Genomic DNA, 576716 nt, shown 5'->3' on the forward strand with positions numbered 1-576716 from the left:
TTTAATAGTGAGTGTGTATTTGGAAGTTTCTAAGTTGTATTAGGTAAGATAGAAATATCCAAAAATCTATTTTTGGGAAATGCAAGGCTTTGGCCTTAAATATTTAGATTGCATACTTATCATTGATTATTTCTTTATTTTTATTATCTTTGATTTAATCTATATGATGAAAACCCTTCATACAGACTTTTTGGATAACAAACCAAAAGGAAATTCTTGGTTCAAGTAGTTTGAGGTAAAGGATTTGGTTTGGTAGAAAGATCATAACAGTCTAGCATCCTTCATAACACATACATATCAAATTCATTGTGAATGAAAATCAGTGCCTAGATTACAAAGACATTTTTTGCTTGGCCTAAAACTTTCCCAATCCATGGTTTTTCACAAGCTCAATTATTCACTTGACCAAATTTGTGGCTCCCCTATTGCTCATACTAATAAGTTTTGTTTTGGGGATTCCAAATTTGAGTTTGGAATTCATAACATGGTTTGATGGTCTTAAAATTAGGTGACTTAAATTTGAAGGCAATTTTTTTATATTGTCATTTCTAATGGAATGAGGATGCTTCAATATAGTGATAAAATAGGTCAGTTGAGAAGGGATATATTTTATTTGTTCCAACATGTTTGGATATGATTAGTATTAAATATTTCAAACAATAAGTTAGTTTTTTAATTAAGAGCTTAAAATTAAAACAAAACTAGCAAACCCAATATAATCAAAGTGTTTGGGATTTAGTGTATCATTCATATTTATGGTTCAAGCCATCATGATTGAAGAAGGGATACATTTTATTTGTTCCAACATGTTTTGATAAGGTTAGTTTTTAAATATTTCAAACAATAAGCTAGATTTTCAATTAAGAGTTTAAAATTAAAACAAAACTAGCAAACCCAATATAATCAAAGTGTTTCAGATTCAGTGTATCATTCATATTTATGGTTCAAGCCATCATGATTGAACTAATGAAACCAACATCAAATATAGATGTAAAATTTGAGTCTTTGTTCCTATAAATTATTGGAGACAATTAAGACACTTTTATTTTCATCTATCTCCTTTACAATTTCATCAATGTCAAAAGATAAACTTAATTGAAATTAATTTCAATTTCTTTCTATATGGGATTTCATTGATAGGATTGTTGGAGTATGTTATCACTATGAGGGGGTGTGAATCATTCATAAGAAAACCAACTATTAAAACATGAAGCCAATTTTTTATAATCAACTCAAATGAAACAATGAGAGGGAGATAAAATCATACAACCATAAGTAATAGTTGGATGCAATAGTTAGTTCATACAAAGAAAATAATAGAAAATCTAATACATACAATCTTCATTATTTTGTATGTAATGAACCATTTCAGCCTACATGACAATAGTTACAATTAGAACTTATCCAAGAGTAGATAAAATTTGAAATTATGAGTTTGCAATAAATGATGAATATCTTTCTTTGATCGATTTGTTTGAAAAAATATTAGCATTCTTTGCAAGTAAGACCACTAAGGATATTTCACTAAAGGATATTGACCCAAATATTTATATCACATTTTATCAATATTATTAGTATTAATCATTCTCAAGTTCTTAAAGTTATTGAGGCCTTTTGATCTATGTCTCTATTGTGCTCTGTGATATATGTCTTTGTTGTGCCCGTGTAATCTATGTCTTTGTTGTGCCCTTGTGATCTATGTCTTTATTGTACCCTTGTAATCTATTTCTCGGTTGTACCATTGAGTACTACTACTACAACTACTAATGAATGACCTAGCTTCCTACTACTCCCATGGGCCTTTAATGTGGTTGTATGTAAGCCACTTGTACTATATTGTATATACAAAACCCTTCCTTTTCTTCCTTTTCTATTGAAAAAGATTATCACAGAAACATAGATAACAAGAGCACAACAACATACAAAATATATATTCACTACTTAATCTTAAATGAATGAATGGATGAAAACTTTAGGTGGGGGAATAAGTTATAACACAATCAATCAAAATTTAATGACTTTTAGTTTCCCTTCCATTCTCCCAACTGAGAAAAAGCTTCAAAAATTCCCTTACCTAAGGAATAAGTTTCTCTTGCCACAGATAGTGTTTCTCTTGCTTGAGGAAGAGTTTTGGATCCTCCCACTTGCTATCTATCACGTGAAAACAAAATGAAGTGTTTCACTTCTTCTTTTTTTATTTATATCCCGACGTTGAAATTTTGGCAATAAACTTAAGTGTCATTGAAATTTCGACAAAAGAACTTAAATGTCATTGAAATTTTGACAAAAAAACTTAAGTATCATTGAAATTTTTACATTATCAATATAATATTAAAACATGAATTTGACAAGTGAAATTGGCCTATGATCAAAAATTTAGGTTGAATGGAACCCTAGTGTACTAGTAAAGATAAAGGTAAGAAATCTTGCTACATTGCTGAAGAAGATGGTTCTAATACTAATTATGATGGTCACAATGAAGAAGTTGTTTATTTTGCAATAAAAGATGATTTTGATGAAGATAAAAAAAAGTTGCATCAATTCCACATGTTTGTAAAAATCATAAATGGATAACGATAGTGGTTGCACACATCATACGACTGGTGATACAAGTAAGTTTGAGAAGATAGAACATTATAATGGAAGTACTGTTAAGTTTGGAAAGGATGCACAATGTTATGTGAAAGGTAAAGGATCAATTATACTAAATTATAAGATCATATGTGACAAAGCATATTGGGTTGATGGTTTGAAATATAACTTGTTGAGTGTGGCATTGTTGATCAGCTTAGGCTACTAAGTTGAATTCCAAAACAAGAAGATAGAGATCTATGATGTTATTGGTGAACTAATTGGAAGTGGAGAGAAAATAAGAGGTAACTTGTTCTATCTAAATCTATCTGAAGATACTTGTCTAATTGCACGATTTGAAGATGTTTGTGTTAGAATGAATGTTGATGGTATTTCTTTGGGGAGTATCCTAAGAATTTCTTGAGCATGTGGGACTTTGTTAGCATGATTTACTTGTTGTATTCATGACTATGTTTATCATTGATGTCAACATAGAAGTTTTTTTGTGAAGACTAATAGAGTAGAAGATAGAGAACGAGGTTGTATGAATGAAGTATTAATGATCAGGTGAAGTGTGGTTAAAGACGTGTTCTACACTATGTCTTGATGAAGTGGTTAACCACACATATAAAAATTCAAAGATAAGCAAAAGATATGGTTGATTTCCAAATAATAGTATACAGACAAGGTACCTAAGAAGCAAATTTTGATGTTTTGATTGTATCTCCTAATAGAGAAATAATCATGATATGTGAAGTTAGATAGTGACAGTACATAGTCTGATAATGATGTTAGTGAGTGTGCAAGGTTTGAGGTCACACATGTGAGAAGTTGTAAAGACTATGAGCCGACTATATTGTGTAATTGTAAAATAATTAATTATCTTAAACAGGTCATATTATAATCAATTGGGAAAGGCTCAAGGCTAACTCATAGAATTATTTTGAGGATGTGGTATAAAGGAAGGATATTTTCCTTATTTAGAAACATATGTGATGTGAAGTGACATGCATAAAGTGTGAAGCGTATAAAAAAAAGTAGAGTATTTGGTAAATGTGAGTAAGTGATCCAAGGAATTATTGGATTTGAAGTTGGTGATATGGTATCGAGATCAGAAGAGGAAGTATGGTTGATAGGACAAAAGAAGTACAAGTTTAGTTTAGTTCTATAATTTTGCAAGGAATAAAATGAAGATCAATTGGAAAGTGAGTTTAGTGATCTTAACCTTGAAGTTGTTTTAATAGTGGGTGTGTTTGCTTTCTACACTTCTACAATTCCATGTTTTGTGAAGAAAATCGAATTAAGTGTAGATCAAAAATAGTACAAACAAGACTCATTATGAACTTTGGTTTGAACATGCACCACTAGTAAAGTATTTCAGAATATTTGGAAGTGAGTGTTACATAAAGAGAGATAATGATGTTGGTAAGTTTGATCCAAGAAGTGATGAAGGTGTGTTCCTTGGTTACTCATTAAAAAGAAAAGCTTATAAATGTTTTAATGAGAGAACTATGACAATTGTTGAAAGTGAAAATTTAAGGATACCTGAAAATTTTGGAGTTAAAAAGAGAATGTTGGATTATAATTCTAATGAAGAACAAGATAACCCTAGATTTGTTTGAGAGAATGATGAAGTCTTCTTTGAGACTAACAATGATTTGTAGAATGATGTACAAAGAGGAGAACAAAGATCTAAACCAAGAGAAGAGATAAGAGTTTATAATAAGGTATCTTCGATAAACAATCTGCAAACCACTATTAAGCTATTGAAAATCAAAAATTGAAAGTAAAATGCTTCAGAAACAAACATCAGATTAAATTGTCATGATACAAATATAATCTAAAAACTACATTTTGCATTCATTTATGCTGAATTTTGCACAAAATTCTTCATAGACTTGTGCAAGAAAATGGTGTGTACTACATGAGAAACTATGCAATTATACACTTTTTTGCATGAGGTGGTGCAAAATAGGAAATGAAATCTTAGTTTCTTTGTGTGAGAATGAGATTTTTTGTGCAAGAAACCAAGGGACTATACAGATGAAAGCAATAGAACATTAAAAAATTGTAGAATAAAGAATAGATGAGGCTAGAAACTTGATTTCTCGACCCCATAGTAGTGTTGTGGTATCCACAATACATGCCCAATTCCTTGCTAGGAATGGGGACCCCTACTTTTTTCAACTCCTGGACTCACAGTTCGAGAGTTGGGAGAAGAAAATTTAGTTAAATCAAAAAACACAAAAACATTGGAAAATAGAAAAATTTGAAATGCAAATTTCAAAAAAAAAAAAAATCACTCACCCCCTACACACGTGCGCTGAGGTGCAACGCCCATATTACTCAACGCACATGAGGGGAGGATGGTTATAAAACCCCCTTACTCCCTTCCCCCCTTTATTTTTTTTCTCATCCTCCTTTTTTTTGGCGAGCCAATAGAGCAAGTGAGCAACCTACCCCCCCCCCCCCGCCATGGCCTTTGTGAAGCTACGCTACACCACGTGCCCTCGTTGATGCAAGCGCCACATGCCCTCAGTGATGCAAGCATTGAGTGACATCTACTCTGACGCCACGGGCTGAGTGTCGCACGTGCATTCAGCGCTACGCACCTCGATGCATGTGCCTAGCATCGCATGCCTTTGGTGCACATGCCCTTAGGGTGTCGAATTATTTTTTTTTTTTTTTTTTTTTTTGAAAATATATATAATTTTCAAAAAAAAAAAGATATAATTTTTTTAAAAAGGAATAAGTTTTTTATTTTTTTCAAAAAATACATAAGTCCCCAAGGGGGACATTTTTTAAGACAAATGTTTTACTTTTATTCTATCTAGTGACTAATAATGTTTTTTCTTTTCTCGTGATGTGCACGTAACATGATCAAATAGCATCCACATCCTGAGCAACAACAAAACTAGTTGTTTTCAAGTTCCAAGGCATACCCCCAAAGTCGAGGTTACATGATGATTACGCTAAGATCAAAGATACTAACCTCGGACACATAAACTTGGGAAATTTCCTAAAAGTTTGCAACAATCCAACACAAATGTCAACCTTGGTGTCTGCATTGATCCGATCCAGATTAGTGAGTGTAGCATCACATCTTGTGTTGGTGCAATTAGTTGAATTGGTCATGACCCTATCTCGACACTTCGTTCTTGATGAAAGGGTAGTCAAAAGTGTTACTGGAGAAGTTGTCTTAGATCTGTGACCTGATAACATCGAGAGAGTCTTCCATCTTCCTATAGTTGATTAGTTCATTTGACTCTCCTATGAAGAAGTTGATAGATGGTACAAGGAGCATCATCAAGAGGCCATCGATGTCATACATTCCTTATACTTCATTAAGAAGCAACCTTGGGGAAAGACAATCAAAAAAGTTGATATGACTCGAGGATATATGAAGGATGACATCAGATACTCTATCATTCTCCTAAGTAGAGTCATCGACTTACTTGTAATAGGTCATCTCACTCCATTCATGGTCAACTTCATTGAGACCATCAGGCATGTAAAGATACCACTGGATTGGGCCACCACAGTAAGTGAAAACCTGTGTGAGCAACTGAGAATGGTAAAGGATAAGAAGAAGTTCTACATGACTTCTTATATGGTGTACCTACTTATAGCAAGGGCAATGAACTATCCTATGTTGTACAGGAAGGGCAGTATGCAAGATCCCAATGCCTAGCCATACATAGTTTATCCTCAATTGGTGAAGAAGAAACTCTATGCATAGAGTAAGGAGTATAGGATCATGAATGATGCATTCATCTTTGTGATCATTTGATTTATTGAGGGAGATTATGGGAAGAGGTTGTCTGATGAAGCCAAGGCATAGATCACAGCTCTCAGAGCCTACTAATTTAGTTCAAGACATTCACATATATTCGAGTAGGCGGTGCATCTATCAATCCTAAGAAGCTCCCAAGATATCCAACTAACAAGCTGGTCTTATTGGAGATCTCTTGGAAAATTGAGTCAGCTTATGAGAGGATCAAAGGATAATGGAGACCCTTCTAGGAATGGCCATTGGTCATTGGGCCATATCAGGTGAAGTGGAAACAGGACATTCTGACCTTCCAGTGGGAATGGGAGAACTATTCTCTTGAAGAATACAACTCCCCTCGGCCATACTTTGACAATGTGGGTAAAGTAGAAAGCCTAGCAGGAAAGGACTTCCATCATGAAGATTCCATTGAAGATCATTGGATGAATGCCACAAATGACTATAATGTCTGCATCAAGGACTATTGTAGGATGACTTTGTATCTAGCACAAAAGGCTCTTCATTTGACTATCCCTGATGAGATAAGGCTACAAGACTCTAAAGAATTACTAGATCCCCTATTCAATAAAGATAAAGTCAGTGAAAGAACCATTCTAAATGCAGAGTTTGACAGAGAGGAAGGAGATTTCATCAATCATCGAGTGAGACATGTCATTAGAATGACAAAGGACTAGATCAAGAAGCCTTTTCCACTTGATGCAATTCCTGATACTATAATCTTCCATGCACATGCTCGCCTAGAAAGGGGTAAGGGAAGGAAAGTCATAGTTCTTATCTTTGCGCTCCAGTCTCCTATTAGACTAGAGATAGTTAACTAGCTTGATCACCTAGTGGGATATTATCACCCTCCTAAAAGGAAAGGAAAGAGGAAGAGAACCTCTCCTTAGAGGATTCAGATAGAATAGGTTGCAGAACATGTGTCTTCCTAGTAGCATGAACAAAGCTCACAAGAGTCTCAAGGTATTGGAGCCTCTCAAATCTAAGATGAACCTCAGTTGCCTCTTATTATGCCAAGCCAACCAGAAGAGGGAAAAATTCCAGAAGCCTCCATTCCTCCTATACAAGAAGAGCCCCCTTCTCCTTCCATCTCCAAGAAACATAAGAGGATCAAGATTAAGATGAAGAAAAGGAAAAGGATTAGTAGAATATTAGTACCTAATCCATCTATTCTTGAAACTATTTTGGAGGAAGAAGAAAATAAGGAAGAAATAGAATCAGAAGAGGAGGAGGAACAGGTACCCCTACAAAGAAGAACATGGTTAGCAAAAGCTACAGAGTTGGAAAGAAGAAAGAGTGCCACCAATACCTCACCATCCACCCAAGTAGAACCATTAGAACTCTCTTCTTCAGAAGATGAAGTGTAGCATTGGGTGAATGAGAAAAGGGCAAGAGGTGAGGATGTTTTTTCCATGATAAATTTTGATTTCATGCCCATGGGTACAGAGTTGGTTGGAGATAAGATCAGAGACACCTTTATAGGTGAACTCCAATAGGAAGACTAGATGCAGATGCCACCAAAAAAATAAGTTCTTGATCTCACTCCTCCATCTCCACCATTGGTCACGGTGGTAGATAAGGGTTTAGTAACTCCCCCACCTTCAAGTTTAGAAGAGGAACAAGTTCAAAAGGAACCATCACCACAAGAGAAACTAGAGCTGAGGGCTATTGATGAAGCATCAAAAGAGGGACAGATGGTAGAATATGCACAACAACCTTCCCAGGATGCTGAGGAGCAAGTTATAAGATCTATAGAGACTGAGGCTATAGAAGGAGAGTCTTCACAATAGGAGACAACTCCAAGAAAGAGCGATAAAGGGAAGGAGGTCGTTGAACACACCCCTTCATCATCAAGAGCTAGATCTATAGGAAAACATATCCCAAGATGGTTTTGAAAGGAGATAATGAGAAGTACCAAGCATCAATTCCATGCTTCAAAGGATGATATTTGTGATATTGCAGAGATCTTGAACAAACTTGAGTCTCCATTACATGATGCAATACCATTTGCATTTATCACTACCATACAAAACTAGGATTTGTTTGCACAAGTGGCCCTCCCTCTTGAAATTATAGATGTAGAAGCTATTAGCCTTGAGGATTATGAAGTGAAGGATGTTATGTTGGGAGAGCCTACATAGGATTCAGCCCAATAGATGATGACTATGGGAGTCAAAGAGGTTCTTAGGCACATGGAGTAGGATGAGATTGAACTATGAACTCTTCAAAAGCAAGTTGAGATCCTAAAGGGATATTTAGCCAAAGTTGTTGGTCCTCTTGATCTTGAACGCCCTGAGGAGACTCTAAGTACCATTCTTAGAGAAGGTGAAGGTGTAGAACTCAATCCATTTTTGAAAGCTTGTCAGGAATGGTGAGACAACCTTGAGGATAAAGTTGTCACTATAATTAGAGGAAGTTTGAAGTTTTTGAATGCTACACAAGAGAACGTTGATAAGATCGTGGCAATTTTGAGGTAGGACTTTAGTATCATGGATGAGGTATGGGCATGGAGCAAAGATTTGCAAACTCTACAAGCCATAAAAGGGCAAAGGTACCACATTTTGATTGATGTATATACCAGAGAAGAGCTAGACATGATAGATGATTGGATAGAGAAGATAGTAGATGGAAATAAAGTGTTGGAAAAATTGCATGATGAGATACATAGGCTCGAGGACCAAGCCTGAGAGTGAATTTTGGAAGCAGAAAAGTTGTATAGTGATGAATGCTTGGACATTTTTGAAGATGAAGAATGAGAGAAGATGTTGCTAGTTGAGGTAGTAGTGGAGAATTTCAAGAGGACTTTAGGGGAAGCATCCGGTGATGAAAATGTCAAACAAGCCTTCAGGATGGAAGAAGCACTATTAGAATTGGACACCAAACTCAAAGATTTCACAAAGACTCAAATTGAGGTGGACAACTATAGATAGAAGGTAAAGGATAAATATGAGGCTTTGGATCTTCTAGATGTGGCCAAAATTACTAAGATGATAGAGAAATTCAAGGGCAAACATCCAAACATAGCTTTGGGATGAAGAAGAACAAAACCTAGATGCCAGAATTTCAATTTTAACACTTAGTAACATTTTAAGATTTTGACCCTATCAAGGTCTATAGGTCTGAAACTCCACATTTTCATACAGGTCCATAGGTTTGCAGCTTCGCAACTCCACATTTTAGAGGTGCACTGACAGTTGATTACCAATTCCAAAAATAGCACTTTCAATGCATCGGGAGCCCATTTTGATGGCAAGTTAACTCCAACACACGCCTAGTGAAGGGCCAACTTTTATTTTTGGTGCCTCCATGCACTTCCACTTTGACTGATGGATTCCTCCTACTTTCTCTCTCATGCTTTCATTGTTTTTGGCATGTAAAGGGCTCATGCATCCAATTAATGAATAAAATATGGATGGAGTCCCTCTAGGCACTAGTTAGAATTGTTAATTTGTATATATTTAGTTTGTTTTAATTTTTTAAAAGCACTTTATTGCATGAAGATATCTCTCACTCTCAACACAAATTGAGGAGATGATTTCTTATAAATACCCCATTGTAAAATGTAACAAGGGCCACCGTTATTATGCAATAAAATTAAGCTTTTGGTGCTCACATTTGGAGTGTAGTGATTCTTGCCTGAATGTGTCATTGTTTTATGAATTTTATTCATGAGATTATGATTCAGCCAAAGGTTTATTGATTTGTTTCTAGTTGTGTGATCTTTTAGTTTTGGTGTTTGCTACAGATTTATGAATTTCATTGACGTAATGAGCTTGAGAAGAGATCACCCAATTGTGTCTTCATAACTTTTTGTCTCGCATGAGCACACTTTTTGTGGCCTTGTGATTTGATGAAAGGTGAAATATCATATGATTATTCAAGTTTCTCACTGATGATTGCATCAATGGATTCTAGGAAGTGTTGCTTCCGATTTCATTGGTTTCCTATCGATTTCTTAGAAAGTTTAACTTGTAGTGTGTTGTTTTCTATAGCTTATGTCCATTTAGGATTTCAATTTCAAGTTATTTGCTTTTAATTTCATTATTTCTTTGCTAACCCCTTGTTAGAATAGGACCTCATATTAGTTGCATTGTTAGAGTTGTATTCATCAAAAAAATAGAAAATACAAAAATATTGTTCTCTTTGGTGTGTTATTTTGAGACAACGAACAAATTTACTTTGATTATGAGACAAAAGTGTTTTTAGAACCAGCAAAGGCCTCCTCATGAACACTAACATTTATCTTCTACTAAGCAAATTTTGGTATGTCACAAGACAAACATTGAACCTTGGAGCAGATCCTTAAAAAGATTTGTTTTTCAAGAGAGAAATTATGTAATGGATTCCTACCGTTGACCTCGTGCAAAAAAAACACCCAATAGTTAGGTGCCAGAAATGTGAGTGGGAAATGTGGGCCTCTATAATTCACACACACTTCAAGAAGATCATTATCTAAATGATCATCCTGAAATGAATATGGGATTGTTTATTTTAAATAACCCATAGGTCAATCTGTTGCCTCCTAACTAGATTGATTTTGCTAGTCACTCTTAGGTTGAGAATCTAGCAACAAAATATCTAGAATGAAGGATTTTTTAAGCTATATGATATGTAAGATTGATCTATATGAGATGCAAATTAATCTAGAAATAAGAAGGAACGATTTAGTCTAGATGAATGCATGATTAATCTACTATGAAAGAGATAATATGGAAATAGTAACTAAGAATGCAAGAATAATTGAGTCAACAATTCAGCATAAATTTGATATAATTCACTTACATCCTCTGAAAAGAGGAATTGTGAGTTTCTTTGATAGAATTCCATAATCAATCAATGGTCAAGATCAATTTTGATGAACGATCGAGATTGGAAATGATATTCAGTTATAATGGAAACTTCCTTGTGCAAATGAAGTTAATTGATTTCTTTTGAGTGGAATAAGGAGTTAACTAATTTAATTCCTTTTTTTATTTTAGCCAACACAAAATTTCCAATTCTGAACTTAAGAGAGGATTTCGAGAATATATTTAATTTAATAAACTTAAATATGACCTCATAAATGCATAATCTTAATTAATTGAATAATTAAAATGAGGATATATTCAATTTAAATACATTTAATTCCTTAAAGTGTATTTTAGTGAAAGGGGTAATATTTAATTTAATTAAAGTATAAGGACTCATAATTAAATTAAATTGATTAATAGGTTTACCTTTACTAACTCGATTAGACTTAGGAATTAAATAGAGTATGTAATTAATGCAAATTAGGGATTTTCTACATTTGACACTTAGGTCAAGTAGAGATTATCATATTTTAGAATTGCCTAGTAAATAGGACTTAATATTGATTAAATAGACTAGAATTGGTTTAGCAAGGCAATGTACCAATTTTGGGGTATTACAGGGGGTTCTAGACTTTTATAGGCCTAGGGTAGTGCGCACCCTTTTGAGGTGCACACTTGTGCATGTGTGCAGGTACACATCTCCAAAGGGAGATAGTTGTGCACTTTTTCATCTAGCACACTTGTGCACCTATGGAGGTGTGCATGTGCGCTAGGTGCACTAATGCACACTTGGCACAAAATTCACCCTTTCTTCTCAAATTCCCTAGTTTTAACACCTACATTTTCTCAATCTAAGGACAAGGGTTGGACCCTGACTCCAAGGGGAGTACCAAAATCACTCAAGCTTTAGACCAGGGGTCTGGGAAAACAAAAAAATTACCAGGGGGTCCCCATTTCTAGAAGAAATGGGATGTGTGTTGTGAAACTACAACACATATTTATGCCCAACCAAATATTTCAAACCAACCCCAAGTGTTTATGAACATTGGATAACTTAACTTTGAAAAGTTTTTAACAGTTAACAATATTTGTGTCAATATAGTATTCAGAACTTTTAAAGTTTTAACTTCTTACCTATTCCACTACTGGAAAATTTCTAGGCTGCCTACAAACCTCAAGAGTTACTTCATCAGTTTGATAGAATTTGTGCTTGACAACTAGTGCAAGCATGATCCTTTTAAATTTCAAGTAGGCCTAGAAATTTCTATGTTGAAGGCTATGTAAATGTTGAAAATAATAATAGATTATGTGAGGTTTATCTAGCTCAAGGTTCATATATGTTTCATTTTTCTTGGATGAGTGAATGAATGATGTATTAGAATACTCAAGATTAAAAACTTGTAGGTATTGATGGCCAAAGCCCATTCATTGGAGGTGAAACTTGTAGCTCACTTTGAAGAATGCCTTCTTTTTGAACAACTAGAGGCTAATGGATTCATATCAAAGTGCCTCTAATTGTTTCAAACTCTTCCATTAGCCTCTACTTTTTTAGACCGAAGTTTCTCTTTAAAGTGTACTAGCAAGGCATTTGAATCACCAAAGATTGCTATGTAAAAGAGTAGTTGCATCTATAGGAAAAGGACCCTACATAACAAAAAGAATATGTAGTATTTTCTCTCACAAATATACATTTCAAAACAAATGGTTTAAATTTGCAAAATTTCTAAATTTATTGTGTCTAGAATTAGATAGCCACATTACATTATTACATGAATAATTTTCTAAACAAGTGATTTGACTATGCCTCATTTGAATTTTTGAATATCTCACCTTGTTCAATTAAAGAGGTTGATGATGTAAAACACTCATCACCAACTAGCCTAGTTCTTTACTCTACTATTTTTATTTGGTGGCTTAATCATATTCATTGTAAGATGCTTGTTATAAATGAAGATTGTAAAGTATGTATGAGTAGTATTGAGATTTCAAGTCATTTTTTTGAAGACTATAATGTGAAAAGACTAAAAGTGATTGATGTGATTATGATATAAATTAATTCTATACATTGAAATAATATACCAATAAACCTTTTAAACCTGGGCATAAGATAAAAAATGTTGTGTGGAAGCTATGATAATTAACATTATTCCATCTTGCTATAATACTATACATTATTGTCTTTTAGTAAATTGCATGATTTCTCAATTAATTGAAATAGGAAAGAATCTAACACTAGTTAAATTTGTACACATTTTTTGATTTATCTCATTTTTAATGGACTATGCAACTTGAAGCATAATCAAATCATAAGTTTAATGTTTTCTTTATTCTTGTACTCTTAATATGCATCTTTTTTTTGTGGGCATTTGAGCACTTATTGGAGTGTCAGTTAATAGATTTTATAGATAAGAGAGGGAAAAGTATTGCCTCGGAATTCCAACTAATAAAATCACTTCATGAACAATTGAGATGAGTCTTGTTTGTCTGATACACTTCTATTTCTTTCTTCACCTTGTAAATTAACTTCAAAATTGCATATAATCTTTGTGTGTTACCCTCTAACTTCAATCTTTTTTTCTTATATGTTAGGTTGTCTTACATAAATGGTTTGATCATGAGATGTTCAAATGAAATCTATCCATAGGTCATTATATTTTACTTATATGGTACAAGTGCTACATAAGTTATTTTTCACTAATTTTTCTTTTGAAATCTTGTTTTGTGATGAGCTACAAATAAATTCCATTGACTAGAAATAATTGTTTATGTATACTTAACTAAATGAAATTTAGTGCGACCTTATCTTATTGTTTTTGTGGCATTTTAAAGTACTCCATTATGTTGTCATCTTTTGATTAGTTAGTTGTCAAAAGAGTGAAAGATATATTATATTTTATACTAGGGAACAAAGAAGATAACAATGTCAAAATCAATAATTTTCTAAGACATCTTTAAAAGCTCTAAGAGAAAGGGATGTCGACAAAGTAGTTGAAACCATATTATAAAACCCTAGACTTTTTTTAAAGTTAAAGGATGAGAGAATGAAAAACAAACTTGATGAAATGATTGACATGATGACACACTTACTAAAAAAATGGACCATCAAGCAACCCAAAATCATCATCACTATCACAACATTAGTTGAACATAGTGGAGTTAATGATAACCATGAAGGAGAAAGAATTATCCAACACATGACAACCAATAGACCTATTCTACATCTAGTTCCATTTAGCTAGTGGTTCTCATTACTTTCTCCTTTGTCACTTTTTATACCTCAAGCTTACTCATAGATTATTATAGATCTCTTGATCAAGTTAAAGGAAAATGAAATTGCACTTACATGGATGTTGTTAAAGCTAATTTAGGTGTGTGAATAGAGTGTGTTGATGTTCAAACTGGTTTCAATTTTTAAAAATTTATTCTTATTTTTTTAGGTGATTCATCTGAAATCATACTATACTAATGTAACTTCAGATAAACTATATAAACAAGTTAAAACTTAGAATGTGTTGTTTAAGACTAAGTATAATGTGCTTTAAAAACCACTGACCATTTGAATTTTATGTCTTGAATCTTTGGAAGCACACAAATATGGATATGTGGCTTGAGATAGTATTCCAATTGACATGGAACTTCTATTGGCTATACAATCACGATAGCTAGCAACATGATGTAAGACTTTACTTTAAATCTTCAAACAAAATATATTCGTATGAGATTTTTTTAGATTGATCTATGACTCTCTTTTTTTCTCTTTATTTATATTTATCATAGAGTTTGATCCAAAACATTTTATAAAAAATACTTACACCATTGTTGAACAATTGTAGGGCTATCAGGTGCTCCAATTGTTTCCATGACAATGGGAAGGAAGCTTCATGCAACTCTAACAACAACCTTTTTATGTTTCTATTTGGAATAGTATATCTTGTTTTATTCAAGTTCCTAACTTTGACAAGCCCTAGTAGCTTTCTATATTTTTTGCACTCATTTCATTTAGTTATTCTTCAATTGGACTTGGCCTTGCTATTGTAAAAGTTGCAACTGTGCTTTCATTTAGTCTACCTTTGAAATATCAACTGAATTGTTTGAAAATGTGACCTCCATTATGAAATACACTACATAATCATAATATTATGTGAAATTACAAAAGGGAACTTCTATGGAACTCTTATAGGACCACCCATTGGTACACTCACTACAGCCAAAAAATTTTGGGATATCTTTAGAGCTCTAGGAAATATTGCTTTTTCATATTCATTATTATCTCTTTTGATTGAGATCTAAGTATGACTTCTCAACCTTCATTAAAATATTGCATTCATTTATGACTTCATTTTTTTTCATCTTTTATGAAGTCTCAATGTTGTGATATGGTGAAGGATACTGTAAAATCACCTCCAATAGAGAACCAAACAATGAATAAATCCATGGAAATTGGAGTAAGTGAAACTACCATCTTCTACATGTAATGTGGTTTACTTGGATATGCATCTTTTGGGAATAATGCTCCAAGCAACTTCCTAACTGGGTTTGGCTTGTATGAGCCATTTTGGCTCATTGACATTGCCAATGTATGCATTGTTGTTTATCTCATTGGAGCATATCAAGTATGCATGCTTCTCTTTTCCAAAACTATGTTTTTAATTTCTAGTTCTCATTATTTTTGAATGGTTCATAAATCAGTTAGGAGTTTTTTTTTAATTCTAATTCTCATTATTGCTCATTGGTTTATAAATTAATTACAAGTTAAATCTAATATCTATTTTTTGAATTTGGAGAGTTTTACCAAAGAATGTGATTTATTTTTAATACCCTTTTTAAGACAACTTTAAAGAATGCTTGAGGTTTATAGTCTAATTGGATTTTGGTACTATGTTGAGGTAGGACATAAATGTGAGATCTTGTCTTTATTGTTAAAATGCTTGTGACACCCTTCATAAGATTCTTTATAGAATATTTAGGATTGTAACTTAGTTTGAATTTGATATCATGTTGAGTTTTTCATGGACTAACTATGATTCGATCTAGGACTTTCTATCTATTTCCAAAGTTTTCTTGGGCATTTGGTATTCTAACTTGACTCTAATAATATGTTAGACTTTCTATGAACTAACTGGGACTCAATCTATGACCATCCATTTTTTTTTTCCCTTTTTTCTTAACCAAGGAGGTATCTCCCCTACCCATGGAGTTAATCATAACCATGAAGGAGAAAGAACTATCCAACACATGATAACCACTAGACCTATTCTACACCTAGTTACACGTAGCTAGTGGAATATCAAGCAATTTTTTTTTTTTAAATACTTGAAAGTCATCAAAATTTTGACAAGAATTATTGTTGTAGGCATAGAATCCTTGTCAAAATTACTATTTTTTGATGCCCACTGTGGTCCAAATTTTTATGCCATTTGGTAGAAATTTTGATGATGATTATTGTCAAGGACATAGTATCCTTGTCAAATTAAGTCTTTTTCAATACCTTGTTTTGCAAAAATATGACCTATTTACAAATGACAAGATGTATTAAAAAAAGATACACAATGATTTTTGTCTAAGCTTTGACCCAAAATCTATGAGAAAGACTTTGGTCAAAATTTTGACCAAAGGAGAAACATTGACCAATTCAAAATTTGAGTCAAATTTTAGTAGTGAAACTACTTACATAGAGTAGCATAACATTAGATCCTACTTGCTTCTCTTCCTCCTAACCATGTAAGGGATCCATTTTGTTGTCCCAAACTAGTATTGAGAGGGGGGTGAATCAGTACGAGCTTTACAACCAATCTATTGAGCTATTGTATTGAATATCCTAAATACCAATTGCTTTACCAATAGCACAATTATAAAAGTAGTAAGTTAAAAAAATGTAATCTCACACAAAAATTCATACATTTATTACACATATATTTTTGTATGTGGAAACACTCAATTAGAGGGCGAGAACCATGGTGGGAGTAATGTAACCACTATCCTTTTACTATAGATAAAAGGTTACCCAATGAGAGGCTATGGTTGTTCTTTCTAGGAACACATCCATTTATGAATAATGGTAACCTTTGAGGATTACAAAAGCCTTTCAAAGTTACTTTGTTAAAGGATTTACAATACTAATTTTAGGAGGTACATGGGCAGAGGATTTACAAAATGCTTGCTAATGAAGCATGCTTGGTTAAGAGATTACAAATTTGTTTCTATGGTAAGAAAGAAATATAATCAAAATGATTGATCTGAATAAGTGGCACACCTTTCCTTGTAGATCTCTCAAGTATACCTTGAAGATTCCTTGATATCCCCTCAGGGTCTTGGCTCACTATCTAATTATTGTAGTATCACCTTTCACTCTTCCTACTCAACTTTGTTTAGAGTTACTAGTTTGCTACACTTCAACTCTCTGATCTACAAGTATGCTTTTCTTCACTCTCTCACTCTTTGATCTTGAACAACTAATTTTAACAATGAAGTTTTAATATTATATGAATTCTCCAATGTATGGGTGCCAAAACCCTAAAAATATTCAACTCAAAGTTGATGCATTTAAGTTTCGACTCCCATGCATGAGCTAGTCACATAATACCTGTGACACCTAGTAAGGGTCTAGACTGGTAGGCTTTCCCATCACCCTATAGATCTATATGTAGCCTCTTTCCTTCACTCTTTTGCATAATTTCAAAACTATCTACTACTCCATGTAAAGTTGTAGTATACACATTCCTCTATTATGTCACATCAATAATGGTGACACATCATTCTTTCTTGCTACCTATAGTTACTCTCTTCACTTATTTTCCTACAATGACTAATCCTCAACTCTTTCTTGATTTAATCAATATAGGAGTTTGTTGGTGGTCAATTAGGCTTAATGTCTTTATCTTCCTTTGTTCATCAATTGTTAATTAATCACAACACCAACATATGTTAAGTGTTAGCCTCACTAGTCTACAATCTTCATACCAAGGAGGCTTGTAAGTCCAACACATTTAATATTTCCTACCTTCATTTGTGATAATATAGGAATTAATTTCCCCATCATGTATGCCTTTAACATGATATTGTCATGAATGACCTAACAACAAATGGCATGCATCCATAAGGAGTATATCACACAACAGCTTGTCTTTATAATATTATATCTCAAACTCTACCCAAGTTTGTTTATCCACTAAGACTTGTTGACCCTTATTTAGCCATGACACTTTTTTAGGATTAGTATGAGCTATTCTTTTCAATTTTAACTTTTCTACCATGTCCAAGGCTACAACATGTTTATTTCAACTAGAAATAATGACGACTTTGCAAATATTACCATGATACTTACATGTATCTTTGAAGAGTGTTTTCCTTTATGAAGGCTCCTTATGTTGAGGCTGTTGGATACAATTGATTATTTTTGTATTTTCTTTGATGTTACAAAAATGTCATATCATTATCAGTCAGTATATGCCAAGCTCACTCAGGTAGTGAAGACAATTTTCTATGTCTATCAAGCATTCTTGCGATTGCCTAGTTTAGAAGCCAATGTCTACTGAGTTCACTTAGGCATCAAAGGAAAGACTGTAGAAAGTGAGTGTTAACTGAGCTCACTCGGTTAGTGAAGAAAATTTGGATGGAACCAGTGCTAACCAAGCTCACTATGTTGCTAAAGGATTTTTGCAAGTTTCCAATGTTAATCAAGCTTCTGTTGGTTAATACAGGAAATCACTTCTGAGTTAGTTTCTACTAAATTGGGTTGGCTAACAAAGGATTTTCTTATTTTGACATATTAAGCTTAATTGATTTATTTGTTGGTTCTAGCTGACTGAGGTGATGAATAATAATTATTCTAAGTTGTATTAAGCTGACTTGACCATATGAAAGATATAAGTATAAGGTCAAGTTGTGGTTTCAAAGTGTGTAAGTATGAAGAAGTTATGAATGTATTAAAGATGAAGAGAGGAAGTGAATTTGAAGGATAAGAAGCATATCCTTGTGGAGAAGAAAAACTATATTCAATTAGGAAGGATCAAGTACAAGCCAGAATAGAGATCTTTAATTAGCAATTCAGTTGCATTCAAATTAGGTCATCTCATTGTTACTCTCTAACCATTTTAGTAGTGATCTAAATCTCTTAATAGAGTTGGTTTAACATCTATTTGCAAATCCTCTAAGACGGTGGCAGTTCCATTGAATTGTCTAAATACCTCTAACAAGGCCACTCATAATAGGGTGATTAAATCCTCTAATAGGGTTAAACCTAATAGTATGTTTTGTAACCTTTTAACAAGGTTGGCTTCGAATGGGACTCACTTTAGAAGAGTGAAAATAGTAACTAGTTGCAATTGGTGGTTTTTTCCAAATTGGTTTTCCACATTAAATCTTGGTGTCCAATGTGTTTGTGTTATTTTTCTTAATGTATTTCCAATTAAGTTAAAGTAAGCTAATCATAGTTAACATCTAAAGTTTGCATGTTAAGCATTTACCAAACACTTTCAATAATTATCAAGTTACAACAATTTATATATGTTTACCAAGCATTAGCAGTATTCAATTTTTAGATTGTATTTTTGTATTGACATCTAAGCGATCTAGGATTTATTTTAGTAGTAACTAATTCACCCCTCCCCACTTATTTAATCCTCTTATATTTCCAATAGAAGCACCTTCAATAGTGTTCTTCTAAGAATTAGGTTTTCTCCTTCCATAATTGGTTTCACTCTCTCTACTGGTGAAGTTACACTCCAACTATCTTCTTCTTGCACCAAGTGAGTTCCTCTTTCTCCTACATGAGAGCTAGAATCTCTTTCAAGATATCTACTAATGGTATGTCCAATTTGATTGCAATTGTATAATTTACGAGTAAATACAATAGTTCTTCCCCTAAATCCTCCTCTATAATATCATCCTTTACTACTACTTTCTTCATTGTCCTCAATTGAAGTGGGTTCTCCACCTTTGTTAGATATGTTACCTCTAACCAAGGTTCCTCTTCCTCTTCCTCTATATCCTCTACCACCTCTACTTTGTTTCTCTTTTTTATTTTGACTTTAGCCCTTAATGCCAATTTAAAGTATTTATGAATTGTATCGAGGGCTAGGTTTCTTAACTCATCATTTATATTTTTTCTTAGGCCATTCAAATATCTAGCTAATTTCTAGAGTTCATTCTCTTGTTTCTTTGATCTCAAACTAAGCTTATGGAATTCTTATGTGTATGAATTTATTTCTAAATCCATTTGTTTCAAATTCTGATATCTCTTATTCATTTTCACCTCATAATCTGTAGGTAAGAATTGAGTCTTCAACTTGGTCTAAATTCTTTCCCAAGAAGTGATATTTTTCTTCCCATCTTGCACTCTTTCTCCTTGCATTATGTTCCACCAATTATAGGTAGACCCCTTGAACCTATCTTTTGGAATATTGACTTTCTTGTCATCTAATGCTTATTTATAATCAAATTTAGTATTCATTACATCTATCTAGTCTGACCATTCTTCCCCATTTAAATTACCATTAAAGATAGGTAATCCATCAAAATGATATTTTCTCATAAATTTAAATACATAAATATATATCTTTTGTTCTTTGGCCAACTATGGAGGTATCTATGGTGGGACTCTCTTCTTCCTCATCATCTATTATGTCTCATCATTCAATCAACTTTCCTCTTTCCTTTTCCTTATCTTTCTTGGATTTTTGCTCCTGAGAATTAGTGATCATTTCTTGCACCAAATTCCAAATGGCCTTTGGATCCATTTCTTTAGGAGGTATTGTATCAGCCTCAAAAATATCTAGAAACACTAGTTCTTGAGTGTCTAACATACACCAAACTAATCTCACCAACATTGGTTCTAAAACCAATATGATGTAGAGGAACTTTTGGTTTACTTCATAACAAGGCTTAACTATCTAATTAGGTCACTTTAACCATCCAATTATTAAAGGTCTAGTGACCATCCCAAGTTCCACTAAGGATTTTGCTAACCTTTTGAAGGATTCCTTATCGATAGTCCAACTGTTATCTAGGTTTCTACTCCATACAACCTTCCTAACCTAGCAAAATGCTCCTTCCAAAGGTCAAGTACCACAACTCCTCTACCAACTAGGATCTCTATTCATTCATAATTTCCATAGTATCCAAATAGATTGGTTACATTTCATTTTACTAATAGTCCAATGGGTTTTGTACAAAAAAACTTGTTACTCAAGGTGTTGTAGGAAGACCTAATAGGCCTAATTTAATTAAGAATGCCTAGTGAGTATTTATTTTTGAACTTGATAACCACCTAAATAACCCCCACAAAAAATTTTATTTTTTGACACCCATTTGGAAGCTCTATGAAATATCTAGGAATTGTAGTTAGGCTTTTCATTTAAACCCTTAATCCCAAATTGAGCAAATTTAGGCTTATTGAGCCATTTTTGAGTAGTCTTCTAAACAATGCTTATAAACCTTCACCAATTCATCTATCTTAAAGTTTAGGCACTTGAATTGGGTATCTACGTGTCTAAGGAATCCCAATATACACTTAGATTCCACCATCCAATCCATTGTTTATTATAATCAACTTTTCTTTCTCTCTTTTTAGCTCACCACTACCTAGTGATCAACCTAGGGAATCGTTACAAAAATAGAAAACCAGTCTTAGTGAGCCCCAATAAATCATAGAATTCCAAGAAGGAATATTGAATTTTAGTTGTGGAATTCTAAGTAAAACTTATTTTAAATTCAAAACCCTAGGTTTGGAGGGTTTCATGCATGTTTAAGTTCAAAATCATGAGTCACTTCATGGTCCAGATCAGTTATTTTTAAATCTAAAACACCAAGATAAAATATACAATCAACAACTTTACAAAACTAATCAATGTGTTATGACTTGTAGTACATAAAATGACAAGCTAATAAGAAAAATCAAATCAAATCAAATAAAAAAACTTGCTTCATTGCCTTGATCGATTCAACCAAAATAAAAAATATTATTCAAGGCCTCACATATGCTCTTGGATCAATTATGACTATTCATAGCTGATTTTTGAGCTCAAAGTTACAATCTGTCAACATTCTTTCAAAATTTGCAAAGTTATAGCTATGCAACTTTGTAATTTTTCTCTCCTAGTGCTCAATTTCAATTCTAAGTGTACTAAATCCACTATTAACCATCCAAAACTCCTAGTAAACCTTGGAGAACCCTTCCTAAGTAAGGTTTACAATATTACCACCCTTGGTGGCTCAAGACCCCAAGATTGACTAAGCTCGCCAATTAGGATTTGCAAACAAAATGGGTCCTATTAGGCTCAATGCCACATGATTTCTTTCCTTTAGACCTTATTAAATCAATAGATTAAAGTTTACAAAAAAAATTCAAGGTTCTTATGCACCACATAATGTTGAGGAGGAACCATCAATTTCTTTTGATGGAGTGGCTTCATTTGAAAAAAGATAGAAGATTGTCAATGATGAGAATGAGGTGAACCTCGTCTGCTCTGTCTATAACTCTACAATTTCTATGCTTGGAGATACAAATATTATTTTAAATGTTTTCTATAATAGCATCTAATTCCACAACTAGGTTTCTTTTGAACAAGCTTATGCAAAGATCCAAAATGGCCCTTTTATCCTTGTTCACATAGAGAATCATAAAAAAAAGACTACAATAATCTTTGAATTTTTTTTTGGCACATTCGTTAATGTAGAAAACTCATGGCCAACAATTTTCATAAGTACTCTCATAACTAGGCTATGACTTGTGTTAATCATCAACTTTAACTGTTTCTTAGTGATCTCCCCCCAAAATTGTATTTCCCATCTATTTGCTTTATGTGAATGGATGCATCTATGGTGATGGAAGAATAAATATGAAAAGAAAAATAATTCATAGAGTGCTAAAAGGGATTTTCTAAGAATTTGCATCAACCGAGGAAAGCTAATTATGAATAAAGTATAGTACATATGCCTTGGCATAATGAAATGATGCCTCAAGAGGGGGGAGGAGATATAGGTAAATGATATCAATAAAGGAAGGGGGGGACTTTAAATGATTAATATCCCAAAAATTATCGATGACCAAAATTATAGTATATGTGATAAAATAGACTAATCCCAAATTATTATGATAGGGGATAGAGTATCCTACCAAAAAATATAGGATGGGGGTTGACAATAATTATTGAAATCTTAACTAGATAAAGTATGGAAAATGGAGGAGCAGTTGATGTGGGTGCCATCAAAAGCTATATTATCTAGGAGGTTTGCATCTTGATTTCCTTCCTGATAGATATGCATGATTTTAATGTCAAGAAAATGGTGAAGAAAGAATATAGCCCTTTCTAAACTAGAATTAAGATTCCAATTAGGGGTGGGACCTTTCCTAAGGGAATTTAAAATGATTTAAAATCACCCTCAATCTCAAGTTTCTCAATACCAAGTTGTTTAAAAAAATCTTTAAGGTTTTCAACTAATGCCTCAATATCTATTATAAATTTGGAGGAAAAATCAATAGCTTTTGTTAACTTGGCACATACCTTCCCTTGTAAGTCATGGATAATGCATCTAATGCTACACTAACTCAAATTTCCCCAAGAGGCACCATCAAAATTTAATTTGTGTCAATCCATGAGGACATGGACCAAACACATTTTCTATGTTCTATGAAAGCCTCAAAGCCACCTTTACCCACACATGGGGGAGGTGGGAGGGGTAATTAGACAAAACCATTCTTTTTTCTTGATTGAATCGCATTCCTAAAAGGAACCCTCAAACTATGATATAATTTTGGTTTTATTGTTGGAATTTTCCATAAAGCTAGCTTTAATTTTGTTGCAAAAAGAGATATGATCCATCTGTGAGTCTTGAAAAATCATGTGATTTCTTTCCTTCTATAAATCCCAAATCATAATTGCAAGGGAATAGTGCATAGTATGTCACATGAATTCTTATGACTTTTCACTTTGGAGGGATGATCTTTAAAATGATCTAATAGGTTATTAAAATAATTAAAGAGAAATGAAATTTCCTTGACAACTAATGCCAACAGACCTGAGCATAGGAGCATTGAAGAAGGATATAGTCTATAGTTTCTTCCTATTATTTACAAAGAACGCAATAGGATGGTCCCTCAAAGCCAACTTTCCAAAACCGCTCATTCATCATAATTCTCTTGTGTATTACAGCCTAGAGGAACATGCCTACCTTGGGTAGGAAATTTTGTCCCAACTTAAATGGATTGGAAGATTAGTGGAATTCCATTGTTTTTTTTGGACAAGAATATTGTATCCATTTTTAACATTGTAATTGCTAGATTTGGTACCAACCAAAATAAGGGAGTTTGTTCTATTCTTAGGGAAGTTATGTCAAGAGATGAGAACTAATATTAATTCAAAAATATCAGTAGGAGAAAGATGAGCATCCTCAATGGATTTCCATTCTCATCCAAGGTTGAGATCCACCAATAAAAGCTTGATATAGTTATTTAAGGTGGGTCCCCATAGCCCTTTAAGGGGGGTTATGATGTTGGGTGAGAACGAATTTGAGAGTAGAGGATAACACCACCAAGAGTCATTCTAGAAGGGGACAGAATCATTGCTTCCAATATCCCAAGTGATTTTATGACACACAAGATTTCTATTATGCAAAATAAAATTCCACACTCTAGAAACTCTAGGAGGATTCTTCATTCAAAAAATTCTTCTACGACCATTAGGACATAAGTATTTGTGAAAGATGATTTAGTCTTATTTACTCTTTTGATTCTTTGAATAGACTCCAAACTAATTTTTCCCTAAAAGCCTTATTTTCCATTGAGATCTTTTTTATCTAAGACCACCTATTTCTAAGGGGTTTACAAATTTCTTCCTCATCTCATAAGCACCATTTTTTAATTCTCAAATATACCTTGCTAGAGTAAAGTCTTCATCTTTTTATCCAAATCATACTTGTCTTTATGCAAGAGAGGGAGACAAGATATATGATAGGTGGGAATGGCTGGTAGGACATATTTTAGCATAGTAAAGAAATATGCATTGGATATCCATTTGTATTTCTACTTATCCATTTTTCTATCTAATTTGGAAACAAATTACTCCCATAGTTTATTCAATTTTACTCCTTTATCTAATGGTATGCCTAGATATTTAAATGGAAATGAACTTTTCATGTAACCCAAGAAATTACAGATTCTATTCTCAAGAGAGGGATCAATGTTGACAAAAAATATTCTTGATTTTGCAACATTAAATAGTTGTCTAGATGCCTCTAGGTATTGATTTAGGATAGATTTGAAACTAGAAGTCTCTTGAATAGAATTTTGGATAGGGAGAATAATATCATGAGAAAATTTTTGGTGAGTAATGTGAGGAATCCCATTCATGATTGTGACACCTCAAATCAATCCCCCATGGTAGGTTATCTTGTCCATTCTCCCAAAATTTGTAACTATAATAACAAAGAGAAATAGAGTCACTTTTTCAAAGATCTCTATAGATCAAAAAACCTTTGGGGAACTATTAAGGAGGATAGACACTTTAGGAGTAGATATGCAACTAAAGATGACATGAATTTATTATTTGGAGAAACTGAGGGCTTGAAGACATTTTCAAAGGAATATCCAATCCACTTTATCATAGGTTTTTTAATATCCAACGTAATTGATATACAAGGATCTTTATTGTTTTGGATCAAATAGATAAGTTCCTAAATAATAATGATGCCATCCATAATGGGCATACCAAGGATGAAGCCTACTTGTTCTTTTGAGATAATATGGGGAAGTAGGGTTTTTAATCTATTAGCAAATGCCTCGAAAAGAATCATATATATATATATATATATATATATATATATATATATATATATATATATATATATATATATATATATATATATATGATTCTTTTCGAGGCATTTGCTAATAGATTAAAAACCCTACTTACCCATATTATCTCAAAAGAACAAGTAGGCTTCATCCTTGGTATGCCCATATTATATATATATGATTCTTTTTGAGGCATTTGCTAATAGATTAAAAACCCTACTTACCCATATTATCTCAAAAGAACAAGTAGGCTTCATCCTTGGTATGCCCATATTATATATATATATATATATATATATATATATAACATTACATAGAAAAATAGGTTTAAAATCACAAATTTGGTCTAATTCTTCTTTCTTGGGGATGAAATTAAGAAAGGTGTTGTTAATTTCTTTAAGCAATAGTTTATATTTTCTAGTGCCTTCCAAATCTTCCAAAGTTTCATCTCACATAAAGTGTAAGATTTTTATAAAAACCCATCCTCAAAAACCATCCATGCAATGAGATTTGTCTAGGTGTATTGGAATAAAGATAATTTAATTTCCTCTTTGGAAAATCCCCTATTGAGAATGGTATTTTGATCCTTGGTGATGAAAAACCAAAGAATTCAAAATTGTTAAGGATGGATTCAAAATAAGCAACTGCTTCCTTGGCTATCTTGGTTGGATCTTCAACGAAGCAGCCTTAAGAATTTCTCAATTAAGTTATTCTATTAATAATAATCCTTAACTTAGTGTTGTTATGGAATAATTTGGTATTCTATCTCCATCAAAAATCTAATTTTCACAAGATTTTCATTCCAAAAGATTTAGTTTATGGAAAGGAAATATGCATGCTTACTTAAGAGAGATTTCTCTTTGAAGTATAGGTCATTGTTCATACCTTTGATCTAAACCTTCTCATTTGTTTCCTTAAGGTCTTCTTCTACTACATATTTTTCAACATAAGTATTTTTGAAAGAGGACTTATTGCATTTGAGAATTTTGAGTTTTAATCTTTCTAACTTGGAAACAAAGAAAAATATTTTGGACCCTTGAAAATATTCCTTCTTCGACTAAGTTTGAAGGAGGGTAAGAAATTCCTTATCCAATATTCACATATTTTTATATTTAAATGGGTTTCTCAAGGGCTTGGATGCTTCCAATATTTCCAAACAAATTGGAAAGTAATTGAACCTAGAAATGGGGCTAAAGGAAGCTGAGAAAGTATGATTGAAAGAGAACAAGTTTCCAGAAAATAGAATCTATCTAGCCTTTCTACAATTTTATTTGATACATTCCTATTATTCCAAGTAAATATACCATTGAAAGTTTTGATATCTGATATATTACAAGAAGTAATCCAATTCATAAATTTCCTCATGGATTGAGTGATCATCCTAACACCCCCCTCTTTTCTCTACAAGATTAAAGATATCATTAAAATCTCCACCCAAAATGAAATTCATGTCATCGTGGATTGAGAGGAAATCTTTAATTTCCCTCTTAACATTAAGCTTCCCAATTTTACTAATGGGACCATAAACATTAATAAGATAAGAGGAGAGACAACTAGAACTTATTTTCACCCAATCGCCAAACTAGTTAGGAATACATATATCTAATAGAAACTTTAATACCTTTTTAGGATTATATCAGAGAGAAATATCTCCACAAGTTGGGTTTCCCCAAAACCAAGCACATTTCAAATTCCAAGTTTTCTATCTATTCTTGTCAGATCATCTGAGGTTAACTTAGTTTCTTGAAGAAGAATGATCTCAAAATTGAAGGTATTATGACAATGTTTAAGGGACCATTTTTTAGGGGCATTAATGCCCCTGATATTCCATGTATTAATCTTCATTTCTACTTGGGAAGGCACTTTCCCTTCCTATTATTAAATAATATAGGTTGGACTAATTTCTAGTCTTGTCATCTATCTTTCTTAAGTTGGAGTGAAAGTTCCTAACTCTTTTCTTAAAAATATTTTCATAGTTAGGGAGATCATCCCCTTGCAAGGTTGAATCAATCCCTAAATAATTAGATAGGACATTGGAGGTAATAGAAGGGTTTAAAGTATCAATTTCATGGTTGGAGTCAGATTCCAAGTCATTAGGGTTGTAGGTCATAATATTATAAGGGTAGATTATAGAGGAGGACATTTTCTTCTTCAAAGACTTGGTTGGTTCCTATCATATTATATGTATCTTCTAATTCCATATGGATTTGTTCTAACATTGGATTAACCTAGGATAAGATAGAAAAGTCATCATATATAGAGGAGCTCTACTTGGAAGAGGAGGGGGCTTGTAGCTCATTCCAACAAAGGAATTCATATTTAACCTTGTCCTACGTACATAACCTGACCAATTAAATCACTTAGTTATTCCATTCTAGTTTCCAAAAATTTAACAACCTTAGCTTGGCCTAGATTAGGATTAAATAAGCAACTATACTTAACAGAACAAATAGGAACTAAAATTTGAGTTATGTCCATGTCCAGATCAAGTAATGAAGAACCACAAGGGAGGCTTTTAGACTGATAATTATTGGAAGATGTTACCCTATCACTATAATCAATATTAATGAAAGGAGGGGGAGAAGGAGGATTATCATTAGAAATAATAAATGGTCAAGTAGTGGGCTTACAGGTGGAGATAGGTTCCTCAAGGGGAGATACTATAGAGACAAAGGAAGGTTTAGATTTAAAGGCAAAACCTTCTTTCTCCATGAATTTGACATTTAAGAATCTACTAGGTGGGTTTGATTTGTTTGGAGCCAAATTTAGGGAGGATAAGAGTTGGGAAGGAGAGATGAATCTATCATACAAGATTACTTTGTTGGAAAAATTTAGGGAGAATCTCAAGTCTACAATTGTAGAAAAATAGTCATCCCCTAAGGAGTAAAAATAGGAATAAAATTTTTAAAAATTTAGCAATAACCCAAGTTAGATTGAAGGTTCTCAAAACCAAGAAAGAATCCAAAACAATTACCAATAAAATCTAAAGAATATTAATTAGTAAGATAATTTGATAAAGACCCTAGGCTAAACCAAGTCAGAAGAGCCCTATGTTTGAAGGTAAGAGGAACAAGATTCAGACACCAATAAAAAAAAGGTAAAAAGAATGACCATTAAAAATTAGTGTACAATATGAAAGATAATGGTTCTTAAGGGTTTTTGAGAAATATTCTACTAGAATGAAATTTTTTATCAACCCTTGTTTTACATACCTAGCCCAACAATGAGGAAATCTGGCATTTGTCCAAGCCCTTTGGGTCACAATCACATCGAATTGCAAATACCTTGAGTGAATTAGAAGAAGAAGATGGGTTACAATGAAAACATTGAATAATAGAAGCTGAAATGGGATTGTGGGGGGCCTAGGGTTTGAATATCTTTTAGAAGTAGGAGAAGAAGGGAAATCTAGGGTAGCCAAAGAGGAGACACACCTAGAGAAAGAAGGAGCATCAGATCTCCCAAGAAGAACTTTGTTAGCCCCAAAAGAAAAGGAGGGAATATGGGACAAAAGGAGCATTGCTTAAATACTATCAACTCTAGAGGGGGTAGATCTAGGGTAACAATGCCTCCCTAGAGAGTGAGAGGATCTTCTTTTGAAACTAGGTTTGATTGCCATAAGAAGGGGATTATGTCTACTACAGTTCCAAATCCAAGGAGGATTGATGTTCATTGATCAAAGGCCCAATCTAGCAACATATAAGGTCTTCCTTTTATTTATTTTTTCCCTAACCAGATGCTTATCATTGGTGTAGAAACCTAAGGAGGGAAAAAATTTTAGGGAGAACAAGATTATCTTCATCCACCATAAAAGAAGGGGAGGAATCGAAGAACAATTGATAGAAACTGAATCGAAAAAGAATACTTTTTTTTCAAAAATCTAACAATTAATTATTATCTTTTTATTTTAGAATATTTTTTTAAACAATAATTATATTATAAATATTATTTATAAAAATAATATGTACTAATTTAACAATTTTCATGTATTATATTTTGATTTTTAAATTTTATTTGATCAAGATTATCGTTTATTTGATATCGAGGACAAAAGCACTATGACATCTATTAGAAGCTAAAAGATGATCCATCATTTATATAATTTTATTTTAATTTAATTTCAACCAATCTTTTATATTATCCCTTTCTTATCTAATTTAAGTATGTAATATGTAAAATTTTGTTGTGTTAGTTCAACAAATCAAACAAATAAAATTAGGATTTTCATGACTTGAAGTGTAAAATATTTTACTTATAGTTTTGACATTGAATCTAAGGCTAACTCTAATTCAATTGAGCATCTATAAATAAAGAATGGAAAGCACATTAAATGCTACATTGCTATTTTAAGATAGATAATTTGATTGTTTGTGATCTTTAATCTTTTTATTAAAGTTTTAAGTTTCTAATTCAATAATTTTTTTAATTTATATTTGATATTATAAATTAAATTAAATAAGTGTTAGTTCATGTTTCCTTTAGAAAAGTCACCTTATTTTTTGGTTTTCACCTCTTTTGAAGTCAATGGTTTTGACCTTTCCCAATGTTTGATTCAGCCAATGTTAACCTTCGCCTTGATTCTTTCCTAAGTTATAGTCCTTCCATCTTAGTGGGGTGTGAATCGTTGAACTTTTCAAACTATTGAACTCTTTAAACCACTTTTTACCTATTGAACCACTTTGAAAAAAGGTCAAAATAGTTTAGAATGGTTCGACACAGTAAGCACTTTCTTAGAGGATAAAAGGTGGGACCCAGCACCCATACACATCATTATTGAAGATAGGATATCAAGAATTTGAAGATGAGATATGAGAGTGCCATGGTGATTTGAGTGAAGAAATAGGTGGCTCGTGAGTTCTCAAGAAGAGGAGGGTAATTATTATGAGGCCTTGTGTGTCCTAAAATCATTAAATTAAGAGTTTCAATGAATCAACACCCATAAAATCAAATAGGTTGAGCATGTACTGAGGGTAATCATGATTAGGTAAAATGAAATGATGAAAAGATGCTTATTTATGGTAATTACTACTTTGAACCTTGTCATACTATCTTTTAGGCTAGGCAAATCTAGCAATATCTCCTCACTTGTATTAATCTCATTTAAAGTTTCTTTAAACTAAACTCTTTTGAGATGGCAAGTCTGCTAAAAATTAGTTGTGGAGAAACATATAATAGAAAAATTAGGAGATTTGATAGAGTCACTACTATGGGTTAAGGTAATTTCCTCATATCTTTTCAGTTCAAGTTTTGGTTCTCAACAATTTTTTTCATTTGTGATTAGTTCACTAGTACATTTTGACTCATTTTTTGATGGAAATTAGTCAAATTGCTGATCACTTTCTGTCACTATTTTTTTCTTTGAAATTTCAGCCAAATCATGTAGGTGTTGAAATTGTAATGATGGATTTGGTCAAAATTGGTCGTTCTTGGTAGTAAGACCATTGGTCAAAATGTAAACCAATTCATTAACTAGGATTAGTGCATTGGTCAAATTTTTGACTAATATTGGAAAGCATTGGTGGAAATTTCAACCAACATGTTTTAATTTATTTTTTTTTAAATTGCTATTGGATTCATTGTTATGTGGAGGATATATCTCACTCGATGAAACTCATCTGATGCTTGAAACTGCTTATCGTTATAACTATAGTGATGAGCATATCACCCATCACCATATAGTGACATTTCAAGTGCCTGCTCCTATTTGTGGCTTCACAACTTAAATCTTTGTTAACTATGTGGCCTTGCAAAACTATGACCTTTTCATTCATGCCTTATTCCTGCTTCATAATTTGAAATCTCCTCAATTCACTAATTGTTGTGACCAATCATTCTTTTAGCCGTGCAATGTTGCAATTGCTACTTGGATGTCTACTATCATCATTTTTTGGTATTGCAACTAAAAACCTTAATTGTGGATGAAACCTTGCGACTTTGCACCAATTACTAACTTAACATTCTTTTTTTTCATAGTCTCATAGCTCTAACTCTTAACCACAACATTAACCTAGAAAAGATGCAAAGTAGTAAGTTTCATGATCATCGTTGGCTCATATTGATTAGTAAATTGGAACATTGAATAGTTGCAATGGAGCAATAAAGCATAAAATGAAGTAATCATAGTTTTGCAAGCCCATGTAGTCAATGAAGAAATAAGGTTGCAAAGTAAAATAAAATGAATACACCCATTATTTAGCATATCAATATAGGATATCATTTTTCATAAAAATCTTACCATTATAAAATAATCAAGAAGAAGAGAAAGGTCAAAATAGCTAATGAATTGAAAAATAATGATTCAAAAAAGTTGCAAAAATTAGATGTTGTAACATGCAGTAGGATACAATTAATATTGATAAACATCTTACTTGAGATCTTGAGTTATGCGATGCAACACAAACAATGACTCCATGGTCTTAGGTCATAGAAGGTTATGGTGGTCCAGGCATATCTAATTATTATGTCATCTAGGAAATCAAAACTTTTATTCCCTCCTTATAATCCATCTTCATAAAATTCCTATTTCAAAAGTTTCATATTCATAATTATACCCTCAAAACAAGCGATAGAAAACATGAATAGTAAGAAAAATAACAAAATTTATTTGATGCATGTTATTAATTCCTCCAAAGTAGCTCACCTATGTATGAAAATGTGCAATTTCTAGTGTTAGGTCAGCCAGTAGTTATTACAGAATAGATCTTATAACAAGTCTTCATGAAGTTGTTCATTAAGACAAAGAGGAAGCAAAGCTTGATGAAGAAAGAATGATACTAGTTGGTACTTGTTGACACAAAAAAAATTCACCCTTGCTTAAGGTTTGACTCTTAAGAGACCTTGTGTAACATGGAAACAATCTCAAAAGTGTGGGAATTTGCAATCAGAGATTGAATCTCCAAAGAAGGCCGACTTTCTTACTATTAGGGTACACCTAACTATTTCTTGAGAGGAAAAGGGAGAAAGAGATGCATGAAAATCAAACTACCTATCTAATCTAGAGGGGTGATACACCAAACAGTGTTCTGATCTACTTCTTTCCAATAACTACATTAAAATCCAATAGACTTCACTAGATATACCACTATCTGCATGCTTTCAATCTTAACATCGTAGACAAGCTAGAAATAACATCATCATTCAAGGAATTCAATAGATTCACTTAATAGACTAGTTAATAATATGAACATAGTCATATGATATTATAATTGCTAGAATACATCTAGGAAAATGAGGTACAATTGATTACACAAACTTAACTAGTTGAGAATAAATATGACAGGAGTGATTTCTATTGAATAAGAGGCAAGAACATTTACAAATAATATCTATAGAAGACCAGAAAAAAAGAGATCCTTTGAACAACAACAAAAATTTCCTTTATAGGGTGCAAGTATAACCCAAATACAACCTTGAGCTTAAACTCACATGACCATGAGATTGGATTACAAGTGAGAGTAATAAATAAGAATTAGAAGAAAATTTGATCATGAAGTGCAATTGCTCGCAAGAAATGACAAAAAGAACAAGGAAAAGTGTGCATTCAGTTGCAAGAGATCAAATCAAAGTGAAATTGATCATGATATGTATTTAAGAAGCATGGAGTGTGATGGTATTGAGAACACCCAAAATGTTGCAGACGAATGAATCATTTCTCCTTAATCTTTCCAAGTGTTGTATGTATTACATTTACATCATGCCAGATCAACTACATCAACAAATCAACTGAATTCAGCAATTCCATCTACCACATGGCCTCATACCCTTGAAATACTTCACCACCTCACTCAAAATTCTAACCATCCTATTGACCTATACCCACATTTATTCATGGCTTTGCAACCTATCTTTTCTATTAATTGTTGGCTTTGCAAAACTACCCTCTCATTTTATGCCTTATTGTTGCTTTGCATATCTTTATCACTTTAACCCCTTAACTATAGTGACCTTATGAACAACATAGAACTGGCCTCTTGCACCTTCATAGTGATTTGAATTTAACAACACTCTAACCATGCAAAGCTATGATTATAATTATCCTTGTCTTTATCACTCCATCATAACCTTAATCTTAGTTTGACATAAAATGCATGCAACACTGTGACTACCATGAACTTAATTGTTAGCTCTACTATTCACATTGTTGCAACTTAAAACTTGACTATAGCTCAAATACATGAAGAATGTGATCAATGATATGCACAGCTTCATAGGCTTAACCCTAGTTTACTTTGAACCTCTTGCAAAAATGCAAACAAGGTATTTTGCAACCTTGCCAGCCTGACCCCAAGTTTTTGTTAACCATGCACAACAATGGAAAAACATGGATTTTGACTAAAACTATTTGACTTTCATAACTTTGCAACTTGAAATACTAAAGCTTATCAATGGAGTGGTAATGATTGTATTTGAGTTGCATTTATCAAAAAGACACTCCTTCAAAAATGATTATATTAAACTTTCTGCTAACCCTACAATGATGCAATGAAAGATCTCTTATGAATCGGGGCACAGTAAGACACATGTCCACTTCTCGGATTCCACTTTGGCTAATCTTCATGTAACTTCATAAAGTGAGAAAATGACAAGTGTTGATCTGCTGAAATCTAACAGCTGGGAGGATGCATCATTAACATTTTTTGGAAACCAAAATGGCCCACAAGGATAGGTATCAACTTCTCAAATTCCCACTACTTGAAACTAGATTTTAGCATTTAACCCTATGAAGTTGTGACTAAAGGGTTTTGCACTTTATCGCCTTGACCTTAGGCTAACCTTAACCATGTGTGATGATGCAAAATATTTGAACTTGATTGCTATGGTAACTTCACACACCATCACAACTCAAATTCCCTTAAGCCAGAACTGATCTATGATCATGCAATCCATGGCTTCCACTACTTCATAACATTAATTGAATGCTAAAACTAATAGCCACAAAGCTATGCTAACTATTATCTTGAATGTTTTGCATGTTCGTAGCCCTATTGATGGTTAAACCTAAAAAGGAGTAATTGCATTGTCACAACTTGAAATGCTTCATATGACATGAAAATCTTATAGGACTTAGGGATATAAAGAGAAATAAGGTTTTTTTGTATCCCTATTAGGATTGTATGACAATTAATGATCAAATCAATAAATGTAGACATGGTTGTCACCCTAGATGTTCATGAGACTAGCAACATTAGCATTTTAGAAAAGGAGGCAGCTAAAATAATTAACAATACCATTTTGTGTCCCTTGAAGATTGGGCAAAAAAATTTCACAAGGATGGTCGAGGCTAAGAATAACAAGATAGAGACTAAGGGAATGGTGAAAGGCCAAAAAAGATGGAACAATGATGATGAGAAGTTTCTTATAGGAGTAGGGTTATCTAGGCTTGAGGAATCTAAAGATGAGGACAACATAAGAATGAAGAGTCATGTGAAAACTATTCCAAACATGTGTATGGTGACAACCTATATTAGTATGAAGGTATTGCTTTGGTTTTTGATACTAAGTGTGATTATGTTGCAAGTGTATCCTCATGTGGTACAAATTTCTATCAAGGTGGACTTCACAAGGTTGTGTCAAAGTCACATAGTGGCAGGGTTGTATTACTTCTTTCTCTTTATAATGATTTGGTCATTAGATCAAAAGCACAGAAGGAAGAAATGAAGGTTTAGAAGAAAGGTATAGGATATGCACTTCCAAAAGATATATGAGAATAGGACTAATTATTGTAGACAACAAGATGCAAGAATGGACAAGCATGGAAAAGAAGAAGGTACATTCACAAGGACTTTGAGCAAACAAGCAAACCTAGAGCATCATGAGGCAAAGTACAAATGTTCTTGATCACTTGGAAATGTTTGTATTGTTTAGTATAGTGAACCTCAATATGTGTTGGTTATAATTGCAAAGTTCAACTAAATATGTTTTGAATCAAATAGCTCAAAACAGAGTAATAGAAAATACTTCTAAAATAGTATCTTACATCTAAAAAATAATAATAAATACTTTTTTAAAATAATATTTTATATCTCAAAAGACCATAAGTGATACTGAAATGTACTTTGAATTGATAACCATTAAATAATCAATCTTCCTTATTGCTCTACGAAAAAGTCAAAAAGAGTTATGGTGATGAGTGATAATATTGCCTTATCGCTATAGGCTATAGTGATCATTGGTGGATGGAAATAAATAAAAATGATATAGTGACAGATGATGTGCTTATCACTATTTTGATAGTGATAAGTAGTTCCAGGCATCAGATGAGTTTCATCGAGTGAGACAACATCAAATGAGCAGTCTTTCACTCATTCAACATCATGATTTTGGGTTTGTTTAGCAGTGCATTTGTGTGCTGCGATGGTGCATTGGGCCAAAATTGTGAGGTTAAGTCCATGTGGTGGTGATGTCATGTAAAGCATAGGTGTTGGCATTTTGGGAGTTTATGGAGCATCAAAGGATAAAAGTATAGAGAGGCCCAAAAATGGAATCTCTAACATCAAATCTTATTAGATCAATGATCATTGGTTTCCTACTTTTCAAAGTTGCATGAAGTTTAGCCAAAGCAATAAAGTGATGAGACAACACATGTCCATGGGGCCATGCCATCAAATTTTGGCCATCACATGATTGCAAGTGGAGTGGTGAAGTAAACTCTAGAATCAAGTTATGAAGCTGCAAAAAAAATAGCAATAATAGTTAAGTTCAAGGCTTTTGAAATATTGCATGCAGTTAAATTTAACCCAAGGTCAAGATGGAAAGGTTGCAAAATGCTTTGTTCACACCATTGCACATGGTTAAGAGCACCCTGAGGTTGATATAGAAAAGTTATGAAACCCATTGTTCACATCATCGCAGGGTTAGATGCTGAGTTAATTATTTAGGTTGCAAGGGTGTGATGACTATCAATTAGGTGTTATCATTATTTTTTTAATAGTCAATGGATAGGAAGCAACAAGAAACTACAATAGAGTGATCTGTTGTTAAAAGGAAGTCTTCACAGCATTGTAGGTAAAAAAGGTCAATGGAGATTTCAAGTTGCAAAGGTGTGAAAGCTTGTAGTTACACCATCACACATGGTTAAGGTTAATCCATGATTAAGGTTGCAAAGTGGCGAAATCCTTTTGTCACACATTCATAGGGTTAAGATATGATTTGAATGCTTAAGTCATGAAGTTGCAATATGAAATCAGAGAAGTTGAGTTAGGGCTAATGCATGTTGGTCAAATAAAAAGTATTGACAAATGAGTGTCAACAAACTTAACCATTTTCATCGTACATGTCGAGTACACAATAGATGCTGAGCCAAGATTTCAATAGGTGTTGAGTCACAGTTAGTGCTGAGCAGATCACAGTATAGTATGTTGGGCCCACTTGTCGTTGCACCAAAAGCCATGACTATTAGTGAACATGGAACACCACATAATTAACCACCTGTGGGAAGGGGAGCGTGTCGCATCACCCAACAATCTCCCCCTCGACGTGCATACCAGGTGCTTACACGGGTCAGGAAGGCACCGAGAAGATTTGAACCCATGACCAGGCCAAAACCAGGCTTTGATACCAATTGTAGGGCCCATTTTTCATTGCACCAAAAGCCATGACTGTTAGTGAACATGGAACACCACATAATTAACCACCTGTGGGTAGGGGAGTGCGTCGCATCACCCAAAATAGTATGTGTCGAGTAATATAGGAAATATTCATGTGCCAAGTAACAAAATCATTCAGATGCTGAGTAACTCAAAATAACATATGTTGAGTGATATAGGGTACAACAGGTGGTGAGAAAACTAGGTAACATAGTTGATGCCGAGCAATCCAAGAAATAGTATGTGTCAAGCATCAGTAATACTTCATGTGCTGAGCAATGCAGGATCAACAAAAGAGTTTGTACTTGCACAAACTATGATGTGAACCATTTTTGGAGCCGACTTGGAGAAATTTGGAAGGAGAAAAAGAATAAGGACACATCACTTACATTCCCTATGTAATTGGCATGCAACCAATTAGAAAAATGGTGAAGGCATGCAACCAATAAGAAAATTGCAAAGTATGAGTAGGAATTTGAGATTCAATTTGGATCATAGATCCATACCTAACCCTAAGTCTTCGCATTCTTTATAAGGAGAAAAAATGCACCATTTTATGTATGGAAGAAAAGACTTAGTGGAAGGGATAGCATTTACATATCCAGTTGATCAGAACAACAGGGAACATACTCAAAGATCAAATCTAGTAGAGATCAGAAGAGAAAGAACAGATCAAGTGCCTAAACCCAGTAATTTGAGATTGTATTCAATCAGGTCAAATTTTCTAATACTCTCTCATAATTGTATTAGAGGTTGAAATCCTATGGTGATAGGTTAGCTTAATAGCTAGGTAGGAGAGCCTTTGGAGAAGGTCAAAAAAATCCTATGTATTAGGTGGGTTTAACAACCTTTATGCAAATCCTTTAACAGGGTGACACTTATTGTAAAGTGCTGGTAAATCCTTTCAATGGGTCAATATTAACACAGTGTAAAGCCTTTAATAGGGTAGGCCTTTAATAGGGCAAACCATCAAAAGTGGTTGAACTCATTGCTGCAGTAAATTTTTGTGGGTGTCATCCCCACCCTAGTTTTACCTTCTTATTCTTGGAGGGTTTCTAGGTCACCAAAATCTCTTGTGTTATGTGTTGATGCATGCTTTCATTTTATGGTTATGTTCACTTGCATGCATGTTAATTTTGGTTAAATATTATTAAGGGTTTGAAAAGATAAAAATTGGTTACTTCTGATTCAAACCCCCCCTCGCCCCGCTCAGAAGTACTCTTCCCATTTGAACATTCCAACAGTGCAATATTGCAAGGTTTCATTTGTGGCTAGAGTCTTTGGTTGTGAACCTATGAAGCAGGACAATAGTCACCCAAAATTACAGTCATAGCATCACTATACCCTATAGTGATAAGCCCTAGCATCACCCATTACTATATCATTTTCTACCTTCTGCACATAGTAATAACCAAGATCATTGTAGCCTATAACAATAGGGAAATTTCTTGCTCATTCTACAAAACTGTCTGGCGAGCCTATATGGGAACAAAACTACACCTTGTTTTTGTGCTAAAGGGAGACTTGTGTGTACATATACATATACATATACATATATATATATATATATATATATATATATATATATATACATACATATATATGCATATACATACATACATACATACATACATACATACATACATATATATATATATATACATATATACATACATACATACATACATACATACATACATACATACATATATATATATATATATATATATATATATATATTTCTTATTTTGATTTTAACTTTTAAAGGTGTGTTACAAGAAATAGCTAATTGGCTTCATGTGTGTTAACTATCTTCAAGATGTGTATGCAAAATAGTTTTAATCTATAATCAAAAAATTTGGTGTTATAACAATTGGCCCCAGATGGTTCCTCCATGGTCATTAAGAAATAAAAAGACCAATATGGTATATCAGTACCCTTAGACAACTTCCATCATAGAGGAGGATGATCTTGTAAATTCTATGGAGACAAGACAACTTGCTATATTAGACAAGTGAATTTTATTAATAGTGTGTCAGGTCACCTGCCTAGTTTCTCTACAAGACCATATATGCCTTCATCAAGCATCATGTACATATTACTATAAACTTTAATAAACAGATAATATTTGGGAACTTACTGCATTGGACATTGTTTCCTTCTTTTGGCCTCTACCACCATTTGCTAGCTTGCGATCTTTTGCATCATTCTTCTCATTAGCACTCTCTCTTTCCTTACAACCACTACCAATACCTCTTACCTCAGGCTAGGGAACTTTTGCATCACCATTCTCATTTGAGCCCTGCTTTCCCATGATAGAACTAGAAGACTAGTATGCAACAACTATGACAATTCTTCTACAATAAAAATAAAATAAAATAAAAAAGGCAAAATGTTCACCTCATCTTCCAATACAGATATTGGTGGATTAGCATCTCCTTCAATCTTGGCAGCCATAACATTAACCATTTTCAAAATCTACATGACAAAATGGAAATTAAACCCAAAATAATCAAAAGAAGGTAAAATTGCAACCATCAAAATATTGGGTTTTTACTTTGGTTACAGAATAAACCAACAAAATGAATGCACATACAACCTTTCAACTATGATTAATCATGAAAGACTAGAAAATAGGTATCACCTCTAAGGAAATATTAGCAATTCAACCTTTTCAAATGGAAGAGATATATTGGAAATTTAACCTCTTCTACATACCTTTCTATCTCTTAAGCCATATGCTAGATCAAGTACCACTAGCATAGCATTGGGATCTCCATTATGATGAGATTCTTTAACAATGAAAACTATTACTAAGAAAGAACAAAACTACTATATTTGTACTTTTTTATGTGGATCTTGTATTTGCACCAACTATAAATAATATGAAACCCTAATCAAAACAACCAAACAAAGTAAAATTCATACTGATTTGCTCATCATTATTGTCATTTGATTATTGCCAACAACCACATCCTATATGTAAAAATGTTGTTCTAGTGTCAGCCCTAGATCTAACTACAAGACCCAAAATGAGGCAAGTGGTAAAGTTTTTGAATGAAATTGATTAATTAATAAAGGTATTTTAGTTTGAGCTTCACTTGGTTTGAAAAATACTTTAATATTCTCTACCTAATGACATTAACCAAGTGAAGGTGGAAGCTTACCTAGCCTCACCCCCCTCCCCCTAACATCAATTTAAATTTCCCATTATCATCTAGTTACTTAAAACAACATTCTTTCATTATCCAACAAAGTTTATAAAACAAGGTTTATCAAAGAGCATTTTTTAAAAATCATTTCTTCTTCTTGTTTTTCTTATCTTTCTTAAGGTAAAGGATGATAGGAGCATTAATATATTCCTCATTATCCTCCTCTTGTGGCACATGTAATGTAAAATTATGATGCCTCCTCCTATTTTGAGGAGACAAGGCTACTGCACTAAAGGGGGATCTATTGCAATAAAAATTAAATGGGTTAAATTGGCACACTCTTTCTTTTTTTAACCGTTACAAGTATTTCATTAACTAGTAGAACATAACATACATTTTTCTACCTAAAAATGCCACATCATGTACAATAAAATTTTGATCCGCCACCACCTCAACATTTTGAACACTTGGAACATGCTCCAATCCTTCACCATGATGTTCAACATGCTCTAAAATATTAATAAAAAGGTTACAGGTCAAATTGCAATTGAAGAGGTTAAATTGTATTCATAATTGTGTAATTAATTTCTAATAGAAAATTAATACCTCCACCACTATGATGTACGTCATGGCCTTCATCATGTGTAGGTTCTGATAGGATTTGTGTTAATGTTTAGCGTCAGAAGAAGAAAAACATGGATTACTTGATATACTAAAAATTACTGTTGATTCCATAAATCACATGGATATATATATGTATGTATGTATGTATGTATGTATGTATGTATGTATGTATGTACGTACGTACATACGTATGTACATACGTACGTATGTATGTATGTATGTACGTATGTATGTATATTAATATACATATACATATATATACCTACAGTGTTGTAATATTATATGGATTATCGGCAATATTGTGATCAAGTTTCATTTGATTATTGACACCCTTCATTATGATCAGGCTCATTTATTATTAGGAGACAACTCATTATCATGCCATGTTATATTTTTTTTATTAGGCACATATATATTGAGGTTGTTTCTTATCATTGTAAACAAACATGCTTTTGAAGAGGCATGTCTCTACATGGCCCTTGGTCCATGTAGAGACATGACTCTTCAGAGTCATGTCCTCTACTCACAAACACACACACACACACACACATATATATATGAGCACTCTACCATAGGGAAAGCAATCAATACATGGCATTCAAAGTACCTACAGTCAATAAATAATATTGCATAAACATTGATCACTATTGTTATTATTATTTCATCAGTTATACAACACTTTAGTTGTTATAGTTACAATTTGAAGAAGGAAGATAATACTGTGATCGCTACCAAAAGAAAAGTAAATACATTCTACATTATTCAAGTAAGATATTCTCTGCAAGCATTTATTTTGTAATTTCTTTATCAATCAAAGATCCATAATAATTAACATGGTATCAGAGCTATACTGATAGGAAAACTTTTGTAAAGTATTCATTCTAATCTAAATTTCACAAGTTAAACAAAGAGGTTTTAAAATCAAAGCATTAAAATGGTGAATCACATAAGAGTAGAAGATAGGTTAGATGGAGCATCAAACTTCTCATCTTGTAAAATTAGATTATTAATAGTGCTAAGAGAAATGGAATTAGAAAAATACATTGAATCAAATTTACCCATGCTTGAAAGTGAATTTGAGAAAGTAACATGGAAAAGGCATAAAAATAAAGCAATGAAGATCATTATAGATTTAGTATAGCTAATCTTCAAACTACATTTGAAATGTTCCCCTCCATTCAAAATATATTTTAAATCAACAATACAAGTAGATTATTAACTTTAAAACAGGATCTACTTTATATAAAGATGAAAAGTGAAGAATCCATAACCTCATATTTCTTACGAATTATTGAATTAAAAGATCAACTTGCAACTATGAAAAACCAAATGGATGATAAGAAACTAAGCATGATTTCTCTTAGAGGTCTTCCTTTTTCATAGAAAACCTTCATTTGAGGTTTAAATTCATGACCCATACTTCCAAAATTTGATCAACTAAAGAATGAATGCACTCAAGAGGAATCTAGACTAGCTTCCAAAGGACTAAATTCAAATCAAGAGGGAGACATCCAAGCACTATACACCAAATCAAATAAGAAAAGAAAGTTTAAGAATAATAAGAATGATTTCAACAAAAATCACAAATCTTACAAACAACATGATTGGTCCAAAGTTAGATGTTTTAAATGTGATAAGCTTGGTCACTCTTATTATGTATGTCCAGAAAAGTAGAAAATTCAAGCAACTTTAGTAGAATTTAAAGAAGAAAATGTTGAGAAAGTGGATAAAGAAAATTATGCATTCCTCTTAGCCCTATCAAGTGAATTAAACACTAATCATAATACTTGGATCATAGATAGTGGAGCTTCTCATCACATCACTAGATTTAAGGATAAGTTTGAAAAATTCTCAAATCTTGAATCAGAAGAAGTAACCATTGGAGATAATTCCTCTCACCCTATTAAAGGAATTATTTCTTGTTCTATACAACTAAATTTTAGAATCAAACTTCAATTGAAGAATGTCCTATATGTACTAGGGATCAAAAGAAATATTTTCTCCATCTTCGGACTTGCTGATCAGGGGTACAAAATTGCATTTCAAGAAGATTAAGTTCTATCTTGGCCTAAGAACTCAACTATTAAGAAATCCATCTCCATTGGAATCAAAGATGGAAGTCTTTATAAGCTTTTTAATAACAAAAATCCTAATTTAAACTTAACCCTTAGTAATGATAAGTCAGATTCCTTTGAAATCTAGTATAGGAGACTAGGTCATCTTAACTTTTGAGCCTTATCATCTATAGGGAAAATTGTAAAAGGTCTACCTAATCTAAAAGCAGATCATTCAAGTATTTGTAAAGGGTGTGCATTAGGTAAATATACTAAACATTCCTTCCCCAAAAGTGGTCATAAATCTAAATCCATTCTTGAATTGATTCATACAGATCTTTGTGGTCCTATGTTAGTCCCCTCTCTTAATGGGTGTCTTTACTATATAATTTTCATTGATGATTACTCTAGGAGAACCTGAATCTATTTTTTGAAACAAAAGGAATCATTTGAGGTCTTATCCAAGTTTAAAGAGTTTAAAGCCTTATTTGAAAATCAATTAGGTCAAAACATAAAACCCTAAGGTCTGACAATGGAGGTGAATACATATCTGATATCTTTAAAAACTTCTGTATTTTTCTTGGGATTAAGAGGAAGTTTTCTATACCTTATAATCCTCAATAGAATGGAATAGCTAAAAGAAAAAATAGATCTATTATTGAATCAACCAGAGCCATGTTACATGATCAAAATCTTCATTACTCATTTCGGGCTGAAGCCTATAATACTACAATCTACATACAAAATCGATGCCCTCACTCCATATTAGAAAATACCACCCTAGAAGAAGTATTTATAGGCATTAAATTAGATTTAAGCCAGCTAAGAATATTTGGATGTCCGATCTATATTCACATACCAAAAGAGAAAAGAACGAAATTGGAGCCTTTTAGGAAAAAGGGAATATTCATTGGATATAGTGAGACTACAAAAGGATACAAGATCTACATTCCTAGGCAAAGGACAATTGAAATTAGTAGAGATGTAATATTTGAAGAACCTTTAAAATTTCTAGCAATCGCGTTGAATCTATTTATGAAGAAGATCAACCTACAAAAATTGAGAGGGAGGATGATTTTGACTTCTCTTCCATGTCTAATCATATAGAACTTGAAAACATCAAAAATAACAATAAAAAGAGACCTCTTTAGGCTAGAAAAATTTTAGAAGAAAATCAAGTTGAACTAGATGAAGTAATTTAGGAAAGCAAAAGGACCAGAAATCAATCTTGTTAGGTTGCATTACTATCTGAACTCATAAAATCCAAAGTTGAAGAAGCACTTTCACATAGATCATGGAAGGAAGCAATGATTGAGTAATATAACTCTATATTGAAGAATGACATATGGGATGTTGTACCAAGACCTAAGAAAAAATTAGTCATCTCTTCCAAATGGTTATTCAAGATTAAACATGCTTCAGATGTTAGTATTGAAAAATACAAGACAAGATTTGTAGCTCAAGGTTTCTCTCAGAAAGAAGGTATTGATTATGAAGAAACCTTTGCCCCTATTGCTAGGTACACTTTAGTCAGAACAATCCTAGGATGGAAAGTACATTAGATGGATGTCAAAACAACATTTCTCAATGGCAAGATTGAAGAAGAAGTTTGAATTTGAACAACCAGAAGGGTTCAATATTTATGACAACAAGACTCATGTGTGTAAATTAAAGAAAGCACTTTATGGACTCAAACAGGCTCCCAGAGCTTGGTATGAAAGAATAGATAGTCACCTATTGAAATTAGGATATGCCAAAAATGAAGCTAACCCAAATCTGTACTTCAAAACTGAAGGTGATGATATGATTATTCTTGTATTATATGTTGATGATTTGATAATTACAGGTGAGGAACATCTCATAAAGAAATGTAAGCAAGAACTCACTACAAAATTTGAAATGAAAGACTTAGGGTTACTTCACTACTTTTTGGGATTAGAAGTCTAGCAACAAGACAACTATATTATACTAAATTAAAGAAAATATACAATTGATATCTTAACCAAATTTGGAATGATGGAATCTAAACCAACTGCTACTCCTATGGAAATAAATTTACACAAATTAAAATATGATATGAAAAAATTTGAGGTTGTAAATTCTACTTACTATAAACAAATTATTGGATCCCTGATGTATTTGATCAATACTCATCCTGACATATGCTATGCAACTCACACCTTGAGTCAATTTATGTGTGCTCTTAAGAAGATACATTTACGTGTAGCTAAATACATATTGAGATATCTAAAGGGTACTATTGGAATGGGAATCAAATATGACAAAGTCAACATTGAACTACTTGGATATTTATATTATGATTGGGCTAGAAGCTTTGTTGAGTGGAAGAGTACTTTAAGATATTGTTTTAGTCTTGAATCTAGTATGATTTCTTGGTCTAGTAAAAAACAAACTTTAGTAGCATTGAGTTCCATCGAAGCTGAGTACATTGTGTCTTCCTTGGGTGCTAGAGAAGTAATATGGCTATGAAAGTTTCTATTAGATCTCTTCAAAAGACATTTGAAGCCCACTGTAATTTATTGTGATAATCAAAGTTGTATTAAGCTTTCTTCTAATCCAATATTTCACAACCACCCTAAACATATTGAAATTCCATTTCATTATATTAGAGATATGGTGAATCGAGGAGTTATTAAATTGGAATACATATGTACAAATGAGAAAACAACTGATATCCTTACCAAGTCTCTTGCTAAAGTGAAACTGAAATACTTTAGAGAAAAACTTGGTGTGATTAATTGCAATGATAAAATTTTGAAATAAAATATTTATTTCATTTAAGCTTATGCTTCTATTGGTTACTTAGTAGCATTTTATATGTAATGAAAGGTGACGATATTTCATGGACATATTTATTTGAAGAAAACTATTTACAAGGTGACGATCTTGTAAATAATAAACCCGTTTGTGTATTATATGAGCACCTCTAGACATTGCTTAAGTGCAAGTAGAGATTATATGGGCATCTCTAGAAATTTCTTAAAAGTGCAAATAGAGATTATATGGGCATCTCTAGACATTTCTTAATTACAATTTGAGATTATATGTGCATGTCTAGACATTGCTTAAGTGCAAGTAGAGATTATATGTGCATCTCTAGACATTGCTTAAGTACAAGTAGAGATTATGAGGGTATCATGGACATCTCTAGACTTTGCTTAAGTGCAAGTAGAGATCATTTATTATTCATATTGTGTTGATTATATGATGATTCTAACTTATTGATGTTTTACTTCTCCCTTGCTAAAGAGGGAGTGTTAATGTTTAGCATCAAAAGAAGCAAAACATCGATTACTTGATATACTAAAAATTATTGTTGATTCCATAAATCACATGGATATGAGCATATACATACATACATACATACATACATATACATATATATATTAATATACATATACATATATATGCCTATGTCCTTGTAATATTATATGGATTATTGGCAATACTATGATCAAGTTTCATTTGATTATCGGCAGCCTTCATTATGATCAAGCTCCTTTATTATCAGGAGACAACTCATTATCATGACATGTTATATTGTTGTTATCAGGCACATATATATTAAGGTTATTTTTTATCATTGTAAATGAGCATGCCTCCAAAGAGACATGTCTCTACATGGCCCTTCGGCCACGTAGTGACATGACTCTTCAGAGTCATGTTCTCTACTCACATATATGTATGAGCACTTTGCCGCAAGGAAAGCAATCCATACACAACATTCAAAGTACCTGTAGTCAATAAATAATATTATATAAACATTGCTCACTATTGTTATTATTATTTCATCAGTTATACAACACTTCAGTTGTTACAATTAGAGTTTGAAGAAGGAAGATAATATTGTGATCACTGCCAAAAGAAAAGTAAATACATTTTGCATTATTCAAGTAAGATATTGTCTGCAAGCATTTATTTTATAATTATTTTATCTATCAGAGATCCACAATAATTAACAATTTGAAGGTTGCAATGAAATGTTATGTGCATTGTTATGCAATCAATCTTTGTTGGAAACTAACACCAAAAAGGAAATTTCTCAACTATTCAATCTGATTTACTTTTCATTTGACCATTTTACCTGTGTCTCATTTGGTGCAGCATATTCTTGGGTATAGCTTTTAGATTATTGGATTAGGCATGTAGCCATGACTTTATAGCCTTCCTTCAAAGAAATTTTTTTATCTTCATCCATGGGCTCTACATTGAATTGTGTGCCCTATACTTTTTTCTTAATATTGTCAGTTTTGCATGTATGATTTGATTAAACAAAATTTTTTACAATACTAATATTAAATAAAATTAAATAAAATTCCATTTTTTCTACTTACAAGTCAAGACTAAAGATTCATATAGCCACTAGAGCCAAGTTTGTGTTGACCAACCTTTTGTAGTCTCACTTTTGTAGCCTTTGATGTGTATTGTAGTCTATGAAAAGTTTGAAACATGTTAGATTATTGTTGCCATGATTCCAATCCCTTTATATTATTCAAGCTTCTAGGATTATGGTGGTGTCAATGTTTTTGAGTCTATGTCTACAATGCCCCTAGGATGACCTCTCTTCTCATTACTCTCTTTCAAGCTAACCCATGTGGGAAATCATATAAGCATTGCACTAGTCAAATTCTAGGTGATTTAAGGTTTGGTGGGTTAGTTATAAATGTCTCCTTGATGAGAAGAAGGTTTGCACACTCCAATAATTTATCATCTAAAATTCAAAAGGATTCTAAGGAAAAAAGCTCACATTGATTTGCAGTTTAATAGAAAATTCCACTATATATCTTCCTCAGAATGTTGGAAACCAATTGATTTAGTAGAATATAGTAAAAAAAACCCTTTAAGTGAACATGCATCGTCAATTTGGTTGTGTCTATGGTCAAGATTTAATCTCAATAGCTATGTAGATAGGTTGAAAAGTTAGCTATCTATCTATTAGTAATTGAATGAGTGAAGTGATCAAAGGAAGCAATATCTTATTCTTCTAATAAGGTAAAATTTACAAAGGGTAAACACAACAATAAGATTACAAGGCATCGCTACTTTGTATGTAGTCAAATTCAATCTTCGGTTAAGATCACAAATGAGTGAGAGCATATATTCACAACATTACAAGAGGTTAGATAAACTCTAGTTCTTAAGTTGTGAATGTGGGAAAGATGACAGTAGTTAAGTTTACGGTTATTTCCATTTTGCAAAAGTTAATATAAGAGAGTAGTAAGAAGTTGTGACAAAGTGATTAGCAGTTGAAAGAAGTATCCACAACTTCACAAGTTAACATAGTCAATAAAGAGATGCATTCAAATTTTGAACCATCACACCATCTCAAGTGGTTAATAATCTGAGGTTAAGGCTGGGAAGGAGCAACAATATGTATTCGTATGTTGGCAAGTGGTTAGATACAACCTTGAGTTAACATAGCGAAACAACAAGAGCCAATCATTACATCATCACATCGCATAAAGGTATCATATAAATGATTGTTGCAAAGAATTGAAAGGGAAAATAAAGAGGATTATTAAGTTTTAAATAATGATCGCTAATAGGAGATCAACAATAGAGATTCAAACTTGTTGTGACTGTTAGGATATGAAATACAAGTTTTGGTGCCAAAGTGAGTATTACAAATCATAGAAGAATATGAACCATTTTCAGGGTTTCTAACCATTTCTACTTTCTTTCCCTAATATATTGAATTGTGAACAATGACTATTATATTTTTTAGTGATTCAAGTGCTTTGTTAATGTAACTGATGAATCTATAACTGGCCAAGTACCCTAATTAAGAGGGGCTATATGTAATTTTCTAAATTAATTTTAAGGATTGAAAAAAATTTTGCAATCTTTCCCCCTGTAGTGGAGAGGTAAAAGCACAAACTTGTGTCACCCTTTTGTAAAGGAAAAGGCTCACAAAAGTATAACAATTCCCCTTCAATAACATAAACTTGGTATTATTATTTTGAATTTGAAAATGAAGTAAACTAATGAAATGTGTAGAAATGGATGAATTTTAGTATTATAATTTTTAATAATTATTTTGAATAAGAATTGATATATTTTCCTAATTTTTATAGAAAATTTTTTAGTTATTGAAAAATGCTAAAATTAGGGGTCTAGTTCCCACCTCAAAACTAGATGGAAATAAACTTAATTCCCTTTGATCTTGGACTATGTTATAAATAACGTATATAGCTAGAACAATCAAAAATAAAAATCAACTTTAGATCTATATTTTTTCTTTTATAATGATTCAAATTTTAACTCAAAATTGATAGTTTTCATCTCCCACCACATTTTTCAACATAAATCTATTCTAAACAAGAGAAAAATTATACATTCTAAAAGAGGACTCTCTCCTCTAGAATGCCATATAATTTTTAATTTTTTTTTATGATTTAATATTTTTTCATTCTCAAAATTGATATCTTTTTGAGTGTTAAAATATGTGCTTGTAGAAATTTTTAATTATAATATACTATATCTAATGAGAACACTATAAACTTTATATGAGAATATTCTTGACTCTAAGCTCTATAAAATGGTTTTTATATGTTATTAAAAAATATCATAAAAAATAGTAAGAGTTATTGAAACACCACTTTTTTGAAATAATTGTATTTCTTTAGTAATTAGATACAAACTAGTATATAACATGCATTTAATAGACATTTCCAATTGGAAAAGTTTGAGACCATATATAACATATCTAGAATAGATTTATCTAGATCATATGTTTGGACAAAATTGATTTTTAGATAGAAATGCTCAACTTCAATTGTTCTGATAAGTCAGCCTGAAAGGTGACACAACTTTGTATTTTTACCCAGAGACTATTGAGTGAGAATTGAAACATTGTAGGGAGGGATATAATAATGTTTGGTTATCTATTTTCCATTCATTCTCTCCTATTTTTTGAGCTAATAGGCATATAGATTAGTCTTTCTAGATTCATAGGACAAGTACTTGTGAAGCTACTAGTGTTTGGGCTAATCAAAGTGTTAGTATAGGGATAGTAGTATGGGTAAGTAGAATATTATCTTTCATAGGTATTTTTGCTCTTTTCTATAACTGCATAACATTTTGCATTTGTGATGTGAAGTTAGGATTGAAGCATGCTGGAGTTTTTTGTTGGACAACCTTGACTAGTCAAAGAGCCACTTAAGGCCATGGATGTTCTTCTTCCATTACATTTCCTTGCATTCAACCATCTTAGATGCATTTAGGAGTAGAGTTAGTTTTAGACCTAAAACCCCACCTAGGTTTGTCTATGCGCAATTTGGTTAGCCTCTTCTACTTGTAGGTTAAGCGCATACCCCTGGTTATCCTTTTGATACATAAAAACAAAATTCCAAGTACATTTTACATATAGGGGAGTTTTACCCTTCAATTCAAAGGATTAGTGAAATAGGAGTGCACTAATCCAATTTGTTAGTGATAGATTGTTTTTTATTTCCTTGGGCATAAGGAGTCAAGGTAAAGCCAATTCAAGGTGAGGGACAAATTATTTACCAACAATTTTATATTTACAAAGCTCACTATTTAGTGTATGATTACATTTTACTTAATATTATCATGACATACCTTCTTTTTCCCTCTTCTCGTTCATTTCCTTTATGACATAGCCTTTTCTCTTTTGCATCTTCTATTATTTCATTTCACTCTATCAGTGGAATCATAGGAGGGTTGTACTTTGGTTTATCTTTTAGACTACTTCTATATTGGTCCCTCAAAATCTTTATATGTTTGGATTCTCTTTTGAGAAGTAGGGTTGTGTCAAAAATGTTTTTTCCAAAAAGGTTCTCAAAAGATGTAATGAGCTGATTTTTTTAATTCAAGATCGTGTTCATTCTACATTTTTAAATTAATAATAGTGTTAGATCAATAACTTTAATATAGTATAATAAATGGAAGAAAAGAAAAATATTGTAGCAATGATATAAAACTACGTACCTTTTATGTATGGTGGGTTCAAATAGCTTCAATGTTATTTCAAAAAGATGATAAAAAAATACGTCATTTCCTACAAAAACATTATAAGATTTCAGTACAAAATAAGTTATGTATAAGTAAACTACAATTACACTGTAAATAATAATAATTTTAAAGCACCTAGAAGTTTTTGTAATTTTAATAGAAACATAGTTTTCTTATTTAGCAACAATGTCCCCACAAATGAACCAGTACTAGTCACATGGGCTGCTCTAGGAAATGGTTTAGCTATAGTAGTACTGGTCTACATTGTTCTATCAATTTGAAAGTCTATCTATTAGTGCACAAAATAGATCCATGAGTATAAAATCCACCCAAGCAAAAAAAAATAATGCATGATTAGCACATTACAAAATATAGAAAAACAAGGTTTTACTAGTTGTACTTGGAATAGTTGAAGATGTTTGCAAGCTCCTTGTTGCTGATAATGCACTCAAAAATATCAAAGTGATGATTGAAGGAGGGTTCCACACTTCATCATGATCTAAAGAATACATTGTTAGAAAAGACATTTGCAATAGATAAAGATCAAATGGGATACTAGCAAGAAGCATTTGAAAAGTTAAGTTTTATAATGTTGATGAAAACAAACAATGTTGCACTTGTAGGGCCATAATCTTCTATTACTACTCATATTGTTTCACATGTAGCCAGTGAACTTCATGTATCAATTCTTTCATTTGGAGAAACAGATCCAACTCTCTCATCATATCAATATGGGATGATTGGCTTCTATGGGAGGAATGGATAGCTTCTTATTATGGTTGCATATATAGATGATATGTGTGGAATGATGGCAGTTGCAGCTGTGATTAGTTTCTATGGCTGGAAAGATATAATTCTCACATTTTATTTTTTGGTGCACTAGAGTTAATTTTCATATTCATACTAGGGTTATCTTTGTATAATTGTAGTAGAGCAAAAATTTGATGCAGGAATGCTGTGTGCAACTAATGCATTATTTCTTCTCGTAGGAGTTGTTTTATAGACTTTGGAGCATAAATCAAACTATGATTGTCAAGGGCATTCAAAGAAAAGACATTTTCAACATTGTTTTTTTCCATTTTCAATGGATAAATATCAAAGTTAAGTGCTATAATGTTGTAAAGGGAAAGTTTTACTTATATGAAGGTTGTGGGATACAACCCTCATCGTACTAACCACACGATCTTGTAAGTGTCACAAAATCTTGCAAGAAGAACACATAATATTTTAGACCATGATCCATAAGATACTATAAAATATAAACATCTATTGAATTTTTCTTATTGCTTAAGATTAATTATTGCTTACCTTCAAATAATTGACTCTAAGTATCAATTCTTCTTTTAGTGCCTCTATCTCCTTAGTTATGTTTCTCTTAAGGACAAGGTTAAGACTTTCATCATTGTATTTTTTATGAATTTACGAGCCATATATACTGGGTTAGCACTACACATGATGTCATCTGCAAATGATGCCTGTGTTTCAAATTGTATTTGATCAGCTTTCTTTTTGCTTTTCCCTATCAATAAGTATCAAGTTGTGACATTGATATCAATAAAATTCCATTAAAATAACTCCAAAACCATAAAGAAAAGAACATAATAATACAAAATTTGTTTCTATATAGTTTTTACAATTAAACTAATTAAGTTTTACCTTCACTAAAGAAGGTGCGTGAGTTGGTACATCCTTGTCTATGCCTTGTGGTGTGTATCTATGTCGCTCTATGAAAAAGATTAGTAATTCTTAGCAATCAGAAGCAAAATGAAACTAATAGACTTACCAAAAAACATTATTAATAAAATAGTAGATTGTATATTGGAGTTAGTATTAATTGAAGGAAATTAGTTTAAATGTTATACTTACCTATTTGGTGATAATTGTAATCCATAAAATGAGAGACATACTAGGACTAAAGTTGATGTTGATGGTCAAAGGCATTAAATATGTCCAAAAATTAATCTTAAATTACCCAAAAATTACATGATATATATTTTGTACTAAATCCATCTCAAAAGTTCCTAAACCCACAACCTTACCCTTGGTTTAGAGGAAAATTTCTAGGACATACTTAGTTTGCAAGAAGGCTAAAAGCCACAAAATTGTAGCTTATGTGTCCAAACTTAATAAGGTATTTTCATTGTTGATATTTATGATAAATCCATCATTTGAACAAGTCTAGAGTGCCCTAGGACTTGAAACATCACCTTGTGAGTTGTTGTATCTTCAAAGGAAGGTAGACCCTAGGAGTAAGGAGTAAACCTAGGCAAGGAAGAGTGAAAGATTGAATTTGCATTGAACAACATATTAGTGCATGTTGGAAGCTTTACTAAGGTCAACCAAGTTTATTTTGTTTGCACTCTACATCATAGTGAAAGAAGACGACCTAAGAAGATGATTCTAAAGAAATGAATGGAATTGTATTTTGAGTTATACTGAGTTTCTGGATTAGATTGTGTGAAGATTTTTCCATCGACGTTTCAAATCACACTACGTGATCCATCGTCAAGATGAGAGAGCAGGAGGTGCAAAACTTTGTAAGTTTTGCACCTCCTGCTCTCTCATCCTGATGTTAATTAGTTAATCCTATACCCTAAACCCTAAAACTATAGACCTAAACCCTAAACCATCAAACTTAACACTAAATTCTAATATATTAAACCAAAATGCTAAAGTGTAAATCCTAAACTCTAAAATACCCTAAATTCTATATCTTAAACCATAAATACTAAACTTAAACACCTTAAACCCTAAATCCTAAACTATAAACCCTAAATGCTAAACCCTAATCCTATACCCTAAAATGTAAATCATAAACCCTAAACCCAAAATCCTATACCCTAATCCCTAAAAGCTTAAGTGTAAACCCTAAAGTGTAACCCTAAATTCTATACACTAATCACTTATTTCTAAACTTGTAGCCTAAACTCTAAACCCTATACTTCAAAATAAACCCTAAAGCCCTTTACCCTAAACCCTAAATTTGTAATCCTAAAATCTAAACCATAAATAATAAACTTTAAACCTTTTATTCTAAACACTAAAACATAAATCATGAGCCCTAATTCTTGAACTGTAAACTCTAAACCCAAAATCCTAAACCCTGCTATAAACCTAAATACTAATCCTTGAACTTGTAACCTAAACCCAAATCACTAAACCTTAAATCCTAAACCCTAATTCTTAAACCTTTAACCATAAATTGTAAACCATAAACCCTCAACCTTAAATCATAAGCCCTATCCTTAAAATCCAAACCCTAAAATTTAAAACTTAAATTGTAAATCCTATACCCTAAACTCTATAACCTTAAAATGTAAATTGTAAAACCTAATCCTTAAACCCTAATCCCCAAACCTTAAACCCTAAACCCTAAACCCTAAATCTTAAATCTTAAACCCTAATCCTTAAAACCTAAACCCTAAGATAGAAAAGCTAAATTGTAAATTGTAAATTATAACTCCAATCCATTAATCCTATACCCTAAACCCTAAACCCTAACCCTATAGCCCTAAATCATAAACCCTAAACCCTAACCCAGTTACCCTATACCCTAAACCATAAATGCTAAAGCATAAACTATAAACTATAAATTCTACACCCTAAAAATTAAACTTGAAACCCTAAACCCTAAGCCTATAGCCCTAAATCATAAACTCCAAACCCTAAACCCTAACCCAGTTACCATATACCCTAAACCTTAAATGCTAAAGAGTAAACTATAAACTGTAAATTCTATACCCTAAACACTAAACTTGAAACCCTAAACCCTAAACTAGTTATTCTTTAAACCATAAACCCTAAACTTGAATTCGTAAACACTAAATCCTATATCCTAAACTGTAAATCATAACCCAAAACACTATACCCTAATCCATATAAGCTGAAGTGTAAACCCTAAACCCTAAACTTATCACTTAAAACCCTAATACCTATACTATAAACCCTAAAGTGTTTACCCTAAATCCTAAATTTTGTAATCTTGAACTCTACACCACAAAAAATAATCCTCAAACTACTATTTTAAACCTTTAATCCTAAATAATAAATCATAAATCATAAAACCCAATCTTGGAACATTAAACCCTAAACCTATAATACTAAACCTTAGCCCTCCCTAAAACCTAAACTTTAAACACTAAATCCTTAAACCCTAAACCCTAAACCTTAAATCCTAAACCCTAATTATTAAACCTAAAATTGTGAACCCTAAACACTAAAACTCAAATCCTCAAAGCATAATTCTTAAATCCTAAAGTGTAACCCTAAATTCTATACCCTAAAAAACTTAAAACATTTAAACCCTAAACCCTGAACATCTAACCCTAAACCCTAAACCCTAAACCAATTAACCTTAAACCCTAAATCATAATCCTTAAACCCTAAACCTTAAACCTAGAAACCTAAACCATAAACCCTAAACCCAAAACTGTAACCCTAAAAGATATAACCTAAACCCTAAACTTGTAACCCTTAAGCCTAAAGAACCCTAAATCATAAACCATAAACCCTATACCCTAAACCATAAATACTAAATGCTAAACCCTAATCCTATAATCGTAAATCGTAAACCCTAAAACTAAAACCTATATCATAAATCCTATAACCCTAAACCCTAAAACCTAATCTTATAACCCTAAATCCTAATCCATAAATAAGTAATCCTAAACCCTAAACCCTAAACCTTAACTCTTAAATGCTAAATCATAAACAATAAACCCTTAACCCTTAACCTTAAACCCTAAATGTTAAACGTTAAACCCTAAACCCTAAACCTATAAACCTAAAACTAAACCCTAAACCCTAAAGTGTTAAGCTAAATTTTAAACCCTAAACTTGTAATCTTGAAGCCTAAATAATAACCCCAAATCATGAACCAAAATCCTTTTCCCTAAAACCTAAACCCTAAAATATAAGTACTAAACCATAAATCCTAATATTATAACTCTAAATCCTAAACCCTCATCCTTAAACCATAAACACTAAAAGATAAACCTTATACCCAAGACACTAAAAGCTAAAGTGTAAACCCTAAAGCCTAAAGCTTAATCATAAACCCTAATCTTATAACCCTAAATCCTTATCCCTAAACTTGTAGCCCTAAACTATAAAACCTAAACCTTAAACCCTAAATCCTAGGCCCTAAACCTTAAACACTAAACCCTAAACCCTAAACCTTAAATCCTAAACTCTAAACCCTAAACCCTAAACTCTAAACCTTAAAATAAAAACCTTGATCTTGAAACCCTAAACCAAATCATAAATCCTATACCCTAAATAGTAAATTTTAAAGTCTAAAATATAAACCCCATCCTATTAACTAATTTTTTAATCCTATACCCTAAACCCTAGACCTATAACCACCCTAAAACCTAAACCCTAAACCCTAAAACCTAAATCATAAATCCTATACTATAAAAAATAAATTGTAAAATCTAACATATAAACCCTAAACCCTATTACCTAATACATTAATCATATACCCTACACCCTAAGCCTATAACTATTAATCTAACTAAACTCTAAATTATAAACCATGATCTTGTGACCCTAAATCCTAATACCAAAAACTCTAAATTCTAAACCCAAAACCCTAAACCTTAAATCTTAAACCATAAGCCATAATCCTTAAACCCTAAAACCTAAAACATAAATCATAAATCATATACCCTAACATGAAACACTAACCCTATAACATTAAACCTTAAACCCAAAATGCTAAAGTGTAAACCCTAAACATTAAAGTGTAACTCTAAATTCTATACCCTAAACTATAGACACTAAAATATTAACCTTAAAATGTAAACTGTAAACTCTAAATCCTAAACCCTAAACCCTAATATTATAACCCTAAATCCTAATTTTTAAACATATAACCCTAAAATCTAAACCTTAAACTATAAATCCTTAAACCCTAAGCCCTAAATCCTTAACCTTAAATCCTAAAGCCTAATCCATAAGACCTAAACCTTAAAACCTAAAACCTAAATCGTAAATCCAATACCCTAAACTATAAATTATAAACTCTAACACGTCATCCCTATACTCTAAATTCTAATCTATTAATCCTATACCCTAGTTCTCAAAATGTGCCCAAAATCAATGATTAAATTAAAGAAGCAAGTTTATGTTCAAAAGTTATGAGTCTCTATCTAAAGTCTATACATAATTATAGAGTTTAAGATCATGTTTTTATTATAACCTTAGTGGCCTATTATGAGATTCTAGTTGGTTATAAGTGTAGAATGATATGTAACTCTAGAATGATATGTTATGAGATTTGAGCTAATTTTGAGTGAAGGGTTGAGTAGTTGTTTGATGATTTGTAACCTTATAATGATTTTTTGTGAGATTGTACCTAATTGCAATTGAAGGGTTGACCAATTCAATGATCAACAACTTCAAAATGACTTGTGATGAGATTGTAGTCAATTCATAGTAAAACTTTGATCGATTTGACAACTTCTAACCTCATAATGGCTTGTAAGAACATTTTAGTTAATTACGAGTGAAGGGTTCACCGATTCGATGATATGAAACCTAAGAATAGTTTGTTATGACATTGTAGCTCATTCTAAACAAAAGAGTTGACCAATTTGGTGCTTTGTAACCTTAGAATGACTTTTTGTAAAATTTTGGTCCACTTTGATTGAACGATTAATCATTTCAGTGATCTAGATAATGGAGTCACAAGAAAAGGGTATCGATGTAGAAACCATAACTTTTAATTCTATCATTAGATTTTATTAAGTTTTGCATATGTTGTTGATGGGAAAAATATTCTTAAGATTAATGGTCACATTTAAGAACCAAGTTCTAATTCAAAAGTTATGAGTCTCCATGTTCTTGTTATCAAATTTGAACAAATTATGAGTGGAGGGTTGACTTGTTCGATGATCATACCTAATTTTGATTGAATGGTTGACTGAATCATTGTTCTACAACTTCAAAATGACTTGTGATGAGATTGTAGCCTTTTCATAGTCAATTTTTACCAATTTGGAAACTTCTAAACTCAAAATAGCTTTTAATGATATTTTAGTTGATTCTTGAGTGAAGGGTTGACTAATTTGATGATATGTATCATCCAAATGACTTGTTATGAGATTGTAGATCATTTTGAGTGAAGGGTTGGTTGAATTGGTGATGAGATTATGGCCATCTTTTTTATTGAACGGTTGATCAATTCAATAAATATAATGTTGTCACCAAAAAATGAGTCCTAGTATAGAAACCATAACTTTTGAGTCACAGAAAAATGGGTATTGGTGTAGAGACCGTAACTTTGATTCCATCATTGGATTTTCCTAAGTTTTAGATATGTTGTAAAGGGGCAAAATGCTCCCAAAATCAAGGCTCATATTTTAGAAGAAAGTTTCAATTCAAAAGTTATGAGTCTTCATGTACAAGTCCATACAGAATGGAAGAGTTTCAAATCATGTATTCTTTCTAACCTTAGAATGGCTTGTAATGAGCTTTTAGTTGGATAAGAGTGTAGATTTGATTGATTCGATGATTTTTAACTCTAGAATGACTTGTTATGAGATTTGAGCTATTTGTGAGTGTAAGGGTTTGTTATGAGTTTGTACCTAATTCTAATTGAATGGTAGATCAATTCAGTGATCTATAGCTTCAAAATGACTTGTGATGAGTTGTAGCCATCTCATAGTTAAATTTTGACTAGTTTGTCAACTTCTAACCTTTGATTGACTTTTTATAAGATTGTAGCTCCTTCTGAGAAAAGGGTTGACCAATTCGATCATCTATAACCCCAAAATGACTTGCTATAAAATCTTGGTCATCTCTGATTAAACATTTTATCAATCCAAAAATTTATAATGGAGTCACAAAAAATGGGTCTTGGTGTAGAGACCATAACTTTCGATTCCCACATTAGATTTTCCGAAGTTTTGGATAGTATTTTATTTCTAACCTTAGAATGGTGTATTATAAGATTCTAGTTGGTAATTATTGTAGAGTTGACTGATTTAGTGATTTGTAACGCATGAATGACTTGTTATGAGATTTGAACTTATTGTGAGTGAAGGGTTGAATTGTTTGTTGATCTCTAAACTTAGAATAGTTTTTTTATGAGATTGTACCTAATTCTGATTAAACTGTTGATTGATTCTATAATTTATAGCTCCAAAACAACCTGTGATGAGATTTTGGTAGATTGATAGTCAAAGTTATATCAATTTAACAACTTCTAATCTCAAATTCACTTGTAATGAAATTTTAGTTGATTCTTAATAAAAGGTTGACCATTTCAATGATATCTAACCTCATAATTGCTTGTCGTTCTTTCTTAGCAATAGGTTAACTAATTTTGTGATCTCTAACCTCAGAATGATGCTATGAAATTTTAGCTAGCTTTAATTCAATGTTTGCTCAATTTAGTGATCTATAATGGAGTCACCCTAAACCATAAACATTAAACCCTAACCCCAATCCATAAACCTAAACCCTAAATAATAAACATTAAACATTAAACCATAATGTTGTAACCCTATATCCTAAACCTAAAATGCTAAATCCTTGAACCCTAAACCCCGATCCTTAAACCCTAAAACATTTAAACTTAATTATTAAACCCTCAAGACTCTAGACCCTCAACTCTAAACCTTAAATCCTAAACCCTAAACTTTAAACCTTAAACCCTAAACCCTAAACCCTAAATAATAAACCAAAACCCTAAACCCTAAACCTTAAGCCCTAAACCATAAACGCTAATCCCTAAACTCTAAACCATAAAACCTAAAACCCAGATCACTAATCCTAAACAGTAAAACCCAAAACCTAGATCACTAATCCTAAACCCTAAAATGCTAAAGCATACCATTTTGCCTTTGAGTTTGGTCAAATTAAGAAGACCATGTTGCAAATGAATAATGAGTTAACTCACTTTAGGTTGTCACAAGGACAAAATAACAACTTCCAAAGAAACAATGTTGGTCCTTACAAAAACAACAATTAAAATTAGAATTACACTAGGAATTTAGTTGGGAACAACAATGTTGGAAACAACAATGCCGAGAACAATAATGGAGGAAACAATTTCAATCCTCCTGATCATAACAACAGCTTCCAAAGACAAAATAGATAATGGAACACTCATTTGAATCATGGTTGCATTCCTATAGATGACAAAAATAATAATGTTCAGTATGTCAGTATCAATTACTATGATGATGGTCAAAATGCATCTAACAATGATGGTTCATACTATAATGGAAATTAAGACATGACTCAAAGTTCACAAGTTAATGACAATGTGCCTCCTATATAATTTAATGCTATGCTACTAGAATCTTATGATTCTACATAGAACACATAGGTGGAGCAACTGGCCAATGAAGAATTCTCTTTTCCATTCAGTCAAGAACCAAACATTCAACCAAAAGAGATATTTGTCTTTCATAATGACAATCAAAATATGTACAATCTACGAAGTAAGAAGGAACCTATGATAGATGGAATTTAGCTAGCACTACAACTAACTCCTCCCAATCTGAGAGTGAGTAATAATCTAGTACCAATTAGGCCACCTTATGGAGGACAATAAAACCAAAGTCAAAGAACTATGCCAACCATCTTGAAAAATCCAACTTGGTCTACTGAAAGTACAATGCAGTGGAAAATTTGAAATGAAAAAAGGCCAACATGTCCATGTTTGACATGCTACAAAACTATCCTCATCAATGAGAGGTGCTAATGAAAACTCTTGATCACAGAAAGGTACCCCATAATGCAAGTATTGTTCCTCAAAAGACAATGTCTCAACAAGTTAATACTTTGAAAGCAATGCCAACTATGTTTAAAGACAAGGTTGAGGTACCCTCATTTCTACTTAGCATTAGAATATATGGGAAGAAAATTCTTTATTGTTTAATTGATTCAGGAGCTTCTTGTAATGTTATGCCACTATCGATAGGACAAAGCTTAGGAGTCAATCCTCAACCCTCCAACTGAATAGTGGTACAATTGGATAAAATAGAGGTGCAGGTCATTGCTGTGTTGAAAGATGTTTGGATACAGTTAACGTAGATCCTCGAATTCAAGACATCATCGATATACATGTGGTTGATATCTATGAAACATACGAATTACTCCTAAGTAGAGAATGGTCCAAATGCCTAAGAGGACGGTTTTCTATGGATTCCACTCAGTTATGGTTACCATGGAAAGGGTTGATCAATCAAATCAAGATAGACACAAAGCCAAAGTTTAAAACAATGATTATAGAATGCAATGCTCTCAATGAGGTAGCATTCCTACAAATAGATTTGGGTTCATATAAGGTGATGGCTTTTGATACAACTTCAATCAAAATATAAGATAATCAGAGGTAGAATCCAACATTTTAACCCAAAGTACAAGATCGTAATGCAATTCATAGACAACATGATGGCTAACTTACAATGTCTAGGAAATGATGTTGAACCCAGTATCCTCCTTCTTCTAGGATTTTTTTGGTTGCACAAAGTTAGTCATTCAGAGTTCAAACATTCATCTTGCTAAGGAGCAGTCACTAAGGTATTGACATAGATGATGAGACTAGAGAATAGTAATGGTCCAAAAGATGAACCCATAGAGAATCAAAATCTTATAAACATATCTAAGTCTATGGGAAAGGTTGAAGAGGAAATTAAGGATCTAAATACATCATATAATGATACCTCTTCAGATGGTGGGGGTCTATCTTCTAATCCACTTGGAATGATCAAAGTTCAAAGAAGAAGATAGTACGTGAAAGGTCAAGAATGGACTTCAGTAGTCATACATCCTAAACCCAAAATGGATGAAATTGTAGAATTGATAGGGGAAATTTAGGAAAAATAAGGAAAAAATACACTTCTCATGTCAAGGAATAATAGTGGAGAATCATCAAGTCCACCCCATGAAAGATTACAATGGGTCCCCAAGAAACAATCCTTTCAAGCCCAAGTGAAAGAAAAGCTAAGGATGAATAAGCATAAGGTTAGGAAACTAAAGAGGATTTGATCTAGACACTTCACTTTGACAGTTCCAAATAAAAATTAGGAGCCAATGCAAGTATTGAGTTGATCGACCGAAAAGGTAAGTCTTTCTACGCAGCATATTGATTACAGTTTAGAAGTACTAATAATGTTCCAAAATATGAAGCATTGGTCTGAGGACTTCTTTTTTCATTGGAGAAAGGAATCACAGCTCTCATAGTTGAGGGAGATTCTCAATTGGTTATAAGACAAGTTAAGTCAGTATATTCTTGCAATGATAAGAGGTTGCTCATATACAAGAAGAGAGTATGGGGATTTAATGAATAATTTTGAAGCTTTGAATATAAAATCTATTTTGAGCAAGGAAAATATGGCAACAGATGCCCTCACTATTTCAGCTAGTGCATTTCAACTTGTCGAGAGAACAAAATTGAAAAGGTTTTCAGTCAAATTAGTTGCCACTTCATCTATCTCTGATAACATTATAGACTTCCAAATTTTTCAAGATGATCAACATATACTTGAATTTTTCATATGCAATGGCCACTTCAAAGGAAAAGAAATTGATGATACCCCTAACAATAAAGCTGAAGATGATGAACTCAAAGATGAAGATAGGATCTTGAATTTGAAGACTAACAATATCCCTGAGGGGTTGATTGAGTTGGAACACATTTTTTATTGTGACAAATTAGCACTTAACATAAGAATAGTCCAAGAAAAGGGGACTAAAGAATATGATTCGTACAATTTGGGTATAGATGAAGATCCTAAAATCGTAAGGATCGAAAAGGTGTGCAATGCACAAGAAAGGGAGGATATGCTCAAATTACTTATAGAATATAAGGACGTCATCACTTGGAGTTATGAGGAGCTAAAAATGTATGGTCCCAAAATTATTACGCATGAAATTCCATTAAAACCTAATGTGAAGCCTTTTCGGCAAAGACAAAGGCCTGTTAACCCTATCATTGAACCACTAATAATGAAGGAAGTTGAAAAGTTGCTTGATGCCTAGATCATCTTCCCCATTTTCCATTCTACATGGGTGGCTAATTTGGTTTCTATATGGAAAATAACCAAGGAGATTCATCTTTGCGTGGATTTTAATAATTTAAACCTCGCATCTCAAAAGGACAATTACCCTTTTCCTTTACTGGATGAAGTTCTGCAAATTGTAAATGGTTCAAAGATGATGTCTTTCTTGGATGGATATTCAGGATATAATTAAATTATGGTCAATGAAGAGGATAGGTTGAAGACATCATTCAAGACTAAATAGGGAACTTTTACCTACAGAAGAATGCCCTTTGGACTAATTAATGCAGGAGCTACATTTCAATGAGCATGGACAAAGCTTTTAAGAGATTGATAAATAAGTGTATAGTCATTTACATGGATGATTTAACTATCTTTTCAAAGGATTGAAGCACTCATATTTTTGATCTAAAATAGGTATTCAATAGATGTCGTAGATACAACATATCCTTCAATCCCAAGAAATGTTTGTTTGGGGTTACCAAAGGGAAGTTCCTAAGACATATCATCTCTAAAGCCAAAATTTCCATTGATCCTAATAGGGTTGAAGCCATTCTAAAATTATCACCTCCCTACAATTGAAAAGAGTTGAAATCTTTCTTTGGGAAGCTAAACTTTGTGTGAAAATTCATAAGCATGTTTGTAGAGATAGTGCATCCCCTTAATGATTTACTCAAAAAGCAAGCTAAGATAGAATGGGTACTAGAGGTTAAGAAATCATTTGAGGATATCAAAGTGGCCATTTCCATGACCCCATTACTAGTAAGCTCAGACTATGGACTACCTTTCAAAATATACTATTTTGCTTCAGAACACTCATGTGTTGGGATTTTAACACAAAAGAAGGAAAAGGAAGATGAAAGACTTATTGCCTTTATGAGTTACCCTTTGAAAAATGTCAAGTTGAATTATTCCAACCTCAATAAATAGTCTATTGCTGTAGTTAATGTGGTAAAGAAATTTCACCATTATATTCTGAGGAGCAAGGTATATGCAATTGTGCCTTATCTTGCAGTTAAGACATTATTGATGCAAAATGAACTTGGTGAAAGAAAACGGAAATAAATAGCAATACTTCAAGAATTTGATTTAGAAATTCAACCCATGAAGTTGGTTAGAGGCCAAGGATTATCAAAGATGATAGTAGATAACCAGATCAAGGATGAAAAGAAATTTAGATTTGATACTAAAATAGATGTGGCAGATCAAAAGATGATTGTAATAGCTCAAGTTGATATTGACCAAGGATTAATTATAGATGTCTGGTACTAGGATATTGTTTACTATCTTTTACAAAATCAATACCCCAGTTGGATGAATAGTTCACACTGAAGGGGACTCAAAATGAAGTGTGAACCCTGCATGCTACATGATAGAAAATTATACAAAAGGAACTATAAAGGAATCTACCTAAAATGTTTGGGACATGAGGAATTAAAAGAAGTTTTGGAACAATTTCATGATAAGTATGGTATAGGGCATGGGTTGGAAAAAGTAATTGCTCATATGATTTTAAGATCAAGTTATTTCTAGCCAATAATATTCAAGGATACTTTTGAGCATGTGCGTACTTGTCATATTTTTCAGACTAGTTCTAATAGATAAAGACATCCTGCAATGCCACTATAACCAGTGTTCAAGATATGCCCCTTCACAAAGTGGGGGCTAGATTTTATTAGTTCAGTGAATCCACCATCATCAACAAGGCACACTTTTATTCTCATAGCTACTGATTACTATACACACTAGATAAAAGTAGAGACATTTAGGAACTACATGGCTAGGTGGTTACAGACTTCTTGGAGGAACATATTGTTACTAGATTCAGGATGTCATTCTCCCTAGTGTGTGATAATGGACTAGCTTTTGCATTAGTATTCTTAACTCAATGGGCACTAGAAAATGAAGTTATTATCAAGTTCTCTTCAAATTATTATCCATGAGGAAATGGGGTAGTTGAATCTATGAACAAGAACTTGATTACAATAATTAAATGTTTGTTGAATGACAATCCTAAAGATTGGCATACACAACTCAAATATGCATTGTGGACAGGTCGAGTAAGGGTCAAGAATGCTTTGGGGACATCTCCATATTTGCTTGTCTATAGACAAGAGCTAGTATTTCCACTTAACCTCAAAAATCTTGTTTTGAAATTCATGAGTGCGTATGCTAAAGATGCTAACAAGGCATAAATCAGATTGATGAATCTTTTGGAGATGGATGAAAAATGGGTAGCTACTTTGGATCATTATGGAAAAATGTCAAGCAGTCATCAAGAGGTTGTTTGACAAGAGGGCCATGATAGTCTTTCAAGATATCCAACCTTATCCTACTCTGGGACAAGGACAAAGAAAATTTAGGCAGCCACACAAAGTTTCAATGCTTGTGGATTAGTCCTTATCAGATCACAAAAATCCTGGGAGAAAACACTTTTAGGTTGAGTTCCTTTTAGGGAGAATTAGTCTCATTGCCAATCAATGGGCAATTTCTGAAGCATTACTTTGAGGCCTAAGAGATCATTGCAAAAAAAAAAAAAAGATTTCATTTCTACAAGTGTCTTTATTTTCTGCAAGTGTGTTTATTTCTGCAAGTGTGTTTCTTTTCAATTGTGTGTTTTCTTTCAGTCATGTGTTTGTTTTCAAAGTTGTGTTAGTCCAAGGGGTAGGTACACTCAAGATTTTATCTTGACATATCTTACTAACCATTCTTTTGGTTCTAATTTTTGGGAAGAGGTATTTTTTTGTCAAAACATTTTTATGATTTTGTTTCTTGTACCAACTAAGGAATGGATGTTACTTGCAGTAACAAAGGACTTTTAGTCTTGAATTCAGAATTGTAGATCAACAAGTGCTCAACACTTTGAAAATTTTAAGATTGATGATCTCAAGCATTTTTGAATCAAAGTTGAAGACAACAAGGGATGATCCAAACTCCACTGGTTCAAATAGAAGGGTCTTCTTGAAGGAATAGCTGAGATCATTGTTTGGTGTGAGAGTTTCTAAAAGTTCTTAAAAGAGGAATGCAAGGGATGTTCACAAAAGACCAAATCCAAGAAACAACACCAATGTCTTGGTCACATAGTCTAAGTGTGGTTAGGATACAAAAAGAAAGTAAAAAATAAATAAAGAAAGAAAGGTGTTAAGAATGAAGGATTCTATAAAGTATGAGAAATATGATCTGATTTTATAGATATGCTCTCTAAATAAGCTAATCCAGTATCAAAAAATTGCTTGATTGAAGAATCAAATGGTGACATTATGAGCTACATGAAGCAAGTATTCAAAAGATTGCCTACAACTTCAAATAAAAAAAGTGACAACCTGCTAAGAGCCCTAAAAACTTATTCTCTCGTCTAGTTAGATAAAGGATTGATAAATAGCTTTCACGAAGAGTGTCAAAGAATGGATTAGATGGAGTAGAAGATTGTTTCCAAGTTGTTGGAAATTTTTTATAGACTGTATTTTTAGATGTTGAAGGAAATGACTACACTAATAAGCACACACTAAACTTGGAAGTTTGAGATTCTAAAGTTTTGACTGCAAAGTGACTCCAAATATGCTTAGAATGTTCAAGATTCAGTTGGTGTTTGACACATATTAGAGGAACGTTTACTGATGAAGAAATGCCTTTTTCATTTCTTCCTTTTTTCCGAGGCTATTTGTTGTGGTTTCACAATGCACACCCCATTTCGACTAGAAATGGGGACCCCCTACTTTATTTTTTTTGGCTTTTCAGATCCCTTGTCCATGACCCAAGACCTTTTTAGGTTTTTTGGTCAAGTGTGGGTCCTGACTGGAAAATTGAGAAGCCAAAAAATCAAAGTTTTGGAGTGAGAATTCATTTTGCATAGAAAAAAGGGGAGCACACTAGGACACCTCCCCAGGTGCACTAGTGTGCAAAAGTGTTTAAGTCAAGGCATCACCCCTTGGTGATGCCCAACTACACAACACCAAGAGTGTGTGGGGCTATATAACTTGGGGGGTTCCCTCTCTCCTCACTTATTTTCTTCTTTGAGCTCTATTGCATTGTACCCCTGCACCTATTGAGGTGTGTTTCCTCCCTACCTATCACTGTGAAAACAAATAACATTAAAGATTAACCACATTGAGGTGTGCTACTATGCACCTCTTCTTCTTTTTTTGAAAATGCATAAAAAAGACTTTTTAAAATAATTTAAAACCTCATTTTAGGTGTGCTACGGCACACCTTAAATGAGAAAACAAAAGTTTTCCTAAGTTATATGAGGGTGCACAGCAACCACCCCATGAGGTGTGTTGCTACACACCCCACACTTTTTAATGAACAAAAAACACGCCAGGTGCACCTACTAGGTTCACATGTTGTTTGCATTCCAAGGCTATAAACTAGGTTTTAAGGTGTTTTCAAGTGGTCTAGTTTTTAGGGTTTTGATTTGTATCACTACTAGGGTGTCATTAATCCATTTTTCTTCAATCCTAAACTAATGGACATGTTTTTTGTGCAAATTTGATGGCATCTTCATCATCCTCCCTTGTTGAGAAGATGGTTTCAAAGCTAGCAGTATTCAAGTTCTAGGGTGTGCCAACAAAATCACAATTTCAAGATGAGTACTCAGAAATCTGAGACACCGAGCTAGGACACACAGATGTGGGTGCATTCCTGACATTGTGTAACAGACGAACCAAAAGATCTCAGATGGTTTTTGCTCTGATCCTCTCTAGACTAGTAAATGTAGCATCACACCTAGTTTCAGTGTAGTCCTTAGAATTAATCATAACACTAGCAGAGACTCATATTGAAGTTGGCAACTATAGGCAAAATGTGAAAGATAAATATGAAGCCTTAGATTTTCTAGATGCAGCCCATGTCACTAAGATCATAGAGAAATTCAAGGGAAAATACCTAGACATGGCTCTAGTATAAAGGGGAACAAAGCCCAAAAGCTAGAATTTTGATTATTGATTCTTAATAAAATTTTGAATTTTTGGAGCTTGCTTCCAAGGTGCACTATTGTGCTAGTGCACAAGTGCACTTTTTCAATAATGTCATGGAATATTTTGAGGAATTCATAGGTGTGCTAACAATTAATTGTCAGTTCTAAATTTAGAGTTTTCCATGCATTAGAAATGCATTTTGATGGCAGTTTAACTCCTACAAACACCTAGTGAAGATGGAGCTTCTATTTTTGCCACTTCCAGTCACTTCTACATCATCTGAAGGCTTTCTCTTTCTTATTCTCTCATGTTGTCTTTGTTTTATGACATGTAAAGGCTCATGCATCCAATTAATGATATAAAATGGATGGAGTCCTACTTAGCACTAGTTAGATAGTCAATTTGTACATAATTAGATTTATTTTATTAATTTAGAAGCATATGATTGCATAAAGATATCTCTCACTATCAACACAAATTGAGGAGAAGATTTCTTATAAATATGGGAATGTAATATGTAATTAAGGCCATTGTTATTTTTCAATAATATATGCTTTTGGTGCTCACATTTGGAGTGTAGTGATTATTGCCTAAGTGTGTTATATTTTGTGGATGCATGTTCATGGAATGTAATAGAGCCAAAAGTTTATTGTGTTATTTCTAGTTTTGTGATCTTTTAATTCTGCTATTTACTACAGGTTTACAAATTTTGCTGACGTACTTAGTTCGAGAATAGATCATCACGTTGTTCCTACATAATTTTTAGTCTCACATGAGCGCACTTTCTATGGCCTTGCGATTTGATGAAAAGTGAAACATTTTACTATTATTGAATTCCCATTGACAATTGCATCAGTGGAATGAAGGAAGCACTGCTCCTATTTTCATTGGTTACCTACCATTCTTTTTGAAAGCTTAACTCATAGATGCATTATTTTTGTAGCTTATGTCCATTAGGATTTACTTTTCATGTTATTTGCTTAAATTTCTTGTCACCTTATCTTCATTATTTTCTTTTCTAACCCCTTGGTTAAATTAGGAATTCATATAGTTGCATTGTTAGATTGCATTCATCATAAAACAGAAAAATAGAAAAAATATATTTCTTTATTTTGTGGTTATTCTTTTGAAATAGCAAGCAGATTCTACATCTTATTGAAATCATTTCAGAACTAGCAAAGGCCTCCTCCTAAACATTCACATTTATCTTCAACTGAGCAGATTCTAGTAGGTCACAAGATCATCCAGAACCTTGGAGTTGATCCTCAAATTAGCTTTTCAAGAGAGGAGTTTGAAGAAATTCATGTCATTAAGCATCATGCAAAATGATAGCTCAACACCATCCAAACATACAAAACAACTTGTGACTTCCTAACTTAGTCCTTATTATTTGGTGGTTGGCTAAAACCAACCTACTAGCCAAAAAATTGTAAAGATCTTCAAAAGACCTTAAGGTGCTCCTACACCAACTACTTGGGTAAGGATGTGCATTACTTTAAGTTTATGTGATATGAAAAAGAAATTTCTTAGCTTGAAACCTTATTTTATTTATAAATAAAATTTCTTGGAATGGTTAAAAAATGTGCAAAAATGCAATTAATTATGCCTTAAGAAAACTTTAACCCTTTTCAAACTTGAGTAGCACAATTCATGGCACTAATAATTTCATGATGACATCCTTCATCACTAAGTTAAAACACAAATGTAACTCCCTGGCCAAACTATACAATGCATCCATTCCCATGGCATTCATATATTCATTTAGTAGATCCATGTACTAACCCTAATTGTGGTTTTTTTAAATTTTGGTTTGTGGGGCTTTGATTTATAAAGCTAGGTGGGGTATTGATTTGAAATAGCTAGGATTTTTCCAAAGTGGTTAAGAATATAAGTGGTCATAAATGACCAAGTGATAAATAGTGTAATTCCTTGCTATACATTTGATGTGTTTCCCTGACCATGTGTTCTTCAGTCTCTCCTCTTTATATACAATAGGCAAATAAAATAGTTCTTTATCGATCTTAGCTACAACCACACAAACTCTTTTACATTCCCCCATGACCTAATTTTGCATTCACTTACTTTCTACCATTACTGACAACACATATTCATGCATGCATGCATGCATTCTCTGTCTGAGGAGTTTGTGAGACATCTTAAAAGAAGATTTTAGTAGCCCCTTCCTCCCTATCATGCCCAAAATTTAAGGAAAAAAACACCAACCAATTTATTTTTTGAAGTTAAAATTGAGACAACTATACACTTTATAGATTGAGTTGCAACTAGGATAACCAAATCGAACACTTACAAGCTTCAAAATTATATAGCTACATACAACTATGATTAGGTTCAATTCCAGTGTGTTTACTATCTAGACAATAGTTCAGTGATAACACCAATGCAGGGTTAAAGGGGTCATTACCATTTCTAGATTTAAATAATGTACTTGTGGTTTTCCATTTACACAAGGGCCCAACAATATCAAATGTCAATTATCATGCAATTATCATTTATGAAGACATCCCTTACAAAGTTTGATAAGTCTAATGTGTTGCTCGAATGCCATTGCTATAGGAACATATATTAATAGGACTTAAAAGATATATTGTTTAATGTTAAAACAATATAGTTGATATATTAAAATAAAATAGGCATAAAGTGAATTCACAATAGTCTCCAATCTAATGTAACTATTATAATATACATATAAGATAGTATATTAAAATATATATAAATAACAATTCAACGTACATATAGAATAATATACAAAACTATATATTTAAAAAATATATTAAATAATAACTAAAATATATGCATAATAGTAATTAAATAATATAAAATCTATTATAAAATGCAATGTATCTTATATTATTTTGTTATCTACAATTAATTATTAAATATAAAATATTATATATATATATATTAAATAACATATATATATTATTTATATTATTCAATATACATAATATTGATAATACTAATAACTAAATTAACAACTAAAAACTAAATTAGATGAACCATTTAATAAACCCCCTATTAACTTTATTTTTTCAAAGCTCCTAACCTATTTTCATATTACTTTTTATCTCCCCCTTATCCCCTACTCACTTGCCTACTACCCTATTCCCTTTATTCCCCTTTTATAGGTGGCTACATTATTATGAAAGAGGGTGTCATTAATAAGAGTGGGCAGTGTTATTGTACTTGTTATAGGCAATAATATTGTATTCACTTTTGCTCAATTACTCAATAATTTTGCACTCACGAATGAATCATAATTAAGTATTTCTTCCACATTTGATTATTTACAAAGTTGTAATAAATATTTTTTAATTACAAATATTATATAAATGATTTATTCCAATTATAATTGGCTCAATCCATTTGGTCTTATAGAACCCCTTATTTTGGAAGCATCCTATATGTTCATTTCTTTTTTACAAGATTTTAGGATATAAAGGTAAACTTGATTGAGTGTTATTTATGTTTTATATTTGTTGATATTAATATATATTTTAAACTATTTATAAATAAATATACATAGTAGATATTATGAATGTAATTAATATAATATTGTTAATTAAAATAAAATATGTGAATTCTTAGTTATAAAATAACTTTTTTTATAACAATTATAATATTCATTCTACTGCTAATATAGTTACTAAGACTATGATAGTCTAAGCTATTGATGTGAATCTATAACAATTTTTAAAACTAATATGTACACAATGTACTTATATGTATAATAATATTACTAATGTAAATAATCTAATAATATTAATTAGAATAAGTTATGTAAATTTTTAGTTATAAAATATTTTTTTCATTTTTCATTTTCAATAAGAAGGTGTTAATATTATTACTAATATTATGATATTATAAGATATTGATGTCAAATGAATAAGAATTATTTTTACTAAAATACTAAAGGCAAGTATTGGCCACTACATGGCACTTGTTAAATGAACGGGGCAGTGTTAATAGAAATGGTGGGGAAGTCAGTGCTAAAAGAGAGGGAGAGGGGAGTGGTACCCCATGTTTAATGCAATAATTTTTTTGATTGAACTCTTCTTTTTGTGCACCATGCCGACTATGGTGTGAGGGATGATGGGATGGAAAGTGGGGAGGTGTGGGACCCACGGGTCAGATCCTCCAAGCCTCCATGAAATGATATACTAAGTTTATTTTGTTTGTAAGATGTTGATTTTATTTTATTTTTAAATTTCTTCAATATAAAATTGTTTGAATCCTAATTTTGCATATATATATATATATATATATATATATATATATATATATATATATATATATATATATATATATATTTGTTTAAAAGGGAGAATAATCTAAAGTATAATCTCTATGGTGATTTTTATTTAATTCATTCCTTATACATTTTTGAGAGCAAATTTGTTCTCCCAATGTATGGGACTATTTTCATTGTCACACTTAGTTCTTTTTTTTGGTTATATTTTCTTTTGTGCCTATATGATTTATTTCAAAAATAACTATAGATTACAATTGGAGGATTTTTTTGAACTTTACTACAATATCATTCAAACCTTACAAAGAAAAATTACTTTTTCTTTCATGACTATTACATTCAAAGGAAGACTTACATGATGTTTCAAATCAACAATTTCAATAGAAAGACTTTGTTTATTTTAACCTTCAAGATACATACATACAAAGAGTATAACAATGGAGTGAAATTTTCATCACTCAAAAAATAATCCAAACCTAAGGAACAAGAATGAGAGCAAAGAGAACTCTTCAATACAATGTTTTGATCACAATGCACATGAAATTTTCTTTCATAACACTGCAATAAGAGATCCAAAAACTCCCAAGATTTTCCAACTTAAATCCACAAACTTGCTAATAAACTTGAGCATAACCATGGAGTGCTCACTTCCTAACCTAGGTCTCTATGAGACCACCCACCAAGTTTTGAGAACCAATTCCAAATAGGTTACATACACAATCATGTCACAATGCAAGAAACATGACAACACAATAATACCCTTAACAAGGTTTCACAATGGGATCACCTAAGAACCCATGAAAGAGGGTAAAGGTCACCCAACCAAAGAGAGGATACCAATGATAATATATATAATTTCATGCCTTCAAAAGGCTTATAATAATCAATATGAATCAATTCATGCCTTCACAAGGCTTATACAAATCATAACTTCTTCATATGCATTCATCTCCTTATCACCCCTAAATGATATCAAACATCAATGACAAGCATGGACCCATACTCCATGCTTCTTTTCTCTCTTCTCCTTGATATGAGACTCTAAAATACAATGGAGGAACCAATTAACCCCTTCACCTAAGGCCAATTCTTCCCTTCTAAGGGTGAGTAATGTCTTTCACACCCAAGAACAAAACCCTAAAAAAAATTCAAGAAAACAAGGTTCAAAATTACCACTCCTATCCCTTCACAAGGACAATAACGATAATATCATGAAATGCATGCAACAAATGAATCAAGTCCATCAACATACTAATCTATAACACAAATGGAGAGTTATCTTGGAAAGAGCCACCAACCTTGCTCAAAACTAATTGAAATGGATATTTGAGAAGAACTCCTATCCTTTTTTCTTCCAATCTTCAAAACCCTACTATATATAAAACTAGAGAGTTGGTGAATGCCCACTAAGTTATCCAGGACTCTCTAAAAAGATGTCAAAATTCTTATCCGCACACTAGCAATAAGTTTTGAGTTGAATCCTATCCTTTTCCATCATTCTTGTCTCCCCTCATAAATGCAAGCTTGGCCAAATGTGTGGGGAAGGGTAAGGTCATGTCACTTTCCATTTTTGCAAACTTTGGGGAATGGGTTATTTGGAGGGTCACTAAAATTTCCTAAACCTTCTAGTAGTGAAGAGTAGGTCCCCATATTGACACTTAATTTTTACTAAATTGACCTCCTAGGACCACTTTTAGCCCTTAAAAGTGCAAATTTAGAATTTGAATTCCAATTTATATTTGGAAAGACTTTACATAATGCCTTTTAACAAATGTGATTAGCTTAAGAACTCGATTTAGCTTAGTTTTAGGATAAGTGTCTCTTGCCAAACTATTATTTGACATGTCATTTACTCATTAACATTACAAGTTCAAGTGACACCATAAAGGCACATTGCACATTACAAGTGACATGTCACTAATTACAAAATAAGTTAATCTAATACACATATTCAATTACTTTTACAAATTAAAATATATAATAATGAGGTTAAAATCTCTTCAATAAATTTAACCTTGGTTTCACTATTTTCTTAGGAGTTCTAGCCCCATCTTAATACTCTAGTTCCATCAATCATAGAATATGCATATATAGATATAGAGTATACAAAGGCGCCTCGACCCTATAACTGTTGATTCATGTTTCCACATAGTGGGTCAACTCAACACAATACAATTATTTTAATATTTTATAACATAATATTATCCTATAGTTATGTGCACAATAGTTCACCCTAACTTTAATATTAAGTTATCTTATAGATACTACACAATGTAATGATAGTTTTATCTTTGAGTTTCTAAAACTTCTTATAACAATATGTATTAAACCATAATACCCTAATAAATATTCATTGCATCATCTTGTCTTGCTCTTTCTATCCCTTATACTCCCCTATAATGAGAATTACTAGAGGGATTCAATTATTAAATTAGTGCATGTGAGGAGAGGTCTTACACCCCCCACAAAACAAAAACCTCCTATCCCCCTCCTGTAATGATAATATACATACTCTTCTGATACCAAGAAAGCCTATCTATGGTAATAGGATTCATTTAAGATTGGCAATAGGATTCATTCATATTCATCTTTAATTTGTGGCTCTCCACACATCCCATCCCATCGTATTTTAACACCTCTCCTAACACCCATATAATAAGTCAATAGAAAATCTCTCCACAACCCACATTATATTTTACAAAAGGCTAAGTGGGCATCTGGAAAATTGGGTAGGGTTTCCTTAGTTATATAGTGGAGGATAGTTGAAATAATCAAGATGTTTTTATTAGAGTAAAGGGTTAATTTAATTTAGTTTTTTAAATCACCTTTAATCCCTTCTTAAGATTTCCCTTTATGCACTTGCATTTCCATTTAATAATTATATAGTAATTATTAAATATCATTTACCTCTTAGGCTTTCCCTTTTAGGTTTTACAATCTCCTTCTCTAAGAATTAATCAATTATAAATTCCATTGATCTTTTCAGTCTGATAATATAAATTTTCATATTTTTAGAGAAAAACCCTTGTCTTTTCTTCTCTGTGACAAGTTCTTGGATGCAGGTGTTCTTTGACTTTTGTGGATTTGTATTGCTCAAATTCTTCATGGTATGAGAGCTTGACCTACTATAGCTTACTCTTATTTGGAGAAAAAGAAGATCGGGGTTTAACAAAATAGATCTTGCTATTTTTGGATATTTTCTATGAAAATAGGGGTCTCTAATTTTTAGAGTACTTTTAGGCCAAAAAAAACTCACAGTTGGCTTTAGAAGATGTCAAAACCCCCATTGTGATATAAAACTTGTTAATTTTGGACAACATTAATTAGGGAAGCTTTTTTTTTGGCATACTAGGGTTGTATGACCTAGCACACAGTCTGAGGTAGAAAAATTAAAAAATCCAATTTTTTATTTAATAAAAAGGTGATTTTAAAACCACTGGCAATATTAAAAATACCACCACTATTATCAAACCACTTATAGTTTACATTTAATTGTCGATGGTCTCTATTAACCACCAACGCCCAACCGTCGTTGCACCTTCGACCACCGCCACTGCTTTGCCTAGTCATCTCCACTCTACTAAGCTATAACCGCTCCATCAAGGCACCACCACTGAACTGCTGACGAGCCACAGTACCATTTCTTTGCCTACTTGTGGTCATATTGGTGACAATGGGGATTAACTTTGGGGGCTTAGGCCTTCTTTGCAACTTGTTTTGCAATTTTTTTGCTAAACAAACAACCCATCAATTTTTTCTCTCTTACTTGAGCATACAGAGGTTCTTTTTGGATCCAAAATAGTGTTAGAAAGCTAATTCCAAGACGGATATAATGGTGAAGGTATTTTGTGGATTTTTTCCCAGTTTGGTACCTATTTTTCACTCAAAGTCAAATGATGCTTTCTATCTTCTAGGGGGAATAACTTTCTCATTTTAGCTCCATTTTTTAATATGAAAGAGGCACTAGAAAGATCCTTTTGAGAACTTTCCAGATTCTCTATCATTTAACCAATTTTTTTGCTAGATATTTGTGATTATCAACTAAATCTTTTTTTCTCTATTCTTGTATACACATTCCTTCTACAAGCTAGGGTTCATTTTTTTGCATTGTGGGGGCTGTTTTGTATTATTATTTCTATTATTTATATTAGTAAACCAGAATTTTTTCAAAAAACAATCTAACACCTTATGAAACAATGGTTGAGACCTCTTCTGTCTAGAACTTTTGACCCCTCATAACTATCACACATGGAAGTCCCTGATGACACAGCTTCTCCAGTCAAAAGGGTTGTGATCTTGTTTAGATGCAGTACAACTAGTTTTATAGAGGCCTTCTAAGGTCATGAAATAGAGGAACAAGATGGATGAGGCAATAGGGTTTATTTCTTTATAGGTATCTAACAATCCATAGTTTCAACTTGATAAGTGCAATACCACTCTAGCTATTTGGACCAAGCTTGATGACTTGTTTGGTATAGTGAACTAGTTCAAGGCACTTCAGATTGAGGTAGAGCTTACCTCTCTTATACCAGATTCTTTTCCTTCCATTGAGGACTTCATGATGAAGTTCAAAAAATAGAGATCTTTATTACAGGGTTGTGGGAAACCAAGACTGGCACTAAGTGTATTTACTTGATTCTTTCTAAGCTTCATGGGAACTTTTAGATTTTTGCTTCTACCTTCCATTCCACCATGGATGCTTTGGGTACTAGAATTACCATGTCATCCTTTAAGGTTTTTTTGATCATTTGACTTTAGAGAAAGCTAAGATCTCTCAATTGAATTCTCTCATAGGCTCACAAACTCATGCATTGGTAGCTTAGACATCTTTTGGAAAGAAGGAGAAAAAATAGAAGTCACATCCTACAGAGTCTTAGATTGATTCTAGCACTCACATCACATCAAGACCACCTCTTCCTGAGGGAGATAAGTAAATCAAAGCTAGATAGACCAAAGCCTACTTATTATAATAAACCCAATCATGAGGAGTAACATTTATATGAGAAGAAGTTTGATGGCTATGCTAAAATTTGTTTTAGATTTGATAATTCTCCTTCAAAAGAGAAACACAATTGATATTCCTTCTACTTCTCACAAATTTTCTTCTTCATCATCATTTCAGTAAGATGGTAAAGACATAGGAAAGGATCATGCACTATGTGCAACTACTACTTCACTTTCATCTAGATGGTTACTGGATTCAGGTGTTTCACACCATATGACATCTTCTCAAGGTTTTTTCTCTTCTTTTGAGGCTTCTCCTACTCCACACATTTTGATGGGCAAATTGTATGTGGGAAAGGTTCTATTAACATTGATGATGGTACATTTCATGATGTACTATGTGTTCCATCTATGTCCTCTAACCTTCTCTAGTTATCAGATTACACATAGTGGGATAGGGAAGATAGTTGAGTTTGCACAAGATTCAATGCACATCAGAGATAGTGAGACATGCAATATTGTTTCGATAAGGACTATTGATCATTCTTCTCACTTATACTCTTTCTCTCATTTTGGTCCATCATCTATATTATCAGAGACTTACTTTCCTTCTTCACGAGATACTACTAAGGTGAATTCGGGTCACTTGAACTTGTGTGTTGTTCTAGGGACTAGTGTTGTGACTTCTACACCTCTGCCTCCTATTCAGATTCCATATATTGCACATGATTACTCTTTACCATTTCCTACCATTGTAGTTATAGTCATTGATCCACCTATTGTAATTGTCAAGGATATATCAGAGGACACACAACTCCTCTCATATGATAGATTCAGCACACTTGCTATCCCAACTCCATTGGAGATTCCATTTTAGGATTCTCATGAATTCTCCTTTGAGCATCAACTAGGACTTTTATCTTCACCTTAGACTTAGGGTTTCAACCTTTTTGTCCACTTCCTTTGTTTCCTTCAAATTGGAGCCAAATTGGTCTATTTATTGACATAGGAGTTCAACATTCTAGGGGGGCTATGGAGTTTCAAGCCTATAGCATGGGGGGTTTCATTGTACTTATGGTTTTGAGAGAGTCTCTTGAGACATATCATTTGTAATTTCTTCTTTCTATCTCTTTTTGGAGTAGGGTTTTTCCCATGTGGTTTTCCCTAACTATCCATATCATAGAGATTTGGTTGTGATTGGATGCCTCATCAAGCCTTGTTGTCAGGATCCAACTTTACGTTCACCATTATAATTTCCTTTCATTTTCATGCATTGTTTTTTGTTGCACTGTAGCTCATCTTAAGGGGGGTGTTAGAGTAAAGGTTTAATTTGATTTAATTTATTAAATTACCTTTACTCCCTTCTTAAGATTTCCCTTTATGCACTTGCATTTCCATTAAATAATTGAATAGTAATTATTAAATGTCATTTACCTTTTATGGTTTCCCTTTTAGGTTTTACAATCTCCTTCTATAAGGATACATCAAGCAACACCCTTGCCTCTTCATTGTCTTGTCTTCTCTATGACAGGTGCTTGCATGCAGGTGTTTTTGGGGTTTTGTGGATTTGTATTGCTCAAATCCTTCAACTTTCTTGTGTTTTTGTGATTGTATTGGAAAGAGAATTCAATAATGGAGACTCTTAACTTTGGTTATAGTTGTAATAAGGGTGATGCACAGTTGCCTCCTAGATTTAGGTTTCATCCCACTCATGATAATACATTATCTTATTAGAAAGGTTTTAGACAATAGTTTCATAATTTTTTGGGGGGTTTGTCTATAATATGTATATGAATATGCATATATATTTATATGTATGAGTAACTCAATGCTAAAAACCAACATAACATCGACACTACCTAGGTAAGGATGTATACTGCTTCTAGTTTATATTATTTAAAAATGAAATTTCTTGAAACCCAAATTATGTGATTTAAAAATAAAATTGTCTAGCTTGAAACTTGATTTTATTTGAAAATGAAATTACTTGAAATAGAAAGAAAACTATGCAAAAACACCATCATGGGCCCTTGAGTTCTTTTTTACCTATGTTTTACTTTTCAACCTTTTGAAATCAATTATAAATATTTGAGAATAAATAACAATAAATGGTCTAAAATTGGTTTCATATATGATAAGTGTGATGCACAATTGCCTCTTAGATTCAAGTTCCATCCCACTAACAAAGAGCTCATTACACATTATCTCATGAGAAAGTTTTTAGACAATAGTTTCACTAGAAGGGAGATTGCTTAAGTGGACCTCAACAATCGTGACCCTTGGGACTTCCCTAGTATTTTCAATTCCCTCATCTTTTGTTCATTGTGTGTATAATCTGAGACACTCATTTGATCTCAAATGATGATTTGTGCATACTGAGTGTAAATTTATGCACCCACATATCCTTATACACAAATTATGCTAAGATAATCTCAAGTGCCTATGTATTCTCATAGTATCATATAAATTATGTATATATAATACCTTCTCCACTCTAACCCCATCTTTGATAGATAAATTGTGTTAGCATAATCTGACAAAGTGTGTCTTGTGCCTTCATGTGATCAGGTGCTTGCCTAGTTGCCCATGCACCAACATTGAAGACACATATTAGATATATATTTATTGATTGATCAAAATTTAAATGCACCAATTATCTTTTGAAGAAAAAGTTTTCAAATTAAAATATTTACATCTAAAATCAAATTGTAAGGTTTTGTTGTCTCTGTGTACTTGTAGCTTAATTGTGAATACACAATTATACTTTGTCTACACATAAAGACTAACACCTTACAAGAATTTGAGCTTAGCTACATGCAACCTCATTTGAAATCTTTTTCTTTAGAAGGTAAATGGTCCTATGAGAGAATTCTCTATTTTCTATTCATTTATTATTTTAATTGAATTGTTAACAAATGGACTGGTGAAGTACTACTACACATTGCTTGTGAGTGATGCAAAAATAATTCCCTTAAAGATACCAATGGTTCTAGGTACTTTAAATTTATTATTTTATATACTCCAACTATAATTTACTTATTGATCACTCTATTTTAAATAATGATCTCATGATTTTTTTGTAGGGAATTATCTTTTTCATAATATTTTAATGATATTAAATTAGACATATTCAAATCCACCATACGTCAAAGGTGGAACATCATATGTGAAACTTGTTGCATGAGTTCTAAGTATTATTAGTAAATGAAATATTTTATCAAAATATTTATAAATTGAAAATGATTTTGTTTGAATGAAACAATGCGAGAAAAATTTACAATGTTGGCAAAAATGTAGGGCTCTCAGTTCAACAAACCACTCATAAATGAGGTCAAGAAAATTTCCTACAAGGAAGGCTATTCAGTTGCGGTTGAATGGCCTTGAGAATAGAGTGGGCAAGGTTTTGTTAGATTTGTCACACAAGTAAAAGAACTAAATGAAAGTTATTTTGAATTGAAGAAAAAACAAAAACAAAATTAATGTACTTTATTTGATAATGGTTGAATATTTTATGTGCTCATGAATGTTTCTAGATGACATTAGCTAATGAATATTGATGAATGTTGCCTACTATTGATGAAGGTTAATGAACCTAATTTATGCTACCTTAAAATGAAATTTCTTAGCTCGAAACCTAATTTTATTTGAAAATGAAATTTTATGGAATGAAATTTTTTTGCAAAAAAAACATGAATTACATGTTGGAAGCATGAATTTTGATGATATCCCCATGGGGGAGTATTCTAGTAACCTAATTAGATCATTATCATGATGATATGTTACATTCATGACTATGTCTATCGTCGATGTCAACATAGCAGTTTTATGTGGTATTTGACAAAAGAACAATAAAAAGATGAAGTTGGTATGGATAGGCAGTTGAGCATTTACACCAAGTGAGGTTAAAGGGAGATACTATTAAGTGTCTAGTATATGTAGCTAACCTCAAAAGCATAACATATTAAGTCTGGAAGAACTTATGCAAGTTTCAGTGAAGACTATTCTAAGATAGAGTTTATAAATGCATTTTCTGATAAACTTGTTATATCTCTTGGCATATTTGTTATTCTAAGAATCTGAAATTAAAAATGTGCAAAAGACATGTTGGAGATGACATGGCTAAGCTCACTCATCATAATGTTACATGTACAGAAAGATATTTAAGCTACAAGGTGAAAGATTAATGTTATCGCTAAATGTAATGTATTCTTAATATGGTCCTATAATAATTAATTGAGAAGGTGTAATAGATGACTTAGGGAATTATTTTATGGATTTAGTATAAAGGACATTTTCCTTTATCATGAATGCAAGAAAGTAGAATGATTGTAAGCAGCGCGGAGAGCAAAATGTGAAGATAAGTAGAGTAGAGTGAAGGTGAAGGAAACATTGTTGCCAAGGTTTTATTATGTGATCCAAAGTTTGATACTTGGATCCAAGGTTTGTGACCTAGTATACAAGGTCTGACACTGATTGGTCTAGTTAATAAGATAGAGGAAAGAATTTTAAGTACAATACAAACAATTATTCTACAATGAATAGTTGAGAGATCAATTGGACAGTGAGTTCATTGATCTTGCCCCAGAAGCTATTTGGACAGTGGGTCCTTCTATCCTCTACAACTCCTAATAGGGTTGGAATCTTCTAACAAGGATTCAAAGTCTCCTAACAGGGACTCATATGTACTAAATATTGTAATACACTCCTAATAGGGTCCATCCTCTAACAAGGAATATTTATATTAGTGCACAATCTTGTGGGCATCATTCCCATTAGGGTTTTCCCTCTGATCAAGGGTTTCCCTAGTTAACATATCTAGTGTAATTGTGTGTGTGGATCTTGTTATGGTTGTTGTTTACTTTAGTTGACTGGTTAAGATTATTTAAGGTGGATAAATATTTTAATTATTGGATAATTGATCCCCCCCCCCCCCAAGTTATCTTTGTGGACTATTGTTTCTAACAATTAGTATCAGAGCATCAGGTCCTTGAAGATAAAGTTTAACAATTTTGGGAGATCCATGGTGAACATATTTAGAAAGCATAGTCTCAAGTTCGATCGAACAAATTATGATAGCTAGAAGGAAAAGATGAAGACACATCTATTGTGTATTGATCCAAGATATTGGATCTTGAAAAAATCAACAAAGACAATCATTTCTAAAAAAGATTCAGAAACTTGTGCCAAGGAAGAAAAGGAACTTTTCATGTACAACATGAGAGCTAGAGAAGTACTATTGTCTACACTTCCTAAAATTGAGTACAACTAGGTAAAATCACTTGATACTTCTTATATGATTTGGAAAGCTTTGGAAAATAGTTTTGAAGGTGATGAACATTCTAAGAAATTGAGGGTACAAAGTTGGATTTGTGCATTTCAAGATAATAAAATGGTGAAGATGAATTTATAAGAACATATGTAGGTAGGAAATTATAAATTACTGTAGGTATTAGATCTCAACGAGGAGCCAAAGAAGATGATGAGATGATCTAGAAGATATTGAATAGCTTAACACCACCATTTAAGCAAGTAGTTCAAATGATACAATTGTTGATATCTTGTACCAAAGATTTCACAAAGGAGACATTGCTTTGGAGACTTGAAGCAGTTGAGAATGAGCTTAGATAGTTTAGAGAGTTGACCAGAACATAAACAGATTTTAGTGCCCTAAATATTCGACCTAGCTTTTCAAGGAGCACAAGTGCTAGAGGAGACTTTGCTAGCAGTAGTAGATCTAATGAGGAAAAAAAGATAGAAGGAGTAGCCCTTCTAGTAAGAAGAGAAAAGGATGGTAAGAAAATCCTTAAATGTTGGACTTGTAATGAATTTGGTCATTATGCATCTAAGTGTCCTAAAAGAGAGGAAAAATATAAAGGAAAGTTCAAACCTAGAAGAGATAGAGAGTATCTGTATGTAAATGAAGAAGATGATACTAATGAGCAAGTAGTAAGTGCTAGTGATGATGAAATAGGATTAGTAGAAATTAAAGAAGAAAGTCCAGAGAAAATAGCTTTGGTATCATAGGTTGAAAAGAAATCTGATTGGATAATTGATAGTGGTTGTTCATATCATATGACTCATGATATGAACAAGTTTGTTGACTTCAAAAGTCATGATGGAGGCATTGTCAAAGTTGGAAATAATGCAGCATGTCATGTTAAAGGTATTGGATCTATAACTCTTGATGGTGAAACTAACACTGAGGATGTATTTTTTTTTTATGAGTTGAAACACAATCTTCTGGGTGTTGGACAACTAGAGGATAAAGGTTATCAATTAGAGTTCACAAAGAGGACATGCATGATCAGAGACAAAGATGGAAAGGTAATTAGAATAAGAACCAAATCTAGAGGTAATGTATTTCAGCTGAATCCAGCTGAAATGACATATTTGGTTACAAAGGTAGATGACAATTGGTTATGGCATAAGAGATTTTGTCATATAAACTTTGACAACATTATGAAGACTAGTAGTATGTTTGCAATTAGAGATATACCTAAGATTGTAAAGCCTACTAACACAATTTGCAAGGAGTGTGTATTGGCAAAGCACAACAAACCTTTTTTTTCCTAGCAAGAAGTTTACTACTAAAGAAAAATTAGAGATTGTACATATAGATCTTAGTGGTACTATGAAGACTAAAGTATTCTATGGTGAAAGGTATGTCATGATTTTAGTTGATGACTTTTCTAGAATGATGTGGGTTGCATTTCTTAAAGAAAAATTTGAGGTATTTGATAAGTTCAAGATATTCAAGAATAGAGTTGAGAATGAATCAAGCATAAATATTAAATGTTTAAGATTAGAAAGAGGAGGAGAATTTACTTCAAATGAGTTTAACATCTTTTGTGAAGCTAATGGAAACAAAAGATAGTTGTCAGCTCTAAGAACCCCTGAACAAAATGGCATTGCAAAGAGAAGAAACAGGTCAGTAATAGAAGTAGTGAGAGCTTTGTTAGCTAAAAATGATGTATCCAAGATGTTTTGGAGAGAAGCTATGAATACAATAGTCTAAACTATGAACAAAGTGAAAGTCAGGAAAGACACAAACAATACCCTTTATGAATTAAGTATTTCAGAATTTTTGGTAGCAAGTGTTATATCAAAAGGGATAATGATATTGGTAAGTTTGATGCTAGAAGTGATGAAGGCATGTTTGTTGGTTATTCATTGAAAAAAAAGGCTTGTAGATGTTATAATGTGAGAACTAGTACTATTGTTGAGAGTGCAAATGTAAGAGTTGATGAGAAATTCAGGATACAAGAATGAATGGTTGACTACAATTTAGATGATGAGAATATTGTTACTAAACCAAGGAATGATGAAGTATTCTTTGAGAATGACAATGATTTGCATAATGAAGGAGAGATAAGGTAGGAAGAAAGCTCAAAACCTTCAATAGAACTAAGAGTTGAGATAACAACTCCTACTTCAGATAAGAATATGACAAAGAATCATCCACCCAAGCAGATCATCAGAAGTACAAATAAATATGTAATGAAAAAAAGTAGAACCAATGAAGAACTGTGTTTGATATCTCAAGTTGAACCAAATAATACATATGAAGCATCTAAAAATGACTATTGGAAGCAAGCTATGAAAGAAGAATTGGATCAAATAGTAAAGAATGAGACATGGGAATTGGTCCCCAGACCAACAGACAAGAATGTGATAGGAACAAAATAGGTATTCAAGAACAAGATGAATGAACAAGGTGAAGTTGTAAAAAACAAGGCAAGATTGGTATGTAAAGGTTACTCACAGCAAGAAGGAATAGACTATGAAAAAAACTATGATTCTATGGAAATAATAGAAGCAATAAGGTTATTCTTAGCATATACAACATATAAGAAATTCAAAGTGTATCAAATGGATGTCAAATCAGAATTTATGAATGGAGAACTTGAAGAAGAGGTATACATAGAATAGCCTGAAGGTTGTCCTTTAACAGATGACAAGGACATTGTATGTAGATTAAAGAAAGCATTGTATGGCTTGAAGCAAGCACCCAAAACTTGGTATGCAAGGTTGGACAAGCATTTGACAAAGCTTGGCTATACCAAAGTTATGGAAAATAGTAATCTATATTGGAAAGAAATTGATGATGGATTGATGATTTAGGTAATATTTGTTGACAATATCATATTTGGAGGAAATGATGATGAAAGTGACAAGTGTGAAAAAGAAATGAAGAAGAAATTTGAAATGAGCATGATAGGAGAAATGAAATGTTTTCTAGGATTACAGATTATGTAGGACAAAGAAGGAATCTTTATTTCTCAGACTAAGTATTTGAAAGATCTATTGAAAACATTTGGTTTGGAAACATGTAAACCCATTGGAACACCTATGGTAACTAGACACAAGTTATCTACAAAGGATGAAACACCTACTGTTGAGTAGAAGTATAGATCTATGATTGAAGGATTGCAATATCTCACTTACACAAGGTCAAATATAGCAAATGCAGTTGGAATTATTGCAAGATTTCAAGTTGACCCCAAAGAAGCACATTATGTAGTAGTAAAAAGGAAATTTAGATACCTAAAAGGAACACCTAAGTTTGGATTTTGGTATGACATATCTAATGATTTCACTTTATATGCTTATACTGATGTTGATTGGGCAGGCAGTATGGATGATAGAAAGAGCACTAGTGTTACGAATAAACCACGAATAGAAATAACAATTACATGAAAATATAACCAATATCAAAAAATAATAGATTACATAGAAAATCACACAAGACACCAAGATTTAACATGGTTCACCTAATCCCTAGGATATTATTATAATCTAGTGATAACAACCAGATTACAATCTGTAATCGCATACAGCTCAATACCACTGCAAGAACCAATTTTCACATCACCTTATAAAATAATCCCTAACCCTAAGCCCTTTTATAGAAGCATTTTATCGCTTTAGGGTTATAATTGATAATTACATGTCGGCCCAAAATCCCAATAAAATAGGGCCCAAAAAGAATTTATGAAGTATGTAAGTACTTTCCTTATCAGTCACCACAAAATAACAACTAGCAATGGAGCCTTCTTTCTTGGAGGAAGATTGGTTTCTTGGCTAAGCAAAAAGTAGGATTGTACCTCACAAAGTATAGCAGAAGAAAAATATATTGTAACATCAAACAATTGTAATCGAGTTGTTTGGATGAAGTAGATGCTAGAGGATATAAGGATAGAATTTAGTGAACATGTTGTCATACATTGTGACAACACAAGCACAATAAATATGTCTAAGAATCTAGTGTTGCATTCTAAGACTAAGCATATTTATATCAAGTATCACATGTTGAGAGAAAAAGTTGCAGAAAAAGAAATTAGATTGGAGTAAAAGTTAATATAAAAGAAAAACTAGAATCAAAATGGGAAGCTAAAGAAGAAATAAAAACAAGAATAAAAATGGAAGCCAAAATGAAAGCAATGAAGGGCATTCTAGTATAAGCAAAACTAGAAGCATTATTAGAAGAAAAACTCAAAGTATGATGGAAGCAAAACCAAAAGAAAATCTAGGGTTCGAAAAGGATGCAAAATGGAAGCCAAAGAGGAGGCTATATATGGTGTATATAATTGAGTTTTTTATAGCACCATTTTTGGTGTAGACACTGATGTCATGTAACATTCAACATTAGGTATGGCTCACAAACTGGTATTACTTGCAATATTCAATATGATGCTAAGAAATAGAAGCATTTTACTATCATCTTCATCACTATCGATGCCACCAAGGATCATTTTAAAATCTAAAATTGCACTAAAACTTAGCACTGTTATAGACATGATTGGCATGTTATGTTGTGGTGTATTGTGCTTATGAGCACTGTAGTAAATGTCATGCTAAAGCATCTGCATTTTATTCTCAAAACATTTACTCACCTAAGACACACACTTAATTCCCTTTGATCAACCTATGTGTAGTCCAAGAGGAATTTAATTTTGAAAAAAATGAAATTGAACCAACATGATAATTATGTTTGTATTTGAGATCTTATTATGATTAATTTGGATGACACAAATAATCTCGATGATGATGACTTCAATGTTTATAATAAAAATGATGTTAATATTGATGATTTTGATGATATGCATGAGCTTATTGACATCAATAATGATTTCCATGTAGATTTGCAAAACAAGTATCTCATGCTAGTGACAAATAAAGTGACTCACTCAAACTTGTGTGTTTTATCTACTATGCTTGATGTTTTCCCTCTTGTGTATTTTCCACCTTCCCTACATGATAACAACCAAGATGGGGAATGTGTGATATTATTGATTAGATCCTCTTGTATGATGGATTCTTTTGTGTGTTTTCCTATTGTGTTGTGCTTCCCCTACAATATGTTGCTTCGTATAGGTTTTTTTTAGATTTTTCTAGATGACCTTGTTTCTCTATTGGCACAAGGTGATAAAAGAATCAAATTTTCATGAAATTCTTCTATTTGTATCTCTATTATTTTATATGTCATGCATGTGTTATTATTCATTTATTTTCCTTGTGTTGTCTGAATGGGTAGGATGACATAAAGTGATAACTACCATTCTTTTTGGTTTATGAAATGGGTACCCAAAAATCCTTTTCATTGTATCTCTTATATGATCTTCTTTCACATACTTCCATTCTTCTACCTTTGGGGGGATGATGCCAATTCATTTTGATATAAATATAATATACACAAGCTATCATATGATCTTATTGTCCCTAGTGTTATTAGATTTCTTTTGTGCTCTCTTTATCACATATTTTATTTCATTTGATTTTTCTTGTTTGGGGGCATCTCATAGTGGAAACTTCTCTTGTGGACCTGTGGATATATGTATGGTTCATTAAAACCATTCTTATATTAAAGCATTTGCAATTACTTTAATGTGGGGACATACACTCCACTCCTTGTTCCTTATTTCTACACACACACACACACAATGACTCAATTGAATCTCTATTGCATATGGCTAAGGAGATAATGCTTTCCTTGGGCTTATACTCTCATTACATGATTATACCAAATGAATTATTCACTACATCCTTAGACTAATCCTTCTTTTTATAATCCCTTTGAAGACATGCTTTAGGATCGATCTCTTTTTCTAGATCCTTTAATAAAAACAAATCTTCCCTTAAGATCCTATTTCTCTTAGTTATCTTTTTCTGATGGGTTGACAGATATTTCATAGATTTCTATACTAACTTTTCAATATTTTTTAAGAGTACCTTTCTCTTTGCATGATCCATAGTGAGGCAAAACCATAATAATTAATTTGGTCATCTTCTTTCTCTCTCTCTTAAGTGTTTCCTCTTTTATCTTGGTTTGGAATTTTGTGGGGACCTAAGCCACTTGGAGTTTGGTCTTTCCTTGTTCCCTTGACCTTGATAGTATTGTTCCAATGATTGATTTACTTTAATATGAGTAGGTTGTCTCAATCTCTCACTAATTTTGGGCCTAAATGCATCATAGTAAAAAGTTAGCACCTATGATTAAATGCTTTGTTAGGCCCCATTTTAATGATTTCAAGGTTTCATGTTCATTATGCTTGATCCAAGTACCCATATCTTCTCATTTCAACACCTCTCTTCATTTTTTATTCCCTATGTCAAATTGGGTTTTGTTTCCTTGGTATATATTGTCTTGATTACTATTTTCCAATGTTTACAACACACTAGGCATTGTATACCTCAACTTATGAGCCCAAATTTAAGTTGATGGCTTGATGCAATGTTTTAGTGGGATATTAGATCCCATGTAAGCCTCCTCCAATTTTTGAATCCCAAAATGTTGTGAGAAGTATACAAGCCACACATCTGTCCTCATTTTAGCATCTAAAAACATGAATTTAAGAACCATGATGAAGATTTCTCACGCACTCTCAAGGTTTGAAGGAAAACATTAAAATTTCAACCATTCAAGCATCCACAACATCTTTGAAGGCAATTTTATCTATTACAACAAGCTTCTCCACTACGATGGTCAGGTAGAGGATCTCTCAATCAAGCAAGAAAATCCTTTTCTCCATATCTTTCGTTACCTTCTTCTATTTTTCAAGGCAAGAGTTATAATTATGAAGAGATTTCCATAATTAGCCATAGTATTAGAGTAATGTAGATATATTCTAGATTTGATTGTCTACCAAATTTTTCCATGAAGGTTTTGAATCACACTCAGTGATCTATTATTAAGATGAGAAGAGCTTGAGGAAAAAAAAGACAAATCAATGAGTGCTATTCAAAATGTTCATGCAAAAATTTGGCGCACAAATAAATCTAGAATAGATATGCATCTCTCTAAGAGTTATCAAGCATAACAGCATTAAAGATATTGGAGTGGCTTACATAGATCCATGCATTTGTTAAAGGAATCCTTTATTTCTTCCTACATTCAAAGATCCAACAACTATAATTTAAGTAACATACAAGCATATTCATGAATACATTAATTTCAATATCTACTCATGAAGTTATATACATTGTAGATCTAACATTTATCTTAACATTTACATACTTTCTTTCTTTTTAATTTATTTCATTTACAAGATTGATTCCTAGATAGGGATTCAACCAAGGAAAACTCCTTTCAACAATAGTTTTTTCATTCTTTTATGTGTAGGAATAGGTACTAAATCTATGAGGACTTAATTCAAAAAGTGTTGGACCTGTTGGATTGACCGTAAAAGTTTCAAGAAAAATCACTTGGTACACAAATCACTAGAAGGCTTGTAGCTATAAACATAATGTTGAGGGCATTTTGTAACTTCCAAATCAACTCCAAATTCAAACTGCAAGTTAGTATAACTTTATGGGTTCTATTTCAAGTCATTACAAGTGATTGTCTTCCTTCTATGAGTATATATTTTTTGCAACTTATCACACTTGCTTACTTGACATTCTTCCTTGCATTACCCTATTATTTCCCCTCAAATACAACTTACCCAAATTCATTATTTCAAAGCGTTATTACACTCATCTAGTGTTTAAGCCTCACTTGAACCTATTAAGTCATCTTCCTAGAAAGGAGGACAATTTCTTACATCACATCTTTCCCTCTATTTTTCTTAATATATAGTACACTAAAGGCATAATTCCTTCCTCATCTCACCTTTTTCATATCTAGATTGATTTATCACTAGGGATATATTTCCTTGCATACTTCATTTTGTGTCTGTGCTTTTGGAATTCACATTGGAGGGCCATGCTCATCCTAATTCCCTATGCATCTATACAAGTATTTTTGGTCATCAAGCATAATATCACCTTTTTTGTTTTCCTATATTCGACACAACCTTAGTTCCATAATGTTATATTTAGTCCACATATGTTCACCACAACTCATCAATATAGATACCATATTATCTTAATACATGATGCATAAATATAATTACTACTTTATAAGTTACACACCTGTCATTGGACACAAATTCTATTTCTACTTCACTTTTCCTCTTCCCAATGATGAATTGTCAAGTGTAACTTGAGACATCAATTAAAAAATATACATACTTGTTTCCAACAATTCAAGTGACACATTACTTTTCCTTTTTTTACAATTCCTTGTGCCATTTAGATGCAACTAATGCTAGAGGTCATATATTATCACTAATATTCAAATGATTAAAGAACTCTACATAGTAACTTCTCACCATACCTATATGGGGCATAATCATATAACATGACAATTTCTAACATGCCATGAGTAAAATTTCTTAATTCTACACATTTCCTAAATTTAACTTGTGAGACATAAGCTACTCATTATGCAATTTTATTTTATTTTTGTGTTCCTATAGATTTTTCATACCAAATGATGAACACACATGCTGATAATTAATAGGGTCCATTACTTTATATTGACATGTGTACCCTTTTATGCCTACCTATATACTTTAAATGCATGTTTTTGAGTGTTACACACTTTGAAATATATGATCATTCTTGTAGCTAAATGTGCCATAGAGTTGAGGAAAAATGTTATTGTGAAAGTTACATACCATGTTCATTCTTATTAGTTTCTTTTCATTTTGAAAACATGTTTTAATGCAATTATACATTGACAAATAACATAGCCTTGAGTTAAGTTGGGTTAATTCCCCAAACTTTCATTCATCTCCATATAAATGTATTGCCACATATTTCAATATGCTCCATCCATGTTTACACACTTTTTCTGTATTGCTATATTACTAAACTTGTGCATGCATGTATGTTTGAGAATATTATTGTACTCATCTATAGTTCTCCCTGCTCTGAATGAATCCTCCCCTAAGGCCATATATCTCACCTCTAACTTGGAGCGAGAGAGAGAGAGAGAGAGGGGGGGGGGGGAAGATTCTCTATCTCCCACTCCGCTTCAAGCTATTCTCTCACATAGATGTATATATAAATATACATCTAAACATTAATTCCCTACACATACTTTGGCACTCTAAAAATTTGAGTAAAATCCACTAGTGTAGGATCAATTCTACAATTGTAGATCTAACCATTGGAAGTCTAAAATTCAAACCTTGCTCCTTCAATAGTTTTTATGAGTAACCAAATACATGTTTGCATGGTTTATTTCTATGCCATTTTAGTTTAAAACATTTAATCACATTCCTTTCACATCATTTGAAATTTATAATTTACAAGCATTTTAACTTGCATTGAAGAAAGAACTAAACTAAGAATGATTTAGTTGGTGAACACTCCAAAAAATTAAAATTTGCACAATTTCATTCTAGCAACATGTGTGTAATTAATTATTATGTTGTTGTAAGAACCATGTCTTGGTTAGCAATGCCACATCATACAAATGCGTCAAAAGCAGAAAGATAAAAGAAACCCTAGTTGAAAAGTCAATATTCAATAATTAGGATTAATAATTCATTAATCAACACAAGTACATAACTACATTATCTAAGATGTCAATCTTCATATCACTTCCATAAAATGCACATTAAACAAATACAATGAGATCATTGATACATTATCCATTTATATCATTACATCAAATGATCATCTAAAGATGATTGTAGAATCCATCAAAATAGATTTCATAAAACCTCGTCCTATGTCCTATATGATTTGGTCTCCAAAGGCATCAAACATTGTTTATCTGCTATTTGAGACAGGAGTGTGGCCAGACACTTTTACCACACCAACCATAGAGTATTTACTCTCCCCGAGGTTATTCCTAACATGAAGAACACCCCCAACCCTGATATGAGAAGCCTAGCAACTCAAAAAAAGAGGATTAGATGGATCTGATGCAGTCATGAAACATACTACTTCTACATATGTCTAGTAGTCTAATCATGGAATGTGACACGGAAAAAGAAAAGGTACACTACACATCTATATATATACAATGAAAACAATTGAAACATATCTACCCATATGTAACAAATAAAGAATATCTACTCATATGCACCAATATAAGTATGCACATCTACACATAATCATTACAAGAATAACAACATGTCATATGCAATATGTAATCACCTAGAAATGGACATCTAGACTATTAGCCATATTCTTAGCATTTTGGCTAATTTAATTAATCATTTACCTAGAGAAAATTGCTAATAATCAATTAATTTGATTATAACCTATAGTTTGTCTATGCTATCCTAAGTTCATTATTTGATTAAAAGAACATGCTCCCTTTTTAATTAAATAAAAGCCCCCTTTCTTCTAACCCACTTAAAGTGCACACATAAAGTCCTTTTTCTATTTTCAAATTAAAAGAAAAGGCTTTGTGATTTTTGTCTTATATTGGAAGTTAACTTCTATTTTATTTGTTGACGTGCTTGTGCACATGGATCACTCCTATTTTCAAACTCCACCATTGATCTTCCATTATCTTGACCTTTGATCCCTACCATCTATATAACTTTAAAAGAGAGAGAACTTTCCCCCTCAAAGGGCCATCCACCTTTTGAATATTGTTATGTTGCAAGTTTTCTAACAGGTTTCTTTGGAGCTTTGTGGAGAACTTCTCATTCTATCATCACCATTGCATACTAGTTTAGAGGCATCTTGCATGGTAGCTTAGTTCTTTTGTTGCAATAGTCTAACTCACATTTCATAATTAGCTTGGATATTGTAATAATTTCACCTTGTTAACATAGTTGCACTTTGCATTTCATCTTAGCTTACTGCATATTTGCATTACATTATTGAGGCATCCTTTGTAGAAATTTGCACTCTTGCATCTCATCTCTAAGAGAACATCCCATTGCATGGTTTACTAGCAAGAAGAGAATTCCTAAGGCTCAGCTAAGAGCCCTCGTATTTGAACTATACTCTCTTACACTTTATGGATAGGGAGCTCTAAGCTGACATCCAAGCATTCCAAACTCATAGGATCCCCTAGATAGAATGGTTTAGGGTGTGACACTTTCTTAGTGTACACAGTAAAGTAAAAATGGTTTGGCCAAGCACTTGGTTGCCAAATTGAACTAAAAAGGAGAAACTAAGCATAAAATATCCATCCATCAACATTGGCAGTTAGAGTGAAACAAAATGTCATGAATCTATCTCTAACCCTCCCTTTAATGCCACGTTACACACAACTCTAGAAGAGATCAAAGATACACCCAAGACAATAAATATGTAATGAATGTAAATTTCAATAAAGGCAAGAATGTACTCATTTACATTTAGCATACTAGTGTGCTTGAACGACTAAGCTTAGAACTATATTATAAAATTCAACATCCTTAAGGAATTCCCAATGTTCTATTACGCATACACATATTATGCTCTCCATAATGAAACTAAATAAAAACTACAAGGTACACCATTGAATACATTAATGTTTTGAGCTTCAAATTAATACACATCTTATACAACAATTTTAGTGTACAATGTTGCAACATATGGCCTGAGGAAATATCCTACAGTCTTGCACTAGGTATAACCAAGGATACTATTTAATATCCCTCTATGGTATTATAGGTCAATATTAACAAGTTAGCATTGATAGCATATTCCTCCATTTGTATCCATCAATTTCAATTTATATACTAACAACCACCAAGCATTACTATATGGGATAGATTCCCACTAAGGACTAAGAGTAACATTCACATTACAATCTAAGTTTTTGTCTCAAAAACCTTTCTCTTTCCTTTTAACAAGTTAGCATTGATAGTATATTCCTCCATTTGTGTCCATCAATTTCAATTTGTATATTAACAACCAGCAAACATTACTATATGGGATAGATTTTCAATAAGGACTAAGAGTAACATTCACATTACAACCTGAGTTTTTGTCTTGAAATCCTATTTTTTTAATACAAGAATTCATTCTACAACATTAAACTCTTATATTCAACATGATGGTATAGAGAGTAGTTCTAATCATCAAGGAAGATACAACAAAAATGATATATCTCAACTACAAGATGATCCATTTTCAAGTGTAAGAACTATCTCGGTTTAAATTTGAATGAATTATATACCAGTAATGACACATCATATGTGCTAGAAGTTCTACTACTTTCCATTAGCTTCTTGTTTTGGTGTTTAATAGGTTCAAAGTCAAAGTTGGCACTAAAATGTTGCTCATTCCATGGCTAGCATGGTTTTGAAGTGAGGTTTTAAGCTAGCAAGCAGCAAATTGTTTTGGTTGATGTGAGACATTGAAAGGAAAAGGATGAAATTCACATCTTAAAGAATTAGATGTAACTCACATTAGAGGGAGAAAGATGTAACTCACATTGAAAAGAAGCAAAGATGTTCTTTGCATGACAAAGTTAAACGAAAACATCAACCACCTACTCTGCCCAATACACGTGTTGGGTTTTAAAAACTATCAGAATGAAAATAACCTAATACCAAGATGTAGAGGACAAAAACCAACCTAAGGGTTAGCTACTTCCTATATTCAACTGAAATCTCTTTAGATCTGGACCACCATTAACAAAATCTTAGGGATTTTCTACACTTCAAGCTCTGTAGGCCTAGTTGGGTGCACCTCAAGGATGGAATGACTAGATAGCTGATACGTTCTTCACAATTCACTCACTGATATTCTTTTCTTCAAATCTATCCCCTATAGCAGAAATTATCACAATTCTTCTTAGCTTTGCAAATAACTTCTTGATTATAGTAGCTAACTATAATATACAAAAGACTATTGCTAATAAGTGCTGACCAATAATTTATTTCTTCATATAGAAAGGTAAAAGTTGATTTGATTTATATTTGTGCTTTATGTAACCATATGATTTCTTTAATATGCATTTGAACTAATGATCAATATTGTATCCATTGTCATATAGAGTCTACCCACAAAACCTGTTGGTCCTTAGATAGTTTTGACATTTGAGTGTCAACACACTTAACCACTTTCTACATTGAAGCCGAGTACACTATGTATGCCAAGCCACAGTGTGTGTTGAGTTAGATTTTCAATAGGTGTCGAGTAGTATATAGGTGCCCAATGATATATGGGTGTCGAGTCACATTTGATGCCGAGCAAGTCAGAATACTTCATATGTTGAGTGAACCAGAATCATATATGTATCGAGCAAGACCAAATGTAATAGGTGTTGAGCAATCCAAGATAGTATATGTGTCGAACACCAGTAGTCTAGTATGTGTCGAGTAACACAAAATCAACATATGAGTTTGTGCCCTCACAAACTCAGATGTAAACCATTTTTGGAGCCGACATAGAAGGATTTTGAAGGAAAAAAAGGGATAAGGATGAATCTTTTACATTCCCTATGCAATCTACATGCAGTCAATCAAAAAAATGGAGAAGACATATAACCAATGAAAAAATTGCAAGCAATGAGCAGGAACTTGAGATTCAATATGGATCATAGATCCATACCTAACCCTAAGTCTTCACAATCTTTAAAAGGAGGTTGAAACCTCCATTGCATATGTAGTAGAGAATAGTGTATGGGGAGACTATAGCAAAATTCAGTGTGAAGAAGGAAAGACTTAGAGAAATAGAGCAGCAATTTCATATCCAGTTGATCAGAATAGCACAAGGGACAAGGAACATGATCAGATATCAAATCTCAGGGGATCAAGATCAGAGAAAGCAGATCAAGTGCCTAAATTCAGCAATTAGAGATTACATACTGTCAGGTTCATTGTTCTAATACTTTCTTGCCATTGTATTAGATGCTAGAAATCCTATATTGATAGGTTAGCTTAATAGCTAGGATATAGTGTAAAGCCTTTAACAGGGTAGACCATCAGAAGTGGTCAAATATTTATTGTTGCAGTGATTTTTGTGGGTATCATCCCAACCCCAGTTTTACCTTCTTATTTCTGAAGGGTTTCTGGGTTACCAAATCTGGTGTTATGTGTTATTGCATGTGTTTACTTTATGGCTATTTTTTGTATTTATATGCATGCAATTTACTTTCAGTTATTTGATTTAAAAGATTAAAAAATGTTAAAAGTTTGATACTTTTGATTCACACCCCCCCCCCCCCCCCCTCCTCTTAGAAGTACTCTTCCCATTTTTGAGCATTCCAACAATTGGTATCAGAGCTATTGGTTCTCACAAGGAGAAGCCTAACAGCTTAGTGAAAAGATCTGAAGATGGAAGTCTTCAAACTTGGGAAGATCATAGACAATCAAGTGATTGATGTGCACCTAGCTCTACACAAAGTGGAAGAAGCTAGAGAAGAATTGAGAAAGTCCTTAAAAAGAAGGAAGGAGATAGCCATAGCTGAAAATGACATACACTACAAGGAGATTGATACCACACAAGTGTTTTCCAATAGAGATTCCAAGGAACTTGATGTAGCAATAGTAGAACTGATGGAGAAAAATAAAGCACAAGCTTAAGAAATTAGATTACTCAAGCTTGAACAAGAATCACAAGCCATAATGCTTTGTGAAGTGACTGAACAAAAGAAAAGAGCCATTGAAGACAAGGCCATGATAGAAGATGACAAGAGAAATCTCACAAATAGACTGGAGGAGAAGACAATTGAATTTGAAAAGATCTCAAACATGTAGCTAGACACCTTAAGCCAGATGATGAATGCTCATCATGAGCTAAACATGAAGGACATTGAGAAGTCCACCTTGAAGATGCAGAATGAACAATTGCAGAATGAATTGAAGAGAGAAAAGGAGATAGCAAAAATCTACAACAAACCCAATGAGGCTATCAAGTATTTTGAGCAACTACTAAAATCACCAAGGGCTAATAATGACACTTTAGGACTTGATTACACTAGCACTAAACAAGGAGAATCATCCACGACTACAGAAGAAAGGAGTAATAAGGTAAAAACACTAAACCTACTTATCATTTCTGTGGTAAAAAGGGACATACCTCTAATGTGTGCAGGAGCAAGAACAATCATCAACATGATAAGTCTACAAATACAAGTTTTTGCCACAAGGCAAAAAGCAAGGACATCTAGCACATGAATGTAGAACCAAAACCATGAGGACACCAAGATTTGAAGGTCACTGCTACAACTACAAAAAATGTGGACATAGAGCATTTGAATGCAGAACAAAGCCTATGTGGACACCTAATCAGCCTGCAAGAGGAACCAACCATGCACTTCACTACAACTAGGATTACAATACCAAGTATAGTTGTCACTATTGTCAGGAGTATGGACACATTCCTAAAAATTGCATAAGGACACATTTTAGAGGAAGCTACAGCGGATGGCTAAGCCAAACTACATGTTTCAGTTGCTTGAAGACTAGTCATATCAGCAGGAATTGCCCAACAAAGTTAAAAGCACCCAAAATAGAAGTCAACAAAGGAAAAAAGAAGGTTGATGTTGAACAAATAAGAGGACAAATGAACAAGACTTGGAAGAAGAAAGGTGAGTGCAACACATCAAATGGAGAGATCACTTCACCCAAGAGGTCAAGTGGTCACACTTCATCCAACTAAGCAAAGGAAAAATGCATGGGGCTAATATACAAAGTCAAATCACACATCAATTCCAAGAACAAAGGAGTACTACAAGGAAGAAATCTGCATAAGCAAAGATGCCAAGTCAAAAAATTTAAGAAGTTGTCAAGCTACTCTTAGATGCTGAGTAAAGCTCTAATGGATGTCAAGTTTCTAATAGTTGTCAAGCTGATAGTTGAAGCCGAGTGAAGTAGAAGTCTAGGGGAGGCCAACTAAATGAAATACAATGGGAGCTGAGTCATGTTGAATCCTTCAAGTGGTGAGTTTACAACTGTATGCACAAAGCATTTAACATTAGGTCTTTAACAAGTATAAGGCTGAATTTCATTCATTTTCACGTCATTTGAATGTAGAGAAAATATGAGAAGAGTGAAGAGGCAATCAAGCAACAACCTAACATTCATTCGCATGGATTTTAACAACAACTCAGCACGAACTCATTGATTTAAAGGTATTTATCAAGTGTCAAGCTACGCAGAGTTAAAGTTTTTAATATGTTTAAAACCCTAGTTCGGTAAAATGGCCTCTAGCTCATGAAACCCCAAAGAAAAGGAAGGTCATGAGATTTAGTTGGTCAGCAATGAAGTAAAACAACTTGAATTTAGGCCAATCCCTGTAGTTGCCTATAGAAACGACCCAGCTGGTGCATTATCCGTCATTCCACCTAAAGTAGTCATGGTTCAAGATGTAATAAAATGTTACAACTGCAAAATTGGTGCCATAGGTGACTTTGAAATATTCCAATCTTATGACAAACTATGTGAGAAAAAGATTATGAAGAAGGAATTTGAGATAGTTGAGAAAAAGGGTTTGACCAATGCCCTAGTCTACCCTATAGGATTCAAAACTGAATGGATATGGATTATTTTAAGTCAAATTCATGATGGATGTCTATGGCTAGAGACAGGACCCATTAAGATTACCAAGAGAATAGTTCATAAGGTTATGGGATTCCCAACCCTAGATCGGCCAAAGAACTTGAGAAGCAATAGAAAGGAGGTCATTGAGAAAAATATAGGAGCCAAGTGGAACAATAGGGGAATGACCATTAACACAATAACTGATCCACTTCTAGATTTTGTTGTGAGAGTTATATCTCACAAATTTTATCAATCTAGTAGATTAAATAGTGTGCCATGTCTAGTAGTTGATGTAGCCTACAAACTGGTGAAGAGAGATCATACCTATGATATGGCAGAACTCATGTTGCAGCAAATTAATGAGAACCTAGGAGCAATAAGGAGATCAAAAGGTGCTCAATGCAAATTTGGCTTAGTTTTTATGTGTATATTCTTTTATGTGATGGAAGAATTCCCTTCTATAGTAAAGGTAAATTGGAACCCCCAACAAAACTGCAATCACACAAATCAATGAGTTCATTGATCAAATGGATGACAGTTTTGAGGTGCAAATGACAAGCTATTTTGAACACTTTAAGAAGTCTATGAAGCAAAGAATGAGAATACTAGTTTCACTGGTAGAGAAACATGTCAATGACATATGCTTCTTGGTTGACATTGATTACACCTATATTTAGGTAGCAATACCAAGAGTAAGATGGCTAAGGCCATTGGGATATGAGCTTGATATAGATGAAGCCTCAGCAATAATCACAACATTGCTTGCAGAATAAATTGATAAGACAAATCCTCACTTTGAGACATATGATGTTGTCAAGTCCAAATTTGAGACTGAATTGAAAACAACTTCTATCATCAAGAAGAAAGATAAAATGGCAAGGAAGATAAAGAAGACATTTGGAGCAAGTATTGAGGGAGAAGCAGGTGAAGAAGAAGAAGAACAAGCAGAAGGAGATAGTGAAGAAGAAGGAGAGCAAGGGCAAGGCCCAGTAGAGCTAACACAAGGCTTAGGGGAAGACAAGGAGGAAGGTGCCAAGGGAGAAGAAGCTGAGGAATCACCTACACCTACCAAGCAAAAGAAGAGAAAGGCAAAGACTCAACTTATAGCTCAGCCCAAGCCCAAAAAGGTCACCAAGCTAGCTCTAGCTAAGCCAGTAGCAACAAGGGAAACTATAAGAGCAATCATTCAAAAGGCTAAAGAGGCATCAAAGGAGAAGAAGAAAGCTACTGAATAGCCCACAGAAGAGCCTAAGAAGAGAAGAAGGTATATGGCGTAGCTAGATATAGATGATGAAGAAAGAACAGTATCAAAGGACATCAGCTAGTTTAAAGTGGTAAGCCATCCTCCTAAATCTACAATTGACAAACTTTGTAATAAGATTAAAAATATGGATTCGAATGATTTAAAGTCTCTTAATTTTAAAAATCTTAGTAGGGAAGAGAAAAATAAAGTAGAGGAATCTGTGTCTGCCATGATGGCAGAATTCAAAAACACACCTCTAGACCTTGACAATACTATGCCCAAGGAACTTTATGAAATAATTGAGAATAAGTGGCATTATTGTCTAAAGATGGAGAGGAAGATTAGAGAATCTACCCTAGCAAAAGTAAAGCCTAATATGACAAAGGCTCAAATAATAAAGGTAAACAAGAAACATAGTGGCAAGTTTGCACCCAAGTGCAGAGCCTTTTGCATCCTTCAAAACAAGATTGAGGATGTTGTAAATAAATCCACACAATTGTGGAAAATAATATATAAAAGTACTGATGATAAAGTAGAGGAAACCAATAAGGCAAAAACCAGTGTCCAAAAGAAGAGGAGGAAAAGAAAGCAAAAGAACAGAAAGGAGAGGTAGAGGTAAAGAAAATAGAGAAGAAAGGAGAAGAAGAAAAGAAAGGTGAGGAAGAAAAGAAAGAGGAAGAGAATAAGGAGAAAGAAGAAGATGAACCAACTATGGCAATAGCTGACCAGTGGCAAGAAGAAGAACAAAGTGTGCAAGACACACAAATACCCCCTCCCAGTCCACCTCATGTAACTACTACACCTGCAGAAATAATAATCATTAAGGATGTTCCTAACAACTCTACTCATAACATCAATCCTCTTACTGTAGAAGATCTCTCAAAGATCCTTCACCAATCTACTTTACAAGCACAGTTATGCACAAGCCCTATATTGGTGAGCGTAGATGAACTACAAAGAGCTATAGCAGCACCACAAAAAGAAAAGGTGAAACCAAAAGATACACCTTTCACATACACAACTACTAGGATGAAAGTTACGATGCTTCCACCACAACCTCCACCAAGTGAAACAAGTGATACTATCTAGATGTTGAGTGTAGAAGAAAGGAAATCAAATGAGGAGGAAACAACAAAAGAAAAGGAGTAGGCCACCATTCAGACATTGGTAGAATTACCAAAGACTAGCACTCCTACAAAGACTATTTAGAAGCCGAGCATTGAAGCCATCCCCTTGCAATTTTCAACTCCAGGCTCAAGTTCAACAAGAGTGGCCAAGGTAATTCATTACAGAGACCCTGAATTAGATGAAGATATTGTGATTCCTTCCTATGATTCCAAAACCATTACAATGGCACAAATGACTGAAATGCAAAATGCATTAGATAGAAGGATGAGGCAAGAAATACTGAGGAAAGAATTCAAACATAAGCAAGCAATTCATGACATCAAGGACATCTTTATGGATGTTTTTAGCTTGCAGTCACCAAATGAAGCCAAGCCAATAATAGAGCAACTATCAGACATAGTTGACCAGGTGACAAATGAAGACCAGGAAACTAATGTTAAACTCATGAAATGGTCAGAAAGAAAATTTCAAGGAAAGGTGAATCAAAAGATATCAAGTGGAATAACACTTGAATAGGTAGAGTTGGCCAAAACAATAGATAAACTCAAAATTGTCCTTGAAAACATTTTTTCATTGCATAGGAAGTTGTGTGATTTTTCCAATTTCACACAAGAAACAAATCAAAGAATAATGATTTTGGAAAGAAATTTGAAAATCTCTAGCATGCAATTACCTAGGGATCCAGCTCAAAGTGAGAAGCATTTTACACAATCGCTTCACAAACAAAGGGAGTTAGCTATACTAACAACAGAGGAGGCCAATATAAAGGCCACACTAATGCAAATTCAGTCCTCCATAACTCCTCATTTGGAAGTCCTCCATAAGGAACAAGTTTATGCTGAAACAGTTTTAAAGAAAGATCCAAATCTTTCTACACTTGATGGACTTGTACACCTTGCTGCAGAGACTACCATCCAACACAAGTCACTTGACATAGCTTTGGAGAATTGGGATGTAACTCTGAAAACAATAATGGAGGTAAATAGTAATTTTTTGGCTAAGTATGGTATTTCTCCTTAGAACCCTTTGACATAAGTGTCAAAAGGGGGAGAAATAGTAATAAGGAAAGGGGGAGATAATAAGATAGGGGGAGAAATAATAGTAAGGAAGATATATCAAAGGGGGAGAATGCTATAAATTTTGTTTACAATCTTTCATTCATTCTGATGTAGTCAAAAGGGGGAGATACAAAATTTTGGCAATCATATGGAAACTAGCTCTAATACAAAATGCAAGAATTACATAAGCTCTAATAGATTAGATACAGAGACATAGGTACAGGGCAAAAGACAAAGAGTATCAGGCACATTCAATACAGAATTTTGATTGCAAGAATGACAAGGCACAAATCAACTTAGGGGAAGTTAAGTTATTTTGAACAAATTTTGAAATTTTGTAGATAAGGTACTCATAAGGACATATTAGCAATGTCTAGTTAAGTGTTTTTGACACTCATGTCAAAGGGGGAGATTGTTGGTCCTTAGATAGTATTGAAATTTGAGTGACAACACACTTAACCACGTTCTACATTGAAGTTGAGTACACTATGTATGCTGAGCCACAATGTGTGTCGAGTTAGATTTTCAATAAGTGTCGAGTGACTTCAAGTGTCGAGTAGTATATAGGTGTCAAGTGATTAACAGGTACTGAGTCACAGTTGATGCCGAGCAAGTTAGAATGCTTCATATGTTGAGTGAACAAGAATCATATATGTGCCGAGCAAGATAGAATGTAATAGGTGTCGAGCAATCCAGGATAGTATATGTGACGAGCACCAGTAGTCCAGTATGTGCTAAGTAACACAAAATCATCATATGAGTTTGTGCCCTCACAAACTCAAATGTAAACCATTTTTGGAGCTGACATAGAAGAATTTCAAAGGAGAAAAAGGGATAAGGACCAATCTTTTACATTCCCTATGAGATCTACATGCAACCAATCATAAAAATGGAGAAGACATGAAACCAATGAGAAAAATGCAAGGAATGAGCAGGAACTTGAGATTCAATATGGATTTTAGATCCATACCTAACCCTAAGTCTTCACAATCTTTAAAAGGAGGTTGAAAACTCCATTGCATATGTGGTAGAGAATAGTGTATGGGGAGACTATAGCAAAATTCAATGTGAAGAAGGAAAGACTTAGAGGAATAGAGCAACAATTTCATATCTAGTTGATCAGAACAACACACGGGATAAGGAACATGATCAGATCTCAGATCTCAGGGGATCAAGATTAGAGAAACCAGATCAAGTGCCTAAATTCAGCAATTAGAGATTGAATACTATCAGGTTCATTGTTCTAATACTTTCTTGCCATTGTATTAGATGTTGGAAATCCTATATTGATAGGTTAGCTTAATAGCTAGGGAAGAGAACCTTTGAAGAAGGTGATTGAAAATCCTATTGTATTAGGTGGGTTTAACAACCTATTGTAAATCCTTTAACAAGGTGACACTTCATGTAAGTGTTTATAAATCCTCTAATCAGGTCACTATTGATATAGTGTAAAGCCTTTAACAGGGTATGCCTTTCACAGGTCAGACCATTAAAAGTGGTCAAACATATATTACTCTAGTGATTTTTGTGGGTATCATCCCCACCCCAGTTTTACCTTCTTATTTTTGAAGGGTTTCTGGGTTACCAAATCTTGTGTTATGTGTTATTGCATGTGTTTACTTTATGGCTATTTGTTGTATTTATATGCATGCAATTTACTTTCAGTTATTTGATTTAAAAGATTAGAAAACGTTAAACCCCCCCCCCCCCCCCCCAGAAGTACTCTCCCCATTTTGAACATTCCAACAAAACTTTGACCTAATTAATTGCCTTACAATTTATTTGATTAGCAGTTAACCCTAAACCCCATTCTTACGAATATCTACTCTCATATGACTAGAAAACCTATCAATTTATTGAAGCATTTACTTAATTCCTTGAATTAAAAGCAACAACAAACTAATATACAACCTATCCTAGTTGCATTAAGTTGTATGAACCTTGTTCATTCAATCCCAACATAACCAACATATAAAAATAGCGATAGAATCTAGAGACAGAGATATGACAAAATTTTCCTTTGTATTAATCTTCCTTGAAAATAATACATTTACTGGTATAACTCAAGAATAACTTAGAATATGATAGAATGTCATTTAAGATTCACTAGTATTCCTTCATTGCAAAATTGAATACAACATATAATATTGACATCAAAGCTAACTAGATCAAATACGAAATAGTATAATGCTAAAAATTACATAGATTTTATACCTCAACTCCACATCTTGGAAATCCTTTTATAGGAAGGATTGCAACGAGCTTCAGATGGGAGCAGACATGTCAAAAATCTATTGGAAGCAAGATACAAAGATATTTTACATTGGTACATTACAAGCATTCTTTGTACTTTGATCAAAAACTGGATGTAGTTACAAAAATGGTAGGTGGCACTTTATGTAGGTGTCTTTGAGAAAATTATGTTAGTCTTCAATCTCTTACCACTTTCTTTACCTTTTCCTTGTCTACTCTGCCTCTAACTACATCCCTGATTTGTATAGTCATTGTCAAACAAATGGTAGAGCTTTGGTATTTGTAATGACTTCCCATATGGAAATATTTGTATCTATGTCAGGTCAGGTGGTATCCCTAATTGCATCCAATTCTTCAAGGCATTTTTTTCATTTAGTATTAGTTATTGCCTTCACCTCTGCAGTTACTTTTAACATTTCTGACTCTAACTTATAAAGTATGTCAATCAAATCATAAATCACTACCACACCTACCTCATTATTATAGTATGCTAAGAATTTAGGATGGTTCAAAATGCTATCAAAAGATGTTGACCATTCCACCCAATCCTTAACTCTTCCATCATTCTCCAAAATTGTAGGTACAAAATTGGGTCTTCTTGTGGCAATTGTCTTCATTTTATTCTGTATCAGTTGCAATTTTCCACCAAAGAAACCATTTAGATCTTTCACCTTATTTATCATTTTTCTAGTGTTTATGATAGTTACCTTAGGTAGATCCTTCTTTTGTGCCAGTATAGGTACAAGACTATAAAAAAATGGAATATATGGACCCCAAGTAGTGAAAAGCGGAGACAATAAGGCAACAACCTTTGAGCACTTGTATTCTACTCCTTGCAACACAAGATAATTGCTATGCACATTCTAAGAGACCAATTCTAGTGCATTTATTTTGCGAGTCAGCAAGTTCTTAATAGTTCTAACTTCAATTTCCTTGTCTAATTCCAAGTCCTCTTCTTCATCAACCTCCATTGTTTTGCCTAATGCTTCCACTATTTTAGGTAATTGGCCTTCTGTCTGCACATCTCTGTCATGAATTTATGTAGTTGTTCTAACATTGTTCTTTAATGTTGCTACCTCATTTTCCAACTTGAGGGTCTTCAACTCCAAGACATATGTCTTCTTCATTTCTTCCTCATAACTCCTCCTGGTTTTAATGCATCTCTCATAAGCTCCCTATAATTGTGCTTGAAGGGTATCCATCTTGTTTTTACCCAATAGAGCCATTGAAGTGTGCATCCCATAAATTTGGCTACTAGAGGTGGAGTGCACATTCCAAAAAATAACATTCCCCCTTAAGGATTCCTTGATTTCCATTAGAGCTGGTGTCTGGTCTTCTAGAGCTAAACTCCATATTGCCATTGTCAAGGCATCAATGTTATATCCAAGGCCTCTTAGCTCTCCAAGCTGATTTTCATCCTCAAATGAGATAGACTTATCTTGTCTTCTCATTGGGTCTAATAGAAATAATGAACTAATATCCATCCTAAGAAAACAATCATGCCACTTCTTCTGACTAGGTCTCTTGCTTCTTCCATAGTGAGGGTCTCATTGGCAGGATCATATTCTTGTAGCTTCTGAACTAATTCAACAACTACCTCATCAGAATCACCTGGTTTCATCTACAAAGATAATTCATTTTGTTTCAATTTAAATAAGAACCTTTTAAATTCTTCAATTTTTATGAATGTGTCATCACTCATGAACTCATTTTCTTCTATGATTCTATCATCAATCATCTAGGCTTGCAACTATAGTTTCTTAGCCCTTTGGTCATCCTTAGATGCCTGGGATACAAAATATCTCCTTCTAATATCATCAAAGTACTAACTGCCCCCTAACAAAATTTGTAGGGCTTTTTGCCAAGCTTTCTGTGGCACTTCCACCATCTTTTGTTTCTTATTTCTTTGCTCTACCCATTCTGAGCTCTCAAGATGATCCTCTTCATCATCAATGACCTCAACAACAAAGCCCATGCATACTTAGATTCAGAGATGTAGATGCCATGTGACTATTGCCAGGTCTCTTCACCTAGTTAGTAGTGAATATCAATTTTCATGTACCACGCTCAAGTAGCTTATTTGAGGCCATTGAGTACTTTTAACAGTTTGAGTAGTTGATGTTCTTTATTGGCAACCTTGAATCCCAGAGGTTGTGTCATGTAAACTTCCTGGAACTCACAATTTAGGAATGCAATCTTATATCTTCATTAAAACATTTGGTGTCAACTTTGTTTCTTATAGCTTCAGCGACTTGTGCTACCATTTCATCAAAATTTTCTATACACTTGTCCAATTTTGACCAAAAGTCTTCGTCAAGATAGAATCCCTTAAAGGATGGATTTTCTTTTTTCATTTCCTACTCAAAACTGACAATATCTCTATACTTAATCATCCTCTCCCTACAAACATCCTCATTTAACTTGTTAGCAATGACATGCTCTTCCCACATAGGTTTTGTATGAGGTAAAGTGTATCCTCTCATTTTTTTTAGGGCATGTTTGACTACATTATATGGGTCATATGTTCTACCTAGCCCAGTTGGCAATTTGTAAGCTCTTAGATAGGCATCAGTTTCCTTAATGACATTCTTTCCTATTTCAAAGTCTCCTACTTTGGTACATCTGCACAAGAATGTTCCTCTTTTGACAAGTCTCCCTAACTACTCTTTGTTCAATGAGATTAATTGCCAAAAGACTTCTATGAACCCTAGTCTCTTAAAGACATATTTGGGTAGAATATGGGGTGGCTGAGGTGTCATGTCCCCTTTCTAGTAACCATAACTTTAACAAGGAATTTGCCTATTAACGAATCTCGTAGGCAAATGATTCTGGAAAGAGAGTCATTTTATTTCCAGATGATTACATTTTTGTTCTCGGAGAATAATAGTTCAGCAAGTGGGACCTACTTGTTCTAATATTAAATTAAGGTTGTACTTTAACTTTATAAAGTTATTTATTTAATTTTATAATAAAAGTACATTATAAAAGATAATTCCGAAAAACTTTTGGTAACTTCTCAACCAAGTGAATAAATAGAGGACATAAGGCACCCATTTGGACAAGCGGTTTTTGTGAATTCGATTTTCATTCTATTTGGAGCGATTTGTAGCCATTTGGTCTGCAAATTCTCAGACTATCTTTGGGAACGATAACTCTCATTGATAAGCAATTTTGAGGGTGTGGAATATCACCCGAATTTATTGCAATATTGGAGGTGGCACCACAGCCATTTCATTGGAGCAGATTTTTGTGGCCTAAGGCCGAATTTCATGGGTGTTTGTCAGAGGAAAAAGGAATTAACCAGAGACAAATTGGAGGGCTTGAAGGGAGCTAAGAACCCTTGTGACTATTGATCAAGTTGCTAGTAAACTACCGCCTGGAATCAATCGCATGCAGACAGTATAGCCACGCCAGCAAAGTGTTAAGTTATGCGGCTCGCGTTATGATCAGATTGTATTGGTTGCGTCCGCATTGAACCCTTGCAAACAAATATCACCTACAGTCGATAGAAGGCAGAATAGAAAGAGGATGGAATAAATTCAAATCCGTCCATCTGCAAAACTCGGGTTGAGGGGAATCGGGCGGAAGAAACATCTTACCATATATAATTTTCAGGCGTCTTCCTTCAGCGTTCGAAGCAACCTTAGCAATCGCGTGGAGTTGAAAAGATTTATAATCGCAGGGGACAGTGATGCAGGTTTGAATTCGGCTAAATATTGAAATGATTTCCTCAAAAACAAAAAAAAAGGTCGAGTCTAAAGGAAATACAATCCAGTCTGGACCTGCCTTGAGTATAGTATCTGCCATCAACTTTTAAAATGGAGGTTCGAACTCAGGTTCTTTTGTGCTAATTGGTTGTAAAAAGGAATATATATAAATCATCTATTCTTAGCAAATTAGTGTTTGAACCAGACCTGATATTTATTTTCCATTAAATCGTTATCAATAATCTTGTTATAGAATACTGATCACTTTCATTGAACTTGCTATTATCAGCAAATTATCACATTTTTCCTTCTTCATGTGAATGCCAAATATTTTTTTAAAACTTCCACAGTCTAGTATTGTTTTTCAGAGGTTTCAGTGTAAGAGTCATCACAGTTCGCTTGCAAAGTGTTTGACGAAATGTCAAACAACTGAAGTATAGATTTTTTTGTGGTTTGAAGAATTTAATAACCTGTAGGGGTTATTTCAATGGTATCAGAGCAGTATTCCTGCCATCCTGTTGGTAAGGACATTTTATGCAATCATATTCTAGGTATTATATTCGCAGGAGGACTAGATATAAAGGCAGAGATATGGGGGAAAGACAATCACTGAGTCCACCGAGATTTCCCAGAATTGATGATGATGAAACCAGAGAATTTTACAGAATCATGACTACAAGACATCAAGAAATAGCTCAGTCACTACAGGCTTTGAATACCATGATGGAAAGAGTTGTTCAGCCCAGGATTCAGGAACAAGGAAGAGGTATATCTGATCATGATAATAGAAGTGTGGCAGGCTCACAGGGGGCTCCTAGGCGCAGATCATGGACAGCAAATAGGCCTACTCGTCCCACCTTCCTAAGGGAAGAAGCTCAGGAGATAGGAGAAGATGACTGGCCAGATGATTTCCAGAATGATCTCAGAGCTGCTACTGCAGAATGGCAGGCATTACCCCTGCATGTGCGTAAACTATTGAACTTTGATCGCTATCTAAATCAAAGGAGAGAACATATGAGAAGCAGCCGCCAGAATAGGAGACCTAGAGGAGGTCATGATAGTGAGTTACAGCGAGCTGTTAGCAAACTCACTTTACCAATTTTCGACGATAGTGATCAGATGACAGTGTAAGCTTGGGTTCATAAGTTGGATACATTCTCGACATTGAGGCCTATGACAGAGATAGATGCCATTAGGTACGCCACCCTACATCTGGAAGGCGTAGCTCATGATTGGTGGTCACATGGGATGGTTACCTTGCAGCACAATCAGGTAACATCTTACCAAGACTTTGTGGATAGATTGGTTGAGCGTTTTGATAAGAAGGATTCAGAGATTTATTTTTGCAACCTTGCATAGTTAAGACAGTCTGGCAATTTGGAGGTTTATATTAGTGAATTTCAGCGGTTGTCAGTCATGGTACAGGATGTGTCTGAATGAAGGTTAGTTATCTTATTTACAAAAGGATTGTCTGAACCTCTCAAGGGATGGATTAAGGCATTTGACCCACCAACACTGCAGGAAGCTATGAGGAAAGCACGGAGTATGGAGCTTACAACACCTTCTAGTAGGTTCAACTCTCGGAGTACTACCTCTTTCAGAGACAATAAGAAGTGGGATAAGAACAAAGGGAAGAGCATTGAAACCAAAGGAAAATCTACTACACCCCTAGATGTAGAAGCATTAAACGACTTGCGCAGGAAGAAATTATGTTTTTATTGCAAAGGCTAATATGATAGGGATCATGTTTTTCCTCTAAGACCTAAAGGAAAGGCCAACAGAGTTATGTGGGCATATTACGAAGGGTCAGATTCTGACAGTGCAGCAAAAGAGGATGATCACAGTAGTTCAGAGTCAGAGGAAGAAACAAGAAATTTAGAACAAAAAGAGGAACCTAAATTGCATTTACAGCAAGGGCGTTTGTCTAGCATTCAGTAGGAAGGATCTTTTAGATTACATGGTGTTCTAGCAGGACAGAAGGTAATCACATTGGTTGATACAGGAGCTACACACAATTTCATCGATGCACGATTGGTTGAGCATCGTGGTATCAAGACAGAAGAATTCGAAGGTCTCCGAGTACAGGTTGCTGATGGATATACTCTTAAATGTAACAAGATGGTTAGAGACATGCCGTTATGCTTGAACAATTATGAGTTCAAAGCGGATTACCATGTGGTCAATATGGGTGACTTGGATATCGTTTTGGGCATTACATGGTTACGTTTATTGGGTGAGGTCACTTTTCGACTCAAGGACATGGAGATCAAGTTTGAAGTAGATGGGAAACAGCATGTGTTGAGAGCTATCCGGAATAGTGATATCCGAACGATTTCTCTCAGACAATTAGAAAGATTGGTGAGGCATGAGGATACTAAATGGGCAGCCATGTGTACTCTCATGCCTACACGGGAGGAACAACAAAAAACAGAATATCATCTTGACATACAGATATTGAGGGAAAAGTATAGTAAGGTATTTAGCGATATTCCACCTGGTACACCTCCTGATAGAGGGATTGAGCACATCATCAAATTAGAAGAAGGTGCTAAACTAGTCATGATCACTCCATACAGGCACACAAAGAGGCTTAAAGATGAAATAGAGAAAACCATCAAGGAGCTTCTCGCGATGGGACGCATCAGACCCAGTAAGTCTCCTTTTGCTTCTTCAGTAGTTTTGGTTAAGAAGAAAGATGGTTCGTTACGAATGTGTATAGATTATAGGATGTTGAATAAGAAAACCATTAAGAATAGATATCCTATTCCACGGATTGATGAGCTAATAGATGAACTACATGGGGCATGCTACTTTAGTAAGATTGATTTGAGATCAGGTTACCACCAGATTAGAGTCAGAGAACAGGACATAGAGAAGACTGCATTCAGATGTCACTGTGGCCATTTTGAGTTTGTAGTGATGCCATTCAGGTTGACCAATGCACCAGCTACTTTTCAGTCTACCATGAATAAGGTCTTCCATCATCAGCTGAGAAAATTCGTGTTGGTATTCTTTGATGATATCTTGGTATACAGTCGAACATGGCATGAGCACATGGAGCATCTAGAGACAGTATTGAAGACCTTGCAAGCAGAGTCCTTGTATGCAAAAGAGTCTAAATGTGATTTAGGCATGATCAAATTGTTATACTTGGGACATATTATCAGTAAAGAAGGAGTACAGATGGACCCTGATAAGGTTCGTGCTATTGTGGAGTGGCCTACTCCTGAGAACCTGACACAGTTGAGAGGGTTCCTTGGTTTATGTGGCTTCTATCGCAGATTTGTTTGCGGATATTCGCGACACGCGGCTCCTATGACAGATTTGCTTAAAAAGGGAGCTTTCTTTTGGACAGCAAAAGCTCAGGCTTGTTTTGACCGGTTTAAGGAGATCATGACTTCATGTCTGGTACTAGCGTTGCCTGATTTCTCAAAACCATTTGAACTCCAGTATGATGCTTCAGGAGATGGTATTGGGGTTGTTTTGATGCAGGACAAACACCCAATTGCATATGAAAGCAGGAAACTCTGTGGGCCAGAGAAAACATTTAGCATTTACGACAAGGAGATGTTAGCTATCATGCATGCATTAGCTAAGTTCAGGCAGTACTTAGTAGGTGGTAAGTTTTGTATAAAAACTGACCACAACAGTTTGAGACATTTCCTTGGGCAAAGGGATCTCAATGATAGACAACAGAAATGGGTAAGTAAGCTACAAGCATATGATTTTGATATATCTTATGTTAAGGGCACACAGAATGTGGTAGCAGATGCCTTGTCATGCAGACCACATCTTATTTCGATGATTGAGATTTTTGAGGATTGGAAACATCTGATTATTGCAGAATATGTTAGAGACTCATGGGCATCTGGGATAGTTGATGGGACAATTGTTGATACCCGGTATACACTTGTGGATGGATTGATTATTTACAAGAGCAGGATATTTTTAGTCCCAGGATCGAAGGTGAAGCAGTCTATTATGCGAGCTCTTCATGACTCACCTATGGCTGGTCACCCCGGATACTTTAAAACATATAGACAGGTGCGAGAACTATTCACTTGGAAGGGACTCAAGACAGATGTATTGCAGTATGTTCGTGAGTGTCCTGTTTGTTAGTAGAATAAGCAAGAACACACCTTCCCAGCAGGACTCCTACAACCACTTCCTATTCCAGATCAGAAGTGGGAATGCATATCCATGGATTTCATTATCGGGTTGCCTAAGGCTCAGGGTCGTGATTGCATTTATGTGGTAGTAGATAGACTAATGAAATATGCTCTTTTCTTTCCCATCACCACAACTTATACTGCAGTACAGGTAGCCAAGGTATTCTTCAGAGGTTTTCAGGTTACATGAGGTACCCCGCAGTGTTGTCAGTGACAGGGATAGTAGATTCTTGAGTCATTTTTGGCGAGAGGTGTTCCGATTATGTGGCACTGAGCTCACACCCAGTACCAGTTATCATTCGCAAACTAATGGACAGACAGAGATAGTAAACAAATGGGTGGAAGGCTACTTGAGGAATTACGTGGCGGATCAGCAGAAGATATGGGTAAAATGGATTTATTTGTGTGAATATTGCTACAATACCACTTTCCACATGTCTATTCAGATGACACCTTTCCAAGCATTATATGGATATGATGCACCAAGTTTCATTGACTTGTTAATGGGTGATGTTCGGGTTCCACGTGTCGGGGATTTGATTCAGGAAAGTAAAGACATTATTAGCACTCTACGGGATAACATAGCTCGGGCACAGAATCAGTATAAGCAATATGCATATCAAAAGAGGACGGAGAGGAGCTTTGAGGTGGATGACATGGTTTACCTGATGCTTCAGCCATTTCGACAATCTACTCTCAAAAAGAGTGGGTCAGAGAAGCTTAAGCTTAAGTATTATGGGCCTTTCAGGATCACCAGGTGAATAGGGGAAATGGCTTATGAGCTTGAGCTTCCAGCAGATAGCAAAGTGTATAATGTGTTTCATGTATCACGCCTCAAAAAAGCGTTGGGATAGAATGTGATACCTTCTGTAGTATTACCTCCCTTGGATGATGAAGGGAAATTGATCTTAGTACCGAAATTCATTCTAGAAAGCAGGGAAAAACAGCTCCGCAGAAGAGTAATCAGAGAATATTTGGTCAAATGGAGAGATCTACCAGTTGAAGATGCTACTTGGGAAAATGAAACAATTTTGCAGCATCCAGCTTTGAGATTGCTTGAGGGCAAGCAATTTCAGGACAGGCGGACTGTCATGTCCCCTTTCTAGTAACCATAACTTTAACAAGGAATTTGCCTATTAACGACTCTCGTAGGCAAATGATTCTGGAAAGAGAGTCATTTTATTTCCAAATGATTACATTTTTGTTCTCGGAGAATAATAGTTCAGCAAGTGGGACCTACTTGTTCTAATATTAAATTAAGGTTGTACTTTAACTTTATAAAGTTATTTATTTAATTTTATAATAAAAGTACATTATAAAAGATAATTCCGAAAAACTTTTGGTAACTTCTCAACCAAGTGAATAAATAGAGGACATGAGGCACCCATTTGGACAAGCGGTTTTTGTGAATTTGATTTCCATTCCATTTGGAGCGATTTGTAGCCATTTGGTCTGCAAATTCTCAGACTATCTTTGGGAACGATAACTCTCATTGATAAGCAATTTTGAGGGTGTGGAATATCACTTGAATTATTGCAATATTGGAGGTGGCACCACAGCCATTTCATTGGAGCAGAGTTTTGTGGCCTAAGGCCGAATTTTGTGGGTGTTTGTCAGAGGAAAAAGGAATTAACCAGAGACAAATTGGAGGGCTCGAAGGGAGCTAAGAACCCTTGTGACTATTGATCAAGTTGCTAGTAAACTACCGCCTGGAATCAATCGCATGCAGACAGCATAGCCACGCCAGCAAAGTGTTAAGTTATGCGGCTCGCGTTATGATCAAAATGTATTGGTTGCGTCTGCATTGAACCCTTGCAAACAAATATCACCTACAGTCGATAGAAGGCAGAATAGAAAGAGGATGGAATAAATTCAAATCCGTCCATCTGCAAAACTCGGGTTGAGGGGAATCGGGCGGAAGAAACATCTTACCATATATAATTTTTAGGCGTCTTCCTTCAGCGTTCGAAGCAACCTTAGCAATCGTGTGGAGTTGGAAAGATTTATATCGTAGGGGACAGTGATGCGGGTTTGAATCCGGCTAATTATTGAAACGATTTCCTCAAAAAAAAAAAAAAAAGGTCGAGTCTAAAGGCAATACAATCCAGTCTGGACCTGCCTTGAGTACAGTATCTGCCATCAACTTTTAAAATGGAGGTTCGGACTCAGGTTCTTTTGCGCTAATTGGTTGTAAAAAGGTATATATATAAATCATCTATTCTTAGAAAATTAGTGTTTGAACCAGACCTGATATTTATTTTCCATTAAATCGTTATCAATAATCCTGTTATAGAATACTGATCACTTTCATTGAACTTGCTATTGTTAGCAAATTATCACATTTTTCCTTCTTCATGTGAATGCCAATTTTTTTTTTTTTTAATTCCACAGTCCAGTATTGTTTTTCAAAGGTTTCGGTGTAAGAGTCATCACAGTTCGCTTGCAAAGTGTTTGACGAAATGTCAAACAACTGAAGTATAGAGTTTTTTGTGGTTTGAAGAATTTAATAACCTGCAGGGGTTATTTCATGAGGGCAACCATAAATTCTGATAATAGTGTATTTTTCAAACAAAAAGACACTTCCCCAATCATGTGTTAATTGTTTTCCAACATAAAAGCACATTTTAGGTTTAACAACCTTTCTAACACTTCTAGGAATTCTTTCATTTACTAATCCTATCATTTTTAACATAGGATGCACAAAATCATTATAAAAAGAAATGACATTTGAATAAGGGTAGAGTCTTTGCCATACCCTCATCCACCTCTGTACTAGTAACCTTTCTCCCCACTCTTGTGTAGAATTGAAGAAGCTTTGATCAAAAGAATCAACATTCTTGAATAAGATTAGATGTAATGATCATAGAATAATGAGGGAATACAAAAATCTCCAATTGTCTTTGCTAAGCAACAATGATCTCCTCATGTATCTTGTCAATTATGCATGCTACATAATCATATCGAACATTAGTGTTGGGGTCTTGGATGTTCAAAGCCATAACATAATGTCCTCCTAGGGTATTCATGGTTCTATATGAACATATGAACCTAGGACCTTGTTTAGACCAAAGACAATATTTTGGAAGTATCTTTGGAAGAACTCAAGAGGCATGATCTTTTCTATTTCATCTTCTTTCGAATTTCTCCCTTATCTTTATGGAACTAAGGGATGTGCCTTGACACTTCCCTACCCCTATAAGAGTTATTATGTTTCTTGAAATTCTCAGTTAGGTCATCAACATCAATAGGCAATGTCATTGGGCCTCCCAGATTAAATGCCTCTATGAATGTCTCTTTATCTAGGGCCAAGAAGATGCTTTTGTCTCTTCTGTGGAATGACTTGCTTACTAGATTGTAGAATTTGATTAGAGCCTACACCAAATCAACATCTACAAATACTTCTAACATGATAACCTTGCCCAAGTTTCTGACCCAAGGGTTGCAGACTGGAACCTTCTCTGTTCTATTCTTGTAGAAGAACCATAAAAATTCATATACATTTCTGTTTGGAACCTCTACATCTCTACATAACACATATGGATCTCTAGAAGCATGATCATTCGTAGCTTGTGCATTGCTAGAACTAGGAAGAATATATATCCATTTCTCAACAAACAAGCTAGGGCTTTTTGTTTGAGAAGTTGATTCTTCAATATGTGCTTGTGCAATTAATTTTCCTTCTTGTTGAGCCATTTCTTCAAACAATTTAGTCAATTGTGAATGCTATATGTTGGAAGATTACTTTGAAACACTTTGCAACTTCAAATTCACTCTAAAAACTCAAATAATTTTGTGAATGGTAATGAAAACCTCCATGTCTTTCAAAATTTATCTATCTCTGCAACAAGAGCATGATATTGATGACATTTAAAATTGGAACACTTCAAAACCTATTTGTAAGAATTTGCCTTAGGGTAAAATTCATCCAAGACCAAGGAATTCAAGCACAAACACAACAATAGACCAAAAGAGTATAATCAGAATGACAATATGATATTCATTCAATGTGTAAGTACACTAGGAGTGCCTATATATAAAGGCCTCTGTAATGCTTCTAGAATGCCTAAGAATCAGCAACATGATAAGTCATACAACCAAGCACATGTCCACTAGGCATGGATTATCCTCCATTAAGCATAGCAGTAAGTGCAATGATGAGAGGATAAGCCTACAAGGGTGTAGCATACAAAATTATGTTGTAGACAACATGTGCTAAATTAGGAGTGCAAATAACTATGTTTTCTACATGACAACTCAGTTAATTATGAAAACTCCAATGTTGTAGACATCGTGTGCTAAATTAGAGTTGCTTACTCCAAACATGACAATTCATAAGAGTACACAAACTCCTAAGTGTCTCACCTAAGAAATAATAAAATAATGCATTAACCTAAGTAGACTTAAGTAAAGTGTAATAAGTAAATACTTATTTACACCAACACCCCCCCTTAAGTGTAACTTAGGGGAATGCACTTAAGCTTCTAAAAGTTAGGATGAAATTCAAGATGGGTCCCAACTATTAGGCCATGTTAGGTACCCATGTACATAATGCACTGAAATCTCCCATAAAGTGGAGAAAGAGGGAAAACCTCATGGGAAAAACCCTCCCTCAAAAAGAGAGATGAAAAAACAAGATGCATGGATGGATGGAGTAATCAAAACCTCCCATAATGAGATACATCAAGTATATACAAAAGAGAAGTATGAGAAGGACAAAACCTCATAAGAAAAAAAAATCCCCCTATAAAAAAGAAGAAGAACAGGGACAAGGTAGCCCCCCCTCCCCCCAAATGAAGAATGTCGATCAATGATAGTTACTCCAATGTAGAAGCCGATCCATGACTGCCAAATAATGTTCCTCCCCTTTGGAAGAAACAATATCATAGGTAAATATGAGATGCTTCCCCAATGTGTAGAAAGAATCCCAATGATCAATGATGCCTCTGAAACCTGCTCAACTGTCCCTGTGTCGATACTAACTGTTGCCCCTTCCAATGCTGTTGAAAAGAACAATGCCAAATCTAGCAAGGATGGATGTAGAACCTGTCCCAAAGAACCTACTATCTCCTCAAATGATAAAGAGACCTCCTACAACTATTGTACATAAGAATCCACAATCATATCAACCTGTGAAGAGTGATCATGTAGAGAATGGACATGAGGGTTAGAGTGAGCCCTCGCAACAACTGAAGAAGGATCTTCTTCATCAAAGAGAAGATGTATATCATCAATGATGTCTCCCAAATCTACTATGTATGGCTCCATAAACAAACCTGAAATACCTATCAAGAAGTCATCCACTGATGCTAAGCTAGAAGACTAGGTGTACCTTGATGTGTTGGATCTATCATTGTGGCAATTTATGCATGTGGAATGTGCTGATGATGTGACCTTTCCCTACATCTATCAATAGGATCCCACATATATGAGTTTGTTGAACCACTATTGCTGGTGTCACTATCAGTTTCCACAACGTATGAAGTGCAAAGAGGATTAGAGGATAAGATGGGTGAACTTTCCTCAAAGTGTACATCCCTCTCTACCAAAATCTCATGATTCTTAGGATCCATAAGTCTATATGCCTAAACATTCTCTTCATATCCGATGAAAGTACAAGGCCTTGGTTGTGGTGCCTTGCATTCCTTGGAAGATATGTTTGCCCATGTTGGACAACCAATGACTTTGAAGTGTTTCACAACTGGTTTTCTACCGCACCATGCCTCGAAAGGAGTCTTTCCATCTAAGGCATTATGAGGAGACCTATTAAGTATGTGATTGGCACTACTTATAGCTTTGACTTCAAGTGATGGATCTAGAGAATTGGCTTGTATCATGCAACTTACCATAGACTTAAGAGTTCGTAACCTCAGTGTTGCAACATCTGTATTATGCCTATTGAATGCTAGTGGATTATGAAGATCAATACCCTCAAGTTTGCGAAAGTCTTTAAGTCTTGTGTTCACATATTTGCTTTCATTGTCCATCTGAAGAACTTTGATGGCTATCCTTGATTGTTGTTCAACATGACTCTTGAAGGCTAGAAACTTTTCCAACACTTCATTCTTATGATGAATGAAGAAAGTAGATCCATGTGTAGCATGAAAAGTCATCAATGAAAGTGAGTATGTAGTGACTCCGATTGACTGATGTCACTGCAAAAGGCCTTGCTAGTACCATTTGAACCAATCGAAGAACAACTCATGTTCTTGAAGACTTCCCTTTATCAATCTTCTCCTTTAGATGCATATCCACTGAACATGTTGAACATTCACCCTTACAAAAGTTGACTGTAGGTAGACCTTTGACCATGTTTTGTGAGAAAAGTTGATGAAGATAGTGAAAGGCAAGATGACCATACTACTCATGCCATAATTTGATTTGTGGATGAGATTGAGTCAACAAGGCATGTCAAGGAGACTTAGGCACAAAGTGGGAGAAAGAATACAACCTTGTGTCATGATTAACTTTCCCCACTGCAACCAATGAATAATCTTTGAGAGTGCGCACCATTACTGAATCAAGAAGGAACTAAACTTTATTTCCATCTCCAATGTGGGTAATTTGGTAAATTAAGAGGAGATTAGAGCTTAGGTTAGGAACATAGAGAATGTCTTTGAATTCCCCATTTTCCATCTCCACATGTCCTTTCTCTTCAACTTCCACTTTTGTATTATCTCCAACAAAGATGTGTCGTACCTTAGACTGCTTCAATGAAGAAAAGTCTCCATTTGAAGAACCCATATGATATGAGGCACCTGAGTCAAGAATCCATTCCACTAAAGAACTTGAGTTTGCCAGAAGTGCTTGCCCTTTGCCCTTTGAATCTGAAGATGAAGATCCTTTCTCCTTATAAGCATTAGGTAGTGGAACATTGTGTTTCTTTATGATGTTTGTTAATTCATCAATCTTTTTATGATAACACTCATGTTCATCATGACCCAACTTCTTGCAATAAGCACACTTTTTCTTCTCCTTATTACTGTCCCCCTTCTTGTTTGAATTCGAGGAAGACTTGATTTTTTGATTTGATGGTGGTGATGTCTTTTTTGTATCCTCTTGTGTGTTATTTATCCATTGATTGCAACTTCTTTTCTTCTTCATCCAATAGTTCAACATAACGATCAAAAACGGGTTTCTGATAGGCAGCCCCTAATGTAGTCTTTGCGGTGTTGTAAGAAGAAACAAATGTGGAGTACTCAGATGGCAACTTATTATGAATGAGATAGGTCAACCTTTCATCTTTAGTAAGACTCCCACAATCATCAAGTCATGTAGCATAGTTATCTAGTGTTAATTTTAAAAACTTGAAATGTCCCATGATGCAAGAAATGAAAGAAAACAACAGGAAAAGAGGAACACAACACCAAGTAACACCCCCCCTTTCACTCAATAAAGAAACCCCCCAAAAAAGATGCTTTTGGCACTTTATATGTAGTGCATTTACAATAGCCACTTGCCAATTTTGGTCTTAGTGGACTTCTGATTTTGCCTTTTTACAACCTCCTTATAAAGTTCAAAACTAGAACATTACAATGTATCTCAGATATACAATAATTTTGAAGTTATATCAAGGCATTATAATGCAGAAAAGGACCTAATTCTGAAAGTGATACTTTTGTCCACACAACCTTACAATCTGATTGCAGATCTAGAAAGTAGTTGAAAAATAATGCACTTTAAAAGAAATGCAACCTAGTTTTGAGTCCAGATGAGCTCGTATAGAGCTTTTGAAGTTGCAAAATGTAGGATTGGATAGGTATAGTCACCAAAAGATGCAATTTCTAACAAATCCATGCACCAAAACTAGAAAAAACTGCACCACTAAAAAGTTTAGGAAATTTTAGCCAAAATAAAAAAAATTGCACCTGATTTGGAGCCTGGATGATTGAGATATGGCCTCCCAAAGTTGGACTGTCAAATCAAAAATGAATCTGGAGAGGGGTCTGATCAGCAAAAGTCGAGGTTAAATTTGACGATCAAACAACCATCATAATAGTTCTATTTTGCCTATAGACGACGATCATACAACCATCAATTTTAAGATAGTAAACTATTGATGTTAGCAAAAAATAGTCGCTTGGGTGATGTGTTAGATGTCGTCAGCATATAGCTTGCTAACTAGATATGGTCGTACCATATGGAACATATGATCAATATGGATGGCGTTGGCTAGGCAATGTACAACTTGTTTGACATGTTGCAATGATGCAACAAATGATTGGGCAGTTCACGTGTCTAGAATGCCTATGTGGCAGGTACACGTGTCAAGGTTTCTACATGAGAGGGTTACTATCGATTTGCCAAGTGGGTGATTCTCAAGGCATAGGTGTTGCACCTCATGTCAGATGGTGACTATGCAGCCAGAATGTTTCAGATGCTGCTTCCAAAAAGTAAAACTTGATGCCAGAGAATGTCAAGCGTCGGGCATTGCAAATAGCGGCATTGGTGATCTTTGAACAGGCCGAAGAATTTCAATATCGTGTCGAAGGGAGACTGTGCGACAAAGTTTGGGTGTTTTCTGGTGGGTGAGTATTACTGTAGGGGTTGCCAAAAAGGGGTGGTTTAATCCCACATTGATAATGGGAACACCCCTTTGGGTGTTTAAAAAGAAAACACCACAAAAGTAAAATAAATAAGTCACCAGGTCTCTGAACTGATGCCGCCTGTTGATCCCAATTTTCAATGATGCTCGTCGAATTTGTGTTGCTAGCCCACAAAAAATTATAAATGGAAATTGAGACTGCCGATTAGTTGGAATATTCTGTGGAAGGAATATTTCGTGTAGGGCTACGGTGTCACTGCCTAGTACCCGCAATTTTTTTTTCTCTGCAGGCCCTACTGGGTGATTTAAAAAAAATAAAATTCCAAAAATTTGAAAATAATTGTAGATCTAAACAAACTACTTGCGCAGATTTAATAGATCATATCAGATTTGCAAATTGAGGCCTTCGGGTGCCAGTTTGCAAAAAAAAAAGCCTCAAAATTGACTTTGTCCCAACATAGGAAAATTTATAGTCAATTTTCACCGAATCGACACTCCAGATGCAATGGCGAGGTCCGCTTTGGCTCTAGACACTCCCAACCTCTGTGGATTCTCCAGATATGGGTCGAGGTGCTGAAGCAAGAATGGTCTCGTACGGTTATGTGAAGAGAATCTCCTTCAGCTCTGATACCATGTAAGAATTTTCCTTAGGGAAAAATTCACCCAAGACCAAGGAACTCAAGCACAAGCACAACAGTATACCAAAAAAGTATGACCAGGATGACAATATGATATTCATTCAATGTGTAAGTACACTAGGAGTGCTTGTATATAAAGGCCTCAGTAATGCTTCTAGAATGCCTAGGAAACAGGAACATGATAAGTCATACAACTAGGCACATGTCCACCAAGTGTGGATTATCCTTCATTAAGCACAAGAGTAAGTGTGATGATGAGAGGATAAGCCTACAAAGGTATAGCATGCAAAATTATGTTTTAGACACCATATGCTAAATTAGGACTGTGAATAATTGTGTTGTCTACATGAAAACTCAGTTAATTATGCAAACTCCAGTGTTGTAGACACCATGTGTTGAATTAGAGTTGCTTACTCCAGTGTTGTCAACATGACAACTCATAAGAGTACACAAAATCCTAAGTGTCTTGCCTAAGAAATAATAAAACAATGCATAATAATAAAATAATGCATTAACCTAAGTAAAATTAAGTAAAGTGTAATAAGTAAATACTTATTTACACCAACACTATCAATTCTCAAAAAGTTGGAAAAATCTACACTTTTTCACATTTTGTACATCCAAGTCATCCCTTTTCTATCCAGCTCAGACATGACCATTGAAAACTGTCTTTTTTTTAATAACTGAGAGTTGCGATGATGCGATTACCATCTTTTCGTTGCTTCGCCATAGTTCCTTTTCTTTCTTTGTTTTTAACTACAACCATGCAAATAGGGCTTTTCTCACTATTATGCAACCATACATCTCTTTTCTTTAACCACTAGGCCTGGCCTACAAGGATGTGATTCCTTTTGTTCGCTTTTTCACACTTCATTCCACTTTTCCCTTCTGACTATTGTGATTTGGCAATGAGATTTTATTCACCATTTCACATCTTCGCCACAATTTGGGACTTGACATCTTTCTTGCTAGCAACAATGCGATGCTTCATATATTTACCTTATCGCTCCCTTGCAATTGCTAGTCATGATGTATATTTTAACTGTGTGATGTTGCACTAAGCATTTTCTTTGACTGCTACTTCATCTTTCGCAACATCACAACTTAACAATCTAACTGTCTTTGAAAGCTTGCAAAAGTGCGATCAACAGTTCTTCGCTACTTCGAAACCTAAGATGTTAACAACAATTGAAACCATGTGAAGATGCAATTTCTGCATTGTCTAAATGTCACCTCTTTTCATAACTTCATAGTAAATATCTTAACTATTTCTAAAAACCTTGTGATCTTGCACTAACTTTCAACTTTAACTATTCTAAGTTCATTTTGCAAGCTTGCAACTTCAAAGATGTAACTACAGCTAAACCTTACTACAGTGCAATCAACAATATTCACCACTTTGTAACTTTAACTCCGAGTCAATCATAAACCTTAGTAATGTTGCAATGGTCTAAAACTTAACTGCATGATTACATTTCACACCATTGCAGCTTAACTTGTTACTTTGCTTCAAACACTTGTGAAAGAGCGATGGGAATTTCTTCTAACTATTAGATATCTTTCGTGGTTTCACAACTTATAATTCTTTTTCTTGGCTTAACTGATCATGCAAATAGGGCTTCAACTTGATTGTTTTCTTCTTATCGTTGTTTCATATTTTAAACTCTTAACTCAACAAGTAATCTTGTGAAGGCGTGATTGCAAGCTTTCACAACCTCACTACACTAACCTGAGGTTTCCTTTAACCACTTGCATTGATGCACTACTCTTAACTCTTAACTACTGCTACCTTTTTGCATCCTCGCAACTCTGTCTTCATAGTTTATCTAACCATTTGTGATCATGCATTGATTCACTTGTTAACTATTTCCTTCTATTCACACAATCACAACTTAAAATATACTCAATACTTTATGGCCTGCGACCTTGCGATGACTATTTGAAACTAGCCTTTTTCCTTTCATCGCAACATTGCAACTTGGATTCCCTTAAGCCAAAAATGACTTGTGATCTTGCGCTTTCATTGTTTTGCTCATTCGTACCTCTAACATGAATGTTATCAGTAACCACTACGAAGCCATGTTGAGCTGAGAATAGACCATTTCGTCTCCTCACAACCTTGAACATGGTTAGAGGAAAAAACAGAGCGATGTTGTGATTAAAGAGAATTTCACAACGTTGCAACTTTAAAGATACAAAAGGTCATGAAATATAAAATCGATATTAGCTCAAAAACTTAGGGATATAAAGATATAAATAAGATTTTTCATATATCCCTATTTTAATTTGCAAGTTAATTTTGAATGAACTTCAATTGACATCAAGACAAAACTTTTGCCCTAGGGTTTTTTATGATGGTTAACAGAATTTTCAAAAGCCCTAGGCATGATACAACAATTTCTACTTGATTTTCACAAGTTTTTCTCAAAATTTTGGTGGGTGAAAAATTAGGCCATCAACATGTTCAATACCTAAGAAGATTAAGTAACATAAAGACTTTCAAGAGAAAATCAAACAATCACCTGAATGTGTTCAGCTAGATTCATAATGTAATTTTTGGGTTGATTCCAAGTATTGGCAGTCTTTAAAGAATGTATAAAACAACTTTCACAACAAAGTTTCATTCCTTTTGAACATATTACAATCTAAACTACCGTTGCTATTGGTTTGAAATCTAATCACCATACTTCCTAATGTTTGGTGATATAACCCACTCAATTTATTGGTTCTTTAGAAGTTTAGCTAAAAAGGGCCTGATGGCGCAAGAACTAATAAACAATCCATGCAATATCTTGTTGTTACATTAGGTAAATAGATGATAGTTTAAAAGGGGTAGAGGATATGTTATGCAAACAACTTCTCCATTTCATACTAGCTCGATTTTTACAAGTAGATACATTTAAAACATAACCAAATAAATCTAGCAATCATTGATGATGCAATAAATAAACAACTTAACAATCATGGACCCTAAGTAAAATAGCAATGCATTCTCAAGAAAAATCTGGTAATTGCTAAGATTCTATCTTCTTGAATTTCTCTTTCCAGCCCCTTTCCTTCTTCACCGCCCACACCATCACTCATTCTTTTATCTCGTCATGGGTGTAATTGACCTAATTTGGTATTTCCATCTTTAAAATAATAATAATAATAATTTTTTCATTATATCTTCTTTACTCCAATGAAAAATGGGTAAGAGGGTTAAGTGAATAGTTAATAACTTTCATGTACTCTATTTTTGGCTTAGCAAGAATAAATAAATTTAAAGTATTAATGTTGTCTATTTGGTGAATCATGCTATGATCCTCAAGTTATCTTATCAATCATAACATCAATCAAAACCTAAGACACACAATTCAAACTCTAATTAAATTTCTAACTATCCATAACTTAGATATATTTCCATCCTACCATATTACCATTTAGGAGACTGAGAAATAGATAAAATACAACAAAAATTAAATCACATTAAAACTAAGTGGTGTATGCGGGCATTAAGGGGCTATCTGACCATCCTCTTTCGAGAGGTTAACACTCTCTACCTCGACCACACCCTCGTCTCGATGAACCTACAACCACTCAGACACTTGCAACAACGAAATGCATCAGTAATTTTATGAGCATAACTTAAGTAGATATTAATAAGTCACTATGATTATATAACAAAATAATATATGCATCATTATTATCATACTCATGAAACATTATTAACATAACCATGATTTCTAATGAAATGTGACATTCATCTCGATCATACATCTATGTGTTAGATTAGCCACAAGATTAGATAATTAGCTTAAGTTTTTCCATTAATCAATGTCCAAATCTAAGTTGATATTAACAAGTCACTATGATTATATAACAAAATAATATATGCATCATTATTATCATACTCATGAAACATTATTAACATAACTATGATTTCTAATGAAATGCGACATTCATCTCGAGCATACATCTATGTGTTAGATTAACCATGGGATTAGATAATTAGCTTCAATTTTTCCATTAATCAATGCCCAAATCTAAGTTGACCAAGTCAAAATCGACAAAATGCAAGGTGAAAATGTTTGTAAAACAATTAATTCCAAACTATTTATTATTTTTATTTTTGGATTGTGCAAGAGGTATTGGCGATGGAGCCCAATGCCCAATCGACCAGCCTTACCTTGGGATTGTTGCAAGCTTTGGGTTTAACTATGGAGGAAACTCCGTAGTTAAGCGCGCTCAGGCTGGAGTAGTACTAGGATGGGTGACCTCCCGGGAAGTCCCGGTGCTTCACCCCTGTAAGCATCACCTAGATCCAATGAGTGCTAAGTGTTCCATTTATTCTCATGAGAGATGGATTCATGTTGAATCACTACTCATGAAACATCGATGAAAAACTACCAAGTTGATCATAGAGGGAAAACTTGTGAGGCGGAAAAGCACATGGATGAAGCAAAATGACAAATGGATGCGAAAATGGGATATCAACATCCAAACTTGCTCGTATAACATTATAGAAATAAAAAAGTTTGTTAATGAAAAATTTCGCAATATTCTGTGGACAAGACGCATAGGGCGAAAAAAATCTTATTACATTAAAGAATTTAATCCCACTTCTAGTCATGATGAAAAGGCCTATATAAGAACACTTATTAATTGGAAAGCAAAAATGTTGATGGCACAATTTCGAACTAGTTCACATCAGTTGCGATGTGAAACTGGTCGGTGGCAAGTTCCAAAGGAAGAGCGGGCAGACATAACATGTTTATTTTGTAATATGGGAATAGTTGAGACAGAGCAGCACTTTGTCAAAGACTGCCTAGCTTACAATGACATCAGATCTGGTTATACAAAAATACTGCAGAACAAGGACTTCAACTATTTATTTGAGGAAGATCAAGTGAAGAGAGCAACGGATTTGATTACCAAACTTCAGAGAAGGAGAGACAAGTTAACCAAAACTTTACAACTGACTAGTTCCGCTCCTGACTCAGGAGGGTGATTGCATGGGTCCCATAGACTACTTTAGTGTCATGGACGTCATTAAAATCTATCATATCATATCCTCATGGGTCATTGAGTTTGACTCAAAATCACACAGTTAAATCCTGATATTCATATCACAATTAGGACTTGTTGCCAAATTGGAATTAGAATGGGACAAACTCGGCATAGACTAATCCTTTGAAGAAAGTCTATCACATATAATTTTGTGACTCTCATTTAATTTAATTTTACCGGCAGATGTCATTTATTAAATTGAATCAAGTAGCTAAACCGTAGCAACATTTATCAACTAAGGCAGTATTAAAGGGGTTCGAAGGGCGATTCGTTCGTCTCCATCTCCACTCTACACTTCAACGCCAAACGCATGCATGTAATTTGAGCTGTGCAATTGGAGGGAGAATGGGCGGGGAATGGAATGCGTGGTTGGAGGAGGCAGTGACCAAATTGGAGAAACTGAAGCGTTCGAGGTCGCTCAGGCCGTTGTTCACACAATGCCATGCCCATTCTTTGCTCACATATCCAAATTCTAGTACACACTTAAGCCATGAAGAATTCCAGACGTTTGATTCTTTGGGGGCGTGGGATCGATCTGCGGTAGAGGTTCAGATATCAGAGCCTACTTTTCAGTATTGGATGTCTAACTTCTGCAGCACAGGTTGCTTCCGTCCTAGTGCATTTGAAATTTTATTTTCTTTAATTTTTAGTATTTGAAATTTCCATATTCTCTAGTTTGGCGTTTGGAATTTTCATTGGCTTTCATTTGCGCTTCTGAATTTCCATATTCTTTAATTTGGCTAATGTCCATTTTCTTTATAGACATCTATCTAATGAATGAATGAATGATCTTGATGACGTCTACAAGATTGAACTGTCAAACGGACAAGAAAGCTCACAACCTGAAACTATGTTCATACTTCTTTTCATGTCTGACGTCTTGTTATTAATCTTGACAAGAAAAAATAGCAGTTTGTTTGATCTTAGCCTCTCTAAATAAACTGTGCATGTTATTGGCCTTGAGATAATTATATACTATGAATATTGACACATGCTGCACATCCAGTGAGAAAGTGCTATTCTGTCTCAATTGCACCCATCTTGGAGAACATGCAAGTTCTGTCCTCCCATATCTCTTTGGGCCTCTTCCATCTACTCATCTTGCACCTAAAATGATGCGATCCTGCTCTTAGTTGTTCCCCTAATAACCTTGCTTTCCTTTTAATAGCTGTTCCTAAATATGCTTTCTCTCCATCCTCCCATGGTGGGGTAAACTGTTGGATGTAGTAAACCTTTTTCCGACCAATGTTATTAATCCACATTGGCATTCTAAAACTTCTCTATGACAATTTTTATTTATTTTCCCATTTGTATTAGGCCACTCATGTAGCTTGGTGTGACATTTATTCAACCACATTTTATTTTGTTCCATCCAAGTTTTCTTTCTATGATCATGATCCTCTTCTTTTATAATTTTTGGCCAGCATTGGCTACCTATGGTTTAACCTTCTTTAAATAGCTTTGGAGCCAAACTATCGCTGATGCCTCAGATGGAAAAGTGTTAGCCTTTGCTAAAAATAATTTTATATGCGTGGAGGTTTTAACTTTGAGCCTTCTCATTATTAGGTGTTTCTGAAATCTCTCTTGCTGTCTCCATCCACAGTTTGACATGCTGCCTTCAAACTTCGCAACCATTGGTGTGATCAGCAAATCCAAAAAGTGTTTTTTGGTTTTCCAATCCCAATATTTTTTCTTTTTGCACCTATTTTGGAGTAAATATGAAGCTTTCCATCCCTCTTTATCATTTTTGCTCCAAGTCTCCCAACTGAGCTTATAATGAAAGTCAATCTCAAGATACTTGTATTCTTTCACAATTTCCAAGCCTTCAAAAATGAAGGTAATATACTTTTCTTTCCTCGTTAAAAGAGGAAATAATGAGTTTGATTTTTGTAATATTCACATGCATCCCTACCTCTTGACAAAATTGTTCTAAGTCCCTTAAATGATCTCTTAATCTTTGAGTTATAATAAGATAAGATCATCCATGTACAAAAGTAGCTTAGTACATACTCAGCCAATTGAATACCTTCCCCATTTGTTTTGTTTAATTAAGTTTCTAATTTATCAGTATTTAATCCAAACAAGGTGTGATAAAGGATATCCTTGCTTAACGCCAATGTCACTACCAAAAACATTTGGACATTCCTTCACTAGTTCTGATTTTGGCTCTAACACTCATATAATCTATGCATTGCTTCTCTATACTCACTAGGGCTACCCATTTCTTCCATTTCGTACCATAGCTCGTCTCTAGGCACCATGGCAAAGGCTTTCTATATGCTAGTTTCCCTTGATTGTCCCGTATTTTCTCTATGAAATGTTGAAGAGTGATGCAATGGTCAATGGTGCAATGTCTAGGTCTAAAACTAACTTGCCCTCTTGCTCTTTTTCCCTCACTGTTTACCCAACTACTGACTCTATGTTCTATCATGCGTCCAAAAGGTTTGCTAAAAGGGGGTTGACCATAATAGTGTGGTAGTTAAATGGATTAATGATATCTCCACTTTTATAGAAGGGAACAACCAAATTAGTTGTCCAATCCGTCGATAAACCATCTCAAATGACACTATTGAAGATTCCTATTATATGAGGTGCAAGGAGTACTGCTTCCTATTTTGAAAATTCAACTTGAAGCCCATCAATGTCACTAGCTTTACAATTTGCCAATTTCTTTATTCCTAGTTTGATATCATCCACTCTGAAGAATTCCTTTGATGTATTCACTATGGGAGGAGTGTTTTCTTGTGTTTGTTCATATAGTAACTTTGTAATATTCTAACCACTGTGCATTTGAAATAATGTTTTCGATTTGTTTTCTCCCTTGGTGTAGTTCCTTCCAAAACATTTTGAGATTGTGTTATTCAAGGGAGACTAACTCTTCCCTTTTTGTCTTTCCATACACTTTTTTTTGCTTGGATCGATTTTGCATACTGCTTCTTGATTTATTTGCTTAAGTCTTTCCCTTTTATAGATCTTTTTGTTACCTTTATATTCCTCATCGTACTATGGATTTGCTAGAAAAATACTTGTAGCCCTCTTCTTACTGTATGACCTTTAACATGCACTTAAAACTTTTTGGATTGTAGGAATCAGCAAACTACCACGGACATGACCATATTCTTCATTGACCTTTTCATCTGCCAAGAAGTTATTTACTTCTTGAAATTGTTTTTTAAGCACAACATTGAAGATGTCCCTGTTTTCTTGATCTTTGAGGATTGTGATTTTGTTAGCCACTTTCTTTTGAATGTGTAGCTCTTGTTTATTGTGTAGACTATTTGAGGTGAAGTCCAACTTAACAAATAGAGGCATGTGATTCTTTATCATCTCTATAAGGCATACTTCAATGTCAAACTCTACTCTAGCTGTAAGGTTTACCATTTTATGAGAAAATTACATAGTCTACCACACCTTGTTCATTATGTGTTTTGCACGTGATACCCTCTGAAGTTGGCCAACCTCTCATGGTGTTGCAGATAACCACACCAAACAAACTTCATAACCCCAATAATTCTGTTCCAAAATGTGAGACAACCCCATTACCATCATCTGAAGCACTAATCCAAGATTGATTGCTACATTCTTCCAACCATAAAGAATTATTCCTTCTTTTTCACTACTACTCAGTTGTAATTATTGATTATTAGCTGTCCTAGCATTGAAGTCCCCCAGTAACATTATGTGTCCTAGGGTGTTAAAACTGAAACATCTTTTTTCAATGATGTAAACAGGTCTTAAATATCCAATTCCTTCTCCTATAGTTTAATGTCCCCTTTTGCTAGCTATTATGTTGTGATGCGTCGTTAACTCTCTTTTACTATGGTCTTGTGGGCTAACCAAAACTTTATAGGGAGCAGTGTGAGATTTAGCAAGGGTTCTAGGATACTTGCTATTTGTAGGGAGTCAGAAGGGTTCTATGATTATGCATTTTAGTATTGGACTTGGAGTATCTCGCTGAGACCTTTCCAATGAGCTATCACACATGTTGTTTTGAGTTTGATTGGCTATTTTTTAATGCGAAAAGATTCAATATTATCTAATCAAGTGACTTTTAAATTAAGACATACATATATAAGTCACTTTAATTTTAAATTGCCTTTATTTCTTTTAAGTGGCAAATTACATTTTACTTAGAAGAACAAAAGATGAAGAGATAGGCATGAGAAAATGAAGAGTCATTGCATTGGCCATCAAAAGAGGGAAGTTTGATTCATTTGAGCATGCCTAGATATTGGATTGGATTTTCAGATTTATTCTCTTGAAGAATTGAAAGCTCAAGTTCAACCATTATGAGGATGAAAATTTTCTAGCTAGAATAGAATGAATGAGAACCCATTGTCAGTGGGGAGACGTCATTTCAAGTGTCTCACTTGTGCTTACACTTATCCCTTATTTTCCAATCTGATAGATGTCTGTGTTTATGATTGGAGCTGAATGTTATTTTACTGAAGAGTTTGTTTGTGATATTCATTTGGGAAAACACATCGTTGCTGGTATTTTACACGTACTGCTGAAAGTGGAATGAAATAGAAATTCTGAGACTGTTATTTGCTGATATTTTACTAATTAAATCTGAAAGTTTTTGAATGAATTATCTGTTCACTTTTCTGAGAATTCGGCGTGAGAAATTGGGTTAAATATTCGGGCTTGAAACTATAGTGGTATTAGATTTGGTTGCCGTGCTAGCCTGTGAAGTTTCATAAATAACACTTCACAATTTGCGCGTTTTCTTAGTGAGAGATTTTCACAGTTGATAATATGCACAGAATTAAGGTATTTGTATTTGCAAAGAAATAAACGATTTGATATCAGAATTGGTCACGGGTATCAAAAAGGAAAGTTTCTTGAACACAATTATTTAAAATAAAGGAATTCTTGGGTTCTCAGAAATAATAAGCTTCACACCTGGCAATAATTAAATATTGCTTCTTGGGCAATATTTATTATTTCTTGTGGGGTCCATTCAATTTTTGCCATAAGAAATTTATTAGCAGAAGATTATTATCAAAGTTGCAATGATTAATAATTGGGGCTTGGTCTATTGAATGTTTGAGGATTATATCTGGCGAAGTGGAGTGTGATTTTTTTTCTTGAAGCTACGTTTTAAACTTCATTTACAAAGAGCACAGGCAATTAATAAAACTATGTTTGTCCTTAATCCTATTGGGCGCATATTTGATGAAGACCATAGTATTAACCCAAAAATATAACTTTGGGCAATAATAATTAAAATGTGGGGGCCGCTGAAGGTTCTTCAGGCACTCAAAACAAGAACATTCCATTCTTCTATGTTTTGAATATATAATTACCGTGAATGTATTGCAAATAATATTTTTGGACATTCATTTCTGAGGTTGAGCGATATATTTCTTACCTGGGTCATCATTGTGATATTCATAACTTATGCTAATTAAGAGCATAGAAATGTATAGGCAAGGAATTTTGAAACTTTTGAATATAATTTATTCTGGGACCCAGCAATTATTCTAGTCATTTCTATTTCCATATTCTCGAAGATATCAAATCTAAAGTGGCGACTATACTTGGAGATTGGGATTAATTCTTCGGTTGATTATAGTATATCTATTGTTGTGTAACTTATTTTGGTCAACTAAAGGTCATAAGACTATGGGGCGATATTCGTGATTTAATTCAAGGGATGAATAAAATTTATATTTTCCGTTTGGTTGCTGTGAAAGATTTAATTGGAGGTATTTCGTTATTGTGAGTCATTTAACTTCAGTACTTCCACTTGTGCATATTCTGTTTCAGAGACCATCAACGTTGAAGAAGATGCCCAATATTTGCAGCAAAAGAATAGAGCTGGAACAAGGAATTAATATTGGAGCTATTGAAAAGTTGTAGCTATTGGGAATCTCAAAAAAAAGAAGAAAGAATGAAACAACATCCTCCGTGAAGAAGCATCATGTCATGAACAAGCCTATATAATTGACTTGTTTGTACCAGGGTGCCTTTTTGCTTTGGGCTACTGCATGTGAACAACTCTTGGCCAGTGTGGTCATTGTGACCTTACAGAATTCGACAGTGTCTGAAACCTTGACATTACTTCTTGTCTTGACATCATTTTGGAGGAGTTCTTATGCATGGCATGAGAAAGAACTTGTGGGGGTGGTTCTATCAGTTAGTTATAGAAGCATAATTCAATTTGTGGCTTTTCTTATGTTGTTGTGAAGATTTCTCTGTATTTTGGAAATCAATTGGACAGTGGTCAAGGCACATTTCCAAGACATGAGAATTTTGAGTTGTACTTTGAGTGGAATTATTAGGTTTTTACCTCCCTACTTTTAAACTATCTTTGTTTGATACTAAGGATTGGTTAGAGCATATAATGGTTATGCTGTTAGTATTGTAGCATGTTAATGAAGTTTCATCCTAGCAGAGCAAAATCACTCTTTTGGTGCATAGCAAGTTTTATGCCAGTCACTCTAATAGAATTCGTCAAGCAATTAGGGATTCAAGTTTAAATCTTCAAATCAAGTCCACTTCATTTCTTGGAATTTTTGAACCATTGTGGAAGGGGCTGTTGATTTGCAAGATGAAACTAAGAGTTTGGTTCTATGCGGCAAAGTTGGGTGCACACTAGTGTGGTGTAGGTAAGGCCTTGTGCCGATATGAGGAGTATCTAATGGGCTTGTGTTGCGAAGTTGGGTGCACACAAGTGTGGCTTTGGGTTGTTCCAACTCATAGGGAGTTGGCATTTGAGCAAAAATCTTTGGTAGATTGGCTTTGGGTTATAACACCAACTCATAGAGGTTGGCATCAAGGATATAAAGGAGATGGTCAAATAGATATGCAACTTGTGGTGAGTTGATATCGACATTGTTGGAAGTGGTTCAAACAATGGAACTTGGCTTAGGTAGTTGAGATGTGGCGTGGTGTCACAAGACCATAATGCAGTGATGGACATGGTGTAACAAGGTGTTGTAGGTTCATCAGAATGTAACTTAAGTGAAGATGGCAGTGTCAGGTACATTTAAGACCAACGTGCAGATGGGCTGCGAGGAGCAGTGTGGTGTAGGAGCTGTTTGGCACAGTTCCGAGGTGAAATTGATGGGTCGCAAGGAGTAGTGAGGCATAGGAGTTGTTTGGCACAATATTGAGGAGTAAAAAGTTGGACTCCAAGGTGGCTACGGTGGTCAACCTCAATGTGGAGTAGGATGGTGTGTGAAACATTATCCGAGGTGAGATGAAGGGGCTGTGTGGAGCAGATTGGAAAATTGACTATATGGTATAGTGAGATGTAGGGACTCATTTGGTATGGGGCTTGAGGAGAATTGGTTTGGGCCATAGGGTGTGGTATGGAATGGATTTGTATAGTGGAGATCTGAGGTACAACAATTGGGCTGCTTAGGGCAGTAGTATAGAACTTAGATGGTGTGGTTCGAGGTGAAATGAAGTAGTTGCATGGAGCGGTGAGGTGTGGGCTTGCATAGGGCAAGTTCATTTGTAGAGAATGTTTGGGGCCATTTGGTATGGTGATAGTGTGCGAGACATTATCTGAGGTGAGATCAAGGGGCTGCTTGGAGTAGATTGGAAAATGGATTGTATGGTATAGTGAGGTGTAGGGACTCATTTGGCATGGGGCATGAGGAGAATTGGTTTAGGCCACAAGATGTGGTATAGAGTGGATTTGTATATTGCAGATCTGAGGTACAACAATTGGGTTGCTTGGGGCAGTGGTGTAGAACTTACATGGTGTGGGTTCGAGGTGAAATGAAGTAACTGCATGGAGCGATGAAGTGTGGGTTGATGGTGTGGCAGGTTGGCTTGGAAGCTACGAGAGTAGGCTAGGTAATAGTGTCATGAATTGGTAAGTTGGGCGATATGCTATTGTAAAGTGTAGGTTGATGTGAAGTGCATCATCGAGGTGAAGAATTTGGGCTGTCGAGTGAATGCAGAGAGGCGTAAAGTTGCAACTTAGGTACATGTGAGTCGTATCCGAGGATAGGATGCAAATATTGAGGAGTTATAAGGTTTTAGAGGTGTATTGGCAAACAGAAGTCGGGTGCATTCTGGGTTGAGGTGCTAAGGATGAGTTGGATGCTATAGTGGCATGCTATAGGTTCGGTCAATAGTCAAATAGAGTAGTGTAGCAGAAGGCCTGGTGCCAAGGTTGAATGTGATGACTTGGGAAAGTGGATTTAGGAGTCAGTTGGTATAGTTTGGTGTAGGATTGTGTTCGGTACACAGTATTTGGAAGGTTTAAGTACTAGGGGATGCACAATGTTCTGGAAGTGAATCGATAGACAGGTGTTGGTGGTCATTTTGGGTTGTAGTGTTGGAAATGAGTTGGTATCAGAGAGTGATCTGGACAGAGCAGCTTGAGTTGAATAAGAGTAGAGCTTGGAGCTCGAGGATGCTTGCATGGTCTAGCAAAGGAAGTAGAACCACGGTGGTTTGACATTTACTTCTATTCCGTAGGAGGTGTATGTTAAGGCAATTGGGTGTGTGCACACTTGATGAAGATTGGGGGTAAGGCGCAGTCTAGGTGAATGAAAACGGTTGGACCAGAAGAGGAGTCAGTAGTAGTGATCGCTAGTGCCACGCATGGTTGGAGATTCTAAGGGAGAAGGCTTATCTTGGGTGTGAGCTAAATCCAGCCCTGTGACACATTGTATAACAATATAGGTATGGTCTTTTGTGTTTTGAGAGAATCATTACAATAGTAACATTGCGGAAGTTTAAATACAATTGATATGTCTTAATGAACTTGGAACCATGATCACTAGCAATAAGAAGGAAGAACACTTGAACTTCTACAAGCAAATTGTTTGACAAAATACCTTCACAACTAAGTGGGTAAATGAAGCCATTTGCATATCTAAAAAGTGATCTCTTCTGTAAAGAATTCAATGATACATTCAATGGTGATTAGTTAAGAGATTTGCAAAAAGAAAAGGAAGTGGGCAATTTGCTGTAGATGATTGTGTTACAATTGGAGTCCATAGCTGATGCTCTGTCCAAGCTAGAAGAATTAGAAACATATTTGTCCAAAGAAGACTAGAGAAATTGTAGGCTCCTTAATTGAGCTTTACAACCCTCAATGCTCACTTTGGTTCAACATAAGTTTATAGAGCATCCCCATGGAGATATTAGGCTTGTAGTTGCTTCATGTCTTAGTGAGATTACACGGATAGCGACACCTATAACACCCTATAGTGATGATATATTGAGGAAAGTTTGTAGCTAATTGTGAAAATCTTTTAGGAGTTACATGATGACAAAGGCCCTATGTTTGTGAAGAGGGTTAAGATCTTAGAAATAATGACAAAGGTCAAATCATTTTCCACTATGATTGACCTTGAACGTAATGATTCTCCACATGTTTCTTCTTGGCTTAAATTAGGAAAGATCATCCAAATAACTTGAGGGCTTGCATGGACACTGTGACGTCCTTAGAGCTTGATGAAAATGATGATATCAAAAATAGTTGCAATCAGATTTGTTGGCCATTTGGAGGAAGGAACACGTGATATCATTTGATGCATATGAATTCTCCAAAAGATTGGTTAAGCATAAAATTGAAAAGTTCAAGGAGCACATGATTAAAAATGAACTAATAGGTTTATAGGTTGGAGGATCTCCAGAAAAGAGCAAGAACAAAATGAGAAGATAGCATATTTGTTTCACTTGTGCGGAAAGTTCGACACCTAATCATGTTTGTGGGGATTCTATTGAATATAATGCAGCCAAACAAATTCAGATCAAGAGTAAAGAAGATAGGAATTTCATAGATTTGCCCCCACAAAACAACATGAGTCCAATTTTTTTAAGGGTATGGGATATAAAAATCTCTACATCAGTGATTTTGAAGTTGTAATTGAAACACATTTTGCTGAGGATGGTCTTATTCAATGTGAGAGCATGTTGGGCTCTCAAGATCATGACAAATTGTATGAGAATGATGACATGACGACAACCTTGCCCTTGCATACAAATCAATCGAACATGGAGATGAAGCCTACGATAACGTTGATGACACCCTTGTGAGGAGTGAAGAATCATGTACCCTTAATAACAACAACTCACTTATACATGATAGTGATTTAGAGGACCAATCAAAATAGAATTTAAAGATGATGGTGTTTTGGATGACCAACAAGAAAATGGATTTCAAAATGACAATGATTCTTTGAAGAATTAGCTGAAAGGAAGACACTCATAGGATCACTGAAGATCTCTGGGAAGGCTCAGATACAAAAAGGGCAAGGTGGTATCGGAGATGATTTTTATGTATCTGATTTAGAGGGGGTCAAAGTAGCCTTTGAATCTTTGAAATCCGATTATTTATGTCTACTTCCAAGCAAGGATTACATTTTAAAGATTGCTGAAATATGTGTTGGGTGGATATTTTGCAACTAATAGTTCTGTGAAATTCCTATCGCAAAATAGGATGACTAGCCACAACGTTTGAGACTGAGTCTCTCCTACCTTAAAGGGAAGACTCCCTCTTCTCACTGTTCCTTGAATCAACTCAAGGTAAGCAAGAAATTAAGAGATTTTGAAAGGGTATTACCAATATTCTTTCCTCTTAACTTTCAAGAGAGAAACTACTTACCCGTAGAGTGAGTAATGGGCAAGATCAGTAACTGCACTTCTATCTAAAGTTGGAAACAATGATACCAATAAACAAATACTAACTTAAATGCTAGTTGAAAGCGTACTGGTGTGGCTCTAGGTTTTAATTTATTTTATAAAATTAAACCTTTACTATTGGGGCTCAAAGATTTCCAGAAGTAAAGAATTCTAACTATTTTTGTGAATTAAGAAGGTAATACACGCTTCTGTCAAAGCTCGTAGTCTATGTATTACCACAATCTCTTCTAGTCAAAGCTTTGAATCCGACAATTCCTTAACTCGTTATGCTCAATTATTTAAACCATACAACAATAGCACGAATCAAAGAAGACAAACACAAATTACACTCAAAGCTTCCAATTTGCACTAATCACAATCGCACTCAATTAAAGTTCGGCTCCAATTGTTTCTTTGTATTTACTTTTCATCCAAAATAGCACTACACAATCAAAGTTATGCTTGCACAATTTCTTCAGAGCCTTCTTGCATACAATAAAAGATCCTTTTTACAATGAGAGAGACACTCCTTTTATAGGAAAATAAGTGAGAAAAAGTGGTAGCAACCCAACCAACTTTGACTTGATCAAATTAGGCGAGAGAAATTATTGGCTTACATGTCATAAGGACATGCATCAAATTATGTGTAATTACATCTCATGCAATTCATTCTCTCCAACTAAAAACATAAAAACTAAAGAGGGAATCAGATGGAAGAAAGTTGAAAAAAAAATCTTAGGGATTGTTTTGAAGGGCCTTGTACTTGGTGATGCAATCACGCACTGTAAGAAGATTTGAGATTTCCGTTGTCTATGATATAGCTTCAATTCTGATTGCATTAGCATATGCTGATTTCACAACCATGTAATTTGGTGAAAGAGAATCCCATAGGCAGTTTGCTACTGATTTGTATGTAGCAAACCTCTTCATTGTGTGTGATCCAAATTCTTTAGAATCAAGACCAGCATTCACTCTGACTTTATACTCTGAAGTTATCTCCTCCTTTGTGACTGGGTTGTCATGTTCAATAAGGACATTACATCCCATTTGTTCCAGATTGCACATGATCTCTGTTTCAATTGATTGATAGTCTTCTACGGTTGCTTGCAACTTTATCAGAAGTTTTCCCAGTGTTTCTTCTTTGTGGCCCATGAGTCCTTGACATTTGTAGAACATTTTTGAAGATGGAATGACCTCACATGCAATCATGCCTTCCAGATCAGCATTAGCCATTTGATTCCAATCACCTAGAATTTCTTTCAAGAGATCAACTTCTTGATTCAAAGAAGCAACCAAGTCATGTAACATTTCTTCTACGCCCCAGATACGTTCAAGAACTTTGATCGCATCTTTGATGGCCTGAACTCCTTCAGAGAAAACCTCTCCAAACCAAGCCTTTGTTGCTTCAATTATTTGTTTTTCTTGAGGCTTCTGAGATGTGGTGATTGCATATTGTGAAGACTACTGACGAATGACCTCGTTTAGACAAGCAACTTCTTGTTTAAGCTGATTCTTCTTCTCGCACAACTCATGATTGCTTTTAGACACATTGGCAAGTGCATCTTGAGCATCCTGCAAACAACTTAGCCGTGATTGTTTACCAAGTTAAATTTTGGTGAACTTGTAATCCAAATGATCAAGTTCTTCAGCTGGTTTGTCTACCAAAGGTTCAACAGTTTCTACATATTAGTCTTTTCAAAATCCGCCACAATCCTTGAAATAATCTTGTCTTTCAAATATTTAGACTTATTTTTCTTGATAGGAAGATTCTCTAGAAGTACGACAACCTTTCTTCTTTTCACAGTGATTTTACACAACCATGCAGGCAAACTAAAACCTTGATCTTTAGAAATAGGGATAATGGCCACTGTAATGAACCCTTTTTGGGGTCATTGTTTATGTGCAACTTTTTCTTTAATTTGTATCCCTTTTGCCATAATTTCCCTAATAGTACAATGTATATTATGCAAGGTGTCATGCATGGCTATGTCTGATTTGCTTTGTGATATATGCTGTGATCTATTAGGGTAACCAATGATTATGTCATCTCTAATATTCTGATCTGATATATGCAATGGTCTCTTTTATAGGAGTCGTCTCCGATATCAATTTGATTATATATGTTCTTTAATGGTGTTGCCTCTGATATGTAATTGGATTGCTTGAACTGAATGGTTGCGGCCCTTATTATTGAGCGGATCCCATAGAGAGAAATAAGTTATATAAAATCAATTCTTTTAATATGCTCTTGCAATGATATGATATCCACATATGTACATGATCGACCAACTCAGGAGGCATGATAGAATAGTCACCACTCCCCATAATAATAATAATAATGAAGAATTGTCACTTATTGAATCACTAGTTCATTAATCATTGGTTAGATATTAAGTAATCATTAACTCTTAAAATGTTTAGATAGTAGGATATCACCACAGTCAAATATGATATTGGCAATAGCCTTTATAGTGTTAATAGTAAATACCCGTTCATTTATGTGATATACCCATCCTTGGACTCCTCCAATCTTATCGAGGTCTTCACATATCCCTAAGAAATGTATTGCCGTTACTATACTTCTAATAGCCCCACCTTTTGTCTCTTAAAATCAAGTAAGATTAATTATGTCTTGAATATAATATCATTGTTTATTTCGAATTATAGATTATTATTTTATAATAATTTTATTATATTGATAATATATAATTTATTAATGATATATCATTATTATGTTATATCATTCTTATAATATTAATTATATTAATAAGGTAATTATGTCTATTATTATTTTTATTAATTATATATTATTTTTAATGATTATATATTGTATTCTTATATTAACTATATAAATTATTTTTTTGATATTAATAGACTATTATAATATTATATTATTAATTTTAAATAATAGTATGTAATCTTATATTATGATGAATTATAACTATATCATTATTAAACATACCATAAGATTATTATATTAAATAATGATATATTATTATACATATTTGAGATATATCCAATATATATATATATATATATATCACATGTATTTAATATTATTTATCTTATTATAAATGATATTTATATTTTAAAATAGATAATAATAATACTTTATATAAAACTTTTATTTATTAATTAAATTATATACTAATATGGGGACATCACAGCCACCATAGACATTAATCCTCATTGTATTTCTGTTGTGACCGTGCATGCTTCGGTTTGCACAACTGAATTCATGGGTGCCTGATGAGAAGATTCTGTCATGAATAATTCGAAGGTAGTTATTGATGTATCAAGTTGGGAAACTTGATCTTCTGTGAGAGTTGGGAAATCTTCAAACACATTTCCCAAATTCTCATACCGCTTAGCTGTGAGAATAGGGGTTGCCGGAGAGATAGGGAGTGCCGACATGTTCACTTTTGAAGCAAGGATGGTAGATGTAATAACCGTGGAGAATGAATCCACATTATTGTCTATATCACATCCAAAAAGGGTGTTTCTTGAATAAATGGACCTTGAGTGTTTGTCGGTCGCGAAGGAGAAATGATCATAATCTCTCCTTCCTCTTCATTTTCCTAATTAAACTTCTTCAAATTCTTCCTCAGATTCTTGAACTTGCGCAAGCACTTGAGAAGATTCTTGAACGGATTTTGATCCCTTTCCGCCTCTAAGCTTGAACTTGAGAGATTTAGTCGAATCTGAAGAAGATGCACCATCTTTTCTTGAAATCTCTACTCGAGTTGTCCTTCCAATTGGTCCAAAATGATCACAATCTACCCCTGGGCTTAGGATATACTCTCCTGCAACGATTGTTTTTCAACCGCTTGTTAGTATTAGGCAAGATGTATTGAAATCTATCAAAGATAGAAGTTCTTCCTTTCTGTTGCCACTGTATGGGAAAAGGACACTGCTTTTCAAAACTAGCCTGATGATATTTTGGATCAAGAATGTTGCCATCATCTTTAATTTGAAAATTGGGTGGGATCTCAATCATGCTAAGATAAAATGATTTGTTGCAATGTGAGCGTGTAGTAGTTCATCTTCATGATATTTAGCTCTGTCTGCAAATCAATCCATGTCCTTTATGCAATGAACATGAGTGAACGCTCTTTTGATCTTTGAATATATTCCTCGGTAATCGAAATCAAACCTAGCTTTGAACTTCTTCAATGTGATAAGTTGAAGTTCTGCTTCTGTAGCTTTTGCCTTATAGATTGAATTGATCACATATTGACCAATTACCAAGTGCTTGGTTGTAGTGATATCGAATCCTAGCTTGTATTGAGTATTCTGATACGTCTACACCTCCATGAGCTATCTGGCTAACTCCGTCAAAATGAATTTATCGGTAGCATATCGTGGCAAGGTATACAATTCTCCTTTGAAATAACCAACTCTCAATAAAGTGAAGTTGGAAATTGCAAAAAGATGGAACTATATTGATTTACCCTATTCCAAGCTTCATTTGATGCTCTCCTAGTTACCAACCGTTTATTAAACTGACACCTGAAATTTCCAAAAAATGCATCTTGGACTCTGCTATAGTGATATTTTCTTTGTGTCAATGTGATTTGATCATAATATTTCCAAATTGGAACTTGAAGCCAATCTCCTTTAGTTGAAAGTCCTGAGAAGGATCCCATAGATGCAACAATATAAACTAGGTACGTGTTCATGTGAAATGGTGCTGACGTTCCCATATTGAGCAAACTGTTCACACAGTGCTGTACTGATAAACTCTCCCTAGAAGATGGGTTTGTCGTTGTCAAAGATTTGAAAGATGAACTTGTACATCCATGGTTCAAAGTCACTAGACTCTTTGAGGCCACATTCTACTAAGGAGAGTAATCAAATCTTTGCATTAAGGCTTGAAGTTAGATCTGTGAAATGTCTTGGGCCATCTTGAAAAGTTTCTTTTGACATCCAACCAATATGCATTCATATACCTTTGATAATCTAACTTATTTTGATTTTATAACTCCAAAGATTTCTCTTTTCACAGATCTACACACTTTGCACTCTGAGGAATTTGGAAGATCTGTTCATTAACTTCTGGATCCAAGCTGATGATAATGTTACCATCTGCGTCCTTGATTGTTTCGGTCTTAGGACAGAAATGCTGAGCACATCCTAAGATGAATGTTGGTTACAAGGAAGCCATAGGGGAATTAGACACCAAATAAATGTTACTTCTTTTGATGCGTCTCATCTCTCTGTTTGAAGGAGCTTTGACCCTTTGTATGAAACTAGCCATGTCGACGTGTCCAATCTCTGTGTCGGATACTTGATCCAAAGGAGATGAGACATGAGATGCAGATGCATGAGCATTACCTTGCCATACTGGTGTTGTGAGGTTTTCACACCATTGCCCCAAGATTTTTGGGGACCCCCTTTTTCGAGCAAACCTTGGCAATTTTTGTGGATTTTGGGAATTTTTCGGTGGCCTTGGCAAGATTTGGATTTGTCGAGAGGTTTTTGAATTGGTGACTTTACACCTTGGACGCCTTCAGGCTAGGAGGGGAGTTGAATTGTTTTCACCCAGTGCAAAACTTGATTTTTTCGAAACATGTAATTTTATCCTTAGGCCAAACATAATTTATAAACCAACATTTTTTCGATGGTTAAAACGATATCTGGCAGGATAAAATTGAAAATTTTGGACTTAGATGGTTTTTTGAAAATTTGAAATAATTGTATAAGCTTGAGCATTTTCAAAATGAATTTGTTAGATTTAGTCCTTTTTGAAAATCTTGAAATTTTTTTGGTGAAAAGAAATTTTGATAGTGAAATTGAATTTACAGTTTGAATTTCGATTACCAGGAAAAGGATTTATTTTGTTAAAAAATTGAAATTGTATTGCAAAGTTGAAATTGGATTAAATTGCAAAATCTCATTAATTTGGTTGAAATTTTGCCTAGAGGATTTTAGAAATGTTAAAGGAAATTAGTAATTTGGAATTGAAAATTGATTTTGGCTTGCTAAATTCGATTTTAATGATATTTTAATTGCCAAAATGTTGTTAAATGAAAATTTTGACATCTTGTAGGCTTAACATATTTCTATTTTGCAATTCTAGATCAAACTGGCAATTAAAATAGCCAATTTCACTATGGGGCTTAGTTATTTTCACGTTTTATTTAAAACTGGGCCATCGTTAGAGGTTTAACTTAATATTGTTTTCCTCTAGGCAGGTCGGCTCACTCTGGAGATCAACTGGAGGATATAAGAAGGGACTTCCCCCACTCTTATTTCCTCATTCTTTCCACCTCTTGCTTGGTTGAGCGATTTTCTTCCTCCTTGGTTGGGCGATTTCTGCCCTAGGTGATTTTGGAGGAGAAGGTCTGATTTTTTTGCAAGATTGGGTGATTTTTTGGGGTCTGATTTTTCCTCCTAGGGCTGCGATTTTCTTCCTCCAGCTAGGCGATTTTATTTGGTGAAGAGGCAAACCGATTTAAGGTCTGATTTTTGGCAGTTGTGGGTGAATTTAGAGGGTCGAAATTCCAATTTGGGGCAGACTTTTCTGCCCTAGGGCAGCGACTTTCTTTCAAATTAGGCAATTTTGGCAAGGAGGTCAAAATTTGGTGAAAGGGGCAGATTTTTGCAAGCAATTCATTTGCTAGGGCATCATATTTTGGAGGAGGACTGAAATTTCTGAGATCACATCTGAATTTGAAGAGGCCCGATTATTGGTAGGAGGCAGATTTAAGGTAAGATTTTCGTTCATTTTTAGAGGTTAAGATTGATTTTAAGGGCGAATTTTATTCCTTGTTTTTGCTTGGTTCATTTCCCTTATCTTCTTCTTGCACTTTTGATCCACCATTTCGTCATTCCCATTAATAGGCTGAAGTTGGGAGATATAAGTGTAGATTTCATTATTGGACACTTGGAGAGATAGAAATAAGCTAGACCACCCTAGGATTGAAGTTGGGAGGTATAAGTGTAGTCCATCCTAAGGTAACAAAGAGGTAGAAATAAGTGGTAGTTCCACTCCTAGGATAGAAGTTTGGAGATTAATAAGTGTAGAGATAGGATTTGGAGAGGCAGATATAAGCTAGATTGCACTGATAGAAAGAAGTTGGGAGATTGATAAGTGTAGTTCATATCATTTAGAACGAAGGGGTAGAAATAAGTGTTTACATTCCTTGGTGGTGGTCAATTTAGGATTGTTTGAATCTTTTCCTGGTGTACCTTCACCCCATTTGCATCAATCATGTGACCAACGTAAAAAATCTCGGTCAATCCAAACTCACACTTTGATTCCTTCACAAACAATGAGTGCTCCTCCATAATACTAAGTACCTCATTGAGGTGTTGTAGGTGCTCCTCCCAAGTTCCACTGAAAACTAGGATATCATCAAAAAATACTAACACACTCTTTCACAATTGTCTTCTAAAAATATGGTTCATACATCACTGAAATGTAGCTGACGCATTAGTGAGTCCAAATGGCATAACCGATAACTCATAGTACCCATAGTGACATTGGAAAGCTATCTTATGCGCATACTCCTTGCGAATCCATATCTGATGGTATCCAGAGCTGAGGTCTATCTTTGAAAAAAAATTCACCCATGTAGTTCATCTAGTAACTCATTGTAATGTCCCCATTTTAGTAGTTGACCAAGTGTGTGTGCGTTAGCCTTGTTCTACATGGTCCCGAGGGCTAACGAAGGGTTTAAAGGGATCCTGGAGTGTTTTGGCTTAGTCATTTCCAATTTGGGCCAAAATGAAGTTGATTTACTCAGTTTCAGGCATACTTACTATTTTTAGTAAGTCGGCAGGACACAGTGTAGGTCAATTTTGGTGATTGGATTCGATACTCCTTGGTGAGAGCTTTCCGATGAGCTATCACTCGCATTATTCGGAGTCCGATTGTTAATACATTTAAATGCCTGAAGTTTTATTAAAGTAACGTCTAATTTAATTGTAAAATATTAAAGTGTTACTTTAATATTTATTTTATGGTGATGTGTACCCAAGGGAGACATAAGGGGTATTTTAATATATGTTTTATATATTACACATCTTTTATCCCACATTGCCCATATGAGTTGAGCGGACCCTTGGAAATAGAATAAAAGGAAGCATTTGTGGCTTCATTAGGCAGGTTGAATATGAGAAGAAATTGGTGTGTGAGTTGCAGCTCCGTTCTTGGCATTTGAGGACGTCTATTCTCTCTTGTAATATTCTAGATGTCATTCCCTTGGGGTTTGGCCTTTGGAATTCTTTGTTATTGGCTTCATTATCAGGTAGTTTAGTTGCATTTCCAGCTACAGGCAGATTTGGTATTTTGCTAATATCTTCTTCACTACTTGTCCGACGCTTATGCCGCTTTGAGGGAATGGTATTACGAAGGTAGTGGACTGATTGAAGGACAAAGTATTGTAGTAGCAAGTTCGAAAGCATGGGCTGGAGTATTATGTCAATACTGCTGAAGTAATTAGTGAGTTGTTAAATTTGCCATGTATTTGGTTTTATGAATTCTGAAAATAACATTTTATTAGCAGCAGTTCATTTCCACTTTGCATATTATTGTAGTTTCTTTCTTGTTTATGTTGTATGATACCAATTCCATGCACAAAACACAACAAACAAATAAACGTTTGATTTCCGGAGTTATAAGGGGTTTAAAACATTAAACGGAGAAATAAGAGGTTGCATGCAAACTGTTTGACAAAATTCCTTTCAGCAAATTGGTTTAGTTTTTTGGGACATCCAGGGGTGCCCATTACACTCATCAATGCGAGGAATAGAGTTCCTGTTCTTGATGGTTCTCTTGTTGAGAGCATGGTAATTGATACATATGCCAAGAGTGTCATCCTTCTTCACCAAAATGATTGAAGAAGCAAAGGGACTGGAGCTAGGTCTGATGTGTCTTATGTCTAAGAGTTCCTTAATCGTCCTTTCGATTTCGTCTTTATAGTGCTTGGGATGACAATAAGGTGTAGTGATGACAGGGTTGGCGCCCTCCTCTAACTCAATGATATGCTCAAACCCTCTATTAGGGGGAGCGCCCAAAGGTATGTCCTCAAAAACCCTCTTGTTCTTATCAAGCATTGGTTGAATGTCAATATGAACTTGCTGCCGTGAGTCTAAGGTAGCCTTAGAGGAAATGAAACAGTGTGTTGTCCACTCCATGTCATCATGACTCATAATAGCCTCTATCCTGTGGGCTGAAATCATTTTGGGTTCACCCTCTAGCATAGCCTTGAGGATCACCTATCAACCATCCTGTAAGAATTTCAGCTGCATCTTATCATGATTAACTGTGTACTTGCCAATAGTTTGCAACCACTGTCTTGCCAACATGGCTCTAATCCATCCAGATTGACCACATAAAAATCTACCTCAAGAACAAAGTAATCAAAGTGAATCGAAAGTCTTGACACTTTCCCTATGCACTTCAATCTCTCACCTCCTGCCACTCTAACCTCGAACTCGGGTATGTCATCAATCTGTGATTTTATCTTTGTAACCCAGCTTGTGCTTATGAAATTATGTGATGCACATGTATCTAAAAAACACACAATACGTTGTCTTCTAACTACTCCCTTCAAATGAAAGGAATGTCTTGTGGGATCACTAGAAAGGGAAGCTATTATAGGAGATTGTCCCTAAGTGGATTCCTTCTTTTTCTCTCTAGGTGGCCATTGCTCACTTTCTTCCTCATCTCTACCATCAACATTGCTGTTCTCCTGCTTCTCATCCTCCTCCTCTGAGAGTACCTCGACATAATGTATTTTGCCTTTGCCAAGGCATCTATGATCTGGTGTCCATGGCTCCTTGCAAGTGAAGCATAGCTTCTTACTCCCGAGTTCATTTTGTGTCTCAAAATCCAACTTGGGAGGGGCAGTCTTATGCTGGTTCTTGTTGTTTTGGAACGAAGTAGACCACTAATAAGGTTTCTTAGGAGATTGTAGTATTGAAGAAGGTGAGTCTAGATCGTGTGCGATCTTAATAGCATCATCCAAAGCGTTTGGTTTAAGGACCTTAACCAAACCTTTACATTTGCCCTATAAACCCTCAGTAAACAACATTACCTTACGCTATTCTGACATCCAGGACCATCACTGAAATCTGTTGAAACTCATCAATGAAGTCATCTAGAGATCCACTTTGTCGCAATTGCACCAAATCCTTGTAATAGGCCTCAATGTCCTTCTCGTCAATGCAGGTGATCAACTTAGAAATGAAAGTCTCGTAAGACGTAATGAGACCATGATCTTGGGTGACCAACCCATGTTGCCACCAATCATATGCTACTCCCTCTAAATGCATTGTGGCGAATCTAATGGCTTTTGTCTATGACATGGGCTTGTGTTAGGTAGGTGTCTAGCTTGTGAATCCAAGCTCTCGTGGATGTCTTACTGCTGCCATCAAAAAAGAGGAGAGATAATTTGTTCATGGTGTGCTTCAAGTTCCCGTTCTGTGCTCTAGGTCTCTTGTCCTATTGTGGTCTCTCTGTCTCCCTTTTATGATTCTTGTATTGAACCAAAGTCATTCTCTTTATTCTAATCAGGGAACAAATCCCATTCATCATACATAGCCATAACATTATCCGGCGGTAAACCTGGTGCCGTGGGCAGTGCTGCCTCTTCCTCTGCATTAAGAACGAGCATCAAAGGCCTATCAGTGTTCCGTGTGGGGGCCCTAGTAGCTCGGGGTGATCCTGCCACACTACCACTGCCATTGTAATGACTCAGTGCTATCATGCGAGGTGAAGCTATCTGTTGCATAGCACTTGCAAGCTGCTGAAGTGTAGTAGCAGTATTATCTTGCCCATCTCTAATAGCTCGCAAGGTTTCCGTCACTTCCCGTTCTTGTTCATTCTCATTACGAGCCATTTGAGTGTCCTGTACCTGCTCACCTTGTTCAACCTGTAAGTTTGTCCAATTCATCACAACCTTCTAAATACTCCTTTGTGGGATTATTGTTTTACGTATTTCACAAAAATAATAAATTAAACCCATTACCATTTACTCTCCACTTTAGATTTTCCACGATGGATCCTTTGGAATAGTTCACATATTTGGTCAAGACTTCATTGCTCAAGCATCTCTAATACATGATGAAAGGATGACATAATACATGGTATGGCATGTAACATTATTTCTGTTATGTCTTCTTCATTCCTGACACTGACATGTTCTATTTGTCCTTCATTTTGAATAAGTTGCTATGATTTGCCTTTGACGTGGGTTTGTTGACCACCGCCGCCTTCACACTGATGGAACTTGGCTGTTGAATACTTTCATTATTGACCATGCCAATAGAAAGGAACTCTACATTTCGAAAATGTTGCTTGTTCCTACTTTGCTTACTACTTGTCATGTTTATTTAATCAACATGATACATGTCATTTTGCATGTTGCTTGTAAACTAATAGATATGCTTCTTATTGTTGCTCGCTATATTTAATCATTATGGAAGCTATTGTATATATTTTGGCCCTTGTGAATGTTGTATATGTTTAATGTCCCTTGTCTCCTTGGTTATCTTGTGAATCCCTGAGCTTATGAACCTACAAGTATGTTAGCATTCAAATAGGAAAGATATGCATAAAATTACTACTAAACAAAATAAACTTGGAAACATTTATGGAACCTAATTCCCATCTAATTCCCTTCTTGAGTAGAGAGCTTGTGGGCAGGTCTTTTGGTAGGCTTCTTGAGGCTCTTAGTTGAAAGGAACAACTTTTCCTTAAGAATCTTCTTTCCATAATGCTCCTTCCTCCTCAAGTCCTTATGGATAGTCGGTGCTAGATCTATCCATCCTTCCTTGAACAAATCTTCCTCGTTCTAGGCCTCGTGGATAGATATAGCCAATCTTTTCATATGCATATGTCTTAAACTACAGTACATATTGACCTTCAAGGTTTTTAGTCCTTGCCTTGTTTCAATTAGTCTTCTCTAAAGAGTGTTACTTTTGAAGCCCTTCAAATGTCCTTAGACCTCTACCTAAATTCAAAGGAATTATATTGCTCTCTTATCAACAAAATTTCCCCTTGCTTAATCTTCCTGTTGACTGAAGTTTCCTAGTAACCTTTTTATCTTTGGTACTTAGTGAATGAACTAATAGGGCAATCTAAACTTGAATTCAATTTCTTCTATGTTGATTAAAAATAAGTATGTATTATCTCTTGTCTATATGGTGCTTTAATAATTACTGTCAAGTTTGAACAACTCTCGTTTTTGTAATAGTCTTCAAGACTTGATACGGATGAGAGAGTTTATTTTTTTAATTGATTGAGACATATATCCCTGGACACTGATGGGCTTTAATATTGGCGTTGACTTGATAGCGATAGTCACTACTACCAGTGGTTTCAATACTGACTGTATCTTCAGCGACTGCTGTTTAGCGTGATGTCATGAACCGTACTTATTTATAGTTACTTCTTTCCTTGCGTATTGACTCCCAAGTGTCTAGTGCATTCTTTGCCTTCTCGAATCCGTCACGAATTTTCCATTTCTCCCTTCGTTGTTCAGACCCCTATTCGTCTACTGTCTCAACTTGTGAAATCAAACTTCAACGATTCCTGGTGTTATCGTATTCCACTATTAGCAAGGATAGCTATCTTCGTTTCTTTGCTATTTCCTGGGGCGACGTTTGTGTTTTGTGAATTGGATCCTGCCTGCTTCGTAATTTTCTTGAAGTTCCCAATAATTTTCTTGAAGATATCTATCGATGCCTGATCCTCCTTTTTCTTGTCTTGACTTTGTCCTCTTTTCTGTGGATTTATATGCATTATGAATCTCTTGTGAAGGGTTGTGCTTTTTCTTTTGGTCATTGATTAGATTGCTTAACTTGATTTATTTATCGCGGTAAATGATTGTTATTATTATTTTATTATCATATTTTATTAAAGAGTCGATGGTAGTTTAATTAATTATTATTATTTCTTTATTAGAGTCAAATAAAGACTTTAGTCTATTTTAATGTTGTATTACATTTGATTAATAGTTAAATGATAATTGTTATTGATTTCACTAACAGGTTATTACAATATGCATGAACTGGTATTCTTTTCAATGCACGATGTCTTTATTTTAGTGTTAATGATTCTTTATATACCGATGTGGGCTTTCTTGTTTATATTGTAGTTTTGCATTCTTTGTTTAGTCAAGTCATAACAAAGTCTACATGGTTGCTGCTTGATAGAATTTTATTGTCGTGTACGCTTACTGCACTGGTTTGTTTTGTTTTGTATACACCATGTTGAGTGATGTGGGAATATATATCACTGGCCGCTGCATACCATGGATGGTTTATTAAATCTTCCTATTTATTCATCATGATGCCCTGGCTTCATATATTTTCACTGCTGTTATGCAGATCTTATACTACATGTATTCTTTAATATCAGGATATGTATATGCAAAATTTGTTTCATCTTTCAACATCACCTGTGTAGAATGGATGGCTGACATGTATGTCTTTCATACTGTTGATTGCTATGGCAATTTCTCATACTACCATATATGTAGTGTGTATTTATTATAATTGCTTTATATATATCTCTTTGGTGATGTCTGTTTCTGCTTCAATAATTATTGGTCATTAATCTCTTCCATATTAGTATCACACCTTTGAATATAGTATATAGTAATGCTTATGTTGTCCTTTAATCAATTTCTTATATGCTTTGATGATGATTTCTTTCTCATGCCTTTTACATTGATACTTATAAGTTTGTTCATGTTCATGAGCCCTTTGACATCAATGACAACACTTTCATCATGGTATACATTTCCACAAGAGATCACTCACAAATGGAGAGTTGTCCAGTGTTGATAGCTCCTTGAGACATTTCTATCTCCTCATATCTGTTGGTTGTGACAACATGAGAGTTTGGGATCCTGGTATTAGTATAATTGATGCATTATTGTTGGGGGTTGATGAGTGGCTTCACAATTTTGAACATGTTGTTTGTATTAGAGTAGCACAATGGCCTAGTGGAGCAACTTCCTTGAGGTTGATATGGTATCCAAGCATTTTGTTCACAATATGCAGATACAGATTGCTTGAGGGTGAGCAATCTCTGTGAAGGGAGGACTGTAATGCCCCCTTTTTCTAGCAATTTTTTCTTGATGTGTCATTAGCCCTCTTTCACCATGGTCCCTTAAGAGGGATTAGTGTGAGATTAGGCCTAGGCACTGTGATATCCCCATCAAAATAGGGTATAAGTAAATAAATTAAATAATATTAATAAAGTTATGATCACATTATGTTATATCTAGATATTGATAATTTAATATTTAAATTGATAGTCATAATATATAAGTGAAAATATTATATTAATGTGTTAAAAAAACCATTATATTAATAATAAGAAATGTATTTGATTTATATATCTTTTTAATATATTATTATAATTATATTATTTATATAATATAATTATTAAGTAGGTATTATCAATTATGAAAAGGCACGATTTTTAAGAATAAAACAATGCATAATATTAACTTTGACGAAAGAGGCAGTGGGAAATGGGAAATATGGAGAGTATACATGAAATAAGTTTGCAAATAGCTTAATGGGGAAATGTTTAAGTCCCACCAGGGGACATTACAAATGGTATTAGAGAAGTGTCTACTACCAGCCTGAACGGTTATCGATTTGGAGAACTGAAGTAATTAATAATCATATTTGGGAAATAAGCATAAACTTCTACTATTTTAAGTTTTGCAAAATACCTTTGGCTTGAGATAAATTTGAATAGTATTTAATATTTCTGAATATTAAATGGTGCAATGAATAAACAACTAATTGTGTGAAGCAAACTCTTGATAGGTCGTGGTTGTGAAAGTTTTTTTTGGAGCTGACTATATTGGGGCTTAACAAAAGAGAAAAAAAATCATTGTCAATGTAATTAAGCAAATATTTCATCAGAGAAATAGTTGAATGAAGTTCTCAAATAGCATATGAAATAATATTGGTCACATCAAAGTCTGAAGAATATATATTCCAACATATTTTACTATAATCGACCAAAGAAATATTAGAGCGAATTAAATATTATGGAGCCATGCACAATGTAATTAAAGTTCAAAACAAATATTCGGCGGAGAAGTATAAGCTTGGACTATAGTATTTGTTCGAATATGTTAGCACAGGCCATATTCCTTGCAAAAAATAATAATTTTGAGACAAAGAATTGATTGCGCTTTTAATCTGAATTGTGAGTTCGCATAGAAAGACATCTCATGACTGAATATGGTTATCTGCTCTAAGATTATACGGACCTTGCAAAACTTGAAACTATTATCTAGAGGTGCTTGATTGATTGTAGCTGCTTGAAAAAAATTGCCCAAGGCTATGTAATCCTCTAAGAGAGCCGTAATAGGGTTTTGGAGCCTGAAACTCATTGCTGGGAGAATTATCCAAATAAAAATTGAAATCGCGAATGAATTATGCATACTAAGTGCCACATCGAGAAAAAAAAAGATAAGAGAAAGACGTACAAAAAGGAAAAAAATAAAATAATAAGGGACTTATTTGCACACGATCGAAGGAAATAAATAAGAATAAACATGAAAGAACTTTTAAATCAAAGTTGGATATGGTCCTATACTATCAATCAGAGACACCCATAATTAAAATATTGAAAGCTATTTGTTTGTTTACCAGATGTATCTTCTATTTACGACTATTGTTATCAAGTTCCGATGTCCATGACACGAACTTGATCGCAGAAGATCAATTGATCAGGGGAAAGCAAAAAACAATTAATAAATTGTCTTAAACCATCTGATGTGGGAAGTAAAAATAAGTTTCTTAAACTTGGTTTAAAATCCCCTGTACAGTGGGAGGGAAGGAGTAAAGTGCGCAAGGAAATAAAGTGCAGTCAACAAAAGAAATGCGAGTAGTTTAGCAAAGTCAAGGATAATAAAAAGGATCATTACAATAAGGGATCCATTAGGAGTATTATATATATATATATATACATATACATACATAGATAGATATACATATACATACATAGATAGATAGATATACATATACATACATAGATAGATATATACATACATACATAGATAGATATATACATACATACATACATACATACATATCTATGAGTGTGTGTGTGTGTGTATTCTACTGCCTTCACAGTCTTATGTTGATAAACCAAATAGAGACACAACTACTTATACAACAATACAATGAACATTCTTTTAACACATTAGATTTGTGTTTAACTAAGTTAAGTACCCTCAATATCATCTATCATCCATGTTTTTCAATAGCACCATGTTCATGACCATTATAACTAGAGAAATGGATAGGGACAGTGTACACAGAAAGTCTACTTCAATCCATCCAACGGGTTATTTTGAGACAGGTAAGGATCAACGTCCTTGTACGATGCCTTGAGTATTGACCAAGTTGGGATCAAGTTGCCTTGAGGTTACTCCAAGATGGGATTAAGGGCTTGGATCCACAGAAACCTTGAGGAAGACCGTTGAGTTTGGTGTCAAAGCAACCTATGGTATCTCATCAATCTTTTTAGGCTAGTGTAAATCCAACCAACCGGTTATTCCAAGATGGGTAGGGTCAGCGTCCCTATAGTTGCCTTGAGGTCCGACCAAGATGGGATTAAGTTGCCTTGAGTTCATTCCAAGATGGGATTCTGGGCTTGGATCCACAAAAACCTTGAGGAAGACTTTGAGTTTGGCGCCTAAGCAATTTGTTTACATCCTAAGTGTTCTTCTCGACTAAAGAATGATAATAAGTGCAAAACAAGCATCCCCCTAAGTAAGCCATCTCATGTGGAAGTATCGGGTTGACTTGGAATAAATTATCTTGACTCACATTTTCTTGAAAATTATACATACACATATATACTAATGATCGAATTTGTAAATCATCTTCTTGATTCTAGTGAACTGCAAGCCATTAATCAAGAATGCATGTATTATGTGTCTACATCATGTTTGCTTTGTGTTTTCATGCATTCATGTGTCTGCTTCGTGTTTTCATGCATTCATATGTCTATTTCGTGTATACTTTGTGTTTTCATGCATTTTGATTCATACTAAATTTCTCTTGCATCTAATTATATGCTTTGTATGATGGTTCTACAAGAAAAACTATGTATAAACAATTATTTGAGAGGGGAGGACTGTGATATCCCTGTCAAAAATAGGGTATAAATAAATACATAAAATAATATTAATAAAGTTATGATCACATTATAATCTTAGAAGATATTGATAATTAAATATTTAAGTTAATAGTCATAATATGTAAGTGAAAATATTATAGTAATATTTAAAAAAAAAAAAAATTAATAATAGAAATATATTTAATATATATAATATATGTTGTTAATATATTTTTAATATAAATATAATTTAATTATTAACAAGGCATTATCAATTATGAAAAGGCGTGACTTTTGAGAATAAAACTATATATAATATCGACTTTGAGGAAAGGGGTAAGGGACAATGGCAAAAATGGAGAGTATATATGGAATAAGTCTGCAAGTAGCTTAATAGGGATATATCAAAGTAAAGTCCACCAGGGGACATTATAGGCACGTTCAAATTCAGGCCACTCAGAGTGGTTTAGTGAGGTTTCTCGGATACTTACTATTTGTAGTAAGTCAACAGGTTCTCTTTTTTTGGCATTTCAGTATTGGACTTGGAGCAGATTGCTGAGATCTTTCCAACAGTCTATCACACATGCTCCGAGTTCGATTGGTTATTTTTTTGAATGCTAAAATATTTAATAGTTATTTAATAAAGTGACTATTAAATTAAGACACATATATAAGTCACTTTATATTTAAAAGGGGCTTTATTTCTCTCTCAAGTAGAAAAAGAACATTTGACTTAAAAAAATAAAAGAACAAGAGACAGCTGATGCAGAGGTATAAACCCTCTGATCATTTCACACCCCAAACTGCTGAAACAGTCACACAATCAACTCATCTCCAACCCTTGGATAGGCCTCGATAATAGTTCCAACCAAGGATTCCACACTCCAAATTCCTCTCAACTCCTCTAGGCTTAACAAACCCCTTCAACTATCCACAATTTGAATCAAATTGCCCTTTTGCAGGGGTACAAATTGACTGGTTGCGAAATTATCTTAGCAGCCCTGCAAGACCTGTTATCTGATCTTTTCTCCAATTTTGCTCAAAACGCTAAACAAACTAATCTGCTTTTCAGATACCCTTTTCGGAGTTATTTAACATACTTGAAGGCCAAGTGCCACTCCTTTGGACCAATCTGACTATCTAAAGAATTTACTGTTGTTTAAGGCCTAATTAGGCCACTTTTACAGAGCAAGTAGTCTTAAAACTTACCCTGACTCACCCTGACATCTCCATGTGTTACCAAACTAAGAATTTTGACATTAGTTCTCCCAGATCTACTCATTCAATAGGGTTTCTACTAGAGCCTCACCAAATAGGCTCTATAGCTAGGGCTTTCTATAAACCCCGTCAAAACTCCTTTTTAAGCCTGAATCAAAGTCTCCTCACCCTGTCTTGGACATGCCCAAACACCTTCTACCTTAAAACACCACCCTCCTTAAGGCACTTTCTCAGACCCATTACTGTACCTACTTTTCATGCCCTTTCCCAAGGCAAATCAGTCAGCTCTCTGATGATCACCCTTCAATACTCCATCCCTGCAACGGATTTTGTTTTTAGAACATATTATACATTATTGAGGACCCATTCTACAAGAAACAGTAATCAAACACAAAGTAGAGTGGGTGTGATCACATCAGACTCTCAAACTATTGCTCTTTTCCTAACACTGGGACAACATGATCAGGAAATGCCGTGTAAATTAGATTGGTTTAGATTTCAAAGTGAATCCAATAATGCATGAGCGCCTTGCCAAAGCAAGTAGAATGGGTTTAGTACATCAGAATGAAGTTGCAGTCTTAAGAACAATTAAATGAAAGGAAAATGAACCATAAACTGCAGAAATTGGGATTTAATATTTTTGCCAATCTTAAGCCAGTTACACACCTTTATTTTGCCTTCCTTGGCTTTAAATAGGTGTTACAATGCTCTTGCAACCCTTCTCTGATCAAAGGTACGATCAAAACAAATCAAACATCCAAGTACCCACCCAAAGCTAACTCGCTGTTGCAATTCAAAAATTCAAATTTGTAAACCTTAATAAATGCCTTCCTAAGATCACAAAACTGACGCAAGGACCTCATTGTGGGTCCTTTTACATCATTCACGACTTATTACATCCCTTAGACTGATTGGGCACCTATTGCGCCGATATTACATGTTTTGATCCTATGGTCCTTATAAGGACCACTAGGATTTACATTCCTTTACATTTTTCATTATATTGAAATGCCATGATTGTCTTTAACACATTATAATTTTGTCTTATAGACCCTTGTATTAAGATAATATCTTATACTTTCTGTAATAGTCAACTACTTGTCTGTAGTCCATCTTTCAGTCTAGATAGGAATGTTTCTTATCTCGTCTTTTTTTTCTTCAGTCCAAATAGGAATGTTTCCTATCCTGTCTCTAGTTTTGTTTCTAATTCCGTCTTCAGTCTACGTTGTTTCTTTTAGAAACAACGTCCTTGTAATTCTTTATAAGGAACACATTTGTTCCTCTGTTCATCAATCAATCATCCGGAAATCCGTTAATTTGCCAACTCTTCTTGAATCTTGTAACATGGTATCAGAGCTATTACTTAAATTTTTTCGAAAAAATTTATAATTTCTTCGTGAAATTATTTGTTTAAATTTTTTCAAAATTATTTCTATTGAATTTCTCTAAAACCCGCTTAGGGTTTTCGGCCTAGAGAAATTCTCGAACTCGGGTCTGCCTGTGTTTGTTCAGCACACTCTAGCCCCATTCGTCCATGCACATCGATCCTTGGAAAAAAATTTGCCATTTTTATCAAGAAATCTGTAGTTTTTTCAAGCCTTTTTCAGCCAGGGCCTTTTTTTTCGAAACCCTAATTTTTGGGGTCGAAAAAATATTTTGTTTGCAGATTCTTGGTGGGTTTTTTGAGAACTCAACTGGGTTGTCGTCCGTTTTTTCTGGGTGCCTAGATTTTTGTGCCTCGATTTTCGAGCCAGCGGATCCAGAAAACGACAGCAGATTCCTTCTGGGTTTTTCGAGCTCTCTTTTGGGTCATTCTCTAATTCGTCTGGGTCTTTCGTATTTTTGCCTCGAAGAACGTGCCTTCATAAATTTTCACAGTTTTTCATTGAAAAACATGCCATGGCATCTCTGACAAATATTCTGCTCGAACATAATTCCAAATTCAATGGTCGCAATTATGGAACCTGGAAGCAGAGCATCATCGCAATCTTTGAATATCGAAACACCGATCAACTTGGTCTGGGTGTTAAGCAGCATCCGACTTCTCCGTTTCCTGATCAAGGCGAAGTTGCATTTTTCGCCTTCTGAATCTGTTTCTATTTTTATGGGTTTGTTGATTTTCTCCTCAAAAATCATTTCAAGTTGTCTGTAATACGCAAGGTTGCGTGAGATTCTGGGTTTGTTGATTTTCTCCTCAAAAATCATTTCAAGTTGTCTATAATACGCAAGGTTGTGTGAGATTCTGGGTTTGTTGATTTTCTCCTCAAAAATCATTTCAAGTTGTCTGTAATACGCAAGGTCGTGTGAGATTCTGGGTTTGTTGATTTTCTCCTCAAAAATCATTTCAAGTTGTCTGTAATACGCAAGGTTGTGTGAGATTCTGGGTTTTACCGTTTTTTCCACAAAAACGAAGTTTTGTAAATGCAACTTATTTTGAGTCATAGCACTCTTCTGGCAAAGCTTCTTGGTTTCAGCATTCTGTAGATCCAGGGAGGGTCTCAGTTATCACAGAATGTTCCGACATCCGTACGTTGACCATTAAGGGAGGGTATTAAGATAATATCTTATACTTTCTATAATAGTCAACTACTTGTCTGTAGTCCATCTTTCAGTCTAGATAGGAATGTTTCCTATCCCGTCTTTTTTTTCTTCAGTCCAAATAGGAATGTTTCCTATCCTGTCTCTAGTTTTGTTTCTAATTCCGTCTTCAGTCTACGTTGTTTCTTTTAGAAACAACGTCCTTTTAATTCTTTATAAGGAACACATTTGTTCCTCTGTTCATCAATCAATCATCCGGAAATCCGTTAATCTGCCAACTCTTCTTGAATCTTGTAACACCTTGTACACCCTTCCTATGCCTTGTTGACCTTATAGGGTTCATTTCTCTGCCAGGTGCTCCTGCACCATACTCTCCCCATGAAAATTCTCTTGTCCCAAGAGAAAAGGGGCCTTGCCTTCACACCATGCATCCTTCTTGAAGGCTCTCTGTTACTTATCTTCCTATTGGGATTCTGTTGCAATAAGAACTCAAGAGATGAGTTGTCTTTCCACCTACAACCTGCTTTCAATTCAGAACAATCATTAGGAAAAATGCATGCTCAATTCTCTATTTTGTACAATCATCTTTGGTCTGTTGCTGGACCACTTTCTCTGTCTTTTCAAGGTCCAAATGACTCCTCCATGTGTCCTTTGCTGTCATACCATCTCTTCTTTTGCACCTGCTTATTAGTTGGGCACTTAATGCTCCCCGCCATCACTTTGTTGTGTACACCTTGGTACTGCATATCTGATTGTTCCTTAAAATGGTCCATACAATTAGTTTGCTGCTGCTCAATGATATGTACTCGCACCTGGCCCTTACCCTGCAAATACATGTATTTCTTTCCTCCACAGCACACAATGCTTGAATTAACCAACTTGTCATCTTGTAAAGGAGTTAACACAAACTTCTTACCATCTTTATGAACAATGAAAGAGTTAGTGTATGCATTATGCAAAGTTCTCCTTAGGTATTGCTAAGGTCTCTCGAAATGATATGGCAACATGTCATTGGCACAATGTCACACAACACCCTATCATGGTAATCCCCAAGAGAAAATCCAACATAGGCTTGCTATCGAACCAAAAGATTTTCCTTTTTACTGACCCGTGTTGCCCTATAAGGTTTATTATGAGGAATCCTCTTCAAATGCAACTTATTAATCATTTGACATGACACTAGGTTATCATGTGACCCTGTATCAATAATTAATTTACACATCTTACCTTGGCTCTTACATTGTGTCCCGAAGATAGCTATATATCTTTAGTTGTACTGATTACTGAAATGGACCCTTTTTAACCATGAGGAAATTACCTTCCATGATTGGATCTGCATTCCCAATCTTTGCTTCTTCCTACCTCTTCTTCAGCTAAGTGCACTCTTGTCTCACTGTTCTTGTTCTTTGGACACCTGAAAGACAGCAGTCCTACCTCATTACATATTAAGCATCTTCCTATAAAGACAGTAGATCCTCTACCTGCTCCAAATCTGCCAACACCTCTATATCCTCCTCTTTGCTCTGAATTTGTTTCCTTGCCTTTGTCTTGTCACCTTGACTCTGATTCTCTTGGGTAGGTCTGCCCTTACATCTGTTTGTGCCACCTCCACCATTGCTACCTTGTCTCTCTTGTTTTCTTTTCACTCTTTCCTCTGCCCTTAGGTACACTCAACCCTATCTTAGTTTGTAGGTTGTATCTTAAGCCATTAAGATGCTTTGCAACCTTCTCATCTTCATCCTTCAATCCTCCTCTAATACTAAGCTTGTGAAATTGCTCAGTATAGGACATAAAGTATCTCCTTTTGCTTTAGATTCTGTCTCAACCTTTTAATTTGAATAGGAAAATCAGAAGGAAGAAATTGTTTCTTCACCATGGCCGTCATCCTACCCCATGTAGTGATTCTTAGCCATTCCTCTTTCTAGTCTTTCCATCGGCACACTATTTCACCAAGTTAGAGCAGTACCCCTTAGCCTCACTTTAGCAAATTTCATCTTTTTCTCTTCCTCCATGTCTTCTACTTCAAAGTAACTTCTTCGTTGTCCATTTTTCCATGATAAATGGGCAAATCCATAGGGACTGTACTTGCACCCCCTTGTACTGCCTTCAAAAATCTCAACATCTTCCTTTCATCAGGATCAAATTCTTCTTCTCTATTCCTCTCATTCTGATCCTCCTTCATGTAGTACTTCATCATCCTCTCCTCCATTGTTCCTTGGCGAACCTCTCCTAGGCTCTCTTTCCATGGCTTCCAACCTTGCCACTAATGCTGGATTTTCCCTTCTCATTTGCCTCATCTCTCTTTCAGTTGCCTCCAAGGTTTCTTTCAATTCCCAGTTATCTCTTGCCAATTGTTGCTTAGGTGACATATTGACTATACCACAACTCCTCTCACAACTTCTTGTCTTCCGAACTCCCATTAGAATCTACTAGAGGCTCTGATACCACTATGTGTAGAGGTATAAACCCTCTGATCATTTCATGCATCAAACTCCTCAAACAAATACATAACTAACTAATGTCCAACCCTTCAATAGGCCTATATAATCCTTCCAATCAAGTATCCCACACTCCAAATTCCTCCCAACTCCTCTAGGCTTAGCAAACCCCTTCAACTATCCATGATTTGAATCAAATCGCCATTTCGCAGTGGTACAAATTAACTGGTTGCAAAATAGCAAAATTATGCTAGCAGCCCTGCCAGACCCGTTTTCTAGACTTTTCTCCAATCCTGCTTAAAACACTAGACAAGCTAATCTGCTTTTCGATACACTTTTCAGAGTTATTCAACATACTTGAAGGCCAAGCACCACTCTTTTGGACCAATCTGATAATCTAGAGCAATTTACTGCTGTTTGAGGCCAAATTAGGCCACTTTTACAAAGCAAGTAGTCTTAAAACTTAGAATATAAATCCCAAACTCCCCCTGACATCTTTGTGTGTCACCAAACTAAGGATTTCAGCATTAGTTCTCTCTGATCTACTCATTCATTAGGGCTTCTACCAACCCTCATCAAATAGGCTACACAACTAGGGCTTTCTATAAACTCTGTCAAAACTACTTTCTAACTCTGAATTAATATCTCCTTACCTTTTCTTGGACATGCCCAAACACCTTCTACCATAAAATACCACCCTCCTTATTGTACTTTCTCAGATCCATTAATTGTGCCTACTTTTCATGCCCTTTTCCAAGGCAAATCAGTCATCTCTTTGGTTGGCACCCTTCAATACTCCATCCCTGCAAGTAATTTTGTTACTGGAACATATTATACATCATTGAGGACCCATTCTACAAGAAACAATAATCAAACATAACGTGGAATGGGTCTGATGACATTAGACTCTCAAACTAGTTGCTGTTTTCCTAACACTTGGACAATACAGTCAGGAAATGGCATATAAATTAGATTGGTTTAGACTTCAAAATGAATTCAATAATGCATGAATGCCTTGCCAGAGCAACAAAAATGGGTTTAGCATATCAGAACGAAGTTGCAGTCCTAAGAACAATCAAATGAAAGGAAAATGGACCAGAAATTGCAGAAATCAGAAAGTAACTTTATTGCCAACCTGCCAGTTAAGCACACCTTTATTTTGCCTCCTTTGGCTTGTAATAGGTGTTACAATGCTCTTGCAACCCTTCTCTGATCAAATGTATGCATAACTAACAAAACTAATCAAACTTCCAAGTATGTGCCCAAAATAACTAGCCGTTGCAATTCAAAAATTCAAATTTGTAAAACAAATGCCTTCCTAAGACCATAAAACTGACCAAGGACCTTCTTGTGAATCCTTTTACATCATTCATGACTTATTACATCCCTTAGATCCTTTGGGCACCTATTGTGCCAATATCCTTATTAGGACCATTAGGACTTACATTCCTTCTACATTTATCATTATACTGAAATGCTATGACTGGTCTCAACACATTACAAATTGGTCTTATAGACCCTTGTACACCATTCCTATGCCTTGTTGACCTTGTAGGGTTTGTTGCTCGATCAGGTGCTCCTGCACCAACAGGGAGGGGAAACTAAAGAGTCACTGCATTGTCCATTGAAGGAAGGAAGCTTGATCTAGTTTAGCATGCTTGAATATTGGATTGGATTTTCAGATTTCTTCTCTTGAAAAATTAGAAGCTCAACTATAACCAGTTTGAGGATGGAAACCTTTGAGCTCGAAGACAATGGACGAGATCCCATTGTTCATGGGGAGACGTCATGTCGGGTGTCTCACTTGTGCTTGCCCTTATCCCTTATTCTCCAATCTGGCTGTTAACTTCCATGTTTACGATCGGAGTTTAATTTTTATTTTACTGAAGAGTTTGATTGTGATATTCATTTGGGAAAACATATTCGTGCTGGTATTTTACATGTACTGCTGAAAGTAATATTAAATAGAAATTCTTATACTGTTATTTGCTGATATTTTAGTGGTTGAATCTGAATGTTTTTGCATGAATTATCTGTTAACTTTTCTGAGAATTTGGTGTGAGAAATTGGTTTAAATATTCTTTAAAGTTATATCAGTCACTGTTATTTTCAGCCAAATGTATTGTTTGTTTGGGTCTTCCTTTTGGAATTTTATATAATGACCCATACCAGCACTGTAATAAACCTAACCAGCATTGTACTGTCTTGAACCCGATTTTCCATTTTCCCTTTTATGTAAATCTCAGAGTACGAACCCACTTAACAAATAACCAGCAATTATGAATAACAGATGATATCTCAGATAGATATTTGCTCAAACTCATTCTTAAATAATACATTCAGAAATACATCCACATGTAGATGAAAATATGAACAGCAAAAAATACCCGAACTTTCTTCAATTAATCTGCGTTTTTCAAAATGATATTAAAGACTCAAACATATGAAAATGCAGTACAAATCAAAAGCACTAAACTAGCAACTTTTCAACAATCCGGAAGCATGTTATTGCCTTAAACAGAAGCAATATAATAACCAGCAACTTCTAGATAACTTATAAAGTGTTATTGTATTATACAACATCAAAACAATAATCATCTAACCACAATCCAATCTTATACATAGATTTTATAGTTAGATTGTAAAACAAGAGAAGAACCTGTAAGCACAAACGAGACACCTGAAAGGATATCTCCACGGACAATGGGTTTGCGTCCACTGCTTGCCTGCACGAGGGGCTGCGTCCTCACACTAGTTGAAAACTGAAGCTTTCTGAATGACTCTCACAAGAAAGAATTGAAAATCAGAATAATAAATCAGGCATACCAAAAGGAAGGGGTCTCTTCTCCTCATATTCTCGCAAAGGTGACCCTTGGACTTCCTTTCTGGGTTTTTCGTCTCATCTCTCCTCATCCTCTTGTGGCCACTTGGAATATTAATGTGACCTTTAATAATAAATTTCCAGCTCACATAGTCAAACTTAATATTGTAAATACGTCCCTTCTTAATATTTCTAATGTCCCCAAAGAAGGGACATTACAAATGTCCCCTCCTTGAGATTGCTTTCCCTCAAGCAATACGTACCAGGATCCCATATAAATCTGTAGTTAACCCAGTAGCCTAAACTGACAACAAATCCGGCTAGAATGTGAAGCACGGTACCACTCTGCAAACCACCTGTCAACCGAATCTCTGGATCCCATATTCTATTACGCTGCCTTGCTACTACGATGAGATAGAAATATATCTAAGGTCCATATATAATCCAATAGAGTGTGAAGACTTGACCTAAATGGATGATGTAAGAAATGAGCTGCTCAAAAGTTGAAACCACCATCCCATGGACATCAAAATTCATACTGTCGGCATAAACTTGGAGAATTCCCACGCGCATAGGTGCTATGAATATGAAAGATGCTGAGAATCTAACTAGAAGTCTCACATAAATACTCCATTGAGAACTGTTCAGAGGCTGATGAAGAAAATTCACCCAACTCCTGAATGGGGTGAAACCGGAAAATATGTTAGGGCTGATCAAATAATAAGCAATAGAAGTTGATTCATCATTCCCATGTTGAGATCCGTATTCACTGCTAGGATTTGAGCCAAGATCCCAAAGTTTGAAATCAAACTCTTCCTCTTCATGGCAAACGAGAGATGATCCCTCATTTAACACAAAAAGCAGATTGTCGGATGTCCAGTCGACAACAACTTCAAACAAAGGGTTGTCAACAAGCTGAAAGTGTTTTGATGTTTTGCTACTTAACTGTTTGGGGGCAGCTATCCAAGTCATACATCTGCTAAATGCTCTCAAGTTCGTTAATGACTTCCTCGAAGAACTCCTGCCTCATTCTATTCTCACATTCCCGAGAGTATTCCATGAGCTTGATTTGATTTTCTTCTTTCTGAAAAGAAAATCAAGCATCATTCAATGCTTCATGAGTATACTTAAGCTCCCTTTTGAGCTCCATAATCTCATTCCTTTCTTTATCCAACTGATCCATATGAATTTCAGCAACCTTAAGAATGTTATCCCTGTCGGAAAGCAAATATAAATAATTTGATTTCATAGTCTCAAGAGCTGGTTTGACCACTTGCAGATCAGCAATAGGCCAAACTCCTTCTCTTCCCTTTGTGCCTTCATGTAGATACCCTCAACCAACTTGTGAGTGTTGTCATAATGTACTAGAGAAGCCACAACTCTATCCTTATTAACCCTCAACTGGCTCCTTAAGGTATGCATTCCATGATTGTCATTTCGAAGTGGTTCATCGTTTTGTAGGGTCATCTCGGTATGTCCCTCTGCATTTCTGTCATGGGTGTGGGTAATATATGGTTCATCACACAATTTCCAATTAGTTATTACCTCGTGTGCATCCGCCCTCATTTGCTTGTTTGTCAACACTAACATCCAAATCACCAACATAAAAACTTGTACACTAGGTAGCATCCTCTATGTGGTTGCTGGAAGGCTGTAAATCATTGTGGGTTGACTCCTCTTCTTTTTCAAGGTCCCTTATTAGATAATTTTGCTCCGTTGAAAATTCATTACACATAGTTTTGCACTGGTCTTTTGCAAGGAGATCACGAGCTACTTCAAGGTACTTCATTTTTGCTAAATCGGACTTGCTTTGCAGTTTTGGATGGAACTCTATGAAATCACTAAAGGCTAATTCCTCTTGAATCTTCGGGGGAAGTTTTTTGTACTCATCATACATACAAAGTACCTCTGTTTTGAAATACCATTTCTGATTTTTGTTTTGCTGAACACTTGACATGACTGCTGTAGCATTTTCATTCTTTTCCTAGATATCCTCCAATTTTAAGGAAGCTGCTTTCTGTTCTAGCTTTGTTTTAGGGTGTCGCATTTTACACTTTGTTGTTTCCTTGATTATCTTCAAGTTTTTCTCTTCTAAGGTCCTTTTTGCATTTTCTTTCTCTTGTTTGGCCAGTTCTAAATGTTTGTTTAAACCTTGCTGCACGTATACCTTTTGACTTTCCAAGGTTTTGATCTGATCCTCAAGCTGTTTATTCGCCATAAAGTATTCAGATTCCAATCCACCCAGACCTTTGACTCTTCCATTACTAGATCGTTCATCATGGAGGTTATCAACCTTTTGTTGCTCATATGTTGTAGCTTCAGCTTGGGTTAATCGTTTTGTCCATTTTTCAATTTCAGATTCTGTTATTTTTCTTTGGTTTTCACATTCGCACTCTAAATCTTGGTGTAAAAGCTCAAAATATGTAACTTGCATGTGCGGTGCATGCTGCTTGAGGTATGAACTCACTAAATTTGGAGGGAGAGGCAGGTCCGTAGATGAGAATAATTCGATTGTCTGTTGGGGACAAGTTTCAACGATCCAAGTTGAACAGTCTAGCACAAGAGTAGGATCAAGACCCCTGAGTGGCTTCAAGTATTCTATAATTGATTCAAACCCAAGCCATTGTGTATCTGCAGGAGGTACAGGAAGACAATCTAAACGCGCGACTAGCTGATTAAGAAGCTTAAGAGCTTCCTTGTGCCTTTCATTATACTTATATAGTTCTATCAATTGCAAGTAATGACCTTTTTGCTGCATGAACTCCTCACAAATCTTTTCATCACAATAATTTGGACATCCAAGAAGTTCTAGTGCTCCAAAAGACTGTCCTATGAGTAGTAAGCACTGAACAAGAGCAGTATCCAGTATTGTTGCCTTTTCTCTAGCACTTCTGCCTCCTCTAATATTACTACCATGCTTGTTTGAATTGCTTGACCTCCAAGAATTCGTAGATGAACTTGCATCTTCGATTGCTGCTGTAACAACTTCATCTGTGTCTTCTGTTGCTGCTTTTCCAATAATATTCTTTCTCCTTTTTGACAGATACTTGATAAGAACACTAAGAGAATTATGATTTAGCTTTCCATTTGAAGATTTATAATTTTCTTCATCTTGTGATAGGGATTTGCTTTCAACTTCATCCGATGTATTAGAAAATGTCTTTGTAAGGTGTTGTTCATACAAAATATTGGAAGATGGTTCAAGCGCGTGCTTGGATGGAGTATCATTAGAATGTTTTGGAAGTTTCAATAAGGGATATAAGGCCAATATCTCACTAATATCTAGTGAAGATGCCAAAAATTGTTCCAGCGCCTCCTCGTAGCTCCCATTATCAAAAAGATATTGACCATACTTGTAATTATACATGGCAGACAATATACGATTTTCTATTAGTGTAGAAGATGGATGGCCTGTGCAGTTGCCGTCTGGACCACCGTTAGACCCACTCGGACATTCTCGAGCCTCCAACACTCCTGTCTACTCGCACTGTCAGCTCCTACCAATACCACTACTACTACTATAGATGCGATGTCTTGTGTGGGCCATGCCTTCACCTTTGTTTGCTACCACCATTTTGTCTCATATCCACCAAAGAAAAATCTCCTCCATGTTTTCTTGCATCAAATTAAATCGGATGGGGTAACGTCTTTGCCAGGAACCCATACATTACTTTGAGTGCCTGTCAACAATCAACAATATTATTTTATTTATTTTTCGATATTGCCAAGTCATTCTTGATAAACCGAGGGCTCGTCACTTTCAACTATTTCCCAAAACACAATTTTAATAGTTTTTCTCCTTGGTGAGTGTCCATCCAAACTTCATTGGAAACTATTCACCCGCAATTGATAATTGCTTGAATCTTTACTGCTGCATACATTTTCAGATGAAATCAATTCAAGGGGAAGATATTTCGAGATCCCAAGTTCAAAGATTGCATTTTCATTGTCGTAAAATAGTTTGCTGCTGCTGACTCCCATTTTGGCTCACGTCTTGAAGTAACACACAGCCCAAAGTTTATATGTCACCACTTTCCAAGTCGCGGCCACTATTGGTAATGACCATAAAATATATGCCGTCACCTGTAGATGATCTCGTAACTCCCCATTTTGGAGAAAAAGTCACGACTATAAACTTCTTATCCAATAAGGAGTCACCTACTTCTAGTACCGTGTTCGGCAATCTTCTAGTCCGCTCGTGTCTTACCCCTTGCTCACGAATAATGCATTTCCCGCCCTTGTTACCATTGTTGTTGATAGTTCAGTTCGCCTGTTGAATGTTACCTGCTGCAAATGTTATGGTGGACTTGGATATAACAAGATGAATTCCATCCTCCCATACAATATCCAGATTTCCACAAATTGACATCACCAATGGTATTACACCAAATCCTACCAGTCATACATCCTTATTTACTAAACTCTGAATGTAGACTATTGACTTGCCTCTATAAATAATGGAAGCCACACATACCTGTCTCTGACCAAAGCAATTTTCCCCTTTAATATTTTGTAAAACCTCACAGGTTGGCAGAAAAGCCAGCTTTGATACCACTATAATGACCCATAACAGCACTGTAATAAACCCAACCAGCACTGTATTGTCTTGAACCTGATTTTCCGTTTTCCCTTTTATGTAAATCTCAGAGTACGAACCCACTTAACAAATAACCAACAATTATGAATAACAGATGATATCTGAGATAGATATTTGCTCAAACTCATTCTTAAATAATACATTCAGAAATACATCCACATGCAGATGAAAATACAGACAACAAATAAAACCCAAACTCTCTCTAATTAATTTGCCTTTTTCAAAATGATATTAAAGACTCAAGCATATGAAAATGTAGTACAAATCAAAAGAACTAAATCAACAGCTTTTCAACAATCCAGAAGCATATTACTGCCTTAAATAATAGCAATATAATAACCAACAACTTCCAGATAACTTCTAAAACGTTATTGTGTTATACAACAACAATACAATAACCATCTAACCGCAATCCAATCTTATGCACATATTTTACAGTCAGATTGTAAAACAAGATAAGAACCTGTAAGCACAAATGGGACACCTGAAATGATATTTCCACGGATAATGGGTTTGTGTCCACTGCCTGCCTGCACAAGGGGCTATGTCCTCACACTGGCTGAAAGCTGAAGCTTTCTTAATGACTCTCACAAGAGAGAACTGAAAATTAGAATAACAAATCAAGCATACCAAAAGGAAAGGGTCTCTTCTCCTTATATTCTCGCAATGGCGACCCTTCGACTTCCTTTCTAGGTTTTTCGTCTTATCTCTCCTCATCCTCTTGTAGCCACTTGGAATATTAATTTGACCTTTAATAATAAATTTCCAGCTCACATGGTCAAACTTAATATTGTAAATACGTCCCTTCTTAATATTTCTAATGTCCCCAAAGAAGGGACATTACATTTTACAATACCGTACCACTTCTCATGTATAAGCACTGCAACTTCACCATGTCGTTTACTTGTATCATTCCCTTTGTTCCAAACTGAAAATGTCTTGTAACTTCAATATCTGACACCTTGCAACCGTTCATGTGTTTTTACAAGAATGATAATATCCCTCCGTATGGGCCCCAACCTAGGACCTCTTCTCCATGGATAAACTCTGCAGTTGCAACTCACAAGATTTAAGCAATCCCGTGTGGCCCCTAATTCCTATTTTGTATTTGGGAAATGTTCACTAATTTGAGCTTTCCCATTCTTCAGTCATGCCCACTTCTCAAGAACTTTCTTTGTTGTTATTTATGTTATTACATTTGTTATCACAATTAAGATGATATTCTTGAGTTCAACAATCACATCCATGACCAACCCCTCCAAGGTATTCCATAAAGTCTCAACATGTTTCATTTTGAAAGGACAAATTTACCATAAACACCATACTCTGAGTCTTAATCACCGTAGTATTTTTCATGACTTGAGGATCTACTGATATAATTTAAACTAGATGTTTTGAAGCTGCTCCCTTCAATATTCAATTCAGCAACAAATCCCAATATGTTTTCCTTGCAACATGGCAAGTTATGTTGGTTCAATAAAAATTTCTAGCAACCATCCCACATTATGATGCTTCTCTTGGTTCCAAGTGATACTTTCAAGAAAATTTTGTGTTCTAGGAATATTATCAGGAAAATGTAAGCATTAAGAATGCAATTGGTTGAAGTCTCAATGGTGAATAACATTTTATTTGTGCACCAAGGCAAGAGCGTATTAATTAGGTATTCAAATCAGGGGGGGAATTAACCATAGTTGCAATTGCCTAAACAGTTCTCTTCTTTTTTAATTTTACCTCCTGGTAGCAAATGAGTTTTATCTCTGGTGTAACCTTGGGTTCCTACTAGTAGCATTTTAATTGCCCATTTTAGGACAATACAGAATGCAAAACTATGTATGGTAGAACCATTATTCAAAACATAAGGGGAAGCTCCCTAATATTCAACAAAAACCAAAATTCCAATGGGATTTCGCAATAAATGTAACTGACTAGTTGGCTATATTTTCACCCCGACTGCAAGTACCGAATTGTCATTAATTAAGGCTTGTAGTGAGATTTTCAGATCTGAAGTAAAACAAACTTAAAAAATCTCAAACAAGCACATCTTTCCTCTGGTATAGGTAGAGAGTAGTATTTAGTTGTAACAAAAAATTAATAGGAATAATGTCAATGGATGCTAGCTGCTGCACAAATTTGGACCAGAAGGAAATAATTAAATGGACAAACATCACATGGGTCCAACAAATAATTTGCTAAAATAATTCACAAGTTATTACTCTGATGAAAAATGAACAACATTCAGAGCTTAGGACTTTTAATCAATTGATCATGATTCTTAGATCATGAATACAAGATCGGTGATATCCACATAGGCTTTTGCAGCATAGGTTTGACATCAAAGTCAATACATTCATTCACTAGACAAGATATGAATCCTATCAGCTAGATTTTTTAAAAGTAATTAGTACTACAAACAAAATTGTAGCTTTAAGCAACATATAGTGAGATTATCTCTCCTCTCAGCAATAGGGGAGGCTCCCTTCTTACCACAGGTGACTTCAGTAGAGACTTAACTGAAGTTACAAAATGGGCTGTTCTCTTAATCAATTCCTCTTTTTTTAGGAATGGTGTGTGAACAACTATGAGTTCAAATCCAACAAAAAGTACCCATTTCTATGATAATACTTGTGGTTCACTAGCTGACTTAAGAACAATTCCTAAGACAACAATTACAATTATATTTGGTAGATCAAGAACAAGAGGCCAAAGTCTTGTTTAATTAATTCGATTCAAGAAACGAACATAATAAGTAGTAAGGTGCAAAATCTCGTACCAATTAACTTTAAAGCTAAATAAAATACCCAGAGTCTTCAACTCTCAGTGATTGCAGCCACTATTAAACTATAACAATCTCTTTTCTTGAAGCATAAAGTCTTCAAGAAACTAAACTGAACGCTCAAATGATTAACTGGAGGATCTAACAAATGAATTCTAGAATGAATGATTAACTGATGCAACAGAAGAAAACATCAATTAATCTCAAGATTTGCAACACAAAGCTTGGAAAATCTTGCTTCTTTTATTCATTCTGAAAATCGTACTATGAATCACAAAGTCTTCAAAATACAAGATATCCAAGTATAGCCTTCTTACCTAAAATAAAAGATGATTGTTTATAATGGGCTCTCTCCTTTAAATAGGAAAAGAGGAGTGAAAAAGGTGGAGAGAAAAGGGGAGATCCTAAACCACCTTTACTTATCCAAAAATAAACTATCTTAGACTTATTCAATGTCACAGAGCAACCACCTTGACTTATCCAAAAATAAACTTAGACTTATTCAATGTCACAGAGCCTAAATCACTTGTGACATGATTGCATGAAATTGATATACATTTATATGTAATTGTGTATTTACAAAATGCTCATATTCGACATGCAGCCTGGCAATCTTGATCTAACCTATCAAGGCTTGGAAAAGAGTGCCTGAGACACTAGGATTGTGCTTTTAAAGAGTGTCAGCAAAATCCCTGAACTTTTGCAGGGACTCACGCCACATCTGGTTCTCTTGTATGTTGTGTAATAACAATTACTTTTGAACCATGTTTGCACTTTCAGAGACAACATTACTATACTCTGTCAATTTATTCTGCAGACTACTCAATGAAGCTTTGTAGCTTGTCAGAGTGTCAATCATGCTAAAATCAAAATCTTCCGCCTCAAGCTGTAGACAAATAAATCTTGTGAACTGTATCAAAACATCTTCTTCTTTAGGAAGTTCAGCATTTTCAGCAGTCACTTTGCATGTGAGTTCTTGAAAATATCCACTGACCATGCATTCTTGGTTGTCAAGACGACCCACTGCTGCCTTTGTCTCTGCCACCAACCCTTGTGTAACCTGTTCCTTGTTGACCATTAGACACAAGTAATCATAATACATCTCTTTTGAAGAGATGATTCCACAACCACAGAACAACAAAGTCAACTTTTGTCATGCTTTTCTAGACATTAAGGCTTGCATCAAGAAATTTGAGTTGCTGGTTGAAATAAGTAAAAAGCTCATTTAGTTTGGCTGAAATCTCCCTTCCTCATTTCAGCACCTTATAAGCAAGATGAATCACTTGCACACCTTTTGATTCTATGTAATGTCCCCTCCCGTAATCCTCTCAAGGCTATCAGATTATTTGCTCAAAACTTCAATTTTCAAGAGTTTCTCCCAAGGTCACGATGATTTTTATACTCAATCAGTTATCCCCTTCTCATCGAGTTTGGTGAATTGATTTTACATCTCTAAAACTGATGCTTGTCATCGTTTTATTTTAAACTTCTATATATTCTACTGATATATACATTTCTATTATTTCTTGATTCAATGGATTGATTAGTTTGGAGGGTTTCCCATAGATTTTTGTTGTGTATAGATTTCTGACTCTGTATTATGTACAAAGATCGATCTATGATAATATCTCTAACACTATTAATAACTATTGTTTGGTAACCTCTTGCTATTCTAGATGGTACAATATCCCAAGATCTCCAACAAAAATCCTCATGCCTTTGATATATCATCTCCCTCATATTGTGTACTTGATATACACCATGCTCACAAGCATTTGGTCCGGCAACATTATGCATTTTGGAACAATGGACACCTTTCCGCTCTATCCAGAATAGACGTTCTTTCCATTAGTCATTTTTTTAAATAATGAATGGCTTCTGTACTAGTTTTCTAATTTAGTGCTTGTTCCAATCCTGATTGGTTTATCTTGTTTGATACCATGCTTGTGTAGTTTATGACGCCCATAACCATTCTACTCTGCTTTCATATTTGTTTGTTTTGTAGTTATCATTCTTCCCTATTGCCGTTGCATATCCCTCTTCTTGTTCATTGATATCGAATGTATTTGTATGCCGCTCTCAACAAAGGAGCTTGTGAAGGATAAATTAGTAAATATCTAATGTTCAATGATCCCAATCAAGTGGGAATGATCATACTCTTATATCTCTTCAACTAAAGAGACATCTTCACCATCGAGCCGTTTCATGTAATAGGTTCCTAATTAAAATATAGATTATGTTCTTTGTGATCTAAATAAATTAAATTGTGTTCTCTCTCTATCAATCAAAAATTTCTGTTATGTATATTGCCCTTAGCAGTGTCCGTTCTGATTGCTACCCCTGTATATAATTTCATTTATTGATGGATATTGTCAACTTTTGGCTTGTTTAGTATTCCATCTAAATTTCTATTGGTGGTCACATATTGATGCATATTGATTAAGTATCGAAGTTTTCTTAGTGTTAACACTTTCCTTCTAATTTGAATTATATAATTAGCGTCTTAATGAATTCCAATCCTAAGATATATCTGTTCTTTCTGTTGAACGATTGAGCTGACTTAATTGGTTTGTAGTGTCCTTTGTGAATAGACCTATAATTCATGTCATCTTGTGTGCTTTAGGTTTCACCCCTAATGTTTGTACTTGATTATTTGAAGTTGATAATGTGTCCTAATCTTATTTGAATTATTTATTTTTATTTAATTCTTTCTGTTTTATATTATATTATAATAATATTTTATCTAATTATAGATTATACATTGTGTTCATATGTTACTTTATATTATATTCTCGTCTCATTGTATTAATAATATAATAAAATAGGTTATATTATGATTTATTCTTTAATCAATTTATTTATTTTATTATTTATTATTAAGTTTTATTGGAGGAAAATAGGGGGCATTACAGTCCACCCTTCCTCAAATTGCTTGTCCTCAAACATTTAGATCCTTTTGCGCCACTCTGAAATTACAATTTCAATATGAGATTAGGATATACAAATTTATGAATTGTAGAGAAATTCATAATATTTCATCTAACATACTAAGAAAAAATAAATAAAGAAAAACTTATCTTGATATTTGGTAGTGCTTCCATGCTCCTTGTTATGCATTTCCTTGACCCACGATGAATCCTGCCTACTGAGGAAACCTTACAATTTTTTGAAAAGACTTTATCTCGGCCAAGACCTTATGGATACCCTTTTAGGAGTATCGATCTCTGTTTAATTCTTAAGAGAGACTTAATCTCTTCTTAGGCCTCTGAAGATACAATCTCTACTCTGTAGTGGGGTGCCTTTGGCAATTCTCCCATGATTAGGGCGTAGTAGGGTGCCCTACTAGCGAGTCTCCCTTGATTGCTACTATGACAGGGTGCCCTCAACTGTTCTCCCTCAACTAATTTTGCAATAGCGTGCCCTTAGCGGTTCTCCCTCACTTACAACACAATTGGGTGCCCTTAGAGAAGTTCTCCCTTAATTGTTGCTATAATTATGGGGTGCCCTTCACGATTCTCCCTTGATTGCAGCCTAGGTCTCTTCTGCAATTGGGTACCCTAGCATTCTTCCCTTTATCACAAAGCATTAGGGTGTCCTTATAGCAGTTCTCCCTAACATACTATTGTAATAGGGTTCCCTCGCAATTCTTCCCTAATTGCTTCCTTGGGAAGGTGCTAACAATAGGGTGCCTTAGTGATTCTTCCTGAATTAAAGTGCAATAGGATTCCCTTATAACAATTTTCCTTACTGCTACTGCAATAGGGTGCCTTTGCAGTTCTCCCTTAATTGCCACTCTTCCCGTTATTTATTTTAATTTTTAAATTTTTATCATAATAATCAAAATAAATTATACATTATTGAATACTTAGGTTGTGGCTATGGTCAAGCACTTTCGAAGCTCTGTTTTCTTTACACTAAATGGTGATATCTCTATACTTTCTTGATTGCAATATGGTCTCATCATGCACTAGTGTTCCTTAATAAGGTTAGGCATACTTCTTGGTGTAGATTCACAATATTATATATAGATTCATTAATCTTAAAGATAAACTTCACATTTCATCCTCTTCAAGTTTTCCCTGTAGGATGGCAAGATCATGCTTTGATACCATAGTAATGCCCCCTCTCTTAATCCTTTCCAGGTTATAATAGGATTATTTACTCAAAACTTCAATTTCCAAAAATTTCTTGCAAGGTCACGATGATTTTTATACTCAATCAGTTATCTCCTCCTCAAGTTTGGTGAATTGATTTTATATCTCTAAAACTGTTGCTTGTAGTCATATTTTAAGCTTCTATATATTCTGCTGATATATATATATATATATATATATATATATATATATATTTCTATTTCTATTATTTCTTGATTCAATGGATTGATTAGTTCTGAAGATTTTCCAAAGATTTTCCTTGTGTATAGATTTCTGATTTTGTATTATGTACAAAGATCAATCTATGATGATATCTCTAACACTATCAATACCTATTGTTTGGTAACCTCTCACTATTCTAGATGGTACGGTATCCCAAGATATCTGACTATACTCCTCATGCCTTTGATATAGTATCTCCCTCATATTGTGTACTTGATATACGCTATGGTCACAAGCATTTGGTTCGGCAACATTATGCATTTTGGAACAATGGACACCTTTCCGCTGCATCCACGATAGACCTTCTTTCCATTGGTTGGTTTTTCAAATAATGAATGGCTTATGGACGAGTGACTAATTCAGTGTTTGATCCAATCCTCATTGATTTATGCTATTTGATACCCTGTGTGTCTAGTTTACGACGCCCATAACCATTCTACTCTCCTATCATATCTGTTCGTTGTGTAGTCATCGTTCTTCCCTATTGTCATTGCATATCCCTCTTCTTGTTCATTGATATCGAATGTGTTTTGTATGCCACTCTCAACAAAGGATTCTGCGAAGGATAAAATACTAAATATCTGATGTTTGATGATCCCGGTCGATTGTGTGTGCCCATACTCTTATATCTCTAAAAGTAAGGAGATGTATCTTCACTATCGAACCCTTTCATGTAATCAGTTCCTAATTAAAATATAGATTATGTTCTTCGGTGATCTAAAGAATTAAAATCGTGTTCTCTCTCTATTGATCAATATTTGATCAAATATTTATGTTATGTATACTGTCCTTAGCAGCATTCGTTCTAATTGCTACCCCTGCATATAATTTTATTTATTGATGGATATTGTCAAGTATTGCCTTGATAAGTAGGAGATAATTTCCACAGCAAGTCAAATTGTGATATTACTATTAGGATTTAACTCTGTGATTTCTATCATGTATACTGCCCTTAGTAGCATCCGTTCTGATCGCTACCCCCGCATATAATTTTATTTATTGATGGATATTGTCAAGTATTGGCTTGTTTAGTATTCCACCTTAATTTCTATCAATGGTCACATACTGATGCATATTGATTGAGGCTTCTTAGTATTAACACTTTCCTTCTAATTTGAATTATATAGAATCAATGTCTTAATGAATTGCAATCTTGAGATATGTCTGTTCTGTCTATCAAACAATTGAGCTGACTTAATTGGTTTGTAGTGTCCTTCGTGAATAGACCTATAATTCATGTCATCTTGTGTGCTTTAGGTTTCATTGCTAATGTTTGTAGCCGATTATTTGACTTAGTTGATAATGTGTTCTAATCTTAGTTTAATTTTATTACGAAGTAATTGGAAAATATTTGCTTGTTATTAACAGTGATCGAGAGATTAATTTATATGTAATGTCCCCCCACTTAGCCAGTTTGGAGGTATGTTGTCGTTAGCCCATTCTTGTATGGTCTCAAGGGCTAACCAGGACTTCAAAAGGGATCCTGAGGTTATTTGGCCTAGTCAAATTTAATTACAAGCCAAACGGAGTTCGTTTGTTGGGTTGTCAGGAAGACTTACTATTTTTAGTAAGCCAATAAGGGGATGCAGTGCCTTCAATTTTCAATGACAGGATGAGATGCGTTTTGTTGGGCTCTTTCTAATGAGCTATTATATGTGGGATTTCGAGTTTATTTGGTATATTATTTTAATGTTCGAAGTTACAACGGTAAAGTGACTATTTAAATTAAATATTATAATGTTTCATAAAGTCACTTTATAAAAAATCAAGAGTCCCCCTTTTGAGTACATACATGGACTTTGTAAAAAGAAAAAAAAGAAGTAATATTAAAAGTCATATTATCCCACATTGGCAAGACAGAAGCGTGGAGCAAGTGAGGAAGGGATTAAAAGAAAGAGGATAGCTCTCATTTATTCATGCTTGGAAATATCAAAGAAATTGAGAAATTTTTTGGAGATTATGTCTCAATAGTTTGGAGGACGAAATCCCTTCTAGCTGGAAATCTTGACGCCATTGAAAGATATGGTCTTGAGATTCAACATAGTAGCAGTCCGAAAAAGTGGAATTGAAAAAGCAGGTTGAAAAAAGTGAGTACGAAAAAGCAGGCCGAAAAAGCAGTTCGAAGAAAGCAAAGCAGAAGGGGCAGCATAGAAGGAAATTATTTCAGCCATCTACAACCAGATTATTTTGTTAGTATTGTTTTTAGGGTGTTATAAGCTTTCAGCTGTAAGTGTGCATTATACCAGCATTATCATTTTGTAATCCATGTAAATGCCAAAGTCTTGGCCATATTTCATGAGCATTGTAATTTTTATTGCAATTAAGAAGATAATAGTTGCTGGTGTCATTTAAACAATTTAATATCATTATTTATCAGCTAGTTAGTTTGCATACCAACTGTTTGTAAAAATGCCAGTTGGCTGTAGGTGTTCATTTCTCATGCTTAGATCATATATATGCACTGAATATTGTCAAAATTAGTAGCACACTCATGTTAGGTCATTGTGTAGTCCATTGTAGTCTTCTAGCACAAGATTTTCATTGATGCAAATTGTAAAAAAAGTCATTTGAAGCTAGCTGAAATACTATATCAGTCATACGTCCGTTGCATGTGAATTGTTTGATGAAATTCTTTGAGCTTTCATCAGCATTTTTGAGGGCAGATTTGAGGAGGGCCCTTACAGTGGTATTAGAGCTATAAGTCCTGCCATCCTGTGCAGGTCTGATAGGGAATTTGGAACAGCCAGATAGAGGGGGAAGTGTTTGACGAAATGTCAAAACACTAAAATCAGAGCATTTATGTTTGAGCATGCGACAAGGGCCTTATAATTTTCGCAATACCAGAGCAAGACAAAATAGGATTTCAAACCTGCAGAGCAAACAGTCTAGTTCATCCGTGCAGGTGGACATAGAATCCAGTCATACAGACACAGAGGAGATATTCTTTGATCAAGGCGGCAATATGGGAGACAATAATGCTCGAGATCCTAGAGAGGAAAGATTCTTACAGTTATTAGAGACCTTGGCACAGGGACAGCGATTAGCAGAACAAAGGGCACAAGAACAAAATCAGAGAATGGAGCTTATAATGCAGATGATGGCTCGTCAAATGGGGTTGAATGCTAACATGGGTGGAGGAAATAATCAGAATGGTAATAATCAAAATGGTAACAATCAAAATGGGAACAATTAGGATGGGACACATAATGGAGGTGAACAAGTTGGGAACAATTTCGGTCATGCACCCCAGCAAGCTAGGACAGTGAGTTCAAGGCCCATGATTCCCACATTTCCTCCTAGAGCCCCAGAGCAGCTCGTACCAGAGCCCCAGATCACTGATATATAGGACCAGTTGAGAAGAGATTGGGAAGCCGGAGGTCCAGATTTTACTGCTGCAATTACCTTTAGGGAGTATATGGATGTGCGGATGAAACATATGCCACGTGGACATGACAGGAACCAGAGCTATGAGCTACGGAAGAAAGTAGGGAAATTTCAATTACCATATTATGATGGCTCGGGGAAGTCTATAGCAAGAGCTTGGGTTCAAAAGCTTGATACATACTTTCAATTGAACCCTATGTCTGAGGAAGAAGCTATTAAGTATGCAGCAATTCATCTGGATGGGTTAGCACACGAGTGGTGGCATCATGGTATGGTCACTATGGGTCATGCACACATTACCTCATATGTGGAGTTTACGGAGAGACTGATTGAACGTTTTGATAGGAAGGATCCAGAACTACATTTCAAGGAGTTAGCTCAGCTTAAACAATGGGGATTATTGGAAACATACATTTCAGAAACTTGCAGTGTTAGTAACAGATGTATCTGAACGGAGGTTACTGGTTCTATTTATGGATGGGTTAGCTGATCCGTTGAGAGGGTGGATTAAAGCTCTCAACCCTCCCACTTTGCAGGAAGCCATTAAGAAAGCTCGTGACATGGATTCCTCTTCAGCTTGTAAAAATAAATTCCAGGCAAAGAGTTTCCCTTCGAGGAAAGATAAGGACAGTAAACCTTTTCGTAGAGAGGGTCAGCCACCTAAGGAGGAAAGTAAGAGGTTGGACAATGAGACACTTAAGTATCTCAGGAAGAAGAAGCTTTGTTTTCATTGCAGGGAGCCTTGGGATTTGTCACATAAGTGTCCATTGAAAGCAAAAGCCAAGCAGATGGAGTACTTTTCTGCCGAAGAGTCAGTGGATGGAGATTCAGAGCAGTCATCAGAATCAGATGGAGATGATAATTCTTCACATGAGGAAGCACACAGTGATAGCACGATAGCTTAGTTGTCCAGTATACAGGAGGCCGTCACTTTCAGAGTTAGGGGAACTTTGGATGGACAAAGATTTGTGGCACTCATTGATACAGGGGCAACACATAACTTCATTGATGAAAAGTTTGTGACACGTAGAGGGCTACATACAGAAGAGCATAGGGGATTTAAGGTGATGGTTGCCGACGGCTTCAAAATCGATTGTACCAAGAAAATCTCCAACTTGCAGCTTCGTTTGGGAGATTATGACATGGTGGGAGATTTCTTTGTTGTCAACATTGGTGATCAGGATATGGTGCTTGGGATGAATTGGATGAAATCTCTGGAAGAGTTTACATTTAACCTCCAGAAAATGGAAATGAGGTTTGAGGCAAATGGTAAGAAGATAGTACTCAGAGGTTTGTTAGATGGGAGACTACAAGTGGTGTCACTCAAGCGGATGCAGAGTTTCTTCAGACACGACCAGGTGCAGTGGACAGCAGGGTTCAAAGTAATGCCTGAGGTGACAGAGCAACATAAACAGCTGTATCCCCCTGATGTACAAAAAATAATAACCAAACATACTAAGGTGTTTGGTGAGATACCTCCAGGGAGACCCCCGGATAGGGGAATTGAGCATGTTATTGAGTTAGAGGAAGGGGCTAAGCCAGTCATCATCACACCCTACTGCCATCCAAAGAGATATAAAGATGAAATAGAAAAGGCAATCAAGGAGTTGATTGACATGGGGCACATACGACCAAGCAAGAGTCCTTTCGCTTCTTCAGTAGTATTGGTGAAGAAGAAGGATGGTACAATGAGGATGTGCATTGATTATAGGGAACTAAACAAGAAGACAATTAAGAACTGATACCCTATTCCATGCATTGATGAGCTTATTGATGAATTGCACGGTGCCTGCTACTTCTCTAAGATTGATATGAGATCTGGCTACCACCAAATACGGGTTAGAGAGGTGGATGTGGAGAAGACAGCTTTTAGATGCCACTATGGACATTTTGAGTTCTTAGTCATATGCCCTTTGGGTTGACTAATGCCCCCGCCACTTTCCAGTCCTGTATGAATAGAGTATTCAGAGATCAGTTGAGGAAGTTTGTGTTGATTTTTTTTGATGATATACTGATATACAGCCGTACTTGGGAGGAACATTTGAAGCATATTGATGCAGTGCTCAGCATTCTAGAGAGGGAGTCATTATATGCCAAGATGAGTAAATGCGAGTTCGGGATGACAGAGTTGCTCTATCTAGGGCATATTATTAGTGTAGGAAGTGCTCGGGTTGACCTAGACAAGATCAGGGCCATTTTGGATTGGCCACCGCCGAGGAACACTTCGCAACTCAAGGGATTTCTTGGGCTTTGCGGGTTCTACCGCAGATTTGTGAAGGGATTTTCACAGATAGCAGCACCACTTACAGATTTGACACGGAGAGATAGTTTCAAGTGGTCAGAGAAGGCTCAGGATTGTTTTGACAGGTTCAAGGAGCTGATGAGTAGATGCCCTGTTTTAGCCATTCCAGATTTCACCAGGCCTTTTGAGCTGCAGTGTGATGCCTTAGGAGAGGGCGTAGGAGCTGTCCTCATGCAGGACAAACATCCCATCACATATGAGAGCAGGAAATTATGAGGTGTTGAGAGAACTTACAACATCTATGACAAAGAAATGCTAGCAATCATGCACGCGCTAGCTAAGTTCAGGCAATACTTAGCAGGGAGCCGATTCACAGTAAAAACAGATCATAATAGCTTGAAACATTTCCTTGGACAGAAGGATCTCAATGACAGGCAACAGAAATGGGTAAGTTACAGGCTTATGATTTTGACATAGTCTATGTCAAGGGAAGAAAAATATCGTCGCAGATGCTTTATCCAGAAGGCCTCATTTGCTTGCTGTTGGGATAGTCACGGACAATTAGAGAGAGTTGATCTTGGCAGAGTATGCCAAGGTTGATCTTGGTAGAGTATGCCAAGGATAGTTGGGCATCTAGTGTTATTGAAGGAACTATTCAGGATAGTCGATACACTGTTGTAAATGATTTGATCATCTACAAGGAAAGGATTTATTTAGTACCCGGGTCTGCTATGAAGCAAAAGATTTTGAGGGCATTTCATGATTCACCATTGGCAGGACATCCCGGATTCTTTAAGACATATCGGCAGGTGAGAGAGCGCTTCACTTGGAAAGGACTCAAAACAGAGGTGCTTCAGTTTGTTAGGGAGTGCCTAGTATGTTAGCAGAACAAATAGGAACATTCCTTTCCAGGTGGTTTACTACAGCCCCTACCCATACCAGAGAAGAAGTGGGATAGCATTTCCATGGATTTCATTACAGGCCTCCCCAAGGTACAGGGTCGGGATTGTATTTTTGTTGTGGTAGACAGATTGACGAAATTTGCACATTTCTTTGCGATTTCGTCCACATATTCAGTAGTACAGACAGCAGAGCTATTCTTTCGAGAGGTATTTAGATTACATGGGATGCCACGGAACATAGTCAGCAACAAGGATAGTAGGTTTATGAGCCACTTTTGGCAGGAGTTGTTCAGGTTGTGTGGAACAGAGCTAACTCCGAGTACCAGTTACCACCCCCAAACTGATGGGCAGACAGAGATAGTGAATAAATGGGTTGAGGGGTACCTTCGAAACTACATTGTAGGAGAACAGAAGGCTTGGGTGAAGTGGCTGCATCTAGGGGAGTATTGCTATAATACCTCTTTCCATATGTCTATTCAAATGTCCCCTTTCATGGCATTGTACGGGTATGATGCTCCTAATTTTCTGGATTTGTTATTTGGGGACAGTAGGGTGCCTAAGGCCAAGGATATATTGCAGGAGTGTCAGGACATTATGCGATCCTTGAAGGAAAATTTGCAAAGGGCACAAAATCAGCAGAAGCAATATGCTGATCAGCACAGGGTTGAGAGATCTTTCGAGGTAGGAGACATGGTGTACCTCATGTTACAGCCGTATAGACAGTCCTCTCTCAAGAGGAGTGGAGCAGAGAAATTGAAACCATGCTACTATGGACCATTCAAAGTAATCAAGAGAGTGGGTGAGGTAGCTTATGAGTTGGAGTTGCCTGCAGACAGTAAAGTACATAACGTGTTCCATGTGTCACGCCTTAAGAAGGCATTGGGGCATAATTTGGTGCCTTCAGTAGTATTTCCACCTCTCGATGATGAGGGAAAACTTATCTTGATTCTTGAGGCTATACTTGACTCCAGGGAGAGGGTGCTTCGCAGGCGGACTATCAGGGAGTACCTAGTAAAGTGGAGGAACCTACCAGTTGAGGATGCGACATGGGAGGCAGAGGAGATTATTCAGCATCCTGAGTTGAGATTGCTTGGGGACAAGCAATTTCAAGAGGGGCGGACTGTAATGTCCCCCACTTAGCCAGTTTGGAGGTATGTTGTCGTTAGCCCATTCTTGTATGGTCCCGAGGGCTAACCAGGACTTCAAAAGGGATCCTGAGGTTATTTGGCCCAGTCAAATTTAATTACAGGCCAAACGGAGTTCGTTTGTTGGGTTGTCAGGAAGACTTACTATTTTTAGTAAGCCAATAGGGGGATGCAGTGCCTTCAATTTTCAGTGACAGGATGAGATGCGTTTTGTTGGGCTCTTTCTAATGAGCTATTATATGTGGGATTTCGAGTTTATTTGGTATATTATTTTAATGTTTGAAGTTACAACGGTAAAGTGACTATTTAAATTAAATATTATAATGTTTCATAAAGTCACTTTATAAAAAATCAAGAGTCCCCCTTTTGAGTGCATACATGGATTTTGTAAAAAGAAAAAAAAAAGTAATATTAAAAGTCATGTATTATCCCACATTGGCAAGACGGAAGCGTGGAGCAAGTGAGGAAGGGATTAAAAGAAAGAGGATAGCTCTCATTTATTCATGCTTGGAAATATCAAAGAAATTGAGAAATTTTCTGGAGATTATGGTCTCAATAGTTTGGAGGATGAAATCCCTTCAAGCTGGAAATCTTGACGCCATTGAAAGATATGGTCTTGAGATTCAACATAGTAGCAGTCCGGAAAAGCGGAATCGAAAAAGCAGGCTGAAAAAAGTGGGTACGAAAAAGCAGGCCGAAAAAGCAGTTCGAAAAAAGCAAAGCAGAAGGGGCAGCATAGAAGGAAATTATTTCAGCCATTTACAACCAGGTTCTTTTGTTAGTATTGTTTTTAGGGTGTTGTAAGCTTTCAGCTGTAAGTGTGCATTATACCAGCATTATCATTTTGTAATCCATGTAAATGCCAAAGTCTTGGCCATATTTCATGAGCATTGTAATTTTCATTGCATTTAAGAAGATAATAGTTGCTGGTGTCATTTAAGCAATTTAATATCATTATTTATCAGCTAGTTAGTTTGCATACCAACTGTTTGTAAAAAGGCCAGTTGGCTGTAGGTGTTCATTTCTCATGCTTAGATCATATATATGCACTGAATATTGTCGAAATTAGTAGCACACTCATGTTAGGTCATTGTGTAGTCCATTGTAGTCTTCTAGCACAAGATTTTCATTGATGCAAATTGTAAAAAAAGTCATTTGAAGCTAGCTGAAGTACTATATCAGTCATACGTCCGTTGCATGTGAATTGTTTGATGAAATTCCTTGAGCTTTCATCAGCATTTTTGAGGGCAGATTTGAGGAGGGCCATTACATTATACAAGAGACTGAATGATGTTTCCTTAAGAAACAATCGTAAAGAATAGAAACATTCTATTCTAGAAACAAAAAACTAAATATTAGAAACATTCTAATATTTATAGAAAATTACAATTGATAACCATTAGATACTAAACAAAGATAATAGAAAATATTTGTTATCGTAATACCCTCTCTTAACAGTAATCTATCCAGAGCACGAAGTTGTCGAAAAGTGTAAAAGGAAGATTATGGCTGCTCAAGGGGCTCTGCACTGTTTGCTATGGGCTGCAAACCAAATTAAGCTAAGTGCTTCCGACATTCAACCTTCATGTGCCCAAACTTGTGGCAATAGTTGTATTGAATGTTTTTTTTTAGGTAGCCTCCAGAATTTGGAGCAAAGGATGTCTGCTAAGAAGATTGCTGATGGTACTTTGGATAATGCTTCAAAACTTTGTAGATGAGCATAATGTTCCAAAACAAACCGCAAAAAGCCATGATTTTTGAGGTGAATATTGAATCAAAACCCAACATGATTTTTGAGGTGAAAAATTAATCAAAACTTGACATGATTTTTGAGGTGAAAAAACAATCAAAATCCAACATGCTTTTTGAGGTGAAAAATCAATCAAAACCCAACATGATTTTTGAAGTGAAAAATCAATCAAAACCCAAAAAGAATATGTTGTTGGTTTCTAGATCGGTTGGCTCAAAAATCGAGGCATCCAAAAAAAAGACAACAACCGAGTTGAGATCTCAAAAAACCCACCAAGAATTTGTAATTTTTTTTGATCTGGTATAAAAAATTAGGGTTTTGAACAAAAACAACCTTGCTGCAAAAAAACCACAAAAAATGGATTAAAAAACAGATGGATCTGGACAAAATTGGGTTGCAAAACCGAACTAGAAGTTGGCAGATTAAAATCTCTTAAAGCGGAAACCCTAGTCAGATTATAGAGAGAGTTGGAAGCAAATAGGCATGTAAATAATTTTGAAAATAAAAGATAGATAATTTCAACCAAGAAATTATAATTATTGTTGATTTTATTTTGAGTATTGACTTTGATACCATATTGCGAAGTAATTGGAAAATATTTGCTTGTTATTAGCAGTGATCAAGAGATCAATTTATACAAGAGATTAACAATGGTTATTTAAGAAACGATCGTAAAAAATAGAAACATTCTATTCTAGAAACAAAAAACAAAATCTTAGGAACATTCTAATATTTACAGAAGATTACGATATATAACCATTAGATACTAAATAGAGATAATAGGAACTATCTATTATCTTAATAAATTATTCAGTTATATTTAATTCTTTCTATTTTATATTATAGTATAATAGTATTTTATCTAATTATAGATTATATTGTGTTCATATATTACTTTACATTATATTCTTTTGTCTCATGATATTAATAATATAATCAAATAAGTTATATTATGATTTATTTTTTAATCAATTTACTTATTTTATCATTTATTTTTTAGTTCTATTGGAGGAAAACAAGGGGCATGACATTCTAGATGAATGCACTAATCATCAACAATGTTTGCTTTCCACTACATCTATGTATTGTGCTTAGGAGAAGATGTGGAGATTGGATCAACTCTTTGAGAAGTGTTATTCTTTTTTTTGATCATCTCAAGAAGACATTTATTTTGTTCTTTCAATTTATTCTTCTTTTCCCATAGCTTATCGTTTCTCTGCGTGAGCAAGGTGATTGCATCTTGCTAACAGCTAAGGCGTGTTTTCTTACCAAGTTCAACTTAGGTGATCCTATAATCATCATTGGTTTGCATTTCCTCAGTAGACTTATCCACCAAAGGTTCAACTACCTCAACATATTTGATCTCATTGGCACCAACTACGACCCTTGAAACTGTTAGGGGCCGTAGGTCTATTGACTTTTTTGAAGTCAATTTCCTCAGGTGGAAGTTCTTCCTTTTTCCTCTTTTTTGTTATCGGACTTAACCATGGGGGTAAGGTAGAAGAGGATAAACCACCATTGATATTGTTTCTGGAGTGGTAACTATTTGTATATCTGATTGTGCAACTATAGTTGCAATAGGAGTCTCAGTTTAGATAGCCGCTAGTGTTGGGCTGTTGCATGCAACTTTAGCCATGAATTGCTCTAATTGTGTTGTTGCAGTATCTAATAGTGTCATGGTTGAAATGGTCATGGAGGGGATAGACATGGAGTATGTGTCAAACACATTCTTGAAGTTGTTGTGTTTATTCTTTAACACAAGTGCAGGAGCAACCAATGAAATGGGCATAGTTGGTGTATCCACAACTTACAAGATGCACATGTACCATGGAGAATAAATTCCTGTTTGTGTCAAACAAAGAGTTGGGAGACTTGTTTGACACCAATGTAGTATTTGGGAGAGCCATTGCGACAGATGCATCAGTAATGTGAGGTGCTTTAAGAACATGCTCTTCAAGTTCTTCATCATCACTAGAATTGATTTGAATCCTTTGAGACTCTACATCTTTGATTCTAAGAACTTTACCTATACCCTTACCACCTTTAGTAGTGAGCTTTGGAATGAATGGAATTGCAAATTCTGGTGCAAGAGTAGGAGTGCCATTCTTTCCTTTTCCTTTGATTTCAGAGCTCAAATCAACTGGCTCTGCAAGGTCAAAACCTTTGCCTGTTGTCATTTTTATGCACTTGAGACCTCTTCTTTTTAACCAAATATTGGTATTTGCAAGGATAAACTGAAAATGATCCCAAATAGATGTGTTCTTCATTGACCATGCAGGTGGCATGATAAGCAAAGACTTGATATGATGTTTGACATATTCAAGATCAAATTTGCCTCCATCATCCAATCCCATTAGAAATCTTTGTGAAATTGAAGTCTATGAACTGTTTGATGGTTAGTCTATAGTAGTCTCGATGACAAAAAACTTTGCCATGTCTCACTAATCGCGTTATTTATCACGCAAAAAATGGCTTGGTGATTTAATCATTGTTAAAAATGATAACGTGTTTTTGTTTGTTGCATAGCGAGAAATATGTTAAAAACTCACCAATCATGAGCCATGCAAAAATATCAGTCAGAAAAGTCAACAAGAAAATATAGCAATTTAGGTTTGTCATCTTTTCCTTATTTTTCTTTGTTGGACGATAGCCATTAGTTTTTAGCCGTATTTTCTATTTTTTTATTGAGTCATGGCTCCAAGCTCAAAGAGTTCAACAGTTTCTCCTTTTAGTAGTGGCCACGTTTTCTCCTTCCAGCAAGTGCTATTAGATGAGTTCGATACGGTAGATCCTTAAGCAACAACAATAGTTGGTTAAACATTAAGAATTCAAATGATTTAGTAGATTCAAAAGCATCAAAGGTTTGTGTTTCAGAAGTAGAGGTTTGTGACTGCACTCATAATACAACCTCCGCACTATATAACACATTAATACTTAGGTCTGAAATCTTATTAATAAATCCAAATCTTTATAAACTTCTATACATAATTATAGATTTTGGGACTATTAATATATTTAATATTTATACTGAGATTATGTTTATAAATTTATATTCCTAACTTCTTACTATATATTGATATTGTTATGATGTAACCTATATTATAATTCATAATTTTATACAGTCTTTATAATATATGATATATATAATAATTTATAGTTCTATAATTTCAGTGTGAATATATTAAATTATTAATAAATTAGTATTTAATAAGCAGTATATAAATTTAAAATTATATTTAATATTTACAAATTTTGTTTAACATTAAGTAATTTATGATACATGAATATATTGCAATAAATAAAGATTCAATTCTTTAATTATCATAGGTTTATAATTGTACTAAAATGGTATTTATTATATGCTTTCTAATTAGTAATCCTCTATATTTTGCTAGGTTCTTCTCTTAGTCTACCTATTTCTTGACAGGATGGTTGGTGGCAGAAAGAGGGATGAGCTATGGAAACATGGGACACCAGGACCAAATCAAGGAGATGTCAAATGTAACCATTCTCCAAAGGAGATGAGTGGAGACATAAACCGATTGATATATCACCTTGAAAAGGTTCCATGTAATGAAGTTACACCTTGTGATGACTATCTGCAAGAGATTACAAGGGAGGCTTTGGCAAGTCTTGAAGAATATGCACAAAATAAGGGAGCGAAAAAGAGGTCATCAAAGGCAATGGCAGTCCCAATGGGGGATTTTAGTTCTACAAGGCCACAAACAGGGGCTTCATCTTCCATTGGGCTACGGATACAAGTATTCAAAAATATGGTTTGGCATATGTTAGACTTTTGGGTTACATGTAACATTCTTGGTGTGCAACCTAGATTGCAAGGAACTGTATGAAACAAAGAGATGAATGAGACAAGGGTGGTAGTTGCAAGATTTTTGTACTATAATGATGTTCCCTTCAATGCTTTATGTAGTCCATATTGGGATCAATTGCTTGCTACAATGACCGTGTCTAGTAAGGGGTTCAAGCCGCCGACTTGTTATGAGGTGAGTGGACCGTTGTTACAAGATAAGGTCCAAAGCATTCATCAACTTGTGCGGGAGCAAAGAAGAGTTTGAGAACAAAGAGGCTGCAGAGGTTGCATTATTATATTTGATGGGTGGATAGATGGCAGGAATATGACGCTCATCAACTTTCTAGTTGCTTTTGGGAGACAATTATTATTTCTAAAACTAGTTGATGCTTCTAATCAAGTCAAAAATGTAGAGAATTTGTGCAACATTTTGTATGAGGTGGTAGTGGAAGTTGGAGTGAGCGATGTCATCCAGATTGTGATTGATAATACAACTGCATATGTGGCAGCTGGTAGACTTTTGATAGATAGCCATCCCACATTATTTGGAGCTCTGGTGCTGCTCATTATCTTGACTTGCTCCTAGAGGACCTAGGGAAGCTGAGTTGGGTGGCAAAGGCGGTTGAAGATGAAGGAATCTCACAAAGTACATCTACAACCACACATGGGTTCTGAGTCTTATGAGAGAGCACACTGATGATAAGGATCTCGTGCGATTGGGGGTTACACACTTTGCTACTAAATTTCACATTTGGTAAAGCATATTAGCCACATTGCCCAACTTGAGAAGGATATTTGTTAGGGAGAAAGGGTTGGAGTGACCTTATGCCAAAAAGCTTGAAGTAGAGAAGGTTGTGTTTGATGTCAGATTTGACAAGCTAATGAAGGAAATCATCAACGCAAGTTTTCATGTCTTGATTTATGATTTATTATTTAATGTTTAAATATTGCAATTCATTGTTTTTTGTATAATTTTTATGTCTAGATGTTAGAATTGTTGGTGAAGGTTCTATGAATGGTGGATGGGATAAAAACTCTATGAGGTATCTATATGAGGCCACAGATAGGGCCAAAGAGGCCCTTAAACACTTGTGTAGGTCAAATGAGACCAAATATAGACCCATATGGAACATAAGCGATTGTAGGTGGAATCGACAACTCCGTCAACATATTCATGCGGTTGCCTACTACTTGAACCCCGAGTTTTATTTCTTTGACACATTTAGAGTGGATGCATAGGTTTAAGTTACTCTGTACACATGTATTCAAAGATTACAAAGCTACAAGAGGGAAGAGAGGCAATTGTTTTCTTCACCTGATTGCAAACATAGGAGACATGCCTTGCAACCAGGTTAAAAAAAATGTTTAGTTTTATTATAAAATTTATTTCGCACATTAAATTTATCAAAATCTTCACAACATTATAAATGACTGTTTTTAATCCTTGCAGATATGTGGTTGGAAGATTATGGTGCGACAACACCTAATCTTTAAAAGCTTGCCATCTGAATATTATCTTAGCCCTATAGTGCTTTTGGTTGCGAGCGAAATTGGAGTACTTTTGAGAACATCACACAAATAAGCACAATAGGTTGTCTCAAAAGTGCTTGAATAACTTGGTTTATGTGTGGTACAACCTTTGGTTGCACAAAAAGAAGGTACAAGGTCAAGTTTCATATGAAACACTTGACTTGGAAGAGATTGATCCATATTCTATAGATTGGATTGCTCCTCTTGATGGTGATGATGTGTAGATGCGCATGTGAATCCTTTATTGACTGATGAACAACTAGGTGTGTTTGAGATGGAGGCAAATGATTGGGATACATGAGTGGCAACACCTGAGGAGGAACATGAGCTTGGTCATCCATTAGAGGCTTCTGTTGAGCCTGAGGACCTATTCAGCACTTGTTAAAGATGCTGCAATTACTTCAGCACCATCCATGTAGCGAGGACGATCTCTTTTGAACTTTTGTCTTAGATGCAATTTATGATATCTACTTCTAGTTTTCATTGTTATTGAAACTTGAACTTAATATTGTTCAAAAGTTATAGTTTCATGGAGTTTGACTTCTATAAGTATGAACTTATCCATTTACGTGCCGTACTTATTTTTTGTTATATGATTGAATGATTCTATGTTAAAACTTCATCTTCTAAGCTTTAATTGTTATGTATTTGAGTCTAATCTTTGATTGATATCTGGTGGATATCCCAATTAGTAAATGTTCTACACATTTGGTGTATGTGCGCGCTTTTAAGAATTTTTATTGAAATTATATATTTTCAAATTTTCAATAAAAGTGTTGATTTATTACTGATTTTTTCGCTGAGTTTTTGACAATTCGGAGATTTTCAAAAAAAATGGGTCGACTAAGATATTGCCTAGTCCGAGTTTTTCAACTTTGAGTAGTCTAACTTCTTGATGTCCACCTATATGCACAAATCAATCCATAAATCCTCAAGATGATGCACGTGCGCATACTGCTTTCTTATTTTATCATTCATTCCCCTCTAGTCAAAACAACTCCTTGCCATGAATTTCTTTAGAGTGGTCAGTTGAAGTCCAAATTCCATGTTATTTGCTTTTGACATTGTGTCTATGGAGTACCCACCAATCTTATGTGTATTTCGTGAAGAAATCCCAACTACTGGCCTATGCAGTGTAGACTAATATGTTTGCATTGCTATAAGTTGTCTTGCTAATTCCATTAGGATGATCTTATTAGTAGGTTACAAAGGCAAGGTGTATGGTTCTCCTTGAAAATAACCCACTTTTAAATAGGGGAAGATAAAAATTGTAAGAAAAGGCAACTGTATTCATTTACTTTTATCCAAGCCTTGTTAGATACAGACTTCTTCCGAAGCTCCTTGTCAAACAAGCATATTTAATGACCATAAATGCATCTTTTACTCTTTTGTAATGCACACGACTGACTCTAAAAGGCACTGATCATAGTATTCCCATACGGGCACAAGTGTCTTGTCTCCTTTGTTAGGAAGGCCTGAAAAGGAACCTAGGGCAGAAGCAATGTAAACCAAATATGAATTCATATAGAGTGTACTAGTGGAAGAACCTGAGACAGTTGATCACTAATCATCTCTCCCCAAAATATCTTTTTCTGGTTAGACCTAACAATAAGAGAGATGTACTTATACATCCAAGACTCAAAAGTGTTTGATCCCTTGAGTTTTCCAATGCAAATGAGCAGAGTGATGAGATCATTGATCTCTTCCTTGAATTCAAAATGACCCACACCCTTTGGCCATCTTGTGAGGTTAGGCCTCTTGTTGATCAACCAATGGTTATTGATATACTTGATGTAGTATGCACTATCCTCATTCCACCATTCCAAAGCCTTTTGTTTTGAGATATTTGTGACCCTATTGGAGAGGATGGAACATTGAATATCCTATCAATAGTCTCAAGATCAAGACTTATGATGGTATTCCCATCTTGGTCTCTAATGGTTATGGCCGAATGATCAAAATTCTTTGCACATGCAGATACAAACTTAGGTCCTAGAGGAGCCAGAGGAGAGGTAGAGACCATATATATGTAACTTTCTTTGATGTAGAACATGTCTTCTAATGCAACAACATCAACACTTTTGAGAAAGTCATCCATGTCCATATGAGCAATATCATTATCTCTAACCTCATTACTATATGAGGTAACTTATGAAGGGCAAATTGAGTTATGGTATTGATTATATTGAAACTTCATTTTCTTTTTCTCTTTTCCCTTGGCTGGTATAACTTCTCTTGACATGGAAATCCGATGCGCGTAATTGTTACATGAAAATTCCAAACGGTGAGTATGTCTTCATGAGATGGATCCATTGCATGCTTTTTTGATGCACAAGTATGGATTTTGGAAGGATATGAACGAGGAATATGGCTGAGAACCTTCAAGACAACGGAAGGCAAATGGATTTGGATTAAATTAGCTTTGTATAGTGAGAAAACCAAAAAATGGGGACAGCAAGCTTTAGGATGAAACAATGTTGGATTAATTGATTATAAACATATGGCATGATGTCTACTTATAGATGTTTTTAATAGATTATCATTATAAGTCAATCAGCAAGCAACTTGAAACTACCAATGGGAATTTTAAGTCCGGTGACAACCATGGAAGAAGTATGGAAAAGGTATATGAAATGCATGAAGGTGGGGTTTTAGTTTGCATTCACATGATGGGACAAATAGCTTGCTTCTTTTGAATACTTCATTCTTAGAATAAGGTTTTCAATCCTGATTGAAACGTAAGCAAAGTGAAGCCCTTGCATATGCAACTTGGAAAAATCAAGACGAAAGAAAGAAGGATCAACACATAAACAAAAATGCATGCAAATTTGCAAATGAAATGAAGGATTTGCACTTATCAATAAGAAAAAAATTATATGCATGAAAAAGGCTTAAAACAAGCATAGGGAAACTTCCATCCTCTTGCAAAAAACAGGAGAAGTCTTCTTAAAATCTTGAGCAAAATCTGAATCAAATCCAAAAGTTTTTTGGAATTAGATAAAGATTGCAAGAATGGAGTTATATAGACAATGAATCTTGACTCAATCCTCTTGAAATCAATGCTCATTTGAGTCAAGATGAGTTGCCTCACGAGTTTTCAATAATGGAGAAATAAAATGCAGAAATCTAGCAACAAGATTTGAACTATTCAAACCTGAAATTGATTGAGTTTGATACAAGATGCAATGCCAAGCAAAAATGACACCTAAAAGAAAAACATGCTTGTTGAAGATGAGATACAAGCTGAAAATGAACTTTTCCACCTAGGATGAGTTTCCAAATCCAAAATGTAGGTGTTGGATCATGCATTTGCTACCTTGAATCTTGGTTTTGCACAAAATGTGCCCTAGATGGGCTGTTTTAACCAAAACACAGGTGTTTGTATGCTTGAGAAAGCATGTATTCAAGAGGAAAATCTTGACTGCCAGCCTTTGCATCAAAACACAACACAAAATGTGTTTACACATCATTTACATGTAAAAATGATATGCAAATGAAGGAAAATTTGCCGCCCAACTTCTGAATAGAACACACAGCTATAAGAGGAATAAATACACGTTTTTCATGAGGCAATACACGTGCTTTCTCTCAAAAATCACCTTTTCCAACCTTTAAAGGCAATGACAATTCTATATGTATTGATGTGCTTTTTAGGAGGCATTACACATTAAAAACATATGTAATGGCATGTAATATCTCCACTTAGCCTCTTAAGTCACTTAGGTGTCTTGAAGCCAAATGCATATGCTTTTGGTCTAACAATTGCTACCATGGGGTTTTTATGTATTGACGTGCTTTTTAGGAGGCATTACACATTAAAAACATATGTAATGACATGTAAAATCTCCACTTAGCCTCTTAAGTCACTTAATTGTCTTGAAGCCAAATGCATATGCTTTTGGTCTAACAATTGCTACCATGGGGCTCTTTGTGCGAAAAATGGGTCTTAAATTCATAGTGACATGCTTTATGAAGTCATTTACACATGCAAACACATTAAATTTTTGCCCCCAAATAACTTAAGATGTGTTATTTGGAGTTAAATGCAAATGTTTTTGGTTTTACATATACTCAATATTTGCAAACTTATTTAATCGGTCACCATAAATAATGATGTGCTTTTTAAAGCATTTTGCATATATTTGCAACTTTCATTTGAACACATGTATATGCATTCAACCCCTCCTCCCCCCCTTATGACTTGGGTCCAAAATATTGATAGTGGAAATTAACATATGTGATGACATGCAATATTGGATAAAAACTCTAGTTGTCTCTCATGTTTTAAATTTACATATAAGTTCCTAATCAAGGTTCGAATTTGAATTCAAGTTTGTCAATCATGAAATTTGAATAAAACTCGGAAAGGGTAAAATTTCAGAATTAAAAGTCGACATTATATTTAAGTTATATATGTTTATGTATTTTTAAATATTAGTATTATATTGAAAAAAAAACATCAAAATAGTTTAACATTGCTAAATAATTTAACTAAATAACTCAACATCATTTTAAAATAAAATAATATTATATTAAATATCATTAAATCTAAATAATTTAACTAAATAACTCAACATCATTTTAAAATAAAATAATATTATATTAAATATCATTAAATCTAGATGAAGTTCAAAAAAGGTAAAATTTTGCTGAAATTCGACGTATCCTATGTCTATAATTTTAATGAAGAGATATGTAAAAGGACTGAAAAAGCTCACCATTAGATTAGAAAATCATTGAAAACTATGTCTAAATCTTATCAAAATTATTTGGAATTTTGTAATGGGGTCCTAAACCTACTTTACATGTAGATGACAATTTTTTTTTCATTGGTAATCGGTCGAAGCCTAGATTATGTATTATTATTGTCAAGATTAATTATCATTGTGTTAATTTTGAGTATATTGGAATCAAAGATCTCCCCGATGAGAGGCTTACAATTTACTGTTGCATTGTAGGGTCTTGCCTATGTAGATGACAATTTAATTTCATTCAATAATCAATAAAAAGCCCACTTTTGAGAGATTATAAACTAAAGAACAAGGATATGCACTTAGGCCGAAAGCACTCAACTACATTATGCTTAATTCCTTAATAACTTTAGTTAGATAATTCTGTTTGAGACCTAAGATAACTCAAAATGAGCAGAATTTCAAAAGCTATAATCCTTGGGAAAAACTAACACAAACAAAACACAAATGTAAGAAAAGCGAAGAAAAAAACTTGGAGGGTACCAATAATCAAGTGCTTGCAGTCAGGGAAAACATCACCCTGATGAGTGATAAGATGATTAATGCTGACATAAACCCTCAAAAAGGATGCAGGAAAGGTGCAAAATAAAGGACTATTCAAGGATGGCATATTGCCTTTACATTGCATTATCCAATATATCAAAAACATAGAGGATACACCTACAAATCTATGAGAAAATTGTGTAGGGTTGCCCCTATTTTGTGATGGCAAAATTGAGGACATCAAATCCTTGACTTCATAGCTTGATCGAAAATTTTTGCGGCAAAAGTTTGGCATGAACTATTATTACAGGTTATGCGCTCAAGTTACTCATTTATATGTTCATTAGAGGCAACTTTTAAGGGGAAATAATAATAAAATATTCAATAAAACCCCACTTTTGAAGCAACCATAATATAATCTATTGCCAAATGGTAATAAAATACTTCAATTACCAAAATAGGCTTTCGTTTGGTACAAATATGCTCTCTCCCATTCATACACCATGATATAAGATGGTCTCATGGCTTCAATTAGTTTTGCTTTTAAAACTTGGAAATTGGCAATGGATTTGTATTTAGTTGACTTAAGTTCCTTGTCACACTCTTGGGATGGCTCTGCCAAGTGAAAAAGGTGATTTTTCCTTTATGTTTGAAGTCTTTTCTGTTAGGCATGTTTAACTTGAAGGTAGCCACTTAGTCAGTTTTCATTGGGATATCCACTTGAAAGTTGTGGTTCCTCATGTTTGTTTTCTAGTTAACATTTTTGGTCACCATCTACTACTAAAAGTCGAGTTTTTGTATTGGCATTGCCATTGAAAAGTACGAGTCACTTACTTTAAGTAGTGTTTTTCTCTGTGACTTGCCACCGAAATTGCTTTTTTCAGCTAGCATTGCCTTTGGAAAAGAGTCATTCACACTTAGACATGTTTCATTTTTTCCTTGAAGTGAACTACTTTGGAATGGTTTCCTCCCAGACTTGCCCCAAAAAAATTGCATTGACTTGAAAACAGTGGATTTTTTAATGTGCCATTCCCACGTTGGTTGTAGTTTCAGATTGCTATTATCATCAATAAAGTGCGACTCTTTTAAGTTAAATGCATTTTCCTCTTGTCTAACTTATGCAACACCTTTGCCATTTTTTTCAAAATCTGGATTGGCTTTGCCAAGGAAAGTTTCTACTGTCTCATTATCTTAACTTATTTGTATTAGTAGAGCTTTCACTTGTCTTTGCCATATTTTGACCCAGAATAGTTTTATGCAAGGTTTAACACCTTAGTTACCCTTTCCTTGTGGCATTGCCAATCAAATTATGTTCCAGTTTGAAATGGAGAAGTTTTCTCAGGTGTTTGCTGATGTTCAAAAATTGTAGGCCCAAACCTTTACCATTTCTCTCTTTCTTCCCACTACGTGTGCTTCCAATTAATCAGGAGCTTCTTCACCTTTCACTTGGCTTAGTGCAACTTGAACAATCTGCAAACTGAACCACGATTGAGCATCTTCGTAAGTTTACTAGACAAGGACTTAGTTGACATGAATAACATGAGAAGAATTTTATCTTAGACAACTAACTGAACTGTAGGCAAAGTTTCTTAGGGGTACCAACACCTACTAAAATACATAGGTGCATATTTGGCTTGAGATTTGTGCAATGTGATATTATAGATGATTGATGCTTCATCACATGTCTAAGCCACAATAATTGAATAGCAAAACTTCAAGCTCTAAACTTGGGGTACTGTTCCTCCAAGTGGGGCCCTGGGATTTCTACCACTATGATTGGTGAGTTACAAGTTGAGTTTGTAAACTATGGATTTTCTCATAAAACTTATTGTTTCCTTCACTTTCCCTAAATCTGTTACATATTTGAAATGAAATTAAATGTGTGTGCAATACAAACTCTGGTAGACTTTAATACTGAATACCATTTTTTGTCATTTTTTACATTAAATTGAAATTGTTTCTTTACAGATTGCTTTCAAACAATCCTAAGATCTGTCTTTTGACAATTCTTATATATGAGTGAATTTCATTCTTGTTATTAAGTTGTTTTCGGATAAACATGAACAGTCTAAGAAGTTTTTGGTGATGCCTTTTAACCTGTTTGAAGCTATTATATGCAAACTTAACAACCATCTATGGAGATTCTAATGTTGATGTTGGGATATTAAAAGTAATGTTGGTTGTCAAACCTTAAGTTTTTGATCTTCTTTTAGCTTTCTCTGTTGTGATAACAATTTTTCAGTCATAAACTTTATCTCTTTCTGAATACTTTGTTTATTAGGCAAGGAGACATGCGATTTTGATAACATATTGGATGCACAGCCACAGAATTTTAGAAAATTATTGCTTTTCTCCGGAAATGATTATTTAGGATTGTCTGCTCATCCTGCTGTAAGAAGTGCTGCTGCTAAGGTGCAAATGTAAATTCTTTAGGCTCTATTCTTTATGAGTTGTATGAACTTTATACTTTGTCTCTTTGCAGCACTCAAGCATTACATCTGATTTGGTGCTAGCAACTTATCTAAACATTTCTTGTGGCAATTTTCAGGCTGCTCAAGAATATGGGATGGGTCCAAGGGGTTCTGCCCTCATTTGTGGATACACTTATCATCATAGATTACTGGAATCAGCATTAGCAGAATTGAAGAAGAAAGAGGTGCGTATGTGTAATAACCCCAACCGGTTGTAACTTCAACAAATACTAAATTCTTTAATAATTCAGTTGTTTGACATTTCGTCAAACACTTTGCAAGCAAGGAATATAACAAGTAGAGTGAGTTTAACCATGGAGGAAACTTTGTAGTTAAGCACGCTCAAGTTGGAGTAGTACTAGGATGGGTGACCTCTCGAGAAGTCGCGATGCTTCACCTCTATGAGGATCACCTAGATCCAATGAGTTCTAAGTGTTCCATTTATTCTCATAGAGACGGGTTCATGTTGAATCACCACTCATGAAATATGGGTCAATGAGCTTGACTCAAAAACTACACACTTAAATCCTGATAGCAATATCACAATTTGACTTGCTATGGAAATTATCTCCTACTTTTCACTTGATGAGCTTAAGGGGCTTTCTACTGAATGGTTCGTAAGGCACAACACTTGGTGAAGGTTTTGCAAATGGGGTTGCAAGCAAAGTGGGTTTAACCATGGAGAAAACTTCATAGTACTTGGATGGGTGATCTCCTGGGAAGTCCTGGTGCTTCACCTCTGTGAGCATCACCTAGATCCAATGAGTGCTAAGTGTTCCATTTATTCTCATGAGAGATGGATTCATGTTGAATCACTACTCATGAAATATGGATCAATGAGTTTGACTCAAAAACTACACAGTTAAATCCTGATAGCAATATCACAAGGAATATAACGCTGATCTGAATTCTGATTGTTCCTAAATGCAAACTCCAAATGACTAACAATGGTGATGTAAATATCATTTTTTGTATTTTATTGGAACATATAAACATTGGCTACAAATGAGAAAATATGCATCTTCAACAATGAGACTTGAGGCAATGCATGCTACGATTTAAATGTTGTTTGTTTGTTCTCTTTTCTTGATACTTTTTTAATACTTTGCTGATGTAAGGTTTCGGGTCCTTTAAAACCTGTTTTTACTTAATCAAAACAATGAGACTTGAGGCAATGCATGCTACGATCTAAATGATATTCTAATTCCCTTTGACAACTCCTGAAATGAAATTCTGATATAAATCAGTCTGCAATCTCTCCACGACAGATTTGAAAAAAAACCCTACCACTACCCTAAATATCTACTCTCAAACAATGCAAACTGTGATAGATAGAAACCTGGAATTGCTCCAAAAATCTGAATTTTATAGTAGCGAGTCATTGTAGCAAGTCACTATAGTAAATCACTGTAGTAACAACATTGTAGCAAAAATATTGTAGCGAAGTTACTGTAGCAACATTATTGTAGCGTTGTTATTGTAGCAATATCCAACTTATTCCTTCAAACTTACTCCACAAATCTGGCCCTAGGCCACAAATTTGGCACAATGAAAACACTAATTTGTCTTCTACAACAAGTGCAACCCTTCGAAAGATATTTCACCACCTCATTTATGCAAATCAATGGGAGTGTTCGTTCCCAATGATCAATGTAGCAACTATAGAAACCCTTGGTTCCACAAGTTATTTGGAAGAGTAGAAGACAACACATTTGATGCTCAACAATGAGGCTGCCCTCCCTTTTTATTGTTTTCCTCCAATAGATGGACCTTCTAGAAGAAATAAAATAATATATTATACTTCCGTCTAGAAGATTCTTTTAATTAATTTATTTAACTTTAGTCACTTTTAATTAAATTAATTAAATATAAAGTCACATTTTAATTTTAATTTATTTAATGACTTTATAAGAAATAATTTAATCAATTTCTCCTTATTTCTCCACTTAGCCTTCGGAGAATGTAAAGGCTAAGAACCCCACTGAGATGCTAAAAAGATGGGGACATTACAATATATTTTCTATCTGTTAGTAGAGCAACTAGTTATAATACTTGAAATCTTTGAAGTTAACTAAATGCAGGTAGACATTTGATCCATTATTCTTTAGAAGCTGGAGATATTTGTAGTAGAATTATTCTTAAGTTAGTAGATATTTGCCCCCAAAGTACCTGACAGACTTTTTAGTTTTTGAAGGGGCTATATTGTTGACTATGCCACCACAATTACCAAAGAAATCATTTCAGTTTCAACCATACATATAAATCTAAGAACAAAACTTGATAAAAATAAAATTACAAAAGAGATTGTGATATGGCTATCAGGATTTAACTGTGTGATTAAATCCTGATAGCCATATCACAATTTGACTTGCTGTGGAAATTATCTCCTACTTATCTACAAAAGAGATGTTATGCTTTCAACCACCTTTTCAACAAAAGCGATTGTTATAATTTGATATAAAAATATTTTGTGTTTAAAAAACCCTTTTAATAAGAGGAATGCCACTCCTACAGGGTGATTCTGAAAGGGGGACCAAAAAAGAGTAGATAAAATATGAAGTCATATAAGCATTTTTAACAGAAACAGAAACTAGCAGATAAACAAAGATAATTTGAACCTCTTTTTGGTATTAATAGGGGCAGCTCCTTATGTGATGACAGTCTAGCATGTTATGGGCCATTTTGTTGACTCTCACCTCATTTGTTGTGCAGTGTGTGAGTTTGGAACACATTTCTTTGGGATTTAGTATTTACGTTGCTTTTTATTGGTGGTTTAGAAGAGTGACTACTTGTGTTTTAAAGCTTATTTGCCAAGACTTTTTCTGTATTAGATCAACAAGATGTCTTTTCAAAAGTTATTTAAGATCTCTGATAGAATAACAGAATGGGTGATGCAATGTTCTTTGACTGAGGTTCTTATATATAGCACTTATATGTTCTAATCTGCTATATACTTTGACTGTTTATAACTATATCAAATACTCAAAACTTGATATCAAAATTGATGTGATAATCTTCAAGCAAAATTATGATTTAATGCAAGGTATATACTTAGATCAAATGCAGATTATAATTATATATTTTGTTGCTGTTGATACTGGTCATGCCGTGTCTTAATAATGTTCTCTCACAGCGAATGTAATCAATATATATATGGCCATGAAGAGCCATGCCCACATAGGGACATGAGTACCACATAGGGTCATGTTCCTTCGTGGACATGGAATAGTCAACTCTAGAACCACCGTTTCAGGAGTCTGATTATTAACAAGGCACAAAAGTATAAGGTTTGACGGTCAAAACAAGTCCATGATAATATGATGATCGGTAGTTATGATGCCACGATAATTATATGGAGAGCCTGATAATATATGAGGTAATCTAATAATAATGATATGAGATCTAATCTATGTTAAGTAAATCATGTTTCACATTTATATTGAAATCGTTTACAAATCTTGTGCTCATTTAAGCAACAATTTGAGAATTACAAACTTTTTCAAACTCCTTTCGAGCAACCACATTTGGAAGACCAAGAGTCACAACTTCGAATCCACCTTTTACAATGAGACAAATACAACCAGTACAAGACCAATAGTCACAACTTAGAATTCCACAAAGATGTCCCTCTTGGGATTTGAACCAGGGTCTCCACAACGAGAGCTCATTGTTTAAACCAACTAAGCTAAACCCTTTGGACATGTTTCACATTAAATATAACTATGTATATATATATGTATGTATGTGCAAGTATATGTATATATACTATTCTGATTTACCACATGTTTCAATTCGATTGCAACTACGACTTTAACACTACTTCTTAGTGAGGGAGGATTGAATCTTCAATATTTCCTCACTATAGTAATATTCTCTTGATATGTGTACTAGCATTAGATTTGTTATGTCTATCAAGAGAATAAGTTATCTGATTTCCGGCACTCCAGGGCAACAACTTAATGTAGTCTATCAGATAACAATTAATTAGAATGCCACGATCTCTATAATGACAAGTATCATGATCTAGGATACTCTGCGACAATAACTTAATATAGTCTTCTCATGATACATTCGTTATTACGACTTCCGACACTCCAGGACAACAACTTAATGTGGTATGTTATGATAACATGTCAAGTTATTGATAAGATCACCACCTTACAAGAGTGACCTCATAAGTACATTGATGAAAGATTGTCACCTTTCACGATATAAGCAACTCTTTAACATCAAAATTTAAATGAATATATATAAATTACAATTAAATATAACTGAGATTCAATTTGAGGTGTTACAATAACATTTTAATTATACCAAGTTTACCTCTAAAATATTCCACTTTTGTTTTTGAGAGGGGTTTGGTAAATATATTGGTAGTTTGCTCATCAGTGTTGATGTATACCAACTTGATACATGCCTATCTACCATGTCTCTGATGTAGTGATAGGGAATTTCCATGTGCTTTGACCGGTTGTGGAAAATTGAATTTATTAATAGCTTTATGCAGTAGGGTTCAAGGATTTTCCAAATAGTCATACAATATATTGTTAGAATCTAAAAAGATTAATAACTCAGAAAACTAGTGCAAAGAATAAATATCTAAACTATGAATGCAAATGATACAAAATCAAAATAGCAACACGGAGTTAGTGTCCAAGAGAGTAATGCAAATGCTAGAAGCAAAATAGCATTAAGAGGATGCAAAAAACAAGAGATACAAATACAAGCTAGGTAGCATGCTTATATAGGCTAGGAAGAGGGAGGAGGTGGCAACACCGACCAATGAGGAGCAACCATCTATCGGACTAAAGATAGCAAAGCATCTTCCCAAGATAGCTAATGGATGCTCACATGTAGGAAGGTGACATCTCGCAACCATTCACCTAATAAGACATGCTTTAATAACCTAAGTGAGATTATTAAAAGTGTAGGAAAAACTTAGCAATATAGGGAAAAATAAAAAACAACACTAACACCCCTCCATAAGCGAAGCTTAGGTGGATGTAGAAATGGGTCCTGACAAGTCAAGCTTGATGAGGTACCCATGTACATAAGATTCCCCCAAAAGAGAGAGAAAAGAGACCCCCCAAAAAAAGTCAGGACTTTGAGTGAGAGGAAGAGCCCCCCCCAAAAGATGAAGCATCCCGCATCCCCAGCAAAGCTTGCAAATGAAGGAACTTGCTCTTAGTGAAGGGTTTGGTTAAGATATCAGCAACCTGCTTAGAAGTCAGACAATAGCGAAGGTCAATGACGTGACCATGGATGAGCTCCCGGATGTAGTGCATGTGGACCTCTATGTGTTTGGTCCGTTGATGATGAATCAGATTCCGTGAGATCTGAATGGCACTTCGGTTGTCACAAAATATGGCTAATGGCCGTCTAATCTGGATACCAAACTCAGTGAGAAGATGTTGAAGCCAAATGGCCTCAGTGGCAGCATTTATAGCCCCCCGATACTCAGCCTCAGTAGAAGATAGAGCAATAGCAGATTGCTTTTTGCTTGACCAACAAACAGGACTTGGACCAAGTGAGAAGCTGTACCTTGAAGTAGACTTGCGATCCTGAGAATCACCTGCCCAATCTAAATCTGTGTAGCCCACCAAATCAAGCTCAATACTTGCTGCGTAGTGAATCCCAAAACTGTGAGAACCCTGAATGTAGTGAAGGATCTGCTTGGCTACTTTCCAGTGCAGCTCATGGGGCTCCTGCATGAATCAAGAGACCATGCCTATAGCATATGAGATGTCAGGTCTCGTATGAGTCAGATAAATGAGACTCCCAACAAGTTGGCGGTACAAAGTGCCATCAACAAATGGAGAACACTGAGCCTCAAGTTTGACTCCAGAAAGGATGGGAGTTGGAGCAGGCTTACAGTCAACCATATGAAACTTCGAGAGTAAATTTAGAGCATACTTGGACTGTATGACGGTGATCCCAGAAGGAGACTGAAAGATCTCAATCCCGAGAAAGTAGTGCAACAAGCCCAAGTCAGTCATCAAAAAACTGTCTTGAAGGGCCACTTTGACAGTCTTAATGGTGGGTGAAGAACTTCCTGTGATCAACAAGTCATCAACATACAAAACCAAAAATAGAAGTGAATCAACTTGTTGCAAAATGTAGACATTAGGATCAAAATGGCACCGAGTGAACCCAACTAATAGAAGGAAGGAGTCCATCTTGGCATACCAGGCCCGAGGAGCCTATTTGAGGCCATAGAGAGACTCCCAAAGACAGCACACAAGTGAAGAATCCTGAAGGAAGCCTTGTGGCTGCTCCATCTAGATCTCCTTATGAAGGTCACCGTGAAGAAAAGCACTCTTCACATCCATTTGATGTACTTCCCAACGATTAGCTGCAACAATGGCAAGAACAAGTCGAATGGAATTCATTCGGGCAACTGGCCCAAAAGTCTCAGTGTAGTCAATCCCAGGAACTTGGAAGAATCCTTTGGCAACCAAGCGAGCCTTGTGTTTGTCAACTGACCCATCTGCTGCAAATTTTGTCCAATAGATCCACTTACATCGAACAAGTTTTCTTCCCTTAGGAAGAGGGACAAGATCCCAAGTGTGGTTCCTCATCAAGGAATTATACTCTTCCTGCATAGCTGTATCCCACTCAGGAATACCAGAAGCCTCATGAAAGGATTGTGGATCTGAGGCAGTAGCAATGAAGACATATGGAGCATCCTAGAATTGTGAACGAGTCCGCCTAGTGTCTGATGGAGCCCCAACCCAATCACCTACGGATTGCAAGGTCTATCTAGCCCAAAGTGGACCAGAAGATGGAGAATCTGGAGGGGAATCATTAACCTCTGAATGATGACTAGGAGAGGAAGGAGGTGAGTTCTTTGAATCACTCTTTGCATCAGAAGTGAAGGTAGAAGACTATTCAGGTGAATTTGACTCATCAAAAGATCTGTCATGTATTCCAAGTGACTCCAATGTCAAAGTAGGAGTTGGAGAAGTGATGGAAAGTGAGCTTGAAGATCCCTCCTCAAACTGAACACTCCTCTCAATGAATAACTCATGTGTAGTAGGGTGGAGCAACCGATAACCCTTCACACCATCAGGATAACCTACAAATATGCAAGGTCTGCTTTGCAGATCCAAGGCCTTACATTTCTTTGCAGAAGTGTGGGCCCATGCAAGAGAGCCAAAAACTTGAAAGTGCTTAATTGATGGTTTCCGATTGCTCCAAGCTTCAAAAGGAGTAACTCCCTTCAAGGCTCGGTGAGGAACACGGTTCTGGATATAACAAGCATAGTTAATGGCCTCTGCCCAATACTGTGGTGCAAGAGATCTAGAGTGAATCATACAGTTTGCCATTTCCTGCAAGGATCTATTCTTCCATTCTGCAACACCGTTCTGTTGAGGATTGTATGGAACTGAATGTTGTAAATCAATCCCCTCTGAAGTGCAAAATCTTTTAAACTGATGGTTAACATACTCACCACCATTGTTTGTGCGCAAAACTTTGATGGCTTTTCCGGATTGCTTTTCTACAAAATTTTTGAAGTCATGAAAATGATTAAATACCTTTGACTTCTATTTGAGAAAATACACCCAATTATATTGAGAATGGTCATCAATGAATGTGAGGACATATCGGGCCCTGCTGAAAGAAGGATGTTAAAATGGACCAGCCAAATCACTGTGAACTAACTCTAGTATCTGTGAAGCTCTCCATGCCTTACTTTTGTCAAACTTTTCCTTAGGATGCTTACCAAGAATGCAACCTTGGCAAACACTGCCTGAGAACTGAACCGAAGGCAACCTTGTGACCATGCTCTGCTGGTTGAGCTGATGCAAATAGCGGAAGTTAAGGTGGCCAAACCACTCATGCCATAATTTACTCACATCATTAGAGTGAGTGAGCAAAATAGACGAAGGGGGATCAGGGACAAAGTGAGGAAATAGATAGAGTTGTGACTGATGATCTGCTCTCCCAACTGCAACTATAGAATCACTGTGCAACTCACGTATCTCCATTGAATCAGGAGTGAACTCAACCCGCTTGCCTGAACCTGTGTGAGTGATTTGGTTTACTGATAGGAGATTAGTTGATAATGAGGGTACACAAAGAACATCATGGAATGTGCCATCCCCCACATCAACAGACCCTCTCCCACACACCTCAACAGGAGTGTCATCACCCATCAAAAAAGAAGGCATAGTACACGGCTCCAAGGATGCAAGTTCTTCCTTAGATGAAGCCATGTGGTGCGAAGCACCCGAATCAAGAACCCAAGTGGATGGTGAGGAAGCAACTGCAACAAGAGCCTTGCCCTTTCCTTTCCCCTTGTTGTTTTCTTTTGCCTTGTTAGACCCTTCATTAGAACTTTGTTTGATAGACTCAGGAACACTAATATTCTTCTTCTCAAGAATGTATGTCAAGTGATCAATTTGTTTCTTCAAACATTTATGTTCATCATGACCGGGTCTTTTACAATAGGCACATTTGACCTTTTCTTTCTTAGGCTTATCGGCCTTGGAAGATGGGGTATCAATAGTTGCTTTTGAATCAACCGGTATCTGATCCTTCTTTTCCTTGCTATTATTTTTTTTCTCATCATTACTATTGTTGTTACTACTTTGTCCTTTTTGTTCTTTTGTGCCTTGGTTGGCAGCCAAGGCATGTGACTTAGAGGACTTAAGAGTGCCCATCTGGATTAGCTTGTCTTGTTCTCGAGTGAGATTGATAGCATAATCATCTAAAGATGGCATGGTGAATTGAGTACCAAGTGCACCCTTAGTAGCATAGAAGGTAGAGACAAACACGAAATATTCAAACTTAGCTTAGAGAGAATACTAAGAATCAGTTGTTCATCTTTATTTTCAATTCCACATTGTTTTAACTATAGCCTTAGTGATTTCAATTTGGTGAAGAAATCCTGGATTGTGTTGAAATTGCCTGGACTTGAATTAATTAGTTCATTTTCTAACATATGACCCCTCATTGAATCTTGTGTGCCAAATAGTGTTTCTAGCTTTGTCCATATTTCATTTGGTGTATCCAAAGACTCAATGTGAAATAGCAAGTCAGGAGAAACAAACAAACACAATGTTTCATATACCTCATCACATTTGTTAAACCACTTAGGCTTATCTTCATCTTTATCAGGTTCAGTTTCAAGTCCCATAGTTATTCTATTTAATCCAGCTTTCCTTAAGTATATTGTTATGCGTGATTTTCACTCAAAGTAATTGTATGGAGTTAGGATGGGCATATTTGTTTGATCCATGATAAAGAAATGCAGAGAAGAAATGCTAAAAAGAAGAGAACCCAGCCACGACAATGCGCCCCCGCCTTTTTTTACTCAATTAAAGAACCTTCCAAAGAAATATGATTTCGCACTTTATTTTAGTGCATTTACAATTGCCACTAGCAAGAAATACTAAGTGGTCTTGATTTCAATACATTACAAAAACCCTCACGAAGGGCATATGCTGAAAGTGAAACTTGGGCACAATACTCAAGGAAAAAAATAGCACCACTGCGATCTACTTGAAAAATCATGCACTTTTAAAAAAAGAATCACCTCGATACGAGGTCGTATGAGAAAGTTATGATCCTCTGAAGTTTTCAAAACAAGAATTGTGCAAAGTCACCGCCGAGAATCTGCAAATTTTGAAAAAAATATGCATGAAAATCAAAAAATGACTGCACTAGTGGATAGAGCACAAAAAAATAGCCAAGATCATAACAATAATTGTTAAAATCGGAGTTCGTATGAGCAAGAACGAGGCATTTGAAAACTGCATTCAAAAGTGCGACTACAATGGAGAGGGGTACGGCTGTAGCTTTCTGCGCTCGATTCTGCAATATATATATAGAGTGCATGCAAAAACTAAAAGATACCCAGATGGTTTTTTGGGGCTGCGAACAAAACCCAAAAAGCGTTTTTCTTGCTGATGTAGAGAAGATGTAGCAGTAGTGTAAATTAGATACCTTTAACAACAAAAAACGGCCCCAACAATCAAAAAACGACCCCAACAACCAAAAGACGTCATGAAAGGATTGAATTAGCTACCTAAGTCAATAAATGGCATGCTGGAACTTGCAATATTGATTGAAAACACCAATTATGCAAGTTGGTTGTTAGATTTGAGATTGAAACCCCAGTTTTGCAACTTGTATGACGATCTTTGATCTCGGTGAAATGAAAGCCAAATTTGGCTTTCTCAAACTTGTTGGACGCGTTGGAACAACAAAGAATGTTGCCAATATAACCAAAAATGCTGCAATCACTCAGAGATTAAAATCGTTTTTGACAAACTTTTCTGATTCTCAAGATCATCCGAAGATGCGAGAGAAGAGCATATTGGGTTTTTCAAAAACTTACAATAAGATTTATTAGCCCCTATTGAATCTCTCAAATAAGGAAACTAAAATCTACTCTTGCACGTAGAAAAGCTCTGATACCATGTTAGAATTTGAAAAGATTAATAACCCAAAAAACTAGTGCAAAGAATATATCTAAACTATGAATGCAAATGATACAAAATCAAAATAGCAACACAGAGTTAGTGTCCAAGAGAGTAATGCAAATGCTAGAAGCAAAATAGCATTAAGAGGATGCAAAAACAAGAGATACAAGTACAAGCCAGGTAGCATGCTTATATAGGCTAGGAAGAGGGAGGAGGTGGCAACATCGACCAATGAGGAGCAACCATCTATCGGACTAAAGATAGCAAAGCATCTTCCCAAGATAGCTAATGGATGCTCACATATAGGAAGGTGACACCTTGCAACCATTCACCTAATAAGACATGCTTTAATAACCTAAGCGAGATTATTAAAAGTGTAGGAAAAACCTAGCAATATAGGGAAAAATAAAAAACTACACTAACATATATTCCTTTGCTAAACTGCTTCTCGGGCTCCCATTGAGGCTACTACGTATGTATTCTTCTTCATTTGAAGTTTTTGCCATTGGGGATTGCTTTTTGCTAAAACAAGATATCGTAGCTGATCTTAGACTGAAATAACATCCTGTAGTGCTTTTACGATCAACATAAGTGCCTGCCCAGTTTGACTTTGAATACCCTTGTAGTTTTTTTTCAACTTGGACATACTTCAACCCGAATCCAATGGTTCCACGCAGATATCTCAAGATGTGTTTGGTAGCCATGAGGTGAATTTTATTAGGTTCACACATGAATTGACTCAATGCATTTGTTGCATAATAGATGTCAGGACGAGTGTTCACCAAATACATTAATGACCCAATTATTTGTTTGTAGTGTGTGGGATTTGCAAGTTTGGATTCAGTTGATCACTTCTAAGGTTATGAAAGTTTGTTTCTATTGGTATAGATAATGATATGTAGTCCATCATTCTGAATTTGTTCAGAATGTCAATAGTATATTACCCTTGATTTAGAAAAATATAGTTCTTTTGCCATACTTCTAATCTCAAAAAATAGTGTACGAGACCTTGATTTTTCATCTCAAATTTAGATGCATTATCTTGTTTACATTTTGTAATGAGATGTTCTTCTTTGTTATTAGTGAATTGTCTACATAGAGCACAAGAATGATCATGTCATCACTTGATACTTTGAATTATATATTTGGATCTGCTTCATTTTTGGAGTAGCCTAGTTTGATGAGATATCTATCTATCCTTTCGTACCATGCCCTGGGGGCTTGTTTAAGACCATAAAGAGCTTTTGTCAATTTACATACTTGAGTGTTTTTGTCATGGATGTCAAAACCTTCGAGTTGTTCTAGGTATACTTCTTCATCAATAACACCATTTAAGCATGCGGTCTTTACGGCCATTTGATATATATTCCATCCTTTAGATGTTGCAATGACAATTATAGTCCTCAAGGAGGTATATCATGCAATAGGAGAAAATGTTTCTTCATAATCAATTTCAGCCTTTTGGGAGAACCCTCTAGCAATAAATGTAGCCTTATATTTTTCAATACTTCCGTTCGGTGCATGGTTAATTTTGAATAGCCATTTAGAGGAGACAATTGATTTATTCTTAGGTCTAGGTATGATGTCCAAAACATCATTTTTCAATATAGATTGATATTCCTCAATCATCGCATCTTTCTAGGCTTGTGATGTTAGGGTCTCTTTAACATTGGTGGTTCGGATTTTGAGAGCTCACTTACAAGTGCAACATAGCATGAAATGTTTCTTGTTTTCTTACTTTCTCTAAAGATTTCTTTAGGGGCTACATTATTTTCTTCAATCATCTTCCTTGCCCATTGTGGTCTTTTCTTGTTGTTTGGGATTTCAGTATTTTTAGGATTAAATGATATAGATTTATGATCTCTTGAACAATTCTCCCATAGAATTTCTATAGTGGGGTTGTCGTCTAGTTCAATAGTTGAATCATCATTTGATTCTTCAATTTTCTTAGAAAGTTTATATGCAACATCTTCAAATTTAACATCCTTGCTGATTCCAATAGTCCTTTGCCCTAGAATATATATCCTGTAGCGTTTAGAGGTCTCACTGTAGCCAACAAATATGCCTTTCCTTCCGGATGGATCTAATTTGAACCTCTTTTTTTTGGGATGTGAATATAGAACAAGATATCCAAAAATTCTTAAGTGACTTACGTCTGGTTTGACTCTAGAGAAGGCTTCTTCAGGTGTCATGTTTTTCAAGATTGAATGAGGACATTTGTTTTGGATGTACACTGTTGTGTTTGAGGCTTCAACCCAGAATGATATGTAAAGATTTTGATCATGCATCATGGCTTTAGCGGCTTCAATGATGGCTCTGTTTTTCATTTTTGCTACTCCATTCTATTGCGGATTATAAGGTATTGTTACTTCCTCTTAATCTCAATAGAGATGTATAATTCTTTAAAGTTTTAAAAAATGTATTCACCCCCATTGTTAGATCTTAGGGTCTTAACTTCTTTCCAATTTGATTTTCTATAGTGGGTTTGTCGTCTAGTTCAATAGTTGAATCATCATTTGATTCTTCAATTTTCTTAGAAAGTTTATATGCAACATCTTCAAATTTAACATCCTTGTTGATTCCAATAGGCCTTTGCCCTAGAATATATATCTTGTAGCCTTTAGAGGTCTCATTGTAGCCAACAAATATGCTTTTCCTTCCGGATGGATCTAATTTGAACCTCTTTTTTTTGGGGATGTGAATATATAACAAGATATCCAAAAATTCTTAAGTGACTTACGTCTGGTCTGACTCCAGAGAAGGCTTCTTCAGGTGTCATGTTTTTCAAGATTGAATGAGGACATTTGTTTCAGATGTACACTGTTGTGTTTGAGGCTTCAACCCAGAATGATATGTAAAGATTTTGATTATGCATCATGGCTTTAGCGGCTTCAATGATTGTTCTGTTTTTCATTTTTGCTACTCCATTCTATTGCGGATTATAAGGTATTGTTACTCCCTCTTAATCTCAATAGAGATTTATAATTCTTTAAAGTTTTAAAAAATGTATTCACCCCCATTGTTAGATCTTAGGGTCTTAACTTCTTTCCAGTTTGATTTTCAACTAGTGCTTTGAACTTTTTGAATTTTAATAAAACTTCATTTTGAGTTTTTGAGTTTTAGGAAATAGATCTAGTTTTTTCTGTAGTAGTCATCGATAAAGGTTACATAGTACCAAAAACCCCCCCAATGACGGTGTTGACATAGGACCACACAAGTTAGTGTGAATAAGTTACAAGCATAGTTTTTGATATTTGTTCATTGTGTGGAAAGAATCCTTTGGTATTCTTTTCTAAAGCACATCCCTTGGAGATTTCAATATGATCAAATTTTAGACTAGGTATGCTTGTAACAATCTTTTCTATAAAGGGTAGGGCACAAAAATAGAGATGGCCTAGCCTTCTTTGCCAAATTTCATTTTAGTTGGAGACTTCATGACTTAAAGCTAGGTTTTGAGAGTTGCAAAGTTTGTATGGACTACCATCTCTGAAACCTATAGTGATGGCATTCTTAATATTGGAATTCTTGGGCCAAGATAGAACTTTATCTTTTGGAAAGGTACGATATCCTTGGTCTGCTAGACTAGAAATGAAGACCAAATTCCTTTTGATGCCATGTAAATATAGTACATCTTTTAGTTACAAAGTAACTCGGGTTTTGAATTGTATTGAACAAGTCTCGATTCCTTCATTGAATAGGTGGAGTCATCCCCTATTGTGACTTCTTTAGTGGAGTGACCTTCAAAGGTCTCAAATTGGTCTTTGAGTCCAATTATTTGTTGAGATGCTACACTATCTATTATCCAAGTATTCTTGTTAGTGTTTTGGTCACTTGATAAGGCTAAAATAATAGTGACTTTTCTTCCTTGACTTTAGATAGGGCAGCTTGAATTTTCTTTCTTTCTGGACAACATTTGTGAGTGTGTCCAAATTTATTACTCTTGTAGCATTGAGCTTTAGACATGTCTATTTTCTTGTATGTTTGATTACTATTTGCCCTTTTTCGTTTGAAATGACAAAGATCCAATCATAGTGACAAAACTTACAACAAGATTAGATATGAGAAATACTGAGTGAGAGACCTGCATGATCTCTCTAACCGACAATGGGTCTCCATCCATTGCCTCCAAGCTCAAGGGTGTTTGTCGTCAAACCCATTGAAAGTTGAAGCTTCCCTATTCTCTGAGATAACAATAGTCAAATCATAAGCCAAGCATAACCCAAATGAGCTTCCCTTTATTTCTTTAAGAGCATCCCCGTGACTTCATTTTCCAACTCTTGTCTTTTTGTCTTTCTTCTCTTTTGTTCCTTTTTAAACCTCTTTTATGTAATATCCTGAGCTAGGCATTTTCCGCATTTTTTTCTCAAAACACAATACAAAAATTTAACAACAGATTTGCATGTAAAAATTTTTCATTCATTCAGCAAATACCAATATCCAATTGAAAATATGCGTTCCAAAAATAATATTGCTTTACAATCCCACAACAAACAATGGAATAACCCATCCTAGACACAAAAATACAGGCATATTGGTAATATGAAAAGAAATGTTTAAGCACAAGTGAGATACCTATGTGATATCTCCAACAAGACTATTTTTGTCCTTTGCCTCCGAGCTCGAGGGTTTTTGTCCTCAAACTAGCTGAAAGCTTCCCAAAAAACTCTCCAAGAGAGAAAATGAAATCCCAATCACAAAACCAAGCATGCTGAATTTTCCTTCATTTAAACCCAAATAGGTGACTCTTCATATTCCCATCTCTGTTTCCTTATTTCATTTTTAAAATAATACTTTTTCCCACTAAGAAAATAAAGTTCCCAAAATAATAAGTGACATTTAATAGTCTGAACTTAATTTATAGTCACTTTACTAATTAATCAATTCAATCTTTAGGCATTAAAATCTTTGATTAGATGGAATCAAATATGCATGTGCGATAGCTTGTTGGAAAGGTCTCGGCGAGATGCCCCTAATCTAACCTTGAAATGCCAAAATTGTTGAGCCTGCTGACTTACTAAAATAGTAATTTTCCAAAAATCATGGTGAAACAACCTAATTGGCCAACAACTGAAAGTGCCTTGACCAAAAATTGAACTGCTCCCAAAGGATACTCGGTTAGCCCACGGGAGCAAGGCAAAACAGTTAACAACACAACAATCCACATTTGCATGTTGGAATCAAATGTCTGTATCCCAAATTTGCCTCAAAGTTGATGCTTTGTCCAATTCTTGCACCACACTGGTGTAAAAATCTATAACCCCAAAATTGTGAAGCAATGCAACATGAACCCAAACCCCAATTAGTTGAATGCAAAGATCCCAAAACGTCTCTGATGTATACTCAATCGTAGTAACCTGCCATGCTTTGCTATCATAAAAGGAAATTGGCTCTATCTAATTTAGTACCTCACCCCAACTATAACTACATACACCTCTGATATCAAGGGTGGCGAAAGCTCAACAATATACCAATCTCTATCAAGAAAGGATTGCAACTCCCAACTCCTTGATCTATAACCACCCATGTGAATCCTCCATCCGGGTCCTAAGTGAAGACCTGTGTGGTGTCCCTAATGTCTCTAACTAGCTTTTATAATACATGCGCCAATGAAGGGGATAATAATTGCCCAATTGACACAATCATCATGCCACCATGCTAGAAACAATGGAATAATCCAACAATCATGTCATAGGGATGAACAACTCTGTAGAGAACGACTCATAAAACCAACTTGTTACACCTCCTTCAACTCTGCAAGAATATATACCATCTCAACTATCCAATTCAGCAATATTCATATGGAACTAAAAAAGGACATAGCAAGGGTATCGGTATAAGATTATATAATAACACGATCAAAACTTACAAGAGTGATTTAGTGATTTCTTACAATTAATGATAAATTCTTCCAGAATATTGAATTTGTTGAGATCAATAGAAAGAAGATATAAACTAATCCAAGTAACTACTAATAAGAGGGCAAAACAATGCATTATGTCCTAGAGGGAAATAAGGTAGAGAGCTAACCTCTCCGAAGGACTTTGCAAGATATTCTATAATTGAATGTTCTTAAGGAAGCGAGATAGAGAATCGAGTATTCTTTGAAGGAACCGGTATATATTGTTAAGGATAAAAAAAACACACGTGTATTTAAGGATGGATACACCCAAAGCGGGTATCCATAATGCCTAGGATTAGTATAAACTCTCTCCTAGGAAGGGTGGATATATCAAGATTGATTATCCATAAGGTCTTAACGAGAGGAATTAATGTGAGGAAATGCTGCTAAGTGGAGAGCTATTCTATTTATTAAAGCCCTAGGAAGCACTCCCCTAGGAACTAAGCATCTGATCATAACCTCTCCTTAATAAAGACATTAAATTGGGAATTAAGATCTTATATTTAAATACTTACAAGATTGAATAATATTTTAATACATATTTTGGAGTACTTATATATGATGCAGGTTTATCAGACAAGAAGCTAGTCACCACCAACTCGGGTAGTAGAGACAACAATCTAAACTTCAAGTGTATGGTTAAGAATATTGCAAATAATTGAATTTAGTGAAACATCTCCTTGATCTTGGCTTATTTCAAATTATAGGAAGGAATTTAGCAAAGCTTTAGAATGTGTATGCTCTGTGTCTACATTGTGTCTTCATGCATTAATGTGTTTACTTCGTGTCTTTATGTACTCATGTCTATATTTTGTGTATGCTTTGTATCTTTATATGTCCTCGTACATATTTCTTGTATATATTATCATACTTTCGCATTTTGGATCTCCAAATGATTGTCTTGTTCCCAGTTAAGAGTAGGCACCCAACTATGCTCTGATTATGGGGGAACCACTAGGGCACCCCACTATGAAGCATAAATTACATCTTTAGAGGCCTAGGATGAGATAAAGTCTCTCCCAAGGATTAATTAGAGATGAATAATCCTAAAGGGATATCCATATAGGCTTTACCATAAATTATAAAGGATGAATGCTTCCAAAAAGGGTATCCATAAGGTTTGGGAAGAGATAATGTCTCTCTTAAGGATTTAAGGATAACTCATCGAGACTCATCATGGAAGGAGGTAGTGATTAAACAGGAGCTAGATAGTGCTACTATAAATCAAGATAAGTTTTCACTTTTGAATTGTTTTTAAAGATTTTTTTATTAAATAGTATGCTGAAATATTTTCAAGTTAATAAATTTCTCTTTATTAATATATTATAGTTTTGACCTTAGGCTGGGGTCCCACGAGCACCCGCTTGCTTAAAAATAGAGTGGGTGCCGTTGAGCTTTTTTAAGATCATTTAAAGGGGAGTGGTCCCATGAATTTTAGATATAAATCTGCTTAAAAAAATTAGCTTCTAAATTCAAGGAAGTGGGTGGTCCCATGAATTTGAAAATGAAATCAGCTAAAAATTCTAAATTTATGATAATATAAATTGTTCTTTTTCGATTTTTTGGCCGGATTATTTCACTTTGGAGGGAAAATGAAGGGTAGGTTCTTGCTAAGTGGCAGAATTCTTCCCTAAGTTGGTGGGGCTATTTCTAGCCCCACCCTGTTTTCATCGGCTCAACTAGAAAGTAGGGGCTCCTAGTTAATAGGAAAATATTCAAAATTAAGCTTTAGTCCCCCCGAAAAATAATCATGGGACCTCCAACTCCTTAAATATAAAGCCCAAGCCCCCTCCATGGGATCCCTGCCTTAGTTGAAATTGTCATTTTAGGATCAAAGTTGCATGAAGGATCCAATTGTTTCAGGACAAGCAATTTGAGGAATGACCGATTGTAATGTCCCCCATTATAAAGATGAATTTAATAAATAATATTGAATAATAAATAAATATTATAAGCATATTTAAGTATAAAATATATTATCATCAAACTGATAATTTGATATAATGAAAACATAAAAAACTAATTTATTTAATAATAAAGAAATAATATATTAAAATATAAATAGATCTATCAAAAATACATTTTGATTGGATATCAGCATTGTATGCCAACACTTTCATTGGAAGGTTTGAATTGGTTGAGGACAAGCAATCCGAGGAAGGGTGGAGTGTCATGTCCCCCGCTTTCCTAGATTAGAATTTAAGAAATAAGTTGATAAAATAATATTTGTAAGAATAAATTATATAATTGAAATAATAAGAGAATGATAAGATATAAATAAATATTAAATAATGAACATAATAATATAATTGCATAAATCATTATATAATAATATAATATATTACATTAATACATTAGAACATCAAATATATGATGATCTTTGAATTATTATAATACTAAAGGAATATGTTATTAAATAATATTATTAATAAATGAAAATTATATATATATATATATATATATATATATGAGTGATGCAATTAGGAATACCAATATTAATCAATAATCAAAATATTATAGATAGATATTCATATGTTATAATATATTTATATGTTAATACAAATGCATATTTGATTTTAATTTTAAATTTTTTTTTTGATGGACGTCATCCACAAACAAGTTTTAAGTACCCGATACGGGCCCACGTGTGCCTGAAACCTCTTCAGCTAAGAGCCAAGGACTAAGAAGCATCCACGCTGCCAAATTCGCCTAGGGCACGATCTTGGCCTCATCCCTTATGATGTCTTTGGGCCTTGCACTCAGCAAGACTTGATCCCTAATTGGCTTTTTGTGAGCCATTCAACTTCACCAGTAGACCAAGGGCCCATTGACAATTTTAATTTTTAATTATATGTGACTCTAAGAATAGTCAAGACCGGTCAGGAAAGTGGTATATATAGAGTATGGAGAAGGACTAATGAATATATCAGAAAAGATGGGAGATTCAGATTAATAGTTGGAGGGCAGACTGTTTGCACCCTATTAGGGGAAGATAATAGGTGGCAACGCTAAATAGACAGTCCTGTCAGCAGAAAAGGAAGAGAGACAGTCAGATACAAAGTGGATAAGAGAAACGAAAAAAAAGACATTCATGGTGCCAAAGATCACATACATCAGAGGCAAGGAGAAAATAATAAAGACAAACAGTTACCAGTGCTGACTTGGCATAGCAAGGAGAATTGGCAAATAAACAAACCATGGACAAAGACAAGTGGGTATGATTCTATAACAAATTGGCGACTGAGAAAGATAAGACAACAACGAAAGAATTATATACCATGCTAGCACCGTTCAGAATAAAAAGACAAAACAGTGATTAGATGAATAGGTGGACAGACCAGTCAGCATTCCACTCAGCGAATTAATCATAACTAAGTAGAATGAAAGGCTGAGATTCATCCAACTCAGTGTCTGAAAAAGGGAGGATGAAGAACAGTAATCAAGACGCATTCATCAACGTCATCAACGTTGACACATTCAGTTGATATCTGGACCCTTGGTCTGCATACTTATAGAACAAACAATCCTTGAATTTATGAGAAGTGGCATACTGAGAAAGAGATATCAATCATTGATCATTTGTTGAGCAGTAGCCTTTGAAGTCAGCAACACATAGATATCCATTAATCCAATATAATTGAATACAAGAAATAGTCACATAGACACCAGAGAAAATCAGACCATATTGTTATAAGAGATTAAGAATAAATTGATAAATATGTTCCTGTTGGTATATCCGATAAGGCTAATATCATGAGTGAGGGAATTAAGATAATCTTCCATTTGTATTGGGTAAGTAGTGAACTCTATCTATGTTTTCTTGGAACAATAACAAATACACCTTCCATATTAACATTTACACTGTAACACCATAATCAGAAGTCTATGTCAATGGATAAATAAAATTGTTTGAAGCAAGTTCCTGGATTACATGATAGTTGTCCTTATTTTCTGGCTCGACTACAAGTGGTCATCACAGGTTGTAATGTTGCTGTCTTTCCTGTCTGTTATGCATGCTTTCTGGAACCCTTATCCCCTTGTATTAGCTGCTAGTTTTGTCTGTTGATGCCATTTCACTGATGGATTTAATTGAGTTTCGTTCATTGTTCATTAGCTTGGTCTTTCCTTGTTCCATTTTGGCTGTTTATGATGGGGTTTCTCATGCTTGTGGCACACCCATGTCAAACATCCATGCTTGTAGCAGGCTCTGAGATTGGATGGGATATTTTCATAGTTGGTTGGTTGGTTCCATTCAATTCATTCCACCTCAAGAATAGCTGTTTTGGGTGGGTAGCAGGTTTTCAAGATCTATGTTTACACAGACAGGGCATTTTTCAGCTCCCTAGGTTTGCAATCATTCCTGAAGTTGTGATATATCCTATGAATATTTCATAAACTAACAATAGGTTTTGAATCTCTGATTTCTTTTCCATTTTGGAAGCAAAGACGACCATGATAGTTGTTAGGCACTAATAGGAAGATTTACAAGTCCAACTGGCTTCAAGTTTACACACACTGAAGCTCCCATGTTTTTTAATTAAAAGCTTCCTCAATATGGAAAATCAAGGCATATTCTTCGGGCAACTAGAAATGGATCCAGCTGATTTTAAGATTTCCTTTACCCAAGCTCCAAGTTTTGGGTCGAGGAGAGCACCTATGAAATGGTATACTGGGGTATTTTCTTTGAGCAGCAATAAAAGTCTTCCATTTTCAACATGCAAAAAGAGACCTCTGGAGGGTTGTCCATCTTGTGTTAGAACCTTTTGTCATTTTGTTTTGGATGGGAAAATGGCCCTGGATATAGTATGATAGGCATGCCGCTTGATGATCCCTTCAGCCCTAAATAAATGAGGGTATATTGACTTTTTGACAATAGCAGCTTTAATATGATGGTTATGAGTTAGGATTTGCAGGTTCATAGGAAGGTGATAAAAGATTGAATAAGATATCTTAGCTTTAGCCCGGTCTAGTTGATGTGTTTGTGTGCGGGGATAGTTCTTGATAAAACTGGGAAGACCCTTTTGCAGATCCGAGTATATTGTTAAACAACTACTACTTCGAAGGTGTGATTAATTATAGAGGTTGATGAGATATGGTTATATGAAGCTTTGGTATTTAATCCCTTCAACTCTAGCATGATTTATGGAATGCTTCTTGAAAATAGCATCTTTGGTCTGAGTTCTATGGATTAGGATTGGCAGATTCAGAGCAAGGCAATATTATGGTTGAGATTTGGTCCACATTATTCAACGTGTGTGTATAATGGAATTTATGGATTCTTCTTTTAGTTTCTTACAGTTTTTAGTCATCCATTGTGATTCCCCTTTTATCTGTTATAGAATGTTATAAACTCAAATCTTTGTTAATTTGGACTAGACAGTTGTCTCTAGCTTCTTGTATATGACCTGACAAATAAACACATATTTTTCTTCTTATGATAATTGCTAGTTATGTATCTCTCGCATAATCTTATTTAATGGTTTGGAAAGCATGAACCTCAACTAGCTTGAATGCTGCCCTATTTCTGAATCATTCCATGATATGATTTACAACATCTTCTATCAAAGATAGCTGATTTTGGGTTGTGGGTTTTGTTCAGGATTCCTTACTGTGTCCTACAGGTTTTGCTGCAAATATGGTAGTGATGACATCGCTTGGAAGTATCAGTTCCCTGTTATCTCTCAATGGTAGACCGATGACAGATGAAAAAGTTGCTATTTTTTCTGATGCTTTAAATCATGCATCAATTATTGATGGCATTCGTCTTTCTGAGAGGCAGAGGGAAGCAGAGTCTTTTGTATATAGACATTGTGACATGTCCCATCTTGATGAGTTGTTGTAAGCTTTTCACTGAATTTGTTTGCCTTAAACAGTTGTGTTTGTTTGCATGCAGATCATTATTTCCTAAAACCATTGGTTATCTTATGTTTGTTCTCACTATTGCAGGTCATGCTGTAAGCTTAAGAAGAAAGTTGTTGTCTCGGACAGGTTAGCTATTTAGTAGCCCTGCCAATTTCTGATTGACCTGTGGAAAATGTACTCCAGTGTTACTGAATGCAAGAGAACATTAAACTACTTAACTTCCTTTGTTATCTCAAACTGTGTTGTCATAAGCAATAATTTACTGGCCAAAGGGGAACTGATTAGCATTTTTAGAGAACTAGTTTAACTTTCAAATATATCAGGCAATTTAATCTAGAGAAGAGCCAAAAAAATAATAATTAGAATTCTTAACAGAGAAGAGGAATAAAGAAAGATATCCTTCTATAAACTTTTGACAGAGTATGTATTTATCTATTTAAAAAGACGTAACGGTTATGAACAAGCTGCATGGACATCAAATACATCTCTCAACAAAAGCACCTATTTATATTTTTGATTAAGATCTATCATAAATGCAGAAGGCTCTAGTGGATATGTTTTCTTCATCACAAACATGGAAGGCTCTAGTGGATAGGCTTTTTCCATCATAAATGCAGAGGCTCTTCGTGACAGGGTTTCGATGATGCTGGGTTTTTAGGAGAGGCAGTGATGCGAAGAGGAGTGCAATTTGAGGTCAGTATGGGTGGGTTTATGGAAAACCAAACGTATACCTTTCTCATCATGTTTTCTATAAATGCTTGCACACCAGTCAGTATGGGTGGGGTTATGGAAAACCAAATGTATACCTTTCTTATCGTGTTTTCTATAAATGCATGCACACCAGCCTCTTCATGCACTCTTCTCATCACCACCCCTCCCAAAAAATCAGCATCATGAAAACACTAACCACAAGAGCCTTCTACATTTGTGGTGAAGAACTGCACGAAGAGTCGTCATATCTCCACAACCTACAAAGTCTTCATTTTGAATGGTTACACCGACAAGTTCAAATCTTCAACAAAATCAGTTCTAATTTTATATCCAAACCCATTTCTGCCCAACCCTCTTGCACTCCTATGGCTTTCCTTGTGTACATTGAAGGCATATCCCACAAAATTTCCAAAATCCTTGTTATAAAGGGCCTTTAATGCATCTTCAAACCTTTCTCAAATCTAAGAATCACATTCCTATGAAAAACCCTAGGGATATTTGTCTCGAGTCCAATGTCTATCAATTGGTTTGTTCTTGTGGCATTCCCTATATTGGGGAAATTCTCTGGTCTTTCAGAACCAAAATCAAGGAACACATGACCAACATTAGACTTGATCATTCGCTTAAATTGGACCTTGCTGACCACTCCATAAAACACCAACAAGTTCAAAATCTTAACAAGACCAGATATAATTTTATATTCAAACTGATTTCTGCCCAACCTCTTGCATTCCCATGGCTTCCCTTCTGTACATTGAAGACATCTTCCACAGAATATCCAAAATGCTTCCTATTAAGGGCCTTCAATGCATCTTGAAATCTTTCTCAACTCTAAGAAATCACATCCCTCCTATTAAAGACAACTTGAATAGTTACACCATCAAGTTTAAATCCTTTAACAAAACCAGATCTAATTCTATATCCAAACTCATTTTTGCCCAACCCTCTTGCACTCCTGTGGCTTCTTTTCTATACTTTCAAGGCATCTCCCACAAAATATCCAAAATCCTTCTTATAAAGAGCCTTCAATGCATCTTCAAACCTTTGTCAACTCCAAGAAATCACATCCCTCTTGTTAAAGACCCTAGGGACATTTGTCTCAAGTCCAATGTCTACAATTTGGCTTGTTCTTTTGGCATTCCCTATATTGGGGAAATTGATTGGTCTTTTTGAACAAAATCAAGGAACACATGACCAACATTAGACATGATTGTTTGCTTAAATTAGCCCTTGCCAACCACTCTATGAAATACCATATCTGCTTAGAAAACATGTGAATCCTTTCCTAAGAAGATAACCTCTTTAACAAGAAGCTCAATAAAGCCATTGAAATCCACATCAACCCTTCTAACCTCAATCGGCATGAGTGATAGCAACTAAGTTTTTTATGGCTTCCTTTTTAATATAAGCTTTGAATCACCACCTCTTAGCCCTCTTTCTCCTCTGTGATGACCTCTTATTCTAATTTTTCTATTTTAACTTAGAAGAAATAAATAAAAAATAAAATAATCAGATACACACACACACACACACACATTATCACAGCTCATCATGCATTAATATCATATTTACTAACCCCTAAGTATATTTTATCATTGAATGCATATTCCTTTGCAAAATGAGCAAATACTATACTCAACCTTAGATATCCCAAACTGCATGGATATATATCCTCTCACTAATCCCAAAATAGGATGGAAGAATTGACCATGAGCAGGGCGTAAAAACAGTATACAAGTGGTCTCCTTGTTTTGGGACCCTCCCAACTTATGACCAAATTACTCTGCCACTCCCTTCACAAACTCCGTATCCTTTGAAGGTGTTAGAAGTGGTACAAGATCCATTAGTCTTGAGATTTCATGAGTAGTTTATTATAACTAAACTGGACATCTAATTGTAAGTCTTAGGAATTTATTATTCCTTTATTAAATGCAATCATCGTTCCTATGTTATATTGAATCTATTTTTATTTATTAGTCTATTTATGGAATTCTCTTTGAAATATTATTCATTTAACTATTAAATATCATATAATTTATTAAGGTTGAATCATGCAAAAGAGAAATCAAACACATACCATAAGTGACTAATTCCTCTCATAACAGTTACCTCCTTTCAAGCGATGGAGTATGACATTTGGCACCTTTCAAATCTTCTTTATCGATTTCCTTGACCTTTTAATGCATTTGTTCTTATGTTCATTTGAAGGGATGTTGATGGTCCTTTTATTATTACCTTCTATTGCAACTTACCACCTTCTTGGTCTTTGTCTTATATTTTCCTCACCTCCCATGCTTTATATATATATATATATATATATATATATATATATATATATATATATATATATATATATATTCTATTGTTTTTTCCTCTCTCTTTTTCTATTTGTTCTTCGTTTCTTAACTCCATTTATACAATGATGATTTTAATATGGGTTGCGACTCCACATAGTTAGGTTAAGTTGATTTGTATTTCTTTTATACTACCATTTATTAGTGCCGTTTGACAAGTGATATCGACTTGGCCTAAGTGTCAATTAAATATTTTTTATATTGTTGATATTATTAGTTATTTATTATTGATTAATTTAAGTTATACGAATTATAATGATTGCTATAATATTGATTAGCAATTAACTATTTATTTATAGGTCACATTAGTATTATTAAATTTTAATAATATTGATTATCTTATATTTTATTGATTAATACTTCATTCTAATATATATTAATTATTTGTTTCTATTTTCAAATATTGATGACATATTTGATCAACTCATGCATTAATAAATTAATATGTTCTTTATTTCCACATGGACCCCTCTAACTACAATCGGGATGAGAGATAGCGCCTAAGTTTTTCATGGCTTCCTCTTTAATATGAGCTTAGAATCACTTCCCTCCACCTCTTAGCCCTCTTTCCCCTCCCCCTCTTCCTATCCATGAGTCACCCCCTTCCTAGTAGGACTTCTTTCTCTCCTCTTATCTTTCTTCCCCCTCCTTGTTCCGTTCCAATCTCCTCTTGTCTCCTCCTTCTTGGGTTTTCTCCTCTTACTTTTATTTCTTATTTCATTTGTTTGGATTAGTTACCTAGTTTATTATTTCTTTTCCTTGTTATTTCTTATTTTTTGTATTTTCTTAGTTGGCTTTTGAGTTCTCCTTTAGTGTTTTTGGTTTGTCCTACAAATTTTTGCTTGTTTTATTTTTGATGTCTTGTTTTAGTTTGTTTAATTGTCTAGTTTTATGAAATTCTCTCTTTCCTTTTTGGTTCATTTTTCTTCTTCCTTAATGTAGTTGTATTTTCTTTGTATGGTTCTTGAGTTCTCCTTAACATATTTGTTTGTTCTAGCATTTTCTAGTAAGACTTTTTGCTATCCCCTAAAAATATATTAAGCTCTCTTCTCTAATTCTTTCTTCATTATTCTTATTTTATCTTTTTCACCTTTTTCCCCATCTACGTTTAGTTTTAACCTTACAGGTTTCCATTAATTTTGATTATCTTCCTCTAGACCACTCATGGATAGTTTTTCTTTTTTTTTTCCTTGTCTTATTTTTTGCTTGGCTACTGTGGTTTGTCCTTTTGTTAGGCTTATTGTTGTTTTAACTTATTTAATTAGTCTTCTTTTTTTGTACATATTGAATTTATTGTCTCTATTCATTTTCTCACCGATTATCTTGGTTATTCATCTTTTAACAGCTCACTTTATTTAGCTTTCTTCAAGTTTCTTCTATTTTAAATTGTTTTTTAAGTTTTAGCTTTTTAATTATTTGATTTTTTTGAAATTCATGTTGTAGTTTTATCTACCCATTTTTGTTGGTACTAACCAAAGAGTTCACAACTTAGGCAACACTTTTTCTTTGTCTGAGGTTACTTAACCCTGGTATCTTTGGCAAAACAAATGATAATTGTTTATTCTTGGGTTGCTAAGACTGCAAGACAATTTCTCGATTTTCTTCAAACTTTTGGATGTAAAGATGGTTTACTTATATATTCTTTGTATATGCTTGAAATAGATGTTTTTGATGATTTTTAGTATACTCTGAAGCACTATTGCTTCACTTCAACCTTTTTAGTCCCTTGCAAATTAACAAAAATAGTCCTCAATTAAGATTCATCTCATTCTCCAAAGACTGCTTCTTGATAGTGCACTTGGATCAGAGCTTTCTTTGTTGTTTCTTGCTTGCCTCCCTTAAATCAACAGTACATATTCTCTTCTGGATTTCACATCATAGTGGTCATGTCTTTCCAGTCTATCAATAGTGTCAAGGAGGAGTTTTGGCAGCCAAAGCAGATTTGCTAATATGATAAATAAGGATCATTTGACATTTAAAGAAGGTAACAAAGAAATGAGTTATGTGTGAAAGTGCCGTACATTAGGATGATGAGCAAAGGGTGGTTTTGAATTTCAATTATAATCTTATGTCTTATATGTTTGGATGCTTACCTAACTTAGTTTTTTTAATGTTCAATGGCAGCTTGTTTAGCATGGATGGAGATTTTGCCCCTCTGGTTGAGCTTGTTGAGCTTCGTAAAAAGCATGGATTTTTATTGGTTATTGATGATGTGAGTCACAATTATAAATGTGTGGTATTGGTGACAACATCTATGACATCTTTTATGATCTAAAATTGAATTGATTTAAATATTTTCTGTCTCTAATTTAGTTATATGTTTTCAGGCCCATGGAACTCTTGTTTGTGGTAATAATGGAGGAGGAGTTGCAGAGAAATTCAATGTAGAAAGAGACATCGATATTTGCATTGGCACTTTGAGCAAGGCTGTTGGTTGCCAAGGTGGATTTATTGCTGCGAGGTTATTACCTGTCTTTCCTATTCTTGCTTCTTTTTATCTCAACAAATGTAGATTCCTTGGCTGATTCTTAAATGTAGATGGACATAATTTACAAGTAAAAAGTGATCATGCACCAAAAGTGAGAAATCTAGTTTGCTAACAATATTTTTTGTAACCCTTCCATTTCGAGTGTTTTTTCAATATCTTACATGACAGTTGTGCCTTTGTTTACCTTTTTTGGATGACACAAAATACTTTATACGGAAATACCTCAAGAGTCTAAAAAATTTGTTACATAAGCCTACAAAATTTATATAACAAGCTATTCAATTCCTGGTCTTGTATAATGTGTGTATAACACCCATGATTTAAAAAATCATTAAAAAATAGATACTTAGATGGGATAATCAACTTTGTACCTAACTGATACAAAAGAAGCAAGCCACAAAAGTTCTAGGTTATGTATGATAGATTGAGACAAAAGTTGGAGGCTGCAAAAGATTTTACTGAAATACAACCGGTCTTCTATATAGTAAATATGGAAGGCACAAAAAGATTTAAGTATGTCATCTCGAGTCATATTTAACATCAACATTGTTCCAACTTCAGTGACAATTAGATTACTTTGTACATGTATAATATTTCTGAGTTTCAGTGCCTATGATGAATAATTTACAATTTCTCCTATGATATTGCATTTGAGGTTGTTGAAGATTGCCTAGAAATTTGCTGAGTGTTGCATGATGTTGAGAATATATATCAGTCAAAATACATTTTGAAGGAGGGAAATTCGTTACATCAGTTTACTCAAGACTTAAAGGGATCTTTGCTCTCTGTTGTCCTTCATTCCTCTTCAGTGAAAAAGTGTGAAGATCCCTTTAGTCCTTAAGAAAGCAATTTGCATGATTTGACCTGCATTGGAGGCAATGCTCGATTCACTCTATTAACAAGCAATAATATTCATAGTAATCCTAGAATAAATTTAACTTGCAGCAGGACAATGCCTTTTTGCAAGGCTGAATGTGTATAATGTTATGATAGCATGCTCAAATTGAACCACCTCTTAGATGAGTGTAATTTTATATATTTTTAGAAGATTGATGCTTTCATCGATGATGTAGAAGAATTTTTTTTTTGTATAGACAGCTATGTTTGGATTAGAGTTGGGGGAAGATATGAATTTTTTTAGGGAAAATGTATTTTACTAATAGCATATACAAAAACAAAACACTTTGATTAAAAGTGAGGCTTTGCAGTTTGTATTTTATTAGTTGTATGCAAAAAGTAAAATATTGTTTTAGAGAAAATATTATTAAAAATTGATCTCCAAAAGGAGTTTAAGGATGGGCTTGTTAAATTATTTTAGCTGCAGGAGATATACTAATACCTGATATGGTAAATGTGTTGGTTGACTTTATCTTCGGACAGTATTAAGCACTGCATATGAGTATGTTCGATATAAGAGACCTTTGAGGAGATATGAGGGGTCCGTCGCTTGGAGATGTGAAGAGTCTTTGCATGGAGATCTGAATACTATTGGCCAGCCGTTTCAAGATTGGAAAGGTTTGAAGTTGAAGAGTCATTGTTATGGCATATCAAAAGGCTTCTTCTTTGGTAATCTGCAATTGGATATTGCTGGAGTTCATCATAAAAGTCTTAGCATGTGTCTTGAGCATTGTATCTAACATTTGTTATTATTCAATAAAGGATTTTTTTGCGTGGCTGAGATTTCCACCCTCAAGTGAAGGGTTTTCCCAGGATAAATTATGTGTCTTTGTGTATGATGTCCCCCTTTTAAAATAGGATTTAATTATAAATAGAGATAAAAATATAAGAATCTTTGATGATATTAAAATATAAATAATAATAATATAGTTATAATATAATACTTTAGATATATTTGATAATTATAAAATGATAATAAAAATGATTATAAGACTAAAATATTAAAATTAGGAACAGTTGTAATAAATCATAATAAATTATATTATTAAATACAAATATGATATAATATAATAGATAGTGATAACAATAAGAATATTGCTATTTAATATAAGGTACACAGAATGTATATAACATATAATGTTATAATATATATAAAAAGTTATCAAGCCATATATGAATAATATAAAAAATCAGAGCGATTACATAAATAGTGTAACAACCACTTTTCCTGAGTGTTAACTAACATCATATCATATCGAGGAAATACAGTTTATACTTCATATTCATTGGAAGATAGTTATAATAGATATGTTCATGGAATGAGATTAATGGTTACAATTAGTTAAACAGAAATTTCATAACTAACAATTGAAGATACCATCATTGAATTTAACACATAATTTAAAATCTACATACCATAGATTTCGAAACCGAAATCCATCTAGGGATGCTTCTGCAAAACTCAGGTTAGTCCATAAATATCGCTTAGGAACAAATTGCTATACCACTTTATTGAAATGACAAATACCATCAAATACCACTATATCATTTAGGGCATCAAATACCATTGTATCAATTAGGTCATCAAATACCATTGTATCATTTAGGGTATCAAATACCACTGTATCATTTAGGGTATCAAATACTATGCATGGAGATGTGGACACTATTGGCCAATCGTTTCAAGATTGGAAAGGCTTGAAGTTGAAGAGTCCTTGTTATGGCATATCAAAAGGCTTCTTCTTTTCTAATATGCAGTTGGATATTGCTGGAGTTCATAAAAGTCTTAGCATGTGTCTTGAGAATTGTATCTAACATTTGTTATTATTCAATAAATGATTTTTTCGTGTGGCTGAGATTTCCACCCTCAAGTGAAGGGTTTTCCCAGGATAAATTATGTGTCTTTGTGTGTGATGTTGCCATTTTGAAATAGGATTTAATTATTAATAGAGATAAAAATATAAGAATCTTTAACGATATTAAAATATAAATAATAATAATATATTTATAATATAATACTTTAGATATATTTGATAATTATAAAATGATAATAAAAATGATTATAATACTAAAATATTAAAATTACAAACAATTGTAATAAATCATAATAAATTATATTATTAAATACGAATATGATATATAATAGATAGTGATGACAATAAGAATATTACTATTGAATATAAAGATACGCAGAATATATATAACATATAATGTTATATTATATATAAAAAGTTATCAAGCGATATATGAATAATATATAAAATTAGAGTGATTGCATAAATAGTGTAACAACAACTTTTCCTGAGTCTTAACTAACATCATATCATATCAAGGAAATACAGTTAATACTTCATATTCATAGGAAGATAGTTATAACAGATATGTTCATGGAATGAGATTAATGGTTAGAATTAGTTAAATGGAAATTTCATAATTAACAATTGAAGATACCATCAATGAATTTAACACGGAATTTAAAATCTACATACCATAGATTTTGAAACCGAAATCCATCTAGGGATGCTTCTGCGAAACTCAGGTATCATCCCTTCTCCTTCCATTGCTAACTATGGCAATACCACACAGTTTGAAGATACATTCATATTCATTATTTGCATAAATGAAAGACAAAACTAACAATCCCTCACATAAACCTATCTCTTGTATATAGATATATTCCATGTTCAGTTGGAAGATAACTGATCTAACTGGTTACCAATTATATTGACGAGAAAAGTTCCTTTCATTAAAGGAAATTACTGAATCAATGATATAAATCAATCCATCATATCTTCTACTTGTAAAAAATCATAAAAGTGAAATACCTGTTACCAACAAATGTTTGAATGCATAACTTTTCTTTGTCTGGTGCATATCTTGACATCTTGTGGAGAGGGGAAACATTGTCAAGGGCTTAACCTCACAACCACGGACACCCTTAAAATATCCCCACAAATCTCATTTGAGAAATACCCTCCCTAGCCAGAATACAGATGAAACACCTTGTCCAACTATTGAGCATTCTAGTTCTTAATTCCACCACTCGACTTGACAACAGGGTAAGTAAATTGGACACGGATGAGCTTATTGGATAGTTCTTAAAGCTTAAGTTATCATATCAAATTTGATTCCTGTTCCTTGGTTTTGCAGAACTTCCTTACTACCTATTCACCCTCTTTCTTGGCCATCCAGCTAGGGTGAGTCCTTGGTGTCTGTTCATTAATGAAGTCAGTTTATTTGCTGAAACTCAGCCGATGGGAAAATGATAATTTATTACTTGCATAAAGCCATCCTTGTGACTAAAGAACTTCCCTCGAAAAAATCAGGGAATTATATCTCAAAAATAAAGGACAAGCTGATTTGAGAATGAAAACATAAACATTGCATATCTGTTTTGTTTCAGATTCGAACATAGTTAGATTACATGGTAAGCTTTATCGAATGAACTATTCATTATTCATCTTTTACTTCACAGTCATGCATTGAGGAAATAACATTGGCATTCCTTAAAACCCACTTGCATCTAGATTTCGAATGCAATAAATACCAGATAAAAGAATAGAAGTTATCCACATGACCTGATCAATGATGGAATAAATTCGGTTAATCCCGACTGGCTGGCTCTCAATGATTTGGTTTGCCAAAACGAATGTTTGATACAGAGTCCCTCGTTAAAAGAAACAACAAGCTCGGTTTCACCTTCAATATCAGGGCCATATAGGAGTAAGAGCATGAAAAAGAAAGAAAAAGTGAAGGAGAGTAGTATCGATCTTAAGCTGAAAGGAATGCAGTCGAAAATATATGTTTATGCAAGAGAAGGCTTGAACTCAAGTTGCGGCTCAAGATGGCAGTTATAAACAAGAACATCGGCTTCTTGGTTCACTGATTCCAAAAGAAAGAAATATCGCCAAGTGTACTCATCACCTCTCACAGAGACTTATAATTTAAAAATAGAATTCAAAGGACTCCTTATTAAAAGAAGAATTTATAATTATATATATTTGCATATATATATAAATTTTGAATGATGTCATCAATGATGAGGATGCCAACATAGAACATCAAAGTTACGAATTTTGATTATGTTTAAATATATAAATGTTTTATATATTGTCCAAGTGGCTCTTGCTTGCCTAGTCGTTACTCTTAGCCATGGTGATTCAAGATTCATACCTATTTGCCTAGTGATGGTGGTGCCCTTGTGCCCAATTATTTTCTGACAATGCTTCCACCCCTTTGACGTGCTCCCTACAAGGAAATTCTCGACTATTAAATCATATTATCGTAACAAGTTATTAATCATAAACAATCATAATGGCTAAGCACCTTTTTAATTCCCATGAATTCATGATAAATAACCAACTTCCGAAAATAGCTTTAAAATATTATCATAACAGTTAACTAGCATGTCATCTTCATATGAAATTATAACGATCAACCATCTTATCATTTCACATGATTATAACAACTTTTAACTATCAATTGACTTCATGTGAAACCTCAACGGCTATATGAACATTTTAAATTGGGTAAAAAATTGGGATGTAACAAATAGTGGCACCCAAACTTTAATAGGGAATCAATTGAAAAGAATCATCATTTTTCATAGCAATTCCATGGTCAAGATGTTATGAAGTTGACAATTATCAAATATGATATGGATATCATCAATTGACCTTGTCATTATCAATACATAGGCTCCACCTTTAAACTATACATCGATAATTATTTATTATCAATAATGTCAGGTGGAATGGTGATAATGTTTTCAGTAATCGCTCCGAAGACAAGCGTAAACAAACAAGGACATAACAATATAATAAATGGCAAAACTAATTTGTAGGATATACGATTTGTTTGCAAACCGGTTGTTGCATAGGTCAGAGATTTGAACTACTAAAACAATAGCTAATTATCGTTAATGATAAAAAGGGTGCAAATTGAGGAAAGTAATGAGAGATGTGTCTCTCAGGAGTCAGAACAAATGGACGCCACAACGCTACTTAGAATAGGAGGGCCCCCCCTTAGAACCTACTATTCTAAGGGGGGGCCTTTACCCTTTTCAATATAGGGGTAGGGCCTCCCAATAATTGGCTATCCGGGGAACCTTAACCCCCCGCTCTAAAGGTAGGGTGGATAGGCCCCGTATCTTGACCGTGTGCAGAATCCTGAGGAGCCCTACTATCCATAAAGGGAACTATTTCTCAACTATTTAGAATAGTTGGTGCACTCGACCGCTATTTGAAGAAAAGGCATTAGGTTGTCGAGGGAGAGGAGGGCCTCCGGGCCACCTAACAGATCGAGAGATTCAAACACCGAGATCTAATTGCATCGCCTCAAAGTTCTAAAGGGCCAGCCATCGAACTGGTTATGAAGTTCTAAAGGGGTAGATTGAACTGCAGTGATTAGCAGGCATTGAGCACCCATCCAACCGCAAAAGTTAGATAGTTGAGAGACTAAGCTTGATGGTTGAACAATGGATGGCCCTAAATTTTGAATGGAAAAAGCTTAAGAGGCTAGGCCACCCTACAATTCTATGGGCTCCTGCAGGCAGACCCATGTGTAGTATAGAATCTGGAGTATAGAACCAACTATAGTGCCATTCAAAAGTGGACTATAGTGCTGGGGCTTGGGGGCTATAGTAGGGGGTGGAGGTCCTCTCACTACTAGCCATAGAATAGGCTGGGGCCTCCCACCCGCGCATAAATGACCTGACCCGATCGCCCGGCCATAGAATAGTAGGGCTGTGAACCACTGGAGGTCTTCATAGGTATTCTGCTTGGCCAATATATAAAGTAGGGCCCTCGCCCTCCTATAACCTTATGGCTGCTCATATTGCTGTATGGTTGGTGTGTTCATAGTTCATATTCTATGGCTGGTGGTGGCTATCAATATACAGAATAGGCTGCTTCAGCACTCTTTTGATCCACTGCCCGAAAGTTCCGCGAACCCACCGCTGAACCTGCTGCCTTACTATCAATAGGATTAATGAATTGGCCATAGAATAGTAGGCCCGCGTGCCCTACTCTTTTTTTAAAGCAAGCGCCTAGATGAATAGAATGAACCTAGCCTAGATGCCTATTGCCATTGTAGGGGCTGATTGAACCTTCCTTCTTTATCGTTAACCCTATAGAATTGTTCACGCATAGGCATAGCCCTTAGGGCGCTGGGGTTAATAATGGTTGGGCTTTCTAGCAACTACTATAAGATTGGCCATCCTTCCTCTAGTTCTGCCACCCTGCAGGATAGCCGAGAATTCTCATTATAGTTATAGCCGCCCTCCTATCCTATTGCCTATTGGGTTCTCCATCCTGAATTGTTGGAGCTAAGATAATGGCTGAGCAGGAATGGAAGCTACGACCATCGATAAACTCCTCATTGGGGCTCGCTGGTGGAGATGGTAACGGGTAACCGAAAAGAAACATGTTTCATTGATAGTCGTCTACTGGATCGACCGCCCATAGAATTTTAGGACCAGGCACCTTCCGGCCAATCAAAACAAAATCCTTCCTAACTTGTCTCTACTCCTTCCTACTTGGGGTGCTCCCATACGGGCCGTTGGGGTTCAGGGTCGCCATAGAATTGTGGGGCCAATAGCCTTTCAATCAATCCAAAAATAATAAAGCCCATACAATTATCTGCCCATTTTTTCTAGGCGGGACCCATACAATAATCTGCCCATTTTTTCTAGCCGGGGCCCATAAAATGATAGGCTAGGCTAGGCTAGGCTAGGGGGTCCTAGAATTGATAGGGGGCCACGAAGGATCTAATAATAGAGCTTGCCTTGAAACTATCCAGCCAACCGGGGGCCTCCGATAGCGAACCAACTAGGCACCTATACCATTATAGTTAGGCCTTCCACCTACCAACAACTATATCCCCTCCCGGAACTATAGGGTGAGGCTATATTCCATATTATATGCGTAACATTCAAAATAGCCACCATAAAATAGTACAGGGGGGCCGCTGAAGGCTACCATTAGTGGGGATTAGGAGCGGGGGCCCTATAGGAAGTCATGTACACGAGCCTATAAAATGGTAGGGATCTGCCTAGTGCCATGGTAGGGCGAGAGCTCTTCATCGAGCGGGGCTAGGCCCCATTGGGCTATTGAGGAATAAATGAAATGTACACATTATCCCCCAATCTATCCGGAAATAGAGATTGGTGCCCACTACTTGCCCTATAGAATTTTAGGCATCTCTTTATGTTGATGCACTCAACTTCCTACCTCTATTGTTAGTACACATTTGGTTCAAGATTTATTCCCATGTCCAATTATGATAATCCCCGGCTGGCACACCAAGATGAGTAACTATTATTTGCTCCGATCTAGCTAGTCGATCCCTATATAGTCACCTTTACTTGACTTGCTTTACTCGATTCATAGAGGTGGGATTTCGACATTTGAGTATGCATTTATTGCTCGGGTATCGGCCCCCCCTTTATTGCCGATAGGGCAGATTCTAAAAACTGATTTAACTCTTGGTATTCCTGCATACACTTTATCGCAGTAACAATTGGCTAATCCCAACTATTACTTCTATTGCTGTAGTTAGTCCATCATCTTGGGATCCATCTTCAGTTAGCTAGTTGGCCTTTCCAAAAGTTGTTTAGTAAGGTCCTGACCCATTCTCGTGTGACCGATTTTCTAGAGGGGGGCCCATTATTCTATAGGGTGGAGAAGAAATAGATAGTTTTTAATCGGTGCTTACCCTTCCTTCTAACCAAGCCGGAAAATTGAATATCGAAGATTTGATCGGTCCAGATGTTTCCACTTCCCTATCTTTGTTCGCAGTGACAATGACTGGTGTTAGGGATGGAAAAGCCTCCATTGATCTATTGACTCCAGCCACTAAGGTTGATCCTGCCCCTGCCCGCTTATAGCAGTCGGGATCAATGGTCTTGACTTCAATAGGTTCAATAGGTAGGGTTGGCCCTACAATTCAATAGGCAACTGCCCTAGACTATAGTGAGCTATTGGATCTTATCCTAAGTACGTCTGCTAAAGAACCCTAGCTAGGAAGTAACCAATTAAAAAGCTGCTGTTTTGACCTGCCCGGGCTGCTTCAATGGTGCCCCCAATTCTTAGATTTGTTGCCATTGACAATAATATATAGAGGGCAGGCGCTTCGGATAAAATAGTTGGCAGGACATTAGGAGCTAGAAATCCTTATGTGTAATCATAGAGAATTGAGGGGGTGTGGGTAAGGAAGCTTCACCCTGCCCAACAAATAGATAGATGCTTGGGCCTGGGGCTTCCGTTAGTCCCTCTAACGTCGATTATTTGTTTTCACCCATCTCACTTCCAGTGATGAGTTCGACAAATGTTAGAGGCCCATCTTTCTCGCCCTGCCAAATATACAGGGCCCGGCCATCCCGGGTGGCTGTGAGACAATGTTGATAGGTTTCTCTGGAAACAATGGCATCTAGCTCCGGATTGTAACTAATCTAGCTCGAGCATCCTTTCTCCTAGTTTTCTTGCCTCCCATTGAAGCCCACCAACCGCCCAACCAATAATTTGCGGCCGGGTGGGAGGGCTTGTAGGTAGATTAGCTTAGGTGGGAGGGCCTGTAGGTAGATTATTTTAAAATGAGAATTGATCTCACTCTAGTAGCCAGAATCAGGGGAAAGATATTGAGTGCTTTATCCCTAGTTAAACTAAAGCAATAAGCTTTTGGACACAAACCAGTGACATGTAAGTTACAGATTACTGTATGCATTGTATAAATATTAACTTCAGATTAGACACAACAACAATCACTGTAAGAAACATTGGAGGAGATTGCAAAAAGAGTAGGGATAAATTTAAGAAGAATTAGTAACAACTATATCATCCAATAATCATCGAAAGAGATCACGAATCTGAGTTCACTGCTAATCATTCCTACCAGACATCATCAGAGGCTTTGAAATCTATTGCAAAACATTAACACCTCTCCAATCTTCAATTCTAACATCTGATCATAGGAGTGCTAGTGGCATATTCTGAACAATGAAATAGCAGACAAGCAAACATTGTTGCACAGATCACATCCAGAGGTTTGACAATCAGGAAGACATCAATATCTGTTCACTGTCAATACTAGTGATATCTTCATCGGAGGGTGCACAGAGAAATGTGATTGGCTTACATCGACATATCTATCTTACATCGACATATCTATCCGAAACCAATAGCAGAATTATCATCATCATGAACAAAGGCCCTATGATCACGGCATGAGGACATTACTTCTTGCGCTGGAATGAAATTAGATCAGTTTTCTCCGAAGTGACGACTATTATTTGATACAAAATTTATACATAACCACCAGCTAGGGGAATTGAGTTTATATTTTAGTGCTTATACAAACAGCTCAGCCGTTTCTGATATAGGATATCCACTAACATACGCAAGACAAAGTAATTCTACAAGAATCCAATCAGAAACTACAGCACCATAAATTAAATATAAGGAGGAGTTTCAAACATTAGAAATCAGTCCCAAATCCAATGCCATCAGATAGGGAACATTACATTGTGTTCTATCTTTGATTTTTTGCTGTTTATTTCAGTTCTGGTTTAGAAACATTGAAATGATATAAGAGCCGTGTTTAAGCAAACATCTTGTGTACGGAGTTAGAAGTAGTATTCATTCTGCTGTCATCATACAGACTATTGTTTCTGCGTTCACTGTTTTGGTTCAATCACTGGTGTTGCCATGGAAGTTCTGAGTGCTTGATCAGACTATCATTTGTTTCAGTTTATATTTATTTTCTGAGTGTGTAGAGTGAGATATTTATTATAATGTTGAGATCTATGGTAATGTTCTGGGAGCTCTATACATATTGAAGACTCAACAAATATCAAGTATCAGCAGAGCTGATTGGTGGAGGGCAGTGTGATGCAATCTGCAGAGATAAAAATTGTGATGTGTGAAATATGCTCCTAGGGCTTGAGAAAGTAGTCAGCTAAAGTAGGGTGGCTGAGGAGTAGAAGGGTTTCAAAATATTCAGATTGAATCTCAGTGCTTTGATGAGATCTGACTGTATAAACATGTGATCTATTGCTCAAAGCTCTTGGAGTCACAGGCTGTGTTGCCTGGCTTGCGCAGAGGCTGTGGAACATGCTTGCAGATGTTCAAAGATGGATTCGGCTATAAAGAGAAGTACTTTTCAATCACTGGTGTTGCCATGGAACTGCAGAGTGTTTCAGCTATCATTTCTTTCAGTTTATATACATTTTCTGAGTGTGTAGAGTGAGATATTTATTATGATGTTGAGATATATGGTAATGTTTTGGGAGCTCTATCCATATTGAAGACAAAACTAATAACAAGTATCAGTAGAGCTGATTGGCGGTGGAGGGCAGTGTGATGCAATCTGCAGAGATAAAAATTGTGATGTGTGAAATATGCTCCTAAGGCTTGAGAAAGTAGTCAGCTAGAGTAGGGTCGATGAGGAGGAAGAGGATTTCAAAATATTCAGATTGAATCTCAGTGCTTTAATGAGATCTGACTTTTTAAACATGGGATCTGTTGCTCAAAGCTCTGAGTCACAGGATGTGTTTCCTGGCTTGTGCAGAAGCTATGGAACCTGCTTGCAGATGTTAAAAGATGGATTCGAGTATAAATAGATAAGTGCTTTTCAACCACCGGTGTTTCCATTGAAGCTCAGATTGCTTCAGCTATCATTTGTTTTTGTTTAAACTTTATATGTATTTTCTGAGTGTGTTGTTGGGTGGATATTTTGCAACCGATAGTTTTGGGTAAAATCTAGTCACAAAATGGGTAGAGTAGCCATAGCGTGTGAGACATAGTCTCTCTTACTTTAAAGAGAAGGCTCCCCTTCTCACCGTTCCTTTGATCAACTCAAGGTAAGCAAGAAGTTGAGAGATTTGAAAGGGTATTATCAATATTCTTTCCTCTTAGCTTTCAAGAAAGAATCCACTTACTCGTGGAGCGAGTAATGGGCAAAATGAAACCTCAAACTACACTTGTATCTAAAGTTGTAAATGGTGATATCGATAAACTGACACTAACTTAAAGGCTAGCTAAAAGCTTACCAATTGGGCTCTAAGTCTGGTCGTAATCTATGCTATAAGAATGACCTTTACTATTGGGGCAAAAAGGCTTCCAGAAGTAAAGAAATCTAACTATTTTTGTGAATTAAGAAAGAGAAACAAGCTACACTTTAAGCTCCTAGTCTATATATCTCCACAACCGCTCCTAGTCAAAGCTTTGGCTCCGATTGCTTCCTAACTCTTTATACTTAATTACCAAGAACTCAAAAACACATGAATCAAAGATAACAAATGTAAATCGCAGTCAAAGCTTCCAACTGACACAAGTCACAATTGCACTCCATCAAAGTTCAGCTTCAATTGTTTCTTTGTATTCACTTTTCTTTCAAAATAGTATCACACAATCAAAGTTATGCTTGCACAATTTCTCCAGAGCTCAATTGCATACAAATAAATATGATTTTTACAATGAAGGGGCACTCCTCTATATAGGCAAAGGAGTTGAGAAAAAGAAAGGAGGAAAAAATGGGAGCAACTTAACAAACTTTAACCTTTTCAAACTAAACTAGAGAAATTATTGGATTATATGTCATAAGCTTATGCAAATCGAATTACATGGAATTACATATTTTTCATGCAATTCATTCTCTCCAATTATAAACATGAAAACTAAAGAAGGAAGAAGACAAAAGAGAATTGAAACAATCCTAGGGATTGTTTTGAAGGGCTTTGTACTTGATGATGCAATCCTGGATGATCATAGGATCGGGAGTTCCTGTACTTTCGTGCCACTGCATTCACCTTGATAATCATGGTGTTGTGTGTTTTGAGAGTCTTTAATTCTTCAACTTTCTTCCGAAACAAGGAAGCAAATAAACAAGCAAAATAAAAACATACTCCTTGCTTTGACTCAAACTTGAGCAAATATCAAGTTACTCTCCTACATGCAATTTCGAAATAGGAATTTGGGGAAATTCCAAACATGTGAAAATGAAGGTTTTCATCTTATTTAAAGGAAAAACGCACTATTGATGGGATGTTTTTGGACAAATGTGCATAACAAGCCATAATATGCAACAAAATAACAAGATAAGCATGAATTAATGAGCAAGATTGAAAATGTCCACTTACTCGGAGATCAAAGAGCCCAAATAGCAAGATTCATAGACTTGAAGGCCAATTGTCCTCCTAATCCGGATCCACAAACAACTAACTTGACTCTTTCAATCTTGCAAGTGATGTATATTGATGAGTATTGTATGAAACGTTTTTGTATGCAAATGCCAAAAACATGATCTTTAAACCGCCAAATGCAAAACGTTTTTGATGAAATGCATCTATTGGGATGTTTTTGGGAAAAATGTGCCCTCCAAATGCATGTAAATGAGTCTATTTTGGAAAGAAATGACAAAAACGTGATCTCCAAATGTATAGCCACTTAATGCATATTTATGGGCTAGAAATGATGAATTCTGAGCATTTTTATCAAAAATGTGGCTCACAAATGCATATATATTCTGTATAAGAGCTTCTGGGTGAGATTGTGTATGATTTTTTCAGCATCAACGTTTCGGATCATACTCTATGATCCATCATCAGGATGTTAATGAGAGAGCTTAGAATGCATATATATTGATCGTTTCTAAGTTGTGAATTCAAAAACGTCTTCCCCAAATGATAAAACATGGATTCAAAAGCAAAAAAATGGAAGAAAAATGGAAAAACGTGGATAAAAACCAAAATTTGTGGGCCTTTTTAGCAAAAACCTGGCCAGAAAAATGGATGCTTTTGAAGTGTTTTTGACTTAGTAAAGCAAAAACGGGTTCCTAAAAATCAGGGTCTATAGATGCATTTACATTTTAAAAATACATTCATACGATTGCTGGAAGTGCAAATTGCACTCTCAAGACCTCATTACATATTTAAAATATGCAATACATGCCATGTGTTTGGCTTTGGAGTGCAAAAATGGGGTTTGGGAGGGTGATTACATGAGTTTTGAAGGCAAAATTGGATTCTCGAAGACACATTACATATAAAATACATTGGCTGGAAGTGCATTTACATGTAAATGGACTCTTAAAAGTCCATAACATATTTCAAATATACATTTAAATGTTTAAAATTGGACTCTAAACACGCATTTGTAATTTACATGTTTTAGTGCAAATCACACTCTAGAAGGACATTTGCATGTTTAAAAATGCATGAGACTTGGTCTCTTATGCAAATCACACTCTTTGGAAGTCATTACATTTTAAAAAAAAACTAAAATATGCAAGTCTCACTCTAGAAGGCCCATTGCACATTTTAAGTTAAATGCATTTAGTTCAAAAATGTGGTCTCTAGAAGCATTTGTATATTTACATGCAAATGGGTTGAAAGATATGTTTTGCACAACTTAAGGGATCAATTAAGCACATGTCTAATTGATTTTTGAGGATATATCACTTAATTCGGTCAAAAATAACATTTGCATAATAGAATTAACATATTATGAGCAAATATCATTTCGAAGAGTAATATTTAACTTATATGTTTTAAATAAAACATAAAGTTACTCCAAAAATAAATCAAACTATATGGTTAATATTGTCACTTAAGTGAAAAATTAAAAAGCAACTCATCTTAAAAATATAACATAAAGTGCTCTATAGTTACTTTAAGTGATAAATCTAGGTGATAAAGTAACTTATAAACATAACATAAAGTGAAAGTCAATATTAAAATATAATATGATTTTTTAAATCACGCAGTTGCACTTAGAGAGTCCACCTTTTGGGCACTAAAATGATCATTTTATCTTTAATTGGTAACTCCAATTAAGCCTTAAGATAGACCAAATCAAAGGGAAAATTGAAAGCAATGATTAAATCTCATCAAGAGACAATAAGGTCAAGAAGACATGTCAAGAGTAAATCTCATCAATGTTGAGTCAATAAGGTCATTTTGATGTATTATGAGTTATTTCAAGTTATGATGAGTCATTTGTAACAAAGTTTCCTAGTTGTGCAGTGAGGTCTTGTTTTGATCAATATGGTCAAATTATGAAATATATCTATGAAAGGGTAAGAATGTTGTAAATGGTCATTTCTAGTCCATTTTGAGGTGTTAGAAGTGTTTATACAAAGTTTTTGTGTCATTTGTGTAAAAATGCAAAAATGTAAAAAACTTGCAAAATACAACATTTTGCAAAAGTTGATAACATGTTGCATGTTGTTCTCACAATCAGTTAAGTAGTCATGAAATCTGTAAAGTGGTTATAAGTAATATGAAATGGTCATGTCTAAGGTAGTGGCTAAGGGTTCGAGGGAATTTTGTAAAGATTGATCAAACAACCCTCTACCTGTCATTTTTGTATAGAATAGTGGTTTCATGAGTTTGTATAATTTTTTTTGAATGCAGATCTCCAATGGAAAATCCATGTGAAGGAAGGAAAGCAAGATCATGAGAGGCAATTGTAATGTGTTTGGTTTGAAAGATTTGTGATTAAATGCAATGTTTTGTTCAAATTTCTAGAGAGTTACTCTAAGACAGTCATGTTTAAGATAGTTTCTTTGCATTTGTATATTCTTAATTGAACTAGATTGTCTCTATAATTGATTTGAAGATGTTCTATCATGTGTTAACTTTGTTGTAGAGTAAGTTTAGGATCTGGCCATGATCTATGATGAAAGAATGAATGAGTTTCCCAAAAAGTGTTTAAAACGCTTATTTTCAGAATTAGTTACAAGGGTTTAACAATATTTGGACTTTCCATTGTTAGAAAATTTTGATTCTTGATTAATTACAAAGTACACTCAATGGAATTTAAGATTAAGTTGGTTTGATATGGTTAATTTTGTAATAAGTGAAAAAATTAATGTCCTAGTCGGTCAGTACAGGAAACTTAATAGTATTTAGGCAATGTCATTCATCGTTTGAATATTATGGCATTAACAAGGATTGCAGGTGATATTAATTGATTGTTAGAAATCAAGAAAACATGTTAAATTAGCTGCAGCATTGAATCCAAGATTATTATGTGTTTGGGACAACTCAAATTTATTGAAAATGTAGTTAAAATTGTTATAATGATAATAGTCACAGTAATGAAATGATCAACACTTGTAATGAACACTTACATTAAATGGTCAAGTAAAGTTTATAAGAAATCTTTGGTGGTTAGCATCAAGAGGACAATACTCTTGGTTCATGTTATTGTCTTATTAGTGATGAAAGTCAGGCTTATTAGTACATTTGTCAACAAGATTTGTTTGGAAAACTATATGGTATGTGTATTTATTTGGAGAATGGAAGTTGCTTGGATGAATAGGCCCTATTCTTTCGATTGTGTTCGAGATACCATATGTTTGAGGCTAATGACTTGATTGTTTGTACTGATGCCAGTAGCAAAGGAACTCACTATTTTACAATCAATAAATAGGGCTTCGGAATGTTGTGGATAAAAGAGGTTTTAGATGCATGAAAGTCAATGCTTTTGGGTTATGTGGTGAGAGTCCTAATAAAGTAAAGATATGGAAGTTGTTTCGTAGGCCTAATAGGCCTAAAGGCCTAATTGTATGACAAAGCTTAAGTAGTATTCTATAACTCTTCAAAGTATGATTAATTTATAAAGAGATGTGGAAGTAAACATTTGTTGATCGAATATGCGATTGCGTAATAATGCCTAAGTTGTAAAGATGAAGTTTTTGAAAGTATTAGATGACATTAAGTTTGTGATACTTTGATGATTGGATTGTAGATGGGTTAGGACTCCTAAAGGTGTGTAATAAGCTACTTGGGTTTGCTCCACATATATATTAATATGTTTTCGCAATTTTCAATATTAGTTAATTGGCGACTTCACTATATCTGTTCCAAGCACATCTACTTGTAGATTGAAAAAATATGCAGAAGGTGTTACTACGGTTTACCAAAAAACACTATTTATTTCGTTAACATCTCAAAAAGTTCAAGTTTGATAAATTCCTATAAGAATCAGGAAAAGAGCCCATGTTGTTTACAACCATTATTATTTGTGCTAACCTTAGGCACGAATGATTTATCTCTGTGCAATAGTTCAAATGATTACTGTTTCTTCTTCAACCACGATGCTCAGACTAATAGGCTTCATCCAATGACGATCTTGAGTAATGTCAAATCTTCCACCTCTCTTTCCATAGGAAACTACACCTGAAGATGAGGCTATCCTTGGCATTTTTTCCTTGCATATCTTACCATTGTAACTCACGATCCCCAATGCAATGTCTCCTTGTGACTCCAACGAATGGCTTGATAATCAACTATATGTCTCTTGGAATGCGTATTGATTGAGAATTGTTTTCCCTTCTTTGTCTTGTCACCGGTTTATATCTCATGACATATGCCATAACCAAAATTGCGTGTTTCCAAAATTCCTCTAGTGTGGCTGATTCTCCCAACTTGGATGTTGTCTTTCCCATCTTTAAATCTGCTCTCAATAGGATTCACTATCAAGTGCTATGCAAATACCAAGTTGGGGGGCTATTCTAATGGTTGTCCCATGTTTATTACCTCTATCATGCATCAATGCTATGCGTTCTCTCGCTACATTGGATGATTCGGTCCAACTCTAGAGGATTGAATTCTGCACAGTCAAAGTTCTGTCATAGAAGAGATGTGTCCGCCTCCCTTTATGTAACGATACAAGCGCTTTGGTTTTCTTGCCACGATTCTCCTTTCAGGTTGCTTCTTCCTGATAGATGGTAGATGTTGAAGATTACCTACAACTTGTAAGACTCTTTAAGATTCCTTCTTCCCCCTTCCTCTACAAACTGTCCTTCTCCTGCGTCAGTACTATCCTGAACAAATATTTCATTGCTAAAGATTGTCCATTATTGACATGACTGTGTCACTCAATAGGTAGTCTAGCCAATGCGGAGTTCCTATGTCCAAATTCTCTGCTAGGAATTTCCTAAAATTCTCTGCTAGGAATTTCCTAAAATTCTCTACCCTCTTTCGTTAGCCCTGGGTAGTTAGATATACGAACTTCTGCTCAAGAAACACTCAGGCCTCTTGAATTCCTAGCCATGTATCCCGTTTATGTCTTTATATTCCCTTTTTGTTTCACATATATGTATTTAGTCATTTGTTTCATAAGGCTTAGAAGTAAATACATATATGTGGATTCTTTTTTCATTTGTTAAATGCAAAAAAGGAGAAAAAATATTTAACTAATCATATGCAAATTTATGGGGTTAGGAGGGGACATTACAAGGTGATTGGATGAAATGTTGTTGAAATAGTTGTTTATTATTTTATTATACCTCTAGTAAACTGATTATCTTGAGTTGAAGATTGAAACACCATGGTTGATTTTGGGTTCCATGATGCTTTGCATGACGAAGGAGTTTGACTATTCGTCATAGGCAACCTTGGATGAGGAGGTTAGAAGGTTGATATTTGTCTTAGAGAGAGCCACATCATCATGAAGATTTGTTAATGAGTTCTTCTCCATGAGGGAGAATTTTGAGGTGTAATTCCTTGTTAATGAGTTCTTCATGAGGGAGATGTTTGAGGTACAATCCCTTTTTAATGAATTCTTCTCTATGGGGAAGAAGTTTGAGGTGCAATCCCTTGTTAATGAGTTCTTTGTGAGGGAGAAGGTTGAGGTGCGATGCCTTGTTAATGAATTCTTTTCCATGAGGAAGAAGTTCAAGGTACTATCCATTGTTAAGGATTTCTTTCTGCAAGGGAGAAGTTTGATGTGTAATCCGTTGTTAATGAGTTCTTCTCCATGAGGGAGAAGTTTGAGGTGCAATCCCTTTTTAATGAGTTCTTGTCCATGAGGGAAATGTTTGTGGTGCAATCCCTTGTTAATGCATTCTTCTTTGCTAAAGAAGTTTGATGTGAAAGCTCTTGTTCTACCCATTGCGAGTAGCTATGGTGGTTCCACCCATTGGGAGTAGCCACGGTGAATGTCATATTGAGATGAGATGACTTAGGTGATGCCTTTGTGAAGTAAGATTTTTATATCGAAGATCATTTACAAAACCTTGTGCTCATTTGAGCAACAACATGAGACTTACAAGCTAATTCAAGCTCATTATGAGCAACCACACTAAAAACAACAATTGGAAGACCAAGAGTCACAATTTTTAATTCCGCAAAGATGTCCCTCTTGGGATTTGAATCAAGATCTCCCAATGAGAACTCATTGCTTCAACCAACTAAGCTAAACCCCTTGTACCTTTATGAAATAAGATTCAATAATAATACATAATAATAATAATAGTTAAGTACAATAAAACTACAATGGCAACAACTAAACCATTAAGACTATGGAATAGAACATTAGCCATCACTAATTTGAACCAATGACTATTGATTAAAGATGCAGGTTTGAATTATCATCTATTTTGTAAGAAAGATAAATAGTAATGTGTTAATAAAGGGATCAATGTACTACTAAGAATTGTTAAATATAAATGAACAAATACCAACTAAACATGTAATAATGATAAGATTAACAATTCTCAATCATTAAATCTACATATAATATCTACAACAATATGGGACAAGTTAACATCAAACAAACTTAATCAATTGAACAAATATGTTAATATGTCAAGATGAAATAATATATTTTTATTAATATTGTTAATGAGATGAGAAATAATATTTGCCCAGTTAGAATAGTATTGCTAACGAGATGAGAAATAATAACCAAGTCAGTTAACATGTTAAAGACTAGATAAGGAATATCAGTGACAAAATACATGAAAGGCAATTGCTACATATCTCTAAAGAAAGCAATTTATTTCCAACTAGTATAAAGGCTAATTCTTTCAAACTAATTAAAAACATAGTTTATTACCATTTAGGAATGGTTTTATGTATGCAAATTAATGAATAGAAGAGGACACATCTAGATTCATGACTCGAATGATATTTCACTGCATTTATTTATATGGGGAAGAAAACATCAAGAAAAAATGCCATTTGGCCATTGGAGCAGAAGGAAGGAATAATACATGTACTCAATCATAAAGAGAATTGATCTTTTCAGCACTCCAATTATCTTGAACGTCAATAAACACAAACACCAATTATATTTCCTAACAAACATCTTAAAGACACATCGGCAAGGATGTGTAAATGTAAGGATCAAATAAGGAATAAGGGTACATAAATACTTTGATAAGAGAGGCATACAAAAGCTAAACACCAAATGTGACACTTTAAAAATAAAGACATGATAACATGTGATTGGTTATTGGGTCCTTCAAGAGGCATACAAAAGCTAAACATCTGACCAACATTTCCGAGATTGATGTGCCAAAATATTTTGATAATGTCAACATATGCATATGTGAGTGGCCTTGGATAGAGGATGTTCCATCCAAGAAGAGTCTTAAGGGATGCACTCTTGAGAAGATGACATAATAGCTAAGGATTAGGAAGCTCGATCTGGAGATGTCTTTAAGGTTGGGGTTAGGATAGAGGCTAGAATAGTATAGCTGAATTTGTTACTATTATGATTCTAACAATTAATTGTAGGTTATACTCAATTCCTTGATAACCCCCAACATTGGGGACATTACAATGACAACATTATGTGGAGGGACTCAGTGATTTGGGCTTGTGTTTATTTCACTCATGGGAGTAGTCATGGTGAACATCATGCTGAGAGAATCCATGATGATCCATGATAAAAAAAATTGTTTCCTTCACAATGGGTGTAGCAACTGTAATTGTCATGTTGAGAGACTCCATGGAATGAGAATTTGGAAAAATATCTTTTTTGTAGAGAGGGAGTGACAAAGTCTTGTAGCTGTAGTAGATATTCTAATACCTTACTTGTGTTGGTTGACTTTATCTTCGGAGAGTATTAAGCACTGCATTTGAGTATGTTCAATGTTAAGACCTTTGAGGAGATATGAGGGGTTGACCAGTTGGAGATATGAAGGTCTTTCCTTGGAGATGCGAATTATATTTCCACCCATTTCAAGATTGGAAAGGTTTAAATTGAACAGTCATTGTTATGGCATATCAAAAGGCTTCTTCTTTGCTATATATAGAGTTGAATATTGTTGGAGTTCATCCTAGAGTCTCAAAATGTGTTTTGAGCATTTTATCTAATTCCTTTATTATTCAATAAAGGATTTGTTCGTGTGGCTGTGTTTTCACCCTCAAGTGGAAGGTTTTCGTAGGATAAATTATGTCTTTTTGTGTTCATTTTTTGTATCTTTTTGCTGCTTATTCAATCTTGTTATAAGAACATTAACATGATTGTTCCCTTAAATTATAATATACTAAAGTGAATTCCATTCAAAGACACTACTAGAAAACAACACGCTTTTACTACTTCATTCAAGTTTGGACACAAAAATATGCATCCCTTCAGAAACTAAATTCTGGATGTATTTAGTATGGTGAATACCACACTCTCGGTTTTATGTCCACAAGGGAATGCTTCTTCCTTATTTTTCTAGAAGCAAGGGTTCCATTTTTTTAACTAGTTTCTTTTATCTTTCAATTGATTCTTGGTTGTCTTCCATGGTTGCCTTTGATGCATCAACTCTATCAGTAGAACGTGTAATCACTGTTATGGGGCTTTGAAGTTCTTTTTCAATGTCTTGTTGTCTCAAATTTAAATCAACATATCTTTCTTAGGTGCTCTTCCCTTCTATCACTCAATCTAGAAACCATCTTCTATGAAACACGTTGTAGAGAGGTCTATAATCCATAAAGTGTGTTTTTGGTTGATTCCCAAGGTAGCTTGTAGAATTCTCTCAAGATTGACCAAATGTCTGTAACCTAACAATATTTAGGAGGTTGTCAAAACAAATAAAGCTAGTTGAACTAAAACTTTACTAGAATTTTCAATTGATTGTATGAATTCCTGCATTTATTGGTTTCTTAGTCATTGTACTTGAATTCTTCTGACAAGCGTAATGGCAAAAGGGGATAAGAGTTTTAATTTGATGAATTCCTACATTTCTTAGATAATTACTTGAATTTATGTGAAGTGGATGATAGTGAAAAGGGATAAGAGTTCATTCAACAAATTAGAATTCAATCCTCAATAATACCTTCTATAGTTAGATTCAGGTTCCCTAAGAACTTTTTTCTTGCGATCTGTTTAAAGATGTATGCTAGGAAACATAGATCTTTTAAGTGTGATAATTAACTTTTACAAGAAAAAATTAACTATCACCACATAAAGCATCACAAAGATTTATGGTAGTGAAATCTATAAAGGTAGAAAATTGTTACACAGGCCAGATGATACAATAATGGGATGATGCTGTTATATTAGACAAAGGAACAAGCGTTCCTTATATAGAATTACAAAGACATTGTTTCTAAAAGAAAAAAACGTGACAGTTTATAGAATAGGAAACTTAACTATACAAATTACAGACCACTAGATGATCATTAAAGATATATTATATCTTTTAGAAGATATTTTATCCTAATAGTCTTCCTTAATGGTTAGTGTATGGATGTCTGAACATTTTGCAATGACTATGACTCTCCCTGGATTTGCAAAATGTTAGAGACCAAGAACTTTAGCAGAAGAGTACTATGACTCAGAACAAACTGCAAGAAGCCACACGTTTTTTGATAAAAAACCAAGAAACTTAGAAACTGAAGTTTTACAAAGCATCATTTTTTAGAAAAACAGTTAGAACATTGAAATCCATTCAATTTTGCATATTACAAAACCCAAAGAACGTTTTTTGAGGAAAAAATCGACAAACCCAGAAAACAAAATCTCATGTGAAGATCACAGATTACAAATGAATGGATATGATTTTTGAGGAAAACATCGATCAAAACCGAATGAGCATAGATTCCAAAAAAAACATTCCAGCTAACCCATAATGTTTTTTCGAAGACCCAAAGAGATTTCAAAAAACCTAGAAGGCACCTAAAATAATAATAAAATTCTGATGGCACAAAATTCGAGGCACAAAAACTAGGGTGCCTAGAAAATTTTGATTGATGACAATCCAGTTGAGATATCAGCAAACCCGCTAGGAATCTGCAATTAGTTTTTCAAACAGCATAAAATAAGACAGTTTTGAATGAAGCCCTAGCCAACTGCAAAAAACTCAAAATAGTTGTAGATAGGCTTAAAAGGAAGCTTCAAGTGTAAATGATCATATGAGTTGCAGACAACCATAGATGGGTTGAAGAGAGGTAGAACAAGTGTACCCATGAAAATGCTAGAAAGTAATTTTTGAACAGAAATCCTAGATAGGTCAACAAATAAACACAATTGAATGAATTTATTTCTGAAAAAAATTAAAGAACATAAGATTTCATATAGAAATTCTTAATTTTTTCAAAAAAAAATTCTAAGTTCTGATACCACATTACACAAGCTAGATGATAGAATAATGGGGGATCTTGTTATATTAAATAGAGGAAGGAACGTTCCTTATATAGATTTACAAAGACGTTTTTAAAAGAAACAAACGTTGACAGAAGACCGAATATGTAACTTTCCTATACAGACTAAAGATGACCAGATGACCATTAAAGAAACATTATATCTTAGAAGATATTATCCTAATAAAAATTGTAGAAGCGCCGTCATAATGAGAAAGATTACAATTTGTTTGTACTCTAAAGACTCGTTAGAACTCGTATTTTTTGCAATTCTTTCCTTATTTGTTTTCACAATTATATCTTCACACAAGCCCTCTCTCATACAGTCACAGTAAATTATAAAACCAAAATTTTATTCACAATAATTTTATTCTTTCTTACAACATCCCACAAGAGAGATTTCCCAAAATGTACTGTGAAATATAAGTTACTCCTGTTCACGAAGTTATGAACCTTTCCATATGATATTACCATATAATTAATAGGTTAAATGATAATTTAGTACAGAAATATTTTCTTTTTATAAGAATTAGTTCCATGACTGACTCAAGTTATGCAAACTGAACAAATTTGGACACAAAATCAGTAGTGATGTAGTCATATTATATCCTTGTGTACACAGATGCTGTAGACTTCGAACTTTTCTATTTTTACTTTTTTTACTTTCTATTATTTGACAATTTCATAAAACTTGTTCTTCCAGCTAACAAAATTAGAACAATCCCTTTATTTACAGTTGCTTATTGGACATCCTTTCAAGATGAAAAAACAGGTTGGTCATATTCTGAAAAATGCTCTGCACTTGGAGGGCAGCTGGTTGTATTGACTGCAATGAATGCCTTAGAAATCCTAATAATCTGTTCTGAAATTCCTTTTACAAATTCGATTTTTTTGGAGTAGGGGCTTCTATTCTCATCATTCGACTTTCCTGCTACAGAAATGAAATTTCCAATTCTTCCATCAATGTCTTTGAATACCTTTTTCTCTTGATACTGCAAAGAAAGTTTTGAAGTTTTACTTTTAACTAGGCTAGAACATAGAACCTAGATTGCTTGGTTGAATTCTAACACTGCAGTTTGATGAATATTACAGTTTTTTCTGACAAAGGACCTTCTTTTGGAAGCAATTTATCTTTAGGGTTGCTGCAATTCATAGTAAAAATCCTCGAGATAAGCTTTTATTAAAAATAACAAACTATAAAAAGATGAGGCTTAAGTTGTACTTAAGCCACCTTAGTGGCAAGTGTTTACTTTCTTTTTTCTTTTTTCACTTTTTTGTGAGTCATACAATGTTTCTGTTTGCGTGGGGTCTTCTCCAATCCCTTTATTAGAAGATAAAAAGTCTTTGTAATAATCAATCCAGTTTTTTTATAGAATACTAAGTTACTGATTTGGAAGCAGAATTGGAAACAAATACGAGATGCGGGAATTTTGTTTTATGGGTATGGATGCATTTGGAAATGTCTATATATATAATATTAATATATATGCAAAGAATTTAAGAAACTTATAAATACAAGAACTTAGAGTTAGAAACTCAGAAATATACAAAGAAACATCATTTGATAGTATCATATGATACTTCACCATTGATCAAGTTTCAAGATATTTCATACGTCAATTAAATAGTTCAAACTTCAAATTAAAATTTCACAGGCATAGATACTCAAGTTCTATAATGCAAATTAAAACTTCATAAGCACAAATTAGAACTTCATAGGCTCAAAATGAAAAACATAGTTCATGATTCAATGTTCACTAATCGGAATCATAAGGATTCTAAAAATATCTGGATCCTCATCTCCAACCACTGCAAGGTCCATATCATTTGAACCAAGAATGGTTCTACTTGCGCTACATGTACCATGTGTCATGGACCTATCATCACCTTCATCCATCATTGTAGTAAGATCATGAAGTGTTGCATCCAAGTTTGCACACTTAGGGCCTGTTTGGTTGCTGGAATATAAATTAAGCATTGGCATTCGGAATGCTGGCTTTGGGATTCTGAAACTTGGAATCCAGATTATGATTAGGGAATCCAATTTGGGACTGTTTGGTTGACCAAGAATTCATTGTGAGAATACAAATTTCCTCCGTTTGGTTGCACATTGTGGAATTGGAATACTAGCCAAAATAACATGCAAAATATTATCATCCAGCTGTAGCATTATCATCATCCAAAAAAATTCAATACTTATTTGGTTTGTTGAAGTCCAAACTCCAAACATTTTTAACAAGTATAAAAAGATTAAGTCATGTTGAAAGTAAACATTATCATAATGGATGAGGACGAGATTGTACTAATGGATATTAAAACTTTTATGACTCTTGCTCTATAAAAAAAATACCATTGATTATAATTCACATAATTACTGATATGAAATATGTATATTGTTCAAATCTCGTTGAATGAATCCGAATCACAAGAATTGATGAAATAAGAGTCAGAAACATCCCATTAAAAAATATATATTTGTAGAGATCCAATAAAAAATTTGATCATCACAACATTCAAACTCATAGGTGCAAAGTCTAAATGTTTATATTAAAATTTTATGAAATTTTACCTGGAAACACTTTTACGCCAGAAAAAAATCAACAGAGTAGATTGTTTTTGTCCTGCATACGATTCATTTAACTAAGAAACAATGTATGTGAAAAATTTATCTCACCAAACTTTTTTGCAGTAACTACTGAGGCGGATCAGGCGGAAAAAGTCTGATAAATTACTCAACAGTGGCAAATATATGAGCAAGTAATAGCGGAAAATTTTCCCCTCATTTAAAAAAATTAAATTTAAAAAATTAGGGCAAAAAAAAGTGCCCCCAAATGGGCATCCGGAAGTCAAACCCAATTAAATTTTACTTTAGTTGAAATCCTCATTTTCAAAAAATGGGATTTAAAATGGGAATTAAAACGGGAATTCCAAATAACATGTATTTTGAAAGAATTTGGAATCCTTGTTTTGGGGGTCAAATGGGGATACCGGATTCCACTTTTTTCCAATTCCAATTCTGATTGTGTGGACCCAAACAATAGATTAGAATTTTTTTAGAATTCCGAATGCCAATTCCATTCTAATTCCAACTACCAAACGGGCCCTTAGGGAGTACATCTCATAGTTTGGCTGCCCCATCCATGTATCCATCATCCTTCCATGACAAAAGATACAAGTTGGTATGATTGTAGACCAAATCCTCAGCTTTCTTTGACCCTAATTGGTTGCACTTCATTGAATGGATATAGGAGCATACACTCCAATTCCCTTTAGTAGGAGAACTTGCAACCTGCATTGTGTTCACAAAATTATTTTTTAAACATACAAACGAAAAGCAAATGACAATATAAGAGATGTTAAACACTAGATTGTAGAATACAAGTTGTAATCTAAAAGCAAAAATCAAAACTTACTTGTGAGAGGGTTTTGATTGCAAGACGTTGTAGATGGTTGTATGGCTGACCATACATGTGTCACCATATGATTGCTCCCATTTTATTTTGGTCCTTAATTGCAAATGGAGTAAGACTTGCTTCGGAAGCAAATAAGGCAAACTCTAACCTCACCTTTTCATGCATCTCATCATCTTGGAAGATTCTTGTGAAAGCTTTGGAGTATCCATTAGCAACCTCTTCATCAGCATATGGTGCAATTCTATCTAGCATAGAAATTACTGTCGCACTATAGTACCTCAGAGATAAAGCATATGCAAGGAGGTGCAATGGGGTAGTCATCTTCTCCTAATGATGAAGAATTATTGCTTCCACTTTATTGCATAAGGCTTGACATTCTGTATGGTCACTCTCATGTTCTTGTATAGAATGTCTTACCTTCTCAACCATGGTATCTATGCCGTCATACACATCTCCCAAGCAAGGTGTATCTGTATCGGCAAAGAGAAGCATAGTCATAAGGGACCTGATGATATCCAATACATATTGCATATAAGGCCACCATCATCCAATATCATACCCCAAATCTTTAGGGCTTGTTTTGTAATTGAACTTGAAGACTTCCACATACCCCATTGAGGACAAATGACCATTTCGCTCAAAGCATCTTGCACCTTGAGAAGTTATCTCACAACAATAGTATGAGATGCAAAATGAGTCTCAACAACCCAAGCAAGTTAACAATGTCAATTGGCAATAAAATTATAAATATTAACTAAATTACATATTGATGAAATTTAATAATTACAAAAAATTAATTTACCTTAAGCAACTCCGATTGTGAGTATGTTCTAAAAATGGATAGTGACATGTTGTGGTTAGTCACAAACATTTGTATGTCCTCTCCCTCTTCGTACATTTGCTTTAGCCAATCTATTTGAGTGCCAATCTATTGCACGATCAAGTTGAGGGAGTGTATAGTGCATGTTGTCCAAAAAATATGGTCATACCGACCCTCAACCAGGACCACGTTCTCACTACCCACCATATCAATGGACTCAATGAGAATATTAGAGACGAATTTTGAATCCTTCACCCCTCTTGACAATTAATTGCCTTTAGAAACATTACCCCTTTGGGGGACATTGCAATCACACTAATTAATGGCTTGTTTCTTGCATCTTTCCAACCATCAAACACAATTGTCACACCCAAAATTTTCTAGGCGTTTCTAATGGGTTGAAGTGCTTTCCCTATAGACACTGCTTTTGCAAGAGTAGTACAAACCTTTTCATACCTAGGACTTCTATAATCATCTAGTGCTTCTTGGATGGCTCTTACCATTTACTTCCGATATGGTGGTCTTACTAGGTTGAAAAAAAGGAAAGGAAAGGGGGTTTTATAGTCCATACTATGCCATAGTTTTTGGGTTTACATATGGTGAGAGTGATATGGGACTACCTCGTAGTCTTTTTTGAGGTAATATGCAATGGCTTCATTAGCACGGGGTCTCTTGCCTCCATTATAAATGCATAGTGCAATGGGCATCTTTTCTGAGCTGATGCATTATTTTCTACTTCATCTTGCTCTCTTGATACAAGTACTTGCATGAATGGGTGTTTGGAAGATACAATTGGTTCCATTTTAGAGGGAGGTTGTATTTTGTTATTTCTTGAGGAAGGAGGTTGATAATGACTTAAATTTTTTTTTTGTTTAAACCAAATGATCAGCAACTTCTTGTTCTTTTACAAAAGAAGCTATTTGTGCATCAGACAACCCTTTCCCATCTGCACCTCTGCACATTCCAAAATCTCTACCAGCAAGGCCCATGAAATGAAGTTTTACCCAGAAATAAGAGCTATTGAAAGATTTTCCTTTGTTACTTTGACAATTAAACAACTCTAAATAAAGGAGCCACCACACGAAACTTGTGATATTCTTGTATGTCTCCATAGAAGAGACCCTAAATCAATTTTGAAATTATCGCCTCCTTGCCCTCTCACTGAACTCTGACTTTGCCCTGCTAGTGAACTTTGACTATCGGTGGCAACCATCCTTGCACAATACAATGTAGTTTGTTTCTATAGTAAAAAACTAAATAAATTTAAATAATTAAAAATACTATGAATATCAACCATACAAGTAAAAAATGTTTTCAAGCATACAATGAATATTTCTTTGAGATTTCTTACTATGTAAATAAAATAAATATTTCTTACTGATCATGTCGGAAATAAAATTGCACTGGAGACACTCTTTATAGATGATCCATCCAATGCAGTTTGACTCCAAAATCACATAAACATATTTACTCAATAATCTAAATTCATGAGCTTAGTTCAAAACTTCATTTCTTTACTAATGAAAGAATAAAATATATCAAAGTGCATAAATATATAACTTGGGTATGTAAAAATTTGTAGGAATATGAATTGTCCCCATCATTTTTTTTCATCTATATTTATAGGAGGCTGAAGGGTGTCGGTTGCTTTTTCAACCATCGCATATTTTCATGGCAAATAACCAATACAAAACCTTAATATAATTTTATGAAAATAACCGAGAGTTTGATAATCTAAATGCCCTCTCCTCAACGATAAACTTTACAATGTTCTTTCAAACATATAAATGTTTCGAGTCTCCATATTCTCAATTCATGCAAGGTCCTCCTTCAACGCACATATTCATAATACCTGCAAGAAGACAAAAAATTGTTACATATGAATTATTTAAATGAAAGAATTGGTAAGTGGAAATAGGTGATATAAAATCCCCAATGTTTCGAAACAAAATCATTCGACTGGAATGGTGTGGGTGCTGATGATTTTTCGGCTATGCTCTCGAGTGCTGATGTTCTCACGGTGGTTTCTCCCCGTAGGGATTAAGCTTTTCACTCAAGACTTTTTGGTTTTGCCTGCAACGTGAAAGGTCACACTAAATATCCCATGTTCGAATTTTTTGAGACACTTGCACACCAAAAGACTCTCCCGCACTAGTTCATTGTTTGCGCCTAAAGTTGTATAAAAAATTATTGATACATTGAAACCTCCAAACAAGGGTCATTGCATTTTGAAAATAGGTTGAGCTAGAATCTACAAACACCTGTGCATCACCCGCAACAGTGCATGTACAAAATATGTTGGATCAAACAAACATCATCCCTAAAGAGATAATCTGGACATTTGTTACGTTCCAATTTTTGCCCTAAATTTTAAACTAATTATAGCCATTGTATCAATCTATTCTTTCTTGATCATGTGAAGCGAGTTAGTTAATTATAGCCGTTGTATCAATCTATTCTTTCTTGATCACGTGAAGCGAGTTAGTTAATTATAGCCGTTGTATCAATCTATTCTTTCTTGATCACGTGAAGCGAGTTAGTTAATTATAGCCGTTGTATCAATCTATTATTTCTTGCTAAGTTACATGGGTACCTCTCCCCCCCCTCTGAACCTCGAACTGGTTCGAACCGGTTCGAGATTCTGGTCCGGTTCGACTAGGGTTTGACCAGGGTTCGATTTTCGAATCTTGGTTCGAACTGGTTCGAACCATGGTACGAACTCGGGCAGACCAGGCTGGGAAAATCGAACCAGGTTCGAACCCAGCCAAGAACCCGCCCATGGACGCGGAAATAAAGTGATTTATTTGCATTTTAAAATAATTTTTGGGGTCCACGTACCCTAAAAAAAGGTGTTATGAATTGGTTTTTTGCTCTCTCATAGTCATTTGATGTTTCTAAATAGGTTGTTTTGCCTTGAAGGAGAACACAAAAGTTTTTGAGCAAGCATCCGGTTGTGCAAGGAGGAGTTTGAAGATTGACTTGTTGGTGTTCTTGAAGTGTTTGTGCATCATTTATACACATTTGCAAACTTGCAATGGCTGGAAAAGGACCAAGAGGTAAGATCTTAGTCCATTTACTATTGTTTTGTTCTAGGTTTTCCATTTTTTTTTCATTTCTCTTTCAATCTTCATATGTTCTAAGTTCTTGAATCTTTTCCATTATTTCAAAATTCGTCATTTTCTTGCATATAGATTATGAACATATATCTAATTAGTAATTTCTTGCCATAGGGAAAGGTTCGAAAGTAATGTCATCTACCTCTTCATCAATAGGCAAAACCGAACAAAGAATGGAAACCAACTCCGATTCTCCTCTATGGAAGTATGTAGACATTATAAAACCCATTCCAGGAGGTGGTGCATTCCGTTGGAGATGTCGAGGATGTGATGTAGAAAGAAATAGTTCTTATTATCGTGTGGTAGGCCATCTATGTGGTTATACTGGAAGAGGAGTCAAGAAATGCTCGGGCAAAAATGGTGTCCCTATACCAAATCACACCGTGTTAAAATATATTAAAGAGCATGAGGCAGCAGAAGAGAGAGAAGGACGCAGGGCAATAGAACTCGGCAATAGTAGCAATAAAAGTAAAAAAGCTAAGGGAATGCAGCCCCCCTCAGATGTTATTGTACAAGACCACCCCTTCTTCAATACTACAATGGACACTGACACCGAATCTGTCCCCATTGTACACAAAAGAAAGGGGCCAATAGAAACTTCTTTTCAAAACAAGGTCCGGGATATTGCTGACATTAAGGTGGGAAGATGCCTCTATGCAAATGGGTTGTCTTTTAATGTTGTCCGCTCTCCGTTTTGGAAGGACATGTTGAGGGGTGCCAATGAAGCTCCAAAAGGGTATTGTGGCCCTGGGTATGAGAAAGTGCGTACCACCTTGTTGGATGATGAGGTCCAACGGGTTGAAAATCAATTGAAGCCCATAAGGGACTCATGGGTTGAGACAGGGGTGACAATTGTTTTAGATGGCTGGAAGGATTCTAGGAACCGTCCCTTGATCAATGTCCTTGCGTTGTCCCCTAAAGGGGCAATGTTTCTGAAAGTGGTGGATTGTGAGGGCAAAGTAAAAGATGGGCCATTTATTGCTGATATCTTAATTAAGGCCATTGAACAAGTTGTTGCAAGAAACGTTGTCCAAGTCATAACGGACAACGCAAAGAATTGTAGAGTAGTAGGTTTTTTGGTTGAATCACGATATCCACATATCTTTTGGACACCTTGTGCAGTCCATTCACTCAATCTTATGCTACAAAAGATTGGGAACGAAATTGAGTGGATCAAAACAGTGTATGAAGAGGTTGAGGACATACAAATGTTTGTCACAAACCACCACATGACTCAATCTCTTTTCAGGAACTACTCAAAATTGGAGCTATTGAAGGTAAATGAACTTGAATTCAAATTAGTAATTTAATTTTTAATATTTGACAATTTTTGATTTTTCATATTTTACTTGTGCAATTGCCAATGTGTATACTTTTCTTAGTTTTCTAAAATATGTATCTAATAGTTGTTTTTTGCTCTAATTTATGTCACAGGTTGCCGAGACCCGTTTTGCATCACATATAATCGTCTTAAGATGACTTGTGCAAGTGAAAGATGCACTTCAAGGTATGGTAATCAACAACAATTGGGGTGTATGGAAGGAAGCAAAAGAACACTGAAAGGGCAAACAAAATAAAGGATAGGCTATTGGTTGACTCATGGTGGGAATGTGTGGAATATCTCCTTAAGATCATCGAGCCCATTATGAGCATGCTTAGGTACACTGACATGGATAGGCCTTGCCTTGGAGAGATCTATGATGGCATAGACTCAATGATTGAGAAGATCAGGCAAGTTATAAATGAGCAGGAGCAAGATCCGCAACAGACCTTTTTCAAACAAGTGCAAAAAATTATTGCTGAAAGATGGAACAAAATGACCACTCCATTACATTTTCTTGCCTATGCCTTGACCCCCAAATACTATAGCTCAAAATATTGTGATCTACCAGGAAGGTTGCCACCATATAGAGATATGGAAGTGTCTGACGGGTACTAGGCAGCATTTAGAAGAATATTTCCCAATGATGATATAAGAGATGTAATCATGGATGAGTTCATAGCATTTGTCAATGCTACAGGTCTAAGTAATGATGCTCTTCGTCATCGGTTCAAGAAGCATGCTCGTGGTTGGTGGTACCTCCATGGCCAAAAATTTCGAACATTGCAGCCCCTTGCAATCAAAGTTATATCACAAGTAAGTTTTTTTAAATTTTTAAATTAGCTCACTTTATCTTCAAAAGAATTTTTTAATAATATTGAATTAATTCCTTTTTAATTGCCTACCCTATGTTGTCTTTATAGGTTGCTAGTTCTTCTGCATCAGAAAGAAATTGGAGCACCTATTCTTTCATCCACTCAGTGAAGCGCAATAGGTTGCGATCAAAAAAAGCCGAGAACCTGGTATTTGTGCATAACAACTTGTGCCTTCTTTTGCACAAGAGTCAAGAATACAAAGAAGGGGAGACAAAGAAGTGCGATGTAGATGCAGAGATTGTGGACTTGGATGCTTCCACTGCTGCGCTTACAATTGATGATTTTGATGACTTTGACGCCAATACCATTGTTGATTTTGCTGCTGATCCCATTGGCCTTGGTGCAAGTAATAACGTAGGCGGAGAAGGAGGAGATGAAGAAGAAGATGAAGAAGAAGAAGATGAATATGAAGAAGATGAAGATGAAGAATGAAGAACTTAGAAGTATAAATTCAGAATTTTAATAGATTTTTATTCTATTACTTACTGTTAAACATTGAACGTGAAACAATGACACTTGAACTTGATATTTTAAATGTTTTGAATCTTTCATCTTTGATGTTGAAGTTGATTGAGCTATTTTACTATATGATGGTATGCTCACCATGATACATTGATATGTTATTGTTTATGCTGTTTTCAAGTTTTAAATGTGTTTATGGTACTATGCTACATTCTAATTTTAACACATGCTTCATAAAAATGTATATATATATTTATAATTTTTACATGTTTGTACTAACGAACCCAAACAAACCCAAACCCCTTTCCAAAATTTTGTTGAACCAGCGAACTGGTTCTTGAACCCAAACCCGGAATCAAACCACGAACCGGCAACTTAGATTTCTTGATCATGTGAAAGTGAGTTAGTTAATTATAGCCGTTGTATCAATTTAATTCTTTTCGATCATGTGAAATGAGTGAGTGAAGTACATGTATGACGATGAGATATTTTCATGAATATGTGAAGAGAGTTAGTTATTTTGACATTGATGAAATCTCTAACGGTCACTAGATGATTTTGAATTAACAATTTATAAATCTTGAATTGATGTCTTGGCAAGAATGTTGTTTTGATTGATTGCAGGAAGAAGACGGAAGAGAGAGGGAAAGCATTGCTAAACGGGGTCATCGTAAGGGGATGGTATAATAGTCTAGTCATCAGAATCGACAGGTTTGACCTAAAAACTATCTTGGCAAGGTTACTAGGACTTGACAACATATTACATGATGGAACCGCATGACCTAAGAAAAACATTATAATAAATAATATCAAATGCACATAAACTCTTACCTTTAAAAGAATTATCAAATAATATTATTATTATTTAATTATTATTAAACGTTCTCTAATACGAACATATGTATATAAAAATAAGGTGACACCAATACTTTATAAATCATAATTTAATGATGTGACCTTATCAATAGGTACACATGAATGTAGAATAAGAATATATAATAATAATAACCCTTTAACTTCCTATTTTTCTTTCTTTTCTTTCCCTTTTCTTTTTAAATCAATTTGAATGGTATTCGAATGGGTTCATGTAACTGAAGGGAGCCGAATGGTCAAGCTCTTTCTTTTATTAGTCTCATAATCATAATCGATTCATTCTTCCCTTTTCCATAACATTCCTTGCTATCAAAACCTCTCGGAACAACTGAGCCTAGAAATTGATATACATACTGATCTCACATCCATCCCAAATACTCCAGCATAATCTTTGCCGCGGGTCGCCGGATAGAAGGATAAGACATATTCCTGACAATAGAGCAACCGGTTTGCAGTAGAGGTGTCAAGTAAGACCTCTGTTATACATGGTTTTCCTTGCATTTATTACGCTGTCTGTAGTATAAGAATACCACTTTCTATATGCAGTGTTTCATTTTGAGTTTTCTATTCCCATTTAAAAATCAGTTGTACTTCCCTTGTGTCAATAACACATAGTATCCATAACACTGCTGTATATGCATTGATTCAAGTTCAAGAAAGTATTTAATAAATTTTAAAATATGGAGTTTGCATTATATTGATGATTTTCCTAGCCATGAAATTATACCAATCCTGTACAATCAATTGTCTTAGTTCAAGATGTAAATGCATCCTTTTTGTAAGATGATATTATGAACATCGAGGAATTCGCCAGGTAGTTGTGCCATTCAAGGTCAAGGTGGTGTAAATCAATTCTGTGAATATAAACTTGCAGGCCTAGGAATCACTGGCTTCATAGCCTGAAAATGGTGAGGAGGTGTATATAATCCGCATGGGAAGAAATGACATTAGGTATAATAAATAAGAAGTTAAAAACCTATAAAGCTCATGCATGTTCTAGATATGTATAAGTTGTCAAGTTGAGTGGTGGAGATCGGTTTTGTAGACCCAATTTGAAATCCTTGACCAAGGTAGAATTTAGGCATATGTGCTGAACATGTGATCTTTGTTGAATGTCCAAACGCTTCAGTTATTTTGGAGAATAACTGTTGAGACTTCAACCCACCGGGTTGCTCTAATGGCTGGACTCATGAACATCCCAAGCCCAATCTCGAGGTAGGGAGGGCTGTTCTATTAAATTAGAATATGTGGGGATAAGTAATGGTCTGTGGTTGAGATGTTAAGCCTATGTCAATGCTTCTCCTCTCACCAATGCCAAGGCTTGGACAATAGGTTTAAGAGATTCTTTCATTTATACAATATGTTTCTTTCACTTTTTTACCTTCAAATGATTAGACGGTCATTTTCATTTTCAAGATAGAGAAAACATTTACTTTATGAGAATTTCAATTGATATAATTAGCTGTTAATTTAATTTCAGTTGAATAATTAGAAGTAGTTAAAATGTTAGCAATACTTTAATTTCCTTCAGTTATAATCAGATGGTTGAAATCAATGTCAGCTGAACTGAATTCAGTTACTTTTGAAAATTTCCTTTAAATTTAGAAATTTAAGATTGTACAATTAGGTTGAGAAGATTTGTATGTTACAACATTCTTTTATTCTGAACATTCAGTTTGGTAGTCAAAAAGTCTTCACGAACTGCCAACTGCAAAGTCTAAAAATGAGGTTGCTGTAGGTGACAACATCAGGTGTATGGCCTCTAAATGACATCTCTAGCCTTTGCCACTTATTTTGTTTGCACAATTGACGAATCAGTAGGTTGTGAGTTACAGTTTTAGGAAAATAACCTTGGCTTTTCATCTCATCTCTATAACTTGGAAGCCTCTTGCACCTAACTTTGCATATTAAGATCAAGGTTTGAAAACACTTTACCATAGCAACAGCCCTATCTATATTGGCATCTTTGTAAACATTTGTTTAAATCTATCTTACTGTTTTGAATTTTGAATTTGAGTGCTTGCAGATTTGACTATCACCATTTCAAACCTGTCTTTTATCCATATGAGCATAATGTTGTTTTTCTGATTTGTCTCTCTATCCTGCATTTATGATGCCCTCTTGATTTTAGATTCATACTACCAAAAGGCATATGCTTACTTGAGCAGATTCAATAATAAAAAGATAAGTATTTCAATGCCCTTGCTGATTAGGTTGTTGACTGTGTATGTATTTCACATCTTTGTCTTTGAGTTCTATGATCTAGATTTTTCCCTGAAAAATCGGGCTCCATCAGTGGCTCTTATTGGGGACATATGCTCCTTGTGAGCATAGTGAGATTCTAGTTATCTTTGGAGGAGCAAACCGAACATCCATGCTTAGCATGGTGTACAGTGAAACTGGGTGGCCCCAAGCCCCCCAAAATGAACACTGATTCTTTCCTTTGTCGAACACCTGATTCAGATCATGTAACATTCTGAACCTTGCTGAAGTAGATGCATCAAGTTGTTCCCTAGTAAAATCTGATCGGTTAAAAAATAACAAATAATCATCACATGACATATGCATCTCTTGTTCAAGATTAGAATTTATATTTGCCTTACCAATAAGATCATTAGAAATGTAATAAATTTCATTATCATTGAGTCCAAAAATCTGACCTCTTGCTTTATTGATTCGATCAATATACATGGAAGAAAAATCTTCAAAAGAATGATGATGAAAACTTAAAAACATCTCCCTAAGCATATTGTTAACAAATATTACCATAGGGCCTTCAAGGATACTTACATTGGTATGCTGTTCATATTTCATACCTGTATCAAATGCGTCACAATCATGAGCAATACTTATTGTCTCTGCTTCATGAATGCAATCCTTCGTATTTGACTTTTGTTTTGCGATTGAGAAATTATTAAATATATTGTGATCTTTGCTGATTGGGGGATCCCCATGTAGTTGATTTGTTATGCCAATATCTAGATTAACTTTCTCTGCTCGGACATCTTCTAGCACACAATTTGCTTGATCTTCATATTCCAAATGCTGATTTTCTTCACAATTTTTTTTTGAAAATAGTACACTTTCAGGAAATACAAGTTTTCTTTGATCAAGACTTTGAGTGGATACAACACTTGAAAAAATTTCAGAACTATTTTCTCATGATTGTATTTCTTGCTCATAGGATGGATTGGAAGATGTCTCATCTTCTAAATGCATATCATGAATTGTGTCAACTTCAACATCATATTTAGGTGTGTTATCTTCACCATAGTGCTGATATATTTGATTGCATATCTTTGTGAGATAGCATTTCCTTGTGCTCATATGCCACATGTTGTTCTACTTCATCTCCACAAAATACTTTGTCCGGATTCTCTATTGTTTTTGAAATGAATTGGAAGTCCTTCTTGGATGCATTTTCTTCCTTTTGATGTATGTTCACATTGTCGTCGGAATCTCCTTCTACTATTCCATCATATATAGTATTTGAAAACTCTTTGAAATTGTATCCAAACGTATCTCTTTCTATACTTAGACCACATTGCACATCTTCAACCAACATGTCATCCTTCTAAGAAATGTATGCCCCTTTTGGTTCATAGTTTTCCTCTTCATGAAAGTGATATGGATTTGTAAAGATGAATAGATTTTCTTATTCATTAAATGTTTCATAGGACACATCAATTTGTTTCTCCTTGATCTGATTTTCTTTGTGTATGGGAAGAAAAATTTGATCACCCTTTTCTTCAACATACTTTTGATATATCATGTCTAACAAGGTCAAAATCTCATCCACACTGAGAGAATCCTCGTATCTTTTCCATTTTCTTCACAATCTAACTCCTTACCGGTCTCATCATGATTGGATTCTTCTTCAAGTTCTTCTGCATTTGAATCTGAAACATCATTATGTTCTTATTTTACTTTAGTATGTTTTTCTTCATCTTTAATAGCTTGATCCCATATTTGAAGAAGAAGCTTCATGTCAGGGTCCTTTAGTGAGATTCTCAACTTGACAATTCTGTTCAGAAACACAATGTAAGGAGGTTTGAGGTTTGACGGAATTTCATGATTAGTGTTCATCACCCTCAAAAACAAATGTGCTGAAGTCTCACCCTCATACCTTTCCAATTTGAAGAAGGCATCAAGTGGAGACATGTCAGGATCCTCTTCCATGCTTCAATTCTGACCCTCATATTTTTCATAACACATCTCTTCTTCATGGCCCGCATCATGAAATACAGCAAGGAACCACTCCTTCAATTCCCTCCATGATGAAACACTTTGTGTCGGTAATAAGTCAAATGCTTCCTTCGCAAAATCTTACAAGGTTCTGACAAGAAGCCTCATTGCATGACTTTCCAAATCCACCTTGTATGCATGTGAGAATCTGTAAAAAGCATTCGAATGATTAAGAGCACATTCACTACCATCTCCATAAAATTTGGGGGCAATAAGTGAGAGTCTTAAATATAAATCATTAGGATCTTATTTAAATCTTCCCAAGTCCAGCAGTCTATCTTCACTTGGAAGATATTGTTTCCTTCTCTTTGGTTGGAACATATTGCAATAACAATGTCCGCTCTTTCAAGAATAAGAAAAGTACATTTCTTTGAGTCTCTTCCCTCAGCAGAGTCACTAATGATCCGGGCACTCCTTTTGTTAAAGTACCAATCAAAATGCAATAGAGTCGCCACGTCCAAATAGAGGAAATAAATTGTCTTCAAGAATTTAAGTTCTTCCTTCCAATAGAGTCTACCTCACCAAAGATTGAATCTGTAGATAAAGCTTGAAAAACATACAATGCTTCTACAAGATCAACTTTTCATAAAACAATTTAAGATTTACAAAATAATTTAGAGAGATTGAAATCTTCCAAGAAAATTAATTTTACTAAAATTTTTTTTTATCAATTTAGAATTGCAAATATATCAAAATATTTTAACAAATTAAATAGAATCTAACTCATACTAGTCTGCAATTAGAAACTCTTAGGGTTTATTTTGCAACTTTACTTAGTAGAGTTGCCAATTTGTTGGTTTCCAAAACCGCAGATTGGAATCCTATGAGCCTTGCCTGCTCGATGCTAAGATATCCAACCGGTAATACCAAAAGGCATATGCTCACTTGAGCAGATTTAATAATAAAACAATAAGTATTTCAATGCCCTTGCTGATTAGGTTGTTGATTGTGTATGTATTTCACGTCTTTTCCTTTGAGCTCTATGATCATATGGATTTTTTACCTCCAACATCATAAATAGATCCCTAGATTTTTCCCTGAAAAATAGGGCTCCATCACCGTCTGCATCTAGATTCCTATGGGTGGCATTTGGGTGGCACCCACAGGGCTTTTGTCTGCCTTTTGTACCCAGTCGCCTCTACCTCTAGATCTATTTGCAACGAATCAGTATCCTAGATAGAATATTAACTAAGTTACCAGATTCTCTCCAGTGTTTAAGTAATATCTTCGATTGGATCTGATATCGGTATATGGAATATACATATACATAAACTGGTATCAGATCCAATTGAAGATATTAATTTAACACTCTCTCTTAGCGCAATTTCTTAATCTCAATAATCTCGTATTCAAGTTTGCATAAAAAATGCTTATACACAATTATATCCCTTTAAGAATATATACTATCTGATTTTCGGCACATTTTGGGACACAAACATAGTTGGTCATGTTGGTTCCCAAAACTGCAGATTGGATCTCCAAGAGTTTGAAAACCAACAACCATTCTGAGATTGATTGTTGGAAAATCCAGTGGACAAGAGACCGGTAGAAGGGCCATGTACTTCTTTATCATCATGTGGTATGTAATATTCTGTGGGTGCTGTCTGGATGTTTGCTTGCTCGGGTCCAAGGATTGTCATTAAAGATGAGACATATAGTTGCACAAGTACCGCCATTACAAACAACTAAATAATAAGTATAACTTCAATGAACTTCAGCAACTAATTCTTTCATTGGGCATGAACTAGGCTGAATGTCCTTAGCAAACACTTGAGCTGTTACAAAAATATTCTTTTGCTCTAACAAAATCTCAATCGTTGAACTAGATTCATATGTCCCTTCATGCTAATAGTCCATTCACGAAGAGTGCAACTATTTAACAGCATTGGCTCGCAGATCTGATTTTTGTCATTGATTCATTTCAAAATTCCTACTACTTGGATGGTATCGTCTTTATACATTTGGAAATCCCTCTTTTGTACTCATCTGACTACTGTCATCATACTGTGTACTCTTGGAAAAAGGCTTGATTGCTTTGAAGACAGGCATAACTTCTCATTATATGTGATTCCTGACTCATGTTTTGACCATTCCATATATCCCAACATTCAAAAAGTGGAGTCCTTAATTCTGTAAAATTTTGAGCTCCATCGAGTTAGATAGTTAGTAGTGATCTCATGAGTTCTGACATAGTCCGAGACAACAAGTTAATGTAGTCTATCATGACAATGGATCAAGAATACAACACAACAACCACAATATCATGATTTCTGGCTCATTTCGGGACATAAATTTAATGTAGTCAATCATGATACATTTTATTAACATGATTACCGACACATTCCAAGACAACAACTTAATCAAGTCTATCATGATAACATGGTCAAGCTATTGCTACGGTCGTCACCTTACAATAGCAACCTCACATATATATCAAATAAAAGATTGTCACCTTTCATGGCGTAAATCTCAACATGTAGTATAGCTCACATGATATTTGCCATGAGCCAAGTTAAAGGGTGGACCCACTATAGTTGCTTCTAGAGGGTGGAACAAGGTTTTTCACCTTAGACTAATCTCTCACAGAGGAGAGTACATTACAAAGAATTACACTTAGAACTTCTCCCTTGTAGAGAAGAGATCACTAATAAGGCATCACTGTAATGTCCCTTTTTTGGGGACATTAGAAAATTACACGTCCAAGTTATAAGATAATTAAAAGTGACTTTGGAGTTCAATTAAAACCATTTATAAAGTCTCTTTTAACTAAAGAAGGAGAAAATGTGACAAAGGAGATGAGAGGAATGACGAAATAAGAATCTGACGAGTCATAGTTGAGCTTTAAAAGAGGGAGTCTCATTCTTTCACAACTGTGCTTGATATTTGCTTGGTTTTTTTGTCTGGTTATTGATATGTCCTGTGGAGTCAATTGGAAGCTTCAAAAGGGGAAAATGTGACAAAGGAGATAAGACAAAAAACAAAATAGGAGTCTGAAGAGTCATAGTTGAGCTTTAAAAGAGGGAGTTTTGTTCTTTCATCTATGCTTGATATTTGCTTGGTTTTTTTAATTTGGTTATTGATCTCTCTCGGGGAGTCAATTGGAAGCTTTAGCTTCAGCTGCTTGGAGGACGGAAACCCGCAAGCCGGAAGATGGTGGACGAAAACCCATAGTGGTGGAGGCTTCATTTCAGGTGTCTCACTTGTGCTTACATTGTATTTCTAGTCTAGTATTCCAATCTGATTGTAATACTGTTTTAAAGGTTGGATTGTGGTGATAATAATAGTTATTGTATTGCTGATGTATAATGCAATAACATTGGAGGTATTTTAATGAGCATTTATCGATTTATTTGCTGGTTTATATTACTTGGGTGGTTTTGCATGAGTTATCTATTGGTGCTTAAATTTGTTTGTGAGAAAAATCAGTAGAATATTCATTCGGGATGTTACAGTGGTATCAGAGCCATCGAGCTTGTCAACTTGTGGGGTTCAATAATAAATACAGCTTGAATCTTGGGTAGAATTTTGAGATCATATGCTAAATTTTCAGAATTTTCATTCTGTGAATTGGAGTACTTGAAAGAAGAGGTATAGTACTGTTGGGGTTTTCCTTTACAAGCTTCCTTGACATACACAGGAAATGGAATTGGGTTTAACAAGGTATAAGCAATAATTGCTTGAAGTGAAAAAAAGGAATTGTAGAGAATAGTGGTTCTTTGTGAAGACTAGAGTAATTTATCGATTGAGGATTATAATTGGGGTGTGAAATATTTACATCGACACCTCAAAGTTGGTGATTGTATTATTTGTGGAGCTTCAGTATAAAATCTGGAAACTATTTCCAGTATCGTGTGACATCCATGAGAAATAAAAAGATAGTTTAAAACTCAAATATTGAATCATCAGGTCTAGTGTTTTGGTATTGCCATTTCAGTTCAGTAAGCTGAAATTCATTGCTGTAAATGATGTCTGTGTAGGTTTCTCTAAATATTCTTTCAATAATGGATAGGCTTCTTTTTCCCAAGTGCCATGGATAACATTGTCTCCTTTATTAGAGGTTGTGAAATATTCTTTTGATGGGGGTTTATCACAACAGATGAGAAATTAATACATATTGATACCTAGTGGTATTAATAAAATTTGAGGGCCACATCTTGGTGTGATTCCATTGTGACTAGAGAAGCAATTGTGTGGGAATTAAGTACACCATCTAAAGTGTTATCGTGAAGTTTGTAGAAAAAGTTCTGTAACGCTCTGTTATCATTGTGAATCATAGAGAGACATTTTCTGTGGGGCCATGGATTTAAAATAATATTTGCCTTGAAATCATCAGAGGGTGAAGATTCAAGGAGTATTGAGTTGTATCAAATAATGACATGGAATAATGGAAAACGAAATGTTTTCCCTCTCATTGTAACAAAACATAATTACCAGAATATTGTGGCGACACATTCTTATCATGGTAACATTGGAAGCGGAAGTATGATATGTGGCAAATTAACTAATATTGGAACAAACAAGTGTTCATTAGTTGGAGAAAACATCTCTAATTCTGGAAATGTTTGCAGTTCTTAGCACTACAAAGACTTGTATTATCGGAGCCATTCATTAGATGAACTTTGAGAAGATATATTCCAGCGACTGATATAAAAGCTAGGGCAAATTTTAACAATGGAAATATTTTCTTTGCTAGTTCTTCTGGCTAGTTTTTGCCAAACGCTTCAGTAATCGGGGTCTCCTATTGCAAGGCAAATCTTTGAAAATCAGTGGTTGTAGCCATAATCTGCAAGTTGGAACATTGTATTAGAATTCATTGGTGTTAACGTCTAAGTTGGTTGGTCGTGAGGGAAACTTTTTCGCTAGCCTTCTTGCTTCTTTTTCAGTACTTCTGGAGTTACCGCCCTAGGATTCAACACTTGAATGAAACTTTTCTTTTGAACAAGTCGGTCTAGAGTTTCTCATAACTATTTCTTTAGGGGACAATCACCAACGTTTTAGTCTTGTTTCTACAAGGTGAATACATTTTGGAGAGGAGACGTAACGTCTTGTGTGGCAGCGAGAATCATTCAAAACAAGAAATGGTTTTCATGTAGCATCATGTGTTTTCTTGTGCAACGCAAAATAATGTTGTAGACACCATGTGCTAAATTAGGAGTGCGAATAACTGTGTTGTCTACATGACAACTCAGTTAATTATACAAACTCCAGTGTTGTAGACACCATGTGCTGAATTTGAGTTGCTTACTCTAGTGTTGTCAACGTGACAACTCATAAGAGTACGCAAACTCCTAAGTGTCTCATCTAAGAAATAATAGAATAATGCATAATAATAAAATAATGCATTAACCTAAGAAAACTTAAGTAAAGTGTATAAGTAAATACTTATTTACACCAACACCCCCCCTTAAGTGCAACTTAGGGAAATGCACTTAAACTTACGAAAGCTAGGATGAAATGCATGATGGGTCCTTGCTACTAGTCCATGTCAGGTACCATTTACATAATGAAATGCAATCTCTCATAAAGCGGAGAAAGAGGGAGAACCTCATGGGAAAACCCTCCCCCAAAAAGAGAGATGAAAAAACTAGATGCATGGATGGATGGAGTAATCAAGACCCCCCCATTGCGACATATATCAAGTATATACAATAGAGAAATATGAGAAGAACACAATCCCAAAGAGGAAAAGGTACCCCCCACAAGAGAGAAGAAGAAGAGAGGCAAGTTAGTTCCCACCCCCCCCACCCCAAATGTAGAGTGCCGATCAGTGATAGCTGCTCCGATGTAGAAGCTGATCCAGGACTGCTGAATAATGTTCCTCCCCTTTGGAAGGAACAATATCATAGGTACATAAGAGATGCTTCCCCTATGTGTAGAAAGAATCCCAATGATCAATGATGCTTCTGAAACCTGCTCAACTGACCCTGTGTTAATACTTAGTGTTGCCCCTTCCAATGTTGTTGAAAAGAACAATGTCAAATCTAGCAAGGATGTATGTAGAACGGAGAACCTATCCCAAAGAATCTACTATTTCCTTAACTGATAAAGAGACCTCCTACAACTGCTGTACATAAGGATCCACAATCATATCAACCTGTGAAGATCGATCATGTAGAGAATGGACATGAGGGTTAGAGTGAGCCCTCGCAACAACTGAAGAAGGATCTTGTCCATCAAAGAGAAGATGTATATCATCAATGGTGTCCCCTAAATCTACTGTATATGACTCCACAAACAAACTTGAAATATCTACTATGCAGTCATCCTCTGATGCTGGAATTGGAAGACTAGGTGTACCCTACTGTTCTAGATCTATCACTGTGGCAATATATGCATGTGGAATGTGTTGATGTCGTGACCTCCGTTTGGATCTGTCAATAGGATCCCACATATCTGAATTTGTTGAATCACTATTGCTAGTGTCACTATCAATTTCCACAATGTATGAAGTGCGGAGAGGAGTAGAGGATAAGCTGGGTGAACTTTCCTCACACTCTACATTCCTCTCTATGAAAATCTCATATGTCCTAGGATCCATAAGTTTGTTTGCCTTAACACTGTCTTCATATCCGATGAAAGTACAAGGCCTAGGTGGTGGTGCCTTGCATACCCTAGAAGATATGTTTGCCCATGCTGGACAACCGAAGACTCTGAAGTGTTTCACAACTGGTTTTTCACTTCACCCTGCCTCAAAGGTGTCTTTCCATGTAAGGCATTATGAAGAGACCTGTTAAGTATGTGATTGGCACTGCTGATAGCGTTGACTTCAAGTGTGGGATCAAGAGACTTGGCTTGTACCATGCAACTTGCCATAGACTTAAGAGTTTGCAACCTCAGTGTTGCAACATCTGTCTTGTGCGGGCTGAATGGTGGTGGATTCTGAAGATCAATACCCTCAAGTTTGCAAAAGTCTTTAAGTCTTGTGTTCACATATCTGCTTTCATTGTCCATCCTTAGAACTTTGATGGCTTTCCTTGATTTCTATTCAACATGACTCTTAAAGGCTAGAAACTTGTCCAACACTTTATTCTTCTGATGAAGAAAGTAGATCCATGTGTAGCGTGAAAAGTCATCAATGAAAGTAAGTATGTAACGACCCTGGCTGACTGATGTCACTGCAAAAGGACCTGCTAGTACCATGTGAACCAATTGAAGAACAATTGGTGCTCTTGAAGACTTCCTTTATTAAACTTCTCCTCTAGATGCATATCCACTAAACATGTTGAACATGCACCCTTAGAAAACTTGATTATAGCTAGATCTTTGACCATATTGTTTGAGCAAAGTTGCTGAAGATAGCGGAAGGCAAGATGACCATACCGCTTATGCCATAATTTAATTTGTGGATTAGATTGAGTCAACAAGGCATGTGAAGGAGACTTAGGCACAAAGTGAGAGAAAGAATACAACCTTGTGTCCTGATCAACTTTTCCCACTACAACCAATGAATCATCTTTTAGAGTGCGCATCATTACTGAATCTGGAAGGAACTCAACTTTATTTCCATCTCCAAAGTGAGTGATTTGGTAAATTGAGAGGAGATTAGAGCTTAGGTTAGGAACATAGAGAATGTCTTTGAATTCCCCATTTTCTATCTCCACCTGTCCTTTCCCTTCAACTTCCATTTTTGTAGTATCTCCTACAAAGATGTGCGGTACCTTGGACTGCTTCAATGAAGAAAAATCTCCTTTGAAGAACCCATATGATATGAGGCACCTGAGTTAAGAATCCATTCCACTGAAGAACTTGAGTTTTCAATAAGTGCTTGCCCTTTTCCCTCTGAATCGGAAGAGGAGGATCCTTTCTCCTTATAAGCATTAGGCAATGGAACATTGTGTTTTTTATGATGTTCGTTAACTCATCAATCTTTTTATGATAACACTCATGTTCATCATGACCCAACTTCTTGCAATAAGAACACTTATTTTTTCTCCTGATTATTGTCCCCTTTCTTATTTGAATTTGAGGAAGACTTGCCTTGTTGATTGGATGGTGGTGTTGTCTTTTCTGCATCCTCTTGTGTGTTATTTTTCCATTTCTTCTTTTTTCCCTTTCCTTTATTTGAAGTTTGAGGACCCTCATTTTTGGCCACCAATGCCTTTGACTTGGATGACTTGAGGATCCCCATTGACTGCAACTTCTTTTCTTCTTCATCCAACAGGATAGCATAGCGATCAAAAGAGACTTTCTGATAGGCAGACCCTAATGTAGTCTTTGAGGTGTTATAAGAAGAAACAAATGTGGAGTACTCAGATGGCAGCTTATTATGAATGAGATAGATCAACCTGTCATCTTTAATAGGACTCCCACAATCATCAGGCTTCATTCTTAATTCATTCACCTTTATGATAAAGTCTTGTATAGAATCAAATGTCTTTGGATTTTAGGAGACAAGCTCATCTTCAATTTTGTAAGCATCCTCCTCAGACACTGTACCATAGAGTTTTTTCAGGGTATCCCAAGTTTGCTTGGATGTACGAGACTGCTGGAGCTGATAGATGATCTTGTCTTCAACCCCCAACAAATATCACCTAGGGCTTTCCTATCCATTGTTTCCCAAGCAGAGATGTCACTTGTAGATACTTGATTACTTTTTGGTTTAGGAAGGGTACCATCTACATATTGAGAAACTCCATTATGCATTAAATGACACCACATTTTAATTGACCATGTAGCATAGTTATGTAGAGTTAATTTTGGAGACATAAAATTTTCCATAATGCAGAAAATGAAATTAAACAATAGGAAAAGAGGAACACAACACCAAGAACACCCCCCCTTTTACTCAATCAAGAAACTCCCCTCAAAAAAGATGCTTTTGGCACTTTATATGTAGTGCATTTATAATGGCCACTTGCCAATTTTTGGCCTTAGTGGTCTTTTGATTTTTCTTTTTACAACCTTATGGAGTTCAAAACTGGAACATTATAATGTATCTTAGATATATTACAATTTTGAAGTTATATCAAAGCATTACAATGCAGAAAAGGATGTAATTCTGAAAGTGATACTTTTGTCCACACAACCCTATAATCCGATTGCAGATCTGGAAAGCAGACAAAAAATAACACACTTTAAAAAAAATGGAATCTATTTTCGAGTCCAGATGAGCTCGTACGAAGCATTTGAAGTTGTAAAATGCAGGATTGGATAGGTACAGTCGCCAAAAGACACAATTTTTGACAAATCCGTGCACCAAAACTAGACAAGAACTGCACCACTGAAAAGTTTAGGAAATTCTAGCCAAAATGAAAAAAAATTGCACCTAATTTAGAGCCCAGATGACTGAGATATGGCCTCCCAAAGTCAGACTGTCAAATCAAAAATCAATCTGGAGAGGGGTTGTATCAGCAAAAGACAGGGTTAAATTTGACAGTCAAACGACCGTTGCAGCAGTTCAAATCTGCCCCTAGATGACTATCAGACGACCGTCAAATTTAGAACAGTAGAATGCTGAAGTTAGCATACACTGGCCCCTCTGGTGACGTCACACTGATGTGTCTTGTATAAATGATGACATGGCATTGTATGGATTTGTATAGACTGTATGAAAAAATTCAAGATGTCTTAGTACGGATAGCTGACGTGGTCTCCACGTGTTTGGTGATTCGGCATATGACAGGGCTGCATGGCGGATTAGCTGTTTGCTTGCGTATCAGTCGTATTGTTAACTAGGCGTTGATTATATCTGTTGTGCTATTGTGTGGAGGGTCTGTCGACGTGTCCAGAGCCTAACGTGGCATTCTTCGATGGCGTGCTCTGTGCACGTGGTAGGTATTGATTAGTCCATGTGTCTCCGCGAGCGGACAGAGTGTAGGTCTTCATGTTGCGTGGTGGCTTATAGTTGAGCACTGCATGTCGTGGGGAGGACGGTCGGAGGGCGATTGCTGTGGGTGCCGAAGGAGTTCACAATGATGGGCTGGATTTCTTTCAGCGGTGCTGGAATCCAATTTTGTAGTGGCCGAGGACAATTCCATGTTGGAAAGTCTTCAGCGGGCGCCAAAAGTATTATTGCTGGCTGCCGAATTGGTTTGACGGTCGGTGGGGGACAAGATTTAGTCCCACATGCGTTGTGGGAGGTCCTCCGCTGTGGAATAAAAACACTAAGCCCGTAATGTAATAACAAAAGGCTGCTAGGAGTTTATAGAGTGCCGAATTTGTGTTGTCCAGTTGGTGGCTTATGTAGTCACTGTATTTGAAAATCGATTGCCTGGAAAATTCGATGAGACTGTCATACTAAGACTGTCGTATTGTAATAAATGCTGATGGAATATTTGGCTTGTAGGGGCCAGAGTGTCACTGCCCAGTTCCTGCAAAAAAAAATTCTCTACAGGCCCGATTGGGCTAAATGTTTTTTGAAAAATTCCAGAAATTCAACAAATAATTGCAGAGAATAAATAAAATTCAGATATGAAAATAAATCAGTAGATCAAATAAATGACCATACCTAGTTTGCAAATTGGGCCTTCAAGTGTCGGTTTGCAAAAAAACTTTGCCTCAAAATCGACTTTGGCCCACCATAGGCAAATTTATAACCAAATTTCACCGAATTGATGTTCCAATCACAATGGCCAGGACCGATTTGGCTCTAGATGCTCCCAATTTCTGCAGATTCTTTGGATCTAGGTTGAGGTGCTAAAGCAACAATGGTCTCAAACAGCTATGTGAAGAGAATCTCCCTCAGCTCTGATACCATGTAAGAATTTGCCTTAAGGCAAAATTCACCCAAGACCAAGGAACTCAAGCACAAGCACACCAATAGACCAAAGAGAGTATGATCAAAATGATGATATAATATTCATTCAATGTGAAAGTACACTAGGAGTGCCTGTATATAATGGCCTTTGGAATACTTCTAGAATGCATAGGAATCAACAACATGATAAGTCATACAACCAGGCACATGTCAACTAGATATGGGTTATCCTCTATTAAGCAGAGGAGTAAGTGCTATGATGAGAGGATAAGCCTACAAAGGTGTAGCACACAAAATAATGTTGTAGACACCATGTGCTAAATTAGGAGTGCGAATAACTGTGTTGTCTACATGACAACTCAGTTAATTATGCAAACTCTAGTGTTTTAGACACCATGTGTTGAATTAGAGTTCCTTACTCCAATGTTGTCAACATGACAACTCATAAGAGTACGCAAACTCCTAAGTGTCTCACCTAAGAAATAATAAAATAATGCATTAACCTAAGTAAACTTAAGTAAAGTGTAATAAGTAAATACTTATTTACACCAACATTTTCAACCCAACACTAAAAATTCAAGTTTCAACTTTTGATCTAGCCTAGTTAGAAATCCTATAACCAATACAAAGTAAATATTTAGATAATTGTACTTATGTTTTGACGATTCCTTTCATTAACAAAATGTCCGCTTCATATGGAAATATGCTCCATGCATGTTTCCTAGCAAGTGCATCATTTTGTATGTATCTTTAAATGATGCAATTAATATCCTATTGAACTAAAACATAGATATGGTGGTGTATTTTGCTGTATTGGTTTACAATTAGCGGACTGGTGTATGGACTTATTTGTTGTTGCATACACACATGTGCGCGCGCACACACACACACATATTAAAAAAAAAACATATGTTTTTGTACGGGTGAACCCAAAACGAATCCAAACCCAACCCTAAAAAAATTTGTATGAATTTTGAACCTCAATCTTGAACTTGCATCCATATTGGAATCCAAATGGGCAACCTAGAGTGTTAAAATATCACTTTCTATTATTTTCTAAAATATGGCATCAAAGAAAGGAATCACAAGAATTTAGTGACAAGTTTTTTCTTTCTAATTTTCTAGTTCGCTTGTAGTGAGTCATGCAATGTTTATCCATTTGGATGATTTCTTTTCTAATCCCTATATAACGATATAAACCTCTTTTTAATAATCATACCACTTATTTAATAATATTCAAATATTATGTTCTTATTAATATCTACAATAGAGTGTTAGAGCAGGGGGTCACATGAATTCACCGGTTGCAGCAAAGGGTGAAAGTCATGAGCTGTTCGTGGTATAATTTGTGGCCTACATTTTTGGAAAAACTAATTGGCATGTCAAAGGTTAAATCACGGGTTGACTTTTTTTTTTGTGCACTGTTTCTTTCTTTTAAAGTATCATGAAGAAATTTTCATGTAAAGTAACTTGCATGTACTTCCATGAATTTGCATGTTACTTACATATCATCACATGTTAGTGTGTGAAGATTCATGATTTTTTAAAGTTTTGCTTATTTCTTTTATTATAATTTTTTAGCATGGCTAGCTTGTGGGAATCTATATGAAGGAATCACATATTGTTAAAAGCTTGTTGACTGCAGTGGTGGTTTTGGTGACTCTTTTATGTAGATCAACATCCTAATGTTATTTAAAATTTCAGCATGAAGGTACTAAAATTACAAAATATTCAGTTTAATTACATTATTCAGCATTGGAAAGTTTGATTGCAATTTCTTAAAATGACGACAATAATGACGTTCCGCTAAATTTCTCAAAAATTCTCATAAATACAAAGAAATAATTTCATCCAATATAATTCAGATTTAACTTGCAAAACCCTAGAAAATACCCAGATAAAATAAAGTCTCACAAGTAACAAATTCAATTTCAGCAGCAAACTAACAAGATCCAATCATAAATAGAGAATCTATAGTTGTATTAGATAATATGAAATAAAGATTTAAAGCACAATGAGATACTTGTGTGATATCTCCACGAGACTATGGGTCTTGTCCACTACCTCCATGCTCAAGGGTTTCTGTCTTCTCACTAGCTGAAAGCTGAAGTTTTCCAGAGCTCTCCAGGAGAGAAAAATGAAAATTCAAAATCATAAACCAAGTATGTTGTAAATGAGCACGTTTGTTCTCTTTAGTCCAACCCGGTGACTCTTCACATTCCTTTCAGTGTTCTTTAGTTTCTATTAAAATAGCCTTTTCCCCACTTAAGAGAATAAAGTGCTCATATAATAATAAAGTGACATTTGATAATATGAACTTATGTTATTAAAGTCTCTTAATTAATAAACCATTTAAATCTCCAGGCATTAAAATTATTGATCAGATGGACTCAGATATGCATGTGCGGCAACTCACTAGAAAGATCTCGATGGGATATGCCTAGTCCAACACTTAAATGCCAAGAGCTAACGGCCTGTTGACTTACTAAAAATAATAAGTATCTGAAAAGCCCATTGAAACAACCTCGTTCGGCCATTATTTGGAGCTTCTAGGCCAATAGTTAATTTGATCTCTAAGAAATTCCGTTAGCCCATGAGATCAAGGCAAAATCGGCTAACAATGCATCAAAATTTACTGGCCTAGAAAAGAGGACATGACAGTCCTCCCTTCTTAGAGATTGCTTGCTCTCAAGTATTTTGCATTTGTCTGCTGAAACCACATGCTAGGATGACATATTCACCTCGAGATGTATACTTTGACCATGTGTTGTGCTACACTGGTATAAGTATTTCGAGCCCCATGGTTGTGAAACAACTCAATATGAACCAGTGTACCAATCAACTGAATATCGGGATCCCAAATCATCCCAAATCATAAGAACACCTATAATCACAAACACCTCTAATGTCATAGGGTGATGGGAACTCAACAGTATGCCAACCTCGGTCAAGAAAGGAACTCAATCCATTTATTCTTTATTCTTAATTCTTAATCTTGTATGGCACATAATGCATTTCTTTATTCTTAATCCTTACCTCCATTCATTTTCTCTATCCATACTCTATCCAAAACTCGTGTTTTTACATCAAAAAAATTATTTCATTTATTTTCTCTATCCATACCCTGTCTAAAACTCCGGTTTTTACATCAAAAAAAAAATCATGGATCCCTCACATTTGATGTTCTCACATTATCAGATTTTAATTTGACAGTTGTGTAGGCATACCATTTTGCAATGTCAAGAGAACCTACTCTAGAAAAGGGAAAAGACAAAAAGAAGATGAACTATCAGTACAATCAATATCATAATTCTATTCCCCCATCACAAGTAACTTCCTACTGTGATGAAGTTCGAGGTACTAATATATCTCACATGAACATTGAAGATTTCCTTGCAAGAGTTGATGCTGAAGCTACTGAGAATATGACATGGATCAAGCAAAGCCATATTTACCTATTGTCTACTTTTCCCTTGGTAGCACATGAGCTGGAATTCATTCTTGCATGTGCAAAACACTTTGATGCACCCTCTCGAACCATTGGAGATCATGATGGCAATACTATCGGGTAAAAGCACAAACTTGTGTCATCTTTTATAAAGAAACAGGATATCAGAATGCGACAGTTCAACATTAATGACAAAAATGGTATTTGTGTTTAGAATATGAAGATGATGTAAACTGATGAAATGTGTAGAATTGGATGAGTTTTACACCTATAATTTTTATTATTTTTTTGAGTAAGAATTTATTCAGTTTATTTTATTTTGAAGTCCATTTTTTAACTATAAAAAATATAAGTGTAATTCCCATCAAACAAGTATATGTGAATCATCTTCTTTTGTTCTGATTTAAAAATATCTTATAGATGACATGTATAGCTAGGGAACAAAAAAAGAAATAATTATTTTTTATATATATTTTCTTTGTTATAAGCTCAAGTTCGACCTTATTAGAATCCAACAGTTTTTTCTTCCTGTCAAAACTTCCCTATCAAATCTATACCTTCTTGAAAAAAAATTACATATTTCTGAAGAGGATTCTCTCCTCTAGAGATAAACATGATTTTTAAATTTTTTTGATATGATTTACTATTTTTTTTCCTTTTTTGAGGGAACATCTTTTGAAATGTTGAAATATCAACTTATAATATTTTGAGATTTTATAACATATTATAACTAATCAAAACACTCAAAAATTTATATAATTATGATATTGAATATGGGATCTATAAAATGGTATTTTTAGTTTTTGAAAAAAATCGAGTTTTCATAGAGAAATGAGATTTGACCAAAATAGGTTTTGGTATCCTAAATGGTGACACAGATTTGTGCTTTTACCCTATCACTAGTCTTGATCTTGAGACTCTTGATTGTATTTTTGATGTCCCTCATAGTCCAATTGTTGCAAACATCACTAGATAAAAGCTTTGGACTGGTGGAATGAGGATACCTCTTATTGTACCATGTTCGTCAATGATAACTGGTTAACCACTGAAAGGCCAAGTCTTGTTAGATGGGCAATAAAGGGAGCGTGCCGATGTGATTTCAAGGAAGAAATCAATGGTCCCATTACATTGCTTAGTTGCTTAGCAGGGCTTAAGCATTCAAACACCTTTGAACACTAGACATATAAGTACATCTCTCTCATAATAAGGTAAAAAAAAAAGTATTTTGTGTGGAATTACTAATTAATTCAATCTGTGAATAGTTGGTTAATGCACTGTCTATCGATGTGTTCAACATGAATTCTTACATGGTGTATATTGTTGCTGCCTTGGGTACTTTTTGAGGTTTGTCAACAAAAAATGACAGATCTATAGTTCATGTGTGGGAGTACTATGAGCAGTTGCCTTTGAAGCAAACTCAGATACATTTCCGAAGGATTCAAGATGCCTTCTTTGGGCAATTCATGTGCTTGTTTGATAAAGAACTCCCAAACAAGCAAGTCTCTAATGAAGCATGGAATAAAGTAAATGAGTATGGTTGTATGTTTCTATAGTTTCTTAACTTCATATATCTGCGAGTTGGATGTTTCAAGGGAGAACCATACACATTGCTAAGGTACCCTACAAACAAAACTATACTTATGGGATTGTCAAGACAACTCATGGAGGTATAGGCTTATCAATCCAGTGTTCACCGGCCAGTTTTGGGGATCTCATCATGTGACCCTTTAAAGATTGGTGGGGGTTGACTGGATACTGTACCTAAAGAGAAGAACATGGACTTTGAACTCCAAAATATAATGCTGAAAAGATTTGCTGCCATAAGTTGTTTTGATTGAAGAGGACTAAATGACAAGATGAGGAAGTAGTTCTTATACATACATCGTCTAGAAGATATCTGGATTGATGTATGTACCGAGGTGGATATACGAAGCATGAATTATACTTGGTTGATTGTAAGCAGATTGTGTATTTCAACTTGGCATCAATCCCTCCTAGATTTGATGATGATGATCAAATCTTAGATCTTGAATATTATCAACATAATGTGGAGAAGTTACACTTTCATCCTCCTACATGGTTGTGGAAGGAAAGTACCTCAATTTGGGATCGATTTCAATCTATTCTTGCTAATACCAACACTTGAATGAAAAGAATGGGTCTCATATGCATCAAGATAAAGCCTGGATAACACTTTGATCCTACTGGTCCAATTGGTTTGAGATCAGAGATAAAAGGTAGAGGTAAATATGGGACATCATCATCTACATTTGAATGTCCTATTCAAAGTTTTCCCAAGCTATTTATCAAAGGAGGAAAGGACTCTAGACTACTTGAGGTAAAGGGGATTGAAATTCAATCAATTCAAATTGACTTAAGTGATGATGAAGCGAGGAAATCAAAGCAACCTTCACAGGTTTGATGTCTTCTTGATGTTCTTGCTACAACTTCTCATGCAAATTCAATGCTAGTATCAAATGAATCTCATGATTCACCCCTAAACATGGCTATGGATGCATTTTGTACCAAGCATCCATCTCTTGAGTATCCTATTACCATGACTCTAGCACTTGCAATAAAAACAAGAGATCGGTATGATTACGAGAGCATCTTTGATACATACTCCTTGTCAATTCCTTCTGGCACAGTTTGGTCTACAGTGTTGCTTCATGAAACTTGAGCTGAATTTGAGCAATTGATGACTGAAGTTGGACATAGTAGTCCTACTCCTATAGCCATTTACATTGAGGTGTTTGCTATAGTCACTAGTGTCATGTAGGACAATTTAGAGTTAACTATGTGACTACTGCTTTAGGCATTGCATCTTCTTTCAGTCTTCCTCCATGGTTGAGCACTGTCACGGAAAAGAGAAAGAAAGAAGAAATCCCACTTGAAGACTCTGACAGGCAGGTCACCAAGTCAAGGGTTTCATAGAATAAGAAAGCCAAGGCAGTTTTTTGAGTTGTGGGTGATGAAAATCACATTAGTAAGTGATCCAATCTGTGATTAGTTGGTGAATTTGTTGTCTAGCGATGTGTTCAACATGAACTCCTGTATGGTGTATATTGCTGCTGCCTTAGGCAATTTTTTAGTTTTGTCAGCAAAAAATTAACAGTTCTATAGTTTATGTGTGGGAGTACTATGAGCAATTGCCTTTGAAGCAAAGTTAGATACATTCCGAAGGGTGTTGATGCCTTCTTTGGGCAGTTTATGTGCTTGTTTGATAAAGAACTCCCAAACAAGCGAGTCTCTAATGAAGCGTGGAATAAAGTAAATGAGTATGGTTGTATGTTTCTACAGTTTCCCGACTTAACATATCTGCGAGTTGGATGTTTAAAGGGAGAAATATACACATGCCAAGGTACCCTAGAAACAAAATTATACTTATGGGATTGTCAAGACAACCATGGAGGTACAGGCTTTGTAATGTCCCCTTTTTGGACATTTCCTTACTTGTTCCGTATTTGATAAGTTTTTAATAATAATCTGTATATGATAAAATTTAGTCTATCATTTGCTCTCCTATTTATATATGTTATTACAAGTGAATGGTCATAGATGGTTGCAACCCTTCAAATAATTAACTACTTGTTATGGTTAGGGTTTAATAATGATTATTAACATATATTTAATAATATACATTAATATATATTATATATGTATAACATTTATTAATTATTTAAACTTCCATATTCGTAGTGTATCCTTGGGCTTATGGATAATATAAGCCATCTATATAACATAATAATGTTGTCACCATTATTACCATCCTTATTTATTTTATTTATATATCATATTGTATTTATATTAATTCTTTTATCCTTATTATATCGATTAATAAATTTATTATTATTAGTTATTAATATTACATAAATTAAATATATTATAGTCTTTTATTATTATAATATTTATTTATATATGTAATACAATTACTATCGGCTAGATATATATTGCATAATTCATTTATTCATTAACGTATATTATTAATAATGTTTATATTTACTATTATTATGAATTATGACTAATATTTATTCATATAGTGTATCAATATTATTTCTTTGTGAACAATCGATAATAGCGTATGAACTATTGTTATATTTTATCCAATTATAGGATTCCCTCTTAAAGTATGATATAAGAATAGGGTAATATATATATTAGGGTACATATATACAAAGGCATGATATTAATACATTTAATATAATTACGTAATATTGAAGAATCATGCGAATCAATGAAATGTCGACTTGTTTGATTTTTAATATCAACTCATTTAATATTAGAATGGAGGTTGATGAATAATAATTTACAAATGATGTGATAGATGTCCTTTCTCTTGGAGACAAGGACATATTAATATGTTAACTTAATGAAAAATTATATCATTATTATTAATAATTAATTTATCATTAAATCTTATAAATATGGGGACATGACAGTCCACCCCTCTCGAATTTGCTTGTCCTCAAGCAATAAACATTTTCATATTTGTTTCACCTTATATAATGGAATTGACTACTAGGTCCCATTCAAATTTTTACTTGTAAGAGTACTTTATTTTATTCAATAAAAGAGTCACACATGTAGTATGCATCTGAATGCAAAGTATACATATGAATGTATGAAGACACAAAGAAAACACGAAGCATACACATTGATGTATGAAGACACGAAGTAGACACGATGTAGACACATCATACATAACCTTGATTAGATCCTAAAATTAATAATGCACAATGGCTATACTTCTTCATTAGGCTTATGAACCCTGTAACCACAAAATAAGCATAAGTACATGTATATAAATATATATATATAAGCTTCAAAGAAATTCGAATAATAATAAGTTAATCCAAGCTAGTTCCATACTAAGCCCAAGAGCGGAACTTTGGCCCCCTTGGCCCCGGTGGTGGGTGTTAGGCATCCACATGAGGTGGTCTACTTAGTGGATTGCTTGTTTGGCTAGAAAGGTTCTTGTGAAAAGGAGCCATTACTATCTTTCCCTTAACTAGCACTACAATAGGGTGTTCTCTCTTGATTGCAGACTCCATAGGAAAGTGGTAGGGTTCCCTTTTCTTATTTACATAATCCTTTGGAAGGAATCTTTCTCTCTCTCCTTATTAAGATGGTAGTTTTACGGTGCAGAGGGTGTGTGAAACAAGCTCCAAGCGGTTCCGAAAAGTGCTCAAAATTACTCCGCCTCTCCCTCCACCAACTCCCTACCTTAGGATATCATAATGTGGATGAGAAGATGAGTATTAAATTTAATTTACTTAGTTCATTTGAAAGATTTCTTCTTATAATACACAAATAAATTTCTCTCCTTACTATGATCATCTTGAGATGGTAGATTGACGGTGCAGAGGGTGCGTGAAACAAGCTACAAGCGGTTCCCTGGAGGATATCTGTCAAGTGCTCGAATTTACTCCGCCTATAATACACAAATACAAGATTTCTTCTTATAATACACAAATAAATTTCTCTCCTTACTATGATCATCTTGAGATGGTAGATTGACGGTGCAGAGGGTGCGTGAAACAAGCTACAAGCGGTTCCCTGGAGGATATCTGTCAAGTGCTCGAAACAAGCTACAAGCGGTTCCCTGGAGGATATCTGTCAAGTGCTCGAATTTACTCCGCCTCTCCAAGCGGTTCCGAAAAGTGCTCAAAATTACTCCGCCTCTCCCTCCACCAACTCCCTACCTTAGGATATCATAATGTGGATGAGAAGATGAGTATTAAATTTAATTTACTTAGTTCATTTGAAAGATTTCTTCTTATAATACACAAATAAATTTCTCTCCTTACTATGATCATCTTGAGATGGTAGATTGACGGTGCAGAGGGTGCGTGAAACAAGCTACAAGCGGTTCCCTGGAGGATATCTGTCAAGTGCTCGAATTTACTCTGCCTCTCTCTCCACCAACTCCCTATCTCAAGAGATCATAATGTGGATGAGAAAATGAGTGTTAATCTAATGAATAGGAATCTTCCTCTCTCCTTATTACGATCATCTTGAGATGGTAGATTGACGGTGCAGAGGGCGCGTGAAACAAGCTACAAGCGGTTCCCTGGAGGATATCTGTCAGGTGCTCGAATTTACTCCGCCTCTCCCTCCACCAACTCCCTATCTTAAGAGATCATAATGTGGACGAGAAATAGACCCCTATGTACTATCTAATCACATGGCTTTCCATTCTATCATAATTGGTTAAATTCTTTCTTTTTTGGAATATACATTGCTCTATGGACATGTATTTACTCTTTTGTAATGTTAGATGTAAAATCAGTAGTCACTAAACTATGATAGGTCACTGCACCTCATTTCATATATTTCCATGTGTGTAATACTTCACTTGAGTGGTGGGACAACATTTGTCATGGTTCATGCCACACTTTTTTTTGTTTTTCAAACCTATTTGATTTCACCTGGTCTAGTAGTCTGTTGATATTATTCTCTTTTTCCATTGTCTATTGTTATTAGAATACTAGGATGGTCTTGTTTATGAAAAATCAACTGCACACTCTATCCAAGTACCCTTTTAAATCTTAGTGGTAGTACCATCATCTTTCTATAACATAATATTTAACTTTGCATCTAGTTTCTTTGTATATTTCCACCATGTATTATTTCTTTCTAGTGCATCTATTTACTCTTACATGACCTCAAATCAATTATCTTATTTCACAACCCATTAGTAAATTGGGCAACGATGAGGAAATAATGCAAGATCCAAAATTTCATTGGATTTATCATCAAACCTTTCATCACGATAGATCTCCCTCAAGGAAGGCCAGCATCTATCATTATTGCTTCTATGCTTATGCTAGTATATATGAATATGAGATGTTGCTTCTCACCTTATAGATTGGCTCAATATATCTATTATAAGTTATGTCATTTTTAATCTCTTATTTAATTACTTCCATTAAAATATTCACCTTGGGTCTGATTACAAATTCCCAATAGGAAGTAGAGATACTATTCCATTATCTACTCTTGTTTAAGCATCCAATGGTCACATATCATAATCCAATGATGGCTTTATAGAAGCTTGTCCTATCACTATTTCTGATATAATGCTTACCAGTTGTTCCACAATTCTTAATTGGAATATCTCTATTTATGTGAGCTTTGTTTCTTAATAGTACTTTCTCTCTCATCTTCTTCCATTCTGATTTAAGAATGAATAGTGTTCCTTATATATCTACCCTCACCAAACATGGTTTCTTAAAACACACCCTTTTTTTATAAATTGCATCTTCTCGTATCATGCCATTTCATAATTCATTGTTAACGATTATTTTCATCTCTTAATCAATTTTCATTGAAACCGATCGTGGGCGGTAGTATTCTTCTTCTTATTTTTGTGTCTATACAAGACTAAACTCATTATGGTGCTCAGTATTTCATTAGATGGTAGAACATATCATGTTGAACTGATTTATTATTACCACAAAGTTGAGTGAAATGACACTGAGAAATCTTCTCAATATCCAATTGAGAGATATCATAACTAGAGCCAATTTGTCATATAAATCTCCAGATTTTGTTTTTAAGTGATCATGTTCCCATATTGAAGGGTTGGAAGGTAATCGCACCAACCATGGAGGTCACTCTTATATTCGTTCATTCACTTTGAATATAGTAGACCATGTTTCTTCTACTTGATCGCTTGTCAGATGTATATGTTTGATGAAGCAATTCCCTTTGCATTGATTCTAATCTTCCATACTAATGGGTCTCAAATTTTTCTCGTGACTCGTGTTTATTGTTTAAGCTTTCCAATGTATGGAAGCATGCATGCCCCTTCTTCCATGCTATTTATAAGATTTGAATTCAACTACAGTTGACTGCTCCATTAGAATTAAAATCCATGCACGAATATCCTAGATTTTACACTTTCCAAAATGCTTATAATGTTCTTAAGTGCTTGCAGAGTTATCCCTTATGCTCCTCTTCCCATGGTGATTAGAGATTGAACTTTTTCCATCGTGGATGAAACTTTGAGTATCTCTACTTTTGAATGAATACCAATTATATTTGGATGGCATTCATTGGGAAATAAAATGACGGTTGTTCAAATAGACCATCTCTTTAGATTATCGTCCTTTATCGCTAAGTCAGCAAATAATCATTGGTATGCTATCCAAGAATGATTCCTGCTGTACATACCATTAGCATACTCCCCTTACACCATTCATGTTGTGACTTTAGTTTTTCGGCAAATATAACTAGCACCAATAGCACCAACGAGTTTGTATAGTCAGCGCCTTATTGAATCCATAGAAAACTCATTACTATGAAGAGTTCGTATTTATTTTTAATGTTTTCCACCGACTGTTTGAATTATATCAAATCTAGTACCAATTCTCCATATTGTTTGTTACATTCACAGCATGATGCGATTGCTATTTTTGATATTTTATTGCTACTGCCGCTGAGACTTCCTCCTCTCCATTCACTTTCAATATTTGTTCCATTTCACTGAATCCCAATACCAGGGCTTTGAAATTGATTCAATCTTCATAGGCGGCTCTTCCCTGACCATTGACAATAATATATTATATCTGATTGTACCAGACACGGATTACAAGGCCCATTTCTTAGAGATGTCAGGAGAATCCAATAATTTAAAATTGTCAACGCTTGTTGCTCTTTGTGACGTCCACAACATTAATATTTAATTCCCGAACTGTACACAGTAATATTTCTCATGGTAGATATCCTGTTATACTTAGCGGCAATAATGGTGGGCATCATAATGTATTACAACAACGCTCATGGCAACCGGATTATTATCATGGTTTTTTGCGAACTCCATATAATACTCCTCGGCTATGGTGTATCTTTACATTTTTCCTCTAAACTGCCATGTGTAATAGCAATTACAAGTTGTCATTTGCAAATTAAATACTATCTGCCTGTTTCGTGTAGGGAAGTTTAGAGGCGCTATGTCTCCACATCAAGAACTTGACTGACCCGGTTCTGATTTTCTGCAATTTATCTTGGATGAAAAAAACCATTTGTATATTGTCCTTTCAAACTTGCCAATCTCGTGAGCCTTGCATATGATGTGGTTCATACCTCCTTTCCTTCTTTGCTAAATGTATCCTCCTGAAGATGTGGATGGGATTAGTCCTCGCTAAAAACCAACTTTGGCAGAATCACTTTTCAGAAAACTCAAGAGATATAATCAGAAACCTTATTTATGTCTTGATTGAGAACCATACCTTCTGTTTTTGAACGATCATCTCACGGGAAACAATTGCAACCCCAAAATCTACATCCCTGAAAAAATTCCACTATATTCATTTCATAGGATAAAATCCATACAGTCCATCATCTCATTACTTTGAATTCTGTTACAATTATAGTCTTCTAATAAACGTTTCACAAGTTGGCAGGATATTAGCTCTGATACCAATTGTAATGTCCCTTTTTTGGACATTTCCTTACTCGTTCCGTATTTGATAAGTTTTTGATAATAATCTGTATATGATAAAATTTAGTCTATTATTTGCTCTCCTATTTATATATGTTATTACAAGTGAATGGTCATAGATGGTTGCAACCTTTCAAATAATTAACTACTTGTTATGGTTAGGGTTTAATAATGATTATTAACATATATTTAATAATATACATTAATATATATTATATATGTATAATATTTATTAATTATTTAAACTTCCATATTCGTAGTGTATCCTTGGGCTTATGGATAATATAAGCCATCCATATAACATAATAATGTTGTCACCATTATTACCATCCTTATTTATTTTATTTATATATCATATTGTATTTATATTAATTCTTTTATCCTTATTATATCGATTAATCAATTTATTATTATTAGTTATTAATATTACATAATTAAATATATTATAATCTTTTATTATTATAATATTTATTTATATATGTAATACAATTACTATCGGCTAGATATATATTGCATAATTCATTTATTCATTAACGTATATTATTAATAATGTTTATATTTACTATTATTATGAATTATGACTAATATTTATTCATATAGTGTATCAATATTATTTCTTTGTGAACAATCGATAATAGCGTATGAACTATTATTATATTTTATCCAATTATAAGATTCCCTCTTAAAGTATGATATAAGAATAGGGTAATATATATATATTAAGGTACATATATACGAAGGCATGATATTAATACATTTAATATAATTACGTAATATTGAAGAATCATTCCAATCAATGAAATGTCAACTTGTTTGATTTTGAATATCAACTCATTTAATATTAGAATGGAGGTTGATGAATAATAATTTACAAATGATGTGATAGATGTCCTTTCTCTTGGAGACAAGGACATTAATATGTTAACTTAATGAAAAATTATGTCATTATTATTAATAATTAATTTATCATCAAATCTTATAAATATGGGGACATGACAGGCTTATCAATCCAGTGTTTACCTACCAAGATTGGGGATCTCATCACGTGACCCTTTTGCAATGCCTGCTTCTCCGTGCTAGCCCTAATGCCTGCCTAGTTGATCTATCTCTCTATCCGGATAGGCTAACGATAGTTGTTTTAGGATGCTAGCCTATCATAGGAGTTTTAGTTTGAGTAAAGTAGATTTTAAGTAGGAGATTCCAAGGTTTTAAGTCATTGTTTTATTAAGTTGTTTTGTAAAGTACTTTATTAATTAAAGTCACTTTATGACAAAATGACTTAAGTGACTAAAAGATGAAATAGGCTTTTATCCCACATTGCTAAGTTGTTTGCATCTCCTCTCATTTCGAGGTAATAAAAGAAAGCAGTTGCATTGGGATTGTCACCATGAATATATGTTATTTTCTCAAATCCTAAGAGTTGCTTAAATTTGACTGGATATTTCCTAAGGATGAAACCCCTTAAGGAAAAGAGAGAGGCTAGATGCAAACCTAGTATCTCGCTTTACATTTTCTGAATTGAAATTGGAATTGGTATTTTCAAGGTTTATAATAGGTTTGTGATGTCCCTTAGTTATTGAATTGGATTTCCCACTTCTACCTTCTGCACCTGCAAGGATGTTAGTTCTCTAGTGGAATTATGAATCAAAATATAGCATTATTTACTAATTAAAGAATAACGTAAGTTCCTAATCCCAATTATTTCTCTTCTTAATGAGAGGCCGTGATCTGATATGTAGTTCCTAAGGGAGGTTTCAGCTATTTTAGGCTAACTCTCCACTAAGTATCGTCCTCTCACGATTCTACCCCTCTTTAAGACTATGGATAATTGTTCCCGATTTATCCATCCTTCCTAGAAGATCTCGCAATGTAGGCCTTATGGATAATGTAATGCCCCCATTCCTATAATAGGATTTAATAATTAATATATATATATATATATATATATATATATATATATATATATATATTATTATTATTAATAATATGTTGATTAAACAGAATAAATTATTTGATGATTATCTAAATCATTATAATAGTGCGAGAAGATATTAATACTATATATAAATATCGTAATTTAATAAATAACAATATTGAAATAATAATAATAAAGAAAGAAAGAAAATTGATAAATAAATGTTATAATTATTAAATATACTAATTATCGATATAAAATATTATTATATCAATTGAGATAATAGTTATATGAAAATAATACAATACAATATTATTGATTAATAATATTGGTACTAAAATGTTTGCTAATAGAAAATAAATAAAGAATACAAGGAGCCATTAATATTGCTTAATACAACTACCATCAAGAAATATCAAGGCAATGAGATGAACAATTCAGTTATCAAATATTAAGATGAATGATAAAGGGACATGTCTCTTAGAGGAATTGGATAGATATAAATTTAGGACAATAACGGGGGATAGAAAAAAAAAAAAAAAAAAAAAAAAAAAAAAATATATATATATATATATATATATATATATATATATATAATGTGAAAAAATCAGAAGTCATATATTGGCAGAAGTCATATACAACGGAGTGATGAAATGGAAAGTCAATCAAGCTTACCATAGACAAGACAAACAATATAGAATAAACTATCATATTGCAATATCGGTAGAGGTCAAGCCTCCGACACACTAGACGAATGACATGAACGACCAACATAGGAAATACATCGTTGGACGCAACAAGAAGAATCAGGCAACACATACCATCGTAGGATATACCTGTACATGGAAGTGATCATCGTCATAGTAACGAAGCATATTCGGAAAGAAACAACACTTAGCAAACCGCAAGTATAGAAAGGAGGAAGGAAATTCTTGGGTATTAGAGAAGACAAACTGAAGATTACAGAGACCAAATTATTAAAGAAGAAGGCATAGAAATAGACATTGACAAGAGGAGATCACATGAGGTGGTCATAACTACTGACAGAGCCGGTATACAGGCGAATAAAATAGATAGTGGACGGCTAGAGAGATATACATAACTAGTAGTTAAGACTCTTGCCAGGCGTATGAATAGAGAAGAAGACATATAAGAGGCATCCAAGAACAGAGAAAATAATATCTACGAATGAACCAATAATATAATTATCTGCTATATATTAAGAGAGTTATAAATACAAATACAAACAACTAGATCGCATGCAGGTAGAGGAACCAAAGGAAATTGAAACAAGATGAGAGGAATATCATTCCAGTTTGTGGTTGAGTAAGCCCAAACCTTAGTGTCTCGGTTGAGTAGTGTATAATACATCTTGGGCTATAATTTAACCCCAACAAACTCTATAGAATCATTTAAGTTTTCCTTGACTAATAGTGATCATGTGACAGAGAAACTAGAGGTATAGATTCCATCTGCAATAATAGGATATACAAATCCATTTCAAAGTTTATGGCAGAAACATTTAATCAACATAGTATAGTCAACCAAATATATCATACCAAAGAAGAGGAACTACATCTGTCATTAGAGCTCCCTATCAATGACAAGAGACTCCCCCTTATCAAGATTGAGGTTAATTATAACAAAGTTAAAATACATTACATGATATTGGACCCATCTTATGGTTATAGTACATAAAATATACATCATGGGCAAACCTATCTCATTACATTGAAACATGCACATATTGGATTTATGAATCAAGTGAATTCAAACAAAATGGGTTAAGTAATTGAGTAGAGTATCAAGATAAATTATTGAAAGTAAAAGTTTTGATAGGAATAATTCCTTAATGAATTGAAGTGATACAAGCATCATTTGATTTCGGAAGTCGACAATTTTAGGGGACATTACAGATAACCTTAACGATGTATCCATCCTTTCATATGCATATGCCTATAAGTTTCAGTATACTGACCTTTAGAGATAGATGACCTCTGCCTTAATCCTTGTTTCCTGGATTTAGAATTGTTTTGATCTTCCTATTTTTTGTTTATTATTATGGTTCTTAGTTAAATATATCTCAGGATGAGCTTATTAGACTATAATTGTATCCCCACTCTGGAGGTGAATCTCAATTCTTCTATAATGTAGCAAATCCCTGGTTACTATATGCTATTCTTAACTGCCTTGCTGTTGTGTGAGTGTTGTAGCTTAAGAGTGGGTGTGCTTTTGGTTTAATGGTTGTTCCAATAATGCTTCGTTCCTCCTTTGGATGCCTTAATACCTGTACTGCTTGTAGGTACTATGATAAGCTTCTTTTAGGTGATGATATTTCTTTGTATTGCTTCTTTGCTCCAATTGATTTTCTCCTATCTCATATCCTTCTACGGTGCTCAATGTGAGATGCCCTTCTTTACAGAGTTTGGGTGATGGTATTTGAGTTGTGCTTCTACTATCGGGTGCTTGAGTTTACTTCCACTATCATGTGTCTCCTTCCTTCAATATCCATCGGGTTTGAGGGTTGCGCCTTGATCGTATCTGCAGAAGATGTGCTGTTATCCCCGTCTATGTTGACTTCTGTTACTTCCTCTGGCCTTGGTCAATATCACACAGGATAACTTCTTGTATTGCTCTTTGTCTCTAAAGCTTCACTTCTTTTCGAGGACTGTGATGTATGCTTCGAATGCCTGCTTCTCTCTTCCCATTTGATGCCCTTTCTCTTTCACGATGGCCATTTTGTATGCGGAACAGGGGTCTACCTGGAAGGTCACAACAATTGATGGGGCGACCTCCTTTCATTTGATTAAATCTTATATTGTGATTTAAACATTTACGTTTAGCCTTTAGTTTTAAATAATTGTGATTGTCTTATTTTAGTGATATATGATTATTTGATCACTTATGTTAGCCTTTGAAAAATATTAATTAATAATTACCATGATTGCCTTTATAAAAGTATTAATTAATAATAACCATTATTGCCTTTGTAAAAATATTATTTAAAAATAAGCATGATTGCCTTATTGTTTTTAATGTTAAAACAAAGGGAATAATTAATTATCTTAAAATTTAATGACAATTTAGGCAAGAGCCTACAACGCATTGGTAAATTGCGAGCCTCTCATTAGGGAGGTCTTGGGTTCAAATCTAATCACGATTAACACATAATAATAATTAATCTTACTAATAATAAATAACCTAGGCTTCGGCCGTTTACCTATAAAAAAAAAATAAAAATTTAGTGACAAATTGAGTCAAAATATTAATGATTAATTGATGTATAGTTTCTAAATGCAAAAATCTATTTATCATTCTTGACTTGTTTGTTTAGGGGATATCACAGTATCCCCCGCTTGATTTTGCTTGTCCCCAAGCAATTTGATAGTCTCTTCTCTTTCCCAGGTGGCATCCTCCTTGGGTAGATTTCTCCATTGGATTAAGTATTCTATAATGGTTCTATTCCTTAATTTTCTTTTTCGAGTATCTAAGATGACTTCAGGATCTAAAGACCAACTGACTCTCATCATCCAAGGGGGGGTAATTCTGCACATAGCTCTATTTGTCTTCCCAATACCTTTTTGAGTCAGGAGACATCAAAAACGTTTTGGATCTTACTTCCTTCAGGGAGTTGTAGTTCGTATGCTACTTCTCCAATTTTCTTCAATATTTTATATGCTCCATAAAACTTGGGTTTTAGTTTTTTTGCTCCATTCCTTTTTATTGAAGTTTGTTTATATGGTTGTAATCTTAGAAATATCAAGTCCCCCTCATCAAAAGTTCTTCAAGTGCGCTTTCGGTCGGTATAGATCTTTTGCTGGTTTTGGGCCTGTTGTAAGTTCTCTTTAAGAGTTTTTAAAATGTTGGTATTCTGTTGAATAAACTCTTGTGCGCTTGGTACTTGAGTATCTTGTGGAAGTAAGTTTGCAAATGTAGGTGCCTATACCCATACAAAGCTTTGAAGGGAGTCATCCCAATGGACATGTGATGGGTCATATTATAGCAGAATTCGCTTGAATGCATCCATTTGATCTATGTCTTTTGTTGCCCGGTTACATAGTTCCTTAGATAACCTTCTAGCCACTTGTTTACTATGTCAGTTTGTCCATCTGTTTGCGGATGATAACTTGTGCTGGGGGTTAGACTTGTTCCTACTAGCTTGAATAGGTCTTGCCAAAATTGATTGATGAATTTGCTATCTCTATCACTGATTATATTTTGTGGGAGTCCATGGAGTTTGAATACTTCCTTGAAAAATGGTTGAGCTGTCTGATATGCAGATGATTCTGTGGTAACTGGAAAAAAATGAGCATATTTGGTGAGTCTATCCACTACTACATAAATACTGTTCTTCCCTTGTACTTTGGGTAAACTTGTTATGAAATCTATCGAAATGCTTTCCCATTTCTGTTTTGGAATAGGTAAGGGTTGTAGGAGCCTTGCTGGAGGTGTTTGTTCAGCTTTATTCTGTTGACATGTCATACATTCGTGTACATGCCTCTGGACATCTTTCTTCAAACCTTTCTATGATTTTTTTTCTCTTATTTGTTTATATGTTTTGAAATAACCTTGGTGGCCAGACATTGGGTTATTATGGTATTCCTTTAAGATGGTTTCCTTCATCCTTGATCTAGGGGTTAGAAACACTCTTCCTTTGTAAAGTATAATATCATTTTGTATTTTGAAATCGTCATTTGAAGCTTTCCCTTCTAATATTTGACTGGCTTTAGGGTCTTTTGCATATTCGGCAATAGTGTCCTCTTTCCAATCTTTTGAAAAACAAGTGACCATATTGAGGTTAGTGCCTCTGGATAGAGCAATAGCAACTCCATTATTCACCTCCTTAATGTACTCTTCCAACTCATACGCTTGTATCCGGCTTACCCATTTTTGTTGTCGGTAATTAAGATCTTTCTGGCTTAGGAAGAAACGCAAGCTGTTATGGTCTGTCTTCATGATGAATTTACCACAAACTAGGTATTGCCAAAACTTGGCTAAGGCATGCATGATAGCCAACATTTCTTTATCATATGTAGAGTAGTGTTTTTCTAATTCTGAGAGTTTATGACTCTCAAATGCTATGGGATGTTTCTTTTGCATGAGGATTGCTCCAATCCCGTCTCCTGACGCATCACATTGCAACTCAAAAGGTATGGTAAAGTCCAGTATGGCTAAAACTGGACAAGAACTCATAATTTCTTTTAGTTCATCAAATGCTTGTTGTGCTTTCTCATTCCATGCAAAAGAACCTTTTCTAATTAAATCTGTAAGGGGGGCAGTAATCTTAGAAAAACCTTTCACAAACTGTCTATAATAACTGAATAGCCCAATAAATCCCGATATTGAGTAAGGGTTTTGGGTTTTGGCCATTCTTTTATAGCTTTGATTTTCTCTTCATCAACACTACTCCCTCCGCATTGATCTTATGCCCCCAGTAAAGAATCTCTCCTACTCCAAACTCACATTTGGAGAATTTGGCATAAAGTGACTTCGTTTCTAAAATATTTAGGACATCTTTGATGTGCTGCAAATGTTCTTCCCATGTTTTTCTGTAAATGAGTATATCATCAAAAAATATGAGAAATTTTCTTAATTTCTGTCTAAGAATGTGATTCATGCATGATTGAAACATAGTTGGGACATTTGTAAGACCAAATGGAAGTACGAAGAATTCAAAATGTCTGTAATGGAATCTGAATGTTGTTTTGGGAACGTCTTCTTTTCTCATCCTCATCTGATGATATCCTGATCTTAAATCAATATTTGAAAAGTATCGTGCACCATATAATTCATCCATTAACTCATCTAACCTTGGAATTGGATACCTATTCTTGATTGTTTTCTTATTTAGAGGTCTGTAATCAATGCACATCCTCATTGTTTCGTCCTTCTTGACGAGTACTACTAAAGAAGCAAGGGCTGCAGCTTGGTTGGATGCATCCCATTTCCAATAATGCTTTGATAGTCTTTTCAATCTCTTCTTTGTATTTATGGGATGTCTATAAGGGGTTGTTATAATGGGTTTAGCTCCTTTTAACTCAATGGAATGCTCAAACCCCCTTTTTTGTGGTAAACCTAGAGGGATCTCTTCAAAGATTCTTTGGTGTCTCTTTAGGATGGGACGTATATTGTCATGTATTCTACATTCATTATTAGGTGATTTATCAAGAACCAAACATTCGGCTATCCATTCTCCTTGATTATGTCTGAGGATACGTTCAATCCTATTCAAGATACTATTTTGGGAGACCCGTCAGGTAATCCTTTTAACGTTATATCTTTCCCTTCATGTTTGAAGCATACTTGCAAATTGGGGTTATCGATAGTAAAGCGGCCTAAGGAGTCAATCCAAGGCATTCCGAGAATGATATCATATTGCTATTTTACAACAAAAAAATCTGCTTTTATAGTGTGGTTATTTAGAGTAATCTCTAATTGTGGAATGATCTCTGTGCATTGATCAAGGGTATCATTGCCGATTATCACCTTAAAGCCTTTGAATTCTTGAGTTTTTAGTCTTCTTTTTGTTACGAGGCCTTTGCTAATGAGACTGTGTGATGCCCCAATATCTATTAGGGCAATCACCCTTTCCCCCTTTAATATTCCTTTGACGCAAAAAGGTCTCTTTCCACTTTCTTGGGTAACCACTGCAAGTATCCCAAACTTCGTCTAATCCATGTTTACTCTATTATTTGGCTTTTCATCCGTACTTGCTTCTTCTATCCTGTGTAGTTGTCCTCTTTTACATTGCTGGTCTCGTGGCCAAGGTTCTTTACATTTGAAACACAACCCTGTTTTTGATAATTCATCACTTCCCAATCGCTTCTTTTCCTTGACATCGATGCCCTAGGTTCCATGACTCTCTACAAAAGTAGCAAGCCTTTTCCTTATTTTCTTTCTCTTGTCCTTCATACTTGTTTTGATTTCTTGAAGTGTAAGTCTTGGATCTTTCCTTCGATATGTTTGACTCTACCTTTCGGGCCTTTTGAATGGCTTCTTCCACTATTTGAGGTTCTAAAGGGTTCACTATGTTTTTAATAGAATTTTTTAGACCTTCAATGAATAGGTAAGTAAGTCTCCGTTGGGATAAGTCAGGAACCATGATTGAAAGTTTTTCATTTGCAAATTCTTTGATTGTTCCATGCTTTCTTAAATGGGCCAGTCCCTTGAAATACCTGTTCCGAGAGTAATCATAGGAGGCGTCCAGGTGGATTCACAGGGTCCCTACACGACAACAACATAAAATCTTCACCCCCAACATTGCACAAATTCACATCTCCCAACAATAGAGGTATTCTAATTTCCAACTAAGCAGCGTTATTCATTGTTAGAACTTAGTCTGTATTTCATGTATCCATGAATTTCTTAATGTGTGAGTTGGCTTCGTATGATTTTCATAGCACATAGGGAACCGATTGTATTTCAGTCATTAACGAGAGTGTTGCATTATTACATTGTTGTATCTCAGTCTTGAAATTTTATGTATATCGACATATCCATGTTATGAGCCCTTGTAAACAATAAATCAAATATGGTAGACACTTAACGGTTAGATTAGATTATGATCATTAACCCAGGCTATAGTGATTCATTAATTAACTGCAGTTATACGTATGCCAATGTTTTGATATATTTCCTTGGTTAGAAATTCAATTTCTTTCAATAGATTCAAGGAGATTTATTACAGTGCTATTAGAGCAATAAGTCCCGCCATCTTGTGGGAAAATTTATTACGTAACAGGTTGGAATAAACAGGAAAAATGACAGCTAGGTATGAGGAAGAAACTTTATAAATTTAGTCACCTCCAACCTGAACAGGTTGGATCTTTAGATCAGATCGACATAAGGATAGTTATTCAGTGGATGAGGAGTTAATTTTTGGAACAGGTGAACAGGTTGAATGGACAGAAAAAAACTAAAATGGCTCATAATGAGACTGAACAAGATTGGTGGTCTCTAACTGGATATTGCACCTAAAGCGAAGAACATGGACTTTGAACTTCAAAGGATCATGCTGAAAAGATTTGCAGCCAGGATTTGTTTTGACTGTAGAGGACTAAATGACAAGATGAGGAAGTAGTTCTTACACTACATCGTCTAGAAGATCTCTGGATTGATGTATGTATTGAGGTGGATATACGGCACATGGATTGTACTCGATTGACATAAACCAGATTGTGAATTTCAACTTGGTATCAATCCCTCTTGGATTTAAGGATAATGATCAAATCTCAAATCTTGAATATGATCAACATAATGTGGAGAAGTTACCCATTCTTCGTCCTACATGGTCGTGAAAGGAAAGTACCTCAATTTGGGATTGATTTCAGTCTATTCTTGCTAATGCCAACACTTGGGTGAAAAGAATGGGTCTCAAATGCATCATGATGCAGAGGTGGTATGGTGGTCTTCATTTTGCAAATGATGACGGACTCCATGAATTTTTTCACAAACATCAACTAGATCTCCATAAGGATCATCTCCTTTGATCCATTATAACCTGCACCAAATCAAAGTGCACAAATGGTTTATGGTGCCACCATCCACTCTACACCTTAGAAAACATATTCATATCCCTCAATCAATTACTAGTTTCATCTCATCCTCACACAATACCTAATCCCTTCACAAAACTTCTCCAACACATTCATGAAGGAAATTGCTTGTTGCTGTCGCTTACATTGACCCAAATACAGTCATTCATAACTTTTGACCCCGATCATATTTCCTCAATCGCTCTGGGCATATTTGGCACAACTTGGCCTTCTCCAACATATCCAAATCTTGGTCTGATCCAACTGTTCATTTTGGAGATATGTCCCCCGCACTAAGACTGAAATTTTCAAGACAATTATTCCTTCAACTTGACTCTCATCAGTCACTTTCCTTCAATGGAGTGCATGCCAAAACTATGAATAAACACCTGCACACATGGGGGAATCAATATACATTATTTCCACCATCTTTCCCCCAATGACGGAGACTTTATTCAATGTGCAACTACTATTTTCACATCAAATCACCCTGGAACATCCTAGATGAGAGTTTATAGCAGTTTTCAGAAAAATAGCAGTAACTTTCACTATACTCAATGAGAATTGCTCATTCCAAAACCAAATTAAAGTTTATTCAATGTCCTTTCCAATGCATATAAGGTTGGACTACTACACTATTAAAACAATGCCAAACAATCCACATTTTCAGACTGTTATACAGAGAAACAGAGAAACATCACGAAAAATTGCAGAATCTCAAACTTTTATTGACTCTTCTTCCAAATCTCGACCACCACTTCTCATGGCTTGGATTTACATTGATTTTATAGAATTTTTATCCTCCTTGGACTGAAATCCAAACACCCAACCACCTATCAACCATATTTTGGTTTGTTTACCACTTAATACTAACTTGGTTGTCTACTTGACAATCTAGTTGTCAAGTTAGACAAACTTCTGCCCTTTCTTCCCATTCAATATTGGACATTTAAATTGATTTGGTCTTATTCAAGACCTTTACACCATGATTTCAATAATTAATAATCAAACCCCACATACTACCCTACTAACCTTTACAACTTTGCCTCAAGGGTACATATGCCTTATATGGCAAAATTGAACACTTATCACAACTCAATGGCTCTAATGGCCATGAAATAACATAAATTACCTTTTAAGGTCTATTACAATATCAAATGACCCTTGATGGCCATTTTTACTTCAACTCCACCCAAGGATCTATTAGTGACCCTGGTATGCTTCTGAGGTATTGTGCCTGATCTTGGTGCCTCTGCACCATATTCCATAGCTTTGAAAACTTTTCCAAGTCCTCTTGGAAACCTGCAATAAAACATGTCAGCAAATAAACATTTGATCTTCACTTTGGGCTTATAAAGATCCACATGAAGGATCCATGGCATCTTAGCATGATGCTGCTCTAACAATTGCTCAAACATCCATAAAATCTGATTGCCTCCCATGGGCAAAATGTGAACCAAAATCTGATCATCAATCTTCACGTCTTGTTTAGCCTCATACCAAGAGACTACTACTGCAATCTCCCACTCTTCATGTTCTTCAAGTTTTGAGTCTCTCTTCATAGAGACCAATCCATCTTTCTCATCATGCCTCTCCTCTAGGCGATCCAAACTATCTTTAGCATCCATGGCTGCTTTTATAGCCACACTGATGACCCCATAGGCAGGTTCATTTACCCCTACTGCCACCTCTTGTTGGTCTTCCACCTCATGCCTTTCTCCTCGGCATACCAACAACTCCTTGGTCATCTTGGCTCCCTCTGCAATGATGCTATCATGCTGCTCATTCTCATTCTTCACCAAAGGACATACCATTTCCCCTACTTGCAAAAAAATTTCAGTTTCAAGCCCTTCATGACTTGAACCAATGTTGCCTTTACCAGCAGCTTCATCTTCAATCTCTGATTCAACCTCTAGGACCTCTTTTCTCCTAGGGTCCTCTATCTCTTCATGGATGATCTGCTGCTCAACTTCTTCATCTTCATCTGCTGCTTGCTCCAAGAGTAATGCTATCCTCTCCCACTTTGCAATACTCTTATCCAACTCTTCTTCAAGATTCTTTAACCTTTCCTCTTCTTGCTTCCTAGCTTCTTCTTCCTTCTCCTTTCTTTCTCTTTCTTCTCTCTCCTTCTTATCACCATAGAGGTACTCCTTCAACGTTCTAACAATTTCTCTTTCACTCCTCGTCAAAGCCATCTCTTCTCACCAATCTAGTATTAATTAGATCTCTAGCCACCAATTTGGAACACTCAAGGAGGATATTTCGACTCCAAGCATCAACAAAGGGCTTTCAATCCTCCAAATCCCAGACCTTTCTCTTGCTCTGATACCACTTGATGCAGAGGTGGTATGGTGCTCTTCATTCTACAAATGATGAGGGACTCCATGAATGCTTTTCACAAACTTCAATTAGATCTCCATAAGGATCATCTCCTTTGATCCATTATAACCTCCACCAAATCAAAGTGGACAAATGGTTTATGGTGCCACCATCCACTCTACACCTTAGAAAACATATTCATATCCCTCGACCAATTATTGGTTTCATCTCATCCTCACACAATACCTAATCCCTTCACGAAACTACTCCAACACATTCGTGAAGGAAATTGCTTGTTGCTGTCCCTTACATAGATCCGAATACAGTCATTCATAACTTTTGACCCCGATCATATTTCCTCAATCGCTCTGGTCAGATTTGGCACAACTTGGCCCTCTCCAACATATCCAAATCTTGGTCCAATCCAACGGTTCAATTTGGAGATATGTCTGCCGCACTAAGACTGAAATTTTCAAGACAGTTATTCCTTCAATTTGACTGTCATCAGTCACTTTCCTTCAATGGAGTGCATGTCAAAACTATGAATAAACACCTGCACACATGGGGGAATCAATATACATTATTTCCACCATCTTTCCCCCGACGATGGAGACTTTATTCAACATGCAACTACTATTTTCACATTAAATCACCCTAGAATATCCTAGATGAGGGTTTATAGCAGTTTTCAGAAAAATAACAATAACTTTCACTATACTCAATGAAAATTGCTCATTCCAAAACCAAATTAAAGTTATTAAATGTCCTTTCCAATGCATATAAGGTTGGACTACTACACTATTAAAACAATGCCAAACAATCCACGTATTCAGACTGTTATACAGAGAAACATCACAAAAAATTGCAGAATTTCAAACTTTTATTGACTCTTCTTCCAAATCTCAACCACCACTTCTCATGGCTTGGATTTACATTGATTTTATAGAATTTTTATCCTCCTTGGACTGAAATGCAACCACCCAACCACCTATCAATCATATTTTGGTTAGTTTACCACTTAATACTAACTTGGTTGTCTACTTGACAATGTGGTTGTCAAGTTAGACAACTTTTGCCCTTTCTTCCCATTCAATATTGGACATTTAAATTGATTTTGTCTTATTCGAGACCTTTACACCATGATTTCAATAATTAATAATCAAACCCCACATACTACCCTACTAACCCTTACAAATTTGTCTCAAGGGCACATATGCCTTATATGGCAAAATTGAACACTTATCACAACTCAATGGCTCTAATGGCCATGAAATAACATAAATGACCTTTTAAGGTCTATTACAATATCAAATGATCCTTGATGGTCATTTTTACTTCAACTCCACCCAAGGATCTATTAGTGACCCTAGTATGCTTTTGAGGTATTGTGCCTGATCTTGGTGCCCCTGCGCCACATCAAGATAAAGCCCAGATAAGACTTTGATCCTGCTGGTTTGATTGGTTTGAGATCAGAGAGAAAAGGTAAAGGTAAAGAAGGGACATCATCATCTACATTTGAACGTCTTGTTCAGAGTTTTTCCGAGATATAGGTCAAAGGAGGATAGGACTCAAGAGTACTTGAGGTAATGGGGATTGAAACTCAATAATTTCAAATTGACTCAAGTGCTGATTAAGCAAGGAAATTAAGGAGCCTTCACTACTGGTTTCATGTCCTCTTGAGGTTCTTGCTACGACTTCTCTTGCAAATTGACTGCCAGTATCAAATGAATCTTATGATTCACCCCTAAAGATGGCAATGGATGCATTTTCTACAGAGCATCCATCGCTTGAGGATCATGTGACCATTAGTCTAGCATTGCTTGTGTCCTCAATATGAAGAGTGTCTTTGATACATACTCCTTGTCAATTCCTTCTACCATTGTTTGGTTTACAGTGTTTCTTCATGCGGCTTCAGCTCAATTTGAGCAATTCACGACTAAAGTTACACATAGTAGTCCTATTCCTATAGCCATTTAGACTAAGGTGCCTGCTATTGTCACTATTGTCATGCAGGGCAATTCAGAGTTAACTATGGTGAGTACTGGTTCAGTCAGTGCATCTTCTTTTAGTCTTCCTCCATGGTTGAGCACTGTCATGGAGAAGAGAAAGAAAGGAGAAATTCCACTTGAGGAGTCTGACAGGCAGATGACCAAGCCAAGGGTTTCATAGAATACCAAGACAATTTCTCAAGTTGTGGGTTGTGAAAATCACATTATGTATGCTGAAGTAGTTGAACCACTTATGGTGAAATCTACTAAAGACATGCAACCTGCTGAATATAGAATTACAAGAGTTGATTATAGAATTAATAGTAAGGCTAGGATGTTAATTGCTCAGTTATGGACTGGATGACATCATCTCAGATGTAAGACTAGTAGATAAGAGAAGCCTAAAGAGGAGTGGGAGGAGAGGACCTGCAAGTTCTGCAGAAAAGGGGTGGTTCAGACGGAATGTCACTTTCTTATTGAGTGCAAGGCATATGAAGATATTTGGGCCCAATACAAGGTCATCTTAGGAGATGGCATAAGCTTACACAGTTTATTCGATGATGATAAGATACGATAGACTATTGGTTTAATTGTCAAGATTTATAGTAGGATGTTGGAGCTAAAAAAAAATCAGGATTAGTGCTTCTGATCTGTGGTCCCTTAGACGTCATTAAAATCCATTATTCATTCAAATAGGGCAGGATGAGTTATCAACATGATGCACATGAGGCCGTCAATTTCTTAGCTCGAAAAAATGACGAACTATAAAATAAGAAGAGAAAACTCAAAGAGGAGAATGCACGTCTCTTGGGGATCATTGAGGAAATGAAGAAGTCTTCTTGAGGTTCTTGCTATGACTTGTCTTGTAGATTCACCGCGAGTATCAAATGAATCTCATGATTCACCCCTAATCATGGCTATGGATGCATTTTCTACTGAGCATCCATCAGTATAATGAATACATTTGCAAGCTTGAAGTGTTCATTAGATGAACTATAGAGCAAAAAGGAAATTTCCATCAAGGAAATTTTAGAGGCGGCCAACACATATTGAAGGATCATAATGGTTGCTGAGTACACTAGTGAGCTCGATGCCGAAGTTGTGTATAACTCACCGTAGAAATTTGCAAAGATTGTTTAGTTTGTATGAACATTTCAATTTTATATATGCTTTAAGTAGAATAGTTGTATGAAAACTACATGTAAAGAGCATCTATATTTTAAGTACAAGAGAACATGTACTTGTACAACCAACATATATAGTTAAGTTGCAATCGGATTAGGCGTGCAACTTTGAAATACGTCAAAGTAGTTGAAGTTGTTCCACTTTTTTCTCCACCTTTTTCTCTTTGATTTTCTTACATAAAGGAGAGAGCTCATTGTAGATAATCATCTTTTGCTTTATAGGAGAAGGCCGGGCTTGTGACTGGAAGGCTTTGTATTTCTTTTCGAAAATCTTTGAAGTGAATAAAGAAGCAAGTTTTTCCCAAACTTTGTGTTGTGATACTTGGAATTAATCTTTGTCTCTTACATTGCATTGATCATTTCATCTTTGTTACTCCTTGTGAAGTATTTGAGTATTTAGTGTTGATTTTGAAGGACTTTGAGCTTTCATAAACCAGATTGATATTGTTTGATAGTGGCTACAAGTACTAAGATTTATAGACTTTGAGCTTTACTTCTTCGTATATTATGTCATATTTGAATAGTTGAGAAAAGACTTTGAGATTTTTTAGCTGTTTGTCCTTTTGTTTCAAGTAGATTGCTTGTAGGAGACTTTGGGTTCTTGCTATTAATCACATAAGTTAAGTTATAACTGCTGTCTTAAGGTTGTTCTTACGTCGACTTTTTAGTCACCGGTATTACCATAGCAATAAATTCCGTTTGTTAAATTGCAAGTAGTTGTTGTTAGTATAAGATTATTCTTGAAAGAAGAGGAATTGATCCCTTGAACTACCCATTTGTTAATTTCAATTAGGTCTCTGTTGTAGCCACCTACGGTAAGAAGGGAGCCTCCCTTATTGCTGAGAGGAGAGATTTATCTCACTACACTGTTGCCTAAGATTCTTGTTTTGTAAGTTGTGGCTACATTGCCTTACAAAATATTTAGCGAACACAAAGATAAAAGGACCTCAAAAGATTGATGTTCAGAGGGAGTCTGACATATTCGTCTAAAAGAGTGAATAGAGAATATGTTTCAGTTGATCTTTGAATATCTTGATCATATCAAAGCCAGCTTTGTTTGAGGTGCTCAGATTATTGATTTTTAGAGGGAGTTCAAAAGTCCTTGTGCATGAGGGCATGATTTAATGGGCCTACCCCCTGTGTACAATATGTGGAAGTGATGACTTCCAAATGATTATCACTTTGCATTGTAGAAGTTATTGAAAGAGGACGATCTCATAATAACTTAATTTTTTATTATGACAGATATATCTTACGATGTCTATGCAATTCATGATAGATTATACTTTGCATGGTGGATGTTTATATTGTATGCATTATGAGAATGTTATACAAATTGATGTTCTGGAGGCCATTACAGAGTATTTGGTGAATATCATGTGTTGATATTCTGGAAGACCAATACTCATGATATCAAATGTGATATCAAAATGGTGGATATCTTCTAATCAAAGATATTCTTAAAATTTGCCCTTCCTAATATTACCAATGGTGTAATATATGTCTTGCGTTTATCCTTCCTAGCTAAAAGGGAGTGTTAATGTGTGGTAGCTTCTATCGGATATACTTATATATATAATTATATATGAGATATAAGTCTATTGTTAAATGAGAGAAATATATATATAAAATTTGTTATCATATTAATTATCTTATTGACAAATAGACAAATAGATGAACATGTTTTTTCATGGCTTATTCTCAAATATAAATAAGAGATTGCTGTTATATGGAAAACACATACCAAGAAGGCAGTGCTATTACATCTGCAAGCGATCCTCATAAAATAACAAGTCGGGAGTTCAAGGAAGTGGTAATTTGGAAACTAGCAAGTTCAGCTTAGAAGCTACACATACATAAAGGTTTGAGGAAAATTGATGGAGTTCTACCTTGTGTGTGGTCTGTTTGAAGAATGGCACATACATGTGTCAGGATGTTTTTAGTTTGTTGTATTTTCAGTGATGCAAGTCTTGGAGGGTGCTAGAATAAAATAGTTATTTTTAAAGATAAGGGTTATTACTGTGATAAAGCCATCTTGGTGATAAAGGTTTTCTTTCCAATCTTTGATTTTCTTTTCTTTCTGGAGAATCATATAATGTTCGTCCACTTGGGTGGTTTCTTGTCTATCTCTAAACAAGGAGATGAAACTCTTTTTAATAATCATTATAGTTATTTAATAGGATATTAAAATTTTGAGTTCTAGTAATTTTTACAGTACTCAGCACCCATGTTGGTCTCAATATTCATTCTTGAAGGTCGGACATTTAGCTGGGAAAAGCTACTAAATTTGCAAAGTGGCATTTCTAACTTTTCTCAATAGTTTCAAGAGACTTTCTTGACAACTATTACATTTTGCATGCGATGTACAACTTCCAGGTTTCCCAATGTACAAGTTTTCCCATTACTGAATGTCTTTTAAAGAATTCATCTTGTCCTTGTAAGCATCTGAACTTCATACATGTTTAGGTGTGGATTCACAGTCAACTTCAAGCATGTTTTCATCTTCTTTTGCCTTCTTATTAGTACCGCTTGTTTTGTTTAATTTTATTCCTTTGCATGCAAAAACTTATTTTTTTAACTTAGATCCAAACTGACAGAAGTGTAATAAACACAAAATTTATGTGCCTAATTATTGTGTTGTTTGGCAGCCAAAAATGGAAGCAGCTGATTCAATCAACAGGCCGATCATTCATATTTTCTACCTCCCTTCCTGTTCCAGTAGTTGCTGCTGCTCATGGTAACTTGTTCTTTAGGGTTTCTTATTTTTTGAAGCATTTCATTTCTTCAGGCAGAACATGTGCAAACTGCATGACACATTGAAAACTATTTAAAAAAATTTATGTTCTTGTCATACCTCAGAAATCGCAACCTCTTTTTTGTTTGGCATTGCATTTTCTATCATGTTCAGTCCTATGTCAGAAATTGCAACCTGATTTATTTAACTTTGTATTTTAAATGTTTTCAAATACATATATATCTTCTGATAATTAGTTGCAAGGTTGAAAGAAATGCAGGGGAAATCACAAATCGTTAGTATTCCCATCAGAAAGTGGCTTCCCTTGTTATACTATGAAGAGTAAATGTTGCATTAGAAAAGTGAACATACAAATCTAATCTGTAAAACATGGGAAAATAGAGTAAGTAAGAAAAGATAAAAATTGCACATAATTTTGATTTTTATTTCATGCCAAATGTTCTGTGTAGAGATCAAAATCAAAACAAAGATTATTTGAATAAATTATGGAATTGGTAACTATGATGAAAATTTCAATGAAGCTTTCAATTTTCAACACCATTAAAGTTTCCAGCTCCAATATTATTTTCAGGGTACCCCTATAACTGAACAAATTGTGATCTGTTGTTGATCTTAAGTGTGATGAGAATGTAAATATCAATAATAAGATGGATTAAGGAAAAGAGAAACAACAGATACAGCAGTCAAGTCCAACTTTCTGGGATGAACCTGCTCCTTTGGTGTTGAACCTGGACCAGTGATAGTGATTCACAATTGTGTAATATGGAATTTGAAACTGAAAGTTAAGTTTTTGGTCTCTAATTTCTGGTTGATGTTTCTAGGGCCTAAAAGTACCCAAAATGAATGCTTCAGCATGAGCAATAATTATAAATAGAACTCAGAAGTATATGGAGGAAAAATAGAATCCTCAATTGATCAAAATAAGGGAGAATTCAGCGGGCTCATTATTGTATTTGGAAGTCTCTGAAATGTCTCCTAGTAATTTAAGTTCAATTATTATTTAAATTAATCTCAAATCTTATATCCTAAGTTGAATTGACAAGGAAATGCATTGATTTCCATATACATGTGGTATAAATAAGGATAATTATCCGTTTGTATTATGTATTAAGTACTTTAATTCATATGCAGTCTATATTTCTTGTTGCTAAGCTTGACCCGCATTACTTTGTTATAAGAAAACAGGAGGTCTGAATACCCAAGGTGCTTAGAGACCAATTGATAGATCCCCTCAAAGTTTACAGATCCAAGCCCTTATCCTATCTTGGGACTATACCTGCAAGGTGCTTAGGATCACTGATCCCTACCCTTTCTGTGGAGCTATCCTTTTGGGATTTAGACTGCCATTCCTTGAGTTGCTTCTGTCTTCCTTCTTCATCATTAAAGTAATAACAAAGATCTTAGCATTACTTCCTTTACTGTATTTATATATATTAGACAATGTAGGGATCCCCAATCCCTAATAGAATTCTGATATAAGAATATTACGTATCAGTATTTGCTCAGGTACATAATTGTGTAAATAGTAATATTATGTAAATCAGTATCTAACATAGATGTGGAATAGTATAATCTGCTGTCATATGACAATGCTTACTAGCATTGCAGATAATGACTTCTTTATTCTTCCTTAAAGAGTACATGAAATATATTCATAGTTTCTCAATTTTTCATCTGATCGGTAATCAATCTATGATCCCATTTCCCTTATTCATCCCCCGATTAACTCATATCTGAGATCTTATATTTTGCCAACTGAATGGTTGCAGCTTTTGCATAAAATAGAGAGATGTCCCTTCATAACAAACCATGTCTATTGATTTTTTTCTAATCGTCTTAATTACCACAGACATCACTTCATATTAATTGCTCTCGATTAAATATTCATGTTATTTATCCAACGTCAACCATCGCATGAATCTATACGTGCGTTCTTCTATATTTTCACTCTTGGATATGTGTAACGTGGCCACATCTTTATCAGTTGCTAATCTTTGATGCATTTCTTGATATTAAGACCTCTAAATGTTGGGTTTGAGCGATAGTTGAATTCTCCAATATGGATTCCACCCTTTGGTCTTACTATGTCGATGTGTTTATTGTATTTGATATTTCAGTAAATATCCTTGCTACTTGGCATCGCTCTTGTCATGACATGGAATTTGAACCACATGTTGGATTGGACCATAAATCTATTGCTAGTGATATAAATGTGGCTATGGATCGATGAACATTTGTTTCATAATGAATGTTTCATATTTTATTGCCATTGTGTATGGTTACACTAGTTTACTATTTTCCAGGGTGGGAAACATCTATACGATGATTTCTATAGATTAGTCTAATTTTGACCGAACTTACCTGACCCATATTGTTTCCTATTTCTATCAAGAGGCTTTGTCATGCTTAGAGAATTCATAATTTTTCTATTAAATAGTAAATGTGATAGTAATTGCTCAATATATATTTTAATATTATTTGACACTTAGCTTGTAATTACCAAACACTTTCAATTGCAAATTCCAAGATATCAATCAATAAAAAACTTAGTTTTTGTTGTTGTTCCAAAATATGTTCAAATGCTGCTTAACAGGAATAAACACAAAATATCATAAGTTGTTTTAAGAGAGATAGGTACCAATAGCAAGAACACACAATGGAATTACACCTTTTGCTTTCTAAGGAAGCTTGATTTACTCCAATTAGGGGTTAAGTCCTCAACACAACAATCGTCATCCCCTTCTCCCCTCAATGCACATGTTCATTTATGGATAAGGCTTGGGTTCCTTACTGAGCGACGATAGATGTTTTGCGGTCCAATTCGTTAGGTGTGTTACGAATGACTCCTGATATTTGACAATTGTTCCCCTGCTTGTGTAAGCATTCGGCTATAGAGACTTCCGCCATAGTTGTGCTCTCAGCAGAAATGAATCGTTGCTTGCAACTACTCCTTAAGAACCTCCTTTGCTCATGGTTTGGTCCAATAGCTATGTGTGATGTTTGGTCTCTTCACTATTGGCCCCTTCTGTGTGAATCAACCGAAAAACTCCTTATTACTCAGAAATGCTTCAATCTATTACTGTGTCTATCATCCACAGTGCCTCTCTTCTTAAGTTTGGATTCTTTAAATTCCTGACACTTCTATTTGATTGCATGACTTGACTATTTGGTTCTTTCTTCCATTAATTGTATCATCTTTCGATTGTTCCCTGTTCATGCCAACAAGACCAAAATTTCCTATAGTGTTGTTCAATAACAAGATCACTTCCTTCTTCCATTTGCAACTTATGGCTAATTGTTCCCAATACCAAAAAAACTCATTCTTTCTTGCTATGATTGCGTCTCCCCCTGTGGGCCTTCAAAGTAATGTTTGATGAGCCACTCCTATTCAAAGAAAATTTGCTACAACTGTTTGTCATCGTACTTTTGCCAAACTTCCAAAAATCACCATTTTGAGTATGTATCTCAATACCAAGAATAGTGTGCTTTTTGTGATGTTGACCCTATCACCACAATAGCCAAGCCAATGAGCACCCTACAATCTGCCTCGTGTTTCCTTTGCTACTCTGAGAGCGTCTTCCAGGTCTGAATATAGCACTTCTGTAGAATACCACCTTAGTATTCTTTGTAATTTTGTGTCATCAACTACAATTCTTCCCCCCTCTGAAATGATTTCAGACTTACCTATATCTGTGCTCAGGTAATGCACAAGACCTCTTGTCTTCTAGGCCATGTGCTACCAATTGTCTTTGTATTCCTCTTTTTTCTAAGTTGCCAATTTAGACTCAGGGATGGATTTGGGTTCGAGTTCAAGTTTGTGCGTTTGAGCAAATTTTTTTTCCCATTTGGGTTTGTGGGTGGGTTTGTGAGTGTCTATATATATATATGTATATGTATATATATGCATTATATATACAAAAAAAAGAGAAACATGCATAATTACAAAATTAAGTCATTTCACAATTGAATATATGTTGCTTGATCATTGATCAATGCCAAATGTCAAAGATAAACATTAAATACTTGCTCATAAATCTATCTTCATGATTGTAAAGAAAATCATACATTGAATTATTAAATTGCAAAACATAGACTAGGTCATCACATAATAAAGTTTGAAACATAATTATAAATGACTAGTGGTTAGTAGTTTATCAATGATGATAGTATCAAATGCCTTTTAAAGGTCAAATGGGTCATAAAAAAATGGGGGATCAATGACTTCATCCCCGTTAGCAACTATATTTAGATCCTCATCATTGGAACCCAATTTGATTCCACTAGTCCCAAATGCTGCTATATCATCCTCCTCAACATGAGAGATCAGATGAGTGAAATGGTTTTTATTAGGTTCCTTCTAAGGTTATATAATTTTTTTATTTTAAAAATACCATTTAAAGTTGTTTTATTGCACATTTTGGACCCTACTACTCCGGGTCCTCTGAGGTTCGCCCTAGCACACACTCGGGCAACAATATAGTTCGAAATCTAGACCCCTAGTGAACCCAGAGGCAAATCCAGACCTACGTGGACTTGAACCCGAATGCGGGCGACAGGGTCCAAACTCGGTAATGTAGTCTTTTTTTGTTTCTCACATATATGTTTATTTATTCACATTAACCATCCAACTCCACTCATCATATATGCATTGATTTAATTTATTAAATGCTAAAGAGGCAAAAAGGCATTTAATAAATATTTATGTATGTTTTGCTTGGCAAGGTGAAAGGAGACATTACAATTATTTATCTATTTATTACTTATTTATTAAATATTTCAATTCTATCTGATTTATTATTAAATTTCATTACTAGAAGGGGATATTACAACACCCAATATGAACAATAATTATAAATAGAAGTGGGAAGTATATGGAGGAAAAATACAATCTCGAATGATCAAAATAAGGGAGAATTCAAATGGCTTATTGTGTTAATTGGATGTTTCAGAATTATCGATTCATTTAATGGATTAAAGTGTGGATTGTTGTGAACGGTAATTGAACAAACTAAACAAGGAAAGGAAGAAGACTCCTTATAAAGAGATTACAAACCATGTTTCTAAAAGGAGAAAAACAGAGAACTCAAACAACAAAAGAAAATTATTAAAACTATCTAATCTTATCTAAACAACTAACATGGCCATTATATATAACATAATAAATTTAATACTCTCCCATAATGGCTAGTCTACTAACTAACGAGATTGTCTCCTATATTTTACAAAGTAAGCTCAAAGACTTGATCAGAATGTTTGTAGTTTGATCGTCAATTCGAATATACTGCAACAGCATAGATTGATCTTCAAGGTTTTGTCAAATGAAGTGACAATGAAATTCTACATGCTTAGTTCGCTTGATTACTAACAAGCTTGAGCACCCCCCTTAAACGAATCTCATAAATTTAAAACAAATAAAATCATCCAATGATTTTCAGATTTCACTAGTAAAACCCTATTAAATAACCAGATAAATAGAAGATTCAAATATTTTTGCAATGAGTCTCCAACAGACATACATTTTCAGTAATAATATTTCATTGAAGCTCTTCAACATGATGACAAAGAAATCCAATCCCAGATACAATGACTATAACAAGATTGGATAATAGAAAAGATGAACCTAGAATACAATGTGTACACCTGCATGATGTCTCTAACCGACAATGGGTTTCCGTCCACTATCCAAGCTTGAGGTTTTCCGTCCTCTCACCTTCTTAAAGGTGAAGCTTTCGAAAATAACTCACCAAGAGAAAGAGAGTCAAATCCAAAACACAAAACCAAGTATACCCAAATGAATGAAGCTTTTGCCTTTTAATTCCCAAAGCTGTCTTTTCATCTTCTTCCCCTTTCGTCACCTAATAACTTCTTTTTTAATATTTAAATGACTTAAAATAATATAATCTGCCTCAAGCTTCATTCAGTTCACTTTAAAATATGTTATGCATTTGACTTAATTTTCTCCAATGTCCCAAATTCTGGATATTACACATCCACATCCTAGCGTTACACAAGTGCATTGGTAACTTAAATATAAAACATTAGTCTGCGCATCCATTATAATAGAGAAACCTATCCCCATTTCAGTTCAATTCATATACTCTACATAGTAGGGTAGTTTATAGCCTATGATCTCTAGGGAGTATGAATGAGGTATCGATAGTGGCTATATCTCTAAACATCTGTTTGAAAGTGAACATGTCACATGAACTGGGATTGCGCGAGCAAAAATGAATTTAACTTTGGAAGACTATAGCTTCTCGTGCTTGAGCATTAAACATAGCTTCGGATGACTCTTGCTTGGTACCACCACCAACCTTCCTCTTTTCTTTTGTGCCAACATGACTTTTACGAGTAGTGTAGCCAAAATAGGCATAGATGATTGTGCAGTTGCGAAAGGTATTGGCATTGCCATATGACGTTTCCTTGTTTTGACCTTTGTGTCCAATTTATGACATGCAATCTTGTCCTCTTTTCTCAGTTCTGGACAAGCCTTAACTCCAAGGCATGTGACACTCAAAAAATGAGACCTTACCCTTGTGCAAATGCCTCTAAAATTAGTCAAGCAAGCATGACAATCCCACACCCTACCATCCCCTATTTTTTTTCTCTTTTGATCCTTAGGTGTAACAAATTGGAGGAAATTTTTTTTCTTGTTGAAAGGGCCCTTTGCATATTTTTCCATGATTTTTGAAGGGCACTTAAATAAGTTGGGGTGCTGATTACTGCTAGCCTCAACACTTGCTCCTCTATTTCCAACACCCTCTTGATTCACTACGACTCTCACTACTACTATCATCCTCACTGCTGCCCATATTTTTCAGATTGAATGTAACCTTTAACTAAAATAACACAAAAATAAAAAATAGAATCAGACATTTCAAGTTTCAAGTTTTGAAAATGCTGAAAACAAAAGAATGGAAGGATGAAACTTACCTCTTTCAAGCTTCAAGCAAGATATTTGCCCTGTTTGCCTTCTATCTCTTACAAATGTTGCTCCTCTTTCAATAGCTTCCTTCACACCCTCGTATTGCTGCTCCACTCATTTGCTATCAAACAATTGGTGAAATGAGTTAACATGTAATGCCTATGTGACTTTATGGCGAATTTTAAGTATGGGCCCAGAATTTAACCAAAAAGAGTATTTTTTAAAAGAAGATTAAAATTTTTAGTTAAAAAGAAGCTTTCTTGTGCATAGAACACCCAGTCGTTCCCAGGATGATCGATGGATGTCCCTGACCGTCCCAGAATGGCCAAGAGTCAGGGTGGGGAGGCCACACACTTGTGTTTCTTAAATGTTTCCCATCTCTTTGTGAAAGATGGGGTAGGGTGTTGGGGTTTAGAGAGGTGGGGATGTGTCCTCGAGTAATGTAGTTCATTCATTCACGGGCAAAGTACCTAGGAAATATTGTTGTTGATGGTGATATGTTTATCCTAAATGGTCAATGGAGGATCACACAGGTTTTCCTATGGGCATAACAAAGGAGTTATTGCAGACCATCATCCTCAAAGGAATTAGAGGCATAGGGATTTACAAGTTGGGCTGAACTCTATATCTAGGAGGTTGTCGTGGCAAGGTGACAAAGTTTCCCTTACTTAGATTGGTTTTATATATATATATATATATATATATATATATATATATATATATATATATATATATATATATATATATATCCATTGATTTTATCACACCCAAAAGGTGACAGTTGGGAAACCTTTGAGGTGGAAAACCATTGAATATTTGAATAGGAAGCTGATGTTGTGTTGTTGTCATTGCCTACATCTTCTTTTTGGCATAGTTCTGTTTCTTTTGGAATGGTCAGTGATTATTTGTGCCCACTAATCCTTTGTTGAAGGCCGGTATAATATCCTTTTAGATTTGGGTGTTGTTGTGACAAGAAAATAAGTCTCCGGTGAAGCATTACTTTAATGAAGCCATTGAGAAACCCAGAGGGTAGAACCTGTTAATAAATACCTTTCTCTTAACATATAGAACTAGGGGAATACATTTACATCACAGTTGAATCTGAACATCAGCCTTGATTGTGTCGATTGCTGTTTCTGGAGTGAGCCTTTCATACTGTATGCCTACAGTGAGATTTAAGTAAACTGTTAAAGTTTTATGGTCAAGTCAATTAAATCAAATAGTGTGTGTGTGTGTGTGTGGGTGTATAATTGTTTATTTAATTACTCAAATCATATGATATATCTAATAGAATTGCATAATAATAATGATTCAAATCTGAGTGATTATGAACTAATGTCTTCAATTACTGTTTGAGTATTCACTATCACCTTTGAATGGGTGAGACTTGAGAGCCACACAACCAATGGTCATGACTCCACACGGAGTCACTTGCATTGGGGATGTGACTCCCAGTCGCTACAAATAAGGTGTAACTGCAAGTTAATAAGGACATCGAACACATTAGAAAACAGTCTGTACCATATTGAGTGCAGTCAACGTGCATTGAACTTGATTATAGTGAATAACACTTATTTGTTATTTCAAAGGTATTCTGTGATTACTAATAAACAGTCATCAGTATTTTGAATACATAGTCAGAGTAGTCTTAGTTGCAAGAAATTAATAATTTCTGATTCAAGTCTAAAATCAGACTTAATAATTATTGAAATCAAAAGGTCTGAACTCAGAGTTACTTAGACTCTAAAATTGATATTGATGAATAAATCAATGCTTTACATATTATAATCAATCTATATATAATCTGATCATACAAATGAAGATGGTATCAGAGCTGGTTTAAGAGACGATCAAGATCAGATTTATAAACAAATCAATTCACCTAAATTTTGAAATCTTATTTCTAGCAAAATGGTCAATGGAATTAGCCTTGAAGATAGACCTGAAGGTGCTTCAAAAATTGAAGCCTGGAATTACTAAGGATGTTAATACTAAGAAAAAATGAGTTACAAACAATTGTGGAAAATTTTCTTAACTCTATTAAAATCAACGAAAAGATTCAATGGGAAAAAGACAACACTAGATCAATGGAATTATTAGTAGACTGGGTAAAATATCATCTACCACTTGGTATCACAAAGTTAGACTCTACATATGGTATGTTCAATGCCTTGGAAAACTTGTTTGAAATCAACAACACTAGCATGATTCTTGCTCTTAAAAATCAACTCTTTAATATTCAAATGAATAGAGGAGAGACCATCAACTTAAAGAAATCAACTTTGAACCATTGATCACATTTATGATAGTAAGGAGTTAATTATGGTAACAATAAATGGAATCCCTATCTCATGGGAAAACTTTAGACATCCAGATTCTCACCACTAATTTGAGAAGGAAAAAGGGCAAGCACTCAAATAGTACATAGTTGTTCAAGAAACAAAGAGACTACTCTAAAGTAAAATATTGTAGATGCAATACCTATGGGCACACTGCAACAAACTGTCTTGATAGACTAAAACATCAAGCCTCCTTCGCTGAAGTCAGTAATTCATACTTGACTTCAGAGAAAGATATATTAAAAACTTTAAAATATCCATAAAACTTGTGAAATATTGGATTAAGAGGGAGTTCACTGTTCTTTACAATCCTCACCAAACTCTTTGCAAAATAAACATGAAACATTATGAGGTAAGCTTAATATAATTGGAATTATTGTGCAAGTCTCATCTTTTTTGTTTATTGTACTAATAAAAATAAATTTATATTATTTCATGACTATTTGGGCCTTGTGTACATCATGAGGAAGTGACGACTTCCAAATGATTATCACTTGTATTTGTAAATGTTATGAGAAGACGATGATCTTTCAATAACTTAATCTTCTATTGTGATGGAGACCTTATAATGTCTAAGCAGGGCATGGTAGATGATAACCGACATGGTGGATTAAGTTCCTTAAACAGACCATAGCCTTCTATTGTGATGGACATCATACAATGTCTAAGCAGATCATGATAGATGACAACTTACATGGTGGATTAAGTTCCTTAAATAGACTATGACATTCTATTACAATGGACATCTTATGATTTCTAAGAAGATCATGATAGATTATATCTTGTCAATCAACAACTAAGTGATAGATGTCATTACATTGATAGTTTATGAGTTGTTTGTATAGATAGGTTGTAGGTACTTGGTAAATATCATGTGACGTGATATTCAGGAAGCCATTACCTTATAATTGTTGGAGTATTTGGTGAATATCATGCGTTCATATTTAGGAGGTTATTACTCATGATATCTCAAACGATATCAAAATATTGGATATCTTTCGACCAAAGATACTCTTAAACTTTCTCTGATATCTTACTATGTCTAAGTAGATCATGATAGAGAACAACCTGCATGGTGGATTAAGTTCCTTAAACAAACTATGGCCTCCTATTGTGATGGACATCATACAATGTCTAAGCAAATCATGATAGATGATAACTTACATGGTGGATTAAGTTCCTTAAATAGACCATTACATTCTATTACGATGGACATCTTATGATGTCTAAGCAGATCATGATAAGTGATAGATGTCATTACATTGATAGTTTATGAGTTGTTTGTATAGATAGGTCTTAGGTACTTGGTAAATATCATGTGACATGATATTCAGGAAGCCATTACCTTATAATTGTTGGAGTATTTGGTGAATATCATGCATTCATATTTAGGAGGTCATTACTCATTATATCTCAAACAATATCAAAATATTGGATATCTTTCAACCAAAGATACTCTTAAACTTTCTCTGATATTACATTGAGGTTATATTTATTCATGTATTTATCCTTCTTAATGTTGGTTAAATATTTTGTAAGCCACTGTAACCACAACTTACAAAATGGGAGCTTTAGGCAATTGTGTAGTGAGATAAATCTCTCCTCTCAACAATAGTGGAGGCTACCTTCTTATTGTAGGTGGCTACAATAAAGACCTAGCTGGAATTGACAAATGGGTGGTTCACAAGATCAATTCCTTGTAATGTCCCCATTTTTCTCAGCATTGGAGTTCTAGGGATTAGCCTATTATTGTGATTCTCGTGACTAATTATTGTGGATAGAGGGTCTTCTGAGGCAATGGCTTGGCTTGCTAGGGTCTTGTCTTCTCCACATTTTAGTAAGCTACAGGTTGGTCTTCGTTTGGCCCAGATTGGACTTTGTTTGCACTTAATTTTGGTGTACTTACTATTTGTGGTAAGTTAGGTGTTGATTGAGATGGACCCTTTCTATTTTTGGAAAGTGCATTTGGTTGCATGGAGAAATAATAGATATAACTCCTATTTCGAACGACATATTTAAATGATGAGTATTTTAGAGCTATTATATTTTTAGTAGCCAGATTATTATTAATTTATTAAATGGCTTATTATAAAGTTATAATTTAACTTTAAAGTTTCACTTAAGTTGAGAGTTGAGTTATCATTGGAGAGAGCCATTTATGAATTGGTTAAGCCAAGTCAAGTGAAAGAATCTAACGAAAGCTTCTAATTAATGATTGTGTGGTGAAGCTTCTTGAGTGAAGTTACATTTTGGCAACAAAAAGGACATCTAGAGGTTATAAATACAACCCCATTTGTTATGAAAATCATGCTTGAATATTAATTTACTTTTGTTGCTTTGTGGCTTTTTCTGAGGTTCTGATTTTCAAATCCTTTTCTTAGGTATAAGGGTTTGATATGAGGTTTTTTCTTCATTGCTAAAGTATAGTGGAGATTGGTTTCTTGTGAATTTTGAGATTTCCATGGTGGCTTCTTGTATTATATTTCCTATGGTTGAGGAGTGATTGTTGTTTGGAATAATTTAGCGTCTTCTCTTATTGTATTGATTGTGTCTGAGAGGGAAATTCTATTTTGGAGAGTTTGGTAATTTATATCTCTGATTTCTAGTACTTTTTTATTTTGATTTCTCAAGTTTGGACATGTCTAGTTTTGCTGGTGATAAAATCTTTTTGTGATTGCAAGCAGGAATTGTCTGAAGCATACTAAGTTAATGAATAAATTCAGAATTTGTTGTGAGCCATTTGTTGTTTCAAATTTAAACATGCAAATTCACATGATAGATTTTATATACTAGTGCCTGATATTTTTTTGACCAATGTATAAGGCTAAGGTTAACTGAATTTGTGAACAATTGTTGCATTGGGTTGTCTGCCAAGTGTTTGTTGAAATGTCAAATGTATGAATAAGTGGTATTTCTAGAAGCATAACCGAATAGGGTTATTACATTCCTCTTCTTTCAAAAATTATCTTATACTAACAATAATTATTTGCAATCTAACAAAAGGAATCTATTGCTACGGTAATACAGGTGGCTTAAAAATTGACGTAAAAACAATCTTAAGACAATAGTTATAACTTGACTTTTGTGATTGATAGCAAGAACCCAAAGTCTCCTACAAGCAATCTTCTTGAATCAAAAGAACGAACAACTAATAAAGCTCAAAGTCTTTGATTAACTATTCAGATATGAAATTATATACGAAGAAGTAAAGCTCAAAGTCTTTAATTCTTCATACTTGCAGCCACTATCAAACTAAATCAATCTTGTTTCTGAAAGCTCAAAGTCTTTCAAAGTCAACACTAAATTCTCGAGTGCTTCACAAGGAAAGAAGTAACAAAGACAAATCAATTAATGCAACATAAGAGACAAAGATTAACTCCAAGTATCACAACACAGTTTGCAAAAAACTTGCTTCTTTATTCACTTCAAGGATTTGCAACAAGAAATACAAAGCCTTCTAGTCACAAGCTCAACCTTCTCCTATAAAGCAAAAGATAATTATTTACAATGATCTCTCTTCTTTATATAGGAAAAACAAAGAGAAAAGGGTGGAGGAAAAAGTGGAACAACCTCAAACACATTGACTTATCTCTAAGTAACTAGTATGACTTTATTCAAAGTTGCATGCCTAATGCGATTGCAACTTAAGTACATGAGCTGATTATATAGGATCATGTTATCCTGTATTTAGAACATTAATGCTTTTTACATGTAGCCCTCCTACTACTATCCTACTTAAAGCATATGAAAATTTGAAATGTTCATAGACTCTCAACCATCTTTGCAAAATTCTATAGTGAATTACGCATAACTTCGGTATTAAGTTCATCGGTGTACTTGGGCTCACCGGAGTACTCAAAAACCATTATGATCCTTGGATATGTGTTGGCTTCCTCTAAAACTCTTTGACAAAAAAATCCTTTTTGTTTTGTAGTTCATCAAGTGAACACTTCCATCTTGCAAATCATTATACTGAGATTGAAACTATTTGCTTCAAGCTGCAAGCGGATTGCTTTAGTGAACTCTGTAAGGATATCTTCTTCTTTCTTGAGTTCTCCATTCTCAATAATTACTCTAGATGTCAGCTTTTTGAAGCATTCGATGATCGTGTGTTCTTGCTTACCAATCTTCAACATTGTTGCCTCTGCATCTTTCATGAGTTGTTGTAGAACTTGTTCCTTGTTAATCACCAGATGCTTATAACCATGATACATCTCAATAGATGAGATAACTTCATAAGCACGTAAACCCTCCAAGTCAAGATTCATCATACTCTTCCAAGCAATGTCCCCATCTAGCAATTGTAATTTTTGTTTAAGTGATCCTTGAATATCACTTAGTTGAGCAATAACTTCCTTAGCCTTCCTCAACATTCTGTAAATATCACGAATGAGTTGATAACCTTGAAATTCAATGCTGGTTGCTCATTCATATACAACTTGGGCCTTTCTTTTGATCTTCTTGGTTTAAATATTTGGAATAGATTCAGTACCCAAAGAAGAACTTTTTAATTCCTCAATGATCCCCAGGAGACGTGCATTCTCCTCCTTCAATTTTTTCTTCTTGTTGCATAGCTCATCATTCTTTCCTATTAGGAAATTAACAGCCTCAAATGCATCTTGCTGATAACCCTGCCTGGTTTGTTTACCAAGTTCAAATTCTTGTAATTTTGTACTCAACAAGTTGCATTTTTTTCAATAGATTCTTCCATAAGTGGTTCAACTACTTTAGCATACTTATTTTTATTTTCATCAACCACAACTCGAGAAATTGTCTTGACTTTCCTATTCTTTGAAATCCTTGGCTTGGTCACCTGTATGTTGGACTCTTCAGGTGGGATTTCCTCTTTCTTTCTCGTGTGCATGTACGACATTACTCAACCATGGAGGAAGACTAAAAGAAGATGTATCAGCTGAAGCGGTAGTCACTATAGTTAACTTTGGATTGCTTTGCATAATAGTAGTGACAATAGTAGGTGCCTTAGTTTGAATGACCACATGAGTAGGGCTACTATTATTAACTTTAATCATGAATTGCTCAAACTGAGCTGAAGTCACATTAAGCGATGTTGTAGAACAAACAGTGGTAGCAGGAATTGACAAAGAGTATGTATCCAAAACACTCATAATCATATCGATCTCCCACTATTTCTAATGCAGGTGCAACTGAAGACACGAGTAATGCTAGAGTGATGATCACATGATCTTCAAGAGATGGATACTTTGTAGAGAATGCATGCATAGCCATACCCAGGGGTGATTCATGAGATTCATCTGATTTTTGGTGTTGAATCTGGAAGAGAAGACGCAACAAGAACCTCAAGAGTACATGAATCCAATATTGAAGATTCCTTTGATCTCCTTGCTTCATCATCGGTTGAGTCAACTTGAATTGATTGAGTTTCAATTCATTTTACCTCAAGTACTCTTGAATCCTTTCCTCCTTTGATAGATAGCTTGTGCAAACTTTGAATAGGAGGTTCAAATGTAGACGAGGATGTCCCATCTTTACCTTTACTTTTTATTTTTGATCTTAGATCAATTGGACCAGTAGGGTCAAAGTCTTTGCTAGACTTCATTTTAATGCATTTCAAACCCCTTCTTTTCATCCAAGCGTTGGTATTAGCAATAATAGATTGGAATCCATCTGAAATTGAAGTACTTTCCTTACAAGACCAAGTGGGAGGAAGAATGGGTAACTTCTCACATTGTGCTGAAAATATTTAGGATCTAAAATTTTGTTCATCATCTTCAAATCCAAGAGGGACTGATCCCAAGTTGAAATCCACAATTTGCTTCACAATTAATCGAGTATAGTCCATGGCCATATATCCACCTTGTTACGTACATCAATCCAAAGATCTTCTAGACGATGTATGTGCAAGACTACTTCCTCATCTTATCATATAGCCCTCTCCATTCTAAACAACTCCTGGCTGCAAATTTTTTCTGCATGATCCTTTGGAGTTCAAACTCCATGTTCTTTGCTTTAGGCACAGTATCTATTGAGTACCCACCAATTTTCAATATGTAACATCCACTTTCTCCCGAGTGTTAAATAACAACTAAAATATAAAATAAATATGGTTATTACTTCATTTTCATAGGAAGATAGTTATGTCAGTTATATTCATGTGAATGAGATTAATAGTTACAATTACTTAATGGAAAACTCATAACTAACATCTGAAATCACCATCAATGAATTTACTATGGAAATTAAAATCTGCATACCATGGAATTCAAACCAAAAAACAATGTAGGGATGTTTCATTGTATCATTTGGGGTGTCAATACCTCTGTATCATTTAGGGCTTTAGATACCACTGTATCATTTAGGGCATCAATTACTATTGGATCATTTAGGGCATCAGATACCACTGTATCATTTAGGGCTTCAGATACCACTGCATTATTCCTTTCCTTCTGATTTGCTTAGCTGTGGCAATAACATAAGATTAGAAAATATGCTCATAATCATTATTCTTATAAATGAAAGACTGAAATAACAATCAATTACTATTGGATCATTTAGGGCATCAGATACCAATGTATCATTTAGGGCTTCAAATACCACTGCATCATTCCTTTCCTTCCGATTTGCTTAACTGTGACAATAACATAAGATTAGAAAATATGCTCATAATCATTATTCTTATAAATGAAAGACTGAAATAACAATCCATCAAATAAATCTATCTCTCACAAATAAATATATTCCACATTTTGTTAGAAGATCAAACGATCTAACCGGTTGCCAATTATATTGATGATACGAGTTGCTTTCATTTAAAGAAATAACTGTAAAGATGATATAACTCAATTAATCTTACCTTCTACTTGAACACACATCATAAAAGTAAAAATACCTGTTTTTCAACAAATGTGTGAATGCATAGCTTATCTTTATTTGATGCACGTCAGACATCTTCTGGAGAGGGGAAACATTGCTAGGGGCTTAACCACCCAACCTTGGACCATAACTTATCCCCACACGATCTCTAATGAGAAAGACCCTCCCTACCCGGAATTAGACATGGAACACTTTGTCAGCCACTGAACATCTTGGTATCTAACCACTTGACTTGACTTGACAGCAGGAGAAAACAATAAACGTGATCTTGTATAAGCTATTAAATGATTCCTTTTAAAAGTAATAAACATTGTTATATCACATTTTGAGATGAGCCTATCTATTAAGGTTACTCAAAAACAATGCTTAATCTACAAACAATCTGTCAAACCCTGTCTTGAAGACTGAATTATGTTCATGGGAAAATATTATTTTTGAATTTTTTTGTCAAACTAGCATGCAACTGAAAATGTCTCAAACGATTCATTGATTGTCATAATCCATTGGAAAAAAACTGAGGGTAGCACTGTATCGAAATTGGAGAAAACCAAAAAAATGAATTTATTCTTAAGATCTGTTACCTTAATTACAAAGCAACGTCGTCCAAATATATTTGCTATCAAATTAATCATGAAATGGACTGGGTCGACGCTTCATCTAGCAATCTCATATATGGGTCGGAATAACCCCCGTGCTTTGTTTACTCTTCAACTTCACTCGTCTTGGACGGATTTTTTTTGAAAGGGAAATGACCCCTGACGGATCATACAACTCATCACCGTGCCGGTCTTCAACAGTTCGCGTCCTGTCCACACCCTGCGGTATCAGTTCGCGTCCCGTCTTCTCCCGCAGTTTCTACTCCCGCGACTTCAATGGCCCGTCAGCTGCTTGTTTTCTTTCCCCCGCGTCTCAATCGAATGCCGCAAAATATATATATGAAACGGAGCTCGAAATATCAAAGACCCGACTAATTGCAGGTTAACTGTATCTGCCAGTAGTACTTGTCTGAGCCTGTGCTGACAGTGAATAAGAAAGACTCCATTCCGTTCCTACTGCAGAGTGTAAGATTAGTATGATCTGGTCTTATCAGCTTGCAAACAATCAGATTGAATTGTCTGAAAACTAGGGTAATATCATAATAATCAACATGAAGTCGGAATGGGTATATGGATTTAATATTTTCTCTGCTTCCTTTTAAGTTCACCAGTTCTCAGCACTCCAAGAAATTGTAACCCTTCAAATAAACTGGATATGCAAATAAGCCCAACATGAAATGGCTTAAGACCACCTCCAATGTGCAACCCTTCGGGGGAATATTTCACCTCCTCAGTTATGCAGATCCAAGGGAGTTTTCGTTCCCAAAGACCTAGTAGAAATTCGCAGACCAATGACTACAAATTGCCTCACTTGAAGTAGAAATCGAATCCACAAAATCGCTTGTCCAAAAAGGGAGCCTTATGTCCTCTATTTATTTACTTCGCTGAGAAGTTTCTGGAAGTTTTCCGGAAACATCTTTTATGATGTACTTCAACTTTTAAACTTTATAAAATTAAATAAATAACTTTATAAAGTTAAAGTACAACCTTAATTTAATATTAGAATGAGTAGGCCCCACTTAATTATTATTCTTCGAGAGCAAAATTGTAATTATCAGAAGACAAAAATGACCCTCTTCCCATAATCATTTGCCTACGAGAGTTGATGATAGGCAAATCTCCTGTTAAAATTATGGCGCTAAAAAGGGAACATGACACATTTGATTCTGTTTTCTTGTTATTGCGGATCCCTTTCTCTCACCTCTTCATCCTTTTCCTTGGCTATACAACCGGGTGAGTCCCAAGTGTTTGAATCTCATAACAACCAGTTCTTTCGGTTGATCCTTAACTGATAAAAGAATATTATATGTTTCGAGCTTATCACAAACTGTGACTTGAAAGAATATGTTCTTTAAAACTAGTAGAAATATCATTGATTCTAATTTCCAAATTGTATATTTAAATCATGATTTTATTGCATCTTCAATTACTCTTTCTCAAGAGCTTCTATCTGATGATTATAACTACAGTTAGGCTGTTATGGAAATCGGAAATCAATAAGAAATGATAAAAAGTATATAGCTATGATTGGAACATGATTGATTATGTACTTCCATCTTTTTCAACCTGTGATTTGAGAGATTATATTCTTTGAGATTGCAGAATTAATTGTTTAATTCTAATATCCATTGGCATAATGGTATATGGATCCATACTATGGTTACTTGGCTATCACTTGCCATGAACAAAGCTAAATTAAAAGAAGTTCAATCTGTAAAATCAAACAAGATATCATCATGATAAATGCTGAAACTTGCTGCTATGAAATTCGATATTATTGTACCTTTTATACGAGGAAATCAAATTGGAAATATTGTTTTCGGGTATTACACAAAACCTGGATGAATTGATGATATTGTTTTGCTGAACCCTCAGCTACTTCGCAACACCTTACTTGCAAAGATCAAGTCACAGCTCCAACCAAAATAACACTCACGATTTCTGGTAGAATGTTGGAAAAAACATAGCAAAAGTAGGGTAGTCGGGTGTTTGGAAAATGATGTCCCCTTCTTCTCTCGACTTCAATAAAAAGGGAAAAAGACATAACCAAAGTGCATAAATACTTATTCCTCAATATTAATAGAACTTATATGACAAAGTATTAAAATGTCATTGCTTATGAATGGGAAAAGAGTTTAATAGTCTTGTAGATATACGATTTATGTGTCACAGGTGTCAATTAAGAAGGGAGCTGTAATAAACAAGGGAAGAATGCGCTTTAAAAAGGAAATCGAGAATGAGAGTTCTCGTCTCTTTGTCTCACCCGACTCAAAAAAAGGTCTAAGGAGACTCTCTGGTTTTCGTAACTTAAAGAATATTTGTCAAATAAGAACACCAAGTGTTTAATTGGATACAAACAAGGAAAAGAATAAAAGATGGAAAAAGAGTTGGAAGGTTATATTTTGAATATTATTATGATTTATATTTATATATGTACATGTAAATATATTAGTAAGATGACACCGTTTTATTATAAGAAAATAATATAATGGTGCCACTTCATTTTTATATCTATATGCACACACACATACATACATACATATATAATATGGTGAAAGATCATTTTAAATCCTTTGAGGTACGTTTTATAATTCAATTAATTTATTTTAATTAAATTAGTTTATGTTTTAAATTATTTATTTAATAGCTCATGCAGTTCCATCGATTGCATCTTGATGTTCTGTAATATCCCCTATTCTCCAATAAGAATTTAATAAGTAATAATAAAGTAATGAAATTCAACTAAATAAATGATTTCTAAATTAATAGATTGATATAAAATTATACATATATCTAGCATAATAAATAAATATATTGTAATATTAGTATTTGATCTCATACTACATTCTTATAGTGTAAATAAATTTTGTCAAATATTATATTCAAATATATAATATTTTAATACACCATAAGATTAGACAATAACATAATAAATAAAGTTTATATGTATATCTCAAGTTGAAATTACTAAACATAAATACATTATAGACCAAATCATATATATGATAATAATAATATCAAATAAAACACATTTAAATTAAACATGGTATAACCACTGATTTAAGAAGAGTCGTGGCCAAGGGACACAATGTAACACATCTTGCCCCTATATATGAAAGAGGGAAGAAAATAAGTGGAGGAGAAACAGAACTGCTATCGAAGAATGGGGAAAAAACAATAATCATGCACAGAAAAAGGACCTGTCAATTGCCATTCGTTATTTGGGGGCATGACCCATTGGAAGGATATCAGACGAGGCTGGTCTGTAACATGCCGCTGCAGATTGGATGAGTATCAGAATCATATCCTTTCGAGTATTCTAAGTAGGGAGAAAGCCAATGATTTAGTGGCATGTTGATACAGAAGAAGAGACTTCAGTAGAAGAAGATAAGTCAGATGGTATGATCAGAAAAGATATATACTGTGGATATGGAGAGAGTCAGAAGATCATTGTCCAAACCAACGTGGACTATCCTTTTACATATTGAGATTTCTCTTGGTTGAACATCAAACTACATTTGGTAAGAGATTGATACCTATATGGGACAAATGCAAAATTAAGGACTGTGTGTTGAGGACAGCGAATTGATATAATCAGCGAATGAACTGAGACAGGGAGAATCATCGAAAGATATGATATGCAGATATTGGGACAGGTGATTGGACTTATTGACAGCATGGTTATGTAATCATTAATCTAATCAGTAAAGCACATATGCTGGAATAGGAGGAGAATGTGGAACATACAATAAAACATTGATTGAATGAGAATTATATATCATATGTAATGTTTTTGATCACTGTTGATATAGGACCATCAATTATAGGAAGATATAAATATATTCACAAGAAGTAATCAACTATAATGACATTATATTGGTTTCCGACAAATAAAGCAGAAGTCAATAAGATGTATGAGAGAGCTTTGCAGATAGGAAAAGCAAATCTATGCAAAGATTAAGAATAAGATTGAATATTCTTTGCAAGCCAAGCATTTATATTCAAGGTCAACGTGCACTCTCATAATAAATACTAGGGATAATGACATACTTGGGCTTGACTATAAGGGTATTGTATATATGCAAATCAATCATGGAACTAAAGAATGGAGTACAAGTTTCTTGGAGAAAAAAAAAAGTAAACAAATAATCACAAATCTTAGCAGTTAAACAAGGGGTCATTACATGTTCAAGTTGTTAGGTTCTCAACCCATTTGCCTAGTGATGCTGATGCTCCTGTGCCTAATTCTTTTGTGACAATGCTTCCACCCCTTCAACGTGCGTCCTTCCTACAAGGAAATTCTTTGCAGTTAAATCATATTATCATAACAAGTTATAAATAATCATAATAGCTAATTGTTTATTCAATTCCATGAATTCGTGATAAATAATCAACTAGCATGTTATCTTCACGTGAAATTATAATGACTAACCATTTTACCATTTTGCAGGATTATAACAAATTTAACTGCCAACTGACTTCATGTGAACCTAAATGGCTATATTCTAGATTAGGTCAAAAATTGGGATGTATCACAATGGGTTACGTGATGAGATCCCTACTCCTGGCTGGTACAAACTAGATTGAGATCCCAACTCCATTAGTGTAATTTTATCAGTAGGGTACCTTGGCAATGTGTATGTTTCTCCCTTGAAGTATCCAACCTACAGATACGTGAAGTTGAGAAAATGTAAGAACACACAACCATGCTCATTTACCTTGTTCTATGCTTGACCAGAGACTCTCTTTGGGGAGTTCTTTATTAAAGAAGCACATGAAATGCCCAAAAAAGGCATCCTGAACCCTCCAGAAATGTATCTGACTTTGCTTTAAAGGCTACTACTCATAGTTCACCCATACATGAACTATATATCTATCATTTTTTGTTGATAAACTAGAAAAAGTACCAAGGGAAAAAGCAATGTATACCATGTAGGAGTTCATGTTGAACATACTTGTAGACAACACGCTCACATATCGAATCACTCACTAACTTAGCCCAAAACACAGTTTTTTAACCTTATTATGAGTGAGATGTACTTATACATCTAGGGTTCGAAGGTGTTTGAATCCTTGAGCCCTACCAAGCGACAGAGTAATGTAATGAAATCACTGATTTTTTTCCTTGAAATTACATTGACGCACACCCTTGATTGGCCATCTAACAAGGTTAGGCCTCTAAGTAATCAACTAGTTATCATTGACGAACTTGGTACAATAAGCAATATCCTCATTTCACCACTCCGTAGCCTTTTGTTTCATAATGTTTGTAACCACTGGAGTTTGAGGAACATGAAAAAATCGATCAATAGTCTCAGGATCGAGACTAATGATAGTATTACCATCTTGATCTTTGATGATTCGAGAAGGTGCATCAAAGTGTTTAGCACAAGCAAGAATGAATTTTGGCTCATACGTTGCCGGAGGGAAGAAGACAAGAAATGAATATGATTATGCTTCCATGGAATATTCTCGGTAGCTTCAACATCATTCGTTGCCATGAAATCTTCAATGTTCATGTGGGAAATATTAGTATTTCGTACTTATCACAGTAGGATGTTACTTGTAATGGTGGAATAGAGTTATGATATTGATCATAGTGGTACTTCATTTTCTTTTTATCTTTTGCCTTTGTTGGAGTAGATTCTCTTCACATAGCAAAATGGTACGCCTGCACAACTATGACATAAAAATCCTATAAAATGACAATGTCGTCACGTGAAGGATCCATAACAAGATTTTGACAAGTTTTGGACAATATATGGATGGTGAAGATGGATGAAATGATTACGGATAGAGAATGAACAAATGGGTCAAGCTCAAAATTGGTTAAAATATGAGTAAAATAGCCAAAAACAGGTTTTTTCGAGTGAATTGCATATGCTACCAGAAAGCTTGGAATTAAGTGAACAAAGGGGAAAATAGCATATCATGTTTTAACAAGTGCAAAATGTGAAACTCTATCTAGTAAGCATGTGGGAGAAACTTCAACCATAGGACAGACATATGGAAGCACATGGACTGTGTAATGGTGGGATTTTAACTTGCATTTGCATATGAGAGAAAAATGAACTTGTATTTCTTTTAAGAACGAGATTTTACACCCAATTGCATATGCAAGAAAAATGAAACGTTGCATATGCAGCTTGGAGAAGAAGACGGAAGATAGAAGGAGCAACTTCATATACACAAAAGAAATGCAAATCTGAAAATGGAAATGACAAAGATTTGCAAGAACTTTCAAGACAAATATATACGAATGCCTTATAAAAATAACTAAGGAAATCTTACCTCAACTCCACCAAGAATGGAAAAGGCAAGTCTTTATCCAAAGCTTTGTGCAAATCTGAAATAATTCAAGAGATTTAGAATTTTAGATTTGTCCAAAGACAAAGAATTAAATATATTTCGAAATCCACACAACATGGTTTGAATTTGGACATGAGGAGATGGTTAGAGAATGCAATGCCCAAAATGTGGAACAAACTTTGATCTAGCAACTTCATATACAAAGACATGAAAAAGTGATGTCTAGGGCAAAAATTAGCGTGCAAAATGATGAAGAACAAACTTGGAACTAAAACCCTTACCTTGTAACACTTCTTGAATAGATCAATGCAAAAAACGCCTTAAAATGCAACACATTTTGGTGAAAATCATTTGCAAAATGAGTTGTTTTTTTTGCTAAATGCATGTGGTTAAAACACATTTTTTCTTCAAAAATTGCCACTTTTCAAGAAGCCTCTAAAAAACACCCTGTCTTAGATTATAAATGGATCTTTTTTGGACAAAAACATATGCCAATATGTTGTGGATACTAAAACACACTTTTGGAGACCTAAAACATTTTATAATATGCACAAAAACTTCCTTAGAAATGCTGAAGGTAAAAAAAAACGCAGTTCTAGAATGCAAATGCATATAGCAAAGTCATGTAATAGCAAAGAAAATCACCACCACATTAACTTATGTCAAAATGCTACCTTCAAACGTATTTTAGAAAGTGATTAACATAACACAAAAATGTGCTATCTTGGCCAAAATTGCCATCTAGGGCAAAACACATGTTTGGAGGATCTTTTATATGTGTTCTTAGTACATGTTCTCCCTTTAAAAATTGCCACTTAGCTCAATATGAAGAAAAAGACAATTTAAAAAAGTAGAGGCATGTGTTTGGAAACATGCAATATGGTGAAAAATTGCCACTAAGTCTCAAATGCATTTTTTAAAGACAAGCATATATATATTTTAAACATAGGCAATATGATAGAAAATCCCCACTTTTTTTTAAAGTGGATTTTATAAGTCACAATGCATTTCTTATAAGCATTTAAACATGTTTAGAACATATGCAGTTGGCTTGAAAATTGTAAATGAGTTTCAAAAACCCACTTTAAATGGTGATTTAAAAATACATATGCATTTGATTATTAAAAATGAATTTCAAATACTATAAAGATGTAATCGCATTTAAAAAGCACGCTTTTAATGATGTTGGGATTTAAAATTTATTGGTAGTGGATTTTTATGAAGTGTTTTGCATGTGGATAAATGTAATATGAAATAAAAATCCTACTCTATACACCTAAGTTGTCTCATGTAATTATATTTAATATATAACTTTAGTTTTAAATAAAGTAACATGGAAAATAGTCTAGAAATAGGCTATTTTCATAAAACATAAAAAACTATGGTTAAATCAACTCATAATGAGTTGAAATTTTAAAAAATGGACCACGAAATCCACTTTAAATATTAAATTTATCTTTATGTCGTGTAATTACCAATAAAATGCCCACTTTTATGAGGTTTTTAATAAAATATGCAGCTGACCTGAAATTTTTTCCCTTATAACTAGTGCTAGACAAGTCCAATTTGGAGCTAAATTAGCTCGAATCAAACATAATTTCTAGGGCTATTCACCCAAGGCAAAAACAAGACCAAAAACTATTTACAATGCAAAGAAAAACAAAGAAAGAACTTTAAGATTCACCAAAAATCTAGTGTTTGTAGTACGAAAAGGAAAATTCTTGCCAACAAACAATTGAGGATAATCTTGACGGAAAACCTTCAAAATCATATATATATATATATATATATATATATATATTTATATATATAAAATTACTCAAATCATATCTAATAGAATCGCGTATTAATAATGATTTAAATATGAGCAATTATGAATTTATGTCTTTGATTACTGCTTTAGTATTCACGATCACCTATGAATGGGTGTGACTTGAGAGTCATGCTGCTGATGGTCGCGACTCCACACAGAGTCACTTCCATTTGGTACATGACTCCTAGTTACTACAAATAAGACAGACTGCAGGTTGATAAGGACATCGAACACATTAGAAAACAGTTGTCAATTTAGGAAACTTTATGAAGGATGCAATTGGTGGGTGTAAAGTCAGGCTCCACAACATTTGCTACAATCCTCCTAGTGATGCCATGTTAGAAATTGTCTATCAACGTATAGTCAACCTATGAAAAATATAAGATGATTTGTGTGATAAAGAGTATATTATATGGTCTCTCACCAAAATGCTATTCGTCGAAGAAATTGACATTTAGCTTCATTGAAAACATTAATGTTGATATAGACAGCTCCGAGGTCTACAAACGATTAGGGAAGTTACTTTTGAAAGCAATCTTGTATTGAAATACAGGATTTTGAGGAAGTCACTTAGGATCTTTATCGAAAGTGATACAAAAGTGATTATCTCTATAAAGTAATGTTTTGGCCAAACAATATGAGGGTTTCATCAAAAAGAAATTTTCATTGATAAGATTGGAGATATCTAGCAAGGTTAGAATGATTTTTATCAAAGCCTAAGCTTCTTTAAAACTTAATTTCGTGTATGATTAGAGAGGTTCCATCGAGAAAGAGGGTGACAGTGTAACAACATCTATCTACCAAGACATGGAAACGTTTACTTGAAAAGGAAAGTTATATCAAAGTGTGGACATCGAAGAAACCTGCCCATTGTTTCATTGAAAAGTGGGGTATCAACGGAATATAAGTTTGTTCAGCCGTGTAGAGAGATTTTACAAAATGAAAGCTATATCAAAGTAGAAATGTCAATGAGACTTAGTACTGTTTTATTGAAAACAATCTTTATTGATGAAACATTTTGATCTAAGGAAATAAGGCAAGCTTCTATGAAATGAAGTGTCATATCAAAAAAAGGAATATCAAAGAAACTTGTCCATTATCTCACTGAAAAGGGGTTGTCGAGTGAACATAAGCTTTGGTGGGATGTCTAAAAGGCTCCGACAAAATGAAGGTTTATGTTGAAATTATTGGATATTGTTTCATCGAAAAGGAATACTCATCAAAGAAATATAAGTGATCTTAGGAAGTAAAACAAGTTTCCATGAAATATGATGCTACATCGATGAGAGATCATCAAGGGAACTTTCAAATATACTGTTCGATGAGATTATTGATGTCATATATCTCTCAACACGTGTAAACGTATTTTGGCATGGCCCAAAGAGCATAAGATTGCCACTAAAAGAATAAATAATCATCAACATAATTATTTACTTAGTTGAAGCTTACTAAGTGCTCTTGAACACCTATTGGAGTTCAACATAGTAGTGGGAATCTCATCTTATTCTCTTGTGTCCCAATGTCCCATCTTTGGTGTGTTTTGTTGGCAAAACTTTCATGAAAATCCCTTAGAGTTTAATGGATTTAGTCATTTGTTGTGCTTAAATTATGTTTGATGCTTCTTGGTAGTTCCAGAACTCTTGTCAAATCTCGATGACAAGATGTAACTAAAAATAACATTGAGGGTGGAGATAAAGTTTCAGTTCTGGAACTGTTGTTGGTACCTGACAAAAAAGATAGAACTAATGAACATTGAAGGTGGCGATGACATTCGGTTTTGGCACTGTTGACGAAGAGGAGGAACTAATAAACATTGAAGGCAGAGATGAAGCTTGGTTGTAGAACTGTTGTTGGAATCTGGTAGGAAGGATGGAACTTCAAGAATATTTATTAAAACAAGAAGATATGGTGGAGTTCCTTTTTCTTAAGTATGATGTAGAAAAGGATGGAAATAAAGTAGTAGTTTTTTTGGCATGAAATAAAACAAGGAAGTCAAGCTATTTGACAGAAAACCCGAACATGTGCAATTGATATATTTGGTGAAGTGAAAAGGGTATCTACATCGAAGGGGAATACACTGTGAAGTAGAAACAGTAGTTGCAAACTTGCAAATACCCTCTGTAATGATCCCATCTTTTAGCTCTCACGTTCTCCAAAGTCTAAGTGGAGGATAAGAAGAAATTAAATTAATTTCTTATAAAGTCATTCAATTAAAATTAAAAGGTGACTTTGTATTTAATTAATTTAATTATTAATTACAAGGGAGTAGCTTCTAGGATATGTATTAATTATTGGAAGGACGGAAGCCTCTCGTGATCTAATTAATTATTGCCGGGGAGGAATTTCTGGGGTGTGCATTAATTATTGGAAGGAGAAGCTTCTAGCTCTTGCAATTAATTGATGTTTTAGTTCCTTCCAAAAGGATGAAGAAAAGGATAAATAAGGCTGAAAGTCTCATTGTTGAGCATGGGATTATTGTATCGGATGATTATGACTTGCATTTGATAAGAGCTTGGATGTGTGAATCACACTCCTTTTTGGGAATAGAGGACGTTCATTCTCTGTTGTAACATTCTAGACATCATCCCCTTAGGGTTTGGCCTTTGGAATACATCTCTTTGTACTTGATTGCAGCATTTTTAGGATTAATATAATTTCAGCCTTGGTTCAGCTTTTGGGCATTCCTGGGTGTCCATTACAGTGGTATCAGAGCTATTAGTCCTGCCATCTGGTGGAGTTCTTATAGGGAATTTGGAACAACGAGATAAAGGGAAAAGAGTTTGACAAAATGTATACCAATCCAGATCAAGAAAATGCAATGCTTAGGTTACTTAGTTCATTAGAGGAGGGGCAGCGGATGCAACAGGAGCATAATAGGCGAATGGATATGATGTTGCAACTTATGGCTAGACAAATGGGCATCAATATTGAAGATTTGTATGTTGCTCCAGTACAGAAAGAAGTTGTTTCCTCATGTGGGATCGAGACACATATAGAACCACCTAGCTATGATGTTGGTAATATGGAGTCCATCGATGTGGGATTAGAAGAATGCAAGGATACTATCATATCAGCAGCCACTTCTATGTTAGTTGAACCATCCAACGAGGAGTTTGGCAATATGCATGCGGTTGTAGATGTGTGTTCTGATGATAGTACACTTGTTATTGCTAAGGAGGTAAGCAATATAGTGACAGAGTCATATTATACTATCGATCAACAAAGTGTTAATGTTCACTCTTGGGATAGTACTATGTTCAACATGGATGCAACATTGTCTTATGACAATCTGATATTTGAGGTTGATGTTGATCATTCACCTGAGTGGAGTTGGGCTCAGTTTTCACCATCTACAAAGATTCAATTTTGTGTTGCAGCAGTTGGGAGGAAGAGGTTTCATAGATCTTCTATGGAGCCGCCTTCTGGTGACACCCAGACTTATACTTCATCAACACAAGTTTTGGGAGCTAACTTGCAGGACATGTGGTTGGTCTTAATGATGTTCATTTGTAGTTTGTTTAATGTCCATATGGATATCACATATTACTTCAATTGGGATCCAGGTGGAAGTTGGAGTTCATTATGTTACTTAATTGCTTGAGGACAAGCAATTTCAAGGAGGGTGGATTTGTAATGATCCCATCTTTTAACTCTCACGTTCTCCAAAGTCTAAGTGGAGGATAAGAAGAAATTAAATTAATTTTTTATAAAGTCATTCAATTAAAATTAAAAGGTGACTTTGTATTTAATTAATTTAATTATTAATTACAAGGGAGTAGCTTTCAGGGTATGTATTAATTATTGGAAGGACGGAAGCCTCTCGTGATCTAATTAATTATTGCCGGGGAGGAATTTTTGGGGTATGCATTAATTATTGGAAGGAGAAGCTTCTAACTCTTGCAATTAATTAATGTTTTAGTTCCTTCCAAAAGGATGAAGAAAAGGATAAATAAGGCTGAAAGTCTCATTGTTGAGCATGGGATTATTGTATCGGATGATTATGACTTGCATTTGATAAGAGCTTGGATGTGTGAATCACACTCCTTTTTGGCAATAGAGGACGTTCATTCTCTGTTGTAACATTCTAGATGTCATCCCCTTAGGGTTTGGCCTTTGGAATACATCTCTTTGTACTTGATTGCAGCATTTTTAGAATTAATATAATTTCAGCCTTGGTTCAGCTTTTGGGCATTCCTGGGTGTCCATTACACCCTCTGCCACTGTGAAGATGAGAGCTTTGGACAGGATACACACATATATCTTGGATAGGGGATGCACATGAACATAATTTGACTGAATCCTTTTCAAGATTAAAATGACTTTGCAAGGAAAGTGGGCAGATATCAGAAAGGTATCACCTTCAGGGTATGATAGAGGGATTGCACTATTTATGATACGATGGTGTTTCAATGTGAAATATAGAATATTTTATCACTCGCTAAAGGACAAAAGCAAAAAAGTGTTTATAATTTAGCTGTAAGCAAATTAGTAGTTGTATATATTAGTTTGTGGGGTGATTTGTTAGTTTGCTGTTTACCTACATAAAAGTTGTGACCAGTCCGGAAAGATTCCTTGTATTTATAAAAGGAGGCCAAAGCTTGGATAAGGGGGCAAGGAGATACATTTGGGAAAACAAGATATAAAATATCCAATAATCTATAATAGATGCTGTACTTTCTTTGCAATTTGTGGCTTGCAAATCCATTTTTTATGAGTTAAGCTCTTTGTGGTTTTCGATTCTTTGATTCCAACAATTGAATGCTATCTAGATTCTTAAATGGCAAGTTATTGGTGCTAGAATGACTTGAAATTTAAATATCTAGTATTTTCTGAATCATTTGAAGAAATTGAAGCTCTTTGTGCAGCTTGTCTGATTGGTCTTCTCCAGTAGGAATTAAGGTCAAGTGGAGTAATTACAATGGCACATATGATATTATCTTTTATGTAGAATTAGATATTTCACAGGTCTATACAAGATATAGATTTGAAAAATTGTTCTAAAATTATACATTAGGATCTCAGAAAGAAGTGACTATATTACCCAAAGGAAGAGAAGACACTGGTTTGCAAATAATATCTAAACTTATCAGACAAAGAATTAGGGGTAAGGTTAGAAGTAAAAGGATTTAGGAGTAGGAACAACAAGAGTACGAATTGAAGTGGTAAGCGATCATGTAGATTAATCTATTTCAGAAGTCTATGCCATTCCAAGATAGAGATCAAAGATAAGTTGTTATCTACTTAAACATTACAAGGTGCACCCAACTTGGTCTAACATAGCCGGAAGTGCAGGGGAAGTGGATCATTTTGATCAATTCCATTCATTGGCCAAAGTCAGTTGTTGAACCTGATAATGGAACCTGTCATATTCTCAGGGTTTGGCAAAATTGTGATTTTGGGAACCAACAACTCCCAAAGTTGTATGCTTCCAAAACCATTCAAGATTCAGTAATGTTAACTCAGGAAAATGTGCTAGAACTCACGATCAAGCAGGAATAGCTAAGGGCCATTTGATGAATGTGGGTACACTTTCCTTCTTTAGGTTCTGCTAGGTGAACAGTAGTGTTGTCTGAGGTCTTCTTAACATGACAACTAAAGGGAAATGAAAAATAAATTGTCATAAATTCATGTTATCATTGGTTCTGAATACAAGTAGATAGACACATTCTTACATATGCATCAAAATATTACAATAGTTTTATACCCCTACAAGTGAATCCATTTAACCATGCATACACACATACAAGATAGACATGCTATCATGGCCCTCTACTAATTATCAAATCAAGCTTGTAAAATAATATAAGTTGAAGTAACAACTGTGGATTATTAGAGCATGGAGAAACCTAAACTGTTCTTATACTCCAAGAGAGTGACCATAATGGAAGTTGTTTGGCCTCTCACCAATGAGACTAGTGCCTACTTTATTTGGCAATTGAGTTAATTGTAAGGAGAATAAAAACACATTAGCAAATCAACAATGGAACATAGCTTGCATTATATTAACCAAATGGTTATTAAAACCTTCAATTAAACATACCTAAACAATTCATTTCAAATCAGTATATCCTAAATGTGACAATAAAAAACCATCAGAAAGAAGATTGGAATACATTAGGATGTTTTCATACATCAATGTGCTTCTGATTACATCAGGTCAACAACTGTGGCAAAATTGAATTAATAATTGTTCTCAAAGGATCCCCTGATACAGGTTGCCATGGAGACATTCATTTGCAGACAAATTCTTGCCATTACAACTTACAAGACATGTTTCATTACTTACAAAGCTTGGCATTCGTCATTTGACTGGAGAAACATACAACCAGAAAATTGGTTCAGGGACAAACTTTTCAGCATCTTACAACAATGTATAATTATAATAAGCTTTTTTGGAGTAGGATATCAGTCAAATCAACCTTGCAATGACCATGGGCCAGCCTCTAACAGTCTCTTGTCATGAGAAGCACACAATGGCAAAGAAAATTACATGTACTATTGGTTAGAGAAAATCTTTCTTGGATCTGTGCAAGGTACCTTGGATAGCAGAGTAGATATACAATGAGAGCAGGCCTTTAGGGGTGCAAATTTGTGTGCTTACACTTTAAATTCAATCCATAAAGCTACTTTAACTTTGTATCAAGTTGTAGCAGCAGTAAACCTCATTCATAAATGGTAATGCAGTGTAAAGAGCAGAACAAACAGTGGGTGCATACAAAAGCAATATGCCTCTTCACAGAAGATTGCAACAGTTATGCCAGTTCAAGCACCTGCAGCAGCTGGAGACATCCTTTCAGGGCTCAGAAATGAGCATGCCAATCTCAACAAGGAAAAACAATCAAAGAGAGCCCACTTTCTAGTTATCATATCAATGGCAAAGAGGTGGAGGGCATAAATGGCAAGGAATGCCTTCCACAGATATAGAACAGCAACCTCCATAGTTGGTGACAACATACACTCAAGCATTCAAGTTAGCAATCAAGTATGTAGACAACATTGCAAAGAAAAGGGATCTCTATAGCATATAGTCCTCCCATAATCTTCGTACATCTATAATACCTAAGTACATCCATCCTTAAAGAAATCTGTGCCCATGAGTTGCTAATCAGCACTAGTTCGCTATTGAATTGAAGAGTTGCCCATGTGGAGGTATCACAGCTTGGTGAAACAATTGTAGGGCACAGCTTGGTAAAACTCTCAAGAGGATAGTTCTACAAGATATTCGTGGAGTAGAGTAAAATTCTTGTATCACAAAAATATCACTATTGATTATAACATCAATATTGTATCATCTTCCTTCTACTTTTGAGAATTTATATAAATATATTTATTAAGTTGGGTCTTTTAAATATTTAGAAAGATTTACATTTTTGAAAGAACAAAAAACTGTCAGAGCAATATTGAATACTAGATTCGTGCAGCTTCTCTTCTCGGGAGGATATATATTGCTAGGGAGGGACTGGGACTGGGACTGGTATGGGAGATGTTGATAGCTGCCGGTATATCATTTTTCAATAATGCTGGAGACAATAAAAATTAACAAGAGCTATGGGAGAGCTTGAGTCCCTGCCTTTTGCTACCTGTAAGAATCAGTACAATACGAAGACATAACACAGCAGGAATACTGTAATGTGCTTCATGCATATAAACCACATTTACAGTAGAGAAGGCATGTGTGTTGCAGAAGATATGAAAAAAAATGGAAAACTCATTGAAGGTTATGGCGAACAGTTGAGAATAATTTCAGTATTTAAATTTATATTGTGTTAATATTTAATAAATTAGCATAAATAATACGTTAATAAAACTATTTGAAGGTAATATATTAAATTACCATCATATTCTAATTTCCATTTTGGAAAGGCTATAGATTATACTGAGAAAAAATGTGATCAGAGAAATTATTTGGTATGTAAAGGAAATAATTCAACGAAGGTGAACCAAAATCGCCTTCAACTTCATCTTCTAAACATCATGCCTTGAAAAAAAATTATAGATAAAATTAGCTCTATTGATGTTTGATTTCATCCATATATATTATATACACACATTTTTTGGACATGTGACTTAAACTAACATTTGACTGTCATTTCCATCATTCCCATTTTTATTTTATTCCAAGTTTAAATTGATATATTAAACTTATATATTAGGAAAAATTATTTCAATTGTACTTTCTCATATTCTTTATATTTTACAAGGAAATAATGAGATATTAATTATATCACCAATAACTTTTGTATAAATGAAGTGAATCATAAACTATTTTTTTATTGACTTATAAAAGAATATCCATAGTTACATTGCCCTGTGGGATGGGGGGATGGCGGGAGGAGGGGACAAGTTTCCGAGATGGGGGGATTGAGGGGCCTTGATTTGGGAATGGCGGGGGGACGGCACTAAGGGGGCGAGGGGGTGGTGGGGTGAGTAGGCGTATATACTATACATATGGTACTTAAAATGCTAGTAATGAAAAGAAAAATTATAGTTTAAATTAGCTCTATTGATGTTTGATTTCATCCACATATATTATATACACACATTTTTTGGACATGTGACTTAAATTGACATTTGACCATCATTTCCATCATTTCCATTTTCATTTTATTCCAAGTTTAAATTGATATATTAAACTTAGATAAATTACGAAAAATTAATTTCAACTGTACTAATTTCTCATATTCTTTATATTTTACAAGGAAATAATAAGATATTAATTATATCACCAATAAGTATAACCTTTGTATAAATGAAGTGAATCATAAACTATTTTTTTTATTGACTTATAAAAGAATATCCATGGTTACATTGCCCTGTGGGATGGGGGGATGACGGGAGGAGGAGACAAGTTTCCGAGACAAGGGGACAGAGGGGCCTTGATTTGGGAACGATGGGGGGATGGCGATAGAGGAATGAGGGGGTGGCGGGGTGAGCAGGGGTGTATATACGATACATATGGTACTTAAAATGCTAGTAATGAAAAGAAAAATTATAGTTAAAATTAGCTCTATTGATGTTTGATTTCATCCATAGATATTATATATACACATTTTTTGGACACGTGACTTAAATTGACATTTGACCATCATTTCCATCATTCACATTTTCATTTTATTCCAAGTTTAAATTGATATATTAAACTTCAATAAATTAGGAAAAATTAATTTCAACTGTACTAATTTCTCATATTCTTTATATTTAAAAGGAAATAACAAGATATTAATTATATCACCAATAAGTATAACTTTTTATAAAATAAGTGAATCATTAAACTATTTTTTTATATGGAGTTATAAAAGAATATCCATAGTTACATTGCCTTGTGGGATGGGGGGATGGCGAGAGGGGACAAGTTTCCAAGACGGGGGGACAAAGGGGCCTTGATATAGGAATGGTAGGGGGATGGCGGCAGGCACGGGGGGGTGGTTTTGGGTGGTGAGGGGAGTAGGGGTGCATATGCTATACATATGGTACTAAAAATGCTAGTAATGAAAAGAAAAATTATAGATAAAATTACCTCTATTTATGTTTGATTTCATCTATATATATTATATGCACACATTTTTTTGACACGTGACTTAAACTGACATTTGACCATCATTCCCATTTTCATTTTATTCTAAGTTTAAATTGATATATTAAACTTATATAAGTTAGGAAAAAATAATTTCAACTTTACTAATTTCTCATATTCTTTATAGTTTACAAGGAAATAACAAGATATTAATTATATCACCAAAAAGTATAACTTTTGTATAAATGAAGTGAACAATAAACTATTTTTTTATTGACTTATAAAAGAATATCCATAGTTACACTGCCGTGCGGGAGGAGGTGACAAGTTTTTGAGACAGAGGAACAAAGGGGCCTTGATTTGGGAATGGCGCGGGGACGGTGGTAGGCAGGGGGGTGGGGGGTGTATATACTATATATATGGTACTTAAAATGTTAGTAATGAAAAGATGTACTACAATTATATAACATAAGATATAAAGATGTAAAAATCTTAAACATTGAACATTGCATTGAAGTTTTGAAGTGGAATGTCATGATTTATGATCAAATGACAAACAATGAACATTAAACATCCATAAATGAAAGAGTGTCGCATTATATAATTTTAAATTTATAATATATATTAGTCTTCAGATATAGAAATGCAAATGTCAATAAATATGAAGAATAGAAGGCTTTTGAACAAAGGAGGAAGGAATTGCCCCACATCACATTATAACAAAAATAGAACCAAAACGATATTAAAATAATTCCTTATTTTTTAAATTTTTAATGTCCCCCATCTTGTTGCTGTGGGAGCCATCTCGACGCCCCTTGCACCCACAGGGGACTCAGAGATGTCTTGTTGTCTTCAGTGGAGGTGGTGCTCTGAGTGGTGCCGCCCGAGACGCCGAGATGCCGTTCCCCTATCTCGGGTGCAGCCCGGCTTTGGTGGGGGGACACATCCCTATGTTATTGAGAATATCATACATTCATTATAGCAAGTATGCTACTAAAACTATAATGAATGGTGAGAAGGTAAAAACAAAACCATTGTAACTATAATCTTCTTACACTAATAAAAACATCATTAAATGTTATTTATTACTCAAAGAGATTCTCTCTTTTGAAAATATTAAACCTTAAAAAAAAATCACCGTATGAATGTACCAAAATTACGAACTACTTAATAATAAGGGACTAATAAAGCTCATACCTAGATGGTCACTTGAGCTTTAGTGATCTAGGGACTCCATGAACAATTGTAGAAAGAGCAGAAAATAAAAAGTGTGTGTGGATAATTAAAATTTTGGCCACATGCATCCCTTCCATATAAGCTAATAGATAACTCCCTAATCGTAGGGCATTCGATAGGCCCTGCTTTCTACGGATCAGCAATCACACAGGAGAATAACAATCTCCCTCTATTCCATTCCTTGCCCTAAATCTAGCAATTTCACGAGTCCACTGAAACTTGGGTGATTTTTGTAGTTGTAGGAAGTAAGGGGGACACAAATTTTGAATTAAGAGCATAAAAAATGTACTAAACCCTAATTTCCACAAACATGATAAATCTACAAACAGTACTTGCATACCACCAATATATCAAAATTTTGATTGCCTTGTCATGCCCAAATATTACAGTGTACAAACACAACTACTATTTTTTTTTGAAAAGTGTATCGAGGCTACTTACACATCAACATAACATGCCACAATTTGGAGAATCGGCTAGCTGTGTCCAAGACACATCAAATCATGATCTTGATGGTACTATTAAGTTTCTAAAAGTCATTATCTTAATCGAGGGTAACGCCCTAGCACAGTTGGATCAGAATGAGTACATTACTTCTCAGAACTCATCATAATGAAGAATCTATAGAAAAACTCGAGTGCTAGAACTAACGTACTAGTAACATAGTCCAAAACACAAATTTATTTGAACACTAACCCTTACTACAAGGGTACTCATATCCTAGCCATGAGTGAAGTATTTACTAGACGCATGATGTCTAGGCTTGCATCAATGTAATTAACATCCATACTTATTTATTCACTAATTTTTTAATGATAGGGAGATATATAATATCTTAGTTATAATTTAATAATAGGTTTAACACCCTATATCTATCAAAAAGGGTCTTATTAAGCATCTACAACATGACATCTACAGGCACACAAGGTGTGTCGCATCACCTATCCTCAAACTTCACCTAACACTTGATCCATGCTTTATGGATACATTTTGAATACATTACCTAGCTTTAAATGACATCTAAACATCTACATATATTTATATGCATATACCATATCATACATTTTCTTGCATATACAAATTTCATTAATGATGGGTTTTAGGTTTGACTAGTTATATAACATGATACATTATAAATGTATAAATTAGTCATACTATTACATGCATATAATTTCTTACTAGTTTAAGAACTCGTCCATACCTACTTTTAAATTAACCCTATTGATAACTATTTATTGACGTATAATGTAGCTTCCCAACTTGCTACTAACTTACACTAGTACTAAATTAACATTTATATATTTAGTAATATTTTATTACATTTATATCTATCCTACATAAAATAATATCTATTAGGATCTATTCTATATACTATTTTCCGATAGATATTAATACTTACGAGATATTTACTACCACCTATCCATAAATTCTAACGACTATCTAATCCCACATTCTACTTTATACTTGTTGATTTACCACTACCAACTCCTAATTGCTAACCAACATTGCATATTGTATTATAAGATATCCTTACTATGTCACAACTAACCTACAACAAACCCTTCCCTTTCACATCCTTCTTTTCTCTTAACCCCACCCACGTGTCGTAGGAGCCAAGCGCACTTCCTTTACGTGAGAGATTTGGGCATTAAATGCCTCTGTTGTGGCCAAAGGTGGCAGCATGCATGATGAAGGTGAGGAGATGTTGGGGAGAGGTGGGGACCACATGCATCAAGGTGAGGGGCCACGAGAGATAGCTAGGGTGGGCAGCCTTTGCAAACGCCTTGAAATCTATGAATGGAAGAGGTGAGGATCACGTGATCTCCCTCCCTCCCTAAACCATTCGAAAGTCTTAAAGACTTTAACTCAAGGTTTATATATTGAGTTTCCTTCTTGCCTATAAAACCTTTTATTTTATTTTATTTATTATTTTGTTTATTTGTTACTTTATTTTGTTGCTAGGAATATATGAGGATTTTTTATGTGACATTGGGGTTGACCCATTTTGAACTTGTACAATTCATGATAGACTTAGGCTATAAGGGAATGATATCAGACATATTTATTTATTGTTTTGTGGGGGAATCATAGGGAATATACTTAGATTATTTTATTGCTCTGTAATTGGGGAGTGGATTATTTTTCACTCCCCATACATTTTTTAGAGAGCTTAGTGCACTCTCCCAACTTTTTGTTTTGGCTCATATGTTTTGACTTTAACATTGAACCTCTCATGTGCAATCACTCTAATTATTTTTTTCTCTAGTAAATTGTTTTAGATTAAGGTAAAAGCAGGTTTTGAAGGGGCCCCGAAACCCTTTACATCTAAGAGAAAGATAAACCATTAAGCACAACCAGGTTATAAAAGGACCTGAAACTAGCTAAACAACTAAATCAGGTTTTACAAGGACTTGAGACCAACAGATGTGACCAGAAAAATCAACCAAAACAAAACTAGAACTTGGAAAGTCAACAGACTGGACATCAACTTGAAAAACCTCCCAAACTAGTTTCCAATGAACCAGTAATGCAACCAGTTCACCATCACAAAAAACCAGTCATCATAAGGAAACAAAAGATTTTCCTTTTGATATGAATTTTCCTTTACCCGACCGAAGGACCCTATCTAAAGGGGGGGCAGAAGAATTAGACTTCTTCCATTTAGCCGCAATCCAACCATCCTCAATCTTTGCAGCCTCAACAACCCAAGCCTCAGAAGACAAAGACCCGAGGAACCTAGGGGACGCAGAAGCCGCAAAAACCTCCGTGAGAGAATCAGACGATGTTTGACCCCTAGGAGGGACATCCGAACCAGGGATAGAGACCAAAGCATCCACCTCCACCACTGGCTCGGAATGAATGCAAACTTCAGCCACTGAATCCTTCGAAGCATCCAAGGAAAGTTCCACCAGAGCATCCACCTCAGCCACTGGCTTGGAGCTAGCCTCAGCCTTAGAATCCTCAGGAGCAACCAAGGAATGTTTCATTGTGTAGTGCTCAGAGGAGGCCTTTGACCACCAAGAAGGTGGTCGCCTAGTTTTGGATTTCCCAGCAACACAACGAGCAGCAATATGACCTGTCAAGTGGCATTTCCTGCAATGAAAAGTGATACCCTCGTAATCCAACAATTGTGTCCAATAACCCCTCGGGGAATCCAAGCAAATCGCCTCAGGAAGGCCCTTAGAAACATCCAAGTCTACAAGAAAGCGAGCACAGGTTGAGTGGAGAATATCCGAAGTGTCTGCATCCACATATAAGAAATCTCCAATAGCATTTCCAATAGTTTCAAAAACTGAATCTTGCCAAAGATGTAACGGAAGATTGGGGAGCTGGACCCAGATAGGGAACTTATTAAAGGATTTTGAGAGAGGATTGAAATCCATGTGTCACGGTTTGGCCATGAGTGGAAATTTGCCCTGCCAAGAAAAATTATTGTGACACAAAATAATCTTTCTATCATTGGTACTTTGAAACTTAACTATAAAAAAACCTTTAGCACACGGGAAGATGTGGACTTTATTATCTATAAGTGGCATCCAGTTCTTGGAGATCTAGCCATGTAGATCAGCAAGAGAGGGCCAATAGCCACGGAAGCGAAAAATGGCAGCAAGAGAAGAAAGGTCTTCTGTCGTATGGAAAATGTCTTCAACTGACTTTGGATCTAAAGAAACCCTAATAGGCTTTAAAGCACTTATAGGAAAAATGTGAGAGGGACCAAAAGAAATGGAAGCACCATGTAAACTGGCTTCATAGGCAGCCACGTCTGCAAAAGACCTACATCCAAAACTAGGAGACCCTGGACGAGGAGCAGGAGACTCAGAGGCCAAATGAGGGGCAGACGAAGCCCTACCCCCACCCGCAGATGCAGCCAAACATGAGGCAGACAGAACACTGCCCACACCCGCATCACATCCACCTTTATTAGCACCACCACCCAAACGATAGGCGGGAGTATAGACCGCATCATTTCCTGAAGGAGCGGGAGAACAATGCGCAGGGGATCCAAAATTTTGAACAAGAGGAGCGGGGACCATCGAGCGGGAATCACTAGTCCAAAACTATCATCTTCTCTAGTGAATTGTTAGGACCATGAGGTTTGAGTTTAAATGTTAGAATCAACCTTCTACTAAAGTTTTTGTGGTTATGTGTATTATTTAGTTGGCTATGAATGTCCATTGAGATAATGGAGATTAGCTTATGAGATGTGTTTTTAAATTGCTATCTACATAAAATTAAGAGATCTTATACAATGTTATGACAATTAATTGTTCTAATTATGAAATCCAATTGCTCATTTCATCACAAGTTCATTGTAACTATGGACATATCGAACGAAATATATTATGAATATCCTCTACAATGTAAAGCCTACTTGAATACACTTCTCCGTGACATTACATGAATCTATATTGAAATAACATCAAATACCCAATTATTTGTCTTCAAATGAAAAATGAGTACAATGAAACAATCTTCTTGGAGTGATTGCATGATGCATTGCAACTACACCTATCAAAGATACATCAATATTACATTTCATTTGCACACGAATGCAATCCAATGCAACAATGACACACTTTATACTAACTTCTCACAAAACCATTCACTTATACCTTGCAAACATACATTACAACAAGGTGAATAGGATGGAGAGTTTTCTATTACAAGGACAATGCACAAAGACAAGCTTCTTCTTCATGTTATTTCAACCAAACGAGCAACTCCAATCAGCTCCCACTGAATCCATTGAGCACAAAACCTGCAATACATGCAACACAAGAACCATGGAAGCTCACCTCCCAACCTAGGCCTCCAAAGAGGCCACCCACCAAGCTGGTGAAACAAGACTCAAATGGGTTATACTCAAGCAGCTAATAATGCATACAACTTAACATCACAACACATATACAATACCTCCAAGTTTTAACACAATGATTCACCGTTGGAATCATGAAACATTGGGTGAAGGTGGGCCCTCCAAAGAGGAGAATGCCATATCCATATACACATATACATTTGCAATTGCATAATGCCTCTTCAAGGCTATTAAAATACATCCTCCTCATCACATCAATACACTTATACCTCCCATAATACAAATGCCTCTTCAAGGCTATCAAAATACATCTTCCTCATCACATCAATACACTTATACTTTCCACAATAACAAACAAGGCATATGGCTTCAATGGAGCCCATACTCCATGAACAACACAATCCTCTCAAAGAGGAAAATCTCTCAACTTCAATGTTGAGCCCAACTAACCCCTTCACCCAAGGCTTCTCTTTCCTCCCAAGGAAGAGTGAAGCCTTCACACCCATTAACATTCATACACAAAAACTAGAACAAAATTTGCAACAGAAATCCATCACAACAATGACACATAACAACAATCTCAACACAAGCACATTAAATGAATTCTAACACGAAATAAACAAGAACAACATTATTGAGCAAGTGCAATGAGAGTTATGGCATGGGCACCAACCTTGGTCCAAGCTAAAGGCAAAATGAAAGTTGTTGCAAAGCTCCCTTCTCCTTAGTCCTCGCCGTTTCCAAACCCTAATTGTCTCTAAACTTAGAGAGTGGGTGAACACCCCACTAGTTTGTCCAAGTCCCCTAAAAGGACTCTCCCACTATCTCTTTTTGGCAAAAACATCAAGCCACTATCTCTTACACCTTTGCTCCTACCAAATATGCTACTTTTGATCATGGAAAAATGAGGATAAACTCATGGGAAAACTAAAATTTCGAATTGGTCGAAGAATGCATTTGTTAAGGGGTCTCCTAGGCTAGTTATACACTAAAATGGTCAAATTTAGGCCCCTAACATGTTATGCTAACATAGGAGTGGCTTATTCTTACAAAAATGGCACTTTGGGACCACTTATTGACCCTTAAAAATCCTTGTCAAGTTTGAATTCAAATTTCCCTTAATGATGACCCATCCCATCCTTTCTCCAAGTGGATTTACTTAATCTTATGAAAGGTAATTAGTTTAAGTTTAAGTGTAACCATGACCAAAACCTTAGGTGACATATCATCAACACATAAACAATTACAAGTGTCAAGTGACACATTAAACACATTACACATCACAATGACATGTCCCTACTTATGAATTTAAATTTATTACACACATGCAACCTCACGTTTACAAAATAAACACATCACAAAGAGGCTTTGAATCTTCCAAAGATTCGCCTTGGCTATGCTGTGTCCACATAAGTTTGGACCTTGTTTCCCCGATTAGATTCCATGGTTCAATTTTCTACAAACTAAACTGAACATTGGTAGCCCAATGAAAAATCATATAAAATGAATGTATATAGGTGCATGACAATTTTATATTGAAAAATTCACCTTGACATCATAATCAATTTTTGTTTTCTAATCACTTTCATATAAAGCATTTAAAACATTGAAATATTAGAATCTGCATATCAACATTAATATCTAATCAAATGATCCAACTAACATTCCAAACCACATCATAATCCGTTTCATATGATGAAATGCTAAATCTATACTGTTAAATCAGCCAACATGAAAATTAGTTCCAAATACATATCTTAGGTCAAGATCACCAAAATGTAAACATCATAACTAGTATCCTTTGATTCAATTAAATATGGTTTGATTACTAATAGCATCTTGTTATCATTATGAGATAATACATTATAAGGTGTATCAATTATGTTAGGTAATTAGGGTGTTTGCATAGTCACATTGTTTCAAAGTTAGTGATAGAATAAAAATCCATTACATTTTATTGGGCCATAAAATCTATCCTCCTGAATATCAACATATCCACCTAATACTACTTGCACAATAATTAACTCATTACATTACATCATATCAAGTTCTACCGTGTAGACCCTTGTCCAATTTTGATAACAATTTTCATCTATGACTATTAGTAATATCATAAGGGTGGGTGTTGATTCATCTTTCCATAATAACCATCTAATTCAATTATCCTAATAGGCCATAAACCCATCGACATAGTTTCTAAGTTATGACATCTCGAGCCTTTATTCCATAGGGTTTTAGCTTATCAACCTAATGTGATTTCAAATAGAATACTTAGCACAACAATAACTAAAATATATATACCAGTCTCAATAAGATCTTAGGTTTATTATGGATAAGGAAAATGCCAATTATGACATTTTACTTAGATCCCAAAACTTTCTTACCATCGTTCTATCACAAGGCGTATGGCAACAAATACAATTCACATTCTATACACAAGAGACAAAGACGTGACATCTCATCTCCTTACTCTTCCTATATCTGATATATTTGTGATATTAAGATTTATAATAGGGTACTAGGGAAGGGGCCTTACATGCCTACAACTTTGGACCAAAAAAATGAAAAGAAGAAAAGAAAAAGTTTTGAAAAAAAAGTTGTACATAACAATGAAGAAGATTAATATAGTGAAGTTGGACTATAGCACGATTTGAAAGCCTAATAAATTTTTTACTTCAAAGCAATATTACAAGAAATATTTCAAACCACTATTTAGACATCACTCTAGTCATCAATCTCAGTAAACTTCCAATATTCATTGCCGTGTTAGTGACATTATTACCGAACCCACCTATATGTGTGATCTTGATACCTGCCGAAGCATCAATTAGATTGTGGTCACATTAACTATCCTTGTCTATCATAAGTCTAAAGTATCAATTTGACTAAATCACATTCTATCTAAACAATTATTCACCCTCTCTATCTTGCTATCATAAAGTCCTAAAGCATCCATCACTTTTGCTTTAATCAAATTATTAGCATCTTTCCCAAAGTCTTCAATAGAAATGAAAAGCAACTTTTCCAATTGAATGTCTAAAGGTCTCGCATTATATATGGATAATTCTTCCACTTTCCTTCACATTAAGCCAGCATTGCCTAAACCCTTTTAGTAACATTAATTTACTTTTCTGTTAGAGATCTTTTATAAATATTAAAGACATGCCCAAATACTTATTGGGAAGAACTTCCATTTCACACCCTTAAATCCTCTAAATATTAGGCAACCATCTTTGAAGAAGAAAATTATTGACTTGGAAATATTAACATTTTGTCGACATGCCTGCTCTTAGCAACATAAAGCCTTTTTGAAAGTGAAATCTTTTTTGGTCTTCATAGCTTTGAATAGAAGATTTTTATCGACACAATGCATATGAAAAATGTTACTAGAGTAGCTGCTTTCGTTGCCGGCTTTGGCATGGGCGTTGCTTCTCAGGAATTGTAGCCTTCTGAGGTTTAGTGTCTGGTTTATAGGCTTAGAAGCCGCTGACACCACCTTTAGACGGCGTCGTTTGGCTTTTCTTCCTCTCATACGCAGCTACCATCTCACATTGCCTTATTTCAATTGAACCAAGTAAATCATGTTCTTGAACCCGCCTGTTAGGTGCACGGCCAGTTACAGATCCAGTTTATGTTCCCTGTCATCTCTTTTTCACAGGACCAAGGTAACCTATAGAGAATAGTATTCTGCAAAACGGGTTGTTGCTCTTAGTTGGGAGGTCAGTCCAAATGTTGGCAGGGGCCACTACTGGCCTCCACGGAGGAACTGTTGCCCTTTCAAAACTGCAACCTGGGAATGCTCAAAGCTCCCATGGGCAAACCCTATTCCGTACTTGCAGTCTTATTGGCAAAGAAAGGGCCCACCATGTTGGCCCCTCATTTCACAAGCCATAGCAAACAGGGAAGCGCAGATTTCTGTCTGTCAAGCCATGATGGCCTGGTCGGAGCCCCCAGAGTAAATCACAGTCTTGTCGGAAACCAGAGCAAGAGCATTGACAGAGGCACAGTGCCCCTCCAGCGTGGCCACCAAGCAGTAGGATTTTAAGCTGCATGGCTTGCACCCGACTTTAACTTAACAATCAACAGAGGCAGTGTACAGGGGGTCAATTCGGGGAAATAGTAGAACTGTAAAGAAGATTCTAGATTTATATTTTTGTTATTTATTGTGTGAGAATAATAGTTTTATCCCCTGCTAAATTGACTCTAGCAATAAGAAATTAGTTCTTGTGCAAAAATATATTTAAAAAAAATTTAAAAAAAAAATGTTAGAATGTCTACATTATTTTAATTGTAAAACCTATTTGGTAGGGGCTAATGAAAACATTAGTTCTCTGCTCATATATAGGCAGGGATTAATAGACATTTACATAGAATCAAAATTTAGGAAAAAATCATACATTGCTGCCAACTTTAAAGATTATAAATGTATAAGTTCTATAAAAAATATATTTTAAAATATTAAAATATATATAAAAAAGATTTATTATATCTGTACTGATTATCACCAGTGCTATATAAAAGGTTGTAAATAACAGTCTTTTAGAGGTAGCAGATAAAGTAGGAAAGAATACAATTCATGCAAACATGGTACGGAAAGCTTACTTCGTAATTAATGAATGCATGCAAATAGCTTAAGCCTTATTATTGCTTTCTTCAAGTTCAAACCATTACCTCTTTGGAATATGATAATAAAATTTCCTATCCCAGAAAGAGCTTATAAGTTTGTATCTCAGAAATGAAAGCTTGTAACTAATTAATGTATTTGATTGGATTCTAAGTTTTGTCAATCCAATATCAGCAGTTTAAGAAATTCCAGTGTAATTTATTTTTCATATCTGGGAAACCTCTATAAATCTTAAGGGATCCTTGAATAGACTTATTGAGATGTAAACAATCTTTGTTTGAAATGTCCTAATGCCTGGAGATATCTCCATATGGTCTTTTAGATGGAATCGTGTCTACAATATGAGAGTACTACACCATGGGTGAGGGTGCCAGTTTCATTGCAACAATGGTATTACTGATATTTATTGAGTTTGATCTTTGTTGAAAGAGTAAAATGTCGGCAGGATACTAAATGCCAGCTTCCTGTAGCTTCCCTTCGTGTGGCTCGTGAGGAGAAATGGAGACAGAGAGCAGTATGGGAGCGAGTAAAAGAGTTTTCTATTGCAACAGGGTTGGAGTATTTGAGTCCAATTATTCCATTGGTTATGGGAAATGAGGAAAAGACACTTCAAGCTAGCAAGTAAGAAACAAAGAAAAATGCATACTGAATACTGTACATTTCTTTTTCTGCTGGAATATTTTTACAATAATTAATTCTTGCAAAAACGGGCGGGAACAGATTTTTGTATTTCTGAAGAAGTTATTTTGATGAACAGGCAGTTGCTGGAAGCTGGGTTTCATGTTTCTGCAATCAGGCCGCCCACTGTGCCTGCCAACTTGTGCAGGTGGTGTTTCCTTAACCTTGTATTTGAACTTTGATGTTTGGTATAGATAAAGCATCAATTGGTTTTGATTGTGAATTTGTTTCACTTGAATTTTGAACTGTGGCATAGATAAAGGCATCAGTCGGTTTCCAATGCAGAATTATCTTACTCGGAATTTGTGAAGAAATCATGTTGATACAGATATGCTAGTATTTCAACTTCATTTTTTATTTTATTTTTCAGGCTGCGAATTACTTTATCTGCTGCACATACAGCAGCTGATGTGGAGGCACTTGCAATTGCTGTCGCACCATGGATCTCTTCCACCAACGCCACAATAAAGTCGTGTGGTTTATCAATGTCTTATTCCAGACATGCACATGACTCCAAGTTATGTAAAGATGAGTATGCTGCTAGTAAAGGATCAAAATTAGGCCAATTACATCTCTCGGACATCAAGTCAAAGTTGTGAGATTAGCTAGTGGGATCACTTTTTAACTAATTCTGTAGTGAAGTCATGGGTTATCGATGTTTCTTCCACTCAAGATTCAAAGTAACGTGAAGATGATTAGTGCCAAAGTAGGCGACTCAAATTTATGAATGAGGTTGGCTAAAATCTAAACTAAAACGTAACTCTTACCAAAGTGGACACTTGGTAAAAAAAATAAAAATTGAAGGAGTTCCCTGGGCATCTGCTTCCTTAAAAATAGAGCGAGTGCTGCTGCGACTTTTTTTTAGGAATATCTAAAGGAAGCAGCTCCATGAATTTTATATGTGAATCTGCTTTAAAAAATTAGCTCTTATATTCAAGTAAGCTGGTGGTCCCATGATCTTTTAACTGAAATCAGCTTAAGGTTTTAAATTTATGATAATATTATTTTATAATAATTGCTATTAAATTTTTTATTTTATAATATGCTACCCCACTCAATGATTCAAAGTACTATTAAAATAGCAGCTTACAGAGATTTGAATTTAAATAATATTATTGTTTCGAAAGCAGGTCCTGTTTTCATCTTATTATGGATATATTTGAACCGAAATATTAAGTCTAGACTATAACAGCATCCATTTGTGGAATTTGAAATCAATATACGGTGGCCCAAATACAATTTTGAACTTTGAATAATGGTGGAGAAATATATATGCTATGCGCTACTAGCCAATATATATTACGGTCAAATATTTACAAAGGCTTTATAGAAATCAAATTTGGAAAAAAGGTTCTGTGACAGAGAGAATATGCAGATGGAAATACATTTGAATTTGCCTGAATGAAATGGAAGTCTTCATTAGAAATTTGCAAGCCAATTATTTTGGCTGTTTCCATAAATATCAGGGCTCCCCTCATCATTTACAGCACATATGGTGGAAGGCTTTCATCATTATTTCCTAGAAACTAACGCACTACAACTTATGCAGCAGATTCAGGTGAACATTACAGCAGTGTAATTTTATAGCCGTGTCTGTGGAAGCCATCCAAGAGGTTGTTACAGAATTTGAATAACAATTTGTTGCTATCATTTGATAATAATTTGTTGCTATCAATGTACAAATGAATACCAAGCAAATATGATACATGGAGATATGTCTGCCGTGAATAGTACGGATATAGTTGTTCTTCATAAAAAAATTTGGTGGGATAATTTCATTTTAGAGGGAAAAGGAAGAGTAGGTTGTTGACAAGTGGTAAATTTCTTCCCTGAGCTGGTGGGGCTATTTCCAGCCCCACTCTATTTTCACCCGCTCAAATTTAAAGAGCTACAAAGTTGGAGCTCCTATTTTATAAAAAAAGATTTAAGTAAAACTTTAGCCCCTCTTAAAAACTATCATGGGCCACCTGCTCCACAAAGATAGAGCCCAAGCCCCTCCCATTGAACCCCTGCCTAAGTGACCCCTTGTAGCTATTAAAAATTCTGCTCTATGCTAGAAACTTATATGTCGTCTTATTTGCTCTAGAAAATATTTCTTAGGAAGATCATGTTGTTTATTATGTGCCATGCCATGTTGGTTTCACAATGTTTTTTAACTTGGTATACCATGTTGAGCTTAGGTTAGTGATTTATCATTGTGCCTCTTAAATTTGACCAATGCAATTTTCTAGTGTTTTGAGTACTAATTTGAGCTCAACTTAGTGATTTGTCGTGCCTTTTGCTATAGTATTACTGCTGGAATGAATTTAGTCAATTGCCCAACCCTAACATTCACAATGATATATTTTTGTTGCGTGTACAACCAGTTTATTAGTCCCTCCCTTATATAAGGCGGGGAACTAATGTTTTTATTTGAAGCCCTCTTTATTTCTTTTTTGAGTAAACAATCATCATTTTCTAAAGTTTTGCACTATATATTTTTAAATACATTTATCAGAACAAAAAACATTTTTTCTGATCGGCACAAGCTTTTCTTGGGCATTTATCTTTTTTTTTTTCTTCATAATTGAAAAAATGCAAACGATAAAGGATGGAGTTAATATTCTTGTCAGAATTTATTAGCAGTGTTAGATATCATCAATGTCTTCTCGTCAGTGCATAATTTATGGAACAGATGAATATCTTTCTATCAATGCATAATTTACAAAGTAGAACACATGGAGAGATTCAAGGCATAAAAACCCAAACGGTATGCTGAAACAACCACTCAGTTCATGGGGTAGTAGCCTATGATGTTCCCTTCCCAAGGTCTTCTTTGAAAATAAATTATCCCCTACCCATTAGTGTCAATATCAGTATGTTGGGTCTATTGTCGAAGCTGTACGATATATTGGGAATCGGTATGGCTAGGATGAGATGTCATATGGTTGCTAAGTGATGGGGCATGGTCAAGGAAGAGGTCATATGGTGAGGATGGATGGCAGTAGATGTTGTAGGGTGGTGGGAAGTGGTATACGATAGACTGTTTTGGTCGTATTGTATGGAGAATTGTAGGTTGTACGGTGTGGAGAGGGATGTGAAGGTGAATGACTGGTCGACCATACAAATGAGGAAGCAGGACCATATGGATAGAGAAAGAGGGCTGTGCGGATGGGTTATGCCATAGTACGGAAGATGTGTTGCGTGTTGCAGATGGTGAATGGAGTATGGATGGAATGAGGGTTTAGTCATGCAACCAAAACTTACAGATCTAAATTCATGAAATAAAGCCAAACAAGAGATTGAACATGAATAATCCTTCAATTAATTAATTGCCACAAGATGGTGCTCCTATTTGCCAGATCCGAGCGAAGTATCACAAGCAACGAAATAGGGTGAGGGTTGAATCTCATCGAAATCAGAATTAGCCAAGTAGGGAAGATCTTTCACTTCCAAAATGACAAATAATAGATAACCCCAATAGGAATTTGCAATAGAAAGAAAATAATCAATTTGCATACCAACAACTACCTACAAGTCGTGCATAAATACCTGTTGGGAAAAACTTTTTGAGGGTGTCCAAAGATAGTCGATGGCTATACATATCTATGGAAACAAAGCAAAATGGGTTTGAGATATACTAAATCAATCGGCCCATTAACAATAGTTTGATTAATAATTTATTTTATGACGGGAATATTATAGTCCTCTCATCCTGAATTTCGCTTGTCCTCAAGCAAATACAATGTTGGATGTTGTAGAATGTGCTCACCCTCCCATATTGCGTTGTCCAACGACGAGTGTTTATTCCTTCACTGTGCAGTTCCATAGGGTCTTCTCACATACTTCGATGATCTCAGTTCGTTACAATATGTGTTTTCCTATTTCATTGAGCAACGAAAGGTTTGCAGCTATTGTGATGTTTGGTCCCACTACTTTCTTAAGGTAAGAGACATGAAAAATGTTATGAATATAGCTCCCCTCTAGAAGTTCTAGCTCATAAGCAACTTCATTGATGTGACAAACTACACGATAAGGGTGATGTGACAAACTACACGATAAGGGCCATAAAATCGTGGCTTTAGTTTTTCTTTCCCCTTTTCCTTCAATAAGGATTGCCAATATGGTTGAAGTCTAAGGTAGACAAAGTTTCCCACTTTGAAACTTCTCTCGATTCAATGTCTGTCAGCGCACATCTTTTGTTGATTTTGTGCCCATTGTAAGTTTTCCTTCAAGCATCTTAGGATGTCATGTCCCTTCTAAAGCCAGTCCCACTATTGTGTCAAGAAATGAAAGAGGTTCATACCCATATAGTGTTTTGAAAGGTGCCATCCCAATGGACATGTGGTAAGTGGTATTATAACAATATTCTCCTAGATGCATCCATTTGACCCTTGTGCCAAAACATAGTTTCGAAGGTAGCCTTCAAGCCACTTGTTCACAATCTTTGTTTGACCATTTGTCTAAGGGTGGTAACTATTACTCGGCAACAAATTTTTTTTGCCAGCCAAAACAATTATGTCCAGAAGACACTAATAAATTGTCCATCTCAATCACTAGCAATGTTTATGGGTAATCCATGTAGACGGAAGACTTCTCTAAAAAACAGACGGGCTACCTCTGCTGCCTAAAAATCTGAGGGCATGGTGAAGAAATCTACGTACTTTATCAATCTGTCAACCACTACGAAGATACAATCCTTTCTATTCACCTTGGGAAGTCCAGTAATGAAATCCATCGAAATACTTTCCCACTTCTGTTCTATAATAGGAAGAGGTTGCAATATCCCGGTGGGTAGAGTATGTTCGGATTTGTTTTGTTGGTAAACCACACACTCTTACATACTGCAATATGTCTCTTTTAAGACCTTTCCATAAAAACCTCTCCTCGAGAAATCTGTAAGTTTTGAGGAAGCCTGGGTGTCTCACCAAGGGTGAGTCGTGTACCTCCTTTGAGATTTTTTTGCTTTAATTTAGATTTTGGCACTAAGTATATCCAATTCTTATAGTAAATGATGTCATCCACCACTTTGTACCAATCATCCTAAGTGTTGCCATCCATTAGCTTAGAGGCAAATGTGTTCTAGGATAGCTTGAATCTTCTCCTGATGAACTTGTACTCTATATTTATTGACAACGTACCCTAGGTATAATGGTCTTGTTATACCAAATTCACACTTGGATCACTTTGCAAACAAATATTGATCATTCATGATCCTTAAGACTTCATCTAAATCTTTCAGGTGCTCTTCCCATGTCTTGTTATAAATAAGGATATCATCAAAGAATATCAGTAAGTACTTATGCAATTGTTTGTTGAAGATGCAATTTATGTATGATTGGAATGTAGTGGGTGCATTTGTTAATCTGAATGACATGACTAGGAACTCATAATGTCTGTAACGACAACGAAAGATCGTCTTCTCCACATCTTCTTCCCTTATGCGGATCTAATGGTAACTAGAACAGAGATCAATTTTTGAAAGATGAATCTCACCATGTAATTCATCCAACAACTCATCAGTCCTTGGAATAGGATATCTATTTTTTATCATCTTTTTGTTCAACGCACTGTAGTCCACACACATGCACATCGACTTATTCTTTTTAACCAATACCACTAATGATGCAAAAGGGCTAGAATTGGGATAGATTCATCCTTTCTCAAGCAGTTCTTAAATTGTATTTTCAATCTCATCTTTGAATTTCTTGGGATGGCAATAGGGTTTGGTTATGATCAGTTTGGTGCCTACTTCCAATTCAATAGTATGTTCAAACCCATAATGGGGAGGTATGCCTTGAGAAATGTCCATAAAAACTTCATCATGAGCACTCAAGATATTCTAAAGATCGTCATCTTGGGGAGGTGTCTGTTGTCCTCTTACGGGTTCTATCGAGACAAAATAGTGTGCATCCTAGGTAGTGTCATCACACCGAAAGATTGCCTTCATCTGATGTGTTGAAACTGCCTTTGGTCCCTCAGTGGCCATTCTGTGGAGAACAACCTTCTCCCCATTGATAATAAAAGTGAAGTCCATTCATTTGAAGCTTTGAGTGTATTCATCAAGTGTCTTCATCCATTGTATGCCTAGAATAATCTCCATATCATCTAGGTCCACTATGAAGAAATCCTCTGTCGCCATGTGATTAGCCATTGTGATAATTAGCTGAGGAACAATGTGTGTGCAGAGCAAAAGAGTCTCTTCTATGACCTTGACCTAGAATCCTACGTGTGGCTCAGTTGGTAGACCTCTTTGTTTCACCAAAGAGGAGTTTATGAAGTTTAGAGTGGCTCTACTATCAAGTATCACCATGACTCTTTGTCTTTGAAGGGTTCCTCATACAGGAAACACCATACACCTTAGGCTCCTAGCTAAGGTGATAGTTCCTCCGCATCGTACCAATGTTGTAATTCTCGCCATACGGTTCAAACTAATCATTTTGGTGTCCTCATGGGGATGGTTGTCTTCAGAGGGTAGATCTTCTTGTTTGTCCTCATCATTAGACATGACTTCAGTGTAGTGAATTTTTCCTTTCTTGAGGCATTTATGCCCAAGTTCCCACAATCCCTTGTAGTTGAAACATAGTTTCTTCCTTCAGAGCTTTTGTCTAGTAGCTTTGTCCAACGATGGCTTCCTCGTTGGAAGTTTATTATCTTTTTCCTTGGGAAATATCGGCGGTTTGGAATGTGAGTAACCTTGAGAGGATGATGCCATACTCTGAGCCTTCCTAATGGCCTCCAATACAATGGTAGGATTGAACCCGTTTACCCAACCCTTCAATGGTTATGTCAGTCCATCCATGAAGAGCACCGTGCATCTTTCAGAAATGTCCATGACCAAAATAGAGTTTCTGAAATTCTGCAGTGTACTAGTCAACTGATTCAGTTTGCCTCAATTGTGTTAATTCTTTAATATTGAGTTCCAGATCTTTACCATCAAATTGGTCTATCAATCTCTTAATGAATTCTTCTTAGGTATTTATTTGGTCATGCTCTAGAGTGATGGTGTCGTGATGCCACCATTCATGTGTTATTCCCTCCAAGTGTAAGGCTGAAAATTTAATTGTTTCTTCTTCTGGCATTAGATTAAGTTGGAAGTAATTATCGACCTTCATTACCCATGCTTGTGCAGATATGGATCTGGATCCGTCAAATGGTGATAAATTTACTTTGCTCAACTTTCTTCTAAGATCATCGTTAAAATATCCTTGATTTTTGCCTCCCAGATATCTCATTCTCAGTTATGCGTAATCTTTGTAGGATATATCTTCCTCCAAGTTAGCATTCTTTTAGTCTTCTCTTAATTGTTCTTGAACTTCCTCAAAGGTTATTTGCTTCCCTTTGTGTGGTGCCTTCGTCTATGGGGAAAAAATGTCATGGATGGTCAAGAGTGTGTTGGATGAGGGTTTGCTTTACCGGACATTGAGTTCGTGTTGTGACCATTTTGTTTAATGGATATTTTATTGTCTGCCCATTTCTTGAGAGTTTCTCTAATGAGTCGTTGAGTATCATTGATCTGTGCCTAATTCCTTGCAATCTCTTAATAGTGCCACAAGTTCGATAGCTGAGTTCTAGTTCTGCAGCCATTCTTTCAACTGGATGGGTTCTTCTCTTTCGGCTATAAACTCTCATTCATTGTCCACATGCTGGTAGGACCAAAGCTATGATATTTGATGTTCCTTTCCTAGGGTCTTCTCTGAAATTTTTTTTTCTCCTATTCGCTAGTGTCAACATCCAATTGTTGGGTCTACTATGGAAGTCGTATGGTATACTAGGAAGCAGTATGGCTAGGATGAGATGTCGTACAATTGCCAAGTGATGGAGCACGGTCAAGGAAGAGGCTATACGGTGAGGATGGATGACAATAGTTGTCATATGGTGGTGGGAAGTTATATATGGTAGATTGTTTTTGTTGTACAGTATGGAGAATTGCAGGTCATACGATGTGGAGAGGAGTGTGAAGGGGAATGACTAGTCGGTCGTATGGATGAGGAAGCAAGACTGTACAAATGGAGAAAGAGGGTCATGCAGATGGGTTATGTCGTAGTACGAAAGATGTGGTGCATGTTGCAGATAGCAAATGGAGTACAAATGGAATGAGGGTTCAATCATGCAACCACAACTTACAAATCCGAATTCATGAAATAAAGCTAAACAAGAGATTGAACACGAATAATCCTTTAATTAATTAATTGGCACACTATGGTGCTCTAATTTGTTAGATCCAAGCAAAGTATTATAGGTGACAAAATAGGGTGAGGGTTGAATCCCACCAAAACCGGAATTAGCCAAGTAGGGAAGATCTTTCACTTTTGAAATGGTGAATAATAGAGAACCCACACAGGATTTTGTAGTAGAAAGAATATAATCAAATCGTATACCAACAACTACCTACAAGTTGTGCTTAAATATCTGTCGAGGAAAACTTTCTGAGGGTGTACAAAGACAACTGATGACTATACATACCTACGGAAACAAAACACAATGGGTCCAAGATATACTAAATCAATTGGCCTGTTAACAATAGTTTAATTAATAATTTATTTTATGATGGGAACATTACATAGGTAACTCTTATATACGTAGCTAAGTTCAAATTATTTATATTAATGCATAGCTATGCTACATATATTATTAACAACAACAAAAAATCATTTATCTTACAACCACTCTAATAAAAATAAAAATAATAGGCACATTACTTTTGAACATTTTTTATGTTGAAAATTATATTATTTTTATATTTCTACATATTTAGACTACTAACATTAAATAAATGATCAAAATTTCAATTGGTTTTACTGCACAAAGGAATACATAACTCTTCTTGTTATTGGTTAGTACAAGACATGCTTAAAACACTACAAACTTTTATCTAAAACTAATCCATTCATAGCTATGGTACACTACAAGGCATTCTTTGATGATTTCCAATCTGAACACATGTTGGGAGTTACAATCCCCATTATAACCCCAAAAGGTAGGGACTTTATCTCACAAAGAGCTCTTGTTAGTGATTTAGTTTCCTATGAGCACAAAATGCAATTTGCAGTGGAAGGCTAAATTAACTTGAAGCAAATGTATCATTACAATATAGCAAAGGTATAAGGGGTTACACACTTGTCCAACAGACAAGTTCTAGTTTATGTTATGGAATGATGGGTCATTTATTTGCTTATAAAAATCTCTAGCCATTTTGATTTCATTTAAGCTTGGAGATTGAGGTAATTATCCAACTCATCAGATCGTCACTAAATGGAAAAATAGAAAATTTTGGAGACTAGGTTAATAGTTTCCATGTTTGTGTTCAAAATGGTTTACTTGTGGTATAACCAAATTATAAATAGAATCAAAGATATTGTAATTTTATTTTTCCTGAAATTGAGATATTTAAAATAAAATGAGGATTGATAATCTTATTTCTTAAGCATTCTTACAAATTGTATGAATTTAATTTTATATTGTTTAAGTTGCAATTTTTTAGTAGTGGAACTTTTTAATCTTGTTTATATAAATTAAAATAGTTGCAAGATTTTCTTTTTTTTTAAATTTTTTTTATAGAGAATAAGATATAATGGAACATATACATAAGAACACTTATTATCTAATATTTGGAAAACAACTATGCAAGAGCCTACAATTCAATGTTAATGTGTGAACCTCTTATCTGGGAGGTCTCGGGTTCAAGTCTACTAGTGCTTAACACATAATAATAGGATAATAAGAAATCTCAACAATTAATAATAATAATAAATTTAGGCTTCGACCCATTACCTATCCAATTTTTAGGGAGGACATTTCTCATTCTCAATTTAATTTAAGATTATCAAATATTTAAGAAATATTTAAATATATTGACTTAGTTGTTTTTTATTTTTATTGTAATATATTGTTTATTATTTTTTTATTATCAGCAAATGACAAAAGCCAAATATCCATTATTATTATTAAAGATTTACATGATAACCCCATTCAAATTGCATAAATTGCCAAGCCAGTCTTGAAGAGAAAGAAACCATAGAGTAGTAAACTTTGTATCAAAATAAAAATAACATGTTATAAATCATTCTCCAGACCTGAAGAAGGTTGGATTCCTTGTCACTATTATCAACCTTATCAGACTTCATAAAAAAACTCAAGACCCCTCTATTCCAGAGGGGAACAAACATGCATAATGATGCAAAGGAACTCGTGGTTTATTTCACAACAAGGCTTAACTAGCCAATTAGGTCACCTTAACCATCCAATGGTTAAAGGTATAGTGGCCTTCCCAAGGTCCCTCTAAGAATTTATGGAACCTTCCAAGCATTCTTTATAGACAATCCACGGTTATCTAGGTTGCTACTCCATACAACGTTCTTGACCTAGCAAAATGCTCCTTTCAAAGGCCAATTGCTACAACTCCTCTACCAACTAGGATCTCTATTCTTTCATACCTCATATGGTATCCAAATAGATTAGTTACATTCCATTTTACTAATAGTCCAATGGGTTTTGCACAAATAAACATGTTACTCAAGGTGTTGCAAGAAGACCTAATAGGCCTAATTTAAGTAGCCCTACCTAAGGAGTATTTAGTTTCTAACTTGACAACTGCCAAAACAACCCCGACAAAAAAATGCTATTGTTGACAATCATTTGGAAGCTCTATACAATGTCGAGGAATTGTAGTTAGGTTTTTCCTTTAAAACCCTAATCCCAAATTGAGCAAGTTTAGGCTTAATGAGCCACTTCTGAGCAGTCTTCTAAACAATACCTATAAACCCTCACCAATATATCTATCTTGAATTCTAGGCACTTGAATTGGGTCTGTAAATGTTTGGGGAATCCCAATCTACCCTAGGATTCCACCATTCAATCAATTGTTCAGTATAATGAACTTTTCTTTCTCTTCCTAGTTCACCATTACCTACTGATCAGCTTAGGGCATCAATGCAAAATAGAGAATCAATATTGGCAAGCCCCAAAGCAAAATAAAAATAAACTATAAAAGCAACCCTACCATTCCAAGAAGGCATATTGAATTTTAGTTGTGGAATGCTATGTAAAACTCATTTTAAGTTCAAAACCCTAGGTTTGGAGGGTTTTAACTCTATTTGAGTTCAAAACCATGACTCTCTTAACACAAGTCACTTTAGAGCTCCAAACCAAGCTCTTTTGGAAGCTGAAATGCTAAGATAAAAGATCCAATCAACAAATTTATAGACTAATCAATGTGCAATGTGATGGAGCCTGGAAAAGAAAAATCCAATAGATAATGATTTGATATTCTTGTCATTTCAAAGAGGAGAAATTAAGGTATAAACAAAAATGCAAAATATCGGCACTTCAAAGGGTTCAAAGTATAAGGCTCACGAAAAAGTGATGACTTCACTACTTTGGATTATAACTTTTCAAATGTTTGCAAAATTGAAATTTCGTTGGTGAATAAAAAGTTAAGCTCCGAAGTCTTGATTTTGAAAAAAATAAATTGAAGAAGCTTTGTGAAGTTTTGAAAATCATAACTTCGGAAGTGATCTCAAGATGAAGGTGCAAAATTACGAAAAGAGTTTCATTGAGTATTTAAAAGGACAAATCATTAAATAACTTAAAGTACTTGGATGATGTGACAAGTTGGGCGATTTACAAAGTGGATGTATGTGTGAAAAGTTATGGATCATAAATGCGGAATGAAAATAAATTATTAGCTTAGTGAAAACGAGTATTTTCCTATTGATCATGCAAGAGAAGCTAAGATACAAGCTAGCGGCAAAGGTTTGAAGGCATCCTCAGGAAGTTATAGAAAATAGTAAGTTCTAATTTCTCTTACTCTGGGTACAATTAATTGAATAAAATGTATGTAAAGAAAGACACTAGACAGAAAGAAACAAAAGGAAGTACCGATTGATAAATTGATTCAACAGATGTTGGAAATGTTTCTTGGTTCTTGTGGAGGTCAAATGACTATTTTCGCTAATGAATTTGAAAATTGGAGAGATGTTAATCTTCCATTACATGGTAGATCTTTGTTTTGATATTTCTATGCAAATAGAAAAGGAGCCTAGGGACAACCCATGGAGATTAGATCTAGGCAAAATTGTGATCCCAAATGTGTTAATAGATACAAAGCTTACAGACATTGTTGCTACTCATTATGAGCTAGCCACTAGGACTGTAAGGAAAATGGATGGTATGTCACTAGTAGTCATCACGAAATCTTGTATAGAAGAATGCTTTGGATTGAGCACCCAAGCCCTTACAACCTAAATATCAAACAACCATAAAGTTTGGCAGATACAAGAAAATTGCACATTTCATGTACAGGGGCCACAATAACAAAATAATGCATGTTGATCATCTATTGAATCCTTTGTGGATTTTTTCAAGTACACTTTTTATGCATGGTCACAATTGTTATGGATTATGCATGGGTACTCATTCTATTGAATCCTTTATGGATGAGAAACAAAAAATTCCGCTTGATTACATGTACATGTGTATGAAAATCCAAATCCCCCACACTTTTTTGGAGTTTGATTGTGCCAATGAGATTGAGAAAACCCTTCACAATAAATTGGTTAGATGAAAAAGTACTAAGTTCTTCAAGAATTATTCCCTACCATGTTACCTAATTCTCCATCAAAATGTCAGTCAATTTAGGAATTCTACGAAGTTGGCTACAATTGATGAGGAAGGCATTAGGAAACACATTTAGCATTGGTGCCCACTTTGGGATACACATTCAAGGGAGGGTGATTTCATAGTATTCACGGGTACATTTGTGCAATGGATACTAATGGTACTTGGGGGAACTATCACAAGGTTGCCACAATTAGTTAAGGATATGTGAAGACCCAAAGAACATCTAGATGATATAGGTTATGAATACAACTTGGGTGATGGGATTCTCAAGTCAAAATATTCATTGATAAGGCTATATGGATGTAGACAACCGCCTCATAGAATTCCTTTGTTTGTCCTTGAAAGCTTAGGTTTCTTGGAGTTTATATGGTAGTCACTATGGGTTGAGAAAGATATTATTCAATAAAGAAGGAAGAATTTGAAAGGTAAGAAGGTGATTTTTTTAGGGGAAGGCTGAGGAAAAAGGCATCAAGGAAGAGAATGCTAAAAAAGATACTATGGATATGGATGAGGAAAACCTAAATCAGAGAAATGCCCAGGATGTTCAGGGGTATATGAAGGGTGTCTTTGGTAACCCTGGTGTGATGAGAAGGGATATAAGCAACATGAAGGAGCAGATCTAGGATATCATAAGGGATATTTATTAACTTAGTAGGACTACCAAAGGTGAGAAGACTTTAGGTCAGTATTTGGATAGGCTTTCAAATGTAATTGGAAATTCTGAAGAAGTCAAGAATTTAAGGAAGAGAGTCCCACCTCTAGAAGCTAAGAATAGAGCTATGGAGAAAATGGTGAAGGATATGCAAAAAAGGATGGATGTGATGGGGAACAAAGTTGACATTACTGAGAATGTGGTAAAGAAAGTTGCATATTAGAGCTGCTCCATCTTGAAGACTGTTGTAGAGAATATCAAGATTCTGTTGGAAAAACTGGGACAAGGGAGAATTTAGGGTTCTAAGGATACGAAAGAGGATCAAGGTCCTAGTAAACGCACAAGGGAAAATTCTAAGAAGTCAAAGGTCATGGATGAAAAAGATATTGATGAGCTGAGGGCTTTTCCTATAAACATGAATATCCTAGCCGATCAGGCTGTTGATTTACTGAAGAACTTATAGCTATCTTGATGATGTCTTTATGTTGTTTTTTTTTTGTCTTTTCTTCCTATTTGATGTTTTAAGGTTGCTAGTCATAGCTTGTATTGTATTTTGGTGTTGATGCACAATTTCTCGAGGGCTTTCTTAGCTTTTTAGTTTGGTCCGTTATAAAAGGTTTTGGGTCCTATCAAAACCTGTTTTTACTTAATCAAAACATGTGCCTTACTTTATAAAGTTTGATGGATATACAATTGGGTATCGTAAGATCTAAGAAGTTCAAAAGGTCATCATGAATAAATTTTGGTTGATTGGTGATTAAAGAAGAGATTATGATCCTAAGGGGCACATTAAAACTACAAAAGTTAGGTATATTTATTAGTAGAACATTGAAGATGGCATTATTAGAAATTGTGATGACTAAAAGGTTGAAGAAATGGAATGTTTTGAATAAGATGGAGAATTAGAGGTTGAGTAAATGTTTGTGTTATTTTTATTTTGAAGAAGATATTGAAATCCTTAGGATTGAGAATGTATTAAAGATTTTGAAAATTTATACCAAGAATATGTTGAGCAAGAAAAGGGAAAGAAAATTGAGCAAACATCTCGTCCACCCATTCAAACCAAAAGAAGAAAGTTGAGTTCGATGGGTTCAAGTTCTAGTTCTCCTACTCCCAAATCTCATGAAGAAGGGACTAGTACCCATTTGGTGGCCTGCGATGATTCTAAAGATGAGGGATCAACAAAAATTGTTGATATTCTCAAAAACATGAAAGAAGGTAAAAATGTTGAGACATTAGAACCACCTCTAATTTTTTTAAGAAATAGCATGTCTACTATGCTTAGGCTATGGAAAATGATGACCCTATTTACACTGAAGATGAGAGAGAGAGATCATGTCTCTCAAATTCACTGAACAAGAAATTTTTTCTGAAACACTAGAATTCAAGTACTTTTGGATTAAGTATAAAATAAAGGATTTTAAGGATAAAAAGAGAAAAAGACTTGAAGGTGTTGATGAGTCTCAACATGCCTCAATTGTTCAACAAATGATGGATGAGTTGCACTTGGATGACATTTCATTTATGGAGGAGGAGGTTAGAGAAATGTTAAAAAAGAGTGGCATCCTAATTTTGTGTGGTTTAACATTAAAGGAAGCAAGAAGATTCAACATTTGTGTCAGAATTTGAATCTTTGGACATAGTAGAAGGGATAGGGTATTATCCTAAATTAGAAAGCCTTGCCACTTGGGTTACATTAACGAGAAATAAACTTAAAATGATTGATATATCTAAGGGAGAAGGGATGGCCCTAGTGCAAACTATAGAGAACACATACCCTATGCATGTTTCATCACAATTGACACATCATTCTATGTTTAACCAAGCTTAGATTAAACATATGAAAGAAACGATCATAAAATTGCAAATGAGAGAAATGGGCATGAATTCAATGATAAATAAAATGCATGTGAAAACTAGGAGGTTGGAGAAAGAACTACATGATTTAAAATTTGCTAGAAATACTCAAGCTATTATGGTTCACAAAGATATAGAAATTGATGCTAAAGAAAGCCCAGACAAAGAGGTAACCTTAGAGGTTGATCACAAAGACTGCACTTTTAAGGTATTAGAAGAGATTCTTGTCTACAAGGTAAATCTTTTATTGCCCAAATGTGATGAGGTGTTCAAAGGGTATAATAGTATATGTAATATGTTCAATTTCTTTGCTAAAGAAAAATACATATTTTCTAACATAGAAAGGAAGTGGGGCCTTTCAAAGTATGAATTGAACAAACTCTTTGAAGTTACAAAAAGGCATATAGATTCTCCTATACAAATTAAGGTCGCCATTGATTTCATTGACACTATTATAAAGAATGTGAGTTATATAAATCAAGAATATCCAAAGTTGGAAGAAAAGTTAAAAGGTGATTACTTTTGTTGATCATCCTTGTTTTCCTATCATCAAGAATGAAGAGGGTAAAATCAAACAATTGGAAGAATGGAGAAATGGATTTGTAATGTTTTCCTAAGCATTAGTAACCAAGTTTACAAAAGAATAGAGTTTTCAAATGGCTTCGTTTGATAGGGTATTGAACAAAATGATTATTGTGGAGGCCAAATTTACAAAGTTTGTAACGAATGTCAAAATTGCTCAAGGGAAGAGATGGATCAATTTACAAGTTTTTTCCCTAATACTCCAAAAATTTGTGTGGTGTACATATCTCCATATTGCCAAGTGGATCAAGGTCTACCTAAAGGTTCCTAAAGATGCTCTTGAAGAGTTCATGGTTGTCGAAGAGATGGAAGAGGCATAAACAATTTTTCATATTTTCAAGTATTATGTAGTTATTTTATTAGTTAGTAGTTAGGTATATTTATGAATGGGTCTAAAGCTATGTTGCACCTTTTCATTTTTATGGAAAAGGTACCAAGACCCTTATTTAGCAAGAAAGAATTTCAAGACATAAAATATATGATAAATGATATTGTTGAAAATTTAGGATAGACTGGGCGTCTCAGAGGGGAGGGGTGAATCAAGAACCAATAAAACTTTTACTTTAATTCACCAAATAATCCTTCACAATCTAATATGATCTAATTGCATGCATGAAAGACTAAAAGCGATAAAACATTCATAACACTTGACACAATAATTGGTAACCCATAAACCTTCCAAGTAGAAAGTAAAACTAGGGTGGGTATGATACCCACAAGCTTTAGTACTACAGTATAAAGTTAGTATGCTAAGGCTTACAAGTGATCACTTTTGGTGACCTGCCCTGTCAGGAGTAATAAGGACTGTTAGGTCCACCTTGTAAAATGTTTTATACAATACAATAAAGTATGCACTCGGTTAGGATATTCTACATAAGACTATTAAGTCCGCCTTTTTAGAGGATTTAACTAATGCAGATGTTAGGATGAACCAGTAGTAGATTTATGATCTACAACTCGATTTGTTGAATGAGATTCGTTTGACGTAGAATTATCACCTTATTGTGATAGATGAGACTCTACTTGTTCTTATACTAATTGTAGCTTTTATCTTCTAATCGCATTTGTACTTATGCTTCTTCATTATACTCTTATACATTTGGATATGACAAGATGTCTTACATATATACCAATGCAAATAATTACCTTATGAGGTTGGCTACAATACCAAATTCAACAATCTTCACCAAGTCAGCTCACTGCCGATACTTGGGTTTTGAAGACCACTCGGGTAATATTATGACACTTGACAACACAGTCAACTCAACAAGCTCTAGCACTCGACTGACACTAGTGCTTGGTCCACATTGATCACTTGGGAGTAAGCATGAACTAGGTTAGCACTAGTGACTTGGTGAACACTAGAGAACTTAGTTGACACTGAAGGGCTTGGTTGACACTACAACTCGATCAACACTACCTTCCTCCTACTTGGTTAAAATTGCTAGCTCAGTAGACACTGTTAGCTCGGTTAACACTACTTCCTGCTTGGTTTACACTGTGAAGCTAGGTAGATTCTGTGAAACTTGACTTACACTACTTTTTGCTTGTAAAGCTCAGTAGACTCTATGAAGCTCGGTAGCAATGTAACCAACCAAATGATTAATTTTTTAGGCACTAATTGAAAAATGATTTGACCATAAGATTAACAATCTCCCCCTTTGGCATTAGTGACAAAAACACTTATCATACCAAATTTATGAATAGTTCAAAAATATAAGTCAAACTACCCGTATCAATGCGCTTGGGTCTATAACTCGATTTTGACTATTGTGTTGATACTCAACTGGCACTGACTCTATTTTTGTAGCTTTTTTGTACATATATTTCCCCCTTTATAGATATATTTCTCCTTTGTATTCTCCCTTGAAATCACTATGTACCTACAAAATTATAAACATTGTTTTGTCCCAATTTTCTTGCAAAACTTTAGAAGTGTGCAAAGCTATTTGTACTTCAGCTGATAATTCCATCATATGGTCAACAATTGAAAAGTTATTGTCGTGGATTAATGTTTTAGCATGAACAATATGTTTTTGCATTACATCCATGGTGGGAATTATCAAACTTTGAATATCTGCCAGTGTAGTCCATATTTTGGCTTCTTATCTCAACAATTATGCCAGCAAGTCTGTCTGATACTTGATCTTGATGAAATGTGTGGAGCTAGTACTTGGGTTAAGTGACAACTGATGTGCACTTGCCTTTAGATCAATATCTATCTTAGATAACTTGTCCTTTATTTCCTTGGTGAAATTTGCAGTATCACTTAACTTTACAAATAAGGAAATACCATTATTTATAGAAATTTCAAAAGTAACAAGAATAGTGGACAATTCCACTTGATCAATGGCAGTCTTTTGTGTCACTTTCTTCAAAACTTTGTTATCAAACTTTCTTTCTACCCTATGCAGTAGTTTTCTTGGCCACTCAAATATTCATTAAAATTGTCAACTATGTCAACAAGTTGGTCCAATATAGGTTTCTTTCATCAATTTAAATACTAAGTGCATCAACAAACATACCTTTTATGTCTTCTAGAATTTGATTCCTCTTCTTCCTTTTTGTTCTCAGCTTCTATTGTTTTGCCTGTTTCTTCCAAAGCTCTCCAATGGTGTCCATCTCTTTAGGAGTGAGATTAGAGGTATCCCAATTTGAAATAACTATATCCTCATCTAGATCAATATCATCAATGAAGGCTTCTACTTCTTTACCCTTTTCCTTTATAATAGAGGAAGGAATAATTTCCTTTCCTTTAGTCAAATCATTAATGCTTGGTTGAGGCTTAACCTCAATTATCATTGCACTTAATGTTGAAAAATTAATAGCAGAAACAACATTACTTATTGGAGAAATAACAACAACAACAGGAGTATTTACAATACTTTTTTGTGACTCAGTTTGGCTTGTTGCAATGAAGAGTGGAGCTTGTTGCTCAGTAGATGAATTGGTAGTAATAACATAAATCATTGCACTCAATAGGATAGCTCCAATAGTCAATTGAGTGCTTGGTGGAACAATATTTAACTCAACTGTGACTAAGAAGTAGCCATCTTTGAACTTGATATAACCAATATTTTTCTTAGAGAATCAAGAAGGAGGCCATTACCTCTACTACAATCTTTTTAGGATCAGAATCTTGAATATTTTTCATCTCAGGAAGATCCTCACTTATTGGTTTGATCATCCTCATCCTCTTCATCATCTTTCTCATCATCTACTTGTACAACTCCTTCAATGGGCTTAATAACATGCAATCCATAGATATTCTTCCATGCAGTTGTATTAGATTATACAACTGATTCAATATCATTTGAAAAAATCAAGAATGCATTGAACTTAGGAGTTAGCTTTTGTTCATGCTTGGCCAATGCTTCCTTCACTTCCTTGTTTGAAATATTTAGCATAGTATTCCTCAAGGTTTCTTCCTTGATATCCTTGGAAACCATTACAACATTATCCCATTGAGGTGCAATTTCCTTTAGTATGATATCTAAAACTTAGCTTTTCAATTCACTTAGAGAGTATTTTCGTTTAGCCATCTTTGCCACTAAGGCTTCTTCAATCTAATTTTTCTCTTCCTTACTCCCGGTTTCATACTTAAGAGATTTGAAGTATGCCATACCTCCTCCTTTTGTAAGACTTATTAACCTTTCTTCAAAGGTAGAGAAGACTTCTGAAAATTTACCCACTTCTCTTCTTCTTCATCCTCTTTTTCATCTTGAAGTTTGAGCTTTTCCCTTAATTTGGTAGGTCTCCTTATGAAGAAAGTAGGAGAGGACCTTGTATATTTCTTTGTTATATTTACTTTCCCCTTTTTCTTTAGAGGTTCCTCTTATGTTTCTTCCTCTTCTTCTTCTTTCCATTCCTCTACTTCTTCTTCTTCTTCTTCAATGCCATCTCCCTTGCCTTCTATGAGCAGAAGAGGGGAACCAAATTTCTTGCTTTCCTTTTGAATCTTCTCAACCTTCTTCCTTTCTCTCTTCAAAATCTTAGGTATCTTGATTTCCAAAGAAATCCTAGTCTTTGCCTCTTCATATGTGCCAAAATATGGTGCCTTTGGATCCACAAGATCATTGAAAAGAGCCTCAATGATATCTCTTGTGTCATCAATGTTTACCTTATAACCAAGAGGTTTTACCCATGCCACTCTTGACCTAATTGCCTAAATATGTACTGTGTTGCAGTCCACACGGGAACATATATCTTGTTCATAATCATCAACTAGTTGTTTGGGTATTTTGAACGTACTCTACATCCTTTATTTAAACGTTTCAACATATGCATCCATGATGCCCTCAAAATTGTCTCTCATATTAGCTATAAACTCATTGATCTGATTTACAATAGGTATATGATTCTTCCATACTACAGTGCCCTTGGAAGGAAAAAAAAAATTGAACATAAAAGAATAAGCATGACAAGAGTGAGCCAAACTTACACAAATTTGTCTTAGACACTCGGATGCTCTCCATATTCATTCTTAGCTGGCTCAACTACAACTCAACAAGGTCAAATGATAGAGTTTTTTTACCACTTTGTATGCTAGGTCTACGGCTTCACATGGAATGATGTTAAGTTAGTTGGAACTATAAATCTTGTGACCAATTATATGTATTCTAAACTTAATTTCCATATCTATGATGCCATTCAGTTTCATTCCTTTGCCATCCCGCTCAGCAAGGGTCTTCTTTGCCAATTCAAACTAAACTAGGGTTTTTTTTGTCTTTTCTTTTTTGGTCATGGGCAACCCGGTAACCCTATGAATCATCTTCTTCATTATTTGAAAGGGTTAGTTGAGCTAGAATTGCATGACTTGGATGTGACTAAGGATAAACCTAATCCATTTAATTTGGAAATCCCTCGGCATATGCAAAATGTGGGTTAAACCCTTTATTTCCAGATGCTTATGCTTAGGTTTCAAGTTTCCATCCACACATAATGCATCATATTCTTGATTCAATTCTAAAGTAACCAATTATTGAATCGAACAATAGTAAAATGGCCTAATATCATGGATTAAAAGCACCTTTGGAGGAATTTGTGAATGTGCAACAATTGGGTCTAATTATTTTGTGATTGTCAGATAAAGTTTTAACATTAGAGCTTCACACATAGTGTTTCTCACTAACATCTCAGAACCCTTCTTAACTTTGTCATTGGATGAAGATGTCATTATGCTCAGTGATGGTGGAATAAACTTTGATAATTTTGCACTCAATCACTCAGGAGCTCTAGAATGCTCTGCTCTATTCACTCTAAAATTCACAATGAAAAACAAAACATTTGATTCTTGCCTTTTGACCAAATTATGTCTTTAAGTCACCATTAGTTCATCATACACAAGAGAGCTCATTGACAACATTTTAAAACTTAGCAAGCATGAAATGCTCGGCTACATCTTCAACACTTGCTTAGAACTCTGAACTCGCCATCTATATCCAAGATTAGTTAGGTCTCACAACTTGACCTTGCTTCCTAAGGTCTAAGAAATTACTTCAACTATGATCTAAATCAATAAAATCCCAATGCATTTGAAATGTTGATTTGGATTTTCTTCCTTGTAGACTGGAACTGATATGAGATGTCTCCTTTGAATCATAGTTCCAATGATGTCCATGGATAACTAGTTTGAAATGGTTGAGTCATCGAACTCATTTACTTGGGTGTCAACACTTTTAGGACTTTGACTTGCATTCTATGGAGATTTCTTTATCCATTACTACCTCATTTGACTTCTAATTTTTCCAGCCTTTGCTTTCTTTTCACCTTCAATTGTACCTTGATTCATACATTTTCTAGCTAGATGTCCAAGTTTTGTGCATACATTAGTACATTTGGGTTGCATTTTCGACCTAATTTTTTTTATGGTAGGCCAATTTGGCTTGTCATATTAATTTTTTTAAAAAAATATGATCCTAATAATGTTGAAATTTTGACTCCACTTAAGTTTTTTGTCAAAATTTCATTGTTGTTAGAGATATTAAAAAAATAAAAAATAAAAAATGAGACTTCATTTATTCACGTGGCAAAGTGTGGACAGGAGGGTTTAGTGGCGTGACGAAGATCTGTTCATCGTCATTCAAGGTAAAATTTTCTTTTATGTATGGCATGACAATGAGGAGGATTAAATCCTCATGCGTTTGGTTTCTTAGTAGTATTAAACCCTCAATTTTTTGGTTTCTTAGCACATTTGGAATGCATATAAGTCTTCGCTTTCAATTTTTCTAATTTGCACGAGAGCTTTCACTCCTAGAACCATGGCTCATTTGAATTCCATATTTGTTTTGAATTCCCTAATTCTTGCTAAATCTTCTTTTCCTACAAATATTGTGGTGTTTTTCCTTTCCATGATTTTTGTCATATCCCTAAAATTGTACAAGAATTTATCACTATGCAATTTTCTAGTCACGCATGTCTCTCAAGATTGTGACCAAAATGTCATACACCAACAAAAATCAAGCTAGAGATAGAAATGACATCTTGTTATAGGTTTTCATTATATTTACAAGGGTTCCCTTGAAAATAACTTATTATAGGTCATCATTATACTTTAGAAGCACAAAAGAAAAGGAAAGGATGTATAAGCAACGAGCACTTGTCACCCTCGAATCTCATGCTTTACTTAACCATCAAATTGTTAAACTTGTTTTATGGACAATATGTTAGGTTTAAACTCAATATATGTTGCTCACATGAAAAAGAACTCAAAATTCCATAGATCACTCATTTACCCATAGAATACTAAAAATTTACCTTTCACCTATAAAAAGTGTCAACATTCAAGCATTCATGTCCTCCTTTTGTTGTTATAAAAAGGTTTCCGACAACTAGAAACACTACCTTAGATAATGACAACATAAAATCAACCTTGGGAAAGACTAAGGACAAAATAAATGAATGAAGCCATAAGCTCTTAAAAATAACAAAAAAAAATTGAAATCATTTTGCTAACAACCATTAGGCTCTAAACCATTAAAAGTATTAAGTAAAATAAATAAATTTTTTCTTTGAAAAGATACAAACATGCATACAGATTACTCTGAAGATCTTTTGATTTGTATTATTTTCAATTATTGTTTGAGGTAGTGTTATCATGAATAAGCCACAGATGTATGATGTTAAGGATAGACCTTATTACCAATTCAAGATGCATTCATGTGTGGATACCAAAATATTGTTAGAAACCAAGGTGAGTTTTAGACAACTTGTTCAATTTACTCTATATTTTATCTCAGATTATTTCTTCCAAGAAATAGCCTCATCTTGCTCTTAACTAAACTTATCTCTAATTCCTTCAATTTAGAGAATATATTATTTTGTACACTAGTGGACATTGACATGATTTCAAGTTAATCCTTTATTACTTTAATCAGTTCCAATATACTTGTTGACAATGTTATCAAAGGGACTCTCATTTTGAACTTTAGGTCATTCTATGTATGATTTATTGAAGATGATGAACTACTACATAATGTTTTTCTATGACTCGGTAGGGTGGCATGATTTGAGTCAATGACTAAAAACCATTATTGCACTAGATTTTAACATGCTTTATGTCAAGAAGGCACATAAGGCAATGTGTTCTTTTGTACATCAATGTGGGAGAAGGACTAGGAACAATCAATATAGGGGCCCTTGATACATTATATAAGGATTAGTTCTCTATGATAGTTCTAGCCCTTCCCAAAAGGCCCATTTGTTTTTCCTTGGGAGTTGCTTACTGGACTTAATTTGATTTAATTAAGTTGACATGCTTTCATTTATAGATAGGAATGCCTGCTAATGCTCAATCAAGTCAAATGCCCTTCTAGCTATATGTAATCACAAGTTAGTTTCAGTAGAGACGAGGACATGATGCTTATTATTCATTTTGATATCTTTTCTATATCACAAAAGAGTCTATATTATTATAATTGATTGACTAGAATGTACAGTAAATAAATTTTCTACAATGGCATAATCTGAGGCTTTTTCTACATTTGGTTCACAATTGTAGAGATGGCACTTTGAAAGTAAGGGTCTTGGCATATTGCAACGATGGAAGCTTGTGAATTGAATTGCCAAATGAAATTCTTTGATTTTGATAAAAATTTAGATAACTACACTTATGTTTTGACAATTCCTTTCATTCTCAAATTGTCCCCATGATATGGAAATATGCTCCATGCATGCGACCAAGTGTGTGCATTAAGAAGTACGTAGTGCTAAATGATGTAGTTAATGTCCTATTGAATTGAAACATAGATTTGGTGGTGTATTTTGCTATGTTCCTTTACTATTAGCATAATCAAGTATGGATTTATTTTTTGTTCAATATATATACACACATCTACATATTTTAAAAAAACAAATTTTTTTGTACAAATGAACCCAAAATGAATCCAAAACCAAGCCCCAAAAAATTAGACGAATTTCAAACCCAAATCTATACCAAAATCCAAATCAACAACTTAGCTTTCATCAATTCTAATATACTTGTTGAACTTTATGTGGATGACCCTTCATTCTCTAGTTTTAATATACATTTTCCTTCCGCCCTTGATATATAGGAAAGTGATCATAGGATAAAGTTATAGATGTTGTCATTGATGAAAATATAGATTATTGACATGGTCATTTGGTTAGATAATAACTTTTGAATGGAAGTCATTCATGGAAAATTCCTAAGTATGGAGCAAGAACAAGTATATAGTTAGATAGTTTTGGTTACAAAGCATAGAATAATTTTTAGAATTGGCTCAAATTTTTGATATATGTAATATTAATATTGTGTTAATTAGCCCATATTTTGGGTGAATAGAGTAAAAATGACAAACTATAGTAGTTGTTTAGGACAATTTTGGAGATAAAGCAATTGGCCTATCTAATTGAATTGTTTAATCAATTCAATTCCTTGGCATATTAGGGATGATATAGTATATGTTAACCCTTGGGTAGCATAATTTTATATTTCTTATTAGAGTTTGTGGTACAAATTTTATGAAGAGTTTTTGTTAGTCGATTATAAAGATTAGTTTTTGTATGTGAGCATTCATTATGACCCTATGATCAATATTATTTTTTATATGTGTGAGCCTTGATGTTGGATTAGATTATATGCAACCTTCATTTTAGACTAATCATACATTGGCATGTTAGTATAGTCTTTTTGGCATTGGTATACTTTCATTGTAATTGAACAATGAGTTCTTTATCAAGCAAGTGTACTTTTTTTTTTGTTAATCAATTACTTAGAGGGTTGAGGACTCTAGTAAAGTTAAGTCTTGTAACAAGGAAACAAATATGAATTGGGTCATAACTCTTCATAATGAACTTTCAGAGTAGTGCATAGTTGGGTACCAACCCCATTGCGATTTTCACTTAGCTAGGGTTTCCTCAAAAATAAATCATTATTTTATGAGTTCTTTACTATTCTATCATTTATTTTTTGATATAATTTTATGTGGATATTTATGGTTAAGTTAAAAAATTATTGATTGGTTTGAAAGTGCTACAACACTTATTCACGCCCCCTCACCCCCACCCCCTAGTGTTTCTTGATCCTAGCTCGATCATGCCAATGACATCCATATCTTTACTCACATGTGTTGTATCAACCAATTTTTTCAGCACCTTGCTTACTATTGGAAGAGGACCTAAATGTATCTCATTTTCCCACTACAATATTGTAAGTAATGAGGTGAGAATAGTTATTAGTTCTATTTTTGAGATGCTTAAATATCTTGTTAGAATTAAAATTAACAATGATATGAATATCATTGTATTCGATTTATTTGGGAGATCATAATTTGAATTGTTTTCTTATGACTCATTTTTAATTATCAACCTTAGTTTTTAAAATCCACATTATTTCAAGTACAAGATAGTAAAACATCTATAATGGTTTGTACTTATTTGATTCCTTGCTATAATGAAGTTAAATCTATAATCAAGAATCCATGAAATCAACCACTACTATAAATTTGAAGAGTACATTTTTCAAATTGAATTATGATAGCACTCCATGTGAAAATCCAAGGACTACAAGTGTAGGCTATGCTATTTGGGATTCTAAGGGTTATCTACTTTTGGGATACCACTAACAATCAAGCAGAGGTTTTGGCATTTGGCATTTTTATTTTGCCTTTGTGCAACAATTTGTCAAGGTATTTCACATCTTCTAATTGAAGGTGACTTGATAGTCATCATCCATGCTGCCATAACTTTAAATTATCCTAATTGGAATTAAGTATATGCTTAAGTAATTATGGACATATTTACAATGATTTCAAGATGCAACAATAACACATGTTTATCATGAGGGTAACACTCTGGTAGATATGTTTGCTAACATTGCAATTGATGACATTGAGCTATAAGATTATGAGGCTTCTTCTGATTTGGTTGATTTCCATAATATTGCTACTACATTAGCTAAGGATTAATCCTATCCCCTCTACATGTCTTAACAAATCATCCTTCTCTTGTTTGGAGTTTTTATTATTATTGGTCTTTCTTATGTGGTCACATTCATTAGCTTTATTTTTGATGCAATGTCACTTCACATTGTTAGTACACCATTCTTAATAAATGTCACCCATTGCCACAGAGAATATCTACTATCACATGTCATACCAAGTAGTTGTGGGCATCAACTATATGTCATACATATTTTTGAGTTTGCTAATAAATACAAAGGCACATATAGTGATTCATTATAGTCTGACATTTTCCCATTTTATTGCTCTTATTCTTGATATCATGTAAGTATATCCTTTCATAAACCTTTTCAATTAACTAATAGCAAAAAAATTGGAATATGCTTGATATATATTCATTAAATTTATGTAGGACAAATTACTTTGGGGAGAAGCATGGTTGCAGAGAGCCACTGCAAATGAATCTTACCTGAACTACATTCAAGTAAATGGCCATATGTTGGGTGCTAAGGAAATGTGAATATATTCAAGTGGGACAATAAACATGAAAGAACTTGAGTCCTTCTAGCAAAGGTAATGAAGCTCAAAAAATCTCCCATATTTATCCAAGCCTTTTCTTTTGAATGGTTTGTTTTTGAATGGGTATCATCTATTTTGAAATAGGACCTTGATAAAGAAATCAAAGAACTTGATGGAAAAACTATTGATGGTCCTAATAAAGGTCCTAAGTTCAAGGTATAGGTTATTTTTAAAATTTCCATTCAAATACTTTTGTTCTTGTGCTTAAGTGATTTGAATATGCTTAATTGGATTTTCTTGTAGGAGCTCAATTGATTTGAATATGCCTAATTGGATTTTCTTGTAGGAGCTAATAGAGATGGGACTTTGAAATGAGATGGGGAGTTGTATTTATATGCAACTTACACCTTTGCAACTTTTTTTTCTTAGGGAAGTCTGACACTAGAGGAAAATCATTTGCATCTTTGTTCACTATCTCACCACTACTTTTTGTTGGTCGACCAATTACTTGCTCAAAACCACAGCTCACCCAAAGAATATTTTAATCAACCAATTTTTCCAACACCTTGCTTACTATTGGAAGAGGACATAAATGTAACTCATTGTCCCACTACAATATTGTAAGTAATGAGGTGAGAATAGTTATTAGTTCTATTTTTGAGATGCTTAAATGTCTTGTTAGAATTAAAATTAACAATGATATGAATATTATTGTATTCCATTTATTTTGGGATATCATAATTTGAATTGCTTTCATATGAATCAAGTTTAATTGTCAACCTTACTTTTTAAATCCACATTATTTCAAGTAAAAGATGAGTAAAACATCTGTAATGATTTGTACTTATTTAATTCCTTGCTATAATGAAGTTAAATCTATAATCAAGAGTCCATGAAATCAAATATTGCTACAAATTTGAAGAGTACATTTTTCAGATTGAATAATGATGACACTTCATGTGAAAATCCAAGGACTATAGGTGTAGGCTATGCTATTTGGGATTTTGAGGGTTATCTACTTTTGGGATGCCACTAATAATCAAGTAGAGGTTCTTGCATTTGGCATTTGAGAAGGATGTGCAAATATTTATGGGTCTCTTGACTATGATGAGTGTGTTGTCTTTCATTAGATATTGACTATTACTACTTGTAGAATGCAATATCATTTTAAGTTCTTGTAGCATTATATCTGAGACTATTTTTTGAAAGGAGCAGTGAATTAAAAGGTGGAAATTGATAGATTAGGTTTTAAATTTTTTTTTAAAAACTATGAAAATCATTGATATTTCGACACATCTTGTTGACGAGGGTCAAAGAAGATCATTGAATCATCTCTGGGAGTCATTGATATTTCAACATGGCCTGTCATTGACAAACAAACCCATCAAATATTCTTTGGCGCAAGTTGATATTTTGATGTTTCTTGTCATCGACGATATGAAAAACCCCTTGAATCATCTACAGATTTCATCGATATTTTAAAATTTCAAACTAGTATTTTGATGCTACCATATTGCATTGATGGGGATGATTTTTGATAGAGTATCCCATCGATAAATCAATAGCCGTGGAGTACATTGAACATTTGATGAAATTGAATCAGCGCTATTTTTCAACATGGAATCACCAAACTTTTGACCTGCAAGCATCGAAAAATAGGTCCAAAATTACTAGTGATACAAAACATCTCTTTGTAGGTTTTCTCTTCCTCATGTGAGTTTTTATACAATTTTCTCCAATGTGTCCATACTCACCACATAACTGACATTTGTACTAGGTTTTATAATCCCAACCAAAGATAGCTTTCACAATTTGTTCTATTGGATTCCATTTCTTGGTTTTGCATTTTGAAGATTTGTGCCCTTGTTTGTTGGAATTGAAACATTTTCCTTCAAACTTGGTTTTCTTTGTGCATTCACTTGCTCTATGTCCTTGTTTTTTACAATTGTGGCATTCTACACTGAATTTTGATTTACCATTACATCAACACTTGTTTGATGTATGCTCTATTTTTCCACAATGACTACATGTATGCCTTTTGTTCTTCTAAGATCCTTGCTATGATGATTCACCTTCATCTGTATAACCTAACCTTACTTCACCTTTTTGTTTAAATTGAATTTTCTCATTCAATTGATTCATGCTTTCTTATGATTTCATCATCCTTTCATTGGTTTTCCTTTCTATGTTGAGATCATTATGCAATCTTTCATTTCTTGTCCTCAAGTTGATAAGTTCTTGATTTGCACAATTGTGTTGACTTATCAAATCTTCTTGTTGAAGAGATAGGTGTTTAATTTCATTATCCTTTACATCTATCCTTTCAATTAGCAATCTTTTCTCTTATTCTACCATGTCTTTTTGTTTTGTATTTTCACACTTTCTAACTGACTGAATTTCTTGCTCTCTTTTCAGTTTTCCAGCTTCTTCATGTAGAGTGAAATTCTTTCCAAGTAGATCCTTCATTGCTACATCAACTTCATTTTAATTTCTATCTTGGAAGAAGTCTTCAATTCTTTGCTATATGTAGAGATTGTCATTCATTTGTATTGCTAATTCTTTTCTTTTGTGCAAGGATATAGAGAGTTGCTCCTTTATTTTTTTTGAATTGATCCATGGCCAATTGCAAATCCAACTTTTCATTTTCAATATCTTTCTCCAGTCTATACACTTCCATTGCCCTGATCGTTTCTCAAGATGCTAAACTTTTGATATGAGAACCAATACTCTGATACAAATTGTTGGAAATGTACGATAGACTAGGTGACTAAGAGGGGAGGGGTGAATTAGGAACCAATAATTTTTTTACTTTAATTCACCAAATAATCCCTCATAATCTAATCTAATCTAATTGCATGCATAAAATACTAAAAGAAATAAAAGATTCATAACACTTGCCACAATAATTGGTAACCCAAAAACCTTCCAAATAGAAAGTAAAATTGGGGTGGGGATGATACCCTCAAGCTTTAGTATTTTAGTATAAAGTTAGCTTGTTAAGGCTTACAATTGATCACTTCTAGTGATCTTCCCTATAAGGAGCAATAAGGACTATTAGGTCCACCTTGTAAAATGATTTATACATTACAATGAAGTATGCACTTGGTTAGGAGATTTTGCATAAGATTATTATGTCCAACTTGTTAGAGGATTTGACTAATACACCTGTTAGGATGAACCATTAGTAGATCTCTAATCTACAACTCAGTTTGTTGAATGATATTCCTTTGATGTATAATGATCGCGTTGTTGTGATAGATGAGACTCTACCTTTCCTTATACTACTTGTAGCCTTTGTCTTCTAATTTACATTCATACATATGCCTCTTTGTTATACTCTTACACATTTGGATATGACAAGATATCTTACATATATACCAATTCAAATAATTACCTTCTGAGGTTAGCTACAATACCAAATTCATAAATCTTCACCAAGTCAACTCATTGCCGATACTCAGATTTTGAAAACCACTCAGGTGATATTTTGGCACTCGACAACACAGTCAACTCAAAAAGCTTTAGCACTTGATTGATACTAATGCTTAGTCCACATTGATCACTTGGGAGTAGGCATGAACTTGGTTAGCACTGATGACTCAGTGAAATCTAGAGAACTCAATTGATACTAAAGGGCTCAATTGACACTGCAGCTTAGTCAACACTACCTTCCTCTTTCTTGGTTAACACTGCTAGCTCGATATACATTGTTAGCTTAGTTAACACTACTTCCTACTTGGTTTACACTATGAAGCTTGGTAGACTCTGTGAAGCTCGACTTACACTATTTTATTCTTGTGAAGCTTGGTAGATTCTATGAAGCTCGATAGACTCTGTGAAGCTTGGTAAAAATGTTACCAACCAAATGATTAAGTGGTTAGGCACCTAATTGACAAATGATTTGACCATAAGGTCAACAAATACTACTTAAAATAAGGAATAATATGAAGTAATTTTCCATTTTATGAAATTAATTGTTTTGGATATGCGATGAAACTTATCTAATGTATTTCCTTTTGAATAAAGTTAATATAATGATGGTTTCTCAATATCAATCATGGTATATGATTTTCTAATTACTCATGTTCTTCTTGGGATTACACTACTATTTTGATGGATTGGAGTACTATATGATTTTCATTTATAGAATATTTTCATAATGAGAATGGTATCTATCTAATTGGTCTCTTTTGATTGGGGTTAAATACATTTAGACTAAGGATTGCATTTATTTCTTATATGTCTAATGATTGATAGGGTGCACATTATCTTTTGAGGTTTGATGATAAGATTATTTGGGTTTTGATTCTATATTTCCCAAATGGAATAAGGAATGGTCTTTGTATACTCATCATAAGTTTATATGTACAGTTGTAGATTGGTGAAATTCTATCCACAAGTATTCCATAAGTTCATTTTCAATATTTCATTCACTCTTAAAAAAAATTACATATTTTGATTTCTCGTTGAAAATTACTTGTAATCTCAAGAGTATCAATTATAAAGTCTTCATTATTAATCTTTAAGTTTTCCTTAAGGAACATTGATATAGGTGCAACCACCTAGGTTTTGCAAAGCCTAAAGTGTGGAGATTGAGTAAGACATATCTCAATCTTCTTTTTTAACAAAAATTGTGTTGATTTCCCAAAATGAAGTATGGACAAAGCTAGAAACACTATTTGGCACACAAGATTCAATGAGGGGTCATATGTTGGAAAATGAATTAATTAGTTTGAGTCCAGGCAATTTCAACACAATCCAAGATTTCTTCACCAAATTGAAATCACTAAGGCTGCAGTTAAAACAATGTGGAATTGAAAAGAAAGATGAACAACTGATTCTTAATATTCTCTCTAAGCTAAGTTCAGAATATTCTATGTTTGTCTCTACCTTCTATGCTACTAAGGGTGCACTTGGTACTCAATTCACCATGCCATCTTTAGATGATTTTGCTGTCAATCTCACTCGAGAACAGGACAAGCTAATCCAGATGGGCACTCTTAAGTCCTCTAAGTCACATGCCTTGGATGCCAACCAAGGCACAAAAGAACAACAAGGACAAAGTAGTAACAACAATAGTAAGGACAAGATACAAAAGAATAGCGAGGAGAAGAAGGATTAGATATCGATTTCTTCAAAAACAACTATTGATACACCATATTCCAAGGGTGATAAGCCTAGGAAAGAAAAGGTCAAATGTGCCTATTGTGAAAGACTTGGTCATGATGAACATAAATGTTTGCAGAAACAATTTGATCACTTGACATACATTCTTGAGAAGAATAATATCAGTGTTCCTGAGTCTATCAAACAAATTTCTAATGAAGGGTCTAACAAGGAAAAAGAAAACAGCAAGGGGAAAGGAAAGGGAAAGGCCCTTTTTGTAGTTGCTTCCTCACCATCCACTTGGGTTCTTGATTCGGGTGCTTCACACCACATGGCTTCATCTAAGGAAGAACTTGCATCCTTGGAGTCGTGTACTATGCCTTCTATTTTGATGAGTGATAACACTCCTGTTGAGGTGTGTGAGAGAGGGTCTGTTGGTGTGGGGAATGGCACATTCCATGATGTTCCTTGTGTACCCTCAATGTCAACTAATCTCCTATTGGTATACCAGATCACTCACACAAGTTTAGGCAAGTGGGTTGAGTTCGCTCCTAGTTCAGTGGAGATACATGAGTTGCACAATGATTCTATAGTTGTAGTTAAGAGAGCAGATCATCAGTCACAACTCTATATGTTTTCTCACTTTTTTCCTGATCCTCCTTTGACTGTTTCACTCACTCACTCTAATGATGTGAGCAGATTATGGCATGAGCGATTTTGCCATCTTAACTTCCACTACTTGCATCAGCTTAACTAGTAGAGCATGGTCACAGGGTTGCCTTCTACTTTGACATTGGAGTCACTTGGAATACATGATAGATCTTCTAATGGGTTAGATTCACTTGAGCAGTCTTCTACCTCCACTTCTAATGCAGAGAGTGATTCAGAGGACTCACCTCCTTCCTCTCCTACTCATCATTCACAGGTTGATGATTCTCCTCTAGATTCTCCATCTTCTAGTCCACTTTGGGCTAGACAGACCTTGCAGTTTGTAGGTGATTGCATTGGGGATCCAACAGACACCAAGCAGACTCGTTCACAATTCCAAGATGTTTTGCATATCTTCATTGCTACTACCTCAAATCCACAGTCCTTTCATGAGACTTTTTTAATTTCTGAGTGGGATATAGCTATGCAAGAATATTATAGTTCCTTGATGAGGAACCACACTTAGGATCTTGTCCCTTTTCCTAAGGGAAGAAAACTTGTTCGATGTAAGTGGATCTACCGGACAAAATTTGGAAGCTTTGTTGGGGGTGCGGGATGCTTCATCTTTTGGGGGGGCCTCTTCCTCTCACTTGGAGTCCTAATTTTCTTTGGGGAGTCTCTTTTCTCTCTCTTTTGGGGGAATTTTATGTACATGGGTACCTCATCAAGCTTGACTTTCCGAGACCCATTTCTACATCCACCTAAGCTTCTCTTATGGGGGGTGTTAGTGTAGTTTTTTATTTTTCTTATTTTGCTAGGTTTTTCATACACTTTTAATAATTTCTCTTAGGTTAATAAAGCATGTCTTATTAGGTGAATGGTTGTGAGGTGTCACCTTCCTACATGTGAGCATCCATTAGCTATCTTGGGAAGATACTTTTCTATCTTTAGTCTGATAGATGGTTGCTCCTCATTGGTTGGTGTTGTCACCTCCTCCCTCTTCCTAGCCTATATAAGCATGCAACCTCAGTTGTATTTGCATCTCTTGTTTTTGCATCCTCTTAATGCTATTTTGCTTCCAACATTTGCATTACTCTCTTGGACACTAACTCTATGATGCTATTTTGATTTTGTATCATTTGCATTCATAGTTTAGATATTTATTCTTTGCACTAGTTTTCTAGGTTATTAATCTTTTACGATTCTAACATCCATGAGCTATGTGGCTCCACATTGTGGCTATTCCACTATCTAGTAGTGGAAACTCTTCATGTTAAATATAAAGATCTTGAAATTAAAAAATATAACTATCAAAGATCTATCTTTGTGTTTTAGTAATAATAACTATACAATCTAATTTTAAGAAAAATAATAGTATTAAATGTATATGATTAAACATTAAAAAAAAAGAAGAAGTACTAGCTATAGTTGTATAATTATAGTACTACTAATTATGTTAAACAAAATGTTCAATAAAATAAGTATGAAATAACATAAATGGATCATCTACTCAATCTTATTATGACTTAATGTGAATGCATCTGATCATTACCATTACCTAGACGATATTATGTATGAGATCTTTGCTTGATTCCCAAGAGGTAATATAATTTGTAAGTACAAATTTTTGCATACTTAGTTTGATATGTATAAATTTTATTGAATGCAAGGATAATTACTTGTGTGAATCCAAGACATGAATGATTAATTTAATTTAGCACAAGTACTATGCAATTGTGTATGTATCCAAGTAAAGCAGTTCACATAGTGAATTGATTTACATACATAAATGCACATACCTCTTTTCCCCTTGAAGAAAATCATAGAGAAAGGGCACGAAGATCACAAGGGAACAAAAAACAAATTCCAGATCTCCACTAATCTTAACCAATGTTTAGAGATCTCCACCCTCATTTAAAGCTTTCCACCCTCTTTCACACACAACTCTCCACAATCAATCAAAACAAATAGGGAATTATTAATGTTGTGTTTACTTTACTTTACTTTTTTATAATCCACAATCCACAATCCACAAGATCTCTATATACATACATACATACATGATAAAGAAAAAAAATAAAACAAACAAATAAAAGCTCACCATATCCCATAGAAGTTCAACATTTTTAGTTTAGTGTTTGTGTTATAGGATTGATGTAAAGTGTCAACATTCAAAACATATATGCAAGAAATCTCTTTAGTAGGGTGATGATAGTAGACAAACATAGTTAGAACACCTGATGAGTGAAGTCAAAGAGGAATCTTTAGTAAGAAGAAGCTTAGTAGGAAACTAAGCAACAATAGATAGACATAGTTAGAACAACTTGTGACTAAAAAGAGAGAGATTTTCTAGGATAGGCATCTCAATAGTGACACAAATGATAGTAGGTAGATGCAATTAGAACAATTAGTGACTGACATGAGAGATGTTTCATGAGAGGAATTTCAAAAAGTGACACAAGCAACAATGGATAGATATAGTTAGAACAACTGGTGACTAGCATGAGAGATCTTTCATGAGAGGAATCTCAAAAAGTGACACAAGAAACAATAGGTAGACATAGTTAGAACAACTGGTGATTGACATGAAATAGATTCATATGACACTATAGGGTGTTTCCCCCAAGTTATGACAAGATTCAATCCATGGATAATGATTTTTTTCACCTATTGCTAGGTTTTCACCAAGATAATGATTTTTTTCTAGACCTTTAAGTATGTACAAAGAGCTTTTGAAATCATGTAAGTTGTAGAACTGCTTTAGATTGAGAGTGTTGATAAGCTCCTTGAGCACCTCTCCCTCGGTTGTAGAAAGTTGGTAAGCACTAGATCGAAACACCATAATAACTATGCATGGACCAAGCCAGTTGGGTTTGAACTTCCCTTTCTATACCTATTGTTGTTGATTCTTAGGGTTTTCTCTCATAACAAGATCACCTGGTTGGAAGTCATGTGGCTTGACTTTCTTGTTGTAGCTTCTAGACATACATTACTGATAAGCTCAAAGATGATTGCATGCCACTTGTCGATGTTCATCTAACAATTTTAGCTCTTGAACCCAAGATATTCAGTAGTCATCATTAGGCCCTTCATGGAGATTCTCAAAGTAGGAATCTCAACCTCAATTGGAAGCACAACATATGCTCCATATACCAAAGAAAAAGGCATTGTACCCATTGGATTTGTGATACTTGTTCTATAAGCCCATAAAGCTAGATTAATCTAAAGGTGCTAGTCCCTTCCAGATTTTTTGATTGTGTGATGCAAGATCTTAAGGATAGCTTTGTTGGATTCATCCACTTGACTATTACCTTAGGGGTAATAAATAGAAGACCAATATTGCATGATTCTAAAATTTTTGCACAACTCTTTAAGATCTTTGTTTTTAAACTATCCTCTATTGTTGATAATGATGGAGGAAGGTATACCATACCTACATATGATGTAATTCATAATGAATAGAGCTAAAATTTTGCCATTTTCTATAGAGAGAAGGACTACCTCTACCCATTTAGTAAAGTAGTCTATAGCCCTAATAATGAACTTGTGTCCATTTGAAGAAGACAGATGAATCTGACCCACAAGATCAAAAGCCCATTGTTGGAATGGCCATAGTGTGATAGATGGAATTAGCTCCTTGACTGGAGTGTGAATCAGATTCCCATGGAGCTTGCATTATTTATCGAACTTGGCATATTTGATTGCCTCTTGCTCCATATTGGCCAATAGTAACCAACTCTAATAAGTTTATGAGCTAGTGTCAAGCCATTAGAGTGAGATTTGAAAATGCCCTCATGTACATTGATTAATGTGCATTTGGACTCATCAAGTTCTACACACCTAACAAGTGTTCTGTTAAGACCTCTCCTAAACAAGTCATTAGCAATAATAACATACCGTGAAGCACTATAGATAAGGTGAGATTTTAAATTTTGAGTTAGATTGCCCATAATTATTTGGTCACACAGGTAAGAGTATATATGGTGGTATAGGATGAGTCATGTCCTATAATAGAATAGATCATCTAGGATTTAGGGGAATTATAGGCATGGTAGAGTAACATCTCCACCAGAAATTCATGTCAAAGATCATTCTTTGGCATTTGTAACATGGAAGCAAGAGTAACCATTGCATTAGCCACTTTGTTATCTGCCCAAGGAATTTGTTGAAAAGTGATATGAGCAAAGTATTTCTTCAGGTCATCGACCATGCATTTATAAGGTATCAATTTCTCATCCTTTATCTAATACGCATCATTGACTTGGTTGATTATGCGTTGTGAATCACCAAAGATATTCAATTCATTGACTCTCCATTCAACTGCAATCTTCATGCCATTAATTAGGGCTTCATATTCTACAATATTTTTTGTACAAGGAAACAAAATCTTTAACACCTTAGGTAGACAATACTTCTATGGTGTTATGAAAAAGATCCTAGCATCTTATCCCCATTATATGGAGTTGTCAAAGAACATCATCCAAGTTTGGTGTGTTAGCATTAGAATTGATTCATCTGGAAAGTCAATGTTCAGTGGAAGAAAACTTTGTATTGATGCTTCTGCTAATTGATCAAAAATGGTCTATCCTTTGATAGCCTTTCTCTCAACATACTAAATATCAAATTCTCTTAGTATCATGACCCACTGAGCTAACCTTCCTATTAGAGTTTCCTTGTTGAGTAAGTATTTCATTGGATCAATTTTAGCAATTAGTCATGTAGTATGAGTGAGCATGTAGTGTCTCAACTTTTGGGAAGAAAAGACAATTGCCAAGCAAGCTTTCTCAATGATGCTATAATTCATTTCATAAGAAATCAACACATGGCTGAGATATTAGATAGCTCATTCCTTGTTATCATTGTCTTCTTGAGCCAGCAAGATACCAAGAGATGACTCTATTGTTGGGATGTACAAAATGAGAGGTTTCCTATAGATAGGAGGCATCTAGATCAGTGGATTAGAAAGGTATTATTTTATCAATGTTAGACTCTGATCACAATCTTTACTCCAATTATATTTTACACCTCTATGCAAAGTCTTAGTAAAAGGTCATAACCTATCCACCAGCTATGAGATGAATCTATGAATGGATTGAAGTCTTCCTTGCGAGCCCCTCATCTAAATGATAGTACGGGGTGGAGGCATGCCCATTATTGCTTGAACTTTCTCCGGATCTACCTAAATTCCTTTTGCAAAAATGATGTAACCAAGTAGTTTCCTAGACATGATACTGAATGCACACTTTTTGGGGTTGAGTCACAAACTAAACTTCTCTATATGATTCAGGATGGGTCACAAATCTTGAAGGTGAGTGTTGCATTTTGTGCTTCTAACCAAGGTATCATTGACATAGTCCTTCATTGTATTATGCATCATATCATGGAAGATTATTGTAACTTCCCTTTGATATGTGGCACCAACATTTTTTAGACCAAATGGCATCACATTCCAACATAAGGTTCCCTGTGCACAAGTGAAAGCAATTTTCACCTAGTCTTCTAGTAAAATTTTGATCTAATTATAACCAAAAAAGTTATCCATGAGTGAGTACATTTCATATCTTTTTGTCATGTCCACTATCATATCAATGTTTGGAAGTGCAAAATCATCCTTTGGACATGCTAAATTTAGATCTCAGAAATCTATACCAACTCAGATAGACTTGTCATGTTTGGAGATTGGAATAATGTTTGATACATTATGAGGTCAAGATCTAAGCCTGGCATGTCTAAGTAGTTACATGCAAAATTAATCTTTTTCTCTTGCAAGAAGGCAATAAATTCCTCTCTCTCTTTTGCTGATAGAGACTGTGCAAGGTGTATCATATGAGGCTCTTCCTCTGTTCCCAAGTTGATCAGTTGTGTTGGTTCTATCAGTACTAATGATCTTTCTTGAAAATGACTAGGAAGTGCATCAAATATCTCATCCTTAGGTGCCTCAAAGAGATTTTCACCTTTGGATAAGTCTTTTATTTTTACTATTGTTGGTTTTGATACTACCACAATGTGGTTTTCATCATCAAAGCTTCTATTTCTTTTCTTTTTTATTGTGTGATTGAGATATTTGATGTCAGCTTTAGTTATGTTGATGCTTTGTTTGTTGGTGGAAGATGTTACAAGTTTGATAGCATTTAAGTAGCAAGCAAGAGCATAGTCATTCTGGAATATAGAGACCTCACTAGATGCATTGGAATTCTAGTCTTTAAGCTCAGGATAGGTGAATGAAAGAGATGTGGTGGGTTTGATGGTGCTCATAGTATAGTCATCAAATACTTGGACACATAATTTGAGACCTAGAATGGATTCATCCACAAGTGTGTTTGAATGCCTTTGAGTTCTAAAGAAATTAATCAAAGGCTTGATGGCACTAGTGGGATGAGACTCATTTGACCTAACCCTAGATGATTCACCTACCTCTAGTTAATTTCATAAGTATGAACTTGATCTATATCTTTGTCTGTTGTTGCTTCCAAGAAGGAATCAAATTCATACTCTTGAGAATCTATGTTGCATGGAGATAGATTATAGAATTCCCTAGTGGCAATAGGTACCAATTCTCCTTCATCATCTAGATTTTTATAGATTCGCTCAATGACTAAAGCATGACTTGACTCAACTTGTTCTTATTGAGTATGGGGAGAATGAGTAGTGTTGTTAAAAGAATCACTATCACCATCCATGAAGCTAACACATGGTACAAAGTCATCTGGTTTTGTGAAGAATTAAGCAAGATCAACAAGAATTGGATAAGGATAAAGATCCTCATCATTAGCATCATCCTCATGATCATTTGACTTAACTTGTGACTTGTGTTCAAATGAACTCTTAGATTCTGGTATAAATTTGTTAATCCCTAGATGGAAGGGAATCTTCTTCAAACCTATGACAAATGTATCTAGAGAACTTCTAGCTATCACTTTGATAGGATAAATAAAGCCATTTTTTTTGTGTTTGATTGGAATATTCCCTTTGTAACCAAAGTGTTTCATGACTTTAACACCTGGACCATATTGCTCAGGAGTAATCTCACAAGATTGATCTATGAGGTCAACTAGAGTTTCCTCTCTGTATATCCATGTAGCAATGGATTTTTTTTCATCTTCCTCTTCTAGAGGTACAATAGCTTTAATGAAGGTACCATTGTACTTAGTTTGAGGTGATAGCACAAAAGGTCTCTTCTCTTTAGATAGTCTCCCATAATGATAGCGAGACTCAGGAAGAGATGTCAAAGATAGAACTAGTTCTATGTGATATTCACCCATCCTAATTTTTTTGAAATTGAGGGACTTCTTGATTTGTTTTAGCTTATCATCATGATGATCTTTAGATTCCCTATTAGTAGGTACAAATCTTTCACTAGATTTCAACATGTTATAGGTGAACTAGTATTTGCAAGTATTACCACTTTAGAGCCGTGAAATGAAAACTTGATGCATTGATGGTAAGTTGAAGGTATAACTTGCATTTCATGTATCCATGGTCTCTCTCGTAGGATGTTGTACTCAAATGAAATGTCAAGGACTTGACAAATGACATCCCTTTCTACAAGACCAACTCAAAGAGGTAACACAACAAGGATTTGCACTTGACTTCATCATATGCCTTAATGGTTATTCTACGACGAGGATCAATGGATTCTTCACAATAGCCCAATTGTCTGAGTAGAGTAGTAGAGAAAATGTTTAAACTAGCTCCATTATCAATGAGCACATGATGAACAAGCTTTTGTTGTATCATGACTTTAGTATGCAACAATTGGTTATGTGGAAAACTTAGTGAATTGTCATCCTCAAAGAAAGATATATAGTGAGGTGAGCTCAAATGACCTACCATAGATTGGAACCTATCAAGATCAAGATCTTGAGGTATGTTTGGCTTGGTGAGGGCTTTATCAAGAATCTTTCTATGAGCAGGCAAGATTTTGGGAAATTCAAAAATCATTATTTGAGCACTTGTCTATTGCAATTGATCGAGGATACTATATCTAGCAACCATAGAAGATGTTGCAATTTTTGTACCTTTTCCAAATGGACCAGCAAGAGGTTTGTCTTTGTGTTGTTCTAACTCAATAGCAGAAGGTGTAGGGCCTTTGAGTACTATCTTGGCCTGAGAATGTGTAATAGTATGGGCACAAGATTGTGATGGTTCTTTCTCAAATGTAGTAGACATAGTGCCTCTTAAGACAAATGACATCTTAGGTTTAGTGTTGTCTTATTTTCCATTGATTGTGATGATGTCACAATACTCAAAATGCACATGTTCAACCATGTTTATCACATCATCATCATTAGATTACATATAGTTGACCTTGTTATGAGCTTTCTATTTAGAGTTTTCTCCCTTCACATAGTGTGGTAATGGCTCCTTTAAAGCCTTGTGATCTATATTCTTGTTATGTCCATCCACAACAATTTCACCATCATCAATTGAGTCTTGAACTTTGTGATGTAGGTTGATGTGATTGTTAGTTTTGTGACCTTTGTTTTGATGGTATTCACAAAATGCAATCTCATTCCACCATGGAGGTCATGGTTGTGGATCATAAGGACAAGAATTATCCAATGAAGAAATGAGCTTTTTTTGAAGAAAGGTCATATAGACCACATCCAAAGGTTCACCAAGAGGTGTATATTCTCATTTTTGGCATGTAACCTAAGATGAGTTCTTCATTTTTTTTTTGAATGTCTTGTTATCAGGAGGAGACTTGTCAACATTTTTAGATGCTTTGAGATTGTAAGCTACTTTAGTAGGTTTAGGAGTAATGTTATTAATGACTCCATCATGTACTACCTCTCAGTTCTTGTTCACATACTTGGGCTTATCCATACTAGAAGTTAATTCTTGATTAGTGTCATTTTCAAAGGTTATTTCACCCTTTTTGAACATGAATTCCTCTATTTAGATAGCCTATGTGACCATGTATTCAAAGGTGCATGGACCTTGAAGTTGAACTTTATACCCAAAGTCAGATAAAAGATTATCCATGAAGATGTCAAGTTTTTCCATTTTAGGTATCTTTCATGTATATTTGGTATATAGTTGTCACCACCTTTGAAGAAATGTGAGGAAAGGCTCCCCAAATTTATGTTTAAGGTTACACAAGTCATGTATGTTAACTGGATGTTGTATGTTGTGTCAGTACTACTAAACAAATAGGTTAGCAATCTCATTTAATGTTTTGATACTAGTAGGTAACCTTGAGAACCATTCCATGGCTTGATCACCTAGACTCTATGGAATAAAATTCATAAGATATGTCTGATTGTGCATCAATTCCATAGACAAAGCACCAAATTCCCTCAAATGATCTTAAGGATTAGAGGTTCCAAAGTATTTTTTGTACTTGGGAAACTCAACTCCTTTTGGAAAAGGAGGCATGTCTAAACTCTTGTCAAAAGGAAATGGACAAATATGTCTAAGGTGTATTTTTTGGTTGATTTGTCCTTGTCATACATCACTTGGGCCAACTATTTTTGCATGATCTTTAGTTATTTTTGCAACTTGGAAAATTTCAATTTCCTCTTCATGTGTGATGATTGTCTCAACATTAAAATGATGAGGTAGTTTTGCTCCCTCTTGAGTGAGTTTGAGAAAGTATTTCTCTTTCTCTTCATTAAGAAAGATCTCCATGGATTTTTAGAAGTGTTTATCCTTACAACATTTTTTGATGTCTTTGGGAAGTATTTCTTCAGCCTCCTCATTCTCATTAGTAAAAGGTTCTTTATGTCTTTAATTTCCTTGGTGATCTTGTCTTCTACTATGTTCTTCATTTCCTTGGTCTTGATCAACCATTTTAGGAATGTGATAACTTTTAGTGTACGTTGGTTGAAAAGATCTTCTAAATAAGAATTTAGTTGTTTTGTCTAGAGATGTATGTGTTTTTCTAATTTCAGGATTCTCTTGATATAAGGGATTCCAAGTTTGCTAAAAGTTTATGGAAAATGTTCTTTGAACATGAGGTGGTCTAATAGGTGAAGGAGATTGTGAATATTCCTCACTTGATTTAGTAGATTCAAACTATGTATAAACTAGGTACAAACCTTTTCCGTGATTTCAACCCCTAACTCTACCTCATCTAAGTCTATAGGTAGGAAACACATTTCCACTCCTTATTGCAATAGTCATAGACAATGATGAAAAACAAAGCTTAGACAAGGACCACACTAGAACATAGCCTCAAAGTGAGATAAGTGTGTTGTATACCTAGGTATGAGTCATTTGAGTAATGACTAGAATAACCAAGAGTTATGATTATCATGACACAAGGTATCACGAACACAAAAGGATAGAATAAGATAACCAAGTAAGGAGACTAGTTCATTTGTAAATCACAAGTTGTCAACTAAGAAAGAAGTTAGAGTTGGACACTATTGTAGACAAAGGAATAACTAAGTGTTCCAAACATTGATCAGACTTGGAGAGTAGATAACTTTGACATAGTAGTTTGACAATTTTTGGGGCAAGATCCTAAGCAAAGATTCGCAGAGAACCATATGAGAAAGTACAAAAAACTAGGCAAAGTCTTAGAATAACAATTTTTTTACCAATTTTTTCACATGAGAACTTGAACAGGACTGCATGAAGATTTGATAGTTGACTAAAGAATATAGGATTTTGACTTGAATAGATATTATTTGGCAAAATATCATGTGAAGATGTGCAAACAAGTGTGTGAGGAACTGCAAGGAACCCCACAAGGAAGTGCAAAAAGATAGTTTACTTGCACAAAATTTTGCAAAACTAGATGGGAGAAAAGGACCAAATTGATAGGTTTTGACTGAAGTTGAAGTGATTTTTAATGGTTTTGATAGTTTCTAAATAGAGGACTAATAGTGTTCACAAGTTTTAGGCAGATATTAGCATAGTTTTCAGATTTTGGACATTGTTTTTTTTTACAAAGATAGTTATTTTCAGCATAGAAAGTAAGAAATAGTTACAAACAATCCAATTGAGGAAAAAGAAACTTAGAGGGATGAGGAAGTGTTGACCTTTTGTTTTTTTGAAATATTTGGACAAGTTTAAAGACTTGAAAAAGACATGCTTTATCCCTATAACCAAAAATGGTAGAGGAAGAAAAACCTTTGCCTCACAACTTATGTGCATGTGTTCACCTCACACAACCATGTTACCCCACTAGAGGGCACTCATGTTTTGTGTGTATTCCAAGGACTCAATAATGTATATTCTAAATGAGCACCCTTGTGGCAGGGGTCAAGCACATATACCACCTTCCAACACCTATGTACATGCCTATGGTGAGTATCTATAGGAGAGATTCTTCCCCCTCCTCGCACAAAGATTATGCCTCCTTTCAGAGGTGAAATGGGTAGCAACTAAGAGGATTTTACTTTGCTTTGGTTCATATTAACCCTAGGTGGCTTCAAAATGAAGTTGAGGCTAGTAACCCGCACCAACATCTATAAGTGCACACACTTGACTAGCAAGACTAGGGTTGGCAGCAGCCAATGCAACATATAGAGCCTCTTCTTGATATGCGATATCAAAATGAAGAAGAGGAAATTAACATGGCTATGGAGCTTTTTTCTCTACAAAGCTTCTTTATTATAGTGAGTTGGAATCATTAAAAAAAGGTGTGTGGTCACTTGGGTCATTCCTAGAGGTTGGATCACTCTGATAGGCCCTTTAAAGGTTGACTTGGACTAGTGGTTCGGATCTAAGGGTCCAAGTTTCTGATTTCCCTCAAGGGGAAAAAATGTACTCCTCTACCTCTTCACCTTATCCAAACACACAAAACATGTTCATCACTGAGTTAGCTTATCAATCCTAACTTTTCTTTTTCCAAGACTTTGATCCCCTAAAAGGAAATCATCATCTCTTCATAAAAAGCTTTTCTTGGGAGAACTACTAACTTTCTTGCCACCCTTGGGTACCATCTTCCAAAGGCGTCCAAGTTTCTAATTTACTCTTGGGCATCACTTCCAAGTACCAAAGAGCATACTTCCCTATTCCTTTGTCTAGAGCCCTACAAAGTTCACAAGCCCTATTAAACTATGTGTAAGAAAGCAGTAAAAGAAGACACAACATTTAAGTGGGTTTGAAATCATTCTTTGACATGTGTATCTTCTACTAAGTGTCCTGCAATCAAACTATCAGTCCTATTTAAGGGTTTATAATAAGGTATCTTCGATAAACAATCTGCAAACCACTATTAAGCTATTGAAAATCAGAAATTGAAAGTAAAATTCTTTAGAAACAAATATTAGATTAAATAGTCATGATACAAATATAATCAAAAACCACATTTTACATTCATTGATGCTGAATTTTGTACAAAATTCTTCGTAGACTTGTGCAAGAAAATGGTGTGTACTACATGAGAAACTATGCAATTATACACTTTTTTGCATGAGGTAGTGCAAAATAGGGAATGAAATCTTAGTTTCTTCATGTGAGAATGAGATTTTTTGTACAAGAAACCAAGGGACTGTACAGATGAAAGCAATAGAACATTAAAAAATTGTAGAATAAAGAATAGACGAGGCTAGAAACTTGATTTCCCAACCCCATGGTAGTGTTGTGGTATCCAAAATACATGCCCAATTCCTTGCTAGGAATGGGGACCCCTACTTTTTTGACTCCTCGACTCACAGTTCGAGAGTTGGGAGAAGAAAATTTAGTTAAATCAAAAAACACAAAAACATTGGAAAATAGAAAAAATTGAAATGCAAATTTCAAAAAAAAAAAAAAAATCACTCACCCCCTGTGCACGTACGCCATATTACTCAATGCACATGAGGGGAGGAGGGTTATAAAACCCCCTTACTCCCTTCTCCCCTTAATTTTTTTCTCATCCTCCTTTTTTTTGGCATGCAAGCGCCACGTGCGCTCGGTGATGCAAGTGTTGAGTGTCGTGCACTCTGACGCCACGGGTCGAGTATCATAAGTGCATTCAGCATTGTGCACCTCTGTACATGTGCCTAGCATCACATGCCTTCGCTGCACATGCCCTTAGGGTGTTGAATTGTTTTTTTTTTAAATTTTGAATAGATATATATATATATATATATATATATATATATATATATATATATATATATATATATATATATATATATATATATATATATATATATATATATATATAAATATATATATATATATATATATAATTTTTTTAAAAAAAAGATATAATTTTTTTAAAAAGGAATAAATTTTTTATTTTTTTCAAAAAATACATAAATCCCCAAGGGGGACATTTTTTGATAAAAAATGTTTTACTTTTATTCTATCTAGTGACTAATAATGTTTTTTCTTTTCTCATGATGTGTAGGTAACATGATCAAATGGTGTCCACATCCTGAGCAACAAAGAAATCAGTTATTTTCAAGTTCCAAGGAATACCCCCAAAGTTGAGGTTACATGATGATTACGCTGAGATAAAAGATACTGACCTTGGACACACAAAATTGGGAAATTTCCTAAAAGTTTGCAAAAATCCAACACAAAGGTCAACCTTGGTGTTTGCATTGATCCAATCCAGATTAGTGAGTGTAGCATCACATCTTGTGTCGATGCAATTAGTTGAATTGGTCATAACCCTATCTCGACACTTTGTTCCTGATGAAAGGGTAGTCAAGAGTGTTACTGGAGAAGTCATCTTAGATCTGTGACCTGATAACATCGAGAGAGTCTTCCATCTTCCTAGAGTTGATTAGTTCATTTGACTCTCCTATGAAGTAGCTGATAGATGGTATGAGGAGCATCATCAAGAGGCCATCGATGTCATACATTCCTTATACTTCATTGAGAAGCCACCTTGGGGAAAGACAATCAACAAATTTGATATGACTCAAGGATATATGAAGGATGACATTAGATAATCTATCATTCTCTTAAGTAGAGTCATGGGCTTACTTGCAATAGGTCATCTCACTCCATTCATGGTCAACTTCATTAAGACCATCAGGCATGTAAAGATACCACTGGATTGGGCCACCACACTAAGTGAAAACCTGTGTGAGCAGCTGAGAATGGTAAAGGATAAGAAGAAGTTCTACATGACTTCTTATATGGTGTACCTACTTGCAGCAAGGGAAACAAACTATCCTAGGTTGTACAAGAAGGGCAGTATGTAGGATCCCAATGCCTAGCCATACATAGTTTATCCTCAGTTGGTGAAGAAGAAGCTCTCTGCATAGAGTAAGGAGTATAGGATTGTGAATGATGCATTCATCTTTGTGATCATTTGATTTATTGAGGGAGATTATGGGAATAGGTTGTTTGATGAAGCCAAGGCATAGATCATAGCTCTCAGAGCCTACTCATTTAGTTCAAGAAATTCACATATATTTGAGTAGGTGATGCATCTATTAATCCTAAGAAGCTCCCAAGATATCCAACTAACAAGCTGGTTCTATTGGAGATCTCTTGGAAAATTGAGTTAGCTTATGAGAGGATCAAAAGACAATGGAGACCTTGCTGGGAATGGCCATTGGTCATTGGGCCATATCAGGTGAAGTGGAAATAGGACATTCCGACCTTCGAGTGGGAATGGGAGAACTATCCTCTTGAAGAATACAACTCCCCTCGACCATACTTTGACAATGTGGGTAAAGTAGAAAGCCTAGTAGGAAAGGACTTCCATCATGAAGATGCCATTGAAGATCATTGGATGAATGCCACCAATGACTATAATGTCTGCATCAAGGACTATTGTAGGATGACTTTGTATCTAGCACAAAAGGCTCTCCATTTGACTATACCTAATGAGATAAGGCTACAAGACTCTAAAGAATTACTAGATCCCCTATTCAATATAGATAAATTTAGTGAAAGAACTATTCTAAATGCAGAGGTTGAGAGAGAGGAAGGAGATGACATCAATCATCGAGTGAGACATGTCATTAGAATGACAAAGAACTGGATCAAGAAGCCTTTTCCACTTGATCCAATTCCTGATACTATAATCTTCCATGCACATGCTCGCCTAGAAAGGGGTAAGGGAAGGAAAGTCATAGTTCTTATCTTTGCACTCTAGTCTCCTATTAGGCCAGAGATAGTTAACCAGCTTGATCACCTAGTGGGATATTATCACCCTCCTGAAAGGAAGGGAAAGAGGAAGAGAACCTCTCCTTAGAGGATTCAGATAGAATAGGTTGCAGAACATGTGTCTTCACAGTAGCATGAACAAAGCTCACAAGAGTCTCAAGGTATTGGAGCCTCTCAAATCTAGAATGAACCTCAGTTGCCTCTTATTATGCCAAGCCAACCAGAAGAGGAAGAAATTCCAGAAGCCTCCATTCCTCCTATACAAGAAGAACCCCGTTCTCCTTCCGTCTCCAAGAAACATAAGAGGATCAAGATTAAGATGAAGAAAAGGAAAAGGATCAGTAGAAGATTAGTACCTAATCCATCTATTCTTGAAACTATTCTGGAGGAAGAAGAAACTAAGGAAGAAATAGAATTAGAAGAGGAGGAGGAACAGGTACCCCTACAAAGAAGAACTCGGTTAGCAAAAGTTGCAGAGTTGGAAAGAAGAAAGAGTGCCACCAATACCTCACCATACACCCAAGTAGAACCATTATAACTCTCTTCTTCAGAAGATGAAGTGTAGCATTGGGTGAATGAGCAAAGGGCAAGAGGTGAGGATGTTTTCTCCATGACAGATTTTGATTTCATGCCCGTGGGTACAGAGTTGGTTGGAGATAAGATCAGAGACACCTCTATAGGTGAAATCCAATAGGAAGAAGAGATGCATATGTCACCAAAAACACAAGTTCTTGATCTCACTCCTCTATCTCCACCATAGATCACAGTGGTAGATAAGGGTTTAGTAACTCCCCCACCTTTTAGTTTAGAAGAGGAACAAGTTCAAAAGGAACAATCACCACAAGAGCAACTAGAGCCGAGGGCTATTGATGAAGCATCAAAAGAGGGACAAATGGTAGAATATGCACAACAACCTTCCCAGGATGCTGAGGAGCAAGTTACAGGATCTATAGAGACTGAGGGTATAGAAGGAGAGTCTTCACAATAGGAGACAACTCCAAGCAAGAGCGATAAAGGGAAGGAGGCATTTGAACACACCCCTTCATCATCAAGAGCCAGATCTATAGGAAAACATATCCCAAGATGGTTTTGAAAGGAGATAATGAGAAGTGCCAAGCATCAATTTTGTGCTTCAGAGGATGATATTTGTGATATTGCAGAGATCTTGAACAAACTTGAGTCTCCATTACATGATGCAACACTATTTGCATTTATCACTACCATACAAAACTAGGATTTTTTTGCCAAGTGGCCCTCCCTCTTGAAGGTATAGATGTAGAAGCCGTTAGCCTTGAGGATTATGAAGTGAAGGATGTTATGTTGGGAGGGCCTACATAGGATTCAGCCCGATAGATGATGACTATGGGAGTCAAAGAGGTTCTCAAGCACATGGAGTAGGATGAGATTGAACTATGAACTCTTCAAAGGAAAGTTGAGATCCTAAAGGGATATTTAGCCAAAGTTGTTGGTCCTCTTGATCCTGAACGCCCTGAGGAGGCTCTGAGTACCATTCTTAGAGAAGGTGAAGGTGTAGAACTCAATCCATTTTTGAAAGCTTGTCAGGAATGGTGAGACAACCTTGAGGATAGAGGTGTCACTATAATCATAGGAAGTTTGAAGTTGCTAAATGGTACACAAGAGAATGTTGATAAGATCGTGGCAATTTTGAGGTAGGACTTGAGTATCATGGATGAGGCATGGGCATGGAGCAAAGATTTGCAAACTCTACAAGCCATAAAAGGGAAAAGGTACCACATTTTGATTGATGTATATACCACAGAAGAGCTAGACATGATAGATGAATGGATAGAGAAGATAGTAGATGGAAATAAAGTGTTGGAAAAATTGCATGATGATATACATAGGCTCAAGGACCAAGCCTGAGAGAAAATTTTGGAAGCAGAAAAGTTGTATAGTGATGAATGCTTGGACATTTTTGAAGATGAAGAATGAGAGAAGATGTTGCTAGTTGAGGTAGTAGTGGAGAATTTCAAGAGGACTTTAGGGGAAGCATTCAGTGATGAAAATATCAAACAAGCCTTCAGGATGGAAGAAGCACTATTAGAATTGGACACCAAACTCAGAGATTTTGCAGAGACTCAAATTGAGGTGGACAACTATAGATAGAAGGTAAAGGATAAATATGAGGCTTTGGATCTTCTATATGTGGCCAAAATTACTAAGATGATAGAGAAATTCAAGGGCAAACATCCAAACATAGCTTTGGGATGAAGAAGAACAAAACCCAGATGCCAGAATTTCAATTTTAACACTTAGTAACATTTTGAGATTTTGACCCTATCAAGGTCTACAGGTTTGCAACTCCACATTTTCATGCAGGTCCATAGGTTTGCAGCTTCGCAATTCCACATTTTAGAGGTGCACCGATAGTTGATTACCAATTCCAAAAATAGCACTCACCATGCATCGGGAGCCCATTTTGATGGCAAGTTAATTCTAACACACGCTTAGTGAAGGGCCAAATTCTATTTTTGGCACCTCCATGCACTTCCACTTTGATTGATAGCTTCCTCTTACTTTCTCTCTCATGCTTTCATTGTTTTCGGCATGTAAAGGGCTCATGCATCCAATTAATGAATAAAATATGGATGGAGTCCCTCTAAGCACTAGTTAGAATTGTTAGTTTGTATATATTTAGTTTGTTTTAATGTTTTAAAAGCACTTTATTGCATGAAGACATCTCTCACTCTCAACACAAATTAAGAAGATGATTTCTTATAAATACCCCATTGTAAAATGTAACAAGGACCACCATTATTATGCAATAAAATTAAGCTTTTGGTGCTCGCATTTGGAGTGTAGTGATTCTTTCCTGAATGTGTCATTGTTTTATGAATTTTATTCATGAGATTGTGATTGAGCCAAAGGTTTATTGAGTTGTTTCTAGTTGTGTGATCTTTTGATTTTTGTGTTTGCTATAGATTTATGAATTTCGTTGACGTAATGAGCTTGAGAAGAGATCACCCAATTGTGTCTTCATAAATTTTTGTCTCGCATGAGTACACTTTTTGTGGCCTTGCAATATGATGAAAGGTGAAATATCATATGATTATTCAAGTTTCTCACCGATGATTGCACCAATGGATTCTAGGAAGTGTTGCTCCCGATTTCATTGGTTTCCTACCAATTTCTTCGAAAGTTTAATTTGCAGTGTGTTGTTTTCTATAGCTTATGTCCATTTAGGATTTCAATTTCAAGTTATTTGCTTTTAGTTTCATTATTTTCTTTGCTAACACCTTGTTAGAATAGGACCTCATATTAGCTGCATTGTTAGAGTTGTATTCATCAAAAAAATAGAAAATACAAAAATATTGTTCTCTTTGGTGTGTTATTTTGAGACAACGAACAAATTTACTTTGATTATGAGACAAAAGTGTTTTTAGAACCAGCAAAGGCCTCCTTGTGAACGCTAACATTTATCTTCTACTAAGCAGATTTTGGTATGTCACAAGACAAACACTAAACCTTGGAGCGGATCCTTAAAAAGATTTATTTTTCAAGAGAGAAATTACGCAATGGATTCCTACCGTTGACCTCATGCAAAAAAAACACCCAATAGGTAGGTGCCAGAAATGTCAGTGGGAAATGTGGGCCTCTGTAATTCACACACACTTCAACAAGATCATTATCTGAATGATAATCCCGAAATGAATATGGGATTGTTTATTTGAAATAACCCACAAGTCAATCTATTGCCTCCTAACTAGATTGATTTTGCTAGTCACTCTTAGGTTGAGAATCTAGCAACAAAACATCTAGAATGAAGGATTTTTTAAGCTATATGATATGTAAGATTGATCTATATGAGATGCAAATTAATCTAGAAATAAGAAGGAACGATTTAGTCTAGATGAATGCATGATTAATCTACTATGAAAGAGATAATATGGAAATAGTAACTAAGAATGCAAGAATAATTGAGTCAACAATTCAACATAAATTTGATATAATTCACTTACATCCTCTGAAAAGAGGAATTGTGAGTTTCTTTAATAGAATTCCATAATCAATCAATGGTCAAGATCAATTTTGATGAATGGTCGAGATTGGAAATGAGATTCAGTTATAATGGAAACTTCCTTGTGCAAATGAAGTTAATTGATTTCTTTTGAGTGGAATAAGGAGTTAACTAATTTAATTCCTTTTTTGATTTTAGCCAACTCAAAATTTTCAATTCTGAACTAAAGAGAGGATTTCGAGAATATATTTAATTTAATAAAGTTAAATATGACCTCATAAATGCATAATCTTAATTAATTGAATAATTAAAATGAGGATATATTCAATTTAAATACATTTAATTCCTTAAAGTGTATTTTAGTGAAAGGGGTAATATTTAATTTAATTAAAGTACTAGGACTCATAATTAAATTAAATTGATTAATAGGTTTACCTTTACTAATTCGATTAGACTTAGGAATTAAATAGAGTATGTAATTAATGCAGATTAGGGATTTTCTACATTTGACACTTAGCTCAAGTAGAGATTATTAGATTTTAGAATTGCCTAGCAAATAGGCCTTAATATTGATTAAATAGACTAGAATTGGTTTAGCAAGGCAATGTACCAATTTTGGGGTATTACAGGGCGTTCTAGACTTTTATAGGCCTAGGGTAGTGCACACCCTTTTGAGGTGCACACTTGTGCATGTGTGCAGGTGCACATCTCCAAAGGGAGATAGATGTGCACTTTTGTATCTAGCACACTTGACAACCTATGGAGGTGCGCATGTGCGCTAGGTGCACTAGTGCACACTTGGCACAAAATTCACCCTTTCTTCTCAAATTGCCTAGTTTTAACACCTACATTTTCTCAATCTAAGGACAAGGGTTGGACCCTGACTCCAAGGGGAGTACCAAAATCACTCAAGCTTTAGACGAGGGGTCTGGGAAAACAAAAAAATTACCAGGGGGTCCCCATTTCTAGAAGAAATGGGATGTGTGTTGTGAAACTACAACACATATTTATGCCCAACCAAATATTTCAAACCAACCCCAAGTGTTTATGAACATTGGATAACTTAACTTTGAAAATTTGTTAACAGTTAACAATATTTTTGTCAATATAGTATTCACAACTTTTAAAGTTTTAACTTCTTACCTATTCCACTACTGGAAAATTTCTAGGCTGCCTACAAACCTCAAGAGTTACTTCATCACAACTAGTGCAAGCATGATCCTTTTAAATTTCAAGTAGGCCTAGAAATTGCTATGTTGAAGGCTATGTAAATGTTGAAAATAATAATAGATTATGTGAGGTTTATCTAGCTCAAGGTTCATATATGTTTCATTTTTCTTGGATGAGTGAATGAATGATGTATTAGAATACTAAAGATTAAAAACTTGTAGGTACTGATGGCCAAAGCCCATTCATTGGAGGTGAAACTTGTAGCTCACTTTGAAGAATGCCTTCTTTTTGAACAACTAGAGGCTAATGGATTCATATCAAAGTGCCTCTAATTGTTTCAAACTCTTCCATTAGCCTCTACTTTTTTAGACCGAAGTTTCTCTTCAAAGTGTACTAGCAAGACATTTGAATCACCAAAGATTGCTATGTAAAAGAGTAGTTGCATCTATAGGAAAAGGACCCTACATAAAAAAAAGAATATGTAGTATTATCTCTCACAAATATACATTTCAAAACAAATGGTTTAAATTTGCAAAATTTCTAAGTTTATTGTGTCTAGAATTAGATAGCCACATTACATTATTACATGAATAATTTTCTAGAAAAGTGATTTGACTATGCCTCATTTGAATTTTTGAATATCTAACCTTGTTCCAATTAAATAGGTTGATGATGTAAAACACTCATCACCAACTAGCCTAGTTCTTTACTCTACTGGAGCCACAAATAATCTTTACATTGTTGTAGGTCATGTGGTTGCAATGTAAGTTCTTCAATGTTTATCAGCTTTCTACTATTTTTATTTGGTGGCTTAATCATATTCATTGTAAGATGCTTGTTATAAATGAAGATTGTAAAGTGTGTATGAGTAGTATTGAGATTTCAAGTCATTTTTTTGAAGACTATAATGTGAAAAGACTAAAAGTGATTGATGTGATTATGATAAAAATTAATTCTATACATTGAAATAATATACCAATAAACCTTTTAAACCTGGGCATAAGAAAAAAAATGTTGTGTGGAAGCTATGATGATTAACATTCTTCCATCTTTCTATAATACTATACATTATTGTCTTTTAGTAAATTGCATGATTTCTCAATTAATTGAAAGAGGAAAGAATCTAACGCTAGTTACATTTGTACACATTTTTGGATTTATCTCATTTTTAATGGACTATGCAACTTGAAGCATAATCAAATTATAAGTTTAATGTTTTCTTTATTCTTGTACTCTTAATATGCATCTTTTTTTTGTGGGCAGTTGAACACTTATTGGAGTGTTAGTTAATAGCTTTTATAGATAAGAGAGGGAAAAGTATTGCCTTGGAATTCCAACCAGTAAAATTACTTCATGAACAATTGAGATGAGTCTTGATTGTTTGATACACTTCTATTTCTTTCTTCACCTTGTAAATTAACTTCAAAATTGCATATAATCTTTATGTGTTACCCTCTAACTTCAATCTTTTTTTCTTATTTGTTAGGTTGTCTTACATAAATGGTTTGATCATGAGATGTTCAAATGACATCTATCCATAGGTCATTATATTTTACTTATATGGTACAAGTGCTACATAAGTTATTTTTCACTATTTTTTCTTTTGAAATCTTGTTTTGTGATGAGCTACAAATAAATTCCATTGACTAGAAATAATAGTTGTTTATGTATACTTAACTAAATGAAATTTAGTGCGACCTTATCTCTTTTTTTTTGTGGCATTTTAAAGTATTCCATTATGTTGTCATCTTGTGATTAGTTAGTTGTCAAAAGAGTGAAAGATATATTATATTTTATACTAGGGAACAAAGAAGACAACAATGTCAAAATAAATAATTTTCTAAGACATCTTTAAAAGCTCTAAGAGAAAGGGATGTCGACAAAGTAGTTGAAACCATATTATAAAACCATAGACTTTGTTTAAAGTTAAAGGATGAGAGAATAAAAAATGAACTTGATGAAATGATTGACATGATGACACACTTACTCGAAAAATGGACCATCAAGCAACCCAAAATCATCATCACTATCACAACATTAGTTGAACATAGTGGAGTTAATGATAACCATGAAGGAGAAAGAATTATCCAACACATGACAACCAATAGACCTATTCTACATCTAGTTCCATTTAGCTAGTGGTATATCAAACTTTTTTTTATAGAATTTCAAAAGATTATCTATGAAATTAATGCATGCTTTTTATATCAATAATTCAAATCACACTCAATTATTTTTTGTGAATGCAAAATATAGGCACCTTATGTACTACAAGTTCTCACATAATCATAGCTATGATAAGATCTAGAGTCCTATCACTCAACTGGGATGGGTGATTGGACCCTTGGTTCTCATTACTTTCTCCTTTGTCACTTTTTATACCTCTAGCTTACTCATAGATTATTATAGATCTCTTGATCAAGTTAAAGGAAAATGAAATTGCACTTACATGGATGTTGTTAAAGCTAATTTAGGTGTGTGAATAGAGTGTGTTGATGTTCAAACTGGTTTCAATTTTTAAAAATTTATTCTTATTTGTTCAGGTGATTCATCTGAAATCATACTATACTAATATAACTTCAGATAAACTATATAAACAAGTTAAAACTTAGAATGTGTTAATTAAGACTAAGTATAATGTGCTTTAAAAACCACTGACCATTTGAATTTTATGTCTTGAATCTTTGGAAGCACACAAATATGGATATGTGGCTTGAGATAGTATTCCAATCGACATGGAACTTCTATTGGCTATACAATCACGATAGCTAGCAACATGATGTAAGACTTTATTTTAAATCTTCAAACAAAATATATTCGTATGAGATTTTTTTAGATTGATCTATGACTCATTTTTTTTCTCTTTATTTATATTTATCATAGAGTTTGATCCAAAACATTTTATAAAAAATACTTACACCATTGTTGAACAATTGTAGGGCTATCAGGTGCTCCAATTGTTTCCATGACAATGGGAAGGAAGCTTCATGCAACTCTAACAACAACCTTTTTATGATTCTATTTGGAATAGCATATCTTGTTTTATTCAAGTTCCTAACTTTGACAAGCCCTAGTAGTTTTCTATATTTGTTGCACTCATTTCATTTAGTTATTCTTCAATTGGACTTGGCCTTGCTATTGTAAAAGTTGCAACTGTGCTTTCATTTAGTCTACCTTTGAAATATCAACTGAATTGTTTGAAAATGTGACCTCCATTATGAAATACACTACATAATCATAATATGATGTGAAATTATAGAAGGGAACTTCTATGGAACTCTTATAGGACCACCCATTGGTACACTCACTGCAGCCCAAAAATTTTGGGATGTCTTTAGAGCTCTAGGAAATATTGCTTTTTCATATTCATTATTATCTCTTTTGATTGAGATCTAAGTATGACTTCTCAAACTTCATTAAAATATTGCATTCATTTATGACTTCATTTTTTTTCATCTTTTATGAAGTCTCAATGTTGTGATATGGTGAAGGATACTGTAAAATCACCTCCAATAGAGAACCAAACAATGAAGAAATCCATGGAAATTGGAGTAAGTGAAACTACCATCTTCTACAAGTAATGTGGTTTACTTGGATATGCAGCTTTTGGGAATAATGCTCCAAGCAACTTCCTAACTAGGTTTGGCTTTTATGAGCCATTTTGGCTCATTGAGATTGCCAATGTATGCATTGTTGTTCATCTCATTGGAGCATATCAAGTATGCATGCTTCTCTTTTCCAAAACTATGTTTTTAATTTCTAGTTCTCATTATTTTTGAATGGTTCATAAATCAGTTAGGAGTTTTTTTTAAATTCTAATTCTCATTATTGCTCATTGGTTTATAAATTAATTATAAGTTAAATCTAATATCTATTTTTTGAAGTTGGAGAGTTTTACCAAAGAATGTGATTTATTTTTAATACCCTTTTAAAGACAACTTTAAAGAATGCTTGAGGTTTATAGTCTAATTGGATTTTGGTACTATGTTGAGGTAGGACATAAATGTGAGATCTTGTATTTATTGTTAAAATGCTTGTGACACCCTTCATAAGATTCTTTATAGAATATTTAGGATTGTAACTTAGTTTGAATTTGATATCATGTTGAGTTTTTCATGGACTAACTATGATTCGATCTAGGACTTTCTATTTATTTCCAAAGTTTTCTCGGGTGTTTGGTATTCTAACTTGACTCTAATAATATGTTGGACTTTCTATGAACTAACTGGGACTCAATCTATGACCATCCATTTATTTTTTCCCTTTTTTCTTAACCAAGGGGGTATCTCCCCTACCCATGTAGTTAATCATAACCATGAAGGAGAAAGAACTATCCAACACATGATAACCACTATACCTATTCTACACCTAGTTACACATAGCTAGTGGAATATCAAGCAATTTTATTTTTTTTAAATACTTAATAGTCATCAAAATTTTGACAAGCATTATTATTGTAGGCATAGAATCCTTGTCAAAACAACTATTTTTTGATGCCCACTGTGGTCCAAATTTTTATGCCATTTGGTAGAAATTTTGATGATGATTATTGTCAAGGACATAGCATCCTTGTCAAATTAAGTCTTTTTCAATACCTTGTTTTGCAAAAATATGACCTATTTACTAATGAAAAGATGTATTAAAAAAAGATACACAATGATTTTTGTCTAAGCTTTGACCCAAAATCTATGAGAAAGACTTTGGTCAAAATTTTGACCAAAGGAGAAACATTGACCAATCAAAATTTGAGTCAAATTTTAGTAGTGAAACTACTTACATAGAGTAGCATAACATTAGATCCTACTTGCTTCTCTTCCTCCTAACCATGTAAGGGATCCATTTTGTTGTCCCAAACTAGTACTGAGAGGGGGGTGAATCAGTACAAGCTTTCCAACCAAACTATTGAGCTATTGTATTGAATATCCTAAATACCAATTGCTTTACCAATAGCACAATTATAAAAGTAGTAAGTTAAAAACATGTAATCTCACACAAAAATTTATACATTTATTACACATAGATTTTTGTATGTGGAAACACTCAATTAGAGGGCAAGAACCATGGTGGGAGTAATGTAACCACTATCCTTTTACTATAGATAAAAGGTTACCCAATGAGAGGCTATGGTTGTTCTTTCTATAAACACATCCATTTATGAATAATGGTAAACTTTGAGGATTTACAATACTAATTTTAGGAGGTACATGGGCAGAGGATTTACAAAATGCTTGCTAATGAAGCATGCTTGGTTAATAGATTACAAATTTGTTTCTATGGTAAGAAAGAAATATAAGGGGGTGCAAGTACAGTCCCTATATATTTTCCCATTTATCATGGAAAAATGGACAACGAAGAAGTTACTTTGAAGTAGAAGACATGGAGGAAGAGAAAAAGATAAAATTTTCTAAAGTGAGGTTAAGGGCTACTGCTCTAACTTGGTGAAATAGTGTGCCGATGGAAAGACTAGAAAGAGGAATGGCTAAGAATCACTACATGGGGTAGGATGACGGCCATCATGAAGAAACAATTTCTTCCTTCTAATTTTCCTATTCAAATTAAAAGGTTGAGACAGAATCTAAAGCAAAAGGAGATACTTTATGTCCTATACTGAGCAATTTCACAAGCTTAGTATTAGAGGAGGATTGAAGGATGAAGATGAGAAGGTTGCAAAGCATCTTAATGGCTTAAGATACAACCTACAAGGTAAGATAGGGTTGAGTGTGCCTAAGGGCAGAGGAAAGAGTGAAAAGAAAACAAGAGAGACAAGGTAGTAATGGTGGAGGTGGCACAAACAGATGTAAGGGCAGACCTACCCAAGAGAATTAGAGTCAAGGTGAAAAGACAAAGCCAAGGAAACAAATTTAGAGCAAAGAGGAGGATATAGAGGTGTTGGTAGATTTGGAGTAGGTAGAGGATCTACTGTCTTTATAGGAAGATGCTTAATATGTAATGAGGTAGGACAGCTGTCTTTTAGGTGTCCAAAGAACAAGAACAGTGAGACAAGAGTGTACTTAGCTGAAGAAGAGGTAGGAAGAAGCAAAGATTGGGAATGCAGATCCAATCATGGAAGGTAATTTCCTCATGGTTAAAAAGGGTCCATTTCAGAAATCAATACAACTAAAGATATATAGCTATCTTTGGGACACAATGTAAGAGCCAAGGTAAGATGTGTAAATTAATTATTGATACAGGGTCACATGATAACCTAGTGTCATATGAAATGATTAATAAGTTGCATTTGAAGAGGACTCCTCATAATAAACCTTATAGGGCAACACAGGTCGGTAAAAAGGAAAATCTTTTGGTTCGATAGCAAGCCTATGTTGGATTTTCTCTTGGGGATTACCATGATAGGGTGTTGTGTGACATTGTGCCAATGACAAGTTGCCATATCATTTCGAGAGACCTTAGCAATACCTAAGGAGAACTTTGCATAATGCATACACTAACTCTTTCATTGTTGATAAATATGGTAAGAAGTTTGTGTTAACTCCTTTACAAGATGACAAGTTGGTTAATTCAAGAATTGTGTGCTGTGGAGGAAAGAAATACATGTATTTGCAGGGTAAGGGCCAGGTGTGAGTACATATCATTGAGCAACAACAAACTAATTGTATGGACCATTTTAAGGAACAATCAGATATGCAGTACCAAGTGTACACAACAAAGTGATGGTGGGGAGCATTAAGTGCCCAACTAATAAGTAGGTGCAAAAGAAGAGATGGTATGACAACAAAGGACACATGGAGGAGTCATTTGGACCTTGAAAAGAAAGAGAAAGTGGTCCAGCAATAGACCAAAGATGATTGTACAAAATAGAGAATTGAGCATGCATTTTTCCTAATGATTGTTCTGAATTGAAAGAAGGTTGTAGGTGGAAAGAAAACTCATCTCTTGAGTTCTTATTGCAACAGAATCCCAATAGGAAGATAAGTAACAGAGAGCCTTCAAGAAGGATGCATGGTGTGAAGGCAAGGCCCCTTTTCTCTTGGGACAAGAGAATTTTCATGGGGAGAGTATGGTGCAGGAGCACCTGGCAGAGAAATGAACCCTATAAGGTCAACAAGGCATAGGAAGGGTGTACAAGGGTCTATAAGACAAAATTATAATGTGTTAAAGACAATCATGGCATTTCAATATAATGACAAATGTAAAGGAATGTAAATCCTAGTGGTCCTTATAAGGACCATAGGATCAAAACATGTAATATCAGCGCAATACATGCCCAATGAGTCCAAGGGATGTCATAAGTCATGAATGATGTAAAAGGACCCACAATGAGGTCCTTGCGTCAATTTTGTGATCTTAGGAAGGCATTTATTAAGGTTTACAAATTTGAATTTTTGAATTGCAATAGCTAGTTAGCTTTGGGTGGGTACTTGGATGTTTGATTTGTTTTGATTGTACCTTTCATCAGAGAAGGGTTGCAAGAGCATTGTAGCACCTATTTAAAGCCAAGGAAGGCAAAATAAAGGTGTGTAACTAGCGTAAGATTGGCAAAAATATTAAATCCCAATTTCTGCAATTTATGGTTCATTTTCCTTTCATTTAATTGTTCTTAAGACTGCAACTTCATTCTGATCTACTAAACCCATTCTACTTGCTTTGGCAAGGCGCTCATGCATTATTGGATTCACTTTGAAATCCAAACCAATCTAATTTACACGACATTTCCTGATCATGTTGTCCCAGTGTTAGGAAAAGAGCAATAGTTTGAGAGTCTAATGTGATCACACCCACTCTACTTTGTGTTTGATTACTATTTCTTGTAGAATGGGTCCTCAATAATGTATAATATGTTCTAAAAACAAAATCAATTGCAGGGATGGAGTATTGAAGGGTGATCATCAGACAGATGACTGAATTGCCTTGGAAAAGGGCATGAAAAGTAGGTACAATAATGGGTCTGAGAAAGTGCCTTAAGGAGGGTGGTTTTTTAAGGTAGAAGGTGTTTGGGCATGTCCAAGACAGGTTGAGGAGACTTTGATTTAGACTTAAAAAGGAGTTTTGATGGGGTTTATAGAAAGCCCTAGCTATAGAGCCTATTTGGTGAGGCTCTAGTAGAAACCCTATTGAATGAGTAGATCTCATAGAAATAATGTCATAATTCTTAGTTTGGTAACACATGGAGATGTGAGGGTGAGTTTGGGATTTAGATTCTAAGTTTTAAGACTAGTTGCTCTGTAAAAGTGGCCTAATTAGGCCTTAAACAACAGTAAATTCTTTAGATAGTGAGATTGGTCCAAAGGAGTGGCACTTGGCCTTCAAGTATGTTAAATAACTCCAAAAAGGGTATCTGAAAAGTAGATTAGTTTGTTTAGCATTTTGAGAAAAATTGGAGAAAAGATCAGATAACAGCTCTTGCAGGGCTGCTAAGATAATTTCGCAACCAGTCAATTTGTACCCCTGCAAAAGGGCGATTTGATTCAAATTGTGGATAGTTGAAGGGGTTTGTTAAGCCTAGAGGAGTTGGGAGGAATTTGGAGTGTGGAATCCTTGGTTGGAACTATTATAGAGGCCTATCCAAGGGTTGGAGATGAGTTGATTGTGTGACTGTTTTAGCAGTTTGGGGTGTGAAATGATCAGAGGGTTTATACCTTTACATCAGCTGTCTCTTGTTCTTTTATTCTTTTAAGTCAAATGTCCTTTTTCTACTTGAGAGAGAAATAAAGCCCCTTTTAAATATAAAGTGACTTATATATGTGTCTTAATTTAATAGTCACTTTATTAAATAACTAATAAATATTTTGGCATTCAAAAAAATAACCAATCGAACTCGGAGCATGTGTGATAGATTGTTGGAAAGATCTCAGCAATCTGCTCCAAGTCCAATACTGAAATGCCAAAAAAAGAGAACCCTGTTGACTTACTACAAATAGTAAGTATCCGAGAAACCTCACTAAACCACTCTCAGTGGCCTGAATTTGAATGCACCTATAATGTCCCCTGGTGGACTTTACTTTGATATATCCCTATTAAGCTACTTGCAGACTTATTCCGTATATACTCTCCATTTTTTCCATTGTCCCCTACCCCTTTCCTCAAAGTTGATATTATATATAGTTTTATTCTCAAAAGTCACGCCTTTTCATAATTAATAATGCCTTGTTAATAATCAAATTATATTTATATTAAAAATATATTAACAAAATATATTATATATATTAAATATATTTCTATAATTAATTCTTTAAAAAAATATTACTATAATATTTTCACTTACATATTATGACTATTAACTTAAATATTTAATTATCAATATCTTCTAAGATTATAATGTGATCATAAATTTATTAATATTATTTTATGTATTTATTTATACCCTATTTTTGACAAGGATATCACAATCCTCCCCTCTCAAATAATTGTTTATACATAGTTTTTCTTGTAGAACCATCATACAAAGCATATAATTAGATGCAAGAGAAATTTAGTATGAATCAAAATGCATGAAAACACAAAGTATACACGAAATAGACATATGAATGCATGAAAACACGAAGCAGACACATGAATGCCTGAAAACACAAAGCAAACATGATGCAAACACATAATACATGCATTCTTGATTAATGGCTTGCAGTTCACTAGAATCAAGAAGATGATTTGCAAATTTGATCATTAGTATATATGTGTATGTATAATTCTCAAGAAAATGTGAGTCAAGATAATTTATTCCAAGTCAACCTGATACTTCCACATGAGATGGCTTACTTAGCGGGATTCTTGTTTTGTACTTATTATCATTCTTTAGTCGAGAAGAACACTTAGGATGTAAAAAAATTGCTTAGGTGCCAAACTCAATAGTCTTCCTCAAGGTTTTTGTGGATCCAAGCCCAGAATCCCATCTTGGAATGAACTCAAGGCAGCTTAATCCCATCTTGGTTGGACCTCAAGGAAATTATAGGGACGCTGATCCTACCCATCTTGGAATAACCGGTTGGTTGGATTTACACTAGCCTAAAAAGATTGATGAGATACCATAGGTTGCTTTGACATCAAACTCAACGGTCTTCCTCAAGGTTTCTGTGGATCCAAGCCCTTAATCCCATCTTGGAGTAACCTCAAGGCAACTTGATCCCATCTTGGTCAATACTCAAGGCATCGTACAAGGATGTTGATCCTTACCTGTCTCAAAATAACCCGTTGGATGGATTGAAGTAGACTTTCTGTGTACACTGTCCCTATCCATTTCTCTGGTTATAATGGTCATGAACATGGTGCTATTGAAAAACATGGAGGATAGATGATATTGAGGGTACTTACCTTAGTGAAACACAAATCTAATGTGTTAAAAGAATGTTCATTGTATTGTTGTATAAGTAGTTGTGTCTCTATTTGGTTTATCAACATAAGACTGTGAAGGCAATAGAATACACACACACACACATACATATGTATGTATGTATATATCTATGTATGTATGTATGTATATATCTATCTATGTATGTGTGTGTATATATATATATATATATAGTATAATAATACTCCTAATGGATCCCTTATTGTAATGATCCTTTTTATTATCCTTGACTTTGCTAGACTACTTGCATTTCTTTTTTTGAATGCACTTTCTTTCCTTGCGCACTTTACTCCTTCCCTCCCACTGTACGGGGGATTTTAAACCAAGTTTAAGAAACTTATTTTTACTCCACACATCAGATGGTTTAAGATAATTTATTAATTGTTTTTTTCTTTCCCTTGATTGATTGATCTTTTGCAATCAAGTTCGTGTCATGGACATCGAAACTTGATAACAATAGTCGTAAATAGAAGATACATCGGTAAACAAACAAATGGCTTTCAATATTTTAATTATGTGTGTCTCTGATTGATAGCATAGGACCATATCCAACTTTGATTTAAAAGTTCTTTCATGTTTATTCTTATTTATTTCCTTCGATCGTGTGCAAATAAGTCCCTTATTATTTTATTATTTTCCTTTTCGTACGTCTTTCTCTTATCTTTTTTTTTCTCCGTATGGCACTTAGTATGCATAATTCATTCGTGACTTCAATTTTTATTTGGATAATTCTCCCAGCGATCAGTTTCGGGCTCCAAAACCCTATTACGGCTCTCTTAGAGGATTGCATAGCCTTGGACAATTTTTTTCAAGCAGCTACAATCAATCAACCACCTCTAGATAATAGTTTCAAGTTTTGCAAGGTCTGTATAATCTTAGAGCAAATAACCATATTCAGTCATGAGATGTCTTTCTATGCGAACTCACAATTCAAATTAAAAGCCAATCAATTCTTTGTCTCAAAATTATTATTTTTTGCAAGGAATATGTCATGTGCTAACATATTCGAACAAATACTATAGTCCAAGCTTATACTTCTCCGCCGAATATTTGTTTTGAACTTTAATTACATTGTGCATGGCTCCATAATATTTAATTCGCTCTAATATTTCTTTCGTCGATTATAGTAAAATATGTTGGAATATAGATTCTTCAGACTTTGATGTGACCAATATTATTTCATATGCTATTTGAGAACTTCATTCAACTATTTCTCTGATGAAATATTTTCTTAATTACATTGATAATGACTTTTTTTCTCTTTTGTTAAGCCCCAATATAGTCAGCTCCAAAAAAAACTTTCACAACCATGACCTATCAAGAGTTTGCTTCACACAATTAGTTGTTTATTCATTGCACCATTTAATATTCAGAAATATTAAATACTATTCAAATTTATCTCAAGCCAAAGGTATTTTGCAAAACTTAAAATAGTAGAAGTTTATGCTTATTTCCCAAATATGATTATTAATTACTTCAATTCTCCAAATTGATAACCATTCAGGCTAGTAGTATACACTTCTCTAATACCATTTGTAATGTCCCCTGGTGGGACTTAAACATTTCCCCATTAAGCTATTTGCAGACTTATTTCATGTATACTCTTCATATTTCCCATTTCCCACTGCCCCTTTCATCAAAGTTAATATTATGCATTGTTTTATTCTTAAAAATTGTGCCTTTTCATAATTGATAATACCTAGTTAATAATTATATTATATAGATAATATAATTATAATAATATATTAAAAAGATATATAAATCAAATACATTTCTTATTATTAATATAATGGTTTTTTTAACACATTAACATAATATTTTCACTTATATATTATGACTATCAATTTAAATATTAAATTATCAATATCTTGATATAACATAATGTGATCATAACTTTATTAATATTATTTAATTTATTTACTTATACCCTATTTTGATGGGGATATCACAGTGCCTAGGCCTAATCTCACACTAATCCCTCTTAAGGGACCATGGCGAAAGAGGGCTAACGACACATCAAGAAAAAATTGCTAGAAAAAGGGGGGCATTACAGTCCTCCCTTCACAGAGATTGCTCGCCCTCAAGCAATATGTATCTGCATTTTGTGAACAAAATGCTTGGATACCATATCAACCTCAAGGAAGTTGCTCCACCAGGCCATTGTGCTACTCTAATACAAACGACATGTTCAAAATTGTGAAGCCACTCATCAACCCCCAACAATAATGCATCAATTATACTAATACCAGGATCCCAAACTCTCATGTTGTCACAACCAACAGATATGAGGAGATAGAAATGTCTCAAGGAGCTATCAACACTGGACAACTCTCCATTTGTGAGTGATCTCTTGTGGAAATGTATACCATGATGAAAGTGTTGTCATTGATGTCAAAGGGCTCATGAACATGAACAAACTTATAAGTATCAAAGTAAAAGGCATGAGAAAGAAATCATCATCAAAGCATATAAGAAATTGATTAAAGGACAACATAAGCATTACTATATACTATATTTAAAGGTGTGATACTAATATGGAAGAGATTAATGACCAATAATTATTGAAGCAGAATCAGACATCACCAAAGAGATATATATAAAGCAATTATAATAAATACACACTACATATACGGTAGTATGAGAAATTGCCATAGCAATCAACAGTATGAAAGACATACGTGTCAACCATCCATTCTACACAGGTGACGTTGAAAGATGAAACAAATTATGCATATACATATCCTGATATTAAAGAATACATGTAGTATAAGAACTACATAACAACAATGAAAATATATGAAGCCAAGGCATCATGATGAATATAAATAGGAAGATTTAATAAACCATCCATGGTATGCAGTGGCCAGTGATATATATTCCCACATCACTCAACATGGTGTATACAAAACAAAACAAACCAGTGCAGTAAGCGTACACAACGATAAAATTCTATCAAGCAGCAACCATGTAGACTTTGTTATGACTTGACTAAACAAAGAATGCAAAATTACAATATAAAAAAGAAAGACCACATCAGTATATAAAGAATCATTAACACTAAAATAAAGACATTGTGCATTGAAAAGAATACCAGTCCATGCATATTGTAATAACCCGTTAGTGAAATCAATAACAATTATCATTTAACTATTAATCAAATGTAATACAACATTAAAATAGACTAAAGTCTTTATTTGACTCTAATAAAAAAGTAATGATAATTAATTAAAATACCATCGACTCTTTAATAAAATATGATAATAAAATAATAATAAGAATCATTTACTGCGATAAATAAATCAAGTTAAGCAATCTAATCAATGACCAAAAGAAAAAGCACGACCCTTCACGAGAGATTCATAATGCATATAAATCCACAGAAAAGAGGACGAAGTCAAGACAAGAAAAAAGAGGATCAGGCATCGATAGATATCTTCAAGAAAATTATTGGGAACTTCAAGAAAATTACGAAGTAGGCAGGATCCAATTCACAAAACACAAACGTTGCCCCAGGAAATAGCAAAGAAATGAAGATAGCTATCCTTGCTAATAGTGGAATACGATAAAACTAGGAATCGTTGAAGTTTGATTTCACAAGTTGAGACAGTAGACAGTTAGGGGTCTGAACAACGAAGGGAGAAATGGAAAATTCGTGACGGATTTGAGAAGGCAAAGAATGCACTAGACACTTGGGAGTCAATATGCAAAGAAAGAAGTAACTATAAATAAGTACGATTCATGACATCACGCTAAACAGTAGTCGCTAAAGATACAATCAGTATTGAAATCACTGGTAGTAGTGACTATCACTATCAAGTCAACGCCAATATTAAAGCCCATTAGTGTCCAGGGATATATGTCTCAATCAATTAAAAAAAAAAAACTCTCTCATCTGTATCAAGTCTTGAAGACAATTACAAAAATGAGAGTTGTTCAAACTTGACAGTAATTATTAAAGCACCATATAGACAAGAGATAATCCATACTTATTTTTAATCAACATAGAAGAAATTGAATTCAAATTTAGATTGTCCTATTAGTTCATTCACTAAGTACCAAAGATAAAAAGGTTACTAGGAAACTTTAGTCAACAGGAAGATTAAGCAAGGGGAAATTTTGTTGATAGGAAAGCAATATAATTCCTTTGAATTTAGGTAGAGGTCTAAGGACATTTGAAGGGCTTCAAAAGTAACACTCTTTAGAGAAGACTAATTGAAACAAGGCAAGGACTAAAAACCTTGAAGGTCAATATATATTGTAGTTTAAGACATATGCATATGAAAAGACTGGCTATATCTATCCACGAGGCCTAGAACGAGGAAGATATGTTCTAGGAAGGATGGATAGATCTAGCACCGACTATCCATAAGGACTTGAGGAGGAAGGAGCATTATGGAAAGAAGGTTCTTAAGGAAAAGTTGCTCCTTTCAACTAAGAGCCTCAAGAAGCCTACCCAAAGACCTTCCCACAAGCTCTCTACTCAAGAAGGGAATTAGATGGGAATTAGGTTCCATAAATGTTTCCAAGTTTATTTTGTTTAGTAGCAATTTTATGCATATCTTTCCTATTTGAATGCTAACATACTTGTAGGTTCATAAGCTCAAGGATTCACAAGATAACCAAGGAGACAAGGGACATTAAACATATAAAACATTCACAAGGGTCGAAATATATACAATAGCTTTGATAATGATTAAATATAGCGAGCAACAATAAGAAGCATATCTATTAGTTTACAAGAAACATGCAAAATGACATGTATCATGTTGGTTAAATAAATGTGACAAGTAGTAAGCAAAGTAGGAACAAGCAACATTTTCGAAATGTAGAGTTTCTTTCTATTGGCATGGTCAATAATGAAAGTATTCAACAACCAAGTTCCATCAGTGTGAAGGCGGCGGTGGTCAACAAACCCACGTCAAAGGCAAATCATAGCAACTTATTTAAAATGAAGGACAAATAGAACATGTCAGTGTCAGGAATGAATGAGACATAACAGAAATAATGTTACATGCCATACCATATATTATGTCATCCTTTCATCATGTATTAGAGATGCTTGATCAATGAAGTCTTGACCAAATATGTGAACTATTCCAAAGGATCCATCATGGAAAATCTAAAGTGGAGAGTAAATGGTAATGGGTTTAATTTATTATTTTTGTGAAACACGTAAAACAATAATCCCACAAAGGAGTATTTAGAAGGTTGTGATGAATTGGACAAACTTACAAGTTGAACAAGGTGAGCAGGTATAGGACACTCAAATGGCTCGTAATGAGAATGAAAAAGAACAGGAAGTGAGGGAAACCTTGCGAGCTATTAGAGATGGGCAGGATAATACTGCTACTACACTTCAGCAGCTTACAAGTGCTATGCAACAGATAGCTTTTCCTCACATGATAGCACTGAGTCATTACAATGGCAGTGGTAGTGTGGCAGGATCACCCCGAGCTACTAGGGCCCCCACACAGAACACTGATAGGCCTTTGATGCTCATTCTTAATGCAGAGGAAGAGGCAACACTACCCATGACACTAGGTTTACCGTTGGATAATGTTATGGTTATGTATGATGAATGGGATTTGTTCCCTGATTAGAACAAAGAGAATGACTTTTGTTCAATACAAGAATCATAAAAGGGAGACAGAGAGACCACAACATGACAAGAGACCTAGAGCACATAATAGGAACTTGAAGCACACCATGAACAAATTATCTCTCCTCTTTTTTGATGGCAGCAATAAGACATCCACGAGAGCTTGGATTCACAAGCTCGACACCTACCTAACACAAGCCAATATCATAGACACAAGCCATTAGATTCGTCACAATGCATTTAGAGGGAGTAGCATATGATTGGTGGAAACATGGGTTGGTCACCCAAGATCATGGTCTCATTACGTCTTACGAGACTTTCATTTCTAAGTTGATCACCTGCATTGACAGGAAGGACATTGAGGCCTATTACAAGGATTTGGTGCAATTACGACAAGGTGGATCTCTAGATGACTTCATTGATGAGTTTCAACAAATTTCTGTGATGGTCCTGGATGTCAGAATAGCGTAAGGTAATGTTGTTTACTGAGGGTTTACAGGGCAAATGTAAAGGTTTGGTTAAGGTCCTTAAACCAAACGCTTTGGATGATGCTATTAAGATCGCACACAATCTAGACTCACCTTCTTCAATACTGCAATCTCCTAAGAAACCTTATTAGTAGTCTACTTTGTTCCAAAACAACAAGAACCAGCATAAGGCTACCCCTCCCAAGTTGGATTTTGAGACACAAAATGAACTCGAGAGTAAGAAGCTATGCTTCACTTGCAATGAGCCATGGACACTAGATCATAGATGCCTTGACAAAGGCAAAATACATTATGTCAAGCTACTCTCAGAGGAGGAGGATGAGAAGCAGGAGAACAACAATGTTGATGGTAGATATGAGGAAGAAAGTGAGCAATGGCCACCTAGAGAGAAAAAGAAGGAATCCACTTAGGGACAATCTCCTATAATAGCTTCCCTTTCTAGTGATCCCACAAGACATCCCTTTCATTTGAAGGGAGTAGTTAGAAGACAACGTATTGTGTGTTTTTTAGATACATGTGCATCACATAATTTCATAAGCACAAGCTGGGTTACAAAGAAAAAATCACAGATTGATGACATACCCGAGTTCGAGGTTAGAGTGGCAGGAGGTGAGAGATTGAAGTGCATAGTGAAAGTGTCAAGACTTTCAATTCACTTTGATTACTTTGTTCTTGAGGTAGATTTTTATGTGGTCACTCTGGATGGATTAGAGCCATGTTGGCAAGATAGTGGTTGCAAACTATTGGCAGGTACACAGTTAATCATGATAAGATGCAGCTGAAATTCTTACAGGATGGTTGATAGGTGATCCTCAAGGCTATGCTAGAGGGTGAACCCAAAATTATTTCAGCCCACAGGATGGAGGCTATTATGAGTCATGATGACATGGAGTGGACAACACACTATTTCATTTCCTCTAAGGCTACCTTAGACTCACAACAGCAAGTTCATATTGACATTCAACCAGTGCTTGATAAGAACAAGAGGGTTTGTGAGGACATACCTTTGGGCGTTCCCCCTAATAGAGGGTTTGAGCATATCATTGAGTTAGAGGAGGGTGCCAACCCTATCATCACTACACCTTATTGTCATCCCAGGCACTATAAAGAGGAGATCAAAAGGATGATTAAGGAACTCTTAGACATAAGACACATCAGACCTAACTCTAGTCCCTTTGCTTCTTCAGTCATTTTGGTGAAGAAGGATGAAACTCTTGGCATATGTATCAATTACCATGCTCTCAACAAGAGGACCGTCAAGAATAGAAACTCTATTCCTTGCATTGATGAGTTACTAGATGAACCACATGGGTGAATTTTTTTCCGAAGATAGACCTCAGCTCTGGATACCATCAGATATGGATTCGCGAGGAGGATGCGCATAAGATAGCTTTCCAATGTCACTATGGGCACTATGAGTTATTAGTTATGCCATTTGGACTCACTAATGTGTCGGCTACATTTCAGTGATGTATGAACCATATTTTTAGAAGACAATTGTGAAAGAGTGTGTTAGTATTTTTTGATGATATCCTAGTTTTCAGTGGAACTTGGGAGGAGCACCTACAACACCTCAATGAGGTACTTAGTATTATGGAGGAGCACTCATTGTTTTTGAAGGAATCAAAGTGCGAGTTCGGATTGACCAAATAAAATTGCCTAGCTAGAGGAAGAAAATCGCAGCCCTAGGAGGAAAAATCAGACCCCAAAAAATCACCCAATTTTGCAAAAAAAATCGGACCTTCTCCTCCAAAATCACCTCAGGCAGAAATCACCCAACCAAGGAGGAAGAAAATTGCTCAACCAAGAAAGAGGTGGAAAGAATGAGGAAATAAGAGTGGGGGAAGTCCCTTCTTATATCCTCCAGTTGATCTCCAGAGTGAGCTGACTTGCCTAGAGGGAAACAAAATTAAGTTAAACCTCTAAAGATGGCCTAGTTTTAAATAAAACGTGAAAATAACTAAGCCCCATAGTGAAATTGGCTATTTTAATTGCCAGTTTGATCTAGAATTGCAAAATAGAAATAAGTTAAGCCTAGAAGATGTCAAAATTTTCATTTAACAACATTTTGGCAATTAAAATATCATTAAAATTGAATCTAGCAAACCAAAATCAATTTTCAATTCCAAATTACTAATTTCCTTTAACATTTCTAAAATCCTCTAGGCAAAATTTCAACCAAATTAATGAGATTTTGCAATTTAATCCAATTTCAACTTTGCAATACAATTTCAATTTTTTAACAAAATAAATCCTTTTCCTGGTAATCGAAATTCAAACTCTAAATTCAATTTTACTATCAAAATTTCTTTTCACCAAAAAAATTTCAAGATTTTCAAAAAGGACTAAATCTAACAAATTCATTTTGAAAATGCTCAAGCTTATACAATTATTTCAAATTTTCAAAAATCCATCTAAGTCCAAAATTTTCAATTTTATCCTGCCAGATATCATTTTAACCATAAAAAAAAATGTTGGTTTATAAATTATGTTTGGCCTAAGAATAAAATTACATGTTCCAAAAAAATGAAGTTTTGCACCAGGTGAAAACAAATTAACTCCCCTCCTAGCCTGAAGGCGTCCAAGGTGTAAAGTCACCAATTCAAAAACTTCTCGACAAATCCAAATCTTGCCAAGGCCACCGAAAAATTCCCAAAATCCACAAAAATTGCCAAGGTTTGCTAAAAAAAGGGGGTCCTCAAAACACCAGTATGGCAAGGTACCACTCATGCATCTGCATCTCATGTCTCATATCCTTTGGATCAAGTATCTGACACAGAGATTGGACACGTCGACATGGCTAGTTTCATACAAAGGGTCAAAGCTCCTTCAAACAGAGAGATGAGATGCATCAAAAGAAGTAACATTTATTTGGTGTCTACTTCCCCTATGGCTTCCTTGTAACCAACATTCATCTTAGGATGTGCTTAGAATTTATGTCCTAAGACCGAAACAATATGCAAGGACACATAAGGTAACATTATCATCAACTTGGATCCAGAAGTTATTGAACAGATCTTCCAAATTCCTTAGAGTGCAAAGTGTGTAGATCTCTGAAAAGAGAAATCTTTGGAGTTATAAAATCAAAATAAGTGAGATTATCAAAGGTATATGAATGCATATTGGTTGGATGTTAGAAGAAACTTTTCAAGATGGCCCAAGACATTTCACAGATCTAACTTCAAGCCTTAATACAAAGATTTGATTACTCTCCTTAGTAGAATGTGGCCTCAAAGAGTCTAGTGACTTTGAACCATGGATGTACAAGTTCATCTTTCAAATCTTTGACAATGACAAACCCATCTTCTAGGGAGAGTTTATCAGTACAGCACTGTGTGAATAGTTTTCTCAATATGGGAATGTCAGCACCATTTCACATGAACAAATACCTAGTTTATATTGTTGCATCTATGGGATCCTTCTTAGGACTTTCAACTAAATGAGATCTGCTTCAAGTTCCAATTTGGAAATATTATGATCAAATCACATTGACACAAAGAAAATATCACTATAGCAGAGTCCAAGATGCATTTTTTGGATATTTTAGGTGTCAGTTTAATAAACGGTTGGTAACTAGGAGAGCATCAGATGAAGCTTGGAATAGGGTAAATCAATATGGTTCCATCTTTTTGCAATTTCCAACTTCACTTTATTGAGAGTTGGTTATTTCAAAGGAGAATTGTATACCTTGCCACGATATGCTACCGATAAATTCATTTTGACGGAGTTAGCTAGATAGCTCATGGAGGTGTAGATGTATCAGAATACTCAACACAGGCCAGGATTCGATATCACTACAACCAAGCACTTGGTAATTGGTCAATATGTGATCAATTCAATCTATGAGGCAAAAGCTATGAAAGAAGAACTTCAACTTATCACATTGAAGAAGTTCAAAGCTAGGTTTGATTTTGATTACCGAGGAATATATTCAAAGATCAAAAGAGCGTTCACTCATGTTCATTGCATAAAGGACATGGATCGATTTGTGGACAGAGCTAAATATCATGAAGATGGACTACTACACGCTCACATTGCAACAAATCATTTTATCTTAGCATGATTGAGATCCCACCCAATTTTCAAGTTAAAGATGATGGCAACATTCTTGATCCAAAATATCATCGGGCTAGTTTTGAAAAGCAGTGTCCTTTTCCCATACAGTGGCAACAGAAAGGAAGAACTTCTATCTTTGATAGATTTCAATACATCTTGCCTAATACTAACAAGTGATTGAAAAACAATCATTGCAGGAGAGTATATCCTAAGCGCAAGGGTAGATTGTGATCATTTTGGACCAATTGGAAGGACAACTCGAGTAGAGATTTCAAGCAAAGATGGTGCATCTTCTTCAGATTTGACTAAATCTCTCAAGTTCAAGCTTAGAGGCAGAAAGGGATCAAAATCCGTTCAAGAATCTTCTCAAGCGCCTGCGCAAGTTTAAGAATCTAAGGAAGAATTTGAAGAAGTTTAATTAGGAAAATGAAGAGGAAGGAGAGATTATGATCATTTCTCCTTCGCGACCGACAAACACTCAAGGTCCATTTATTCAAGAAACACCCTTTTTGGATGTGATATAGACAATAATGTGGATTCATTATCCACGGTTATTACATCTACCATCCTTGCTTTAAAAGTGAACATGTCAGCACTCCCTATCTCTCCAGCAACCCCTATTCTCACAGCTAAGCGGTATGAGAATTTGGAAAATGTGTTTGAAGATTTCCCTACTCTCACAGAAGGTCAAGTTTCCCAACTTGATACCTCAATAACTACCTTTGAATTATTCATGACAGAATCTTCTCATCAGGTACCCATGAATTCAGTTGTGCAAACCGAAGCATGTACGGTCACAACAGAAATACAATGAGGATTAATGTCTATGGTGGCTGTGATGTCCCCATATTAGTATATAATTTAATTAATAAATAAAAGTTTTATATAAAGTATTATTATTATCTATTTTAAAATATAAATATCATTTATAATAAGATAAAATATATTAAATACATGTGATATATATATATATATTGGATATATCTCAAATATGTATAATAATATATCATTATTTAATATAATAATCTTATGGTATGTTTAATAATGATATAGTTATAATTCATCGTAATATAAGATTACATACTATTATTTAAAATTAATAATATAATATTATAATAGTCTATTAATATCAAAAAAATAATTTATATAATTTATATAGTTAATATAAGAATACTATATATAATCATTAAAAATAATATATAATTAATAAAAATAATAATAGACATAATTACCTTATTAATATAATTAATATTATAAGAATGATATAATATAATAATGATATATCATTAATAAATTATATATTATCAATATAATAAAATTATTATAAAATAATAATCTATAATTCGAAATAAACAATGATATTATATTCAAGACATAATTAATCTATCTTGATTTTAAGAGACAAAAGGTGGGTCTATTAGAAGTATAGTAACGGAAATACATTTCTTAGGGATATGTGAAGACCTCGATAAGATTGGAGGAGTCCAAGGATGGGTATATCACATAAATGAACGGGTATTTACTATTAACACTATACAAGCTATTGCCAATATCATATTCGACTATGGTGATATCCTACTATCTAAACATTTTAGGAGTTAATGATTACTTAATATCTAACCAATGATTAGTGAACTAGTGATTCAATAAGTGACAACTCTTCATTATTATTATTATTATTGGGAGTGGTGACTATTCTATCATGCCTCCTCAGTTGGTCGATCATGTACATATGTGGATATCATATCATTGCAAGAGCATATTAAAAGAATTGATTTTATATAACTTATTTCTCACTATGGAATCCGCTCAATAATAAGGGCCGCAACCATTCAGTTCAGGCAATCCAATTACATATCAGAGGCGACACCATTAAAGAACATATATAATCAAATTGATATCGAAGATGACTCCTATAAAAGAGACCATTGCATATATCAAATCAGAATATTAGAGATGACATAATCATTGGTTACCCTAATAGATCACAGCATATATCACAAAGAAGATTAGACATAGCCATGCATGACACCTTGCATAATATACATTGTACTATTAGGGAAATTATGGAAAAAGGGATACAAATTAAAGAAAAAGTTGCACATAAACAATGACCCCCAAAAAGGGTTCATTACAGTGGCCATTATCCCTATTTCTAAAGATCAAGGTTTTAGTTTGCCTGCATGGTTGTGTAAAATCATTGTGAAAAGAAGAAAGGTTGTCGTACTTCTAGATAATCTTCCTATCAAGAAAAAGAAGTCTAAATATTTGAAAGACAAGATTGTTTCAAGGATTGTGGTGAATTTTGAAAAGACTAATATGTAGAAACTGTTGAACCTTTGGTAGACAAACCAGCTGAAGAACTTGATCATTTGGATTACAAGTTCACCAAAATTTAACTTGCTAAACAATCATGGCTAAGTTGTTTGCAGGATGCTCAAGATGCACTTGCCAATGTGTCTAAAAGCAATCATGAGTTTTGGGAGAAGAAGAATCAGCTTAAACAAGAAGTTGCTTGTCTAAATGAGGTCATTCGTCAATAGTCTTCACAATATGCAATCACCACATCTCAGAAGCCTCAAGAAAAACAAATAATTGAAGCAAAAAAGGCTTGGTTTGGAGAGGTTTTCTCTGAAGGAGTTCAGGCCATCAAAGATGCGATCAAAGTTCTTGAACTTATCTAGGGAATAGAAGAAATGTTACATGACTTGGTTGCTTCTTTGAATCAAGAAGTTGATCTCTTGAAAGAAATTCTAGGTGATTGGAATCAAATGGATAATGCTGATTTGGAAGGCATGATTGCATGTGAGGTCATTCCATCTTCAAAAATGTTCTACAAATGTCAAGGACTCATGGGCCACAAAGAAGAAACACTGGGAAAACTTCTGATAAAGTTGCAAGCAACCGTAAAAGACTATCAATCAATTGAAATAGAGATCATGTGCAATCTGGAACAAATGGGATGTAATGTCCTTACTGAACATGACAACCCAGTCAAAAAGGAGGAGATAACTTTAGAGTATAAAGTTAGAGTGAATGCTAGTCTTGATTCTAAAGAATTTGGATCACACACAATGAAGAGGTTTGCTACATACAAATCAATAGCAAACTGCCTATGGGATTCTCTTTCACCAAATTACATGGTTGTGAAATCAGCATATGCTAATGCAATCAGAATTGAAGCTATATCATAGACAATGGAAATTTCAAATCTTCTTACAGTGCGTGATTGCATCACCAAGTACAAGGCCCTTCAAAACAATCCCTAAGATTTTTTTTCAACTTTCTTCCATCTGATTCCCTCTTTAGTTTTTATGTTTTTAGTTGGAGAGAATGAATTGCATGAGATGTAATTACACGTAATTTGATGCATGTCCTTATGACATGTAAGCCAATAATTTCTCTCGCCTAATTTGATCAAGTCAAAGTTGGTTGGGTTGCTCCCACTTTTTCTCACTTATTTTCCTATAAAAGGAGTGTCTCTCTCATTGTAAAAAGGATCTTTTATTGTATGCAAGAAGGCTCTGAAGAAATTGTGCAAGCATAACTTTGATTGTGCAGTGCTATTTTGGATGAAAAGTAAATACAAAGAAACAATTGGAGCCGAACTTTAATTGAGTGCGATTGTGATTAGTGCAAATTAGAAGCTTTGAGTGTAATTTGTGTTTGTCTTCTTTGATTCGTGCTATTGTTGTATGGTTTAAATAATTGAGCATAACGAGTTAAGGAATTGTTGGATTCAAAGCTTTGACTAGAAGAGATTGTGGTAATACATAGACTGTGAGCTTTGACAGAAGCGTGTATTACCTTCTTAATTCACAAAAATAGTTAGAATTCTTTACTTGTAGAAGTCTTTGAGCCCCAATAGTAAAGGTTTAATTTTATAAAATAAATTAAAACCAAACCTAGAGCCACACCGGTATGCTTTCAACTAGCATTTAAGTTAGTGTTGGTTTATTGGTATCATTGTTTCCAACTTTAGATAGAAGTGCAGTTACTCATCTTACCCATTACTCGCTCTACGCGTAAGTAGTTTCTCTCTTGAAAGTTAAGAGGAAAGAATATTGGTAATACCCTTTCAAAATCTCTTAACTTCTTGCTTACCTTGAGTTGATCCAAGTAACAGTGAGAAGAGGGAGCCTTCCCTTTAAGGTAGGAGGGACTTAGTCTCAAACATTGTGGCTAGTCATCCTATTTTGCGATAGGAATTTCACAGAACTATTAGTTGCAAAATATCCACCCAACACATATTTCAGAAATCTTTAAAATGTAATCCTTGCTTGGAAGTAGACATAAATAATCTGATTTCAAAGATTCAAAGGCTACTTTGACCACCTCTAAATCAGAAACATAAAAATCATCTCCGATACCACCTTGTCCCTTTTGTATCTAAGCCTTCCTAGAGATCTTCAGTGATCCTATGAGTGTCTTCCTTTCAGCTAATTCTTCAAAGAATCATTTTCATTTTGAAATCCATTTTCTTGTTGGTCATCCAAAACACCATCATCTTTAAATTCTATTTTGATTGGTCCTCTAAATCACTATCATGTATAAGTGAGTTGTTGTTATTAAGGGTACATGATTCTTCACTCCTCACAAGGGTGTCATCCACGTTATCGTAGGCTTCATCTCCATGTTCGATTGATTTGTATGCAAGGACAAGGTTGTCATCATGTCATCATTCTCATACAATTTTTCATGATCTTGAGAGCCCAACATGCTCTCACATTGAATAAGACCATCCTCAGCAAAATGTGTTTCAATTACAACTTCAAAATCACTGATGTAGAGATTTTTATATCCCATACCCTTAAAAAAATTGGACTCATGTTGTTTTGTGGGGGCAAATCTATTAAATTCCTATCTTCTTTACTCTTGATCTGAATTTGTTTGGCTGCATTATATTCAATAGAATCCCCACAAACATGATTAGGTGTCGAACTTTCCACACAAGTGAAACAAATATGCTATCTTCTCATTTTGTTCTTGCTCTTTTCTGGAGATCCTCCAACCTATAAACCTATTAGTTCATTTTTAATCATGTGCTCCTTGAACTTTTCAATTTTATGCTTAACCAATATTTTGGAGAGTTCATATGCATCAAATGATATCATGTGTTCCTTCCTCCAAATGGCCAACAAATCTGATTGCAACTATTTTTGATATCATCATTTTCATCAAGCTCTAAGGACATCAGAGTGTCCATGCAAGCCCTCAAGTTATTTGGATGATCTTTCCTAATTGAAGCCAAGAAGCATTGAAACATGTGGAGAATCATTACATTCAAGGTCAATCATAGTGGAAAATGATTTGACCTTTGTCATTATTTCTAAGATCTTAACCCTCTTCACAAACATAGGGCCTTTGTCATCATGTAACTCCTAAAAGATTTTCACAATTAGCTACAAACTTTCCTCAATATATCATCACTATAGGGTGTTATAGGTGTCACTATCCGTGTAATCTCACTAAGACATGAAGCAACTACAAGCCTAATATCTCCATGGGGATGCTCTATAAACTTATGTTGAACCAAAGTGAGCATTGAGGGTTGTAAAGCTCAATTAAGGAGCCTACAATTTCTCTAGTCTTCTTTGGACAAATATGTTTCCAATTCTTCTAGCTTGGACAGAGCATCAACTATGGACTCCAATTGTAACACAATCATATACAACAAATTGCCCACTTCCTTTTCTTTTTGCAAATCTCTTAACTAATCACCATTGAATGTATCATTGAATTCTTTACAGAAGAGATTACTTTTTAGATATGCAAATGGCTTCATTTACCCACTTAGTTGTGAAGGTATTTTGTCAAACAATTTGCTTGTAGAAGTTCAAGTGTTCTTCCTTCTTATTGCTAGTGATCATGGTTCCAAGTGCATTAAGACATGTCAATTGTATTTAAACTTCCGCAATGTTACTATTGTAATGATTCTCTCAAAACACAAAAGACCATGCCTATATTGTTATACAATGTGTCACAGGGATGGATTTAGCTCACACCCAAGATAAGCCTTCTCCCTTAGAATCTCCAACCATGCGTAGCACTAGCGATCACTACTACTGACTCCTCTTCTGGTCCAACCATTTTCATTCACCCAGACTGCACCTTACCCCCAATCTTCATCAAGTGTGCACACACCCAATTGCCTTAACATACACCTCCTACAGAATAGAAGTAAATGTCAAACCACCGTGGTTCTACTTCCTTTGCTAGACCATGCAAGCATCCTCAAGCTCCAAGCTCTACTCTTATTCAACTCAAGCTGCTATGTCCAGATCACTCTCTGATACCAACTCATTTCCAACACTACAACCCAAAATGACCACCAACACCTGTCTATCGATTCACTTCCAGAACATTGTGCATCCCCTAGTACTTAAACCTTCCAAAAACTGTGTACCGAACACAATCCTACACCAAACTATACCGACTCCTAAATCCACTTTCCCAAGTCATCACATTCAACCTTGGCACCAGGCCTTCTGCTACACTACTCTATTTGACTATTGACCGAACCTATAGCATGCCACTATAGCATCCAACTCATCCTTAGCACCTCAACCCAGAATGCACCCGACTTCTGTTTGCCAATACACCTCTAAAACCTTATAACTCCTCAGTATTTGTATCCTATACTCAGATACGACTCACATCTACCTAAGTTACAACTTTATGCCTCTCTGCATTCACTCGACAACCCAAATTCTTCACCTCGATGATGCACTTCACATCAACCTACACTTTACAATAGCATATCGCCCAACTTACCAATTCATGACACTGTTAGTTAGCCTACTCTCGTAGCTTCCAAGCCAACCTGCCACACCATCAACCCACACTTCATCGCTCCATGCAGTTACTTCATTTCACCTCGAACCCACACCATGTAAGTTCTACACCACTGCCCCAAGCAACCCAATTGTTGTACCTCAGATCTGCAATATAAAAATCCACTCTATACCACACCTTGTGGCCTAAACCAATTCTCCTCATGCCCCATGCCAAATGAGTCCCTACACCTCACTATACCATACAATCCATTTTCCAATCTACTCCAAGCAGCCCCTTGATCTCACCTCAGATAATGTCTCGCACACTATCACCATACCAAATGGCCCCAAACATTCTCTACAATTGAACTTGCCCTATGCAAGCCCACACCTCACCGCTCCATGCAACTACTTCATTTCACCTCGAACCACACCATCTAAGTTCTATACTACTACCCTAAGCAGCCCAATTGTTGTACCTGAGATCTCCACTATACAAATCCATTCCATACCACACCCTATGGCCCAAACCAATTCTCCTCAAGCCCCATACCAAATCAGTCCCTACATCTCACTATACCATATAGTCAATTTTCCAATCTGCTCCACACAGCCCCTTCATCTCACCTCGGATAATGTTTCACACACCATCCTACTCCACATTGAGGTTGACCACCGTAGCCACCTTGGAGTCCAAATTTTTACTCCTCAATGTTGTGCCAAACAACTCCTATGCCTCACTACTCCTTGCGACCCATCAATTTCACCTCGAAACTGTGCCAAACAGCTCCTATACCACACTGCTCCTCGTAGCCCATCTGCACGTTGGTCTTAAATGTACCTCACACTGCCATCTTCACTTAAGTTACATTCTGATGAACCTACAACACCTTGTTACACCATGTCCATCACTGCATTATGGTCTTGTGACACCACGCCACATCTCAACTACCTAAGCCAAGTTCCATTGTTTGAACCACTTCCAACAATGTCGATATCAACTCACCACAAGTTGCATATCTATTTGACCATCTCCTTTATATCCTTGATGCGAACCCCTATGAGTTGGTGTTATAACCCAAAGCCAATCTACCAAAGATTTTTGCTCAAATGCCAACTCCCTATGAGTTGGAACAACCCAAAGCCACACTTGTGTGCACCCAACTTCGCAACACAATCCCATTAGATACTCCTCATATCGGCACAAGGCCTTACGTACACCACACTTGTGTGCACCCAACTTTGCCGCATAGAACCAAACTCTTAGAGTTTCATCTTGCAAATCAACAACCCCTTCCACAATGGCTCAAAAATTCCAAGAAATGAAGTGGACTTGATTTGAAGATTTAAACTTGAATCCCTAATTGCTTGACGAATTCTGTTAGAGTGACTGGCATAAAACTTGCTATGCACCAAAAGAGTGATTTTGCTCTCCTAGAGTTTGACATTGAAGTATGCCTTATAGAGATGATAAAGAATCACATGCCTCTATTTTTTAAGTTGGACTTCACCTCAAATAGTCTACACAATAAACAAGAGCTACACATTCAAAAGAAAGTGGCTAACAAAATCACAATCCTCAAAGATCAAGAAAACAGGGACATCTCCAATGTTGCGCTTAAAAAACAATTTCAAGAAGTAAATAACTTCTTGGCAGATGAAAAGGTCAATGAAGAATATGGTCATGTTCATGGTAGTTTGTTGATTCCTACAATCCAAAAAGTTTTAAGTGCATGTTAAAGGTCATACAGTAAGAAGAGGGCTACAAGTATTTTTCTAGCAAATCCATAGTACGATGAGGAATATAAAGGTAACAAAAAGATCTATAAAAGGGAAAGACTTAAGCAAATAAATCAAGAAGCAGTGTGCAAAATCGATCCAAGCAAAAAAAAGTGTATGGAAAGACAAAAAGGGAAGAGTTAGTCTCCCTTGAATAACACAATCTCAAAATGTTTTGGAAGGAACTACACCAAGGGAGAAAACAAATCGAAAACATTATTTCAAATGCACAGTGGTTAGAATATTACAAAGTTACTATATGAACAAACACAAGAAAACACTCCTCCCATAGTGAATACATCAAAGGAATTCTTCAGAGTGGATGATATCAAACTAGGAATAAAGAAATTGGAAAATTGTAAAGCTAGTGACATTGATGGGCTTCAAGTTGAATTTTCAAAATAGGGAGCAGTACTCCTTGCACCTCATATAATAGGAATCTTCAATAGTGTCATTTGAGATGGTTTATCGACAGATTGGACAACTAATTTGTTTGTTCCCTTCTATAAAAGTGGGGATATCATTAATCCATTTAACTACCACACTATTATGGTCAACCCCCTTTTAGCAAACCTTTTGGACGCATGATAGAACATAGAGTCAGTAGTTGGGTAGACAGTGAGGAAAAAAGAGCAAGAGGGCAAATTAGTTTTAGACCTAGACATTGCACCATTGACCATTGCATCACTCTTCAACATTTCATAGAGAAAATATGGGACAATCAAGGGAAACTAGCATATAGAAAGCCTTTGCCATGGTGCCTAGAGACGAGCTATGGTACAAAATGGAAGAAATGGGTATCCCTATTGAGTATAGAGAAGAAGTGTATAGATTATATGAGTGTTAGAGCCAAAATCAGAACTAGTGAAGGAATGTCCAAATGTTTTTGGTAGTGACATTGGCGTTAAGCAAGGATATCCTTTATCACACCTTGTTTGGATTAAATACTGATAAATTAGAAACTTAATTAAACAAAACAAATGGGGAAGGTATTCAATTGGCTGAGTATGTACTAAGCTACTTTTGTACATGGATGATCTTATCTTATTATAACTCAAAGATTAAGAGATCATTTAAGGGACTTAGAACAATTTTGTCAAGAGGTAGGGATGCATGTGAATATTACAAAAAACAAACTCATTATTGTTAGGATAAACCACGGATAGAAATAAAAACTACATGCAAATATAACCAATAACAAAAAATAATAGAACACACAGAAATGAACACAAGGCACCAAGATTTAACGTGGTTCACCCAATCCCTGGGCTACGTCCACCAAATAGAAAGTCCGATCTTATTACAATCCAGTGATTACAACCTGATTACAATCTCCCACTTGGGGACTGATCAGGCTCCACACTAAACAACAATCTCCCACTTGGAGACTGATCCTGTAGCAATACAACTACCGCATGGGGCTCCCACTGGATCAAACCACCCTGGACTCTGTTGTTCTTTTATTCACATTTAGTCTAAAAGACCAACTGAAGCTGAAGAGGAGTTCAACTTCTCCCTTGTGACAACCTTTGTCAACATATCTGCTGGATTTTCATTGGTATGTATCTTCTCCAGCTTTAACTGTCCATCCTCCAAAACTGACCGAATGAAATGGTACCGCAACTGTATGTGTTTGGTCTTAGAATGCAGAGCTGAATTCTTAGCAAGATGAATGGCACTCTGACTATCTATGAACAAATAATTATCCTTCTGAGGATGTCCCAATTCTTCCAAGAAGAACTGAAGCCATATCATCTCTTTGGCTGCCTCTGTAGCAGCAACATACTCTGCCTCTGTAGTGGAGAGAGCATTAATCTTCTGTAGCCTAGAAACCCAGCTCACGGCTGCCCCACCAACAGTAAAGACATAACCTGTAGTACTCCGTCGGGTATCAATATCCCCTGCCAAATCTAAGTCAACATAGCCCTGCAAATCAGTAGTAGAGCCCCCAAAGTGTAAACACTTATTGGATGTTCCTCTCAAATATCTGAGAATCCACTTGATAGCATTCCAATGCTCAAAACCTGGATGACTCATATACCTGCTAACGACTCCCACTGCATGTGCAATATCTGGCCTAGTGCATACCATAGCATACATCAAACTTCCTACAGCTGAAGCATAGGGTACCTTGGACATCTTATCCTCCTCTTCCTGTGTCTTGGGACACATCTCCTTAGTCAATTTCAAATGACCAGGTAAAGGTGTGCTGACAGCTTTAGCATTCTCCATAGAGAAACGTTGCAACACCTTCTCAACATAATCAGCTTGAGATAGCGTCAATTTTCTGTTCTTCCTATCTCTACAAATCTTCATACCAAGGATTTGTTTTGCTGCCCCCAAATCCTTCATAGCAAATGCATGTGCTAACTGGCATTTTAGCCCCTTAATATGATGCATGTTAGACCCAGCTATAAGCATATCATCAACATATAGACATAAAATAATGTAGCTATCATCATCCAACCTCTTAAAATAAACACAGTAATCTGAATGACACCTGTTATATCCATGCTCATGCATAAAACTGTCAAATTTCAGATACCATTGCCGAGGTGCTTGCTTCAGGCCATATAAACTTTTCTTCAATTTGCACACTAAGTTCTCCTTACCTTTGACCTCAAAACCCTGTAGCTGAGCCATATATATTTCTTCATCCAAATCACCATGAAAAAAGGCTGTTTTAACATCCATCTGCTCTAAATGCAAATCTTCAGTAGCCACAAGACTTAAAACAGTACGGATAGAAGTCATTTTAACAACAAGAGAAAATATCTCATCAAAATCAATTCCCTTTTTCTGTGCAAATCCTTTTACAACTAACCTGGCCTAAAATCTTTTCTTACCTCCTTCCTCTTCTTTCAACCTGTAAACCCATTTATTCTGTAAAGCCTTTTTACCTGTAGGCAACTTGCACAAATCCCATGTCTTATTTTTCAGCAAAGAGTCCATTTCATCTTTCATTGTAGACTCCCACTGAATCTTAGTATCCAACTGCACAGCTTCATCATCACTTTCAGGTTCACCAGCATCAGTAAGTAAAATAGAATACAAAGAGGGAGAAAACCTTTGTGGAGGTCTAATTGGCCTTGTTGACCATCTAACATTCACTGGTGTGTGTGGTATTTGTTTTTGCAGTTGTTGCACATCATGAGGAATGGCTGGAACATTAGCTTTTGGAGTATCATCTAGCACTACATAATCATCTTCTTTCTTCTCATGTTGTTGCAACAGATCTTTGTACAACACTTTTTCATTGAATATGACATCCCGACTTCTTATAATTTTATGATTTTCAAAATCCCAAAGCCTATAGCCAAATTCATTAATGCCATATCCAACAAAGACACATTTCTTTGATTTCGCTTCTAGCTTGGTTCTATTTTCAGAGTCTATATGAGCAAAAGCTTCACAAACGAAGGTCTTGAGAAAAGAATAACTCACCTTCTTACCAGTCCATGCTTCCTCTGGAATACCACAGCCCAAAGGAGTAGAGGGACCTCTATTAATCAAATATACTACAGTATTGACAGCCTCCGCCCACATGTGTAAGGGCAACCCAGCATGCAACCTTATGCTCCTTGCGCGCTCCATTATAGTCCTGTTCATGCGTTCAACCACTCTATTTTCCTGTGGAGTCCTTGGAACAGTTTTTTGTCTACGAATACCATTAGTGGAGCAATAATCTTCAAATTCATGACTGCAATACTCACCACCATTATTAGATCTGAGACATTTTAATTTCTTACCAGTCTCATTTTCAACCAAGCATTTCCATTTCTTAAAAGTTTGAAATACATCAGATTTTTGTCTAAGAAAATAAACCCATACTTTTCTAGTTGCGTCATCAATAAATGTAACATAATAATGAGAGCCACCAAGGGAAGATACCTGAGCCGGTCCCCATACATCTGTATGCACAAGCTCTAATTTCTCCTTTTTGTTTTCCTTCCCTGTCTTTACAAAACTCACTCTCTTTTGTTTTCCATACACACAACTTTCACAGAAATCCATATTCACACATTTTAGACCTGGTAAAACTTTCCTTGAATGAAGTACTTTCATACCTTTCTCACTCATGTGTCCAAGTCTATTGTGCCACAGCGCTGTATCAGAATCTACAGCAGCTATTTGTTCTCCCTGCTCAACTGCAGTAATTGTTCCTGAATATTCATTTTTCTCTGAAACAATCAAAGTAGAAGGAACAATATGACCTGTACAAAGATATAAGGTGCCTACTTTCACACCTTTTGCTACTACAAGGGAACCTTTTGAAACCTTCCAATTTTTATCATTAAAAGTAATTACACAACCCTCATCACCGAGTTGCCCTGCTGAAATTAAATTCCTACTCAGCTTTGGAACATGTCTTACCTCATGTAGTAGCCAATGATTCCCATTCTGCAACTTAATCTTAATTTTTCCCTTTCCAACAATCTGACAGGGTTCATTATCCCCCAAATAAACAAGCCCAAAATCCCCTTGGACATAATCAATGAAATAACCTCTATGAGGTGTAGCATGAAAAGAAGCACCAGAATCTAAAACTCATGAATCATCAACACTCTCTAAAGACAGAAGCAAAGCATCCTCTTCGGATTTATTACTTACCACATTTGCCTCTTTGTCTCCATCTGATTTATCTCCTTCATTTTTCTTTTGAGTCCAACAATCTTTCTTTTTGTGCCCTGGTTTCCCACAGTACCAGCAATCATTTGGTCCTCTCGATTGAGACCTCCTCCCCTTTGACTTTCCTCTTGATTTTCCACGATTTCCAGAGTTACTTCCTCTTTCAGTCGTTCTGCCCCTGCTTTGTGCATTTAAAGCACTTCCTGATGTAGATCCACCTGAGGATTTTCTACGAGTTTCCTCACTTAAAATAACACCGATCACATCATCATATTTTAGGGTACTTGATCCAAGAACAGAATTACTCACCGCCATTACCAAGCCATTCCAGCTTTCAGGCAAAGAACACAAAATCAAGAGAGCCCTAATTTCTTCATCAAAATTGATACCCATAGAAGATAATTGACTAGTAATAGTATTAAACTCATTTAAATGATCTGTAACAGATCCACCTTCTGCCATTTTCATATTAAATAAACGCTTCATGAGAAATACCTTATTTGAAGCGGAGGGCTTTTCATACAGTGTCACTAGGGTTTTCATCAAATCTTCTGTTGTCTTTTCTTTTGTAATATTAAATGCCACCGATGGTGCCAAGCATAACCGAATGCTTTCGAGTGCCTTTCTGTCCAAAAGATCCCATTCAGCCTCTGACATAGTTCCCTGATTCTTGGCTTTTCCTTCCAACGGCTTCCATAAATCCTTTTGATATAAATAGTCTTCCATTTGCATCTTCCATAACTGGAAGTTCTGCCCATTAAACCTATCAACCCTCAGCTTACCATCATCTGCCATTGCTCCCACTCAACCGTGAGACTCCCACTTAACCGTGAGACTTTCCTGCAGAGGATAACTGAGAAACAACTAGGCTTTGATACCACTTGTTAGGATAAACCACAGACAGAAATAAAAACTACATGCAAATATAACCAATAACAAAAAATAATAGAACACACAGAAATGAACACAAGGCACCAAGATTTGACGTGGTTCACCCAATCCTTGGGCTACGTCCACCAAACAGCAAGTCCGATCTTATTACAATCCAGTGATTACAACCTGATTACAATCCGTAATCCCTTACAGCTCAATACCGCCGCAAGAACCAATTTCGTATCACCACACATAAAAAATACCCAACCCTAAGCCCTTTTTATACAAGTATTAAACCGCTTTAGAGTTATAACATGTCGGCCATATGTCGGCCATAATATGTCGGCTACCATGTCGGCTACTTCCAAAAAAAATTTTTTTCGAGGCGATGCCCCGAACCCCACTATTTATGAAGTATGTACAGTACTTTCCTGATCAGTCACCACACTCTAACAATTGTTGGGTGATGCGATGCACTCCCCTACCCACAGGTGGTTAATTATGCGGTGTTCCATGTTCACTAACAGTCATGGCTTTTGGTGCAACGGCAAATGGGCCCCACAATTGGTATCAGAGCCTGGTTTTGGCTTGGTCATGGGTTCAAATCTCCCCGGTGCCTTCCCGACCCGCGTAAGCACCTGGTATGCACGTCGAGGGGGAGATTGTTGGGTGATGCGACGCGCTCCCCTGCCCACAGGTGGTTAATTATGCGGTGTTCCATGTTCACTAACAGTCATGGCTTTTGGTGCAACGGCAAATGGGCCCTACAATTATTTCCTCTTTTAACGAGGAAAGAAAAGCATATTACCTTCATTTTTGAAGGCTTGGAAATTGTGAAAGAATACAAGTATCTTGGGATTGACTTTCATTATAAGCTCAGTTGGGAGACTTCAAGCAAAAATGATAAAGGGGGATGGAAAGCTTCATATTTACTCCAAAATAGGTGCAAAAAGAAAAAATATTGGGATTGGAAAACCAAAAAATGCTTTTTGGATTTGCTGATCACACCAATGGTTGTGAAGTTTGAAGGCAGCATGTCAAACTGTGGATGGAGACAGCAAGAGAGATTTCAGAAAGACCTAATAATGAGCAGGCTCAAAGTTAAAACCTCCACGCATATAAAATTATTTTTAGCAAAGGCTAACACTTTTCCATCCGAGGCATCAGCAATAGTTTGGCTCCAAAGCTATTTAAAGAAGGTTAAACCATAAGTAGCCAATACTGGCCAAAAATTATAAAAGAAGAGGATCATGATCATAGAAAGAAAACTTGGATGGAACAAAATAAAATGTGGTTGAACAAATGTCACACCAAGCTACATGAGTGGCCTAATACAAATGGGAAAATAAATAAAAATTGTCATAGAGAAGTTTTAGAATGCCAATGTGGATTAATAACATTGATCGGAAAAAGGTTTACTACATCCAACAGTTTACCCCACCATGGGAGGATGGAGGGAAAGCATGTTTAGGAACAGCTATTGAAAGGAAAGCAAGGTTGTTAGGGGCACAACTAAGAGCAGGATCACATCATTTTAGGTGCAAGATGAGTAGATGGAAGAGGCCCAAAGAGATATGGGAGGACAGAACTTGCATGTTCTCCAAGATGGGTGCAATTGAGACAGAATAGCACTCTCTCACTGGATGTGCAGCATGTGTCAATATTCATAGTATATAATTATCTCAAGGCCAATAACATGCACAGTTTATTTAGAGAGGCTAAGATCAAACAAACTGCTATTTTTTCTTGTCAAGATTAATAACAAGACGTCAGACATGAAAAGAAGTATGAACATAGTTTCAGGTTGTGAGCTTTCTTGTCCGTTTGACAGTTCAATCTTGTAGACATCATCAAGATCATTCATTCATTCATTAGATAGATGTCTATAAAGAAAATGGACATTAGCCAAATTAAAGAATATGGAAATTCAGAAGCGCAAATGAAAGCCAATGAAAATTCCAAACGCCAAACTAGAAAAGATGGAAATTTCAAATACTAAAAATTAAGGAAAATAAAATTTCAAATGCACTAGGACGGAAGCAACCTGTGCTGCAGAAGTTAGACATCCAATACTGAAAAGTAGGCTCTGATATCTGAACCTCTACCACAGATCGATCCCACGCCCCCAAAGAATCAAACATCTGGAATTCTTCATGGCTTAAGTGTGTACTAGAATTTGGATATGTGAGCAAAGAATGGGCATGGCATTGTGTGAAAAATAGCCTGAGCGACCTCAAACGCTTCAGTTTCTCCAATTTGGTCACTACCTCCTCCAACCACGCATTCCATTCCCTGCCCATTCTCCCTCCAATTGCCAGCTCAAATTACATGCATGCGTTTGGCGTTGAAGTGTAGAGTGGAGATGGAGACGAACGAATCGCCCTTCGAACCCCTTAATACTGCCTTAGTTCATAAATGTTGCTACGGTTTAGCTACTTGATTCAATTTAATAAATGACATCTGCCAGTAAAATTAAATTAAATGTTAGTCACAAAATTATATGTGATAGACTTTCTTCAAAGGATTAGTCTATGCCGAGTTCGTCCCATTCTAATTTCAATTTGGCAACAAGTCCCAATTGTGATTTGAATATCAGGATTTAACTGTGTGATTTTGAGTCAAACTCAATGACCCATGCTGATATGATATGATAGATTTTAATGACGTCCATGAGACTAAAGTAGTCTATGGGACCCATGCAATCACCCTCCTAAGTCAGGAGCGGAACTAGTCAGTTGTAAAGTTTTGGTTAACTTGTCTCTCCTTCTCTGAAGTTTGGTAATCAAATCCGCTGCTCTCTTCACTTGATCTTCCTCGAATAAATAGTTGAAGTCCTTGTTCTGCAGTATTTTTGTATAACCAGATCTAATGTCATTGTAAGCCAGGCAGTCTTTGACAAAGTGCTGCTCTGTCTCAACTATTCCCATATTACAAAATAAACATGTTCTGTCTGCCCACTCTTCCTTTGGAACTTGCCACCGACCAGTTTCACATCGCAACTGATGTGAACTAGTTCGAAATTGTGCCATCAACATTTTTGCTTTCCAATTAATAGGTGTTCTTATATAGGCCTTTTCATCATGACTAGAAGTGGGATTAAATTCTTTAATGTAATAAGATTTTTTCCGCCCTATGCGTCTTGTCCACAGAATATTGCAAAATTTTTCATTAACAAACTTTTTTATTTCTATAATGTTATACGGGCAAGTTTGGATGTTGATATCTCATTTTCGCATCCATTTGTCATTTTGTTTCATCCATGTGCTTTTCCGCCTCACAAGTTTTCCCTCTATGATCAACTTGGTAGTTTTTCATCGATGTTTCATGAGTAGTGATTCAACATGAATCCATCTCTCATGAGAATAAATGGAACACTTAGCACTCATTGGATCTAGGTGATGCTTACAGGGGTGAAGCACCGGGACTTCTCGGGAGGTCACCCATCCCAGTACTACTCCAGCCTGAGCGCGCTTAACTACGGAGTTTCCTCCATAGTTAAACCCAAAGCTTGCAACAATCCCAAGGTAAGGCTGGTCGATTGGGCATTGGGCTCCATCGCCAATACCTCTTGCACAATCCAAAAATAAAAATAATAAATAGTTTGGAATTAATTGTTTTACAAACATTTTCACCTTGCATTTTGTCGATTTTGACTTGGTCAACCTAGATTTGGGCATTGATTAATGGAAAAATTGAAGCTAATTATCTAATCCCATGGTTAATCTAACACATAGATGTATGCTCGAGATGAATGTCGCATTTCATTAGAAATCATAGTTATGTTAATAATGTTTCATGAGTATGATAATAATGATGCATATATTATTTTGTTATATAATCATAGTGACTTGTTAATATCAACTTAGATTTGGACATTGATTAATGGAAAAACTTAAGCTAATTATCTAATCTTGTGGTTAATCTAACACATAGATGTATGATCGAGATGAATGTCACATTTCATTAGAAATCATGGTTATGTTAATAATGTTTCATGAGTATGATAATAATGATGCATATATTATTTTGTTATATAATCATAGTGAGTTGTTAATATCTACTTAAGTTATGCTCATAAGATTACTGATGCATTTCATTGTTGCAAGTGTCTGAGTGGTTGTAGGTTCATCGAGACGAGGGTGTGGTCGAGGTAGAGAGTGTTAACCTCTCGAAAGAGGATGGTCAGATAGCCCCTTGATGCCCACATACACCACTTAGTTTTAATGTGATTTAATTTTTGTTGTATTTTATCTATTCCTCAGTCTCCTAAATGGTAATATGGTAGGATGGAAATATATCTAAGTTATGGATAGTTAGAAATTTAATTAGAGTTTGAATTGTGTGTCTTAGGTTTTGATTGATGTTATGATTGATAAGATAACTTGAGGATCATAGCATGATTCACCAAATAGACAACATTAATACTTTAAATTTATTTATTCTTGCTAAGCCAAAAATAGAGTACATGAAAGTTACTAACTATTCACTTAACCCTCTTACCCATTTTTCATTGGAGTAAAGAAGATATAATGAAAAAATTATTATTATTATTATTTTAAAGATGGAAATACCAAATTAGGTCAGTTACACCCATGACGAGATAAAAGAATGAGTGATGGTGTGGGCGGTGAAGAAGGAAAGGGGCTGGAAAGAGAAATTCAAGAAGATAGAATCTTAGCAATTACCAGATTTTTCTTGAGAATGCATTGCTATTTTACTTAGGCTCCATGATTGTTAAGTTGTTTATTTATCGCATCATCAATGATTGCTAGATTTATTTGGTTATGTTTTAAATGTATCTACTTGTAAAAATGGAGCTGGTATGAAATGGAGAAGTTGTTTGCATAACATATCCTCTACCCCTTTTAAACTATCATCTATTTACCCAATGTAACAACAAGATATTGCATGGATTGTTTATTAGTTCTTGTGCCATCAGGCCCTTTTTAGCTAAACCAAAACTTCTAAAGAACCAATAAATTGAGTGGGTTATATCACCAAACATTAGGAAGTATGGTGATTAGATTTCAAACCAATAGCAATGGTAGTTTAGATTGTAATATGTTCAAAAGGAATGAAACTTTGTTGTGAAAGTTGTTTTATACATTCTTTAAAGACTGCCAATACTTGGAATCAACCCAAAAATTACATTATGAATCTAGCCGAACACATTCAGGTGATTGTTTGATTTTCTCTTGAAAGTCTTTATGTTACTTAATCTTCTTAGGTATTTGAACATGTTGATGGCCTGATTTTTCACCCACCAAAATTTTGAGAAAAATTTGTGAAAATCAAGTAGAAATTGTTGTATCATGCCTAGGGCTTTTGAAAATTCTGTTAACCATAATAAAAAACCCTAGGGAAAAAGTTTTGTCTTGATGTCAATTGAAGTTCATTCAAAATTAACTTGCAAATTAAAATAGGGATATATGAAAAATCTTATTTATATCTTTATATCCCTAAGTTTTTGAGCTAATATCGATTTTATATTTCATGACCTTTTGTATCTTTAAAGTTGCAATGTTGTGAAATTCTCTTTAATCACAACATCGCTCTGTTTTTCCCTCTAACCATGTTCAAGGTTGCGAGGAGACAAAATGGTCTATTCTCAGCTCAACATGGCTTCGTAGTGGTTATTGATAACATTCATGTTAGAGGTACGAATGAGCAAAACAATGAAAGCGCAAGATCACAAGTCATTTTTGGCTTAAGGGAATCCAAGTTGCGATGTTGCGATGAAAGGAAAAAGGTTAGTTTCAAATAGTCATCGCAAGGTCGTAGGCCAAAAAGTATTGAGTATATTTTAAGTTGTGATTGTGTGAATAGAAGGAAATAGTTTACAAGTGAATCAATGCATGATCACAAATGGTTAGATAAACTATGAAGACAGAGTTGTGAGGATGCAAAAAGGTAGCAGTAGTTAAGAGTTAAGACTAGTGCATCATTGCAAGTGGTTAAAGGAAACCTCAGGTTAGTGTAGTGAGGTTGTGAAAGCTTGCAATCATGCCTTCACAAGATTACTTTTTGAGTTAAGAGTTTAAAATGTGAAACAACGATAAGAAGAAAACAATCAAGTTGAAGCCCTATTCGCATGATCACACAGTTAAGCCAAGAAAAAGAATTATAAGTTGTGAAACCACGAAAGATATCTAATAGTTAGAAGAAATACCCATCGCTCTTTCGCAAGTGTTTGAAGCAAAGTAACAAGTTAAGTTGCAATGGTGTGAAATGTAATCATGCAGTTAAGTTTTAGACCATTGCAACATTACTAAGGTTTATGATTGACTCGGAGTTAAAGTTACGAAGTGGTGAATATTGTTGATCGCACTATAGTAAGGTTTAGCTGCAGTTACATCTTTGAAGTTGTAAGCTTGCAAAATGAACTTAGAATAGTTAAAGTTGAAAGTTAGTGCAAGATCGCAAGGTTTTCAGAAATAGTTAAGATCTTTACTATGAAGTTACGAAAAGAGGTGACATTTAGACAATGTAGAAATCACATCTTCGCATGGTTTCAATTGTTGTTAACATCTTAGGTTTCGAAGTAGCGAAGAATTGTTGATCACACTTTTGCAAGCTTTCAAAGACAGTTAGATTGTTAAGTTGTGATGTTGCGAAAGATGAAGTAGCAATCAAAGAAAATGCTTAGCGCAACATCGCACAGTTAAAATATACATCATGACTGGCAGTTGCAAGGGAGCAATAAGGTAAATATATGAAGCATCGCATTGTCGCTAGCAAGAAAGATGTCAAGTCCCAAACTATGGTGAAGATGTGAAATGGTGAATAAAAGCTCATTGCCAAATCACAATAGTCAGAAGGGAAAAGTGGAATGAAGTGTGAAGCAAACAAAACGAATCACATCCTTGTAGGCCAGGCCTAGCGGTTAAAGAAAAGAGATGTATGGTTGCATAATAGTGAGAAAAGCCCTATTTGCATGGTTGTAGTTAAAAACAAAGAAAGAAAAGGAACTATGGCAAAGCAGCGAAAAGATGGTAATCGCATCATCGCAACTCTCAGTTATTAAAAAAAAGACAGTTTTCAATGGCCATGTCTAAGCTGGATAGAAAAGGGATGACTTGGATGTACAAAATGTGAAAAAGTGTAGATTTTTCCAACTTTTTGAGAATTGATAGTGTTAGTGTAAATAAGTATTTACTTATTACACTTTACTTAATTTTGCTTAGGTTAATGCATTATTTTATTATTTCTTAGGCAAGACACTTAAGATTTTGTGTACTCTTATGAGTTGTCATGTTGACAACACTGGAGTAAGCAACTCTAATTCAACACATGGTGTCTCCAACATTGGAGTTTGCATAATTAACTGAGTTGTCATGTAGACAACACAATTATTTGTAGTTCTAATTTAGCATATGGTGTCTAAAACATAATTTTGCATGCTACACCTTTGTGGGCTTATCCTCTCATCATCACACTTACTCTTGTGCTTAATGAAGGATAATCCACACTTGGTGGACATGTGCCTAGTTGTATGACTTATCATGTTGATGTTTCCTAAGCATTCTAGAAGCATTACTGAGGCCTTTATATACAAGCACTCCTAGTGTACTTACACATTGAATGAATATCATATTGTCATTCTGATCATACTCTTTTGGTATACTGTTGTGCTTGTGCTTGAGTTCCTTGGTCTTGGGTGAATTTTTCCCTAAGGAAAATTCTTACATGGTATCAGAGCTGAAGGAGATTCTCTTCACATAATTGTATGAGACCATTCTTGCTTCAACACCTCGACCCAGATCTGGAGAATCCACAGAGGTTGGGAGTGTCTAGAGCCAAAGCAGACCTCGTCATTGCATCTGGAGTGTCGATTTAGTGAAAATTGTATATAAATTTTCCTATGTTGGGACAAAGTCAATTTTGAGGCTTTTTTTTTTGCAAACCGGCACCCGAAGGCCTCAATTTGCAAATCAGATATGATCTATTAAATCTGCGCAATTAGTTTGTTTAGATCTACAATTATTTTCAAATTTTTGGAAATTTTTGAAAAAAAAATCACCCAGTAGGGCCTGTAGAGAAAAAAAAATTGCGGGTACTGGGCAGTGACACCCTAGCCCTGCACGGAATATTCCTTCCACAGAATATTCCAACTAATTGGTGTACACTCGAAAGTGTCCCACTCTAAACCCTTCTATCCAAACGATTCCATGAGATTGGAATGTTCGGATGTCGGCTTAGAGCTCCCTATCCACGGAGTGCAAGAGAGTATATTTTAAGAATAAGAAGGCTCTCAGATGAGCCTTAGAGATACTCTTCTTGCTAGTAAACCATGCAATGGGAGGTTCCAAAGACAAGATGCAAGAATGCAAATGTCCCAAGGAGTTCCTCAAGAACGCAATGCAACTAAAGATTAAACTAGAATGAATATGAAAAATGCAGCTATTCTAAGCATGGATGAGAGTGTTACAATACCATTAATAAGCTATGTGAGATAGATTATTGCAAAATAGAAGCTAAACTAACATGCAACATGAATCTAAGCTAAAATGCTATGGTATGAGAGAATGTAGACAAGAAATAGAAGTTCTCCACAAAGCTCCAAAGAAACCTGTTAGAAAACCTGCAGCATAACAATATTCAAAAGATGGATTCTGGATGGGGAAAGCTCTCTCCCTTTTAAAGATGTATGGACGGTGGAGATCAAGATGAAGATGGTGGATGATCAACGGTGGAATTCGAAAATAGGAGTGATCCATGTGCACACACAAGTCAACCAATAGAATATAAGTTGACTTGTCATATAAGACAAAAGTCACAAAGCCTTTTCTTTTAATTGCAAAATAGAAAAAGGACTTTATGTGTGCACTTTAAGTGGGTTAGAAGAATGGGGTCTTTTATTTAATTAAAAGGGGACATGTTCTTTTAATAAAATAATGAACTTAGGATAGCATAGTCAAACTATAGGTTATAATCAAATAAATTGATTATTAGCAATTTGGTCTAGGTAAATGATTAAATTAATTTAGCCAAAATGCTGAGAAGGGGGCTAATAGTCTAGATGACCATTTTTAGGTGATTACATTTGCCCCTCTTTGACTAATGCGTGATCGATCTGGGAACACATTATGTCAAAAAAAATTGAAACCAAGTAGGCGATGATAGATATAGATATCTGATTTTGAAGAACGAAATGTAGAAAAAGATAGCAAGTCCTGAATGTACAGCCTGATAGTGATAGTACTGAACACTAGGAAAAGATGATGTCAGAATTCAAGAAGAATGCTAACACTTAGAAAAGTGGATAGAGTGAGAGCAAGTGAGAAGATCAAACAAATGCTCCTAAGCAGTGATAGAGTATTTCTGCCCCCTCGGGATCGAAATTGAAATGAGGTAAGGGGATGCAAAAATTGGCTAGAAATGAGAAAAATAGAATATAGCAATGTCCAAGATGACAGATAGATGATTAAACCCAAGAATGACTATAAAAAAATTGATAAAATGCCCCAGTTTGACTAGAGTTGACCTTGAAGGATATAGCATAAAAATTAGGTCAAAATGAGTAGAAAGGTGATTTTAGACATGAAACAGTAAATTGAAGTAGATATGAAGTATGGAAATGATGAAGACATGAAGAAATGAAGATGCCCCAATGATGATTCAGAGATTAGACCTCAAAAGGTCAGCTAACTGCTCAGAAGAAAGTAGAATTTTAAAAGACAATTTTGACCATCAAGATGAACTCGAATTTGGATTTCGATCCCGAAAATGAATCTAGGACATCAAAATTATTTAAGAGGTCAAAACTTTATATAATGTGATGACAAGATAGAAAAGAGATGAGGCGAAAGATTAAGAAGGTGAAAAGACATGAACAAGAAGAAAGTAAAGAAATATATGAAAGGAGTTAGCTGATATGTCCACAAAAAGATAAAGAGAGAGCTCTCCCCATATGCAAGAATGCAAGACTAAGCTAGAAAATGAACCTAAAATGCAAGCTAATATGCAAAGTGGTTTACCAGCAAGAAGTGCATAACATTTAGACTCTTAATTTCATCATTGAGCATTTATTAGGGACATCATGAGATCATACAACCATCACTAGTATAACTATGAGGATATGAATATGATCGATATTAGATAGGTATGTGGAAATCCAATCTAAGCATCAGAGACATGTAAGTCAAGATAACTACGTGATTAGATTCCCTAAGTTTAATTTAGCAAGATTACACCTGTATCAAGGCATAAGCGCCAAGATAAACCCTGAGTGCGGTCTTGCAAAACAGTCAAGGATGATACATTTGTAAGTCAAAATGTTGAATAGGTCAAGCATAAATGCTTACAACACTATAGACAAACAAAGTATACCCACAAGTAGAAATCAAGAAAACATGTCCCATGCCCCCAGTCTTCTAGTCAATGACATCCTCGAAAGACTATTAGGGAGGGAACACATGGCAAAGAAATCATCATAGACAGCACACAAAGTAGATAAAGGTCAGCATAACTCAGTCGTTTAAGTGTTAAAGTGTGTGTGTGCAAGTCACTTGGCCATTTCTTCCAGACTTGATTCTGATAGTGAGAAATATCGCGACATCAGAGACCGTAGGTAAACTATCTGAAAAGTGTTGAAAAACACTTGATGTCAAAGTGGGGGAAGTGTTGAGAAACACTATTTTGTGAGTTGTCAAAGAAACCCTAATGCACAAGAATACCTCAATAGGCTAAGCAGTTGTGCCCCCAAGCTGAGGACAAGAAACAATTCCAAGCTAGGAAATGTGTAGCAAAGTGGATGATTGAGACTAATACACATAGGTGCAAGGATTTCAAGTAGTGCCTGTTTCCAGGTTTTCACCACTTGACAGATTTTTTCAGGACTTTTTCCATTTTTTTGTATTTTTAAATTTTTGATTTTTTTGGTGATACATCAAAGCACCTATTGCTAGGTTTTCACTAAGAAGATCTTTTTTTCAGGACATTTTCTGATTTTTAGGATTTTTTCAGCATCATATATGATTTTTTGGATTTTTTTAGAAGGTTTTAGATATCACTAGTTCTCAAGAAAGATCACATCATTTTCTCCCAATGTCTAGCAAGGTATAGGATATGATGGAGCAATGAGCCAGTGGATAAGCAAAGATGGATGAAAAAGGAGCATGAAGCAAGTAAAAGTGATCCTCAAGGACTGACTCCTCAAGAGTACCCAAGCTAGGGAAAGAGGTGAAATATTCATATGAAGCATGTTTTGGATAAGCAATGGAAGAAATGAGCAAGATAGCATGTAGGATAAGTAGTGAAGCCAACAAGTGAGATAGCATGAAGCATGTAGTCCAAAAGAGTAGACATGTCAAGAGACCTAAGAACCATTTTTGATTTATTATGATCAAGACTAAGGGGTCAACTAGATAGGATAGCAATGGGATAGAGCAATAAAAATAAAGCTCAATATGGAGGCTATGAGTGAATGGGAGAGCACAATAGAAAATATCATGGATAAGATAGCCAATATGCAAAGATAGCTCAACATTGTCCAGATCAAAGAGAGAAGAGGGGATAGATGGATTGTGGAAGAATTACGCATGATGCCTATTTGCCAAGTTTTCATCATGGTACTTATCTAAGGTGCCACAAGAAGTAGTTTTCACCATAGGATAAATTTATTTCTCTTTACTTTTGCTACCAAGGTGCCAGAAGAAGTATTTTTCACTGAGGCACGTTTTCATTTTTTTCTTTTTTTTTGAATTTTTAGAAAGAGCTCAAGATTTTTGAATTTAGATAGTGCTCCTATAGGAAAGATAAGCCATGATAAGCCAAGACCATAGAAAGGTATGCTCAAAGATGTTGATAGGGTGATGAAAGAGAAATGGTAGTAGGAAGAGTATATGGAGGATAATAGTTCATGTATAGAAAGTTAGTGTAAGCTTTAGAGGATTTCATGAGGGTAGTTGAAATATTGGACAAGATCAACATTGACACACACCTTGAAGGGTATTGGAATGATGGAGGAATCATGGATGAAGTAGATTGAGGTTTGGATGCATGAGGTGGTAGAAGAGATTTGGAAAAAGTTGGAGTGGAAGGCTTTGGAATATTTTTAGGAAGATTTTTGGAAGAAGATGGAATGGAAGCCTTTGGGAGCTTGAATGTCAACTTTGAAGTATTTTCAATATTCAAGTCTTTTAAAAGAGACTTTGGAATCCACATAGCTTTAGATTTTCCTCGTTCTTTGGGTACTTGAGAGTTCATTTGTATAATGATGGATTTAGGAACCCATTTTTTTTTTGGTTTAGCTCTTTGAGTAGTGGACCTTTGCAGTCTTTTTTGTGCATTCTCCTTCTTAGCATTCACATGTCGATTAGATGGTACATAGTGATCTTTCTTTTTCAATGGATTCTTATGTTTATTCTCACTTCCAAAGGACTCGGGATTTGTGGATGAATACGGCTGATATGACTGGTTTAGATGTATAGATGGGTGAAAAGTCATCAAGGATGAGTGTCTTTGTTGATCTTGAGGTATGATGGGAGAGCTAGGGAATGAGCTAGGAGTGGATGTAGGAGATGGAGGAACATAAGGCCCCAAAATGGATGGAAGGTTTGAATGCTTTAGCTTAGATGGATAAGGACCAAGGATAGATTTAGAAGATACAAAGGGATAGTGGGAAAGGATATCAACATCTTTAGAATGAGCAACATGGTCAAAGCCATCAATAGACTCATGAGTACCTTTGATAGGAACAACATTTTTAATAGAAGGACTTGAAGCTTGAGCACAATTTTGAAGTGGATGTGGAGAAGTAGAACATGAGGGGATGCTTTGATCTTGACAAGTAGCCTTGGATAGCATATGAAGAGAACTTTTCTCATAATTTTCACTAAGCTCAAGGGAAATGGAAGTGGTATCTTCATCATACTTAGGAGGTGGGCAAGATATATGATATGGAGGGGAAAAATCTTGAAAGAGATGAAAGGGTGCTTGATCTTGATCTTACTTAACATTTATAGATTTTTCTTTTTGAGAGTCCTCTTGACATGGAGCCACTTCTAAGGACAAGGGAGAATGAAGAGTGAATGGAGTAGTGCTTGGATTAGGTATAGTAGTGCATGAAGGTTGAAGATGTTTAGGATTAGTAGCATGGAAAAGGTTTTCAGCCAAGTGAAGGTTAGCTTGAGTTTCTTTTAGAGATAGCCCTTGAGGATACATGTAGTCAATGTGGAAAGCATTAGGTTCTTTATTTGATGGAGGCATGTTGGAAAGCTTTGAAGTGTTGGGAGATGCATGAGTGTTGGAAGAAGTGGAAGATGTAATGGAGCCACTACTAGACATAGGTTCATCAACGTAATCTTGCTCAAGAGAAGTATCCTCAGCACATGGGTCACTAGAGGTTCCAATAATTCCATTATCCATAAGATCTTGGATTTTATGTTTTAGCTCAATGCAATCTAAAGTAGCATGGTCATTAGATTGATGATAAGCACAATAGATATCCAAGAATGGGTTTCCATATGAGCTATACTTAGGTAACATGATGATCTTATTGCCAAGAAGTTTTTGCAAAGTGTCATCATAAGAATCTTCCAAGGGAGAAAAAGTTCTATCAAAAATATGTCTAGGATCTTCTTGTTGTTTCTCAAGTGAATAGCACGAATTCATGTCTTCATCATTATCTTCATCAAAGATAGGTCCATCATGAAATTTTGGCATAGCCTCAAGTGCTTGTTCTCTACGAAGGTCTTTAGATCTAGAAGATGAAGACATTTGATGTCTTGAAGTAGAGCATGTAGACCTAAAAGAAGAGGATGACCTCAAAGAAGGTGACTCACATACATGTAAAGACCTTAAGGAAGATTCATTTAATGATGCAATCTTCTCCTCTAACCTTTTCTCAAGTTTAGACTTCATTTCCATCATGCGCTTAGAGAGACGAAGGTAAGAAAGATCATTTGTCTCTTCTAATTCTTTGTATTGCGCATATAGATCTTGAAACTCTTTAGTGACATGGAGGATATCATGATCATCTAGATTTGGTTGAGGTTTGGTAGCACAAGATTTGAATTCCATAGTGGTAGATGCAAAGCCAAGCATAAAAGAGTCTAGAAGATAACTTGATGTTGAAACTATAGGAGGTAGAGTGTTCACTTGCCAAGATAGTAGAGAGAGATTAAAGTGACTTGTCAAACAATATGTCCAAGAAACTTACGACATGAATTCCTCAAGTCAATAGCTAGGCAAGATGCCCAAATAGCCAAATAGATAGAGCAAGCGGGGTGACAAGTGAACAACTCTCCAACCCAAGAGTGTAGTCAAGAAATCAAGGTAACCATTTTAGCAAAAGGATAACTAGCAAGCAAACATAGACCATGAAGATAGGAAGACCATGAGCACTAAGACCAAAGATTCACTTTAAGCATGTTCAAGCACTAGAGACATATAAAAGAAAAGTCAAATGATGAGACTCCTCTTAGCAAGAAACATAAGAAAATGTTTGCACTTGATGTTTTGACTTGGTTGACAAAGTTTGACAATAGTTGATAGCATAGCAGGTTTGATGTTCAAAAGTAATTTCTTTCCAAGCAAGATAGTGACACATGGAGTAGTCTTCAAAAAATCAAGCAAGGGACAAAGAAACCTTGCATGATACAAGCATATGCGAGGTCTTAAAAGAAATCCCTAGAACTATCGTCATGTGTATGTTCAAAAGATTTTCACAGGTCTAGCACATTCAAGAACACATCAAGCAATATCTACCTAGAAGTCATGGTTCATTACTCAAAAACTTGGCCCACACTTGATGCTCCTTTGCCTCACACCAAGTGGTTTCCCACAAAAGATATTGGCTTTGTCATAGAAGTGTCATAAGCACAACTAAGGGAACACATATGGTGAGTGTAAATCTTGGGGTGATCCGGAGTCCACTAGGATCAATCCTTGCACCAAGAAGTTGAGCGGCTAAAAAAGGTAGTTACTAACTTAGGATCTTTAGATAGGGCTTCCGTTCATAGTGTTCCTCTTGCTCCCAATTACGGGACACCTCACCTTGCAATGAGTAACCGATCTCGCAACCACAAGAGTACCTTAAGCATTCTTGCCTAGTGATCTCCCTATGGTCGAAATCCCATAAGCGATCACACTAGGCGAAGATAATCACTATGTCTACCAAGGTTTTGTGTCCTTGATAGCCTTGAGTTTATAGTGGGTTGGAAGAGCTGGGTAATTTGCTTGTCCCCACTTGGGTCGTTCCTCTCAAGTTGTCCGAGAGCAGGCCCTCTAAAGGATTCTAAACTACACAAAGAGTGGATCAACTTTTGGAAGTCAATATTTTTGATTCACCACAAGGGTGAAGAGCATACTCTCCTATTCCAATCATTTTCTCCCGAACATGCCAAGAAGATTTAGTTGCCTCTTACTCTTGAAACCAAATGGTAAGTCAAGATTTCTGATTCACCACAAGGGTGAAGAGCATACTCTCGTATCACCAAAAGATCCCAATTGTAAGTTTTAATATGCCTAAAAATAAACAACTAGTATATGCTGCACATGTAAAAGTAAAGAACAAGAAAAATTAGGTTTTTATGCATTGGGCAGCCCTGCAAACAATCGTTAGTAGCCCTTGTGCATTTGAAGCTTTGACATGCGTTCTTTTTATGCAATGTTTCAATTTTTTTCACAAGGATGGCAATCTGCAATCACAACTTGTTAGCACCACAAGTTAGTGTGAAATAACATAAAATACTGCAATAAAAAGTGGTTATTTGCCTCAAAAATTCAATTTATCTTTCAACAAAGTGCATGCAAAGAAAGTGCAAGTTAATCACAAATGCTCTCATTTTTACTCTTTGATTTTGACATAGTAAAAAAGATTGGACTTGTTTGCTATGATTTTGTATCCAAAAATAAAAATAAAAACAAGAGACCCCTATTAAAAATCAGAGAGCTTTCCAAAAATGCAAGAAATTTAAAAAAATCTCTTCATTTGCACTCTAGAGATCAATTTTGTCAAAATAAGACAAATTTATCAAATTGAATTTTTGATCTTTAATATGACCTCAAAATTCAAAACACAAAGAAAGAACCCCCATTAGAATTGAAAACCATTTTTGAAAATGTAAGTTTTTAAAAAAAAATTTCTGATTTGCGATCAGAAACGACTTTTTATGAAAAATAAAGAAAAACTCATAACTCTCGAAAATCATGTCAAAATGCTCTGAAAATAGGACTGAGATATTTTGAGCACATACCCAACTTGCAAAAGAAATTTCAGAACCAAACTTCAATCAGTTTAAAAGATATGATCAAATCTTTAAACCAACTAAGTTTTTGGCCTTCAAACCAATTTACTTATGGGTTGGTCTTAAAACCAAAGTGATAATTCTAAAAAAGCATTTGATTAGATCCAATATGCTGCTGTAAAAAATTAGAGATGAAAAATAAAAGAAAATGGAGCTAGAAACTTGATTCAAGCCCCACGGTGGGCGCCAAAAATGTACACTCAAAAGTGTCCCACTCTAAACCCTTCTATCCAAACGATTCCATGAGATTGGAATGTTCGGATGCCGGCTTAGAGCTCCCTATCCACGGAGTGCAAGAGAGTATATTTTAAGAATAAGAAGGCTCTCAGATGAGCCTTAGAGATACTCTTCTTGCTAGTAAACCATGCAATGGGAGGTTCCAAAGACAAGATGCAAGAATGCAAATGTCCCAAGGAGTTCCTCAAGAACGCAATGCAACTAAAGATTAAACTAGAATGAATATGAAAAATGCAGCTATTCTAAGCATGGATGAGAGTGTTACAATACCATTAATAAGCTATGTGAGATAGATTATTGCAAAATAGAAGCTAAACTAACATGCAACATGAATCTAAGCTAAAATGCTATGGTATGAGAGAATGTAGACAAGAAATAGAAGTTCTCCACAAAGCTCCAAAGAAACCTGTTAGAAAACCTGCAGCATAACAATATTCAAAAGATGGATTCTAGATGGGGAAAGCTCTCTCCCTTTTAAAGATGTATGGACGGTGGAGATCAAGATGAAGATGGTGGATAATCAACGGTGGAATTCGAAAATAGGAGTGATCCATGTGCACACACAAGTCAACCAATAGAATATAAGTTGACTTGTCATATAAGACAAAAGTCACAAAGCCTTTTCTTTTAATTGCAAAATAGAAAAAGGACTTTATGTGTGCACTTTAAGTGGGTTAGAAGAATGGGGTCTTTTATTTAATTAAAAGGGTACATGTTCTTTTAATCAAATAATGAACTTAGGATAGCATAGTCAAACTATAGGTTATAATCAAATAAATTGATTATTAGCAATTTGGTCTAGGTAAATGATTAAATTAATTTAGCCAAAATGCTGAGAAGGGGGCTAATAGTCTAGATGACCATTTTTAGGTGATTACAATTGGTAGTCTCAATTTCCATTTATAATTTTCTGTGGGCTAGCAACACAAATCTGACAAGCATCATCAAAAATTGGCATCAACAGGCGGCATCAGTTCAGAGACCCGGTGGCTTATTTATTTCACTTTTGTGGTGTTTTCTTTTTAAACACCCAAAGGGGTATTCCCACTATCAATCTGGGATTAAACCACCCCTTTCTGGCAACCCCTGCAGTAATACTCACCCACCAGAAAACACCCAAACTTTGTTGCACAGTCTCCCTTCGACACGATATTCAAATTCTTTGGCCTATTCAAAGATCACCAATGTCGCTATTTGCAATGCTCGATGCTTCACTTTCTCTAGCATCAAGTTTTACTTTTTGGAAGCAGCATCTAGAACATTCTGGTTGCATAGTCACCATCTGACATGAGGTGCAACACCTATGCCTTGAGAACTGCCCACTTGGCAAATCGATAGTAGCCCTCTCATGTAGAAACCTTGACACGTGTACTTGCCACACAGGCATTCTAGACATGTGAACTGCCTAATCATTTGTTGCATCATTGTAACACGTCAAACAAGTTGTATGTTGCCTAGTCAACGCCATCCATATTGATCATATGTTCCATATAGTACGACCATATCTAGTTAGCAAGCTATATACTGACGGCATCTGACACATCACCCAAGTGACTATTTTTTACTGACATCAATAGTTTACTATCTTAAAATTGATGGTTGTATGATTGTCATCTACAGGAAAAATAGAACTATTGTGATGGTTGTTTGACCGTCAAATTTAACCTCGACTTTTGCTAATCAAACCCCTCTCCAAATTCATTTTTGATTTGACAGTCCAACTTTGGAAGGCCATATCTCAATCATCCAAACTCCAAATTAGGTGCAATTTTTTTTATTTTGGCTAAAATTTTCTAAACATTTTAGTGGTGTAGTTCTTTTCTAGTTTTGGTGCATTGATTTGTTAGAAATTGCATCTTTTGGTGACTATATCTATCCAATCCTACATTTTGCAACTTCAAAAGCTCTATACGGGCTCATCTGGACTCAAAAATAGGTTGCATTTCTTTTAAAGTGCATTATTTTTTATCTACTTTCTAGATCTACGATCAGATTATAGGGTTGTGTGGACAAAAGTATCACTTTTAGAATTAGTTCCTTTTCTGCATTATAATGCCTTGGTATAACTTCAAAATTATTGTATATCTGAGATACATTGTAATGTTCTAGTTTTGAACTTTATAAGGAGGTTGTAAAAAGGCAAAATCAGAAGTCCACTAAGACCAAAATTGGCAAGTGGCTATTGTAAATGCACTACATATAAAGTGTCAAAAGCATCTTTTTTGGGGGGTTTCTTGATTGAGTGAAAGGGGGGGTGTTTCTTGGTGTTGTATTCCTCTTTTCCTATTGTTTTCTTTCATTTCTTGCATCATGGGACATTTCAAGTTTTAAAAATTAACACCACATAACTATGCTACATGACTTGATGATTGTGGGAGTCCTATTAAAGATGAAAGGTTAACCTATCTCATTCATAATAAGTTGCCATCTGAGCACTCCACATTTGTTTCTTCTTACAACACTACAAAGACTACATTAGGGGCTGCCTATCAGAAACTCACTTTTGATCGTTATGTTGAACTATTGGATGAAGAAGAAAAGAAGTTGCAATCAATGGGGATTCTCAATTTGACCAAGTCTAAGGAATTGGTGGCCAATAATGAGGGTTCTCAAACTTCAAATAAAGGAAAGGGAAAGAAGAAGTGGATAAATAACACACAAGAGGATACAAAAAAGACATCACCACCATCAAATCAAAAAATCAAGTCTTCCTCGAATTCAAACAAGAAGGGGCGACACTAATAAGGAGAAGAAAAAGTGTGCTTATTGCAAGAAGTTGGGTCATGGTGAACATGAGTGTTATCATAAAAAGATTGATGAATTAAAAAACATCATAAAGAAACACAATGTTCCACTACCTAATGCTTATAAGAAGAAAGGATCTGCATCTTCAGATTCAAAGGGCAAAGGGCAAACACTTATGGCAAACTCAAGTTCTTCAGTGGAATGGATTCTTGACTCAGGTGCCTCATATCATATGGGTTCTTCAAAAGGACACTTTTCTTCATTGAAGCAGTCTAAGATACGACACATCTTTGTTGGAGATAATACAAAAGTGGAAGTTGAAGGGAAAGGACATGTGGAGATGGAAAATGGGGAATTCAATGACATTCTCTATGTTCCTAACCTAAGCTCTAATCTCCTCTTAATTTACCAAATTACCCACCTTGGAGATGGAAATAAAGTTGAGTTCCTTCCAGATTCAGGAATGGTGCGCACTCTCAAAGATGATTCATTGGTTGCGGTGGGGAAAGTTAATCATGACACAAGGTTGTATTCTTTCTCCCACTTTGTGCCTAAGTCTCCTTGACATGCCTTGTTGACTCAATCTCATCCACAAATCAAATTATGGCATGAGTAGTATGGTCATCTTGCCTTCCGCTATCTTCATCAACTTTTCTCACAAAACATGGTCAAAGGTCTACCTACAGTCAACTTTTGTAAGGGTGAATGTTCAACATGTTTAGTAGATATGCATCTAAAGGAGAAGATTGATAAAGGGAAGTCTTCAAGAACATGAGTTGTTCTTCAATTGGTTCAGATGGTACTAGTAGGGCCTTTTGCAGTGACATCAGTCAATCGGAGTCACTACATACTCACTTTCATTGATGACTTTTCATGCTACACATGGATCTACTTTCTTCATTCATCATAAGAATGAAGTGTTGGAAAAGTTTCTAGCCTTCAAGAGTCATGTTGAACAACAATCAAGGATAGCCATCAAAGTTCTTCAGATGGACAATGAAAGCAGATATGTGAACACAAGACTTAAAGACTTTTGCAAACTTGAGGGTATTGATCTTCATAATCCACTAGCATTCAATAAGCATAATATAGATGTTGCAACACTGAGGTTACGAACTCTTAAGTCTATGGTAAGTTGCATGATACAAGCCAATTCTCTAGATCCATCACTTGAAGTCAAAGCTATAAGTAGTGCCAATCACATATTTAATAGGTCTCCTCATAATGCCTTAGATGAAAAGACTCCTTTCGAGGCATGGTGCGGTAGAAAACCAGTTGTGAAAGACTTGAAATTCATTGGTTGTCCAACATGGGCAAACATATCTTCCAAGGAATGCAAGGCACCACCACCAAGGCCTTGTACTTTCATCAGATATGAAGAGAATGTTAAGGCATATAGACTTATGGATCCTGAGAATCATGAGATTTTTGTAGAGAGGGATGTACACTTTGAGGAAAGTTCACGCAGCTTATCCTCTAATCCTCTCTGCACTTCATACATTGTGGAAACTAATAGTGACACCAGCAATAGTGGTTCAACAGACTCATATATGTGGGATCCTATTGATAGATATAGGGAAAGGTCACATCATCAGCACATTCCACATGCATATATTGCCACAATGATAGATCCAACACATCAAGCTACACCTAGTCTTCCAGCTTAGCATCAGTGGATGACTTCTTGATAGGTATTTCAGGTTTGTTTATGGAGCCATACATAGTAGATTTGGGAGACATCATTGATGATATACATCTTCTCTTTGATGAAGAAGATCCTTCTTTAGTTGTTGTGAGGGCTCACTCTAACCCTCATGTCCATTCTCTACATGATCACTCTTCACAGGTTGATATGATTGTGGATTCTTATGTACAATAGTTGTAGGAGGTCTCTTTATCATTTGAGGAGATAGTAGGTTCTTTGGGATAGGTTCCATATCCATCCTTGCTAGATTTGGCATTGTTCTTTTCAGCAGCATTGGAAGGGGCAACAATTAGTATCGACACAGGGACAGTTGAGCAGGTTTCAGAGGCATCATTGATCATTGGGATTCTTTCTACACATTGGGGAAGCATCTCATATTTACCTATGATATTGTTTCTTCCAAAGGGGAGGAACATTATTTGGCAGTCATGGATCAGCTTCTACATTGGAGTAACTATCATTGATCGACATTCTTCATTTGGGGGGAGGGGGGCTACCTTGTCCCTCTTCTTCTTCTTTTTTATATCTAGAAGCATTACAGAGGCTTTTATATATAGGCACTCCTAATGTACTTACACATTGAATGAATATCATATTGTCATTTTGATTATACTCTTTTGGTCTACTATTGTGTTTGTGCTTGAGTTCCTTGGTCTTGGATGAATTTTGCCCTAAGGAAAATTCTTACAAATAGGTTTTGAAGTGTGCCAATTTTAAATGTCATCAATATCATGCTCTTGTTGAAAGACATGGAGGTTTTCATTACCATTCACAAAATTATTTGAGTTTTTAGAGCGAATTTGAAGTTGCAGAGTGTTTCAAAGTAATCTTCCAACATATAGCATTCACAATTGACTAAATTGTTTGAAGAAATGGCTCAACAAGAAGGAAAATTAATTGCATAGGCACAGATTGAAGAATCAACTTCTCAAACAAAAAGCCCTAGCTTGTTTGTTGAGAAATGGATACATATTCTTCCTAGTTCTAGCAATGCACAAGCTATGAATGATCATGCTTTTAGAGATCCATATGTGTTATGCAGAGATGTAGAGGTTCCAAACAGAAATGTATATGAATTGTTATGGTTCTTCTACAAGAATAGAACAGAGAAGGTTCCAGTCTGCAACCCTTGGGTCAGAAACTTGGGCAAGTTGATCATGTTAGAAGTATTTGTGGATGTTGATTTGGTGTAGGCTCTAATGAAATTCTACAATCTAGTAAGCAAGTCATTCCACAGAAGAGACAAAAGCATCTTCTTGGCCCTAGATAAAGAGACATTCATAGAGGCGTTTAATCTGGGAGGCCCAATGACATTGCCTATTGACGTTGATGATCTAACTGAGAATTTCAAGAAACATAATAACTCTTATATGGGTAGGGAAATGTCAAGGAACATCCCTTAGTCCCATAGAGATAAGGGAGAAATTCCAAAGACGATGAAATAGAAAAGATCATGCCTCTTGAGTTCTTCCAAAGATACTTCCAAAATATTGTCTTTGGTCTAAACAAGGTCCTAGGTTCATATGTTCATATAGAACCATGAATACCCTAGGAGGACATTATGTTATGGCTTTGAACATCCAAGACCCCAGCACTAATGTTCAGTATGATTATGTAGCATGCATAATTGACAAGATACATGAGGAGATCATTGTTGCTTAGCAAAGACAATTGGAGAATTTCGTATTCCCTCATTATTCAATGATCATTACATCTAATCGTATTCAAGAATGTTGATTCTTTTGATCAAAGCTTCTTCAATTCTAAACAAGAGTGGGGAGAAAGGTTACTAGTACTGAGGTGGATGAGGGTATGGCAAAGACTCTACCCTTATTCAAATGCCATTTCTTTTTATAATGATTTTGTGCATCCTATGTAAAAAATGATAGGATTAGTAAATGAAATAATTCCTAGAAGTGTTAGAAAGGTTGTTAAACCTAAAATGTTCTTTTATGTTGGAAAGAAATTAACACATGACTAGGGAAGTGTCTTTTTGTTTGAGAAATACACTATTATCAAAATTTATGATTGCACTCAGCCACCCCATATTTTACCCAAATATGTCTTTAAGAGACTAGGGTTCATAGAAGTCTTTTGGCAATTAATCTCATTGAACAAAGAGTAGTTAGGGAGACTTGTCAAAAGAGGAACATTCTTGTGCAGATGTACCAAAGTAGGAGACTTTGAAATAGGAAAGAATGTCATTAAGGAAACTGATGCCTATCTAAAAACTTACAAATTGCCAACTGGGCTAGGTAGAACATATGAGCCATATAATGTAGTCAAACATGCCCTAAAAAAAATGAGAGGATACACTTTACCTCATACAAAACCTATGTGGGAAGAGGATGTCATTGCTGACAAGTTAAATGAGGATGTTTGTAGGGAGAGGATGATTAAGTATAGAGATATTGTTAGTTTTGAGTAGGAAATGAAAAAAGAAAATCCATCCTTTAAGGGATTCTATCTTGAAGAAGACTATTGGTCAAAATTGGACAAGTGTAACAAAAATTTTGATGAAATGGTAGCACAAGTCGCTGAAGCTACAAGAAACAAAGTTGACCCCAAATATTTTAATGAAGATATAAGATTGCATTCCTAAATTGTGAGTTCCAGGAAGTTTACATGACACAACCTCTAGGATTTAATGTTGCCAATAAAGAACATCAACTACTCAAATTGCTAAAAGTACTCAATGGCCTCAAATAAGCTACTTGTGTGTGGTACATGAAAATTGATAAGTACCCACCTTGGACTTCACTACTAACTAGGTGAAGAGGCCTGGCAATAATCAAATGGCATCTACATCTCTGAATCTAAGTATGCATGGGCTTTGTTGTTGAGGTCACTGATGATGAAGAGGATCAACTTGAGAGCTTAGAATGGGTAGAGCAAAGAAATAAGAAACAAAAGATGGTGGAAGTGCCATAGAAAGCTTGGAAAAAAGCCCTACAAATTTTGTTAAGGGGCAGTTAGTACTTTGATGATATTAGAAGGAGATATTTGGTATCCCAAGCATCTAAGGATGACCAAAGGGCCAAGAAACTATAGTTGCAAGCCTAGATGATTGATGATAGAATCATAGAAGCAAATGAGTTCATGAGTGATGACAAATTCATAAAAATTGAAGAATTTAAAAGGTTCTTATTTAAATTGAAACAAAATGAATTGTCTTTGTAGATGAAACCAGGTGATTCTAATGAGGTAGTTGTTGAATTAGTTTAGAAGCTACAAGAATATGATCCTACCAATGAGACCCTCACTATGGAAGAAGCAAGAGACCTAGTCAGAAGAAGTGGCATGATTGTTTTCTTAGGATGGATATTAGTTCATTATTTCTATTAGACCCAATGAGAAGACAAGATAAGTCTATCTCATTTGAGGATGAAAATCAGCTTGGAGAGCTAAGAGGCTTTGGATATAACATTGATGCCCAGAAAATGGCAATATGGAGTTTAGCTCTAGAAGAACAGACACCAACTCTAATGGAAATCAAGGAATCCCCAAGGGGGAATGCTATTTTTTTGAATGTGCACTCCACCTCTAGTAGCCAAATTTATGGGATGCACACTTCAATGGCTCTATTGGGTAAAAACAAGATGGATACCCTTCAAGCACAATTATAGGGAGCTTATGAGAGATGCATTAAAACCAAGAGGAGTTATGAGGAAGAAAAGAAGAAGACATATGTCTTGGAGTTGAAGACCCTCAAGTTGGAAAATGAGGTAACAACATTAAAGAACACTATTAGAACAACTACATAAATTCATGACAGAGATATGCAGACAGAAGGCCAATTACCTAAAATAGGGGAAACATTAGGCAAAATAATGGAGGTTGATGAAGAAGAGGACTTGGAATTAGACAAGGAAATTGAAGTTAGACCTATTAAGAACTTGTTGACTCACAAAATAAATGCACTAAAATTGGTCTCTTAGAATGTGCATAGCGATTATCTTGTGTTGCAAGGAGTAGAGTACAAGTGCTCAGAGGTTGTTGCCTTATTGTCTCCACTTTTCACTACTTGGGGTCCATATATTCCATTTTTTGATAGTCTTGTACTTATATTGGCACAAAAGAAGGATCTGCCTAAGGTAACTATCATAAACACTAGAAAAATGATAAATAAGGTGAAAGATCTAAATGGTTTCTTTGGTGGAAAATTGCAACTGATACAGAATAAAATGAAGACAATTGCCACAAGAAGACCTAATTTTGTACCTACAATTTTGGAGAATGATGGAAGAGTTAGGATTGGGTGGAATGGTCAACATCTTTTGATAGAATTTTGAACCATCCTGAATTCTTAGCAGACTATAATAATGAGGTAGGTGTGGTAGTGGTTTATGATTTGATTGACATACTTTATAAGTTAGAGTCAGAAATGTTAAAAGTAACTACATAGGTGAAGGCAATAACTAATACTAAATGAAAAAAATGCCTTGAAGAATTGGATGCAATTAGGGATACCACCTAACTTGACATAGATACAAATATTTCCATATGGGAAGTCATTACAAATATCAAAGCTCTACCATTTGTTTGACAACAACTATACAAATCAGGGATGTAGTTAGAGGCAGAGTAGACAAGGGAAAGGTAAAGAAAGTGATAAGAGATTGAAGACTAACATAATTTTCTCAAAGACACCTACATAAAGTGCCACCTGCCATTTTTGTAACTACATCCAGTTTTTGATCGAAGTACAAAGAATGCTTGTAATGTACCAATGTAAAATATCTTTGTATCTTGCTTCCAATAGATTTTTGACATGTCTGCTCCCATTTGAAGCTTGTTGCAATCCTTCCTATAAAAGGATTTCCAAGATGTGGAGTTGAGGTATAAAATATGTGTAATTTTTAGCATTATACTATTTCGTATTTGATCTAGTTAGCTTTGATGTCAATATTATATGTTGTATTCAATTTTGCAATGAAGGAATACTAGTGAATCTTAACTGACATTCTATCATATTCTAAGTTATTCTTGAGTTATACTAGTAAATGTATTATTTTCAAGGAAGATTAATACAAAGGAAAAAAATTTCATATCTCTGTCTCTAGATTCTATCTCTATTTTTATATGTTGGTTATGTTGGGATTGAATGAACAAGGTTCATACAACTTAATGCAACTAGGATAGGTTGTATATTAGTTTGTTGTTTCTTTTAATTCAAAAAATTAAGTAAATGCTTCAATAAATTGATAGGGTTTCTAGTCATATGAGAGTAGATATTCATAAGAATGGGGTTTAGGGTTATGTGCTAATCAAATAAATTGTAAGGCAATTAATTAGGTCAAAGTTTTGTTGGAATGTTCAAAATGGGAAGAGTACTTCTGGGGGGGGGAGGGGGGGGGTTGTGAATCAGAAGTATCACACTTTTAACCTTTTCTAATCTTTTAAATCAAATAACTGAAAGTAAATTGCATGCATATAAATATAACAAATAGCCATAAAGTAAACACATGCAATAACACATAACACTAGATTTGGTAACCCAGAAACCCTTGAAAAATAAGAAGGTAGCACTGGGGTGGGGATGATACCCACAAAAATCACTGGAGTAATATATGTTTGACCACTTTTGATGGTCTGGCCTGTGAAAGGCCTACCCTGTTAAAGGATTTACACTATATCAATAGTGACTTGATTAGAGGATTTACAAACACTTACATGAAGTGTCACCCTGTTAAAGGATTTACAATAGGTTGTTAAACCCACCTAATACAATAGGATTTTCAATCACCTTCTTCAAAGGTTCTCTTCCCTAGCTATTAATCTAACCTATCAATATAGGATTTCCAACATCTAATACAATGGCAAGAAAGTATTAGAACAATTAACCTGATAGTATACAATCTCTAATTGCTGAATTTAGGCACTTGATCTGGTTTCTCTAATCTTGATCCCTTGAGATCTAATATCTGATCATGTTCCTTATCCCTTGTGTTGTTCTAATCAACTAGATATGAAATTGTTTCTCTGTTCCTCTAAGTCTTTCCTTCTTCACATTGAATTTTATCTATAGTCTCCCCATACACTATTCTCTACCACATATGCAATGGAGTTTTCAATCTCCTTTTAAAGATTGTGAAGACTTAGGGTTAGGTATGGATCTACAATCCATATTGAATCTCAAGTTCCCGCTCATTCCTTGCATTTTTCTCATTGGTTGCATGTTTTCTCCATTTTTATGATTGGTTGCATGTAGATCATAGAGGGAATGTAAAAGATTGGTCTTTATCCCTTTTTCTCCTTCGAAATCCTTCTATGTCGGCTCCAAAAATGGTTTACATCTAAGTTTGTGAGGGCACAAAATCATATGATGATTTTGTGTTACTCAGCACATATTGGACTACTGGTGCTCGTCACATATACTATCCTGGATTTCTCAGCACCTATTACATTCTATCTTGCTCAGCACATATATGATTCTTGTTCACTTAACATATGAAGCATTCTAACTTGCTCGACATCAACTGTGACTCAGCACCTATATATCACTCGACACCTATATACTACTCAACACCTGAAGTCACTTGACACTTATTGAAAATCTAACTCGACACACATTGTGGCTTGGCATACATAGTGTACTTGACTTCAATGTAGAAAGTGGTTAAGTGTGTTGTCACTCAAATGTCAAAACTATCTAAGGACCAACAATCTCCCCCTTTGACATGAGTGTCAAATACACTTAACTAGACATTGCTAATCTATCCTTATGATTACCTTATCTACAAAATTTCAAAATTTGTTCAAAATACCTTAACTTCCCCTAAGTTGATTTATGCCTTGTCATTCTTGCAATCAAAATTTTGTACTGAATGTGCCTGATACTCTTTGTCTTTTTCCCTCTACCTGTGTCTCTGTATTTGATCTATTAGAGCTTATGGAATTCTTGCATTTTGTATTAGAGCTAGTTTCAATATGATTTCCAAAATTTTGTATCTCCCCCTTTTGACTACATCAGAATGAATGAAAGATTGTAAATTTTTTTTATAGCATTCTCCCCCTTTGATATATCTTCCTTACTGTTATTTCTCCCCCTATCTTATTATCTCCCCCTTTCCTTATTACTATTTCTCCCCCTTTTGACACTTATGTCAAAGGGTTCTAAGGAGAAATACCATACTTAGCCAAAAAATTACTATTTACCTCCATTATTGTTTTCAGAGCTGCATCCCAATTCTCCAAAGCTATGTCAAGTGACTTGTGTTGGATGGAAGTCTCTGCAGCAAGGTGTACAAGTCCATCAAGTGTAAAAAGATTTGGATCTTTCTTTAAAACTATTTCAGCATAAACTTGTTCCTTGTGGAGGACTTCCAAATGAGGAGTTATGGAGGACTAAATTTGCATCAGTTTGGCCTTTATATTGGCCTCCTCTGTTGTTAGTATAGCTAACTTCCTTTATTTGTGAAGCAATTTTGTAAAATGCTTCTCACTTTGAGCTAGATCCTTAGGTAATTGCATGCTAGAGATTTTCAAGTTTCTTTCCAAGTTCATTATTCTTTGATTTGTTTCTTGTGTATGCTTTCTCCCACTTTCTTTCTTTTAGTCTTCTGATCTTCTGATGGTGTACTCTCACTTCATTGTTCCTCTTGTGCACTAATCAATTTACTATGCTTTCTCTCAACATACTTTCTCCCTTTGACTTTTTTTGCTTTGACCATCTTCCTCTTGATCAATATGCACTTGATCAATTTCTTGTACTTTCTCCCTCTTTGACAACAATGCCAAAGACATATACTCAACACTTGGCATCTTTTGTATATGCAAATATAAGCATTTGTAGGATCTTCAATTTTCTCTCTCTATCACCTTGCTAGTGACGTAATCTGTAATTGAAGCTCTATAATTACTTTAGGCAACCTCCTAAAGTAAGATCCACTGTGTCAATGAGTATGAAATGAATATCAACTTGTTTGATGCTAGATACTCCTTCTATCTTTCACATAGCCTTTGATAGGGGTATCACCCCTAGTTTACCTCTTAGATACTCATAAGAATCCTTAGGTAATGCTTTGGTGAAGATATCTGCAATTTTCTCCTTTGTATTGATATATTCCATCTTCACTTCTTTCTCTTGAACCAACTCCCTTACATAATGATACTTTATTGCAATGTGCTTTGTCTTTGTATGCATGACACGATTCTTTGATATATTTATAGCACTTGTATTGTCACAATGAACTATCACTGGTTCAATGATTTCTTTCTTCATTCCCTTTAGTAGTTGTTTGATTCATACAATGTCTATGCAATTGATAACAACAGCAACATACTCTGCTTCAGCTTTAGATTGGGAATTACAACTCTACTTCTTTCTTGTCCATATAACAAGTGTTCTGCCTAAGAAAAAATCTCCTCCATAGGTGCTCTTTCTATTATCAATATTTCCAACCCAATCAACATCAGCGTAGGCTTTTAGTTCAAACTTTCCATTCTTCTTATAGTATAAACCATACTCTTATATTCTTTTTAGGTATCTCGTTATTCTTTTCACTATCATCAAGTGATTATCTCTAGGATTAGTAGAGAATCTAGCAACTATCCCCACAACTAATGTAATATCAGGTCTACTATGTACTACATATTGCAATTTTTCAATCATAGATCTGTACAATATTTGATTGACCTCAGCTGATTTATCATTCTTTGATAGCTTGAGTGTTGTTACCATAAGTGTACTTACTAGTTTTGAATCCTCAAGTCCAAATGTCTTTAATATCTCCTTGATATATTTTGACTAAGTGATATATACATCATACTTAATTTGATAGACTTGTAATCCCACAAAGAATTTGATCTCACCAAACATTGACATTTCAAACTCTTACTTCATCTAATTTGCAAAATCTTTACACAGAGCATCTTGTCCTCCAAACATTATGTCATCAACAAATATTTTAGATAACAGTATACCTTTTTCTTTATCTGTCTTCATGTACAAATTGATGTTATCATTTTTCCTTTCAAATCCAATCTTAACAAGATAAGTATGAAGTCTCTCATACCATGCTCTTGTTGCTTGTTTCAATCCATAAAGAGCTTTGTGCAGTTTACATACCATGTTCTCATTACTTTTGCCAACAAATCCTTCTAGCTATTCAATGTAGACCTCTTCTTCTAATATTTCATTCAGAAATGTAGACTTGACATCCATCTGGTAGACTTTGAAACCTTTGTAAGTAGCATAAGCAAGCAAAATTCTTACTCCTTCCATTCTTGCAACAGGGGAAAATATTTCACCATAGTCAATTCCTTCTTCTTATGCATACCCTCTGAAAACTAGTCTTGCTTTGTTTCTTGTTACTTCACCATTCTCATCTAGCTTGTTCTTGAATACCCATTTTGTGCCAATCACATTCTTGTCTTCTAGTCTAGGAACTAGGCTCCAAGTCTTGTTCTTTTCTATCTATTGAATTTCTTCTTCCATAGCCTTGTACCAATCAGCATCTTCCAATGCATCTCTCACTTTCTTAGGTTCCTTCATGCTTAACATACATGCTTCACCTTTCAACCTATTTCTTGTCATTGGCCTTGTATCTTTGTCTCCAATGATTTGATCTGCGGGATGGTATCTTTTGACATATTTGGATAATCTTGGCTTAGTTCTTGTGGTTGCATTCTATCTCTCAGCTTCAGTATCACTATGTGCATCTCTGCCAGGTGTTTCAGTATCTCTCTCATGTGTGCCAATCTAAGAGTTAGATTGTGCATTCTCCTCATTTTGCAACTCAACATCTGAATACAGCTCGACATTCACAAGATGTGACTCAACTGTTGTTGAAACTTGCTGCTAGTTTGTTGTATGATTTGTAACATCTTCTTCAGTAGGCATTCCTTCATAATAGTATGCAAATTTCTTGTAGTCTTCTGGTTCTTTTTGGAGCTTTTTCCTCATGTACTTCTGTAAACTCATCAAAATTTATATTTGCACTTTCCACAATTTTGTTAGTGTTAGTAATTAAACACTTGTAAGCCTTACTTCTTGTGGAGTAACCAAGGAATATACCTTCTTCACTCTTTGCATCAAACTTTCCACTTCTAACATCTTTAAGAATATAGCATTTTCTTCCAAATACCTTAAAATATTTCACATTAGGTGGATGACCATATGATAGTTCAAAAGGTGTTGAGTGAGTACCTTTCTTTACTTGCACATGGTTCAGAGTGTATTCTACAGTACTTATAGCTTCTCTCCAATATTTTAGGGAAACATTTTTCTCCATCATTAGTGTTCTGGCATAGTCCATTATTGACATGTTTCTTCTTTCAGCAATTCCAATTTGTGGAGGGGTCCTAGGTGCTGATGTTTGTCTCTTAATTCCTCTATCATTACAAAACATCTCAAATTCATGTGAAGTGAACTCACCTCCTCTAGCTAATCTTAAACACTTCAAGCTATTACATGTTTCTTTCTCAACTCTTGCCAAGTAAGATTTAAACATTTGAAAAACATCTGATTTTTGTTTTAGAAACATGATAGTCATCATTCTAGAGTAATCATCAACAAATAGAAATATATACTTGTCTCCTTTGTAGCTTTGCACTTCAATAGGTCCACATAATTCAGTATGAACAATTTCAAATATTTTCTTAGAGGTATAAGCTTTACTCTTAAAGTTTGACTTTGTCATCTTGACTAGCTAACATTGTTTACACATTATATTTTTTTGGTTTCTTCAACTTAGGCAAATCTCTAACTCTTTTTATGTTTTTGATACTAATCAGATTATCAAAGTTAACATGACATAATTTTTTATGCCAAAGCCATACATCATCAAATTTTGCAATAAGACAAGTAGCATCTTCTATATCCAAATAGAACAAATAACTCCTAGTTTGATCACCTTTTCGAATCAAGTTTCCATTTGTATCATATATCTTGGCTAATTTGTTTTCAAACTCAACTTTGCATCCCAAATTATTCAATTGTGACACATTTAATAGGTTATAATTCAATCCTTCAACATAGTAAGCATTGTCACATGAGATCTTGTCTATAAGCTTAATAGACCCTTTTTCTTTTATTGAACATGATGCATCATTACCAAATCTTACACTATTTCCATCATAACAAGTTAAGGTAATGAACTTACTTTTGTCTCCAGTCATGTGATGTGAGCATCCATTGTTAATGATCCATTTATCATTCTTGTTCACACAAGTCATAAGTGTAGTAGTTTCATCCTCATCTAATTCATCATTCATTGCAACATATACCACTTAATCATCATTTTTATCAGAGTTAATTTTTATCAGTAATATAGCATGACTTCTTGCCTTTATCTCTATAGTCTCTTCCATCATCTTCTCTTCTATTTTTGTGCTTTTTCCCTTCTCTAAAGTTCTTCTTCTATGTGAATCTTGCTACAATATGACCAACTTCATTGCAATTAAAACAAATGATAAGCAACTTACCTTTAAATTTACCTTGTCCTTTGTGGAATCTTTTGGCCGACAATGCTTCCAATTGTTATATGTCTTTCTCATTTGTACTGCTATCACTAGATGCATACTTTATCTTTCTTTTCTTTTTATTTGTCTTTATCTTCTCATAATCCTTTAGTAATAATTTTTCTTTGAAATATTATTCAATACTTTTTGGTCTGTAGTTGTCAAAATTAGATAACTCAAAAGCAGTAAGTCTTCCTACCAAACCTTCAAGGGTTAGATCATTCCCGGCCATACATCTTAACTCTTGGATTGTAGACATTCTAATGGCATACATAGGCAACAATGTTCTCAAAACTTTACTTAGCATAGTATCATCATCTATTTTACCAATAGCACCTTTTATTGCACTAACTTCTTTATTCTAGCAACATATTGAGCAATGTTTTCACCTTCTTCCATTCTCATTTCATCAAACTTACCACTTAGGCTCTCTCACTTGGCTCTTTGTACATTTTTTTCTCCTCTATAGATAGTGGTTAGGGCATCCCACATCTACTTTGCACTTTTAAATTCTTTGATGTCATCAAACTTAGCATAACTTAGAGCAGAGGCAATCTCCAACTTTGCCTAATTGTGTTCTTTCTTTTTCTTCAAGTCTTCAGTAGTTAGGGCTCCTACTAGATCAACATGTTCTACTATAATGCAAGTTTGTGCATAATCTCCAAGTCCTCCAAGATGTAGCTTCATCAAACTTTTCCATGTAGAAAAGTTATCTCTATTTAGCTTGGGTACCTCTCTTTTTGACATCTTGATCTTTATGCTTTTAGTACCTTGAAACTAATCATCTTAAGCAACTGTGCTCTGAAACCAATTGTTGGAATTCTTTTAGAATAACTAAGAGAGGGGAGGGGTGAATTAGTTATTCAAGGTCTAGATGTACAAAATAAAACTTTACACAATTCAGTGAACCCATATAGCATTCTTAACCATGCATGCATTCATTGGGTGGTAATTAAAATTGATATGTTACTATAAAACTAACATGCAAAAATGTAAAGCATAAGACACAACATATCCATCGTTACATTTGACATAATGATTTAATGTGGAAAGCCAATTTGGGAAAAACCACTACTAACATACTGCTCCTTTTTCACTCTTCTGAAGTGATGCCCTGTTAAAGGCCAACCTTGTTAAAGGTTACAACACACACTGTTAAATGTGACCTAGTTAAGAGATTTCAATCACCCTATTAAAAATGAGCCTTGTTAGAGGACTTTAGGCCATTCACTTGGAATACCACCCTGTTAAAGGATTTTCTAATGACTATTATGTCAACCATTCTCCAAAGGATTTACCCTAATCTAATATAATTGTTAGAAAGTAACAGTAGAGCTTTGATATGATACAACTTACAACCTTGCTTGTAGATTATATTTCACTATTAAATCCTCATCTCTACTTGGCTTCCAATATTTTTAGTTCTGACAGCTTGTTCACCCTTCAAGCATTCATCCTCATTAAGCCTTCTTGCTTAGTTCACCATTGCAAACTTCTCTTCGATCACTTGATGAAGCAAACCCTCTTTCTTCACCTTGTCAAATTTTAGCATCCAAAAACTCTATGACCTCCAACCAACCTTGCTTCATGACTAGACATCCCTACATATAAGGAATTAGAACTATTTTTCTCGCTTATTATCCAACTCAAAAGTTAGAGTTTTCGATGGATTAGGTAGGGTACAATTTATCTACCCCATATCTTATCTTCTCTAGAAACTTCTTATGAACTCCATTTGAATTCAGCTTCAAAATGGTTTACATAAGATTTTGTGCCTCCAACTCATCAATATTATCTTCCTCCTAATTTACAAGTTCCAAGAAAACAAACTTGTCAACTTTTATTTGGCGAATCTTCAATCTTTTTCATAATGCAGTAGCTTGGCATTATCAATTTACTAATGCTCGGCACATATTGTATCACTCGGCATCAACTAGATTTTACTGGTACTTGGCATATACTAAAAATCACTCAGCATCTACTACCTTTCTCGGCACCTACTAACTTGCTCGGCATCCACTAGAAATTTCTTTCACTTGACTCCAACTAACTTTTTGCTTGGCTTGCACTAACTTTGCTCGGCACCTTCTATCAACTTTGTCAAACTTTAGCAAATGAACTTTTTCCAACCTTTTTCTTCTAAACTTTCTAAGTGTAGCCAATCATTTTTTAACCACAAGTATATTATCAATACTTTATGTTATCACATTCTTAATTGATTCTTGCACTTCAATACATAATCATAACTCAACCTTTCCTCTAGGTACTTTTGTTACATCTTGTTGATCAAATCCTCTTCATCAATCAACTAAGTGATAGTGCTTGAAATGTATAAGCAATTATTTTACCAGCATGGGGTAGGTTTGACATCAGTGACAAAACAATGATTGAAAAAACATAATCTTCTTTCAACATTTTCTTACTCAAGTGATCTTTTCCAATCAATATCAATAATATGCTCAAGAAGGAGTTGACTATGGTGAAATGTTTGCCCCAGTTGCAAGGTTGGAAGGAGTGAGAACTGTACTTGCATATTCTACTTATAAAGGATTCAAAGTATACCAAATGGATGTCAAATCTACATTTTTGAATGAAATCTTGCAAGAAGATGTCTACATTGAACAACCTAAAGAATTTGTTGATCCTAGCAAGAGGAATAGGGTATGTAAGTTACACAAAGCATTATATGGTTTGAAGCAAGACCTGAGAGAAAGTTATGAAAGGTTACACAATTATTTGATGAAAATTGGTTTTGCAAGAACTAATGACAATAGAAATTTGTACTTGAAAAGTGGATCTGAAAGTAAGATATTGCTAGGTGAAATTTTTGTTGATGATATCATATTTGAAGGACAAGATCTTTTGTGCAAGTCATTTTCTGATGAAATGAAGGGTTTTGAGATGTCAATATTTGGAGAAATGAAATTCTTTGTTGGATTACAAGTTTATTAGATTAAGAAAGGTATTTACATTACACAATCCAATTATATCAAGGAGATATTGAAGACTTTTTGAATTAAAGACTCAAGACCAGTTGCAACACCTATAGTGATTGGACAAAAATTATCAAAAAATGATGATTTTGTTGAGGTGAATCAAACATTATATAGGTCAATGATTGAAAAATTAAAATATGTTGTACATAGAAGATTGGACATTACATTAGCAGTTGGAATTGTTTCTATATTCTCTGCTAATCCTAGAGAAAATCACATGATGATAGTGAAAATTATCCTAAGATATTTGAAAGGAATAGAAGACTATGGATTATGGTAAAAGAAAAATGATAAGTTTGAATTGAAGGTCTAAACAGAAGTTGACTAGGTAGGTAACTTTGATGACAAAAACCATACAAGTGGAGGATATTCCTTTCTAAGAAGGAGATTGATTTCATGGACAAGAAAGAAAAATTGTATTTCTCAATATACAACAGTAGTTGAACATGTTGTAGTAGTAAATTATTCTATTATTGTGTGGATCAAGAAATTTTTGAAAGGTATGAAGGAAGAGACCATTGAACCTATTGTAATATATTGTAATATATTGTGATAACACAAGTATTATAAATATAACCCAAAACCCTTTGAGGCACACAAAGAGTAAACATATTGAGATAAATTATCATTACTTGAGAGAGGTTGTACAAGACAAAGAAGTGAGATTGGAATATGTGAACACAAAAGACCAAAAAGAAGACATATTCACAAAGGCACTACCTATGTATGCTTTTGAGTATCTAAGAGGTAAGTTAGGGGTTATTCCCCTACTTGAAGAAAACTGAGAAGAGATGATGCATTGCATCAATTGTTATAATCAAAATATCTTATAGATTGATGCCAGAAGTCATACTTTAGGAGTCACATAGGAGTTTCCTAAAGGTGTAAAAAGAAAGGCACTAAACTATGAGAATATGAAGATGCAAAGAATTTTGAAACATGGATGATGGAGTGTTATTTCTATATTAGTTAGAGCAGTGACATAAGAAGGTTTTGTACACTATATACAAAACATGAGGATGGTGATATAAAATAGCCAAGGAAGATGAGAAATGTGTCTTTGGCATTGTCATCAAAGAGAGCGAGAAATGTAGTTTCCATTCCTATCAATAAGAGGGAGAAAAGTTATGCAATTACCATAAGTTGATATCATGAGATAACAAAAAAAGAGTATGCGTTGAAATGAGATGAGGGAGAATTGTTATGAAGAAGATTTTTGTGATAGATTGTTGTGTCAAAGGGAGCATCCAGAGATTGAATAGATGAGAATCAAAATGAAAATAAGAAAGAGAGAAGAAAAACAGAGAGTGAGATGACAATACAAGTTCGAAGAAGCTTAATGAAGATTTTGGACTGCATGGTAACTAGAGGTGTTACCATCAATGCCAAAGAGGGAGATTGTTGGATACTACAATTGGAATAGTTGTTATGTTGTAATTGATGTCAAACCCACTAGTGAGACATTTACTAATAGTGTAGAGTATCATATCATTTGATTGATGAAGAGGATTTGAAAAGAGGAGATAGCAAGATGAGCTAGTCAAGTTATTGAGAAAGAGAAGCTAAGTATCATGGAATTACAATGGGCACTTGATAAGTTATTCATTGACATTATAATGTATTGTTTAATCAATACATGAAGTCAAGAAGATAGTTGAAGTTTTTTTTTCAAGAGAAGACAAGAGTTGAGTGAAACTGTAAGCTTGACCAAGGATAAGTGTTGGTCAGTCAATAAAGTAAATGAAGTAGAAGATTAAGGAACTTAAGAAGATGTTGAACAAACAGTATAAGTCGAGTTATAGTTATTGCCAAGCAAGTTGATGAAGGAAATGCTAGTATTGATTGATTGAGTGTCAGTAATGACCAAGCAAGATAATGAATGTCGAGTGAGATAGAACATTGTACGTTGAGATACACAATGATGACCAAGAAAAAGAACATAGTGATTTCTAAGTGACAAAAAAAGTTACAGTTTGTGAAAGAATCAAGTTTGATACAGACATATTTGGAATTCTAGATGAGTCAAAATGTTCAATGATGTTCAATGATGTTCAAGTGGCAAAAGATCAAAATTACTTATTTAAGGAGGCATAAGAGATGTTTTCTAAGGTTGTTTCATTATTGATTGGAAATCTTAAGGAGAACCTATGAAGATTAGAGTAGTAGAGGAAAAGTGAAGAGATTAGTGAAGTGTCATTACTTGAAGGGATGTCAAGAAGATTAGTGATGGAGATGATAATGGAGGCCAATCAATGAACCAATAGACAAGTGAATGGAGATATGATCTTGCAAAGTGAGTTATATTTTACAGATCAAACCTATTGTTACATTCTAACCATTATGGCAGTCAAACTCCTTTAATCAAGGTTGAGCTAACAGTCATTTTGTAAATCCTTTAATCAAGGTGACATTTTAATAGAATGATATGAAGTCTTCTAACTAGACCACTCATAATAGGGTGGTTAAATCCTTTAACATGGTCACATTTAATAGGGTTGACTCTTAATCAAGCTCACTTCAAAAGAGAAAAAATTTGGTAGCATGTTACTCAGTGCTTTTTTCCCAAATTGGTTTCTACATTAAATCCTAGTGTCAAAGTTTCATTTACTTGTGTGAATGTTAGTTTATGCATGTTATTTTTATAGTTGTTTGTTTTATTGTTAGTCAACACACATACACAAAACAAAGAATTAAAGAATGTTAAATTGCTGATAAGTTGATATATAGACCGAGTTGTTTAATGAGATTGTTTAAGTTGTTTGAAGCTATTAAAACTTGAATTGGTACATATGGAGCTGAGGACAACTAATTCACCCCCCTCTCAGTTATTCTAATAAAATTCTAACATTATTCTCATCCTTGGGTATAAGCTTGATGATTCCCTTGTTAAAATTAGCTCATAATTAGTTCTCCTTGAAAGTGGCATTAAAGACTTCAATAGTTCTTTCTAACACAATCAATATTTTTTTTCATAAATTTCTAGATAGACCATCAACACCTAGAGATTTCTAATTAGCTAATGATTTGATAGTTTTCTTAATTTCTTGTATAGCTAGAATTATTTGTTCAACATTACAAAATTGTCTATGGTCACTAGTTTATGTATTATCCTAATACAATTCTTTCTAACCTCGTAATTCTTGTTGCTCATTTTTTATGAGAAAATGTTTTTTAAATATTCAAAAGGCGCATGGTTCAAGAAGGCTAGATCATTGGAGGTTACCCCATTACTTTGAATAGACCCAAAGAGATCTTCATAATTTTTGTATTTCTTAATATTCAAGAAGTACTTAGAACCATGTTGGCAATGGGCTAGAATCCCTTGTGGGGTTTGCAACATGGCTTAACCACCTCCTATGCTTCTATAGGACTATTGGTTGTTTTTGGTTTTGAAGGGCAATCTTTTGGTGCAATGACAACCCTAGCCATTTTTATTGGTATTAGAGCTTGATCACAAGTTCAAATCCATGCATGTTGTAGTAAGTGACACTAGGAGGGGGATAGTTGGAAGTGCACTAGCATTTGTTGTGGGGTTTCTGACATGGCTTGATTTCATCATGTGGTTCTATAAGACTATTGGTTGTATTAGGCATTGACAAGTCAACTCTTTGGTGAAGATAACCCTGACCATTCTAACAAACCCATCTCTCCCTCATGTAGCCATTTTACTGTGGAGATCTTTTCTGTTGAAATTCATAATTTTGGATCTTTCTTAACAAGGATTTAGTTCTCATAATCTTAGATTCTAGCTCACTAGATCATGTACTTGATATTATAGAAACAACACCTTTTGAAATAATAACAAGTATAATATATTTTTGTCTAAGGATCTCTTTCTACCAACAACATGAAACAAGATTCTTCATGAAACCAAATTAGATCATAGGAAGCATGAACTGGGGATTTATTCTTGCTCAAAACCTTAGAAATATCAATGGTAGTTCTTATACCTCCCAAAAAATATAAATCATTTATAAAGGAAGAATTAATCTTAACAGAGAAAGGTTAGGGGGATTTTTTGGATAATGAAGAGACGTTGAAGGAAATAATGGCAACAATATGAGAGTGAATAAACATTGAAGTAGGGAAAACAAACAACAACAATGAAGGAGAAACTAGATTTCTTACCATGAAATCTATCTAGGTGACACTAGATGCTTTGTTCCAAGTTTTTATTATTGCATGTAATAAAGGAGGATGTGCCTTTACTATTATCCAAGGGGTCCAACAAGTTTAGGGATCCATATCCTTTCCGCAAAGAGTCCTTAACTCATTTGCTTATCTTCTTTATTTTCTATCATATTAAAATCCCCAATCCATATCCATGGATTTATAGAAAAATAACATGTCATCCAATTCCATAGGCTTTCATCATCCTTGTAACCATTAGAGGCATATAGCAAACATAACCAAAATTTTGACGGTTATTATAAAAAGAAGCCCATGCAAGCTTAGTGCAAGGGGAGGAACTGACTTCCACTATGTGCTTACTCCACTTAGGATCTATCAATATTGTAGAATTTCCTTTCCCTTTCACCTATTCAATAATCTCTTTAAACGCATTATTTTATATGAAATTCAAGACATTTTCAACTTGGAAACTAGGAGCTTTAATCTCTTGTAGATAGACAATATCTAAATCAGGCCTATTTTTGTAGATAGTTCTACCTACATAATTTTTATATTTTTATTATAACTCCCTAACTATTGATCTTCCTATATTCAATTTCATTAAGAGTCGAAGAGTGTGGTGGGGTGGATTTTTCAATTCTTATATAGCCTATCAAAGCATTTAGGAATTTTATCATCTTATCTCTATTTTAGCCCAACTTTCTTCTCAGAACTTGTTTATCTATTATATCTCTTTATTTTTTGTTTTTTTTCCATATAATTGAGGGACAAAGACCTCCAATTTGAAATAAATCCTTTGTCATAGGGTAAATTCTTGAGATTTGGAATTTCCATAACTATTTTTTACTAAAGACCTCGTCACCCAATTTAGGTTTAGTGTTTGTGATTGAGAGATCACCAACAGAGGTGGCATGTTTTTGGCTATTATTATTCTTACGAGAATTCACAAGATAAATATGGCACTTAGCATGGATAATCTATGATTCTCCCTATAATATTTTATTCTATGAACATTCACACCAAAAAAGCATTGTATGAACCATATTCAAATATTCCTCCTCAACCACTCTATCTTACATACCATGGTTTCTAAAAAGAACAAAAAGAAATCCTCTTTGTATAATTTTTCAAAAAATAACATAAACCTTATCCCTTTACCACAGATATAAGTCATCCAATCATCAAAAATCTTTTGAGAAGGAAAAGCATTAGTTTAAATAGGAAAATAATAATGTTATAATTCTAAACCTAGTTTCTTTAGCCCTTAATACCTTCACCATATCTTAATTTGGAGCAATGTAGAGCATTTCAAGGGAAGATGAACCCTTTTCATTTCTTCCTCATCCAAGGTGTCCCATTTCATCTCCCACTAGCTCGATTACCAAAAGTTTATTGCATGCCAATGTCTTGTCTAAGGCCAGTTTGATTCCTCCATGGAATTTAGTTGTGGATGGGTGCAATTATCTGAAGTCCATAGTGAGAGCTTCCATAGTCATTAGCACCATTTACATTAACACTCCAATCTTTTATAATACAAGGGAGATTCAAAATTCATTGATAGCATCTATAATGTTATTTTTCCCTTCAACTCCCATAAGTCAATGGATTGAGAGAACATGAAATGCTTTCACACTTTGTATTCAATGATAACCAAGTTGCATATAACTAGGCAATAAAGCATATGCTCTCATAATCCTTGAAAATAGTGGCAGGATTAACAAAAATAAAAGGAAAAGAATTGGAGTCTAACCACAATGATAATAAAAAGGAATAAACAATAGCCTTCAAATTAAAAAATTAATAATAAATTTAAAATGGTAAAGAAATCAGTAAAGCCAATGGAAGAAAGAGGCAAAAGGAATCCAAACATGATAAAGAGCATTGATCAGAGACTGCATAAGTGAAAGAAAAACTCTAGGGTTATCAATGGTAGATGAACCTTCAAATCCCATAGCTTTGCACTCACTTTCCTTTTAGCTCCTAAGTTTATATCCCAACCTCATCCTTATACATTAAATGTTGAAATTAGTTTCCATATAGTTTGGTTTGTTCAATAACATGACATTGTTAGGAACTATAGGTTAACTGTGTGTTATGCTCATTGTTAGTGATTGTATTAAATTTTGATGGGGAGACTGACTTTTTTCGGGGAGGTGTTTCTTTCGAGTAGAGTGGAGATTTTATTATTTTGAGTTTTTTTTAGGTACCTTATTTGAAGGTTATATGTGGATTGTAAGATGAAATATTGTTGTTGTTTCCCATACTCTTAATAATCTTTTTGTAATTATTTTTATCGGTAACATTACAATTATATTTATTGTACATGTTTATAGTTAAATTAAATTGATTCCCATCCTCTACTAACATTCTTAAAATCTCAAAATGTGAGGTCAAATTTATCCAGGTTTGAATATATAATATTGATGGTGTGGATGAAATAGTACCACAAATATTGACTCCCAAACTATTATCAATAAGCACACACTCTACTATTTTATATCTTGTGATAATGGTTCAAGAAAGAGATTTGTGGAAGACACGTGGAGGTAGCATTTCAACTTTAGAATCATTGCTTGAAGTGAAGGGGACACATATATTTTTATAGGGCTTGTAATAAAGGCTTCTAGCAAATCCCTAAAGATATTTTTAGTCCTTGCCTTATGTATAAGGCGTGGAACTAATATTTTCGGATGCTTTGTTGTATTAATTATGGGCATTCCAAAAAATCTTGAATCCTAAGGTTTCTGGTGCTTTTATTTTATTTTATTTTTTTAGCTAGTTTTTTAATTTTGTGGTTGGCTGACTAAAAATTTGTCGAGGTTTTGAGAATTTTGGGTGAAAATAAAAGAGATCAAAAATCAAATGAAAGGATAAGTACATAGACACGTATTTAGTAAGGAGAACTGCCTATAGAATGTGTCAACTCAAACTAAAAAATATTTTTAGGTGTTCAATGATAAAACTCCTTCCTAGACATATAAATTAAAAATCAAGAATTCTTACCAAATATGAAGTTTCTAACCCACTCACATAATAATATAAATATTTAATAAATATGATTGGAGACTGCATTATTATCAATCATTTCGTGGTGATTAAGTTTGAGTGAAGAAATTTCTATTCTATGTTATCTTTCTTGTGATCAGTTTTTGTGGTTTTTGTGTTTTTGTTGGGATATTTTTAATTAATTTTTAATTTAAAAATTAGAAAAAAATAATTTCACTAATGATGAATAATAAATACTTATGTAGATATGTCTTTAAATTAATATTATTTATAATATATTTGTACTTAATAACTATAAATTAATAACCAAAAAGACATTATTCTTTTATATATTTTGTATTTAATTAATTTTTAATTATAAATTTACATTATTTTTGGTAGATTATTACATTTTGATAACTTTTTAAAATTATAAAATTTTAATTATATTAATATTAATATATTTCTACATTCCATATACTACTATCTTTAGTTTTTACTTACAAGTACAAAATATTTTTAAATTGCTACAACCATAAGAGTCTCGAAATGTTGATATGTTGAAAAACCTTCGTTAAAGCACATATCTTATTTTCATTCATTTTATGTCAACTAATATACTTAATTCATATTAAAAGATAAATATACAAAATAACATTGATATTTAATTCTCATCATTAATTTATAACTTTTGAGTATAAATATACATTTTAACAATAAATTATCAACCATTTCTATATATGTAAAAAATATACTATACAAATAGAATATTTATATAATCTTCACATCCTCTTAATAAGTATAATTTAATATTTGTATAGACTTAAGATAAGTGACTATTGTAAATTAAGATTTAGTATTTGTAAGACATTATTTTGATTTAAGCATAACTATAAGGATAATGATTTTAACTTATAAATAATATAATATTTACAACATAATAATAATAATTTTTAAAAGATAAATCTATTACTTAGTAACCACTTATATAAGCAATGACAACTACATCTTGATGAGTTCTTACCATGGTGGATGATGGACATATTTCCTTATTGTGAGCCATAATCATAGTCCAAGATTTTCAAACATGTCATAAGTGTTCACACACTAAGTTATAAACATAGAACTTCTTCTATTTCCCACAAAAGGTAGGGACTCTAGCTCGTCTAGAGCTCTTGTTTTGTATGCATCTTGAAATAGTTCAAAAATACTATTGGTTTTGGTTATTTTAGTACCTAGCCTAGATATGTAGCGAATCTCGGAACTTAATGGTGGTGGACTTTCTAATGTTTCGTTATTTTTTGTGTATTATAACTATGCCCTACCAGTTGAGAATCATCATATTAGGTAGGTCGTGCTCTTTAAAGGATAGGCGAGGAAATATTTTATAAATAATAAATGGGGTGATATGTTGACAAGCTCCTTAGATAACAAAATAGAAAATGAGAGCAACAATGACGTTGGAATGATTATGGACAAGAAAGTCACACTTAAAGGCAAAAATTGGAAGATGTTTTAACATGAAACAAGTCAATTATCGGCCATTTACACAATGTCACCACGTTAATTGTTACATTTCTCCCCCAATTACCACCCAATAAAACCCCAGTACCTACACAGAAACATGCCAAAATAAATCATCATGAACATCGATAGCTGTTCGTTTTTTTTCATTTTTTAGTTTTCTTGGTTTCTGATTGGTCCATTTGTACAAAAACTACTATAGCGGCTATTGGGGGTCTTAGTGGCAGTCTTAGTGGCAGGGGTTGGGTGAACGTTTTAAAATGACACTTTTAGACCACTTGGCACTATACGAGTTCTACAAAGAACTCTGTAACCTATAGAAGTTCACCGAAAAAATTGACAAATTTTGTCATACAAATTACACACTCTAGATACACAAAAATAACCTCAAAACAACTTGTGAGTCGTATCCCTATAGTGTTGGAAGTAAACAAAGACTTTTTCCTAGGGTAACGATGGGATGATCCATCACTACCAAAAATAGAACACATGTAGAAAGAAATCTGGACCAAATGTATTGTTGGAAATAGTAAAATCGTGTACTCCGAGCGGAGAAAGCAGGCGGTGTCAGAGTGGTCTTTGCGACCTGCAAGCGGAGTATTCATTGCGGGAAGAAAGGAGGAGACCAGCTACTCAGTCCGTCTGTGACGCTCTTTGGGAGCAGTTAAAAAGTAAAATGGCAAACAATCTGACGGCGTAGCGTCAAATCTGGGGAGGACAGAATTGACAGCCGATGCATGAATTAGTGTGCCTCCCCTTTAACTGGATAAATTATCTCTGCTCTATGATTTGTTATTGTTGCTCCCTCAATTGGTGTAGATAGGTAGGGGAGGTGGCTCACAAACTTCAGCATCTAGAATTCCTAATGCATACATTAAAATTTGTCAATTTATTGATAAATTTCTATAGATGAGTGAAGACAGTATAGTTAATTTTTTGGCTTTTATCCATTTAGCTTCGTAGAGTGTGAGGTAGTATAAAAAGAAATTAGTACTTTTTTGTACGAATGGACCAACAATCAAGAATGTTAAAAAATGATCAACTAATACAATTATTTGTAGAAACTTTTTATAAACAATAATTAGAAGAAATTGGTAATGAGACCCAACAACTAGGGGATCATCTCCCCAAATTGTCTTATTGTTTCCATAAAATTAGTAAGCAAAATTAAATGAAGAAAATTCAAGTAAACGAGAATCATTTTTATACATGAAAGACATTGAGAAGAAGATAAAAGAGATCAAAAGTCTAGGGTAGACTCTACATGGTGACAGCGGGATTAATGGAGCAATCCATGGAAGCAAATTGTAACAAATGCTTTGAGCAAATAGTTTCACAAATAGTTTTCCTTTTCCTTCTCAATTTTGTGGCTGAATTCAATATTAAGTGAATTTCTATTTACTCTTTTCATTTTACAATAAGTTTTGTCACATAAGTATTTTTTCTTTTATCTAAAATAATTTCAACCTGGTGTCTCAAATATCAATTTATTTGAAAAAACTTAGTAAAGATAGTAACTATTACTTGGTTCTTTCAATGGTAAGAATACCAATTGTTAGATGCAAATTGGTTGTGGTGTTGAACTCTGAAGTTATACAAATTGTGGTTAGGTTCTTGGGTGATTTATTAAGTATTTGTATGTGGATTTGAGGTGATAGTACTTGTTGGGAGTTCTTTTTAAAATTCTAAGGTCATTTGTAAAAGACTATTAAAAGCTCCTTCCTTAGCCTAGTTTCATTTCAAACATGAAATTTTCTTTTTGAGATGATTGGAGGGTTTCTATTTTTTATTATATTTTAATATCAGTGGCTTGCCTCTTTTGTAGGTAAAAAAATTAAAATTTAAAAAAAACAATTACTATAAATATGATAAATATAATCATATTACTTTATTTCTCATCATGAATATCATATATTGAAATCCTTTTCTAAAGATTACATTGAAAATACACATATCAAAAAAATTAAGAAAAAATGTTATCATAAAATGCTAATATATTATTACAATCTAAAGAACGGATTTGCAAACCCAATAAGATATACCAGTAACATTTCTTATTTAATTATTTAATCATTATTAAACTATTATTAGTTACATATTTTAAATCTACCTTTTTTAAAGAAAACAATGAAATATATTTAAATTATAATGTTTATATATATATATATATATATATATATATATATATATATATATATATATATATATATATATATATATATATATATATATATATATATATATATATATATATATATATATATATATATATATATATATAATAACCTATCAATTCAATTTAGTCTAAATATGATCAATAAAATATAAATTACACATTAAATATTTAACATTTATTATTTTGTTGTTACATCATCTTTTAATACAATAAAATGTATGTATGTTGTTTTACTTTTATTTATTTTAAAACTTATTATATTGTTAAAATATATAATATGTGAAAAAATAAAACTTATTTAAGATATATACCAATTTGGGGAATTTAAAAGTAAAATAAAATATAACTTTATTTTTAACAATTTGACAAATTATAAAGATAAAGATAAAGATACAAAGGCATAGAGATATGGGTATAGAGATATAAGATTAGAGGTATAAAGATACAAATATATAGAGATAATTGCATCTTTATCTATTACTTTAAAAAAATTAAATACTTCTCTCTTACATTAATAGGACCACCTTCGCCGACTTGTTGGAGAGAATGTGGAGAAGCGTTGGTTGCCAACTGGGCTAGGATTCTTCCCCTAGCCTATTCTTGTTGTTTGATCTTCACTATTTTTTCTGTTATGTTTGGATTGCTAGCTGCTGGACATAGTTTGTGTGGGTTTTTGAAAATCTTCTGCAGTCAATTTTGGATTGGGGTTTTTTATTGTTTGCATGGCAGGGCCTGGGATTTCTTCTGCATTGGTGAGAACAGATGGTTCTTCTCCAACTATGCATGCAATGCAATCTAAATCGTTTTATTCAGGGGAGAGCTCCAAGTTGAAAAAAGTTAATGGTTGTTTTCTGCGTAGCCATGATCGCCCTGTTCTGGTTATTCCTCCAACAACTGTAATGGAGGACATTGAATATTGGACCAAGCATGCTTTGATATGTAAATTTTTTGGAATCCGGATTTCCCTATCCGCTCTTGAGGCATGGATCCGCTGCTCATGGCAGGTGGAAGGCGATATGGAGATTATGTTGGCAGGGAATGGTTATTTTTTTGTTGTATTCTCTTGCATGTCTTATCGTGATCGTTTTTTTGAAGCAGACCCTTATTTCTACAACCATGTGGGGTTATTTGTCAAACCCTGGCATTCAGGATTTAATTCTATTGAGGATCTCCCTTCAACAATGCCAGTTTGGGTTCGCTTGCCTCGCCTTCCCTTGGAATTTTGGCGTGAAGACATCCTTCGACAAATTGCTGCTTTTTTGGGGAAGCCGGTTGCGATCGCACATCAATCCCTTGATAAAAAGGTTATTTCTTATGCTAGAATTTGTGTTGAAATTAATTTGAATAACCCATTACCAGATTCTTGGGAAATTTGTCTTGGGGCTTCTTCTTGGGTGCAGCAGTTAGATTATGAATCCCTCCCTTTTCGCTGTCGGATTTGTCATGAGTATGGTCATTTACAGCGTCAGTGCCCCTGTATCTTGACTTTCAAAGGAGTGGATGGTTCTACAGCTGGCAATGCTGGTGGTTTGGCAGATATTACAAGGGAAGGACAATCTCAGATGGCTAATACTACCAAGGGGATGAATCCGCAAGATGCTACAGGTAAGGGTAAGGCTCAAATGCAGGATAAGGATGGATTTACCCCTGTTTTCCCTCGAGCTAAGGGACGTGGTCAAAAGAGGCCTTTGAAAGAAAGATTATCTAATTCAGGTTTTAATCGCTTTGAGGTGCTGGATAGTATGGTTCTAGAGGAGGGTATTCCTCCTCCTATCTCTTCTGATCCAGTTTGCCCAGATGAGGGATCTGTTCCTAATGACACTTGTGGGGCATCCCAATCTATAGTATATCAGAACTGTGAGGTCCCTGTAGCTTCTGTGACAGAGGCTCTGGTGACTCCTGCGGTGTTGGAGGATAATGATGTTGTTTTGGCTAAGGATGTGCTACCATCAGGTAAGGGCAAGGGATCTCCTCTCCCCTTGGGGTTGGTGCTTCGACCCTTTAAGTGGGTTTCTTTTACTCCTCCTCTAAGGAGTGGGCATAAAATAGACCAAGAGAAAATTAAACTCACAGGAGATATATTGATTGAGTCTGGTTCAGTGAAACCTTTGGATTCTCATTTTCCCAATTCTATCCAATGATGATTATTCTCTCATGGAATGTTAGGGGGTTGAATAGCATCCCTAGACAAAAGGCTATTCATAACTTGGTGATTGATCATAGTTCTGATGTTTTTTGTATCCAAGAGACTAAGCTCTCTGTGGAGTCTATGGTCCAACATGCCTCTAGTATTTGGTCTCGTGGCCAATGCCAGTGTGTTGGGACAATAGGCAGTGCTGGTGGTTTAGCTATATTTTGGGATCCTCAAAAAATTTCTCCCCTTGGCTAGGTGTCTTCTCACTCAGCTCTCTCTATGGTTGCTTCTGCTCTAGACTCAGGAGAGGTAATCATGGTTACTAATGTGTATGCACCTGTTGATCTTGCGAGAAAGGAGGAACTTTGGAAACGTATTGAACATGTTAGAAATGTTCATCCTTATCACCCTTGGGTGTTAGCAGGGGACTTCAATTCAGTTTTAAGTCTAGAGGAGAAGCATGGTGGTTTGGCTAGATTGGGGCCTTCTTCTGCTCTTCTTCGGCAACACATATCTCTTTTGCATCTCTCGGATGTTAAGCCTTCTAATGGTCTCTATACTTGGAATAATCCTAGGACTAGTGTTGCTGCTATCTCAGAACGTCTAGATAGATTTCTTGTTTCTTGCTTCTAGGTTAGTGGCACCCTTACTATCTCTTCGAAAATCCTTGATTGGAGGGGTTTATATCATTGGCCAATCAAATTTTTTGCTATAGGGGCTTGTGTTCCGAAGCATCCTCCTTTTAAGTTCTAGTTGATGTGGCTTCGTGACTCCTCTCTTCGTGATTTTGTTTTTTGTTGGTGGAAAGATGGTGCTCCTACATATGGTACTGCGATGTTCTCATTTTCTAAAAGGCTTCAATATGTTAAAAGGCAGCTCAGGATATGGAATAGGAAATGCTTTGGGAACCTTCACTTTATGAAGAGGCTTGCTCAAGAAGATCTTGATGTCATCACAAGGGAAATTAGAGATCAAGGTTTCTCAGAGGATCTTGGCAAGGCTGAATCCCTTGCTTCTAGAGCTCTAGAAGAATGGGAAATTCGAGAGGAAATTTTTTGGAAGCAAAAGGCTAGAGTTGATTGGCTCCAAGAAGGTGATCGAAACACTGCCTTTTTCCATAAAACAGTGCAATCTCGCTAGAATCAGAGCATTATCTCTTCTTTGGTTAATTCTCAAGGTATCCAACTGAATTCCTTGCTAGCTTTGTTCCAGGAGGCTACTTGGTACTTCTCTACCCTCTTCTCTGAGGACTCTCCTCCTGCTGATATTGAAGAAAATATTATTTTGTCCTGTATTTCTTCCCTTATCACTCAGGAAATGAATGATTATCTCATGCGTCCAATCTCTGTGGAAGAGCTAGAGGAGGTGGTCTTTGGCATGCCTAAGGGGAAGGCTCCTAGTCCTGATGGCTTTCCAGTTGAATTCTTTCAGGAATTTTGGGACATCATTAATCATGATTTGTTGGAGGTGGTTAAGGAATCCTCTGTTGGCAAGCAGATGCTTTGAGCTTTGAATTCTACATTCTTGACTCTTATTCCTAAGAGAGAGGGTGCTAATCAATTGGAGTTTTTTAGACCAATTGCCTTATGTAATGTGGTTTACAAAGTTATTACTAAGTTGATTGCTGAGAGACTAAAAATGTTGCTTCCCATTATTATCTTAGAAGAACAAGGTGGTTTTGTTGCTAGCAGACAAATTTTGGATGGGGTGGTTATTGCTACTGAGGCTATTCACTCTATGGCTACTTCAAGGGAGAGAGCAATGTTTGTTAAGCTGGATATGGCTAAGGCCTACGATAGATTTAAATGGAGTTTCCTAAGGAGTATTCTTCTTTCTTTTGGATTTAGCTCTGACTGGGTGAGTTGGACTATGAGTTGTGTTACTTCGACCTCTTTTTCTATTCTTATTAATGGTCAACCTTCTCAACTATTTGGTGCTTCTAGAGGCCTCTGACAGGGTGACCCTCTCTCCCCATATCTATTCATCATCATGGCTGAAGGCTTGGGCAGATTCATTAAGTATCAGGTGTCCCAAAATTCTATTCAAGGCTGGAAATGGGGTAATGGCTTACCTTCTCTTTCCCATCTTCAATTTGTTGATGATTCTGCTCTTGCGGGTCTTGCTAGGATCAAGGAAGATGAAGCCTTTCGACATGCTTTGGACATTTATTTGGCAGCTTCAGGCCATAAAGTTAATGAGCACAAATCTTCCATTTACTTTTTTAACACTCCTGATTCTATTCAGCATAGGATTGTTGGTATCCTACGGTTTCAGATTAGGTCACTTCCTTTGACTTATCTTGGCTTTCCTATTGTTGTTTCTAGGCAGCCACGTCTCTTCTGGCAAAATTTGATTACCAAGCTTCAGGATAAGGTAAATCATTGGAGTCATAGATGGCTTTCTACTGTTGCTCGGGTTACTCTTCTTCAAGTTGTTATCTAAGCTCTTCCTACTTATAGAAGCATGGTTCAGGCTGCTCCTATTTACTTTCTCAAGGAGTTTGATGCTCTTTCCCGACAATTCCTTTGGAGTGGTAATTTGTGTAGTACTAAATGGAGCTTGGTTAATTGGGCAACTGTTTGTAGGCCTAAAAAGGAGGGTGGTCTTGGTCTTCGATCTGCTCTCTTGAGTAATCAAGCTTTGGCTGCTAAACTTTATTGGCGATGGTGCTTTGGACAACATCAACTTTGGGCTCGTATTATCACTCATAAATATTTTCATGGTGCTGATCCTTGCTCTATTTCTGCACTTCCTCTTGAAGGTCGTGGCTCAATGGTTTGGCATACTCTGAAGACAAGTGCGATGTTGGTGAAGAGGGGTCTGTTCTGGATATGCAAAGGAGGTTCTCAAGCTTTGTTTTGGTCTGATGCTTGGGATGGATTCCCTTCCATTTTATCCATGTACCCTCATCTTTAGTCTCTTTGTGACTCTTTTCTTGCTGTTGGATGTGATAAAGTGGCTCATTACAAGACTCCTTATCAATTGGGACCTGTTGTTGGTTATAGATGGAAGCATTCTTCTGATTGGCCTCTTGGAGGTACAGACAGGGATCGTCAAGAGCTTTCTCAAATTCTAGCCTCTAGAGAGTGTTCCTCTTTGCTTGGTCCAGATATTTTGGCTTGGGGTGGTACCTTGTCTAGTAAATATCATGTCTCTGTTGGGTATCAGGAGATAACTAGACAATTATTTGGGGATGTTGAGGTCCCTTGGTGGAAGCAAGTTTGGAATAAAGTTTCTTGGTCCAAGTGCAATTTTTTCATGTGGCTAGTGGCTCACAACCGTTGTCTTACCTGGGATAATCTTTGTAAACAGGGATTTCAAGGCCCCTCTTATTGTGTTTTGTGTGGTAATGGAGAGGAGTCTGTCTCTCATCTATTTTTCCATTGCTCCTATTCTACTCAGATATGGCACCTTTGGTGGAGCGCTTAGGGTTGCTCTTGTAGGAATGCTTCCTCTTTGCCTGAGTTCTGGGCCCGTTTGGGCAGTGCTCCCTCCAAGTCTTCTTCTCTCCATGCTGCTTGGATTGCTGGCCCATCTTTCATGCTTTGGCATATCTGATTGGAGAGGAATCGCCGTATATTCCAAGATGTTAGGCTTGGTTTTTTGCATCTTTGGTGGAAGATATCACATTCTCTTCAGGAAACTATTCATGTGAAGTGTGACCTTGATGGGGGTATGGATCTGGTTGATCTTGCTATCTGTAATTGCCTCAATTTTCATCTTTAGGATGGGGCTGTAGCTCAAAGGTTTCCTTCTGTGTCCAGGCAGCTTCAGCATCAGAGGAAGGGTTGGGTTAATTGGGATGGGCATTGGACTCCTCCTCCTTGTGGATTTCTGAAAATTAACATTGATGGTTCTTCTCGTGGGAATCCTGGCCTTGCTAGTATTGGGGGAGTGGCTCGTTGTAGTTTTGGGGATGTTAAATTTTTCTTCTCAGTTCATAAGGGTGATTACACTAACAATCTCATGGAAGCTCGGGCTATTTTATATGCTATGGAATAGTGTTTCTTGCAGGGATGGAGTAAGATTATCTGTGAGTCTGATTCCCAGGTGGTGGTGAACATGCTTTCTTCGCAGGAGCTTGAGGATGTTAGTTGGCAGCTGGCCACTATTGTTAAGTAGATTATTCTCTTCTCTACCTCTTTTTAGTTCATTAGGTTCACATATATTCCTCGTGAATGGAACAGAGTTGCTGATTGTTTAGCCAAATGGGCTTCTAGTCATGATCCGAGTTGGAATATTAGGGATAGGAAGCAACTGTCCTTTGAGATGGTGCAAGAATTTGATGATCTTGTTGCTTAGGATCGAGCTCCTTGTTGAGCTCTCCTTGTTGTATTCCTTTCTCTCTTATTAAATTTTTACCCCTCTTTTCTCAAAAAAAAATTTAAAAAAAATAGGACCACCTTCTTTCAACTAATTTCACATTTTGAGTTGCACTTCTACATATCTTGGGCGTACCCATTGTACACCAAGATGCAATTGCTAGTCCATTTCTAGTTGAGATTGGTCAAACAAATATAATCACATGTAATATGAAAAAAATCAAGTTATCATTTTTTTCCCCTTTTTAGTAATTTTTATGCCTTAATCTAATATATATTTTATATGATATATTTTTATGTCATAGTTTATAAAGACATTTATTTCGCACTAAAACACATAAAGACATATTTTAAAATTGAAAAACTTACTTTTGAAAAGGTTAATAAAACAATCATGCTTGCATTATCACACTTTGTCTACCTATTAATAAATGTTATCTTTGATCTTCATGCTTATTCATAATTCAATCAACTAAGGTGTCCAGCTTAGAATTATTTACCTATCAAGGCAACAAGACCCTTAATGACATCTCTATACATGACCCTGACTTCATAGAAATCTTAACAAAATGCAGATAGATTCTAAGAGATTATTTTTGTTACATTATTTCCAAATATCCTAAATAGCTTGACATGTCAAGATTAGGTTCACAATAATTTAGGATTAATCACATAAGGTATGCCATTGAATGTCATAAAACATAGTGTCAATCCAAAATAGATAAAATTGACACTTGATGCCCTACAAATAATGATATGAATTAGTAATGCATCACACATTATATGTCCTCCCTTCTAATGTTAATATTTGTGCCTAATTAGTTCTTCATTGTCTCCCCCAAAATTGGAAAATAAATCTTTGGTCATAATATAGATCTACAATATGCTTAGAATAGAGGGAAGGAGGTTAAGAAATATAATATTTTAATGTACTAGAAAATATTTAGAATTTAAAATATAATATTCTATTTATTGACCATTATTATGGTATGTGAGATTCGCCTAAAAAAATATTATTATGTGTTAAAATTCAAGTGATCAAATTTAAAATGTAATATTTTGTCCCCTTTTGGTAAGTTTTATGACTTAACTGAGAACGTGTTCTATGCAACATGTTATTATGTCATGGTTTCTAAAGACATTCATTTAGCATTATAACACACAGAATCGTAATGAATTGAATAACACTCTCAAAAAAGTTAATAAAAGAAGCAAGCTACATATTGCATGTCAGCTACCTATCAATAAAATGTTATCTTTAATCTTAATGCTTGTTGGAAATTCAACCAAGGAGTTTGTCTTTGAATCTATCACCTATCAAATTGACAAGATCCTCAATAATGTATCAAAACGTCACCTTGAATTCTTAGACTTCTTACAAGCAAAGGAAACTAGTTTTTTGTTAGATTATTTCCACACAAGTTCTACATAGTTTCACATATCAAAATTAGATTCAGTATGATTTATGATTAATCACATATGCAATGACATTGAACAATGTAGTTTTAGAAATATACTAAATCGTCATCTTAATTATTCATCATAAAAAGGTAAAGTTTTTACGTCATTAGCAAGTTACTTGAAAAAAATAACCTCAACGTTAATTATGTTGATGCCTTTGGAATTTTCATTGATGTCAAAAAACAAAGATATCGTTAATATTTTTGGGTGAAGAATTTTCCTCTTAGAGTTATAACAAAAACCATTATAATTCTTTAAGATTAATGTTGGTGTGATAAACTAAGATCTATGTATATCAAATGCACATTTTTTGTAAATATTTTGAAAAAAAAATTATGTACATGATCAAATTCAATCTTAACATGTTATTTAAAGCATCATACCATTCAATGCATATGTAAGGTTATGTTTATATCAATGACATAGTGTGTCTACATTAGATTTTGAGGGATGTCAAAGGAATGGGTAGAGATTAGTAACAAATGTTCATTAACAATGATCATTCTTCGTATATCAACTATTGAATCAATTTTACACAACACAACATATGTTTACAAAAATTCAAACATTATATATTTGTTTAATCAATATTTACGAATTTATGTTGTTAGCGATCAATTAGCAATCTCAATTGAAATTAATGATTTGATTGGGGAATGAAGGTTTTGGATTTACATCAAGTTGAATATGTTTATAGTATTTTTGGGAATAAGATGGAAATAATCAGGTAGAAGTTACATTTTGAAGTTTTGTAACAGATTGAACTTGTAATGACCCTTTCCAATAGGCCACTAAACAAAACCCTAAATTTAATACACTGCTAAAGTATATTGTTGAAATAAGGAAATAATAGTGCCAATGTATTCATTCAATGAAAACAAAATGTTTTTACAAATGATATGGCAATTTTCAGCGTCAAAACATTATGACATGGCACATTATAGACAAACCCTAACTGGCTGTATACAATTGAGAACTTGTTACAACTACAAACTGAAATGAAGAACCTAGATTGATCAAATACTAGAGACTAACTGCTGAAGATGATATGGTGAAAGTGCAACTACACTTGAAACTCGAAACCTGTAATTAAGCACAAGTGAAAGGACTGAACTATCTTTCCCATAGCTACAATAATTCAGGTGATCTTTCACACCCTCAAAATTGTGTACCAATTGAGAGTTTTCATTCTCAATGGCCAATTGTGACTACTTGCAGAAACCCTAGGCTCCACAACACACATCAGCAAAAATTAATAATAAATCTCGATGATAGGCAATGAGCCCTCAATGCCTATTTATTCATTTTTCCTCAATAGGTCAGCCTCTTTTTTTAATTATTTCTCTGCTCCTTCTAGCAACCCCTAGAACATTATTTTATTTAATGACTTTATAAGATATATCACTTAATTAAATATAAAGTTACCTTGTAATATATATTTTTTATCGATAACTTTATAAATAATTAACTCCTCCAAAATGGGGACATTACAGGTCTGCCCCCCCCCCCCAAAATTGCTTGGCCTCAAGCAATCTTAATGTTGGATGCTGCAAAATCACTTCTCCCTCCCAAGTAGCATCTTCAATAGGTAAATCTTTCCACTTAACCAGATACTCTCTGATTACTCTCCTACGAAGCTACTTCTCTCTACTATCTAGAATGGATTCTGGTACTAAGATCAATTGTCCCTCGTCATCCAAGGGAGGTAATACTGCAAAAGGCTTCACATTCTGACCTAATGCTTTTTTGAGGCGTGATACATGAAACACATTGTGCACTCTACTATCTGCTAGAAGCTCTAACTCATAAGCCACCTCACCAACTCGCTTGATGATCCTGAATGATCCATAATAGCGTTGCTTGAGTTTCTCTACACCACTCTTCTTGAGAGTGGACTGCTTATATGGCTGCAACATGAGGTAAACCATATCATTTACCTCAAAGCTATGCCCAGTCCTCTTCTTTTCTGCATACTGCTTTTGCTGGTTCTAAGCTCTAGCAATGTTGTCTCTGAGAGTAGAAACTATATCCTTACTTTCCTATAATAGTTCACCTGCATGGGGTACCTGACTATCTCCCAACAAAAAATCTAAGAAACTAGGTGCCTCATAACTGTAAAGTGCCATGAAGGGTGTCATTTGCATAGTCATATGGTATGTAGTATTATAACAATACTCACAAAGATATATCCATTGGACCCAAGCTCGCTATTGATCTGCCACATAATTCCTCAAATACCCTTCCACCCATTTGTTTACAATCTCTGTTTTCCCATCAATTTGTGGGTGATAACTAGTGCTAGGTGTAAGCTCAGTACCACACAACCGAAATACCTCCTGCCAAAAGTGACTCATGAAGCAGTTGTCCCTGTCACTCACAATGCTATGAGGTAAACCATGTAATCTGAAAACCTCCCTGAAGAAGACCTCTGCCACCTGAGCTGTTGAGTATGTAGTAGCGATAGGGAAGAAGCGAGCATATTTTTTCAACTTATCCACCACCACATAGATACAATCATTCCCCTGGGCCCTGGGAAAGCCCATAATAAAATCCATAGAGATGCACTCTCACTTCCTGTCAGGAATAGGAAATGGTTATAGGAGCCCTGCTAGATAAGTGTGCTCTTGTTTGTTCTGCTGGCAACCATGAAACTCACGCACATACTGCAAAACATCATCCTTAAGTCCCTTCCAAGTGAATCATTCCCGTACTAACTTGTAAGTCTTGAAATACCTAGGATGGCCTACTGTAGGTGAATTATGGAATGCTCTCAAAATCAATTGCTTCACTTTCGATCCTAGGACTAAGTAAATCTTGTTATTGTAAATGATCAAATCATCTATGAGAGTGTATCTGGTGTCAATTGTTGTTCCCTCCACTATAGAAGAGGCCCATGTGTCTTTGGCATATTCTGCTACAATCAAGTGTCACCAATCCTTTGATATCTGAATCATAGAAGTGAGGTGTGGCCTATGGGATAAAGCATCTGCAACAATATTATGTGTCCCCTTAACATATGTGATATCAAAATCATATGCCTGTAACTTACTCACCCACTTCTGTTGATGATCATTTAGGTCCCGCTGTCCCAAAAAGTGCCTCAAACTATTATGATCAATTTTAATACAAAATTTTCTGCCCATAAGATATTGTTTGAATTTGGCCAAGGCATGCATGATAGCCAACATCTCCTTATCATATATGCTAAATGATCTCTCAAGCCCTCTAACTTTCCTACTCTCATACGCTATAGGATTCTTGTCCTGCATGAATACAACACCAAATCCCTCTCCAGAAGCATCAAATTGAAGCTCAAATGGCTTCATGAAACTAGGAAATTCTAATACTGGGCATGTAGTCATTATTTCCTTGAACCACATAAAACACTCATGTGCCTCCCGAGTCCACAAAAATGCCCCTTTCTTCAGAAAATCTATCATGAGCGTTGCATGTCATGAGTAGCCACTGACAAACCTGCGATAGAATCCACATAGACCAAGGAACCCTCTTAACTATGTAAGGTTCTCTGGTGGTGGCCAATCAACAATAGCATGTATCTTTTTAGGATCCATTCACACTCCTTCTACACTAATGATGTGTCCAAGATACAATAATTCTATCATCCCCAAATCACATTTGGACTCCTTGGGATACAAGGACTCCCTCTGTAAAATGCTTAATATTGTCTCCAAGTGCTCTAAATGTTCCTGCCATGTCCTACTATAGATCAAAATATCATCAAAGAACACCAGCATGAATTTCCTCAACTGATGGTGGAAGACCTTGTTCATAGTGGACTAAAAAGTGGCAGGTGCATTAGTCAAACCAAAAGGCATGACTACAAACTCAAAGTGCCCACAATGACACCTGAAAGCAGTTTTCTCAATATCTTGCTCTCGAACTCTAATCTAGTGATAGCCTGATCTCAAACCAATTTTTGTGAAATAAAAAGCCCCATGCAATTTGTCTATCGACTCATCGATGCATGGAATAGGATACCTATTCTTTATAGTTCTCTTATTCAACACCCTATAATCAATACACATTCATAGAGTACCATTCTTCTTTTTACCAAAACAACAGAAGATGCAAAAGGTGACTTACTTGGTCTGATGTGTCCCATTGCTAGCAACTCCTTGATGGTCCTCTCGATCTCATCTTTGAGTCATTTTGGGTGCTAGTATGGTGTGATCATGACAGGCTTAACACCTTCCTCTAGCTCAATAATGTGCTCAATGCATCTGTCTGGTGGCTTGCCTGGTGGAATCTTGCTAAAAACCTTGTCATACTTGATTCTCAATTTTTGAATATCTAGATGATATTTAATCTTATGCTGCTCATCTTGGGTAGGCATCAAGGCACATATTGTCACCCACTCTATATTATTATGCTTGGCTAATCTCTTGATCCATCTAAGTGAGATAGTCCTGAAATCACCATTAAAAATAGCCTTCAACACATGAGTCTTGCAATCCACCTCAAATCATATCTCCATATCCTCTAGTCTTAGAGTAACCTCCTTCAAAGAATGTAGCCATTGCATCCCAAGTACTATGTCCATGCCACCCATGTTGACCACATGAGATTTCACCTTGAACTCATAGTTGTTCAGGTGCAAAGGTAGATCTCACACCATCCTGTCACAGTGAAGAGTATATCCATTAGCTACCTTGACTCTCAATCCTTCAAACTCCTCAGTAATGAGTCCAAACCTCTCCACAAATCGTGCATCAATGAAATTATGTGTGGCACCTATATCCAATAGAGTAATAACCTTCTGCCCTGCCAAGACTCCCTAGAGTCTGAAAGATCCTTCTCTTTGAATACTAGATAGGCGTGCCTCCTATAAATGTAGCTCTGGAGCCTCTTTTTTCTTAGCACTATCTATCTCCTGTTCACCCTCTACCTCATTAGGATCCTTATCATGGTGCTCTAAGCCGTCTGAATCTGAACCCTTGTAATAAGCCCACATCGCTTGGTTAGCCTTCCCCTTAGGCCTCATAGGACAATCATGACCAAACTCATAGGGACTTTTGCAAAAGAAGCATAGCTTCTTCGTACATAGGTCATTAAGTGTTTCCTTATCCAAGGGTACAATTGACTTGTCTTTTGAGTCACTAACCTTCTCTTTACCCTTGATGAATTCCCCTTTTTTATCTCTAAATGATGAAGAACCCTTCGAACTAAACTAGTTTGCTGGAGTAGCAAGTTCCATAATGTAGGCTTTCTTCATGGCTTCATTAATGTAGGAGGATCAAAAGCCTTTACCCACCCCTTGAGTGGTTCAATTAATCCCTCTGTGAATAAAATGACTAGCTTCCATTCTGAAATGTCAGGTACCATCACTACAAGATTCTAGAAGTCATTGATAAATTGTTCTAAACTTCCTAACTGTCTTAATTGGGCTAACTCCCAGAAATAAACTTCAAGATTTTTTTTATCAAACCTTTCTATCAATCTATCCATGAATTCCTAATAAGTGGTTATCTAATTGTGTTGCAATGTAATCATGCCATGTGTCCACCAATCATGTGATGCCCCATCTAAGTGTAAAGTGGCATACTTGAGCACTTCAAATTCTGTCATAGTCTTCAGAGATAGGAAATTATCCACCTTATGAATCCAAGCACGAGTAGTCATTTTTCCACTACCATCAAATGTGGGTATTACCAACTTGTTGGTGACCTATTGCAACTTACTATGTTTATCTGCCTACTTCTGCCTGGCAGCTCTGTAGTTCAGGTACCTATCAAATGTCCACCCATCCTATACATATGTTGGTAACAAATCCCACTCATTCCTTGCTTGTCAAAGTTCATCTACAATATATGTTACCATAGCATCAGGTGTGTGTGTACCTGTCAAATGTCCACCCATCCTATACATATGTTGGTAACAAATCCCACTCATTCCTTTCTTGTCGAAGTTCATCTATAATATCTGTTACCATAGCATCAAGTGTGTGTGCTGGAGTTTCTTCACTGAATGTAGGACATGTGGGTTTGTCATCTGTTCTAAACTGTGTCCTATGTTGTGATCCTGCTATGCTCCTATCATCCTGGTCAGTATCATGATTATTTGTCCTATTTTCCCCAATCAAATGTTGCATCGTAACCATCATTTCCTGTGTACTTGCCTCTATTGACTGTAGAAGCCTCTCCTGATGCTATAAAGTCTCATCATCTCGCACACTTCTAGATTGGCTTTGAGAATGTTTCTCAGCCATATTCTTAGTTATGCTGGTTCTATGTGTAAATTGGCTGGATAAACAGTATTAGGCTGGCAGGAAACCTGCTCTGATACCATTGTAATGACCCTTTCCAATAGGTCACTAAACAAAACCCTAAATTTAATACACTGCTAAAGTGTATTGCTGAAATAAGGAAATAATAGTGCCAATGTATTCATTCAACGAAAACCAAATGTTTTTACAAATGATATGGCAATTTTCAGCACCGAAACATTATGACATGGCACATTACAGACAAACCCTAACTGGCTGTATACAATTGAGAACTTGTTACAATTGCAAAATGAAATGAAGAACCTGGATTAATCAGATACTAGAGACTGACTGCTGAAGATGATATGGTGAAAGTGCAACTCCGCTTGAAACTCCAAACCAACAATTAAGCATAAGTGAAAGGATTGAAATATCCGTCCAATAGCTGCAATCATTCAGGTGATCTTTCACACCCTCAAAATTGTGTACCAATTGAGAGTTTTTTTTCTCAATGGCCAATTGTGATTACTTGCAGAAACCCTAGGCTCCACAATGCACATCAGCAAAAATCAATAATAAATCTCGATGATAGGCAATGAGCCCTCAATGCCTATTTATTATTTTTTCCTCGATAGGTCGGCCTCTTTTTTTAATTATTTCTCTGCTCCTTCCAACAACCTCTAGAACATTATTTTATTTAATGAATTTATAAGATATATCACTTAATTAAATATAAAGTTACCTTGTAATATATTTTTTTATCAATAACTTTATAAATAATTAACTCCTCTAAAATAGGGACATTATAGAACTATCATAATAGACACAAAATTTGAATAAAATGATACGTGAAAATGGAGTAAGAGGAGAGACATATATTAATATGACATGAATGTTTATTGCATACACTATTCTTTCATATCAAATGAGGATTTAATCATTGATCTTTAACACTAAGGGATTTGAATCTTTAGTTGGATTCGTGTTTTTTTTATAATAAAAGTAGAAGAGGGTGCTGGCACATGGAACAAACAAAAATAATGCACTAATAGCACATTAATTGTAGCTAGGACAATCACACCATTTAAAAGTAGGACGAACCATAATGCAAAGTATTTAAACTAACAGCATATAAGTCTTTAAACTAGAAATTTTGCCATGTAGGGTAGATAATAAATGTTTTCTTTTTAAGTGTCTAAAGTTGGGCAAGTTATTACAGACGAGGTTATTTTTTTTAAACATAGCAACTAAGGTTTAGCATCTCTTCCAACTACTTAGACAAAAGTGTGGTGGTCTATTCTTCCTCGAGGAACTCAAACAATTCCTTGTAGTCATCATTAGTCTTGGCCTTAGTTCCAATAATCCTCTCCTAGATCATGTAGAGGGTGACATAACACACATGCATGACCTTAATGGAGAACTTGTTGGACTCCTCAATGCATCTGTTAAGTCCACCTCTTTCTTTAGCTCTTGAACATCACCCTCGAGCATCAAAATGTTCCCCAACATCCCACCCACCTTAGGGGTAGTAGTGTCCATCTTTTGAATCTAATAGAAAAAAACCTATAGGAGTGTGGGGTTGGGAGTAGGATTAGGGGTCGGGTTTTATAGAGCTCTAGTGGGGGGCGAGGGGGGGGAGAGAATGAGATTTATCTTAGGGGAGAGGGGGAGACTCACAATCCTTACTAGAAGAGTGGGTGGATGAATCATGAGAGGCTTTAACAACAAAGTTATTATATTGTGTATTCACTCTTCTTGAGGACTTATTTTCATTTTTCCTTGGCAATTCTATTGGACTTGTGAGAACCAAGGATCTCAATGTGCTCACTAGACACAATTGTATAAAACTATTTCTTGCTTTGTTTGGGTGATCAGGTGTGTTCATTAATCATCTTTTTACTAAAGCCAAGGGGGAGTAAAACTACATTTTTGTCCTTCTTGTACTAGTTCCATCCTGAGAGGTGCCAATGTCATGGGTGGAACCAAGAGGGGTAACTTTATTCATAATATACATAGTAGTATTTATAGGGGGACAAAGGGCACAATAGAAATTGTACAACCTAAACATAAGGCCTTGGTGTAGAATGAAAATTTCCTTACCCTTATGCATGACCTTAATATTACTCTATGTAGTGTAACAAAAAGAATGAAATAGAAATGAGGTATTTATTATGTAGATGATTAAGGAAGGTAAGATGATAAAAGTAAAAGATAGTAAACTTACCTTCCAAGTTGAAATATTTCATCATTATATGGAAAGTTTGCAACTAAGTGTTCAAAAGATCCTCCCTACTATAACCTCTTTGTTTCTTCACATGTTCTTCTTTTGGGGGCATGAAGAACTAGTTGAAAGCATCATAATAAAATGTTCTACTTTTTTTTCCTATTTTTTCCTTCAATGGAAAGGCCAGTTACTTTTGCAATAACCTCCTAATTTGGCACAAGGAGGAATATGAACATGTAGGGCCAAGGGCACACCTAACTATCCAAGCACCTTGCTGAGTAAATACAATAGAAGATAACACGCAAAGAACAACACTAGAGAGAGAGAGAGAGAGAGAGAGAGAGAGAGAGAGAGAGAGAGAGAGAGAGAGAGAGAGAGAGAGAGAGAGAACAAACACATTTATTGATTCATCAAGTTTTCAACACACATGCCTAGTTGTAAGGCCTTTTGGGTTATGACCAAATACAAAAATACAACTTCAAGATCTACAATATAGCTTCAAATTCACAACATCTTCCATGAACTCTCTTAGTCCCTTTTCCTCCTCTATTCTATCCTAAAATAAACCAGATACCTCTACTTATACTTGCCAAAAGGAGATTCTAGAATATTACAAGAAGAAAGGTTGACCTCAAAATGGACAACACTCATCCCTAAAAAAAATTTGTTCTTTAAATTCACAATCTAAATTAAATACAAGAGTTAGCTCAAACTAAGAACCAAAACACAAACAACTCAGTCAAAGAAGTACCCAATCATCAACAACATAGTTTCATTCAATGAACAAAGAAATACTTGGTTAACATAGGAAGAATTTGGTTTAGACTGAAGGAACTTGGTTGGCACTTAAAGAGCTTGGTTCATACTGTACTACTTGGTCAACACTACAACTTGGCAAGGTTTGAAAGATATTAGTCAAAATTACACCTTGGAAAGGTCTGAAAGAACTTGGTCAAAATTGCAACTCAACAAGGTTTGAAAGATCTTGGTCAGAATTACATCTTGGCAAGGTCTAAAAGAACTTGGTCAGAACTACAACTTGGCAAGCACACACAAACTTGATTAAAGTACTAGAATGAACAAAAGTGTAGGATTGCAAGGAAACCCAAGATACTCCTACATCAGACAACCAAGGTTGAAAGAAACGATTCTCCTGAATCATGTAAGTGTCACAACCTAAGTTGAATCCAAATCAGATTGAGAAATCCATGTAGCATCTTCAACTGGTCTATTCTTCCATTTCACCAAATACTCATAGTAATCTTTTCCTCTTGTGCTCTTATCAATTCTTTAATCCAAACTTGTTCAACCTCTTCAATCTACTTCTTACGATAATGATATGATATAATAACTTCACCATGTAACTCATGATTCTTATAAAAATCAACAATATTGAACATAGGAGATATATCCATGTCATTAGGTAACTCAACTTCAAAAGCATTTTCACTGTCAAACTTCCTCAAGATCTTACAAGGTCCAAACTTATTTGTCTTTAGCTTACTGAATGTTCCAATAGGAAATCTATCTTTCTTCAAATAAACCATCACCTCATCATCAACTTCAAAAACATGATGTCTTCTAGACTTATCGGCATTCTCCTTATACTTGTGATTACTTTGTTCCAAACTCAACTTCACTTCCTCATGCAGTTCCCCTTCAGCACCTCTCTTCTCTTCACCAGCAACATCCTTCAAATTTGATATTCCTCTAGGCTATAGTACACTAACAATCTCAAAAGGTGTTTTTCTTGCACTCCTATTCACAAAATCATTATATGCAAACTCAGTCTATGTCAATATCAACTTCCAAGTACTTGGTTTGTCTCCAACTAAGCATCTCAAAAAATTACCCAAGCTTCTATTCACAATGTCTATATGTCCATCTATATGTGAATGAAATGTAAAACTAAATATTAGCTCAGTACCCATCTTCTTCCACCAAGTCCTCCAAAACAACCAACAAACTTACTCTCTCTATTAGAAATAATACTTTTTGGTAATCCATGCAATCTAAAAATCTCTTTGAAGAAAAAGCAACATGCTTAGTATTTAATGCCTTCTTACATGGTATGAAATATGTCATCTTAAAAAATCTATCCATAACAAAAAAATATGGAATCATGCCCTCTTGTTGTCTTAGGTAATCCAAGAACAAAATCCATACTGATGTCACTCCAAGGTTTCTCAAGAATAGAAATAGGTGTATACAATCCAATATTTTGACTTACTCCTTTCGTAACTTGAAAAATTCCACAACTCCTTACAAACTTCCAAACATCCTTATACATTTGTGGCCAATAATACTTATCATTCAACAAACTCAATGTCTTATCAATTCCAAAATCTCCAGCCAAACCACCATAATGCTTTTCCTTAATCAAATTAACTCTCATAGAACTTTTTGATACACACAAATGAATTCCTTTGAATATCATACCTTCTTGAATGAAAATACTCATTAAACTTACTTTATTTTTATATCATCTTTGGTGCTTTGTACTCTCTCTACGTGTTAGAAAAAATAGGGTCAATATCATACAATTCACTCATCTAATCAAAACTAAGAACTTCTTACTGATGATAAAAGATACAGATATGGTTTTGTTGGTCCTTCAAGATGCTCTCTTTGTATGGAAGAAGTGGAATCAGCCAACCATTTACTAGCTCAATGCAAATTTGCACAACATTGTTGGGCTATGTTGAAGCAACATGTATATTGGTCTGCTCCCCTCCCTAGATCAATTAAAGGCATTTTTCAATGTTGTCCCAATCACTCTCATAAATCTATATATTCATATATATGGAAAGTTAGCCCAGCTCAGCTCATTTGGGAGATTTGGAAAGAGAGGAATCAATGTATCTTTCAAGGGAAAATGGAGAATGCTGATAATGTATGGAATAGAATTCACCACTCTATTGTGGAGTGCATTAATGCAAATGGTGTTCCCCATCATTCAAGATTGAGTTTTAATTTTTGGGATAGTATGGTTCAGAAGTTTTGGACAAACATTAAAATCAAATGGAGTAATGATGGAGATCTAAATAGAATCACAAAGGAGAATGAAAGGCAATCAGATGGCAAAGACCTAATAAGGATTGGGTCAAAATAAATTTCAATGGAGCATCCAAAGGCAATAAGGGGCTATCAGGGCTAGGAGCTATAGCAAAAAATGATAGAGGGGAAATTATAGGTTTGGCAGTGAAGAGGTTGGCAGATGGTTCTAATAATATGGCTGAAGCTGAAGTAGCATTGTTGGCAGTATACCTTGGTAAAAAATTAGATGTAAAATATCTATATTTGGAAGGTGATTCAAAAATTATTGTAGATGCAATTATTAAAGGAAGTATAAATTCATGGTATCTACAAACTATAGTTCAACTAATAAGAGAAACATTGAGTTCATTTGCAGGCTTCAAAGTAATTCATATGTACAGGGAGGGAAATGATGATGCAGACAAACTAGCTAATTGGGCAACTTATTTCACTTGTATAAATAAGATTGAAGTGGATGATTTAAGGATGATGGGAAATGATTTTGAGCTAGCAGCGATAGGTAAGTAAGATGGAACGTCAGTCATAAGGTTGGAAGATGATTTAAGGATGTTGGAAAATGATTTATAGCTAGTGGCAAAGACAAGTAAGATGGCATGTCAATCATAATGAAGGATACGGGAATGTATAGGAATGTGACCATTGGCAGGTGGTACTCGATCTTGGCAGAGATTTTGTGTTATTTCTTAATGTTTTCTTGTAGGTTTTGTAAGGTTCTCAGTGGCAAGCTTTAATTACTTAAATGAGTGGAAGGATTTCACATGTGCAAAAAATGCATCAAAACTCAATTCAAGGGTGGTTTTCTTCAAAGTTTATTTGTTATTTCTTGTTGGGTTTGGTGGTTTTGTAGAAAGGATTTACATAGCCATCTGAAGGCATTTAAAGGGCTCATGACAAAAGAATGAATGAGAGGCCTTCTCAAGATTAAATCAGAAGCTATGGTGGAAGCGATGCTACTAGTGTTGGGGTCACAATTTCAGGAGAGGGAGGTAAAACGACACTCAAATCTTGATATCATCTCGATGGTGATAGCTATGTATACTGGTTTATAGGTTTTTGTCAAGTAGATGGAGTATGACCTTTGGATATATAGAAAGGTAACTGGTAGGGTGTATAGTTTAGTATGGTTAACTATTTTTTGGTTAGTTTTTGGGTTTGAACTTGGAAGAACATTTTATATTTTATATCTTTTAATATATTACCTATTATCGACCAAAAAAAAACTAAGAACTTCAAGCTTCATCTTAGTCAACAAAGAACATTTTCTTCTCAACACATTAGCAACTTGGTTAGTAACTCCACTCTTATGCTTGACCACAAATGTGAAACTTCGCAAGTCATCAATTCACTCCATATGTCTCTAATTCAACTTATGTTGTCTTCCCAAATACTATAAAGATTTATGATCAGTATACAACACAAACTCCTTAAGAATCAAATAATGTCTCCACTTCTTCAATGCTTTAACAATAGCATAAAATTCTTGATCATACACATAATACTTCATTTTAGCATCATTCAACTTTTCACTAAAGAAAGCAATAGGTTTACCTTCTTGACTCAACACATCTCCTATTGTACTACCACTTGCATCACATTCAACTTGAAATGCCTTATTGAAATTAGGCAAAGTCAATACAGGTAACTCAACAACCTTTTCTTCCAAAGTCTCAAAACTCTTATCAGTCCAATGTTTCCACTTAAAATCCTTTTTATCTCCTCTCATTAGCTCAGTCATAGCATTACAAATAGAACTAAAATTCTTTATAAACTTTATGTAGAAACTAGCCAAGCCATGAAATGATCTTACCTAACCCACATTCTCAAGTGTAGGCCATTCCAAAATTGTTTTAAACTTCTCAAGATCCATTATCAAACCATCAGCTAAAATCACAAATCCAAAATACACAATCTCCTTTTGCATAAAGGAACACTTCTTCAAATAAATTAGCAACGTCTTCTCTTTCAATATCTACAATACTTGTCTAACATGCTCAAGATGTTCTTCCTTAGTCTTACTAAATATCAAAATATCATCCAAATAAACAATCAAAAACTTACCCAAAAATATCTTGAGAACTTCATTCATCAATCTCATGAAAGTACTAGGTGCATTAGTCAAACCAAAAGGCATAACCAACCATTCATACAAACCATCTTTTGTCTTAAAAAAAGTCTTCCATTCATCACCTTCTCTGACTTTGATATGATGATAACTAATCTTCAAATCAATCTTGGTAAAATACTTTTCTCCACTCAAACAATCCATTATGTCATCCATTATTGGCATAGGGAACCTATATTTCACTATGATCTTGTTAATAGCTATGGAATTAGTAGACATTCTCCATTCTCCATTATTCTTAGGTGTTAATATAATAGGCACAACACATGGACTCAAACTTTCTTTGATCAAACCTTTCTGGAACAACTCTTGCACTTGTCTTAAGTTTTTCATTTTTGGTAGGTGTCAATCTATATGGTTCTTTATTTGATAAACTAGCTCTAGGAATCAAATCCATACAATGAATTATACTTCTTACTCATGGTAAACCATCATGTATATCTTCTGCAATAATCTCCTTGTATTCATCAAGTAAACTTTCAATTTCTACTGCCACTTGATCAATACTACTATTTTTTGTTGTCACTTAGCTAATACTATCCTCTGTCATTTAGGTTATTATTGTCCTTCTCTCGATCATCACTATTTGTTGTCACTTGATTATGACTAGCATAAATCGATCTCCTAGGAATTATGAAAAAAAAATTGATTCTTCTTCATTTCCTTTTCAAATTACTTCCTATTGACTACACAAACTCAAATAGTAGTACAATTAACCTCATCTAGACTTTCAACCAAAGGGAACAATAATTATTTTCTTCCATTCAACCAAAGAGTATATTGATTCAATCTTCTATCATGCATTGCATATCTATCATATTGCCAAGGTCTACCTAGCAGAATGTGACAACAATCCATAGGCATAATATCACACATAACTTCATCAAAGTAATTTTAATCTTTAACTTCACAACACATTCTTCACTTACCAACAACTTATGTTCATCCTTGATCCATGAAACATGATAGGGTTTAGGATTTCTCAACCTCTGCAACTGCAACTTTGTAACTAGCTCCTCTAATGCAAAATTTGTTGAACTTCCATTTTCAACGATCACTTTTTAACATTTTTAAGTCATCTTATATCTGGTCTTGAAATGACTTCTCCTCGGGAAAAGTTCCTCATCAATTCCCTTACTACACAAAGTTCTTCTCACTGTTAGATTTTCTCCAGTCTCAAGTCCACTTAGTGAACCCTCAAGATCTCCTTGAATCACAACATTTATGTTACCTTTTTTTTTTCTTACTAAAGTATCTTTACTCAAAGGATCTATGGCCTTCTTTACCACATCTAAAATAATTACCACAAAAACCACCTCTAGAAGAAGAACTACCTCTTCCTCAGTAAGAACTAGTACCTCCTCAATAAGAATTACCACCTTTCCATTCAGTCTTTCCTTTTTCATCATTTTTCCACTAATATTTTCCCTTATCTTGCACATAATTTTCAGATCTGCCACTTTCTCCATAAGATCTACCTCTGCCTCTCTGGAATCTACCACCTCTACCTCTTTGCCTTTGTTCATACTTCTTTGTCAAAATCTCCTCATCTTTCAAGGTATATTGGTATGCTTCTTCCACACTTTCCAATTTCACAAAACCGATCTCATCTTGAATTCCATATCTCAATCCATTGAGATACCTTGAAACTTTCTCAACCCTTTCATCCACATGTCCATATCCAATGTCCAATCAATAAAATCAATATACCCCTTCATAGTCATGTCCTTTTGCCTCAAATTTTACATCTTTCTCAACAAGATAACTTGGTAATCAACAGAAAGGAACTTCTTCTTTACCTTGTTCACCATCTTCAAGTAAGTCCTAATCTCCTCCTTTCCTCTTCTCTGTCTATTAGTTTGCAAAGGCTCCCACTATAGTGAGGCATAACATTTCAACCTAATGACTGCACCTTTCACCTTCCTATTATTAGGGGTGTTTTCAAACTCAATGGAATTCTCCATATCAAAGATCCAATCCAACACAATATCAGTGTCCAATTTTCTATCATAAGGAACAACTTCTACAATAGGCTTTGAATGTGCCCTAGACAATACTCTCAACAATCTTTCCTCATATTGATCTTCTTTGGGTTCTAGATTAGGTTTTGGTGTCATTTCTTTATCATCACTCGCATCATCAAGATGCACTCTTCTCCTCTGGGTTGTCTCCACAACATCTAATCTGGCTGCAATTTTTCTTACCATGTCCATAATAGTAGTGTCAACATTTCCTTTATCTCAAACCATCTTTACATACAGGTTCTTACAAGATTATAACCCTCTACAAGTTATAATTGAAATCCATATATCTACTACCCTGCAACCAAATTCAACTTAGGATTCTACATGATCCAATTTTCACAAGGATGAACCTTGAGCTCTAATACCACTCGATGCAAGGAGGAATTAATAGTTAGGGCTAGAGGCACACCTAACTATCCAAACACCTTATTGAGAGAATACAACAAAAGTAAACACACAAAGAACAACACGAAGGAGAGAGAGGGAATAAACACTTTTATTGGTTCATCAAGTTGTCAACATACATGCCTAGATGTAAGGCCTTTTGGGTTACAACTAGATACAAAATATAACTCTAAGATCCATGATCCAACTTCAAATTTGCTATTCTAGAGACATCTACTATGTCCTTCTTAACCTAAACCAAATACCTCTTCTTATACATGCCAAAATGACTTACATAAGATTCTAGATCATTTCATAACAGTAAGGCCAACCTTAAAATGATCTCTGCTCATGCCAAGACAAAATCCTATCATTAAATTCACTATCCAAATTAAATAAATAATTTGTCTCAAACTAAGAAACAATCATAGACAAACTTAGTCAAAGAAGGAATTGAGCATCATTAAATTAATAGGTTCACTCGGTGCATGAAGGCACACTCGATCAACACTAGACAACTCGATTAACATTGGAACTTGGTTAACACTAGATAGCTTGGTTAATGCTGCAACTCAATTAACACTGGAACTCAGTAGAAACTAGCATAATTAACCCAAAGAGAAGGATAGCAAGGTAAACCAAGATGTTCTCGCATCAGGACCTAAGGATAATTGATTCAGCCCCCCTCTCATTTACTCTAAATCAATATAACATAATAGAGTAGAAGAGAAAATGTGAGAAGAATGGTGAAGTGTGATTGCTTGAAGGGTTTCCAAGTAGATAAGAGAAGGAGAACATGATGAAGGCCAATCAATGAACCAACATGAGTCGAATGGAGATTTGAATTTGCAAAGTGAGTTGTGTTTTACAAATTAAACCTATTGTTACTTTCTAACCATTGTGGTATTCAAAATCCTTTAATCAAGGTTGACCTAATAGTCATTTTTAAATCTTTCAATCAAGGTGACATTCTAATGGAAGGATCTAAATTCCTCTAATAGACCACTCCTAACAAGGTGATTAAATCCTTGAATAGGGTCACACCTAATAGTGTGTTTTGTAACCTTTAATAGGGTTGGCTCTTAATCAAGCTCACTTTAGAAGAGTGAAAATTTGGTAGCATGTTATTAGTAGTTTTTCCTAAATTGGGTTTCCACATTAAATCTCAATTCATTTACTTGTGTGAATGTTATTTTATGCATGCTATTTTCTAGTTATTTGTTTATTGTTAGTTGACACATATATAGAACAAAGAGTTAAATAATGTTAAGTTGCTGATGAGATGATATATCAACTGAGTTGTTTAATAATTTTGTTTAAGGTGTTTGAAATTATTAAATGTTGAAATAGTGCATCTAGACTTGAGGATAACTAATTCACCCCCCGTCTTAGTTATTCTAAATATTCTAACAAATGGTAGTAGATCGTCCGGTGCTTGTAAGAAAGTTTAAAGGGACTCAAGTCAAAGATCAAGATGTACAAGAGAGAGGTACTTAAGTTGAACAAGGAGAACTTCCCAACATGGCAATGACTGATGAAATTACATTTATCAAGAGTTAGAGATTTTTCATTGTACTACTTGAAAAATGAATACATTGAAGTTCCCAGACCCATGATTGTTGAACAAATGAAGGAGAAGTAGGAACATTACCAAATGATGATATATTTGACATCTTCCCTGAGTTATGTTGAATTTAATGATGTGAAGGAATGCACTAGTAAGAAAATGTGGGACAAGTTGGCACAAATCCATGGAGGAGACAAAAATGTGTTAAGGGCTAAAGCTAAAAGCTTGAGAGGTAAGTTTGATGAAATGAGAATGAAAGAAGGTAAAATTATTTTAGAATAATATGTTGAAATCAAGGAGGTTGTCAATTCTATTAGAGGAGTTAGAGGAATCATATCTAATGAAACTATGATAAGTAAGGTAGTAAGGACCCTACTCCCTATTTATGAAATTAGAACATTTGTAATTCAATAACTAAGGTGCACTCCTAGTAATGATATAACCTCGGATAGTCTGATTGGTAGACTCACTACATCTTAGTTGTTAGATTTTGATGATTATTCACCTACTAGTATTGAATGTGCTTTCAAGTCTCAACTAACCCTTAATGGATCTAAGAGAAAGAAGAAGAGTATACATGTGGAAAGTGATAGTGAATTAGATGATGAACTTGATCATTTAGAATCCTTATTGGCAAGAAGGTTACCAAGAGGAAAAGAGAAATACAAAGGTAAACATCCTTTTATCTATTTTACATGTAATAAAGTTGGTCATAATGTAGCAAGATGTCTTGACAAAGATGATAAGGAGGAAAGGAAAGACAACAAATATAGAGGAAGGAAAGACAATAGAGACATCTAAGGTAACAAAGACTAAAAAGACAAAGGTAAAAAATTTGTTACAATATTGAAGAAGATGGTTCTCACTAGTACATTTGGTACCAAATTCCAACAATAGTCCCATCACAATTATGGCATCGCAACCTATCTCAATCACAATTTCAATGGTAGACCGTTAGAATTGCAATGACGAAAGGTTGTGATGCCAAAATTGTGATGGGACTACCATCAGAATTTGGTACCAAATGTACTAGTGTTTGATAGTGATACTGATTAAAATGATGAAGAAATGTATGTGTGCTAATAATGGAAGATGATTCTAATGAAGATGAGAAAATTGCTTTAATCTCTCATGTAAGTAAGAATTAAAGATGGATAATTGATAGTGGTTGTTCACATTATATGACTGGTGATACTAGTAAGTTTAATAAGCTAGAACATTATAATGGAAGTAGTGTTAAGTTTAGAAATGATGCACCGTGTTATATGAAAGGTAAAGGGTCAATTATATTGAATGATAAGATCAAATGTGACAATGAATATTTGGGTTGATGGTTTGAAATATAACTTTTTAAGCATGGTATAGTTGAACAATTTAGGATAGCAAGTTGAATTTCAAAACAAGAAGGAAAACATCTTTGATTATATTAGTAAACTAATTAGAGTTGGAGATCAAACAAGAGGTAACTTGTTCTATCTAGACCTATCTGAAGATACTTATCAATTTGTACAATTTGAAGATATTTGATTATGGCATAAAATGATATGTCATGTGAACTTTGATAATTTGGTAAGTATTAGTAAAATGAAAAGAGTTATAGGACTACCAAGATTAAGAAAACTTGAAAAGGTGATGTGAAAATAATGTTAAATGAGAAAAATGACAAAGTCTTATTTCAAGAGCAAGAAATACCTTTCCATGTAAAGATGTGCACAATGACACGAGGAAGTTTTTGGCTATACCACCAAAACACCCCAAGATTGGTGTGGGGTTTCACATGAGAAAGTTTCAAGCCATGTAAAGAAACCCAACACACCATGCGGGATCTTGCATCCTCATGTGAGGATGCATGATTTCATGTGGAGTCCCAAAGTAGCACACAAGAAGCAAGAAAGAAAATAGACTAAGTTAAAGAAATTTATCCACAATGGGGATTACCAAATCCATATTGTGAGGCAAGAACACTTGAACAATATATCGAAAGATAGAAAGCTGGAAAATTGCATCTACCATCTAGTCAAACAAAAAAGGGAAAAAATAAAAGGAAACATCATAGTGTACTGATATTAGCATCGCATTAAATAGAAATAACATCGCAATGAGCAATATAGCCAAACTAAGTATGCAGTTCCTCCCAACCACAGTAAGATCATAAGACCATCGTGGGCCCTAGCCATCCCTGTATATAACATCCCAAGCTACCAAATAGATCATCAATACTATCATAAGAAGGACATCACTACTAAAACATGTTACAACACAACTATAAGGAAATCTAACATGCTACAAGTAAAGCACAAGATAATCCTATAAAAACAGATAACATTATCTATCATATGTTACTCATCATAATAAGGAAATGCATCAATAACTAACATCATCTAAACATGATATAAAAGCATCCCAATAAAAGCATAAATAAAAAGAAAGCATACTCCAAAAACTAAAGCACCAAGTGAAAACATCCAACAACAGTCGCACTAGGAAAAAATATCATCTTTGTACACTAGTCCCTTGCAGTGGTATGGGTAGCTATGCCTCCCAACCACATGGCACCTGTAGGTCCACTCCCATTATGCTAATGGAGATAATGATCCAACCACAAACAAACATAAAGTAAATGTCCATGGCTAACACACACGTCGAACAATATGATGATTGAAACCAAGACAAAGACAATGCATAAATTATAGGTCCTGGTCAAACAATTAATGGGCTACTAAGTAGGGGATGACATCATGGAGAGTCACTTGGCATCGATAAGCCCAAGCTAATATTGGCAACTTAGACTTCCTAATGGAAGGAGTGCATCCTAAACCATTTTATTATCTTAAGTTTTCTTACCACCTCGTGTGTTATTTTAGTTATCACTTATTTAAAGCTCCCTTTGCCAACCTATGGTGCCATGATCACCAAGCTATGAGATAGAAGCCTGATCCATATGCTATCCTACGCCACCCATGTTCATCCAATTATGAGTGTTTGTAGGAATGCAGATTCCCAACCAACCCCAATGATCATAAATTTTGGAAGTACCATAGAATATTGGGCCTTGCAAGTCACTTGACAAATGTACACGTACATACTCATGTGTGGCGCACCACCATGATCACAAATATCATAACACAAGGACTGGATGAGAACACAAAGCAAAAAATCACTCAACTAAAAATAGATTTGGGAGGATGGATGCAACATGCATCCCAATGCAATGTAAAAATGCAATAAAGATCCGAGCAACATCCAAACAGTTCATCCAGGTCCATGATCAAACTCATGCCAAGAAAACCTGAGAAAACTAGGCAGCATGTAAAATAAGCTAAAAACTCCCCAAACTTCAAAATTAAAACCAATTTGACCTTTGGGTACAAAAAACCCCCAAAAATCCAATAATATTTGGGTTTGGCCACCATATGCAAAAATGACCAGCATAATGATGTGGAACCCCAAACCCCCATCCCAAAAATAGGGAAAATGTTGATACCCAACCAACCGAGTAGAATCAACAAATAGAAATGGAGGGGAACACTAATTCTCAACCTCCTAACAAATAGCTTCCAAAAATAGAAATTGAAACGGAGTAGAAGTGATAAAACAGGAGAGCCCTACCTTATAGCCAAAAGGGAAGAAATTGAAAATAGCTCAGTAAAATAAATAATTTGCCAAAATTGTTGAAAGTGACAAAAAAGCAAGGTCTCCCCGAGTTGGATCCAATGAGACTGATTTTGTGAAAATCCCATGCTCATAGCTCCTAGAACAAACAAAAACGTGATCCTCCAGAAGAGGATTTTTAGAAAAGCTCTCAAATGTGTATTTTCAAAAAGTGAGAAGTGAATAATAAAATCCATTTTTCAATACTTATTCACTTTTTGAGTGAATAGTCGATTAGGGAAAATAGCTAGTTAGACTAGCTAGACTTTGAATTGACCTAAATGAAAACAAGTTATTGCTGATAATGAGAATTCACCTAAGGAAAAGCTACCAAAAATTAAATTCAAAAATAAATAAAGCTCGGATACCCAAAATCATAGAAATCACTAAACAACTTTCACGATAATGTAAACCTCTAAATACATAGACATGCTCACTAGTCTAATCACATAATGCAAATGAGTTTAGATATAATAATCACTACAAGGTTTTAACTTAAACAATTAAAATAAGGATAAGTCAACCATATAGGGATGACATTGGTAAAATATGAATAGTTAAATCACTAACTCGGTGTGTCACTGCCAAGGATATAATTCTTACAAATTAAAACACATGATTAGGTGCAATTTCATATAATATCATAGCTGAAGCAAAATGCATTAAATACTTGATTCATTCATTTATTCAATTATATCTAAAAATCCATTTACATCACTCACATTTGTAGAAAGCATAAAGATACAAGAATGAAGTAAATAACCATAGCATAAAATCCATCACATAACATAATAAAAAAGTATGTCCAAATACTAGATAATCACATATCATCATAGATCTATTGTCATCTCAAAATGGCATCAACATGTGAATATGATAAACTGAACAACATAATAGTAAAGCATATATGGTACTGAATCAAAGTATAACACCCAACCTCGGGTCATCTCAAAGTACATATAATAAGAGTATCAAGTATCTCTTGAATCAAAATAGACAAGGTACAGACTTCAAACATGAGAGGCACTACAGATCATACACCTAACCAAATCATTGGAAGCAAATATTTAGGAGTCATGACGAGAAGTAAGTTGAAAAATGATACATGTTTATTGTGTGAGGTTGAACCTAAGACAATTAAAGATGCTTTGGAAAATGAAGATTGGATTAAGAAAATGAATGAGGAAATTGATCATATAGAGAAGAACAAGACATGGACATTAGTACCCAGACCAAGGAATGAGAATGTGATTGGAACCAAGTGCGTATTCAGAAACAATCTAAATGAGAAAGGTGAATTCAGAAGGAACAAAACAATAGTAGTTTGTAAGGGATATGCACAAGAAGAAGGAGTTGACTATGGAGAGACATTTTCCCTAGTTGCAAGATTGGAAGGAGAGAACTTTTCTTACATATGCTTCTTACAAAGGATTCAAAGTATACCAAATTGATGTCAAATCTGCATTTCTAAATGGGGTCTTAGAGGAAGAAGTCAATATTGAACAACTTGAAGGATTTTTGGATCCTAGCAAGAGGAATTTGGTATGAAAACTACACAAAGCATAATATAGTTTGAAGCAAGCCCCTAGAGCATGGTAAGAAAGGTTACACACTTATTTAGTAAAAACTAGCTTTGCAAGAACTAATGACAATATCAATCTGTACTTGAAAAATGAATATGAAAGTAAGATATTGCTAGCTGAAATATTTTTTGATGATATCATATTTGGAGGACAAGATCTGATGTGTAATTCACTTGCTAATGAGATGAAGAAAGAATTTGAGATGTCAATATTTGGAGAGATCAAATTCTTTGTTGGTATGCAAGTTTATCAAATGAAGACATGTATTTACATCATGTATATGTTAAGGAGATATTGATTTTTTTTGTAATGAAGGATTCAAGACTAGTTGGAATACCTATGGTTACTGGTTACAAAATTTCAAAGGTTGATGATTTGGCCAAGGTGAATCAAACATTATATATATCAATGATTGACAAATTGTAATATGTTGTACATAGTGAACTTGACATTACATTAGCAATTGGAATTGTTGCTAGATTTTTTTCTAATCCTAGAGAAAATCACATGATGGTTGTGAAAAGGATACTAACATATCTAAAAGGAAAAAAAGACTATGGATTATGGTATAAAAGAGTGACAAGTTTGAGCTGAAGGTTTACATAGATGCTGATTGGGAAGGAAATATTGATGTAGAAAGAGCACAAGTGGAGATTCTTTCTTTCTAGGAAGGAGATTAATTTCATGGAAAGCAAGAAACAAAATTGTATTTCTTAATCCACAACAGAGGTTGAATATGTTGATGTAGCAGTCAATTGTTCTAATATTGTGTGGATCAAGAAATTGTTGAAAGGCATGAAGGAATAAATTATTGAACATGTGGAAATATATTGTGACAATAAAAGTTCTATAAAAATATCCAAGAATCCTATCATGCATGCAAAGAAAAAACACATTGTAATCAAGTATCATTGCTCAAGAGAGTTGGTACAAGACAAAGAAGTGAGACTAGAATCTGTGAACACAAAGGAAAAGATAGATGACATATTTACTAAGACATTGCCTAAGGATTCTTATGAGTATCTAAGAGGTAAGCTAGGGGTGATTCCCATATCTAAAGCAAGTTAAGAAGAGGTGCTTCATTACATCAAATGTTATGATTAGAATATCTTACACATTGATATAGGAAGTTACACTTTAGGAGCTATCTAGAGATTTTGAAATGGTGGACTGAACAATGAGTAAATGGAACTGCAAGAAGTCATGAAGAAATATGAAAGGAGTGATCTTGATCTATCAATTAGACAATGACATGAAGATAATATGTCAAAACAACAAGGAAGAATGATTGATGTCTTTGAAATTGTTGCCAAAATGGGAGAATGTGTTCAAGTTACCATCTTATATCTTTACGAAGCTAATATTCTCAAAAGAGAGAGACATATGAAGCTAGAGATGTATGCATACATTAGAGGGAGAATATGATCAAAGGTGTTTTCATCCAGTGATTAGAGTCAAAAGTTAAATCAAAAGCTTAATACAATTGTTATTGTTGGTGTTAGCATTGAAGACTATACAATGGTATCTTAGAGGGAGAAGTTTAAGTAAGTGCATGGATGCAAATCAAAATTAAAAAAAGGATATTAATGGAGATATATCTCAAATTATAAAGGGATTTTTTACTGATACACTAAGTGATGTCTTATGCATTTTCATGGTAACTAGAGGTTTTCTCATCAATGCCAAATAGGGAGATTGTTGGAAACTATAATTGGAGCAATTATTATGTTGTCATTGATGTCAAACCTACTAGAGAGACATTTAATAACAATGTGAAGTGTCATATCTATTGATTGATGAAGAGGATTTGAAAATAAAGATAACTACATGAACTAGTGAAGTTGAGGAGTGTTAATGAGCAAGTATGATGGAACTAAATTGGGAACTTGATTAGTTAGTCTTTGACAAGATAATGAGTTGTTTAATCATTATATGAAGTGAGAAAGATAATTGAGTTGATTCTTAAAAGATAAGACAAGTAATTGAGTAAACTTCAAAGCTTGACCGAGTGATATTTTTGTAAGGCTATTGAAGCAGAAGATTAAAGAACTTAAAGGCTAGTGGATTGATAGTTATGGCTAAGAAAGTTGGAGTAACAATCAAGCATAGTGAAGATCAAGAAAGCTAGTAAAAGCCAAGTGTTGGATTGAAAAATGATGACCGATCAATCTAGTGATGACCAAGCATAAGAACATAGTGATGTTCAAGTGTTGGCAAAATAGCAGTTTGTGAAAGAATTGAGTTTGAGGCCGACATAGTTGAATTTTTGGATTAGTCAAAGTGCATGGATGATAAGAATAGATGAGCTAACATATTTAATTCAACAATTGAGTTTTTTATATGATCAAAGGAAATGATTTAAGAGGAAGTTTCTAGAAGTATCAATAAAGAAGAGGAAGGAAATAATGATGGATAGGTTCAATGGATCTAACCTAACCCTAACATCTACCATGATGTTTAAGTAGCAAAAGATCAAACATACATATTTAAGGAGGCATAAGAGATGTTTTATAAGGCTAGCTTACTGTTTACTTGGAAATTTTTGTGAAGAACCTATGAATAACAAAGTAGCAGGGAAAAAGTGAGAAGAATGGTGAAGTGTGATCACTTGAAGGGTTTTGAACTAGATTAGAGAAGGAGAACATGATTGAAGCTATTCAATGAACCAAAATGAGCCAAATGGAGATTTGAATTTACAAAGTGAGTTGCATTTTATAGATCAAACTTGTTTTTACTTTCTAACCATTATGATACTCAAAATCCTTTAATCAAGGTTGACCTAATAGTCATTTGTAAATCCTTTAACAGGGTTACACCTAAAAATTTGTTTTATAACCTTTGACAGGGTTGGCTCTTAATCACACTCACTTCAGAAGAGGGAAAAGTTGGTAGCATATTACTAGTGGTTTTTTCCATATTGGGTTTCCATGTTAAATCATGGTGTCATTTACTTGTGTAAATATTATGTTATGCATGCTATTTTACAATTAATTATTTATTGTTAGTTGACACATATACAAAACAAAGAGTTAAAGAATGTTAAGTTGATGATGAGATGCAATATAGACCAAGTTGTTTAATAAGTTTTTTTTAGTTGTCCGAGGTTATCAAATGCTGGACCCAAGGTAACTAATTCACCCCAAACCCCCCCCCCCCCCCCCCCCCCCACCCTAGTTATTATAAAAATCGTAACATTAGCTAACCAGATTAGTGGTCTCCATCATGATTAACATTATTGGAACTATGTTCTTCCCTCCTTAAAAGGTTTTAAGTATCCTCTAGTAGCTGATTGGCTGCACTCCAACATCTTAAACCCTCCATCTATAAGCCAACTGTAGTAATAGAGTCCGCAACAACATTACCCTCTTGGAATATTTGGTCGATGGTATAGTTGTAGAAGTAGTGTAGGAGGGTAATAGAATCATTGAGGATTGATTTAACTTTCCATCCCACACTACTCCCATTTTGAATAGCCTCAACAATGATTTTGGAGTCTCCTTCAACCACAATCATAGTGATTCCTATAGAGGTAGCAAAGTTTAGCCCCCAAAGCAAGGTCGTTCCTCCAGCTTGGTTGATAGTATGATCCCTTAGCGGTCCAACATAAGAAATCTTGAGTTGTCCATTGTGGTCCCTTAAAATTCCTCCACTAGTTTGCATATGACTTATGGTAGCCACATAAAAATTAAGTTTGAACTAACCTAGGAGGAGTTGAGACCATTTGACATTATCTCTTGCCTCACTTTTAGAATTGTCATATGTTTTAAACCCCTACAAGAAGTTCTTGTCCTTTGAAATTCCTTGATGCATAAGTTGGGGGGAGGAGAGTGCGGGTGGGGGGGGGGGGGGGGGGGGGGTGGTGGGGTTGTGATGGGGGGTAGTGGACAAAGAGAGAGTCAAAACATTTCCACTTGCAAGTATAAATGTTTTATGTAAGCATGCTTAGACCCATGTATAGTGTGGTTTGGGGGGTGCTTTCTTCATTTTTTAATAGCTTATTATTTCTCTCCTTCCATTTACACTGGCATATGTGAGGGGAGGGAATCATTTTCCATAGTATTTTGATGATAGGGTGTCTAGAGGTGTATTTCCAACTAACACATTGTTTTATGTCTTCATTTAGAGATTGAGTAACTCATTGTTTTTTGAGAATCTATTTCCAGATGAAATAGGAAAACTCATAGTGGATGGAAAGGTGGTTTATGCTCTCACACACCTTCTTACCCATAGTGCATCTATTATAAAAATTAAATCCTCTTTTAACAAGGTTATATTGGGCAAGAATTTTCTTCTGTAGAAGGATCCACTGGAAGAAGTTAACTTTGGGTATCATATGTGGATCCCATATTTTGATCCAATCAAAATATTAATTGATAGATGTTATAATTAAGTCATAAGAAAACTTGGTGGTGAACATGCCACAAGTAGTAGGGGACCATATGATCCTATCTTCTAGCCCAAACAAAAGGATTCCAATATGTTGAAGATTATCCATTAAATCACATGTAATATTTTGAACACTTGTATTATCTTGCATGAATTGAACCAAGTTAGTCCACAATGGACTAGGAATGTATATTTAGGAGGAAATATGTAAAATTTTCACTAAGTCCTTTTTTGAGTATACATACAAGAGTTCTTCTTCCAATAATTCCAAGGGGGGAGAATTTTACTCCTATATGCATTAAGTATTTTTATTAGTTTAAAAGTATGGTCGATGAGTATTGAAGAGATTAGATATAAACATAATTATCAAGCCACAATATAGCTACATAATATAAGAAGAGTAAAGTGTGAATACTGGACATAATGGTTACCAAGTTAGTTGTTCATGAGTGATATAAATACACCAAGAAGGGACAAGTACATTGAGTAGTAAAGCACATAGGTTACTGAGCTATGCTATTACCAAATGCCAACATCTTGACCAAACAAAATTATGGAGTTTATCGAGCTACACAAGATAGACATAAAAGTTTTTGAATTCATTGATTGTAATGTATTTTTATTCTATTGAGTGGGAGAACATGTTTACAAGATCAAGGAGAAGATTTCAAAATATTTTTTGGGAAGATAGATTTGGTTGTTTATGATCCCAATACATAATGCAAACCAATGAAATAAAAGGAAGGATACATTAGATGATAATTAGGGATATAGATCATTGATCTTGATTAGATGTGAACAGATCATGCATCAAAGAGGCAAAATATTTATATGTAAGGACATTTCTATTTAGATCAAGAGTTTTTGTTGGATAGTTGTGGCTATTGAGATGAAGAGAGGGTTATGGAAATGGAATGAAAAGGTAAAGAACCTACTGCAAAGCAAAGTTACCAAGCAACAACAAAGTAAGGACTAGAGACATCGATCACTGAAGATGATATATTATATTAAGAAAAAAGGAGATTCGTATTAGCAAACTAAGTTGCATTTCAATCAAGTCACTAATGTTACCTTCTTACCATTGTAGCAATAAAAATCCTATAACAAGGTAGACCTAAAAATCTTTATTGTAAATCTCCTAATAGGGTGCACATTTTATAAATATTAAAAAATCCTTGAGAAAGGTGAATTTTGGTAGATCCTATTGTATTACTTCTAATAGAGTAAGTCACCAGAAGTGCTACTATTCAATACCCTAATAGGTAAACCTCTTGTTGTAGGAGTCAAGGATTTGTGGGTGTCATCCCCACTGTAGTTTTCCCTCTAACCAAAGGTTTCTATGTTACCAAATCATTGTATCATATGTTTTGATTTGATGGTGTTCTTATGTGCTAATGAGGAAGTAGATTAGACATGTTTACTTTCATTTATTGAGTTTATGCATAAAAATTTTGATTAGTTGTAATAAGGGCAATATATTGTCAAAGGTTAAAAGTTTTAGAAGATATTGGTTCACCCCCCCTCTTAGCATGTTCCCTTTCCCTAAATTCTAACGTAAAGAACCTTTTAGGGTCAACCGCAATGGGATTTTCTATTGTAGAGATTAGTAAACAATAAAGGGGATGATATGATAAAAATAACTACTACACTTAGCTTGAATCTAGATCTGTTGGATTCTCCTTGGACTTGTCTAGAACTTTGCTACGCTCTTCCTTTACTCTAAAATTTAGATGTGCTTGACACTATTGGCTCTTGCATGATTTCTTACTTGTATTTCTTGGGAACACTAGCTTCTCCTCAATACATTAACTCCTTCACAAAGTTATTGATTTCTCACTATCACACTTCTCACTTTGAGAATACACTTAGCTCTATGGATCTCTTGTTATTTTCTCTATAGTCTAACATTTTCCCTTAAAACATCACTCTTTTATAGTATTTTCTTATTATTCTTCAAAACCCTAATATGAAAATTTTAAAAATGAATTCTTAAGCATATTCATAGTTTTTACTCTTTTTAATATTATGTGTCACTCTCATAATATATAGTGTGTACAGACATAGGTCACAAGTGTTTTCTGACCATGATGGCTTGCATTACTTGATAGAATTCAAATTCAAATTCTTTTAGTTATTCCTCAATGTGACAAAAACATAACCATTAAATGCAAAAATAAGTGCACTTATACCTACTTCATGATGTAGTAGTCATGGGTATCTTGCTACATGCTTCATCTTGTCAACTCAACCAATCCATCATGCATGACCACTGGTCACAGGATCTCACTTGCCTATTTGGCATCTCCCTTAATGTTCTTACTCACTTAGTATGACTTCATCTAAGTGTTAGTCCTTTACCATCAAATTTACTAAGATTTTTCTTCCCTTTCTTTCAATCACCCTTACGAACTAGATTTTCACATATAAATTCTATGTGCTTCACTGATCATGACTCCATACTGGTCATATTCCTTCTTTTCCTTGACATAAATGATAACATAGTCATAACTAAGTGCACTGGTCACTCCATCAGTCAATCCTTAGGCTTTGCAACACTTACATCAATATAAAATGTATCAAAGGTGTGTCATTTTCATATTTGACTTTACCTTTGTGTTCTCTCTTAGTGACTAGTTCATCAAGGTTCCTTTCCTCTTCCTCTATCTCCAACCATTCCTTGGCATATTCACCAATATTTCTACAAGCCCTAATTATGCTCGCACTCATTATCATCCTCTCATCTTTATGAATAGTAACCTTAAAATAAGTTTCTACTTTAGGTGGATCATCTTTCAATCTAGAAGTTTTAAAATCTTGCAACTTTCCAATCAATATCTCCCCTTTGAATCTTGGAATGAGAGATATCACTTCCTCAATAGCCACAATCTTTGTATCATAAGTTGGTTTCAAAGATCTTTGAATATTTTACATAATTTCATCTTCGATTATAGTTTTTCCAATATTATCGATGCCTATAATCATCTATATTATTATTTGAACATAAGCTCTACTAGTCTCATCTTGGTACATTCTTGCATTCTCTTGTTTTTCCTTCCAAAATTTTCAACCTTTCTTTCTTTGTGTACTTATTTCCTTTATACAATGTTTCTAACTTTGTTCAAATTGCATAAGCTAAATCAAATTCCTTGACCTCTATAAATTCTAATTCTGATAGGGCACCAATCATGACTTCCCTTGCAAGTATCTTACATTGAAATTTTTTCTTCTCCTCCTTTGTACATGAAGACAAATTTTTTTCTAACTCTATAGGTGCCTACTTCTTTTTAATCCTCCACAAATCAATACCCATGCAAATTAGACGTGTTCTCATTTTGTTCTTCTAGCTATAGTAGTTATCACCATCAAATTTTGGAGTTTCCTTCTTGTAACCTATCTTGGATCTCCTCTGGCTATTAAACTTCCTTCTCAAAGTGACCACAAGCTCTAACTAATTGTTACTAACCAAAGTCCACACCTCACAATTAGGGATTAGGGTGAATAATTTGAGTATTAATCATTAAATTTGTTAGAGTAAATGATTAATTAAATTACCTTTACCCCCTTCTTAAGATTTCTCTTTATGCACATGCATTATCATTTAATAATTAAATATCAATTATTAAATGTCATTTACCTCTTAGGGTTTCCCTTTTAGGTTTTACGATCTCCTTCTATAAGGATTAACCAATTGTATATTTTAATTCATTCTTTCAGTTTGATAATATATTCTTGCATATTTTCAGAGCCAAACTCTTTCCTTCTCTTATCTTTTTCTTCTCTATGATAGGTTCTTGCATGCAGGTGTTCTACTCGATCTATGGCTTTTTTCTAATCAAATCCTTCATGGTATCAGAGTCAGGTCTGTTGTAGCTTGTTTTTATTTGGAGGAAAACATGAACGAGGTTTTGACAAAATAAATCTTTTTTTTGGGTATGTTTTGTGGAAATAGGGGGGTCTCTAAAATTTAAAGCACTTTGGGTCCAAACAGGCCTTATAGTTGGATACAAATGACTTCAAAACCCCAATTTTCATATAAAACACTTCAATTTTGGCCACAGTTGATAGGGGAGGCAAAATTATTTTGCATACCAGTGTCGTACGACCCTTGGCATGCAAATCAAGGTGATTTTTATTCAAAAAAAAATTAAAATATTAAAATCACATTTTTTTTACATATTCAGTATTAAATTTCTTACAACCACAGTGCCACCACAAAGCTCCTGCACCATCGAGCCACTACTCCACTATCCATCGTGCTCTGTTCATCCTCCACCATAGTGCTACTCTGTAGGTGACCTTCTCCCAAATGCCACTAGCTAAGCTTCACTCAAGACTTAATATGCCTACTTGCAGTCATATATATGCCCATGGGGCTAAAATTTTTGGGCTTAAGGTTTTAAAAAAAAAAAAGTTTACCTTCTAAACCTACCTGGGATTTTTTTGCAATATCTTGAGCATATGGAGGCATTTTTTGGAAAACAAGATATTGTTGGAAAGTTGATTTTGAGATGGACACATTGGTGCAAGTTTTATTAGTGAATCTTTCTAGTATGGTACCTATTTTTGTAGTCAAAGTTAGATAACTATTATGGGTATGTGTAGGATCATGGTGTGCCAAAAAGTGGCAATGTGAAAAAAATAGAGTTTGAACACATCTAAAAGCGCTTCAAAATCCGCTTTGACTTTTTTCACCTATCTAGGTACCAAACCTAAAAAGTAAGGCCCAAGCCTTATCGGATATCCGATATGAGATCGGATATCGGATCTCATATCAGATATCTGATATGAGATACGATATCCGATATCAGCGGCATAAAAATTGGAGGGAAAAGACACAAAAATTAGAGAGAAAAACAAATTTGTAAGTGATATAACTAATTTGAGTTATGAAATATGTAAAGATATAATATATAATCTATAAATATATAATATAATAACATAACTATTATATATAAAATAATATATAATCTATATATTATATAATAATATTATATTATATAATATTATATATATCTATATATATATATTAATAATAATAACGTAACATAAAGATATAATATATAATCTATTAATATATAATAATATATTATGTTATTATTATTATTATTATCTATAAATATAATATATAGTATTATTATTTTTACTATATTTTTATTAAATATAATAACGTAATATATTATATATATGTTATTAATACATATTATTATTATCATACATAAATTATAATCTATAATATATTATTATTATTATTATCATATGTAAATTATAATCTCTAATATATTATTAATATTATGGCTTATATTATTAATATAAATAATATATTATGTTATTATTATTATTATCTATAAATTATATATATATATATATGATTTTTATACTATATTATTATTATTTTTACTATATTATTTCTAGTGGAGTCATTTATATGGGTCGAAAGGGCTCACAGGATGACCTATGACCCCTTTCGACACCTTCCATGATGACATATGTCCCTAAGGGATCCTAGGACCCCTAGGGACATATTAGAATAGTTTATATGGGTCGGAGGGGGTCACAAGATCACCTATGAACCCTTTCGACATATTAAAAGATGACATTTGTCCCTAGGGGTCCTAGGACCCTGGGAACATATTAGAATCGTTCATATGGGTCAAAAGGGGTCATAGGTTTACCAATGACCCCCTTTGACCCATTAAATGATGACATATGTCCCTACAGGTCCTAAGACCCCTAGGGACATATTAGAATCATTTTTATGGATCAACGGGGGTCATAGGTTGACCTATGCCCACTTCAACCCATTAAATGATGACATTTGTCCCTAGGGGTGCTAGGACCCCTAAGGACATATTAGAATCCTTCTTATGGGTTAAAGGGGGTCATAGGTTGACCTATGACCCCCTTAGACCCATAAGAACGGTTCTAATATGTCCCTAGGGTTTTGAGGACCCCTAGGGACATATTTCATCATGTAATGTGTCGAAGCAGGTCATAGGTCAACCTATGACCACCTTTGACCCATAAGAATGATTCTAATATTTTTCTAGGGGTCCTAGGACCCCTAGGGACATATGTCATCATGTAATGCATTAAGGAGGTGATAAATTAGCCTATGACCCCCTTTGACCCATAAGAATGATTCTCATATGTCCCTAGGGGTCATAGGAACATATGTCATCATGTAATGGGTCAAAGGGGGTCATAGGTTAACCTATGACCCCCTTTGACCCATATGAACAATTCTAATATGTCCCTAGGGGTCCTAGGGACATATGTCATCATTTAATGGGTTGAAGGGGATCATAGGTCAACCTATGACCCCCTTCGACCCATATGAACGATTCTAATATGTTCCTAGGGGACCTAGGACCCCTAGGGACATATGCTGTCATGTAATGTGTCAAAGGGACCTATGACCCCCTTTAACCCATAAGAATGATTCTCATATGTCCCTAGGGGTCCTCGGGACATATGTCATCATGTAATGGGTCAAAGGGGGTCATAGGTCAACCTATGACCCCTTTTGACCCATATAAACAATTCTAATATGTCCCTAGGTGTCCTAAGACCCCTAGGGACATATGTCATCATTTAATGGGTCGAAGGGGGCATAGGTCAACCTATGACCCCCTTTGATCCATATGAACAATTCTAATATGTCCCTAGGGGTCCTAGGACCCCTAGGGACATATGTCATCATTTAATGGGTTGAAGAGGGTCATAGGTCAACTTATGATCTCTTTTGACCCATATGAACAATTCTACTATGTCCCTACGAGTCCCAGGACTCTTAGGGACATATGTTGTCATTTAATGGGTTGAAGGGGGTCCTAGGTCACCCTATGACACCCTTTGACCCATATGAATGATTCTAATATGTCCCTAGGGGTCCTAGGACCCCTAGGGACAAATGTCTTCATGTAATGGGTCGAAGGGGGTCATAGGTTAACCTATGACCCCCTTTGACCCATATGAACGATTCTAATATGTCTCTAGGGGTCCTAGGAGCCCTAGGGACATATGTTGTCATGTAATGTGTCGAAGGGGGTCATAGGTCAACCTATGACCCCCTTCGATCCATAAGAATGATTCTAATATGTCCCTAGGGGTCCTAGGACCTCTAGTGACATATGTCATTATGTAATGGGTCAAAGGGGATCATAAGTCAACCTATGACCCCCTTCGACCTATATGAATGATTCTAATATGTCCTTAGGGGTGCTAGGACCCCTAGGGACATATGTCATCATGTAATGGGTTGAAGGGGGTCATAGGTCAACCTATGACGCCCTTTGACCCATATGAACGATTCTAATATGTCCCTAGGGGTCCTAGGACCCCTAGGGACATATGTCATCATTTAATCGGTCGAAAGGGGTCATAGGTCAACCTATGACCCCCTTTGACCTATAAGAAAGATTCTAATATGTCCCTAGGGGTCCTAGACCCCTAGGGACATATGTCATCATTTAATGGGTTGAATGGGGTCATAGGTCAACCTATGACCCCCTTCGACCCATAAGAATGATTCTAATATGTCACTAGGGGTCCTAGGACCCCTAGAGACATATGTCATCATGTAATGGGTCGAAGGGGGTCATAGGTCAACCTATGACCCCCTTTGACTCATATATATTAATAATATGCATATATATTAATAGCATACATATATATATATATATATATATATATATGTATGTATATATATATATATATGTATGTATATATATATATATATATATATGTATGTATGTATATATATATATATGTATGTATATATATATATATATATATGTATATATATATATAAGGTTATTATGTTTAATAAAAATATTATGTTATTATATATATATATATATATTAATAACATACTTATATATATAACGTTATTATATTTAGTAAAAATAATAATAATATAAATTATATTTATAGATAATAATGAGAATAACATAATATATTATTATACATTTAATATATTATATATTATATCTTTACATTACGTTATTATATATATAATATATATTTACATAGTAATATAACAAAAATAATTTATAAATCATAAGCTATAAAATATTACGTTATAATATATATATATATATATATATATATATATATATATATATAACGTTATTATATATATAATATATTATAATACATATTTACAGAGTAATATAACAAAAATAATTTATAAATCATAAGCTTTAACTCTTAAATCCGATTTTCCCTCCAAAATGGGTTGGGATTTCAAATTTCCCACCAAAATTCACTGGACCATATCGGATATCAGATTTCAAATCGGATATCCGATTTGAAATCCCATATCTGATTTCAAATCTGATATTTGATTTGAAATCCAATATCCGATTAGGGTTGGTATTTACCAAGCCTACCCGGTCAACCCAAAAGACGTGTTTGAAGAGGGTTTTAGTGATACTCAGACTTTGGGTAGTCATCTGATAATGTTATTTTGATCGAAATTGAATGAAATGAAAAGGGTTTTTTAATATCGCTCTTGAGAATCCATCGATATAATTTCTGTAAAATTCTAAGTTCAATAAGTATTTATTAGTTAATTATCAATGAAAATTATTGTAAAGTGTTGATTGACATATTGATTGAAAAATAGCTATAACTTTCAAACGGTATAACATTTTTTAAATCTAAAAGTTGCGTCACATTCTATGCTTTGCCTAGTATAAGAAAAATAAAAATAAAAATTTGGTAAAATTTTCTATTAGTTAAGGTGGTCAGACACGGGACTTTTTTTTTTCTAAAAAATTTTTGGTAGAAAATTCATATTTAATTATTTATTTGGAATAAAAATGCCAAAAAATATTCGTCACATCCGGGCATGAGTCTACTTGTCATATCTATAATTATATTAAAAAAATATTATCATTTGATTTTGATTAAGGTGGTTAGACATACACCTACTTTTTATTTTTGCCCTAAAATTTTTGTAGTACTGCATTAAAATTCAAAATTTTGACCAATCAATTATTTTTTTCTCCTGATAAGGCCTAGTAGTTTAGAAACTGCATTCAATTTCTTACAGATTATTTTCTTACAACTTTTTGATATAAAGTCCATAACCACTTCAAAATTATGTGTCAAGTTGACATGACCCTGATTTGCTGATTTTTCACTGCCACTTGAGGCCATAGTTTGGTACACCATGATCTTGCACATGCCCTTATTGCATTTCAAAGGGCATAACTTGCTCAATTGTTGCTTTATTTTTTGATTTGGATGAAGCACTAAAAAAGTCTCTTTGAGCTCTTTCTAGTTTCTCTACTATTTTCATCAAAAAAATTCAAAGGTACACATGATTCTCATTTAAATATTTTTTGCTCTTCTGATTGTATAAGCTTTTCTACTAGTAGTTGGGGTTCAATTTTTTTCATTGTGGGGGGTGTTTTATATGCTTTTTTCTATCATTTACATCATTAAACCAAAACTATATCAAAATAAACACCTTTTAAAAAAATGGCCAAGACCTCTTCTTGTCTAGCACTTCTGACCCCACATAACTATCACACATGGAAAACCCTGATGACATGACTTCCCCATTCAAAAGTATTATGGTCTTGTTTAGATGATGTGTAACTAGTTTTATAGAGGGCATTTGAGGTGATGCAACACATGAACAAGATGGATGATGCCATGGGGCTAATTTCTTTATAGGTATCTAATAGTTTTTAGTTTCATCTTAATGGATGAACTTCTCCTCGAGATATGTAGACTAAGTTAGAGGGCTTATTTGATATAGTAAATGAGTTTAGGGCACTTCAGATTGAGGTGGAGATTACATCTCTTGCACCTAAAAATTTTCCCTCCATTGAGAAATTTATGATGAATTTTAAACAACAAAGATCTTCGTTACATGTTTGTAAGAAAGTAAAGGCTGATAAGGAGTGCATTTATGTGATTTTGTCAAAGCTTTGAGGAAAATTTTACATTTTTCTCTTCTACCTTCCATTCCACTATGGATGCTTTGGATCATAGATTTACCATGGCCACTTTTGAGGTATTTTTTGATTAGTTGACTAAAGAGCAGGCCAAGCTTACATAGTTTGACTCTCTAAAAGGATCAAAGAACTAGGCATTGGTTGCTTAGACATATATATGGAAGCGAAAGTAGAAATTGAAACCCAAAAAAGATTCACTTGGAAGTGATATTTCCTCCAAGTCATCTCCTAGACCAGATTCTTAGAAATCCATTCCAAAGGGTAACCCTTCTATGTTTTGTGAGTCTTCCTTCAAGAATAAAAATTTTACATGTGATCCTTGCAATTTTTGTGGCAGGAAGGACATCTAGTTTATAGGTGTTGGAAACATCTTGAGGCTTTAGAAGAGGCCATGTAGTAGCACAATATTGCTTCTCTAAAGCTACCACCTCCTCCTTAAGGTAAATGACATGCTCTTTCTACATGATAGTTGTCTTCTTCTACTACTTGGATCATTAATTCAAGTGATTTCCACCATATGACATAGTCACCTAATTTCATTACCTCACTTGCTTAGAGTGTTACTACACAGATTGTAGTTGGTGAGTCTGCCTAGCTTTAAGTTTTAGGTTCTAGAACTATCTCTTTGGAAGGTGGTTCCCTACATGATGTTCTATTGGTTCTAGCCATTTCTATGAACCTCTTGTCTATCTATTAGATTTCTCATTCTGGCTCTTGTAAGATAGTTTATTTCTTACCACATGATGTGGTTGTTTAAGACCTCCACAATCTTGATTTGGTTGTTTCTACTAGGGGTGTTGATTTACAAACTCACTTATATCAGTTTGATGGCTTTGAGAGCTTTGATTCTACATTTTCTTATTTTGTTTCTCATGCAAGCACAATGAGAAAACTTTGGCATGAGCATTTGGGCTATGTCAACAACAAATATCTACAACAGATGAGTACACATGGTCTACTTACTAGGCTACCTCAAGTCTCTTGTACTAAAAATGTTTGTCAAGGTTGTGCACTTGGAAAACATCACAAAGATCCTTTTCTAGCAAGTAGATCTACATGTGCTAAGGCACCATTAGAGTTGATACATAGTGGTCATGTGTCATTCCTCACTCTATAATTTTCTGGCTCCTAATGTGTACTTTCTTTCATAGATGTCTTCTCTAGACACACATGGGTGTACTTCATGAAGTACAAGTATGATATCTTTGACTCATTTCAAATCTTTAAGGTATTTGTGGACAAACAGTCTGGTCTTTATGTTAGGCATATACACATTGGCAATGGTAGGGAATATGTGAATCAATCTTTTAAAAGTTTTTGCACTAAGCATGGTTTGGAACATTAGTTCACAATTCCCTACACCCCTCAGTAGAATGGGGTTGCTGAGAGAAAGAACATAAATTCGTAGGAGATGGACAATTGTATGTTATAGTCTTGAGATATGAGTCCTTCCTATTGGGCTGAGGCTATCAATTGTGCCAACAATATTTAGAATTAGATGCCTGACAAGGCATTACAACATTTGACTCCTAAGGAGGCCTGGACTCATGTCAAGCCTAATATTTCTACATTTTGTTTTTTGGTAGTGAGCTTGGGAATTTATTCTTGATGTACAAAAGTCATGGAGAGGAAGAGCCAACCACTCATGTTTGTTGGCTAATAATAGGCCAACACTAGGGCAAATAATTAAGAAACAATTAACAATTTATGATGAAGTTTGGCTGGTCTATACGTGTTAGTCTAAGAGCATAAGATTGCAAAAGGTGTCTAAGGAATATGATCTCAAGGGATGATAGTTGTGAAATGAAGGATTATGAATGCAGCTACAACACACAAAATTGAATCTATGAAAAACTAAAGAAATCTTAGTGATGGGAGTTGTCACTTCCTGGTATCAAAGACATTAGAAATAAAGAAAACATTAAAATAATAAAAGCAACAATACTAATATATGTAATAGTTCATAAATCCACTTAATCTAAAAAAGCAATAAAAGACACTGCATATAACTACAGTAATCTACTAATGCAAATTTGATATAGCTTTAATGTTTTAACTCTTTATGGAAGTATGACATCAACTTAAAAACATGAAAAGAGTTATTAATAATCTACTTACTATTAAATGAATGATAATTTCATAAGCTATCTTACTCAACTATGATATTAATCTGACTACAAAACTATTTATACAAACTAACTATTGAATTGGAGAGAAACCTCATTCTATTAACAATCAAATTAGCTAAACTTAATCTATAGAAATAATCAACACACAATCTATAATAATTTACAATACTAATAACCTCACCAAAAATTCCAAGAGTGGGCCCTTTTTCTAGTCTATAAGGTGAGTAAAGAAACTATGACATTCTACGTTGAGTTGATCAGCAGGATTGTAATTTTATTCCTTAGATTTTAACAAAGGTAACAATACATGTTAATATGCATTGGGCTGCTTATATACAATCAACTATAACAATTATACAATTTTTTTGATGATATAAACCATATAAATAATAGCTGGTATAACAATACACCAAAATTGAATGCTATCTTGCAGTTCTGTGCCAAGAATAGCCATCATTATTATCACTCCAACAAACTGTATTGTCTTGATCCACTATTTTGAGCCATGGTTTTTAAAATGGTTTAGAAGAATCTAATTAACAATAATAATTAGATGAAGGATGTGGTGAAGGCTGTTTAAGAATTCTTTGGGGCCAGAAGCATTCTAAAAGAGATTAACTCTACTTTTTTAGTTCTCATTCCTAAAGTTACTGTAGCCAAACCCTTGGACAAGTTTAGACCAATTAGCCTATGCAATTCTTTTTACAAGATCATTCTGAAGGTTCTTACTTCTAGGTTTCTCAAGCTCCTCCCTTTGATAATATCTCAGCAACAAACTGGTTTTGTCCCAGGCAGACAAATTTTAGACTCGATAATGATGGTGCATGAAGTGATTCACACTATGGAAGCTAGAAAAAGGGAAGGGATGTTACTTAAACTGGACCTATCAAAAGCCTATGACTGGGTTGACTGGTCTTTCCTCGATATGGTGCTTAAGGCTTTTGGGTTTGATGACAAAACATGTAAGCTTATTTCTCAACCGATAACTACTTCCTCACTTGCTGTTTTAGTTAATGGATCCCTCTCCGATTTTTTCAAACCTTCTCATGCTCTTCATCAAGGAGATCCTTTTTCACCTATTCTCTTCATATTCTTGGCAGAATGCATAGGTAGACTTATTGAGAAGAATAATAAGGAAGGGAGAATCAAAGGTATTAAACCTTCTTCTAAAAGTGCCCCTTTTACGCATCAGCAATTTGTTGATGATACTATAATGGGAGGGGAGGCTCCTGTTAAGGAGGCAAAGGAAATGAAGGACATCTTGGATACCTACTCTAGAGGGTTGGGACAACCCATCAACTAGGATAAGAGTTTTGTTTTCTTTATCAACACTCCTGAGGACAGCCAGAAGAAAATCTCCAGAATTCTAGGATGTAGTGTGGGGAAGCTTCCCTCTACCTATCTTGGGCTCCCTTTGGGCATGAATCCTCCCAATTCTTTCTAGAACAACATTATGGATAAATTCAGTAAGAAGCTGGTTGGTTGGAATGGGGCCTCTCTAAGCCAAGCTAGAAAATGCCAATTGGTTAAATCCACCCTTTAGAACTTGCCTGTTTATGCTTTGAGCCTTTTTATGATCCTTGTGAAATTTTCTTAGAGGATGGAAAAAATTTAGAGAAACTTCTTATGGATGGGGGCTGAAAAGAATAAAATGTATCCCCTAGTTGTTTGGGAAAAAGTCTACCTCCCAAAGAAAAATGGAGGTCTTGGCATTAGGAAGCTAACTCACCTCAACAAGGCTCTTTTGGCTAAGCAAATATGGTGTATCTTCAGCAACACAGGGGAGTGGAGAGACATTCTAGTAAACAAGTACATAAAGAGGCCCTCTAAAAATTTTACCCTCTTCAGTGAAGATATCCCAAGAGGATCCACTATTTGGAATGGTTTCTTAAAATCCAGGGACCTAGCAAACTCTAGAGTCTCTTAGAAATTGGGAAATGGGGAGGATATCCAGTTTTGGTCTGATAGCTGGCTAACTCAGGGCCCTCTTATGAACAACCCTAGCTATGAGGTCTGGGTGAATGACTGCATCAACCATTTTGGGTAGAAAGTTAGTAACTATAGGAACGACAAGGGATGGAAAGACCTTTCTGTCATATCTAAAGACCTTAATCCAATTATGATAATGCAAAACTCTATGGCCCTAAATAACAACAGGGATGAATTGGTCTGGGGAGATAATGCCAATAGGCTATATACTATTTCCTCTAGGTATTCAGCCCTTTGGAGATTAAATGAGGTTCCTCCTTGGTCGAGGACTTCGCTCCCTGGCCTCACTCCAAAAATTAATATGTTTTATTGGCTGGCTCTACAAAACAAAATCCTCACCCAACATAACCTCATTAAAAGAGGTCATATTATGTGCATCAGATGTGTGTTATGTAAAGATCAGACAAAGATCGACAATCATCTATTCATTCATTGCTCCTTCTCTAGGGAGGTTTGGGTTTTCCTCACTCAGGACTTGGGCTTCAACTGGTGTCTACCTTTTAACGTTCTAGATCTCTTCTGCCAATGGAAATGCATGTTCAAAAGGTCCGATCTTCAGGAATTAAGTTCCTAGATCCTACCCCATTTCTGTTGGAGCATTTGGAAGGAGAGAAACAATAGAGTCTTCAGAGAGAAGGAGGAGTCGACTATAGTGATAGGGAAGAAAATATTTGCTAACATTAAGGAAAACTATTTAGTGAGGAAAGGAGGAGATATAGAATTAGGTGGCAAAAAAAAGGAGAAGGCAAAAGACAAAATGACGAGAAGACAAGAAGCCAAATGGCTTCTCCCCCTAGGAGGATGGCATAAAGCCAACTTTGATGGAGCTTCCAAGGGAAATCCTGGCTCCTTAGGAAGGATGCATAATAAGGAATGAAAATGGTGATGGTATTGCGGCTTTTTCCCTCCCAATAGGATTTTAAACCAACCACTTTGCGAAAGTGAATGCAGCGTGTAATGCTGTCAATCTGGCTTTTGAAATCAGAATTACTAACATTTGGCTTGAAAGGGATTCAAACAACATTATAAAATGTATTAAAGGAAACTCTCAGCCATCATGGTCAATTGCAAATCTTATTGATGAGACACGTGAGACTCTTGCCAAATTTAGTAGAGTCCACATCACTCATATATTTTAGGAAGCTAACCCGGTAGTCGATAGGTTTGCTAATATAGGGGTCGGTGCAAACCAAATAATGGCATGGAATCCCTGAAATAGTTTACCAGCGGATGTCAAAAGCACAATTGAACTGGACAAGATCCAAGGAAGTACAGAGAAGATCAATGTGTAATTATGAGCATGAATGGATTAAGGGGAAATGGTACTTCCCAAAAAGGAAGCATGGGAAATCATAATTGTTGTAATTTATTACAGACTACTTGACATGCGTTGTGGGTCATTTTTCACATTTGTAATAGAAGCAATAGAAAGGTTAATTCTTTTTGCATTCTACTCATACACAGAGGTTCCTATCAGTTACAGTGCGAGGTGCATATGAGAATTGAGGGTGTACAGAGTGTAGATATGGTAGGAAAAAGGTGCAAAAAGGAGCCGGTTGGTGAAATAGAGAAATGGAGGAGTAGGGAAAAAGTTTGGGAGCAGCTGGATCAGGGCAGGATTACCAAATACATTACAAAATTGCATGGATTTGATCAGGAGGTGATCAACAGTATGGTTGGTTCATGGAAGAATGGTAGAGTAAAGGTGAATGGGGTTTCTTTCATGATCACTGAGGAGGTGATATCGACCATTTCTAAGATCTCAATTGAGGGTTTCAAGTTCTTCAGGAACAAGAAGCTCTCAGCTAATGTTGTGTAGGATTTTGTAAAGGATGTAGAGGAACTAAAAGCCCTAAAGAAGATTGACATGTACTATGTTCCTGACACCATCAAGAAACTGTGGAGGTATGTTCTAAGAGTTATAATCGAGTATATAACTCTGGACCCTAGGTTTGATCGAGCTTGTACTCACCAGTTTATTCTTTTGAATAATTTCTAGCACAGCTGTAAAATTTCATTTCTTTTTTACCTATTAACCTCCATGAGTAAGGCGGTGGATAGCTTCAAAAAGAAGCCCACTAATAACCCCGCTCTGCATGAGGGGCTCTTGCTGCTTATTTATGAGTACTTTAAGGCTCAAAAAATAAGCAATGCCCCCCCCTCAGACTGAGAATGTGACCTCTAGAAGTTCTAGCTTCTCTTTAGACTCGGATGATATTCAGAGCTTAGGCTTTGAGGATGGCGGGATTTCTTTTGTTGGTAAAAAAGTCACCCATCAGGTCAAGAATTCACCTTCTTCCATAACCCCTAATAGAAAAAGCCCTAGGGTTCATGGCCAGAAGCAACCTGTGAAGGATGAGAAGGATGAGAGCGATGATGAGGAGGATGTGGAGATGAAAGAGGAGGAAAAGCAGATGTAGGAGGAAAATAAGGAAGAGCAGGGAGGGACAAAATGCAAGAGGGAGGGTCTGGAGGATGAGAGAATGTAGCAAGAATAAGATAGGTCTTCACTGCCTCTTTCTCCTATCCATATTCAAGCCCAACCTGAGGAGAAAAAAATGGATTTTGAGACCGAGGGTGGGGAGGTGCAGGTCAAAGATGGGAGGAAAGCTTGGAAACACTTTAATGTTAGGACGTCAAAAATGGGCATTTTTAGAGAGGCCATGATACTGAAGGTCCTCATGGAAAACCAAGAAGGGTTGTGGCTTGAAGAACTCATAGACGCGGTGATTGTGGCTATTTCAAATAAAGCAAGGGAAATTGGGATGAACCTCTGGAACAATGCCTGCAAAAATATGATTGATAACTTCAGATCAATCAAGTGGCTTTTCCATGAACTGGAGGAGGTCAAAGAGCAGGTGGGTCATATGGAGGAATACAAGAATGGAGCGGATTCTAATAATAGAGATGACCATGGTGAGAGGCTCAGTCTGGCAGAGAGAAGGATTAACAACCTCGAGATCTATCATCACAAACTCTTAAACCAGATGATTTCAATGCTAAGCTCCATTAACAACAACATCATATCTTTAATTGGTTGGATCAAAGACAGAGTTATGAAGGAATATGAGGAAGGAAAAGACAGGGAAAAATCTAGATTGGTGGTCGACCCTGCAAAGGACAACATCAACAATGGTCAGGACCAAGAGGATCAAAGGTGCACCAACAGGAGGCTGAGGAGAACCAGATGGCCTATGAGGCTACTCAAGTCATGCAAGAGCTGGAGAGAAAGAATGAGGACTAATCCACTGCCTATTCTTTTGTTTCTTTTAGGCCCTTTTTTTGGCTTTTTGTTAGAGATTTTTCCTTTGTTAGTTCATGTTGTTTCTGTTCCTAGTCTTTTCTATGTTCTTTGGTTTTCGGCTAGGCCTTGTGCTTATTATCAACCTTTGAACTTGAACTCTTTTGCTTGGGTTTTTCACGCTTATTTTCAGCCTTGTTAATGTTTTAACTCTTGGGTTTTAGGGTCCCTATAAAACTTTTTTATCTAATAAAAAATAATAACAAACAGATTTTTCCAAACAATAATCTGATTAACGTGGCTTTAGCTTTGTGAAGGCTTTCCATTGTTAACATGGCTATACCTTTGGAGAGAACTTTTCCCATTATTATTCCATAGAGATGCAACAATTATTGTAGTAAATATGTTCATACAAACCTATGCAACTAGAAAATGCATCCTCCACCAGTCTTCAATGTCCTCTACATGTATTCACGTAGGGTGGATGATATGTGCAAAAAATGTATCTATTTCAAAGTTGATGGAGCTTTATATTGGTAAAAGAGCTATAGGAAGATCCGAAACTTATAATCAACATGCTAGATAAAGACAATCACATCTATGTATTCACATACTTTATCTAATAACTAAATTAAATATTACTTACATATATTAGACAATATACAACATAGAAGTAGAAAATGGAATATTAAAATGGGTATTGAAATGAGCATGAAGGCTAAAATATAGTATATTTTGGGACATAAATTGGTCTCATCATTCCCCCCAACTTAGCTTATTTCACGCCCTTGTTTGATCATTATGATCAGGAGATCTTTGGTTTGAATTAAAAGCACTTGGATTTATGGTTTTAGAAGTTGTCTCCACCCTGAACCATGCTAACTCATATATAAACACAAATCCCTTTCTTTGCTTCACATGACAAGCTTTCTTGTTTTTTTCTTCTTCAATAGGGATATCTCTTTCAAATTTTCATAAGTTATTTCTCTATTCTCTTTTTCTTTTTCTTTTTGTTTCAATTGGTTTATAACATCATGGTTCAAAAGGTTGCATATAGGAGAATTTATCTCAATTTGCACAAGAGGAGTTTAAATGGGTGAAATAGGAGAGATGAGAGATTAGAAAAAGGCTATTCTACGATGGATATAATGGATAGTATGATGGGTTTAGTAAAGGTGATAGATGGAAGATAATAGGGTGATATTCCTTTCCCCCTAGCTTAAAGGTTGACCATCCATAGGAAACAAGGAGAGGATAGGGAGGGGTGTTGCATAATGATCAACATAATAAGAAATATAAATAAAGCTAAGAGATAAAATAATGAAAAAAAAATTGATTGTTTTACCAGCATGCATGTTCAGAGAGACCAGGGTTGGAACATTGAGAAATTGAGCAACAACCACCTCCAAAATGGATGAATCAGCAACAAGGAACGAAGAAAGGCATCCAGTACTATAGCACCACAATAGAGCATCATCTAATATAAACCACAAGAGAGAAGATCACTGAAAGTAACCAAAAGTGTGAAAAATATTGCAATATGAGGATCCACCACCATCAAAAGGATGCATTGTAGAACAAACAAGAGGTAGCACATTCCATAGAAACACCGCATGTAGCACATTTGAGGGGTGATCAAAGCTAGGAAGACCACGTTGAATAGGAGTTGCAGAGTGACAGGAGGTGCTCAGAACCACAAAATCCAATGAGCATCCTTAAGAAGAATGATTAGTAGAAAAACCAAGAACACCATTTATTGCATTTGTTTAATGTTTTTCAATTTTGTTGTCATTTTTTTATTTTGTTTCATTTTTTCAAATTTTGATAATGACAAGTGACCATTGGCAAGCTAGTTTCAACCACTCACCACTTAATGGCACTGTAAAAATAGTTTTCACCACTAAGAATTTATTTTACAGTTAACATCTATCAAAAATTGATTTTTCAGACATTAACTGGACAACAACGGCCGAAGGTTTTCATTGTTGGATTTTTATTTCTTTTTGTTTTATTTTTTATTTTTTCATTTTTGTCATTTATTTTTTCATTTTTCAATAACTACAGAGAATAACCAAAGAACAAGAAATGCTTACATGGATGATGAAAAATGATGCCATCCAAAACTTGAGTTTTATCCATGACCTCATAGATGACACTATTAAAACTTGATTGCATAATGAACTTGGAATGATGACTACAAATAATCTCCACAAACTTGGAAATACTTAAAGCATGTCACAAATCAACCTTGACTTATGTATCTCATGCCATAGAATTTGAAAGCTTGTTTGAGAACTTTAGAACACACTAGCATACTTGGATAAGAGAATTATCCATAAGAATAATGATCCTCACAAGACATAGTGCTCCAAACTATGACCCTCCAACATGAAGTTGTGTTATCCAATCCTTTTGATAAGTAAGAGATATCTATTTCATGAAATAAATTCACCTTCATTATCATGTACAAGGTCATAGAGTGAAATAACTATGATAGTCTCTAATGTATCCATAGAACTTTAGAGAGGAGGAGACACAGTTTGAGGAAGGAGTGTGATGATCTATAATGTCTTCAATTTTTTTCTGTATGTGTAGCTCAAAACTAATCATGACTCTCATAGACCAAGTTTCATATGTTCATCCATGTGATAAATAATCAAAGGTGGTGAACACCTTATGCCAAAATTTGCATGTGATCTAGAATAATGAAGCACAAGTGAAGCAAACATGCACTAGATAGCTAGCAAGTCCACGCAATGTTAACAAAGCCAACACAGTATGTTATGCAATGCTTGTGTAGAGAAGCATCATCATTGTATCTCACCAAAACAATAGACTTGTAACCATATTCTCAAAACCAAGAAGATCTAGTAAAGAAATATCACCCATTGAATAACTCTATAATTAAGTAGGTAATTTAAGTTTTCAAATGATAGATAGAGTTATTAATATGAATAGATACTTAAGGGGATGGATAAAAACAAGTAAATTGTCATGTTCATATAGCAGCAATGTGAATTAACACTAGAACACATACCTTGAATTGTTGAGGTGTCACATGTTGAGGTTTGTTAAAAGGACCAAAGAAACAATCAATGAAGTTTGATTGGAAATCATCCAAGAACCACAAGATCGAAGGGATTCCCCCCCAACTTAACTTCATGCTACAAGGTCACAAAATCGTTAGGATAACCAAAGAAATTAGGAAACACAAGAGAGATGAACACATCATTAGAATTTTGTGAGCCTTTTTGAATGATAGATAAATCAAATATAAAAAGAATTTAATGGATGTACTCCCAAATTAACTGTAGGTTATAAAAGCATAGGTAGTTTGAATTATCCAAGGAATCAAGAAATGGATATAGTGCTTGTTGTCCATGAATGATCATTGTAAGATACAAGAACCAATAATGAAAAATATATGGATATTAATACCTTTATTCTTGTTGTAATTTATTTTCTAGATTTGATTGTGTGAACAATTTTTTACATCAACATTTTAGATCACACTCCATGACCCATCATTAAGATGCATGCAAAAGAAGAGAAGGAGAAAAATGAATGAATCATCCATAGTTTATTTGGTCATCTTAGGACAATGAAAAGAATCAACAATGAGGAATAATGATCATCTAGTTTTAACATATTGGCCATTAATGCATAGAATCCCTTATGATTGTGCTTAATCAATTATTGTTCCTAAATCAACAAGTATGTGAGAGATGCACATTTTAACCATAGGCCTCCAAATATCATTATGTATAAGTAAAAAAATAAAATATAGATCTTGGAGGATCTGGCAACATGTTTTTAGATTATGGAATGCATGTGGCTTAATATATCTTAGTGCATGATTAATATTATCACACATATTTATGAGTCCAATAATTAAAATTGATCCAATTTGAAGCATGGGCTCATTTGTGGGTATTTGGAATTCACTAAGTGGGAAAGAAGAACAAAGGTGATTGTAATTCAATAAATGATATTGTTCTTCTAATTTAATTAAACCAAAATTACATTCCTTATATGCATCAACACATTCCAATATTGATTTACTAAATTCAAGCACATTATTATATGGTAAAGGGATCCATGAAAGTATATGTGTAATATTAACCACCTTTTTATGAAGTGTTGTATGAGGCAATATAGTTGCCTTTGGTGGATAGGGTGGAGTGCAATGTGAATGGAATAAGGAATATGGTAAGAAGTGTGAAGGAGATAAAGTAAACGAGAATAAGTAGGATGGGTCAAATGAGGATGGTAAAGATGGGTATAGTGGTTGTTGTGAGTATTCTTGATTCCATTTATTGTGCATATTATGTAAAGAAGTGTGTTTTGAAGAAACGTGTTGGATTTGTAATGAAATAGAGTGACAATAAAAGTTACCAACATAATCCATACCATGATCTTCTTGAGTTGGTGCTTGAGATTGTTCATCCATTATAAGGAATACTTGGTCACTTCCACTACGTAAGTGCACCAAGTTGTGGTGCCAAAAGGGGGGTATAAGGGGACACCTTTTTTCTAAAATCAGCAATTTCTAAACTTCAACAAGAATTTGAAGATAGTTATGCTCAAAATTTTAAGATATGACAAAAACAAAAGTAGTAGTCCTTTAAATCTAGTTTCTAAACTACTAAAAAAATTTCAAAATGATTTAATTTTAGGTCCTCAGAAAAGGGGGCCACAGAAAGTGGTACTATTTATTCCAAAAACACATAACACAATACAAAAGTGTGGCCCCCCTAAAATTTTAACTTTTTTTAAAAATTCTTTAATCACTCTGGTCAAAAGTTACCTAAAACTATGTAGTTTATCCCAGATTTTTCGAGTAATTTTATAATGTGCATTTTTTTTAATGAATTTTTTAATTAGACACATCCCAAAAATGTGAAATATCTATGTGCTCCCCCCAAAAATGATTGAAAACTAATCTAAAATCAAAACTTCTTTTTTTCAAAGTGTGTAGAATGGAGTCTAGTTTCTAAAAAATTAAGTTGTTGAAAAATTTGATGAACGAGCTAAAATCTATAGCCCTATTAGTACATGTTGGTTTTTGACAAAAAATGGACATACATTCAAAAGAAATTATAGTTGAAAGGCTTGAAATAGTTCAAATAAAAAATAAATTATATGGTTATATAGCTAACATAGAGACCTACAATGTCATGTAACCTGATTTTATTGATGCTCAACCACGAGGAAACTAGAAGGACAACACAAAAAAAATCAATCATTTTTTGTATGTTTGTAGAAAAACATGTCACAGACTAGTTTACAAACTCCAAACCTTTGAGTTGGATCCCCAAGGAAAAACCAAGCTTTAGGCTTGGTACAATGCAAAGCTTTAAATAGTGTATGCACCCTATAGTGCCCACACACTATTTAAAGCTTTTTAAAATTTGAGTCTTAATAGTGTGTGTGCACTTTAGTGCATGCATGCATTAGTGTGCAGACACTATTAAGACCTAAATAGTGCATAGAGAGGGAAGGAGAGAGGTAGAATGAGAGAGAGAGAGAGAGAGGAGATGGTGTGTGTGTGTGTGTGTGTGTGTGTGTGTGTGAGAGAGAGAGAGAGAGAGAGAGAGAGAGAGAGAGAGAGAGAGAGAGTAGGGGATGGGAGAGGGGAGAGAGAAGAAGTATGAGAGTAGGGGCAATAGAGAGAGAGTATGGGATGGGAGAGAGAGATTGAGAGTAGGGGATGGGAGAGAGTAGGAGTGGTAGAGAGAGAGTATGGGATGGGAGAGAGAGGAAGTGTGAGAGAGAGAGTAGGGGTGGCAAGGAAAGAGTACAAGATGGGAGAGAGAGATTGAGAGTAGGGGATGGGAGAGAGAGAGAGAGAGAGAGAGAGAGAGAGAGAGTAGGCAGTGGGAGAGGGAGTGGGAGAGGGAGAGGGAGAGGGAGAGAGAGAGAGAGAGGAGGATGGGAGTGAGAGAGAGAGTAGGGCATGGGAGAGAGTGTGAGAGTATGAGAGAGTAGGGGTGGTAGAGAGAGAAAGTAGGGGATGGGAGAGGGGAGAGAGAGAGTAGGGGATGGGAGAGAGAGGAAGTGTGAGGGAGAGAGTAGGGGTGGCAGAGAGAGTATAGGATGGGAGAGAGAGATTGAGAGTAGGGGATGGGGAGAGAGAGAGAGAGAGTAGGTGGTGGGAGAGGGAGTGGGAGAGGGAGAGCAAGAGAGAGAGAGAGAGAGGAGGATGAGAGTGTGTGTGTGTGTGTGTGAAAGAGAGAGTAGGGGATGGGAGAAAAAAGAGAGAGGGGGATGGGAGTGTGTATGTGTGAAAGAGAGAGAGTAGGGGAGAGAGAGAGTAGCATGAGAGAGAAAGAGTAGCCTAAGAGAGAGAGAGAGAGTAGGTGGTGGGAGAGAGAGTGCGAGAGGGAGAGAGAGAGAGAGGGGGGATGGGAGTGTGTAAGAGAAAGAGTAGGGTATGAGAGAGAGAGTGAGAGAGAGTAGGGGATGGGAGAGAGAGAGAGAGAGTAGGGGATGGGAGAGAGAGAGAGAGAAGGGGAGAGAGAGAGAGAGAGAGTAGGTGGTGGGAGAGAGAGTGGGAGAGGGAGAGAGAGGGGGGAGGGGAGTGTGTGTGGGAGATTTAGAGAGTAGGGGATGGGAGAGGAGAGAGAGAGAGGGGGGGGATGGGAGTGTGTGTGTGTGTGTGTGTGTGTGTGAAAGGGAGAGAGTAGGGGATGGGAGAGAGTGTGTGTGAGAGAGACTAGGTGGAGGGAAAGGGAGTGGGAGAGGGAGGGAGAGAGAGGGGATGGGAGTGTGTGTAAGAGAGAGAGTAGGGGATGGGAGAGAGAGTAGGGGGTGGCAGAGAGAGAGTATGGGATGGGGGAGAGAGAGAGAGAGAGTAGGGGATAGGAGAGAGTGTGAGAGAGAGTAGGGGATGGGAGAGAGAGAGAGTGAGAGTAGGGGATGGGCAGAGAGAGAGAGAGAGAGAGAGAGGAGGAGGAGGAGGAGGAGGAGATTGTGCGAGTGAGAGAGAGTAGGGGATGGGAGAGGAGAGAGAGATAGAGGAGGAGGATGAGATTGTGCAAGTGAGAGACAGGGGGATGGGAGTGTGTGTGTGTGAAAGAGAGTAGGGGATGAGAGAGAGAGTAGGTGGTGGGAGAGGGAGTGGGAGAGGGAGAGAGAGGGGGGAATGTGTGTAAGAAAGAGAGAGTAGGGGATGGGAGAGAGTAGGGGGTGGTAGAGAGAGAGTAGAGAGGGAGAGAGAGAGTGAGAGAGAGGGTAGGTGGTGGGAGAGGGAGTGGGAGAAGGAGATTGAGTGAGAGAGAGTGTGTGAGAGAGGGCAGGTGGTGGGAGAGGGAGTGGGAGAGGGAGAGGGAGTGAGAGAGAGAGTAGGGAAGAGGAGAGAGAGAAAGAGAGGGGGGATGGGTGTGTGTGTGTGAAAGAGAGAGAGTAGGGAATGGGAGAGGGGAGAGAGAGTAGGGGATGGGAGAGAGAGTAGGCAGTGGGAGAGGAAGTGGAAGACGGGGAGAGAGAGAGAGGGATGACAGTGTGTGTAAGAGAGAGAGTAGGGGATGGGAGAGAGTGTGAGAGAGAGTAGGGGTGGTAGAGAGAGAGTAGGGGATGGGAGAGTTGAGAGTGAGAGTAGGGGATGGGAGAGAGAGAGTAGAGAGGGAGAGAGTGAGAGAGAGATAGGCAGTGGGAGAGGGATTAGGAGAGGGAGAGAGGGGGGGGATGGGAGTGTGTGTGTGAGAGAGATCTAGAGAGTAGGGGATGAGAGAGGAGAGAGAGAGAGGGGGATGGGAGTGTGTGTGCATGTGTGAAAGAGAGAGAGTAAGGGATGGGAGGGGGAGAGAGAGTAGCCTGAGAGAGAGAGAGAGTAGGTGGTGGGAGAGGGAGTGGGAGAGGGGGGGGAGAGAGAGAGGGGGGGATGGAAATGTGTGTAAGAGAGAGAGTAGGGGATGGGAGAGAGTGTGAGAGTGCGAGAGAGAGTAGGGGTGGCTAAGAGAGGGTATGGGATGGGAGAGAGAGTGAGAGTAGGGGATGGAAGAGAGTGTGAGAGAGAGAGTAGGGGTGGTAGAGAGAGACTAGGGGATAAGAGAGAGAAAGTAGAGAGGGGGGAGAGAGAGTGAGAGAGAGATACTAGGTGGTGGGAGAGGGAGTGGGAGAGGGGGGGAGAGGGCAGGATGGGAGTGTGTGAGAGATCTAGAGAGTAGGGGATGGGAGAGGGGAGAGAGAGTAGCCTGAGAGAGAGAAAGTAGCGGATGGGAGAGAGAGAGAGAGTGAGAGAGAGAGTAGGTGGTGGGAGAGGGAGTGGGAGAGGGGGGGAGAGAGAGGGGGATGGGAGTGTGTATAAGAGAGAGTAGGGGATGGGAGAGAGAGTGAGAGTGTGAGAGAGAGAGAGTAGGGGGTGGCAGAGAGAGAACGGGATGGGAGAGAGAGAGTGAGAGTAGAAAATGGGGGAGAGACAGAGTAGGTAGTGGGAGAAGGAGAGCAAGAGAGAGGAGGATGAGAGTATGTGAGTAAGAGAGAGAGTAGGGGATGGGAGAGGGGGGAGAGAGAGAGAGAGAGAGAGTAGCCCCAAAGAGAGAGTAGGGGATGGGAGAGAGAGTAGGCAATGGAAGAGGGAGAGAGAGAGAGGGGGGGATGGGAGTGTGTGTAAGAGAGAGTAGGGGATGGGAGAGGAGAGAGGGTGAGAGAGAGTAGGGGATGGGAGAGAGAGAGTAGGTGGTGGAAGAGGGAGTAGGAGAGGGAGAGCGAGAGAGAGTAGGGGATGAGAGAGGAGAGAGAGAGAGATTAAGGTATGGGAAGGGAGAGAGAGAGAGGGAGGGAGAGAGAGAGAGAGAGAGAGAGAGAGAGAGAGAGAGAGTAGGGGATGGGAGAGGAGAGAGTGAGAGAAAGTAGGGGATGGGAGAGAGAAAGTGAGAGAGAGAGTAGGCAATGGGAGAGGGAGTAGGAGAGGGAGAGTGAGAGAGAGAGAGTAGGGGATGGGAGAGGAGAGAGAGTGAGAGAGAGTAGGAGACAAGAGAGGAGAGATAGTAAGGGATGGGAGAGGGGAGAGAGCGTAGGGAGGGAGAGAGAGTAGGGGATGGGAGAGGGGAGAGAGACAGTAGGGGATGGGAGAGAGAGAGAGTAGGCGGTGGGAGAGGGAGAGAGATAGGGGGGATGAGAGTGTGTGAGAAAGAGAGAGTAAGGGATGGGAGAGGAGAGAGGGTGAGAGAGATTAGGGGATGGGAGAGAGAGAGAGTAGGAGATGGGAGAGGGAGAGAAAGAGAGAGAGAGAGAGAGAGAGAGAGAGAGAGAGAGAGAGAGAGAGAGAGAGAGAGAGAGAGAGAGTAGGGGATGGGAGAGGAGAGAGAGATTAGGGGATGGGAGAGACCGAGTAGGTGGTGGGAGAGGGAGAGAGAGAGGGGTGATGGGAGTGTGAGAGAGAGAGAGTAGGGGATGGGAGAGAAAGAGTAGGCAATGGGAGAGAGAGAGGGAGAGAGAGAGAGAATGGGATGGGAGAGGAGAAAGAGCAAGAGAGAGTAGGGGATGGGAGAGGAGAGAGAGTGAGAGAGAGTAGGCAATGAGAGAGAGAGTGTGTGTGAGAGAGTAGGCAATGGGAGAGGGAGTAGGAGAGGGAGAGAGAGTAGGGGATGGGAGAGGAGAGAGAGAGTGAGAGAGAGTAGGGGATGGGAGAGGAGAGAGAGAGAGAGTAGGGGATGGGGGATGGTGGGATAGGGAGAGATTATTTTTGACATAGTGTGTACGTGCTTTATAGTGCATACGCACTATATGAAAACACCAAAAAATGGTCATAACACAAGTTTGGGTCCCTGTTGATCCATATTCTGCTTTTTGTCTATTGTGTATTCTATTGTTCCAATAGAAAACACACATTTCAAGCTATTGGAAGTTAGCAAACACTATTTAAAGGCTTTTTGAACATTCTTTCATTCTATTTGAAGCTAGCAAACACCAAATTCAATCATTGGATACGCTATTTGAAGGCTTTTTGAATATTCTTTCTATAGAAAAAGTTAGTGCAGTCCTTTTTAAATATTCTTTGTTGTTATATAGAGACAAATTTGATTATAATTTGACATGTTGGTTAATATATAGTGAGTTCATTGAAATTTGTATGTTTGAATGAATTGCTATTTGGAAATGGTTAGAAATTTTGCAAGTTGTTTAATATATATTGTGTATTCATTGAAATAATTGTAATTTTTATATGTATCTGAATGATTTATAATTTACAAATTGTAAGTAATTCAGATGTTTGAATAATTTGACATATAGAAATCATCATCATGCCAAGTAAGAAACCCAAAACTAAAACAAATGACAAGAGGGAGAGAGATTTGGCAATTAAAAGAGATAAAATGAAACTACTACGTCTACAAAGAAAATTGCAAAGCAATAATGAAGAATTGACTTTCAAAGAGGAACAAGAACTACTAATATAAAGAAATAAAGAGGAAGAATTGGAAAGACAAAGAGAACAAATGAGACTGTTACACTCAAAAAGATAATTGAATTGTGAAGCTACACCATCTTCCAATGTTGGAGTCATATCATCCTCTCATGTTGAAGAGACACTAATTTGTAGATTTGACGATGTACACACTCCATCATGTCATGTTGAAGGCACATCATCAACATATCAAGTAGGTGGTATTCCATTTTTTGCATCTTATTAGTAAGGCACATCATCTTCAGTTCAAGGTACGCAAAACACTCAACCTTATGTTGATGTTCAAAATGTTGATGGAATGGAAGAGATTATAACACCTTCTAGAATTTGTTTTAGAAGACCAAAATATTTGATTGATATTGATACTAACATTTTGAAATCAATGTCTGACAAGATTAACAAGCATACTTGTCAAAGAAAATTTAATCATATGTGGAGATTATTCTTTGAAGAATTAAATATTACAGGTCAATGCCAATTACTTTTTGAAATGATGAGAAATTTGAAATTTAGGCCTATCATGAAGATTCTTGGGCTAAGAATGATGGACGATTCAAATGAAAAAAGAATTGTAAAGAATCTAATGAGTGCTTATGACAAAGTGGGTTCTAAATCATGCAACAAAGATAGTAATATCACAAGACAAGTACTTACCTCGACAATAGTAAGTACCCAAATTAAGAAAGCTTGAATCATGAGAAAGACAAGAAAAGCATTGAAAATTAGTAGAGATACTCTAAGAAGAGCCATGCTAAGGCATGAGAGATTGGAAGATCCAACAAAAAATGAGTTATGGACATTTAGCAGTAGACTACCATGAAAGGATAAAGAAATTAGTGAAGCTTTGAAATCATTGATCGAAGATTTTTGGAAAAATAACACACATGTTTCCCCTAATCAAAGAGATGTTGTAAGAAGGAGGATTGGTAGCCAAAATCGTGAGCCACATGTGAAACATTTTTTAGACTCAATTCAGACACAATTTTTTGCAAAATTTATTGGTATGTATCCTCAAATTCGAATAAGTCAAAGATTTTTTGAGATCTTTAAACCTTTTTATATGAAGATAAATCACACATGCATAACTTTTTGTAGGATACATATTGAATTTTCTAACCATTTTGATTTTTTTAGGCATATATGTGTGTTTTTTCATTCTAAGTTTGTTTTGTAGGATAGTGACATGAATGAGCCACCAAGATCTTCAAAGGAATTCATATCCAACATTTTATGTGAAATAGGGGATGACCACAATTTTACAAGACATCATGCTTGGATGGTACATGCTTATTTTGTGGTTCTTTACAACTTTGATCAACTTGTGAACATATAGATAATACATATGCAATTGGAAATGAAATAGTAGATTACAGAAAATATAAGACAATGACATATGCTCTAAAATATGGGAAATAGGTTAAAAGATATGATTTAATCATTGAAAATATTCCAATGTATGAGTTCATGAAGATTTTTTGTGAAAAGATTATATACGAGTATGCAAGGCATACACATAGAGCTCGATGGTTGGATTTGCAATTCAAGTTGTGCTACACACTACAACCATTAAATGAGGTGCAAGTAAACTATCATACTTCTCGACAAGTTTCCATATTTGTTCACATAACATTCATGCATTCACCTACAAGTACAAAGAATGATAGGAAGATTTTGAAGGAGTACCATTTTTACATCAGTGACGATCGATCACATTCTATGGTTTGTACATGGTTGTTTTCAACTATTTTATGGAAATTTAGCTAACAAGGGCATACCATATCGTTAGCACATTATTTGGTTAGACAATTGCACATCTTAATTCAAGAATGCACAAATGTTCTATTGGTTGAGCAGGATGCACAGGTTGTGTAGAATTCAATATAGTTGGAATTTCACAGAGGTTGGTCATGGAAAGGAAGAGCACGATGGTGTAGGCGCATGCATCAAAAGAGCCTTAGCTTGTGAAGAACTAAAGTACAAAGATGGAACAATATTGATAGATGCAAAATCCATCATCCAGTGGTGTAATGCTACAATGGGTCCAGGTAAGAAAGGTGAGTCTATGGTTCGTAGATTTTTTTGGTTGATAGATAATACTAACATTGCACAATATGAGGATTGTTGCAGACTAATAGGATCAAGCGAGTTGCACTCTTTTAGAAGCTTTGATGTAGGTTCATGGAGTATCCACACACAAAAAATGGCATGCTATTATCCATCATGTGTAGAGGAAAATTGGGATGACTTTGATTCAACTGAAGGGTGGATAAATGGGATATACTGGTTTTGGACCCAATTGACACCTATCATCCCCCACAAGCACTAGAAATGGTAGAGATGGATTCGTCTATTGACTTTGACTGCTTGTTTGATCTAGTGCAACCTAGTTATATATATATATATATATATATATATATATATATATATATATATCTTTGTAATTTCAGTATGTAACTTTATAACTTTTACTTAAGTATTTTTTGAATTAATGACCACATTTTGTGCATTTATCACTGTAGGCCAAGTTTTTGTTGTTATTGCACCTGAAGACAATGAAGAAGGGACAAATTATTATTCGTGTCATTGTGTCCAAGCCAAAAAAAAATTGGATCACTCAATTGTAGATGGTGAAGGTTTAGATTACCATATCGATGTGGTGGTTGTAACCAGCACATGGCTTAGATGATATTCTATGTAGAACCCTAACTTTTGGTTATTCAAGGATTAGCAAATAGAGAGGAAGATTCTTCATTATTAAAATCTTGTTATCACATCAAATGTCCACTTGATAAAATATGGTGGAAAACCACATAATAAGACTCTTTGGAAAGTTTGCAAGTCAGACCACGAGGCAATACTTGAGACATTAAAATGTAGAGCAGATCTAGTTGGTTCATTAGATTGAATAGGGAGAGGAGAGATAGAAAGAGTGGTGTAGCGTCACCTTGAATCATTGATGCAAGTGGCAGGGTACTAATAATGAAGGTTGGGAGAGTACAACCCACAAGGACACCTAAATAGAGTTTGAAAGCCCAAACAAGGCCCAAAACCCTGCACTTGCACCTTGACAACAATAAAGGCTTAACATATGAAACCTACTCGAGACATGGAACCATGAACATAGACTTAAGGCATGTTGTTTTTACATCAGCAGGGGCATATGGACTGAATTTGAAGGCCTCAAACTAAGAAAAAGTCATAGTTCCTTCATTAACCTCTTGGATTCCTAGTAACCCAAGAAGCAAGGTTATGGCTTGCAACTTAGTAAATGTTGAATGGAGGAAAAAAATAACCACCAAGACACCTCCTACTCCTAATATACTATCAGATTCCAAAGTGCTAACATTGTATACACAAAAATGTTGCATGAACTCATGGGGACAACAATTAAGGCTAAAGGGTTGATTAGGCCACTGTTGCAAAGGAAGTACTATTTAGACACATGATAAAACCACAAAACCAATTGTAAATGTTGAGGAATGTTCTAAATAGCCTAAATCCCAAGTTTGAGACTTTGGAAATGAGTTTTATGGTCTCAAGTGTTGACTGTAGCAAAACAGTGAGTTGGTGCATATATGCTACATGCACCTAGGGCATCATCTTTCTCCCTTGTACCTAAATTTGTGCAACTAAAACCAAAAAAATATCAAATATCACTAAGAATACAAGGACTCCACCAAAGGCCATAATATTCCTATGGTGGAATCTCAAGTTATAACATGATTTCCACCAAAACCCTTGAAACCCTTAAATTTCGGGCAATCATCACTAAAATAGGAATAACTTGAGTTCTATAGCATTTCAAGAGCTCAAACTAGTTGCATTAGAAATGTAACTAAAATATGCATCCAACCATACCAAGCTTTGACAATTTATCTGTATAGGTCTATACCATGTAGAAAAGTAGCCCAGAATGCAACAAAACAAGTTATATTTTATTGATTTCAAAGAAAAATCTTATATTATACCTTCCACCCACTTGAAAGGGCTATATAAAGGTCTTCCCCAAATGATCCAACCAAATTTGAAATGTTGTGATTGTTGGGGGAATGATTACAAACAATTTTTCTTAGTTATGCAAAAAGTTGCAAAGTTGCATAGCAACTTTTGCAACTTTTATTGCATTTTTTTTTGTTTAAAAGGCATTTTAACTATGTAAATGAGTTCTAATAGACTCAACACAACTATTAGACCCTAGATGACAAGAATATGCATTCAAAATACAAAAATTGTGCCCTTGTGACCTCATTGAGCAACAGGCTTATAAAACACCCAATATTGCTAATGGACTACACAAAAGGGTAAATGGAAAATCTAGGAGTCTAAAATCATGACCTTATTGAAAACATGGAAATAAATTTGGAAAGAGGTCATAAATGACCCAAACAACTTGATTACATTATTTCATAAGAGGGGTGCTCCTGCACCATTCATAGGTGCCTCACCTTTTCATTTTTGTTGTGTTATTCTCCAAGCGAGCCTTGTAAGTAGAATAAGCATCATTGGACCTAGGTGTGGTAGTTAGGATATTGGATGTCATTTAATGTCCTTAGAAGAGTCACTATTGTGGCATTAAAATCAAGGCACACATTGCCATAGGGAAATGAGTAAACTAAGGGATGAGTCATTAGCTTAGGGAAGGGTCCCTAGGATGGAATTGCTAAGGGATAGCCTAAATAACAAGTTAGAAGTGTTAAGACTTGAGCAAGCAAGAAAAATCCAAAAGTTGCTATATTGCAATTTTGCAATTTTTGCAAAATGCTGATTTTGTAAGAAATTATGGATTTTCCTTTTAAAACTTGAAGAAGGTCGATGCAAACCATAAAGATGAAGGGGAAAGACCTAGGAGGAGATATAAAGACTTTCCAAACCCTAAAATGAGAGATGTTAGAAGTGTTAAGACTTGAGCAAGCAAGAAAAATTCAAAAGTTGCTAAATTGCAATTTTGCAAGAAATTGTGGATTTTCCTTTTAAAACTTGAAGGAGGTTGATGCAAACCATAAGGATGAAGGGGAAAGACCTAGGAGGAGATATAAAGACTTTCCAAACCCTAAAATGAGAGAATTTAATATCATTGTGTATGGTCAGCATGATATTTGAAGGCAAAATGATGCCGCAAGCTAAGGTGGTGGGCTTCAATATACACTAAGTTTTAGAAATTTTAGTGGTTTAGGTGTTTGGGCCTATCGACAATCTAAATGCTCCAAGGAAATGACCTAAAACTTGTCTTAATCTGCATATGCTTGGTTAGCACTTAATAATACAAGTTAGTTTGGTCATCCCATGAATATTGGGCCCTAAATTATTCAAAATAGTGATGTTGAGTGAATAAATTTATTGATTCTTTGGCATATCAAAACAAGCTGAGTTGAGATTCTCAAGAATGAACAAATTTGCAAACACGAAGAGTTTTATTACTGCATTTCACCAATCTCACTGTGTCTGTTATTACACCTAATTCTCACATATATTAAAGCTTCAAAATAAATTCTCCAAACTATTTCAACCAACTCTCATTGGTTGGGTTGAAGGTTTAATTCTTTAAAACAATAACAACTCCAACTTCCCTCTAAATCCTAAACTAGCTATTGGATTTTGAAAACTCAAATTTCCAACATACAATTTATTGAATTCTTTTTTTAAAAAAGACCACTAACTTATTCATTTTGATCTTTTATGATCATTAAACTTTCCTAGACCTTAAACATTCCAATTTAACCCAAGGACTCTATTGGTCCCGCTTACAAAGCAAATTTGGTCCCTTTAGGACTTTTAACAATTTCTAGGATTTGATGAATCAAAAAGCCATTTCCCAATTAATTTTTCTTATCCTCTAATTGTCTTGTTGGCCCTAATTGTGTATTTGATGCAAATGATCAAGGTAATGACAAGGTAGGTTGGGAGAGATCAACCACAAGAACACCTTCACAAGGTTTGAAAGCCCAAACAAGGCTCAAGACCCCACACTTGCACCTTAATCACCAAAATTGCTTAATGCATGAAACCTATTACCAACATGGAATAATGAAACCAAACTTAGAAAATATTGTTCTTACACCAGCAGGGTCATGTTTACTGGATTTGAGTACTCCAAAAAAAAAAAAGCATAGTTCCTTCAATACTCCCTTGGATTGCTAGTAGCCCAAGAAAGTAGATTAAGGCCTGAAACTTGACAACCTAGGATTGAAATAATGAAAATAACAACCCAACAATTTTTATTCCTGATGTACTTCAAGGTCTCCAAGTGATAAGACCATATCATCAATGATACTACCCTATCATCAATGATACTACCCAAACACTTGAAATCAACAATTAGGCCTAAAGGCTAATTAGGGTAATTTTTCAAAGGAAGTACCAATTAAAAACATGGCAAAAACTTTAGACCAACTATCTTAGATGGAAAATATCTCAAATAGCTTAAGTCTAGAGTTATAGGTCTTAGGAACAAGTTTTGGAGCCACAAAATGTTGCTATAGCAGGACTATGTGCGGATGCATACAAGATATATGCATCTAAAGCATCACCTTTCTCCCTTGTCCCTGCATATGAAAACCTGAAAACAAAATAATTTCAAATTGCATTAGAAGTAAAAGGATTCCACCAAAGGCCATAAATTTCCTATGGTGGAAACTAAAGTTATAACCCAATTTCCTTCAAAAACCCTACAAACCCTCAAAATCTGGGCTATTTGCACAAAAATAGGTATAACTTGAGTTTTACAAAGTCTCAAAACCTCAAACCAGTTGCATTAGAAAGGAGATTCAAGCATGCATCCAACCATACTAGGCATAGATCCCTAGGCATCTGTACCATTAAAAAAACTCACTAAAAATGCAAAAAATAGGCTCGTGTTTATTGATTTTAATGCCAAAACATTACATTGTACCTTCCACCCACCTAAAAGGGCTATATGAAGGTCTTCTCCAACTGATCCAACCAAATTTGAAAGCTTGTGACCGATGGAGGAATGATTACAAACAATTTTTCTTAGTTATACAGAAAGTTGCAAAGTTGCATAGCAACTTTTGTACTTTTATTGCATTTTTTACATTTTGGAGCCTAAGAGGCATATTAACTACCAAAATGAGTCTTAATTGACCTACTTAGGCTAGAATAAACAACCCTTGGATGAGAATTCCATGGTTGTCAAAGAAAGACACCATTTTGTATGCTTAAGGCACTTTATGCAATTTATAAGCAAAAGTTGCTCATTAGGCAAATTCAAGATTTTTAATGTTTTTGGTTAAGAAATCCTAGGATTAGTTTTTTTTAGTTGGTTTTAGGTATGTTGGAACCTTTTCCAAGTCTTAGAAGTGGAATCAAGTGAAAAATGTAAAAAAATGCACTTTTTGTGCAAAGTTGCATTATTGAAAGTTGTAAAAGTTGCCAAAATTTGCAACTTAGTGGGAAAAGGGTTATAACTATTAAAATATTGGTTGTAACCATTAAAATAGACATAGAAGATATATATACCTCATTTGTGAGGTATGGAGGGAATTAATGTACATACTGGAAGAAGTTGCAAAGAAAGAAATTCAGTTTTGGAGTCATTTTTACTATTGTTTGCATGCTACATGAAATGTATAGACTTTTAGACTAGATATGATGAATTTTTGAGATAGAGCTTTGAATCAGCTTTCTTTTTTCTTCTAGTCTGATCATTCTACGTACTTTTTAACTCAAGTTATTGCATTTTAGTGAAACTAAGTTTTTAGGACAACATTTTGGTGCACAGGACAAAAACGGGCCTCTAACTACAATTTCCTTGGTTGAAATTTCATAGCCACGTGGGAAATGGTAGTTAGTATGGTCCCTTTTAAGATTCTAGGGTTTCAAGACTAAAGAATGTGTTTTGTGATTTTTTCAATCAAGCCCTAGGTCAAGTACCATGAAGGATTTGACCTCTTGTAGTGTGTTGATTTGTGAATGGTAGGAGTTTGGGAATTGGTGAAGGGTTGAGAATTTGGAAATAAGTTATTTTAGTGTTATTGAACCTTCCTAAGAATTGAGTTCATTTCCACGACCCCATTTCCTACTAGTTGCTTTGTAAACTAGTCATCTACTTGATTGGGACATGTTTGGGAAGTGACAATCTCCATTTCAACTGAAGTCTCCATTTAAAGGTGGTAATGAGCTTTTTGTTGTTCTGTTAAGATCATTAATATATTTTATGAGAACTTTGAGGGGTCATGCCCAGCTTGAGTATCCTGACTTCCCAAGTCCTGTAAATGCAAGGCCATTGATGAATAAACATTTCTAATTAAAACATCTATGGTGTTGGAATGAAGTGTGTGGCCAAATTATTTTCCTACTAATGAGCCAATTTGAGGCTTCACTTCACATTGCTCGGTGGATAATTCTATAGCACTTGTTACTTCTCTATCTGACAATTTTGTGTATGTGTACATGTGTACTCTTTCCCAATAGCTGTAGGTTTTGTCTCTTCATCCTAAGTAATTGGCATACCTTGGATGGCACTAAGATAACCATTTTCTTCTGAAATGTCCTTTTCTCTCAGATTAATTTCTCTATTAAGAAAGTTTTCTATATCTTCCTTTGTATATTTAATAGATGTAGCTGCAATTCCTCTATATATTAAGCTTTCCTCCATATGAATGAGAAGGCATGGGGAGTGAGGCCAACTGTTGGTCATTGTATTAAAAAGGTAGTTCTTGGCCATGCCACTGATGGGAATCATTTCAATCTTGCACAAAGTGGCCTAGGCATACATATCTTGCTCATATCTCTCTCACCGTTCATTGTGGGATCAAACTTTCTATTCCATTAGCTTTGGGTGGCTAGGTGAACCCTAGCCCCAAGCTCATCCCATCCTATTGAGCGCTCGAACATTCTTGGGCACACCAAACTGAAATGTTCGTAAGAGTCACTAAATACCATAGGGAAGTGATCTTTGATGGGGCATATCTCAGAGCTCATGCAAGGTATGGATGTGATTCTAGGTGCTATAGGATAGTATTGCAGAGACCTACAATAACCTCTCTCACTTTTTGGAGATCTTACTCCATTTTAATTTTGTGATGCCATCTCGGGTGATTATGAAACTTGTAGTGTTGGCAAGTACAAAGTTGCCAACTACCAAATCTCCCTCCCCTTTCATTGGGGGATCGAACTATCTATTTTGTTAGCTCTGGGTGGTCAAGTAAACCTTGACCCCAAGCTCATCCCATCTTGTTGAGCGCTCGAATGTTCTTGGGCATGTGGAACTAAAACATCCCTAAGAGTCACTAAATGCCATAGGGCAGTAATCTTTGATAGGGCATATCTCAAAGCTCGTACAAGGTATGGATACAATTCTAGGTGCTATAGGACCATGTTGTAGAGACCTACAATAACCTCTCTTGTTTTTTGGAGATCTTACTCTGTTTTGATTTTGCAACGCCATCTTAGGTGATTCTAAAACTCGTAGTGTTGTCTAGTACAAAGTTGCCAACTACCAAATCTCCCTCACCATTCATCATAGGATCAAAATGTCTATTTTGTTAGCTCCAAGTGGCCAGGTAAACCCTGGCCCCAAGCTCGCTCTATCCCATTGAGCACTCAAATGTTCTCGAGCACGCCGAACTGAAATGTCCCTAAGAGTCACTAAATACCATAGGGAAGTGATCTTTGATGGGGCATATCTCAGAGCTCATGTAAGGTATGGATGTGATTCTAGGTGCTATAGGATAGTATTATAGAGACCTACAATAACCTCTCTCTCTTTTTGGAGATCTTACTTTGTTTTGATTTTGCAATGCCATCTCAGGCGATGCTGAAACTCATGGTGTTGGCCAGTACAAAGGTGTCAACTATCAAATCTCCCTCACCATTCGTCACGAGATCAAATTGTCTATTATGTTAGCTCTGGGTGGTTGGGTAAACCCTAGCTCCAAGCTTGTCCCATCCCATTAAGCGCTTGAACGTTCTTAGGTACGTCGAACTAAAATGTCCCTAAGAGTCACTAAATGCCATAGGGAAGCAATCTTTGATGGGCCATATCTCAAAGCCCATGCGAGGTATGGATGTGATTCTAAGTGCTATAGGACCATTTTGCAAAGACCTACAATAACCTCTCTTACTTTTTGGAGATCTTACTTCATTTTGATTTTGTGACACCATCTCAAGTGATGTTGAAACTCGTAGTGTTGGCCAGTACAAAGTTGCCAACTTCCAAATCTCCTTCACTGTTCATCATGGGATCAAAATGTCTATTATGTTAGCTCTAAGTGGTCAGGTAAACCTTGGCCTCAAGCTTGTCCCATCCTGTTGAGTGCTTGAACATTCTTGAGCATGCCGAACCAAAATGTCCCTAAGAGTCATAGGACAGTGATCTTTGATGGGGTATATCTTAGAGCTCATGTGAGGTATGGATGCAATTATAGGTGCTATAGGACTATGTTGTAGAGACCTACAATAACCTCTCTTTCTTTTTGGAGATCTTACTCCGTATTGATTTTGCAATGCCATCTTGGGTGATGCTGAAACTCGTAGTGTTGGCTAGTACAAAGTTGCCAACTATCAAATCTCCCTCAACATTCATCGTGTGATCAAACTATCTATTTTGTTAACTCTGGGTGGCTAGGTAAACCATAGCCCCAAGCTCATCCTATCCCATTGAGCACTCGAATGTTCATAGGCAGGCCGAGCCAAAATGTCCCTAAGAGTCACTAAATGCCATAGGGCAGTGATTTTTGATGGGGCATATCTCGAAGCTCGTGTGAGGTATGGATGTGATTCTATGTGCTATAGGACCGTGTTGTAGAGACCTTCAATAACGTCTCTCACTTTTTTGTATATCTTACTCTATTTTGATTTTGCGGTGCCATCTCTGGTGATGCTGAAACTTGCAATGTTAGCCAGTACAAAGTTGTCAACTACCGAATCTCCCTAACAGTTCATCATGGGATTGAACTATCTATTTTGTTAGCTTCAGGTGGCTGGGTAAACCCTAGCCCCAAGATCATCTCATGCTATTGAGTGCTCAAACATTCTTGGGCACACCGAACGAAAACATCCCTAAGAGTCACTAAATGCCATAGGGCAATGATCTTTGAAAGGGCATATCTCGGAGCTCGTGTAAAGTATGGATGCGATTATAGATGATATAGGACCATGTTGCAGAGACCTACAATAACCTCTCTCTCTCTCTTTGAAGATCTTAGTCCATTTTGATTTTGCGATGCCATATTGGGTGATGTTGAAACTCGTAGTGTTGGTTAGTACAAAGTTGCTAATTGCCAAATCTCCCTCACCGTTCACCATGGGATTGAACTATATGTTCTGTTAGCTCTAGGTGGCCAAGTAAACCCTAGCCCCAAGCTTGTCCTGTCCTGTTGAGTGTTCAAATGTTCTCAGGCATTACGAACTGAAATGTCCCTAAGAGTCACTAAATGCCATAGGGTAGTGATCTTTGACGAGGCATAACTCGGAGCTCGTGTGAGGTATGGATGCAATTCTAGGTACTATAGGACCGTGTTGCAGAGACCTACAATAATCTCTCTCACTTTTTGGAGATCTTACTCCATTTTGATTTTGCAACGCCATCTCAAGTGATGCTAAAACTTGTAGTGTTGGCTAGTACAAAGTTTCCAACTGTCAAATCTCCCTCACCGTTCATCATGGGATCAAATTCTCTATTCTGTTAGCTCCAAGTGGCCAAGTAAACCCTAGCCTTAAGCTCATCCTATCCTATTGGGCACACCAAACTGAAATGTCCCTAAGAGTCACTAAATTTCATAGGGCAATGATCTTTGATGAGACATATCTCAGAGTTTGTGTGAGGTATGGATGCAATTCAAGATGCTATACGACCGTGTTGCAGAGACCTACAATAACCTCTCTCACTTTTTGGAGATCTTTCTCTATTTTGATTTTGCGATGCCATCTCGGGTGATGTTGAAACTTGTAGTGTTGGCCAATACAAAGTTGCCAACTACCAAATCTCCCTCACCATTTTTCATGGGATCAAACTATCTATTTTGTTAGCTCTGGGTGGCTTGATAAACCTTAGCCCTAGGCTCATCCCATTCCATTGAGTGCTCAAACATTCTCGGGCATGCCGAACCAAATCATTCCTAAGAGTCACTAAATGTCATAGGGTAGCAATCTTTGACAGGGCATATCTCAGAGCTCATGTGAGGTATGGATGTGATTCTAGGTGTTATAGGACCATGTTGCAAAGATCTACAATAACCTCTCTCACTTTTTGGAGATCTTAATTTTTTTTGATTTTGCGATGCCATCTTGGGTGATGCTGAAACTCCTAGTGTTAGCTAGTACAAAGTTGCCAATTGCCAAATCTCCTTCATCATTCATCATGAGATCAAAATATTTATTCCATTAGCTCCAAGTGGCTAGGAAAAAACTAGTCCCAAGCTCCTCCCATATCATTGAGCGCTCGAACATTCTCGGGCTTGCCGAACCAAATCATCGCTAAATGCCATAGGGCAGTGATCTTTGATGGGGCATATCTCAAAGCTCGTGTGAGGTATGGATGTGATTCAAGGTACTATAGGACCATGTTTTAGAGACCTAAAATAACCTCTCTCACTTTTTGGTGATCTTACTCCATTTTTATTTTGCGATGCCATCTCAAGTGATGCTGAAACTTGTAGTGTTGGCCTATACAAAGTTGCCAACTGCTAAATCTCTTTCACCTTTTGTCGTGGGATCAAACTATCTATTTTGTTAGCTCCAATTGGCTAGGTAAACACTATCCCCAAGCTCCTCCCATCCTATTGAGTGCTTGAATGTTCTCGGGCACACCGAACCGAATCGTCCCTAAGAGTCACTAAATGTCATAGGGCAATGATCTTTGACTGTGGCAACTAGATATGCCATTTCATCCAATAATGGAACTCGTGATAGAAGGTAAAGGGGTGATCATACACATCATTTTGAACACATTTTTTTTTTTATGGAAATAAGGTAATCCTTGTTAGTAAGATCAAGGAACTTGAGGTCAACTATAAACCCAAATTGCCTTAGTCCTAACAATTTTCCTTTTTGTTGTTGTTTTTGTTAATAAGTTGACTGAATAAGTGTTTTGAGAGTCATTACACCTTATATAGTTGCATTTTATCACTGAATGGAATTAGTGGAAGATTTTAATGATCTTCTTCATTGTCTTAATAGTCATTTCATGGGTTTGAAACACAACCACTTCCCTTTGTGAAGAGTTGTCCAAAAATCAGCAAATTCCATGTTGTTGCAAAGAAAATATAGTCATAGGATGTTGGAAGATTGTTTTCACTCATAGGATGTTGAAGAATCTCTTGGAAGGTTGGAATAGATGATAGATTGAAGTTTGTGAGATATTTATTAGGTGTTCCATGAAGTGGCTAAGATGTTTGAAGCAAGAAGTTGATTATGATCCATTTCTCAAATTTGCTCATTTTTCTCTTATTGCTTCCCAAGTCTTAAATAGGGAAAGTGATCAAGTAGTTTTGTGATGTTGGATAGAAGTTTTTTCAATATTGTAACCAAGTTGAAAAGAGTCTTTGAAGACACTTACAAAGGTGGGAAAGGTAGTTTGCCTTAAAAGTGTTCATGTTGGGAATCCACTAACTTTTGGTGTGAGCACTCTGCATAATTTTGGATGCAATTTACATTAAAATGAAATACATGAAATGTACTTAAAATGAAAACAAAAAAATAAGATATACATTATGATAACCAATAATGTCATACATTAACAAACATATAATATACAAGGTTGCATGGGGATGGGGGTACTTGGGGTACTTAGGGTACAGGTATGGGTACAGGTACGACTATTTTTTATAATAGGGGACGAGGGTACTTGGGTATGTCAAACTTTATTTTTAATTATACTTTTATATTTATAGAAAACCTGAATTTATGAGTCATGACAATGATTTTTCAAATCAAGAACAGTGATAAAGTTTGCAAATGCAATGTATTATTTTTAGTTTTAGATTTGTTATATGTTTGTAATAATAATTTATGATAAATGTTTAGATGCATAACATAGAAGGAAAACTTTAAACATGAACAAGAAGATCATAAATCATATGACAATGACATATTGCAAATGATAATTTTTTGGCTTTAACAATGATAAAGTTTATTGTTGATCAATATTGTATCAAAGTTTCAAATTGATTAGGTATTGAATTAAGCTTGATAAACAAATAACAGTGAAGGAAAACTTTAAACATGAACAAGATCATAAATCATATGATGATGACATATTGGAAATGATAAACTTATGGTTGAACAGTGATAAAGTTTATTGTTAATCAATATTCTATCAAAGTTTCAAACTGATTAGGTATTGAATTAAGCTTGATAAACAACGAGCTGATACACAAACTAAAAATTGAAAAAAGAAAAATCAAAAATCTCAATCAAGGTCCTTAGCTATGATGCTCTCCACTGAGTACTCAGTACTTGGGATACATGTACCTAGTACTTGGGTATGTGGGTATGAGTACCAGGGGTGTGGGTACAAGTACCCATGCAACCTTGATAATATATTATGATAACCAATAATCTCATACATGAACGAACATATAATATATTATGATAACCAATAATGTCATACATGAATGAACATATAATATATTATGATAACCAATAATGTCATACATGAACAAACATATAATATATTATGATAACTAATAATGTCATATATGAACAAACATATAATATAAAATGATAACCAATAATGTCATACATTAACAAACACATAATATATTATGATAACCAATAATGTCATACATGAACAAACATATCATATATTAACCAATAATGTCATAAGTCTAATATATGTCATACATCAAAAATAAAATGTCATATATGCATCAAATGTATATCAAATATGTCCATTGACATAAAATCCAACATATATGTCTACTAACGCCTATACATGTGTGTCTATCAACTATATCTTCTCCTTCCCACGAGGGGAAGGAAACAAATTCCTAAAGGTCTTCATTCATCATGTGGAGGGAGATGATGGGGATAATGGGGTCTTCCTCACATGCTTGCTCATCCTCTTGTTTAGGCTCTTCTCTAACTCGAGTTGATACAAACAAAGTAAATATGAATCAATAATTATTATACATTGAAATCAAATATATGAACACACAAAATTAATTATTTTTTTACCGTCATCAAATAGTCACTCTGTACATCCACCTCAAAGGCTTGTGAACGATCGGGTGTAACAAGGCCCTACAACAATTCAATCAATATAATCACTTATAAATAACATTAGAAAATTTGATACTAACTATTATAAACAACAAATAAAACCAAGAAAATTATTTCATACATCAGTCAATGGCTCTGAACTAGCCATCCCTATAGCAACACCATGATCGACAGATTGGCGAAGATGAGGAGTAGTCTTAGATGTCAAGAGTTGCATGTCATACAGTACAAGTTACATGTAACATGAAACATGAAACAAATATAATCAAGTGAATTAAATTAACATGAAAAAAATGTACCTCTACAAAGCTCATATCACGCCTACACTCGAAGTCCCTAATGAATGTCGATGGTCCTATAGAGAACTGATGCACATGCATAATTTTTTTTTTGTCAATCCTTCATATGATTACTTAATAAATATATGTATGAATTTAAATGATTAAATCAATACATACCTCTAGACTCATCGATGGGACAAAAAATGGGGCTGAGGGATCTCTACTAGGGCTAGTAACACTCTAACCCTAAATTTTGAACAATGTCAATACATGCTAATTAATTATTCATTCACTATACATACAAAATGTGATCAAATTAGTTTATTATAATTGTAATTTACCTATGTGTCAATGCCAAATGTTTGACTCAGAAACTGATCAGTGACTAGCCCATCATCCATACTATCTCCAATATGACTGGAAAATGTGCACAAGGATCCACATGATGTGTACATGTGACCATGATGCACAGGAGGCTCCTCCTCAACTAATGGACTCGTAAAATGAATGAGAGTCTGCATCAAAGCATTAATAGTCCCTAGAGTGTTGGTCTCTACATGTTCCTTCAGAACTAAAGGAATAATCGTATGCTCACCTTGTGGCTTGACAACAAGTTTCCTAGCTACATTAGGATCATGATGTGCCCTCAACCTCTCAAATGATGACCTCCCACCTCTACCCTAAGATTCTAATATATCAAAATAATTGGGGATCTCCCCAAGGACAAATTCACAATACAATTTCTTTAAGAAATACATTGGAACCTCATGATTATTGTAGGGAGGGGCATCAAAGATCATCCACCATCTATCCCAACAATTATTTCTAATACCATCATATATGCACCAATGGATGGGGAATATTTTAGTTGTAGTTCTAACAATATTTTGTTCACCAGGATTTTTAAACAATGCACAGATGCTACCTTTTTCTATTTCTTTTTTTTAACATCTTGATATGATAATTTGTTTGCATAATATCTTCTTTGTTCATCCCTCTTAACCCACCAAATATCCAACTGACCACTAACAGAAGCTACATGGGTCATAATGGACTCGAGCGAGGATGCCAACTGTGCTCTCATCGGATTGGTTTGTCCACAAGTTTTCAACTTACCAATGAGTGCTTCTAATTCATTTTTCCCTCTTTCTATTTCATTCATTATATTTTCTTGGGTGTTAGGAGGAGGTCTTCCAATCAGTGGAGGTTGTGGAATTTCTTGTTGTGGAGGGTTTTGATTTTCATCTTGTGGAGGGTTTGGAGCTTATGGAGGGTTTTCATTTTGTGGATCCGGCTTGGGATTTGATAGTTCATTATTCAAATTTCCTAATAAGAAACCAATTGCAATCTAAATAAAAAATTTAAAGAAAAATTGAAAAAAACCTACAATACAATGTAAAAACTTACAAAACAATGCAAAAACATATAAAACAATGCAAAAACAAGAGTAGAAAACATACGGCATGATCTCGATCTTGAACTTCGGGGACAAGGAGGCATTTTGACAAGGTTGGAGACAAAATTCTTCAACTTCTTCAATCCACGTGTGCATTGTTTGGGAGAAATGAAAAAGCCAAATGAAATGATAAAATTGGCCACAGGTTTGCAACCCATTTATAAAAAAATTTCAATCTACAATGCATGTACGCACTTTGTAATTTATATATATATATATATATATATATATATATATATATATATATATATATATATATATATATATATATATATATATATATATATATATATATATATATATATTTGGTGTCATGTTTTTGGCACCACAACTTGGTGGACTTACCCCACCCTTATCATGGTAAGTGTTAGAAATAGCTTGCACCTCATTCACCATGTACTCATGGTTGTTCGGGAATATACATTGGTCATCTTTCTTATAGCAATTAGAACAAAAAGTGGTTAGATTTTCATCATCAAAATCACATTGTTCTAAGAATTCATCAATGATATTTTCTTGGTCATATGTAAAGATACTATTTGTACATATGTGTGATGATGGAAGATCAATATCTTTTAAGATTCAATCATTAGGTAGAGAGGGTACTAAAACATCACCTTTTGTCAGCATGATTTCCCCATCAATTTCTTCATTTATTTTTAAATTTGAAAGTTTCGGTCTAGGGGCAGCAGCCACTAGTGGGGTCAAGAGGCAATGCCCCTTGTAGGGTCCTAGGGCAATGCCCAAGGTGCAATGCCAAGAAAATTTTGCCTCTTGTGTTCCCTTCAAATTTTACATTTTTGAAGAAATTTTCACCCAAAATTGATGTACTTGAACAACCTTGAAAATGCATCATTTTAAACATTTTTCTCCAAAAGTGTCTTTTCTTTACCAATAGCTCACAACAACTAATGATAATGTAAAATTGATTTAACTTATAAGATCTACTTTTAAACTCTAAAGCAATGCATCTATATGATTTAAGCAACACAAATTAAGATTAATTACTTAAGCAACGCTGGCATTTGCAAACAATTTCATTCTAATGCATTGTTCCTAACTCAACTCATCAAACTAACATGCCTTTGACACCTTTCCCCGAAAACAATGCCAAAATGATAGGCCAACACTGGGGAAAATAATTAAGAAACAATTAACAATTTATGATCAAGTTTGGCTGGTCTATACATGTCAATCCGAGAGTGTAAGCTTGTGAAAGGCATCCGAGCAATATGCTATCAAAGGGATGATAGTTGTGAAATGAGGGATTACGAATGTAGGTACAACACACAAAATTGAATCTACGAAAAACTAAAGAAATCCTAGTGATGGGAACTGTAACTTCCTTGCATCAGGAACATTAGAAATAAAGAAAACATTAAAATAATAAAAGCAATAGTAGTAATAGATATAATAGTTCTTAAATCCAATTAATCTAAAAAACAATATAAGATTGTGCATATAACTACAATAATCTACTAATGCAAATTTGATATAGCTTTAATGTTTTAATTCTTTATGAAAGTATGATATCAAATTCAAAACATGAAAAGAGTTATTAATAATTTGCTTACTATTAAATGAATGATAATTTCATAAGTTGTCTTACTCAACTATGATATTAATCTAATTGCAAAACTATTTATACAAACTAACTATTGAATTTGAGAGTAACCTTATTCTATTAACAATCAAATAAACCAAACTTAAGCTACATAAATAATCAACACACAATCTACAATAATTCACAATACTAATAACCTCACCAAACATTCCAAGAGCAAGCACTTTCTTTGGTCTGCAAGGTGAGTAAAGAAACTATGACATTCTACATTGAGTTGATCAATAGGACTATAATTTTATTCCTCAAATTTTAACAAAGGTAAAAACACATGTTAATATGCATTGGGCTACTTATATACATGCAAGTATAACAATTATACAACTATTTCGATGATATAAACCATACAAATAATAGTTGGTATAACAATACACCAGAAATTGAATGCCATCTTGCAGTTTTGTGCCAAGAAAAGCCAGCATTGTTATCACTCCAACAAATTATATTGTCTTGATCCACTATTTTGAGCCACGGTTTTAAAAATGGTTTGGAAGAATCTAATTAACAATAATAATCAAATTTGTCCAAACAATAATCTAATTAATGTGGCTTTAGCTTTGTGAAGGCTTTCCATTGTTAACATGGTTGTGCCTTTGGAGAGAACCTTTCCCATTATTATTCCATAGAGATGCAACAAGTATTGTAGTTATTGTGTTCATAAAAACCTATGCAGCTGGAAAATGCGTCCTCCACTAGTCTTCAATGTCCTCTCCATGTATTCACATAGGGTGGATCATATGTGTAGAAAATGTATCTATTTCAAAGTTGATGGAACTTTATATTGGTAAAAGAGCCACAAGAAGATCTGTAACTTATAATCAACATGCTAGATAAAGACAATCACATCTATGTATTCACATACTTTATCTAATATCTAAATTAAATATTACTTACATATATTAGATCATATGCAACTTAGAAGGAGAAAATGGAATATTAAAAAGGGTATCAAAATGAGCATGAAGGTTAAAATAAGGCATATTTTGGGACATAAATTGCTCTCATCAGTTACTGTGAGGATTTGAAAGCATACAAATTGCTTGATCCTAATTCTAGAGAGGTCTTATTTCGGTGAGATGTCTAGTTTGATGAGCATTATCCTCCTATGGAGCCTCCATCACTAGCTTTTACCTTACTGCCTAGTACTTCCTCCTCTTCTCTATATGATTTTTTATCCTTTGAGGAATATTTTGATGATGATCCACCTTCCCCTCCTCCCCCTGATATTTCATGAGTACCTAAGTGGGCTCGTGATACTATTGATGCAACTAGACCTATGGCAGGATATCTTTCATATTCTTGTTGCACTCATGCTCAAACATCTAGTACTAGACTTTTGAGTCATATCATTTCATATGATTCACAAAGTTTTCCAAAGGTGACATGGTGCTCAGATTGGGATAGGGCTTTAGATGAGGAGTACACTTCTTTGATGATGAACCACACTCGGGATCTTTTTCCTCTTCCAAAAGGAAGAAAGTTGATTTGGTGTAGGTGGGTGTACCATACCAAGTATGTTGTAGATGGTTCTATTGATAGGTACAAGACTGTCTTGTTGCAAAGAGCTTTTCACAGGTGGAGGGTATTGATTACTTTGGTACCTTTGCTCTTGTTGCCAAGATGATTTCTATTTGCCTTGTACTCTCTCTTGTAGGTTCTTTGGTATGGACAATATTTCAGAAGGATGCGAAGAGTAACTTTTTGCATGGAGACCTACATGAGGATATCTATATGGAGCAATCTTAGGGTTTTGTGCATGAATCTTCTATGGTGTGCAGACTTTGAAGGTTCTTATATGGTCTTAAACAAGCCCCTCAGGCTTAGTATGAGAAGATGGATTCCTTCTTTCTTGCATCATACTTCACACAATGTCATTATAATCCTACGATGTACATTCAACATCATGGGGTTGATCTATTGATACTTGTGCTATATGTTGATGATCTCATTATTACATGTAGCTCACCCTCTATGATTTAGAGTGTTCAATGAGCTTTAGGAGAGTAGTTTGAGATGAAAAACCTTGGACTTATGCACTACTTTTTAGGCCTATAGGTTGTTCAATCTTCGAATGGGATGGTCATACTCCAACATAAGTATTTTCTTGATATACTTTAGAGATTCAACATGCTTGATTGCAAGCCTGCTTCCACACCTTTTCAGTCAGGTGTTTTTTTATCTACCACTTTCTCTACTCCTATAGTGGATTCCAATTTATATCGACAAATTGTGGGTAGTTTGTTGTAGCTGACACACACACATCCTGATCTTTCTTTTATGGTTGACCTTGTCTCTCAATTCTCACATGATCCTCATGAGTTTTATTGGCAAACTGTCAAATGTATTTTGAGGTACATTCAGGGTATTACATGCTATGGCATTCACTAAACATCAGGGGATCCTAATATTGCTTTTTATACAGACTTAGATTGGGCTATTGATATTGATGATCATAAGTCTACTTCTTGTTTTGTTTTTTTTCTTGGTTTTGGTCCTATCACATGGTTTTGCAAGAAGTAGCATGCTCAAGCATTATCATATATAGAGGCATAATACAGGGTAGATGTACTAGCTAGTTAGGAGGTTTTATAGCTTTGACAATTGATGAAAGAGTTTGGATTTCCCCCAAATAGTTCCACCTTTCTTTGGTGTGACAATCAAAGTGCTATACACATTTTCCACAATCCAATTGAGCATCAATGAACCAAGCACATTTAGCTTCACATGCACTACATCAGGCATTTGATTTGGGATGGCTCTCTTAGCTTGGAGTATATCCCCACTACTGAGAAGCTTGTAGACATCTTTACTAAACCTTTTGCATCCCCACAGTACCTTCAGCCGTGTTTGATGCTTGGGATGAAGGAAGTTGTCCTTGGGGGGTCTCAGTGATGAGTTCTTCCTTCTTTTATTTTTAGCATTCTTCTATTTCTTTTTGGAGTAGGGTTTTTCCCACATGGTTTTCCCTATTTCTCCATTTTTCAAAGATTTGGTTGTGCTATGTACCTCATCAAGCCATGTTGTTGGGACCCATTTATGCTTTCAGCATTATAGTTTCCTTTCTTTTTCATGCATTGTTGCTCATCTTAAGGGTTGTTAGAGTAAAGGATTAATTTTATTTTATTTTATTAAAATACATTTACTCCCTTCTTAAGGTTTCTATTTATACACATGCATTACCATTTAATAATTAAATATTCATTATTAAATGTCATTTAGCTCTTAGGGTTTCCCTTTTAGGTTTTATGATCTCCTTCTATAAGGATTGATCAATTGTATATTTGAATTCATTCTTTTAGTCTGATAATACATTCTTGCATTTTTTTTTAAAGTTAAAACCTTTCCTTCTCTCGTCTTTTTCTTCTTTGTGATAAGTTCTTACATGCATGTGTTCTACTAGATTTGTTCTAATCAGATCTTTCAAAATTTAAACTTCATAAAGAAATCATCAATCAACAAGATAAAAATGCATAGCAAAAATAAAGCCAACACCATAGAACAATAATTTTATTCTCGAGGAATACCCTGATAAGGAAAAAAATTAGTGGGGATCATACCCAAAAGATCATGTACTAATATATAAATATCTTTGTTAAAGGATCTGACCCTATTAGGATTCAATATAATGCATTTAGTACATTTTTCTTTGTTGAAGGACAAGTCCCTATTAAAGAATTAAACCCCTATTAAAAGGCTTACAACCCTATAGAGACTCGATGAGAACAAAAGGCTCACTACCCAAGCACACTTCACAAAGGAGAAGGTTAAACCCACCTTCAAGAGAATCACCATCTGATAGATTATAGGTTAAATCCACCTTTGTTGAACATATAAATTAACGACTCAATTTACTTTATAGCTCCATTGAAGTCCACCAAAAATGATAATAGATTCCACTCACGCCTCTTTTCAAAGTATCTAACAATCCTTTATCTCAGCTCTAATATCAAACATCAAGGCTCACACATATAACAAGCATTACATGCCTTACAAATGAGGAAATTACTTTTCTTTATACAATTTACAAACAAGTAATTATGTCATCCTGTTAGAACTTCCCCAATGCATAACTAAATGAATAAACCCATGTTAAGGCATATACACCTTCTTAGGAAAATATAAAACAACTTCAACACATAAGATACACACCAAGATCCATAATTAACATTGGCCACATTAATTAACATGCTACATCATATCGTCGACTACCATAAAGATATTCTACATTCCACGCACCAATAATCAATCCAACATGAATCAAATAACTAACAAATCTAATGATACATGCTCAAGAAATTATTTTATCATCCTCTAATATTGCAAACCCTAAATCTATCTTGTAATCATGTTATACTCAACATAATGCAACTTCCTTTGGCGTAATTTCCTATTAGTAGCATGCAACCAATCTTTCCCAAATCAATTGTAACTCACGCAAATCAAGACATTAGAAGCCACAATCGTAGACATAAGGTCTACACTCATCCAACAACATAGATCATATCATTGTATCAAAAATAATTCCAACTCAACAATCAACAACAATCTTTCCTAATCTCACTAGTTGACAATCTTCAAAGATAGGATGGATGAAGATGAAGCCATGATGATGTTCCTTGAGGCTAGTGAAAATCACGCTTAAGTGTATTTTAGATAGGTGAGGAGATCTCTTAAATTAGTCTTGGGAGAAGTGGTGCATTGCATATTGAGGTATGCTACCTTTGACTAAGGTTTCAAATCTATTTGTTGCTATTATTTTTTCTTATTAAAATATTTTATCCACAATTTAAGGTGTCGTTCTCATTCTATTCTCTCTCATCACTAGAAATTAGTGTGAGAGATTACAAGTAGAGTCCTATTTTATCATCCTTCACAAGGGGATAATCTTCTCACTAGTTAATTCTACATTTTCTATCCTAAACTTCATGTTTATAAGTATCAAGTCGTAGGAGTATATGAATAATGGAGTAGTTTGTATCTTTGATACCTCCACTTAAAACATTGAAATTAATTAAAAAAATACTTTGAGCATGTTATGAAGAGAATCACCACTATCTTACACACTAAAAGCTCCTTGATATGTGTGTGTATGTGTGTGTGTGTGTGTGCATATGTATGTATGTATGTATGCATGTGTATATAATAAAGACCTCACAATGAAGTTATTAATAATAAGGACACAATTGAGAGTAGTCAAGTGGGTGTTCAAGTAGAGGGAAAAAAAAGTAATGAAGAAAGTGAAAGCTAAATGTATGTTAAAAGCTTTAGTTGGTACTCATTTTCTTAATGTTTTAGATCCTTCACCACCATTCATAGAGACTTCTCTATAGTGGTAGGAATACTTCCTCTAAGAAAAAACTTGTCGAGGTCTTGAATTTTGTGTAGGACATAATGGGAATCCAACATGTCTTAACAAAATGGTTCTTTGTTGAAATCAATAAATCAATTTGAAAAAAAAATTTCTTAAGAAAATGATAGATGAACATATTAAGATTTAAAAAGACGAATATAGTAATATCTTTCAAGATTGCAATATTGTATCTAAAGTGAGCCAGTTGGAATAAAACCTTTGCGAGATAAAACAAAGCAATGCCACTATGCTAGGGGACTCAAAATGATGAGAAGTTCATCGTGATAAAAGACTTATCAATCTTGAGGAGCTTACGAGTATTAAGGATAATCTTATCAAGGTTGTTTAGATAAGCAAGTGTTCAATCTAGAATATAAGATTCTCATAGGATTAAATTAATGATATCATTAAAAGAAGCTAAGGTTGAGTGTGTGGTCAAAAAAGAACAACCACGTAAGATTGAAAATGGTGGGTTCTAGTGAAAGGACAAGGATTAGTAGAAGTAAGTTTTTTCAAAAAGAAAAAAAAAAGATCTCTAAAACTTTGTTAATATTCTTTAGATCTCTTATTAGGAAGGCCTACATGTAATTGATATCTTGACACAATTATAATGTTTGTTCTTGTGTGGATTTATGACTTGTAACTATTTTACCAATATTATATAATATCTTTGCTAATCTCATCCATTTTACCTAAATTATATAATATCTTTGCTAATCTTACCCATGTTATCTAAATTATATAATATCATTACAAATCTTATGATAATTGTAAACAATTAAAAAATTTCTTGAAAGCCTACTTTATTGACACCTTTTTGTGAATTTCCAAAAATTCAATTAAAAAAAATTACAAATAATTTCTTACAAACGAAACCGCACATCATGATCCACTCTAAGAAAAGGTGCCATCTATCAAACCTAATCTAAATCACCCAAAAAAATCATATTAAATCCAACTAATCCCAACTAAAACAATTCAAACGTACAATGAATGTAAGAGCCCAATACATCACATTGCAATAATAATAATAATAATAATAAACATGTAGGTAAGGTTAAGGTATCCACTTTTATTTTTTCTTACACAAGAGTCCTAACAAAAATTAGCAGCTCCGACACACCGAAATAAGAGAAGAGACAGAGCATAATTTAAAATGAAACTGATGAAAACTTTTAGCAATGCCCCAAAAAATTTCGATCGTTGTCTTCATCATAATAATGGCGTTCCATGTGGTTTGGCGAATCTTGTAGCCCCCGTTGAAATAAAGTAGTATGGGGACCTCGTTTCCCAACTCCCCCATGTGACCCTCATTTGTTTTTCTCCAACACAATTCACAGAGAATACGTTGACATAACTTTACTTCCCCTCTTCTTCTGATTGCCCTTCTGGTTTTAGGTGGCAGAGACAGAGAATTTGGGCATAAATGTCATCACCCACCCAAAACGCCGTTTGCTTTGCTTCCAATAAACTAAAGCGGAGGGACAACGGACCAAGAGAAATGCGTGACCGGCGTATTGAACAGACCATTTCTGCGGATCCCACCAATGCTATGCAATGAAGTCCTGCCTTTAATCTTCACACACTGTAAGGAATCTGTTCACCGTAATAATTGGGATGGGACCCATTGTCCCAACTGCTTGAAAATAAGGAAAACCTTTGCAGAATTCCCATAATAATCTTGGTGTAACAGCAAGAACACGAGCATCGGAAAAAGAAAAACTAAGGGTTGAAAATAAGAATTTGTAAGGCCGCATTCATGGCTTTGGAATTTCAATCACATTGGTGTGGAATAATTAGTGGGGGCAACGGCAACCTTCAATTTAGGTCATGACTTGGTTCACAATTCAATGCACGTTCTGTTCTGGCATGGGGGTTGATTGGTTCAAGGGTTGGCATTTGGCCTGAATCTTGGGCTTTAAGAGTTCTTTTATGCTGGACTTGGGTGTGAGAATTTGTTGGAGGTGAGAAAATGGCAGTCTCTGACGTTCTTCTTCCAGACACCACGCGGTACAGGTTCGAATCCCAGTATGTTTGTGTTTTGATTTTGTTTGCCATTGGATTCATGATTAGGTATTGACAGGGCTAGGAATCTGTATGGCAGGATGAGAAATGTTTTGGGAGGTGAAAATGGGAATACTCCTCCCACTTTCCCTCTTTTGTTCGGGGTTGAAGATCTTCAGTATCCTTATGCTGTAACCAATCGATCTTCAGGGCAACTTCAGCTGTGTACGCCATGTAAGAAAAGACATTGAATTCTTTGCGCTCTAATGCATTTGAGGGTTCTTTTGAATTGGAGGTCATGATTTGTGTATTGGTTGCTGCAGTTCCCGTGGCATCATCATCTCATGTTCATAATGATGAGATTGGGATTGCTTCTGCGTCTGGGCTTTACCATCCGAAGAAAAAGCTCAGAGAGCCCGATTCAAGGACCCCAATACATGTGGGCAAATTCCTTCAATCTCAACCGCTGCTGCCTAATCCAACGCAAGTGTCTACTGGATTGAGATTGGCATATGATGACGATGAACAACCTAATTCCTCCGTCACATCTGCAAGTGAAAACCTTGATAACCTCAATCTTCTGAGATTCTTCGATGAAGATCTGAGCACAGAGATGAACCGCCAGAAGAGCGAGTTTGAACACCACATGAGACTAGAGGTATGTTCTTTACTTCATTACTTATTTGAAATAAGAAATGCTAACTGCAATGTAATAATATGCATTTTAGGGCACCTATAATTAGTAATCCAGGTCCCATTTAATAGCAATACTCACAGAGCAATGCTGTCCGCATGACATTGCAATGCTCAACAAGGAATGCCTTGAACATGCTGGGGTAAGATTGTGTCAGGCATCAATGTTTTGGATTATACTCAATAATCTATCATCAGACTGAATGATGGATCATTGAGAATGAGACTTGATGCTGATAAATTCATACACAATCTTAATTATTGAGTATGATTTAAAATGTTCATGCTGATGAACTCACACAATCTTATGCAAAAGCATTAATATAATATTATAGATTGTGGAAATCAGTTGTCATTAATGGTGGGAATAGATAGCTTCCCAAAACCCGAGTCTCACCAACTGGTAACCATGTTTTGATACAGGAAGAGAAGTTGGCCATGGCTCTTAAGGAAATGAAGCAGAGACACATCGCATCATTTCTTGGTGCCATAGAGAAGGGATTAGAGCGCAAGATGAGAGAGAAGGATGTTGAGATCGAGAATGCCAATGTGCAAATGAAGGAACTGATGGAGAAGATAAAACAACTAGCCCTTGAAGCTCAAGCATGGCATACCAGGGCCAAATACAATGAAGCAATGGTGACCGCTCTCAGGACCAATCTCCAGCAGGCAGTTGCCCAGAGTAGAGAACAGAGCAAAGAGGGTTGTGGCGATAGTGAGGTGGATGATGCGGCTTCTTCTCATTATGGGGATAATAATAATAACATTTACAATAGTATCAACAATGTTAAAAATAATATATCTGATGTTCATGTCCGCATTCTAAAAGAGAACAAGGAGCTTAGAGAGAAGAGGAGTTGCAGGAGTTGTAGGAGCAATGATGTTTGTATATTGCTCTTGCCTTGCCGACATCTCTGTCTATGCAGGGAATGCGAGAGCATGTTTGATGCATGTCCTCTCTGCCACTCGCCAAAGAATGCAAGCGTCCAAGTTTACATGGCCTGAAGAAGAAGATGATAATGGGGAAACCCTTCCTTTTGTCTTTCCACCCTTCTTATTACAATAGTTGCCGACTAGAAGATTGGAAAACGCCTCTTTAAGCTGCAATCATTGTAATATTTCAAGGATCCTGTTTTGCCATCTGATTCTTTCTTGCTTTTTGGGACAATGAATTGCACCCCATTTCTTTGGCCTTTCTGTCCTTTTTCTTTTCTCACAAGTTAGAATATTTGAAGAATCTGTGAATATAGTTGCAGAAGGGTAGTGACTGCTATTGTCCTTGAGTATCAAGTTATTTATCTGCCATGATAAATTTTTTCGCTTTTAGAATGGACGTCGGGTGAACATAAAAATTCAAATGCTTTAAGACATGATGATCAGTGGTAGCTTAAAGCAGGAGAACTGAAGTGCATCTCATTTGCTAAATCGAGGTATGCCCATAATGGGGATTCTATTTTGGCATATGGATTGCGACTGTGCTACATTTACAGTTAACCAAGTCCAGTAACAGATTTACCAAGACCTGGAAAAATAATAGGATTCATACAGCTTTCTCAAGGTGTTGAAATTATTTTGTAAACGATTAAAGGGGTTAAGTAATATTTTGCCTACGTGATTGGTATAGACTTCAAATTAATAAAATAACTCAAAATACTAAATAGTTTGCAGGCACAGACACTAGGAACTTCAAAGACATGGAAACGGAATCAGCTAATTTATCACATCATTGAAATCATATTGGTCTTTTGTTCCTATCCTAATCTTATATATCCTTTAGAGACGTAAAATTTCCAGAAACAATGTTAATTCTGTTTTCACCAGTGATCCAGATCACACTACAGCTTCTAAATGGATTATAGTTGAAAAGGTTCCAGATCACACTTCAGCTTCTAAATGGATTATAGTTGA

At 35.0% G+C, this 576716-nt stretch overlaps 2 protein-coding genes and 1 pseudogene across 3 annotated transcripts; all 3 read left to right on the plus strand.

The window, feature by feature from the left end:
• Nucleotides 1-127256: 127256 nt before the first annotated feature.
• BIOF (biotin F) lies at nucleotides 127257-353130 on the plus strand. Its single transcript, XM_089798013.1, has 11 exons — nucleotides 127257-127645; nucleotides 197788-197918; nucleotides 198055-198162; nucleotides 219903-220141; nucleotides 220250-220291; nucleotides 225355-225442; nucleotides 225558-225691; nucleotides 306281-306369; nucleotides 351882-352032; nucleotides 352169-352237; nucleotides 352460-353130. The coding sequence occupies exons 1-11, from the start codon at nucleotides 127390-127392 to the stop codon at nucleotides 352686-352688; spliced, it is 1536 nt and encodes a 511-aa protein (XP_089654139.1). The 5' UTR covers nucleotides 127257-127389; the 3' UTR covers nucleotides 352689-353130.
• Nucleotides 353131-407408: 54278 nt separating this feature from the next.
• LOC149543107 (amino acid permease 2-like) lies at nucleotides 407409-420535 on the plus strand (annotated as a pseudogene).
• Nucleotides 420536-573264: 152729 nt separating this feature from the next.
• On the plus strand, nucleotides 573265-576001 carry LOC149543108 (putative BOI-related E3 ubiquitin-protein ligase 2). Of its 2 annotated transcripts, none has more exons than XM_089798015.1 (4): nucleotides 573265-574121; nucleotides 574216-574349; nucleotides 574439-574773; nucleotides 575232-576001. In XM_089798015.1, exons 1-4 carry the CDS (start codon nucleotides 574084-574086, stop codon nucleotides 575811-575813), a joined length of 1089 nt encoding a protein of 362 aa, XP_089654141.1. In that variant the 5' UTR covers nucleotides 573265-574083; the 3' UTR covers nucleotides 575814-576001. The 2 variants fall into 2 exon arrangements, with proteins under 2 accessions (XP_089654141.1, XP_089654140.1); XM_089798014.1 differs by having other exon boundaries at nucleotides 573389-574127.
• Nucleotides 576002-576716: the final 715 nt, after the last annotated feature.

Source organism: Cupressus sempervirens, chromosome 8 (assembly GCF_028749045.1).
Source record: "Cupressus sempervirens isolate cs-2001-9-10 chromosome 8, ASM2874904v1, whole genome shotgun sequence".
Lineage (NCBI taxonomy): Eukaryota > Viridiplantae > Streptophyta > Pinopsida > Cupressales > Cupressaceae > Cupressus > Cupressus sempervirens.

Bases quoted from the DNA above. Each gene is read 5' to 3' on its own strand.
- BIOF (XM_089798013.1), top strand. From the start codon at position 127,390: ATGGGCGGGGAATGGAATGCGTGGTTGGAGGAGGCAGTGACCAAATTG. The intron at 198,163-219,902 runs GTGCGTATGTGT...GGTTTTGTTCAG, and splicing joins CAGAATTGAAGAAGAAAGAG to GATTCCTTACTGTGTCCTAC. The intron at 352,238-352,459 runs GTGGTGTTTCCT...TTTATTTTTCAG, and splicing joins GTGCCTGCCAACTTGTGCAG to GCTGCGAATTACTTTATCTG.
- LOC149543108 (XM_089798014.1), top strand. From the start codon at position 574,084: ATGGCAGTCTCTGACGTTCTTCTTCCAGACACCACGCGGTACAG. The intron at 574,350-574,438 runs GTAAGAAAAGAC...TGGTTGCTGCAG, and splicing joins ACTTCAGCTGTGTACGCCAT to TTCCCGTGGCATCATCATCT. The intron at 574,774-575,231 runs GTATGTTCTTTA...GTTTTGATACAG, and splicing joins AACACCACATGAGACTAGAG to GAAGAGAAGTTGGCCATGGC.